At 37.7% G+C, this 576716-nt stretch overlaps 1 long non-coding RNA gene across 2 annotated transcripts; it reads right to left on the bottom strand.

Moving 5' to 3' along the window:
* Positions 1-210460: 210460 nt before the first annotated feature.
* LOC138990222 (uncharacterized) lies at positions 210461-501659 on the bottom strand. 2 transcript variants are annotated; one of them, XR_011466341.1, is made up of 6 exons: positions 501567-501659; positions 378945-379028; positions 261977-262363; positions 259434-259693; positions 235158-235248; positions 210461-211184 (listed from the first exon to the last, which is right to left on the bottom strand). It is a non-coding gene; the product is annotated as an uncharacterized lncRNA (long non-coding RNA). The 2 variants fall into 2 exon arrangements; XR_011466340.1 differs by lacking the exon at positions 261977-262363.
* Between the last annotated feature and the right edge of the window lie 75057 nt (positions 501660-576716).

Below are 576716 nucleotides of genomic sequence, written 5' to 3'. Positions count from 1 at the left end.
GAGATCTTCAGTTTTCCTCTTAAAGCAGTTATCATTTGTTTGTTTTTTTAATGTTATTACTGAGAACATAATGCTTCCAAGTTGACTATCTCTGATTTTTTGTTCTCCTTTTCTATCCTTTTGCCACGTAGCCAAGTATTTATGCTTGTTAGACATACTGTAGCCCTCATGTCCAAAACCTGCCCACTCCAATCCCATACTCAGCCCATTCTATTAGCATCATGTTACCTTGACCAGAAATATTGCATCAGCCTCCTGTCAGCCATTCCTAATATTTCTTCCCTTATATTCCATTCATTGTACACACTGCTACTTGAACACTATTCCTGAAGCTATTTCTGTGCATTTAACTTCCCTGGAAGTTTAAAAGCCTTAGATAGGCAGTGAAGACCCTCTATGCTTTATTCCTCTCTACTTTTCTAATCTAAAATTTTACACAAAGTATTAATTTGCTCATGTCTTCATTCAACAAATACTGAGCAAGTCTTATGCCAGGAACATTTTAAGGCATGGGTGGCTATAGCATTATACACAACAAGTAAAAGCCCCCACCTTCCCAGGCATCTCATTCTGGTGGAGACAGTTGGTACTGTCATGCCTTGTCAAGATGTCCTGGTCATAGGAAACACAATCACCCCAACTTCAGTCACTGAGTTTCTTAGCCCACTGACTTTTCCTATCTGTTCTCCAACTGGTGATTCTGTTCTACTGCATGGATACCTCTTGGATGAGATCCCACATCATTTTAAAAGGTATTTCCAAAAAGCACTTCCTTTCTACATACAGTCTCCATCCCTGTTTCCAGGGAATCTTGTCTAAGATATGAAGTGAGGCAGATGATAACCAAGCAAATATGCATAATGTGGTGGATGATGTTACTAGTTGCCAAATATTCCAATGCCCATCCCTGTGATGCATGAGGTTTATATTTCATTCCTGGATTTAATAACAGGCTCATTTGGATTTCTTGCTTTGAACACTATGAAATGTATATGAAACAGAGATATGTCACTTTGAGGGAAAAGCTTTAAGAGTCAATTTGTGGTTTTCCAATTTTTCTGCCAAAACAACCAGGAGTGTTGCATATATATGGTACTCATTATCCTGAGTCCTAGGGAGAAGATTACATAGAGCTGAACCACAGTGAATCTATATGGACTTGTAAGAGACTGAAGCAAGACTCTGGTTGCCACAGCAGGGTTAGTCTAACATATTTGAAACAGTTGGTGATAGGTGTATTACATCAAGTGAAAAGTAGGAAGAGGAATAAGGGAAAATGGAGCTGGGGTGGGGGCCAGAGCCTCTGAATTAAACAGGGGTGTCAGGGATAGGGACTCCCCAGGTAGTGCTAGTGATAAAGAACCCAGTTGTCAATGCAGGAGACATAAGAGATGCAAGTTCAATCCCTGGATTAGGAAGACCCCCTGGAGGAGGGCGTGGCAACCCATTCCAGTATTCTTGCCTGTAGAATCCCACTGACAGAGGAGCCTGGCAGGCTACAGTGCAGTCCAAAGAGTTGCAAAGAGTCAGACTCAACTGCAATGACTTAGCAGGCACACGTGTCAGGGATGATCTAACCCTGATGAGCAACATAAGATTTGGGCAGAGTCCGAAATTAGGTAAAAGGGCAAGCCATGGAGAAGGCTTGATGAAGAATGTCCTGAACAGGGAGACTGCAGTGTAAAGGTCCAGAGGCCACAGGCCTGGTTGACATGAAGAGTGCTGCATTGCTATAATTCCAAGAAAAGTAGAGATTTGACAGTGATGAGCTGGAGCGAGAACAGACTCAAGATCGCACAGAGACTTATCAGTTATTAAAACGTCTTTAGCATTTTTCTCTGAGAAGGTAAGATGTTGAAGCTGGAAGCCAGTAGAGAGGCTGAGTAATAGTTGATTCTGGGTGTTTTGAAGTTGGAATGGATGTATTTGTTGACAGATTAGCTGTGGGTTATATGAGAAAGGATCATTTGACTCTTTTCTTTTTTTTTTGACCTGAGCAACTAGAAGGAAAGACTGACCATTTCCTGAGAGACCAATACTGTTGAACAGAATGTTACAAGCCCAGTGACCCTGTCACATTTCTTGGCTTGTTTTGCCTTTATTTCTGACGTACTTACTGAACTTCATACTTCTGTATTTTTTCTTACTATTCACCAATATCCATTATGTCTAAATTCTGCCTACTTTTCCAAGTTCAACTCAGATACTGCATATGCCATGAAGTTTACTATGAACATCTTTTTCTATCACCATAACTGAAGTATCTTTAACCATTTTAATAACTACCCCCCTTTTGTTGTTGTTGTTCAGTCACTAAGTTGTGTCCAACTCTTTGCATCCCCATGGACTGCAGCACACCAAGCTCCTCTGTCCAACACCATTTCCCAGAGTTTGATCAAATTCATGTCCATTGAGTCAGTGATGCTGTCTAACCATCTCATCCTCTGTCATACCCTTCTCCTCCTGCCTTCAATTTTTCCCAGCATCAGGCTCTTTTCCAATGAGTCAGCTCTTTGCATCAGGTGGCCAAAGTATTGGAGCTTCAGCTTAAGCAACAAGTCCTTCCATTGAATAATCAGGGTTGATTTCCTTTAGGATTGACTGGTTTGATCTCCTTGCAGTCTGAGGGGCTCTCAAAAGTCTACTCTAGCACCAGAGTTTAAAAGCATCAATTCTTTGGTGCTCAGCCTTCTTTAATGGTCCAACTCTCACATCCATACATGACTATTGGAAAAACCTTAACTTAGACTATAAGGACCTTTGTTTGCAAAGCGTCTCTGCTTTTTAATAATACAATCTCTAGGTTTGTCAGAGCTTTCCTTCCAAGGAGCAAGTGCCTTTTAATTTCAGGGCTGCAGTCACCATGTGCAGTGATTTGGGAGCCCAAGAAAATAAAATCTGTCACTGTTATAACTTTTCCCTCATCTATTTTCCACAAAGTGATGGGACCAGATGCCATGATCTTAGGTTTTGAGTGTTGAGTTTCAAGCCAGCTTCTTCACTCTCCTCTATCACCTTCACCAAGAGAGAGGTCTTTAGTTCCTCTTCACTTTCTGTCATTTTAATGGTGTCATCTACACATCTGAGGTCATTGATATTTCTCCCAGGAATCTTGATTCCAGCCTGTGATTTATCCAGCCTGGCCTTTTAGCACAATTTTGGAGTTTAGTCAGAAAACAGCAAAATTCTGTAATGCAATTATCTTTCAATTAAAAAAATAAATAAAAATTTTAAAAGTAATATATAAAAATAAATAAAAATAAAATTGTCTTCTATATTGGTAATTAAAGCTGATTTTTTTAAGAACTATTCCAGTGAGAATATTATCTCATCCCTGTATTAAATTTACCCTGTCACATTCACAGTGTACCCCCCTGCAACACACACACCTTCTCATAGTAGGTACCTTCCCCTGTGAAATCTCTGAATTTCAAAGTAAATAGACAGTTGGATCCAAGGTATGTTTGTAGCTTCTTTCCAATTTCTAATTCATGGTTTAGATAATAAGCTTTACTCATATAGGGAGGAATCTTAGTCAGTTTAGGTAGTGTAGCAAAAAACATAGACTGGCTAGCTTAAACAATAAACATTTATTTCACACAGTTCTGAAGGCTACAAAGTTCAAGGTCAAGGTGCTAGCAGATTTGATGTCTGATGAAAGTGCATTTCCTGATTCACAGATGGCTATCTTTTCTCTGTGTCCTCATGTGGCAGAAGAGGAAAGGGAGCTCTCTGGGATCTCCTTTTTAAAGGCATTAACCTTGTTTATGAGGGCTCAACTCTCAAAAACCTAGTAACTTCCTAAAGGGCCCACTACCAAATGCCAACATGCTGGGAATTAGGTTTCATTACGTGAATTTTGATGGGACATAAACATTCAGCCTAAGGTAAGAGGAGTAAGTCAAGAAGCCAAATTTTTATTCTATTGAAAGATTAATATCTACCCTCCACACATAAGATACTTGTCCTGTCTGTCTCACTCTAGTCTTAAAGAGAATATGCATATGTTTAAATTGCATGTCTTCATACCTATCAGCATAATACCTTGTGTACATGAGGTTTGAATGTATCTCTTGATACCTTCAAAAATAAATGGAATAAAAGTAATGATAATAAGATCATGAAAGTACTTGAAATCCAAATTTTATAACTTTAAATATAAACATTCTAGCCCCTGTTTTACTATTAGGTGTTTGCATTTTAGTGTGAAATCTTAAATATCAATTGCCTACTTATCATACATATGACTTTGCTAATTATAAATTTCATACTAAACAAAAATCATCATGTATATTTCATTCATTTTTAAAGTTACAAGATATTTATGTAATGTTATTTTAAAATCATTATTGCATTTCCAACCATCTTTATCGGACATGTGCCTTTGAACTGAAGAAATAAATTATGCTTTGACATTTTAGATGTGAATGAAGAGATATTATTGGTCATACATCTTCTATCTCTAGATTAGTCACTACACGATCTTTGTTTTGGATTTTTGTATGGCTCTGTGGTGTTGGAGAAGACTCTTAAGAGTCCCTTGGACTGCAAGGAGATCCAACCAGTCCATTCTGAAGGAGATCAGCCCTCGGATTTCTTTGGAAGGACTGATGCTAAAGCTGAAACTCCAGTACTTTGGCCACCTCATGCCAAGAGTTGACTCATTGGAAAAGACTCTGATGCTGGGAGGGATTGGGGGCAGGAGGAGAAGGGGACAACAGAGGATGAGATGGCTGGATGGCATCACTGACTCAATGGACATGAGTCTGAGTGAACTCCGGGAGTTGTTGATGGACAGGGAGGCCTGGCGTGCTGCGATTCATGGGGTTGCAAAGAGTCAGACACGACTGAGCGACTGATCTGATCTGATTTATAGTTGACATACAGTAAACTGCATATTTTAAGTATATAATTTGATGAGTTTTGATATATGCATTCATTAAACTTCTCAGGTGGTGCAGTGGAAAAGAATCTGCACAGTAGTATCCGGAGACATGTGTTTGATTCCTGGGTCAGGAAGATCCCCTAGAGGAGGAAATGGCAATCTGCTCCAGTACTCTTGCTTGGAAAATCCCATGGACAGAGGATCCTGGCAGGCTACAGTCCATGGGGTCACAAAGAGTCAGACACAACTGAATGACTGAGTACACACGAACATATGCACTCATTAAGCTATCACTACAATAGAGATAATGAATCAATTACTCTAGAATTTTCTTTATGACCCTTTTCAATCCAAACTTCCCTCTCTCACTTCCCATCCCCAAGTAACCAACAATCTGCTATACGTCACTGAAAAATACCTTGCATCTGCTAGAATTTTTTATAAATGGAATTAAATAATTTGCCCTGTCATTGGTATGGTTTAATGATTTCATTCTGTTAATAGTAGTTTGTTCATTTTTATTGCTGTAGGTATTCCTTTATATTAAAGTACTGATATTTGTTTTTTGTTTTTTTCAATTACTTGTTGATGGACATTTGGATTATTTCTAGTTTCTAGCTATTACAAATAAAACTCATATACATTTATACAGAATGAACCATTTTTCAGTTTAGACAATTATTCATGTAGGCTGTAAGTAGAAGAGTAAGCCAAAAGTGCCAGCTCCCCATGGCTCTTGCCCCATACTGCACAAAGAGTGATATGGAGACAAAAGGGGCTAGATGACTGTGATTAAACTATGGAAAACTGCATTGCTCAAAAGCCAATTCTAGACTACAGCTAAGAGCTTTTATAGTCTACGATTCTGTTCTTATGAGGTGGTGCCTCTCAGGGGAGATTGTCTTGAACTTCTCAGAAGCCTCCCATCCTTTCCTATTCTGGGAGGATGCTGTGGCATTATGCCAAGACTCAGATAGGCTGTGGTTCCAGCATTTGCCTGTGGGGTTGCCAGGGTGCTAGGATGAAGCTGTTTCTCTGTTTATTTACCATTCATGTTCTCTTCTTTCATGAAGCATCTGCTAAAATATTTTGCCCACTTTTAAAATTGGGTGGTTTGGCATATTGAGTTATAAAGCCTTTCTATAATCTATATATATATAAATCCTCTCTAGATATTATGTTTTGCAAATAATTTCTCCCAGCCAGTGGTTTATCTTTACATTCTTAATTGTGTCTTTTGTAAAATTAAAGTTTAAAGTTTTGATGAAGTCTAGTTTATCTTTATCAAAATTTTCTTATTGTTAATATTTTTGGTGACAATATACCTAAGAGATCTTTGCCTATTTATGGTCACAAAGATTTTCCCCTCTTTTTTCTTGTAGAATCTAGAAGTTTTATAGTTTTAGGTCATATATAGGTTTATGAAACTTTTTGGATTAGTTGCTATTTTTAACATAAGAATGCAGGTTTTTTTTTTTTTTTTTCCTCCACACATATCCTCCAGTATTCTGGACTGGGGAACTCCAAGGACAGAGGAGCCTGGCAGGCTACAGTTCACGGGGTGGCAAAGAGTGGGACACAACTGAGTGACTTTCACCATCACTTTCACATCCAGCCAGTTATGCCAGCTCTATTAGGTTACCAACCCTTTTGAGTTGGTCCCCAACAAAGTTCCTTCTGCTCAGGGTTGTAAGGAGACCGAATCTGGTTCAGAAGAAAATAAAAGCTTTTTTTTTTTTTTTTTTTTTTGGAATTTATTTTTAATTGTAGGATAACTGCTTTATCATGTTGTGTTGGTTTTTACCTGACAACAATGTGAATCAGCCATAAGTATACATATAACCCCTCCCTTTGAAGCCTCTCTCCCACCATCTTCCCCATCCCACCCCTCTAGGTCAACACAGAGCTCTGGGTTGAGCTCCTTGTGTTATATAGCTGCTTCCCATTAGCTTTATCCTTTAATCAAAGAATGGAGAGACACAAGTTCCTGCTCTAGAGCACAGACTCTCCCTGCCAGGCTCTGGGCAGGGCACCAGGAGGGGAGAGGGTTGGAGTTCTCATGGAACTGGCACAGCTGTGCTGCTCAGGCTCCAGACCGCAGTGCCTGGAGCAGTGTCTCTGCACACAGCCCTTTGCTGCCATTTTGACTTGAATGTTGTGAGCAGCTCCTGCAGAGCTTCCCTGAGCTGAGGTGTTAGTGCAGTCATTTCCTTCCAGGAACTCTGGTCTAAAGTATCGGGTGTGAAGCTTCTGCATGCAGCCTCCTATGAGCAAGTAAAACTAGACTAAGGACAAAAGAAGAGGTGAGACCTTAGTAGATTCCACCTTATACCCCCTTGCCCACCCCCACCCCAGTAGGCTTTGCCAGTAAAGACACCACTTGTTGAAAAGATTCTTCTTTCCTTTTGAATTACCCTGAAAACTTTGTTGAAAATCAATTTTCCATGTATTTGTGGAACTAACTGTGCATTCTATTATATTCCATGGATTTGTATGTTTATCTTTGTGGATATTACACTCTCTCCATCACTGGAGCTTTATGCTAAATCTTGAAATCAGGCAGAATAAGTTTTTCAAGTTTCTTATTCATATAAAAAATTAATTTTGGTCATCCTGGATTCTCTGCTGTTAGTGTTTTGCTGCCTTCAGAAATTTTTTTGATCGATTTCCTTCTTCTTTTAAGTTCTAAAGGTATTAATTTTTCCCTATGGTTTGTGTAGAATTACTCTGTGTAATTATTTTCTCCCAGTGAATTTTCATGGGCTTAAGCAGGTAAAAATATGCCTGCAATGCAGAAGACATGGGTTCGATCCTTGGATCCAGAGGATTCCCTAGAAAAGGAAGTGGCAACCTACTTTTCTGGCCTGAAGAATTCAACAGACAGAGGAGCCTGGCGGACTACAGTCCATGGGGTCACAAGAGTTGGACAGGACTGAGCGACTAAGCAACAAACAACAAGTGCATTTGTAGAGGGTAGCTGTTGCTCCATAATCGCTGCAGATGGTGACTGCGGCCATGAAATTAAAAGATGCTTGCTCCTTGGAAGAAAAGTTATGACCAAACTAGACAGCATATTAAAAAGCAGAGATATTACTTTGACAACAGGTCCATCTAGTCAAAGCTATGGTTTTTCCAGTAGTCATGTAAAGCTATAAAGACTATATAAAGGACTATAAAGAAAGCTGAGTGCCGAAGAATTGATGCTTTTGAACTGTGGTGTTGCAGAAGACTCTTGAGAATCCCTTGGACTACAAGGAGATCCAATCAGTTGATCCTAAAGGAAATCAGTCCTGAATATTCATTGGAAGGACTGATGCTGAAGCTGAAACTCCAGTAGTTCAGCAACCTGATGCAAAGAACTCATTAGAAAAGACCTTGATGCTGGGAAAGATTGAAGTCAGGAGGAGAAGGGGACAACAGATGATGAGATGGTTGGATGGCATCACCAACATAATGGACACAAGTTTGAGTAAACTCTGGGAGTTGGCAATGGACAGGGATACCTGGCGTGCTGCAGTCCATGGGGTCGCAAAGAGTCAGACATGACTGAGCAACTGAACTGAACTGAACTGTTGCTCTCTGTTTCCTGGAAACTTACCTTTTTCACCCACATTTTTTCTCTTTTCCCAAATTTTCCTCCTCTTGTGGGTTTTGCCAGATGCATGCATGTGTGTTAACTTGCTTCAGTCTCTTTGTAACCCTATGGACTGTAGCCTGCCAGGCTCCTCTGTCCATGGGATTCTCCAAGTAAGAATACTGGAGTAGGTTCTCGTGCCCTCCTCATGCCCTCCTCCAGGGGATCTTCTCAACCTAGAGATCGAACCCACATCTCCTGTATTGGCAGGTGGGTTCTTTACCACTAGTGACACCTGGGAAACTCATTGTCCTCGAATAAACAAGAGTTGCATTGAATGATCTACTTAGGTTTCTCAGATATCATAACAATGGTTTCTAAGATATCCTGATTTCATCTTCATGGAGTCTAGTATGTTACATTTTATTGTTGCATGTGTAATGCTTATCAGTGTGTTTATCACTGATACACTTTAGTGAAATGTTTATGAAATTATTTGACATAGGAAAAATATGCCCCCTGCAAATTAGAGATTATGTTTAGTACACATGATACCCAATACTATCGTGCTAAATTTGCATGGTGCCCTAAACAGTTCTATCCCCATGTAAGGACAATACAGACATGACCAGCTGAGGCTGCCTTCCTCTGCCAATTATCTTCTGCTCTTGCATGTGAATTCTCTTATTCTAACTTGCCTGACTTAAGAACAAGCATGATTCTCATTTTTTCTATTCAGCTCTTTCTTTTCTTTTTTTTTTTAATTTTTTTTCCTACTTTTATTTTATTTTTAAACTTTACATAATTGTATTAGTTTTGCCAAATATCAAAATGAATCCGCCACAGGTATACATGTGTTCCCCATCCTGAACCCTCTTTCTTTTCATTTGTACATTTTAGACTGGGAGATTAGAGTCCCTTAGTTTCCTGAGTCTACTTCAAATGTATGCCACTTAAAATGAACTGATGGCCCCTCTGGTATGTGCTTCTACTTATTCCCCTTGTTTCATAGGCAACTATTCCCACAATTAGTCCATGTCCCTATCTTCAAGTGCTATATTCAAAGAGAATTTCCCATTATCTAACTTATTCTAGATTGTTTATTAGAAAAAAATAAAACTTTGTTCTGATAAAACTATTATATGTATTGCATATAGCACAAAACTTTATGCAACTTTTTTCTCTCATAACATAGAATACTTAATAAAGTTGTGAACAAACCATAAGGTTGTGGCTTAAGTTTTAAAGAGAAACAGTTTCTTAAAAAACAGAAATCTATGATTGGTTAGATCAGAAAAAAGTCAACAGATTTATTGGAAAATATCTCTAATCCTAGATTTCAAAATGTAGCCAGATTGGAATCTGAGCATCTTTGGAATCTGCAATGACTCATGCAGGACACATGTGTATGATTCAGTCTTGATGTGGTGCCAAAACAAGTGGTCACATCAATCAAAAAAAAAAAAAGTTGAGCAATTCTCCCATGCCATGTAGACAATGGTCCAGTTGGTTGTATTTTTCAATCTTTTACTAGATACTTTGGCAGCATATTCACATGATGGTAATTTGGCTGTGTTTCTGATGAAATGATGGTGTGTGTGTACGTGATATGTAAGACCTAAGGTGCAATTCTTTGATAAAGACTTACGGCAGAAGCTCTGAGGACTTTCAGGTATTCAAAACTTCGTGCCCCATGGAACTCTAAGGTTTTTGTATATTCCTGTCGAAAGCTATGATTCAACAAATCATGAGATCACACAGCACAGAGAGGCCCTTGAGAAAGACTTTGTTCAGCAGTTGATTGTATATATTTATTTATTTCTTGGAGTCACTTGTGTTTATATCCATATATTTATGTTGGTGTTGTCATCTCATTGTATCAGAAAGTTTTTTAAGGATTTGCCCTGTTTCTTTGTTTTGTTTTTTGAACTCCCCACAGTCCAATAGAGTATTTCTAAAATAGTGTCAGACTACTTAGAGCAGTCTGTGAAAAATTCTACTGTGCCAGGTAACTAGGAAGAATTTACAAGGGTAGCAAAATCCCTGGTCCCCTCCTCTCCAGTAAATATATATTCAAAGTACAGGTCACTTCACAAGCCACTAGACATATTTTTAAATGTCTCAAGATGTTCTCATTTCGCTTTCATACGTTTCACAATTATTATGAGCCAGTTCATCTAGTTACAAAAAATGTGCTTGTTTGAATAGTAATAGAGGCGTGATTGGGAACTCATGGCTTGATTACTTTAGGACAACAATTAAAGCTAAATCTTAAGTGGCAGAAGGGCTGGTACCAAATATTTTGCTGAATACTCTACCATAACACCTGACACATGGGAAGCAGTCAGGTAATATAGATTTAGTAATTATAAAGTGAAAGGGAAAATGAGAGCAATTTACTATTTCTTCCACTAGAATTAATTACTCCTTTTATTAAAATATAGAAATATTGGCCTACTTTAAAAAAATAAAAGCCTTTGATTTTTCACTTTTAGATATGTTTTATAATTGATTTTCAAGGTTTTTTAAAAATTCAGATTGTATTTCAAAAATGATCTTATATAATTATCATTACTCCTAAGAAAAGGTTTTGTTTATTACAGAGTAAGATACTGAATGATTAACTAATCTCCCCCTCACTGAAGCTTGTTTACTTTTCATAAATTAAAAAAAAAATCTATAATAATGGAGCTTCTCTAATTTCATAATGATATGAACAATATTGTATACGCATTTTAAAATATTTTAAGATATTTAGAGTTTGCTAAAATGTCAAAAATCCACCAAAAAAGAAAGAAAATAATGCTAGTCAAAGCTGTTTTAGATGCCAGCCAAATTAAATACTTAATTTAAAACTAACACATTCTCTTTTAATATAGTATGCTCCTTCTCATTAAATCCAAATAACATTCAAATCAGCATGTTAGTAAAAGAAATATGCCTGATAAAGATAAAAAGTACTATATCTCTTAATATTTTCCAGTAGTAGTTTTTTTCTTCTGGTCAATGCATTCTTAAGAAAAATTCTAACTTTAAAAGGATCTTTTATGATTGTCTAGAAATCACCAGCTTGTTGAACTCACCTTTACTGGACAGATGGCAGGTGACAAACTGATGTCAGCCAATATAATCTGTCAAAACAATCTGCTGTGAGCAGGTGTCAGATAATTATCTAAATGAGCAGATATGTAAAGTAATAAACAAGCTAGAAAGAGTGATTGAACAGTGTATTTAACCATCTAAACTTCCAACCTAACCTTAAGTTTTACATATGAAAGAAAAAATAGCTAGTGCTTAGGGGAAAGTATAACTATGGACAACAGTTCATATTTTCTTTACTTTGTAAAAATAAGTTTTAAGATTTCCACTCACATAGAGAATTCAGGATACATCATTGTGATATGTCAATAAAATAATATTTTATTTTGCCAAGTATTTTTAATGCTGTATTGTAAGTCAAATCAACAAAAAGATGTTTGTTATATTCAAAGTTATTATGAAACATAAAACATATGAACATGTAAAACATTAAACACATATAACTATACAACCAAATTAGAGAAGGAAATGGCAACCCACTCCAGTGTTCTTTCCTGGAGAATCCCAGGGACGGGGAGCCTGGTGGGCTGCCATACGGGGTCGCACAGAGTTGGACACGACTGAAGTGACTTAGCAGCATACAACCAAATAATCAAAAATATACAACCAGATACACAAAAATCTTTAATTTCTTAACAAGTGAAGATTTCTACAAATTATGAGTGATATTCACACATTTTGATTGACAGACATATAGCAAATTGAAATTACTTGGTTTACTTTAGTTAAAAGTTAACAACTGTTCAATAGGTATTTGGGAAATTACTATTTGCCTACATAAATAAGACATTAACAGTATTAGTTTTAAGTAAGAATTTTTTTCTGATCTGATCTGTCGTCTTGATTTTGGTTAAGTTTATCTCAATAACTTGTCTTTCCATCAACACATTTGATGAGTAGTAGGGGCAGAGTGAAAAGTTTTCTCTATCTAGGATATATATATATATATAGTCTCTGAAGAAATACTCACTGTGACATCATGCTTGTATGAATACAAAGCACCATTAGACAGCCAATCCAAAGTGGGAAAGATATGTTACAAAAGAGCCTGTTGTTGTTGTTCAGCTGCTCAGTCATGTCTGACTCTTTGCGACTCCATGGACTGCAGCACGCCAGGCTTCTCTGTCCTTCACTATCTCCCGGAGTTTGCTCAAACTCATGTCCATTGAGTCAAAGATGCCATCCAACCATCTCATCCCCTGTTGCTCCCTTTTCCTCCTGCTTTCAATCTTACCCAGCATCAGGGTCTTTTCCAATGAATTGACTCTTCGCATCAGGTGACCAAAGTATTGGCGCATCAGCTTCAGTATCAGTCCTTCCAATGAACATTGTCAGGCTTTATTTCCTTAAAGATTGACTGGTTTGATCTCCTTGCTGCCCAAGGGACTTTCAAGAGCTTGTGAGTGCATCCTCATACCTCTCACAGAGCTGGTCCTTCAGGAGAAGTGGCCACAATTATGTAGAAGCAAAAACCTTGGGAGAAAGTGTTTCATGGAGCTTTGACCCTATCTTCCTGTTTTCAATGACTGAGTTCTGAATGAATACTACCAAGAGGCAGTCGTACTCAAATATTTGGCCTCAGGATCCATTTACAGTCTTAAGATTATCAATGGCACCTAAAGAGCTTTTGATTAGGTGAATGATATCTCTCAACATTTATCATATTCATTATAAAACTGGAGACAGTTTGATCAATTTAAGCTAATATGTTATACTCTTTAGACTAAATTGCATGTTTTATTTAAAACTATATTTTTCAATAAAGTAAATTGAGGTGAGTGGCATCCTTTTATTTTGCAAATATCTTTAATATCTGACAAAAGACAAATTCTCACCTCTGCTTCTGCATTCAGTTTGTTACGATGTGCTATTTCCGTTGAAGTATATGGAGGAAACTAGTTCTTTTAGAAATAGGTAGTTGGATGGAAAACAGGAGTAATTTAAAAGTTTGTAAAGATAATTTTTCATATATTTCAATATACCCAAACTGAAGAAGTGGTACTTTCTTAAAAACAAATTGAAATATCGAATCTAAAACTATATCAATAAATTTATTGTACACTTACATTAATATCAATTGTTCTATCATGCATTTTGAATGAACATTGTTACCTATGATTTTATAACATCCTGCATTGATCATTTATAAAATATTGATTCATTGAGTCATGTAGATCTCCCAAATGTACAGTGGAAAATTCTGCTGTAATTTTGTGAGAGAATGAAAGTTAGAAAGTGAAGTAATGTCTCAGTTATTACAAAAAGTAGTTTTGAATTCACAGACACCCCTGAAAGGATTTCATTTTACCCAGATTTTCCTGACCAGGCTTTTAGAATCACTGCCATGAAGGAAATTACAGTATGACTTAGAGACCCACCCTTTATATTGGAGATCAGATTGGTGACAATCACAAGTACGTGGATAATAACAACCACTAAAGGAGGTGGGTGTGCAAGAACACCAATGAGAAGGTAACTAAGCCTCAGTTGCCCTGTAGGAATGTGGATCATTCAACAAATGTCTGGTCTGTTTTTTAAGTTAAACCAGAGAACTGGAATTTCATAGGAAATACCCCTATCTTTAAACGTCTGCTGTGTGGGTTAACAGCCAATGAACCAAGCAGATCTGTGGATCTGAACCATAAGTTAGTCAGGGACATATAGTGGAGGGCACTGTTTGTGCTCATATGTGGCTGAAGCCAGAAGCCATCTATGGGAGCCATGACTGAGCAGGAGAAGACAGCTAAGGGACATAAACTTTCATAAACTTGGTACCACGAATCTGGGTTTCTTAGAGAATGTTAAGTGTAGGAATCATGAGGTAATAGAATCAACCTCCCTGTGTCTGAAAAACCAGCACTAGACCAATTTTCAAAGATGTGTATTTGGTAGTCAAAATAAGCATAGCAGATGTGGTTCTAAAATCAGTATTATTCTCTCCCTATACTTAAGTGATAAGTCTTCTGGAGGAAACCCCCAACTCTGTAAATTGGTACCCACTACATTCATTGATCTTGATCTTAACTGATCTCTCAGAAATTTCAAGACTCTTTAATTGTTCTTAATCTTGATCAACTTCTGTTTTCCTGAGCACATATTCCAACCTTCCTACCTTTCCTCAGCCCTTAAGTCAAAGTCTTCCCATAATTCTCAGAGTGACACTTTTGATATATTTGAAGCCATCAGATGTGAACTACGTGAAATTTATGCACCCCCATTAATAAACATATTCATATTTCTGCATTGTAGGAGGCCATTCCTGAAATGGACCCTAATAATACCTGACTCATGTTCTTATGATACTCTCTCCCCTAGGGTGTGGGATGAACTTAATGATTTACCTCTAAGGAATAGAATATGGTAACATGGTGAAAGATCACTTCTTAGATTAGAGAAAGCTGAGAATTCTCTCTCTCTTTCTTTATATGGCTTGTTCACTTTGAGATGAAGAAAATTGCTGTGTTGTAACCTGTCCTAAAGAGAGGCCCTTGGGGCAAGGAGTAAAGGGGAACTTCTGGCCAGTCAGCATGAAACTGAAGTCTTCATTTCAAGAGCTCACAAAGAACTAAATTCTGCCTACAGTCATGTGGCTGAGCTTAAAAGCTCCCACTTCTCCAGTGGAGACTTGGTGGGTACAGCCCCAGCCCACATCTTGACTGTAGTCAGGAGGAGGACCTGAAGCAGAGGACCCAGCTGAGGCACACCTGGATTTCAATATATAAAAACTCAGAGATAATGAATATTGTTATTTCAAGGTATTAAGTTTGGGGACAGCTTGTTATGGAGCAAATGATAACTAATTAGGGCTTCCCTGGTGGCTCAGATGATAAAGACTCTGCCTGCAAGGCAGGTGACCTGGGTTTGATCTCTGGGCCAAGAAGATCCCCTGGAGAAGGAAATGACAACCCACTCCATTATTCTTACCTGGGAAATCCTGTGGACAGAGGAGCTTGGCAGGCTATATTCATGGGGTCGCAAAGAGTAAGACACAACTGAGCAACTAACACACAAATCACTTTCTCTAGGCTGAAAGGATCAAGTGCTCAAGGTCAACCATTCTCCCTAATCTCTTGGTCTCATGCCTTCTAGACATTGGTCTATCAGTTTTCTTTTTTTCTGTCTTTACCCCATATTTCTCCATCCTCTCTCTTACTAAAATGAATTGTGCTCTGTTTTTGTGTTCTCACTGACAAATGCCTCACTTTTCTACATTTTCATCTCAGCTAAACTTCATAAAAAATTATTCTACTTTTGCTGGGTCTAGTTTTTCTCTTAAGTATTCCATTAACCATTATAAAGTGACTTCCATTCCCATCTGAATCTACACTGGCAAATCCCATCGCAGACATCCTTATTATCATATGTAATTAATGATTTTCAGTATCCAGATTTTAACTTTTTTCCCTCTAAAACCTATTGAGTGAACAAATATTGTATTTTGAAACTACTGAACCCTTCAGTTTTCATGAAGCATTTAAATACTGGTTCTCTTTCTACTATACTGAAAGTCCTTCCCGAGTCTATTTCACATGTATGTGCATGCTAAGTCACTGCAGTCGTGTCCAACTCTTTGCAACCCTGTGGTCTGTAGCCTGCCAGTCTCCTCTGCCCCTGATGGCTCAGACAGTAAAGAATATTTCACAGTTTTCCTTTTAGTTCAGTGGTTCTAAATTGAAAGGAATTTGTCCTCCAGGAGACATCTGCTAAGGTCTGGAGATATTTTGGTCACAACCAGAGAGACAGGGAATGCTACTAAAGTTAGTGGCAGAGGCCAGGGATACTGCCAAACACTCTGCATTACACAGAATAGCCTTTCACAATAAACACACTATTCAGTGCAAGAGGTCAGTAGTGCTGAGGTTGAGAAGCTCTGCTCTGATGTCTAAAACTCCTTTTTGGTGGCCAGCATTTTCTTTCATCCACTTCTTTTACCTGGGAAATCTCATCTGCTCTTGTGGTTTCAATTACTATTTATATTCTGCAGTTTTTTCAATTTACTGTTCCAATACTGAATTCTGATGTTTTGAACTGTGAACAAGATACGTTTAATTGGATATTACAGAAGTTGAACTAAATTAACATGTCCAAAATGGTGGGGACACTGTCCAAAACTATGCAAGTGCTGCACTCAATATGCCGGCAAATTTGGAAAACTCAGCAGTGGCCACAGGATTGGAAAAAGTCAGTTTTCATTCCAATCCCAAAGAAAGGCAATGCCAAAGAATGCTCAAACTACTGCACAATTGCACTCATCTCACACGCTAGTAAACTAATGCTCAAAATTCTCCAAGCCAGGCTTCAGCAATATGTGAACCATGAACATCCAGATGTTCAAGCTGGTTTTAGAAAAGGCAGAGGAACCAGAGATCAAATTGTCAACATCTAATGGATCATGGAAAAAGCAAGAGAGTTCCAGAAAAATATCTATTTCTGTTTTATTGATTATGTCAAAGCCTTTGACTGTGTCAGACAGTTCAGTTGCTCAGTTGTGTCTGACTCTTTGTGACCCCATGGACTGCAGCACACCAGGCCTCCCTGTCCATCACCAACTCCCAGAGTTTATCCAAACTCACGTCTATTGAGTTGGTGATGCCATCCAACCATCTCATCTTCTGTCGTCCCCTTCTCCTCCTGCCCTCAATCTTTCCCAGCATCAGGGTCTTTTCAAATGAGTCAGATCTTTGCATCAGGTTGCCAAAGTATTGGAGTATAAGCTTCAACATCAGTCGTTCCAATGAATACCCAGAACTGATCTCCTTTAGGATGGACTGGTTGGATTTCTTTGCAGTCCAAGGGACTCTCAAGGGTCTTCTCCAACACCACAGTTCAAAAGCATCAATTTTTCAGTGCTCAGCTTTCTTTACAGTCCAACTCTCACATTCATACATGACAACTCTCATATCCACACATGATTGTGTGGATCACCATAAACTGAAAAATTCTGAAAGAGATGGGAATACCAGACCACCTGACTTGCCTCTTGAGAAATCTGTATGCAGGCCAGGAAGCAACAGTTAGAACTGGACATGGAACAACAGACTGGTTCCAAATAGGAAAAGGAGTACATTAAGGCTGTATATTGTCACCCTGCTTATTTAATTTATATGCAGAGTACATCATGAGAAACACTGGGCTGGAGGAAGCACAAGCTGGAATCAAGATTGCCAGGAGGAATATCAATAACTACAGATACACAGATGACACCACTCTTATGGCAGAAAGTGAAGAACTAAAGGGCCTCTTGATGAAACTGAAAGAGGAGGGTGAAGTGGTTGGCTTAAAGCTCAACATTCAGAAAAATGAGATCATGGATCCAGTCCCATCACTTCATGGAAAATATATGGGGAAACAGTGGAAATAGTGGCTGACTTTATTTTTATGGGCTCCAAAATCACTGCAGATGGTGACTGCAGCCATGAAATTAAAAGACACTTACTCTTTTGAAGGAAAGTTATGACCAACCTGGACAGCATATTAAAAAGCAAAGACATTACTTTGTCAACAAAGGTCCATCTAGTCAAGGCTATGGTTTTTCCAGTGGTCATGTACGGATGTGAGAGTTGGACTATAAAGAAAGCTAAGCACTGAAGAATTGATGCTTTTGAACTGTGGTGTTGGAGAAGACCCTTGAGAGTCCCTTGGACTGCAAGGAAATCCAACCAGTCCATCCTAAAGGAAATCAGTCCTGAATGTTCATCAGAAGTACTGATGCTGAAGCTGAAACTCAACAGTACTTTGGCCACCTGATAAGAAGAACTGAGTCATTGGAAAACACCCTGATGTTGGGAAAGATTGAAGGCGCGAGGAGAATGGGATGACAGAGGATGAGATGGTTGGATGGCATCACCAACTCAATGGACATGAGTTTGGATAAACTCTGGGAGTTGGTGATAGACAGGGAGGCCTGGCGTACTGCATTCCATGGGGTTGCAAAGAGTTGGACATGACTGAGCAACTGTATTGAACTGAAACTGCGTTTTTAAATAAAGTAGAAAAATCTCAAGGTGAAAATATGTACTTAACTGTAGGAGAGAACTTTTATTACCTAAGTGTGTATAGTTTGTCACAGTGATTAAGGTATTCTTACTAAAATGTATTAATAGAGTGCTAGATCTATCACATATGCTTCATAATGGCTTATGACGAACATACATACAGTGGAAGAAGAATCTGATCTCTGCATTTCGCCTTGGAGTCCCTTTTGCATTATTTAGGGGTCAGAAAAGAGGCTACCAGGACACAGGATGCTCTGGGCCTTCTCTGATCTGAGTTTTGTCAGAACTAAAATTGTTGTTGCATGAAAAGCATGTCCTTTCTAGACTCACGGTCCTTTTATTTTTTATAAAAAATTACTATAGTCCTTTTGATGGTTATAAAAATAATGCATTTGTTGCAGAAAATTTGAACATATAGAGCATATGAAGAATAAAATAAACACCTTTAATCCCAACCAACCAGAGAAAAATAACTATTAAAATCTGTCTTTTATAATGTTTTCCCACTTTATTGTGGATCTCTATATATTTGCATCAATATGCTATCTATTATTTTTCTGTCCACACATTTGCATAATTATATTATATTATGTTACATTATAACTACATAATTATATTACAAATTATATGTATGTATATATATATATACATTTAAAATAATTGATAATTTTACACTTAAAAAATAAACCATGAGAATTCCCTATACATGATACTAAATGCATCTTTAACCTATCACTTAATATGTTTATAGCATTTCATAGTCTATTATTTTCTCTCTCATTTCTGATTGTTTAATTTGGCTGTTTTCTACTTTTTAAACTATAATGTATGCTGTGATTAATATCTATATGAAAACTTCTCTATGCATCTCTCTAAAATAGGTATAATTACTGGGTATAATTAAGAGGATACTTTAAGAATCATTTTGTTGCTAGAGATATGACATTTTGCAAATATATCACAGCTTATTATTTACCTTTTAATTAATTTAGTATACACAGCTTTAATATATGCAGCTTTACATGTATGTTGTCAAATATATCCATTTTTCCCTTTAGAGTTCTGTTTCTGTTCTATATTTACAGTAATCCCCCTATTCTGAGTTTATACTTGTTTCATAATTTTATAATTTGACTTGTTTTATAGGATTAAATTTTCCACAAAATTTCTTGATACACCTGGCAATGACTTTGATATTGGTGGGAGACAGTAATGTAAATTTTTTTGCATCAAACACCTAATCAATTTCCCCAACACCAATGTTATATGTGATTCTTCTTTCCTCATTAATTTAAGCATTCACCTTTATTGTTTGCTAAATTCTTATTATATTAGAACCTCTTTCTTCTCATCACATTCTCTTCTATTGATCTATAGGACTACCAAATTATCTTTTCAATTATTCACTTGTACCCACCTTGCTACACAGAGTGATCTGATGATCAGCCCCATCACCATCATGGGCGCTTGTTACAAATACAGATTCACAAACTTTTGTGGATATCTGTGTCAGTCATATGCACATTAGAGTTTGAGGGAAGCTACTGCATGACAGTCACTTTTAGCCATTTAGATTCGTTTTGCTGGCTGAATGAGAGGAAAGAGTGCTGAAGTCAGGAGGATCTGCTTAGCTAAATTGAATCATTAGTTCACTGCAGTTTGAAAAAGGCACTTTAAAAAAATGCCTTTCTCCCTAAGACTGTAGTCCAGGTTCGATGCACAATACTGGATGCTTGGGGCTGGTGCACTGGGACGACCCAGAGGGATGGTACAGGGAGGGAGGAGGGAGGAGGGTTCAGGATGGGGAACATGTGTATACCTGTGGCAGATTCATGTTGATATTTGGCAAAACCAATACAATATTGTAAAGTTAAAAAATAAAAATTAAAAAAAAAATGCCTTGCGCATCCCTGATGTCATGCCAGCAAATTCTCTTGTACTGTAAGATGACTTTTACAATAAAACTTTAACGTCTACAAGGCTTCTGTCCTGTTTTCTTCACTTAACTCAAATAGGAAAGAATAAAAGAAAATAACAATTCAAAAAACCAAAAGTTTTCCAACCCACATACTTAAGTTTATAACATCTCAGCTTTGATAAAATAAAATGGAAATTTCAATCTAGTTTATGAACTCAAACTGGCTTAGGACCCTGCAGAATTTAATAGTTTCTCAGTGAAGCATTTTGTCTGCTACTATTGAAATGTAAGCATTAAAGCAATATAAAACTAACTAAACCTTAACAAAAAAGAAAGGAAGACTCCCTTCTTGTCTTACCAACGCCGCTATTATCACATAGTGTGTTTCACATGATAAGCCATTCATTAAAGCATCGCCTACTGTTTTTTTCCTTCTCAGAACCAGCTAGAACATGATCTGTCTCTGCATGAAGACACTGGACCTCTGACCTTTTCTGTAGCTATTCCAGGCAAGTATAATAAACAGAGTTCACTAGGTTTCTGTAAATCTCTGATTATGTTTACTATGGAATCCAAGTGTTCATCTTAGGCAGAAAAATTATGGTTGATTTTCAAATATTATGTACAAACTCTAGCTACTAAGCATTCCATAATGAGCACTTTGGCAATTTAAAGCAAACTAGGGTTCCCACAGGCAAGGATGATATGCTCTGCAGTCAAAGAAAGATGGTATGTTGTTAAGGGAGAATATTCACCATGAATTTAAGATAAACCCAGAGATCTCTCTTCAATGTAATTTGGGGGAAAAAACTGACTGCACTTCATTACTGAGACTTAATCTGAAACTCTCTTTTTTCTGGTTTTCAAATCGTACCTTATTGAAGAAAGCTAATGCTAATGAATCACAACCAGAGGTGATTGTTTAGGGACATGACTGTTGTGAGAAATAGTTACCTTCCACAGAATCATCACAGACAGAAAACTTCAACATGCCCAACTACTGCCAGAGATTAATGCAAGGTTTGATTAAAATGAGGAATGAACTTTTATTTTCACCCAAGCACAAAATTGAATCAGAATTGCACTGATCATATAAGTCAAAGAAGCAAGATGTTAGTTACCAACTCATGATAAACAAATTATTCACATTATTTGTTTAATTATGAAGCAATATAACTATTATAGAAAAGTTTAGAGATATAGATAAGCATAGGGAAGATATAAAAATCATTATTCCTACCACACAGAGATAAACACGATTAACTCCATCACTTCATTGGAAATAGATGGGGAAACAGTGGAAACAGTGTCAGACTTTATTTTTCTGGGCTCCAAAATCACTGCAGATGGTGACTGCAGCCATGAAATTAAAAGACGCTTACTCCTTGGAAGGAAAGTTATGACCAACCTAGAGAGCATATTCAAAAGCAGAGACATTACTTTGCCAACAAAGGTTTGTCTAGTCAAGGCTGTGGTTTTTCCTGTGGTCATGTATAGATGTGAGAGTTGGACTGTGAAGAAGGCTGAGCGCCGAAGAACTATGAACTGTGGTGTTCGAGAAGACTCTTGAGAGTCCCTTGGACTGCAAGGAGATCCATCCAGTCCATCCTAAAGGAAATCAGTCCTGGGATTTCTTTGGAAGGAATGATGCTAAAGCTGAAACTCCCAATACTTTGGCCACCTCATGCGAAGAGTTGACTCATTGGAAAAGACTCTGATGCTGGGAGGGATTGGGGGCAGGAGGAGAAGGGGACGACAGAGGATGAGATGGCTGGATGGCATCACTGACTCGATGGACATGAGTCTGAGTGAACTCCGGGAGTTGGTGATGGACAGGGAGGCCTGGCGTGCTGCAATTCGTGGGGTCCCAAAGAGTCGGACATGACTGAGCGACTGATCTGATCTGATCTGACACACATATATGCAGATAAATATATGCAACATGAATATATATAAGTAAAAGACTATATACAGTTACAGTGTGTATGTCTATACACTGTATATACATGTATACAGTATGTGTATACATGTGTACATACATGTGTATGTTATCTGTCCATATGAGGTTTAAATATGTCTTATGTGTACATGTATGTTTGTATGTATACAAGTACAGTTATGTGTATGTATGTGTATATATTTTCTGTATTACCATGTATATTTAATTTTTGTAAGTTGTTTTTTAAAGTGATATGCCACAAATACACACACACATTTCCCTGTCAAAAGATCAATCACTCCAAGTGATATCTCATCTGTGAATTTTACTATCATTGGTTTCACTATTGTAGAACAATAGTGAACAAAATTTAGGTTGTTTCTAAATTTTTTATTATCAAAGACAACATTGTAATGAAAATCATTTATATAACTGTCTGATTACTTCCTTAAAAATAATGGAGTTATTGGGTCAATGAATATGTTGTTTTTCGGCCTTATGAAATATATTACTACATTATCCTCCTAAAAGTTTGAATTAATTTACCTTGCTCCTGGCAATGTAATAGAATAAATGTTTTTATCCCAAACCAAAGTAGATGTTATCATTAAAAATTGTTAATTTGATAAACCCAAACCAATATATTCTTAACTAAAAAAGTTGAACTATTTTCATATGCTTACTTCTACTCTTATTATTATATTTATTTTGTCATTACTTTGTTATAAGTCTTCTTTCTACTTTAAAGAAATTACTCAATATACATTACATATGTAATAAATATTTCTTCATTTTGTCATTTGCCTTTCACTTTGTGGTAGAATTTGTGCTTAGTGTTGAGTTTTGCAAGTCTGAAAAAAACTAAATTTTATATGGTCAAAATTTTACATCAGCCTATTAATTTGTACATCCCTTTTTTATTCTGGATCTATTAATAGTTCATCACTTTGATAACTATTATTATACTGTGTTGTTTAGTCACTCGGTCATGTCTGACTCTTGGCAACCGCTTGGATTGTAGCCCATCAGGTTTTTCTGTCCATGGGATTTCCTAGGCAAGAGTACTGGAGTGGGTTCCAACAGTTTGTATAAGATTCCCCCACTTATTTTCTTTCATTTTCAGAGTTTAATAGCTTTTATTACCCAACTATTTTCAAATAATATTTAGAACATTTTCCCAAATGGACACTAAAGTGTTTCTAATTTGAATTGAATCACATAAAATTAGGATGATTGGATAATATGGTCTTCCTATGCCAAACCATAGACCTCTCCTCCATCTATTTAATTTTTAATCTCTTAATTAAAAAAAATACAGTTTTCATAATATGGGGCATGTACCCTTGATTAACATTTAACCCTAGGTATATTATGTACTTATATTACCTAATATTAATTGGTTTCTTTTACTTGATATACAGGTACACTTTTTTGGAAATAAATTTTATAATATGTCAATTATAAAACTCATTTTTAGGTATTATTGTTTCATGATTGATTTACCTAGTTTTCTAGTGGCACTGTAATTTTCAAGAGATTTATAATTACACAAAATTTTTAAGATCCCATGCCACCTGATGAAAAATTATTTGACCTGATTAGTTGCTGGTACATTCAGTCATGTCAGTGCTTTCTCTTCCTCTAGGTTTAAACTCACCCAACTCATGTTTTGCCCCTTCCTTCACTGTAATGTTGAGAGTCCCATGGGGCATCAAGTAGAGGGGCAACCCCTATTCTGAGGTATCTGTTCTCTTATGACACCTTATGAAACACCCATTCCCCATTCACAGGTGCTCTGGTTACTGCTTACATGTCCCCTGTTCCCTTTGTCCTTAATCATATGGTGCATCCTGCCAGTATGTACATATATTCCATCATGATAAATTTGGGATGCCTTTGGGCTCTCTGTATCTCTCTCTTTATCTCTCTTATTCTATCCTGTTCATTCCACTTAACCTCACCCTACCCTACCCTCAATTTCTGTATCTGCACAGGAATGTGGAAAAGGTTGCCCTATTCTCTGTGGTTGTCTATCATCAGACACTTTCATCTCCAGTATCCCACCCTGCCATCACACTGATGCCCTGATAAGTTTGTCTCGTGGGAATAATCTGTAAGGCCAGTGCCATCATGTGCATTTGGCAAGTTTTATTTCATAATCAATGTCTATAAATTTGTGTTTAGAGAGTATTATTTTAATTGCATTAAATGATTTATTATCATGAAAAGGACTATAAAATAGTTATTCAAATACAATGCAATTTAAAGAAAGTTTCTTACTCTGGAGAGCTAGCTTTTAAAGGACTTTGTTCTGAAAGAATGGCAGTAATTTTTTGTTCAAATACTCAACAATGTACTTGCTGGTATTTTATTAAGATTCTGTAACAATAAACATTTATTTTACTTTTGGCAGTAAAAACAAGATCTTCTAGGTAAGAAGGACATTAACATCCATCAACTTTTTTTGCAAAAGTCAGTTATTTTTTCATTTGTAAATCACCATGCGAGGTGCTAATCAATTACTATGGGTATTAATAATCATGAGAATGCTGTGAATAAACCGTAATAGTAAAAATAGCTGACCCCCCCCATTCTTGAGCACTTGAATGGATATACATTGCTGCATGCTTTCTATAGTTAATATTTATCTCAAACCTATGGATTTCCTTGTATTATTGATAGAGAATGAACTCTGACATAGAAAAGTTCAGGAGTTTGCCAAAGGCACACACTTTGAGAGAAACAGAATATGGGTTTATCATCATCATAAGTCATTGTACCTGTCCTGAGATTTTTTTATCTAATTAAGCACAGGCTCTGGAATTGATATGGTTAGGTTCAGATTCAAACTCTGCCACTTCCTAACTGTATGATTTCAAAGTAGTTACTTAACCCCTCTCTGCCTCAGTTTTACCTTCTTTAAAATTCATGTAATAGTTTCAAATACCCAGTTTGATTGAAGATTAAGTTAGTTAATACATATAAAGTACTTACTGGTGTGTAGTTAGCACTCAGCAAATATTAACTATTAGAAATCAAATTATATAACTGAAAGTATAGCAACATAATAATTACACAAATTACTATTATTAGCATATAACTATAGTTATTGACATTGCTGCTAATGCAACAATTTTGTCATTAATTTCAATCACTTTCCCCATACGATGAAATATTTATGAATATATTTTCTTATGATTCATTTTAATCTTTAAAATAGATGTTAATCATGGTATACACAGAAGTCACAACAAGGTCCAGCTGTATGCTAGGATCATGAAGAATTTTTAAATAGTTTTACAGTTTACAATGCACTTCACATCATTGCAGCCGTTTACTGATATATTCCCACAAGAAAATGTTGCAGTAAATGCTTCATGAATGTGTTCATTTAAAGTGAAAACGTGCTTGAGACTTTGGGGCTTGAGAATTGCCTTTTATTTATTGGTCCAATAAAAAATATCATATTATCTACTTCATCTACTTTTTCTGCAAGGTGCAATATTATTATGAATACATTTTGCATGCATTTATGGATTTTTATCTTTATCAAATTCAGCTTAAATACCAATTTAAGCCAAGAAATCTGGTTCAAATGGGGAAAAAATGGCATGTGATCTTTTTATATTTCTAAAAATCTGCTTTATTTTATTTAGAAATGGTATTGTGGCAATTTTGAATCTATGCTACTTCTTTGAGACACTTGTGTCTAGACTTTGATATAGGTACTTTTAAAAATTTATTTTACTAAGATGCTTTCTTTGTTTACATTTCACCATTTCTAATAGCTTCCCATTTCTTGTGTCTAAATGATCCTTTTTCTTACTATAAAGTGCTGATCCAGTTTCAATTTTGTTTTAGTTGATGCAGATAATCTTACATTAAATAATCTGGACTAAACTTCTCATTTCTGCTTAAGGAATAACTCTAAATATGATTAAAATAATAAGTCACTCTTTCAGCAAGGTGCTAATTATAATTGACATATTAAATTTTGTTCTTATCTCTGTAACTTCACTGAGACCTCATAAATGTTAGGAGTTTTAACATAACAACATGAGATTCAGTTTTGTCAAAGGTGGTCAGTCACTTCAGTCAGTTCAGCCACTCAGTCGTGTCCAACTCTTTGTGACCCCATGAATTGCAGCACGCCAGGCCTCCCTGTCCATCACCAACTCCTGGAGTTCACTCAAACTGATCTCCATCAAGTCGGTGATGCCATCCATCCTCTGTCGTCCCCTTCTCCTCCTGCCCCCAATCCCTCCCAGCATCAGGGTCTTTTCCAATGAGTCAACTCTTCGCATGAGGTGGCCAAAGTATTGGAGTTTCAGCTTTAGCATCAGTCCTTCCAATGAACACCCAGGACTGATCTCCTTTAGGATGGACTGGTTGGATCTCCTTGTAGTCCAAGGAACTCTCAAGAGTCTTCTCCAACACCACAGTTCAAAAGCATCAATTCTTTGGCGCTCAGCATTCTTCACAGTCCAATTCTCACATCCATGCATGACCACAAGAAAAACCATAGCCTTGACTAGATGGACCTTTGTTGGCAAAGTAATGTCTCTGCTTTTGAATATGCTATCTAGTTTGGTCATAACTTTCCTTCCAAGGAGTAAGCATCTTTTAATTTCATGGCTGCAGTCACCATCTGCAGTGATTTGGACCTCACTAAGCTTGGAGTTTCAGATTCAGATGCTAACAGTTGCCAGCCAGAAAACTTAAATTTGAATGAAGTCAGTTTATTACAAGACCAACAGAGGGTGAGGAAGATCTCAGGGATCAGGAGAATGAATACTTCATTGAAAAGAAACGGGTGCTGCATGCTTGTTTGTGCCCTACCCTTTGTGACCCCGTGGACCGTAGCCTGCCAGGCTCCTCTGTTCATGGAATTCTTCAGGCAAGAATACTGAAGTGGGTAGCCGTTCCCTTCTCCAGAGGATCTTCCCTACCCAGGGATTGAACCCAGGTAGATTATTTATGGTCTGAGCCACAAGGATACTGGAACTGGTTGCCATTTCCTACTTCAGGGGATTTTTCCAACCTAAGAGATCAAACCTGAGTCTTCTGTGTCTCCTGCATTGGCAGGTGGGTTCTTTATCACTGAGCCACTTGGGAAGTCATTGAAAGGACAGATGCTATGAAACTCATTTACTTGCTACTAGGTAGCAATGTGTGTTTACTGTTATCAGCTCTTTAGATTTTTTTTTCCTAGAAATTTAGATTTTTTTTTAATGTAAAGTCTCTCCATTTTTAAATGTTTGTAGTCCACCTTTTTTTCAGATACTGTAATTAACAAATGTGTCATTGCTGTGCTCATATCTGGCACACAGGCACTTATTTAGTAAGTAAATTTTGAAGGCAATCTCATTTATAGAGTAAAATTGTGCCTTAGTCCCCTTACATCAAATAACAGCAAATTCTCTGAAAATTTCATGCAAGAAAGTAAAAGTATTTTTAAAACTGTATATGTCTATGATTTCAAACTTAAAATATTTTCTTTTATGACTCCCTATAAATACAATTTTTAATGAGAACCAACCCCCTTAAAGATTTTTCTTGCTATGAGTATCTTTCTTATCCATAATAAACATTTTTCTTAGTTCAGAAAATATAGCATCAATCCTTTTTTTTTTTTTTTTTTGCCCGGGCTTTACCTCTTACTATTTCCAAACATATACTCGTATCAAAGACAAAAGACTTTAGGTTGAAAATGAAACACACCAGACACATAATCAAGAACTTCACTCAGATATATGTCAGCTGTAGTGAGAAGTCCTCAAACAACTAGACTACAGATTCAAAACTAGAGTTGGTTACAACTTTTTCAACTAGAACACAAAAGTTTACCTTGCATTACCAAACCTAACATGAGTCTAATGATAAAGTCACAGGGCAGCCTGGGTACCTTTTAGATTACTATAATTTCTTTTAGACCTTACAAGCCTAGAGTACTGAATGAATTTGCTTAGGTAATTTGGTTCATTTGTCTCCCACTCTTTTGCTATCAGTTCTCAAGCTTTTGAAAACATCCTTTTAGCCTCTCTGTACCTCCCCTTCCTGACTTTCTTTCTGTTCTGAGTTTTGCTTAGGTTATTCCATCTCTATGTAGCAATATAATTTCTTTCAAAGCCTAAACTCTCCCTTATTTGAGAAAAGCTTTCAGTATGTTGTTAGCTCACTGTTTTGTATACCATAAAAAAATGACTGATACTGTGGGAACATTCCAATCATGATTGCTGTTACCAGATTTTCCATAGCTATTCAATATCTTAAGCTTGAGTTATTCATTTTCCCTCAGTGTACATTTTTTTTGGACTGAAGTAACAAGATTTTATATAAATATTTACTTTGCTAATTAACTTAGCAATCATCTATAAAGGAAATAAAGTCAGTTCATGCCTAACTTTCCATTTCTCACAATGCAACTAATATTTCACTTTTCTCTCTTATTTTAGACAGCTAATAATGTCTTGTATTTATGACTTTCAAAGATAATCATCTCCATCACCTTATATTCTCCAACTATTGTAAGCAGTACAAGAAATATCACCACCTCACTTCTGAAAGGAAACTGAGGAACTGTACTAGAAGAAAGGGTGAGCGCTGCCAGATGAACAGCCAACGAGCCACGTAAATTCTCATGGCCAAGGTGAGCAACCTGGGAAAATTTACGAATCTCAGTGAATGGGGTAGCAATAGCAACTTTTGATGGTAATAGCTTCAAGGATACTGGGATTGCTTTTTGTTAGTAGACCACAGAGATGACTTCTCAGGTCTGTTTCAATTTCCTTTAGAATCAATTGCTCCCCCTAGTCCATTCTGAAGGAGATCAGCCCTGGGATTTCTTTGGAAGGAATGATGCTAAAGCTGAAACTCCAGTACTTTGGCCACCTCATGTGAAGAGTTGACTCACTGGAAAAGACTCTGATGCTGGGAGGAATTGGGGGCAGGAGGAGAAGGGGACGACAGAGGATGAGATGGCTGGATGGCATCACTGACTCAATGGACGTGAGTCTGGGTGAACTCCGGGAGTTGGTGATGGACAGGGAGGCCTGGCGTGCTGTGATTCATGGGGTTGCAAAGAGTCGGACACGACTGAGTGACTGATCTGATCTGATTCCCTCTTGGTCTACCCTGGTGGCTCTGATGGTAAAGACACTGCCTGCAATGCAGGAGACCTGGGTTTGATCCCTGGGTTGGGAAGATCCCCTAGAGAAGGAAATGGCAGCCCACTCCATTTCTCTTGCCTGTAGAATTCCAGAGACAGAGAGAGGAGCCTGGTGGGCTACAGTCCATGGGTCACAAAGAGTCATACACGATTGAGTGACTAACACTTCCACTTTCGCTGTTCCCCCTTAGATACTATGGCACACTCTTCCCAAAACAGAACTGCCATACCTTGACTTTATATTTCATATTTTCTTTTGGGGATTAATATCTTTATCTGCCATATTAATTTAAAACTCCCCCATTTTCTATTAGATATGTAAAAACATTTGGCACCACCATATGCTCTCATTTCAGTTTGTTTGAATGCTTCTGTACCCATTCATGAAAATTCCTATAGATAATTATAAGCCAGGAAGGAGTTGAGTCACAGGAAGAAAATATGAATAATACCCATTTCATAGCTTTAAAAGTTACCAATTTTATGAATTCAGACATGTCTGTAGTTAATTACAATACAAAGTTAGCCAATAGTTAGTTGCAATACAAAGTCAAGATCCTAAAACATATTAACCAGGTGTAATGGAAATAAAGGAAGTAGAATTATCTGTGCTTTGAAAAAAATGGCAAAATTTTACAAAGCAGTGAATTCCCTTTGGGTTTTCTAAGATGAATAGGGGCTAGAAGCCTGAGAGAAAGACCTATCTAACAAAGAGAATAACATGACAAAAGAATACGTTTGAAAGAACAAACGTACGCCTTACCTGGGAATGATGACAAAGGACCAGGGCCTATGGAAATGCGGTACAAGCTAAGGCTGGAATCTAACGTCATGCTAAGACATTTGTACTTTCTCCTAACGGTGATGGGTAGCACAGAGACATTACATTGCCAACAAAGGTCTGTTTAGTCAAGGCTATGGCTTTTCCAGTGGTCATGTATGGATGTGAGAGTTGGACTGTGAAGAAGGCTTAGCGCCGAAGAATTGATGCTTTTGAACTGTGGTGTTGGAGAAGACTCTTGAGAGTCCCTTGGCATGCAAGGAGATCCAACCAGTCCATTCTGAAGGAGATCAACCCTGGGATTTCTTTGGAAGGAATGATGCTAAAGCTGAAACTGCAGTCCTTTGGCCGCCTCATGTGAAGAATTGACTCATTGGAAAAGACTGTGATGCTGGGAGGGATTGGGGGCAGGAGGAGAAGGGGACAACAGAGGATGAGATGTTTGGATGGCATCACTGACTCGATGGACATGAGTCTGAGTGAACTCCTGGAGTTGGTGATGGACAGGGAGGCCTGGCATGCTGCAATTCATGGGTTCGCAAAGAGTCAGACACGACTGAGTGACTGAACTGAACTGAACTGAAGAAAAAGAGAGGAATGAACAGTTTTGTTCTATGGAGTACAGGTAACTTGTGGCAGCGTAAAGGATAGGAGAAAACATCCAAGGATGCCACTAAGGAAGATGTTTTAAGAGGTCATACCAGTCCTTAAAGCTTGAATTCCAAGTTCAATCAGCATAATAATTTCCTTGCTTATAATCCTAACTTCTCTGTCTGTCTCTCTTGCTGCTTTAATGTATTCTCTGACAAATCACAAAAAGCAGGTCAATACAACTCTCTTCCTGATCTGTTCCTGCCTCTGGCTAGAGGAAAACATGCAACCTGGAAATTGTTCTTGCCTTTAATTATAAACAAGATCCTTAATGTTATCAGACAAACATGCTATGCATTTCTCATCCCACACTCCTAGTTTATTGCATCCTTGCCTCTATCCCATAAGCCAACACTTCTTACAAATCCTATATCCAGTGGATTACCAGAATTCCCACTTCACTGAGAAAGCTGAAGTAATGCGAAGAGAATTTTTGCAAATTCCAAATATTACACCTACTCACCTACCAGCAACTGAAAACATGAACCTCTGCTACTAATAATATATGTATGTGATATACATTCATAGGTAGAAAGACAGAGTAATATGGATGTGGATGGACCTGGAATGTGAAGTCAAGTGGGCCTTAGGAAGCATTACAATGAACAAAGATAGTGGAGATGATAGAATTCCAGTTGAGCTCTTTCAAATCCTGAAAGATAATGCTGTGAAAGTGCTGCACTCAATATGTCAGCAAACTTGGAAAACTCAGCAGTGGCCCCAGTACTGGAAATGGTCAGTTTTCATTACAATCCCAAAGAAAGGCAATGCCAAAGAATACTCAAACTAGTGCACAATTGCGCTTATCTCACATGCTAGTAAAGTAATGCTCAAAATTCTCCAAGCCAGGCTTCAGCAGTACGTGAACCGTGAACTTCCAGATGTTCAAGCTGGTTTTAGAAACGGCAGAGGAACCAGAGATCAAATTGCCAACATCCACTGGATCATCAAAGAAGCAAGAGAGTTCCAGAAAAACATCTATTTCTGCTTTATTGACTATGCCAAAGCCTTTGACTGTGTGGATCACAATAAACTGTGGAAAAGTCTGAAAGAGATGGGACTACCAGACCACCTGATCTGCCTCTTAAGAAACCTGTATGCAGGTCAAGAAGCAACAGTTAGCACTGGACATGGAACAACAGACTGGTTCCAAATAGGAAAAGGAGTATGTCAAGGCTGTATATTGTCACCCTGCTTATTTAACTTATATGCAGAGTACATCATGAGAAACGCTAGGCTGGAGGAAGCACAAACTGGAATCAAGATTGCCGGGAGAAATATTAATAACCTCAGATATGCAGATGACACCATTCTTTTGGCAGAAAGTGAAGAAGAACTAAAGGGCCTCTTGATGAAAGTGAAAGAGGAGAGTGAAAAAATTGACATAAAGCTCAACATTCAGAAAACTGAGATCATGGCACCCAGTCCCATCACCTCATGGCAAATAGATGAGGAAACAGTGGAAACAGTGTCAGACTTTATTTTGGGGGGCTCCAAAATCACTGCAGATGGTGACTGCAGCCATGAAATTAAAAGACGCTTACTGCTTGGAAGGAAAGTTATGACCCACCTGGAAAGCATATTAAAAAGCAGAGACACTACTTTGCCAACAAAGGTCCATCTAGTTAAGGCTATGGTTTTTCCAGTGGTCATGTATGCATGTGAGAGTTGGACTATAAAGAAAGCTGAGCACCGAAGAATTGATGCTTTTGAACTGTGGTGTTGGAGAAGATTCTTGAGAGTCCTTTGGACTGCAAGGAGATCCAACCAGTCCATCCTAAAGGAAATAAGTCCTGAATATTCATTGGAAGGACTGATGCTGAAGTTGAAACTCCAATACTTTGGCCACCTGATGCGAAGAGCTGACTCATTTGAAAAGACCCTGATGCTGGAAAGATTGAAAGCAGGAGGAGAAGGAGATGACAGAGGATGAGGTGGTTGGATGGCATCACCGACTCAATGGACATGGGTTTGGGTGGACTCCGGGAGTTGGTGATAGGGAGGCCTGGTGTGCTGCAATTCATGGGGTTGCAAAGAGTCAGATATTACTGAGCGACTGAACTGAACTGATGTGATGTACATTCTTAGGTAGAAAGACAGAGTAATATGGATGAGGATGGACCTAGACATAGTGTATATTTATAGATATAACTGGTATATGAACTAAAGTAAACTCCACCAACTAGACCCAGTTCTTTCCCACTCCAACATACACTGTCAATTTTCTCCTACCAACATCAGTATTTCCCTCTCCATATACTTCTGTTATCTTGTAAACATGCTGTTATTTTTTCCTTCTTAATCTCTCTAATCTTCTCTTTTCAGTTATGATTTTAGCCTTTGGTCCTTTTTTTATGAAATTTCCTACAAATGTTCGAACTCTCTTACTGATGTCCCTATGCCCATTCTCCTGGAGCCTATTTGAAATGCCCTAAACACTGCTTTGTCAAGGTCATCAGTCATCTCCACATTGCCATGTTCATTGCCTAGTTCTCGGTTTCTAGCATGCTTGATCTGGAAGCATTTCCCCACTTGGCTCCAGACACTCCCTTGGTTTTCCTCCAACTCACTGTTTCCTTCTTCCCAGAGACTCCTACTAGCTTTTATTTCTCTTTTTACCTTCATATCGCTGGGTGCCAAAGGATTTGCTCATAGAATTGATTGTGTTTTGGGCCTCTTCTCCATTGGATACCTCATTCAGGCTCATGGCTTTAAATATCACCTGTAAGTGCCTTCTAAAATATTCCTTCTAAAATTGAGATTCCACATTTCAAAGATTTAATTCTAGTTTTCTGCACCTACAGACATTTATATAAACAAAAGTTGGAAGCAGTTTGACTTGAATATAAACTCAAATGCCTATTAATGATCTAAATATGTACTAAGTAATCCTTATTAAACCAAATGTTCACATCAAAGCTGTTATCCTTATCTTTCTCTCCTCTAGATTCAAGTCAGAGCAAGAGAGGGGTAGGAAAAATAAGGAGTTAAACTTTCATGAACAGAAAACAATTTCTTTCATATGATCCACTCTTTTCTCCCTTCCCAAGACTTCTACAGGAAATGGGGTTAGAGTTCTACAGAAACCAACTTAGAAAAAAAAGAAACATTCTCACAAGATACTCATCCGCTGACAATCTGAAAAAAAAAAAATGACTTAATTAATTGGTTGAGAATCTTTGGTAAAACATTTATAAAGTATGAGAAATTTGCATAGTTGCTATTTAAACAGGGTAGATAATAACACTTTCTAAGAAAATAAATGGGGGAAGAAAAAGCCTTTTTAACCATACTGATGAATATACTTATATAATCTCCAAACTGCAAATCAACTATGAATTACTCATTATTTCAGTATCTATATATTCCAACAGATACTTACTATTGCCAAAATGTCTTTTTCTTCCAGTTCAAGTTCAACTGTATTTGTATTTCATGTGGTTTTGCTGTCCACATTGATACTCATTGAAAAGTGATGACTATTTAGAAATTTTAAAGATTTTTTTCCTAATTTGGCTGACCAAGTTAACAGATGTTTCATAAAAGACTTTTTATATTAATTCTTCCTGATGTTAGCAACATTTCAAGATAAAGATAAAATTACCCCTCTGCCACCTCTCAGTTTGACAGAGTTAATAATAATCACTTTTTATTCAATATCTGCATTAGAGGTTTTTTAGATCTTCACAATCTACTGTGTTTTTTTATTGGGAAATGCCTGATCTGTTGTCAATTTTAAATAACTAACTCATAAATTTTTACTTGATCCACACTTTAATGGAGAAGAGTACAACAGTTTGAAACAAGCTGCTGACCTTGGTATTAAGTGTAATTTCTAATAAATTAAATGTGGGCATGTGTACAAAGAGAGATGGAGGCTTCTCGATGATTTAGGTGTTGTTTTCCCAGTTTGTAGAGAACGAGACCTAATAAGATCTTTTTTGCCTCCCTTTTATTCCCATTTCTTCTCCCCTTTTATTAATTTTACTAATATAACTAATCAAAAATGTAAATAACAAAGGTACCATTTTTTGCAGGGGTATTTACTGACACCAAAGCCTCGCAATAGGAAAGAGGTGAAAATTGTTTGCTGGTGTGAAACATTAGGACTATGAAAGTGAAAGTGTTAGTCGCTCAGTTGTGTCCAACTGTTTGTGACCCCATGGACTGTAGCCCACTAGGCTCCTCTCTCCATGGGATTTCCAGGCAAGAACACTGGCGTGAGTTGTCATTCCCTTCTCCAGGGGATCTTCCCAATCCAGGGATCCCACATTGCAGACAGATTCTTTACCATCTGACCCACAAGGGAAGCCCCCATTAGGGCTAGAAAACATTTTAATTATACACATTTAAGAATTCCTACTCAAAATTATCTGAAGGCTTATGCCTCTCTTGAATCTGCTTTCATAGGATTCGTTCATTCCCTTAAGGTCAAGTTTCAACAATAATAAAGTAAGAGATAAGCCCTTAAATACTTGAGCAATGACGTTTTAATTTGGGCCTGATGCCAATTTATCAATTTCTCACCCTTATCCCCATTTAGGGTTCCCCAGGCAGCGCTTTTGATAAAGAACCAGTCTGCCAATGCAGGAGACATAAGAGACGTGGGTTCGATCCCTGGGTCAGGAAGATCCCCTGGAGAAGGAAATGGCAACCCACTCCAGTATTCTCCAGTGTCTCCAGGACACACCAGTGTTCCTTGGAAAATTCCATGGACAGAGGAGACTGGTGGGCTAAAGTCCATGGGGTCAAAAAGAGTCAGACATGGCTGAAGAAACTGAGCACAAGCATCCCCATTTAATTGACTGACAGAACCTGAACGGACTAGTGAATCCAATCTCAGTTAAACATTATCTGGGATAAGAAAGAAATGCCCATGTTTTCAATATAGCAAGCCATTAATGTAAGAAAGTATTCTGACCTAATCCTGTAGTTTTCTACCATGGAACTCAAAGAGCACCTAGCCTTCTGTACTGAAGAAATAATTAGCTACTTGGAAGGCTGTCTAGGATTTTTTTCAGAAGTTTTGAACAAAAACAAGACAAAGAAAAATACAAACAAACACGAAAGCAGTGTCTGCAGAGTTAGGAAGGAAAGGTACAAACAAATCCAAGAAGAGGTATTCCAGTGGATCTGGCCATGTCAAAGCCCTCTGTTCAGACTTTCTTAGTAGAGGTTCCTATGGAATTCCACACTGACCAGTGTGGGACTTTGGCCAGAATTAAACTTTGACCTTAAACATTTTGACAGAAACTTCTCTGTGTAGGGGGGAATTAAATTTACTAAAACTAGGAAATATAAAGAAGCTGACCTAGAATTAAAAGGAGTGAAGCATGGTTGCCAGCAGAGCCTCTGGGGTTGGACCACTGGGTTAAGACCTGGTTCCTCATTTGCTGGCTGTGTGACCTTGGGCAATTTTCAAATACATAAATTGGGATGATAAGAGTAAAATACATATCCAATTCTTCTGAAGATTAAATGAGGTCTAATCTATAAAGCATATATTGCAGTGCCTGGCATATACAACACCATCGATAAATATTATTATTGAGCCAAGACTAAACAAATATCTGAGCTTTAATTCTATAACAAATCACTTGATCCTTTAATCATGGGTGCATATATGTGTTAGTTGCTCATGAGTCGTGTCTGACTCTTTGCAACTGCATGGACTGTACCCTGCCAGGCTCCTCTGTCCATGGAATTCTCCAGGCAAGAATACTGGAGTGGGTTGCAATTTCCATCTCCATAATCATGGGTATGTTGCTGCTAAGTTGCTTCAGTCATGTCCGACTCTGTGACCCCATAGACGGAAGCCCACGAGGCTCCCCCATCCCTGGGATTCTCCAGGCAAGAACACTGGGGTGGGTTGCCATTTCCTTCTCCAATGCATGAAAGTGAAAAGTGAAAGTGAAGTTGTTCAGTCGTGTCTGACTCTTAGCGACCCCATGGACTGCAGCCTACCAGGCTCCTCCGTCAATGGGATTTTCCAGGCAAGTGTACTGGAGTGGGGTGCCCTTGCCTTCTCCGATCATGGGTATAGAAGTTATTAAGACTCAGTTTTTGATTCTTCCAACCCAAGAACATTATATATCTCTCCATCTGTTTGTGTCATCATTGATTTCTTTCATCAGTGTCTTATAGTTTTCTGCCTAATAGGTCTTTTGTTTCTTTAGGTAGGTTTATTCCTAGGTATTTTATTCTTTTTGTTGCAGTAGTGAATGGGATTGTCTCTTTAATGTCTCTTTCTGGTTTTTCTTTGTCAGTATATAGAAATGCAAGTAATTTTTGTGTATTGTTTTTATATCCTGTGACTTTACTATATTCATCAATTAGCGCTAATAATTTTCTGATAGCATCTTAAAGATTTTCTATGTATAATACCATGTCATCTGCAAATAGAGGGAGTTTGACCTCAAAAGAAAACAAGTAAACACAGTTATTATGCAACAAACTAATCGTTATGCTAGATGTTAGCACAAAATCTTCTGGGAGCAGAAAGGATATAGGGGCATTTTTTCTGGATAAAAGATGAAAATGATGCCCCCAATACAGTATTAGATTCTGTGAAGAGACATCAAAAATATGGCTCTGCCACATGAGGACATAATGGAGTTTAGGTCAATGAAAGTCTCCATTCAGGCTTTGTGGTTTCAAGGTCACTGGTGTTTACATAAAATAGCCTAAATCTAAACCCCATTAGTTCTTCTAATCTCCTTCCAATCATCGATTTCCTTGGTTTTCTCTAAATCCTAAAATCATAAAACAGTGTCCTATGGAGAAAAAAAAAATTTCAAAATCAGAAATTTAAATAAAAGTAGTTATATGAATTCCACATCTCTCCAAAGAATCTCCTTCGTGTATAAATGAATTATGGTTAAAATGTGGCCCCAGTAACATGTGGAAGGAAATTCCAGTGTGGCATATAATTTATTCTGTGGCTCTAAATTATTTTCTCTATATTTCTGATATCATTAATGTATTAACCATAATTAAATTCTTATGATGTGCAGTAGGTAAAACACCTTGGTGCCTCTCAAAACTGCACTTGATGAATAATGTGAAAAATATATCCCCCAACACCTGCTGAGTTCCAACTATAAAATAAAACTGGTAGTAACAATTTTAGATTAGCATTCAACAATTACCTTGCATTTATTAGTTCTTTTAAATGTTTTATTAGAATTGAAACAACCAATATTTGCTCATGTTTCATTAAATCCCATTTTCAATGTTCAGCTCAAACCTAGTGATAAAGGAGAGTCCTTTGAGCATAGTGGTAATATCATCTAAGCCTGAAAATAACAGAAATGACTTCAGAGTCAACATCTCTTTGGTCTAAGGTAACAAGAATACCTGAATAATTGCTCAAAATTATAATAGTAATAAAACTTGAATAAAGAACCACTTACGGTTCATCCGGTATAAATTATTTTAAGCATGTCTAATAAAAGAAAGCTTTAAAAGAGCATTAGCAGAATTTATTTAATTGCAGTGTGTTCAGGGCAGTGTTATATTATGTACCTGTGGCTTTTCAGAATCACACACAGTCTGGTGTTTAATGTGTATAATCAAACAAGAAAATTATAAAACTGGAAACTATTCTTCAATGGTAAATTTTTGTTCACTGAACTGTCAATTGTGGATGGATTCATGATTGATCAGAATAATACACAATGGCACAGTGTAATTCTTTACTGTGATGTTGTAAAATGGAGTATTGCTTCTGTTATTTTATCCAGTTTGCTTTTATATGACAGGGTTTATTGTGCATTATGTTGTAGCTCATTCCTCTGTTCACAATGCCTACTGATGTGTAATTATGACTTGTCTGAACTGTAAGAAGGAGCAGTAAGTGAAAGGAAATCTGCAAGTACACTTGATTTATGAGTCCTGATACTATATTACAGTCCTAATCTGCCTGCTTAACTTAGCTTCAGGCTAACTTACTGTATAACATGCTTATGATTAGCACTGTAGCAAGTTGTGGAAGATTTACTCTGAAGGAGCTACTAGACTTTAAAAAAAAATGATTTAGCCATTATTTCAGTTACAGGTAAGGCAATAAATTATTTCTTTTATAAAGACCTCATGTCAAGGAATGACCATTATGAAGGCATTTTTGTGTGGTAACAAAGAGCAGCGTGGGGAATGTTTTTTCCACGCTAAATATCATAAAGTTATTGGTTATATTTTATGATAAAACCATCCGTATTTCTTTGCTTCTTTATGTGTTCATATACAGTAGCTTTTGCCTGGCACTATCATTATACTATGAGAATATCTACTTTGATCCAGGGTATCTAATTTTTTTTGCAAGAGTTGCCAAAAATAGAAATTACTACGGATGAGCAAATGAAAGCAAACCCATAAAGCAATGACCTCAGTGTCAGCAAGGAAAGATGTAAGCAAATTTGCTTTTTTTAATCACCATTCACAAAGATAGATACAGCTGGAGTTAAGCCTCACAGTACCATTATTGAATCCTAGCATATTCAATTCACTTGCTTTTAGTAAATTAAAGTTATAAATTACCCTTTGTTTCCTCAGATCCAATCTAAGTCACCAATAAGAAAAATACTCTTCCTCCAAAGCTTATTTGTGACCAGGTTTTGTTAAATATCTAGCAGAAAAGAAACAACTTGAAAAATCATCTGTAACTCATACTTGGATATGAAATAAACAGCTTTGATTGTGCATAAGGACAGGCAAGCATCTCTGAGTCATTACAGAAATATCTTTAAACAATATAAATGAGATGGATATTCCAGAAGTTTAAAAAATCTTATCACTTATATCATCTTATTTTTAATTTTCTTTTGTTCAACATAGATTCTATTTCCCTATCTTCTATCCCTCTTGAACATTGCTTCTATAATCAGCAAAAAATGGGTTTTTGGATCTAATGAACTGAAATATAAATTATTAACTGATTAGTTCATGATAAAAAAAATAAGTTCCAAGAGTAGCATTCTATTAAACTCATGGTGAACAACAGAAGGGCTGTGACTGTGAACACAAGTATCCTCAAGCTTAACAACTTTAGAAAAGTTAGTCAGAACAATGATATTTTATAATGAATAATACACCCTATTAAATTGTGGATTTGCAAGAAATGCTTTGCAATACTTTTGGTCATCCCATGCTAAATAATTAGTTCATTTTCTATTTCTTGGCACAAAATGTCAGCCTTATTTTGGACTTCTTGAGGTAAATTCATACTCAGAACCCTTCATTGCCATAATATCTTTTTGTAAATGTGTGACTGATAAGGGGGATTTTTCTCCTTTGGGCATCACTGCAGATAGCATCTGCCAGATTATGCAGATGATATTTAGTGAGCTAAAGGTCTAAGTAGTGGAAGATAGTCCTAAATATGCACTTCCTCTACCAATTATCAAATTAAACTTGATTCTTGGCCATTTGAACAAATTGTAGTAGGAAACCAAAACGGTTTATATGCACTTTGGATTCAAGTCAACTTCTTTCAATTTGGTACCTGTGAATTGTTTCTCTAATGGTTCAACTATCAGTGGAAAAAGATAGATGGAGCCACATACCATTAGAATGAGCCAATAATCCAGTCCAGTGCTGTTCTCGCTATACCAAATATTTCAAGGCTGAAATAGCTCACCCTCAGAACAGACAACAAATCTTTTCTATGCAAGCATTCTATCAGTAAGAACATCACTGTCTTGAATGGTTGGGTCTAAAAGAGTAGTTATAAAGTTTTCTGATGATGAAATAAAAATAACAGTGAAATTGCCTTGGGTAGCAACAAAAATTGCCTTGTAGGTTACCATATTTTCAATGACAGTATCTCCTCTATTACATTCAAGGAAGTTACACACAGACAGTCCCATATCAGTTCAGTTCAGTCGACATTTGTGTTTGACTCTTTACGACCCACTGGAAGAAGCAAGACAGGCTTCCCTGTCCATCACCAACTCCTGGAGTTTGCTCAAACTCATGTCCATTGAGTTGGTGATGCCATCCAACCATCTCATCCTCTGCCATCCCCTTCTCCTCCTGCCTTCAATCTTTCTCAGCATCAGGATCTTTTCAAATTAGTCAGTTCTTTGCAATAGGTAGCCAAAGTACTGGTGTTTCATCTTCAACATCAGTCCTTCCAATGAATATTCAGGACTTATTTCCTTTAGGATTGATTGGTTGGATCTCCTTGCAGTCCAAGGAACTCTTAAGAGTCTTCTCCAACACCACAGTTCAAAAACATCAATTCTTTGGCACTTAGTTTTCTTTACAGTCCAACTCTTACATCCAAACATGACTACTGGAAAAACCACAGCTTAGACTAGATGGATATTTGGCAAAGTAATGTCTCTGCTTTTTAATATGCTGTCTAGATTGATCATAGCTATCCTTCCAAGGAGCAAGTATCTTTTAATTTCATGGCTGCAGTCACCATCTGCAGTGGTTCGGAGCCCAAAAAAGTAAAGTCTGCCAATGTTTCCCCATCTACTTGCCACAAAGTAAGAGGACCAGATGCTATGATCTGAGTTTTCTGAATGTTGAGTTTTAAGCCAACTTTTTCACTCTTCTCATTCACTTTCATCAAGAGGTTCTTTAGTTCTTCTTTGCTTTCTGCCGTAAGTGTGGTATCATCAACATATCTGAAGTTATTGAAATTTCATCCACATATCTGAGGTTATTGATATTATTGATATTGAAACAAGCAGCAATCTTGATTCCAGCTTGTGCTTCATTCAACCCAGCATTTCTCACGATACACTCTGCATGTAAGTTAAATAAGCAGGGTGACAATATACAGCCTTGACCTACTCCATTCCCGACTTGGAACCAGTCTGTTGTTCCATGTCCAGTTCTAACTGTTGCTTCCTGACCTGCATAAGGATTTCTCTGGAGGCAGATCTGGTGGTCTGGTATTCCCATCTCTTGAAAAGTTTTTCAGTTTGTTGTGATCCACACAGTCAATGGCTTTGGCATAGTCAATAAAGCAGAAGTAGATGTTTTTCTGGAATGCTTTTTCCTTTTTGATGATCCAACAGATGTTGACAATTTGATCTCTGGTTCCTCTGCCATTTCTAAATCCAGCTTAAATGTCTGGAAGTTCACAGTTCATGTACGGTTGAAGCCTGCCTTGGAGAATTTTGAGCGCTACTTTGCTAGCATGTGAGATGAGTGCAATTGTGCTGTAGTTTGAACATTCTTTGGCATTGCCTTTCTTTGAGATTGGAATAAAAACTGACCTTTCCAATCCTGTGGCCACTGCTGAGCTTTCCAAATTTGCTGGCATATAGAGGGCAGAACTTTCACAGCAACATCTTTTATGGATTGAAAGTAGCTCAACTGGAATTCCATCAACTCCAATAGCTTTGTTCATAGTGATGCTTCCTAAGGCCCTCTTGACTTCACATTCCAGGATGTCTGGCTCTAGGTGAGTGATCACACCATCGTGATTATCTGGGCCATGAAGATCTTTTTTGTGTAGTTCTTCTGTGTATTCTTGCCACCTCTTCCTAATACCTTCTGCTTCTCTTAGGTCCATACCATATCTGTCCTTTATTGCACAATTGTTTGCATGAAAATTTCCCTTGGTATCTCCAATTTTCTTGAAGAGATCTCTAGTGTTTCCCATTCTATTGTTTTCCTCTGTTTCTTTGCATTGATCACTGAGGAAGGTTTTCTTATCTTTCCTTGTTTTTCTTTGGAACTCTGCATTCAAATAGGTATCTTTCCGTTTCTCCTTTGCCTTTCACTTCTCTCCTTTCATAGCTATTTGTAAGGCCTCCTCAGACATCCATTTTGCCTTTTTCTACTTCTTTGTCTTGGGGATGATCTTGATCACTGCCTCCTGTACAATGTCTCTAACCTCCATCCATAGTTCTTCAGGAACTCTACCTATCAGATCTAATCCCTTGAATCTATTTGTCACTTCCACTGTATAATCCTAAGGGATTTCATTTAGGTCAAATGTGAACAGTCTAGTGGTTTCTCCTGCTTTCTTCAATTTAAGTCTGAATTTGGCAATAAGGAGTTCATGATCTGAACCACAGTCAGCTCCCAGTCTTGTTTTTGCTGACTGTATAGAGCTTCTCCATCTTTGGCTGCAAAGAATATAATCAATCTGATTTGAGTATTGACCATCTGGTGATGTCCATGTGTAGAGTCTTTTGTGTTTTTGGAAGAGGGTGTTTGCTATGGCCAATGCATCTTCTTGGCAAAACTCTGTTAGCCTTTGCCCTGCTTCATTCTGTACTCCAAGGCCAAATTTGCCCAGTACTCCAGGTATTTCTTGACCTCCTACTTTTGCATTCCAGTCCCCTATAATGAAAAGGACAGCTTTTTTGGGTGTTAGTTCTAGAAGGTCTTGTAGGTTTTCATGGAACAATTCGACTTCAGCTTCTTTGGCATTATTGGTTGGGACAGAGACTTTGATTACTCTGTTATTGAACAGTTTGCCTTGGAAACGAACAGAGATTATTCTGTTGTTTTTCACATTGTTTTTGACATACATCCAAGTACTGTATTTCAAACTCTTTTGTTGACTATGATGGCCAGTCCATTCCTTCTAAGGGATTCTTGCCCACTGTAGTAGACACAATGGTCATCTGAGTTAAATTCACCCGTTCCAGTCCATTTTAGTTCAATGATTCTTAAAATTTCACTTGATGAAAGTGAAAGAGGAGCATGAAAACATTGGCTTAAAACTCAGCATTCTGAAAACTAAGATCATGGCATCTGGTCCCATCACTTCATGGCAAATAGATGGGGAAACAATGGAAATAGTGACAGACTTTATTTGGGGGGGGCTCCCAAACCACTACAGATGGTGACTGCAGCCATGAAGTTATACAGGACTGGGAATGCAGACTCTTGGAGGGCACAAACAGAACCTTGTGTGCACCAGGACCCAGGAGAAAGGAGCAGTGACCCCATAAGAGACTGACTCAGACTAGTCCATGAGTGTCCAGGAATCTCTACTAGAGGCATGGGTTGGCAGTGGCCTCCTGCAGGGTCAGGGGCACTGAATGCAGCAGTGAATGCATGGGACCTTTTGCCATTATCTTCATTACCTCCACCGTAGTTTGGACTCATGTCAAACAACAGGGAGGTCATGTCAAACAGCAGATCATGTCAACAACCCACCCATCAATAGAAAATTGGGTAAAGATATATTGAGATGGTCCATCAGAACAAAACTCAATTTCCCCCTCAGTCAGTCTCTCCCATCAGGAAGCTTCTATCAGCCTCTTATCCTTCTCCATCAGAGGGCAGACAGAATGAAAACCACAATCACAGAAAACTATCCAAACTGATCATGTGGACCACAGCCTTGTCTAACTCAATGAAACTATGAGCCATGCCATGTAGGGCCACCCAAGATGGATGGATCATGATGGAGAGTTCTGACAAAACATGGTCCACTAGAGAAGGGAATGGCAAACCACTTCAGTATTCTTGGCCTGAGAACCCCATGAACAGTATGAAAAAGCAAAAAAGATAGGACACTGAAAGATGAACTCTCCAGGTCGGTAGGTGCCCAGTATGCTACTGGAGATCAGTAGAGAAATAACTCCAGAAAGAATGAAGAGATGAAGCCAAAGCAAAAACAGTACCCAGTTCTGGATATGACTGGTGATGGAAGTAAAGCCCCATGCTGTAAAGAGCAATATTACATAGCAATCTGGAATGTTAGGTCCATGAATCAAGGCAAATTGGAAGTGATCAAACAGGAGATGGCAAGACAGTCTTATGTGACTATATATTCAGCTGCTATTCAAGCCATACATTATTAATTAAATTGAAATGGTGATGTATTTATTTAAAACTCTGAAACAATCTAATTTTCCTGCCTTTCATGAGCTAGGGTCTCTTAACCAGTTATAGTCTCTGTATGTAAGAGTTTGACTCAGATTCTCCAGTCTTCACTTAGGCAAACTTTCCATGGCCATCAATGTTTAGTACAATCAAGTCATTGTTACATAGTTTAGGATGTTTTCCTTTGAAAGCATTGTGAAAATTCATACAATGTGCACATTTGTAGTATTCCTTATATTAATAGTCAAAAATAACTTTATAAAGTGAAACATTTGATAATTGATCCCAGTATTTCTTCCAGAGAATAATTAGTATACCCCCAGTACTCTTGCCTGGAAAATCCCATGGACAGAGGAGCCTGGTGGGCTGCAGTCCATGGGGTCGCTAGGAGTCGGACACGACTGAGCGACTTCACTTTCACTTTTCACTTTCACACATTGGAGAAGGAAGTGGCAGCCCACTCCAGTGTTCTTGCCTGGAGAATCCCAGGGATGGGGGAGCCTGGTGGGCTGCCATCTATGGGGTCGCACAGAGTTGGACATGACTGAAGCGACTCAGCAGCAGCAGCAGTTTTCTTCTAGTTAGATTTCTAAATAGACAATTTTGAATTAACAAGAAGATAGCAAGGCATCTTTGTCTGATGATCACATTATAGATTAATAAATGAATTGCCAACCTTAAAAAAGTTATCTTACCCAGCTGCCTTATTAGGGAGCATTGCTATTTTCTCTTCAAAAGAGCCTTGGACCTGATATTAGAAAATCTGGATTCAGTTCCCTTTGCCATAACATATTTCTGAATCTTTAACATGTCATTTCATATTTACTTTTCTTTTAATATACCTTAATAATTGCTTTAAATACAGGGTTTTGTGAAAATTAAAAGCAAAAAATAGGATATTTTATAAACTGAGATCCATATATGTAAATATATATATACTATATATGTATATAAATAGGTTATATATGTGTCTATTATCACTATCATCACCATGATCATCTAATTATCATCTCATTGGACTTTTGTCTCAAATTGTTTCCCTTAAATAATGCTGTGATCACAGCAGCCACTTGGCTTCCCAGACTCTAACTTAATCATATCTGGTCACAGCATGTACTCAGTAATCTTCTTTACTGGCTTCAGGGCCTCCTACTAAACCCCCGAAGTGCAATTCCTCTCCAACACACCTAATTTTCTTTTAACTCCTGTATGAAAACAAGCTATCATATCTAGACGAGTTTCTTCTCCAACATTCTTACTCAACTCCTTTAGAGAGTAATTTAAAATCTATATCCTTTGAGAAATCTTTTGCAATTAATAGAGATTTGCTATGTCATTTGCATCATCCCATGCCACCTAATCAAGTCAAAGCCCTATGTATAAATGACGATAGCAGTGCAGCTTATGAATGTAACATTACTTATGTTCCTTCCTACTCAATTTGTTATTTGATGTGCATCATAGTCATGGCTGCATTTTTGTTAAGTCCCAAATACTAAATAAAGAACTAAGACTAGCCACGCTCAGGGAGCATGTCATGTTACAGTGAAACTGTGCACTTCCCAGTAGATGCTGGCTTTTCTTTTTCTGATAATCATTCAATGGAAAGATACATTTACTAGAAATATTTAAATGATATATATTAACCATTTACTTGGGTTGACTTCTACAAATTAAAAAAATAATAAGTTCTTTACATCAGAAACTGTACTTTAGGCAGTAACTTTTACAGGTGAAGGTCTTTATAAAACTATTTTCAGTAGGCTTTGGGATATTATTTTTGAAAAACAATGGGAAGTAACTTATTACACACTTAAGTTTTAGCAATACAAAGTAAAACTCAGGCTATTTCTAGAAGAAGAATTAAATAAATTTAATCATACAATAGGAGCACTTACTATATATAATAGAATACTTATATTTTTGTTTTATACAGAAGTAAAAGAATCATGGCCCTAAACTCTCCATACAGCATGTACAGTGAAGCATGTGTTTGTCATATGGTCTTTATTAAGGATAGTAACCATTATCATCAGTGTCTATCTGTACCTAACTTAGTGGCTTACAACAAAATCAACATTCATATACCTGTCATTCAGTGGCTATTTCTATGCACCCAACATCTTACCTGTCTCCTAGACTCCCCTTGCTGTCAAAAAATAAAAGGATATGCAATTACAATATGAAAGTGAAAGAAAAAATGCATTTTTTTTAAACTTTTAATTCCCAAATAATCGTGTCTCGATTCTGGTTACCACCTTATGCCCGAACTGGGATAAAAATCTTTGCTAGAGTGTGTGTGTGTGTGTGTGAGATAAAAATTCTTTGTTGATAGGAATTGGATCCTACTCAGTTATAAATCAGCAAGGCCAAACACAAAGGTAGCATACATAGTAGGTGCATACAAGATTTTTATTGAATGAATGAAGTAATTAACTTACATTTTTGTTTCTATTTTATATTTTGCTGACTCTGTTCTATACTAACTGCATGAGAAATCAATGGCTGATAAAACGTTTTATCAGTTCCATACTGATAGTGCTAAATGCTTCATGGTTCCTCTATGTATAGGACATGCTTCAAAGATGAAAATTACAAATGAATGTCAACTGTGTGCCCATTTTTATTTCTTTAAAGAAACATCAGAAATGCTTCAGAAAGGATTTAAAGTAAAATCAAAATCCATGTACTTTTCAAAATAATAGGCCTACCCACTTATATTTATGGATAAAGGGGCGATGGTTTTGTGAAACCCCTAATTTAATTACACATCTTTATCATATGTCTCAGCATTATCTTTAACCAAAAAGGGCATGTTTCTCAATTGCATCTCTTTGGTTGATTGGTTTCAATAAGAAGCATGCTGGAAGAATCTTTATCTGTTATGCCATCCAAAATCTTCCCAAAGTCTCCCTTGATCAAAATATAATGGTGCTTAAATATGTTAGGCAACATGTACTCTACCTATTTGCATTATGTCAAATGAACTGGATCATTCCAATATGGTGTCACATGTGCATGGAAGCCTGTAGCGTTTTATAACAGGTGTTGAGGAAATGTACTTGACAGAGATATTGACAGTAAGGTCATCTGTAAGCATAAACACTGAAAATATCAGGAAAAGTATATAGCCATTAGTGGCACAAGAGGGAAAAAATGTGTTTAGGAGGAATTGGCTATGGTCTCCCCAAAAAATACAACAGTGTACATACGTGCGCGCACACACACACACACGCAAACACACGCAAACATTCTTCTAAAGAACTTTATTTTGTCTCACAATACTCATTCCTCTCTCTCTCTTTTGTTCATTCTCAAATATGGAGAAAATAAGGGAGGTGTGAGACAGACGGAAGTCGTCACATAGCAAAAAAAAAAGCTTACGAAGAATTTATATGAAGCAACACAAAATAATAATTCTCTTAATGTTGCCAGCATGTGTTTACCTCCATCAGAATATTTAAAATGTTCTGATTTGTATTTTGGTTATCAATATGTATGTTCCCCTCACTGGATAATATACTTTATTTTTGAATTCTTTATAACACCTAAAATTATGCTATTAAACATAATATTTGTTCAATAAATGTTTTCCCCCTGAATCTTAAAATGTAATAGTAAATTTAGTCAATCTACTAAGAAAAACTTAACTGCCTAATGATTTATTGATGATTTAGTAAGGAAAATTTCAGAAGAAAGATCTTAAATGTGACATAAGTTTTTTAACAGCCTAGAATATCAATATGACCATTGTATTAATAAAATCTAGTGGAAATAGAAGTAAATAAATTCCAGAATTTATGTCCTAAAACTTTTGTCTGTATATAAAATTTTAAATGTATGCTCATAAAGTGCAAATAAAATATTTAGAATTTTTTAAAAGTATCTCAGATCTATTTAGTGCAAATAAATTTTAAAATGTAGTTATAAATTATAACAACAAAATGTCACAAAATCATGATATCTATGGGATACATAAAAATCTTTTCAGTTGTTCTAAATAAAGTTCAGAATGTTTTCCAATTCTCAGTGAGGCAAGCATTCCAATTTTCTGCAATATTAGCAGGGGTAACTAATGATGCCTAATTTTTGCCTGTAGTATTTCCTTCAATCTGCTTGTGCACTTTCAGTTTCTCTGGCAGCAGCAGCATTTGTAAATTTTCTGGTCACTAAGCACTCAAGTACAATTGTAAGTGATCAGTTTGCAATTGGCCAACAAGGAGAAAGTACAGAAAAAAGAATCCTTGCATATATTTATAAATAAATGTTCATAAAAATCTTCAAAGCTCTTTGTGCACAAAATGTTTTTCTGTCTACTAAATTATTTTATTTAGAAAAGCTAGATGTTTATTGGAGACAATATGTTTTGTTAGAAAAATAAAATCACATATTTTGAAGGAGCTTTATTCTAGGTTTGAGAAACATCTTTGTCTTAATGATTGCCCCATTTCCAATTTACATTTATCTATTTTTGGTAAAAAGTATCATTTAAATTCAAGCAATGCTTTACTTTAAAATATAAAATGATATCTTCTCATTACCTACTTTTCAAGTCAAATATTTTAAATAATATACATCATAGATTAAAATGATCTTTCCCAATCTCATTATTTTTATAATATATTTATAAATATAGCAGAGCTGATATGAAAGTGCTGTTTTAATAAGAATACATCCAACATTTACAGCTTCAAGAAATTAAATGTTTAGGCAGAATATTTAGTAGAAATAAAACTCTGTCATATTTTAAACTCAAAGGAAGCTGATACAGACCCATTTTAAACATCACAGTTGCACCAAATTAAATCATTGCCCAGAACCTCTACAGTACTTTTTGGTTAGGCTCCACCAAGAAAACCATGTCACAGGGCAAATTTAGAGGCACCTTGGAAACAAGTTTCCCAGAGAACAGCTGTCATTCCCTGCACTGCAGACCCAGTGCAGGAAAAAACAAGTAAAACATGCAGACTTGAGAACCTCAAAACAAAGGGTCCCTAAGATAGTCAAAGAGATTGTGCTGTGAATGAATGGGTGAGTGAGTGAGAGAGGTTTTTGGATACTTCACAGATCAGCTTTTATCCAGACTCCCTGACACTTTTCAAAGATGACATTCCATTCCATGACAAGACATTCTAGCTTGTGTGTGTATTTGTCATTTGCATTTAAATTTTGTTTAGCTGATAAATTGTGAGCTGATAAATTCATCTGAGAGGATCTCTAAACACATTGGGCTTTGGTGAAACTGAGGTGTCAAAGTAAATTTAAAAATATCTTACATTATGGCTTAAATTCAAGTTTTCACTGAAGGCCAATTGTGTTGGTAGCCATTCAATAAGCTACAGAAATCTGAAAGATGATGAAAATAGGAATATTACAAATGAAAGAAAACTTGCCAACTAAAGGGAAACACAGTAGTTATCTTTACCTAAACAGAGTACAAATGTCCTTTTTAGCTTTTTTAAAATGTGTACCTAGGCAGACGACAAATGTCCTTTTTAGCTTCCTATTAGGGATAATTTGCAAAGAACTATGTGCCAAGATGTGGTTAGAGTGTAGGGGAACCACAAAGAATAGATACAAGGAAGCTGTGCTAACAGCCTCAGGGGTGATATTCATCCCTGGACCTGAAAGGAAGAGTCCAGAGATCAGGACCTCAGGCTGCTTTAAGACCGGGAGAAACTTCCTTCAATGGATAAGGCTTATTTAGGGTGACCTTACAGGGAGGCAGCAGAAAAGACAAACATAACTTCACTCCTCTCCTGCCCTCTGGTCTCCTGAGATGCCTTCTCATTGGTTCAACCCAACAAAAGCCAGAGAACAAGGGATACACTCCTGTTACCCTTGCAAGCTAAGAGGAAGCTACAGTAGGGCTGGAGAGGACTGACACATTCTATGTGGCTAAAGCTTGTTTGTTTATTTGTTTTTGTAAAAGGGATGAAAGGAAGAGGGAGAATAGGGCACTGCCATCCCATCAGACACTGTGAGAAACTAACGAGAATTTTTAGGATCTATCATTGTCAGATATATGATTCTTCCCTTATTTATCTACTGCTGCCTAACAAATTATCCCAAAATTCAGCAGATTAAAGCAACAGATGTTTTTTCCTGCTTTGCTCTTTTCAAATTGAAGTGTAGTTGCTATAAAACATGTTAACAGGTATACAATATAGTGTTATACAATTTTTAAAAGTTATAGTCCATTTACAAATAATTATAAATACTATATTCCTTGTGTTATACAGTATATCCTTGTAGCTTATTTTATACCTAATAGTTTGTGCCTTTTAATCTCCTACCCTTATACTGCCCATCTCCCTTACCCTTTTCCCATTGGCACCACAAATTTGTTCTCAATATTTGTAAGTCTGCTACCTTTTTGTTATCCAGTAGTTTGTTGTATGTTTTAGAATCCATATATAGGTGATATCATACAGTATTTATCTTTATCTGTCTCTCGCTAACTTATTTCACTCTAGAATATGCCCTCCAAGTCCATGCATGTTGCAAATGGAAAAGTTTCATTCATTTATATGACTGAATAGTACTCCAGTGTGTGTGTGTGTGTGTGTGTCTCACCTATTCTTTATCCATGCATCTGTTGATGGACATTTAGGTTGCTTCCATATCTTGGCTAATGTAAACAATGCAACAGCAGGTGTTTATCATCTCAGAATTTCTATGGTCATGAATCCTGCTTGGCTTATCGGGGTGCCTCTGCTCAGGGTCTCTTGCAAGGCTGCACAGAGGCATAAGCATGTGCTATAGTTACCCCAAGCCTTGATGAGAGTAGGGGACATCTGCTGTCAAGCCACTCGGGTAGCTGTGAGAAGATCTCTAAGATCCATTTCTAAGGGACTCACAACGTTTTGTGAGATTCAGGCTCTTGCTTGCTATTGCCTGGAGACATCAATTTTTGATATATGAGACTCTATAAGGCTACTCACAACACAGAAGCAGCTAGTGTCCCTCAGAGCAAGGGTTAAAAGAGAGAGAGAAGGAGAGAGAGCAAGAAACAGAGAGAGAGAGATCAGGTCTTCTTGTAAGCTCATTTCACAAGTGACATCCCATTAGTCTTTTATGGAATTTGTTCATTGAAATAAGTGTAGAATTTCGTGCAGTTGTTAAGAAATTATACAAAGAGAGTCTATGTGCCCTTTGTCCAGATTCATCCAGTGGTAACATCTTTCAAAACTACAGTAAAATATCACATTCTGGATATTGACATTGACATAATCCATAAATTTTTTCAGATGTGTCCAGTTGCACTTGTACTTTGGTGCATTTGTAGTTGTTGTTGTTCAGTCGCCAAGTCATGTCTGACTCTTCACAACCCCGTGACTGCAGCACTCCAGGCTTCCCAGTCCCTTACCATCTCCCAGAGTTTGTCCATTTCTGTATCTGTTGAATCAGTTATGCTATCCAACCATCTCATCCTCTGCGGCCCTCTTCTCCTCTGCCTTCAATCTTTCCCAGCATCAGGGTCTTTTCCAGTCAGTTAGCTGTTCGCATCAGGTGGCCAAATTAGTGGAGCTTCATCTTGGGCATCTCTTCTTTCCTCAGTTATTTGTGAAGCCTCCTCAGACAACCACTTTGCCTCCTTGCATTTCTTTTTCTTTGGGATAGTTTTATTCACTGCCTCCTGTACAATATTATTGAACTCTCTCCATAGTTCTTCAGGCATTCTGTTTACTAGATCTAATCCTTTGAATCTATTCATCACCTAAACTGTATGTTCATAGGCATTTGATTTAAGTAGTAACTGGATGATATAGTGGTTTCCCCTGCTTTCTTTAGTTTAAGCCTGAAGTTAACTATGAGGAGCTGATGATCTGAGCCACAGTCAGCTCTGGGTCTTGCTTTTGCTGACTATATGCAGCTTTTCCATCTTCAACTACAAAGAATGTAATCAATCTGATTTCAGTATTGACCATTTGGTGATTTCCTTGTGTAAAGTCATCTCTCATGTTGTTTAAAAAGGTATTTGCTGTGACCAGTGCATTCTCTTGGCAGAATTCTGTTAGCCTTTGCCCTGCTTCATTTTGTACTCTAAGGCCAAACTTGCCTGTTACACTAGGTATCTCTTGACTTCCTACTTTTGCATCCCAATCCCCTATGATGAATAAGACATTTTTTTTTGGTGTTAGTTCTAAGAGGTCTTCAGAGAAGGAAATGGCAACCCACTCCAGTACTCTTGCCTGGAAAACCCCATGGACAGAGGAGCCTGGTAGGCTACAGTCCATGGGATCGCTAAGAGTCGGACACGACTGAAGCGATTTAGTAGCAGCAGCAGCTAAGAGGTCTTATAGGTCTTCATAGAATGGATCAACTTCTTTAGCACTAGTGTTTGGGTCATAAACTTAGATTACTGTGATCTTAAATAGTTTGCCTTGGAAACTAATTGAGATTATTCTGTCGATTTTAAGATTGCACCTAAGTATTGCATTTCAGACTCTTTTTTTTTTTTATTATGAGGGCTATTCCATTTCTTTCATGGGATTCTTGCCCACAGTAATAGGTGTAATGGTCATCTGAACTTGATTCACCAATTCCTGTCCATATTAGTTCATTGATTCCTAAGATGTCAATGTTTACTCGTCTTGCCATCTCCTGTTTGACCACAACCAATTTACTTTGATTCATGGACCTAACATTCTAGGTTTCTAGGCAATACTGTTCTTTACAGCATCAGAGTTTATTTTCATCACCAGATACATCCACAGTTTAGTTCAGTTCAGTCTCTTAGTCATTTCCGACTCTGTGACCCCATGAACCACAGCACGCCAGGCCTCCCTGTCCATCACGAACTCACGGAGTCCACCCAAACCCATGACCATCGAGTCAGTGAAGCCATCCAACCAACTCATCCTCTGTTGTCCCCTTCTCCTCCAGCCCTCAATCTTTCCCAGAATCAGGGTCTTTTCAAATGAGTCAGCTCTTAACATCAGGTGGTCAAAGTATTGGAGTTTCAGCTTCAACATCAGTCCTTCCAATGGACACCCAGGACTGATCTCCTTTAGGATGGACTGGTTGCATCTCCTTGCAGTCCAAGCAACTCTCAAGAGTCTTCTCCAACACCACAGTTCAAAAGCATCAATTCTTCAGTGCTCAACTTTCTTTATAGTCCAACTCTCACATCCATACATGACCACTGGAAAAACCATAGCCTTGACTAGACAGACCTTTGTTGACAAAGTAATGTCTCTGCTTTTTAATATGCTGTCTAGGTTGATCATGGAGAAGGCAATGGCAACCCACTCCACTACTCTTGCCTGGAAAATCCCATGAACAGAGAAGCCTGGTAGGCTGCAGTCCATGGGGTCGCTGAGAGTTGGGCACGACTGAGAGACTTCACTTTCACTTTTCACTTTCATGCATTGGAAGGAAATGGCAACCCACTCCAGTGTTCTTGCCTGGATAATTCCAGGGACAGCAGAGCCTGGTGGGCTGCCGTCTATGGGGTCTCACAGAGTCGGACACGAATGAAGCGACTTAGCAGCAGCAGGTTGGTCATAACTTTCCTTCCAAGGAGTAAGCATCTTTTAATTTCATGGCTGCAATCACCATCTGCAGTGATTTTGGAGCCCAGAAAAATAAAGTCAGCCACTATTTCCACTGTTTCCCCATCTATTTGCCATGAAGTGATGGGACCAGATGCCATGATCTTAGTTTTCTGAATGTTGAGCTTTAAGCCAACTTTCTCACTCTCCTCTTTCACTTTCATCAAGAGGCTTTTTAGTTCTTCTTCACTTTCTGCCCTAAGGGTGGTTTCATCTGCATATCTGAGGTTATTGATATTTCTCCCGGCAATCTTGATTCTAGCTTGTGCTTCTTCCAGCCCAGCATTTCTCATAATGTGCTCTGCATATAATTTAAATAAGAAAGGTGACAATATACAGCCTTGACATACTCCTTTCTATTTGGAACCGGTCTGTTGTTCCATGTCCAGTTCTAACTGTTGCTTCCCTACCTACATACAGGTTTCTCAAGAGGCAGGTCAGGTGGTCTAGTATTCCCATCTCTTTCAGAATTTTCCACAATTTATTGTGATCCACACAGTCAAAGGCTTTGGCATAGTCAATAAAGCAGAAATAGATGTTTTTCTGGAACTCTCTTGCTTTTTTGATGATCCAGAAGATGTTGGCAATTTGATCTCTGGTTCCTCTGCCTTTTCTAAAACCAGCTTGAACATCTGAAAGTTCACAGTTCACATATTGCTGAAGCCTGGCTTGGAGAATTTTAAGCATTACTTTACTAGCATGCGAGATGAGTGCAATTGAGCAGTAGTTTGAGCATTCTTTGGCATTGCCTTTCTTTGGGATTGGAATGAAAACTGACCATTTCCAGTCCTGTGGCCACTGCTGAGTTTCCAAATTTGCTGGCATACATCCACAACTGAAGGTCATTTCCGCTTTGGCCCAGCTGCTTTATTCTTTCTAAAGCTATTAGTAGTTTCCTCCACTCATCCCCACCAGCATACTGGACACCTTCCCACCTGAGAAGCTCATATTTTGATGTCATATATTTTTGCCTTTTTATACAGTTGACTGTGTTCTCACAGCTAATATACTGGAGTGGTTTGCCATTCCCTCCTCCAGTGGATCATGTTTTGTCAGAACTCTCCACTATGACTCATCTGTCCTGGGTGGCCCTACATGACAAGGCAGTGATCCATGACAGGGGCATATATAGTTAATTCCACACAATTTTATCATGTTTATGTTTGTGTAACCACCACCATAGCAAGATATTGAACAGTTTAATCTACACAATTATTTCTTATCTTGCTCTTTTCTTCCCATTCTATTCTACCCTTAACCTCTGAAACCCACTATTTTGTTCTCCATTTCTGTAATTGTGTCATTTCAAAATTGTTATATAAATGGAATCATTCAATATGCAGCCTTTTGGGGTTTACTTTTTTCACTCAACAAAATTCTCTGGATATTTGTTAAGTAGTATGTATCAATAGTTTGTTCCTGTTTATTCCTGACTTTTATTCCAGGGTAGGTATGTGACACTGTTTAATCATCAACCTGTTGAAGACATCCAGGCTAATGTCAAGGTTTTTTACTATTATGACTAAAGTTGTTACAAATATCTGTGTACAGATTTTTGCGTGATCATAGTTCTCATTTCACTTGGATAAATGCCTAGTTCTACAACTTCAGGATATTTTCATGTTTAGTCTTATAAGAACATCTCAACATTCTTACAATATTCTTTTTGTTAGAAATGATTTGCTAGGTATAACCATACACACCCACACTTAGAGGGAGTCCATTACTAATAGGACACTGGGATCAGTGGGGGGTGTGGGGAAGCATTTTAGAAGCTGCCTAATACCTATCCTTGATACCCCTTCAAGGTGTTTGAAGTTGTATCTCTGTTTCTCTCAGATATGAAACCTCTTTATAAAAATAGCCTAAGGTGAAACCAAGCAGGCCCAGATCAATTCAGGTTTGTGAAAAAGCTCTGGTGCATTCTCAAATATTCCTAAATTTGATACTTGAGCTCACTCTTCAGTGTTTTGATTAGCAAAAGACTTAAGTTGAGTCTATTCAAATATGGGCTAAATCCGTGCCTCGGTAAAAAGATCACACTATTAAAATGGCTTGAAATCTTCAAGATGAGAGCAGGGCTTTGGGCAGAGACAAACTTAACTCCCCCTCCTTAACCTGACTCCTCTTCCAGTCTACACCAACTCTTTCTGTCCACGTTAACAATTTGAATTACAACATTGCTCTGCAGCTCTTATTTGCATCAGATAGCATTCTCTGTCCCATCCTGAGTCATTATAGAGAAGACTTGAACAGCAATTCCACAATTGTCTCCCACACCAATTTTTCTGATGATATGGCGAACTTAAATGCATAAGCATGGAGTGACAGAATGCACTTGTTTAAGATTGATTCTGAACAAGTGAGTGAAAGTCGCTCAGTCATGTCCAACTCTTTGCAACCCCATGGACTGTAGTCCATGGAATTCTCCAGGCCAGAATACCTTTCCCTTCTCCAGGGGATCTTCCCAACCCAGGGATCCAACCCAGTGTCCTGCATTTCAGGCAGAGTCTTTACCAGCTGAGCCACAAGGGTAGCCCAAGAATACTGGGAGTGGATAGCCTATCCCTTCTCTAGTGGATCCTCCCAACCCAGGAATCGAACCGGGGTGTCAAGACTAATAAAAATTGAGTCAAATTGTTGTCCCCCATAATGTGTATAATATACATATTAGTCTAAATATCACAATAAAAAATGTCCAAACAATATTATGCAATTGAGCCCAACATCTTAATAATATTCTTAACTTTCTAAAAGTGATACATTAAGAATAAATTTAGAAACAAATATTAACCCTAAATGTGAACATTTTATTCCAAATGAAGATATGACTGGAAATAGTTATTTCTGTCACTTTTCCTGTTTGCTTAACATCACTATGGGTAAGTTCTTTTCAACTGCCATCTGTTTATGCTGCTAGGTCTTCATATGCATCTTTTCTTCTGCATATTCTCCTGTTCATGTTCACTTTGCTAATTCTTTTCTGGTCACTGTTCAAACATCCTTTCGTGAGAAGCCATTCCTGGACCATCCAGACCAAATTAGATACCTGGATGCACACCTCCATAGGTTTCTCTCATGGCCCTTTGCAGCATCCATCACCATTCTGAATACTTGTGTAGTGCCAGCTTTTTCACTAGCTTGTAAACCTCAGGGAGATAGATAAAATGTTGTTCTATTTACTGCTGTATCTCTACCTTTAACACAGTTATTAAAATATATTGAGTATTCAATAGATAAACTTTAGGTGGTTAATTGTGTCTGGGTTACTCAGTGATAAACAGTAATGAGTTTCTCATAAAATAGACAAAATTCCAAGCAAGGACCTTGTCAGGATCATTAGAGTCAAGAGTAAGTAGCAGGAATGCAATCACAAGCACCAAGATTCAAAAAGAAGTCTTGAAACACTAAGAAAAATTGAACCAGGGAGAGAAAGATCAGTGACAGAGGGACAATGGCACTGGGTACTCTTTTGAGATGTGTTCCTAAAAAATGGAATGTCAGACGTGGACTTAATTTCAGGAAGTCTTGAGCCTAGCTACAAGGACTGCATGTTTTAAACAAAAATAATATTTATTTAATACTAAGACATCATTGTTTTTTTCTACCCAAGAGCTAGATTTGTTCCACCAAGCCAGTTTTGTGACTGAAGCTGGGAGGTTAGTGAGGCAACACTGGAGATCGAAATGTTGTGTTCAAAGTCATCTAAGCTCACCACAGTCTTTCCTATTAATTAATCATTCTTCATGTCCCTCTTACAGCACAAAGAGATAACTAAGAAATACTCTCATGGAGAATCAAAAACTCACCCTCCCTTAGGATTCAATGTCTACAATTCACTTTTCTCTATATCTCCAAAATTTTTCAGTGATGTGTGCATCATGCATAACCTTTAATGCTTTCTCTTTCATTTGAGACTGTAAATGTTCATCAAAGTCACTTATTTTTACTTTTTAAATTGATTTACTTGTCAATTTCTCAATAGGTGTGTACAACAACTGTTATGTGAGACAGTGGTGCTAGATGAATTGTGCAATAGAGTACAAAGGATTGCTTGCTGGACATGTTAAAGATAATGTGAAACAAATACTGTTTTCCTATCTTGGCCATTCCAACTGGCAGGAAACACCTAAGCACTCCATGGAAGCCTCACTGACACTCCCCAACGAAACTACTTCAGCTTCAAAGCTTTCTTGTTCTTACAATCAACTACATTATCTTGGTAATTTTCATTTCCTTTTCCAAAACATCTTAAGTGAAAAAACCAAAAGGGGAAATGAATTTCTATCTACATGACTAGACCAATAGAGACTAGATAGGAGTTCAATAAAACCATTATAGTTTTTATAATAAGATTAAATCAGCTCTTGATTGAAGAACACAGGCACTTTTTGCCAAATTATATTAGGCCCTTGGCAATTGCCACCATTTTAAAGGAAGGGTTATTATGGAAGGCTATTTTCCCATATTACAAATGCTATACTTGGATGAATCCTAAGTGCTGTAAAATATCTCAGTGGATGTCTTTGAGGATAGTTGGTTATCAATTTTCCTGTAAGTTTCATACTAGGTTGTTGATTTTCAAAACTGCAACACTAATAAACTAAATCTATGCTAGCTCCAATACTTTCCGAAACACCAGGCAGGTCCTTCTCTCTCAGAGTCCTCCATTAGCTGGGTATTACTCCCTTTGTCAAGCATTGTAATTATGTTCTATGGAATCTAGATGTTTCCGCCAAATAAGGGAAAAACTTAATATGTGTTGCTATTTATTAAATAACATAAATCTTCTTATATATGGAGCATATATATTTTATCTACTATTGTCTACTCTTATTTCTACAGATAGAATCAATGTCTTGAAATTGTGAACCATTACATTCAGATTATCTGATACATGATAAATAAAAAATAAATCCAGGCTCACTGAAAAATTCATGTATACCAATAGCATTATGACTTTAATGAGGTGGTATTGTACTTTAAAAAAAACCTCATTTTTATTCCTGGGAAAAATGATAGTAAGTTATTATTTGTATTGAATAATTACTTCACTTTTTAGTAATTGCAATTTGCATATGGAATCAATTTGTCAATGACAAAAATGTCTAATTTTAAAATAAAATACTTTGAAGAATTGGCTATCATGAAAATTTTATCTTTGGTCAAAAAGTATTAGCTCTCTCCATGTACCAATATCTCAAGAAAAAAATAACTGAGCTGAAAACATATGCTGGTATGAATGACTTTTCAAGCAATACTACATTTTTAACGTTTCAGTTATTTTAATTAGCATTCCTTGCTGGAAATTCAGAGCACCAATTTGTGAGGATAATCTCCATTTATGAGAACACTGATCACAGATAATCACGGACCTGAGAATCACTATGATTGTTGTCATACTTGGAGAGCCCAGAGCTTTCTGATGGATACTGCACTGCCCTCTAATCTGGTATTTGTTTCTCTGTGTCAAGAATCTCACCATGGGCTTCTGCAGCTTCATCTTGAAGCAGGCACCAGTGCAACGTTTGGGGATTTTCACACCAACTTTGGTGGAGATAGCAATTACAAATTTCTTGTGCTCAACATCAGTTCAGTTCAGTCGCTCAGTCGTGTCCAGCTTTTTGTGACCCATGGACTGCAGCACGCTGCAGGCCTCCCTGTTCATCACCAACTCCCAGAGTTTACTCAAACTCATGTCCATTGAGTCGGTGATGTCATTCAACCATCTCATCCTCTGTCATCCCCTTCTCCTCCCGTCTTCAATCTTTCCCAGCATCAGGGTCTTTTCTAATGAGTTCTTCACTCATTAGAAAATATTGGCCAAAATATTGGAGTTTCAGTTTCAGCATCAGTCCTTCCAACGAATACTCAGGACTGATTTCCTTTATCATGGACTGGTTGGATCACCTTGCAGTCCAAGGGACTCTCAAGAGTCTTCTCCAACACCACAGTTCAAAAGCATCAATTCTTCAGCGCTCAGCTTTCTTTATAGTCCAACTAGAGAAACTAAATGGAGGACCAGAGATCCAGTTACAAGTAGTAAGTTGCTTCAGGAAAGCCACATCTTTGCCTCTGTGGTGACCAGTAGAGCTGATCTGGAAATAACGCTATCTCTTAAGTTTTCTCTCATGGTGACAAAAGTTTTTTTTTTTTTTTTTTTTTTTTTTAGTGGCTCAGCAGATGTTGAGTCATATCCTCAAGTCAAGTAATAACTAGACATATTGCCAAGTTTGAACAATAGTGTGCCACCATTCTTATTACCACCAACTGGCTTGTGACAGTAGCAAGAACTATCTCCTTTTTCTTTCCAATCCTGGATTTAACTGCTGAACTCTTCTTCTTGCACATGACTTTCTTTGAATGGGGAATATTTGCAGATTCCTCTGTGTAAGTGTTAGTCATTTAGTCGTGTCTGACTCTTTGCGACCCCATGGACTGTAGCGCGCCAGGCTCCTCTGTCCATGGAATTCTCTAACAAGAATACTGGATTGGGTAGCCATTCCCTTCTCCAGGGGATCTTCTCTTCCCAAGGATTGAACCCAGGTCTCCTGCATTGCAGGTAGCTTCTTTACTGTCTGAGCCACCAGGGAAGTCCCTGAGTAAGATAGGATTTCAGCTGTAATGGGTTTCCTTCTCTTAGACATTTCGGTCCTATGTTTATCCTTCTTAACCTTGCCACTGGCATTATCCTTTCTTTGCTTTCCCCTCCTTAGTGTTTGAGTTTTCAGTTTTATTTTACCACTGTCTTTCAAGACAGGAGAGCACAATACAATTTTTTAGAGTCTTTTTCTTCTTATAATTCTAAATAATTAGAATTTTAAATAGTAATATTGATAAAATGGTTTCCTTCAGGTTTTCATTTTCTTAGTACAATGTCAAAAGTATTTCATTAAGTGAAATCTTGACTCTTAGGTCCATTGCTCTATATTATGCTGCTGCTATCCAATCAATCTCACATTTCCCCATATGACTACACCTATCCTTATGACAAAATCCAATGTAAGGAAAGGAAACTGCAAAACCAAAAGGGTGTGGGAGAGTCTAAAAGCTAAAGCCAGAGATGTTTCACCACCTCTGGTTAATGCTAATGTATTCCTTACAAATCAAATCATTAAAATTCTTCACAATGTCTTTGGAACCAACAATTGTGAGCCTACTGTCAGTACTGCAAAGTGAAAGTGAAAGTCGCTCAGTCGTGTCCTACTCTTTGCAACCCCATGGACTATACAGTCCATGGAATTCCCAGGCCAGAATACTGGAGTGGGTAGCCTTTCCCTCTCCAGGGGATCTTCCCAACCCAGGGATTGAACCCAGGTCTCCCGCGTTGCAGGCAGATTCTTTACCAGCTGAGCCACAAGGGAAGCCCAGTATTGCAAGCAAACATTCAATGTGAGTTTCTATTTTAATAGAAATCTTGATATGCTCCTTATCATATACATGCTGCATAAAATAAATGGGCTTTTCTAGGGTTCCTTTTTTCTCTCTATTTATAATAAACATGTCTACCAATGAATAATAGAGTTGAATACACTGCTATTTATTTCACATGGGAGTTTGCAGAAAACATAGAAAGGGCGTCAAAAATAACTAGTGTTTATAGTACTTGGAAAGTTTGTGATGAAATTACAGATTGTAAAATTTGTTAATTGACAAAGTTGTTATAACACTGAGTTTGCATTTTGTACTTTTTAAATACAAACACAAAGATGAAACTACATATATGAGATAGTCATGAAATTGGTATTTGTACTCATTATTTAATATACCTGAGTGTCTTTTTTCCCTACATGTGTCATTTTTAATGTTCTTTACTAGTATACATTCAGAAGGCTTCAGGTACAGAACTATATAATTAGTACTCTAGTGTACTGAGAAATATTACACAAGTACTTTATTAATCATTTTAAGCAAACTAAAGGTAGGACATTTGTCATTCACTATTGTGTGTATACTATCCCTTCACACATGTTTGTAAATAAATAGTTGGTTTTCAAAGAATTGAACTAAATATTAAATATTAATATTAAACTAAATATTAATATTAAACTAAATATTAATATTAAACTAAATATTAAATATTAAACAAAATTCAAAAAGTAAAGGCTGTTATTTATCTTATGATTTAGAAGTTTCTTCTAAATTTCAACTTTAGGCAAGTACATGCGCTCTGAATTGATTCTTTGATATGAGAAAGACATTTCAAAAAATTCTTGTTATCAACTTGTTTATATGATATTTGATTCTTTCTTGAGGATCTAGGACTCAAGAATGATTCCAGTTTAATTTTGTCTAGGAGTCATTGGGGAAAGGACAGTCATTTTTATTTTGGATTCCCAATTCTATAAACTTTGCCTCCAACACAAGCCAAATATATATATTCAAAGATGCTATCTGGTTCACTTATTGATAAAGCTTTTAAGGTACACAAGCCTATAACCCATAGATCCTGAAGAAACACAATGAAAAGAACTGGAGACTATAAGCATAAGTGCAAATCGTTCCTCTGACACTTATACATGTGTTGCTGCTGCTGTTAAGTCGCTTCAGTCATGTCCAACTCTGTGCGACCCCATAGACGGCAGCCCAACAGGCTCCTCCGTCCCTGGGATTCTCCAGACAAGATCACTGGAGTGGGTTGCCATTTCCTTCTCCAATGCATGAAAGTGAAAAGTGAAAGTGAAGTCGCTCAGTCGTGTCCGACTCTGTGCGACCCCATGGACTGCAGCCCACCAGGCTCCTCTGTCCATGGGATTTTCCAGACAAGAGTACTGGAGTGGGGTGCCATTAGTTGCTCATAAAGTTTCAAAGTCAGCCTCATCCAGGGCCCATTTTGTTTGGATGGTTACACAGAATGATAGAATGTGTACAAACATGTCTCCATTTAATGCTAAGCTCATTGCTGTCAAGTCCAAGTCTTATTCATGTTTCCATAGCCATATTACTTACTCAAGGGATGTGTGGTTACTATAGAAAAAATGAAATAGAATTCACCAATTGTAAAAGGAGATCTCTATAGAAAAATGACATGAAGAAAGGCTAGTAGATAATACCTAAACTACTTCATGAAGAGCAAAATCCCAGAAATACAGGCTAGTGGTACTAGTTTTATAGTCTCCCTGGGCCAAGTGAATCACAGCCTCATGAGATAGATTTCTCCTGGGAAAAATTTCTGGTGACACATCATGCTCCATCTTACATTTATTCTGTTAAAAAAAGAAATCCCATATCTAGCATACCTCATTTAAGGTTAAGCTCTGCAGCAAATATTTTAAACAGAAAAAGCCAAAATCCTTCCATAGGTTTCATCATTAAAAAGGAACATCTTCAGGAAAATTATAAAAATTGGAACAGCAAGCAGCTTTATGTGTTTTCTTCCAGGTAAACACCAATAATATTCTAAAAGCAGTCTCCTAATGATAGTTCTAGTCCATACTGACTTACATGGCAAATATTTCTTTGAATGGAATTACAGTTTGGGGAATAGAGGCAGACTAAGAAAACTTCTACTCTGTTATAAAAGTATATAGTCCTGACATCTCAGGAAGAGTGACTGACTGTGGCACAAATTTGACTCAAGAGAATTGCTGCCTGCATTATTTTTTTCCAAAGGCTCCATGTAAGGCAAACAGCTTTCCTCAGTAAAATATAGCCAAGACCAAAAGTTTAAGTTCTTCATTCCATTCGTTGGGAAGTTGAAGGAGTACTCAAATATGGTGACTTATGAAAATATATTCTAGGATTAGTGAAGGCTAATCACAACTAAATTGGCATAGATTTTCTATATCAAAAATAATCTAGCAAGGTGAAAGCAATAAAAATGCATGCTGGGCTTGCAGTTGGATTCTGCCCATGATAGAGTTATGAGACAGAGTTATATATGTAAGCCATTAGCAACATTGAGCTATCGATAAGAAAATCACTTATTGTGTTCAAAATCACAATATTGAACTCAAAGCATTATCATATATATTTGAAAGAAATGCTTTCTTAAATTTTAGGTGCATTATTTTTCAGGTCATTTGGTCCCTTTTAGAAAACTACAATTTATCACTACTGGGTTTAACAATCAAGTGAATTGTCACCCTTCTAAATGATGTACATATTTTAGGCATCGTGCAGTCATTTTGATAAAGTTATTTTACTTGGAAAAGAGTTGCTGTTTTTCATTCATCACAGTTTGCTTCCAAGGGTCATTTCAATTTCTTTTAATTGTACTTAAGTGTTTCTGCCCCTTTCCCCTTGGTGTTTGTTAGTTGCTTTTAATGTGATTTCAGAATTGTAAATGGCTCAGCATATTGGTAAGTGAATTTTTGAGGTTTTGTTTTTTTTTCCCCAGCATCTAGATCAGTGAAGTAAATAGGGTGAAGATGGACTGGCATTTCTTCTAACAAGTTTTCATTAAAGGGGGTACTGAGTTAATGCAAAATTTTCCTGAGAGCACAGTTTTACAGAATATGCATTTCATTGATGCTATTAATTTATTTATGCTTTAATTAATATTTTCTTAAGCTCCATGTAGCTTTATCAGCACGATGCTTTTACTACTATTATTTGAACTATTAGGAGAAGGGAAAGCTAGCCAAAGATTTTCATCGCCATTTTATGGGTGGCAAACTCAAATGTTAACGGGGTTAGCTAGGCAGGTATGTAAGGGGTGACCACACTTCATTGTCAAAGAAAGAGGAATAGTAGGGAGTGAGAGAAGAAGTCTCAACCAATGCTGTCACTCAGTCTTGACCTGTAATAGTCATGCATCAGGTCGACCAGAATTTGGCTCTGGGCCAACTTCAGGATATAGGCTATCAATCTACAACCACTGTTTTAGAGATCAATTTGTTGGCGGTTGATTAAGTAACATAAGCCAAACTAGGCTAGTGTGTGTGGGGAAGTCGAAGCACAGGAAGGTAAACTCTCCCATGGAAGGGCTGGCTTCAAGGATGCACAAACTGTGTCACTGAAAGAAACGCCACATTTAGAAGGGCCCGCACTTGGTTTACGGAGAAAGCAATGGCACCCCACTCCAGTACTCTTGCCTGGAGAATCCCATGGACGGAGGAGCCTGGTTGGCTGCAGTCCACGGGGTCACTAAGACTTGGACATGACTGAGTGACGTCACTTTCACTTTTCACTTTCATGCATTGGAGAAGGAAATGGCAACCCACTCCAGTGTTCTTGCCTGGAGAATCCCAGGGACAGGGGAGCCTGGTGGGCTGCCATCTATGGGGTTGCACAGAGTTGGACACGACTGAAGCGACTTAGCAGCAGCAGCAGCAGCACTTGGTTTAATGGTCTCCCATGCAGTCTTGAAATTCATAACTATTTTTGAACTTGGGTCACCTCAGATTCATTTAATACAGGGTGCAGTCAATTATGTGACTGACCCTATTCAATGTAATATTTAAAGCATTTTTTTTCTCCTGAATTAATTAATATACCCCTCTGCAAACTTCATTAACTACTGGGGAGTGTGAGAAATGGAGAGATTAGTATGTTGGTGTCAATCTGCTCAACTTGTTTCTTTTGTAGATTTGAAGATACCAGTTTCCTTCTGCTCTATTACTCCCTGTATTGCCTACCTGCAAAAAGAAGGCAAGTGATCTGACTATCAAAGAAAGAGACCAAGGTAGAAAATCAGTGGTTCTAGCTTTTAAATTACTTGCTTGATTGGCAAAAAGATTAAAGAACTTCCCAAAGCAACTTTCTTTCTATCTTTGAAGATTAAAAAATAGTTTAACCCCAAATGATATTGCAAACATGGTTCCCCCTTCTTAGTTTTTTCTTATTTGTATGTGGATTGCATCACCACTTAAATTTGTCATTAAAATTGGCCATTGCTAGTGACTTACACCTAATATTTGATTTCAGAGTCAGTCATCCCTCTGAAGGACTTCCCTGTAGCCCAAATGGTAAAGTATTTGCCTGAGATGCAGGAGACCAGGGTTCGATCCCTGGGTTGGGAAGAGAAGTGAATGGCAATCTACTCCAGTATTCTTGCCTGGAGAATTCCATGGACAGAGAAAGCTGGTGGGCTACAGTCCATTGGGTCGCAAAGAGTCAGACACGACTGAGTGACTAACACACACACACACACACACACACATCTCTCTGAAACGGAATCAAGTACAGCACAGACTTCTCTGGTGTTCACTAAAAAGCCATCTAACCTTTTTATAGATCCCTAGATACCTGTAATCCACCAATTTCCAGCTTAGAGAAGAAGAAAAAAAAAAGTATGACCGTTTAACTTTGAATCCTGGGAGAAGAACTCTTAGCTGGATAAATTTATTTTTCTTATCCATCAATGTTTTAGATTTATATCCACTTTCCTGTTCTATTTGATGCCAACATGCATTCCTCTGCTGTGGTGCAGGTATGACTAAGTACTGTCTCGTTCCACTGAATCGAGCGTCATTTGTCTTGAGTTCCACAGGCTGACTGCATACATGACAGCACACAGTGACAGTAATTTGCACTGATCTGCCCCCACTGCTAGTCCTGCTGCTACAAATAGCAATTGATTATTATGCTGTAGTGTTATTGACTGTCACTATGAACACAAGCTTTATTTCATTTTTAAAGTAACATGCTGCAGATTTGTTTAGTATAAAAGCAAAACAGGGAAATATTCATTTCTTAGAATTATTTGCAGTCACAAATGTAACTTTAAATCCTGGTCATGAAACATTTACTTTACTTTAAATCATAGTAAACAAAAACTTTTATTGTGGTATTTATTTTTATGTAATGCAAATAAATAGTTTCCAAAAGCCATAAGAAAATCAGTATAAAACTGAAATGTTCTTCCTATCCCCAGGCTCAGAAGAGATACACATAGAAAATGACTAGATACCTTTTCATCTTTCTTTTCCCCTCTTCTGTCAAAGCTTTCTCTGTTTAAAAAAAAAAAGTTGGAATCCTATTTCATTCACATTTATTTCTTGACCTATTTTGTATTCTGAAGGTCTCAGTTCTTTCAGGATCCTGTAGTGTCTCACCTTTTTACTCTTTTCCTCCACTCACTGACCAGAAAATGTTCTTGTGTTTAGAACTACAATTATACATATGTTTAGAGTCATTATCAATTAAAAGTGCATTGATGAAAGGTAAATCTTAATTTATAAATGTGTGCCTTTGTCTTAATTTATAAATGTGTGCCTTTCTAAACTGCAAATTTAACTCTCTCTTTTCTTTCAAGCACATTATTAGGTAGCAAAACTGACTTCTTTTATTATACTAGCAATCATGAATCTTACATCTTGACTATATCAGCAAGTATAGTCTTTCCGTATGAAACTAAAAATTTGACTTATAGGTAAAACAAAGTTTAGAAAACAAAAATAATATCCAAGGTCCACAAAACCTCAAAGACCTATCTGTCTAATGCCTCAATGCTCCCTGAAGAACAGTCCAGGGCAAGTATAGGTCATGATGGAATGGGCCTGTGAGAATTTCAGCATTCCTGAGTGGAACAACCAAGGGGTGGGTTCTTATAATTTGGGACAATAGAAGAGTTTTAGAGATCCCATCTTGCCATTTACTTTGAATTCCTTTGGTACTTTCTGCAAAAAAAATATTTTATTTATTAAAAAATAGATAGTAATCACATTATCTGATCAGCAGTAACTAGAAAGAAAGAAAGAATTCATTATCTTTATGAAAGACAATCTGTTTCCTGTCTGAACTCTACTGTTACTGGGATGGCTCAGTTATTTGTGGTTAGAAAATGATTTCACCTTCTACTTTGAGATTCCTGATCATCCATAAATCTGCCCAATGCAATTTTAAAAGCATGATTGTGCTAAAATTGCTGTTATCTCTAGATAATTTTTTTCTCTGCACTAACAAAGGAAGAAAAATATGTAGAGTAATTACAGAACAGAAACAGGGCCAGTCAATCCTATACTTTGGTTTAGATTTGGTTTAGATCTTAATATTTGTTCACAGGAAGGAGTACTCTAAACCTGTTTTGAAGTAGGTAGGTGTAAGCCATAAATGAGTAGTACAAATTGTTGTGTATTTTGGGTAAACAAAGGCTGTCAGATATTAGTAAACGAAATTTCCACCAATATTTTAATAGTTAAAACTCATTGGTTGAAAGAAAGTGGATAGGTTTTTCAAGGCAGCCATTGAGACAACAGAAGTCTAGAATAGTTATCTTTCAAAAGTTATATATACATACATAAATATATATATGTGTGTATATATATATATATATAGGTGTGAAAAGCAAATGACAGGTATTATTTGTTTCACGAGCATGACGTAATTCAAATTAATGCTAAACAGCTATGTATTTATCAATTAGCATTATTTTCCCATCTCTCTCTGACTCCCTGTATTGTTGTAATTCCATCAAATAGTCATTTGCTTTTTTATGGTAATAATCCCTTCACATTCCTTCCTTTCATCTATGTTCTTGTGTGCTATTTGTTGTTCTGCTAAATCCCTATTATAGAGGCCTATAGGTTCTAAGAGCTTGATGAATAATTGGAAATGTTTTATCCCTGAGCTTCAAAAAAGTGCTAGAAATAATTATAAGCAAACATCTTCTGTAGTGTCCTGTATCAATCCAACTCCTGCTTTACGCTGTTTGTGCTTGAGATAGAGAAGGAAATAGGGAGATCTTGGTTACCAGCTCTTGCAGCATAAAAGGGACAGATGTTTCGGTTTCTATTGTTTTTTTCTTCTGTCTTCTCTGTTTTTTCTGGCAGCTTGGACTGTTCACTATGATACGTTCCACAATTAGTCAAGCCTGTAATTTCACAAGGTACAGTTAATTATTGATCAATCAAAATGAACTTCATAATCCTTTTGGCAACTTGTGCTGTACTTGAACTTCTCTCATGCCCATAAAATAGCTTAATAGTCTACAGTATAATGAACATGAAGGATATGGACTAATGTTCAAAGAAGCAGGAAAATCCTACCTTTCTAATTCATGCCAATTCAGGATTATTCTTTACAACATACTACATTCTGCTAAGTTTTCTTCAGCAAATCAGCTAAAGATTCAAGCCTTCCCCCTTCCCATCCTGACCCCAGATGGAGAGCTTTTGTATCTTCTCCAAGAATTTGATTCCATTTAAGAAATTTAATATTTGCATGCATATTTTCTATTCTTTAGTTTTTTTTTTTTTTATAAATAAATCACTGGAGTCAGATAATAAGCCATAGAGTTGTACTGTGGTACTGACAATACCACAATGTACTGTTTTCTCTGAATGGGCAATTTACCTACATAAAAATGAGGTACTTCATGTATCAAAGAATAATGACTCCCCTCTTTCTTGTGAAAATACAGACTAAATGACAAACCTAAACAGCATTTTAAATAGCAGAGACATTAATTTGCCAACAAAGGTCCATCTAGTCAAAGCTATGATTTTTCCAGTAGTCATATATGAATGTGAGAGTTGGACCATAAAGAAAGCTGAACACTAAAGAATTCGTGCTTTTGAACTGTGGTGTTGGAGAAGACTCTTAAGAGTCCCTTGGACTGCAAGGCGATCAAACCAATCAATCCTAAAGGAAATCAGTCCTGAATATCCATTGGAAGGATTGATGCTTAAGCTGAAAAGCCAATACTTTGGCCATCTTATGCAAAGAGCTGACTCATTGGAAAAGACCCTGATGCTGGGAAAGACTGAAGGCAGGAGAAGAAGGGGACGACAGAGAACAAGATGGTTGGATGAAATCACTGATTCAATAGAGGTGAGTTTGAGCAAGCTCTGGGAGATGGTGGAGGACAGGAAAGCCTGGTGTGCTGCAATCCATGGGGTCACAAATAGTTGGAGACAACTGAGTGACTGAACAACAGACTAAATGAGAAAAAGTCCCCAACCTGGATAGCTTATATGTGAGGTGTATGCAGAGAGATATTACAGTTGGTTTCTAGACACCTCTTCATTCAGAACTTATTGAGAGCCTACTATGTGCCAAAGGTCTTGCTCTCAGGGACTCACAAAGAGTGAGATAGAGACTGGTATATGAGAGTCTGGGAACCACCCATGGACCTATGAGGGTGCTGCTCCCCTAGAGACCCCCACTGGGACATGGTGGGTGCACAGCATCTCTCCTCACCACAGAACTTAAGTGCAATGCAGTCTCTTCCCTGGATCATTACAGATCAGCAACAGTTAATCTGCCAGTCTTCTCAAATTTTCTCCTGGTTTGAAGATAATGATAGAGAGGAACAGTGGGATGTCACCACTTCCTTTGTGGCTTCTCTCTAACCTGCACTTTAGATCCATCCTTGGGAGGCTTTACATGCTTGGATCCCAGTCTTTCTCAAGGTCACTAAGCAGCCCAGTACCTCAGTCAGGAGAATTCTAGTGTATCTTAACCTTGGCATCATGATCAGATTTAAGAGACCTGAGAGAAGACAAATTGCCTCTCTCAAACAGTCTATGACAAAACCTGTTTGACCTCATCCCAAGATGACGGACAGGCTCCTAGAGATAACCTTTATGTGCTGATAGGGGGCATTTGCTCCCATCAAGAAAATCAGGTTGCAGTTTCAATGTCCAACCTGAAACATTTTTACTATGAGCTAAGGAAACCGAAATTTTAAGGTGTTTTTCAAGACTCCCTACCTGATTGCATGCTTGTGGCTTTGTATATTTGTAAGATCCTCCCCACCCCCACAAATTGTATGTTTCAGGCACCACAAAACCTAGATCTGACTCTCCTTCCAATACTAGAGTTTTAGAGTTTTTCATCTGAAATTATATTACCCATTAAACCACCAGCAGTCCAGTCTACAGCAAGCTCCCAACTCCAGCCCAACTCTTTACCATGTCCCACCTCCATCCTATCAGATCAGTTGCTCTGCTCAGTCATGTCTGACTCTTTGCAACCCCATGAACTGCAGCATGCCGTGTTTTCCTGTCTATCACCAATTCCTGGGGCTTGCTCAAACTCATCCATCAAGTTGGTGATGCCATCCAAACATCTCAACCTCTGTCGTCCCCTTCTCCTCCTGCCTTCAACCTTTGCCAGCACAGGGATGTTGCCAATGAGTCAGTTCTTCTCATCAGGTGGCCAAATATTGCAGCTTCAGTATCAGTCCTTTCAATGAATATTCAGGACTGATTTCGTTTAGGATTGACTGGTTTGATCTCCTTTCAGCCCAAAGGACTCTGAAGAGTTTTCTCCAACACCACGGTTCCAAAGCATCAATTCTTTGGTGTTCAGCCTTCTTTACGGTCCAACTCTCACATCCATACATGACAACATACAAAGCTATGAAAAAACCATAGCTTTGATTACATGGGTTTTGTCAGTAAAGTTAATGTCTCTGCTTTTTAATATGCTGTCTAGGTTTGTCATGGCTTTTCTTCCAAGGAGTAAACGTATTTTAATTTCTTGGCTGCAGTCACCATCTGCAGTGATTTTGGAGCCCAAGAAAATAAAATCTGTCACTGTTTCTACTGTTTCCCCAATATTTGCCATGAAGTGATGGGACGGGATGCCATGAACTTCATTTTTGGAATGTTTAGTTTTAAGCCAGGTTTGTTTTTTTTTTTTTTTTCACCCTCCTCTTTCACTTTCATCAAGAGGCTCTTTAGCTCCTCTTTGCTTTCTGCCATAAGGTTGGTGTCATTTGCATATCTGAGGTTATTGATATTTCGCCCGGCAATTTTGATTACAGCTTGTGTTTCATCCCAGCCTGGCATTTTGCATGATGTACTTTGCATATAAGTTAAATAAGCAGGGTGACAATATACAGCCTTGATGTACTCCTTTCCCAATTTGGAACCAGTCTGTTGTTCCATTTCCAATTCTAACTGTTGCTTCTTGACCTGCATATAGATTTCTCAGGAGGCAGATGAAGTGGTGTGGTATTCCCATCTCTTAAAAATTATCCCATTTGTTGTGATCCACATAATTAAAGACCTTAGTGTAGACAATGAAGCAGAAGTAGATGTTTTTCTGGAATTCTCTTGCTTTTTCTAATATCCAACAGATGTTGGCAATTTGGTCTCTGGTTCCTCTGCCTTTTCAAAATCTAGCTTGAACATCTAGAAATTCTTGGTTCATGTATTGTTGAAGCCTAGCTTGGAGAATTTTGAGCATTACTTTCTTGTGTGAGGGATGGGAGCAATTGTGGGTTAGGTTGAATGTTCTTTGACATTGCTATTCTTTGAGGTTGGAATGAAAACTGACCTTTTCCAGTCCTGTGGCCACTGATGAATTTTTCAAGTTTGCTGGCATATTGAATGCATCACTTTCATAGCATCATCTTTTAGGATTGGAAATAGCTCAACTGGAATTCCATCACCTACACTAGCTTTGTTCATTGTGATGCTTCCTAAGGCCCACTTGACTTCACATTCCAGGATGTCTGGCTCTAGGTGAATGATCGCACCATCTTGGTTATCTGGGTGGTTAGGATCTTTTTTGTATAGTTCTGTGTATTCTTACTTCCTCTTTTTAATACCGTCTGCTTCTGTTAGGTCCATACCATTTCTGTTCTTTTTGTGCCCATCTTTGCATGAAATGTTCCCTTGGGATCCCTAATTTTTTTTTTTTGAAGATATCTCTAGTCTTTCCCATTAGGTTATTTCCTCTATTTATTTGCATTGATCACTTAGAAAGACTTTCTTCTCTCTCCCTGTTGTTCTTCAGAACTCTGCATTCAGATGGATATATCTTTCCTTTTCTCCTTTGCCTTTCACTTCTCTTCTTTTCTCAGCTATTTGTAAGGACTCCTCAGACAACCATTTTGCCTTTTTGCATTTCTTTTTCTTGGGCATAGTCTTGATCCATGCCTCCTGTACAATGTCATGAACCTCCATCCATAGTTCTTCAGGCACTCTATCAGATCTAATACCATGAGTATATTTCTCACTTCCACTGTATAATTGTAAGGGATTTGAATTAGGTCATACCTCAATAGTCTAGTGGTTTTCCCTACTTTCTTCAATTTAAGCCTGAATTCAGCAATAAGAAGTTCATAATCTGAGCCACAGTCAGCTCTTGGTCTTGTTTTTGCTGACTGTATAGAGCTTCTCCATCTTTGGCTGCAAAGAATATAATCAATCTGAATTTGATATTGACCATCTGGTGATATCCATGTGTCTTCTTGTGTTATTGGAAGAGAGTGTTTGCTATGACCAGTGAATTCTCTTAGCAGAACTCTATTAACCTTTGTCCTGCTTCACTCTATACTCCAAGGCCAAATTTGCCTGTTACTCCAGGTATTTCTTGACTTCATACTTTTGCATTCCAGCCCCCTATAATGAAAAGGAAATCTCTTTTGGGGTGTTAGTTCTAGAAGATCTTGTAGGTATTCATAGAACCCTTCACCTTCAGCTTCTTCAGCATTACTGGTTGGGGCATAGACTTGGATTACTGTGATACTGAATGGTTTGCCTTGGAAACAAACAGAGATTATTCTGTCATTTTTGACATTACATCCAAGTACTGCATTTTGGACTCTTTTGTTGACTATGATGTCTGCTCCATTTCTTCTAAGGGATTCTTGCCCACAGTAATGGAAATAATGGTCATCTGAGTTAAATTCACCCATTCCAGTCCATTTTAGTTCACGAATTCCTAAAATGTCGATGTTCACTCTTGCCACCTCCTGTTTGAACCACTTCCAATTTGCCTTGATTCATGGACCTAACATTCCAGGTTCCTATGCAATATTTATCTTTACAGCATTGGACTTTACTGCCATCACCAGTCACATCCACAACTGGGTGTTGTTTTTGCTTTGGCTCCATCTCTTCATTCTTTTTGGAGTTAGTTCTTCACTGATCTCCAGTAGCATATTGAGTACCTACTGACCTGGAGGTTTCATCTTTCAGTGTCCTATCTTTTTGCCTTTTCATACTGCTCATGGGGTTCTCAAGGCAAGAATGCTGAAGTGGTTTGCCATTCCCTTCCCCAGTGGGCCAGGTTTTGTCAGAACTCTCCATCATGACCCGCCTGTCTTGGGTGGCCCTATAATGCATAGCTCCTGAGTTAGACAATGCTGTGGTCCATGTGATCAGATTGGTTAGTTTTCTGTGATTGTGGTTTTCACTCTGTCTGCCCTCTGATGGAGAAGGATAAGAGGCTTATGGAAGTTTCCTGATGGGAGAGACTGACTTAAGGGGAAAAGGGTCTTCTTCTGATGGGCAGGGACATGCTCAGTAAATCTTTAATCCGATTTTCTATTGATGGGTGGGGCTGTGTTCCCTCCCTCTTATTTACCTGCAGCCAAACTAGGGTGGGAAAGGAGAAGTCAAGGCTGTATATTGTCACCCTGTATGTGCAGAGTACATTATGAGAAATGCTGGGCTGGATGAAGCACAATCAGGAATCAAGATTGCTAGAAGAAATATCAATAACTTCAGATATGCAGATGACACCACCCTTATGGCAGAAACTGAAGAACTAAAGAGCCTCTTGATGAAAGTGAAAGAGAGTGAAAAAGTTAGCTTAAAACTCAACATTCAGAAAACTAAGATTATGGCATCTGGTCCCATCACTTCATGGCAAATAGATGGGGAAACAGTGGAAACAGTCACAGACTTTATTTTTGGGGACTCCAAAATCACTGCAGATGGTGACTGCAACCATGAAATTAAAAGACGCTTGCTTCTTGGAAGAAAAATTATGACTAACCTGCTGCTAAGTCACTTCAGTCGTGTCCGACTCTGTGTGACCGTATTGACGGCAGCCCACCAGGCTTCCCCGTCCCTGGGATTCTCCAGGTAAGACCACTGGAGTGGGTTGCCATTTCCTTCTCCAATGCATGAAAGTGAAAAGTGAAAGTGAAGTCGCTCAGTCGTGTCCAACCCTCAGGGACCCCATGGACTGCAGCCTTCCAGGCTCCTCCATCCATGGGATTTTCCAGGCAAGAGTACTGGGTGCCATTGCCTTCTCTGGTGACTAACCTAGACAGCATATTAGAAAGCAGAGACATTACTTTGCCAACAAAGTTCAGTCTAGTCAAGGCTATGGTTTTTCCAATAGTCATGTATGGATGTGAGAGTTGGACTATAAAGAAGGCTGAGCACTGATGAATTGATGCTTTTGAACTGTGGTGTTGGAGAAGACTCTTGAGAGTCCCTTGGACTGCAAGGAGATCCAGCCAGTCCATCCTGGTGGAAATCAGTCCTGAATATTCATTGGAAGGACTGATGTTGAAGCTGAAGCTCCAATATGTTGGTCACCTGATTCGAAGAACTGACTCATTAGAAAAGACCCTGATGCTGGGAAAGACTGAACGTGGGAAGAGAAGGGGATTACAGAGGATCAGATGGTTGGACGGCATCACCGACTCAATGGACATGAGTTTGAATAAACTCCGGAAGTTGGTGATGGATAAGGAGGTTGTCATGCTGCAGTCCATGGGGTCAGAAAGAGTCGGACACAACTGAGGGACTGAACTGAACTTATCTAAACTATGGTGGAGGTAATGAAGATAATAGCGACCTCCTTCAAAAGGTCCCATGCATGTACTGCTACACTCAGTACCTCCAACCCTGCAGCAGGCCACCACCAACCCACAACTCTGCTGGAGACTCCTGGACACTCACAAGCAAGTCTGGGTCAGTCTCTTTTGGGTTCACTGCTCCTTTCTCCTGGGTTCTGATGTGCACAAAGTACTGTTTGTGCCCTCCAAGAATCTGTTTCCCCAGTCCTGTGTAAATTCTGGCAGCTCTATGGTGGGGTTAATGGCAACCTCCTCCAAGAGGGCTTATTCCATACCCAGGTCTGCTGCACTCAGAGCCCCTGCCCCTGCTGCAAGCCACTGCTGATCTGTACCTCTGCACAGACACTGAAACACAGTCCTGGCTCAGTCTCTGTGGGGTCCTGGGTCCTGGTGCTCACAAGGTTTATTTGAGCCCTCTGAGCATCTCTGGTGGGTATGGGATTTGATTCTAAACACAATTTCGCCCCTCCTACCATCTTACTGGGGCTTCTCCTTTGTCCTTGGATGTGGGGTATCTCCTCCCAGCTGTTCCAGCACTGTGCAGCTACCACTCCAGCCCCTACCATCTTGTTGGGCTTCTCTGCCCTTGGACTTGGGATATCTCCTCACAGTTGCTCCAGTGCCATGCAGCCACCACCCCATTAAAATTAACAAAAACAGACAACACAATTTTTATCAAAGAACAGGATGTTATTTTGGGGAAGAATTGCATTTCCCTCCAACTTGTTCCACATAATACTTGTCCTTTCACAATGAAAACTTGTTGCTCTAATGCAGGGGTTTACAGACTTTTTCTGCAAAGGACCAGATACCAAATGTTTTAGACTCTGCTGGCCAGATGGTCTCTGCTGAGACTATTCAACTCTGCCAGTGCAATGGGACAGCAGCCATAGATAAGACTTAAACAAGTGAGTGTGGTTGAGTTTCAATAAAACTTTATTTACACAACAAGCTGCCAAATTTGGCTCAGGATCTTTAGTTTGCCAAGCGCTGCTTGAAAGAAACATATGATAAAAGGAAGAACACAAGACAGGAACCTGCAGGAGGTGATGATAAAGTTACAGACAGAGAGGTATTGTTAAAAAAAAAAAAAGACAGTGGTAGTACAGGAGTTCATCCTCTTTATCCATCTGTCCCTATCACTCTGTGGCAGACAACTTCCATCTCAGGGTATGGTGCTGGGTAAATTGATGCCAGGTAACTCACTTTAGTGGAAATTTACATTTTCATGATAGAATATGTTATTTCCAAGCCACTGGGTTTTGTTACTTAAAATAGTCTGAAATTATTCAGATCACCTCATCTACTCCCAGGAGTCTCAACTCAACACTGACCACGAAGATCACAGGAGCTGACCTCTGGGAAAACTCTATGTTTTAGAGGAGAGATAAATAAGCATTTTATCCTAGCCCCTTTGCCAGTCAGCATTATGACACCACCACAAACTCCATGAACCTAGTATAAAGAGACACATTTGCTGCTTAATGCTGCTTAGTTTGTGTTATTTAAATCTGGAGCCTGAGCTCTGTGAATTCGTGATGGAACAACTTTGGCAAATAGAAAAATAAACTTTGCTTCAGTGGAAGATTAGTCCGGGAGACCCAGTGGACATTTCACAGCAGTAAAATCCATGCAAAATGAATTTGGGCAAGAATAGTCTATCTAAAATATCAATTTGCCCAAATAATATATTTATAGACTATTATTACATCTAGGAAAAAAAAGCACTAGATTGAAACTGTAAAATTTCACTGGTAGAAATGATCCATTCTCAAATGTTAGCCGAGATTAAAAGGGAGAATTTGACACTTTTAAATAAAAAATGATGCGTAAATTACACAAGAAGTCTATGGAGACCCCTTTCAGTTCTTATTTTCTCCTCTATCCTGCTCTAAAACATGCAGTAAACCTTTTTCAATTGGAGAGGGTTTAATCTGTGTTTAAGGATACTTAGAGGCAGTACCGTCTCTTCCTGGAGGCCTATGTACAGGGCTTTTTTTTCAGATATTGATTGTGAAAGTGATATCACACCAGAAGGTACATTGATACCGTGTCAAGTAAAAGAAAATGGCCAAGAATCCTTACAGTCTAATCAAAGCTCTGTTCAAGCCCCACACTCATGAAATCCAATCAATAGAGACGATTAAATGACACGTACAGAGTCACCAATATTAAATACACTCCATTTCCTGTGCAAGAGCTTGATGGCACAAAGTAGATGAGACAAAACTTGACTCTATAGGTTTGTTTACAGGATCTGTGCTATATATAGAGAGAGAGAGTATGAAAGTTTGACTCAGTCACCATTTGCCCCACAAACTAAGGTGCCAACTATAGGCATCTACAAACCATCTTGTGCTGAATCAACTGTGAAAGGGAGCCAGTCAGAGAGTATGATTTGACAACAATCACATGGAGGAGACCAGTATTTATTTTAACATATGGTATTTGGCTTTATGATGGAAGACACACAGGAAAACAAAGAAATAAAAAGAGTAACAATAAAAATAGGTATGATTTATTGAGAGTTTGCTATCTGTCAGCCAATGTGCTAATTGCTTTACAATTATTAGCTCATCTATAAATAACATCTCACTATATTTTCAGGGTTGAAGAAGCTAAGATTAAGATGCATTCAGTGGTACAGAAGTAGGAGAGTTGGAAATTGAACTCAGCATTACCTGACTTCAAAAGGTAAGCTCTCCAACAGTATGATTCAAATCCAATCCTAATTGACTATGATCTTGGAAAGCCTATCTGTCTGTTTCACTGTAGTTTCCTCCTTTACTGTAAAGTGAGAGGCTTGAACTAAATAATCTAAAGTGTCTCTTGTGATCTAAATGTCTAAATGTCTAAGAGTTGGTGGTTGTACCATGTCTGACTGCTAGGCATTTAAAAAGTGTGAATAATATCACCTCATCAAAATTGCTCATTTTTTGCTAAGAAAAAGCATGTTTTCAAGGGTTGGAAATTTTTTCCTCCTTATTTTAATGGGGATGACACACTAAGAAAATAAGCAAAAATACTTGAAGACAAGGCTTAGTTCACTGGATTTGGTAGTGTCTTTGGACTTTCTGCTGGGGGAAACCATTTGTGGCTAGGTGTGGTACAGATCACAGGAGAAGCTAACTAGTTCCAACTACCAACTAGTTCTCCTTAATCAGGCAGTGGTTAAGCACTTCAGCATTTTTTTCTCATCAGATTATCTCACTTTTAAAAAGCACAATCATTATGCTCTCAATTTACACAAATTTTAAAAAGTAAATTAAACATATATACTTTATATTTTACAAAACACAAAAAAGGCTTATCAAGTGCCAGGTACTGTTTGAAATGCTTCTTAAATATTTCATGCTCATTACAACCCTTAGGGAAGGTACTATTGCATTATCCCCATGTTGCAGATGCAGAAACTAAGTCAGGAAGTCAGTAACTCATCTAAAGTCATCTAGCTGAATGTACAGATGGAACCAAGGTTTGAACAGAGGCGTCTTGCTCTACAGAACTTGCCCATAGCTATTAGGCTCAGCTGCCCCTACTGTGCTTGGGAAGAAGTTTTATAAAGAAGGTAGACATTTTTAAAGATGTTTACAAGAAGTAAAATAAAGTCATTTATACTACTGAAAGGGATGGTCGTGAAAGCTGTAAACCTATAGAAAATATTTCCCTTGAGAAAGTCAGTCTAAATTCCTACCTGGAGAAAAAACAGGAGCAGGTATGGACACAAATTCAGTTCACACAAATCCCTAGATGGCTGGCAGTGAATTATGAGTTTTGACTACTTTTACCACTATTGACATTTCAGACATATAAATGTGAATATCAGGAAATATTTCACCAGAATTCAAAGTATCAGGCAAAACTTCTGGACAATGGATTCTTTAAGAAAGATATCCGCTAATTATTCTCAGAGTAATATTTTTATATGTTTTTCTGAAGAAGAATGATAATGAAAAAATATTTACTTGCTTAACTTAGTAACCTGATCCTATCAACAGTTAATTAAAGCCCTTTCCTGCCCTTTGCCTGAGAGGCATCACTGCCTCGAGCCTCACCTATGTCATAGTTACTTTTTTGTCTCCTTTTTTTTTTTTTTGGTCTCTTTTCCTTCTGGTAGGTAATCTCACTGATTTCCTTTGTCTAGGTATGCAAAATAATGAAGATCAGAGCTTGGAAACTGGTAATTTGGCAATTTTAGACAATCGCCTCATAACCACATTTTAGTACACCTTTGAAGCAGGAGAAGTTCAAAGGCTTTGAAAAGACGACTCTTGCTTTGCCTGTTACTATGAGTCATTTGAAGTAATTGGTCTTGTCTGATGGCATGTTTTGAACTGAGGAAGTAGAGCTTTATTACCACAATCAGATACAGGTTTTTAGCCGAGGAAGCGGAGTTTTCCTCGCATATGTAGATGCATGCTTGATAAGGCAGAAAACAGACAGATGTGCCTCTATGCATGAGGAAAGAGGTGTGGAGAAGGAACAAATAAAACAGTTGAGAAAATTCCATGAAGCTATAGTAAAGTGCTTTTGGAAGCTGTCCCAGTTAGGAAATTTCTCACAAGCAAACAACTCATAATTTAGACGCAGACTTTAGACTTTAATTTTGATACCAACCCAAACCTACCTATTATCCTCATCATGTTAAAAGTGGGTCAGTGATTTGCACATAAGTAAACAGGATAAAGGAAAATCATCTTCTTAAAAGAATATTAACTAGTCTTTTTACTTTCCTTTTACAAACAGGGTTCCTAAAATAAATCCAGCTTTGGTTCATTAATTTCTTACAGTAAGGACTGTTGTTTCAGAAGCTATCTCATGAAAAAAAAAAAAAAAGGCAAGAATGTTAAACACCAGAGAATATACTCATATATGTTACTACTTCTTTTGGCACCTTCCTCCAGTAACATTTATTAATGGTTTTCCATGTGTGTATATGTATGTAAGTAAGGAAATAAGACCAAAAATAAAAGCAAAAATATATATATATATATATATATATATATATACACATACACACACACAAACATTTCAAACAAACAGAAAAGTTTAGTTAAATCTTCTAAAATATTTCTCATAAAACATTGTCAACAAATATTTATTGAATGCTTACAATGGGTCAGACACTGGGCCAGAAATTAGAATACACAGATTATCATAATCCCTTTCTCAAGGAGTTTACAGTCTAGCAGGGAAGAGGACAAAATGGTCTTATAATGATAAACAACCATCATCAAAGGGAAGCATGCACAGGAGAGAGCATGTTAAGCCTTCCTATAAAATGTTAGCTAACTATTGGGATCTTCATGAAGTCTGTGCCTAGGTGAAGACTTTTCAGGAAAAGGAAATAGTCTATGCTAAGGTACAGAGAAAGGAAAGAGTATAATCTATTTCCAAAACACCCACACTTAGTGTAGCTGGAGGTTGGAAGAAAATCCATGAGAGTATGAAAAGTAAAAGGAGAACAAAAATTGGTAAGAGAGGAGGGAGACCCAACTGAAATCACAGAGATGACTAAGGGGATACCTTGGGAAAAGTGAGAGACAACAGGACTTGAGCAAGGTGTATAGGAATGGTCACAGAATTGAAGAGACTCACTAGAATGATTTTTCAAATATTCAATGGTAGAATAGAAGGTAAAACATATGGAAGATAAGTGAAAGAGGAAAGAGTCCTAGAAAATGTTCCTTTTCTTCAGAAACATTTGTCATTTTGTTTATCTACATTCATTAAGTACATGTTTGGTTAATAACGGCCCACTTCTTCCAAGATTAAAGGTCTTCAGTTTATCTTCAGGTTCATCAAACTCTGACAATTTGGTATTAGTGGAGCAGCTGATTAAAAATATAGAAGATAATGTTTTAATTTTATTGTCTTGATAGTGAAAATTTTTCAACCTACTTCTTTGATTCTGAATTATAGCATTTTGCTTATTAAAAATAAATATTTGGCAGAAAGTGAACAGTTTAATATAATATTTCTCATTTACACCTTGATAAGAATAAGAGGTATCAGAACAGGTCTTACGACTGAGAAAGAGGAGAATTGAAGAGAGTTATCAAAAAGAACAGAGACTGCCAAGTAAGGAAGGTGGAAACAGAGGAGAGAAGGGTAGAGTTTGTGAAGGGTCAGTTATGGAAGAAAGGACAGTAAGGAACCATTTAAGGGCATAGCATTCTGGAAGTCACAAAGAAGTCAATGCTAATGAAGCAGGTGCCTCCTCTTCCTGCTAATGTTTTTCTTGTTTATTAACCAACTTTGGTAAGACTTGTTTTAACTTTAAGCAAAGTTTATATACCATGAAATGTCCACATGTTAAATGTATAATCCGATGGTTTTTAGCTGATATATACAGTCACGTACCCAAAGCAGAGAACTTTTCTGTCACACCAGAAAGTTCCTTCATGCTGCCCTATGATCATTCTCAAGACTCACAGGCAGCTACTGTTCTGATTTCAGTAAATATAGATTATTTCTTTCTGTATTTGAAATGTTTGTAATTTGTATAATATGGCTTGTACTTTTAGCATCTGGATTCTTTCATTCAACCAGATATTATTTGTTGTTGTTGATTAATCCTTCAGTGTCATCCATCATACAGCATCTTGCATGTGCTATGCTTAGGGGCTCAGTTGTGTAGCTCACCAGGTTCCTCTGTCCATGGGGATTCTCCAGGCAAGAATACTGGAGTGGTTTGCCATGCCCTCCTCCAAGGGATCTTCCCAACCCAGGGATCGAACTCAGGTTTCCTGCATTGCAGGAGGATTCTTTACTGACTGAGCCACCAGGAAAGCCCATATAGTGTTTTATTCTATTATAATGCTGAGTAGGATTCCATCATATGAATATATCAGAGTTTATATTTTTCCTCTTAAGGATATTTGGGGTTTTGTAGTTTGTGGCTACTACAAATAATTTGCTATAAACATTTTGGTACACTGCTTTTTGTGGATATATGCTTCATTTCTCTAATAAATACCTAAGGGTAGAATTTCTGGGCAATGGGTTGATGGAGTGCATTTAACTTTGTAAGAAACAGCCAAATTGTTTTCAAAAGGGGTATGCTGCTTTGTATCCTTACCAGTAACATTAAAGTTCTAGTTCCTCCATATCATCACATTTCATATTATCAGTCTTTAGTTCTTCAAATGAGCATGAAATGGTTTTTATTTAACTCAAGTGGAGAATGTGGACTTTTGGCTTGCCATATCTTTTGATATGTGACTGTTCAATAATCTTGCTTGTTTATATTGGCTAGAGTAATCAAACTTTTTATTGTTTTTGTTCATTGACTAAGTCATGTATGACTCTTTGAAACCCCATGAACTGCAGCATGTAAGGCTTCCCTGTCCTTCATTATCTTTTGGAGTTTGCCTAGATTCATGTCTAGTGAGTCGGTGATGCCATCCAACCACGTCATTCTCTGTCATCCTCTCCTCCTCCTGCCTTCAATCTTTCTCAGCATCAGGGTCTCTTCCAATGAGTCAGTTCTCATCAGGTGGCCAAAGTATTTATTAATGATTTGTAAAATGCATTTTAGTATTCTGGATGTAAATACTCTGTCGGATATATGTGCCATGAGTATTTTCTCTAGCCTGTGACTTGTTTTTTTATTTTCATAATGGTTTATTTTGATGGACACTTTAAAAAACTCATTCATTTTAAATTTTAAAATTCATTTAAAATTTTAATTTTCTGTGTTACTTTTTGTTTCCTTGCCAAGAAATATTCATATAACTCAAGGTCATAAAGATATTCTTAAAAATTTTTTTAAAGATTATTAGATTTTTGCTTTCAGGTCTATGATCCATTTCTTTTTTTAATGATCCATTTCTAATGTTTGTATATATTGTGAAATAGACATTATGTTTAATTTCATTCTAATGTGTTTATGCAGTTATTATTGACCATTTGTTGAAAAAGAAGTTCCTTTATAAAATCAGATTAGTGATTGCTGATGGTAGAGGTATGAGCAAGGATTGACAGCAAACTTTTGGGTATGATAGAAATAGGCTAAAATGATGGCTGTGATGGCTGCCCAATCATTTGCGGGGCGGCGGGGGGTGGGGTGGAGGTGGAGATTTCCTTTCACCATTGAATTGCCTTTGTATCTCTATCTAAAATTAATTGACATTTATCTGTAGATTCATTCTTGGACTCTCCAGTCTGTTCAATTGGTTTGTGAGTCTGTTATGCAAACCCTGACCAACCTTAACTGGGTTGGCTTTAAAACTTTAAAATAATTCTTAAAATTAGATAATATAAAAAAGATTGCTATTATGTTCATTTTCAAGATTGTTTCAACTAATCTAGATACATCATTTGTATCCCCATACAAAATTAGAATCATCATATTAATTTTGATAAAATAGCCTACTATGATTTTAATTTGGATTGCAGTGAATCTACAAATCATTGGAGGAAAAGTGACATCTTAACAGCAATAAGTTTTCCAGACCAGTGGCCCAATATAGCTCTCAGTTTTTTAGATCCTTTTCAAGTAACTCATCTACATTTTGGAGCTTTTGATGTAGAGATTTTATATGCTTTTGGTTAATTTTATTCTAAAGTTTTAAATAATTATTAATACAAATTATATTTTATTTTTCAATTATTTGCTACACTCTTTCAATTATATTTGTTAAAAAATAAAATTTATTTTAGTGAACCTGTATCCTTGCTAAAATCATGTATTATTTTTTAGTAGAATTTCATAGACTCCTTAGGATTTTCTACAACACACACATATAACCTGCAAAGAACACAGTTTTACTCGTCCTTCTAACCATCACCCTTTCTATTATTTTCTTACATTATTACACTTCTTAAGATCTCTGATAAAACACTGACAAAAATAGAGTAAGATTGTTGTCTTTTTCCTAACCTTAGTAGAAAACATTCAATATTTTACCAACAAAAATGATGTTGATTCTTATGTACATACTGTTTATCAGATTGAAGATGTTTCTTTCTATTCCTAGTTTTCTATGTTTTTATTTTTCTTTCATGAATGAATATAGAATTAGATCAAAAGCCTTTCTGCCTCTATTTAGAGGCCATATGTTTTTATGTTTGTTTTTGCTGTTAATATGGTGAAATGATTTGATTGATTTTTGTTTATGAAACCAATCTTGCATTTCTGAGATAGAGTCCACTTGCACTTGGTATTGATAGATATATAGATATAGATCTATAGCAGTATTATTCACAATAACTAAATGGTTGAAACAACATGTATGTTCATGGATAGATATGATATAGGAACAAAATGTTACATACACATAATGGAATACTATTCAGCCTCAAAAAGGAATGAAATCCTGATACATGGTACTACATGGGTGAACCTTGAAAATATTATGCTAAGTTAGATAAGTCAGACACAAAAAGGAAAAAGATTGTATAAGTCCACTTACATGAGGTACCTAGAATAGTCAACAGAGAAGGAAATGGCTCCCCACTCCAGTACTCTTGCCTGGAAAATCCCATGGACGGAGGAGCCTGGTTGGCTGCAGTCCATGGGGTCGCTAAGAATCGGATATGACTGAGTGACTTCACTTTCATTTTTCACTTGCATGCATCGGAGAAGGAAATGGCAACCCACTCCAGTGTTCTTGCCTGGAGAATCTCAGGGACGGGGGAGCCTGATGGGCTGCCGTCTATGGGGTCGCACAGAGTCGGACACGACTGAAGTGACTTAGCAGCAGCAGCAGCAGAATAGTCAAACTGATAAAGATAGAGAACAGAATAGCTATTGCCAGGGACTAGAAGAAGAGGGTAATGAAGAGCTATTATCTAATGGTGCAGAGTTTCACTTTGGATGATAAAACAGTTTCTGGAAATGTGCTGTAGTAATTGTTGCACGACAGTGTAAAAGTACTAAATGTCATTAAGTTGTATACTTGTGTGCATGCATATGTGAGTGCTAAGTTACTTCAGTCATCTTTGATTGTTTGCTACCCTGTGGACTCTACCCTGCCAGTCTCCTCTGTCCATAGAATTCTCCAGGCAAAACTACTGGAGTGGGTTGGCATTTCCTCCCCCAGGGAATCTTCCCAACCTAAGGATAGAATCCAGGTCTCTTAGACCTAGCTGCTTTGGCAAACAGGTTATTTTACCAGTGCCACCTGGGAAGCCCCAAGTTGCACACTTAGAAATGGTTAAATTTTATACTATGTATATTTTTCTATAAGGAAAAAAAGTAAAGAAATACTAAAAATAATAAAATGTTTTAAAATGACACAATAATGAAAGCTTTTAAAAGATATTAGCATTCCTAATGGAATGACTTACTGAATGACTGTGATAGCAGATCCCTTTCTCCATCTCTGCTCACTTCTGACCTGCACAGTCCATGTAGGGTGGTAACTACAGCATCTACCAGCTGGTAAAACCTGCTGGAGAAAATCTCATGTGCAGGCACATTGATTCTTTGACAAGTGTATTTGTATCACCTATGCCCTAAGTCCTTCTTGATCATCTTTTTTATTTCATCTTTCTTTGCCGTTTTCCAGATCCTATGCTCAAATTTTACCACTTTATCTACATTTCAGACCCTGTTCCTAACTTCTTGTCCAAGTTTTCTTTCCAATTATTGAGGAAATAGAGGGTTTCCAGGAGAAGGCAATGGCAACCCACTACAGTACTCTTGCCTGGGAAATCCCATGGACGGAGAAGCCTGGTAGGCTACAGTCCATGGGGTCGCAAAGAGTCAGACACGGCTGACATGACTTAGCAGCAGCAGTAGAGGGTTTCCATTCAGACATTTCTCAAATCCCTTCCCTTATCCTTCACAGTTTAGTTACTCCTTTGCCTGACTTCCTCCTCAATCTCAAAGAAAATGTTCTCTCCCTTCCTTTACGAAAATAGCTATTAATTCTATTGTATAGAATTAATATGCTTGATATATGCTTATATACTTGGTATATGCTTGCTATATGTTTAGTACACATGTGGGCACAATATATTACCATAGCCACCCAAGGTGTGTCCTATTATTATCTCAATTTTACAGATGTGGAAACTGAGGCACAGAGATATTTTTTTAGCAACATGCCCATGGCTCCAGCTAGGAAATGCTAGAGATAAAATTCAGACTCAGTCAGGATGCTCTTAATCATCTCTCTTTTAATGAGTCTATCACATCTTCCTTTAGAAAATTCATTCAACATGTCTTTAATTTCAGATGTATATGTTCTCTTTTCCATTGCATTATATTCCCACATTAAAAACAAGGTTTCATTCTTCCATAATTTTGAGTGTACATACACACATATACTTTTACACCCACAATTCCAGCCTCCTTTCAAAGCTATAATTTCCCCTCTCTTCCTTTTTCCTATTAGAAGAGTTGTTTATAATTCTTCACTTCATATTTAGGTTTTAACCCCTGGCTATAAACCAACTTCCTTTTTCCAAGTCTACCCCATGACCAGTTGAATAAAGATCAAAACTGTCCTAATGGTACAATCAATGGGGATCCGTTTTTCCTCTTCATTCTGCTGATCTCTTTACCACTGTTGGCCTGCTATCACTTGTACTCTAGCCCTCTTTCACCTGTTCTACCTTTTTAGAACATTCTTTTCGAAAGTCTATTTTTTGTGCCCCCTCTTTCTTCTCTTAAAATATTGATGTTCTCAAGTGTCCTGTTTTTTCTTTCTTTTAAGTAGCTCTCCCGATATCTACAACTTCATTACCCATGTTAACTTGCCATTGGCACTTGCATCTACCTCTACAAGGACTAAACCACATGCTACTGCAGCTGCTGAAATGAGGCACCCTGTGCTCTGGGAAAAACTGCCAGAACAGGTCTCTGGATAGTCAAATATTTTCAAGAGTCAATTTTCTGAGCTCAGTTCTTGTATCTTCTCATATCTAGAAAAGCAATAAAAAACCTTCAGAAGGACAACTGCTTCTCTTGGCTAGTAGAAACTTTCCACAAAATTTATGTGCTTGATTACATGTACTCTCCCTTCACCAAAATTGCATATGTACTGACCTTCCTCACTGCCTCTTTGGAACAGTTTTCAGAACTATCTGAAATGCACTCTCCTGAGCTATAGTCCTCACTTGCCCCCAATAAAACTTAACTTCCAACTTCCATACTATGCCATTTTTTTAAGTCAGTACCTACAAACGCTTCATTAATATACACATATTGGAAAAGGAGTGTTTACCTTTTTGCACACTTGCAAAAAAAATGGATGAAACAAATTTTGTTAGACTATCTCTAAGAGCAGATTTAATTCCTGCTCTAATCTGACAGTTTTAGATACACTTAGCCCTTATTAGTTCATTTCTATGTTCCAGGCACTGTTCTGAGTGCTATATAGATTTTAATTCATTTCTTTCTCACAGTAATCACATGAGGTAGACACTGTTATTATCCCCACATGAAGGATGAGAAATCTGAGACAGAGAAGTTAAACAAATTGCCCAAATATTCCCAGATAGTAAGCAGCAAAGTGAAGATTCAAAATAAAAAAGTGTGGTTCCAGAATCATTATCTTACCAAGTAGGGCTCATAATGTTTAAACCAATGTTAAATTTTATCAGCAGGACCATATCACTAAACAACTCCAGGGGCTCTTTCTCGTGGATTCTGCACAGTCCCTGATGAACAGAAAGGTGACCACTCTTGTTTATCCACTCTAACACAGATAAGACAGGGACAATGGCATTCTGAAATAAATCTTATAATCTCAAATGTCACAAACTGTTGTTTATCCACTGTCATTCAGATAAGAGAGAAGCAATGGCATTTTAATTAATTAATGGGTTTGGAATAAGGAAAGACAGTAAAACTCATAATCTGTTGTATCATCTCAGATGTCATAATATGGAGCTATAAAATACATTTTCACTTCCTAGAGTACTAAATGAAAAGATGCATTCAAGAACCAGATAGATTTTGTTTTTGTTGCTGTTCAGTCCTAAGTCATGTCTGACTCTTTGCGACACCATGGGCTGCATCACATCAAGCCTCCCTGTCCTTTACCATCCCCTGGAGTTTGCTCAAACTCATGTCCATTGAGTCAGTGATGCCATCCAACTATCTCATGCTCTGTTGCCCCTTTATCCTCTTGCCCTCAACCTTTCCCAGCATCAGGGTCTTTTCCAATGAGTTGGCTCTTTGCATCTGGTGGCTAAAATATTGGAGCTTCAGCTTTAGCATCAGTCCTTCCAATAAATATTCGGGGTTGATTTCCATTAGGATTGACAGGTTTGATCTCCTTGCCATCCAAGATACTCTCAACAGTCTTCTCCAACACCACAGTTTGAAAGCATCAATTCTCAGCCATCAGTCTTTATTTGTCCAACTCTCACATCTATACATGACTACTATAGCTTTGACTATATGGACCTTTGTTGGCAAGGTGATGTCTCTGCTTTTTAATATGTTGTCTAGGTTTGTCATAGCTTTTCTTCCAAGGAGCAAGGCTCTTTTAATTCCATGCCTGCAGTCACCATCTGCAGTGATTTTGGAGCCCAAGAAAATAAAATCTGTCACATTTCTTCCTCATCTATTTGCCATGGCATCATGAAGGATGCCATGATCTTCTTTTCTGAATGTTGAGTTTTAAGCCAGCTTTTTCAGTCTCCTCTTTCACCCTCATCAAGAGGCTCTTTATTTCCTCTTCACTTTCTGCCATTAGAGCAGTATCATCTGCATAGCTGAGGTTGTTGATATTTCTCCCAGCAATCTTGATTCCAGCTTGTGAGTCATCCAGCCCAGCATTCCACAAGATACACTCTGCTACTGCTAAGTCATTTCAATTGGGTCCGACTCTGTGTGACTCCATAGACAGCAGCCCACCAGGCTCCCCCATCCCTGGGATTCTCCAGGCAAGAACACTGGAGTGGGTTGCCATTTCCTTCTCCAATGCATGAAAGTGAAAAGTGAAAGTGAAGTCGCTCAGTCGTGTCTGACCCTTAGCATGAACTGCAGCCTACCAGTCTCCTCCGTCCATGGGATTTTCCAGGCAAGAGTATTGGAGTGGGGTGCCATCGCCTTCTCCGAGATATACTTTACATAGAAATTAAATAAACAGGGTGATGATATCATTTCACTCCTCTGTCTCTTACCCTTAAATGGCTTTCCACTACACTTTGAATAAATATTAAATGTATTAATATGAATATACATTTCAACATCATCAGATGCCTAGAGATTTCTCCCATCTCTTTGTGTTCACCTCTCTCCCTTGTTTATGATGTTCCTTCCACCCTGGCCTTCTGTTCTCTCTGCCTGGAACACTCAGCTTCCCATTCTAGGCAAAGCCAGCTCCTTTTTATCCTTCAGGTTGTAGCTCAAATGTTACTTCTATGAAGAAGCCTTTCTTGGCCACTATATGTAAGTAAGTTGCCCTCTGCTCCCAATTACTGTCTAGCATCTCACTTTGTTTGATAGAAATAGTTTCATATCTACCTCGGTTACTTACAAACTGCATGATCTTGGGCATCTTTGCAATTTTGAAACTTTTCTCTCACTTGATAAGGAAAAATAAATAATATTTACCTCATGAAGTTGGTGTGATTATTCAGTGTAATAATAAAATGGCTAGCTCTTTTCCTGGCACTTGGCCTACAGGTAATACATGCTTGTCCTCTCTTCATTCTTGCCACCCACACTGACACTCATTTCTAAGCTCATGGATCACCCAAATATATGAGAAAATAAAAGTCAACAAAAGCAATCGTTTCCAAATTTCAAATATCTAAGCCACATTTAGCCATGTCTTTTAAATCCCAGAAAATTTAATGGAAAAAGGGAAGGATTATACAGAGGAAGAAGAGGATAAGCTGGAAGCACAGAAAGAAAAGAAGAAAAATATAAGAAAAAAATTAAAGGACTTCCTCGTAAGAGGCTATTCTAGTCTTGGCCTGGTATCCACTGAAGAAACACACAATACAGAGGCAGCTCAGCAAAGCTTTTCACTGGGCTCTCATTGACTCCTTTGACACAATACCTCCTGCCAGGCCCTTTGTACTTCAACACTTTTTTGGAGAGTTTTTGGCCCATACAGTCATTTCATAGATGCTATGTATTGAAGGAGTATCCAGGCCCTTACCTTTTCTTTTTCCTTTGAGTCGACAGTAATCATGGATTATTAAAGGCAAAACAACCCAACACTTATGACCCATTTTACAACTTGGTTATATTCTAGCGTTTGTCTACTTATTAAAACAATCTATTGGTATTTATTGGGAGGAAGATTTTTCCTATAGACAAAGCCTCTGAGATATTTCTGGAGGTGTATTTCAGAATCTCAAGGAAGACTCAGTAGAAAATAGTTTTTGCTACAATGTTTGACATAAGTCCAGATATGAGCCCTTGAATTCTCTTTTATAGAGACAACATACACAGATGGGGCTTCCCCAGGTGGTGCTGTGGTAAAGAACCTGCCTGCCAAGGAAGAAGACATAAGAGACACGGGTCTCCTATCCTTGGGTCGAGAAGATCCTCTGGATACACAGATGCCTTCAGAGGTTACAAGTAGGTCTGAAATAAATCTTAAATGTTCCCACTTCAAAGGGATAGTGCTTCTAGTCTTAGGTGGGCACATCAGCCATTTTATTTCTCCTCACTGTCCCTACTCTGTCCCCATTGATATGTTTGTAACAGGAGAAGTAGCCTTGTGTGTCCTAAAGGATGAGACCCTTGGGTAATAATTGCCAGGTCATGGGGCAGATCCAGGATCAGTTAAGCTCAGTTCAGTTCAGTCGCTCAGTCATGTCCAACTCTGCGACCCCATGAATCGCATGCCAGGCCTCCCTGTCCATCACCAACTCCCGGAGTTCACACAAACTCATGTCCATCGAGTCAGTGATGCCATCCAGCCATCTCATGCTCTGTCGTCCCCTTCTTCTCCTGCCCCCAATCCCTCCCAGAATCAGAATCTTTTCCAATGAGTCAACTCTTCGCATGAGGTGGCCAAAGTACTGGAGTTTCAGCCTTAGCATCATTCCTTCCAAAGAAATCCCAGGGCTGATCTCCTTCAGAATGGACTGGTTGGATCTCCTTGCAGTCCAAGGGACTCTCAAGAGTCCAGGATAGATGATAGTAAAAATAAGGATTCATGATGCAAATGACATCAATAATATCTTGCTTTTTAATGACTTTTAGCTTGCCTACTTATATAATCATTTGCAAAGTAAGTAAAAATTGTTACCAAGTTGCTTAGCAGTGCTATCTTAAAATATCTCTAAAAGGGATAGTTTTGAACTAAAAGAGTTTTTAACAAGCATCCTATGAGTTCAAGTCAGATTTGGTGAGGAGCATTGCAGAAAAGTCCTGAATCTTCAGAAATGTGCATCTGTTCTTAAGTTTAGGAATCATTGATCTGGAGTACAGCTGAATGGGATAGATTCATCAGCAATTTAAGAGTTTGAGTTTGTCTCTTCAGAGTTTAGTTTCACACATGGGGACTCACCTTATCCAGCAGGCCTTTTAGCACTGGTTCTTCCTGTAGTTCCTCTGACTAGTGGGCACCCTGTATGACATACCAAGACACTCTCCTTTTGTCTGCTTCACTTCATCTCTACCTACCAGGAGCTTTCAAAGCCATCTTGCTTCTCCCCTACCTCACTTTGAATTAAACAAGACTGGCTGTACTGCATTTTCAGAACCGGTCCCAAATTATGGATATATGGGATGTTTTCTTTCTCATCTTATTAAAAAACTTAGACGATCCATCACTTGTTTACTGTGGGAAACTTTGTAACAAAAGTGTCCATGCACTAGAGCTTTAATAGAGAACTCAAAGGATGCCTTTTACTATTGTGTGGGGCCAGAACATTCATAGGTTTATGATAATTCTCTTAACCAAGGGCTTTAGAATCCTGTGATTTGGCTATCATGATGATGAAGAACAAAGAAATCCCTAGTAGGAACACCAGAATCCTCTTTTCATAGGAATTTGGTGAGGAATTCATGGCCTATTTCATTTCTACCCAGCCATGGCGTCATGAATCTTGCTACTGCTGACCAAGACACATCTGTTTATAAGGTCTTCCCTTTTAACTTGAACCCCTACTGATTTTCTTGCTTTATTTATTTCTTTCTTTCTGTGGAGGGGAACCTTATTTTTTTTTTCCTATACATTTAACTGGACTGAAGCTTGAGTCCAAACCAGACTACTCTGAGCAGATTCTACTACTCTGTCCCTCAGCTGGCTGGTCCCATTATGATGGCATTCCCAAAGACCCACTGGCTGGGACAGTGGGTCTAATATTGGGACAGCTGAAAAGAGTTTATTTATTTATTTAATGCATTTCAATCTAATGCTTAAGGAAGGGAGAGATGTTTACTTGTATGAACCTTAGTTTATGGTGGTGGGCTTACATAAGATTCCCAGGCATTCAGAAAGCAAGGGATTTAATGCTCTACATTCTCTGAAGGTAAAACAAAACAAAACAATAGACTTATTTCCCTTTCATATCTTCCCTTCCAGCTACCCCTGACCCTTCACCCTTTGGGAAAACATCACTCTTTCCAAATTGAAGCCTCTCTTCAGAAAAGAAGAAATCAAGTGACTAACATTCTTTCTTTTACAAGAGAAATAAAAATAACCCACAAAGAAAGAACATTAAGTGATTTCCTTTCCAGTGATCTTTGACATGTTTTTATGAACCTACCTCCAGATTTCCCTTCTCCCAAGACACAGCTTCTCACATCAGAGTTGCATTAAGTATAATAAACTTAATTCATTAGTGAATAAAAATGAATCGGAAATTATACATTGTTAGTGAACTGAGTGAAGTCGCTCAGTCATGTCTGACTCTGCGACCCCATGGACTGTAGCCTACTACGTTCCTCTGTCCATGGGATTTTCCAGACAAGAGTACTGGAGTGCGTTGCCATTTCCTTCTCCAGAGGATCTTCCTGACCCAGGGATTGAACCCAGGTCTCCTGCACTGTAGGCAGATGCTTTACCGTCTGAGCCACCAGGGATACAGAACCTTTTACATCCTTCTAAATAAGAATGGCTTTCTGTTTAATCTATCACATATGCTATTACAATAGGACCTAGTGAGATAATACAGATAAAATGGGCCTTAACCAATGGGTGGACCCATTAAGAAGGATATTAATATCATTTGCTAATTATTATTACCAAAAACTGTAACAAGTGACATTTATTGAGCCTCTTCCATATGCCTGATCTCCTATCAAATTCTTTACATGAATAATCTCATTTAATCTTAAAATAACTATTTGATATAATTTAAGGGTTAGAAAAGTTACTTATAAAGGACCAGATAGTGAACATTTTAGGCTTTACAGTCACATAGGGTCACTTCCCAGGTAGCTCTAGTGGTAAAGAATCCATCTACCAATGCAGGTAATCCAAGCAGGAGTCTGGTTTGATCCCTGGGTTGGGAAGATCCCCTGGAAGGGGGCGTGGAGACCCACTCCAGTATTCTTACCCAGAAAATCCCATGGACAGAGAACCCTGTGGGCTACAGTCCATAGGATCACAAAGAGTTGGACATGATTTAAGGCGAATTAGCTGCAGCAGCAGGTCTCTTATAGTCTTCATTGCTTTTGTTGTTGTTTTGTTTTCACAACTCACCACAAATATAAACACTATTTTGGCCTCCTTGTCTGCTCCCAAATAGGCTGCAAATCAGATTTGGCCTGTGGGCTATAGTTTGCTGACCCCTGATTTTATCAAAGTAAAACTTGTATCAGTTCCATTTACAGAGAAGGAAATTGAGACTTGGAGAAATTAAGTAAATCTGCCAAAGTTATATACCAAGTAAGCATAGACTGTAACTAGTTTATACAGTTAACCCTGTAGACCCATGTAAACATGATATAAATACAGAGCATTTCTGATAGACCCTAAATAGTTAACGATAATAGAAATGTCTGTAGTGTTAGCTGGTTTAGGAATATCTTGTGGATAAACCCATAGATATATTCTATTTCTACCTATAATACCAGCATATATAATATAAAATGGAAACTATTTCATGGTCACAAGCTAATAAAAAGTCATTTTCTTTTTAGGACAATATGACATCTTTGAGCCTTACCTAACATAGTTCTGATTTTAATTTTTCTTTTTCCTCACCCTCTCCCTTCCTTACTTTAGAGACAATTGAAATAAATAGATATTCAAAATTTCAAAATATTCAAATTTCCCTTGCTGAAAAGGAAAAAAATGTAGACTTAAGATTATTTATTTATTATATTCCTGAATACAAAACTGAGTGCCAATCATTCTAAATTTTTTTACTTATTATCCAAATTGTGAAAAAAAAAAGAAATATCTAATGAAACTATTAAATTAAAAATTTTAATGAAAAAATTAAAAGTTTGATCTACTAAATATAAGGTTTTTTCAAAGAAAATTTGATAAATCCATTTTCTTATTTGAATATATATAGTCATTTTGAATTAAAGCAATAGAAATCAATGTATTTGTGGTTAAAAGTTACTAATACAGTATATGTATATGTGGTGCTTACTGGCACAAGAGCATCTTTCTCTATCAGGATTAAAATTACATTGACTATTAAAGAATTAACCCCAAGTCTACTGCAACTTTTAAAATAAATACTCATTGTTCATTATCGAGTATTTTATTGCAGATTTTTTTCTAGATAATAATGTGAACTCCAAATAAAATAGCAGTGATCAGCTGAGAAATCAAGGAATTTGTAAATGATAGACATATATAACATTAGATGGAAAATTAGAATATATCCAACAAATAGATATCCTTCTTATCTATATTCTTTTCAATGTGCTTTTAAAGCAGAGTCAATTGACCAGTGAAACTGATGGAGTAACATATTTTGAAAAATTCCCTAAATATATAACTTCCCCACTAGACTGAAATAACTCCTTTTATTCTCTTGAGTGTATAATACATGCTTTCTAAAAACTCCCTGCCTATATGTTTATCTAATATCCAGGGTGATATCAATAAATAATACACATTATTTACGTTAAGTTTTTTCTTTGGAATAAAACTAAGCAAAGGTAACTTACAAGCATGTATATACAAACTGGCTGCAATCAACAAAACACAGGAAACTGGACACACTATAAAAGGAGAAAGAATTTCAGACTCCCATCACAGTTCATTTTTCTTCATGTAACAGTGCAATGTATTGTCAAGCACAGGAGGGCCCCGGGTGCTTAGGAGAACAGATGGCAGCTGGGTTAGGCCAGACAGGAGAGAAAAGAAGGTGTGGCCACCCAGGAAGTGCTGGTGAATTATGAAGCTTGCTCTTCTCGCCTTTAGATAAAAAAAAAAAGTACTGAGAAAGGTTCATGCCAATGGCCAGCACTTCAGACAGTTCCCCCCATGGTATATGATGCAAAATACAGAAAGCCAGGAGCACAGTCAAGGCATATCTCAGGGGACACGAGGAGGTGGTCATGCAGCAGTGCAGCAACCACACTGGGACAAACAGTGTCCTTGAAATCAAAACAAAACCCAGTTAAGTCTGCAGATGCAGTGTTTCCTTCAAGAACCTAGTGCTATTTGAAGGATAGGTGAGATAAAGGACTCTTCAATGGTATGAACAGACATAGCCATGGACAGCAGCTGTTCTTGCTTCTCACTGTGGAGTGATCAAGAAAAAATAAATAGACTTCCAGGAAACAGAGCTGAGACTCATGAAAGCAAGACCTGTGAAACTCTGGGAAATGATTACAAGGGAGATTATGGAATCAACTACAGAACTATTTTTGAAAGCATTCATTTGTTATATTAGCATTATCAAAACCTGGCTATTTCATTCATGGGAAAAAGTGAATGTGAGGAAATGTAAGATCAAGAATAGTAATATTCCAAAAGAATTACCTTCATTCTTTGCCCCAAATAGGAAAATAATTTCTATTTCCTGTACACCTTGTTTGTGTCATTCCTATCTTGTATATGAGCGCACTCTGCTTGTATCAGTTCAAGTTACCTAAGTGTATTGACCAAAAGTTCAAACAGCATTTAAAAAGTACTTTCATAGTGCCTAAGTCAGTGTTCTGCAAACAATAAACAGCATCCACACACAACAATGTGGAGGTCATGAAGTTTGAGTTCATAGGTCCTTCTGTTCACGGATATAGCACCTGTTATATAGCTCTACCGGAGAAGGCAATGGCACCCCACTCCAGTACTCTTGCCTGGGAAATCCCATGGACAGAGGAGCCTGGTAGGCTGCAGACCATGGGGTTGCTAAGAGTCAGACACGACTGAGCGACTTCATTTTCACTTTTCACTTTCATGCATTGGAGAAGGAAATGGCAACCCACTCCAGTGTTCTTGCCTGGAGAATCCCAGGGACAGGGGAGCCTGGTGGGCTGCCGTCTATGGGGTCGCACAGAGTTGGACATGACTGAAGCGACTTAGCAGCAGCAGCGTATAGCTCTACCTATCCATCCCCACTGGATATTAAGCAGTAAAGTAGCATGGAGAGAAAGGATGAAGCAAAAAGTGTTGCAGGAGCAAGAAGTAACATAAGAAGAAACTCAAATGTGGGAGGGAGAGCAAGAGATGACAATGGAAAGAGTTTCAGGAAGTGAAAATAATTTGCCAATGGCTGAAAGCAGGGGAGAAGGGAAGGGGAAGAGGAAGAAGAAAAATATGAGACTTCCTAAGCCTATCCTGGAGGATCCTCTAAATCATGAGAAGAGTTGGGTTCCAGCTTCTCCTGGGGGCAATGCAGAGCATTGAAGTCTAAAAACCTTCTAAAACTAACACCAAAAAAAGATGCCCATTTCATCACAGGGGCCTGGAATACAAAAGAAGGAAGTCAAGAGATACCTGGAGTAACAGGCAAGTTTGGCTTTGGAGTTCAAAATGAAGCAGGGAAAATACTAACACAGTTTTGCCAAGAGAGTGCACTGGTCATAGCAAACACCCTTTTCCAACAAGACAAGAGATGACTCTACACATGGACATCACCAGATGGTCAGTACTGAATTCAGATTGATTTTTATTCTTTGCAACAGAAGATGGAGAAGCTCTATACAATCAGCATAAACAAGATCAGGAGCTGACTGTGACTCAGATCGTGATCTCCTTATTGCAAAATTCAGACTTAAATTGAAGAAAGTAGGGAAAACCACTAGACCATTCAGGTATGACCTAAATCACATCCCTTACAATTACACAGTGGAAGTGACAAATAGGTTCAAGGGATTAGATTTGATAGAGTGCCTGAAGAACTATGGATGGAGGTTCATAACACTGTACAGGAAGTGATTATCAAAACATCCCCAAGAAGAAGAAATGCAAAAAGGCAAAATGGTTGTCTGAGGAGGCCTTACAAATAGTTGAGAAAAGAAGAGAAGCAAAAGGTAAAGGAGAAAAGGAAGACATACCCATCTGAATGCAGAGTTCCAAAGAATAGCAAGGAGAGATAAGAAAGCCTTCCTCAGTGATCAATGCAAAGAAATAGAGGAAAACAACAAATAGGGAAAGATTAGAGACCTCTTCAAGAAAATTAGAGATACCAAGGGAACATTTCATGCAAAGATGGACACAAAAAGTACAGAAACAGTATGGACCTGACAGAAGCAGAAGATATTAAGAAAAAGTGGCAAGAATACCCAGAAGAACTATACAAAAAAGCTCTCAATGACCAGATAATCATAATGATGTGTTCACTTACCTAGAGCCAGACATCTTGGAGTGTGAAGTCAAGTGGGCCTTAGGAAGCATCACCGCAAACAAAGCTAGTGGTGGTGATGGGATTCCAGCTGAGCTATCTCAAATCCTAAAAGATGATGCTGTTAAAGTGCTGTGCTCAGTATGCATACATGAACCAAGAACTCCCAGGTATTTAAGCTGGATTTAGAAAAGACACAGGAACCAGAGATCAACTGCCAATATTTGCTAGATCACAGAAAAAGCCAGTGAATTCCAGAAAAACATCTATTTCTGCTTTATTGACTACATCAAAGCCTTTGACTGTGTGGATCCCAACAAACTGTGGAAAATTCTTAAAGAGATGAGAATACCAGACCATCTTACCTGCCTCCTGCAAAACCTGTATACAGGTCAAGAAGCAACAGTTAGAACCAAACATGGAACAACAAACTCGTTCAAAATTGGGAAAAGAGTATGTCAAGGCTGTATATTGTCACCTTGGTTATTCAACTTATATGCAGAATACATCATGCAAAATGCCAGACTTGATGAATCACAAGCTGGAATCAAGATTGCCAGGAGAAATATCAATAACCTCAGATGTGTAGATGATACCACCCTTATGACAGAAAGCAAAGAGGAACTAAAGAGCCTCTTGATGAAGGTAAAAGAGGAGAATGAAAAAGCTGTCTTAAAACTCAGTAATTCAAAACTGAATATCATGGCATCCAGTCCCATCACTTCATGGCAAATAGATGGGGAAACAATGAAAACAGTGACAGACTTTATTTTCTTGGGCTCCAAAATCACTGCAGATGGTGACTGCAGCCATGAAATTAAAAGATGCTTGCTCCATGGAAGAAAAGCTATGGCAAACCTAGACAAAATATTAAAAATCAGAGACATCACTTTGCTCACAAAGGTCTATATAATCAAAGCTTTGGTTTTTCCAGTAGTCACCCATGGATGTGAGAGTTGGACCATAGAGAAGGCCGAACGCCGGAGGATTGATGCTTTCTAACTGCAGTGTTGGAGAAGACTCTTGAGAGTTCCCTGTACAGCAAGATAAAACCAGTCAATCCTAAAGGAAATCAACCCTGAATATTCATTGGAAGGACTGATGCTTAAGCTAAATCTCCAATACTTTGACCTCCTGATGTGAAGAACTGACTCACCAGAAAAGACCCTGATTCTTAGAAAGACTGAACACAGGAAGAGCAAGGGATGACAAAGGATAAGATGGTTCGATGGCATCACCGAATCAATGGACATGAGTTTGAGCAAGCTCTGGGAGATAGTTAAGAAGAGGCAAGCCTGGCGTGCTCCAGTCCATGGGGTCGCGAAGAGTCAGATGTGACTGAGCAACTAAATGATGACAACAAGCAATTTTTGGGTGAAGTGGAAATAGAGGTTGGAGTGAAGATAATCTTGAGGTCCAGAGGTCAGTTCTGAGGACTTTGTAGAATGTAGTAAAGAAATGATGGTAAATGACAACATCATAGTAGAAGAATGGAGTAAAACGAACTGGGCCTACGACTGGAGTGGATGTAAGGAAAAGAGAGAGAAATACAGAAAGGGCAATGGCTACATGTGGTTTCAGATAAAGACCACAGAATTAGTGTAAGTTTAGGGAAAAGAAAAATTGTGTATCTTCTGAACTGTAGTTTCTGCTTTGCGCCTGTCTGAAGTTATGGCTACCACGATCTTTACCTCCCCTTAACACTTTTGTTAATTTTTAGAGGATTCTGCAAAGAGATTTGTTATTTATACTAAAGTCGAAGTGTGCAAAACACAAAATGCTCTAAATTATCTTAACCAGTAACTGTAATTGGTATCAGTTAAGATCCCAGATTCTTCTTTCCTCAAAATTGATCTTTGTCTTTCAGAAAGTATTTCTGAAGCAGTGCACAAGCCATTGCAATATTATAAGCTTGTAAAATATTGCAGTGTTTATTAAAGCATTTTCTTTTTAAATTATGGCTTTTACTAAGTGATTCCTTTATCTGATGTTTTGTGTTAAATAATATGTACATTCACATGTACAATATGGACATACAGATACAGGTAACATTCATTGCTTTCCAGAATTGCAAATTCAATATATTTGTACCAGTTCCAAACTTTTTATTCACTTTAGAAGACTTCCTGCAAGACACAATATCCATTGTGCATTTTTGTTTTTTAACCAGACTGCAGGAGTGCAAAAGTATACACTGTTTCCTTCAAAAATGGAATCATCATTCACAGATGTAGATGTGTACTTGTTATGCCAAGATGAGACAGATGTGGTTCTATTCACTCAGGGACAGGTGCTACGGAAAAAGAGATAAAACATTTGTAGAAAGTGTAAGCAACTGCATTGCTGTTGCTAAATAAATAAACTCTCTGCCAAAAAACTTTATTTGCTTATTTCTCCTTACTTCTTCTGAATATTTATTTTAAGATCTGGTAGAGCTAAGCTCTATTCAGTTTTATTTTTCTGTATTGGTCTAAAATACACAGCATGTACATATGTGTTTGAATATGTTCTGTAAGAATGAATGGCACAGATAGCCCCACATGTCGATATCTAATGTTAATTCATGTAAAGCAAGTTTACCCCTGACACACAGCTACAATCTGACACACTTAACTTCTGACAAGATCATGTTCATGGTTCTTACATGAGAATCAGGTTAAAATGAGGGCCATGAAAGCACTAGCAGTTTGGGAAGGAAAAACCATCTTCAGATTATTTTTCTGAGCAACATTTTGGTGAGCTGCAGACACAGAATAGTACAGGGAGTAGGAGTCTGCAGCTGCTGGGCTAGGGCAAGGATTTTAAATATTCGTATTAATTCTGACTCCAAAAGAAGATTGGGTGGGAATCAGCAGCTGGGAGAGGAAAAGTGAGTGGAAAAGATGATTTTGATTTTAAATGTATTTAATCATAATGTAAAGTAGAGCACGAAGGAGAGATATGTGCAGCTGGGCCAATGAAGGCGGAGGGCTAAGCTGGAATACTGTTTTCCTTTTAAACATGCAGCTTTGGGTTTACTGGGACCCAGGGGGACCAGGAAACTTGTGAATACACAGAGATTCTACAGCTTCAAGGGGTTGTAAATAGAAAACTCTGCCTGCCCATGTTGACATTTTTTTAAAATGACAATAAGGATAGTTAGTAACTAAGGTTCCTCCCAAGATTGAAAAAGCAGCAGAAAACACAGGAAAGTATTGGCTGGCCATAGGGCGCTCAAAGAAAAACAAACATTCTGACTATCAGATGGTTATCTCATGTATAAAAGATTTGTATTTTCATTCTTTAAGAATTAGGAAACCAAAAATACACTGACCATTGAAATTAAAGTGAATAGAATGCACTTTTTTGGTTAGTGATTTTGAAGGCCATTTAGGTGCTCTCAGAACCTCAGAGAATTATGTCAGGAGTATAGTTAGAGCTTGGTTAATATTTGTGGAATAAAAATAAACATTAATTAATAACCAATCATTTACCCATATTTGAGATGTGGAAGGGCTAAATCAAGCCTGTTGTAATCTCTGAAAGTTATTTTGTTTATTGATTTCATATTTTGTTATTTGTCTTACAAAATATAGTGTCAAGGAAACACAACTAAATTTTTTGTATTCTGAGTAATGTGAATTCAAAGTGTGAATCTTCCTTGGCACGTTGATGATATTTAAGATAGTATTTAAGAAATCCAAAATATATATGTAAGTGTATGGTGATAAATGCCCATAATGGGAGAAAATGTTCAAGAGAATAATCACAGCTAAGGAATCATTTTATTTTGATATGAAAATGTAAGTATAAAATAAATTTCATAATGACAAATTGAGGGAATCTTCATTTTGCTTAGGGCTTTTCACTATTTTGAGATTTTTTTTTTTTAAATAAGAAATTTTATTTCTTAGTCCTACTTCCATAATGATAATCCCCTGGATATAGAACATAGCTTGTCAATAACTGGTCATGTCTTATTTCTTGTCAAATGAAAAATTTAATTCAAGACAATATTTAAAAACTCTTTAGACATTCACAGAATTATCAACGTTTAGAAATAGGTAGTGGCAGTGGTAGTGACAAGGTTGCAGAGCTGGAGGAGCCTTGTACAAGAATCTCTCTTTAATTTTTTTTAAGTCAATGTCACTCATCAGGTACGGGCTTTATCCATGCTGTTCAAAGCTTGACCAATGAATCCAGCTTAATACAAATATTTCCCTTTGTAGGAAGAATAGTCAAAGTCTTAACTGGTTTAAATCCAAGTAAGAGATTTTACTCTGTCTGAATGCCAGAAAGCATACAAAAAACAATTATCAAGGGTCTAAAATTCGTCTTTATATCCATCATGAGGCACTGAGTAGCAATGGGTTCAATGTCATTCTGTATATTCTTAGCAGCTCTCTAATTCTAAATATGCTATTTTATTTTTGACAATTTCTATCAATATAAGCCCTGAAAGTAGGTTGTATGTTTTTTCCCCTTTTAGTCAAGCTGGAAGAAGCAAGTATATAAAAAATACTGTTACTTCCTTACATTTATACTTTGTACAACCCAGCATTGATTTGCTCCTTATTTAAGCAACATTTTCTTGATAAATTAAAAAAGCAGCAATAGCCATTACTGCAGGCTATATACAGCCTCTAATATCACTTAAGCATATTACAGAATATAATATCTGGTACTTAACGACTAACTTGCATATGAAAGCTCACATAATGTCTCATAAAACCCTTAAAATGGCTTCAGTTTAAGAGTCTCTTTAAAAAAAAACACCTTCAGGGAATATTGTAAATGAAGTAGCACTCCAGCCTTGGAAAAAAAATTCACACACTTGCAGAAATTTTTAATATAAATTGAACACATTAAAAATTAATTTTGCATGACCATTTCGCATTGCAGTGCCAATGCATAGTTAAGATAAGGCCTTAACTCTTCTTTGTTTAAAGTAACATGGAAGCTCTTTGCTTTCTCTCTTTGCTTTCATCTGTACATAATTATTATTTTCATTAATCAGAAAATGGACCCCCATTTTCCTATTCTGACAGCCTCAGCTGGAGTTGACAGAAACCCTACCTGAGTCACCAGGGTAACTTAACCATAAGCTTCTAGGAAACTCATTAAATAAAGGTGTGAGCTGACAATTAAACAAGGCAGTTTCCATCATCCTTCCCTTTTTTAAGCAGAGGGGTTTTGGAGAAAAAGCTTACTCATCAGAAAAGTAGTTTTGCCCTGAGAAGTAAACCCGAACCAGCTTTGCCCACCACTCTTCTCTTCCCAAATTCATGATTTGCTTTTTCTCACTTGGTTTCAACTGGATCAGTCGTCTCCTTGAAGATGTGTGTGCTTTTTAGCATTAGCTTTAGAGATGTAATACAATGTACATTTTCTGCAAAGATATTTATTCTCTGATGGAAATAGAAAAGGGTGAAATAACAACCTATTGCCCTTCTTTGTATGTGGAGATTTTTTTTTTTTTAGTCTCATGACCACAATTCTACAACAAAAATATTCCCATGGAGGGCATCAGTTGCAATAAGACAATGAAGAATGTCTTTCTCCACAGAGAGCCAATGTTGTATAAAGCTGACATGCTGTAGTTTTCTGTAGTTCTGACACCAGCGGCAAGTGCGTGATGCCAGTGTGAGCATGTGGGGAGTCATGGAGGTGACTCACAGATTACATCTCAAGTGATCAATTTTAAAAAGGTGGGGATAGAGCTGACCTTAAGAAAGTGCCCTAGACCTTGGGTCAAAGGTGCTATATAAATCTAGTAAACAAACAAAGAAATAAACCCAGAACACATTTTCCTTAAAGACAGCTTGCATCCTATTCTTTCATTGTTTGAATCAGATATTTTACTATGCAAATCTGAAAAGCTGAAAGTAAAATGAGAATCCTCAGGCTTAGTTCAGAATCTATGATTCTGATTGATTTGCTGAGATGGGGATAGAAAGTTTTGGGTCTGGGGACAAGTTTTACCAAGAGTATTTTCTCAGCTTTCTAAGGCTTCCAGAAGACCTCATGAAACACTGCAAAATGTATTTCTTAGTTCTATCTTAATTTTTGCATTGTAACTTACAAAAACGACAACAATAAGAAAGACTCCAAAGCTATTGAGAAGAGATGCATTGCTGACTGCCAAAGAATCCAAAAATAAAAAAATACATTAGTCTGCAGTGGTCTCCTATCTTGAAAAAAAATTATTCAAACTGTAGTGAAGCCAATCTGTGAACAAATTGGAAAGAACTGTCCAACTGCCTGCTGACACACACATGTCTTCTAACATCCTCACCAGCACAGTCATTATGTTACACACCAAGCAGCAGGTACTGTGGATTTGTTTCCTAAAACTTGCAGCCTTATTTTGCATTAAAATGTTTCCAGTTAGATTTCAACCATTGGTTTACAGCAAAGCCAGACACAATCTCCTATACTGTAACTATATTCATGTGAATACAGTATACTTCTTTTATTTATTTATTTTTTTCCTTTTTATGGGAAGGGTATGACCAGGGTAAAGACTGTTTATAGTTCTGGGTAAAAACAGAACAGTGAAGGATCCCCACGTGTAACAAACTTAGATATGTGCAAACACAAGCAAAAGAATCTATAGAGAAACATCCTCTTCTGTGGTTTTAGTAATTCTCAAAAGCAGTCATATGAAATTACTGATTCTCTCATTCTGTTTCTTTATCTCTCACTTTCTGTCTCTCTTTCACATACACACATAGTCAACAGTAATCCATGAAGTCCAAAACAGAAAAGTCATATAAATTTTTTTCTGGAGGATATCTTTTAATAATCTGCAATAGTAAAATTCTCAGCTGCTACTGGAAGCAACAGAGACAAGTGTCTACATGGTTAAAATAAAGGTAAATTTTTATTGAATTATTTTTTATTTTAAGGTATAGAATACAGAAGGAAGTCAATTAAATCAAATATTTAAAGCCTAATTTGATGCCAACATCCAGAATAACCCAGTTTTCACATAAAGTTCAGAAAAACAAAGAGAAATTGTTTAGAATTGTTTTTGATGTCTCACTAAAGTAAGTCCAAATAGCTATGAAGTTAGCAAAGCAGACATGTGATCCTAATTCTCCTCCCCGCTCTGCAGCTTCTAGGATCATGAGAATTAGACAAAAATAATCACATGCTAAGCATGATACATACCTACTGCTACCACATTTTTGGAAGCTTGTATATGTTACCATGGACATATATTTTTATTATGTAAAATATAATAAAAATTATTCAATAGAAATTTTGTGATCAAAACATAATTATAAGATTAACAGTGACACACCCATACAGATGTGACAATATGTCCTAAGTTGTACTCTATACCTTCCTTCCCAATGAAGTGTATTCTTGTGTATCTCCAAAACTGTGAAGAAATTTAGATAAGACACAGTTTGTTATAAAAGATGATTGGGAAGAGGTGCGGAGAAGGCAATAGCAACCCATTCCAGTACTCTTGCCTGGAAAATCTCATAGACAGAGGAGCCTGGTAGGCTGCAGTCCATGAGGTCGCTAAGAGTCAGACACGATTGAGCGACTTCACTTTCACTTTTCACTTTCATGAACTGGAGAAAGAAATGGCAACCCACTCCAGTGTTCTTGCCTGGAGAATCCCAGGGACGGGGGAGCCTGGTGGGCTACCATCTATAGGATTGCACAGAGTCGGACACGAGTGAAACGACTTAGCAGCAGCAGCAGCAGGAAGCGGTGATAAAGAACACACAGAGATCTCTACCTCCACCATTTTTCTGTGATTCAAAATTGATAGAAAGGTGTTTGGGGCTTGGAATGTGACCTGGATTGGAAATAGGATCATTGTAGATGTCTTTACTTATGATTAGGTCATATTGGAGTTGGGTGTGTCCCTAATCCAATATAAAGAATGTCCTTATAAATAGGGAAATTAGGGCACACACATACACACATGTACACACAGAATATCATGTGAACATTAAGGCAGAGATAGGGATGATATGTCTACAAGCCAAGGAATGTCAAAAATTTCTATCAAGCCACCAGAGGAGGGGCATAGAACAGATTCTCCCTCACAGCCCTGAAATGAACCAATCCGGAAACTCCTTGATTTCAGACTTCTAGGGCCCAAGACTGTGATGCAATACATTTCTGATGTTTAAGCCACCCAGTGTGTGGTCCTTTGTCACAGTGGCTGTAGGAAACTAATACAGGAGGTTCCATCATTATGGGTTTCTGGGTCCACTTTCCAAAGACACATAAATATAATAATAGAGCATAATGGCAAACTGGGGCTTCACAAAGGGTCTTCTACCCCATCAGTGTATGAGAGGTGAGTGTCAACAATGTGGTAGACATCCAAAGGAGCAATTAAAGAAAATTAACTTGAGCTAGGGGAAGCCCCCGGAGAAGGCAATGGCACCCCACTCCAGTACTCTTACCTGGAAAATCCCATGGACGGAGGAGTCTGGTTGGCTGCAGTCCATGGGGTTGTTAAGAGTCGGACACGACTGAACGAATTCACTTTCACTTTTCACTTTCATGCATTGGAGAAGGAAATGGCAACCCACTCCAGTGTTCTTGCCTGGAGAATCCCAGGGATGGGGAGCCTGGTGGGCTGCCATCTATGGGGTCGAACAGAGTCGGACACGACTGAAGCGACTTAGCAGCAGTAGCAGCAGGATTTTTAAAATGCATGTGTTCTCTGGAAGGAAGAATATTGATCACACCAGATGAGTAGTAATAACTGATTTTCCTTCCAAGTCTTACATGTCTTTGATTTCTTTATAAGGTAATTTGTTTATATATGATACACTCACATGCACACACATAATTAGTATCCGTCTATATGGACACAGGCAATATGTCTGAATAGTCTGACACTGGCTGAGAATAAAAAGATGTTGTTGAGGACAAATCTAGAGTGTTCTCCTGACCCCAAGCAGCCTTCTAAGGAAGAAGAAAATTGAGTTCTTCCTCTTCTTACTCCACTGCTGCTGCTACTAAGTCACTTCAGTTGTGTCCGACTCTGTGTGACCCCAGAGACGGCAACCCACCAGGATCCCCCGTCCCTGGGATTCTCCAGGCAAGAACACTGGAGTGGGCTGCCATTTCCTTCTCCAATGCATGAAAGTGAAAAGTGAAAGTGAAGTCGTTCAGTCGTATCCGACTCTTAGCGACCCCATGGACTGCAGCCTACCAGGCTCCTCCATCCATGGGCTTTTCCAGGCAAGAGTACAGGAGTGGGGTGCCATTGCCTTCTCCATCTTACCCCACTAAACCATGGTAAAAGACTACATATAGTTATTAACAGGATCAACATTCTGTTTCCCTTCTTGCCTTCCTCCTTTAAGGTCATTATAGATAAAGTAAAGCAAAATAAATCAACCCCTCTCTTTAATTATATAAGGGGATATAAGAAGCTCCTTGAAGAGAAGTATTATAATAAGTGGTTTGAGGTGGGATAGGATTCATGACTTAGATAAATGTTTCCACTCAATTGAGTGTGCTACATTCCATCCTGTACAAGATCATGCAGGAAATTTAATCAAAGAGATAAACCAGGAAGCCGCTATAGTACCTCCATACAACATAAAACATTCATATATTATAAATAAATGATACATGATATAAATATGATTCCTTAGTAACTAATGGCTTACATTCAGACTTAGTCTATGGCCTATGTAAAAGATTTCTGGCATTTAATGCAAAACACACACAAGAGTATTCCCTTGCTTTAAAACTTAAGTGTATGCTCATTAAAGCAGAAACATCAAAATAAAGTTCAGACAAAAGCCAGAAGAATGTCATTCTACCTCAGATTTTACTTGGATTAAAATAATGCAGCTGTACCTATAAAGATAGACACTGGAGTTCTCTAAAACAGAGAAAGGGAGAAGAGAATGCTTGCAAGAATGACAAAAATACCTTGCATAAATACATATATAGTTAATTCATACACCCCCCATACACACACACACATTCAGTGATTCTCTAACTTTGAAGCTCTCTCAGTTAACTCCCAGGATAAACTGGTGGCAAATTTGCTCAATAAAAAAGGAAAAAAAGAATTATACAAATGATAAAAGATTAATGGAATATTGCTTAACTTTAATCTTAAATATATTATTCACTTTGGGAATACTGTCAGCAATATCAATACACCATAAATATTAAAGGTTTGTCATTCTATCATTTAACATCTACTTATGAGTTTATTTTTCCAGCTCTCTAGAATTACAGAAGATAAACCTTTATGAAAACAACTTTTTGCTTTTTTGTTTCATGGTAACATTTGAACCAACTTAATTCAATTGATCTTAACAACCATAAGTAGAATACCTATTTTATTTTCCTTATGCAAACTCTTTACATGTCTCTATGTGCCAAAAAACAGAAATAGGACCATGGACATTCAAACTGAAGGAAAGCATTAGTTCATTCATCCTACATGAGATCAACCCAAAGGAGGACTCATCAAGGACCCACCTCACCTAAAGATCTGTCCTCAATTGTTATTTATACATAATTAAAATAGAAATGTCTTCCATAAGTGAATTAAGAAAACTTCTGAAGTATGTCATCCACTTGAGTTTCAAAACTTGCAATCTGAAAGAATGATGATTAGTTCATTTATCTCTCACCTTGACTTTCTTTAAAAAAAAAAAAATGAATTTGACAAGGTATACTTAAAAAGAAATTCTGAAATTTAAGATATTTTCCCCAAAACATACATTTGACATCAGTGAAAATTAGGATTGTCCACACACTGGACAACTGTCCATACACTGTAATTTGTAGTGTAAAATGTTTGGTAAACTCTACCACTTTTTATCAAAAGGACAGAGACTGTGCTTTATCTTAGACTGGGAGGATATGGAGAATGCATCTTCATTTTTCCTCACTGCAAGCTACAAGCACTCACTGGGGGAAAAAAAAATGTGTTTGGATGGCTTAGTGGAAAATAGCTTCAAACCAAGTATCTGCCTTCATCTCTGTCCTTATGAGATTTGAGATTGGGAGAGGGGTAAAACAGTAGTAGCAAAAGTAGATTCAAAGTACTAATAATTTATAATAAAGCCTCCATAAGAGTATCTTCGGAGAAGGCAATGGCACCCCACTCCAGTACTCTTGCCTGGAAAATCCTATGGATGGAGGAGCCTGGTAGGCTGCAGTCCATGGGATCGCTGAGTCGGACACAACTGAGCGACTTCACTTTTCACTTTCATGCATTGGAGAAGGAAATGGCAGCCCACTCCAGTGTTCTTGCCTGAAGAATCCCAGGGACAGGGGAGCCTGGTGGGCTGCCGTCTATGGGGTCGCACAGAGTCGGACACGACTGAAGCAACTTAGCAGCAGCAGCAGCAGCAAGAGTATCTTATTTCCAACAATTACTTTATTCCCTTTTTTCCCTCCTTTTGCTAAGTGCTGTATACTCAGGCTTCAACTAGTGGCTCTCAACCTTACCTACATATTACAATTACCTTTAGAATTAATAAACTAATGATAAGTAAGGTGGGGCTTAAGTCTGTTAATAGTTGTTGTTGAGTTTCTAAGCCATGTCCAACTCTTTGCAGTCCCATGGACTGCAACATGCCAGGCTTCCCTGTCCATCACCAACTCCCAGAGCTTGCTCAAACTCATGCCCATCGAATCAGTGATGCCATCTACCCATCTCATCCTCTGTCATCCCCTTCTCCACCTGCCTTCAATCTTTCCCAGCATCAGGGACACTTCCAATGAGTAGGCTCTTTGCATTAGGTGGCCAAAGTATTGAGCTTCAGCTTCAGCATCAGTCCTTCTAATGTATATTCAGGACTGATTTCCTTTAGGATTGACTGGTTTCCTTTAGGATTGACTGGTTTGATCTCTTTGCTGTCCAAGGGACTCTCAAGTCTCCTCCAGTACCACAGTTCAAAAGCATTAATTCTTCAGCACTCGGCCTTCTTTATGGTACAACTCTTACATCAGTACATGACTACTGGAAAAACTGTTATCTTTGACTATATGGACTATATAGTCAGCAAAGTGATGTCTCTAATTTTTAATATGCTGTCTAGTTTTGTTATAGCTTTTTTTTTTTTTTCAAGGAACAAGCATCTTTTAATTTCATGGCTGCAGTCACCATCTGCAGTGATTTTAGAGACAAAGAAAATAAAGTATGTCACTGTTTCCATTTTTTCCTCATCTATTTCCCATGAAGTATTAGGACTGGATGCCATGACTACTTTTTGAATGGGTCTTAGGTCTGGGTAGCTTTTAAAGGGTCTCAGCTAATTCCAGTGTTCAGTCAGGGAGGAGAACAGGTATATTAAACCAATGGTTTCTAGACCTTGCTGATAACCAGAAACACCTAAGAACTTTGTAAAATTATGGCTCCTTGTGCTGCTCCATGCTCACCTTTGTTCTTATCTATGAAATTGAATTGGAATTCTCAGAGTATTTTGATTTGTTTTTATTAGCATCTCCTTATTTTTCTGATGAATCACCACCTTTGGAAATCATTAAATAAAAATGATAATTCAACCAAAAAAGTAGTTCTGATCAAATCTATTTATATTGCATCAGAATAACATATCATTTGATCTAAATTTCAAGGTGAAATAATCTATGTTCTTATGCATCCACTTAATATGGAGTTTATACCATGTCCTGAACCTCCATTGGCTTCAGGAGTCCTCTTTTGAGGATCCCTCTGTGGCCTCTCCACACTGAGTTGGTTGGTCTCTTCTCTGTCCCAGTTGGTAGCTGTCTTACAGAACATACCACCATGGATTATTTACGCAACCAATCTGTATAAATTCTTGAAGAGAGGTCCTCTACTTTATGTACAATAGCAGCTTATTATGTCATGGGTCCTAAAATGAGTGCTTTACATGCATTATCTCAATGATTTTTTTTCAGAACCTTAATTTCCTCATACATAAAATGGACAGAGTGATGTCTCTTTTGCCAATATAAGCAAGCAAGATCCACACTGACAGGAGACTTTTCTGCCATCAATAAAGTGTTATCCACAAACTAAGGCCCTAAAACCTCTAAGGTTGGGGGATATGAGAATAAGAAAACAGTGGGATAAATAACTCAAGGCTCTCCTGTCCTCTGTCCCGTTGAGAAAAGTCTAACCACTGCATATCAGACAAGGTGTAAAGGGAGAATTTTATCAACTTAAAACAGAAAGGTGCCCACCTTTTCTCAAACCCAACTCGAATTCATACTACAGTTGCCTGCCTTGGAATTTGGGGCATAAATAGCTCAAGGTAGCCAAGGAGCCAGTTCATTCAAGAGAAAAAGAGAGTTCACTTAGAGAATTTGTTTTCTTCATGGATATATCTAATTTACTTATCATTTTATTATTCATGCACACTAATCATCTTTTCTATAAAATATCCATTTAGAAACATTGCTTTGATCTCAGGCTCACAAGTCACAGAACAATTGCTTTCAGATTCCCTGTGTGATTCTTTTATTGCAGTATCTTCTTTACAACTAGAACCACTTTCAGAAAAACTTAGTTTTCCAAAGCAGCCCATCTCCATGTCCTTCTGAGTTGCTTAAGACACAGCAGTTTTGAATCTGTGTAATGTGGATCACAATAAACTGTGGAAAATTCTGAAAGAGATGGGAATACCAGACCACCTGATCTGCCTCTTGAGAAATTTCTATGCAGGTTAGGAAGCAACAGTTAGAACTGGACACGGAACAACAGACTGGTTCCAAATAGGAAAAGGAGTCCATAAAGGCTGTATATTGTCACCCTGCTTATTTAACTTATATGCAGAGTACATCATGAGAAACACTAGGCTGGAGGAAGCACAAACTGGAATCAAGATTGCTGGGAGAAATATCAATAACCTCAGATATGCAGATGACACCACCCTTATGGCAGAAAGTGAAGAGGAACTCAAAAGCCTCTTGATGAAAGCGAAAGTGGAGAGTGAAAAGTTGGCTTAAAGCTCAACATTCAGAAAACGAAGATCATGGCATCTGGTCCCACCACTTCATGAGAAATAGATGGGGAAACAATGGAAACAGTGTCAGACTTTATTTTTCTGGGCTCCAAAATCACTGCAGATGGTGATTGCAGCCATGAAATTAAAAGATGCTTACTCCTTGGAAGGAAAGTTATGACCGACCTAGAGAGCATATTCAAAAGCAGAGACATTACTTTGCCAACAAAGGTCCATCTAGTCAAGGCTATGGTTTTTCCTGTGGTCATGTATAGATGTGAGAGTTGGACTATGAAGAAGGCTGAGCCCGGAAGAATTGATGCTTTTGAACTGTGGTGTTGGAGAAGACTCTTGAGAGTCCCTTGGACTGCAAGGAGATCCAACCAGTCCATTCTGAAGGAGATCAGCCCTGGGATTTCTTTGGAAGGAATGATGTTAAGGCTGAAACTCCAGTACTTTGGCCACCTCATGCGAAGAGTTGACTCATTGGAAAAGACTCTGATGGTGGGAGGGATTGGGGGCAGGAGAAGGGGCCGACAGAGGATGAGATGGCTGGATGGCATCACTGACTCGATGGAGGTGAGTCTGAGTGAACTTCGGGAGTTGGTGATGGACAGGGAGGCCTGGCATGCTGCAATTCATGGGGTCGCAAAGGGTCGGACACGACTGAGTGACCTGATCTGATCTGATCTGTTCTGTTCTGAATACTGTCGCTGGATGTGTTACACTAACCACAAGGACCCACTGGAAAAACATTCAACCATTTGGGCACTTTACTTTCCAGAGTATGAGGTCAAATAAGAATAAAAGGCAATGGCACCCCACTCCAGTACTCTTGCCTGGAGAATCCCGTGGATGGAGGAGTCTGGTAGGCTGCAGTCCATGGGGTCGCTAAGAGTCGGACACGACTGAGTGACTTCCCTTTCACTTTTCACTTTCATGCATTGGAGAAGGAAATGGCAACCCACTCCAGTGTTCTTGCCTGGAGAACCCCAGGGGCGGGGAAGCCTGGTGGGCTGCCTTCTATGGGATCGCACAGAGTCGGACATGACTGAAGCGACTTAGCAGCAGCAGCAGGCCTTATTCTCTGAAATTCTGATTAAGCCTACTTTTTCAGTTGAAGATGGGATATATGTTGGCTGGAGAAAGGACAGGAGAGTGAAATTTGGTCAATAGGAAAATGATCACTGGGGAAAAGGTCAGAAGCCAGTGTCTCTAAAAGTAAGATTTCCAGTCCCCTAAAACTTTATGAAAAAGTGCAGAAACTTACCTACATGAGACCAGTTTGATCAAAAAATTCTAAGAAAATGCTGCTTATAGATGCTTACAATAATTCCTTAATTATATGAGACTATCTGGGCAGTTGTATTTCTGACTCATCTAATTCTAAAAGAAACTTCAAATGTTTTTTGCCACAATAGGGTAATAATAGGCAAAGTTAGTGACTCTCTTACTGACGCTGCAACTTCCGTGTCACCTGGGAATTTTTCAGAGATGAAAATTACCAAGCCCACTCTAAACCTACTGAATCAGAATTTGTGTGGGTGGGGCCCAGCCACTTGGTTTTTGATGAGATCTCTGGGTGTTTCCCATTCCTGAATTTTGATAAACTCTGGTATAAGTCATTCGGGGCAGATAGCATTTTTCCCAACTTAAAAGAAATGAAGCAGAAGAAAAAGGCATAACTTCCTTCCCATGGTGAATGCATTTTAGCACCCCCAACTCAGGAAGGATCAGAGAGGAGCATGAAGTGAGAAACCACCACTAGTCTATTGCAGGAAGCCCAGCAGGATTCCAGTGCATAACTACCTGAGGGTCTGCTCTCACAGGTGCAATCAATATGCACGGAACCATCAGACTCCTTACACCTAATCTAAATCCTCTTTCGGCAAATTAAGCTTTTCTCTTTGTTTAATTTGCAGTGGAAAAGAACAGCTGGTGGGTAAAATTAGTATGAAATATGTCTATATACTTAAGGTCCATGATTTAAGTCCTTCCTGACTTCTTTCCTCAAAGTAAAAACACTTTCTTCTCTTACTTTGAAACTCTCTCTTGAACTATCATCCTAGTACTTGTTAGGCAAATCTAAATTAATTACTTTTAAACTTCAGATTTTGAAAGAATAAAACCATCTAGTCTTGCTATACTTAAAAACTGCTACATACTCAAGAGATAAGCATAGACAGAATCTCTCCACGGGAACTCAGATGACTTCCAAAACGTGCCTACTTTTCATCAATCCCCACTGTATCATTAACATTACATAAAGATTATAGTTTAATATACTCACCCTTTTATTTTTTTATATATATTTTGCTCATGTTTAGGAAAAAATTTTTAAAATGCACATTCTTGGAATATCCTGCTGACATCCACTTTGTTGGTAAAGCACCCCAATTTTTGTGCTGTTAACATTTCACAGTTCTCCTTGTGCCTTTAATGGGATTGAGTGCAACCCATTCCAGGTGTGGATAGTAATTCAGACTGGCCAATCAGATCACTGCCTCCGCCCATCCATGCCACTTGGATCAGGGGTTACCACTTGACTTACTTCAGATCAAACAGAGACAAGGAGACAGTAAAGTTAGAATCTCAGATTCTTTGCTTAAAACTTTTGAGGAAGGGGTACGTTTTTTCAGGTGCAATTGCTGAGAGGATGGAAGATGAGTCTAGCGCTGTCAGCTGCCTCCTGTCCGCCTAACTGGAGAACCTACCATAAGCAGAAACAACACAGAGAGAAGCAGAGCTAAGAGATGGAAAGACTCCTGAGAAGGCCCCAAAACAGATTTTAAACCACAGAGTGGACATTTTCAGGTAAATGAACCAATGTTTTTTCCCTTTTTATTTTCTTTCTTAAGGAAATTTTTATTGTGTTTTCATTCACTTTAACCTAATATGCAGGACATTGTGGCTAATTGGTTTATGAAAAACAAGGGAGGAGAATCAGCAATGAATCTATAAACGGTTGAAATGGGCAACTGGGTAGATGGTGTTTTTCTCTGAGATTTTGATAAACATGAGAACAGGTTTGATAAATGTTGAATAGAGCTGGATGATATGAGGAAAAGTATGGTTTTGCGTGTTTTTCTTTAGCTGTCTAAGAAACTTTTAAAAGAAAATATCTTGTAGGTCACTGATTATGCAGGTCTATATCTCCTAAAAGTCTAGATGTGGGGATTGGGACTCAGAGATATAGATGGAAGCTGGTGTAAGAAAACACCCAAGAGTGTAAAAGGTTCCCAACATTTATTAAGCCATTTTTATTTTGCATCCATAACATCAAGTGGCTCAGGTTAAAGTAAGATAACGACAGAAAATCTCAACTTGAAAACTGCTGCTGCTGCTAAGTCGCTTCAGTCGTGTCCGACTCTGTGCAACCCCATAGACGGCAGCCCACCAGGCTCCCCCGTCCCTGGGATTCTCCAGGCAAGAACACTGGAGTGGGTTGCCATTTCCTTCTCCAATGCATGAAAGTGAAAAGTGAAAGTGAAGTCACTCAATCATGTCTGAGTCTTCGCGACACCATGGACTGCAGCCCACCAGGCTCAACTTGAAAACTAGGCCTCATCAATGGAATGCAGAGCACTGACAAAGCAAAGCAGCTGTTTGTGGTGAATTGAAACAGATAAAGAAGCAAAGATGAACATAGATTATTCTTTCACGAATCTTGGTTGTAATGGGAAGAATGAGCACGCTTTACCTAAGTGTTTGAATGATGATGAAACAGGATCACTGTTTCATTCCTAACTCTCTGTATAGATTCAAGGGGGCAATTACCATTTTTACTTCCGCTGCTGAAATTGTTGCCATTTTCATTTTACATTACTTATTAGAACATGGGAGTAGTGTCCAAGCAGATGGTTGTCAGTAAACTGATGACTACAGTTATGGATTAGTGTCCAAATACAATTCTCAAAACTTGGTACACTGTGTAGTTTCCTGAATGTGACTGCCAAAATAAATCTGGCCTGCAAAATAATTTTGAGGACTTTCCCCTCTCAAATTTTTTTCAGTATTTTAAGCTAAAGATAGCCTTTAAAAGCTGAGACTTTGCACATATAGACAAACCACTTATCGCGTTTGGGAACTTTCTTGATGAGCTTATTTCGGAGAAAATACTCTAATACAAGGCTCATATAAATCCCATCCATTCCATCCAACATTTTTTTTCTCTTCCAGAAAAAAAAGAATCTGAAACCATTGTGGCTGAATGTACTTGCTCACTGTATCTATGTTGGTAAAGGCCTTAAAATGAATTCTTACTTGTATTAATTTTACTTTATTTGACAATATTTGTACTCAGTAACTAGATTAGGCGCTGTCTGTCCCTTCCCTAATCATAGCTACTCCTTTGGTTCACCTCTTGTCTTAAAAGACAAATGGTCTTTTTTAAGGGGGGGAAAACATCACTGAGTCCTCAGTTCCTACAAAAACCTACCCTTTTCATGTTCCCTGGAAAAACAAGTGGGCTCACAATAAATTGGCTATGCCCTGGGTGTTTTCAAGCAAGTACAATCTCTAATACACTGCTGTCTTAAATCTATCAAAAGCTTGATACTTATGAAGGCTTACCTGAAAGATAAGCAGTCCCTCTAAATCCTCTAAATTTTACTCAAGATTAAGGTAAACCAGCAGAGAGTTATATCCTTAAATAATAGTCCTCCACTCCTGCCTTTACCTGGTGGTGTTTTCCTGGCATGATGTCACTGGACGGTATTTGAGGGGCACTATAGGAAACAGCCTGATGTAGCTGAGGGCTGTGTCGGAGATAAAGGTATCAGTGAGGATGATTTTCATCCTGTTACACAGTGTTCTTTTTATAAGGACTCTAGGGAGAAGAATTTTGTTTTTTTTCTTCTGGCTTCAACTCTAGCAAAAGTCATTCTCCTAAGCATTTGGCTTGTTCTTATCTTTACAGACCGTCCCATTTTGGCTTTAAGCAGAACTAATATGTTGTTTAAGATACCTGGCGGCAAAGAGGTCAGGAGGAGGTCAGGCTGTCTTCTCTGTAGTGAATTAGCGATATTCATTCATTATCTCCCAAGTCCTCATTAAAACAGCTTTAATGTGGTGACCATTTGATGGTACACACACGCTTTAATCTTGTGAATATCAAACCCACCTGGGTTACATTTCCTGTTATGGACAGTTAGCAGAAGCAGGTTAATGCGTTAACTCCTTAATCTGCAGCTTGTGGAGGAACTAGGCTCACTAGTAGCCTGAATTTGAGCTCAAATGGTCGATATAGAGTAGTGCTAATTTATCAGGTTCTGTCTTCAAATCCCAGATTGCTTAAGACAGTTTTAATCATGTTTAATTTCACACCTTATCTTTCTTTGCTCTGATATATTATTTTTCAGGTTATTCTTTGGGCCTGGATATGCCCTATTTTTCTTCCTCATCTGACCTAGATTCAAATTTACACACTGTGAAATAGCTAATAAATTCCCATTAAGGTTCTAAAAGGTGAAGGTTCAATCAGTGTATAAGTCATCAAATTCTCATGTAAAACTGACTGATCCTTCGTATTATAGCTTGGCAAAAGTATGCTACAGATCCTTAGGATTTTTATGAAAAAAATTTCAAGTCAGTTGACTGAGGGAAGCCCACCTATTCTAGAATACTTGAGCATTTCTAAAATTTCCCCATCAGCTAGGGCAATTCTCTCCTCTCCCAACTACTCTGAAAATACAGTCCTTCCCTGGAAGCCTGCACAGCGTTCTCACGTAACCTGTATTCACTGCTCGATGTTTCCTTTGTGTGCCTTTTGTCTTTGAGGTTGGACATTAAAAGGGAAAGTTTCTGTGCGTGTTTGGGCTGGTGGAGCCTTGGGAAAGTGGGACAAGAAGCCCCACTGGGAACTTTTTTCCCCTCTCCACAAGCAACAGAGAGTATTACAATGATTTACAGAGACACGTTGAAAGTAAATTATGTTGTAAACGCCTGTCCCTTGGGCCAGCTAAGAATCACAGGAAAAAAATGCAAAAAGTTTGAAATTCCCAACAGCAAAGGTTGACAGGAAAATATGGTTTTGTTTTTCTATGAGTAAAAGTAACTTTTATGTTGTGTTTTCCCATGAGAAATTATAAACTTTCAAAGGAATTTTAGCCTCTTGCATGCACATATAAGAGCAATTTATCTGGTACTGCCCCAGTGAAAACACTCTTAAGACTTTAAAGCTGTTAGAAGTGGGGCTGAATTTCTTCAAGACCGCTACTTCTTATTTGTCCTTGCTGTCTCCTCTTGTCAAAACATTTACTTATTCTTCGAAGAGTTGCAAGTTGGCAACATGTTAATAATATGAAAATGCATTTGTGCAGCTCATGTGGCTGCAATTTTTGAGTGTATTCATCACTTACTTAATGAATAATGGATCCTTTACAGTAGCAAGGCCACACAGAAGAATATACAACAAATTCAATGAGAACTTGTCAATATAAGATACTGCGAGTGCCTCCCTGTTTTTTGGGTTTTATTTTTTTGCAGTCCTGAGGCTCAGGTAGGATCCCCAGTCAGACCTCTACCCTCTTCTTCCTTCCTTAACTAATAAGCAACAGTTATAGAAATTCTACAGCTAGGTGGCTAGCTTAAATCACTCAGGTCCATTTTGTGGGTATGAACATCTTTTATTACTGAGTGACTTTAAAAGTGGATTTTCATATCATTTTCTTTCTCTGTTTCAACTTAATTGGAAATTATTCAGAATGATTTTTTGTTAGAAACTCCATTTTTTTTAATGACATGATAAGAAAAATAAGTAAAAGATGCCCTCAAACTGCTACTCAGACTTCTCTGCAACTAAAACTCACATCATTAGATTTTTCAGCAGTGTTGTTCAGTATTGGCTTCTTTTCCTCCAGACATTCTTAGTCTGACTTGTCCCTGCCCCCTCTTGTAAGCTCTTCTTTGTCGAAGGTCCAAGTTTTCTCTAGTGTTTATAAACTCTTCCTTGTCAAAATACCAGATAGTCTGTTTCTTCACTGGAAGGGAGATTTATCCAAGGGATATCATTTCAAGGACTATGAGCAGACACAATAACTCCTGTCTCTACCTGTCATTTCAGCATTTGCATCAAAACTTTGAAACTCGGGTGTGCACAAGCAGGATATATTCCAACAGAGCTCTCCAATTTTCAGGGACTTCATTCCCTTTAGACTTCAGAATTGTTCTAAAGTGTCTATAAATGTTGTCACAAAATCTAAGGAAAACTATAAACATTAAGAAGTTCATGTGCATTATACTGACTGAAAGAAATGACAACATCCAATTATTATCTCCACAATATCAGTAATGAATAGAATGAAAACTAAACCAGCATCATCCTCATTTTCTCATGCTCTGCTAGGCACACACAGAAACCCTGCTGCTATGCTTTGTCTCTTTCCCCACCCCTTCATTTTCTCCGCCTGTGATAGACATATCTTTATGGATTAACAAGTACGAAGATCATGTCATTTCCTGACATAAATGATAATATACCTTTGCTCCTAGATATGTTTAGACAAAAAATAAATACCACTCCCTGCCCCCCAACCCCTGAAAAGCCTCAGATTGAGTTGTTGGCTAAACAGAGCTTCTTAATTAAAATATCACAGTGAAATGTTTTCTGGTGATGTGAAAGCTTAAAGGCAGTGCTTCACTTGCAAAAGATGAGGGAAAGAGATTGCAAACCCCTTCCAGCCCTGCAACTTTTTAATAGATTCACTCCAATGTGACCAGTTAGCCTTAATGTAACTGATAGTGAAAACTTGGCCTCTGTGCTCTGGTGTCAAATCCAATCTCATGCCAAGTTGAGTCAGTCATGTCCAGCTCCTTGCGAACCCATGGACTGTGGTCCACCAGGCTCCTTTGTCCATGGGGATTCTCCAGACAGGAACACTAGAGTGGGTTGCTATGCCCTCCTCCAGGGGATCTTCCCCACCCAGGGACTGAATGCACATCTCCTGCAGCTCTTGGACTGCAGACAGATTCTTTACCTCTGAGCCACTGGGGAAGCCAAACTCAGAGACAAAGATTTGGGTGAGGTAGGAAAGAATAACTTCTTTACTTTCCTAGGCAAAAAGGAAAATATCAGGCTCATGCCTCAGAAACTTTGTGTTCCAACTAGGGAGGATTTCAGATCAGATCAGTCGCTCAGTCGTGTCTGACTCTTTGTGACCCCATGAATCGCAGCACACCAGGCATCCCTGCCCATCACCAACTCCCGGAGTTCACTCAGACTCATGTCCATCGAGTCAGTGATGCCATCCAGCCATCTCATCCTCTGTCGTCCCCTTCTCCTCTTGCCCCCAATCCCTCCCAGCACCAGAGTCTTTTCCAATGAGTCAACCCTTCGCATGAGGTGGCCAAAGTACTGGAGTTTCAGCTTTAGCGTCATTCCTTCCAAAGAAATCCCAGGGCTGATCTCCTTCAGAATGGACTCGTTGGATCTCCTTGCAGTCCAAGGGACTCACAAGAGTCTTCTCCAACACCACAGTTCAAAAGCATCAATCCTTTGGTGCTCAGCCTTCTTCACAGTCCAACTCTCACATCCATACATGACCACAGGAAAAACCATAGCCTTGACTAGATGAACCTTTGTTGGCAAAGTAATGTCCCTTCTTTTGAATATGCTCTCTAGGTCGGTCATAACTTTCCTTCCAAGGAGTAAGCGTCTTTTAATTTCATGGCTGCAGTCACCATCTGTAGTGATTTTGGAGCTCAGAAAAATAAAGACTGACACTGTTTCCACTGTTTCCCCATCTATTTCCCATGAAGTGATGGAACCGGATGCCATGATCTTCGTTTTCTGAATGTTGAGCCAACTTTTTCACTCTCCACTTTCACTTTCATCAAGAGGCTTTTGAGTTCCTCTTCACTGTCTGCCATAAGGGTGGTATCATCTGCATATCTGAGGTTATTGATATTTCTCCCAGCAATCTTGATTCCAGCTTGTGTTTCTTCCAGTCCAGCGTTTCTCATGATGTAATCTGCATATAAGTTAAATAAACAGGGTGACAATATATAGCCTTGACGAACTCCTTTTCCTATTTGGAACCAGTCTGTTGTTCCATGTCCAGTTCTAACTGTTGCTTCCTGACCTGCATACAAATTTCTCAAGAGGCAGATCAGGTGGTCTGGTATTCCCATCTCTTTCAGAATTTTCCACAGTTTATTGTGATTTGGTGAGGAGTTTAATAGCAATGGTTCAAGAGTAGGGTTGCTGATAAGGATTAGAGTGTGTTCAGGGCCTGTACTCCTCTAATCTGGTCTCAGGTAGTCTCCTTTTAATAAACTTCTCTGATTCCTTTAATCTGACCTCTGGTGGTCCTCTTTGGAAAGAAGAATGCTAACATCTTCCATTGTTGGGGATTTTGATTCTGCAAAGAACTCGGAGACATTGTTATGTGTATCACTTGAGGCTGAACCAGGACTTCTGCCCCAAGGCTGCACTATTGTTTCCTGGCTGCTCCTCCCCTGTCTCTGCATCCCCTCCCTTCCCTGACTAGCAAATGTTCAAGTCTGCCTTTTCAAACTCAGGAAAGGTCTTGGAGGCTGGAGTCTAGTTCCCACAAATAAGAAAAGGGAAATATGAAAAGACTTCACGCCCAGGAGCCCCACAGTGTCTTGCATGGTTTCATAGCTAATTCTAAGGGGCACAGACATCATGAGTCATCAGAATCATGTGGGCATGCCTAATCAATAAAAGCTCTTAGTTCTCTCATAAATCATCTCCGAAGGAGAAAATAGTTTTATGTTGAATTTTCCTTTATTTAACAATAACTAATCTAAATCTACTAAATATTTTTCTCAAAGTTTGAATGTGACTGTATGAAAAGGATCTGCCTTTTTTATAGTAAACCACAGTAAGCTGCTTAAATTACAGAAAACTGGATGAACAGATTGATGGATAGATAAATAATACCAAATAGAATATATATGTTCTTTGTCCCTAGTTCCTAACACAGATTTAAAAATCCTTGAAATTGCCTGAGTGATAAAACTTTTTGCTGTGCTAAAGTGATGACTCATGGGGGGCCCTTAAGATAGTTTCAGGATGGGAACACAGTACCAAAACAACCAACCTTGGTAATAGAGGGTTAAAATTGAGATAAGCCCAGCTTCCAGATGAAGAGGGAAAGGAAAATGAGTTTTAATCACTTACTGATGATTTAATCAAGCCTAGGTAGTAAAACCCCAATAAAAATTCTGAACCAAGAACTCAGTGCAGCTTCTTGGTTGGTATACACACTGATGGGCTGCGGCAGGGGAGGGGGTGATGTGTCTGGATTCCACAAGGAAAGGACAAAGGAACGCATCAAGAGCTCGTCCACCTAGACTTGCTCTATGTGTTTCTGCATTTAGTTGTTCCTGATCTGTGCCCTTTATAATAAAACTATAGTCATAGGTGTAGTGATTTCAGTGAGTTCTGAGTTACTTTAGCAAAGTATTAAACATTGAGGAGATTGTAGTAACATCACAATTATAGCTGGTGAGTCAGAAGTACAGGTGACCCCAAAAACTTGTAGCTGGCATCTGAACCAAAGGTAGTCTTGTGGAGAACTGTCTTTAACTTGTGGAATCAGACTCAAGTAGTATGAGAACTGAATTAACCTGAATAACACCTCGTTAGTGTCAGAGAATTGGTTTCAGAGCAGCAATAGATGGAGCATTTTCTCTATTATTAGTTTCTTATTTTTATTTACCTAATAGTTCAAGCTTTAAACTTAATCAAATTGGGAGAAAATAGCAAAACAGTAATGGCTAAGAAGGTGTTCAGTTGTTTCAAGTAATAGAAAAAGACACTAAAGTAGCTGAAATAAAGGTTTTTAAAAAATATTGTGATGTATGTAATATGTTTGAGAGCCAATTAAATTTATCTATATTTTAAGTGAAGAGGAGCTAAAAAGCCTGTTGATGAAAGTGAAAGAGGAGAGTGAAAAAGTTGGCTTAACGCTCAACATTCAGAAAACGAAGATCACGGCATCTGGTCCCATCATTTCATGGGAAATAGATGGGGAAACAGTGGAAACAGTGTCAGTCTTTATTTTTCTGGGCTCCAAAATCACTACAGATGGTGACTGCAGCCATGAAATTAAAAGACGCTTACTCCTTGGAAGGAAAGTTATGACCAACCTAGACAGCATATTCAAAAGAAGGGACATTACTTTGCCAACAAAGGTTCGTCTAGTCAAGGCTATGGTTTTTCCTGTGGTCATGTATGGATGTGAGAGTTGGACTGTGAAGAAGGCTGAGCCCCGAAGAATTGATGCTTTTGAACTGTGGTGTTGGAGAAGACTCTTGAGAGTCCCTTGGACTGCAAGGAGATCCAACCAGTCCCTTCTGAAGGAGATCAGCCCTGGGATTTCTTTGGAAGGAACGATGCTAAAGCTGAAACTCCAGTACTTTGGCCACCTCATGTGAAGAGTTGACTCATTGGAAAAGACTCTGGTGCTGGGAGGGATTGGGGGCAGGAGGAGAAGGGGATGACAGAGGATGAGATGGCTGGATGGCATCACTGACTCGATGGACGTGAGTCTGAGTGAACTCCAGAAGTTGGTGATGGACAGGGAGGCCTGGCGTGCTGCGATTCATGGGGTCGCAAAGAGTCGGACACAACTGAGCGACTGATCTGATCTGATACAATGGCAACCCACTCCAGTACTCTTGCCTGGAGAGTCCCAGTCCCATGTATGGAGGAGCCTGGTGGGCTGCAGTCTATGGGGTCACTAGGAGTCGGACATGACTGAACGACTTCACTTTCACTTTTCACTTTCATGCATTGAAGAAGGAAATGGCAACCCACTCCAGTGTTCTTGCCTGGAGAATCCCAGGGAGGAGGGAGCCTGGTGGGGTGCCGTCTTTGGGTCACACAGAGTCGGACACGACTGAAGCGACTTAGCAGCAGCAGCAGCATACTATATACTGGGATTCCTTGGTGACTCAGTGGTAAAGAATTTACCTGCAGTGCAGAAGACACAGTACATGAAGGTTCAGTCCCTGGGTCAGGAAGATCTTCCAGAAAAAGAAATGGCAACCCACTCCAGTATTTTTGCCTGGGAAATTTCATGGACAGAGGAGCCTGGTAGACTGCAGTCCATACCAGTTGCACAGAGTAGAACGTGACTTAGCACTTACACACACACATATTATATACTATATATTGTATGTTTATCTATTATTATTCATATTTACACTAAGGTAAATAAACTTCAATTTCAATTGAATTTTGAGGCCCAAGATGTATAGAGAGTAATAGCATAGAAAACAAATAACTCTACGAACTTAATATGATGTTAGAATTTCTCTAGCATAATTACTTACCTTTACAAGTGCATCCTTTAATTCTTTCAGGGCAAATAAACTGCTTTCTAGCTTATTACTTTGAGCATTGGAGTGACCACTTTTTATTTTCCTCATCTCTGAAATGGGAATAATACTACTTCCTAGTGTTTTAAGGTCATTGTGAGGATAGAAGTACTAGTTTTCAGATGCCTAGAATTCTGATTATGGTGTTGGACCATGCCCTTAGTTGCCTCACCTAGGAGACAGATGTATTTCCCAACTCCAACTCACTACTTTGTCACCTCCTCTGAACTTCTGCTTGCCAGTATCCCTCTTGAATGTCCTACCAATTACTGAGCTCAAGTCTTTATCATCTCTGAATTGGTTAGAACACAAAAGTTGCTGTTCCCATTCCTCAGAGCAATATTTTTCTTAATCCTACCTTGGCTTTCATTAACAGTTTGTGAACAATTCTATTATACTGTTGATACAAGCTTGTAACAAGGAAATTTCCTCAATTCAGGAAAAATGTTTTTAAATATAAATACTGTATTTACTTGTATTGCATTGCATTTCATTTCCTTTTGTTTCTGATTTGAGTTCAACGCTTCTAAGATAGTTCTAAATTTATCAAACTTTTTTTTTTTAGCATTTATTACATATGCATTCAGTAACCATGTGTTATCTCAAAAAAGATGTGGTTAGAAAGAACACTACCTTTGCAGTTAAAAACAAACCAAAAAACAAAGACTTCTGTTTAGATATAGATGTACTACTTATACCACTTCAAGATAGTTTTGTAATTAAAATCTTAGATTGTTTTCATCTATAATATTGAGATTATAACATCCTCCTCACTATAATAGAGTTTCTATAAGTATCAAATCAAATAAGGAAGTCTATTTTAAAATTCTGTATAAACTAATAAACAGTATTCAAATATAATGGGGAACTACTACTAATCAATTTTTTTAATGAACAAATTAGGATGAAAGACAGTTCTTGAGCACCTCACTGGAGACATATCTCCAAGTTCCTTACCCTTTTCTCTTTTCTTTTTTATATACTTTCTTGATTCCACAGAGTAGTACAAGGCTATTGGGTTAATTATGTCTAAGACTCCATTCTGATTTAGCCATAATTTTATTTGACCCACTTCCTGCCAAGTGCCCTTTGCTGAGCTTTCCACCTTCAGCTTTTGAAAATTGAGAGGTGGAATAAGAACTCAACCTGAGAAATCAAATAATCTTGAGTTGGAATCCTCAGTCATCCTCTGGCTGGGTGATTTTAGAAAAGTCACTTTATAGCTTTAAGTCTAGGGTTGATCTGTTAAAATGTTCTTTCCCCATAAGGAAAGTAACTTTCCTTATAAAACTGATGTAAAGTTTGTCGGAGATCCAACCAGTCCATTCTGAAGGAGATCAGCCCTGGGATTTCTTTGGAAGGAATGACGCTAAAGCTGAAACTCCAGGACTTTGGCCATCTCATGCCAAGAGTTGACTCATTGGAAAAGACTCTGATGCTGGGAGGGATTGGGGGCAGGAGGAGAAGGGGATGACAGAGGATGAGATGGCTGGATGGCATGACTGACTCGATGGACGTGAGTCTGAGTGAACTCCGGGAGTTGGTGATGGACAGGGAGGCCTGGCGTGCTGCGGTTCATGGGGTCGCAAAGAGTCGGACACGACTGAGCAACTGAACTGATCTGATCTGATCTGATACATATGTGCATATGTATATGTGTGTGTATTACATTATATATATATATATATATATATATATATATAGAGAAGGAAATGGCAATCCACTTCTGTATTCTTGCTTAGGAATTCCAATGGACAGAGGAGGCTGGTGGGTGCAGTCCATGGGATTGCAAGTGTTGGACATGATTTAGCAACTATACCACTACCACCTATACACACACACACACACACACATTTTCCTTACATATTAAAAAAAAATTAAGGTGAAAGTAGATGAAAGAAGGATAGGAAAATGACTGAAATTTAATTACTACCTTATTTACTCCAAACTTTCTCTACGTAAGGGTTATGTTAATTTCAAATCTGTCAGATAGTGTGCAATGTCAGACTGAAGTCAAGGAAAGATCTGTGTGGCATTTTCGTAACAATATCTCAAATGTAAATTAAGTGAATGGATCATGAAGCTTTGTTAGTGAATTTGCAAGAACAAATCCGTTCTTAGAGACCTAGAGACCTACACCTGAGATGGCAGTCACTAGGCACTAAAGTGCCTAGGAAACATTTCAAGTTTGCGTAAATTCCTACTCAAAAACTGAAATCACATGGTTTGGCAGCTGTGGAATCTTTACTGTTTTAATCTTCAGTTCCTTTGGAAAATCAGCTCAACCTTGTTTACCTTGGTACTGTCAAGGAAATCCCAAACATAGCATCATTTTGTCAGACCTTGGATCTACATGCTCAGGTATGATGGTTAATTTTATGTGTCAACTTGATTGGACAAGAGATGCCTAGATATTGGTTAAATATTCCTGTGTCTCTGAGAGTGTTTCTAGAAAAGATTGGCATTTGAATTGGTGACTGAGTATAACAGATGGCCCTACCCAGTGCAGGTGGGCATCATCCAATTTGTTAAGAGCCTGCGAGAACAAAACAGTGGAGAATGCTTGAATTGCCCCTGTCTGCCTGAGTTGGGACATCAATCTTCTGCTCTTAATGTTCCTGGTCTCAGGTCTTCAGACCTGGAATGGAATCTATACCATTGATTCTCTGGCTTTTAGGCCTTTGAACCATACCACCATACCATCACATTTCCTGGTCACCAGCTTGCGGTTGGCTAACATAATTATGGAACCTGAGCATCCCAATATCTTCCAACATTGTAGAATCTCTTAATATAGATATATAGGATATCTATATCTCTTTTGTTGTTTCTACTTCTCTTAGTTCAGTCCAGTCACTCAGTCATGTCCGACTCTTTGTGACCCCATGAACCACAGCCTGCCAGGCCTCCCTGTCCATCACCAACTCCCGGAGTCCACCCAAACCCATGTCCATTGAGTCAGTGATGCTATCCAACCATCTCATCCTCTGTTGTCCCCTTCTCCTCCTGCCCTCAATCTTTCCCAGCATCAGGGTCTTTTCAAATGAATCAGCTCTTCACATCAGGTGGCCAAAGTATTGGAGTTTCAGCTTCAAAATCAGTCCTACCAATGAACACTCAGGACTGATCTCCTTAGGATGGACTGGTTGGATCTCCTTGCAGTCCAAGGGACTCTCTACTTCTCTGGAGAGCCCTAATATACAATACACTAACACTGACCCTGGGAAATTGCTGTCTATGTGTACCTCTCATTCTCTAGCTGCCTGTTCAGCAAAGAGTAGACAGTTTCATATCAACTGTCACTATTATTTTCCTAATGGCCTATAAACCATATGTTTAATGTCACTGACAGTTGATTTGAAAATTATAATTCTACAGTTTTCAGAATTAGCCCCTTTTCTTCCCCCAACCAGTAAGATATTTTATGTATTCTGTAGTTACATTTTGAATCTATACTTGTTCCCTCAGGAGGAAACTACAATGGACATAAAATTTCAAAATCAAACAACTGGATGTTAGATTTTTCTCCTCACTGGCCCTGAAAATCCCCCTCAACTCTGTGATGTTGACTCTGATCTCCTCTACTGGATTTCTCACTGATCCCCTTGATGTCATTAGAAGGAAGATAAGTTAATAATTATGTGTAATGGTTAATTTTGCGTTAACAAAAGATGCCTAGATAGTAAAATCCCATTCATGGGTGTGTTTGGGTACTTCTGAAAAGATTAGCATTTGATTCAGTAAACTGAGTAAACCAATCTGCCCCGATCCATGTGGGCAGGCATCATCCAGTGTGCTGGGGCTGAAACAAACATGAAGATGAAGAGTAAATTCTGACTTCTTAATCTTTTTCTAACCTTGGACATTAGAACATCCAGCCTTTGGACTTAGAGTGAACTATACCAATAACACTATTCTGTGATTTTTAATTAAACAAATGTGTATCTTCACTGAAGGAATGAGCTATGAATCTTAAAAATGTAAAGACTTTCATTAATAACATTTGAGAGCATTTTGTAATTCACTAACTATATTCACATATATTATGTCTTTAGACATAGAATTTTGAGACTCAGAGTAGTTATTCAAAATCACCAGCTGATTTGTGATAGTTCAGGAGATTTTGATTTTTTCATACTTCCTCAGGTAGAAAATTAGACCAGGATATTATCTTAAAGTTTGTTTCCAAAGACTCCTCGTTTTACAAATGAGACATTAGATACAAGCTAGCAACTATAACAAATTCTGCTTCATTAGCCTTTCCTACCATCTCACTCTGCATTTAGATTTAATGATACAGATTGTAGATATTTTTAACCAATATGAAAATACATGTGCTATACAAAAACCCTATCTCCTAAAAAAGTGGCATTAGACACAAAAATAGAGGTATTTTACTGATGATTATATAATCAACAAGCATGGGCTTTTTTAAATTCCTTGACAAACTTGTAGGCTGATAAATATTTCCACCAAAATTGCAATCACTAACACTTAACCTGATCCAACTCTTCTTCCAGAGCGTAGGTTCTCTGAAACTTTTGTTGAGGTACATAAAAGCAATTGCATTATCAGATTTCCATCTCTATTACAATCTTCAAAGATTCCTTTATGATACAAAAATATTATAAATGGTTCCATGTCACTGTTGTATTTATAACACCTGGATATTGCGATTGCTTCATGAATTGAGAACATTTTCTTCCTTTCACAGTATCACATATTGCCAGAAAGCACTTTTGCTTATTATTATGTTTAAATAATGTATTCTCAGATGTGTGCACTCCATATGATCAGCTCATAACACTATCTAGAACAATCTTTTGGTGCAACTTCATGCCTAGGATGGAATCTAGTCATTGCTCTTACATGGATTTACAATCTGTGCTCTATCAGTTCCACAAAGATAAAACATAAATGCCAAGCCAGAATGACACAAATGGAGAAAAAGCCCATTCCCTGCCTTCAGCATGATTTGTGATATTTACTGACTAACCAAACACTAGCTTGGGATCAGACCCAAATAGCCTTTCAGGACTGGAGTGGTGACAATTGGCAATAGTTAGTATGGTACCAAAGCATGTACAATATTTGCAGTGTCATAGAACAGGGCTGTTTCTAAAGGGGAAAAGCAGCATTACTGCACAAAGGAGACCAGGAGATGATGTGGGCACAAGCCATCCTCTTGGGTATAGGAGGGAACCCAGAAATGTCATAAAATCCCTCTTTGATCTGTTGTCGCTACTGTTGGTTGTATGGGAAATTAACATATTTAATTAACTGTCTGACCAAAGCAGCTGTTACCTTATATAAAACCTTGAACATTGGTGCCTGGCTTATCCCACTAGGTGCTTGAATGTGCCAGTGGCATAAGACTGATGATATTTTTATACTGCATGGCACAGCATGACTCCTCTTGCAATAGGCTCAAGTCAAGATCTTCTTTAAATTCTTCATGGAGAATAATAATGTTCCAGCCCGAATTGCTTAATAACATCCTATGTCAGGCCAGCCAACAGGAAGCTCCATGCACAACAAAACGGACTCTGGCCAACCCAATCATTCCCAACTTCTATAAAGGCCGTTGCTGCATAGGGCCTGGCAAAGCCAGGCATGCATTTTTCCTCTTCGTCATCAGGATGCTATTGTATTCACAATTCGCATCGCTTACTTATGACATTATTTACCTTCTATATTTTTTTTTCAAAAAGAAGTCCTTGCCTGCAGTATTTCCAAATGGAAAGAAATGCCTCTGAGTCAGAAGTTGCGATTATTAGTTTGCTAAGTTGCTGGTCCAAAGCTATTATGGAGATCATGATTGGTTTGAAGGATTTCTGAGAAGAGGGGGTGAGGGGACTGTGGAAGGTGGCTTTTCTGACCATTGAAAAATGTTTCCTTTACTTGGTTTGTTATTCCACCCATTTGTGAGAGAGTAAGAATCAAGCATTTTCTATTTTGGATGGCTTGAGCTGTGAAGTGATGAATTTATCTCTAGTAAAGATGGAGGCCAGGATTTTTCAATACCTTTCGCCGTTATGTAGTAACACTGGTTATCTTGATTGCCTGTGCTGCTCTTTTTCTGAACGAATTTACTCTGCCATTGAATGTGTCCTCCTCATCATACCTTTACTACTGGATACACTTAATATTTCCTTTTGTGCAATTTCTGAAATTCTTGGAAAGTCTTGCAAAGTCTGCAGTTTCGGCCAGTACCATATGTAACTTACAAACAGTTTGCTAGTTCAGCAATTGAAGGGCTCAAATTCCTGATTAGAGAGGCCTTCGTAAGAACTATGGGGGAAAAAGTTAGCCAGCAAGGACTTTGCTTCATTGTTTGCATTATTTTAAACTTTAAATAATGTGTGATAATTAGGCTATATTAACTTGGTATATGCACACTACAAAAAGATCAATAATCTTTCCAAGAATATAGAATTGAAGAAATGTTGAATAAACAAAAGGCTGTACCTCATTCTGAATGAGCATATCCTATACTGCATGTGCATTTGTTCATGCAAAGACACGTTTTTTATTGAATGTATCAGAAGAAAAAAACTCCCAGGGTTTACTAAAAGCAAAATTGTGACTCGTTGGCTTGTTTTACTGACCCTTTATAAGTTAAACATGAAAATAATAAATATGTATTTCAGTTCAGTCGTGTCCAACTCTTTACGACCTCACAGACTGCAGTATGCCACGTTTCCCTGTCCATCGCCCACTCCTGGAGCTTGCTCAAACTCATGTCCATCGAGTCAGTGATCCCATCCACCCATCTCATGTTCTGTTATCCCCCTGTTCTCCTGCCTTCAATCTTTCCCAGCATCAGGGACTTTTCCAATGAGTCAGTTCTTTGCATCAGGTGGTCAAAGTATTAGAGCTTCAGCTTCAGCATCAGTCCTTCCAATGAATATTCAGGACTAATTTCTTTTCAGATTGACTCCTTGTAGTCCAAGGGACTCTCAAGAGTCATCTGCAACACCACAATTCAAAAGCATCAGTTCTTTGGCACTCAGCTTTTTATGGTCCAACTCTCACATCTATACACGACTATTGGAAAACCATAGCTTTGATATCATTGTATGTGTATACAAATATATATACACATACAATGATACACTTCTATCTTGAATGAATATGTTTATAAACATACACATGCAATGATATAATTCTATCTATAATTACAAGGTATAGTAAGAATTATTCTTCAAAAATACATGGGACAACTTCACATTGAAGGCCAGGAAGAACAGCTTTAAGCTTATAGAACTCTACATATTAGAGATTCAAGAGGTCTATCTCTTTGCTAAATTTAATTAGGAATAAGTTGCTCATGTAACTAGGTAATATCTCCCCACTGCCTTAAAAGCTGACTGACTACCTGAATCCTGATTACTGAATTTAGATGGAATTCATTCAAATGATTTTTATTATTCAACAAATATGTGCCTCACACATGGCTTGGGCAATGTGGAGAAAGTGAAGACTAATAAGTGAGGTATTGTGTCCATCTCATGCTTCTTCTAGCATAGATATTTAGTGATGATCATAACTGAAGAGTTTCATTAGTAGAGACTTCATGAATATACTAAAATGTTTCAGTTCAGTCAGTTCAGTTCAGTCCCTCAGTCGTGTCCGACTCTTTGCCACCCCATGAAATCGCAGCACGCCAGGCCTCCCTGTCCATCACCAACTCCCGGAGTTCACTCAGACTCACGTCCATCGAGTCAGTGATGCCATCCAGCCATCTCATCCTCTGTCATCCCCTTCTCCTCCTGCCCCCAATCCCTCCCAGCATCAGAGTCTTTTCCAATGAGTCAACTCTTCACATGAGGTGGCCAAAGTACTGGAGTTTCAAATTCAGCATCATTCCCTCCAAAGAAATCCCAGGGCTGATCTCCTTCAGAATGGACTGGTTGGATCTCCTTGCAGTCCAAGGGACTCTCTCGAGTCTTCTCCAACACCACAGTTCAAAAGCATCAATTCTTCAGCGCTTAGATTTCTTCACAGTCCAACTCTCACATCCATACATGACCACTGGAAAAACCATTACTATATAGCTAATGTAAGTGAGAATTAATAAACTGTAGGTAACAGAGTAAGGTTCCAAGGGACTCTCAATAGTCTTCTCCAACACCACAGTTCAAAAGTAGTATCATTTCTTCAGTGTTCTCAGCCTTCTTTTTGGTCCAACTCTTACATCCATACATGGCTACTGGAAAACCATAGCTTTGACTAGATGGACCTTTGTCATCAAGGTAATGTCTCTGCTTTTTAATATGCTGTTTAGGTTGGTCATAGCTTTTCTTCCAAGGAGTGAGTGTCTTTTAATTTCATGGCTGCAGTCACCATCTGCAGTGATTTTGGAGCTGCAAAAAATAGTGTCTTGCTGTTTCCATTGTTTCCCCATCTATTTGCCATCAAGTGTTGGTACTGGATGCCATTATCTTAGTTTATTGAATGTTGAGCCAGCTTTTTCATACCATTTTTTCACTTTCATCAAGCAGCTCTTTAGTTATTCTTCACTTTCTGCCTTTAGGGTGGTTTCATCTACATATCTGAAGTTGTTGATATTTCTCCCAGCAATCTTGATTCCAGCTTGGGAGTTATCCAGCCCAGTATTTCATATGATGAACTCTGCATATAAGTTAAATAATAGGCAGTGTGACAATATATAGCCTTGATGTACTCCTTTCCCAATTTGAAACCAGTCTGTTGTTCCATATCTGGTTATAACTGTTGCTTCTTGACCTGCATATAGGTTTCTCAGGAGGTAGGTGTGGTGGTGTGGTATTCCTGTTTCTTTAAGAATTTTCCAGTTTGTTGTGATCCACACAGTCAAAGGCTTTAGCATAGTAAATGAAGCAGAAGTAGATATTTTTCTGGAATTCCCTTGCTTTTTCTATGATCCAATGGATGTTGGCAATTTGATCTCTGTTTCCTCTGCCTTTTCTATATCCAGCTTGTAGATCTGAAGTTCTTGGTTCATGTACTGCTAAGGGCATAGCTTGAAGGATTTTGATCATAATCTTGCTAACATGTGAAATGAGTGCAATTTTACAGTAATGTGAACATTCTTTGGCATTGCCCTTCTTTGTATTGGAATGAAAACTGACTTTTTCCAGCCCTTGGCCATTGCTGAGTTTTACAAATTTGCTGGCATAGGGAGTACAGCACTTTAAAAGCATCATTTTTTAGGATTTTAAATGATTCAGCTGGAATTCCATCACCTCCACTAGCTTTGTTTATAGTGATGCTTCCTAACGCCCACTTGACTTCACGTTCCAGGATGTCTGTCTCTATGTGAGTATTCACACCATCATGGTTATATGGATCATTGAGACCTTCTTTGTACAGTTCTTCCTTGTATAATATTAGTAACTACCTCTCAATACACATGTAAGGAAATTACTAATATTATCAACATTGAATAGTTCAAAACATGAAGGGAGAACTTCATTTCTGTCATTCATAAGTGACAGATTTTTCAGCATAGGTTTTCGCACCTATAAGTATTATGCACTGACCTCTTACATAATTCTCCCTGTCTAGTGAACTGTAAGGTCTTCAGAAGTCCATTCTGGTCTGTTTTAGACACTACTTTTCTCCTCCATAAATTCTGATCCTGAATTGACTTTGGCTCATGCTATTCTGCTTTACTTGCAGGAAGGTTTTGTTTTCTTATTTCCAGAAAGTGCTTAAACTTTTGGTTTGCAGCTGAGCACTCTTCAGTGTTTAGCTATATTTAAAGGGGCTTGTTTCGCTCTGACTCCCTTTACTAAATGCCTATTGCCAAGTATTCCAGGTATTTATTACCTATACAATGCTTCCTCTTTTTATTTTTATGGGCCTGCAACTTTCCCTTCACTTCTTGCATCTGTGCTGGCTCAAGCTGTGAGGTATTTTCATGGATTTGGGCAGAACATAAAACTTAGAGGAGAACCCAAATGAGTTTTCAAATTCCCTCTTCATATATCTGTGTGTGTGTGTGTGTGTGTGTGTGTATATCCCCAGGTGGTGCTCTAGTGGTAAAGAATCTGCCTGCCAATGCAAGAGATGCAGGTTCAATCCCTGGGTCAGGAAGATCCCCTGGAGGAGGGATACCCACTCCAGTATACTTGCCTGGAGAATCCCATAGACAGAGGCACCTGGCAGGCTACTGTCCTTGGGGTCTCACACGACTGAACACCACTGAAGTGACTTAGCACTCGCATATATGCGTGCTAAGTATGTGTGTGTATATATACACACACACACATATATACACACTGGAGTGGTTAGCCATGCCCTCCTCCAGGGGATCTTCCCAACCCAGGGATCAAACCCAGGTGTCCCACAATGCATGAGATTCTTTACTGTCTGTGCCACCATAAAAATGATCAATACATTTCCCCCACTGTACCACTTCCCAAGGAGGATGGCTCTCTGTCTTTCATCAGTTTATGCTGCTTTTCATGGATGGAGTGGACAATCAATACAATTTGTTGAATCTTGAGTGAATTGGAATAAATATGCTTACTTAGGTGAAGATGTTAAGTTAGCCATTTGTTCCTCTTTTTCATAATATTCCAGCCTTCTTTTGGGGCTTTCAAATTCTAAAATAGGCATGCAGACTTCAAACCAAAATAATCTGTCTTCTCCTAAGCAAATGGTATATCCGTAACTCAAGTCAGGAAAATGAATGTTTGTCCTTCTGTCTCTGTGTCCATATGTTTCTCTGTGTGTCTCAGGATTTGAGTCTGGAAAAAGAGACAAAGATGGGGTAGGAATGGTTGGAGTTCATTCATTCTAGTGATTTTGGTCTAGAGACCAAGAGAAAGAACCATTCTCTAGTCTAGAGACTTCCAAGTACATCTGCTTCAAATAAGTATTCTGCTTTCTATTATTTCATGGTCCTGATTAGTTATATATTTTTAAACAAATATTGAGATATAATATATAATAAACTGCACATACACCTAAATATGTATACATCCCCATGAAACCATCACTACAGTAAATCACAATATTTTTATTTTAACTCTTCCTAATCCCCTCCTCTTTGGAGAAGGCAATGGCACCCCATTCCAGTATTCTTGCCTGGAAACTCCCATGGATGGAGGAGCCTGGAAGGCTGCAGTCCATGGGGTCGCTGAGGGTCAGACACACCTGAGCGACTTCCCTTTCACTTTTCACTCTCATGCATTGGAGAAGGAGATGGCAACCCACTCCGGTATTCTTACCTGGAGAATCCCAGGGACGGGGGAGCCTGGTGGGCTGCCATCTATGGGGTCACACAGAGTCAGACATGACTGAAGTGACTTAGCAAGCCCTCCCTCTTATCCCTCAATCCTCTCATCCCTCATCAAATCTGATAAAAACTGGTCTACTTCTAGTTAGTATACATAGCAATGCATTTCTTAAACTTTTTAATATGTGGTATCATAAGTTAGGGGCTCTTTTTTATGGTCTGGATTCTTTTACTCCCCAAAATTATTTTGAGATTTATCCATGTTATAGCATATTTCAGCAGTTTACTTTTTTGTTTCTGAATAGTTTTCTATTGCTTATCCACTTACCTGTTGATGGATTTTTGGGTTATTTTCAGGTTTGGGTTATTAGAAGTAAAGCACATATGAACATTCCTATAAAAATTTGTATGTGAACATATGCTTTCTTTCTCTCGGGTAAATACTGGGTGGAATGGCTAGATTATATGGTAGATGTGTGCTTAACTGTTTAAGAAACAGCCAAACTATTTTCCAAAATGGCTGTATAATTTCAATTTTACATTAAGATCTCTGCTTTACTCTGAGTTAATTTTTTACATTCCATGTATGGAAAGATATATATTGAATAGCAATTTCACCATATGAATATGCAACATTTTAGGTACCATTTTTCATAAAATATTTTCTCCACTATGTTACCTTTTTCAAAAATTTTATGTGTGTCTATTTCTGAAGTCTCTATTTTGTTCCATAGATCCACTCTTCTAAGCTATACCAGTACCACAACTCTCTCAGGGAAGTTTTATAATGTCTTGAAATCTGGACTTGAAATCTTAGTCCTCCAAATTTATTCTACCTTTTAAAAGTTATTTTGATTATTTATATAAATTTAGAATCAATTTATCAAGTTTTGTCAACAAAAAAATCCTACATATCCTACCAGATTGTTTTCAACTTCACTAAAGGTGAAAGTGAAAAGTGAAAGTGAAGTCATTCAGTCATGTCCAACTCTTTACGACCCCATGGACTGTAACCTACCAGGCTCCTCCATCCATGGAATTCTCCAGGCAAGAGTACTGGAGTGGGTTGCCATTTCCTTCTCCAGAGGATCTTCCTGACCCAGGGATTGAACTCAGGTTTCCCAAATTGCAGGCAGATGCTTTACCATCTGAGCCAAACTGCACATCAATTTTAAGAGAATTGGCATCTCAATATTGGGACCTTTGCTTATCCATGATGAATCTCTCCTTTTATTAAGCAGTATCTTAGAGAATTATTTGTCTTTCACATTATTTGTCAGATTTATCCCTAAGTATTTTCATATCTCAATGCTACTATACAGGTTTATTTTCCTACTTTCTAGTTGTTCAATACTAGTATATAGAAATATACTTTGTATATTTTGTAAATGTGTTTTGCATACTTGGAAAAAAAATGCAAATTTTGCTGTTGTTGGGTGGAGTTCTCTAAATGGCAATCAGGTCAGGCTGGTTTATACTGTTGCTCAAATCTTCTCTATTCATAAGTCTTCTTCTATTCATAAATCTTCTCATATTCATATGAGTCTTTTTGTCTATATGATCTATTGATTTACTGAGTGAGGGCTATTAAAAAAATCTGACTATAATTACAGATTTATCTACTTATCTGTAGTTTTATCAGTTTTTGCTTCATGTATTTTGAAGTTTTGTTATTAGATGCATAAATGACTCAATTTGTATAATTTTAATGAACTGAACCATTTATTACTAAATGATACATTATCTCAGTTTTAAAATCTACTTTGACATTTAAGAGCTACTCCATCTGTCTTATTACTAATGTTAGCATAACTAATCTTTTATCATTTTACTTTTATCTATTTTTTAAAATATATATATATGTTATGTATAATATATGTTATTAAATATATAGGTTGGTTTTAAAAAAATTGCTTTTTAAAATAGAATATTTTTTATGATTCCATTTTTAACTCCATAGTTGAATTATTAGCTGTAACTGTTTTAATGATTGTTTAGGGTTTATAATATATATCTTCTCAAAGATACCCCTTTTGGTGCTCTTTAATTCTTTTTATAGATTCAGATTTCATCTTGCTATCTGCATTTTCCTTCAAATAAACGTGCTTTAATATTTTTTTAAAGTGTAAGTATGTTGATTTTTTTACTGTCTTAAAATATCTTTATTTGCCTTTGTTTTTATATATGTTATTGCTAGATATAGAATACTAGGTTGACAGTTTTTTTCTTTAAATACTATAAATATGTCACTCCACTGTACTTCCATTTGCCCTGTTTGTGATAAGAAAATTGCTTCCATTAACTTTTTTTCTTGTTGTTTTTTTGTTTTTTTATTTATCAGCATTTCTGTTGTGATGTGCCTCTTACAGTTTTATTTTCTTTCTTACTGTATGTATTTATGTAGGTATCAATTGGTGTCCATTGAGCTTCTTGGTGCTACAGGTTCAGTTCAGTTCAGTTCAGCTGCTCAGTCATGTCCGACTTTTTGCGACCCCATGAATCACAGCACGCCAGGCCTCCCTATCCATCACCATCTCCCGGAGTTCACTCAAACTCACATCCATCGAGTTGGTGATGCCATCCAGCCATCTCATCCTCTGTCATCCCCTTTTCCTCCTGCCCCCAATCCCTCCCAGCATCAGAGTCTTTTCCAGTGAGTCAACTCTTCGCATGAGGTGGCCAAAGTACTGGAGTTTCAGCTTTAGCATCATTCCTTCCAAAGAACACCCAGGGCTGATCTCCTTCAGAATGGACTTGTTGCATCTCCTTGCAGTCCAAGGGACTCTCAAGAGTCTTCTCCAACACCACAGTTCAAAGCATCGATTCTTCGGTGCTCAGCTTCCTTCACAGTCCAACTCTCACATCCATACATGACCACTGGAAAAACCATAGCCTTGACTAGATGAACCTTTGTTTGGCAAAGTAATGTCTCTGCTTTTGAATATGCTATCTAGGTTGGTCATAACTTTCCTTCCAAGGAGTAAGTGTCTTTTAATTTCATGGCTGCAGTCAACATCTGCAGTGATTTCGGAGCCCCCCAAAAATAAAGTCTGCCACTGTTTCCACTGTTTCCCCATCTATTTCCCATGAAGTGATGGGACCAGATGCCATGATCTTCATTACTATCTTATTATATTTGGAAAAATTTGGCCTATTTTTGTTCAAATATGTTTTCATCCAAATCCTCTTTGAAAAACTCTAATATGCATTAGCTATCTTGATAACCACAGATACTTGATAATCTGTGCATGTTAAAAAATTATTCTCTTTGTGATTTATTTTTTATTGTTTCTTTAGTTATATCTCCATGTATACAACTTCTTAATTTAGTTTTGCAATTTCTAACATTGTTAATCCCATCCATTGTATTTTATACCTCACACATTCTACTTTTTCTCTAGAGGCCCAGTTTGGGTCTTCTCTACATTTGTTATTCTCTTATCATTCTTTTAAACATTTGGAATAGTTGTTATAACAACAGTTTAATGTCCCTGTCTGTTAATTTACCATTTGTGTCAGTTTGGGGGCAGTTTCAGCTGATTGGTTTATCATCTTATAAGTTGTTTATTCCTGGTTTTTTTTTTTGCATACCTGGTCATTTTTTATCAGATACTTTACATTGTGAATCTTAATTTCTGAATACTAGATATTTTTTATATTCTCATAAATACTTTCAAGCTATATTCTGAAACAGTCAAATGTTTTAGAGACAATTTTATACTTTTGGTTCTTACTTTGAAGGCTTATTAAGCAGGACCAAAGTAGTGCCCAGTAGAAGACTAATTATTTCCCACGTCTGAGCAAAGATTGTTCTCAGAAATCTATCTACACACTGTGAAACTATAGCCTCTCTGAATAAAATAAAACATTTCATGACTTATTGGTTACAGAGCTGAAAGCAGCCAGTGGAGTCACAGATGACTAAGTTTTCAAGTCTGTCAGAATATAAATATATCAGTGATAAAACAAAAAAGTCACAAATCAGAATCAGGGTAAAGTGTGCAAAAAAAAAAAAAACTAAAGTCTTAAAATGAGTACAATTCTCTATGCATGGCCTTTTGCATCTCACAAATGAAAACTGCAAGTATATGGTGTCTTCATCTGTCAGATTTAGGAGTCATTTTCTTTGCTTTTTTTCTCCTTTTAATCTTAATTTTTTTTTTCAAATATTCATCTAGCACGCATTCTTATTCCAAATACTATTTCCACAGCCATGTTAATGTGTGTATACCCTTTCAATTTTAGTAATTTATGGTTTTAACTATGGCTGAAACAAGAAAGAGGGAACAAGTTTTCCAAAATTCAAAGGCAAATGCTCAGTGTGAGATACATACTGTATCCTGAAACTAATGAAAAAAGACAAGACAGATTTAAAGGAGCATTCTCATTATAACTTGAACATTTAAGAGTGATCTAGAGTAAGAAAGATTTTGAAGAAAAGCATCTAGCAAAATGTTTTTGCATAATTCCCATAAAATAAGGAGCACTGTACATAAAGTTATATTTCTAACAAAGGCCAATAAGGAAAGCATTTTTCTTAATTTGTTTAAGTCCTAGTAATTTAGTGTTAATAGAGCATACTCAAATGGATGGGAAAAGAGCACTGTCGTCATCTACCACTGCTATGTCATAAAATTCTAACATTTCTTAGGAAGAAAAAAAAATACATCATCAAACATAAAAACCTTGGATAAAACTCATAATATGAAAGTTAATGCCTTAATGAAATATTAAAATGGCATCAGGAATTCTGTTCTGGCATTAAAAGTAAACAATAACATATTTTTTCTAGTTATGTTTTATTTCATTCTTTAAAAATTAATTATTACCTCTTTAAATATTTGATTAAATTAGATTTTGATGGGCTATTATTACACACAAGACAAGTTATCATGTGTAAATTCTCACATCTCAATTTCTGATAAACACTGTCATGTTGTTTAATTCTGCAATGGCTTTTTTGTGTGTGTTTTTAGTTCTAGAAAATGGACATAACCAGAGCATTTTCACTTTGAATATAAATATCTTATTAAAAAGATACATAAAGGTGAAAATTGTAACAATAATATTTGGTACTTCTCTATCATATATTGTTTGAATTTCTAACAAAGTTGATTATAATTATATTTATGAATCATATCCTTTAAATTCCATATAACTGTAAGGTAGAAGCCATATAACCCAGCTCTCCACAATATATACAGATTAAGTGCCAAATCAAACATTTCTGGTAACTCTTATCAATAAAATTGAAAAAACAAAACTTCAAGAAAAATATGCATGATTTGTACTATGTGCAAGTGAAAATGTTAGTTGCTCAGTTATGTCCAACTCTTTGCAACTCCATGGACTGTAGCCTGCCAGGCTCCTCTGTCCAGGCAAGAATACTGGAGTGGGCAGCTTCCTCTGAAGGCTTAGAGAGTAAAGAATCTGCCTGCAATGTGGGAAACCTGGGTTTGATTGCCTGGGTCAGGAAGATCCCCTGGAGAAGGAAATGACAACCCACTCCAGTATTCTTGCCTGGAGAATTTCATGGACAGAGGACCTGCCAGGCTAAAGGAAAGGAGTTGGTATAGATTGAAGAATCAAGATATGAAAGCTCTTTTATTCAGACAAATCTTTGTCAGGGTCAGTTTCTCACATATCAAGGGAAAAACTGTTATGATCCAATGATAAATAGCTCAGTTTTCTCCAAACTGAATCCACAGTGTCTCTCTTACAGTTCCATAATCTCCTATTACCAACCTTCCTCTCCAAACTATTTTTTTTTCTTTTAATTGCCTAGTTCTGACATCAGTACTATAATTTTTCTAACTCAACTTAGAAATATTAGATTTGACATCTTACCCCTACTAACTCTATCGTATATGCTATATACAGTGCATTGACAAATATAGTGTAACAGATTCCTAGTGTACAACCCAACTCTATTTTTGAGAATACAGGCAGACTTTCCAGGTGACAAGGTGGTAAATAATCGGCCTACCAATGCAGGAGATGTGGGTGTAGTCCTTGGGTTGGGAAGATCCACTGGAGGAGGAAGTGGCAACCCACTCCAGTATTCTTGCCTGGAAAATTCCATGGACAGAGGAGCTTGGCAAGCTGCATTTCATGGGTTTTCAAAAAGTTCGACATGACTGAGCAACTCACCATGTACACATGCCATAATCTACCTAAAAAGAAGCAAAGATAGGCAGCCATGTTGCAATTTTATCCCTCTGACTATAGCTTATTGGGTCATGTTTTGGCTAATTAAACTGTATAATCCATAATCTCTCCTTGAGAATGTAAAGTAACAGATATAGAAGTTTTCTCAACCACTGTGGTTCATGGAAACAAGATTTTACATTTTTCCAAGTGTTCAATAGGAACTCAAAGTAGAGAAATCCAGCCTTGCTAAAAATGAAAATGGAACAAAAGCATAGATATAAACATGGAGGTCTTCCCTTAAAAATGAGGGTTCCAGCCTTACTTCAGGCACCCATTGGACTTGCACAAGGAAGACAAGCCACCATAATATCTAGTGTTGAAAAACAGCAGGGCTTACATCCAGGAGAGTCAGAGGACTGTAGAAAACCCATAACTCCACACTTAAAGGGCTGATACACAAACTCATTTGCTCTCAGTGCAGAGGCAGCAGTTTATAAAGCACCTGGCACTCTAGCTGGTCTCCCAAGGTCACCCCAGCATGTCCTTGGCTCATGTATAGTCTAGATCCAGAAATCCTGGTGGGGCAACTCCAGTGTGGCCCAGAACATCCTAGGAAAAACCTTAGACCCTCCTGCTCCAGCTCCAGAAGTCCTGCCAAAGTAGCCTTGGCCTTGTGCACACTGGGACATCCCTAGTACATGCCTACTCTAGCCACAGAAAGCCTACTCCACTTAGCACCCACACCAACATAGTGGGTATTCCTAAGAAGGCCAAATCTTCAAGACCAGGAAGGTAACTGTGTACCCTAAGTCATAAAAACAAACAGGAAGTCAAATGAAATGAGACCGAAGAGCAGTTTCAAATATAGGAAGGAGATAAAAATTCCAGGAGGGTGGGGGGCAGTTTTAACCTCTGTTAAGTCTAATGAGCAGAGATAAATAATTTACCGGATAAAGATTCAAAGTAATAATCATACAAATGCTAACCAAACTTGGGGAAAAATGGAGGTACACAGAACTTCAACAAAAGAGTTTAAAAAAATAGCTTATCAAAGATATAGAATATAATAATTCAAATGAAAAATACACTAGAGGGAGAGAAGGTAGATTAGATGATACAAAAGAGTACATAAGTAATCTGGAAGACAGATTAGTGAAAATCACTGAGTCAAAAATATTTTTCTTTGCTAGAAGAAAAAGAAAACACTGCAAATCTGAGGACTTTTTAAGGAACCTTTTGGGTTTCTCTGGTGGCTCAGCTGGTAAGGAATCCACCTGCAATGTGGGAGACCTGGATTCTATCTGCATTCGATCCCTGGGTTGGGAAGCTCCCCTGGAGAAGAGAAAGGCTACCCACTCTAGTATAGAGAATTTCACAGCCTAGAGATTTCATGGACTGTATAGTCCATGGGGTCACAAAGAGTCAGACACGACTGACTTTCACTTAGGATAATTTCAGGGAAACCAACATTTGAACTAAAGGGCTCCTAGAAGGAGAAGAGAGGAAAGGGCAGAAATGTATTCAAGTAAATTGCAAATGATCCCAAAAAGGGGTTACTTTTAAAATTATACATAAAGCACAATAAAAAATTGAATACAAAAATTAGCAACTCTAAAGAGACATTTTTCCACAGTTTATTGTGATACACACAGTCAAAGGCTTTGGCATAGTCAATAAAGCAGAAATAGATGCTTTTCTGGAGCTTTCTTGCTTTTTTGATTATCCAGCGGATGTTGGCAATTTGATCTCTGGTTCCTCTGCCTTGTCCAAAACCAGCTTGAACATCTAGAAGTTCACGGTTCACGTACTGCTGAAGCCTGGCTTGGAGAATTTTGAGCATTACTTTACTAGTGTGCGAGATGAGTGCAATTGTGCAGTAGTTTGAGCATTCTTTGGCATTGCCTTTCTTTGGGATTGGAATGAAAACTGACCTTTTCCAGTCCTGTGGCCACTGCTGAGTTTTCCAAATTTGCTGGCATATTGAGTGCAGCACTTTCACAGCATCATCTTTCAGGATTTGAAGTAGCTCAGCTGGAATTCCATCACCTCCACTAGCTTTGTTCATAGTGATGCTTTCTAAGGCCCACTTGACTTCGCATTCCAGGATATCTGGCTCTAGATGAGTGATCATACCATCATGATTATCTTGGTCATGAAGATCTTTTTTGTACAGTTCTTCTGTGTATTCTTGCCACCTCTTCTTAATATCTTCTGCTTCTGTTAGGTCCATACAATTTCTGTCCTTTATCAAGCCCATCTTTGCATGAAATGTTCCCTTGGTATCTCTAATTTTGTTGAAGAGATCTCTAGTCTTTTCTATTCTTTTATTTTCCTCTATTTCTTTGCATTGATCGCTGAGGAAGGCTTTCTTATCTCTTCTTGTTATTCTTTGGAACTCTGCATTCTGAAAGAGATAGGAATACCAGACCACCTGACCTGCCTCTTGAGAAATCTATATGCAGGTCAGGAAGCAACAGTTAGAACTGGACATGGAACAACAGACTGATTCCAAATAGGAAAAGGAGTACATCAAGGCTGTATATTGTCACCCTGCTTACTTAAATTATATGCAGAGTACATCATGAGAAACGCTGGGCTGGAAGAAACACAAGCTGGAATCAAGATTGCCAGGAGAAATATCAATAACCTCAGATATGCAGATGACACCACCCTTATGGCAGAAAGTGAAGAGGAACTCAAAAGCCTCTTGATGAAAGTGAAAGTGGAGAGTGAAAAAGTTGGCTTAAAGCTCAACATTCAGAAAACGAAGATTATGGCATCTGATCCCGTCACTTCATGGGAAATAGATGGGGTAACAGTGGAAACAGTGTCAGACTTTATTTTTGGGTGCTCCAAAATCACTGCAGATGGTGACTGCAGCCATGAAATTAAAAGACACTTACTCCTTGGAAGGAAAGTTATGACCAACCTAGGTAGCATATTCAAAAGCAGAGACATTACTTTGCTGACAAAGGTCCGTCTAGTCAAGGCTATGGTTTTTCCTGTGCTCATGTATGGATGTGAGAATTAGACTGTAAAGAAAGCTGAGCACCGAAGAATTGATGCTTTGAACTGTGGTGTTGGAGAAGACTCTTGAGAGTCCCTTGGACTGCAAGGAGATGCAACCAGTCCATTCTGAAGGACATCAGCCCTGGGTGTTCTTTGGAAGGAATGATGCTAAAGCTGAAACTCCAGTACTTTGGCCACCTCATACGAAGAAGAGCTGACTCATTGGAAAGGACTCTGATGCTGGGAGGGATTGGAGGCAGGAGGAGAAGGGGACGACAGAGGATGAGATGGTTGGATGGCATCACGGACTCGATGAACATGAGTCTGAGTGAACTCCAGTAGTTGGTGATGGACAGGGAGGCCTGGCATGCTGCGATTCATGGGGTCGCAAAGAGTTGTACATGACTCAGCAACTGAACTGACCTGAAAGAGACATTTCTCTAAAGAAGGCATAAAGATGATCAACAGGCTCATAAAAAGATGCAAATCAGTACTAATTATTAGAGAAATCCAAATCAGAATCACAATAAGGTATTACCTCACATTGATCACAATGCCCATCAAAAAAATCTGCAATCAATAAATAAATGCTGGAGAGGGTGTGGAAGAAGGGAACCCTCCTACATTGTTAGTGGGATTGTAAATAGGTATAGTCACAATGGAGTATACTATGGAGTTTCCTTAAGACATTAAAATTTGTTACCATATGATTTAGCAATCCCACTCCTAGGAATATATCTGGAGAAAGCTATAATTGAAAAGACATTCCTTCTCCAATGTTTATAGCATCACTATTTACAATAGCCAAGACATGGAAACAGCCTAAATGCCCATTGATAAATGAGTGGATAAAGATGTGATATATATATACACACAATGGAACATTATTCAGTCAACCACAAAAAGAATGAAATAACAGCACTTGCAGCAACATGAGGGATCTAAAGATTATCATACTATGTGAAGTAAGTTATATGGAATATAAAAATAAATCATACAAATAAACTTATTTACAAGAGAGAGACAGACTCATAGTCATAGAAAATAAACTTATAGTTACCAAAGGGGAAAGGGAAGGGATAAATTAGGAGTTTGAGATTAAAACATATGTGTTGTTATAGATAAGATACTGTAATAAGCAATGGTGAGAAAGACAAAAAGATTATATATACACATACACCCACACATATAAATATAATCAACTGAATCATTTTGCCATACACCTGAAATTAATATAACATTGTAAATCAACTGTATTTCAATTTTTAAAAAATGGCTGAATATTTTACTAACCTGAGAAGGGAAACAGATATCCAGTCTAGGAAACTCAGAGAATTCCAAACAAGATAAATTCAAAGAGATCAACAGCAAGATATACCATAATTAAAATAACGAAATTTAAAGGCAAAGAGAATTTTAAAGGTTGAAAAAGAAAAACAATTGGTCACATACAAGGGAATCCCCATAATGATATCAGCTGACTTTTTAGCAGAAATCTTACAGACAGAAGGAAGTGGCATTATATGTATATCCAAAGTCTTTAGCCCAAAATTACTGAAACAGTCTCTTTTTTGTTTACTTACCATGATTTTTTGATGTTCATTTTAATCCATAATTAATCAGCAATTCATTTTTGTATGCACAGTGGGCATTTCTCTATGCCAAATGCAGGGTCATTTGCCCCAAAATTTAATGAATCTATCCACTATTTGTAATTTTCATCATTTTCTAAACTCTCACTTATGTAATATCAATTTTATTTCTGTATTCTATTTCAAAATCCTTAGATATCACTAAACTTCAAAAGTTTAATCAGTAATTAAATGCATTTAACCCTAAATCTATATAATTGTATTACTGAGACTTAAATGTAAGTTCAGAGTTCACTCTGTTTCTGCAAAATATTTTCCCTTCTCCCTTTGATTCATTATTATGATTTATTTCTTCTTTGGTTAAATTTAACTCTTAGGCAATTCTTTTCAGAATTCTATATTGGTGTTATACCTTTTGACTTCTTAGGTGGCTAGTAAAGATTTCCTCTAAAATTTTCTACATTGTTCTTCGCTGAATACTACTGCTTAGCGAGATTTTAACATATGTTTCAAAGGGGAATGGAATATTATTGTCAAATAAATTGGGTAGGTGATTTAATTTTTAAAAAAAATTGGTGCTTCGAACCTGGACTGGCGCACTGAGACGACCCAGAGGGATGCTGTGGGGAGGGAGGACGGAGGAGGGTTCAGGATGGGGAACACATGTATGCCTGTGGCGGATTCATTTTGATATTTGGCAAAACTAATACAATTATGTAAAGTTTAAAAATAAAAAAAAATTGGTGCTAACAAATTAATAACTTGCAGGATACAAACTTTATATATAAATCTGTTGCATTTCTATACACTAACAATAAATTGTCAGATATGAAGATTAATAAAAACAGTAACTTTATAATTACATCAACAAGAATAAAATAGGAATAAATTTAGCCAAGGAAGTAAATAACCTGTGCTCTGAAAAACAGACATTAGTGACAGAAATTAGAGATGATATGAATAAATGGAAATATATAGCATATTCACTGATTGAAAGAATATTATGAAAATGTCAACACTACTTAAAGAAATCTGTAGAGTCAGTGCAATCCCTGTCAAAATCCATCTGAAATTTTTCATAGAAATAAAATAATCCTAAAACTTGTGTGGGAACACAAATGATTTTGAACAAGTAAAGAATTTATGAGAAAGAAAACAAATCTGGAGTTATCATGCTCCTGATTTCAAACTATATTATGAAGCTATAATATTTTAAACAATATGGAACTAATATAAGTAGACATATAGAAGAATAGAATAGAAAATCCAGAATTGATGCTTACTTATATGGCCAATTAAACTACAGCAAAGGAGGAAAGGATATAAATGAGAAAAAGAAAAGCTTTTTTCATAAGCAGTGTAAGGAAACCTGGATGGATACATGTAAAAGAATGAAAATGGACCATTTTCTAACACCGTATACAAAAAATAAGCTCAAAATGTATTGAAGACTTAAATGTAAGACTCAAAATCATAAAACTTCCAAAAGAAAACATAGGAAACACACTCTTTGACATTGATCTTGGAAATATTCTTTTGGATCTGTTGCTTTGGGAAAAGATAGCAAAAGCAAAAATAAACAAGATGGCAACCCACTCCAGTTTTCTTGCTGAGAAAATTCCATGGAGAGAGGAGCCTGGCGGCCTACAATCCATGGGGTCAAAAAGAGTCTGATGCAACTGAGCATGCATACATGCCCTATGGAAAAAATTATTGAGGAAATTGTAGCAAAATAGAAATGGAGAAAAGTGTGAAATTATGCAGTCCCAAAAGAATAGAGAATAAATCTTAATTCCTAATTTTACAATCCCTGGTTTCAGTCCTCACTGAAGTCCAGATATGCTTCCTGATTTGGAGTGAAAAGGATGCTGTTGTATCCTTGTGTTAAATTCCCACCAACCTTGGTGACTGAGCAAGTTTGTGAAGGCCTCACAGTGTAAGGCCTTGATTCCCTGCTACAAACAGAAACACTAATCTAAACCTAGGGTAATAATATTGAACAAAAATATAGTTCCTATCTCCTGAATTGGGGATTTAGTGAGGAGAGTACTGTATATTAATTCTATTTAATAATTTTGTAATAATGAATGGAGATAAGGACAACAAAGTAAAATATCATCTTTCTGTGTTTGTACAAAGAAAACTGGTAGTAGCTTAGGATCAAGAAAAGCTTCTGTGGGGAAATAATTCACCTGATATCTGAACAGTAGATCAGATGTAGGCAGAGGGAGAGGAGCTTAGAAAGATTTTAGGAAAAAAGGAAACAAAGCACATATACAACTCCTTAAGTTATAAAGAAACCCCAATGATGCAGGAACTAAGGTCAGACAAATAGGGCTGGAGCAAAATCATAAGCAAGAGATGAGAAAGATGTTGTTAGAAAGATATCCAGGTTTAGATAGCACAGTGAAAGGCACTTAAGAATTTGGATGTATCTAAGAATAATGGAATACAGAAGAAGGAATTATAAGCAATGACTTTGAATCATATAATCACGTTAGCATTTTGAACAGATTATTCTGCCTGCTATTTGAGACAGGATTGGTGTAGAATCAGAATGGTTGTGGTGGACAAATTAGTTGGTAATTGTACTCTCAGTCAAGCAATGGTATTAGTTTTGACTTCGGCCCTGCGTTTTGGTAAAGGAAATGGAGAAATGTTTAGGAGAAAAATGACTTCATGATGATTTGCATATAAAAATACAAGAGAGATTGGGATTGTAGGGGATTCAGAGATTTATAGATGAGCATCTAAATTGAGGGAGGTAACGCTCACTGAGATATTCTGAAGTTTGCCAGCTTTGGAAGAAATGTGTGGTAAAGGAATAGGTAGAGAAATACTCATAAGTTAGCAATTAGATATGTTGAATTTGAAATACTTATACATTTTGAGCCGGCAGCTGATTAGACCTCTCATAGAAGATGTCTGGTGGAGATAGAGACTGAGAAGTATCAGTATATATAGTCATGAGCCCATGGCAGAGATTAAATTTCTAAGGGATAAAATAAAAATGAATGGATAAGAATACCTTGTACTAAAATAGGAATAATTCCTCAATTTCATGCTTAGAGAGGTAAGGAGAGCTGGAAAAACAGCATCCTGAGTGAATCTCTTGGAGAGCAGTTGAATCATGAAGTCAAATTAAGGTGTTCTCAGAAACAGGGTTCTCAAGGAAGAAAGGTACTTAAAATATATGCACTGAATTATATGATATTGACATTGCTGTTTCATGTAATAAAAAGGGCAGAGACTAAGTTGGAAGGGATGACAGAGGCCAAGAGGTGCAAGTAGGAATGGATAAATACTGAGCTTTCTTTCTACTTGTTACGTTTTACTGTACAGTAAAGATGTGTTGTATTGTGACTAGAGGAAAGAGGACCTTTCTCTCCTCCAGGTGAATGTCACTTTGATGTCAACTCTCTAAGTCCTCTGAGTATATGATGTTATAATACAGCCATTTTGATTAAACTTGTTGAAAGTGGCTGTTAGAATGTTTCCAAATGTTTTCTTTGCAAGTAGTGCACCCGGCAGGGAGACTAACCCCATGGCTCCTTTCACCCCATCCTTGAAACTGAGTTATCCCTGGGTCTCACTCCACTTTCAAATCTTCCCCCTCCCTTACTGAGTTCTCAGGGCATTGCTTAAGCCATTTCATTCGTTAGCTCAGGATGGTACTCTGGAAGAAAGTGCCACTATTATTATGAATGCTTAGTGTAATGACTTAAAAAGCACTCAAATTTCATAAATACAGAGGCAAAAAACAAATGTATTGTTAGTTTTTGCACATCACCTGGAAAGTATTCTCAGATATGGGGTGGTATATCTATTAGGAATTAATAACATTGCTGAGGGTCTAGGGCAGTTATCTAAAAATTTCCATTTCCTTTATTTTTGTGTATAAAAGGATACACATTACTGATAATTGATTATAAAGAACAAGGATACATTTAAATTATGTCAAATAATATAATTTAGTCCAAGAATACACATGTATAGGATAGCAGGAGGAGTTAAACATATAAGAAATACGAGTGTGGGTCTGGATTATGAGGCTTTAGCCATTGGAGTTCCTAGATCTTCTCTCTAGGCTCCCAGTTATTCCCAGTTCCTTAGTTACTATTTGTGTGTTTGTGTGTCTGCTGCCCCATTCACTCTTTTTTTTTTTTTAATTTTATTTCTAAACTTTACAATATTGTATTAGTTTTGCCAAATATCAAAATGAATCCGCCACAGGTATACCCGCGTTCCCCATCCTGAACCCTCCTCCCTCTTCCCTCCCCTACCCTCCCTCTGGGTCGTCCCAGTGCACCAGCCCCAAGCATCCAATACCGTGCATCGAACCTGGACTGGCGACTCATTTCATACATGATATTATACATGTTTCAACCTACCCTCTCCCTTTCCCACAGAGTCCATAAGACTGATCTATACATTGGTGTCTCTTTTGCTGTCTCGTACACAGGGTTATTGTTAGCATCTTTCTAAATCCCATATACATGCGTTAGTATACTGTATTGGTGTTTTTCTTTCTGGCTTACTTCACTCTGTATAATAGGCTCCAGTTTCATCCATCTCATTAGAACTTATTTTAGTTATCTTCTTACCCAGTGTTTAGTGTGTGTGTGTGTGTTTCTGTTCTACTTCATGGTTCTTTGAACTTAGCCGTAGTTTCTGCTTTCTCATAAATTCTGACTGCCTGTGACCCAATCAGAGTCCATATCAGTGTTGCTATTATGACACTTTAACTTTTAGTGAAATGGATATCCCCATCCTTCTTTGCACATTTGCTATTCAGATAGCAGTGTGGCCTGGAATCTAATTGGTTGAGTTTATTGAGACAAACCACAATGTAAAATTTCTGCCATTCTATTGTTCAGTTCCCCATGGCTCATATGGAAAAATCGTTTTTCATTAGGGCAGTTGGCTATGGAAACTTCTTGAGAAGACTCTGTGTTCTTGGCAGAGATAATTTAGTTAATATTTACAGGTACAGAAAAACTCTTTGATACATTAGGTGATATAAACCAATGGTGCATACTCACTGGCTATATAACTGATTTACTTGGAAGACATTTTAGGAACACTAATTCTGAAACCACAGTAGACTAAATGTGTTCTAAATTTATTAATAGATTCAATAAATATTTGTTGTTGTTCAGTAGCTCAGTTGTGTCTTACTCTTTGTGACCCCATGGTTTGCAGCATACCAGGTTTCCCTGTCCTTCACTATCTTCCAGGGTTTGCTCAAATTCATATCCATAGATTTGGTGATGCCATCCAACCGTTTCATCCTCTGTCGTCCCCATCTCCTCATGCCCACAGTCTTTCCCAGCATCAAAGTCTTGACCAATGAGTCAACTCTTTGCATCAAGTGGGCAAAGTATTGGAACTTCAGCTTCAACATCAGTCCTTTCAATGAATACTCAAGATTGATTTCCTTTAGGATTGACTGGCTTGATTTCCTTGCTGTCCAAGGGACTCTCATGAGTCTTCTCTAGCACCACAGTCTGCAAGCATCAATTCTTCAGTGCTCAGCCTTCTCTGTGGTCCAACTCTCAACATCCATACATGACTACTGGGAAACGATAGCTTTGATTATAAAGACCCCTGTCAGCAAAGTGATGTTTCCACTTTTTAATACGCTATCTAGGTTTGTCATAGCTTTTCTTCCAAGGAGCAAATATCTTTTATTTCATGGCTTCAGTCACTATCTGCAGTGATTTTGGAGCCCAAGAAATAAAGTCTGTTACTGTTTCCATTTTTTTCCCATCTATTTTCCTTGAAGTGATAGAACCATAGATCAAGATCTTAATTATTTGAATGTTAAGTTTTAAGCCAACTTTTTCACTCTCCTCTTTCATCATCAAGAGGCTCTCTAGTTCCTCTTCACTTTCAGCTATTAGAGTGGTAGCATCTGCATATCTGAGGTTGTTGATATTTCTCCCAGCAATCTTGATTCCAAATTGTGAGTCATCCAGCCCTGCATTTCACATGAGGTATACTCTGCATATAAGTTAAATAAGCAGGGTGACAATACAACCTTGATATACTCCTTTCCCAGTTTTGAATCAATCTATTGTTCCATATCCAGTTCTAACGTTGCTTCTTCCCTGCATACAGGTTTCTCTGGAGGCAGGTAAGGTGGTCTGATATTCCCATCTCTTTAAGAGTTTTCCACAGTTTGTTGTGATCCACATAGTCAAAGGTTTTCACATATTCAATGAAGCAGAAGTATATGTTTTTCTGGAATTCTCTTGCTTTTTCTATGATTCAACGTATGTTTGCAATTTGATGTTTGGTTCCTCTGCCTTTTCTAAATCCAGTTTGTACATTTGAAAGTTCTCAGTTTACTTATTGTTGAAGACTAGCTTGAAGGATTGGGGGCATTACCTTGCTAGCTGGCGAAATGAGCACATTTATATCGTATTTTAAACATTCTTTGTCAGTTTCCTTCTTTGGGATTGGAATGAAAATTGACCTTTTCCAGTCCTGTGGCCATCACTGAGCTTTCCAAATTCACTAGCATATAGAGTGCATCACTTTCACAGCATCATCTTTCAGGATTTAGGTAGCTCAACTGGAATTCCATCACCTCCATTAGCTTTGTTCCTAGTAACACTTCTTAAGGCCCATTTGACTTCACACTCAAGGATGTCTGCCTCTAGGTGAGTGAACACACCAGCATGGTTATCTGGGTCATTAAGACTTTTTTGTACAGTTCTTCTGTGTATTCTTGCCACTTCTTAGTATCTTCTGCTTCTTTTAGGTCCATACCATTTCTGTCCTTTATTGTGGCCATCTTTGCATGAAATGTTCCCTTGGTATCTCTAATTTTCTTGAAGAGATCTCTAATCTTTCTCTATGACTTTCTCATAGTCAATAAGAGTCCAAAATGCAGTACATGCGTGCAGTCTCAAAAATGACAGAATAATCTGTTTTCAGAGATCATTGCAAAAACTAACAATACAGAATGATTCTATTGTTTTCCTCTATTTCTTTGCATTGATCGCTTAAGAAGACTTTATTATGTCTCCTTGTTATTCTTTGGGACCCTGCATTCAGATAGGTGTATCTTTCCTTTTCTTCTTTACCTTTCGCTTCTCTTCTTTTCTCAGCTATTTGTAAGGCCTCCTCAGATAACCATTTTGCCTTGTTTCACTTCTTTCTCTTAGGGCTGCCTTTGGTCACCACCTCCGTTATGAACCTCTGTCCATAATTCTTCAGGCACTCTATCATATCTAATCCCTTAAATATATTTGTCACTTCTATTGTATAAACCTAAGGGATTTTATTTAAGTCATAACTGAATGGACCAGTGTTTTTCCCTACTTTCTTCAATTTAAACCTGAATTTTACAATAAGGACCTCCTTATCTGAGTGACAGTCAGCCCCTGGTCTTGTTTTTGCTGACTGTATAGAGCTTCTCCAGCTTTGATTGCAAATATAATCAATCTGATTTTGGTATTGACCATCTGGTGATGTTCATGTGTAAAGTTGTCTTGTGTTGTTGCAAGAGGGTGTTTGATGTGATTGGTGCATTCTCTTGGCAAACTCTGTTAGCCTTTGCCCTGCTTCATTTTATACTCCAAGGCCAAATGTGCCTGTTACTCAAAGTATCTCTTGACTTCCTATTTTTGCATTCAGTCCCTTATGATGAAAATGACATTTTTTTTTTTTTTTCCTTTCTCGGTTTTAGTTCTAGAAGGTCTTATAGGTCTTCACAGAACTCTTTGACTTCAGCTTCACTGGCATTAGTGGTTGGGCATAGACTTGTATTTCTGTGATATTGAATGGAGTGCCTTAGAAACAAACAGAGATCATTCTGCCATTTTTGAGACTGCACCCATGTACTGCATTTCGGACTCTTATTGACTATGAGGGCTACTTCATTTCTTCTAAGGGATTCTTGCCTACAGTAGTAGATATAATGGTCATCTGCATTAAATTTAAGCATTCCCACCCATTTTAGTTCACTCATTCCTAAAATGTCCGTATTCACTCTTGCCATCTCCTGCTCTCCCCCATGGCCCTTCATCTTGGGTGGCCCTTTATGGTACGGCTCATAGATTCCCTGAGTCATGCCAGGCTGTGATCCATGTGATCATTTTGGTTAGCTTCCTGTAATTGTGGTTTTCATTCTGGAGGCTGTGGGATTATAGTTCTTGCTTCCTGATGGGAAGGACTGGCTGTGGGGAAAATTGGGTCTTGCTCTGGTGGGCAGAGTCATGCTCTTTAAATCTGTAATCCAATTGTCTGCTGATAGGTGGGGCTATGCTGCCTCCCTGTTAATTGACCTGAGGCGACTCAATCCTGAAATCTGCAGGCTCTATAGTAGGGCTACCTGTGACCTCCAAAACATACTTATGCCAGGACGTGCCTTCCAGGACTGCTGCTGCCAGGCCCCCTGTCCCCACAGTAGGCCACTGCTGATTCAAGCCTCCACAGAAGATCCTCAAACTCTCACAGGCAAGTCTGACTCAGATTTCTTGCAGGGTCCCTGCTCTTTTGCTCTGGGTCCTTTTGCACATAAGATTTTGTTTGTGCCTACCAAGAGTCTCTCTTTCCCTCAGTCCTGTGGAAGTTCTGTAATCAAATCCCACTAACATTCAAAGTCAGAATCCCTGAGAATTTCTAGTCTCTTTGCCAGATTGCCAGGTTGGGAAATCTGATGTGGGGCCTAGAACATTTACAACAGAGCAAGAACTTCTTTGGTATTATTGTTCTTCAGTTTGGAATAACTGATATAAACTTTTTCTTTAAGAGAAGTTCCCTGTATTACAATGGGAAAGTGGCAATTCTTAGAGAATGAGTCTTTGAAAATGTGAAAAGCATACCTTCAAACAATTTGTTCTTTGAACCTTGAGGGCTGTTTCAAGATCTGTGTAGCTTATTCACCACTGGGGCAGATTCAAAGGATTCTAAAGGTGTTTGCCAACTTCTACCTACCTGTGAACATCACTCTCAGCCCTGACTAGCAGGGACACACCCTTCAGCTTTCTCCACATGGCTGGATGACATGCTGGGCACCCCAGTTACCTTCAGCTGCCACAGCGTGTTGGTCAAGGTGCCATCCAGGGGCAGGGCAGAGTCCTTGCTGGAGTCACCAGGAAGGAGATCTGGGGAAGGCTGGAGCCAAGGTTGGAGGACACCTAAGAGCATGGACCCTCTGGCTGCCCTGGGGCCAATTTGCCACCCATATGGCTTGCCACCTGGTCAAGCTCTGGCCCCTGCCTTTCCCCACCTCTGGCTCCTTGGTGTTTACTGTCCAGCCCCAACAAGTCTGGTTGCTCAGAGAGGGGCCAGCAGTGCTTTGCAGTCTCCTGCCCCACTGTGCCAGTTACTCGGGACACTGATCACTACCCTGTGACCACCTCCTCCATGATCTCTGTGAATCTGCTTCCTGTGCCACCGCTGCTTCAGGCCACTGAAGCCACGTTATCATGGAAAAGAATAGATACATGTATATGTATAAGTGAATAAGTGAACCACTTTGCTGTACACCTGAAGTTAACACAATATTGTTAATCAACTATACTGCAATATAATAAAAATATGTAAAAAATAAAATCCCTTCAAAAATAAATAACTTGTTAATGAAAATACAATATAAAAAGATGTACAGTTGACCCTTGAACAATATAGGTTTGAACTGTGCAGATTCACTTATACAGACTTTTTTTTTTTTCTCCTACAGTAAATACTACAGTGGGCTTCTCTGATAGCTCAGACAGTAAAGAATCCACCTGCAATGCAGGAGACCTTGGTTTGATCCCTGGGTTGGGAAGATCCCCTGGAGAAGAGTATGGCTACCCACTCCAGTATTCTTTCCTGGAGAATTTCATGGACAGTGTTTGTGTGCTCAGTTGCTGAGTTGTGTCTGACTCTTTGAGACTCTACAGACTGCAGCCCACAAAGCTCCTCTGTCCATAGGCTTTTCCCAGCAAGAATACTGGAGTGAGTTGCCATTTCCTCCTCCAGGGGATCTTCCCCACTCGGACTGAACTTAAATCGCCTCTGTTTCCTGCATTGGCAGGTGGATTTTTTTTACCACTGAAATACTAAATTATTATTATCCAATTTGCAATTGGTTTAGTCCATCAATGCAAAACTATAGACACTGGGGAATCTGAGATACAGAGGAATCCATTAAGGAGGACTGACTAAAAATTATATGCAAATTTTTTTACTTTGAACAGCATTGTAGCCCCTAGCCCCTGCATTGTTCTAGGATCAACTGTAAACTTGGAAAACTGTGACATCAAAAATGTAAACAAGTAGTGGGGGAAGAAAAACCTTTACAGTAAATTGGAAGTCAGAATGGGGAAATGTTTGGAATTTTTCATTACTTAACATAGAGAGTCTGTCTAATTTTTAGAAGTCATTCTAGCTCCATGAGGTACTCTATCAATTTAATTAGATAAAGCTTCTGGAAAAAGAGGTTGAAATTGAGATGCCTGTTGAGGCTCATAGGAGGCAAAAGAATAAAGAAAAGTATTTTGATATTTGAGTTTATTAGGTTGAACCATATGTGATTACTGAGGCAATCATTTTTGTCCTACTAAACTGGCAATTCTATGTGATTTGCGGTGGTTTGTCCTTGAAAAATTCTCTTAATTTACTTTTTTATTCATTGAGAAAAATACTGAGGTAACCTGATATTTCATTAGATATATAACTGAGCTCATCCTGAAACTGCATGAAGAATTTGTATTAGTCATAAGAAATAACTTACAGTTACTTTCATTAATTGGTATAATTTATAAATTTTGAAAGATGTTATCTATTGCCTAGATCTTCAGTTGACATTGTACATGGATTTCATCGTAAGTTTAGCTTAAAGTATAATGTTTGGGAAGTCCAAAGCAAAGGGAGCTGGTTTGTTTGGGAAAATACTTACCAATCACCCTCTGAAATCAATAACAGAAGTGAAAATCCCTTTAAAATATCTCTGAAACCAGGTTTAATTGCTCAGAAAAGTCCATAGTTGAAATTCTTCCTCTGTCTAAACCCAAAACAGTAGGCAACTTAATTTGAAGACATTTTCCACATCAGAGGCAGAGTCCAAATATGTCAGATATGTCAGATTTTGAAGCAGCATACTTATATTCCACTCACACATAAATTTTCAAATAATAATATACCAGAAGCATGTAATGAGTAGTCTAGATTATTCAGATCATTAGCAAGTGGTTGTGCTGTTCTAATGAGAGATTACTAAGGATAGAGATGTAATCTTTGATTCTTTTTGGATATATTATAGAGATTATAGGTTAAGGGGTAAAGTTTCATAGGGGAAAAAAAGAGAAAATTGCTCCACTTCATCATGTAAACACAATAGTGTCAATATGTTCCTATAAAATGAATTATGTAGTGATTTCAAGTATATCATAATAATAGAGTGTATATTAATTGCTGAACTAAAAAAAGGAAGAGTGATAAAGAGATGCATATCTTTGACCTGTATTTTATAAAGGAACAATGCTTAAACTCTAAAGCTAAAAGATAGTATCAGGAGTTGGGGTAATTTCTTTCATGATGAAGCAAGTTGCAACAACATTTCTTTATATTCCTTTTAAGTTAGAGTCATCAAATTGGTCCTTATTTATTCATTCAACTGTTAACTAATAGTTATCAAAATTTAAAGAAATTGTTTCGATCTCTCTTCATAACCATCAAAGAGAATAGGAACAATTACTACCGATTTATAGGGAAGTCTACAAACAAATAATTTCCACCAAGGTGACAAATTGCAAATAGTAAAGTCAAATATTCATGTCCTTGGACTTCAACTCAATTGTGGTGCTTCTTCCTGTCTTTCACATTTCATTTTCTTATTTCAGTAGTTTTTGCTATTTTAAGTGGTTGGACATCCACTTTTTTCTTATTCAATCATCCATTTTTTTTCTGATTCAATCTCTATTAAAAATATTCCATTATAAAGAACAAAATAAAAATTGTTGCATCTTTCTTAATCTGCCACTTCATAGTAGGATCACTATCTCCCATTACTTTTCCCAGAACGTGATTATTAGTTTAAGATTATAGCTTAAAGACCTGGTTTGAGTTGTCACAATAAAAGTCTTCTGTTATACTCTGTCCCCTCTGTTGTTTTTGCTGTTTTAGAACATTTTATGGTAAAGGGATGGCCTTCACCCTTTAAACAATATCCATCAAATTTAATATTGTTCACATTTGGTTCTTGGTAGTGGATTTTAAAGAGAAGAGGATAAGGATAACCATACTGTGTCTGGAATAAGTTTTATAAGCTGTTTAGAGAGGCAAGAACAATGTCATGTGAAATGTATTATTGTAGCCCATAGAACACCTAGGGTGATTTAGCATTGGAGGATGACTTAGCATTGGTGTCTTATGCCAAATTGTGAGGAGTTCAATCTTCCCCAAGTTCTACAAACTCCCAGGGCCTTTGGTTCTCATGATCCCTTTTGGATTGATTCCAGTTGTTGAAACTGTAAACTTTTGTTTCTATGTATGTCAATTCCCATGCTAATTTCTACTCTCTACTAGATGCTGAAATCAAGACATGGACTGCAACTTCTTTTGTTTTATTTCCCTTTGTACAGTTTACAGAGATTATTTGTATGGGGGGTGGGGTGGGAGTAGGGGTCTTTATTAAAGGTTTGGGAAGATGATAGAGAATTAAATGACAAAGAGAGCAAAAAAATAAGATATTCTCAGAAGTCTTTTGATCTCACCCCAACACCAGTGACTATGTCTCTTTATAAGCTATACATAGATTATATTATGTCCATTTTCCTGCTTCCTCCAAATTCCTGCTATCCTCCAAATTCCTCTCTTCTACTGCAAAGTAATAAATATCCATCTTTTTCTTCTCACAAACTATTACTTTCAGGTTATCATCTGTATTAAAAGTACATATTTTCCTTCAAATTGAATTCTCCCTCGAAGAAAAACTATGGTACAATGATGTCTTCTCATATGGTTATAGAGTTTGATCAGCAGTGTGTGTGTGTGTGTGCGCGCACATGTGTGAATTGTTTAATAAGTTGCCAACGTATTAATTATGGAAGTTTATAATAAAATCCCATGGACTGAGGAGCCTGTCAGGCTACAGCCCATAGGATTGCAAAGAGTCGGACACGACTGACTGACTTCACTTTCACAATAAAATTCTGTATTTCAGCTTCTTTTGAAAAGTTGAAGCTCAGGCAACACCAATCCACCGTATTTGCATGAGAACAGTTACATTAAATAACAGACTGCTGCTGACTGGCTTTCTTAGGAGCATGCCTTTTCGGATTTTCTGAAGATCTCACCATTCTCTGTCTTCCAGGAGAACTCTTTCAGTTAAATGGTTAACCTTTATAGGCTTATCAATTTACATGTCTGAGTTTAGAACCATTGCTAAAATGGTTATACCTGTGAAATGTTTGTAACTAGGAAATAAAGAATGGAAATGACTCAATCTCTACAAACATGGTTAAGTCATTGTAAAGAGAATAAACTGGAAAATGAGTGATAATTGATACATCTTTGGGTACTGCTTATATCAAGAATAAATTGACTCTCTAGATGCCTTATGTAGTGTAGTCATAATAACAATATTGACTCTTCCAATCCAAGAACACTGTACATCTTTACATCTGCTTGTGTCATCTTTGATGTCTTTCATCAGCATCTTACATTTTTTAGAATACAGGTCTTTTGTCTCCTTAGATAATTATTTTTTATGTGATGATAAATGAGATTGTTTCTTTCATTTGTCTTTCTGCTCTTTTGTTGTTAGTATATATAAATGAAACAGATTTCTGTGTATTAATTCTGTACCCTGAAACTTCACTGAATTAATTGATGAGCTCTGGTTGTCTTCTGGTAACATCTTTAGGACTTTCTATGTATAGTATTTGGAGAAGGAAATGGCAACCCACTCCAGTATTCTTGCCTGGAAAATCCCATGGATGGAGAGCCTGGTAGACTACAGTACATGGGGTCGCAAAGAGTCGGACATGACTGAGCGACTTCACATGTATAGTATTATGTCATCTGCAGACAGTGACAGTTTTACTTCTTCTATAATTTGAATTCCTTTTATTTCTTTCTCATCACTGATTGCCATGGCTAGGACTTTCAAAACTGTTTTGAATAAAAGTGGCAAGAGTGGACATTCTTGTCCTATTCTTTACCTTCAAAGAAATGCTTTCAGCTTTTCACCATTGAGCATGATGTTAGCTGTAGGTTTGTCATATATGGCCTTTACTATGTTTATTTATGTTCCCTCTATGTCTATTTTCTGGAGTGTTTTTTTTTTTTTTTTTTTTACCATAAATGGATGTTGAATTTGTCTAAAGCTTTTCTTTCATCTATTAAGATGATCATATGGTTTTTATTCTTTAGTTTGTTGATGTGATGTATGATGCTGATTTGCGAATATTGAAAAATCCTTGCTTCCCTGGGGTAAATCCCACTTGATCATGGTGTGAACCTTTTAATGTATTGTTGGATGCAGATTGCTACTATTTTGTTGATGGTTTTGTATCTATGTTCATCAATGATATTGACCTATAATTTTCTGTTTTTATGATGTCTTTGTTTAGTTTTGACATCAGGGTGATGATAGCTTCATAGAATGAATTTGGAGATGTTCCTCCCTCTGCAATTTTTTTGGGAATAGTTTTAGAAGCATGTTATCTCTCTAAATGGGAGAAGGCAATGGCACCCTACTCCAGTACTCTTGCCTGGAAAATCCCATGGACGGAGGAGCCTGGTAGGCTACAGTCCATGAGGTTGCTAAGAGTCGGACACAACTGAGTGACTTCACTTTCACTTTTCACTTTCATGCATTGGAGAAGGAAATGGCAACCCACTCCAGGACTCTTGCCTGGAGAATCCCAGGGACAGGGGAGCCTGGTGGGCTGCTGTCTATGGGATCGCACAAAGTCGGACACGATTGAAGCGACTTAATATGCATGCATGCATGTATCTCTCTAAATACTGCATTTGCCTGTGATGTTATCTGGCCCTGGACATTTATTTGCTGAAAGTTTTAATCATAGTTTCAATTTCAGTACTTGTGATTGTTCTATTCATAGTTTCTATTCCTGCTTCAGTTTTGGGAGATTATACGTAAGAATTTGTCCATTTCTTCTATATCATCCATTTTATTGGCATAGTTGCTTGCAGTATAGTCTCCTGTCAGTCTTTGTACTTTTATGGGGTTCATGGTGACTTCTCCTTTTTCATTTCTACTTTTATTGACTTGGACCCTCTCTCTCTTTTCTTTTCTTATTTTTGGATGAATCTCACTAAAAGTTTATAAATCTTGTTTACCTTTTCAAAGAATCAGCTTTTAGTTTCATGAATCTTTTCTATTTTCTTGGTCTCTATGCCATTTATTTCTGCTCTGATCTTTATGATTTCTTTCCTTCTGCTTTGAGTTTTGTTTGTTCTTTCTCTGGTTACTTTAGGTATAAGGTTATGTTGTTCTGAGATTTTTCTTGTTTCCTAAGGCAAGATTGTGTTGCTGTGAACTTCCCTCTTAGAACTGCTTTTGCTGTGTTCCATAAATTTTGGATCATTAGCTCTATTTTCTTTAGTTACTATGCATTTCTTGATTTCCTCTTTGATTTCTTCAATGATCTGCTGGTTATTTAGTAGTGCATTTGTGTGTTTTACAAGTCTTTTTCTTGTAGTTGATTTCTAATTTCATAGCTTTGTGCTTGGGAAGGATGCTTGGTATGATTTTAATTTTCTTAAATTTACTGAGGCCCACTTTGTGGCTCAACCTGTGTGCACTTGAGAAGAATGTGTATTCTGCTGCTCTTGATTGCTTTTGGAATCCTCCATAAATATCAACTAAGTCAATCTAGGCTAAAGTGTCATTTAGGTCTGTGTTTCCTCTTTGATTTTCTCTCTGGATAATCTATGGATAAACATAGGGTGTTAAAGTCCCCCACTATTATTGTGCTACTGTCTATTTCTCCTTTTATGACTGTCATTAGTATCTGAATTATGTACTGAGGTGCTCCTATGATGGGCACTTACGTATTTGCAACTTATCTTCTTAGATCATTCCCTTGATCAATATGTAATGTCCTTCTTTGTCTCTTGTAACACCTTTGCTTTAAAGTTTACTTTGTCTAATATGTGTATTGCCACTCCAATTTTCTTTTGATTTCCATTTACATGGGATAACTTTTTCCATCCCCTCACTTTCAGTCTGAAGTGAGTCTCTTGTAGATAGCATATATATATGAGTCTTGTTTTTGTATTCATTCATTCAAAGTCTTTTGACTGGAGCAATGAAATTGTTTATGTTTAAGGTAATTATCAATATGTTTGTTCTCACTGCCATTTTCTTAATTGTTTTGGACTTGTTTTTGCAGGTATTTTTTTCTACCCTTCCTCTTTTATTCTCTTCTGTTGTAATTTAATGACTAACTTTAATTGTGTTTGGATTCCTTTTCCTTTTTTGTATGTGTACCTATTGTAGATTTTTGGTTTGTGGTTACCATGAGGTTTTTACATAGCAGTCTATATAAAAACAAGATTGATTTTAAATTGCTGGTCTGTTAAATTCAAATGTATTTCCAATATCTTTCATTTGTACTCTTCTCATTATTTCTGGTTGGATATATTTGTGTGCAGATGATTTTCTACCTGTGCTGTATGCTTGCTTACTGGGGAGCTTTTCCATTCATAATTTTCTTGTTTCTAGGTGTGAACTTCTCATATGTGCCTACTAACCTCACTTTAGCATTTGTTGCAAAGTTGGTCTGGTATTGCTGAATTCTTTAAGCTTTTGCTTGTCTATGAGCTTTTAAGTTCTCTATTGAGTCTGAATAAGAGATTTGCTGGGTAGAGTATTCCTGGTTGTAGTTTCTTCTCTTTTATCACTTTAAAAACATTCTGTCACTCCTTCCTGTCCTGAAGAGTTTGTTGAGAAATCAGCATATAACTTTATGCAAGTTTCCATATATTTTTTTGTTGCTTTCCCTTTGTTGTTTTCAATATGTTTTCTTTGTCTTTAATTTTTGTCAATTTGATTACTATGTGCTTTGACATGATCTTCTTTGAGTTTACCCTGCCTGGGACTCCCTGTGCTTCCTGGACTTGGGTTACTCTTTCTTTTCCCATGTTAGAGAAGTTTTCAGCCATTATTTCTTCAAATATTTTCTCAGGTCCTTTTTCTCTCTCTTCTCCTTCTAGGACACCTATCATAAGAATGCCACTGCATTTAATATTGTCCCGGTGGTCTCTTGACTGAGCATGATTTACTGAGCATGGCCCCACCCATCAGAATAAGACCCAGTATCCCCCTCAATCAGTCTATCCCATCAGGAAGCTTTCATAAGCCTCTTATCCTTCTACATCAGAGGGGAGACAGACTGAAAAACACCATCACAGAAAACTAACCAATCTAGTCACATGTACCACAGCCTTGTCTAACTCAAAGAAACTATGAGCCATGCCATGTAGGGCCACCCAAGATAGATGGGTCATGGTGGAGAGTTCTGACAAAATGTGGTCCACTGGAGAAGGGAATGGCAAACTACTTCAGTATTCCTGCCATGAGAACCCCATGAACAGTATGAAAAGGCAAAAAGATAGGACACTGAAAGATGAAATCCCCAGGTTAGTAGGTACCCAATATGCTACTGGAGATCAGTAGAAAACTAACTCCAAAAAGAATGAAGAGACAGAGCCAAAGCAAAAACAACACCCAGTTGTGGATGTTACTGGTGATAGAAGCAAGGTCTGGTGCTTTAAAGAGCAATATTGCATAGGAACCTGGAATGTTAGGTCCATGAATCAAGGCAAATTGGAACTAATCAAACAGGAGATGGCAAGAGTGAGTGTTGACATTTTAGGAATCAATAAACTAAGATAGACTGGAATGGGTGAATTTAACTCAGATGACCATTATATCTACTATTGTGGGCAAGAATACCTTAGAAAAAATGGAGTAGCCATCATAGTCAACAAAAGAGTCTGAAATGCAGTATTTTGATGCAGTCTCAAAATGACAGAATGATCTCTGTTCGTCTCTAAGGCAAACCATTCAATATCACAGTAATCCAAGTCTATGCCCTGACCAGTAATGCTGAAGAAGCTGAAGTTGAATGGTTCTATGAAGACCTACAAGACCTTCTAGAATTAACACCAAAAAGGATGTCCTTTTTGTGATAGGGGACTGGAATGCAAAAATAAGAAGTCAAGAAACACCTGGAGTAACAGGCAAATTTGGTCTTGGAGTACAGAATGAAGCAAGACAAAGGTTAATAGAGTTCTGCCAAAAGAATGCACTGGTCATAGCAAACACCATCTTCCAACAACACAAGAGAAGACTCTACACGTGTACCTCACCAAATGGTCAACACTGAAATCAGATTGATTATATTTTTGCAGCCAAAGATGGAGAAGCTCTATACAGTCAGCAAAAACAAGGCTGGGAGCTGTCTGTGGCTCAGATCATGAACTCCTTATTGCCAAATTCAGAATTAAATTGAAGAAAGTAAGGAAAACCACTAGACCATTCAGGTATTACCTAAATCAAATCCCTTAGGATTATAGAGTGGAAGTGACAAATAGATTCAAGTGATTATATCTGATAGGCAGAGTTTCTGATGAACTATGGACCAAGGTTCGTGACATTGTGCAAGAGACAGGGATCAAGACCATCCCCAAGAGAAAGAAATGCAAAAAAGCAAAATGGCTGTCTGAGGAGGCCTTAAAAATAGCTGTGAAAAGAGAAGCCAAAAGCAAAGGAGAAAAGGAAAGATATACCGAGAGATATAAGGAGAGATAAGAAAGCCTTCCTCAGTGATCAATGCAAAGAAATAGAGGAAAACAATAGAATGAGAAAGACTAGAGAATTCTTCAAGAAAACTAGAGAGACCAAGGGAACATTTCATGCAAAGATGGGCTCAATAAATGACAGAAATTGTATGGATCTAACAGAAACAGAAGATATTAAGAAGAGGTGGCAAGAATACACAGAAGAACTGAACAGTGCTCTCTTAATCTGTCTTAATTTATTTTTTGGTTTTAATTTTGTTCCATGGCTGTGATTTTTACCGTTCTGACATACAACTCACTTAATCTTTTCTTCTGCCTTGGTTATCTTGCTATTGATTCTTTCCCATGTATTTTTTCATTTCAGTTATTTTATTTTTCATCTCTGTTTATTTGTTATTTACATCTTCTAGGTCTTTGGTAAACATATCTTGTTTCTTCCCATACTGTGCTTTCATTCTTTTACCAGGATCTTGGCCCATCTTTGCTATCATTATGCTGAATTATTTTTGGATATATTACCTATCTCTTCTTCACTTAGTTGTTCTTCTGGGGTTTCTTCTTGTAAAGCTTTGTTTTTTGTTAATAGCACAGATCTTGTAGAATACCTTATACAACATTTGAGAATCAATAAGTTTAATTTTTTGCATTTATATTCTGCTTTTTCAGAAGAGCTCATCTCACAAACATTGTCTTAATGTTCAAAGAGATTAAATATGTATCAGATCAGATCAAATCAGATCAGTCGCTCAGTCGTGTCCGACTCTTTGCAACCCCATGAATCGCAGCACGCCAGGCCTCCTTGTCCATCACCAACTCCTGGAGTTCACTCAGACTCACGTCCATCGAGTCAGTGATGCCATCCAGCCACGTCATCCTCTGTCGTCCCCTTCTCCTCTTGCCCCCAATCCCTCCCAGCATCAGAGTCTTTTCCAATGAGTCAACCCTTCGCATGAGGTGGCCAAAGTACTGGAATTTCAGCCTTAACATCATTCCTTCCAAAGAAATCCCAGGGCTGATCTCCTTCAGAATGGACTGGTTGGATCTCCTTGCAGTCCAAGGGATTTGCAAGAGTGTTCTCCAACACCACAGTTCAAAAGCATCAATTCTTCGGCGCTCAGCCTTCTTCACAGTCCAACTCTCACATCCATACATGACCACAGGAAAAACCATAGCCTTGACTAGACGAAACTTTGTTGGCAAAGTAATGTCTCTGCTTTTGAATATGCTATCTAGGTTGGTCATAACTTTCCTTCCAAGGAGTAAGCATCTTTTAATTTCATGGCTGCAGTCACCATCTGTAGTGATTTTGGAGCCCAGAAAAATAAAGTCTGACACTGTTTCCACTGTTTCCCCATCTATTTCCCATGAAGTGATGGGACCGGATGCCATGATCTTCGTTTTCTGAATGTTGAGCTTTAAGCCAGCTTTTTCACTCTCCACTTTCACTTTCATCAAGAGGCTTTTGAGTTCCTCTTCACTTTCTGCCATAAGGGTGGTGTCATCTGCATATCTGAGGTTATTGATATTTCTCCCAGCAATCTTGATTCCAGCTTGTGTTTCTTCCAGCCCAGCGTTTCTCATGATGTACTCCGCATATAAGTTAAATAAACAAGGTGACAATATACAGCCTTGATGTACTCCTTTTCCTATTTGGAATCAGTCTGTTGTTCCATGTCCAGTTCTAACTGTTGCTTCCTGACATGCATACAAATATGTATAGAGATTATTAAGTTAAACAGTGATAGAACTGCAAAGAGGAAAGTCAGCTATTCAGCTGACTCTGTTTCTCCATTTTATCCTGACTTTAATGACAGTAAAAAGATTCCTGAACTTTAAGCTAGTAGCTTAAATTAAAGCTGATATAATAAAGAGTATAATAGATTTCTTTCCAATGTTAACATAAAATCCATGAGCTATAAGATCCAAGAGTTCAGGATCTTGTTTATGATCCTAGTTTTTAAGATGAGTTCCTCATATACAGGAATGTCAGTATACTAATTTTCATACTTCTGTGACATAAATATTCTCTTGTTGGAGTATTTAACCACTGTCACAGGAAAATAGATGTAACTAAACAGTTGTAGAGAAGTTTTTACTAAACTTAATATTTTTGAAAACATATAAATGATGCTATTATTTAACATGAGTCACTATTTCTTTTTCACAAATGAGGTAAGTCAAGGTTTTGGGGAAATTATTGGGTTAAATTGCCCAAAGCTTCAGATTATAGCACTGGCAGAGACTGATTTCAGTTCTTCATCAGTACAGCTTCTAAATCCTGTTTCTTTTCTCTGTAGTATACTGCATTCCCATTTTATTATTGTGATTTTTTTCCTTCTTTTAGAATATGTTTTAAAATCAAATGTACTTGAGTGAATACATTTTTTTTCATTCAGTTGAATTGCCATAACTTCTGCGCTTACATTACAACTCCTTTTAATAATTGATGGGAACCTGAAAACTTAAAACAGAGAAAGCTCACTGGTCTCATTGGTCAAGACAATTCTCTGGAACTTCGCAGAAATTTGCATAAAGTCCTAAGAAATGGAAAGAGGATGCCTATATATTTCATAATTACAGTCATATTTCAAATCCCATCCAATGCAGAGAATTAACATGACAAAAAAATGGTATGACAGAATGAGACAAGGACTCTGAATAGAAGCAGGTTTGAGACTTTCTCCAGTTGGGTGAAATCATCAGGAAATGACATGGAAAGTAGACGAAGTGCCTCTTTATTCTGCATAACAGTGCTGGAAGGGTACCTAGAATGATGAAAAATATTTCCAGTGGTAATGATGTTTGCAAATCAGTTACAACTTGGAACATTCAGGAAAGTCAAGGATAGGCCTGGAGATTGAAGCAGAGAGCCATGGTTGTGTATACCTCTCACTGACGTAGTTTGGTTAAATTTACAGAGAGAGAAACCTTACAAGGTTCTGCTAGTTTTTTTCACCATGCATTCTCTGATCTATATACAAAATAATAAAGAGTTATAGACAAAGTATATGGATTCAGTCCTGGAGTTCTTGTATTTGAACAGAAATTAGCACTAGAGAGTAGAAGGGATCTACTTAATCAGCAAACAACAAAAGTGAACTAAATGTTTCTTTTTCCTAAATTCTAATACAGCCATACCTTATTTTATTGCACTTTACCCTATTGTGCATCACAGATAATGCATTAAAAAAAAAAACTGAATTTTGTGGCAACACTAAGTTGAGCAAGTAGGTCATCACCAGTTGACCAACAATATTTGTTTATTTTATGTTTCTGTGTCACATTTTAGCAATTCTCATAATATTTAATTTTTTTCATTATTATATTTATTTTGATGATCAGTTGTCGTTGAAGTTACTATTGCAATTGTTTGGGGGCACCATGAGCTGCACGTATATAAGATGGTGAGCTTAATAATATGTGTGTTCTGACTGCTCCACTGATATTGGGTCCCCCAACTATCTCCTCATGCTCAGACCTCCCTGTTCCATGAGACACAGAGATATTGAAATTACACCAGCTAATAACCCTGCAGTGGCTGCCAAATCTTCAATGAAATGATGAGTTGCATATCTCTCACTTTTTTATTTTATAATTTTTTTATTGGAGTACAGTTGCTTTACAATGTTGTATAAATTTCTGCTATATAGCAAAGTGAATCAGCCACATGTACACATATATGCCCTCTTCCTTGGATTTCATTCCCATTTAGGTCATCACAGAGCATTGAGTAGAGTTCCCTGTGCTATGCAGCAGTAGGTTCTCTTTAGTTGTCTATTTTATACATAGTCGGTTTCCTTCATAGCTCAGTTGGTAAAGAATCCACCTGCAATGCAGGAGACCCTGGTTTGATTCCTGGTTTGGGATGATCTGCTGGAGAAGGGATAGGCTACCCACTCCAGTATTCTTGGGCTTCCTTTGTGGCTCAGCTGGTAAAGAATCTGTCTGCAATGTGGAAGACCTGGGTTCGATCCCTGGATTGGGAAGATTCCCTGGAAGGGAAAGGCTAACCCACTCCAATATTCTGGCCTGGAGAACTTCATGGACTGTATAGTTTCTGCTATATGGCAAAATGAATCAGCCACATGTACACATAAATATCCTCTTCCTTGGATTTCCTTCCCATTTAAGTCACCACAGGGCATTCAGTAGAGTTCCCTGTGCTACACAGCAGTAGGTTCTCTTTAGTTGTCTATTTTATACATTGTGTGTGTGTGTGTGTGTGTGTGTGTGTGTGTGTGTGTGTGTGTGTGTGATTACCAGTCTCCCAATCCATCCCAGTCCCTCTCCCCAGCTTGGTATCCATATGTATGTTCTCTACATCTGTGTCTCTATTGCAACTTTGGAAATAAGTTCATTTTTGCTATTTTTCTAGATTCCACATATGTGCATTAATATACAATTTTCATTTTTCTCTTTCTGACTTACTTCACTCTGTATGACAGTCTCTAGGTCCATCCATGTCTCTACAAATGACCGGATTTTGTTACACTTTATGGCTGAGTAATATTCTATTCTATATATGTACCACAATTTCTTTATCCATTCCTCTGTTGTTGGGCATTTAGGTTGCTTCCATGTTCTGCCTATTGTAAGTAGTGTTGCAATGAACATTGGCATGTGTGTATCTTTTTGAATTATGGTTTTCTTCTGGTATGTGCCCAGGGTGGGATTGTTGGGTCAAATGGTAGTTCTGTTTTTAGTTTTTTAAGGAAAATCTCTGTACTGTTCTCCATAGGAGATTTATCAATTTACATTCCCACCAACAGTGTAAGAAGGTTCTCTTTTCTCCACACCCTCTCCAGCATTTATTGTTGTATATTTTTTGATGATGGCTATTCTGAGCGGTGTCAGGTGAAACTTTATTATAGTTTTGGTTTGCATTTCTTTAACAATGATTGATGTTCAGCATCTTTTCATGTGCCTGTGCCTGTATGTCTTCTTTGGAGAAATGTCTGTTTAGGTCTTCTGCTCTGTTTTTGATTGGGTTGTATGTTTTCTGTTATTGAGTTACATGAACTGTTTGTATATATTGGAGATTAATCCTTTGTTAATTGCTTCTTTGAATATATTTTCTCCCAATCTGAGCATTGTCTTTTTGTCTATTTTATGGTTTCCTTTGCTATGCAAAAGCTTTTAAATTTTACTAGGTCCCATTTGCTTGCTTTTGTTTTAATTTTCATTACTCTAGGAGATGGGTCAAAAAAGATCTTGTTCCTACTATCAGAAAATTACTAGAGCTAATCAGTGAATTTAGAAGAAAAGTCATAGGATGCAAAATCAATGCACAGTAATCCCTTGCATTCCTATACACTAACAATGAAAAATCAGAAAAAGAAGTTAAGTAATCAATCCTATTCACCATTTCAACAAAAATAATAAAATACCTGGGAATAAACCTACCTAAGGATACATACAGAAAATTATAAGACACTCATGAAATAAATCAAAGATGACACAAACAGTTGGAAACATATCATGTTCTTGAACTGGTAGAATCATTATTGTGAAAATGAGTATACTACCCAAAGTAATCTACAGATTCAATACAATCCCTATCAAATTGCTGATGACATTTTTCACAGAAATAGAACAAAAAATTTCACAATTTGTATGGAAACACAAAAGATCCCGAATAGCCAAAGCAAGCTTGAGAAAGAAAGATAGAGCTGGAAGAATCAACATTCCTGACTTTAGACTATACTCAAAGCTACAATCACCAAGACACTATTGTGAAGACACAGAAACAGAAATATAGACCAATGAGAAAAGATAGAAAGCCCAGAGATAAACCCATACAATACATACACCTATGGAACCTTATCCTGACAAAGGAGGAAAGAATATACAATGTAGAAAAGACATTCTCTTCAATAAGTTCTGATGGGAAAACTGGATCTATGCATAAGAGAATGAAATTAGAACACTTCCTAACACCATACATAAAAATAAATTCAAAATGGATTAAAGACACAAATGTTAGATCAGAAAGTATAAAACTCTTAGAGGAACCATGCTAAGTCGCTTCAGTTGTGTCTGACTCTGTGCGACCACATAGACAGCAGCCCACCAGGCTCCCCCGTCCCTGGGATTCTCCAGGCAAGAACACTGGAGTGGGTTGCCATCTCCTTCTCCAATGCATGAAAGTTAAAATTCAAAGTGAAGTCACTCAGTCGTGTCTGACTCTTAGCGACCTCATGGACCGCAGCCTACCAGGCTCCTCCGTCCATGGGATTTTCCAGGCAAGAGTACTGGAGTGGGGTGCCATTGCCTTCTCCACAGGTAGAATACTCTAACATAAATCGCAGCAAAATCCTTTATGACCCACCTCCTAGAGTAATGGACAATAAAAACAAAAATAAACAAATGGGACCTAATTAAACTTAAACACTTTTGCACAGTAAAAGCAATCATAAACAAGTTGAAAAGACAACCCTGACAATAGGAGAAAATAATTGCAAAAGAAGCAACTGACAAACGATTGTTGCTGCTGCTGCTAAGTGACTTCAGTCGTGTCTGACTCTATGTGACCCCATAGATGGCAGCCCACCAGGTTCCCCCGTCCCCAGGATTCTCCAGGCAAGAACACTAGAGTGGGTTGCCATTTCCTTCTCCAAGACAAAGGATTAATTTCCAAAGTATATATCAGCTTACACAGCTCAATATCAGAAAAACAAACCACCCTATCAAAACATAAGGGGAAGACCTAAACAGGTATTTATCCAAAGACATACAGATGGCCAATAAAAACATGAAAACATGCTCAACATCACTCATTATTAGAGAAATCAAAATCAAAACTACAATGAGGCATCACCTCAAACCAGTCAGAAAGGCTGTCATCAAAAAATCTACAAATAATGAAGAATGCTGGAGAGTATGTGGAGAAAAGGAAAACCTCTTGCTCTGTTCAGTTAAGTTCAGTTCAGTCGCTCAGTCATGTCCAACTCTTTGCGACCCCATGAATCACAGCACGCCAGGCCTCCCTGTCCATCACCAGCTCACGGAGTTCACTCAAACTCACGTCCATCGAGTCAGTGATGCCATCCAACCATCTCATCCTCTGTCGTCCCCTTCTCCTCCTGCCCCCAATCCCTCCCAGCATCAGAGTCTTTTCCAATGAGTCAACTCTTTGCATGAGGTGGCCAAAGTACTGGAGTTTCAGCTTTAGCATCATTTCTTCCAAAGAACACCCAGGGCTGATTTCCTTTAGAATGGACTGGTTGGATCTCCTTGCAGTCCAAGGGACTCTCAAGAGTCTTCTCCAACACCACAGTTCAAAAGCATCAATTCTTTGGCACTCAGCTTTCTTCAGAGTCCAACTCTTATATCCATACATGACCACAGGAAAAACCATAGCCTTGACTAAACGGACCTTTGTTGGCAAAGTAATTTCTCTGCTTTTGAATATGCTGTCTAGGTTGGTCATAACTTTTCTTCCAAGGAGTAAGCATCTTTTAACTGTTGGTGGGATATAAATTGATACAGGCACTATGGAGAACAGAATAGAGATTTCCTAAAAGACTAGGAATGAAACTGCCATATGACCCAGCAATCCCACTACTGGACATATACCCCGAGAAAACCATAATTCAAAAAGATACATACATCCCAATGATCACTGAAGCACTATTTACAATAGCCAGGACATGGAACCAACCTAGATGTCCATCAACAGATTAATGGATAAAGGAATTGTGATACATATATATAATATAATAGCACTCAACCATAAAAAGGAACTGATGGTGTATGAACCTGTTATATAGAGTGAAGTAAGTCAGGAAGAGAAAAATAAATATCTTATATTAATGCATATGTATATAGAATCTAGAAAAAATGGTACTGATGAACCTATTTACAAGTCAGAAATAGAGATACAGACATAGAAAACTTGTAGACACAGTGGGGGAAGAAGAGGGCAGGATGAATTAAGAGTGTAGCATTGAAATATATACATTAGTCAGTTGAGTCACTGAGTCGTGTCCGACTCTTTACAACCCCATGAATCACAACATGCCAGACCTCCCTGTCTATCACCAACTCCCGGAGTTCACCCAAACTCATGTGCATTGAGTCAGTGATGCCATCCAGCCATCTCATCCTGTCATCCCCTTCTCCTCCTGCCCCCAATCCCTCCCAGCATCAGGGTCTTTTCCAATGAGTCAGTTCTTCACATGAGATGGCCAAAGTATTGAGTTTCAGCCTCAGCATCAGTCCTTCCAATGAACACCCAGGACTGATCTCCTTTCGGATGGACTGGTTGGATCTCCTTGCAGTCCAAGGGATTTGCAAGAGTCTTCTCCAACACCACAGTTCAAAAGCATCAATTCTCCAGTGCTCAGCTTTCTTCACAGTCCAAATCTCACATCCATACATGACTACCGGAAAAACCATAGGCTTGACTAGACGGACCTTTGTTGGCAAAGTAATGTCTCTGCTTTTGAATATGCTATCTAGGTTGGTCATAACTTTCCTTCTAAGGAGTAAGCGTCTATTAATTTCATGGCTGCAATCACCATCTGCAGTGATTTTGGAGCCCAGAAAAATAAAGTCTAACACTGTTTCCACTGTTTCCCCATCTATTTCCCATGAAGTGATGGGACCAGATGCCATGATCTTCGTTTTCTGAATGTTGAGCTTTAAGCCAACTTTTTCACTCTCCACTTTCACTTTCATCAAGAGGCTTTCGAGTTCCTCTTCACTTTCTGCCATAAGGGTGGTGTCATCTGCATGTCTGAGGTCATTAATATTTCTCCCAGCAATCTTGATTCCAGCTTGTGCTTCTTCCAGCCCAACATTTCTCATGTAAGTTAAATAAGCAGGGTGACAATATATAGCCTTGACATACTCCTTTTCCTATTTGGAACCAGTCTGTTGTTTCATGTCCAGTTCTAACTATTGCTTCCTGACCAGCATACAGGTTTCTCAAGAGGCAGGTCAAGATGGTCTGGTATTCCCATCTCTTTCAGAATTTTCCACAGTCTATTGTGATCCACACAGTCAAAGGCTTTGGCATAGTAAACAAAGAAGAAATAGATGTTTTTCTGGAACTCTCTTGCTTTTCCAATGATGTAGCGGATGTTGGCAATTTGATCTCTGGTTCCTCTGCCTTTCCTAAAACCATATGTAAAATAGCTAGTGGGAAATTGCTGTACAATACAGGGAGTTCAACCCTGTGCTCTATGACAACCTGAGGGTGGGATTAGGTGAGGGGTGGGAGGGAGGTTCAAGAGGAAGGGGATATATGTATATGTATGGCTGATTCACACTCTTGTATGGTAGAAACCAACACAATATTGTAAAGCAATTATCCTCCCATTAAAAATAATAATAAAAAAAATCTTGCTTCAATGTATGTCAAAGAATGTTCTGCCTATCTTTCCCCCTCAGAGCTTTGTAATGTCTGGCCCTACAATTATGTGTTCAATCCATTTTGAGTTTATTTTTGTGTATGGTGTTAGAGAGTATTCTAATTTCATTATTTTACATGTAGCTGTCCAGTTTTCAGCCTCTTACTGAAGAGACAGTTTTTTCTCCATTTTATATTTTTGCCTCCTTTACCAAAGATTAGGGGACCATAGGAGATAGTGTTTATCTCTGGGGTTCTATCCTGTTACACCTGTCTATATTTCTGATTTTGTGCCACGACAATAGTGTCTTGATGGCTGTAGCTTTGCATTATAGTCTGAAATCAGAGAGCTTGATTCCTGCAGCTCTCTTTTCCTTTCTCAAGATTGCTTTGATTATTTGGATTGTGTTTGTGTGTGTTTCCATACAAATTGCACAGCTTTTTGTTCTAATTCTGTGAAAAAGGCCATTTGATGGAGATTGTATTGGAAATTTGATGGAGATTGTATTGAATCTATAGATGGCTTTGGGTAGTGTAGCCATTTTCACAACACTGATTTTTTGAATCAAAGAACATGGCATATCTCTCCATCTGTTTGTGTAATCTCTTATTTTTTCATGAATGTGTTTGGTTTCTTTCATTAGTACCATATTGTTTTCTGAGTATAGATATTTTCTCTCTTTAGGTAGCTTTATTCTATTTTATTCTTCTGTTACTGTGGTAAATGGGATTGTTTCCTTAATTTTTGTTTAGGACTTTTTTTGTTAGTGTATAGGAATGTAAGAGATTTTTGAGAATTAATTTTGGATCCTGCAACTTTTACGAATTCATTGATGAGCTTTAATAGTTTTCTGGTGTTATCTTTAGGATTTTTGTATAAGGGCTCCTCTGGTGGCTCTAGTTCTAGTTCATTTGTTCAGTGGTGTTTGACTCTTTGTCACCCCATGGACTGCAACATGCCAGACTTCCCTGTCCATCACCAACACCTGGAGCTTGCTTAAAGTGATGTCCATCGAGTAGGTGGAATCTCATCCTCTGTTGTCCTCTTCTCCTCCTGCCTTCTGTCTTTCCAAAAATCAGGGTCTTCTCTAATGAGTCAGCTCTTTGCATCAGGTGGCCAAAGAATTGGAGCTTCAGCTTAACCATCAGTCCTTCCAATGAGTATTCAGGACTGATTTCCTTAAGAATTGACTGGTTTGATTGCCTTGAAGAGTCTTCTCCAACGCCATAGTTCAAAAGCATCAATTCTTCGGCGCCCAACTTTCTTTATGGTCCACCTCTCACATCCATACATGACTACTGGAAAAAACATAGCTTTGACCTATATGGACCTTTGTCATAGCTTTTCTACCAAGGAGTAAACATCTTTTAATTTCATGGCTGTAGCCACCATCAGCCGGAGAAGGCAATGGCACCCCATTCCAGTATTCTTGCCTGGAAAATCCCTTGGACAGAGGAGCCTAGTAGGCTGCAGTCCATGGGGTCGCGAAAAGTCAGACTCGACTGAGCGACTTCACTTTCACTTTTTACTTTCATGCACTGGAGAAGGAAATGGTAACCCACTCCAGTGTTCTTGCCTGGAGAATCCCAGGGACAAGGGAGCCTGGTGGCCTGCCGTCTATGGGGTCGCACAGAGTTGGACACGACTGAAGCAACTTAGCAGCAACAGTAGCGGTCACCATTGGCAGTGATTTTGGTGCCCAAGAAAACAAAGTCTGTCACTGTTTCCATTGTTTCCCCATCTATTTGCTTGATGGGACCAGATGCCATGATCCAATGCTGTTTTAAACCAGTTTTTTCACTCTCCTTTTTCACCTTCATCAAGAAGCTCTTTGGTTTCTCTTTGCTTTCTGCCAGAAGGGTGGTATCATCTACTTATCTGAGGTTATTGATATTTCTCCCAGCAATCTTGATTCCAGCTTGTGCTTTGTCCAGCCTGGCATTTCACATGATGTACTCTGCATATAAGTTAAATAAGCAGGGTGAGTACAACCTTGACATACTCCTTTCCCAATTTTGAACCATTCTGTTGTTCCATGTCCAGTTCTAATTGTTGCTTCTTGACCTGCATATAGATTTCTCAGGAGGCAGGTAATGTGAACATGAACGTGAAAGTCACTCAGTCACTCTTTGCAACTTCATGGACTATACAGTCCATGGAATTCTCCAGGCCAGAATACCGGAGTGGGTAGCGTTTCCCTTCCCCAGGGGATCTTCCCAACCCAGGGATCGAACCCAGGTCTCCTGCATTGCAAGCAGATTCTTTACCAGCTGAGCCACAAGGGAAGCCCGGAGACAGTTAAGGTGGTCTGATATTCCCATCTCTTGAAAATTTTTCCACAGTTGTGATCCACACAGTCAAAGGCTTTGGTGTAGTCAATAAAGCAGAAGTAGATGTTTTTCTGGAACTCTCTTACCTTTTTGATGATCCAACTGATGTTGGCAATTGGATCTTTCATTCCTCTGCCTTTTCTAAATCCAGCTTGAACATCTGGAATTTCTTGGTTCACATACTGTTGAAGCCTCACTTGGAGAATTTTGAGCATTAATTTCCTAGCATATGAGATGAGTGAAATTGTGTGGTAGTTTGAACATTCTTTGATATTGCCTTTCTTTGGAATTGGAATAAAAACTGACCTTTTCCAGTCCTGTGTCCACTGCTGGGTTTTCCAAATTTGCTGGCATATTGAGTGCAGCACTTTAACAGCATCATCTTTTAGGATTTGAAATAGCTCAGTTAAAATTCCTGACGGCCCAGTGGTAAAGAATTCTCCTGCCAATGAAGGAGATGCAGGTTAGATCCCTGGGTCAGGAAGATCCCCTAGAGAAGGAAATGTCAACCCATGCCACAGGGTTGGAAAATCTTGCCTGGAAAGAAATCTTTTGGAAAAGATTTGCCCTGAAAATCTTGCCTGGAAAAAATCTTTTCTTGCCTGGAAAATCTCATGGACAGAGGCTATGGTCCATGGGGTTGCAAAGATCTGGACACAGCTTAATGGCTGAGTACCAGCATGATATATAGTATCACATCATTTGCAAACAATGACAGTTTTACTTCTTTTAAAATTTGAATTTCTTTCTTTTTTTCTCTGGTTACTGTGGCTAGGATTTTCAAAACTATGCTAAATAATAGTGGTGAGTGGGAACATCCTTGTCTTATTCTTGATTCTAGAGGAAATGCTTTCAGTTTTTCACCATTGAAAATGATGGTTGTTGTGGGTTTATTGTATATGACCGTTATCATGTTGAGGTTTGTTCCCACTGTGCCCACTTTCTGAAGAATTTTTATCATAAATAGTGTTGAATTTTGTCAAAAGTATTTTCTGCATCTATTGAGATGATCATATATAGATACATATGTATAAATTTAGATATAGTTGCTTTACAATGTTATGTTTGTTTCCACTGGGCAATGAAATGAATCAGCTATATGTGTACATGTATTCTCTCTCTCTTGGGCCTTCCTTCCAGGCCCCCACCTCACTTGGCATATACCCTGAGAAAATCATAATTCAAAGAGATCATATGGTTTTAATTTTTCAGTTTGTTAACATGTATTACACTGATTGATTTACATATATTGAAGAGTCCCTGCATCTGTGGGATAAATCCCACTTGATCATGGTATGTGATCCTTTTAATTTGGTGTGGGATTCTGTGTGCTACTATTTTGTTGAGGATTTTTGCATCTTTGTTCATCAGTGATATTGATCTGTAATTTTCTTTTTTGAGTGTGATATCTTTGTTTTTGGTATCAAAGTGATTGTGGCCTTGTAGAATGAGCTTAAGAATTCTTCTCTTGCAACTTTTTGGAAGAGTTTGAGAAGGATAGGAGTTAACTCTTCTATAATTACTTGAAAGAATTCTATTATATCTCTCACTTTAAATCAAAAGCCAGGTATGATTAAGCTTAGTGAGGAAGGCATGTTGAAAGCCAAAGTAGGCTGAAAGCTAGGCCTCTTTACTCCAAAGTTAGCCAAGTTGTGAATGCACAGGAAAAGCTCCTAAAGGAAATCAATAGTGTTACTCCACTGGACATATGAATGACAAAAAAGAAACAGCCTATTTTTTATACAAGAAAAGTTTTAATAATCTGGAACAAAGATCCAACCAGCCACAACATCCCCTTAAGAAAGAGTCTAATCCAGATCAAGATTCTAATTCTTCATTTCTGAGAAGGCCGAAAGAGGTGAGGAAACTGCAGAAATTTGAGGCTTGAAGAGGTTGGTTTATGAAGTTTAAGAAGCTGCCTCCATAACATAAAAGTGCAAGGTGAAGTGACATGTGCTCATGTAGAAGCTTCAGAAAATTATCCAGAAGATCTAGTTACAATAACTAGTGAAGGTGGCCACACTAAATAACAGATTTTCTATGTAGATGAAACAGCCTTATATTGGAAGGAGATGCCATCTAGGACTTTCATAGCTAGAGAGGAGAAGTCAATGTCTGGCTTCGAAGGGGAGGCCGATTTCTTTGTTACAGGCTAATGCATCTGGGAGCTTTAGGTTGAAGCCAATGCTCATTTCCCATTTCAAAAATCCTAGATCACTTAAGAATTATGATGATTCTACTCTGTGCTCTATGAAAGGAACAGAAAAAAAAGGGGGGGGGTGGCGCTAAAAGCACACCTGTTTACAATGTTGCTTACCAAATATTTTTAAGTACACTATTAAGACCTGCTGCTCAGAAAAAAATGATTCCTCTCAAAATATTAATGCTTGTTGACAATGTACCTGGTCATTTAAGAGCTCTGATAAGTATTTTTAATGTGATACATTTTGTAAGGCTACAGCTGTTTTAACTAGCTATTCTTCTGATGGATCTAGGGAAAATAAAAAATAAAAACTCTGGAAAAGACTCACCATGCCAGATCCCTTGAAGAATATTTATGATTAATGGGAGGAGCGAAAAACATCACATTAATAACAAGGGTTTGGAAGAAGTTGATTCCAGTCTTCATGGGTGACTTTGAAGGGTTCAAGACTTCAGTGAAGAAAGTAACTGCAGATGTGCTGGATATAACAAGAGAACTAGAAGTGGAGCCTAAAGATGTAACTGAATTGTAATCTCATGATAAACTTGAATGGATGAAGAGGTGTTTTTTAAGGATAATGAAAGAAATGATTTCTTGAAATGGAATCTACTCCTAGTGATAATTCTGTGAAGATTATTGAAATTATAAGAAGGGAATAAGAATATTACATAAATTTGGTTGATATAGTAGAGGCAAGAATTGAGAGGATTAACTCCAATTTTAAAATATATTTTACTGTGGGTAAAATGCTATCAAATAACATTACATGCTGCAGAGATATCATTTGTAAAAAGAAAAGTCAATCTATGTCACAAACTTCATTGTTGTCTTAAATTGCCATACCAACTTTAGCAAAAACCATCCTAATTAATCAGCAACTGTCAACATTAAGACAAGACCCTCTACCAGCAAAGAAAAAAAAATATGTATATGATTTGCTTCAATATCAGATAATGGTTAGAATTTTTAGCAATAAAGTATTTTTACATAATTTTTTCCAACATAATGTTATTACACACTTAATAGACTACACCATAGTATAAAAATAACTTTTATATTCACTGAGAAATCAAAATTTCCTGTAACTCACTTTACTGAATTATTCACTTTATTGTGGTGGTCTGAAATTGAACTCACAATGTCTTCAAGGTATGCTTGTAAACACAATTTCTGGGCAGAAGTCAAGATACTTTTTCTCCTACAAAATAAGAATTGTTCTGAGTAATTCATTAGTAACCTCCTCTGTAGTTTGAAGAAGAGAGACAGTCACAGGCACAGACTGATGAATCTTAGTAGACACTTTTATTTTATGACTATGTCTAATGTATAACATTAAAAAGTATAGTTCATAGAAAAATTACAAAAGCATATATAAGAATAAAAACTAAACGAGCATAACTAGATTAGAAAATAAAATATGGAGATAAGGGTTTTCAGAGTTAAATCAATGAAAATATTAATAAGTGATTCCCAATACACAATTCAGTCATATTATGGAATTGGCAACCTCTATGTATTGTTATCTCAGGTTCAGTTCAGTTCATTTGCTCAGTCGTGTCTGAATCTTTGCTACCCCATGGACTGCAGCAGGCCAGGCATCCCTATCCATTGCCAACTCCAGGGGTTTACTCAAACTCATGTCCATTGAGTCGGTGATGCCATCCAACCATCTCATTTTCTGTCATCCCCTTCTCCTCCTGCCTTCAATATTTCCCAAGATCAGGGTCTTTTCAAATGAGTCTGTGCTTTGCATCAGGTGGCCAAAGTATTGGAGTTTCAGCTTCAGCATCAGTCCTTCCAATGAATATTCAGGACTGATTTCCTTTCAAATGGACTGGTTGGATCTCCTTGAAGCCCAAGGGACTCTCAAGAGTCTTCTCCAAATCACAGTTCAAAAGTATCAATTCTTCAGTGCTCAGCTTTCTTTATAGTCCAACTCTCACATCCATACATGACTACTGGAAAAACCATAGCTTTAACTAGATGGACCTTTGTTGGCAAAGTAATGTCTCTGCTTTTTAATATACTGTCTAGGTTGGTCAAAACTTCTCTTCCAAGGAGCAAGCATCTTTTAATTTCATGGCTGCATTCAGCATCTGCAGTGATTTGGGACCCCCCCCCCAATAAAGTCTGTCACTGTTTCCACTGTTTCCCCATCTATTTGCCATGAAGTGATGGGACCGGATGCCATGATCTTGGTTTTCTGAATGTTGAGTTTTAACCCAACTTTTTCACTCTCCTCTCATTTTCATCGAGAGGCTCTTTAGTTCTTCACTTTCTGCTGTAAAGATGGTGTCATCTGTGTAGGAAACAGTATTTCTAGGTACCCTCAGTCCTAATAATGTCTGCATTTCTATTACCTACTGTAGTAATGATGCATAAAATGTACCTAGTACATGTTTGAGAGAGCCTGAACAAGTGAATTGCAATGTTTGTAATGATACAGTTGCTGGTTTTGTGAGTTTAGTAGTTTAAAGAAATATACTGGTCACTAGATCTATACATTTGTGATTTTTGTCAGATATAGTCAGTAAATGTTACATAGTAGTAATCTATTATATATATTGAATCATCATGATAATCTAAAAATACCAGTGCCCACCTTCAATATTATGAGATTCTGATTCAGTTGCTCTGAGATGAGACCTAAGCATCAGTACTCTTAAAATCTCTGAAGGTTATGAAACTATGAAATGAAGATTAGGAACCATGGGAGTTTAGACCAGGTAGCCTATGCTACCAACTGAAAGTCCATGATCATTCCCTGTATACAGTAGTCATCATCAAACATCTTTTCCCGGAAATAACCCAAGTATACCAAATATTTTGGTCACACTAATTTTACCACGGTAGCCAAATTAATTGGAATAGACTTAATAAAGATTCACCATCTGAGTTTGCTTATCTATTTAAAAACACATATTGAGTGCCTACTTTGTGTAGGCAGGGTCCTCCCCATGTGAATAAGTTAAAGAGCAAGGTAGACAAAGTCCCTACTGTGATGGAAGAGAAACTATCCTTCTCCATACAGAAATACTCAAGTGTAACTGGCATACACACAAAAATCAGTGTGCAACGGGATATTTAATCTAGATCAGAGATTCAAGACGAGATTCCAGGAGGGAGGGCTTTGCATGAACAGGAGTAGAGAGAGCATTCTAGGAAGAGGGAATATATATGGAAAGGACCAGGAGTGGCAGAGTTTTTGAAGTCAAGGAACTGAAAGAAGATTATTGTGAGTGAAACCTAATTCTTGAAGGGGCAGGCTGATTTTAGCTGAAAACTAGTGAGATAGGTGCATTTGCTCAGATCATGAGAATGGGGATTTACCATACTTAAAAGTTTCACTCTTCTGAACAATGTCAATTTTGTCCAATTTTTCTATTCTTTTCTTTTCGGCTTTCTCTGTATCCTGCCACCAGCCTAGTCAAAGCCACTACATCTTTCTTCTTGTTACTCCTACTTATCCCCTTATTGAAACCAGCATAATCCTTTAAAAGTAAAATTCTGATCATATCATGCTACTACTTAAAATCTTACAATAATTCCTCATCAACCAGGAAGATGTCCCAGTATATGCTCACATACTCCCTTTTGCATGCTCTCTTTCTCTCCTCTGAGATCATGTCATGGCTTATCACTCTCCCACCTTGCTCTAGCCATATTGAATTTATTTTAGTTGTTCCAATTTGCCAGACTCTCTCAAACACGTTTTATCCTTTTCCTGCTTGTCATGTGTGATTTAACCTGGTCATCTGAGAACTCAAATGTATAATTTTTTTTCCCTCAGTTGGACTATAAACCCACAGGTATCCTAAGCTCCTAGCATACAACCTGGTCCATATGTGTTGAATTAACCTATAAGAGAAAGAATAATTGCACTGAGATGCTCTACTCATCTGCCCTACTCATACAAACTAGTTTTTCTTCAAATAATTTCCATTGGAAACCTATCAAATGGTAATTTTTATTCCACATGTGAAAATATTTTTATGAAAAAATAGCCTGTGATATTATTGTGTCTAATAATGAGGGATTTTTATCAGCTTTGGAAGAGACCAGAAACTGATGGGTAATGGGTAGAGCACCCTTAACACAGCCCTGTGAGCACAGAATTAATCATCTACCACTCACAACTCTTACCCACTTCCACAACTCACTCTGACAAATATTACCACAAAACCACATGCTCCTCCAATTGCTTGACAGAAACTCAGCTTGAAAAAGTTTCCTTCAGTGTAGATTTTCATAATGTTTCCAGCTAGTGATAGAAGTAAATGCTGTCATAGTCTGGGTGGGCTTGGCACTCAAAGTCTTTGATGCAAGAAAATGAAGGTGTGATTGGATGGCCATGCCCCAGGTCTCTGGTGAGTGCCTGGGATAGGCCACCAAGTAAGGGTCCATAGTTTTCTGCAGGGAAGAATTCAAGAGTGAGACAGTAAAGTGAAAGCGTTAGTTAGAGAGAGACACACTCCATAGACAGTATGTGGGATATCTCAGAAGACAAGAGGTAGGCCCCAAACATGGGGTGGTTAATTTGGGGGGCTGGGTAATCTCATAGGCTAAGAAGTGGGAGGAATAGTCTAACTATCTTGGAGAAGGGGTGGGGATTTCTAGGAATTGGGACACCACCCACTTTTTGGCCTTTTATGGTTGGCCTTGGAACTCTCATGCCACCATGGGTGTGTTATTTAGTGGAAAGTACAGTACTAGTTGCTCAGTCGTGTCCAATTCTTAGTGACCCACGGGCTGTAGCCCACCCAGCTCCTCTGTCCATAGGGTTCTTCAGGTAAGAATACTGGAGAGGGTTGCCATTTCCTCCTCCAGGGGATCTTCCAGATTCAGGAATTGAACATGAAGGGGTCTCCCGCACTGGAGGCAGATTCTTTACCATCTGGGCCACTAGGGAAACCTGTGTCATTTAGCATGCCAGTATGTGACAGTGAGCATGTAATGAGGCTCAAGGTACACTGGAATTTGAATCTTCTGCCGTCTTGGACCTAGTAGATTTTAATCAATTTTCGTCATATCCTGTTCTTCTTAACACTTGCACCATTCTTTTAAAGGTTGTGACCTACCCCTTTCTTTCCTATCCCAACTGGGGACTCAGATAAAGGAGCATGGGAGGCCTGGAAGATGAGAATAAAAGAGAAAATATCAAGAGTCAGAAAATAGGACAATATATGTCCCCCATGATGCAGATTCAGCTACCCTTGGAGAACCTGGATAATATCCTATATCGTCTCTTTCCCAATGGGACAGAGGTGAGACAAGACAATAATATTTGCTAAGTAGCAGAAATGTTCAAAGCTTTAGGTGTGAGGTAGAGCATGTTTGAGGTGATTAGTTTGGAGGAAGATTGGATTCTTGATAATCACTAAGCTGTTGGAAAACATGAGATAGCAGAGAGAGTCCGTGTGATTCTTTGAAAGACATCTGGACCACTTAAGCAATGAGGTGTTCAAAGCAATGCTTCATTTCCACAGGGATGAAATTGCTGGGATATAGGTTGGAAATGAGGCAAATGAAATAATAAAGAATTGTGATCCTAGAGGAGGAGAGGCATCAAGTGAGGAGCAAGCTCCATTGACTGACAGGTACATAGATTTCCCACAGATACAGCTAATATTCTTAGGGCTGAAAGTTCAACCTACTCAGGCTGGTAACAGAGATGAAGCTGCAATCACACACCATGCTAAATGAGGATTTGTGGTACAGGACCCAAGGAGACCAAAGCCTGTGGCCTGAAAGGATTTTCAATAGTTGTTAAGGACAATCATGGAAGTAAGTATGGGATAGAGAACGTTGCCTTTACCAGTTCTTTTTGTTTGATTTTGGTGCCTTGATGCATCATTTGAGCAGCCTAGTTTGACTTCTCCCAAGTCAGGTCTCAGCTGTGGCATTTCATCCTTCTCATGCATCCTTTTACTGAAATATTAACATTCAACAGATGTCTCTTTGCCATAATTTTAAAGTGATGACACTGAATAATGCAGTCCTCTGGCAAGGAATAGAGAAGTTTGGGGAAAGAGGTAGCATGATGTTAGCATAGCTTCTGGAACAAGACTGCCTGGGTGTGTATCCTTACTAAGGGTATGATCATGTTAACCTCTATGTGGCCTCCACTTCCTTATCTGTAAAATGGAAACAATAACGGCGGTATTTACTGTGTTGGGCCATTGTCAAGATTAAATGAGAAACTATAGGTAACATGCAGGGAAGAGTGCTCAATACAAAATTTTCAAGGAATCTCAGTGATTACTGCTTTTTGGAATTACCTAAATAAATCATTTGGACTGCATGGAGATCCAACCAGTCCATTCTGAAGGAGATCAGCCCTGGGTGTTCTTTGGAAGGAATGCTGCTAAAGCTGAAATTCCAGTACTTTGGCCACCTCATGTGGAGAGTTGACTCATTGGAAAAGATTCTGATGCTGGGAGGGATTGGGGACAGGAGGAAAAGGGGACGACAGAGGATGAGATGGCTGGATGGCATCACCAACTCAATGGACGTGAATTTGAGTGAACTCTGGGAGTTGGTGATGGACAGGGAGGCCTGGCGTGCTGCGATTCATGGGGTTGCAAAGAATCGGACATGACTGAGCTACTGAACTGAAGTGAACTGAAATAAATCACGGCATTATAGTGGCCCTCTACTCATCCAGGTGTTGCTAGTGGTAAAGAACCCACCTGCCAACACAGGAGACATGAGACGTGGATTTGATCCCTGGGTTGGGATCCCCTGGAGGAGGGCATGGTAACCCACTCCAGTGGGTATTTTTGCCTGGGGATTCCCACGGACACAGGAGCCTGGGGTGCTACGGTCCAGGGGGTCACATAGAGTCAGACGCGGCTTAAGTTATTTAGCATGGGCATGTGCTACTCATCAGTAGGGGATGTAAGATTAGGCCTAAAAGATCAAACCTAAAAGATGGAAACACATCTAGAACACCCATATCTGTAAATTTATCTTTAAACTCCACATCATGGGATGAGTAGTTAAAACAATTGATATACTGTAGCTCAACTACCTATAAATATGTCTTAAAGGAAGCACTTTCACTCTTTAGGTAGAGCTAAGCCTCCAGAAATGACCTGAAGACAGCATCATTTATTGCTGAAGCCTAGCTGAATTTAAGAGGAGCCTGGTAGGCTGCAGTCCATGGGGTTGCTAAGAGTCAGACAAGACTGCGCGACTTCGCTTTGACTTTTCACTTTTATGCATTGGAGAAGGAAATGGCAACCCACTCCAGTGTTCTTGCCTAGAGAATCCCAGTGACGGGGGAGCCTGGGGGGCTGCCATCTATGGGGTCGCACAGAGTCGGACATGACTGAAGCGACTTAGCAGCAGCAGCAGCAGCTGAATTTAACTTGTGTCTCATCTTTCCTTTAACTTTATAGTACGTGGGGGAAGAAATTTCATCCATTTAAAAAAATGTTGTATAATTTGCTTTCATTAACTTGGGTAGCATTTTACCCTCTCTTCTTGATACTTTAAATGAGGCTTTTTCTATGTGTGTGGCAAATGCTCATTATATTAGTAAAAGGTAAATTGTTTTCATAATTAGACTTAGATAAAACAGAATAATCAATGAGTGGATGTATAAAAAAATATTAGCTTTTTAGTTGTTTTGTTTGTATAAAGTTGTACACACACACACACACACACAAAGTTGTACACACAGTGAAATCTGAGATCATAATTCTTAAATCATATTTTATACTACCTGCCTTATTTTTGCATTGATAGGCAGAGTATTTTTTCAATTTTTTAAAAAAATTATTTGAAATATAGTTGATTTATTAATAAAAAGGTGTGTTAGTCTCTGGTGTATAACATAGAGATTCTTTTTTAAGATTATGTTTGATATAGGTGATTACATGTTATTGGGTATAATTCCCTGTGCTAGACCATAAATTATTGTTGCTTATCTATTTCAGGTCTAGCAATTTGTATTTGTTAATCTTATAGCCTTCCCTCCCCTTTCACTTTGGGTAATCATAAGTTTGTTTTCCATGTCTGAGAGTCTGTTCCTGTTTTGTGAAATGCAATGAAATGACGTTAGTCACTCAGTCGTGTCCTACTCTTTGCAATCCCATGGACTGTAGCCCGCCAGGCTCCTCTTTCCATGGCATTCTCCATGCAAGAATACTGGAGTGGACAGTCATTCTCTTCTTCAGGGAATCTTCCCAACCCAGAGATCAAACTGAAATCTCCCACATTGCAGGCAGATTCTTTACAGTCTGAGCCACCAGGGAAGCCCATTCCTGTTTTATATATACATTCAATTGTATTACTTTTTAGATTCCACATATGAATTATATCATATAGAATTTGTCTCTATCTTGGCAATATTTCATTCTCTTTTATGGCTAAGTTATATCCCATTTTGTGTGTGTGTGTGGCACATGTTCAAATCACTTCAGTTGTGTCCTGACTTTTTGTGACCCTATGGACTGTACCCTGCCAAGCTGCACCATCCATTGGGTTTTCCTGACAAGAGTACTGGAGTGGGTTGCCATGCCCTCCTCCAGGGGATCTTCCCAACCCAGGACTTAAACCCACATCTCTTGTATTGGCAGGTGGATTCTTTACCACTAGTCATTAGCACCACCTGGGAAACCTATGTGTGTGTGTGTGTGAGAGAGAGAGAGAGAGACCTTAGTCGCTCAGTTGTATTCAACTCTTTGTGACCCTTGCACACAAGGCTCCTCTGTCTGTGGGATTTTTCAGGCAAGAACACTAGAGCAGTGATAGCTTATGGTGAATGGTGTCAAATTCATGGTCTCTGAAGCAGATTTAGCTTCAGGACCAGGGACCAGGCTTGATCCCTCAAGAGTTTTTGCGCAGCAGAGTTTTACAAAAGTGAAAAAGGGACAGAGAAAGCTTCTGACACAGACGTCAGAAAGGGGATGAAGAGTGACCCCCTTGCTTAGCAAGGGAGCTATATACTTTTTTAAGTAGTCATTACAGTAAATCAAAAGATTGTTTCAAGGCTGTAAAGATCTTACTAGATCCACTCCCACAATTTACATTTTAAGATGACAGGATTAGAACAAACAATAGAAAGATCTTATAAGACCCACTCCCATAATATACATTTTAAAATAACAGGATTAGTCAGAAGGTTCTCAAGAAGGAGAGACTGTCCTGAAGCAGAATACTTCCCTGGTGGCTCAGACAGTAAAGCTCTGCCTACAATGCAGGAGACCTGGGTTTAATCACTGGGTGGGTTTAATCACTGGGTCGGGAAGATCCCCTGGAGAAGGAAATGGCACCCCACTCCAGTATTCTTGCCTGGAGAATCCCATGGATGGTCAGACATAACTGAACAACTTCATTTTCACTTATTTAATCATTACTAAGACTAAGGAATGTAGAAAAAAAAAAGTTTGTCCTTTCCTCCTGCTTGAGAATTCCAGACTCCTATCTTCTCCTGGAGAGCCCCAGACCCCTCTCTCCTCCTTGGGACTTATCAGCCTACCTAGGAATTGACTCAGTAGGCTGCTGTTTCCTTCTCTCTGAGATCTTCCCAATCTAGGGATCGAACCCATCTCTCCTGTGTCTCTTATCACCCAAAACTATCACAACACTGTTAATCAGATATACCTCAATACAAAATAAAAATTTTAAAAGAAAAAAGAAAAATGACAATTGTTCAACCTTGATTTAATCATGCACTTTAATGTAATCATTGCCACTTTCCCATCCTATCTTAGAAAGTAACTTCCTCACCAGTTGTAAAGTTCAATTTTAGGGTACTATTCCTTCCAGGGCTCACATGCATCATAGGAATCTCAGCTGTGGGACATGAGGCCAACTTGCCACCTGTTTCTTACATCTGCCAAGGCTTTTCCCACACATCATCCATCTCGAACCACTCAGCTGTTGAGGTCGCTTATGCTAATTAAATGCTAATTTTCTTTTTTTTTTAACCATTTTAAATTAAAGTATAATTAATTTGCAATGTTGTGTTAGCTTCAGGTATATGGCAAGGTTATTCAGTTATATATATATTCTTTTTCAGATTCTTATCCACTATATGTTATTATAAGATATTAGATATATTTCCCTGTGCTATATGGTCAGACTTACTTTTTAATTAATTTTTACTGGAGTATATTTGCTCTGCAGTGTTGTTTCTCTGCAGTGTTGAACAGCAAAATGAATCAGCTATACACACACACACACATATATATATATATTCTATCTCTTTTTTTTTTTTAATTTCCTTCTCACTTAGCACAGAGCATTGAGTAGAGTTCTCTGTGCTACACAGTAGGTTCTCATTACTTATCTACTTTACGCATAGTATCATTAGTGTATATCTATTCATCCCAATCTCACAGTTCATCCAACCCTTGCTTTCCCCCATGGTATCCACTTGTTTGTTCTCTGTATCTATGTCTCTCTTTGTGCTTTGCAAATAAGATCACTGATTCCACATATATGCATTAATATATATTTGTTTTTCTGTTTCTAGCTTATTTCACTCTATATAAGAGTTTCTAAGTCCATCCATGTGTCTACAAATGACTCAACTGTGTTCCTTTTTATGTTGAGTAATATTCCATCATCTATATGTACCACATCTTCTTTATTCATTCCTCTGTTGATGGACATTTATTTTGCTTCCGTGTCTCAGCTATTGTGAATAGTGCTGCTATGAACATAGAGGCTGCATGTATCTTTTTGAATTGTATTTTTGTCAAGGTATATGCCCAGAAGTGGAATTGTTGGATTATATATATGGCAATTCTATTTTTAGTTTTCTGAACCTCCATACTGTTTTCCATAGCGGCTACACAAACTTACATTCCCACCAGTGGTATACAAGGGTTTGCTTTTCTCCACACCCTTGCCAGCATTTGTTGTTTGTATACATTTTAATGATGGCCATTCTGACTGCTGTGAGGTGGTACTTCATTGTAGTTTTGATTTGTGTTTCTCTAACATTAGTGATGTTGAGCATGTTTTCCTGTGCCTCTTGGCCATCTGTTTGTCTATGACTTCTTTGGAGACATGTCTATAGGTCTTCTACCTATTTTTTGATTGGATTGTTTGTATTTGTTTTTGTTGTTGAATTGTATGAGCTCTTTGTACATTTGGGGGGCTTCCCCAGTGTCTCAGTGGTAAAGAATCTGCCTGGACTGCAGGAGAAGAGAGAGACACAGGTTCAGTCCCTGGGTCAGGAAGATCCCCTGGAGAAGGAAATAGCAATCCACTCCAGTATTTTTGCCTGGAAAATCCCATGAACAGAGGAGCCTGGTGGGCTGCAGTCCATAGAGTCACAAAAGAGTTGGGCATGACTTAGTGACTGAGGATGCATGCTATATATAATTTGGAGATTAAGTCATTGTCAGTAACATCAGTTGCAAATGTTCTCTTCCATTCTGTAGGTTGTCTTTGTTTGTTTTATGGTTTCCTTTCTTGTGCAAAAGCTTGTAAGTTTGATTGGGTCACATTTGTTTATTTCTAGTTTTATTTCCATTGCCTTGGGAGATTAAGAAAATATTGAAACAATTTATGTCAGAGAATATTTTGCATATTTTCTCTTCTAGATGTTCCATGGTGTCATGTCTTTAAGCCATTTTGAGTTTACTTTTTTGCATGGTGTGAGGGTGTGTTCTAACATCATTGATTTCCATGCAGTTATCCAACAGTCCCAGTATTACCTGCTGAAGACACTGTCTTATTTCCACTTTATAGTCTTCCCTTCTTTGTGGAAGATTTATTGACTTTAAGTGTGTGGGTTTATTTCTGGGCTCTCCATTCTATTCCATTGAAACATATGGCTGCTTTTGCACCAAGGCCACACTGCTTTTATTACTGAAACTTTGTAGTGTTGTCTGAAGTCTGAAGGACATATGCTTTCTGTTTCCCCCTACCAGAATTGTTTGGGCAATTCTGTGTCTTTTATGGTCCCATATAAATCTTAGGCTTATTTGTTCTATTTCTGTGAAATATGTTGTAGGTAATTTGATAGGCTAAACTGTGATAAACCTATATAGTGTATTAAAAAGCAGAGACATCACTTTACCAACACAGGTCTGTAAAGTGAAAGCTATGGCTTTTCCAGTAGTCATGTACAGATGTGAGAGTTGGACCATAAAGAAGGCTGAGTGCAGAAAAATTGATGGCTTTCAAGCTGTGGTGCTGGAGAAGACTCTTGAGAGTCCCCTGAACAGCAAGGAGATCAAACCAGTCAATCCTAAAGGAAATCAACCCTAAATATTCACTGGAAAGAGTGATGCTGAAGCTGAAGCTCCAATACTTTGGCCACCTGATGTGAAGAACTGACTCATTGGAAAAGACCCTGATGCTGGGAAAGATTGAAGGTGGGAGGAGAAGGGGACAACAGAGGATGAGACAGTTAAATAACATGACTGAATTAATGGACATGAGTTTGAGCAAACTCTGGGAGATAGTGAAGGACAGGGAAGCCTGGTATGCTCTAGTTTATGGGGTTGCAAAGAGTCAGACATGAGTTAGCCACTGGACAACAACATATTTGATAGGGATCACATTAAAACTGTAGACTGCTTTGCATATTTTTGCCATTTTAACAGTGTTAATTCTTCTAATCCAAGAGCATGAGGTATCTTTCTATTTCTTTGAATTCTCTTTAATTTTCTTTGTTAGTATTTTTTATAGGTCTCAGCATACAGATCGTTCACCTCCTTTGTCAGATTTATTTCTAAGTTTTTTTTTTTTTTTTTGGTGTGCTTTGAAAAGCACTGTTTTTCTTTTACATTCCCTTTAGGGTAGGTTATCATTAGTGTAAATAAATTCGATTGATTTCCGAAGACTAATCTTGTGTCCTACTCCTTTGCTGAATTCATTTATTAAATCTATTAGTTTTTCTGTGGGGTCCTTAGTTTTTTCTATATGTAGTATGTCATCTGCATATAGTAACAATTTTACCTCTTCCCTTCCAATTTGTTTACCTTTATTTATTTTTCTTATTGGATTGTTGTGGCTAGGACTTCCAATACTATGTTAAGTAGGAGTTGTGAGAGTAAGGATCCTTGTCTTGTCCCATATTTTAACAGGAAGGCTTTCAGCTATTCACTGTTGAGTATTTTACTGACTGACCTTGTAATAAATGACTTTTACTATATTGATATATGTTCCGTCTATACCCACTTTGGTAAGTTTTTATCATGAGTGGATGTTGAATTTTTTCAAATGCCTTTTCTGCATCTATTGAGATCATCATGTGATTTTTGACTTTTATTTGTTAATGTGGTATATTGCATCGATTTGCATATGTTAAACTATCCTTGTGAACTTGGAATGAATCCCATGTGGTCATGGTGCATGATTTTTTTACGTGTTGTTGAATTCTGTTTGATAATATTTTGTTGAGAGTTTTTACACTTATATTCAAGTAAATTGTCCTGTACTTTTCTTTTTTGGTGGTATCTTTATCTGGTTTTGGTATCAGGGTGATGATAAATTCATATAATGTATTTGGGAGTTTTCTTTCCTTTATGATCTTTTGGAAGGATTAGTAGAAATTATTTTTTTTATATTTGGTAGAATTCACCTGTGAAGCCACCTGGTTCTGGACTTTTATTTCTAGGGAGATTATTATTATTATTAAAGATTCTATTTCACTTCTAGTGATTCATCTTTTCAAATTATCTAGTTCTTGACTAAATTTTTGTGGGCTGTGTGTTTCTAAAAAGTTGTCCATTTCTTCTCAGTTGTCAATTTTTTGGGCTTAATTCTTCATAGTATTCTCATTTTTTGTTTTGTTTTGTTTTTTGTTTTTTTGTATTTCTGTGGTTAGGACCCTCAAGAATCTTCTCCAACACCATGTTGGAATAAATGTAACTTAATCATGATGTGTACTCCTTTTTGTGTATTATTGAGTTCTGTTTACAAATATTTTCTTGATAATTTTTACATCTCTATCAAAGGTAAATAATTTAAAAAAGAAAGTACAACTTTATTTTTTCAATGCCTTTCTCTGATTTTAGTATTTGACCACCTGACCTGCCTCTTGAGAAACCTGTATGCAGGTCAGGAAGCAACAGTTAGAACTGGACATGGAACAACAGACTGGTTCCAAATAGGAAAAGGAGTATGTCAAGGCTATATATTGTCACCCTGCTTATTTAACTTATATGCAGAGTACATCATGAAAAACACTGGGCTGAATGAAGCACAAGTTGGAATCAAGATTGCCAGGAGAAAAATCAATAACCTCAGATATGCAGATGACCCCACCCTAATGGCAGAAAGTGAAGAAGAACTAAAGAGCCTCTTGATGAAAGTGAAAGTGGAGAGTGAAAAAGTTGGCTTAAAGCTCAACATTCAGAAAACGAAGATCATGGCATCCGGTCCCATCACTTCATGGCAATTAGATGGGGAGACAGTGGAAACAGTGGCTGACTTTATTTTCAGGGGCTCCAAAATCAATGCAGATGGTGATTGCAGCCATGAAATTAAAAGACACTTACTCCTTGGGAGGAAGGTTATGACCAACCTAGACAACATATTAAAAAGCAGAGACATTACTTTGTCAACAAAGGTCTGTCTAGTCAAGGCTATGGTTTTTCTAGTGGTCATGTATGGATATGAGAATTGGACTATAAAGAAAGCTGAGCGCTGAAGAATTGATGCTTTTGAACTGTGGTGTTGGAGAAGACTCTTGAGAGTCCCTTGGACTGCAAGGAGATCCAACCAGTCCATCCTGAAGGAGATCAGTCCTGGGTGTTCATTGGAAGGACTGATGTTGAAGCTGAAACTCCAGTACTTTGGCCACCTCATGCGAAGAGCTGACTCATTGGAAAAGACTCTGATGCTGGAAGGATTGAAGGCAGGAGGAGAAGGGGATGACAGAGTATAAGATGGTTGGATGGCATCACCAACTTAAAGGACATGAGTCTCGGTAAACTCCAGGAGATGTTGATAGACAGGGAGGCCTGGCGTGCTGCAGTTCACGGGGCCACAAAGAGTCAGACACAACTAAGCGACTGACCTGAACTGAATTTTGGCCTTGTAGAATTACTATTGAAGTGTTCTCTCCTTGTCATTGCTTTGGAATAGTTTAAGAAAGATAGATGTATGTTCTGATTTATATGTTTGGTAGAATTCACCGGTAAATCTGTCTGGTCCTGGATTTTTGTTTGAATGGATTTTAACTACCAATTAATTTCAACTTTAGTCATCTGTCTGTTCCAACTGTTTTTTTTTTCCCCCACTTATTTTTAATTTTTATTAAAGTCTAGTTTCTTTACAATGATGTGTTGGTTTATTCTGTACAGCAAAGTGAATCAGTTATATGTATACATATATCCCCTCTTTTTTAGATTTCCTTCCCTTTTAGGTCACCACAGATCATTGACTGCAGTTCCCTGTGATATACAACAGGTTCTCATTAGTTATCTATTTTATACATAATACTGTATATATGTCAGTCCCGACAACTTAATTCATTCTTGCCCCTTCTTCACCCCTTGGGATCCTTATGTTTGTTCTCTGCATCTATGTCTCTATTCCTGCTTTACAAATAAGTTCACCTGTACTAGATTTTTCTAGATTCCACATATATGTGATATTATACAATGTTTGTTTTCCTCTTTCTGACTTACTTCACTCTGTACGACAGTCTCTAGGTTTATCTATGTCTCTGAAAATAGCACTATTTCATTCCTTTTTATGAAGGGGTAATATTCCATTATATATGTACCACATTTTATTTATCCATTCCTCTGTTGATGGACATTTAGGTTGCTTCCATGTCCTGGCTATTGTAAATAGTGCTGCAATATATATTGGGGTGCATGTATATTTTGGGGTTATGGTTTTCTTCGGGTATATGCCCAGGCATTGGGATTGCTGGGTCATATGGTAGTTCTATTTTTAGTTTTCTGAGGAACCCTCACACTATTTTCCGCAGTGGCTATATCAATTTACATTCCTACCAACAGTATATGAGCCGTCCCTTTTCTCAACACCCTCTGAAGCATTTATTGTTTGTAGATTTTTTTTTTTTTTATGGCCATTGTCACTGGTGTGAGGTGATATCTCACTGAAGTTTTGATTTGTATTTCTCTTGCTTATTAGAGATGTTTAATATCTTTCTTTTTTTTTTTTTTTTTGGTCCATCTATATATCTTCTTTGGAGACATGTCTATTTAAATCTTTCCCCTAATCTTTGATTAGGTGTTTGATTTTTGGATATTGAGCTACATAAGTTGTTTGCATATTTTGAAGATTAATCCCTTGTTAGTTGCTTCATTTGCAAATATTTTCTCCCAATCTAATGGCTGTTTTTATGTTCTTCTTTCCTGTTCAAAGCTTTTAATTTTCATTAGGTCCCATTTCTTTATTTTTCTTTTTTATTTTTATTACTCTAGGAGGTGGGACAAAAAAATTTTGCTCCGAAATCAGATTGGTTATATTCTTTGCAGCCAAAGATGGAGAGCTCTATACAGTCAGCAAAAACAAGACCAGGAGCTGACTGTGGCTCAGACCATGAACTCCTTATTGCCAAATTCAGGCTTAAATTGAAGAAAGTAGGGAAAACCACTAGGTCATTCAGGTATAACCTAAATCAAATCCCTTATGATTATACAGTGGAAGTAAGAAATAGATTTAAGGGACTAGATCTGATAGATAGAGTGCCTGATGAACTATGGAATGAGGTTCGTGACATTGTACAGGAGACAAGGATCAAATCATCCCCATGGAAAAGAAATGCAAAAAAGCAAAATGGCTGTCTGGGTAGGCCTTATAAATAGCTGTGAAAGGAAGAGAAGTGAAAAGCTAAGGAGAAAAGGAAAGATATAAGCATCTGAATGCAGAGTTCCAAAGAATAGCAAGAAGAGATAAGAAAGCCTTCTTCAGCAATCAATGCAAAGAAATAGAGGAAAACAACAGAATGGGAAAGACTAGGGATCTCTTCAAGAAAATCAGAGATACCAAAGGAACATTTCATGCAAAGATGGGCTCGATAAAGGACGGAATAGGTATGGACCTAATAGAAGCAGAAGATATTAAGAAGAGATGGCAAGAATACACAGAAAAACTGTACAAAAAAGATCTTCATGACCTGGATAATCATGATGGTGTGATCACTGACCTAGAGCCAGACATCCTGGAATGTGAAGTCAAGTGGGCCTTAGAAAGCGTCACCACGAACAAAGCTAGTGGAGGTGATGGATTTCCAGTTGAACTATTTCAAATCCTGAAAGATGATGCTGTGAAAGTGCTGCACTCAATATGCCAGCAAATTTGGAAAACTCAGCAGTGGCCACAGGACTGGAAAAGGTCAGTTTTCATTCCAATCCCAAAGAAAGGCAATGCCAAAGAATGCTCAAACTACCGCACAATTGCACTCATCTTGCACGCTAGTAAAGTAATGCTCAAAATTCTCCAAGCCAGGCTTCAGCAATATGTGAACTGTGAACTTCCTGATGTTCAAGCTGGTTTTAGAAAAGGTAGAGGAACCAGAGATCAAATTGCCAACATCTGCTGGATCATGGAAAAAGCAAGAGAGTTCCAGAAAAACATCTATTTCTGCTTTATTGACTATGCCAAAGCCTTTGACTGTGTGGATCACAATAAACTGTGGACAATTCTGAAAGAGATGGGAATACCAGACCACCTGATCTGCCTCTTGAGAAATTTGTATGCAGGTCAGGAAGCAACAGTTAGAACTGGACATGGAACACCAGACTGGTTCCAAATAGGAAAAGGAGTTCGTCAAGGCTGTATATTGTCACCCGGTTTATTTAACTTATATGCAGAGTACATCATGAGAAACGCTGGACTGGAGGAAGCACAAGCTGGAGTCAAGATTGCCAGGAGAAATATCAATAACCTCAGATATGCAGATGACACCACCCTTATGGCAGAAAGTGAAGAGGAACTCAAAAGCCTCTTGATGAAAGTGAAAGTGGAGAGTGAAAAAGTTGGCTTAAAGCTCAACATTCAGAAAACAAAGATCATGACATCCGGTCCCATCATTTCATGGGGAATAGATGGGGAAACAGGGTCAGACTAATTTTTCTGGGCTCCAAAATCACTGCAGATGGTGACTGCAGCCATGAAATTAAAAGAGGCTTACTCCTTGGAAGGAAAGTTATGACCAACCTAGATAGCATATTCAAAAGCAGAGACATTACTTTGCCAACAAAGGTTCGTCTAGTCAAGGCTATGGTTTTTCCTGTGGTCATGTATAGATGTGAGAGTTGGGCTGTGAAGAAGTCTGAGCGCTGAAGAATTGATGCTTTTGAACTGTGGTGTTGGAGAAGACTCTTGAGAGTCCCTTGGACTGCAAGGAGATCCAACCAGTCCATTCTGAAGGAGATCAGCCCTGGGATTTCTTTGGAAGGAACAATGCTACAGCTGAAACTCCAGTACTTTGGCCACCTCATGCGAAGAGTTGACTCATTGGAAAAGACTCTGATGCTGGAGGGATTGGGGGCAAGAGGAGAAGGGGACGACAGAGGATGAGATGGCTGGATGGCATCACAGACTCAATGGACGTGAGTTTGAGTGAACTCCGGGAGTTGGTGATGGACAGGAGGCCTGGTGTGTTGTGATTCATGGGGTCGCAAAGAGTTGGACACGACTGAGCAACTGATCTGATCTGATCTGATGTCAAAGAATGTTCTGCCTATGTTTTCCTCTCAGAACTTTATAGTGTCTGCCTTTATACACATTTAAGTCTTTGACCCATTGAATTTATTTTTGTTTATGGTGTCAGGGAATGTTCTAATTTCCTTCTTTTACATGGAGTTTTCCCAGTATCTTTTATTGAAGAGGTTGTCTTTTTCCCATTGTATGTTCTTGCATCTTTTTTCAAAGATTTATTAACCATAGAAGCAAAAGTTTATCTCTAGGCTTTCTAACCTTTTCCATTGATGTATATTTCTATATTTTGCACTTTCTGTATATTTTTATATTTCATATGTTGGACCAGTATCACACTGCCTTGTTTCCTGGAGCTTTGTAGCATAGTGTGAAGTCAGGGAATCCAGTTCCTTCATTTCCATTTTTCTTTCTCATGATTGCTTTGATAGTCAGGGTCTTTTGTGTTGCCATACAAATTGTAAAAATTTTTTGTTCCAATTCTGAAAAATGCCACTGGTAATTTCATAGAGATAAAATTAAATCTCTAGGTTGCTTTGGGTAGTAGAGTCATTTTCACAATACTGATTCTTTCAATGCAAAAATATGGTACATCTCTACATCTGTTTGTGCTGCCTTCATCTTCATTAATCAGTATCTTACATTTTTCTGTGAACAGGTCTTTTGCTTCCTTAGGTAGGTTTATTCATAGGTATTTTATTTTATTTATGTGTGATGGTAAATGAGATTGTTTCCTTAATCTCTATGATATTTCACTGTTAGTATATAGAAATGAATGTAATTTCTGTGTATGAATTCTGTATTCTGAACTTCATCAAATTTTTCGAAAAGTTCTAATAGTTTTCTGGTGGCATTTTTAGGATTTTCTATGTATCATTTCATGTCATCTACCAACAATGACAATTTAACATCTTTTATTTTTTTCTTCTCTAATTGCCAGGTCTATGACATGCAATTATGTGGAATAATAGTGGTGAGAATAAGCATCCTGGTCTTGTTTTTTATTTTAGAAGAAATTCTTTCATTTTTCACTATTGAGAATAATTTTTGTAGGTTTGTCATATGTGACCTGTATCACATTGAGGTAGGTTCTCACTATGCCTACTTTCTGGAGATTTTTTGGTTATAAATGGTGTTGAATTTTGTCAAAAGCTTTTTCTGCATCTGTTGAGATGGTCATTTGGTTTTTATTCTTCAATTTGTTAATAGGTGTTTCACGGTAACATTTGCATATATTGCATATATTGCATTATGTAATATGCATATTGCATAAGGGAATCTTATGTCCCTTGCATAAATTCCACTTGATCATTGTGTGTGATCCTTTTTATGTGTTGTTGGATTCTGGTTGCTAGTATTTTGTTGAGGATTTTTATGTCTATGTTCATCGGTGATACTGATCTGTAATTTTCTTTGTCTTGTGCTGTCTTTGGTTTTGGTATCAGGGTGTTGTTGGTCTCTTGCCGTGAGCTTGGGAGTGTTCCATCCTCCGGAATATTGTTGGAAGAGTTTGAGAATGATAGGAGTTATCTTCTCTAAAAGTTTGACAGAATTCACCTGTGAAACCATCTGTTCCTCAACTTTTATTTATTGGTTATCACCACCTACTGACAGCTTTCATATTAGGGAGAGCTAGCCATGTGCTCCTGAGACAGCTGAGTGGGTTCCGGCCCCCACTGGTGGAGTTGCTGGTTGCCGAAGCTATAAGTGTCCTCCCAGGACAGCATGGGCTTCCCTTGTGGCTCAGCTGGTAAAGAATCCGCCTGCAATGGGGGAAACCTGAGTTTGATCCCTGGATTGGGAAGAACCCCCTGGAGAAGGGAAAGGCTACCCACTCCAGTATTCTGGAGTGGAGAATTGCATGGACTGTATAGTCCATGGGATTGCAAAAAGTCAGACAAGACTGAGTGACTTTCACTTTCACTTTCTTTCTTTCAGGACAGCATGAGGCCCACTGTCAGGTCCTGGGGCCCATTGGCAGAATTCCCGGTGGCTTGGTCCATCCATGCCCCTCTGAGTCAGCCGGATGAGTCATGCCCCTCTGTGGCCAGCTGGTGGAATTGCTAGTGGCTGAAACTGTCTATGCCCTGCTGGATGAGTGGGGGTAGGGCTCTCTGACCCACTGGCATAATTTTAGTTTTGGGAGCTATCAACATCCTTTTGGGATAGCATGGGCAGGTCCTTGAGCCCACTGGGAGAATTACCAGTGGTTGGATCCATCCATGCCCCTCTGGGTCATGCAGGGCAGGTCCTGTGAACTGCTTGTGAAATTTCTAGTCTCAGGATATGACCATGCCTTTCCAGATCAATGGGAGCAGTTTCTGGGACCCACTGGTGAAATTGCTGGTGGCTGGATCTGTCCATGCTCTTCCAGGTCATCAGCAGTGGGTTCTCTGACCCGCTGAAGGAATCTCCAGTTTTGGAAGCTGTCCACACCATTTTGTGACAGCATGGGTAGGTCCTGGGCCATTCATGGGAATCCCAGTGCCTGGACTGTCCACTCCCCACCAATTCAGCAGTGACAAGTCTACTAGTAGAATTGCCAGTGGCTAGATCTGTCTAAACCCTTCTGCATCAGTAGGGGTGGGAAGAATTTCTAGTTTTGGGATCTGTCTATGCCCTTCCAGGTCAGTAGGGGTGAGGCCTGGCATCTGCCTGCAGGCCTAGAAGAGGTGGCCAGTGCCCACCTCTGGAGCCCAAGATGGTAGAGGCAATTCACGCCAGTCCCTGTATATACTATAGGCAGAATCCTGTTGCCTAGGAGTTCTCATAAGGAAGGAAACTTGAATGGTGGGCCCAGCCCTTTCCTTGTTCTTCTCCCAGTAATGGTGCCTTGACTCTCTGGTGGGGCACGGCTTCTTCCTAGTACACCCTCAGTTGCCACAGCTTGAACTTTGCAGGCTGTTTCCATACCTAACGTGGTCCTTTCCCTGCAACTGAGCTTTGGAATCTGAGCTTCAGCACCCACCCCTCACCCTGTGTCCAGAGGAGTGTCTCAGGTTGGAGAACACAGGCCAATCCACTGCATAGGTTACTAACTCCATTTTGCCTTCCACAAACAAGTTGCTGCTTTCCCCCTTTTAGGCTCTAAAACTGCCCCCTCCAGTCTAATTTCTCCACTGGTGAGGAGCCTTCTAAGGTGTGGAAACATTTCCTCTTTCACAGTCCCCTCCCCAGACGGGCCCCATCCTGACTCCTTTTTTTTTTTGCTTTCTGTCCTACTCAGTTATGTGGAGGTTTTCTTGTCTTTTCAGAGGTCTGAGGTCTTCTAGAGGCATCCAGTAGCTATTCTGTGTGAATCATTCCACTTGTAGACATATTTTCAATGTTTCTGTGGAGAGAGTTGAACTCTGCTTCTTACTTCATCTCCCTCTGAAACTGTTGTGTTTTTTTTTTGACTCAGTTTTGGCAGGCTCTATGTTTCTAGAAATTTGTCCATTTCGTTTAGGTTGTCTAATTTGTTGGCATATAACTGTTCATAGTATTTTTTTATTTTTTGGTATCACTGTGATAATGATTGTTATTTCTCCTCTTTAATTTCTTATTGTCTTTATTTGAATCATCTCTCTTTTTCTTCTTGATGAGTTTTGCAAAAGACTTGTCAATTTTGTTTTTCATCTTTTCAGCAAACCAGGTATTGATTTCACCTTTTCTGTTGTGCTTTGGTCTCTATTTCCTCTCTGATTTTTATTATTTCCTTCCTTCTGCTCATCTTAGGCTTTGTTTGTTCTTTTTCTGATTATTTAGGTCCTAGTTTAGGTTGCTTATTTGAGATTTTTATAGTTTCTTCAGGAAGGCCTGTATACTTCTCTCAGAATTGCTTTCTCTACATCCCATAGATTTTGTGAATTTAAGTTTTGTCAATATTATTTGTCTCAAAACATTTTCTGATTTCTTTGATTTCATCACTGACCCACTGGTATTTTAGTATCATGTTGTTTAGTCTCCACATTTTTGTTCTTTTCCTATCTTTCTTTCTACAGTTGATCTTTAGTTTTATAATACTATAGTCAGAAAAGATGCTTTGTATAATTTTTCTCTTTATTTTTATTGAAGTATTGTTGATTTAAAATGTGTTAATTATAAGTGTACAGCAAAGTGATTCATATATATATATATACACATACATACAGATGCACATAAATACATTCAGATTATTTTCCATTATAGGTTATTGCGACATATTGAATATAGTTCTCTGTGTGATATAGTACGTCCTCATTGATCATCTATTTTATATATAGTAGTGTGTATCTGTTAATCCAAAACTACTACTTTATTCCTGCCCACCCTTTCCTCCTAAGAAAGCTGCATTTTGCAGATTCTTAGGACTTTTTTAATCCATTCACCCACCGGTCTTTTGATTAAAGAAGTTAGTTTATTAACATTCAAAGTAATTATTGATAGGTCTGCCTTTTTTGTCATTTTATTCTTTGATTTCCATTTGTCTTTGTAATTTTTTTTCTTCTTTTATGGTTTGATTAGTTTCTTTTGATTAAGTAATAGTCTTAAGTTCTTTCCTTTTGGGTTTTTTTGAATCTATTATATGTTTTTGATTATGATTACCATGGGGTTATATATTTTTTCTCATAACTATACCTACTTGCTTTAAACTGATGAGAAGTGAAATTGCTCAGTCATGTGTGACTCTGGGATCCGATGGACTATAGCCTACCAGGCTTCTCCATCCATGGAATTTTCCAGGCAAGAGTACTGGAGTGGGTTGCCATTTCCTTCTCCAGGAGATCTTCCCAAACCCAGGGATTAAACCCAGGTCTCCTGCATTGCAGGCAGATGCTTTACCCTCTGAGCCACTAGGGAAGCCCTTTAAACTAATTTTTAAATTTAAACACTCAAAGCAATCCACAGTTTTTATCTCCCTCAGCCACATTTTGTGATTTTGATGGTTTATTTTACAACATCTGCAAGTTTATCCTTTTACTGTTTAGCTATAATCACTTTTACAATTTTTTTTTTTTTTTTTTTAAATCTATGTACTGGTTTGTTTAAGTGATCCTCAATCCTTACTATATATTTGCCTTTCTTACTGGAATTTTCCCTTTCCTATAGTTCCCTGTTGCTTTCCATTTAGAGAAGACCTTTCAACATTTCTTTTATGATAGGTTTAGTAATGCTTAATTCTTTCTGCTTATCTGAGAAATCCTTTCTCATTCTGTTCTAAATGATGGTCTTGCTAGGTAGATTATCCTTTGCATTCCCACCCTTTCCTTTTAGCCTGTTAAAAACATCACTCCCTTCTGGCCTGCAAAGTTTCTACAAAGAAATCAGTTGATAGCCTTATGGGTATTTCCTTTTAAATGACTCTTTCTCTTGCTGCTTTACAATTCTCTACCTTTAACTTTTGTTTTTTTTTTTTCTTGCATTTTTTTTTTTTTTTTTTTAATTTTATTTTATTTTTAAACTTTACAATATTGTATTAGTTTTGCCAAATATCAAAATGAATCCACCACAGGTATACCTGTGTTCCCCATCCTGAACCCTCCTCCTCCTCCTCCCCCCATACCATCCCTCTGGGTCGTCCCAGTGCACCAGCCCCAAGCATCCAGTATCGTGCATTGGACCTGGACTGGTGACTCGTTTCATACATGATATTACACATGTTTCAATGCCATTCTCCCAAATCTCCCCACCCTCTCCCTCTCCCACAGAGTCCATAAGACTGTTCTATACATCAGTGTCTCTTTTGCTGTCTCTCATACACAGGGTTATTGTTACCATCTTTCTAAATTCCATATATATGCATTAGTATACTGTATTGGTGTTTTTCTTTCTGGCTTACTTCACTCTGTATAATAGGTTCCAGTTTCATCCATCTCATTAGAACTGATTCAAATGTATTCTTTTTAATGGCTGAGTAATACTCCATTGTGTATATGTACCACAGCTTTCTTATCCATTCACCTGCTGATGGGCAGCTAGGTTGCTTCCATGTCCTGGCTATTATAAACAGCGCTGCGATGAACATTGGGGTACACGTGTCTCTTTCCCTTCTGGTTTCCTCAGTGTGTATACCCAGCAGTGGGATTGCTGGATCATAAGGCAGTTCTAGTTCCAGTTTTTTAAGGAATCTCCACACTGTTCTCTATAGTGACTGTACTAGTTTGCATTCCCACCAACAGTATAAGAGAGTTCCCTTTTCTCTACACCCTCTCCAGCATTTATTGCTTATAGACTTTTGGATCGCAGCCATTCTGACTGGCGTGAATGTCTTGGCATGGATCTGTCTGGTTTCATCTTGTTTGGAACTCTCTGACCATCTTGTCCTGGATATATGTTTCCTTCTTTGGTAGGGATATTTTTAGCCATAATTTCTTCAAATACATTTTTGATCACTTTTCCTCTCCTTCTGAAACCCCAATTATGCATAAGTTGACATATTTTATATCATCTAACAGAGCTAATATGTTGCTTTTTTTTTTTTTCATTTTTTGGTGTGCTGTTTTGATTGGGTGATTTATGTTATTCCATCTTCCAGATTATTCATTTATTTTTCTGTGTCATTCATTTGGCTGTTCATTGCTCTACATTGTTGTTTTTTATCTCAGAAATTAAATTATTACTTAAATTATTATTTAATTATAAATTAATTATAAGTTAAATTTTTGATTGGGTCATTTTCATGGTTTCTAGTTCCTTGTTATAATGGTCTGCATTTATAACAATAATCTTTCTTAATTCAGTTAGTATTTTTATTACCTTCTTTTTGAACTTGATGTCTGGTAATCCCTGAAAGACTAAATAACAAAACAGATTATCTTATTCTTAATTGGGAATAGTTCCTCTGCCTTTTCATTTGACTTTCTCTGTCTTTATAAGTTTCTCTTGTCTTTATAAATTTCTCTTTTTAAACAGTTGTCTATTGTGGTCCTGAAGGTGTATTTTTATGTGGGATCATCCCTATGTAGACTGTGTGTCCAGTGTCTGGTGCAAGGGTTGGTTTTGATATGGGTTCTAACCATTTCTTTCCTCAGCATGTACTGGCCACTATCAACTTGACAGAGGGGGAGGCTGTTGTTGGAGGATCTAAAGCCTGCACAGGATGTCAGGTGGGATTTCCTCTCTGCTCTGTGGCTGTCACTACTCTATCAGGGACAGGGTTTCCTTCCCAATTGCTTGAGCAGAAACCCTAAATGTTAGGATTGAGCAAGATCTATTCCCCTTGAGTGCATAGTTTGCCCCAAAAGATGGGAATGCTGAAGTAACATAGACTCAGAGATCATATCTGTTGCCTATATAGGTGTCTGCAGCTCATCTCAGATGCAGTCCAGCCCAAGATTGGGTCTATTCTCCTGTTAATGGTTACCCCAGATGTTTGCAGTGTGAAGTGGGCATGGCAGGAGCATTCCCTAGCCTGGGGGTCATATGTTGTAGCTGAAGGAACTGATGTTTCTGTTCTGCTGTCAGAGGTCTGTGCCAATCATGTTGGCACTGATAGAGCTACCAGCAACATTTTTGCCACTGCCCTGCCTGAACCATGCCCTAGGCCCCCAAGCCTCTTTTGCATCCTTAGATTGTGCCTTCTCCCAAAACCTGTCGGTACCAGATCCAGCGCCAAGCTGTGGCAATGGAGTATGCAGCGCCAGAGCATTTGCTGAGCTGGGAAGTGGGACTTTGACTTGCTGACGTGGTGGTTCCCAAGATGCTGTCTGAGTAAGCACCAATAGTGGTTGTCACTATTCTACACCATGGGCCATCTCTGCATCCCTAGATTGTTTTTCTAGGGCCTGTCTGCCCCCGATCCAGTGCCAAGTTGTGGCATGGAGTGGGTAGGGCCAGAGTATTCACTCAGCTGGGAGCAGAAAACCTTGGTTTGCTGCTCACAGTGGGCCCTGTGATGCCACAGCTGCTCCGTTTGGACCACACCCCAGGCCCCTGAACTGTCTCTGCATAGCTAGGTCAAGTCTTTTTCCAGGTTCCCAGGACCTGGTGGCCCAGATCCCAACCCCACTCAGATTGGGGTGTACCTCAAGGTGGCAGCCAGCCACCAGTAAAGAGTTCTCTACTCCCTGTTAGTTGACAAGCCAGCACTCAGACACTGTTCATGAGTGGAGTCTAAGCCTCTCTAGCCAGGGGAGTTCATCTCCTCTGTGTAGGACCTTAGGATTGGGACACCTACTCTGTGTCCCGACCCACTCAAGGTGAGTGTCTGCCTGAGTGGACTTACTCTTCCTTACAGATGCCTCTCAGGATGCAGGTCTCAACCCTATGCCTTTTTTCCATTCTACCTTGTTTCATGGAAATCTTTTTTGCAGCTTTGGTTTTATGGGTGTTCTTATGCCAGTTTCCAGTTTTCTGTGAAAATTATTCCACATGTAGATGTATTTTTGATGTGTCTATAGGTGATGGTGAGTTCCATGTCTTCCTGCTCCACTATTTTGACCCAGTCTTCTCTCAGACCTTTGAACATGGTTCCTAGAATCAGATTTCACTTACACTCTGTACTATGTGATGTTGGGCAAATCACTTAAGTTCTCTGTGATGGAGTTATACCATGAGTCATATGAAGAAAATAAAATTATTTTCCTTACAGGATTACTTTTAAAAATACTGTGAATTAAGAAAATGCTTAGTGCCTCACATATAGAAAGAGCTATGTAAATGTTTACTATTTTAAAATACAATTGAATACCAAGAGTAAATTCCAATAAGGTATGCTTTATACAGTATAGAAAGACTAACTGATAGAATTATGTGTTTGAGTTCTCATAGACTCAAAAGAGACAGCCAGAAAATGATTGTGTGTGTGTGTGTGTGTGTGTGTGCATGCGCGCTCATGAGTGTATGTTTGTCTATTTGGCTCCTTCTCTAATATAGCAACTCTAGTTCACACTCCATTTAGCTAAATGAAAGATGTTTACACTTCCTTTAAGGCTGTTGCTCTTCCAGTTCCTCTGGCAGCAGATATAAGAGAATAACATCCTGCTTTTGTGGCCAAAGATACCTCGGCTGCAAAAATGTTGTGCTGAATACATTTGAGGAAATAAATGATAGGCTGCTCTCACAAAGGCTGCATAATGTTTGCGAAAAGTTTAGTCTTTAGTTTTCAATTTTCCATGCAGTTAGCTATTATTCTGAAACATTCCTTAACTCCCAAAGTGCAACCAGCAGCTTCAGGAACTGACAACATTTATAAGCTCCAAGTAAGTGGTTTCACTCTGTTGATCCCTACTTACAAAGGATACATGTGGGTTTTGGTCACAACTGGAAATATTTGAATTTGTATTTTAAGTGGAAAGCTCATTGGCCATTTTAATATATTGAAAATTGTAAGAATTTTACTGAAGGAATATCCAAGAAGGTTTTATAAAAGTTAAAGAATCAATAGGTGATTTATTCCAACTTTTTCCTATTCCTGAGTGACTAGCACAAAGGACAGTAAAATTTCTAGTATTTTTATTAGGTTTATGAAAGTAGAACTTCTCTGTCCTGGCTCCAATCATTTTCAAAATGTTTGAGAAAGAGTCAAGGGGAAAGGATAGTTCTCTATCAATTAGTTCTTTTTTTATAACAATTATGTATTAGAAGTCACCAAGTTTTGGGGTAGTTTTAAGTCACAGTCTGCAGGTCGGTAAAGTTGGGCTGATATTGGCTAAGCTCAGTTGGACTTGGCTCCAATATAGGTTGGATTCAGATCTAGTTCACATACCTCTCATCTTCTTTGGACCAGTAGTAATACCTATTTAAGAAATTTTCTCTTCATGCTGAAATACAGAAGTGTAAGAACACAAGTCCAACAGTGTAAGCATATTTCCAGGGTCACACCATACTGCTCTCTAATATCCAATTTAAGTTAAAAAGTAGGAAAGTACATACTGCCCACCACAAAATTAAGTTGAATGAGTATAAGGACAGAGTGAATATTTGCTGAAAAATAATTTTGAACAACTACACAAACAAATCTGGATAACCAATTCAGTTTTCAAAGTAAGAGGTACCAGAATGATTACTTCCAGGGCTTGATACTGGTTCATCTTGTCCTTTAGAACTACAGACATACATACTTTGGGTCCTTTCATGAATTCAGATGGAAAATTAAAATACTATCTCTCTTGAAGGACGTTGGCCCATACCTTCCTTGCCTCACTATAATTACTTGGTACCAGAAAATTCTCCTTGAGTCATGCCTTGGGTCATAAAAACTTAAAGGAGATAGCTTCTACTCTAAAAACTTACCCTTCAATCTTCTGGCTTTTTTCTACTACTCCTCATACCATGATACCATAATTATCAGAAATCTCTAAATTGCCAAATCCAAAGCAATAATGTTATCTTTGAACTCTAGGAAGTTTAATGAGTTCTTAATTTATGAACCTCAGAACTGTAATATATACAGGAGATGCAAAACTGAACAACACTGTTATAAACTCTGCTCTCATGGAAAGTAAATATAGTTGGGAATACAAAAAGATGAAAATAAAGTGAAATGAACATCACTCAGTCATGTCTGACTCTTTGCAATCCCATGACTATTTAGTCCATGGAATTCTCTAGACCAGAATACTGGAGTTGGTAGCCTATCCCTTCTCCAGCAATCTTTCCAATCCAGGGATCGAACCCAGGTCTCCTGCATTGTAGGTGGAGTCTTTACTAGCTGAGCCACAAGGGAAGCACATATAAAATGATAGAGAATACAAAAAGAGTATTTTATAATCAGTTCAGTTCAGTTGCTCACTCATGTCCAACTCTTTGCGACCCCATGGACTGCAGCATGCCAGGCTTTCCTGTTCATCACCAAATCCCAGAGCTTGCTAAAACTCATGTCCATAGAGTCGGTGATGTGACCCAACCATATCATCCTCTGTCATCCCCTTCTCCTCCCGCCTTCAATCTTTCACAGCATCAGGGTCTTTTCAAATGAGTCAGTTCTTCCAATCAGGTGGCCAAAGTATTGGAGTTTCAGCTTCAACATCAGTCCTTCCGATGAACATCCAGGACTGATCTCCTTTAGGATGGACTGGTTGGATCTCCTTGCAGTCCAAGGGATTCTCGAGTCTTCTCCAACACCACAGTTCAAATGCATCAATTCTTTGGCACTCAGCTCTCTTTAAAGTCCAACTCTCACATCCATACATGATTACTGGAAAAACCATAGCTTTGACTAGATGGACCTTTGTCAGGAAAGTAATGTCTCTGCTTTTTAATGTGCTGTCTAGGTTGGTCATAGCTTTTCTTCTAAGGAACAAGTGTATTTTAGTTTCATGGCTGCAGTCACCATCTTCAGGGATTTTGGGTTCCAAAAAAATAGACTGTCACTGTTTCCCCAAATATTTGCCATGAAGTGATGGGACCGGATGCCATGATCTTAGTTTTCTGAGTGTTGAATTTTAACCCAGCTTTTTCACTCTCCATTTTCAATTTCATCAAGAGGCTCCTTAGTTCCTCTTCACTTTCTGCCATAAGGGTGGTGTCATCTGCATATCTGAGGTTATTGATATTTCTCCTGGAAATCTTGATTCCAGCTTGTGCTTCATCCAGCCTGGCATTTTGCATGATGTACTCTGCCATGAGGTTAAATAAGCAGGGTGACAGTATACAGCCTTGACGTACTCCATTCCCAATATGGAAGCAGTCCATGTTCCCTGTCCAGTTCTAATTGTTGCTTCTTGAACTATACACAGATTTCTCAGGAGACAGGTAAGGTGGTCTGGTATTCCTATCTCTTCAAGAATTTTTCACAGTTTGCTGTGATCTACACAGTCAAAGGCTTTGGCATAGTCAATAAAGCAGAATATGTCTTTCTGGAACTCTCTTGCTTTTTCAATGATCCAATGGATGTTGGCAATTTGATCTCTCATTCCTCTGCCTTTTCTCAATCCAGTTTGAACATCTGGAAGTTCTTGGTTCACATACTTTTGAAGCCTTGCTTAAAGAATTTTGAGCATTATTTTTGCTAGCATGTATGATGAGTGCAATTGTGCAGTAGTTTGATCATTGTTTGGCATTGCCTTTCTGTGGGATTGGAATGAAAACTGACCTTTTCCAGTCCTGCAGCCACTGCTGAGTTTTCTAAATTTGCTGGTATATTGAGTACACCACTTTAACAGCATTATTTTTTATGACTTGAAATAGCTCAGCTGGAATTCCATCACCTCCACTAGGTTTTTTCATAGTGATGCTTTTTAAGGCCCACTAGACTTTAGACTCCAGGATGTCTGGCTCTAGGTGACTGACTTTTTAATACCATAGGAAAACTTGTGTGAAAACAGATGAGCAGAGCATAATAGGTAATGGAAGAGAGGCATCAACAGAAAGAAACTGGGGTTCTGGCTTTTGGAAATTATACCTAAATTGATACCTGTACTACAAGTGTGTTTAAAAGATAAGATGTATATATGTGAGTGGGTTAGGGTTATCTAGGCCAGAGAACCTCACATGTTTTGAACTAATATATGTTGAATGCTTGAAAATATAAAAAATGTAATGAGTTAGTTGAACCAATTCATTTTTTTTTTTTAAATTATTTTATTATAAATTTATTTTAATTGGAGGCTAATTACTTTACAATATTGTATTGGTTTTGTATTGGATTGGATTCATCAACATGAATCCGCCATGGGTATACACATGTTCCCCATCCTGAAACCCCCTTCCACCTCTGGGTTCCTGATATGTTCTAGACACATTTATAAGTACTAGGAGTCAAATAGACCCAACAAAGAATTGAGTATGTGGCATAGTAACAATTCCTCTGGAGAAAATTCTAAGAGTAAGGGCAACATAAGATGTCAGAGTGAAAGTCAGATTCCATTTTAAATAAGTAGGTCAAGGAAAATTTCACTAAGAGATTGACTAAAGAGATAAGGGAATAGACATAGAATTATCAGCAGAGCACTCCAGGCATAGGAAAGAGGGAGTAAAAGGCTTTCAATGAAGCAGTGCTTGGTGCATTCCAGGAATAGTTAGGAGGCCTGTGTGACTGCATTAAGTAAGTGAGTAAAAGAGTGATTTCATTTGACCTATGTTTTATTAGGCTCATTCTGACAGCTTTGGTGGAGAATAGGATGTACTATCTAATGTCTAAGATAGTATAACTGCTATAACAAAGAATCCCAAAATCTCAGGGACTTAATAAAATATGCATTGATCATAACAAAACCCAATGTGGATGTTTCTGAATGGGTAGATTTCTTGATCTCTCTCTTCTAATTAGTGACACAGGGATCAGTATTCTTTCCATCTTGTCATCTGGTGGTCTTCTACAAACGTCTTCATGGTTTCTGGAGAAGGAAAAGAGAACATAAAAAAATGAGTTCTGCACAATTAACAACCTTGCATTGTATTGGCTAGAATTATCCACATGACTCCACCTATATGCTATGGACTGGGAAATTTAGACCTTGGTTGGGCATTTACTTTCAAGTAAAACATACACATAAATATAGCCATTTTTACCATAGGAAACAAGCAGAAAGGAAGGAAAAACAATTTGAAGGTTACTGAGATAATATGTGTGAGAACAGATAGGGATGAGACTAGAATCTTAAGAATAGGGGTGACAGTGACCTGGATCTATTTTAAATATAGTGCTAATGAGATATGCTTTCTGATTTAATGTGGACTGAGAAGAAAAGGAGAAATCAAGATCAATTTTAAGATATCTGTCCTAGGCAATGCTGCTAAGTCTGCTAAGTCGCTTCAGTCGTGTCCGACTCTATGCGACCCCATAGACGGCAGCCCACCAGGCTCCCCCGTCCCTGGGATTCTCCAGGCAAGAACACTGGAGTGGGTTGCCATTTCCTTCTCCAATGCATGAAAGTGAAAAGTGAAAGTGAAGTCGCTCAGTCATGTCCGACTCTTAGCGACCCCATGGACTGTAGCCCACCAGGCCCCTCCGTCCATGGGATTTTCTAGGCAAGAGTACTGGAGTGGGTTGCCATTGCCTTCTCCAGTCCTAGGCAATAGGAAGAACTAAATACTTAGAGATTAAAAAAGGTGCAGAACAAGACTTCTGGGAGATGATGAAGAACTGTATTTGGATGTGTTAAAATTGATTTGCTTGTTAGATATTTAAGGACAGTTATCTACTATGCAGTTGGATTTATTGAGTTGTAATACATGGGAAAGGTCTTGGATGGACATAAACATTTGGTGATATATAGCCTATTTATAGTATTAGAGGAGAAGGAAATGGCAACCCACTCCAGTGTTCTTGCCTGGAGAATCCCAGGGACAGCGGAGCCTGGTGGGCTGCCGTCTATGGGGTTGCACAGAGTCAGACATGACTGAAGTGACTTAGCAGCAGCATAGTATTAGAAGCCATAAGTCTTCAGAAAGTCACTGAAGTTTAGATGGAAACAAATAGAGGTTAAAAAAGTCTTGAAGATGAAAAATCAACATAGTAAATAGAAGAAAAGCAACTACTGATTTAGGGGAAAAAAAAAAAAAACAAACTAGTAGATGTGATGCTCTGGAAGTCAAATGAAGAAAGTCTTTCAAGGAAAATATTATGTCTACTGCCAGAGATAGGTTCAATAAAATGGAGTCTAAAAATTAGCTGTCAGATTTAGGTTCGAAGGTCATTGCTGTTCAATTCTGTTAGAAAGGTGGGTGTAAAAGCCTGATTGCTGTGGGTTCAAAGAAAAAGAGAAACAGAAACACTTGAGAAAGTGAATATAGACATCTCTTTGGTGAATTTTGCTGTAAAGGAAAATAGAGAAATGGACTAGTTGTTGGAGGGCAAAATAAAAAGAAGCATTTATTTTTTAGATAAAATGTGGGGCAATTAAATGCATGTTTGTATGTTGTTAGAAATGATCCAGAGTGGAGAAAAAGGTTCATGATTAAAAAGAGGAGAGATGCTGTCAATTTCTTCCTATATATCCATTAGTATTTGTTTTACATATTCAGAGATTTCTATGTTTGGTATGTTATATATATAATAATGTTATAATAATATATAATGTTATATAGTTACATTTACTTTTATATCTTGTTGGATTGATGCCTTGATCATTTTATGGTATCCTTCTTATCTCAGATATACATGTCTCAGATATACAGGGAGAATTTGACAGTATCACAATAATAGTAAGGGACTTTAATACACCAATTACATCAATAAACAAATCATCCAGTCAGAAAAGTCAATGAGGAAACACTGGCCTTAAATGACGCATTAGACCAAATGGAATATATATAACATAATAAGTATATAAAATAGAGAATTTTTGGTGTGAGATCCTTCATTATACAAAAAGGTATGAGATCTATTGGTTTGGCCTTAGCCAAGAGCATAGAAAGAAGAGGAAAGACTGAGTAGGTAATGGGTGAATAAATATGGCAGTGGGAGTCCCAGGAAGTACTTTTCTGATTGCTCAGATTTCACACTAAAATAGGAAAGCAAGGCTGTTATCTGTGTGAGTGATGATGGGGGATGAGTTGTTGGAAATGGAGCAAAGAGGCAAAGGTCATAAATAGTCATTTAGGAACGTGAGAGAATGGAAGTGCTAGAGGAAAGCAGTATGACTGTCTGGCAACATTAAGGGCTCAAACGTTGGCTTAAAACTCAACATTCAGAAAACGAAGATCATGGCATCTGGTCCCATCACTTCATGGGAAATAGATGGGGAAACAATGAAAACAGTGTCAGACTTTATTTTTTGGGGCTCCAAAATCACTGCAGATGGTGACCGCAGCCATGAAATTAAAAGACGCTTACTCCTTGGAAGGAAAGTTATGACCAACCTAGATAGCATATTCAAAAGCAGAGACATTACTTTGTCAACAAAGGTCCGTCTAGTCAAGGCTGTGGTTTTTCCAGTGGTCATGTATGGGTGTGAAAGTTGGACTATAAAGAAAGCTGAGCATGAAGAACTGATGCTTCTGAACTGTGGTGTTGGAGAAGACTCTTGAGAGTCCCTTGGACTGCAAGGAGATCCAACCAGTCCATTCTGAAGGAGATCAGCCCTGGGATTTCTTTGGAAGAAATGATGCTAAAGCTGAAACTCCAGTACTTTGGCCACCTCATGCGAAGAGTTGACTCATTGGAAAAGACTCTGATGCTGGGAGGGATTGGGGGCAGGAGGAGAAGGGGACAACAGAGGATGAGATGTAACTCACTCAGACGTGAGTCTGAGTGAACTCCGGGAGTTGGTGATGGACAGGGAGGCCTGGTGTGCTGAGATTCATGGGGTCGCAAAGAGTCGGACACGACTGAGTGACTGATCTGATCTGATCTGATTAGCTTGTCACTTGATATGTATTATAATATATAAACATATGTTTTAATTACAAGATAGAATAAATGATAAAATAATAGGTTACATAGAACCTTCAGTAGGGGCATGTATAGCAATAGTGAAGTGTAAAAATAGTGATTAAAATTATTGATTTGAATATTATCACAGAAGCATATCTAGCTAAAATCATTTTTATCTAAATTAGAAAAGCTGTAAGTCATTATTTATTACCTGGAGTCCTACCTCACTGAAAAGAAAAAAAAAATTACTCTTGTGAAACTTTCTTTTTGTACTCCCTGTTCCACGTGCCTAAATAACAAATGGCATAATTTAAAACAAATGTTTTAATGGATATAAAAAAAATTACCCTTTATCCAGATTAAATCCTGTGAACTCTGGGATGAACAACTGGTTTCTTCCTTCTGACAGGGAATCATGTCCTAAAAATATCCATCAGTCTGCATTCCCCTCTGTATCTTCCATAATTTTCCCTTTGCTCTGAGCAGTGATTCTGTTATACACTGCTGGAGTGCTTATGACACCAAGAAAACACTTTCTTATTCAGAAGTCGAGTGTTAAGGCTTGGAAGGTTCAAGAGTTCAAGCGAGGTTCCTGGACAGGTATTCGACAGGACCCAGCACTAGTCCCTACTGTGACAGAGCTGCTTAGATTCTATCCTTACTTTTGGACTGAAACTTCACCACTTTAAACAGTTGAGGAAGACTGGAGGCTCTGTGAGTTTTATTCTATGAAATAACAGGAATAATTGTCATGACAAAACATAATGGCTAAAAAACCAACTGGAAGCTATTCTGAAGAAACAATTTTCATCTCTCCATAAAATAATCCTGGAAAGATTAGAGGTGAATTCTTTAAGACCACAGATGTTTCTCACTCTTATTAGCACTTTGTAATTTAACTATCCTGCTTGGAACTACACAAAGATGATTTGCAATATGGATAATGTATATCTTTAGTGTTCAATAATAACATTTATTATCAGTATGCAATGTTATTTGTGCTTTATATTTTAAAGTGGCATAGAAAGTACTGAGTAAACGAATTCATCAGAAGTGTTGACAAGATTTTTAATTCCTTCTGTTTCCTTTGGTATTTTTCTTAAATAGAATATGTAAGCAATGTAACCCATACGTAAAACACTTCTCAGTTTATGTTTATTCTGCTTTTTTATTGCATATTTGAAAATTAATAATTCAATGTTCTAATATTAGCTGTCATCTTAGCTGTTATAAAATTAATAATTCATCAAAAATGATATCAAACAAATGGTTCCTTTTTTGTTCTAGATGAGACAGTCTATTCAGCATTGAGAAACTACAACTGGTAAATTTATTTCCTTTATTTTAGGTCAAATCATACTTAAACATTTAAGCTGTAATTTTAATGTTTTCATTTTAAATATACAAATCGGCATATATCACAAGTGATGGTAAAATAACAACCTTCCTCTTGTTATAGTTGGTTGTTCCTGCCCTTGCTTATTTCTTGGCAGATAAGCATTCTTTAGAAAAAAGCACAATAAGCGTCATGCTTTGGAAAAGTTGAATATAAATTTATTTCTTCTTGGGTTCTGGTTGATGTTGTGCTCTGCATTTTACAGGATAGAAATCACTGTAGTGAGTGATATGTGCAAGTGACAGACTTTGAAAATTTTTTCTGAGAATATATATTTTCTGAGAAAGATATTTTAGTTGAATCTCTTGGAATGTATGTTAAGTTAATGTGATCTTGAAGTATTTTCAGTTAAAAGTTGTGATTTTAAAATACTTGCTTTCAAGATTCTGTTTTTATCCTTATTTTTTAAGGGCAGGAACTTTGTCTCTTTCTATTGTATAGTTACTGTTTTGGGGATCCTAGGGATTGGGAGTGATATTCTTTGTGGGAGAAGGGGCTGTCACCAGGAGGCATTGGTGGTATATAGCAAAAGCATCTAAATTTGTATGAAGGCTAGGCTTCATCTTAGCCTGATTTTATGGACCATAATTATAAAATAGGGGATCTGTAGGTCAATACATGTCCCTATTATAAAATTTTATATCATAAATCTTTCAAATCTTACTGAACCATGAGTCTGACATATTAGGTGGTGTTAGGAGTAAAATTGTCTCTAGCAAGTGTGAACTCAGCATGAAGGGGTAGGTTGTAGAATTTCACCTTTTTAACTAATCATTTCAAGTCCAACTTCCACAACATAAAAATGTACATTTGTACCATCTAGGGTACTTATTAGAAAGTGGAATCCCAGTCCAGATTTAGGGATTCTGTCTTATGCAGTGAGATTAGACTAGAGTTTGAAATTCACATTTTAAAATACCCTAGATAATACCATTACAAGTGGTCTATTCAGGGTGATGATCTACCCCAACTGAACTAGATTCCCCAGCATTCTTCTTAATGCTGTGCTGTGCTTAGTTGTTCAGTCATGTCTGACTTTTTGCTACCCCATGGACTGTAGCCCACCAGGACAGGCTCCTTTGTCCGTGGGGATTCTCCAAGCAAGAATATTGGAGTGGGTTGCCATGCCCTCCTGCAGGAAATCTTGCCAACCTGGGGATGGAACCCAGGTCTCTTGCATTGCAGGCAGATTCTTTACCATCTGAGCCACCAGGGAGGCCCGTTCTTAATGTTAGTGATCAGCATATTAAGAATGCCCCCTTTGACTCTTGAGAGTGTTAGGTTTGGATGATAATATGGTCACCCTACACACAGACCACACTTTGAAAAACACATAATCCTCGCATCTGAGTAAAGCATAGCTCCTAAGTTTCAAAGAAGCATTTTGATGTTGTCAATTAGAACTGTCTGTCAAGTTAACAATGAACTTCTATACCTTGAAATGGTTGTCTTCTTCTTGGTCCCCCCTCTCTACCTGCTAACACTTACCAGTCTTTTCTTTGCTGCATTCTTTAAAAAAAATGTAATTCCTGTTAGTTTATGTTTGGATTATTCACATAAGCATGTACTTCAAAGTTACTAGCATTCACACTAAAATATAAAGTTTTTTTCACTTAGCCTGTAAACCTATGAGAATTTGTTTTCGTACTTGAAAGTAAATCAGCTATGTGCAAAAGACCTGATAAAATCTGCCAAAATTAGAGGACATGTTAAAAACCAAAGAATTTACAGTCTTCTATCTTCCTCCTACTTTTCACAAATTAAGGAGGTGTCTTCACAGCAAAAAGAAGCAGTCCTAAAAGTTTTCCCTCCTCATTTGGTAGAATTTGTTTCATTATAATAACTCATTTATCACAATTTTCTATATTTAAGGATTCTATTTCAACAAAGATTGAGTCACCGATAGAGATCTAACATTTTCTTCCATAGATGCCAAGAAAAGAAGATACAGTCCATTCTCTTCAGAAAAACATAATCTAGTATAGCAAGTAGACAGATAAATATTTCTTTAAACTGTGATGTACGTTATATTCGAGTCATATCCAAAATGCCTTAGGAACACAAAAGAAAGAGTAAAAATAAAACAAGTTTAATTAAGAAATGCAGAAGTATCTTTTTTCATAGACATCTAGGTATGAAACTTTTTAGGGAATACATTAACAACCGATTCTAGTCGAAGACAGTACTGATGTACCACAGAAATGGACATTTTCACTGAAGCTTTATTTGACCAATAGCATTGTTGAAGAAGGACCTACTATGTACAAAGTATTTTCCTTGGCACTGAAGGTGGTATAATGAATACATAAATCATATTCTCTGTTCTCCAAAAGCTGAAAGAAGTATGACTAAAGAGAAGAGCTTAGTCATTAGGATACAGAGTTTGAGACAAGGACAAATTTTCTATTGACTGGGAAAAATGTGACAATCTGTAATAACGAAGGTCATATTCCAGCTTAGAATTTGTATGTAAGATTTTGTAAATTTGTCTGCAAGTATTTTTCTTGATAACTTTCTAAATCAAAATATTCATTTCATAAAATGTTCTGACAAAGATTCATCTCTTCTCTTCTCTGTTCTCTTGGTTTTTCTTTGTTCATTTTATTTAGGACCTCAACAGTCTTCCATGATGTGACCACACTTCATATCTCTGGGCCTCATGCACGTGTTTTGCAATTTAATAATCCCTAATTAACTACACAATGCTTTCTAAATATTTTTCAGTGTCTAGGATGCTCTGCCATTCCATATTTGATGAACAAAAAGTGTGAAGGGCACAGATCATAAGTTCTGTGAATTTTTCGCTTATATTTTCCTACCTATATGTGGCCTTCAATAGACATTGGACTTATTATTATCTGGAACTTACATTAGGGATTGAAAAGACTCAAGAATCTGAAATCAGGAATTATGAGGAAACAATAGATTTGCTAATTAAACAGCAGTGAAGATATTACAAAGCTAGAGGAAAACAGAACAGTCTTTACCATAAATTGTAGCAATATTTTTTGGATCTGTCTCCTAAAGTAAATGAAAAATAAACAAATGGGACCTAATTAAAGTTAAAATTGCAGGTCAATATCATAGGTAAACATAGATGCAAATATCTTCAACAAGATACTAGTAAACCAAATCCAACAATATATTAAAAGGATCATACACCATAATCAAGTGGGATCAACCCCAGGGATGCAAGGATTCTGCAAAAGCCACAAATCAGTGCGATATGCCACATTAACAAAGTGAAGAATAAAAATCATATGATTATCTCAACAGAGGAAGAGATAGCTTTTGGCTAAATTCAACATTCATTTTGATAACAGCTTTCCAAAAAATGAAAATAGAGGAATCATACCTCAACATAATAAAAGCCATATATGACAAACCTACAGCCAACATTATTCTCAATGGCAAAAGCTGAAAGCATTCCCTCAAAGATCAGGAACAAGACAGGGATGTTCATGCTTGCCACTTGTATTCAGCACAGTTTTGGAAATCCTAGCCATGGCAATCAGAAGAGAAAGAAAACCAAATTGGAAAAGAAGTAAAATTGTCAATTTACAGATGACACAATACTATACATAGAAATTTAAAATGATACTGGAACACTACTAGACTTCACCAATGAATTCAGTAAAATTGCACAATACAAAATTAATACACAGAAATTACTTATATACCTATACACCAACAACAAAAGATCATAAAGAGAAAGTAAGGAAATAATCTCATTTGCCTTCACATTAAAAAGCATAAAATAACTAGGAATAAACCTACCTAAGGAGACAAAATACCTGTACTTTGAAAACTATAAGATGTTGATGAAAGAAATCAAAAGATGACACAGATGGAAGGATATGAAAAATCAATGTTGTTAAAATGACTACATTATCCAAAGCAATCTACAGATTCAATGCAGTCTCTAGCAAATTACCAATGGCATTTTCACAGAAGTAGAACAAAACATTTTTTAATTTACATGGAAACACAAAAGACCCCAAAGAGCCAAAACAGTCCTGAGAAAGAAAAACTGAGCAGGAGGAATCAGCCTCTCTGACTTCAGACTACACTTCAAAGCTATGGTAATCATAAAAGTATGGTACTGGCACAAAAAAAGAAATATAGATCAATGGAACAGGACAGAATGCCCCCAAATAAACTCATGTTTCTGGTTATAGTCTACAACAAAAGTTGCAAGAATATATAATGGATAAAAGTATCTTCAGTAAGTAGTGCTGGGAAAACTGAACAGTAACATGTTAAAAAAAAAAAAAAAACATTCTCTAACATTGTACATAAGAATAAACTCAAAAAGGATCAAAGAATTAAATGCAAGCCAGGACACTGTAAGACTCTTAGAGGAAAACACAAGAACACTCGTTAACATAAATTGCAGCAACATCTTTTTAGATCTACCTTCTAGAATAATCAAAATGAAAACAAAATAAACAAACAAACAAAAAACAGATGGGACATAATTAAATTTAAAGCTTCTGTGTAGCAAAGAAAACCACAAACAAAATGAAAAAGAAACCAACAGAATGGGAATAAATATCTGAAAATTAAGGGGCTGAGAAGGGATTAATCTCCAGAATAAACAATTAATGTAACTCAATATCCAAAAATCAAATAACCTAATCACAAAATGGGCAGAATAGTTAAATTGACATTTCTCCATAGAAGAAATCCAGATGGCCAAGAGGCACATGAGATGATGCTCAACATCACTAATTATCAGAAATACAAATCAAAACTACAATGAGGTATCACCTCTCACCAGTTAGAATGGCCTTCACCAAAAGTCTACCAACAATAAATGGCTGGAAGGGGTGTGAAGAAAAGGGAACCCCCCCACCCACACACACACACATTGTTGGGAAGAATGTGAATTGGTACAGCCATTATGGAGAACAGGATGAAGCTTGCTTAAACTAAATTCAGAGCTATTCCTATGATTCAGTAGTCTCACTCTTGGTCATATATCTGGAGAAAACCATAATCTGAAAAGATACACACACCCCGGTGTTTATTGCATCAAAACAGACAAGACATAGACATAACCTAAATATCAACAGAGGAATGGATAAAGAAGATGTGGTATATTAATATTTGTGTGTGTGTGTGAGCGCTCAGTTGCTCAGTCATGTCCAATTCTTTGTGACTCCATGGACTGTAGCCTGCCAGGTTGCTTTGTCCATGGAATTTTCCAGGCAAGAATACTGGAGTAGGTTGCCATTTCCTCCTCCGGAGGATCTTCCTGACCCAAGGATCAAACCCATGTCTCTTGTGTCTCCTGCACTGGCAGATGGATTCTTTAGCACTGCACCACCTGGGAAGCCCGGTGATTTACATTATGTATATACACACACATACAACGGAATATCATTCAGTCATAAAAATGAAATAATCCCATTTGTAGCAATATGGATAGACCAAGATATTACCATACTAACTGAAGTCAGACAGGAAGACAAATATCACTTATACGTGGAATCTAAATTTTAAAAAAAGACACAAATGTACAAAACATAAACAGACTTAGAGATATTGAAAGCAAACTTAAAGTCACCAAATTCCCAGTTAAAGTGGAAATGTGGCAGGGGAGGAATAAATCGGGAGCTTCAGATGAACACACACACATACACACACACTACTATTTGTAAGACAGATAACCAGCAAGGACCTACTGTATAGCACAGGGAACTATATGCTGAGATACCCTATATGAAAAAATTATCTATAAAATATTGACTATATGTACATATATAACTGAATTACTCTGCTGTACACCTGAAGCTAACAACACTGTGAATCAAGTATACTCCAATAAAATTAAAATATTAAAATAATGAAAAACTGTAAAAGCTTTTTATAGAAAAGGAAACCACTGAGAAAATGAAAACTACAACAGAGCAAGTGAGAGAAAATAATTCCAAATGATGCAAATAAGGTATTAATATTCAAAATACATAAACAGCTTATATAACTTTATATCAAAAATAAACAATTCAGTTGAAAATAGAATTGAACAGACATTTTTTTCTAAAGTGGAAATGAAGATAAAAAGATGCTCATGCTTTCAGGGACATGAAAAGATGCTCATCACTAATCATCAGGGAACTGCAAATGAAAACCACAGTAGATATCAACTCGCACCTGTCAGAATGACTATCATAAAAAAGAACACAAATAACAAATGTTGACAATTATTTGGAAAAAAGAGAACCTTTGTACACTGCTGGTAGAAGTGTAAATCAGTGCAGTCACTGTGGAAAAAACAGGATGGGATTTTCTCAAAAAATATAGATAGAACTAAGATGCATGTATGTTCAGTTGCTCAGTCATGTCAGACTCTTTGCAACTCCATGGACTATAGCCTGCCAGGCTCTTCTGTCCGTGGAATTCTCCAGGCAAGAATATGGAGTGGTTTGCCATTGCCTTCTCCAAGGGATCTTTCCATCCCAGAGATCGAAGCTGAGTCTCCTGCATAGGTAGGCAGATTCTTTACCATGTGAGCCACCAGGGCTCTGTGTACCAGAAGACCTAGAAATTCCACTCCTGAGTATATATTTGAAAAAATAATAAACAATATGAATTTGAAAAGACACATGCATTCCAGTGGTCATAGAAGCATTACTTACAATTGCCAAGATGTGAAAACAACCTAAGCATCCATCAACAGATGAACGAATAAAAGTGTGAGATACACACACACACACAGTGGAATACTACTCAGTCATAAAAGAACTGAATATTGCTATTTGTAGCAGCATGGATAGATTTGGATGGAGGGCATTTGGCTAAGTGAAATTTGTTAGAAAAAACTGTATGGTACAAGTCATATGTGGAACCTAAAAAATATAACTACTGGATATAACAAAAAAGCAGATGCACAGATATAAGAACAAACTAGTAGTTACTAGTGGCAGGGTAATATAAGGATGGGAAAGGGGAGATACAAAACTCTTGGGTATAAGGCTCAGTGTATTGTACAACACAGGGAATAGAGCCAGTATTTTGTAATAATTAGCTGGAAAGTAACCTTTAAAGTTGTATAAAAATAAAAAATTAAAATTTTGTGTTACAGTATGCACGTGCTACAGTCTGAATGTTTATTTTTCCCCTAAATTCATATGTTGAAATCCTAATGCCCAATACAATGATATTAGTCATTAAAAAGCTTTGGGGGTGATTAGGTCATGAGATTGATATCTTTATAAAAGAGAAAACAGAGCTCCCTTGCCCACTTCCATCCTGTGAGGACACAATGAAAAGTCTACAACCTAGAAAAGGGCCCTCACTCAACTATACTGGCACCCTGACCTCAGACTTCTAGCCTACAGAACCATGAAAAATAAGTTTCTATTCTTTATGAGCTACCCAGTCTATGATATTTTGTTATAGCAGCCTGAGTGGACTAGGACATATTAGTACCTTGGAGCACACAGGAGCTATAAAGATGAAGATACAAGTAAACAAGAAATTATTGTTCATCTCAGGAACCACATTTCAAATGACGTTGCATCAAAAGTTGAACAAAATTTCTCTTCAGCAAACATTTTCCAATTTTTTTCTTTCTGAGGCAGGTAAATAAGAGGTAAAATGAGGAAAGAACTTGGATAACATATGATTGAAAAAACATGTGTCTCATGGAGACAAAAACATTCTGTATCAATCTATCAGTTCAGTCACTCAGTCGTATCCGACTCTTTGAGACCCCATGGACTGCAGCACGCCAAGCTTCCCTGTCCATCACCAACTCCCAGAGCTTGCTCAAACTCATGTCCTTTGAGTCAGTGATGCCATCCAACCATCTCATCCTCTGCCATCCACTTCTGCTGCCTTCAATCTTTCCCAGCATCAGGGTCTTTTCCAATGAGTCAGTTCTTCACATCAGGTGGCCAAAGTATTGGAGTTTCAGCTTCAGCATCAGTCTTTCCAATGTTCAGGACTGATTTCCTTTAGGGTTGACTGGTTGGATCTCCTTGCAGTCCAAGGGACTCTCAAGAATTTTCTCAAACATCACAGTTCAAAAGCATCAATTCTTCAGTGCTCAGCTTTCTTTATAGTCCAACTCCCACATTCATACATGACTACTGGAAAAAACCATAGCTTTGACTGGATGGACCTTTTTTAGCAAAGTAATGTCTCTGCTTTTTAATATGCTGTCTAGGTTGGTCATAACTTTTCTTCTAAGGAGTAAGTGTCTTTTAATTTCATGGCTGCAATCACCATCTGCAGTGATTTTGGAGCCCCCCCTCCCCAAATAAAGTCTGTCCATTGTTTCCCCATTTATTTGCCATGAAGTGATGGGACCTGATACCATGATGTTAGTTTTCCAAATGTTGGGTTTTAAGCAACCTAATGCAGTACTTGGGTGCAATCTCAAAAATGACAGAATGATCTCTTTTTGTTTCCAAGTCACCGCATTCAATATCACAGTAATACAAGTCTATGCCCCAACCAGTAATACTGAAGAAGCTGAAACTGAGTGGTTCTATGAAGACCTACAAGACCTAGAATTAACACCCAAAAAAGATTTCATTATAGGGGACTGGAATGCAAAAGTAGGAAGTCAAGAGATACCTGGAGTAACAGGCACATTTGGCCTTGGAGTACAAAATGAAGCAGGGAAAAGGCTAACAGAGTTTTGCCAAGAGATCACACTGGTTATAGCAAACACCCTCTTCCAGCAACACAAGAGAAGACTCTACACAGGAACGTTGCCAATGTCTATTATATAGTTTAAGTTCTCAGGACTACTATGCAGAATTACTTTCTTCTGTATACCCTGATGGCATGATAAAATCGCATATTTAAAACTGGCAAGTCAATTTTGCTAAGGAAATTTCAAAACTAAACTTTTTGATAAGTTTTTTCTCTATCAACCTCATACATTTATTGAGCTTCAGTTTTGGTAATATCAGAATCTATTGATTCACAAGATAAATATTGATCTGACCTCACCTTCACCTCAGTTTATATTTACTTCTGAAGTCAATAAATCTAGAAACTGATCTGACAGCAGTCAATATTAGTTTAAAATTCTTAAAATAGCAGCTTTACTGTAAGGTAATAATTCAGCATTTTATAGATTCTGCCTCAAAGAAATAAAAAGGCAATGTAACTTACAAATTTCCTAGATAAAACTATTTCTGTGTCATCTGGTTTCAAATAAGAGGATCTCACTCGTATCAAGAACATCTTTAATATATCTTCTAATCTCTGACCCAAAGTATTTGAAATACCTTATCCTGCTTGTTAGTGGCAATTGAACACCAGTGTCTTGCTTTGCTTCTAATTATAATTAAGCTATGTCATTATTCTCTAAATGACTGATGCTTTCTGTTGGGCCCAGTTCCCTCTGAAATGAATTTAACCTAGAGGTATAATATAGTCAACAGCCATACTGGAGTTTGGAAGTTAAAGGCAATAATATATTTGTAACCTCATTAATCAGTTTGTTTTTATCTTTTCAAAGTCTAGTAGATATAAACCCACAGGTCAAGATTTGCATTACAATTTATTACTTTGTTTAAGGCCACTGCACTCCTCTTTTACTTACACCTTATTCCAGTGCTTTGGGGGATGAATGACATACTCGTATTACAGAATTCCATAATGAAATCACCTAAAAGATATTTTAAAAATTATTTAATTTTCCACCTAAATAACAGATAAGGAAATCTCCTTTTGGATATAACCTATACCCAATTATTTTCTAAAGAAACAAGTTGTGCTATTAAAATATATTTCATCACACAACTATTTAGGAATTGAGTCTATATATCATGGAGAGAGGTGAGGTCAAAACAAAAAACAAGTTATACAGTTTATTTCATAGGTTAAATGCATTCTACTGTAGGATATTTTGAAATGTAACATGGGGTAGAAGTTATTAGTAATCTTTTAAAAGATTAGTTCATTCTTAGTGAATAACTAGTATACAATCTAACTAGTATACAATCATGCCAGTTAGCCAAACCTTGCCTGCCAGTGCAGGAGATGGAAGAGATGTGGGTTTGATCCTTGGTTCAGGAAGATCCCCTGGAGGGAGGAATGGCAAACCACTCTATTATTCTTGCCTGGAGAATCTCATCTGGTGGGCTACAGTCCACAGGGTTGCAAAGAGTCAGACATGACTGAAGTGACTTAGCATACACGTAGGCAGGCAAGGAAGATAACTACTTCAGAAAATACTGCCACCTACTTGAAGTCACATTCGAAAACCTTGTGAGTGCAAAGTTAGTAATCCTTCCAATAAATTAAAGGTTTTAAGGACAACTATGTCCTGTTTATATTCACATCACTACATGTATATGTGTGTAATATGCTTAGCATATATGTTGCTCTCAAATTCGTATGCTTATCATAACAAATTTAGGCAGATTATTTGTATTCTGCCTTAATTAATCTTCCCTGGTGCCTCAGACGGTAAAGCGTCTGCCTACAATGAATGAGATCCAGGTTCATTCTGGGTTAGGAAGATGCCCTGGAGAAGGAAATGGCAACCCATTCCAGTAGTCTTGCCTAGAATATCCCATGGACAGAGGAGCCTGGTAGGCAACAGTCCATGGGATCACAAAGAGTCAGACATGACTGAGGGACTTCAATTTCTTTCTTTCTTTCTTTCTTTAATTAACCATCTTTAGTGTTATTCAAGTGCTAAATCTAGATTAAGAGAAGACTAATTCATACAGTGGCTAACTCTATCATAAAGAAAAGCCCCATTTGTAAATATTAGAATAGTAAAGTTAGTAGTATTCTTTCATTCATTAACTTTTAATCCCACTGTTCTTACAAGCTGCTATTTGTTTTATCCTGAACTATTTCTTATAATCTAATCCAGCTCCATGATTGTGTATTTATACTGAATTCAGCATTACAAGAAATATTTATTATAATACCTAATTGAAAATATCATGTAGATGAGGTATTTTTAAATTTTAAAAATATAACTTGTAATAAGTATGTAACTGCAAAGTTTTGATAGGATAATTTTATACTATTTTATTTACTTTTTATATAACTAACTAATGTCCAAAAGGAAAAACATGTTCAAGGTAAGTACTCCTCTAATTATTCAGTTCTCTGCCTTTTCATATATCTAAGAAAAAAGAAAATGATTAGAAAATGATTAGAGAGAGACAGTTATTTCCAGAGAATTGGCATTTGAAACTCAACAAAATGAATTCTCTTCTTATCTAGAATTCTTTATATTTTTTGTACTTAGTTTTGGTTAACAGAGTGCTGCTTACAGTATCTCTCATTTGTGTAAGTGAAAAATAGCTATGTTTTTATTACTTAAAATATTACAAAAAGGGACAATATGCTAAAAATATGCAGTGAACAAATATCATCTGTACAGACTGGAAGAGAACCTTCATAAATTAACCTTATTAGTGCATTACTGTAAGCGAATGCCAAAAAAGCTCCTAATTTGCATTAAGATAGATTTTTCAGGTTGGCTGCATGATTTAATTAAAGAAAAGATTAAGAATCATTAAACAAGCTGCTCTACCTTGCAATAACAGAATTCATATCTGATTCAGGTTAACGAAAACACAGATGGTGATTCAGTAACTGTTGAGTTGCTGTAACAGAATGAAAATGATCCCATTAGTTCTCTGGAAATGTGAGGGAATTTGGAAATTAGTATGCAGATACATTGTATGGTGCTAGACAGCTTGGTCTGCTCGGATCATCGCTGATTATACTTTGTTTGGGTTGGCAACACTGAACTTAATAAATGAAAAAATGTTCCAGTATACCACAGTTGGAAACTGTTCAAGGTTGAAATAGGTGTGCAGGCTTTCAAAAGGAGAGAGTTAAGTAAACAAATGTCAATCAATTCAGAGCTGGCAATTTTTTTTTCCTTTAAAGAATATGTCTGTTTTTGAGAAGCAAGTGTCATAAAAACGGAAACCCTTTCCTGGCTACATATGTCCATGTGGTATTTATTATTACGAAAGGATTTTAAATGCATACTACCAGTTTGAGGAAGATGTGCAAGCATTTTAATAGCTTTTTTTTTCTGGTAGAAATAGAAGAAATCCGGTCATTATGAGGATTATTATATTTTTCACAAAAATCAATATAATTCTGATGGAAAATGTTATGACAGGATTAAAAAATAAGTGTAAGAATAATGGTTATTGAAAGTTTAAAGGTGTCAGTAAGGACCACAAAGTAATTCTCAAGGAGCCTTCTGGGAAAGAACAACTTAAACAAGTAGCACTGTCCATCATGGCAGCTGACAGAAAAAGCCCTTGCATTCACGATCTCGACTACACATACTGCCTCCATGTTTATCACATGGTCCATGCCATCAGTCTGAGTGTTCAGCATCTGACCCTTGGGAATGAATCTCAGTGACTTAGCACAAGACCCTTCTGGACAGAGGTCTTCAAAGGCAGGAAGCAAATGACCCTGTTCTATTAACATGTTGCAGTAAAGCAGAGCAGCAGCAGTGCTGTTAAAGTTGACTTTGGTCTTACAGTTTCCTAGCAACTAATTTAAAGGCCAGAACATTGTTTGTTACAATGTTTCCAGCTCCTGAACTACATCAAGACTTTATTCGAAATATGCAGAACACCTTAAAAATTTTTTTAAATTAAACCAATAGTCTTGGACAACCCATACTTTCAGTGTGATAATACTAATTTACAAAAAAAAAAAAAAAAAAATAACCTCATTTTTAGTATTAGCACAATAAGGCTTTAAGCGGTTTGACTTTTCTGGCAACTATTCATTTCATTAAACTTTTTGAAAATATTTATGTTCTTTTCCAAAACATCTAAAAATTACAGTCTATAATGTATAACATCAACACCTGGCAACTTGTAGAAGTACATATGTTACTAGTGTCTTAATTACAAATGACACCTCTAATAGTTCCTCTATTACAGGCCCTTTTTATGGCTTTCAAACTAATTTCTAAGGAAATTATAGTATTGAGAAGAAATGCTACAAGGTACTTTTCATGCAGTATATTATACAAACTTATTATAAAATTACAAAGGCCTTGGTACACATACATTCCTTTTAACCACAACTTCATCTATTTTGTCCTCTTAAAAAAAAAAAAATCCATGCCAGTTTCCTCAAAACACTGGACTATCAAGAAAGACACTGGACTTCACTGGGAAATTCTACCAAACATATACAAAATTATACCTAGCCTTCTCAGATTATTCCAAAACTTTGAAGAGGAGGGAATAGTTCCAAGTTCAATCTATGAGCCCAATGTTGTAGCATACAAAATTAAATATACAGAAATATTTCACTTTTTGTGTAAAGAAATACAACATATCAGAGAAAGTAAACACACAATCTCATTTAAAATTTCATCAAAAATTACTTAGAAATAAACTTAACCAAGAAGGTGAAAGACCTATGCACTGAAAACTATAAGACATTGATAAAGGGAATGAGATGAGTCAAAGAAATGAAAAGGTAGCCTGTACACTTGACTAAAAGAATCATTATTATTAAAATGGCTCATACTACCCAAAGCAACCTACAGATTTAATGCAATCCCTATCAAAATATCCAGGATATTTTTTCACAGAACTATAACAAATAAACAAAAAAATTTATATGTAAACACACACAGTGGAGTCTTTGGGGTTTTCTATGTAGAGGATCATGTCATCTGCAAATAGTGAGAGTTTTACTTCTTCTTTTCCAATTTGGATTCCTTTTATTTCTTTTTCTGCTCTGATTGCTGTGGCCAAAACTTCCAAAACTATGTTGAATAGTAATGGTGAAAGTGGGCACCCTTGTCTTGTTCCTGACTTTAGAGGAAATGCTTTCAATTTTTCACCATTGAGGATAATGTTTGCTGTGGGTTTGTCATATATAGCTTTTATTATGTTGAGGTATGTTCCTTCTATTCCTGCTTTCTGGAGAGTTTTTATCATAAACGGGTGTTGAATTTTGTCAAAGGCTATCTCTGCATCTATTGAGATAATATATGGTTTTTTTTTCAATTTGTTAATGTGGTGTATTACATTGATTGATTTGCGGATATTGAAGAATCCTTGCATCCCTGGGATAAAGCCCACTTGGTCATGGTGTATGATCTTTTTAATGTGTTGTTGGATTCTGATTGCTAGAATTTTGTTTAGGATTTTTGCATCTATGTTCATCAGTGATATTGGCCTGTAGTTTTCTTTTTTTGTGGGATCTTTGTCAGGTTTTGGTATTAGGGTGATGGTGGCCTCATAGAATGAGTTTGGAAGTTTACCTTCCTCTGCAATTTTCTGGAAGAGTTTGAGCAGGATAGGTGTTAGCTAATCAATGATTATAGTAAAGTTGCAGGATATAAAATCAACACACAGAAATCCCTTGCATTCCTATACACTAATAATGAGAAAACAGAAAGAGAAATTAAGGAAACAATTCCATTCACCATTGCAACGAAAAGAATAAAATACTTAGGAATATATCTACCTAAAGAAACTAAAGACCTATATATAGTAAAACTATAAAACACTGGTGAAAGAAATCAAAGAGGACACTAATAGATGGAGAAATATACCATGTTCATGGATTGGAAGAATCAATATAGTGAAAATGACTATACTACCCAAAGCAATTTATAGATTCAATGCAATCCCTATCAAGCTACCAACAGTATTCTTCACAGAGCTAGAACAAATAATTTCACAATTTGTATGGAAATACAAAAAACCTCGAATAGCCAAAGCGATCTTGAGAAAGAAAAATGGAACTGGAGGAATCAACCTACCTGACTTCAGGCTCTACTACAAAGCCACAGTCATCAAGACAGTATGGTACTGGCACAAAGACAGAAATATAGATCAATGGAACAAAATAGAAAGCCCAGAGATAAATCCACGCACATATGGACACCTTATCTTTGACAAAGGAGGCAAGAATATACAATGGATTAAAGACAATCTCTTTAACAAGTGGTGCTGGGAAATCTGGTCAACCACTTGTAAAAAGAATGAAACTAGAACACTTTCTAACACCATATACAAAAATAAACTCAAAATGGATTAAAGATCTCAATGTAAGACCAGAAACTATAAAACTCCTAGAGGAGAACACAGGCAAAACACTCTCTGACATACATCACAGCAGGATCCTCTATGACCCACCTCCCAGAATATTGGAAATAAAAGCAAAAATAAACAAATGGGACCTAATTAAACTTAAAAGCTTCTGCACATCAAAGGAAACTATTAGCAAGGTGAAAAGACAGCCTTCAGAATGGGAGAAAATAATAGCAAATGAAGCAACCGACAAACAACTAATCTCAAAAATATACAAGCAACTCCTACAGCTCAAAAAAAAAAAAAAAAAAAAAAACACACACACACATACAAAAACCGTGAATAGACAATCCTGAGGGGAAAAAAAGATTTCAGGCTATACTACAAAGCAATATTAATCAAAACAGCATGGTACAGGCATACATACAGACACACAGATCAAGAGAACAGAAAACAGAGCTCTGAACTAAGCCCACCCATCTGTAGTCAATTAATCTATGACAAAGGAGGCTAGAATATACAATGGAGAAAACAGTCTCTTGAATAATTGGTGCTGGGAAGCTGAACAGCTACATGTAAAGCAATGAAGTTAGAATGTTTCCTCATACCATATGCAGAAATTCAAAAGTTTAAAGACCTAAACGTAAGACATGACACCATAAAACTCCTACAGGAGAATATTGGTGAAATGCTCTTTGATATAAATCATAGCAATATCTTCTTAGATCTTTTCCACAAGGCAAAAGAAATAAAAGAATAAACAAATGGGATCTAATCAAACTTAGAAGTTTATACACAGCAAGGAAGTCATTGGCAAAATAAAAAGATAACCTAAGGGAATGGGAGAAAATATCTGTAAATAATGGGACAAATATTCAAAATTTATAAGTAGCTTATACATCTCAGTATCAAAATAATAATCCAATCAAAATAGGCAGATTTGAATATTTTTCCAAAGATGACATACAGATGGCTAACAGGAATGTGAAAAAATGTTCAACATGGCTAATTAGAAAAATACAAGACAAGATCACAATGAGATTTTTCCTTACACCTGTCTACATGGTGATCATTGAAAAGTCTACAAATTACAAGTGCTGGAGGGGATGTGAAGAAAGGTTAGCACTTTTATACTAATGGTGGGAATGTAAATTGGGGTAAGTACTATGGAAAAAAGTATGAAGTTTTAGTTTTAAAACACTAAAACTAGAATTCACTAGATCCAGTAATTTCAATCCTGGTTATATGTATATATATTAAAAATATATATATATATATATATAATTTCAAAGATACATGCACCCCCTCAATGTTCACAGCAGCACTATTTACAATAACCAAGATATGGAAGCAACCCAAGTAATCATCAACAGATGATTGGCTTAAGAAAGTGTGATATATATGTACAATGGAATGTTACTCAGCCATAAAAGAGAATGAAATATTGCCACCACCCAAAAAAGATGTCCTTTTCATTATAGGAGACTGGAATGCAAAAGTAGGAAGTCAAGAGATACCTTGAGTAACAGGCAAATTCAGTCTTGGAGTACAAAATGAAGCAGAGCAAAGGCTGACAGAGTTAGAATTCCATCACCTCCACTAGTGATGCTTCCTAAGGTTCAGCTGACTTCACATTCCAGGATGTCTGGCTGTAGATGAGTGATCACACCTTCTTGGCTATCTGTGTCATTAAGATCTTTTTTGTACAGTTCTTCTGTGTATTCTTGCCACCTCTTCTTAATATCTTCTGCTTCTGTTAGGTCCATACCATTTCTGTCCTTTATTGTGCCCAACATTGCATGAAGTGTTCCCTTGAACATGAATGTGAAACGTGAACATGAAGTCACTCAGTTGTGTCCAACTCTTTGCGACCCCATGGGCTGTAGCCTACCAGGCTCCTCTGTCCATGGGATTTTCCAGGCAATAGTACTAGAGTGGATTGCCATTTCCTTCTCCAAGGGATCTTCCCAACCCAGGATCGAACCCAGGTCTCCTGCATTGTAGACAGACACTTTACCTTGGTATCTCTAATTTTCTTGAAGAGATCTCTAGTCTTTCCCATTCTATTGTCTTCCTCTATTTCTTTGCATTGATCACTAAGGAAGGCTTTCTTATCTCTCCTTGCTATTTGGAACTCTGCATTCAAATGGGTCTATTCTTCTTTTTCTCCTTTGTCTTTCATGTCTCTTCTTTTCTCAGCTATTTGTATGGGCTCCTCAGACAACCATTTTGCCTTTTTGCATTTTTGGGGGGCCGGTGGGGATGGTCTTGATCACTGCCTACTGTACAATGTCCACGAACCTCCCTCCATAGTTCTTCAGGCACTCTATCAGATCTAATACCTTGAATCTACTTGTCACTTCCACTGTATAATTGTAAGGGATTTGATTTAGGTCATACATCAATTGCCTAGTGGTTTTCCCTACTTTCTTCAATTTAAGTATGAAATTTGAATAAGGACTTCATGATCTGAGCCACAGTCAGCTCCTGGTCTTGATTTTCTTACTGTATAGAGCTTCTCCATCTTTGGCTGCAAAAATATCAATCTGATTTCGGTATTGACCATCTGCTGATGTCCATGCGTTGTGTCTTCTCGTGTGTTGTTGGAAGAGTGTGTTTGCCATGACCAGTGTATTCTCTTGGCTAAACTCTGTTAGCTTTTGCCCTGCTTCATCTTGTACTCCAAGGCCAAATTTGCCTGTTAATCCAGGTATCTCTTAACCTCCTAGTTTTCATTGCAGTCCCCTATCATAAAAAGGACATCTTTTGGGGGTGTTAGTTCTAGAAGGTCTTGTAGGTCTTCATAGAATCATTCAGCTTCAGCTTCTTCAGCATTACTGGTTGGGCAATAGACTTGGATTACTGTGATATTGAATGGTTTGCCTTGGAAATGAACAGAGATCATTCTGTCATTTTTGAGATCGCACCCAAGTACTGCATTTCAGACTCTTATGTTAACTATGAGGGCTACTCCGTTTCTTCTAAGAGATTCTTGCCCACAGTAGTAGATATAATGGTCATCTGAGTTAAATTCGCCCATTCCAGTTAATTTTAGTTCACTGATTCCTAAAACATTGATGTTCATTCTTTCTATCTCCTATTTGACCACTTCTAATTTACCTTGATTCATGGACCTAAATTTCAGGTTGTTATACAATATTGCTCTTTACAGCATCGGACTTTATTTCCGTCCCCAGTCACATCCACAACTGGGCATTGTTTTTGCTGTGGCTCCATCTCTTAATTCTTTTTGGAGTTATTTCTCCATTCTTCTCCAGTAGCATATTGGGTACCTACCAACTTGGGGATTTCATCTTTCGGTGTCCTATTTTTGTCTTTTCATACTGTGCATGGGGTTCTCAAGGCAAGAATACTGAAGTGGTTTCCCATTCCCTTCTCCAGTGGACCATGTTTCATCAGAGCTCTCCACCATGACCCATCTGTCTTGGGTGGCCCTACATGCATGACTCATAGTTTCATTGAGTTAGACAAGGCTATGGTCCATGTGATCAGTTTAATTAGTTTTCTGTGACTGTGGTTTTCAGTCTGTCTGCCCTCTGTTGGATAAGAATAAGAAGCTTATGGAAGCTTCCTGATGGGAGAGACTGACTGGGGGGGAAACTGGGTCTCGTTCTGATGGCCCTGGCCATGCTCAGTAAATCTTTAATCCAATTTTCTGTTGATGGGCAGGGCTCTGTTCCCTCCCTGTTGTTTGACCTGAGGCCAAACTATGGTGGAGGTAATGAAGATAATGGCGACCTCCTTCAAAAGGTCCTGTGCATGCGCTGCCACACTCAGTGCCCCCAACCCTGCAGCAGGCCACTCCCGACACACCCCTCTGCCGCAGACTCTTGGACACTCACAGGCAAGTCTGGGTCAGTCTCTTGTGGGGTCACTGCTCCTTTCTTCTGGATCCTGGTGCACACAAAGTTTTGTTTGTGCCCCAAGAGTCTGTTTCCCCAGTCCTGTGTAAGTTCTGTAACCAAATCCCACTGGCCTCCAAAGTCAAATTCTCTGGGCATTCTCAGTCCCTTTGCCAGATCCTCAGGGTGGTAAATTTGCTCTGGGTCCTAGAACTTTCTTAACAGTGCGAGAATTTCTTTGGCATAATTGTTCTGCAGTTTGTGGGTTGTCTGCTTGGCAGCTTTTTGGTGGGGTTAATGGCGACCTCCTCCAAGAGGGCTTATACCACAGGCGGTGTGACCCAGGTAGCTGCACCCAGTGCCCTGGTCCCTGCCGCAGGCCACTGCTGACCAGTACCTCTACAGGAGGCTCAAACACAGGTCTGGCTACACACAAGGTTTTATTTGAGCCCTCTCAGAGTCTCTGGCAGGTATGGGATTTGATTCTAAATGCAAGTTCGCCCCTCCTACCATCTTGTTGGGGGCTTCTGCTTTGCTCTTGGAGAAGCCTTGCTTGGGCTTCCCTGATAGCTCAGTTGATAAAGAATCTGCCTGCAATGCAGGAAACTCTGGTTCGATTCCCAGGTCAGGAAGATCTGCTGCAGAAGGGATAGGCTACCCGCTCCAGTATTCTTGGCCTTCCCTAGTGGCTCAGCTGGTAAAGAACCTACCTGCAATGTAGAAGACCTGTGTTGGGAAGATCTCCTGGTGAAGGGAAAGGCTACCCACTCCAGTATTCTGGCCAAGAGGATTCCATGGACTCTACAGTCGCAAAGAAAAATCAAACACAGTGATAGCTATAATTTATTTACAAAATAAAGCAAATATTTACCCACATTTTAGATAAACTTCCTTACATGACATCAAGCTGGGTAAATAAATAGTATAAATCAATTTCACAGTGCTATATTATTCTTAAAAGGCCATAAAAATTAAAATACACTTCAAATATATATTAAATATTTGTGAATGAATGAAGGCTTGGCATTACCTTTAGTTTGATCTGCACTTATCATTTCTTAAGTCAATATTTTAAAATTATGTATTGCATTGCACATGATCCCAAGATTTAAATTACTTTATTTTTCAGTAACATCCTGTTTCTAATTTTATTTCATGATTATGAAACTTAAATTTTTAACTTACCAAAATTTTCATAGCTAAACAGGATTGGAACCTGGCATTTCTGATGCCAAATTCAGTTATCTTCCTTTAAATAGATGTTAACTTTAATCAATGAGATCATTGCAACCTTAACTATACTTATTCTAAAAAGCCATTTTGTGGCAAATAATACAGGTAGTGGGCAGTTCTGTTTTCAATTTGTACTGTGCCAAATTGAGTTAGACTTGTTGACACGTTGCTTTGCAAAGTTTTGTGTAACTCGTTTCTCACACGTGGTCTATTTTTGCAGTAATGTAGATTTAAGTACTAATCTCAATTCACAACTGTGTCCAGGATGGGGAATGAATGCCTGTGCCACAGCATTAAAATCCATACAAAAGAGGAATAAAGTCTCCACTGCAGAGCCTTTGTTTCCTTACCCACAACCAATAAATTAAGGAGTTCATTATGTTTAGCATTCACTTATCTGAACAAACTGTTTCCATAGAGTGGTGGGGATGAGTTCCCTACTCCAAATTCCTGGAGGAAAGTCAAGTCTATGTTTAAAGAAAAGGGAGCCCTGAGCAACCACATTAATCTGCCTACCTGCCCTGGAGAAATTTTGTTCCAGTTCTTATCCAGAGCAGAGCCACAGTTCTCAATGCTTTGCTTAAGTCTTGTTAGGAGCATCCCTAGTGACTCAGACAGTGAAGAATCTGCTTGCAAAGCAGGAGACCCAAGTTCAATCCCTAGGATGCAAAGATCCACTGGAGAAGGGAATGGTTACCCACTCCAATATCTGTCCTGGAGAAATTCTGTTCCATTTCTTATCCAGAGCAAAGCCACTATTCTCAATACCTTGCTTAGGGCTTACCTGCTCTTAATGGGAGGGATTCTGTCGACTACAAAGGCAAAGTTTGTGGAGGATGGAGAGATGAACAAATTATAGAGCTAAGAAATTATAGAACAAAGAACAAATTATACTCTCCATATGAGATAAATGGGGACAGGGGAAGGAGCTTAATGGAGAAGAAAGAGGAAGAACAAAGAGGGGATGGGGAGGAGGAGGAAGAAACCAAGATGGAAGGAGGAAGAAATGGGAGGGGGAAAGGGAGTGAGAAGAAAGAAAAGGAAGGGAAAAAGAGAAATCACGATGGCAAAAAAAATTCAAACCAAGGAGTAGAGTAGGGGACAGGTTTTGAGATGATGGGAAAGTGCATGATGATCCAGATACCAAAAATATAAATTGTCATGAATTGAGTTGTCATTTGTTCTTTTACTCCAACTAAGATCCCACCTGCTTTCCCTGTTTTCTCATAGAAACATGTGGACTACACTATGGGTACTCCTTCCCTGACAGAGTTCTCATTTTCTCTTCCAGCCCATAGACCAACCTTGGCAGATAAGACATAAAAGCATGGTCATCGCATCAGTGCCACTGTCCAATAATAACAACAAGGGAAAAGGAAAAAAATGGCAATAATCCCTATAAGCAGACTAGGTTAGAGATATGTCAAGGAGGTGCTGGTAAAAATCAGGAATCATTTCAATTCTCAACAAAGTTAACAAACATCTTGATAATTTGTTACTTAGATCACCTCATCTTTTGTAAGTATAATTCCCTCAAGGTCAAAAAAATACTGTAGACAGAAGGAAGCACTAAGAAATGTGATTTTTTTTCTTTATGCATATATTTTAAGTTCTTCTGTCCTTAACTATATTAAGTTCCCCATATATCCCATGGGACCAACCAAAGCTTCAGCTGTTCTATTCCTTGCTGCCTTTTTCACTGTGTTCACTGGGTACTCAAGGCAAGAATACTGAAGTGGTTTGCGATTCCCTTCTCCGGTGAATCACATTTTGTCAGGCCCTAACTAGCAAGGATATGCCCCCTTCAGCCGCTCCACGTGCCAGACAACATGGCCAGCACCCTGGTTGTCCCCCTGCTGGTCCTTGTTGAGCATGTAAACATTCATCAGCTGCTGGGAGTCAGTCAACATGCTGCCTGGGGGCCAGAGCAAAGGTCCATGAAAAGGCAAAAATATGTGACACTAGAAGATGAGCATCCCAGGGTGGTAGGTGTCCAATAAGCTAATGGGGAGAGATAGCTCCATGAAGAATGAAGTGGCTGGGATAAAGTAGAAACAATTCTCACTTGTGGATGTGTCTGTCTGGTGGTGAAAGTAAAGTCTGATGCTATAAAGAACAATATTGTATAGGAATGTGGAATGCTAAGTCTGTAGATTCAAGTAAATTAGATATGGTCAAGCAGGAGATGGTCAGATAGAATATCAACATCTTTGGAATCAGTGAACTAAAATGGACAGGAATAGGTAAATCTAATTCAGATAAGCATTATATCTACTACTTTGGCAAGAATCCCTTAGAAATAGAGCAGCCCTCATAGTCAACAAAAGAGTCTGAAGTACAGTACTTGGCTGCAATGCCAAAAACAACAGAATGATTTCGGTTCATTTCCTAGGCAAACCATTCAACATCACAGTAATCCAAGTCTATACACCAACCAATAATGCTTAAGAAACTTAAGGTGAATGGTTCTATGAAAATCTAGAAGATCTTCTAGAACTAACACCCAAAAAAGATGTCCTTTTCATCATAGGGGACTAGAATCCAAAAGTAGGCAGACAGGAGATATCTGGAGTAACAGGTAAGTTTCACTTTGCAGTACAAAATGAAGCAGGGTAAAGGCTAACAGTTGTGCCAAGAGAATGCTCTAGTCATAACAAACACCCTCTTCCAACAACACAAGAGATAACACTACACATGGACATCCCCAGGTGGTCAGTACTAAAATCAGATTGATTATATTATTTGAAGCCAAAGATGGAGAGCTCTACACAGACAGCAAAAACAAGACCTGGAGCTGACTATGGCTCAGATCGTGAACTAATTGCAAAATTCACGCTCAAATTAAAGAACACAGGAAAAACTACTAGGCCAGTCAGGTAGGACCTAAATCAAATTCCTTATGATTACACAGTAGAGGTGACAAATAGAGTCAAGGGATTAGATCTGGTAGACAGAGTGCCTGAAGAACTATGGCTGGAGGTTCATAACATTGTATAGGTGGTGGAGACCAAAACATCCCTCAGAAAAAGAAATGCAATAAGGCAAAGTGGTTGTCTGAGGAAGCCCACAAATACCTGAGTAAAGAAGAGAAATGAACGGCAAAGGAGAAAGAAAAAGATATACCCAACCAAATGCAGAGTTCCAGAGACTATCAAGGAGATAAAAGAAAGCCTTCCTTCTTAAGTGAATAATGCAAAGAAATAGATGGAAAAATAGGATGGGAAAGACTAGAGATCTCGTCAAGAAAATTAGAGATACCAAGGGAACATTTCATGCAAAGATGGGCTCAATAAAGGACAGAAATGGTATGGACCTAACAAAAGTAGAAGATACTAAGAAGAGGTGGCAAGAATACACAGAAGAACTGTACAAAAAAGGTCTTAATGACTCAGATAACTATGATGGTGTAGTCACTCACCTAGAGCTAGAAATCCTGCAGTGTGAAGTCAAGTGGGCCTTAGGAAGCATTACCACAAACAAACCTTGTAGAGGTAATGGAATTCCAGCTGAGCTATGTAAAAATCCTAAAAGATGATGCTGTTAAAGTGCTGCACTCGATATGCCAGCAAATTTGGAAAATTCAGCAGTGCCCACAGGACTGGAAAAGGTCAATTTTCATCCCAATCCCAAAGAAAGACAATGCCAAAGAATGTTCAAATTACTATACAATTGCACTCATTTCACATACTAGCAAGATTATGCTCAAAATCCTTCCAGCTAGGATTCAACAGTAAGTAAACCAAGAACATCCAGATATACAAGCTGCATTTAGAGAAGGCAGAGGAACTGGAGATTAAATTGCCAACATGCACTGGATTATAGAAAAGCAAAGGAATTTAAAAAAATAAAAATCAACTTCTGCTTCATTGACTATGCTAAAGCTTTGTGTGGATCACACCAAACTGTAGAAAATTCTTAAAGAGATGGGAATAGCAGACCATTTTACCTGCCTCCTGAGAAACCTGTACGCAGGACAAGAAGCAACGGTTAGAACCTTACATGGAACTACGAACTGGTTCAAAATTGGGAAACGAGTACATGAAGGCTGTATATTGCCACCCTGCTTATTTAACTTATATGAAGAATACATCTGGGCTGGATGTGAAGTGCTGGACTAGATGAAGAACAAGTTGGATTCAAGATTGCTGGGAGAAATATCAACACCCTCAGATACACAGACGATACCTCTTTGATGACAAAGTGAAGAGGAACTAAAGAACCTTTCGTTGAAGGTGAAAGAGGATAGTGAAAAAGCTGGCTTAAAACTCAACATTCAAAAAACTAAGATCATGGCATCCAGTCCCATCACTTCATAGCAAATAGATGGGGAAAAAGTGGAAACAGTGGCTGATTTTATTTTCTTGGGTTCCAAAATCACTCCAGATGGTGACTGCAGTCATGAAATTAAAAGATGCTTGCTCCTTGGAAGGATAGCTATGACAAATGTATTATATTAAAAGACAGAGACATTACTTTGCCAATAAAGGTACCTATAGTCAAAGCTATGATTATTCCAGTAGTCAGGTACCGATGTGAGATGTGGTTCATAAAGGAGGGTGAGCACCAAAGAATTGATGGTTTTGAACCGTGGTCCTGCAGAAGACTCTTGAGAGTTCCTCGGATCGCAAGGAGATCAAATCAGTCAATCCTAAAGGAAATCAACCCCGAATATTCATTGGAATGATTAATGCTGAAGCTCCAATACTTTGGCCACCTGATACAAGGAGCCAACTCATTGGAAAAGACCCTGATGCTGGGAAAGATTGAGGGCAGGAGGAAAAGGGCACGACAGAAGATAAGATGGTTGGATGGCATCATCAACTCAATGGGCATGAGTTTGAGCAAATTCTGGGAGATAATGAAGGACAGGGAAGACTGGTGTGCTGCAGTCCACAGGGTTGCAAAAAGCTGGAAACTACTTAGCAAGTGAACAACCACAACAGTTTTTATTATTTATGAAATATGTAAACAGATACATGATAAAAAGATTTCATGTGGTCCAGCATGTTAAAGTAGAAATTTTAGGCATGAAAAACTTCTCTTCAGTTTCTTTGTCAAAGACAGCTCATCTTTGTCTATAGTCTTTCAAAAGTATATATGAATGGCAAGTCAAGAACTTTCAAATTTCGTAAAATGGGAAAACAGTTATTTAGCTTGCTTTTTCATCTAGAGCAAATAGAGGTAAATTTAATTGTTTTGAAAGCTAAGGTGTCTGAATTAGTCATAATCCTGGGATGGAGCTGGAGATGGAATTCATTTTCAGTGAACACTGAGTACTTTCATTCAAAGGATTACTTTCATTATTTGGTTCTCCATGTATCTTGGCAATACATACTATGGTGCATGAAAATAAAATTGGGGAAATTGGAAAGATAATTACTAGAGGTACTGTTTCCATTGGGGAATAACTGTTATAAGTTCATAGCTAAGTCACTTCAGTCGTGTCCAACTCTGTGCGACCCCATAGACGGCAGCCCACCAGGCTCCCCTATCCCTAGGATTATCCAGGCAAGAACACTAGAGTGGGTTGCCATTTCCTTCTCCAATGCATGAAAGTGAAAAGTGAAAGTGAAGTCGCTCAGTCGTGTCTGACTCTTAGTGACCCCATGGACTGAAGCCTACCAGGCTCCTCCATCCATGGGATTTTCCAGGCAAGAGTACTGGAGTGGGGTGCCATTGCCTTCTCCATAAGTTCATAGAAAGCAGCTATAAATCTAAAACATAAAGAACTAGACACTTCTAGTGATATCTCTAGCTAATACCACTACTCTATGTAGGTCCTGAAGATTTACCAAACCTTTTGGCAAGATGATCACTGTACTTTCATATGAGATGATGTCTCTTACAATCATAAGGTGGTTTAATGGCAGGTTAATTTACCCAAATACCCATGGGAAAATACTAGAGTAGTATTTTAGAGTAGAAATTTATTTTCTTTAAATGGCAAAGTAAATTAAGTTGTATAACAACATTCATATGCTCTAACAGCACAGTTCTTAGTCCATGGTAAGCACTCAATAAATATTTATTAAACTATTTTCCATGATTTAAAATACCTAAATAGTCCTAAATATTAATAAATTATTCTTCTTAATAAAAAAAATAAATGAATAAAAGTTAAGAAATATAGAATCAGTTTTTTTATTCATACAGGCTTGCCCTGAGAATTGTAGTATATGGAGACTCAGAATTTTAAGTATTATATGAACCTGAGTATCATTTGGTGCAATGCAATCATTTTACAGATGATTATATAGAGGTCCAGACACATTTTCTCAGAATTTTGAAAACAATGGGGAATTAGTATATTAGTACACCATTCTTTTGGAGCTAACAATCTATGTTTTAGTTTAAAATTAGTATAACAATAAAATCTTTACTTATATAGACAGAGGATCTAAACAACAGTCTGACATAGATATCTAGATTTACCAATATCAAGCACCAAATTGAAGGAGAGGCAGACCAGTCTAAAAAACACTAAAGTGGCAATCTAGGACCAGGTTACTAGATACTCAGAGACTCACCTCCTATTCGGGATTCAAAACAGAATCAAGAGTTCAAAATTAAGAGATTATTTTATGGTTACTTTTTATTTATTTATTTTTTTTTAATTTTTTATTTTTTAAACTTTACATAATTGTATTAGTTTTGCCAAATATCAAAATATTATGGTTACTTTTTAAAAGAGCTACTGAAATGCTGCTATATTTATTCAGGGATCTTGGTTCGATCAGCTACCCCAGAGCTAATAGGAAATTACTTAAGTAGGGAGCTTACTCTGGAAGACCCAGAACACTGGTGTCTATGTCTGTTTAATAATTAATTACACTCACCTCCAGCAGTAAAGAGGGGTAGGGCTTAGACCTGCATTCCCAAAGTTCCCAATGGCAGAGGATGTGAGTATTCCCATTCACCAGACACAGGCCACGGGGGAAAGAGGGCTCACTCATGGTTTCTTGGGTACCTGCTATAGAAGACTTAGCAGGGCATTAGAGAGTTTGGGAAGAATGAACATTGGAAGGCCAGGAGGTGAGGAGCAGGGGCAATAAGTATAAAGAATGCAACATCTATGACACAAAGTATTGTCAGAGGGACCAATAAAGGGCAGGAAGAACTCATAAGAGTGCCCATGAAGTGAAAGTCAGTATTAAACATCTGCCCACCAGAGGTCTCCATGCCAGGTGACAATGGCACCCTCCACATGGGGTTAGCTATACTTTTTCCCCATGACCTCTCAACCCCCTTAGCCTGATATTTAAGAAGTCAGAAGTAACAAAATGCTGGAGGAGAAGGAGAAATGGATGGCAGGGGAGAACCAAAGAGAAGCCCAGACCATCCTGCCCTCTCCTTTGCCCAAAGCGGACCCTGAGTTGGGGGAGAGAAGATTTAATGCCACATCAAGTGAAAATCAGGATTATTCCAGAAGATGGGTGTTCTAGTTTTTGAATTAAGAAAGGGTTTGTGACTTAAAGTAACCAGAGGAACTTTACTACCAGTAAGTGCCCAGAGGAAAAAATGGACCTGCTACTGTACTTCTCTAGTGACTAGGAAAGGCTTTCTCTAAATAAACTTTAATGGGATAGTGGCAGCCAAAAATAAAATTATATTTTTATTTTGCTTATCTTCCAAAAATCCTACATGAGCTTAAAAAACTGTTCCCTAATGCAAATACAAAGTTATTGATATTATATTTATTGATATTAGAGTATTAACTAGCCATAAAATACTTCCAAATAATTCAATACATTTTGCTAAGAGCCTAGCACCAATTTTCAGGTTTGTCTATCCCTTTAGCAAATAGGGATTTTCTTGGAACAGTCATTATCAATCAGTTTGATTTTCTCCTCAGGGGATATTTGATGACATCTGGTAACATTTTTGGTTCGCACAAGTAGGCATTGCTGCTGGAATCTAATGGGCAGAAACCAGGGATGCTGTTAAACATCCTGCAGTGCACAGGACAGCCCCCACAAAAAAAGAATTATCTGCCCCAAATCTCAATAATTTCATGATTTAAAAGCCTAATTAAGTAACTAGTCAAGTGAAATAGGAAAGCTGAAAAAAGACACCATACAAAGTGTCCCATATTATCACTGGCTCAGTTCAGTTCAGTTGCTCAGTCATGTCTGACTCTTTGCGACCCCATGAACTGCAGGACACCAGGCTTCCCTGTCCATCACCAACTCCCGGAGCTTACTCAAACTCATGTCCATCGAATCAGTGATGCCATCCAACCATCTCATCCTCTGTTATCCCCTTCTCCTTTGCTTTATCTTACCCAGCATCTGGGTCTTTTCTAGTGAGCCAGTTCTTTGCATCAAGTGGCCAAAGTATTGGAGTTTCAGCTTCAGCATCAGTCCTTTCAATGAATATTCAGGACTGATTTCCTTTAGGGTTGGCTGGTTTGATCTCCTTGCAGCCCAAGGGATTCTCAAGTCTTCTCTAACACCACAGTTCAAAAGCACCAATTCTTCGGCACTCAGCCTTCTTTGTAGTCCAACTCTCACATCCATATATAACTACTGGAAAAACCATAGCTTTGACTAGATGGACCTTTGTTGGCAAAGTAATGTCTCTACTTTTTAATATGCTGTTTAGGTTGATCATAGCTTTCCTTCCAAGGAGCAAGTGTCTTAATTTCATGGCTGCAGTCACCATCTGCAGTGATTCTGGAGCCCCCAAAAATAAAGTCTGTCACTGTTTTTATTGTTTCCTCATCTATTTGCCATGAAGTGATGGGACAGGATGCCATGATCTTAGTTTTCTGAATGTTGAGCTTTAAGCCAACTTTTTCATTCTACTCTTTCACTTTCATCAAGAGGCTCTTTAGTTCTTCTTCGCTTTCTGCCATAAGGGTGGTGTCATCTGCATATCTGAGGTTATTGATACTTCTCCCAGCAATCTTGATTCCAGCTTGTGCTTCATCCAGTCCAGCGTTTCTCAGGATATACTCTGCATATAAGTTAAATAAGCAGGGAGACAATATGAAGCTTTGACGTACTCCTTTTCCAATTTGGAACCTGTCTGTTGTTCCATGTCCAGTTCTAACTGTTGCTTCCTGACTTGCATAGATTTCTCAAGAGGCAGGTCAGGTGGTCTGGTATTCTGGAAAGGGATCAGATCTGATAGACAGAGTGCCTGAAGAACTATGGTTGGAGATTCCTGACATTGTACAGGAGGCAGTGATCAAGACCATCCCCAAGAAAAAGAAATGCAAAAAGGCAAAATGGTTGTTTGAGGAGGCCTACAAATAGCTGAGAAGAGAAGCTAAAGGCAAAGGAGAAAAGAAAAGTTATACCCATTTGAATGCAGAGTTCCAAACAATAGCAAGGAAAGATAAGAAAGCCTAATGTCCACTTGGAGAAAGAAATGGCAACCCACTCCAGTACTCTTGCCTAGAGAATCCCACGGACAAAGGAGCCTGGTGGGATACAGTCCATAGGGGCTCAAAGAGTCGGACACGACTGAGCAACTAACACACACACACAGTCTCCACTTATCACTGGCTACTTCTTGTCAGTTCCATGTCCTAGAAATTCCTTCTCTGATGGATCCATTCTTGGAGTGCCTCAGGCAGGGCTCAATGATATCTTTCCTATTTATGTGTCCCTAGTTAGTGTCAACCAATTTGTAAAATAAATAAGCTTGGACAAATAATCATTCAAGTGGCTTCTACCTCTGACATTGAGAGATTCATATATTTATCAATTTTTTTGACAAAAAATTCAAAACAATATGAAAGAAGTAATGAAAGGTAAATAGAAAATAAATATAAATAATGTACATGAATAACTTGATAAACAATTGATAAAAGTTAGTGTGGGACTTTTATCCCAATACATTTTTCAGTTAGATTTAATGATATAGAAGCTATAAGACAGTTCTTTATTTTATTCTATATTCTCATTTAATTATGATGCAAGGAGTGAGCTTATTGGTGCCTGATATGGTACCTAGAAGCCAAAAGGTGTTCAGTAAATGTTTGTAATATGAAAGGATAAAATATTTCCCATTGTTATTAGGGAATCAATTTTTGTGATTCTTTCAAAATGATGCAAGTTGCTTTTGTTTTTTTTTTAATTGGGCAATGTGGGAAGTTCCCTCCCTTCATTTTGGACATATTCCTAAACTAGCAGAATTATTTGCCTAATAAGTTCCACTCTCAAATATTAGTAATAAGGGGACATTTGTCAGTGAAATCAATGGTTATTCTCATTTAATAATCCTGAGGGAAACTATCTGCTTCATAACAGTAGCTTGGTTAAATTAAGTAGATGGTCATAAATAGATAGCTACTCTTCCATTTAGGGAAGAACAGAATTTGGAAGATGAGCAGAGAAGGAAAGTCAAGGTTAATTCTTTTTTTTTTTAAACTAACAATTATATATATATATATATTTTAAACTTTAAAATATTGTATTAGTTTTGCCAAATATCGAAATGGATCTGCCACAGGTATACATGTGTTCCCCATCCTGAACCCTCCTCCCTCCTCCCTCCCCATACCATCCCTCTGGGTGGTCACAGTGTACCAGCCCCAAGCATCCAGTATCGTGCTTGAACCTGGACTGGCGACTCGTTTCATACATGATATTATAATTCTAAACATACTTTCTGATTTTACATAAAATCTACTAAAAACCTCTTCTGCTTACTCCCATGCTTTGCCTGCCATTAGATGCATATGGAAATTTATGATTCTTCTACTAGAAACACACAATTTTATTAGGAAATTTACCCCATAAAAAGAGATTCAAACCATTTAATATGTAAAGAACTATTTAGACAAAACGGAGAAAAACTTTGAATTTGAATTTTCTTGAGAGGGATCAAATAGTACCAACGTCCATTCTAATTATAAAATTAAAACTTTAATGATGAATTATGCTTCATTCAGAGAAGTAACAGGGTAAGAAAAAATTATGATTCCAGGATATGAATTTTGCATAAGTTTGTTTGCACTCTCAAATAGACTATAATCATCTAATCAAATAAGCTTTGAAAATGCAATCTTCTTTATCTCTCCCCTTCCCCTATACTTTCCCCCTTATCTCTTTTACTACCACAACTTCTTTTATATTTTGAAATACACTGCCTTTCTAACCAGTTGACTAACAACATGAACCCATTAGGTACTTGATGTTATCCTGAATTGCTGCAAATCCAACTATGATATATGCTAGATCTATAGCATACAGCCCATGGGTCTTTTTTTTTTTTCTATAAATAACAATAATTTGTTTGTTCTTTCGTGTTCTGTTACTCTGTGTTAGAGATAGAGTAGCACGCTACTGACTGACACCATTCCAGTCAGATCACACATAATACAGCATGATCCAGCAGGAGCGACCATAAAAACAGAATTTTCTCTCACTCTGGGAGGTTGACCTTTCCTGGTAAAAGTTGTAAGAAGTGTATGGATGCTCACACTAATATTGCTCACAGCTTACCAGGCTCTGAATAAAACACAGCTTTAGTAAGGGCAACTTCATGAACATTTTTGAGTAGATTGAAAGGAGTGTAGTGAGGAGATATCAGCAAAAAGTACCTGCCAGCAAAGCCCATAGTGATAGAGTACCATCAACACATAAACCTTAAAAACACCAGCATTATCCAATTGCGAATGCATTGTAAGATAAAACAGATTTAAAATTCAGAATGCATTTTTTGTTGTTGCTTTTATTCCTATGTTCCTTGGGAAGAGGACAAAATATACAAATATATTTGTCTTAATAAGATTGTACTTCTGTAAAAACATCATTAATCCTAAAGTAACTATAGATGGTACCTAAGAGTAAAGGAGGCAGAGTAAAACTAAAACTCAGTATCTCTTTCCCACAATACCTCCTCTCTGCTTCAGGAAAAAAAGGAAAACCCATTATTGCCATGACTGCCTCAAGTGTAATGTAAAAGGGATAAGTTCAATACGACAGCCAAAGAGAGAAAAGGGAAGAGTCTAATGTGGCTTGTATTTTTGCTAGTCTGCTATGCTTTCCCTCTCCGTATCTAAATATAGCACTGGAGGGACAATGTGAAGGAGCAAACTTTAAAGCAAAGTACTCAGTTCATAGAGAAACAGATCAACTACCTGGGATGATAGGGGTCAATTACAAGAAACCTACCGGGGAAGTTCTACCTATCTACAGTGGCAGGATCTCAGGGGACAACTTAGAAAGGACCACTGGGCTTCCCCTATTATTTATACTCTCAGTTTAGGAGAGTGGCCGGAGAGGTAGCTGCCCATTATCAAAATCAAATGAAGCTGACTATCTTAGGCAATAATACAGAACTTAATTAGAAGTGAATACAAAGGAAAAATAAAGATGACAGTATCTTTGGAAACAGAAAAGGTAGGAAGGCACATAAAAAGCCCCAGGTGCCAGGTGACGTCCTCACCTCCACCTGTCAGCACTGGTGCTATGGGCATCCTAATATGTTTCCTAGTCACTGCTGATTTTGACTCAAGAAATCTGGGGCAAGGACTGAGATTCTGCATTTCTAACAGGCTCCCTTGTGATGCTTGTGCTGCTGGTCCAAGAATATTTCAAGCAGCAAGGAATTAGAAGAAATTAACAAGTCAATCGGGCTCCATGATAGAAGAATAGGTCTTAGGTTTAACCAGAAAGGGAAGGCAGGAAGAGGAGAGAGGGAGACGGTGGGGGAGAGGAGGGAAGAGGAGAGAACAGAGAGAAAACTGTTTAATTCCTAGACCACTGCTCAGTTCAGTTCAGTTCAGTCACTCAGTCGTGTCCGACTCTGCTCTCATGCTACTAATTATTAATATGCCAAAATTTTAGAAAAGGGAGCAGAATCTACCTCTAACAAGACAGCATGTACATACTCCAACTGAGCTCTGCCCTCTCCCCCTTGAAAGTGAAAGTGAAGTCCCTCAGTCGTGTCCGACTCTTTGCGACCCCGTGGACTGTAGCCCACCAGGCTCCTCCGCCCATGGGATTCTCCAGGCAAGAATACTGGAGTGGGTTGCCATTTCCTTCTCCAGGGGATCTTCCCGACCTTACTCCTCTACTTAATCTGCTACACACACACACACATTCACACACCTCCTCCCAATATCACAGACTATAGAGAAAGCATGTTGCACTTCTGAAGTGAGAAAAACTTGTTCTTAAGATGAAAAATGATACAGGAGAATTTGTCCCTATTATATTGGGATGGCAAAACATTTGTTTGGGTTTTCCATGGAAAAACTCAGACAGATATTTTGACCAGTTTAATATTAGAGCATAAAAGCTTGACTAAAGACTCCGTTAAGTTAAAATAATTAAAATTAAAAGTACAAAGAAAAGTATGAAAACATATTTTAGAAAAAGAAAACATAAAGGATATAGCACACAAAAAAAAAAAAGAAAAGAAAAAGATAAAGGCCACAATCCAGAAGAACAAACAAAAAGATCAAAATAACATTTCCTGTGACTGATTCACACTATTGAAGACTTAAAACTGGAACAGCATTAGGGCTCAAAGATGAATGATTTAGGAAAAAAGGAGAATTAGCTGAAAATGGATTTGATCTACCTAAGAAAACACCTACCAATAAATGTGAAAAAATAAAAGAATGTGCATGAGAACTATACCACCAACAGTGAGGGAGGTGTCATAAAATTTTTCTGATTGCAGAGAAAGTGATAGAGATTTTTAATAAATAGCAATGTTAGTAACATTGGGGGCATATGGATAATACAAAAGTATTTGATATTACCAAATAAGAGATCTGAACATATGGAAAAGAACCTCCCATTTAACAGATGCAGTTAATGATGTTTAATTATACATATGGATTTACTCAACATTAAAAAGACTAAGATCAAGGTATCAGTCCCATCACTTCATGGCAAACAGAAGGAGAAATTGTGGAAGCAGTGACAAATTTTATCCCTGGGCTCCAAAATCACTGTGGACAATTTCTGCAGCCATGAAATTAAAAGATGGTTGCTCCTTGGAAAGAAAGCTATGACAATATCTAGGTAAAAACCAGAGATATCACTTTGCTGACAAAGGTCTGTATAGTAAAAGCTATGTTTTTTTCCAGTAGTCAGGTACAGATGTGAGATGTGGTTCATAAAGAAGGCTGAATGTCTAAGAATTCATGGTTTTGAACTCGGGTGCTTTTGCATTGTGGTGCTGGAGAAGACATGAGCCCTTTGGACTGCAAGATCACATCAGTCAATCCTAAAGGAAATCAACCCTGAATATTCATTTGAAGGACTGCTGCTGAAGCTCCAATGCATTGGCCACCTGATGCAAAGAACCAACTCCTTGAAAAATAGCCTGATTGTGGGAAAGACTGAAAGCAAAAGGAGAAGAGGGTGACAGAGGATGAGATGGTTGGATGGCATCACTGACTTAATGAGTTTGAGCAAACTCTAGAGATGGTGAAGGATAGAGGAGTCTAGCATGCTGCAGTCCATGGGCTCACAGAGAGTCGGACACGACTTAGTGACTGAACAACAACAATGTGGATTTAAGTTTATCAAGTCAATAAAAAGATAAACTGAGACAAATTAAAAGCATGCAATGACAAGCTAGATTACAGAACAAATGCTATAACCAATAAACAACAGCATGCTATTTAAAAACAAATGTTAAAGGAACACAGCAAAGAAATTCCAGAGCTTTTGTAAATTAAGTATATTACAGCAGAAAATTCAGTAGAATATGAAAATAAATGTGATTTCTCTCCCAACATGTATGCTCTCAAATTATTGAACTACAGTACTAGGAACTAGGAAATTCCTACAAGATGGGCAAACAAAATAGTAATTCAAAAAAGATACAGATACATTATCTAAGAACAGAGGAGGTTGGCAAGGGCAAGACTGGTGTGATAGCTGTAAGGCAGGGGCTAAGCACAAGCCTCTAGTCTATATTAGACCAGGTGAGCAGGCTCAGAGAGAGATATCCTGAGCAACATACAATTGATAGACCATTGATATGTTTAGACACACTAAAATGAAGTTTACTCTAGGTAAGGTTTCTGGGGAGATTTAATGATTAATACAAGGTAAACTAAAGCAAACAAAAAGCAAGGTAATTATTAACTAGGGGAAATCATAAATTGTTCAAGATGAGAAATGTAATCATAGTCTCCTATGTGGATCTTTTGTAATAGAATAATGTTAGGAGGATGTGTCAGATAAAATAAAAATTATGTCCCTGGAACATTTTACTTGTATTAACTCATTTAAATATCCATGGTAGGTACCATTATCATCCCCATTGTTTTTTCAGGGAACAATTTGTCTAAATGTGATAGTTTTCATTAAAAAAGGAGAAATATTTACTTGAAATACAGAAATGTCCATTTTTGTTGCAATAAGAAGCATATAAAGAAAGCCAATGCCAGAATACATCCCAGTTAAGCTATTAAAATATAAAAATTATGGAAGAATTTTTCAGGTACCCAAACAGGAATAAAATCCAGGCTAGTATCAGGATTCTTTACACAATATTCCTTCATTCGTTACATGAATGCTTTGGGAGCATTTCCAATTGGTACAGTGGTTTCAGGCCACAACAAGAGAAAACAGACAAAACTATCTTTCATCATAGAGTTTACCTTCTCTCTAATTCAAAGCTAGAAGACAGGGAAGCAATGGGTAGAAGGTCAGAAAGTATAGAATGCTGAACAAATGCTGTTTAAATACAACATGAGAGAACACATATTCTCAAACATAAAAGTGCTCAGGAAATTCATCACTTGTGAGCTTTGTAGGCTCAAGTCCAACAAGAGTCACCTTCAACTAAAAAAGTACGCAGAAAATAGTCAGGTATCATAACATGACATCAACCCATCTTCTAAACATTTTATCATGTATTTCACAGGTGGCAAGCACAGTCATTCAGCTTGAAATGTACATGAGTGCTTCAGCCAAATTCAGTCCCTCAGCTTTCCCACACTCTTTCAAACCTCCCCTCCCCCACCCCGGTGTAAATTTTGCTCACATCTCGTTTCCTCCTGAAATGTTACTCCTTTTACTTCTGAAATTTCTGATTTCTACTTGCTCTTCACAGCATAGTTTATGTTCCAGATTTTAAAGGATCCTCTGATCACTACAAATCATAGTGATCTCCATTTTACTTTCAAATGTTTTAAAGAACTAATTCCTTAAGAACTAAATTAAAACTCTGTATGTCATGTTCAGTATTTTCAGTTACTTTCAATGTGCTGGGATTCCCCAAACTGAGACTTTGAAAGATGGGGGCATTCTCTTGGTATACTTTACATTTCCTACGCCAGGACACTACTCCTAGTAAATATTTAATAAAGCTCAATGAATATTTCCTCGATTATCATTTGCTCATTCCCTATATTTTCTTTAAGTTATTAGCGGTCCATTCTGTAATGGCAAACGTCTCTGTGACTTCCTAGAATTAAGCATTCTGGTATAGAGAGGCAGAATAAAGCTGACTGTGTGTTCCAGATACACATTTCTGCTTCCCTATAGTGGTGGGTTGAAAAGTACAGGAATCACCAGCATGCATTGGCACATTGCATCAGTGACTGCAGCTCAGGACATGACAGACTAGCAAAACAAGAAAGGGCAACTTGAATGGGACATTTAGACCAGAAAAATGGAGTCCTCGCTCAAGATTTTCTACATTTTGGTTCAGTAGTTCCTAAAAATACATGTCTAGTGCTTCCTGTGTTTCCAAACAGAATACAGCCTCCACTGGACTACATTTCCTAAAGTAGCTTTTTAAAAACATTTAACAGGCATCCATTAGAAATATAAAGATGTATAAAAATGTAAGAGGTCATGCAAAGAGACTGTGAAAGGTAGAACAGAGAACAAGAAGGGGGAGTGCAGATGCCTCAAAGAGCCATGACACAGTCATAGTGTCATAACGTGCGAGAGTCCATTTTCCACTCTTTAGGGGTATTTCGCCATTTCAGAACACCCAAGATCAAATCATGGCTGTCAAAGACCCATGCTGCATCATCACACTGCTGGTGGCCAGGAGCCAGAGCTGTCATCACTTGGTTTTGTGTGGCTTAGAGCAGAAAATCTGATTGTTCAGCAACATGTAATCAGCTTAAAACAAATCTGGAAGATGTTACCCAAAGACAAGATGATATCCAGGCCCTGGAATTTTGTACAAAGAAAATGAAGGATTTGCTTTAAGATAAAAACTGTATCTGTGACAAGAAACTTGAGACATTGGGACAAAATTCAAGTCAATAAGTTTAATAGTAAAGCTTTAAGAAACTGGGATTACATCCCAATCAAGCCAGGCAGGCCTGCAGAACAGTGAGAGAAACCAGAGTTCAATTCCTAGAACCAAAATCTTTTCTGTCTTCATTTCCCAGTGATACACACACAGAAGAGTGTATCACTTATAATACACTCTTCAGGGAAGGCACACTCCCAGGAGAAGCAGAATTACAGTTACCCAACACCAAGATGATAGAAGTCTTAAGAGTTAAACTGAGTCTTGACTTAACTGATTGCCATGTGACCAATAAATTTGAATATGTCATTCTGTCTCTATTAACCTTTTTTTTCCTTTATTTGAAAAAGTAGGGATATTTTTCTGCTAAATACTAGTTCTACTAATATTTTGATACAAATCTTTTTTTTTCTTCCTTCCACCAGCCCCATCCCCCACCCACCCCAATCCACCTGGTGTGCTAATCTAGCAGAGTGGAGTTTATAATATTATGTTGCATTAAGGAAGGAAACAGACTTTTAACATCAAAAGCTGCCATAAATATATTCGCAAGAGGCTCCTCTGCAGAAAATGAAAGACTGTTCTCACCTGAGAAAATGCACCTGTGCCCTTCCCAATCCATGCCTCTGACCCCTTCTTTCTCCACCCTCCAGCACTGAAGTTTGGCCGCTGTATTTAATTGACTACCAGAGGCAGAAGAATGGGGGTACATGGGGTGAGCACAAGGAGCTGTCATATCTCCGAAGACAGATATTGAGTCCAAGTTGAGTTATTCATGAAGGCTATCCAGAAGCAATGGTATTGAGCAAGTCTTGAAAGATAAGCTGAAATAGCCAGTGCCTATTATTCACCAAATACCATTTTAAGTAATTTATATATATTATTTCACTTAATCTCCCTGGAAAACTCTTTAGGATGGCACATTTGTAATTCACATTCTGCAGATGAAGAAACTGGGCAAGAGAAGTTAAGTTAGACCCTTCTGAGTCTAACACCTCCTCACATGGAGTAAGTTGTAAGTGGGTTTGAGGCCTGAACCCAGAGACCACTCTCCCAAGATGATTTACTCTTAAGTGTAGAATTGCCCAGGTAATGCAGATCAATAAGCAACAGTTAGAACCAGACATGGAACAATCAGTTCAGTTCAATTCTGTTGCTCAGTTGTGTCTCTTTGCGAACCCATGGTCTGCAGCATTCCAGGCCTCCTTGTCCATCACCAACTCCCAGAGTTTACTCAAACTCATGTCTAATGAGTAGATGATGCCATCCAACCATCTCATCCTCTGTCTTCCCCTTCTCCTCCCACCTTCAATCTTTCTCAGCATCAGGGTCTTTTCAAATGAGTCAGTTCTTCACATCAGGTGGCCAAAGTATTGGAGTTTCAGCTTCAATATCAATCCTTCCAATGAATACCCAGGACTGATCTCCTTTAGGATGGACTGGGGTTGGATCTCCTTGATGTCCAAGGGATTCTCAAGAGTCTTCTCCAACCCTACAGTTCAAAAGCATCAATTCTTCAGTGCTCAGCCTTCTTTATAGTCCAACTCTCACATCCATACATGACCACTGGAAAAACCAAAGCTTTGACTAGACAGAACTTTGTTAGCAAAGTAATGTCTCTGCTTTTCAATATACTGTCTAGGTTGGTCATAACTTTCCTTCCAAGGAAGAAGCATCTTTTAATTTCATGGCTGCAATCACCATCTGCAGTGGTTTTGGAGCCCCCCAAAAAAGTCTGTCACTGTTTCCATTGTTTCCTCATCTATTTGCCATGAAGTGATGGGACTGGATGCCTGATCTTAGTTTTCTGAGTGTTGAGTTTTAAGCCAACTGTTTCACTCTCCTCTTTCACTTTCATCAAGAGACTTTTTAGTTCTTCTTCACTTTCTGCCATAAGGGTGGTGTCATCTGCATATCTGAGGCTTATTGATATTTCTCCTGGCAACTTTGATTCCAGCTTATGCTTCATCCAGCATTTCTTATGATGTACTCTGCATATAAGTTAAATAAGCATGAAATAATGGACTGGTTCAAAATTGGTAAAGGAGTACATCAAGGTTATACTACCATCTGTTTACTTAATGTCTATGCAGAGTACATCATGTGAAATGCCAGAAGTTTGGATGAAGCACAAGCTGGAATCAAGATTACCAGGAGAAATATCAATAACCTCAGATATGCAGATGACACCACCCTTATGGCAGAAAGTGAAGAGGAACTAAAGAGCCTCCTGATGAAGGTGAAAGAGGAGAGTAAAAAAGCTGGCTTAAAACACATTCAAAAAACTAAGATCATGGCACCTGGTACCATCACTTCACGGCAAATAGATGGGGAAAAAGTAGAAACAGTAACAGACTTTATTCTCTTGGGCTCCAAAATCACTGTGATGGTGACTGCAGCCATGAAATTAAAAGACCACTTGCTCCTTTGAAGAAAAGCTATGACAAACATAGACAACATATTAAAGAGCAAATGATTTGCTGACGAAAGTCCATATGGTCAAAGCTATAGCTTTCCCAGTAGTCATATACAGATGAGAAAGTTGGACCATAAAGAAGCTGATCACTGAAGAATTTTGCTGTTGAACTGTGGTACTGGAAAAGACTTGTGCGAGTCCCTTGGACAGCAAAGAGATCAAAACGTCAATCCTAAAGGAAATCGCCCTGAATATTCATTGGAAGGACTGATGCTGAAGCTGAAACTCCAATACTTTGGCTATCTGACGCAAACAGCCAACTCATTGGAAAAGATCCTGATGCTGGGGAAGGAGGAGAAGAAGATGGCGACCAAGGATGAGATGGCTTGATGGCATCATCAACTCAATGTACAAGAGTTTAAGCATGCTATGGGAGATAGTGAAGGACAGGGAAGCCTGGTGTGCTGCAGCCTATCGGGCTGCAAAGAGTTGGGCATGACTGAGCAACTGAATGACAATGACGGAGAGGTAGTTTGAACCAAAGGAGTCATGTGAGTAAAGGTGTGAAGGCATAAAAGATGATTTGTGTTCAGAGAGCTAAAATTTGGGGGAAGAATACAGGAGAAGCTATTGAAAAGTAACCTAGAGCCAGGTACAGAAATGCTGTGATTTGCTGACTTACAAATAACTGGATAACTTTTCATATTAACTGATTTACTTTCCATGCCCTCTGCCCATCTAATGACTGCTCATCCAGTTATTTCTCCTTATCTGCCAGACCATGAGGCATCAGTCGTCCTGAGAACCTCCGGATTATTGCATTTCTCAACATAGAAATTACTTATGGCATAAGATTCTTACCAGGAAACAAACAAACAAACAAACTTGGACTAATCCTAGTTAAGAAAAGATCTCCTCTGGAAATACAAACTATTCCACAGGTTGAGGAAAGGGACAGGGAGGAAAGTAGGGATGATATAAACTATGGTTGGGGTGGGTGTTTTCTGAGAAATAGGTGAATATGCCTTCAAATCACATCAAGTCTAGAGCACCAGCAAGATCCACAGTTGCCAACTACCCAGCAATGAAAAAGGGCAGTAGCACAGATACAGCTTCACGGAACATCTAGATAGAGCTTGGCTGAGCACATTTCCAGGAATCCCAGAATGGAACCAGGTAAAGGCCATCTATGAGGCCAAGGAGAGCATGATACGCTCTGTGAGAGAGCTGGCCTGGAAAGGTCTTGGGTTTGCAATAAGGAGAAAGCAGCAATAAAATGCATTTATTTTGGAGCAGAGGTTCCATGAGTGACTGAAGTGTCAGTAGATGTCACTGTGAAAAGTGAAAGTGAAGTCGCTCAGTCACGTCTAACTCTTTGGATGGATGCTAGCAACCTGAACCAGACTCCTCTTGCCCCATTCACCTCACACCATACATTCTTAGTACTAGGTACTCCTTTCTCAAGGATTGAGTTTAGGGATGGGGACTATTTGATGTGGATTTAATTTTCAATACAGAGTGAACCGAAGCTTAAATGGAGAAGAATTTCAGTTATAGAAAAATTAAATTCCTTATCACCTTAATTTGTAACTTGGCTCATGCCTACTGCATACCAAAGTTTTATTGTATATATGTACGTGTGTGTATTTATCTGCAATGTATAAGCAAACTGAAAGTGTGCGCTCTGAGTGGAATTAAAAAGGAACAATCAACTAGGGGAGATTAGGAGGAACTAGAAAAGGGAGGAAGCAGTAACACTGGGATGGGGAGAACCAACTTCTAGGTAATAAGCAGATTTTTTTCTCATAAATGAACTATATAATAATTGACTGAACTGAACTGAACTGAATAATTTTACAAACATTTATACACACTTATTTACTCACTTTCCAAACAAAAGTGCTTATTTTTTGTCACAACTTCTGTGAATGATGACTGAAGGGCATTTTCCATTTTCTTTCCATTTGTGGCCTGCTCATTCCACATGTGAATTTGCTACGGACAATGATTCTAGTCCTTTCTTGGACTGGTCCTGAGCACATTGTCCTCAGGGTGGTTTAAATATTCAGATCATCATTGCTCAACAGATTCCAAGCAATTCAGGAGCAGGCATTCTGCTTTTCAATTTCTTCTGAACTCTTTGCACAATTGCCTCACCCAGTAATGTACTCTATTGTGATAATTCAATTTATAACATGCTTCTCTGAAGTTTTCAATTGTGTTTACTTCATTTACGTTTTTCCAAATTTAGGAACATTAAGCAGATACTTTGATTTGGTTCTGAATTGCAAAATCAGTACCATGTTTGCCAACACTGAGGACCTTAAGACTTTTATATTAATCCTCACTTCATTTTACTATATTCATATATTTTTATCAGTATTTGAATAATTATTTTCTATTTCTGTGATGTGTGTTCTAATTGGTACCCTATGATGACATTGCAATGAAGGGTATCCAAGCTATTTATCTTGTCTAGGATCAATTTCCTCATTTCTAAAGTATAAATATTAAGACTAATTATTAACTAATACTAACATGGCACTCTGAACTGTCCCTAGTTTTGTTCCAAGCACTTTGAAAATATTAATTTAGTTCTCGTAACAGCTCAATGAGTAGATACTTCTAGGATCTACACTTTATAAAGAAGCAAAGCAAGGGCACAAACAAAGTAACTTGTTCAAGGCCACACAGCTAGTAAGTCATGAACCAGAGCTGAGCCCATGCTCTTAGCCACTACACAATGCTGCCTGTCCAGTTAAAAATGCTTGGACAGAAAACAACAAAATTCTGTAAAGCAATTATCCTTCAATTAAATAATAAATTTAAATGCTTAGACTTTAAATCCATGCACAAGTTCAACAGACATGATTTCTACTTGCAAGGTGCTGACAATTTAAATCAGTACTTAAAAAACTAACACTTAAAGTTACTGACAATTTAGTATAAATATTATAATCAAATGATCAGTAATATTCACCTGCTTCAACTCACCACTTTTGAAAATTTTTCAAAACACTTACAATACATTTAGCAGAAATTGAGCCTTGTATGTGGGATTATTATAACTATACACTAAAGACACTCTAAAAAGCTTGCTAACCATTTGTTGGTCCACAGAAAACTTATCACTTGTCACATCACCCCATGGGCACACACCAGGTGTCCCAAAAGGGTCTGATAAAACTAAAAGATAATAGTTTTTCTTTGCAAGCTTCCCATCTTTTAATACCACCCCTGGTGGCTCAGACGGTAAAGTGTCTGTCTACAATGCAGGAGACCTGGGTTCAATCCCTGGTTTGGGAATATCCCCTGGAGAAGGAAATGGCAATCCACTCCAGTACTATTGCCTGGAAAATCCCATGGACAGAGGAGCCTGGTAGGCTACAGTCCATGGGATCGCAGTCGGACATAAGTGAGCAACTTCACTCCTAGCAGCAGCTACCCTTTTGGACACCTTCAATAAGCACAAAGAACAGTCTTATGCTCACTGTGCTATGAGTGAAATTTGCCACTTAAATTAAAAATTTGCATTCACACAGCACCTGACTCAGTCTTTCAGACTTCCAAAGTTAAGTATCTCTGAAGAAGGAAATGTAGACGCAGACAATGTGCTAACACACAATCAGCAACCACTTATGGGAAGGCCTTGCAAAAATGACAGAAGCTGGGAAATTCTCCACCTCATACTAAGAGGAAACCTACAATTGTCACATAAAAAAGCAGAAGGTAATAAGCTAGGACTACTTCAAGAAGCTTTGCATCTCGATGTAAAGTGGCTCGGACACACTGGTTTAAGAATTTTGATATTTTCTATTCTTTGTAGAGCTCTAAATTCTAATCGTAAAAACTCACAATTTTTGAGAATTTGTAAGTGTTAGGCTGTGTTCTGACAACATCATATATTTTCTTTCTCAAAAGGGTCCTAACAGGCAGAACCTACCAGTACCCCACTTTTTCCCCAGTGTTCCATTTTTGAGATGTGGCAATAGAGGCTGAGAGAGCAGTTTCCTTAAGTTCCCATATTAGTCACATTCAGTGGCTGAATCTGCATTATTTCCTTAAGCGAGTTCTAGTTATCTATTGCTTCATAACAAACCTCCACAAAACACAGTGCCTTAAAATGACCATTTTGTTTACTCACATGTTGGTGGGTCAGGAGTGTGCAAAGGGCTTGGAGGGTTCCTCTTTGATCCCCAAGGCCTCCTCTGGAGCAGCACAGGACAGAGAAACCCCTTCCTTGGTGATTTCTTCACTCAAACCCGTGGCCTCCATACTTCTTGTCTCTGGCCAACATTGCATCACAGCATCCACAGCATCTCGATACGGTTCAGGTTTCTCACTGGGCTGCAGGCTGAAGAGTCTTATTTCTTAATGGACACTGCCTTTTAAGAGCCAATATTCCTAGAGAGAAGGAGCAAAATCTGGCAATCCCTTTATAAGTAGGTCTACAACTACCTTTTACAAGTAGGTCTGAACACCGCTTCTACCACGTTCTAAAGATCAAAGCCATCCAAAGTCAGAGGAAAGATAGGCCATGCCTGTTGGTTGTAGGAGTGTTGATATTGGCAGCCATATTTAATCAAGTAAGCATTTGCAGGGGGTACTGGGGCTGGGGACGTTTGAAGCCTCCTTTAAGACAGAAAGCGAAGTTGGCTCCCTCATGTGCACGTGAATTGATGTTGAGAATGGGCTGAAAGCTCAGTTGAGTCTTTTGACCTGTGCGACCCTAAGCAGAATCTCACTATGTTAGAGAAAGAATCCTACCAACTCTCATTCTGAGATACAGGGACAGAACTGCACAGCTCTACCTCAATCTATTTGTCAAACTATTCGTTAAGAACAGCTGAGTCATGGGGAAACAAGTCCACCTCTTAATATGAGGTGGAATATTTCCCAATTTCTATCATGGTTGCAAGGTCTACTCATAAAGTGGTTTATTACACTTTGTCTGTGTTTCTTCCTACCAGAGAGCATGGCTTTCATTACTAGCTATGGATTGCATGCAGTGGAAGGTATGGTTGATTGCATTCCAGAATGAGTGATGTCTCCAACTGAGGGATTCTTAGCAGAGATATGTCAGATCACATGAAATGGCTAATTTTCAACCAACTCTGACTACTGAAAACTGCAATTTCATATGATTCAACTTAATATTTTAGGTGTCCTTCCGCATTGAACTGTGTAGTAAAAAAAGAGACTTTATATAAATAACTAGTAGATTTAAAAAGAAAATTGTGCTATCTTAACTTTTAGAGACAGAGGTCATTTAATGCTAGGTCAGGATTGCCAGACCAACATTTTTATCTTCTGGGTACTTATATCCTTTAGTTTAGATTCCTGAAGCCCTTCCTGGCATTGATTCTCTGAGTTTAAGAGGCCAACACTTATATTTGGTGAATACTTGTAAAGGCCTGCTTGCCAACCTTATCCCCAAGGGAGGGAATAAGGTCAATTCCCTGTGTCAATAGCAGTGAAAGTGTTCTCCTTCATACCAAATCTTCTATTTTTCTTTGTGACTTTCCTAGTGTTGCTCCCCACTCGAAGGACCAGTCTTACAATTTACTTCTAACTGAAAAGCTTTTCAATAATAGATTCCCCTGTGAAGCTCCCCACAGCTCTTAAAATGAGGGAAGAGAGCCAAACCTCAAAGCTCGAAGCTGACTACTTGCTGATGTGGTATATTTTGGGAAGGGATTATTATGTGTCAATAACTCTTACACTATGGTTTGTGTGGTATGAAACATTCAACAGATGTAAATTAGCAATAGCAATGTGATAATGACTATAATTCTTTGGCCTTGTATTTCTATTACTTAAATAGCATTAATTGAAGCAAATATGCCTTCTCTCATACCTTAGAAGTGTAAAATATTTAATAACATGTGGTTCAAGACACCACAGTGTCTTTGGTCTCTGGTGTCCAAGAGACCAAGTCTCTAAGAGATAGTCTCGTGCATTGTGGTGAGGTTCTAAATCTTCACATTGGGAGTGTGGGGATTTTACTTGCTATTTGAAATACCATAATCTGACACTAATATTTCTGACTCCAGAAAACCAGGGTAGACAAAACGACGTGGGAATTGGAGTGAAAGAGATTGTCTTTCTCAGTGGTATCCTACAGTGGCTTACAGGAGGGTGTGAACTCGTGATATCTAAGAACAGAGGGCTGCTGACTAACATCAGTTCTGTCTTTAAGGAAGTCTGGGCTCTGCGTGATGTTTGGGCTGAGATACAAAACAATTTCTCTATTTTCCCAAATAGTTCACCCCTCCCTAATTATAGCCCTTAGACAAATGTTTTGTTACCATCAGAAAGCAGGCAAAGCAGGAAGGAAATAATCAGGCATTTTCACTTAGAACATTGAACGTTAATACCATCTTTCCTCTTGCTAACAGACCTTTCAATTTTACTTCTTACATGTTTTAAGTGTGATCAATTTTACCTTTCAAGATATTACTCCTCATCCATAAAATTACACAAAAATTGCCATAAACAAGCTGACTGAAAAGGAACAATCATTGTAAATTAAAAAAAAACAAACCTTCATGTTTATAGAAATAATAAAGCCCATGCAGTATTTCTTTTAAAGATCTTGCTCTAAACAAACTGAATTATTCATGCATAGAATTGTACAGCATTAGAACACCTGTTTTCAATCATGCATAATGTAAAATCACTCATTACCTCACAAGAGCCTCTACATCTCCAGCAATCAAATGGCATTGAAACAGCAAAACAGGTGCCTGGCAGGTGGATCCAAGCAGATGTTTTGGGCTTGCATGCCTTTTCTTGTACAGGTGTGATGATCTTGTTTTCAACTGCATAATTGCCATTTAAATAGGTAATATTTAATTCTTATGTACTTTAATATTTATTTTTGCTTCTTCAATTCCTCTCCCACTTTGCTTCTGCCTGGGCCTGAGGTGGATCTGAAAGCTTTTAGGACCCTGTAAGGTGGAGAGATGCCAGTTGAAGGTGCAATTCTACTGTCCTAGGCTTTTATGATGAAGGGACTGTCCGTGAAAAGTAGCTTCTGGTGAGCTTGTGGAGTTTCAGCAGTGTGCCTAACAACTGAATAGGAAAGAAAAAGTTACTTTCCCTTGTTAGGTATAATCCAAAAGTCATATTTAACCATTTCTTCCGTGCATACCATGAATTTTAAATGAAGTCAATGCAAACTATGAGTGCAAATCAGAAAGAGAACATCTTTTTTCAGCTGCTGATACACAATTTATTGAACTTCTGCAAAAAGAGCTCTGTGTGTATCTTCCTTGTGAGGCATCAAAATGCATTTGCTTAAGCATGTTTTACTAAAACATCTTTAAGTCTCAGCTGGAAATAGGGTTTTCACTTCATACTGGATTTATCCAATACAAATTCATCCAAGCAGAATAAGTAATGCAGCCTTCAACAGGGGTTGTCGCAGGCACCTTATTTCCCTGTCTGTCTGTATCTTTCTCTCTTTCTTTCTTTTTTTAATAATCAACAAATTTAGCATCAGTGGAAGGTGCTATATTGAAAGCTGCAGAGACAGAAAACTTTATTTTTTGAGAACAGGTGCAGCATGAATTTCTATGGTGTCCCATCAATGCTGTCATTCTTTGTAAATCTCTATGCCTGTTTTAGCCATTGGTTTACAGTGAGTTAGGCTAACAGAGTAGAATTACAAGTCCATTCTGCTGACATAGTTGAAGGTTGGGCACCCATATATTTCTCACAAACACACAAAAAAGTATAAATCTTTGACATGTTACACTATATAATCTATTTTGGGGATAACCTAGGCAAAAATGTTCAAATATTTCTATGTAAAGAGAACAATGGTTTCAGTCATCCAAATACTGTGTTAACCCCATTCAAGTATGTAGATATTTCTAAGAATCCAGGTATGTGGAATCATCCATGTGGACCAAATACCCAGAGATCTGGGTCTCTCTCCTTTCTCTCCCCCTTTCCAAGATGTTTGTCTCTGTGCAGATATGGCCATGATATTAGTTACCCATATAGGGCTCTTTCCTGGAGAAGGGAATGACTACCTGTTGCAGTATTCTTGCCTGGAGAATTCCATGGACAGAGGAGCCTGGCAAGCTATCGTCCATGGGGTTGCAAAGGTCAGACATAACTGAGCAACTAACATGAGCAGAGTTCTTTCAAATGAAAATATCCTAAAATGAATGAAGAAATAATCATATTGTAGCTATGTTACTACTTAAAGTGCTGTTCTTGTTTAGTCTCTAAGTTGTGTTTGACTCTGTAGCTCACCAGTATCCTCTGTCCATGGGATTTCCCAGGCAAGAATACTGGAGCAGGTTACCATTTCCTTCTCCAGGGGATCTTCCTGACCCAAGGATGCAACTCACCTCTTCTGCATTGCATGCAGATTCGTTACCGCTGAGCCACCTGGGAAGCCCACTTACGGTGTTAACATATTTAAACTAAGTAATGGATTTTTGAAGCCAGATCACAAAGTTAACTCACAGGTGTTGTCTGTTCACCTAAGCATTACTGAAAACTTACCATATGTATATATGGCACACTGTGCTATACAGTAGGTCCTTACTGGTTATCGATTTGATATATAGTAGTGTGTATATATTAATCCCCAATTCCTAATTTATTTTCCCATCCTCTTCCCCTTTAGTAACCATAACTTTGTTTTCTATGTCTGTGAGTCTATTTGTGTTTTGTAAATAAGTTAATTTGTATCTTTTTTTTTTAGATTCCACATGAGTGATATCGTATGCTATTTGTGTTTCTCTAACTTATTTACCTTAGCAATGATAATCTCTAAGTCCATCCATGTTTCTGCAAATGGCATTATTTCATTCTTTTTTTCTTTTAATGGCTGGATAATATTCCATTACACACACAAACACACACAGACATATCACATGCTCTTTAAGGGATGAAATATTTTAAATTGATAATTACATTGTATTGACTGGAAACATATGAACAAGCAAATAAAACATTTAATGTATTACTAATGAATTGTTTCATTTCTAAAGAAAGTACTGCCCTGGAATCTATTCAAAGATAGTAAGGGTTGTAGTCAGAGTAGCTCCCACAAAATTTCTAGACTTCAAGGATTAGAAAGCAATTTCCATTCTCCACTAATCACTGTTTTCAGCAGAACTTGACAAATTATCTTGTGTAATAACTGCCTGTTTGATAAAATTCCTTTCTTACTGGTCTGCTTTCAGGAGGCTCAGGATACCCTTCCTCCACTGTGGGAGAGGACAGGAGAAAGAAATATTCAAATGTATAGTAAGAAGTTATGGAAAACTGATATAAACCTCACTTGCTTACAAGGCAACCAATGTCCAAGCAAGTCTTAGCTCAGAAAACTAGACAAATTTCTTTTTTCTAGAAACTAATATACATAGAGCATTGAGGAGGATGCAACAAATAGGTGTCGAACTATTTGAAAAAAAAATTTAAATCTCTAGCTTAATTTGACACTCCAAAGCCAAAATATCTCAACATATTATGTAAAAAATAGCATTTCCTGGGATCCAAGCACCAAGAAGTCCAGTCTCAAAGAAGACCTTTGTTAACCCCACAGTCTTAATTTTATTAGAACTCTGCTATCAAGTAAAATATCCTTTAAAATTGACACCTCTGAAGGAGGGCATGGCAACCCACTCCAGTATTCTTGCCTAGAGAATTCCCAAGGACAGAGGATCCTGGCAGGCTATAGTACATGGGGTCGCAAAGAGTCGGACACGACTGAGTGACTAAGCATACACCAAGTAAAATTCCCTTTAAAATTGACAATAAAAGGCCTACAACATTTAAAAGCAAAATTTATTAAATATGGAAGTTGTTTTAAAATAATATTAAAAAGTATTTCATAGTTGAGTACATTTTGGAGGAAGTAAAATTTGATGTTAACCATGAGACTGATGAGATTCCCAGGTGGTGCTAGTGGTAAAGAATCTGCCTGCTAATGCAGGAGACACAAGAAACATAGATACTTGGGTTGGGATGATCCTCTGGAGTAGGAAATAACAACCCACTCCACTATTCTTGCCTGGAAAATTCTATGGACAGGGGATCCTCGTAGTCCATGGGGTTGCCAAGAATTGAACATGACTAAGCATAGCACACATATCACACACACACACATTGGATTCATAATATGTAACCTGGCTACCTTCCTTCAAGCACCAGAAGCCGCAGAGGATCTTCTGTCCTTATTACAACTGCAACACTGGGTTGGTTTCCCACATCTCTCACTTGTAACTCCATGTAGGTTCCATGAGTTTTCCAAAGTTGACACTCCTCTCTCTGTTTAAGGCTCTGAGGATAAATTTCTGCAGGACCTCTAGCTTCATTAATTATTTCACCTCCACATTTTTCACTTCTAACTGTCTTTCCCAGGACTCAACTTTCCCCCAAACAGTGCCAACTTTAGGTGTTTTATCTTTCTTGGCAAACAATGAATATCTACAAACTTGCAGTGCTGGAACTGAGTAATTGTACGTGTACAGTACTACAGTTTTTTAGTATCTGTTACAGGTACATGCTCATGGCCTTTTCTACATCACTCATATAAAAATATCTAGAACCTAACCAAGGTCAATATTTTTCTGCAATTTTAATTTATTTTCATAAGCATTATTTCTCAACATTCATTTTCCTAAAACCTACTTTTAGAATCTTTAAGTCCCAAGAGAGTCATTTCAACTTTTGGGAGAACTTTGTTTTCCTCAAAAAACAAAGCTAGGGGACCTGCAAAACCTTGTCCATAAACTGGAAAAAAACACTCCAGGTCACAGATTTTCAGCATCTTCTAGAAAATTAATGGTCAAGGACAGCATGTCAAGTCAACCGAAATTATAACTAATGTATGAAGTTAAATGCATACTAACTATAGTATTTAGCTACCTAGGCCCATTCCTTCAAGATTATAATTCCTGTACAGTTCATTAAATGGGTCATTGTCTTCCCCATCCCCTATTCCTCTTATCAGTTCAGTTCAGTGGCTCAGTCATGTCTGACTTTTGCAACCCCATGAACCACAGCACTCCAGGCCTCCCTGTCCGTCACCAACTCCCAGAGTTCACCAAAACTCATGTCCATTGAGTTGGTGATGCCATCCAACCATCTCATCCTCTGTCATCCCCTTCTCCTCCTGCCTTCAATCTTTCCCAGCATCAGGGTCTTTTCAAATGAGTCAGCTCTTCGCAACAGGTGGCCAAAGTATTGGAGTGTCAGCTTCAACATCAGTCCTTCCAATGAACACCCAGGACTGATCTCCTTTAGGATGGACTGGTTGGATCTCCTCGTAGTCCAAGGGACTCTCAAGAGTCTTCTCCAACACCACAGTTCAAAAGCATCAATTCTTCGGCGCTCAGCTTTCTTTATAGTCCAACTCTCACATCCATACCTGCTGCTGCTGCTATGTTGCTCGTGTCCAACTCTGTGCGACCCCATAGATGGCAGCCCACCAGGCTCCCCCGTCCCTGAGACTCTCCAGGCAAGAACACTGGAGTGGGTTGCCATTTCCTTCTCCAATGCATGAAAGTGAAAAGTGAAAGTGAAGTCACTCAGTTGTGTCTGACTCTTAGCAACCCCATGGACTGCAGCCTACCAGGCTCCTCCATCCATAGGATTTTCCAGGCAAGAGTAACTGAAGTGGGGTGTCATTGCCTTCTCCACACATCCATACATGACTACTGGAAAAACCACAGCCTTGACTAGATGGACCTTTGTTGGCAAAGTAATGTCTCTGCTTTTTAATATGCTGTCTAGGTTGGTCATAACTTTCCTTCCAAGGAGTAAGCGTCTTTTAATTTCATGGCTGCAATCACCATCTACAGTGATTTTGGAGCCCCCAAAAATAAAGTCTGACACTGTTTCCCTATCTATTTGCCATGAAGTGATGGGACTAGATGCCATGATCTTAGTTTTCTGAATGTTGAGCTTGAAGCCAACTTTTTCACTTGCCTCTTTCACTTTCATCAAGAGGCTTTTAATTCCTCTTCACTTTCTGCCATAAGGGTGGTGTCATCTGCATATCTGAGCTTATTGATATTTCTCCTGGCAATTTTGATTCCAGCTTGTGCTTCCTCCAGCCCAGCATTTGTCATGATGTACTTTGCATATAAGTTAAATAAGCAGGGTGACAATATACAGCCTTGACATACTCCTTTTCCTATTTGGAACTAGTCTGTTGTTCCATGTCCAGTTCTAACTGCTGCTTCTTAACCTGCTTCCTGTCCTTGAGGTTTCTCAAGAGGCAGGTCAGGTGGTCTGGTATTCCCATCTCTTTCAGAATTTTCCACAGTTTATTGTGATCCACACAGTCAAAGGCTTTGGCATAGTCAATAAAGCAAAAGTAGATGTTTTTCTGGAACTCTCATGCTGTTTCCATGATCCAGCAGATGTTGGTAATTTGATCTCTGGTTCCTCTGCCTTTTCTAAAACCACCTTGAACATCTGGAAGTTCATGGTTCACGTATTGCTGAAACCTGGCTTGGAGAATTTTGAGCATTACTTTACTAGTGTGTGAGATGAGTGCAATTGTGTGGTAGTTTGAGCATTCTTTGGCATTACCTTTCTTTGGGATGGGAATGAAAACTGACCTTTTTCAGTCCTGTGGCCACTGCTGAGTTTTCCAAATTTGTTAGCATATTGAGTGCAGCACTTTCACAGCATCATCTTTCAGGATTTGAAATAGCTCCACTGGAATTCCATCACCTCCACTAGCTTTGTTCATAGTGATGCTTCCTAAGGCCCACTTGACTTCACAGTCCAGGATGTCTTGCTCTAGGTGAGTGATCACACCATTGTGATTATCTGGGTCATGAAGATTTTTTTGGTACAGTTCTGTGTATTCTTGCCACCTCTTCTTAATATCTTCCGCTTCTGTTAGGTCCAATTTCTATCCTTTATCGAGCCCATCTTTGCATGAAATATTCTCTTTGTATCTCTAATTTTCTTGAAGAGATCTCTAGTCTTTCCCATTCTCTTGTTTTCCTCTATTTCTTTGCAATGATCACTGAGGAAGGCTTTCTTATCTCTCCTTGCTATTCTTTGGAACTCTGCATTCAGATGCTTATATCTTTCCTTTTCTCCTTTGCTTTTCACTTCTCTTCTTTTCACAGGTATTTGTAAGGCCTCCTCAGACAGACATTTTGCTTTTTTGCATTTCTTTTTCTTGGGGATGGTCTTGATCCTTGTCTCCTGTACAATGTCACAAACCTCCATCCATAGTTCCTCAGGCACTCTATCAGATCTAGTCCCTTAAATCTATTTCTCACTTCCACTGTATAATCGTAAGGGATTTGATTTAGGTCATACCTTAATGGTTTAGTGGTTTTCCCCACTTTCTTCAATTTCTATTATGCCTGGATGGAATTATAGTCATTGACACATTGCTATTACTAATTTGCATTCATTGACTGTTTCATACCATACAAAACATAGTATAAGAGTCACCGACACATAATAATCCCTTCCTAAAATAGTTGCCACTTCAGAAGTAGTCAATTCTGAGCTTTGAAGTGTGCCTCTTCCCTCATTTCAAGAGCCGTGGAGAGCTTCACAGGGGAAGCTGGAAGGAGGATGCCAGTTAATTGTTTGCAGGTAGTGTGGTCATTCACAGTGGACAGTTTGAAGGCCAGTAATAATGGATTTGATTTAGGTCATATCTGAATGGTCTAGTGGTTTTCCCCACTTTCTTCAACTTAAGTCTGAATTTGGCAATAAGGACCTCATGATCTGAGCCACAGTCAGCTCCTGGTCTTGTTTTTGTTGACTGTATAGAGCTTCTCCATCTTTGGCTGCAAGGAATATAATCAATCTGATTTTGGTGTTGATCATCTGGTGATGTCCATGTGTAGAGTCTTCTCTTGTATTGTTGGAAGAAAGTGTTTGTTATGACCAGTGCGTTCTCTTGGAAAAACTCTATTAGCCTTTGCCCTGCTTCATTCTGTACTCCAAGGCTAAATTTGCCTGTTACTCCAGGTATTTCTTGACTTCCTACTTTTGCATTCCAGTCCCCTATAATGAAAAGGACATCTTTTTTGGGTTTTAGTTCTAAGAGGTCTTATAGGCCTTCATAGAACCATTCAACTTCACCTTCTTCAGTGTTACTGGTTGGGGCATAGACTTGGATTACTGTGATATTGAATGGTTTGCCTTGGAAACAAACAGAGATCATTCTGTCATTTTTGACATTGCATCCAAGTACTGCATTTCAGACTCTTTTGTTGACCACGATGGCTACTCCATTTTTTCTAAGGGATTCCTGCCCATAGTAGTAGATATAATGGTCATCCGTGTTAAATTCATCCATTCCAGTCCATTTTAGTTGGCTGATTGCTAGAATGTCGACGTTCACTCTTGCCATCTCCTGTTTGACCACTTCTAATTTGCCTTGATTCATGGACCTAACATTTCTGGTTCCTATGCAATATTGCTCTTTACAGCATCAGACTTTGCTTCTATCACCAGTCACATCCACAACTGAGTATTGTTTTTGCTTTGGCTCCATCCCTTCATTCTTTCTGGAGTTAGTTCTCCACTGATCTCCAGTAACATATTGGGCACCTACCGACCTGGGGAGTTCCCCTGTCAGTATCTTATCATTTTGCCTTTTCATACTGTTCATGGGGTTCTCAAGGCAAGAATACTGAAGTGGTTTGGCATTCCCTTCTCCAGTGGACCACATTCTGTAAGACCTCTCCACCATGACCCTCCCGTCTTGGGTGTCCCCACATGGCATGGCTTTGTTTCACTGAGTTAGACAAGGTTGAACTATGGACAGAGGTTCATGACATTGTACAGGAGACAGGGATCAAGACCATCCCCATGGAAAAGAAATGCAAAAAAGCAAAATGGCTGTCTGAGGAGGCCTTTCAAATACCTGTGAAAAGAAGAGAAGTGAAAAGCAAAGGAGAAAAGGAAAGATATAAGCATCTGAATGCAGAGTTCCAAAGAATAGCAAGGAGAGATAAGAAAGACTTCCTCAGTGATCAATGCAAAGAAAGAGAGGAAAACAACAGAATGGGAAAAACTAAGATCTCTTCAAGAAAATTAGAGATGCCAAGAAAACATTTCATGCAAAGATAGGCTCGATAAAGGACAGAAATGGTATGGACCTAACAGAAGCAGAAGATATTAAGAAGAGGAGGCAAGAATACACAGAAGAACTGTACAAAAAAGAGCTTCATGACCCAGATAATCACAATGGTGTGATCACTCACCTAGAGCAAGACATCCTGGACTGTGAAGTCAAGTGAGCCTTAGAAAGCATCACTATGAACTAAGCTAGTGGAGGTGATGGAATTCCAGTGGAGCTATTTCATATCCTGAAAGATGATGCTGTGAAAGTGCTGCACTCAATATGCCAACAAATTTGGAAAACTCAGCAGTGGCCACAGGACTGAAAAAGGTCAGTTTTCATTCCCATCCCAAAGAAAGGCAATGCCAAAGAATGCTCAAACTACCACATAATTGCACTCATCTCACATGCTAGTAAAGTAATGCTCAAAATTCTCCAAGCCAGGTTTCAGCAATACGTGAACCGTGAACTTCCAGATGTTCAAGCTGGTTTTAGAAAAGGCAGAGGAATGACAGATCAAATTGCCAACAATCGCTGGATCATGGAAAAAGCATGAGAGTTCCAGAAAAACATCTATTTTTGCTTTATTGACTATGCCAAAGCCTTTGACTGTGTGGATCACAATAAACTGTGGAAAATTCTGAGAGAGATGGGAATACCAGACCACCTGACCTGCCTCTTGAGAAATCTCAAGGTCAGGTAGCCAGTCAGGAAGCAACAGTTAGAATTGGACATGGAACAACAGACTGGTTCCAAATAGGAAAAGGAGTATGTCAAGGCTGTATATTGTCACCCTGCTTATTTAACTTATATGCAGAGTACATCATGAGAAACACTGGGCTGGAAGAAGCACAAGTTGGAATCAAGATTGCCAGGAGAAATATCAATAAGCTCAGATATGCAGGTGACACCACCCTTATGGCAGAAAGTGAAGAGGAACTAAAAAGCCTATTGATGAAAGAGGAGAGTGAAAAAGTTGGCTTCAAGCTCAGCATTCAGAAAACTAAGATCATGGCATCTAGTCCCATCACTTCATGGCAACTAGATGGGGAAACAGTGAAAACAGTGTCAGACTTTATTTTGGGGGGCTCCAAAATCACTGCAAATGGTGATTGTAGCCATGAAATTAAAAGACGCTTACTCCTTGGAAGGAAAGTTATGACCAACCTACACAGCATATTAAAAAGCAGAGACATTACTTTGCCAACAAAGGTCCATTTAGTCAAGTTTTTCCAGTGGTCATGTATGTATGTGAGGGTTGGACTGTGAAGAAAGCTGAGCATGAAGAATTGATGCATTTGAACTGTGGTGTTGGAGAAGACTCTTGAGAGTCCCTTGGACTGCAAGGAGTCCACCCTAAAGGAGATCAGTCCTGCATGCTCATTGGAAGGACTGATGCTGAAGCTGAAACTCCAATAGTTTGGCTTCCTCATATGAAGATTGACTCATTGGAAAAGACCCTGATGCTGGTAGGGATTGGGGGCAATAGGAGAAGGGGATGACAAAGGATGAGATGGCTGGATGGCATCACCGACTTGATGGACATGAGTTTGAGTGAACTCCCGGAGTTGGTGATGGAGAGGCCTGGCGTGCTGTGATTCATGGGGTTGCGAAGAGTCACACATGACTGAGCGACTGAAGTGAACTGAATAATGGATTATTATCAGTCCCCAAACAAGTGATGCATGTGTGATAAGATCAGTGTATATCCTCTATTTCACTCACATTAGTGGGGATTCTGTCTAAAACATTTGTATTTATTCTAGAGTAGATGGCTAACTTTGAAATGAAAAGAGTGATATAAAATTTACTAAGATAGTAGAGGATAATGAGATGATCAAATGGGCTTGTAGGATTTAAAAATTTCTTAGAGGTATCATTTTGAATATCAGACCAAATTCTATTATACATGGGTAAACAAGAGGGTGAAGTGATTTTTCATTTTGTAGATGCCGTAGCTATAATTTTCTGCTGATAACATTTTAGCAAGTAATTTAATTAATATATTTTGTATTTCTATCGTCAGACTCTTTGTTGAAATAAATGTTCAAATTCTGCATAAAACATGTTTCTCTATACATTTTCAGTAAGTTTTGCTATAAGTGAATGTGAATTTTCTGCTCATTTGGGACATATGTGGCAACTGTCAATGAAAATTGGTCAAGGGAATTAAATTTACAGGAGAAAGGCTAAGCTTTTCACCTAAAAACTTACTTCATGTTACATTTAATTAATTTTATTGAAATGAATAAGGCCAGCAAACTCCAGGAGATGGCGAAGGACAGGGAAGCCTGGTGTGCTGCAGTCCATGGCATCGCAAAGAGTCGTACATGACTGAACGACAACAGAGGCCAAATTAAATTTTAAATTTTAAGACTTTATATAGGCAATGAAGGAATCATTATTTTGGAACAAAGTATCTTGTAAAGATACTTTTCTTCAAAGTACCTTATAAAACTTCATTTAAAATCAACCATATATTGGAAATTCCCTGGCAGTTCAGTGGTGGTCCAATGGTTAGGACTCTGCATTTTCACTGGCAAAAGCATGGATTCTGTTCCTAGCAGGGAAACTACGCAAGCCACATGGTAAGTCAAAAACATAAAATAAAAAAAAATCATACATTATTTATCATTTAAAAAAATTTTGTTAATATGAGTATCTACAACACTATTCAAAAATATATATGAATAATTTATTCTTAATGTTATTTCTTATAAAGAATTATACTATTTAAATATTCTAGACTTTTCCCTGCATAAAAGACATTAAAATAACTGTATACATAACTCAAGACTGTACAAGCATTAATTATCAGACATTTCAGATATTTAAGAATTAAAAGTTATTCCATTGTTTTTGAAGTAAGGCAGTAGAAGGATGGGCTCCTTTTGGAAAAGTGAGAATAGTATCAAATGCTATTATAATCAAATTAGTTAACTATAGAGTTCAGTATATTTTCCTTTGTGTGTAATGAACCTGAGGGAAAATATTGAATCTAAATAGCAGCTCTAGTGAGGTACCAGAGGTCAAATGTTAAAATCCTTTTCTTAGTAAGAGGCACTATAGCATCACCTGCAACAGTCAACAGATATGCTTACAGAGCGCAACCGTTTTTGCGGCAATATTCTCTTAGGGTATATTAGTGAACAAAACAGACATTTGTCTTCTTGGGGCTTCTAGTCTAGCAAGGAGAGACAGAATAAAAGAATAAAACAATCATAATAAGCAAGCAAATGATATGGCCTGTTATAAAGTGGTAAGTACTATGGCAGAAGAAAAAATGGAGCAAGTTAGGTGAGGGGAGGAGAATTAGACTCTAAAATGTAGGGTATACATTGTGGTGACAAGTCGGATGCTCAGTGCAGGCCACCCCATGCAGCAGGTGACAACTGAAAAAGACAAACTAAATTATCCAAGTAGAGATCTAGGGGATGGGTATTCCAGGAAGAAGAGACAACCTAGTGCAAAGGCCCCAAGGTGGAAACAGGAATGCCAGTGCCACTAAAGTGCAATGAGTAGAGGAGAGTAGTGTGTGAGGTCATGGAAATGACTGGGGCCAGATTTTTTTAGGTCAGCAGACATTTCTTTAAAAAGCCCGATAGTAAAAATTTTGGGCTTTGCAACACATCATCTTTATTGCCAACAACTCATTTCTACCTGCTACTGCTAAGTAACTTCAGTCATGTCTGACTCTGCGACCCCATAGATGGCAGCCCACCAGGCTCCCCCATCCCTGGGATTCTCCAGGCAAGAACACTGGAGCGGGTTGCCATTTCCTTGTCCAGTGCATGAAAGTGGAAAGTGAAAGTGAAGTCGCTCAGTCGTGTCCGACTCAGCGACCCCATGGACTGCAGCCTACCAGGCTCCTCCACCCATGGGATTTTCCAGGCAAGAGTACTGGAGTGGGGTGCCATTGCCTTCTCTGCATTTCTACCTATGTAGTGCCAAAGCAACCATAGACAAGATATAAGTAAATATAACTATGTTCCAATTAATGTTATTTATGGACATTGAAGAGCTTCCCTGATGGCTCAGATGGTAAAAAATTTTGCCTGCAATGCAGGAGACATGGGAGACATGGGTTTGATCCCTGGGTCAGGAATATCCTCTGGAGGAGGGCATGGCAGGCCACTCCAGTATTCTTGCCAGGAAAATCTCATGGACAGAGGAGTCTGGTGGGTTACAGTCCATAGGGTTGCAAAGAGTTGGAGACTGAGCATGTATGCACATTGATATTGAAAGTTAAATTTCATATATTCTACAGTTACAATTTTTTTAACCATTGAAAAATATAATACCATCCCTAGCTCATGGGTTATTAAAATATGTAGTGGGCAGATTTGGTATGCATGTCATAACTGCCAACCCTTTATGTGACATAGTTTGCCACTATAAGGATTTTGGGCTCTTGTGCTCTATTCAGTGGGGTTTCAGTGTGGGGTTTTCAGCAGAACAACAGCAAGATAGGTCTTCTACTTTCTAAAGATCACAGGAATGGCTGTGTTGAGGAGAAAAGATACAGGGCAAGAGTATTAGAATAAGAGAGACCTGTTAAGAGGTCAATAGAGAATTCCAGGCAAAAGATATGGAGGCTGAGACCAAGGAGTTAGTATTGCAGACAGAAGGAAGTGGTCAGATTCCAGAACTCTTTTAAAGGGGGATCCAGTAGTCTTCCTGCTATTTATGTATACAGAGTGTGAAATTACATGAAGGCACACAAGTTGCCTCCAGAACAACTTGCAGAAAAAATAAAGACATTAGAACCAGATTAACCTTAATTCAAACCCCATCTCACCGTCAAAGTGACATTGAACAAACTTCACACTTCCATGCTTAGATTCCCAAGAGTGAAATGGGGATGATGATATTTATCTCACAGAGTAAGGCAACATCGTAGAGCAACTATCAGGTATTCAGTGGTAGCACTGCACTCTATGACATGAACTTCATAACACTCGTCACAATGAATTCGACCACCTAACATGGCAGGTCATGTCATGTCCTCATTGTGGAGAACCTAAGCACACACTCCAGTCCTGCCCAGTATCATGCAGGCTGTTCACTGTAGGGCTGACTTTCACACTCATTCCACCTGACTCCAGAATCCATGCTGTTAATGATTATGCTGCTCTGCCTCCCTGGAAAAGTTATAATTTATTTCTCATAAAACTGGAAACCAACCAACAAATAACTGTCAGAGACTATCTTAAAACCAAATACAACAGATCAGGTGTTAGAAAAAGAAAACAAAAAACAATGAGCACATCCTAATACTGGGGAAAAGATCTAAACAAGGAATAAAATTATTGTAATGAGTGTGCACAGGAAAGAAATTTAGGAAAGGAATATATTAAGGCAAATAGAACTTCATATCACATTGGGTCTTGATTATCCATGGAGACAATTTGTCTTTCATAGGGAAAAAGGAAGACACAAATTCAGTCATTCATTGGATAAATATGTTGGAGTGCCAAGAATCATGCTGAAACTTAAAAGTACAAGTAAAGAAGCTAGATATGGCATCTGTCCTCTTGTAGAAACCATCATTTGTGATTAAAGGGGTCTATTTTTAGTGAGGTTAAGAGACCTTTAATATCCTTGCAAAGGAAAAGAATCAGAATGAGGGAAGCATAATTCAGCCCCTAAAGAGGAGAGCAATTATTGAAGTTGAAATAGGAATTTTGTGTTTTCTAATTGCTTAAAGGGAGAGTTCAGGGGAGTGAAGAAGGGAGCATGAAAATATTAAATTGATTGGATTCTTACTAGTCACTTCTTAACTAAAATTTCCACCTGGATTAGGGTGCTGCTCTCTGCCAGGCTGTCAGAGCCACAAACCAGCAGAGACTGAGGGGGTAAGGAAGCACAGGAGAAAGGAGGCCAACAAACACAGTAATAATAAAGAAAAGATCACCTCAGAAGGCATGTACTGGTCAAGGTAAATGTGGTTAATAATGACAAATATAAATACCAGTATAAGTGAACATATGGCAAAAACTCAAGAATGATGTGAAGTGCGAAGAAATAGACTTGTGATTATTATACATTTCGATTGATTTATAAACAAAATATATGGATCTCTACATGAACACTGATAAAAAAAAAAGAAAAGATTTTAAAGGAGAGAATATCACATCGTCACATCTGAGGCAGTTCTGTTGTAGACACAGTGATAGTTTCAGCTAAGTTCTCTATTTTTTTCCTTAAAATGTCAAGTCCTGAGCTGGGCGGAGCCCCCGTTTTCTGTAGTGCAGTTACCCTGTGCACCTAACATTGCCTGCTGGCTGGTGGCAGCATCTCCTTGATGAGCAGGCCAGGGCCAGTCCCAGGCAGCTCCCCTTTCAGCCTGACAGCTGCATATCCCAGGTGGTCTGACATTTGAGATGGAGGCTGTGGATAAGATTGAAGGTGTTTTAGGGGAGAAGTAGGCTGTGAATAACACCAAGACTTCATCCAGATGGAATCACTCATGAGACAACCTGAGATAGTCTATTACTGCCCATATGTCTTCTAGGTCTCCAAAGGCCAGGCTCCATTGATTTATAAGAAACCTACTATTTATGCTTTTGGCTCATTTCACAACAGACTACAGTAAAGGATTTATCAGAGATGCTGCTGTTTCTGGCAGTTGTTGGGATTTTATAAGTTCTTTAAATAAAACAGTCTCCATAAATATCCTAGTAAACATCAGACAATAAAGTAAATATTTGGGGGTTAGATTCAGTTTATTTCCTCTTAATACACACCATCTTTTTACAGGTTTCCTTCTGAGTACAGCACCATGGCAAAACCTTTTATAGAACATACCTATTTTAGGTAAATAAATAAATATGTGACTCCAAAGAAATAAAAATTACTAGATATAGCTATGCTCACAGTATTGCTTAAACACTTTCTCTCTTGCAGATAAGTCTTGGAAGAATTATTTCATTATTTTTTCCAGCACAATCAGTTATTAGTGTATCTTATTTATAGATGGTTCTTTGAGGAACTATAGTAATATAGCAAAATATCAGTTATTTCATCACACTAGTGAATTTAATGAACCTGAAGGTGTGTGTTATTTTAGCACTTACTGTAGCTCCTGTGAAAACCCAGTGGTGCTAAAATCTGTAAACCTGTCATTGCTTAAGTAATAACCTTGTTAAAAGCATCTTCATTTAACTTACTTTAGCTTCTGCAGGATGTAGGTTTTATTTTATCAGTGCAGAGAGTAGGTGTTTCAAACCCAAACCACTTATTGTAAATATAATTAATTGTAGTTCATTAATTTATTCACAGTGTTATTGCTTTTATTTTCATACTTAGGTTAAATTAAATATTGTCTGGAATCTAGTACCTATTTTCAATTTTTTACAAACTGTTAATTCACATTGAATTTCTGTAGTTACAGGAGTAAATTTTAGTTTGCACCAATGAAAATGTTCATTTTAATTTTTAATACCCCTTTATGTGAGGCACTACAGACTCTTCCCCCTTCCCCTATATACAATGTAGATTTTTTTAAAGTGCACTTTTGTTAATCTACTTGGAATGGATTTGAATTTATTCTTGCCTTTTCAAGATATGAAGAAAATTGGATATTGATGGTAGGTGTTCAGAATTATCAATTGATTTCTACAAGAACACATCTAAATTATTGAAATGCTGGCAGTAAAAATGGGAACTCCCTCCTATTTAGGACTACTCATGAAAAGAGAGGAGGAGAAGGAAGGGAAAGACAGAGCAGAGCAGATGAAAGAGGACAAAACTGTAATTTATATAATTATAGTCTCAAAACAAAAACAAACTTTTGATAATTACTCGGACAAGCCAATAACAAGGTGTACGATAAAAGCTATATGTTATCAATCACTGTGAAATCCTTGACTGATTGCAATAATGCAGGCAGTAAACACTGACACATGTTCTGTTCCATGACCACATTTAGAAGAACAACATCATAAAAGGTGTTGGTGGCAACCACTGTTTCATTGATAAATGACATTAGTTAAAGAGCTACTAGCCTGATAGAGAGATGAAGATTTTTATCAAATTTTCTTTCCCCAAAATGTATCAAGAAAAATGCAGGATAGAAATAGTATAATAGACCCAGTTAGCAATAAATTGAACCTGTCAAGGTGGTTTTGTTTCTGAATCCATTATTTGTAATCAATTTTTTTATAAGGTCATAATTCCTCGTTTGGTTTGTTTATGCCTTTGAAAATTGATGATCAATGATGTTCATCTTTACAAAAAGAAATCTCCAATTTAACTTGTATTTTAGTGCTTTAAAATATATAATAATGATCAATATCAATATTGATATCATCAATATCAATATGATGATACTTTTTAATATTTTTTATTGTTTGTGTGTCAATGTTTGAGTTGAGGTTTACTATGTTAAAATTCTTGTGAACACTTCAAATAAAGTTTTTTTCTTATTAAAAAAATAATAATAAAATAAAATATATAATAATGATCAAATATATTGGTTATTATGATAATCAAGATATCTTTGTAAAATCCCCTAAATTGTAACCCTGATATTGATAATCTTTTTCTTCTCCTCTTATAAATGTTGATTTTAAATTTGGGGATAGAGAGGGTGAGGAGAGGAAACGCATCAAGAACTAAGACAATTTCTTAGGATATTTTCAACATTTAAAATAATTATTATTTTCCATTTTATGATTTGTCTTTTAGATGAAGGTTCTTAGAATCATTAATATTTAGACTGGTTGAAAAGTGGGTCATTCAAATAGAGTATATTTAAACATACAGCTAAAACTGTTTCAAAAGTGCATATATACTTTTGTTATCAGTCTCTTTTTGTAACATAACTGTTACTAAAAACTTTCTTTAGTAATTTAGTCAATGTTTATATGACTTGAATAAATGACATTTTTAATCAGAATATTAATCAACCATGTTAATTTTTGTTTGGTCTGACAGTATAGTTATTAAACAATAGCCAGACTAAAGATTTACACAATTGTATCTTTCAATAAGATACACTTTAAATGTACACTAAAGATAGAAAAAAGTAATGAAATTCACAATTATATCAAGGATTTTTTTAAATTAAATCTATTGGTTGTTGGTATCTGTGAACTCTTAAGAATAAACACCTGCAGTGTTTTATTATGTAAAAAGGTGGTTTAATTGCATCTTATTTATCACAGACAAATCAAGCCCTATTCAGAAGATAATAATGACACAGTAATTGGATCAGTAATTGGTTCAGGATGATTCAATATTGTACTAATAATCATAAATACTGCTGTCTTCTGCTTTGATTCAAGGCTGACATGCTAATATAGATTGGATTTAGAGCAATAAATATTAGTGAACTGGATCTAGTATTATTAATATCTAGATCCTTACTTTGACTATGCCAGCCAGAAACAGGTATAAAACATATGCACTACTTGAGAACATATTTTAAATTACAATATGAATTCATTAGCTTCCCTGATAGCTCAGTGGTGATGAATTCATCAATGTACTTTATTGGCTTTTCTTAACTATTCATCTCTGAAACCAACATCTTCAATGTATGGAGGTGGAAGGGAGTAGACAAGAAGACATTTCCTTATTTTTCTTATAAAAATGATCATTTTGGTGGAGTAATACAGCTTTTACATTTGATTGAGCTAGTTACCATGGAGGATGTGACATGATGACCTGGTGGGCAAAATTATTCACATGCCAGTCATGTAATGATGGATAAGAAAATCATTCCCATTACCACACTGTGTTCAGCAGACACTTGGCGGTTAAACAGGACTATTTCCTAGCCAGTGTGGTGGCAGCCTTTCACTGAGAGCCAAAGGAGAGGGAGGCTCATTATGTAGGAAACAATGATCCTTATTCACTCAACATGGAAACTTGCCTCACAAGAACACATTGGATAGCTCTGGTCTGGAATAAAAATGGCATATCCCCTTTTATCAATGGAACAGAAACCTAGGATCAACATGCCTAGCTTGGAATTCTGCCTACTAGTGATAGAAATGGATATATTCAGGCATTTGTTTATTTATGACCATTTCCATGGATTGGAGGGATTGGAGAGGTGCTTACTGTCTTGCCAGTTGCTTCAGTCATGTCTGACTCTTTGTAACCCCATGGACTGTAGCCTGCCAGGCTCCTCTGTCCATGGGATTCTCCAGGCAAGGAAACTGGAGGGTGTTGCCATTTCCTTTCTACTGCTGCTGAAATAGGTCTCTTTTGTGGGGAAAAGAGAAAGGGGTAGCTCACAGGTGCCAATGAAAAATGTAACTATGCACTTTTAACTCTGAAGTTATAAGACTGCTGGAGACAACTGATTGGGTGTGTAATATTTACCTGGCAATGGGAGGATATTGGGAGAATATTTTTTCTATTGTTTTAGCTAAACAGGATAATGGAAAAATAAGAAAGCCTTCTTAAGTGAACAATGAAATGAAATAGATTAAAAAATAGAATGGAAAAGACTAGAGATCTCTCAAGAAAATTAGAGATCCAAGGGAATATTTCATGCAAAGATAGGCACAATAAAGGAAAGAAATGTCAAGGACCTAACAGAAACAGAAGAGATTAAGAAGAGGTGGCAAGAATACCCAGAAGAACTGTAAAAAAAAGTTGTTAATGAGCTGGATAACCACGATGGTGCGATCACTCACTCAGAGGTAGACAGACATCCTGGAGTGTGAAATCTAGTTACAAACAAAGCTAATGGAGGTGATGGAATTCCAGCTGAGCTATTTCAAATCCTAAAAGATGATGCTATTAAAGTGCTGCACTCAATATGCCAGCAAATTTGAAAAATTCAGCAGTGGCCACAGGAATGGAAAAGGTCAGTTTTCATTGCAAACTTAAAGAAAGACAATTCCAAAGAACATTCAAATTACTATACAATTGCACTCATTTCACATGGTAGCAAGATTATGCTCAAAATCCTTCAAGCTAGGCTTTAGCAGTACATGAATCGAGAACCTCCAGTTGTACAAGCTGGATTTAGAAAAAGAGAAATCAGAGATCAAATTGCCAACATCTGCTGGATTATAGAAAAAGCAGAGGAATCAGAGATCAAATTGCCAACATCTGCTGGATTATAGAAAAAGCAGTATACTTTTGCTTCATTGAATATGCTAAAGCCTTTGACTGTGTGGATCACAACAAAGTATGGAAAATTCTTAAAGAGAGGGGAATAAAAATGACCTTACCTGTCTCCTGGGAAACCTGTATGCAGGACAAGAAGTAACAGTTAGAACTGGACACGGAACAACAGACTAGTTCAAAATTGGAAAAGGAGTATTTCAAGGCTGTATATTGTCAACCTGCTTATTTAACTTACATGCAGAGTACATCATATGAAATCCTGGACTGGATGAATCATAAGCTGGAATCAAGATTGCCAGGAGAAATATCAACAACCTCAGATATGTGGATGATACCACACTAATGGCAGAAAGTGAAGAGGAACTAAAGAGCCTCTTGATGAAAGTGAAAGAGGAGAGTGAAAAAACTGGCTTAAAACTCAACATTCAAAGAACAAAGATCATGGCATCTGGTCCCATCTCTTTGTAGGTAATAAATAGGGAAAAGGTGAAAACAGTAACAGATTTTATTTTCTTGGGCTCCAAAATCACTAAGGACTGCAGCTATGAAATTAAAGACATTTGCTCCTTGGTAGAAAAGCCGTGGACAAACTTAGACAGCATATTAAAAAGTAGAGACATCACTTTACCAACATAAGTCAATATAGTCAAGGCTATGATTTTTCCAGTAGTCACGTATGGATGTAAGAGTTAGACCATTAAGAAGGCTGAGTACCAAGGAATTGATGCTTTCAAACTGTGGTGCTGGAGAAGACACTTGAGAGTCCCTCGGACTGCAAGGAGATTGAGCCAGTCAATCATAAAGGCTAACAACCCTGAATATTCATTGGAAGGACTGATACTGAAGCTCTAATACTGTGTGTTGGAAGAAAAAAAAAATGCCAGAAAATAGCCACCTGATGCGAAGAGCTGATTCACTGGAAAAGACCCTTATGCTGGGAAAGATTGAGGGCAAGAGGAGAAGATAAGATGACAGAGGATAAGATGGTCGGATGACATCACTGACTCAATGGCATGAGTTTGAGCAAACTTTGGGAGACAGTGAATGACAGGGAAGCCTAGTATGCTGCATTTCATGATATTGCAAGGAGTCAGACATGACTTGGTGACTAAACAACAAAAAAAAGGATAATGGAATGCACAAGAGCTATGTATAGGACCAAAAGAATGTCATGGAGTAGAGAACCAAAATGCTTCCTGGTAAAGAACTCAAACATAATAATACATTTCCTAGGAATAATAGAGAGGTCAATGAAATCAATGAATCTAGAGAGGAGTTGGATTATTCTGTTACCTATCTCTTGCTTTTGGCTTTTTGTTATTTACAAATTGGTAATTTGAAATGGAATTTACTCTCCAAAGTTCATTATGAAGAAAATGAATACAAACCTTATCAAATTTATTACTTATACAAATACTCCAGGATGAGATGAGTATTGAGATTTCTTTCATATCATTGATCTCTGTTCTAATTATTTAAAGAACATAGAGTGATGTGGTTAATTTCTTATGACCAAAGTCATGCAGGAAACACAAGTAGACGAACTGTGTGTTGGAAGAAAAAAAAAAAAAAAAGCCAGAACATCCTGTATCAGTGTCCTCAAAGAGACTTTGATTAACCCAACGATTCCATTCAAGAAACAAGCTTCAGCCTGTTCTTGTGTTCTCAGTCCACCCTCTTCATTCAAGGTATGGAAGATGCAATTTTCTAGCATACACCCAGTTGAATCTTTTCTAATGGTATCCATGTTGGCGCTATTTTCTAGGTAGGCATGGAGGGATGTCTTCATCATTCACAGGAGTCTGGGGTTACACCAAAGGCAAAGACAACTCCACAGACAAGGGAAATAGATAATTTCAGTTCCCGAATCAGTTTTGAGTCCACTAACACCTGAGCAGTGAAAATCCTGTGGTGTCTTCATTCAAGAGCCAGGAAATTCCATGTGTTTATGGACTCAAGTTCTCTTCTAAATGGAGGGACTATTTATTGTTTCGTATCCATGAAAGGAAATCTGCAGTCAAACAGCAGACAGACGTCACACATTCCTTGTGCATCTACGCCCCAGTGGCTCCAATGCTGAACCAACTGCTCATGAGTTACAGGATAACTAATTCACTTGGTCCTATTTCTCCCTGAAACTCTACATGGAGTTGTGGTTCACTGGTTTAGTGACGTGAATGAAGGGAATTCACTGCACTTCAAATCTCTCATTACACCTTAATTAGGACCCCAGCTAGAAATATCAATGTTTTAACAACTGTAGCAGACAAGGTTTCTTTTTTTTGCTTTAATCATATATTGTAAAGCAGATTGAAGTACTTTATCAATGTTTTCTTCTTTTGTTTTTTTTTTTTGTCCTATTGAGAATCCACGGCTAAGTGTACTAACATAAAAACTAAGGCTGTGATCTTTCCATTTTAATCTTCAGCTCAGTCAGCAACAGAGTTAACAAATGATAACAGTAATCATAGAAAATACATTGTTAATGAATAACAAATGCATAACTATTAAATTTTTGTTGTGTTGAATTTTGTTTTCTATGTTTGTGGGTGTTATTTTTTAAACAGAAATTTTGTCACTGAGGCAACTTATACTCTTTTTCTGTTTTTAAATTTCCAAGTAATTAGAAATATTTTTAATCATCATTTTGATCTTAGAAATTTGTTTTGGGACCACCAACTACTAGTGTTCCTAACCTGGAGCTCCTGAGTAACTTCCCCTGCAAAGTGCCATTCTGTGGCAGAAAACTTATTTGAATACTTGTAACATCTGAATCATAAATAATAAAAACCTATGTTTTAGGTGTCTGTATAATAACCATCTTTATAGCAAAAGAGGGAAAACATTTTGTTTTACCTAATATTTATTATTTCAAATATTTAACGTCCCCCAAACAAGGTTACAGTAAATTTCCAATTAACAACAAAATAAAATAAATCATAACTTTAAAAATACAACTTTAAATCAAAGAAAGAAGACAAACAATACTAAAATTTAATCTGTCCTTTGGGGCAGGAGACAGCTTACAGGTTCTAGTCAGCCAGCTAAATGACAGTCAGAAAAGATCATGTGACTGGGGTCTAAAAACTAATTAATCTCCATAAAGCTGTAAGTGAGGTAGGTAAGATGACTTGAAATCTGATTACATTATTGCATTTAAGGGGAGAAAATGCTGCATGTATTTTTCATGTTGATTTTAACCACCTGAGCCCTTAATGACGTTTTGTACCTTGGAAGAAAACTCATATTTCATCCATATTTTAGAATGAACTACAAAGATGCCACTGTCATTAGTATATGATTTACGTATTTGCTGTAAATAACATGAAAATGCATCATGTAGGATGCCTTTGTGAAGTTTTCAAAGAATAAGTAATTCTTTGAAAGGTAGATTCACTGTGAAAAGGAAGCTGTAAACTGTAAGATTAAAAGAAATTGACAAAGATATTTAAAGGAAATAATAATTTTACTATCCTCACCCCTACGTCCATAAAAAGCAAATGATGAGATAGTATATTTTGGCTGTTGGACATTTATGTGCTACATTTTTATTAGTTCTAAAGTCCTATACAAAATAATTCTGAAAATTTATTAAAATATGGTATTCTCTACCACTTCCATTATTCCAGGCACAGATAACATATGTAAACACTTTGTTAGAAGAAGTCATTCAGAATCCCATGGAACCTTCCAGTATATTTCACAGCTAATTCTTTTTTTTGTTTTAACATTTAAATAAAAGAGACTTCTAAGCAATGGTCCTTTAAATGTGTTCTCCTTTTATCTGCAGCAGAACAAGGAATATAGAATAATAATTTGGAGCATTATGTCTGGAATGCTGTGAAAACAATCCTTATTAGATTGGAATGAACCCTGAAGAGAGAGAGTGTGTGTCTGTGTGTGCGTGTTCAGTGTGGGGCAGGGGGGTAGCATTATTTGTACATAAGAGAGAATAAGACAGAAATTTGGAGTTTTGTTAATAAGCACCATCAATCATAGATTATGCAAATTATATATCTGCAAAAATTTTATTTAAAAATTGGAAACATTATATTCTGAGTTAAAATACAAGCCAGGGAATTTATTGCTAGCAGGTAATCCATTGTATACTGAACACAGAGAGAAGGTGACAGGCAGAATATATTCTCTAGTTTGTTTTATTAAAATGATAATTGTTTTCCCATAATAATATTAATGAATGCATGAGGAAACTGAATCACAAAAATAGAATGTCTCTCATTGAGAATCTGAAAGCACTTTATAAACAAAGGGCTTTTTTGACTCTATTTTATGTGAACAAAGTTTTTTTTGAGTTAAGGAATATTCACTACTTTGGGGCAAAAGTTGCCATTTTTCATCTTGACAAAAATACTAAATGCTAGTCAAGATTTTCCCAGTGTGCAAACTTTAGAAGCGCCATAAAGGATAGGTGTGGTTTAAGATTCAGAAGACAAGAAATATCTTTTGCTCCTTCATTTTTCTTTTCTCTAATCATATAAGGTGAACATGTATTTATTGTAATACATGGATAGATGTACACCCAAAGACATACTCGTGCACAGGGAGGTGTGCAGGAGGGCATACCTAGAAGGGCTGCTAGAAGATTCTAAAGGTTTCTGCACCAGGCAGAGTGATGGAAAAGCACAGGAAGGAAAGCAAAGCGCCAGGAAGGAGAGCCACTCCATCTATTCTGACCTCTGCCTTCACATCCATCTAATCTCCTCTGTATCCACTTCCTATGATCCACTATCTTTCCACTTTGCCCTTTGGGATACAGAGTGTGGGAAACATTTTCCCCAACCTGAGTAAGTATTTATGAGCTTCTACTTCCTGAGTTCAGTGAATATTTTTAGACTGCAAAAAGCATTGTATGTCCTGTGAATGGTGGTATTAGTTAAAATATTATTACAATTATTTTGGAATAACTTATCACTGCTTAAATATCCCAGGTTTATATTTCCAGCCACTGAATATTTGAAGCCTTGAGAGAATCCTTGCTAATGTATAACTAGTCAGTATCCATGGTTAAAACTTAAAGGAGGTAAAAAGGGAAATTATGACACTATGGAGAATTCTAGAAGTTTGTGTCAAAAATTTCTAAAATGACCTATAGTAAAATAATGTATGAAATTATCCCTTGATATTAAAGAATGCTTAGTGGGAGACAAGGGTAGAGCTGAGGTAAAACACCTTCTGCTGCTGCTGCTGCTAAGTCACTTCAGTCGTGTCTGACTCTGTGCGATCCCATGGACTGCAGCCCACCAGGCTCCCCCATCCCTGGGATTCTCCAGGCAAGAATACTGGAGTGGGTTGCCATTTCCTTCAGTGCATGAAAGTGAAAAGTGAAACTGAAGTCACTCAGTCGTGTCCGACTCTTAACGACCCCATGGACTGCAGCCTACCAGACTCCTCCATCCATGGGATTTTCCAGGCAACAGTACTGGAGTAGGGTGCCATTGCCTTCTCCCAAAACACCCTCTATTGAACTTTAAATTCTAACCAGAATTTTGTCCTATTGTGTAATGATACACCAAGGCCAGACCATTCCCACCAACCGTACTAAAGAAAAATCTTACGGGCCTACACACCATTAATTCACTTTCCCAATATAACTGAATAGACAAAGCTTGCAACTCAAGATCAAGAAACCAGGGATGGAATAGAAAAATTTGAGGTGGGTATTCCTGGTGGCTCAGTGGTAAAGAATTCTGCCAATGTAGGAGATGGGCGTGCAATCTCTGGGTCAGGAAGATCCCCTAGAGAAGGAAATGGCAGCCCACTTGAGTATTTTTGCCTGGGAAATCCCATGGACAGAGGAGCTGGAAGGGCTATAGTTCGTGGGGTCACAAAAGAGTCGGAAATGACTTAATGTCTAAACAACAACAACAATTCAAAGAAAAAGCTGATATATTCTCTATGCTGATATCTTTCTCCCAATTTTTTTTACTTTGATATTATGAAATTCTTCAGCAGTTTAAAAAATTCTGAGATTCAAAACTGTGTCAACATTACAACACTTTGAAATTTTTAGTTGCTTTATGGCAAAACCAATACAATATTGTAAAGTTTAAAAAAAATAAAGTATGCCCTCAAAAGCTTGCTTTTTAGAGCAGTCGCTTGTATAAATGGCATAAATTGCCAACTCTTCTGCAATGGTGAATCAAATTTTATTGAGGTTGTGGAATTAAGTCTCTTCTTTCTTTTCTTTTTTCGCTTCCTTTTCTGACAAGGTATTTGCTAACATATCTGAAATTTGGATTTAATTTGAGATCTACTTTGACAATGAAAGTGAAATTTGCTCAGTCATGTCTGACTCTGCAATCCTATGGACTATAGCCTGCCAGGGTCCTCTGTCCATGGAATTTTCCAGGCAAGAATACTGGAGTAGGTTGCCATTCCCTTCTCCATGGCATCTTCCTGACCCAGGAATCAAACCCAGGTCTCCTGCATTGGAGGCTGAGTCACTAGGGAAGCCCTCTACTTTGACAATGGAGGGACAGATTTATGAAGCATCAAGATTTCTAATTGGTAGTTTGATTTGAGTGTTTGTTTGTGCCTGTGTTTGTTTACATACTTATGTACTATTTCTACATTCATCCATCCACTTCTTTATAGACAGAACATTAGACAAAAATCCACTTTAATGAGAAACATAGGCAAATTCTTGTTTAACATAAAAGCCACTTCAACTATTAATTATGATTAGAGAAAAGCCCTATTGTTACAGATTATCATTTAACTTCCAAAAGCTAGAAGCAGTGACAGCACAAAATTTTACAAAGCTTTATGTAACAAATTTGTGTAAATAAAGATTGTCCAACCTGATCTTTGATGGAACTTAGATTATTAATCAAATATACATAACCCATTTCATTTGTTAAGGTCTTGATTTTCTATATTATTTTGGCTTTGTCCTAACAAATACACTTGGCCATAATGAAAATAAACCTGCTGAAGTCTCTGAGGTCTGAGACAAGCTATAACACATTTCTTCACTGCGGGGTGGGCTCCTGGGATGCCTACTGAGAAAATGCCTGCCCACTGAGCATGCCCAGACTATTAAAATGAATTGACATGTTAATGCTGACAGGAAAAGAGCACAAGAGAGCTTGCTAAATTACTGCTCAGTCAGGCACTAGGAATTCCTGAGTGGCTAACTCCTGAGCAAAACCCACAGCAAGCACAACAACAACAACAAAACTTTATTGTCAAATGCACCAAAACAAACACACACTAACAGGGTTGTCATGTTAGCAATCCACCTGCCCATAAATCATATGGATTTTAATCATACCTGCCACCTTAGCCGCTTATCCCCAGAGAAATTGTTTTCTTTTGCTCCCTCCTTCATTCGCTTTCAATTATCTGGAAGCTGGTTCGCGTGTTTATTTATTTATCTAAAGTTCACATACTGTATGCATGCACAAATTTTCTCCAGGGGTCTGGACCAGGCAGATCATAGGAGGATGCAGTGGAGCATAGCAGCTAACAGCTCAGATGAATGTACTCAGTCTCAAAAACCTGCTTTGGACCATGATGACAAGGAAAGGGGAGGACAGAAAGTAATTAGTATGTGTACAATGATTGATTATGGCTTAATATTCAGACATTTCACCTCCAGACCACTATACTTAGACTTAAAGAATGATGAAACAGGAAGTCCTCATGGTTTTTGATAAGTGAGGAAGAAAAAATTCTGTTTTTCCACATTTAAGTTATTACTTTGACTTCTGTGGGCATGGCATAAAGTTTATTCACTTTAAACATATATGTTTATTCACTGCATCAAGGAATTGTTTAAAATCTCAAACATTAAGATGAGCATAAATAAGTGACTTCTAGCCTTGGGCAGGCAAAGAAGAGATGAAAGGAAGCTACACATTTCAGATGAAATTATCCAGTCTCACCATTGTGTTGTCTCACTCCCATGAACAACTTCAGAAAATAATATCAATTTGGCTACTCAAGGAATAAGTAGTGACCTTTTCTCAGCAAAAGAAGTGAAAGAGGAGCATAGCTGCATTGTAGAGTTCATATCCTTTAGACAGAAAATTCATTTTCATTAGAAAAATTGGTCAAAAAATAGATATGTTAGATATGGCAAATTCAAAAGAAAGAAAACTTTCACTTTATTGTATCTGATTCAAGGGTGCTTGAATCACACACACTGTGCTGTGTGTATGTGTATGTGTAAGTCATGATGGCTTTTTATGCACATTCTGATCTATACTTGCCAAGCTGTGTATTAGCTCCATCTCTAGATAGAATCTGTTTAGAACACCCATAGAAATTAAAAGGATCACATGGAGTTTGACATTTTGCAAAATGAAAGAATAATGGATGTATTATATTGTGTGTTTTTTCCTTTTAATAAAAATGTCTAACTGACCCTTGGGAAGCTTGGCTGGAAGTTTAGAAGTCTGATTCATTTTTCTTCCTCTTTATGCTCAAAAATACGAGAATGTAATTTCTTCAGCTTCATATTTTCTTTGATATTTCAGTAAGTTTGAGATTTCTTTCTTGTTCATAAATCATGAACTAAATAATCGAAGTGTACCCTAAAATACTTTGGTGTCTTTTGACTTTGCATCTTATATTCAAATGCCCAAACAAATCTCCCTGCTCTATTAACTTTTATGTTTGTCTTCTTATAACTGTGGCCAAGGACATGCCACAGAACTTAAGAAGTATTTGACCTTTAACCTCAGATGTGAAATAATAAATAATCCATCTCATATTGGATATAAAATTCTAGTCCCCCAAAGTGCCAGGTTATTTATATATAAATTTACATATTCATATTCACTTAAGTGAATATTTTTGGGTGGAAAATAAACCGTCCAAGTTACATTTCATATTTTGCCATTACACATCTGTACCTTACAGATTGTGACCATAGGTTTATATTTTTTATAATCTCCCCTAAAAATGATATTCATTAATCTATTCATCAATTACTAATTAAGCATCTAACATGTGTCAGGTGCCAGATCACAGTGTCTTAGGTAAAATAGCCCTTAATTGTTACATAGATTTAATTTAGACTGATCAATCTATATGTACTTATCTATTTGTATATCTATTCATCTCATTTCAAAAACATCAATTTTAAATTCCAAAATTAAACTGAACATGCTTTACATGAATTAAAGTAACCAAAATCCATCAATAACTTTTTATGTACCAATTAAAAAAAATGACCAACAAGATTTTGATTAGTCAAGTCTGTAGTGCTCTATCTGTATCACACGGATGAGAAGAAAAGGGAGTCCAGGCAAAAGCAGAGCATCACAGAATTCCAAGAAATTCTCTGAAAGGCTGAGAAGGAAGAGTCAGGGGGATTGAAGGAGCTAGGGAAAATGTGAAATGGGAAGAGAGTATTTCAAGAAAGAGAATCCAATGCTATCAAAATACCAAACAACATAAGGACAGAAAAGGGTTTAGTAAGAAGATGTCATTGTTGATCTTGCAGGGGTGGTGGAATCAAAGTCAGATTATAGTGGCTTTAGAAACAAACAATATCAGGAAGAAACAACTAGTACAGAAGATTATTTTAAAGAGTTTTTAAGTGAGGGAGAGGGCAGAGGGATAAGACCATAGCTAGAGCAGGATGATTTCAGGGACTCCACACTGGAACTATTTGTACATTGTCTGTGTATGGACCCCCTGGAGTTGTGCAGTACACAAACATTGCAGCCTCCACAGTGGCACTGGGGTTATTTATTTGGTCTTCGTTTTTAAAGTGAGAGGGTTGGGGGCCTGCTGAGTTGTTCATGAAAAGTGACTAATAGTAAAGAACAGGTTAGAGACACTAGGGAAAGCGAGGGAGATTCAAAACAAGTGCAATGGGAAACTTCCCCAGTGGTCCAGTGGCTAAGACTCCACTCCTAATTCGGGGAGCCCGGGCTTGATCCCTGGTTGGGGAACTAGAACCTACATGCCGCAACCAAGAGTTCCAACGCCACAACTAAAGATTCCACATGCCTCAACTAAGACCCAGTGCAGACAAAACAAACAAACAAAAACCAAACGCAACGGGGGAATGGGCCACAGTGGTATATGGCTTTTTATTTAGACAAATGTGAATTCAGGTCAGCTTATAGTTATCACTTGGAATTCTGCCGTGGATATACACACTACCAGACTACACAAACCAGCCCTCAAGCACCTGATCAAGGCATCTATAAATGTGATTTTTATAAATTTGATCTTTTTACACCACTAACATGTGACTTTATTCACTTGAATTAGGGGAAAAAAATATATATATATATATGTTTTTTCACTGTAGTAATCATAGCTCCTAGAGTACTGCCTATGGCAGGTATTCGGTTAATACTTATGGATTTTATAGGCATTTTTGTAATATTGGTATTTTTAAATGTATGTTATTTTCTTGAAGAAAATACTATTGTTTGTCTAAAAGATCAACAATTCACCTTTTATCCCAGATTGGCAGATGTCAATTTTGTTTAAATTTGCCAACCAGCTCTTCCCCCGCAATTCAGGAGACTCGTGATGATCTTAACATAGGTTGTGCTTGTCCTATCATTCTGCTTGCCAGGGAGCTCTTGTGTGGTGGGCACGTGACCCTAGACTGGGCATGTGACCCAGGATTGGCCAAGGAGGTATGCAGAGAGATGGTTCTATGGGATTCCAGAAAATGTTTCTTTGTTGAGAAAATAAACTTAGAGAAGAAGTAGTTCCTTATCTTCTGCTTACCTGGAACTAGGGTACCCATCTTATAAGCTTAAAAAAAAAAAAAAAAGTCCCACTTGCTGATCTTGCTAGAGAAGATAGATTCAGGTCACTGAAAAAGTGAATCCTGACTTTTTAAAACCATTCCACTGTGTTCCACTACCACCCCACTAAATGCCAGGGCCCAATAGAAATGGCAGCCATAATCCTTAATTTCAAAATTTTGCAATCTCTTTGTTTTGAAGATACCATGCCCTCACAGGGACCCCTCTGGTGGCTCAGATGGTAAAGCATCTGCCTGCAATGTGGGAGACCCGGGTTTGATCCCTGGGTCAGGAAGATCCCCTGGAGAAGGAAATGGCAACCCACTCCAGTACTCTTGCCTGGAAAATTCCATGGACTGAGGAGCCTGGTAGGCTATAGTCCATGGGGTTGCAAAGAGTCAGACACGACTCAGCCACTTCACTTTCTTTCTTTCGCTTTTGTCCTCATAGGAGTGAGAGGACACAAAAGAGATTAACAACAAGTGTTTCTTATCTGCAAGCTTGCCTGGGGACAGGTTCACTTACAAGATGATTCAGGCTGTTAACAGATTTTTCAGCAACATGATTCTTATATAATGTAATACAGATTTGGGAGGGACACCCCCTCCTCATGTATAGTAGTGCCTGCTGAGTCACTTAGTTGCGTCTGCTCTTTGTGACCCCATGGATCGTACCCCACCAGGTTACTCTGTCCATGGGATTTCCCAGGCAAGAATACTGGAGTGGGTTGCCATTTCCTTCTTCAGGGGATCTTCCTGAATCAGGGATTGAACCCCATCCTCACCTTCTACACACACTACGGTTAGAGGTAAGGTAGACAGAGGTTCCTTCCACAATCTAGAGGAAACCATTATACAGGGGCTTGAAAGTAGGGCTCTTTAGGATCATCTTAGCTTCTGTCTACCAAAAGCCACCATTCAGCCAGCAATGATTCATGTCCTTCCAACATGCAGAATAAAGTCATCCCTCCTAAAGTCCTCAAGAGTCTCATTCCATTATAGCACAAGATCAAAATCTTATCATGTAAACCAGGTCTAGGAAAGTATAAGTATTCCAAGTGGAATTTGCTAAGAACAGCTAACTCTTGAGGCATTCTCTCCACCCGTAACCTTGTAAAACTAAAAATGCAAGTTGTCTGCCTTTAACAAACTCATTATAAAATAGTGAGGCAGACAAAATGACATTTATAGACAGTCAAGTTCAAAAGGGGGAGGGGGGTCAAGATAAAAAGGAGTCACTGTTCAGCCAGGCAAATGTTGGGTTTCTTGATTAGATTTCAAGGACTGAGAATAATTCTTTGTGGCTCTAGGCTCCATCCCCTTGTTGTTGCTTCAGTTTTTTGATCACTCTTCCTCTTTCATGAAAGGTAGCATAGGTTTACAGCTGAGAAACTGTAACAGGACTTCCAACCAGTAGAATCTGGGGGTTTGGACTGTCTCCTTTCATATTATACTCACTGTCCTTTTTAATCCATCTGGTAGTAACTTCCTCATTGAAACCACTAACTCAAGTATTTTCTGGGTCTCCTGTGAGTTTTAATGGGTTCATGTCATAAGACAAAGACCAGGTTCACAGAGCTTTTTGTGATAATCCTTCCCTACCTTGGTGTCCTGCTAAAATGGCTAAAGGACACCACACTTAGTAGAATCTTTATGGTTTGATTGGGAGGATCTGTTAGGCCTATTGTCACTCTCTTGAAAGGCCCTTTTTTGGTGACAGAATACCTTAACCTTTTCATTTTCTGAGGCTTAGCTGAAAAGTTATAGAATCAAATCCTTGACTTTTTCTCCAGAACAAGCTTTCCTAGAAGTAAATCTCTTAATGTTCAATGTTTTTTTAGTAGTTCTTCCTTCAATTTGCTTCTCTCTTCTCACATTTTACTACAATCAGCACCTTCACCACTTGGCTTGGAAATCAGCTATAGGAACAAATTCATCATTTGCAAGTTCTGCTTTCCATGTATCTATATGAGACGATGTTGCTATGCTTTCTCTGACTAAATAACAAGGATCCATCTTCCTCTAACTTTCAATACCATGCCCCCCCTCTTCATCATAAGCTTGCATTGACAGTGTCTTTAATAATGCTGGCCAGACATCTGCCAATTATCTGTTTTAAACTATTGAGGCATTTCCTATCATACTCATCACAATTCCCCTCTAGTGTCCACCCACAGCCTGGTTCCAAAGCCACTCATGAATTTTAGGTGTCAGTTTTCTATTCCATGTAACAAATTACCACAACCTTAGTGGCTTAAAACAACATATATTTACTATCTCACACTTTCTGTGGGACTGGAGTCAGGGCATGTCCTGGATGAGTCTTCAGCAAGGCTGCAGTCAAGGTGTTGGCAAGGCCTGTTATTTTCATTTGAAGGCTTGACTGGGGAAGAATTCAATTCCAAGTTCACTCAGGTTGATAGCAGAATTTTTCTTTTTGGGACTATAAGACCGAGGGAAGTAGCTTTTGCTGGTTATTGGCTGGAGGCCTTTCTCAGCTCTTTGTCATGCAGACCTCCTAACACAGCCATTTACTAGTTCGAAGACAAAGAGAGAAAGTCTCTAAAGCAAGTCTGCTAGCAAAATAAACAGGTTATTATAAAATGCTGTGTAATCATGGGGTGACTCCTATCACCTTTGCCATATTCCACTAGTTGGACTCAAGGAAAAATCCTCACCCACTCTCAAAGGCGGAGATTATATATGACAAAAGTGTAAGCGGAGGAATGTGTTAGAGGCTGAATTGTGATCCCCCAAATTCATTTGTTGAAGTGCGACTCCCAGTACCTCAGAATGTGACAGCATTTAACGATAGGGTTTTTATAGGTGAATGAATAAAGAAGATGTGGTACCTAAATACATGGAATACTGCTGCTGCTGCTGCTGCTAAGTCACTTCAGTCGTGTCCGACTCTGTGCGACCCCATAGACGGCAGCCCACCAGGCTCCTCCGTCCCTGGGATTCTCCAGGCAAGAACACTGGGGTGGGTTGCCATTTCCTCCTCCAATGCATGAAAGTGAAAAATGAAAGTGAAGTCGCTCAGTCGTGTCCGACTCTTAGCGACCCCATGGACTGTGGCCCACCAGGCTCCTCTGTCCATGGGATTTTCCAGGCAAGAGTGCTGGAGTGGGGTGCCATTGCTTTCTCCAAATGGAATACTACTTAACCATAAAAAAGAATGAAATAATGCCATTTGCAGCAATATGCATGCAACTAAAGGTGATCACAGGCTTTCCTAGTGGCTCAAATGATAAAGAACCTGCCTGCAATGCAAGAGACCCAGGTTTGATCCCTGGGTCAGGAAGATCTCCTGGAGAAGGGAATGATGAACCACTCCAGTATTCTTGCCTGGAGAATCCTATGGACATAGGAGCCTGGTGGGCTATAGTCTATACAGTCACACTGAGCGACTGAGCGACTAACACACACACAAAGATGATCATACTAAGTGAAGTAAGTCCAAAAGAGAAAGACAAATACCATATGATATCACTTATATGTAGTATCTAACATATGACACAGATGAACTTCTATGAAACAGAAAAGACTCATAGACATAGAGAAGACATGGTTTCCAAGGGTGAAGTGGCATGGGAGAGGGATGGAGTAGGAATCTGGGGTTAGCAGATACAAACTATTGTATATATAATGGACAAACAACAAAGTCTTACTATATAGCACAGGAAACTATGTTTAATATTCTATGATAAAGCATAATGGAAAATAACATAAAAAAGAATGTGTGTATAACTGAATGACTTTACTATAAAGCACAAATTAACACATTAGAAACAAATATATTTCAATAAAAATAAAAGATTAAAAAAAATTCAGGATAGGGTCTTTAAAGAGGTAATTAAATTAAAATTAGGTTTTAAGGTGGGCTCTAGTCCAACATGACTGGTGTTCTTCTTATCAGAAAAGGTGGGTGGGGGATAGACAAGTACAGAGGAAAGTCCAAGTAAAACACACAAGGAAAAAATGGCCATCTACAAGTAAAGGAGAGTCGTCTCAGAAGAAATCAACCTTGCTGACAACTCCATCTCGGACTTCTAACCCCCAGAAAATAAATTTCTGTTGTTAAGCCACTCACTCTGTAGTATATATTTTTTTAAATTGCAAACTAATGCAGTCAGTATTGGGGGTTACTTTAGGGTTTATTCTATAATTGGAGAAGTTATGGAGTTTTCAAGACATGGTCCTAAGGAAAACCATGATATTCTTCTAAGATGCCTTAGAGTCTTCCCAGGAGATGGGGGTAAGAGAGAGAAAACATATGAGGATCTAGGGCTCCCAATTCCACCTTAGGGAATGAATTCAACCTAAAGCTGTTCTGAATATGAAAATTCTACCTAGTGAGAACTTTTTAAATGACTCCCTGTCATCTTATCTGGTGGGCCCTATCCCAGGAATATATCCTTCCTACAGAAATTATTGATTATTAAAACAGCACTGGACTAGTATTTAAGAAAATGAAACTCTAACGTGCAGCCTAATACAAGCTAGTCGGTGAACTTTGAACAAGTTTCCTAAAGTCTCTACGTTTTCTGTATGTTAACATATAAAATTCAGAGTTTGGACAAAATTATTCCAGATTCCTTTCCATCTCTTAGGAACATAAATTATAGAAGTTTGTATATTTTGTTATTAATCACTTTGTTTCCATTTCTCCAATTATGAGGAGAGACAACAAGATAATTCTATACTGTACAAAGTTTGTTTTGCTTGATCAATAATGACAAAGATTTCTGATAATTAAAAGCAAAATATATATTTGTACTGAGAAAGAAATTGACAACATTTCTTCTGCATTATGTATGGGTTACATTTTTAATATTGACTGTAGTTTTTATTCTCAATTATATGTCTGTGAGAAAGGAAATTAAATTGGATATAATAAGTTGCGTATTTTCATAAATTCTGTCAGTGCAAAAGGAGTCTCTGTAGCCAAATTTAAGAGAAAATATTTTTGCATCTTAAACACAAATAACAATTTTACTTTTGTGTTTTCAGAGATGAATTTATATAGTTGAGATGTCTTTGGTGTCTGTGTAAAGCAAGTAACAAATTAGAAATGAAAATAAATGTCTTTTCTTCAAATGCCAGGGACCTCATCTGTATTTTTGTTCCTTTAAGCTTTTTTGCTCACTGATATGGGAGTCTGAGTCAATAAATAATTCTTTATCCTCACACCTGTAGTCTGAACTTGCTGCCATAGTTAAAAATTTATAATTTTCCTGTATACTGTCAAAACTCAGTCCAGAAACTAAAGACACATTTGCCTTCATTCACCATAGCATTCAAAATATTCATTTCCTTTAGGCAGTATTTCAAAATTTGAGGTCAGCATGAGTGAAACAATTTTTAATGTTCTTTTAATTCTCTGTTGTTACCTATCCTGGTTCTTCTGTCTTCAGGTTTCACAATGAAGGTCCCTGAACAGAACTCTATGAATACTTAAAAGGCCAAGTTTCTAAAGCTACACCAGGCTAGCAAGAGGTGCTACATTCAAATAAGCTCTCTGATATATGGGTGACAGGCAAGAACTAAATTGGCAGTATTTGCTGAATGACCAAAACCCATAGGGGGCAGGGTTCCACCTGGCTGGGCTCTTATATGGGAGTAAACTCAGGGACCAGTCTACATGAAATGAAACGGGCTGTAAGGGAACAGCCAAAGTGACTGCACATTTTGTGTTCAATGACCGTATGGTTTTCATTATCTTGTTCTTGACGAAGAATTCATCCAAAGAACAACCAAATGAAAGCAATGTGTAAACCATGTCAACCCATCCTTGGATGAACGCATCACATTTGCTCTATTATCTACTGGTAAGTGTAAAGGTGGGGAAATTGAAGAGGAAGAAGTAGGAAAAATAAAGCTAGTGGAAAAGAAGGTATGGTAAAGGCAAGAGGAAAGAAATGTATCAGCTATTCAGCTGTCTCATTATGTAGCTTCCCACACTCACCAAAGATGTAATTCATCCTGCAGGTGCAAACATTGTTAGCTTTCTCTTGGACTCTTGACGGATGGACCGGATGTACGTTTCCTTACCCCAGATGCTCTTTAAGAACAACGGCAATGAGATAGAGGATTGTGTGCACCTGAATCAGCACATTCACTGAGTCTTATTTGTCTCCCTTCTTGTTTTAAGAACAAGTAGTGTTGTGCACAGAGCAACAAAAACTAGGCAGAGGATTTTTTCTTTCAATACAGAAAGATGGCCAATCTAAACACCTTTTGGAGTCACTTCTTTATAATTGTTCTGAGATAAATATGAATTACTGCCCTGATTACTCATCACCAAGAGGCACATTAGTGGGTAATTATCAGAACACATGGCAATAGCACATCCAATAATAAAATTCATCCTTATGTTTTCCACAAGATTTTCAAGAATTTGAGATGGGTTTTTCCCCTATAAAGTGAGAAAAAACAGATATATTTAAGTTATTTGAATAAGTAATATATTAGAAATGGGGACATTCATTACAACTGAATCAGTGTCCTCATCCTCTCTCATTAGCTCCCACCAACTTCGAGGATTCCAAAATCCCAAACACAACTGACTCTTTTCGGGCTGAAGTTCCATTGACTCTTGGCAAAAAGCAACTTCCTGGTTCAAAGAAAAAAGGCTTACAAAAAACTCACAAGGCTTCTTAGACATCAAATGGGTCTTACGAAACCACATTTTGATGAGCTAAGTGTAAATGAATCAGAAACACATGGATTAAATTTCCCTTGAAATACACATGGGTTTGAAAATCAAGGAAAAAGTGTTTAGCCAAATGTGTTTTGGGTTTCCTTGAACTGAAAACATTTGAAAAAAGTTGAGGCATTTGCTAAACCCTAATACACTGTTGTGTTTGCTCAAACCTCCTCTAACTCAATTAAATTTCCACGAGGCTTCCTTCATTCCCTTGTGGTTTGCCTTGTCACCTCTGTCTTGACACTTTATAGACCAAACTGAATTCCCATTGAAAAAATAGACTGTTGTTCTAGATCTACTTAAATATGAAGTAGCTATTAAAACACCCAGTGAATCAGAGACATTAAAGGACAGAAAAGCACCCATTAGGTCATGTTCTATCCTGAGGGTTGGGGAACATGCACTCATGGCTCTCTAGTGCTTTATCAAGTGTAGTTTTAAATGTCTCAAGTGACAGGACTTCCACCACCTCCCTTGGGAAAATACTGTGCATTCTAATAGATTTTGCCATTAGGAACTGTGCCTAAGTGTATAACAGAGGCACAGTGGAATGTCTGGTGGGAAAGATGGTCTTATGGATAATTAACTCTTTTGCTACTCAATATCAATCGCCTGCAGCATGTTCAGGACTAAAGAATGCGCTATGATTTGTGTGTACATTACTAGTTTTCATTCAAAAAACAATATTTGGTTAATGGTATAAAATTAGGCATATGATAATAAAATCAAGTTTCACAATTAATAAATCCATCACAATAAAACTAGGGAATGTCATAAATATTTTCTCTTGACTAACAATGTTATTTTAACATTCTTGAAAATGTGTGACTTGAAGACTTAAGACTCTTTTTATTTAAATTGGGAAATGATTTCCAATGCACCAAACAGAACCTAAACACATATAATATCTGTGTATATATTGTATTATGTATAAGATCCCTAAAACTGCCTTCCTTCTGCTAATATCTTTTCTTTAAACCTCTTCACAGAATATTGAACTTATTTTCCATTTCTGCTGCTCCTAAGGAAGGAAATGCATTTGTGAGGAAATATCTATTTGTCTTTCTAGATAAAAAGCACAACCTAGCTTTCAATATAGCTAACATGTTTTCAGAGCTCTTATGGCGAGTTTACATTAATTTGCTCTAGATCTCATTCTACTTACAAATGAGTTATAAGTCACATAATGACTTACATGGCCTGTCATATTGTTACTATGCTGACCTTTTCAAAATTCTGCATTGTGAACAGCTGACAGGCATACCTCTTCCATGCCAGTTACTTCAACCTATAAAACTTAACCAATGAAGTGGCAAGAAGAATCAGGTAAGGGGAATGGGAAACTGCACAATATTCTTGTCTTCTCTTTATAACCTCTCTCAGACATGGGGTGGCTTTTCATGTTTCACACAATCTTTTCTTTTCTTTTTAAAAATGAGCATTTCCTCTCCTTTTTACCTTGTCCCTCATATTATCTTACTCCTTTGCAAGCATTTCTCTGTCAGTCATCTAAAGGGAACCTCTGTTAAGATATGGAGTTGAGACTTTTCTGTCTATGTTGCTTTCTCTCTTTCACTATTTGAGGATCTGGGTGGGAAAGTACAGATTGAGTTGAATAAATATTTTTAAAACTTTATATTCATTTGATTATTATCATACTTTATTACTTTAGACTGCCTTTCTTCTGGATATTTTAAATAATATTTAAAGTTGTGGACTTATTTTTGATTACTGCATTTGGCAGCTAATAACACTCACCATGAGCAAATGAGCTGGATCATTTTCCTCCCTCACACTAAAATGTGAAGAGTCTCCACCCAGATTGTTTATATTACCACTGCAGCTCTGATCATCATGGTCTTTTCCTGCAACAAATCTAGCTTTATTTTTTAATTTTTTTTCTTTAATCTTTCCTTATAAGTCAATCCTGTGGCTCTTTAATAAGTATGTTATTTTTCTCTTCATTTCCCCTAATGTTTTTCCTTTCTCTCTTGCTTAAGGGAATTGTTGTTAATGTTTAACATTTTTTAATTCTGCTTTTAAAAGGGGATATTAGATTTTTTAGTATTTAGGATGATTTAAATTCATAACAAGTTTTTCATGGGAAATATTGAAAAATACATTTATAGTCACCATATGATAGTAACTAGGACCAAAAAGGGAGAGAACTGCTGTTTCCTTTTTTCTTTAAAAAGTATTTGATATTGAAATGATTATACACACAGAGTAAGAACAATATTCTGAGTCATATTATTGAGCTCTGTATTCTAATCTGAATTTAAGTTTGTAAGTTAGGGGTAATTATGTTACTATCTAGAAATCCTTTAAATTATGTCTCATGTTCAAAAAGACTGAGAAATAAAAGGCTCAGTTCTTCAGGTAGAGTTAACATTTTAGACTATAGTAAGGATATGGTGCACGCTGCCATATTATGGCACCTTGTTCTTTTCATTACAGGCAAAAGTAAAACCAGATTCACTAATGCATTCAATGCAATACCTTAGCCTTACACAAGGTAGTTAATCTATCAAAAGGAGCTGATAGTGAGGCTTTGCTCAACTAAATTCAACTACATATATTTGCTTTCTAATTTCAAATCCTGAAAGATGCTGTGAAAATGCTGCACTCAATATGCAAGCAAATTTGGAAAACTCAGCAGTGGCCACAGGACTGGAAAAGGTCAGTTTTCATTCCAATCCCAAAGAAAGGCAATTCCAAAGAATGTTCAAACAACCACACATTGCACTCATCTCACATTCTAGTAAAGTAATGCTTAAAATTCTCCAAGCAAGGCTTCAGCAATATGTGAACCGTGAACTTCCAGTTGTTCAAGCTGGTTTTAGAAAAAGCAGAGGAACCAGAGATCAAATTGCCAACATCCGCTGGATCATCAAAAAAGCAAGAGAATTCCAGAAAAACATCTATTTCTGCTTTATTGACTATGTGACTGTGTGGATCACAATAAACTGTGGGAAATTCTGAAAGAGATGGGAACACCAGACCACCTGACTTGCTTCTTGAGAAATCTGTATGCAGGTCAAGAAGCAACAGTTAGAACTGGACATGAAACAACAGACTGGTTCCAAATAGGAAAAGGAGTAGGTCAAGGCTGTATATTGTCACCCTGCTTATTTAACTTATACGCAGAGTACATCATGAGGAACGCTGGGCTGGAGGAAGCACAAGCTGGAATCAAGGTTGCTGGGAGAAATATCAATAACCTCAGATATGCAGATGACACCACCCTTATGGCAAAAAGTGAAGAAGAGCTAAAGAACCTCTTGATGAAAGTGAAAGAGGAGAGTGAAAAAGTTGGCTTAAAGCTCAACATTCAGAAAACTAAGATCACGGCATCGGGTCCCATCACTTCATGGCAAATAGATAGGGAAACAGCGGAATCAGAGGCTGGCTTTATTTTGGGGGGCTCAAAAATCACTGCAGATGGTGACTGCAGCCATGAAATTAAAAGACATTTCCTCCTTGGAAGGAAAGTTATGACCAACCTAGACAGCATATTGAAAAGCAGAGACATTACTTTGCCAACAAAGGTCCATCTAGTCAAGGCTATGGTTTTTCCAGTGGTCATGTATGGATGTGAGAATTGGACTATAAAGAAAACTGAGCACTGAAGAATTGATGCTTTTGAACTGTGCTGTTGAAGACTCTTGAGAGTCCCTTGGACTGCAAGGAGATCTAAGCAGTCCATCCTAAAGGAGAGGAGTCCTGGGTGTTCACTGGAGGGACTGATGTTGAAGCTGAAACTCCAACACTTTGGCCACCTCATGCGAAGAGCTGACTCATTTTAAAAGACCCTTATGCTGGGAAAGATTGAGGGCAGGAGAAGGGTACGACAGAGGATGAGATGGTTAGATGGCATCACCGACTCAATGGACATGGTTTTGGGTGGACTCTGGGAGTTGGTGATGGACACGGAGGCCTGGCGTGCTGCGGTTCATGGGGTCACAAAGTGTCGGACACGACTGAGTGACTGAACTGAACTGCTACACAATGGCTACCTTTGTATCAAGGCTTTCCAGGTGGCACTAGTGGTAAAGAATCTGCCTGCTAATACAGGATACATAAGAGACAGGGGTTTGGTTCCTCAGTTGGGAAGATCCTCTGGAGCAGGGCATGGCAACCCACTCCAGTAATCTTCCTGGAGAATCCCATGGACAGAGGAGCTTGGTAAGCTACAGTCCATAGGGTTACAAAGAGTCAGACACAACTGAAGCGACTTCATATGCACCTTTAATCAAAGTCACTATGCAGTTCTTAATAAACACATCAAATGAGTCATTATCTGAGAGAGAATTCAAATTCAAGATTTGTTTCTTTAAAAGTGCTTTTACTCTATCTGACAAATGTATGTTATTTCAAAAAGAGATATTAATAAATCTTTGAAAGCCAACATTTTCTATGCTATGATCATTCCATAGACATTGGGAAAGAGAAAATATTTATAAAGCATTTAGTGATGAGTAATTCACAAGGAAATAATTATAAATACAAGTCAAACAAATTGGCAATTGTTTGCATTTCAAATTAGAAATCACATGAAATGAGGCACTGCTCTGTTTTGCTTCATGAGCATTTTAGGGAAAGCTATTCCTACCTACAAATTGTGAGGCTCACATGGAGGTCTAGCTGATAGAACATTAGTTTGGGAGTCTGGATTGCATAAAGTCTCTCCTGGTTCTATCAGACCTCACTGTGTGGCCTGATAGAATTTACTCTTAATTTTCTGTATTTGTTTCCTCATCAGTGCAACTGGGAATAAAAATACTTTTTTAAATTGTTAAAGATATCAGTGATCAAGCATACTAACAATTTATTGGGATCAAATCATGTTTTTACAATAAACATGTTTTCCCTAAAGTAATTGATATTCCTAATAGACTCAGTTCTATCTAGACTTTTTAGACAATCATACACATCTACTTAAGAGATGAGAATATTTATTTGAAGAGATAATAGGACTGACCCAGCAACATATGAGTATCAGAAAAACTTTCTAATACCTTGTTTATAGAAATGGTCAACAAATACTACTTAATATGACCCTCTGATGTTCAAGCAAATCCCAGACTTTCCTTGCTTGCTAATCCCTTCAAGATGCTGTCAGCATATATGCTTGTCCTTATCCTACATGCAATATCAAAAAGCAAATAAAGTAAAGGTATTAAGTCTCCACTCAGTAGGCATGCTTAAAAGTCACAAAAAAGCAGACTTAATTGCATCTTCAGCTAACGGAATGATGAATGATGAGTGAATGGGGAGGGAACTAGGTTAGCATATGCAAAATCATGCCAGCCCTAAATCAATTTGAAATTTGGTGTTTTCACACACATAGGCAATCCAATATCAAAATGTAAATCGTATAAAAATGCATACATGACTAATGGGATTTGTGATTGTGTTTTACTCCATGTGTAGTTCATGTCTGTACTCCATGCACAGACAGTAAGAGTGTTGAATCTTTTGTTGGCGGGGGGGAGGTTGGAATCATATACCTAGTTTGCTCAGAGAGTCTAAACTCACATTTGTTGTCCCTGCTTCCTGTTAGCATTGTCCTAGATTTTAAATTCACAAGCAATGCATTATTACTCATTGTTGCATTCAAATACATCGAGATGGTTTGTTACAACTCTACCTTTCAGTCATTCAGCCACTGGAGAGAGAGAGAGAGATATATATATATAACTTTAATATGTAATAATTACTATATATCATATATGTTTCTTAAATTTCTTTTGGCTTTTTTTGCCTTTTCTATAAATAAAAATTATTTTTAAAAATATTCTTAATGGAAAGCTATTGATTTTTATATGCCAAGAATGAGGATGAAATTTCAACTTGCACAAAATACTTAGTTATTATTCACTATAGGGATTTTAATGAAATCACTGAAAACATGAGAAAATAAGATGTAACTCTTTTGGAAAAGCTTCAGCATGTACTTCAAAAGGTAGTAATGTATAGATAACTTGCCAAAGATGATACTTTAAAAGATGTAATTAAAGAAGGTAGGTTTTTATATCACTCTTAAAAGAACATGTTTCATTTAGATCAAGTAAATATTATTAATTTTGCTCCTGCTTAAGTCCAAAATTTCTAGTGCACATAAAAAAGGTAAAGTGATAGCTGTTTATGTATTAACTCTTTTACCAGAACTTTACAGATGGTAAATTATATTAATTGTATATCCTTGTTATCAGGTGTTTTAAATCATTATGTTAATTCCAATAATGGTTCTATATTTTAATGCTATTTATAAAATCAAAGTAAAGAATAGGGTAGTTTATTTTGCTGAAATGAAACATCTGACATTGTAAATTTAGTTTAAAAAGTTAAAAATAAATAAAAAATTATTTTATTTTGTAAAGATAGCATAAGTATATATATATTGGTGAAAAAAGTTATGTTAAAAATATTCTTGCTAAATTAGGAAGCTTATGGAACAGAAATATACTTGGAGTTAGTTGTGGTGAACAAATATTTTATCCTTTTGTTTCTAAACAAACAGAAAAACTCTAATTAAAATAGAAGTAGGTGTGGTCAAGATTTAGAGTTTTAAAAAAAATCTGTAAAGTAGGATTAGCTGAAATACAGAATTTTTGTGATGAAGTTAATAATGAATAGTTTAAAAAGTAACTTGGTAGTACATGCTTTCTCTTTTTGCTTTCCATCAACAAACAGATTTTAGAAATGGTTTATCCATTGAAGAACTGCTTCATAAGTCAACCTAAGTACTCTAAAAATGGTATTAAAACTCATATTTTTTGTATCACTGTGTTAAAAATAAGAATAGATATAGAAAAAAAGTCTAAAATTTGTATAGAACCACAAAAGATCTCTAATAGCTATAGCAATCTTAAGAAAGCAGAATAAAGGTGAAGGTGTCACAATTCCTGATTTAAAACTATCAAGCTTCAGTCATCAGAGCACTTTGGTATTGGCATAAAAGACATACATATAGATCAATGTAACAGAACAGAGAAACTCAAAATAAACTCACACATATATCGTCAACTAATTTAGGACAAAGGAGCCAAGGATATAAAATACGACGAAAATATACAATGCGGAAAGGATAGTCTCTTCAAAATGATGTTGGGAAAACTGGACAGTCACATGCAAGAATGAAATTGGACCCCATTTTTTTGCCATACACAAAAATCAACTCAAAATGAAAGAACAACTTAAACAAAAGACCTGAAACCATAAAACTACCAGAAGACAATGTCAAGTAAGCTCCTTGACATTGGTCTTGGCTTAATTTTTATAATTGATACCAAAGTAAAGGCGATAAAGGCAAAAACAAACAATTAGGATTACATCAAACTAAATAGCTCTGCACAGCAAAGGTAACCATTAGCAAAATGTAAAGGCTACTTACTTACCCAATGGGATAAAACATCTGCAAATCATATTTATGATAAGAGGTTAATACCCCAAATATATAAAGAACTCATGCACTCAATAGCAATAAAACAAACAAGTCCCTTAAAAATGTGAAGATCTAAATAAATATTTTTCCAAAGAAGACATAAAATGGTCAACAAATGAGAAGGTCATCATCACTAATGACCACAGAAATGCAGAACAAACCTACAGTGAGCTATCAACTCACTCCTGTTAAAAGGGACAGCATCAGAAAGACAAAAGATGAGTATTGGGCATGTGGAGAAAAGAGAACATTGTGCCCTGTTGGTGGAAATGTAAATGGGTGCATCCACCTTTAAAAAAAAATAGGAAGAAAGAAATTAAAATTTATCCTTGTGATAACAATGGGAAAACAGAGAAATTTAAATAGTGAATACCCAAACAGCCTGCACTATTTAATTTTTAAATCCAAAGACTGGGCTGCAAAATAACTTGGGAAAAAAAATATGGAATTCCTTGTTTAAATTGAAATACTGTATATGGTGTATTGAAATGGAAAACGAATTAGAAAGCCGACAGTTTTACAGGGTTTAAATATGGTAAACAGTCACAAATAGCTAATGTGTTTGAAAAGTGTAGTCTTACGAAAAGAGATTTTAGATATTGGTTAAAGATAAGGTGAAAGAAACAAATGGAAGTACCTATAAAAGTAGATAGTACTATGTATATATTTCTATAATAACGAAAATTAGAATCGAATATATTTCCTTTCTAGAATTTACCATGAGCTTATTAAGTACTTGAGTATCTGCTAACACATCGTTTTCTCATTTAAAATTATTATAGTCCATGTATGCATGCTCATTCACTCAGTTGTGTCTGACCCTTTGTGACCCCATGGACCAAAGCCCACCAGGCTCCTCTGTCCATGAAATTTTCCAGGCAAGAATACTGGAGTGGGTTGCCATTTCCTACACCGTTGTTCTTCCCAACACAGGGACCAATCTGTGTCTCCTGTGTCTCTTGTATTGGCAGGCAGATTCTTTACCACTGAGCCATTGTGGTCCACAGAGAAGAGTAAATTAAATGCATTAACAATTTCGAATTGATTAATCAGAAAAAAAGAAACTTGGAAAAATGTTAGAGGTAATTTTATGAAGAACTTAAAAATAGAAAACCTTTGTGATGATATTCACACAACTCTGAAATCTATTTAAAAATACCAAATTATACACTTAAATGAATTTTTACAACATGTAAATTATACCTCAATAAAGCTGTTTAAAACATTTTAAAAAACCACATTAAGAAACAAAACACATTCTAGGAAACAAAACCCGTAACACAATAATGTAAATACACTAACAAAACTGATTGTGTTCATGAAAATGTGACAAAAATATTTTTCTACTTATGTTCCTTCATAATATTCAATAAATAAGTACTTTTGTTTTAATTGGTATAAATCTGTTATTTCATCTTTAAGAAAAAGGCTTATTTTTATAATTATTTTTGAATAAACTACTGGTGTTTATGATGGAACTGTGGTTTTTGACCAATAAACAAACATTTCAAAATAATCTATAAACTTTAATGCTTTTAGCACCCCTTTTAACTCTTAAAGCTGTCATAATTACGGTGATACAGTACATGCTCTGACATGGTTTGCTTGGTGCTCCAATTTTCACAAAGTATAATTCTTTTAACTCTCATCACAACCTTAGGAAGCAAGTTATGATGGGAAAACAGAGCCCTAGAAAAGTGAAGTCACAGTCCCAGGTTGCATAGGTAACAACTGATGACATGCCCAGGAAGTTTGCCTCTGAAGCTGTGACTTACGTTGGTAACCACTGAACAAACATTCTCTTGAGTTCCTTAATCCACAGGCCATGTCTGTGACCTATATTTCTGTACTCAGATCACCAGCTCCTGCCTTTCTCTTCTGGTGGACAGTTTTGCTCTCAGGGATTTGTATTCAAATTATTTCTGCATTGCTGTTTTGGTTTATTGTGCCCCAGAAAGACTCATGGTTACAGTCACATTACTCTTCTGTCCCTGCTCCCTGCTTCCATATAAACATTTGGACAAAGTTAAGCACTAGTGAAATGAAGTAAGTATTTGTAGGAACAGCAACCTGTACTATTTCAGTTGCTACTGAGATCTATGTTCGGACTTAAACATCTCTACTTTAAAATTACATCTCATCATAACTTCATTACTCCACATCTATCTAAATGATGGGTAATGTCATAAAGGTAAGATGATATCTAAACAGGAAGTGCTTTTAAACGTGCATACAGTTCTTCTCAATCAGGAAAATGTTACTTTGCCTTCCTATGCTAAGTAGACAGGAAAATAGAGTAGCGTTATTCCTGTTGGAGAAGGAAATGGAAACCCACTCCAGTACTCTTGACTAGAAAATCCCATGGATGGAGGAGCCTGGTGTCCATGGGGTCACAAAGAGTCGGACACGACTGAGCGACTTCACTTTCACTTTATTCCTGTTAGTCCAGTTCAGTTCAGTCGCTCAGTCGTGTCCAACTCTTTGTGATCCCATGGGCTGCAGCACGCCAGGCCTCCCTGTCCATCACCAATTCCCATGCTTTACTCAGACTCATGTCCATTGAGTGGGTGATGCCATCCAACCATATCATTCTCTATCTTCCCCTTCCCTCCTGCCTTCAACCATTCCCAGCATCAGTGTCTTCAGTTGAATCAGTTCTTTGCAGCAGGTGGCTAAAGTGTTAGAGTTTCAGCTTCAGCATCAGTCCGTCCATTGAATATTCAGGACTGATTTCCTTTAGGATGGACTGGTTGGATCTCCCTGAAGTCCAAGGGACTCTCAAGAGTCTTCTCCAATACCACAGCTCAAAAGCATCAATTCTTTGGTTCAGGCTCAAGGAACAGAGGGGAGGCAGCACTGTGAATTTCAGCATCCATCTTTACCTCTTCTAAGTTCATCAGCATAAATCTCTCCTCCACCATCCTTACCCAACATTGTCCCAAAGGTAATTTCAGCCAGGTATATGTGCCATCCTTTATCAAAAAGACCAAGGATTGTATTTTGTATTATATTTTCTTCTGAGAGGAATGTCTAGTCATCTTCCTGCTATACCTCTTGCTTCTCTTCAAAGATCTGGTTACATGCCTACCTCCTCAGTGGACTTATTTCAATGCATTATAATTTAGTTCTACTAATACTAATAACACTTATTGCCTATGTTATACAATATAGCATTGAATTTACATGTATATACTACATATATATATATGCTGTTTTTAATTCCATATATTTATTCTTTTCTCCCCAGTAAACTGTAAATTTTGTGAAAAGGAATTCTGTTAGATATGTCTGCCTTTCCAACTATGCTTTTTATTTGGTTGATAGACTTATATTCACTAGATTAAAAGGTTTGTTTCTTTTGATTTAAGTCATTCATTTGCTAACAAAAGTGGCTAGTATTATGATATACTTTATCTCCAGCTATTTGCCATATAGAACACAGAATAGGTTCTTCTTACATTCCAAATCACATTATAAGTTCATGAGTCTTAAATTCCACCTGGCCTAACATGTATCTTTATCTCCTGCAATTACACCGGAACTTAGCTGTTAACACTTCTATTCCTTGAAGACGTAGCAGCCATTGTCCAATGCGTTGATTTGATAACGGCAACAACCCAGATTAGATTTCTGCATGGCATGTCAAAGTATCAGACATGTTGCAACCATCTACTCCATACCTAACCTGATTAATTCAGTAATTCAGTGCTTCTTAAATTTCCTTTAAGTTAAGATCACATTTATGGCCATTTGAAGGGTTGAGAGGAAAGCACATGAAACAGCAACAACACATTGACAAGTGCATGAGAAGGGCTAAGAAGCAGAATCATAGTCTTCATCTTCTTTCTCCTCTCATTTCTTTCTTAGAATCAAGTTTAGGAAAAACTCTCATCAATATATAATATCTTCTTTCTTCTGTCTATTGACAAGTGACTTGAAAAAGATGGTAGATAAATTCTGTTCTAAGAGTGAGACTCAGGACATAAGAAGAGTAGCCATGAATTGTATACTGCTTTAAAAGAAATCAGGATAAATCAGGTTAAAATGTCTTAGGAATCATTGCCACTCAGCAGTTCTATTTTATTAAATAATAAAACAGCAACATCTAATACCTGCATAAAACATGCATGGAAAGGGAAATAAAATTCTCGGTTTTTTTCACTTAATACTTAATTCCCACTGGTGTACTTGTATGTTATGAAGATGTAGTCTTTTGGAGGTCTCTATGGACATTTTAAAAAGACATAATTTTTGACATATTAATCAATTTAACATTAAAAAATTCATTTTGATATTTGCAAAACTAATACAATTATATAAAGTTTAAAAATAAAATAAAATTAAAAAAACAACAAACAAACAAAAAATTAGGTTTAAGGACCCTAAGTTTATTACAAATCACAAAGATAAAGTTTTTATCTCACTTTGTTATTTTATTCTAACAATGTTTCAAAATTTCTCTAACTCCTATGGCTTGTTATATAAGTACACATACATATATACCATTTTGAATCATTTATATATATATATATATACACACACACACACATACATATTATGCATATCTTTACCATATTCATTTTATATAAGTGAAAACATGACCTAATAAAATGATACTTTATATTACTTCAGTGAAGCAAATATTTGAATTATCTTGTTTGGATTAAGTTCTGCATTTGGCTTTCACCACCAAGTGTTTTGATTTATGTTACACTCATTGCACCATAGAAATTTCTGTAAGAAATGAAAGATGGAAGAACAGGACAGAGGATCTCCTTCTTGGAATAAGTCTATATAGTGATTCTATTACTGCTGTTTGTAGTATTAAGTCAAACATGACATTTTGAATATTTAAAATGTGATGTAGAGGTTTGGTTCCTTTGAATTTTGCTAATTAGGCATTGTTATGAAGGCAAGTAATAGCTTTATTTGAATCTTCTTCGAAGGAAAATATACATCCATGATGCCTTTATAAATGGCTTTATGATCATCTTTGAAGTGTTTCTTATACCATCATTCTTAGCATTTTATTCCTAATACAAATACCACTCAAGCTCTTTCAGGAACAACTCCTGTGGGATTGAGAATAATGTCACAGCCTTCTCTGGACAGTGTATAGACTCTCCACAAGACATGTAGTTCAATTTGGCCCACTTAAGATGAGCAATGAGCAGCTATATGCGAAGGAGGTAGAAGAGCTTACTTAAATTGCTGTGTGACACAGAAGACTTACATATTTGGGTACTAAGAACTAGTGTTTTCACATTGTGGTGCTGGAGAAGATTCTTGAGAGCCTCCTGGACAGCAAAGAGATCAAACCAGTCAATCCTAAAGGATATCAACTCTGAATATTCATTAGAAGGACTGATGCTAAAGCTGAAACTCAAATACTTTGACCACCTGAAAGGAAAAGCCAACTTACTGGAAAAGACCATGATGCTGGGAAAGACTGAGGGCAGGAGGAGAAGAGGGTGCCAGAGGATGAGATGGTTGGATGGCATCTCTGACTCAATGGACATGAGTTTGGGCAAAGTGAAGGACAGGGAAGCCTGGCATGCTACAATTCATGGGGTCTCAAAGAGTTGGACACAACTTAGAAACTGAACAACATCAACAAGAGCCACGAGTGGAAAGCTATCTTGGGATTGGATTATAGAAGAAATCCATTGGCAAAATGATTAATTAAATTAATCAGCAATTTTTTAGTGGAAAAGTAAAAGTAATAACCATAATGCCAAGCAGATTCATTGCACAAGTATAGAATGGAAATGGAGACCAGAATAAAAGAGGTGTGCACATTTCCATAAAACTATACTCCCAAGGGATCCTCTACTGCCATATCCTGTGGTGTTGGAGAAGACTCTTGAGAGTCCCTTGGACTGCAAGGAGATCCAACCAGTCCATTCTGAAAGAGATCAGCCCTGGGATTTCTTTGGAAGGAATGATGCTAAAGCTGAAACGCCAGTACTTTGGCCACCTCATGTGAAGAGTTGACTCATTGGAAAAGACTCTGACGCTGGGAGGGATTGGGGGTAGGAGGAGAAGGGGATGACAGAGGATGAGATGGCTGGATGGCATCACCGACTCGATGGATGTGAGTTTGAGTGAACTCCAGGAGCTAGTGATGGACAGGGAGGCCTGGCGTGCTGCAATTCATGGGGTCACAAAGAGTCGGACATGACTGAGTGACTGAACAGAACTGAACTGAGGGATTATGTGAGTGACATGTTGATTGGTTTCTATTAGGATAGATCCAGGAACACTTTCATCAGCATAAGGCTTGTCACTAAATTGAAAGTTAGCAAAAGGCGGGCAGAGAACCTGGTGCTTCATAAAGTGAAGGAAAAAAGACAAGAGTCAATATTCATAGTGACAAAAGCACTACAGTGTTCATTCTTCTGGTTTGAATCCTTATGTTTAAAGCTTCTTTCATTGATGCAGCATGAAAGGTGACTGACCAGCTTTGCAGAGGCAAGGTGACTGACCAGCTTTGCAAAGACAAGGTACCTAGCCCACGGGTCCCTCAACACCAGTCTTTGGACTTGTTAGCCTAACTTCAAAATAGTTGTTCTGTGAGGTTGTAGAGGAAAGATTAACTTAAAACCCAGTTTTCTGGTACCTGATCCCATCGATTCTGGCTCTGTAAGTATGTCTGGGATGAGGCATAGGAATCTGCTTTATTTTTGTTGTGTTTGTTTGGTTGTTTTGTTGTTGTCATTCTAAGGTATGCCTTAACTGAGAGATGTTACCAGGTAATGCTTTTCTAAAATTGATAGTTGTTCTTAAACTTTTGAGTGTATTATAATCACCTGTAGTAACTTGGTAACCCATATATTACCTGAGTATTTACATTTTGGCAAGTTCCAAGGTAACTTGGAACAATACCGATGTTTTTGGTCCAGGGATCAAAAAGTGGAAAAACACTTGTGTAGAGTGCTTACATATTCAAATATCTGTAAAGCTCCCCACCACCCCAAAATTGTTTTCATCAATCAGGATAAAACAATCTGCCTGCTAATACAGGAGATGCAGCTTCGATCCCTGGGTCAGGAAGATCCCCCAGCGAAGGAAATGGCAACCCAATCCAGCATTTTTGCCTGGGAAATTCCATGGACAGGGCCTGGTGGGCTACAGTTCACGGATTCACAAAAGAGTCAGATACAACTTAGGGACTAAACAGCAACATCAATAAGAAATGAGGAGTCTGTATGAATTAGAGAGCATATTCAACCTAAATATATGTATAACACAGTTCATTTTAAAATACTTAACTGACCAGTTTGAAAATTCTCTAAAGAAAAATTTTCTCTATGCTCTTATATGTGTGACTTATAGCTCTGTGATTTCAGATTAAGCATGGATTTCTGTGAATCATGGAGATTTTATTCATTCATTTACTCAACAAATACTTATTAACTGCTTTTTGTCAGGTAGTATTTTTGGCAGATGGGATATATCAGTAAACAAAATAGGAAAAAACTCCCCTCATGAACAATTTTGAACAGAACCAATGTGCTTCAATGTATTTAGTTTAAAGCTAAAATACAAATAATCTTGAATTCTGATTTACTTAATAGTTAAAACTTCCAAGAAAGCAATCACTGAATAGCTATCCAAAAATAAACTAAGTCTCATAATTTTTAAACAGATTACTTATATTGTTTAGTTCATTTAACTGCCAGAAAAAAAGAATAGCTTGTCTGAAAATTCTAAGGTATAAATGTTAACACTATGATTTGGGGAATACCAAATCTTAGCACCCTTTATCAAATGTACAGAAAAGTGGTTTATAAGACCTTGAGGGAGATAATAGATGCCAGGAGTACGAACAGGATTATATAACACAGCTATTTTCAATCCTGCATTCAAGTAAGGGTTGACAAGAAGCTTCTGAAAAATACCAAGCCTGGCTACCCTCCACCTCCCAGAGTTGTGTTTTCCTTCATTCTGGATGGGCTCAGGCATCCGTTGTTTCAAAGGCTTCCCAAGTGATTCTAATGTGTAACTGATCGAGAACCACTAATAGAGAGTCATCTGTTCATTTGTTAAGAAATTTCTATTGTAACCTACTATAAGCAAGTGTTAGAATATACACACTCACGAAGGAAACATGTGGAATATATTCTCACAAGTATGTGCATAGTTCTTTAGCATTTTAAGGAACTGTAAAAATGGATAGCCCTTTACTGGGATGGGTCTGAGGTTTTGATGTGCCTCCTGTATGATTTGACTTCCCCACTGTGGAAGGTCATTTGCGGATTCTGGATTTTCTCCCTGAGCAGCTGTGGGTTTTAGTGGATGACTTTGTCTTGAAGTAACATCAGAATTGCAACAAGCTCATTGAGAATTTTAAACACAAGTAGCTTTTGAACATAATTTAAAAGACTATACTTAAACACGGTTTATCTCAGATATGTATCAGGCTCTTCTTAATTATAAAGAAAGGAAGTAAACACCAAAGGGGCAAGTCCTATTACAAGTCCACTGACTTAAGGCTGCATGAAAGAAAATAATGCACACAATGTTAGTAGGATATGAAGAATTCTGTCCTCAGAATATTGAAAAAAGCAGGATGTCAACTGGGTGAGAAGGGTTTATTTTGCTCTATGAAGTAAATTACCTATTCAAAGAACTTAGAAAAAATGTTCTGTATCAGTCACAATAATTTAACCCATCTCATCTCTGCTCCCTACTAAATGATGCTTTTACAATCTTCTAAAGTCCTTTAAGAAGTTCCTGATTTTTAAAGGGAAATATATTCTCAAATATTTATAAAATACCTAAGACCAACAGTTGAAAAGATTTCTTTGATTGACTGATGTTTATTTTAGTTCTGTTTTCAATGTGGTATTTTTCTGTATATATCACTATGTTATGTTTATCATAGCACTCAGGATCCAGTGAAACCCTATACCTCATTTGATTACTCACCTGTCCACTCCCAACACTATATCTTCTGTACATCACTCTCACCACCATTTCTAATGAACATAATTTCATTCATTTCTTGTTTCTTCTGAAGAACAGCATTTCTTCACTGCTGTTTTAGATTCTGAGTACATGTGATGACAAGCGTGGAGTTCTAGGTATTTTGAATGCATTATTTCTAAGCCTTAAATCAAATCTACAAGACAGGTATTATCCTCATATTGTGACTATGAGAAGAGATAAAGAAGACAGGGGAAAAAAAACTTTGTTCAAGCTCATAGAGTAGACCTATAAGCTGGAAGCCTATGTCAGATTTGTGTGAATGCAATGATCATATTATTTTTCTAGATTCTCTCTCCAAGATTTCTACAAGTGGTTCTCTTTCTTCTTAATCATGCGGAATAAGTCTAATCTTTTTTGACAACTCCATTACTCATGGCATCAAATACTTCTGAAGACTTTTCTAAACTTAAGTCTCACTTAGCACAACCGTTCCTCTCAGGTAGTAATTCCCACTACTTTTACTTGCCTTATCACTGGTCCTTGCAAATGGGTCCACAAGGAGCCCACAGGGCCGCCTGCACTCTCCAGGAAATGTGTGTGCAGCTCTACTGGAAGAGAGCTATTTCCCTAATTCTAGCACATTGCGATACTCCTATTAATACAGCCTCCGGGCCCATCAGCTGTTTTGGCAGCCACATTACTGTCGACTCCTACTGAGCTTATTGTCAACTAAATGCCTAAGCCTCTTTCACACATGCTGTTGTTAAGTCATATCTCCTCCAGTCTTACCTTTGTGCATTTTGTTTCTGAATCCCAGAATAGGGCCTTACAACTATTCCTATAAAATTTAATCATATTAGAGTCTGTCCAGAGTTTTAGACTTTTAGCATTTTCCCACATCTTTCAGCATCTGTTGGTAGGGTAGAGTGGGGGAGAGATTGTGGATCTCCCATTTGATATATTCACTTGCCCTCATGACTTAAAACTTTTGTTTCTGGAAAACTAGCTGCATGACTTTTAACATATATAGAATTTACTGGTAAATCTTTTAACTGGGCAAGTCTTCCTGCAGACCACTGGAAACTCCTGTTCAAGATAAAGACACAGGCCCCAAGGCAGATACAGCTTCTAGGCTGTAGCCTGAGCTGTGCCTCTCAATGTCACCTTCAGCCATTCAGTATGTCCTCAACCACTATGTGGACCTTGTTGTGTTCATATATGGCTTTAGAATAGTTGTAGAGAATTAAAGAGTCGATGCTTAGGTGAGCTTAGGTAAGCAAAAAAAAAAAAACAAAAACACACTATAAACAATCAAGCAATCAAGCTGTTGCTAGGTTGTCCACAGAAACTAAATTGTCCACATGCACTAAATCCCAAGGAAAATAAAAAGCTACCAAACCACAAGAGTATAAGAGGGGATTAACATTGTAAAATAATTTTGTCACCAAAAGAATCACTACCTGTTTAAAATTATGTAAACATTATGACTGGATGCACTGCAAAGTTTTATGTGAGGTCAGAGATGAAAAACATATTTGAAGAGAAACAAAACTTTCTGTCTCTCTTTATCCTTTGACCTTATTTTCTCCTATGTCTCTTTTTCTCAACTCTTAGACAAATATTCAGCGACCTAAAAAAAAAAAAAAAGCAAGAATGTTCCATGCCAGATAGTTTTTAATCTTCCTCTAACAGCTTCCAAGAAACTAAAAAGGGAAAAGTGGAAAGAGGAGGAAGATAATCAGGGTTGATTGTGAATCTGGGAAAAGTCTCAACTATGTATTGAGATTCACAAAAAATGAAATCTGAAAGATCACAAGAGAGGAAATGAATAACCATTTTGCCCATCGCCAGTGCTCTGCTCCCTATTCTCCCAGCTGCGGCCGATGCTTCAGCTTCACCCTTCAGATCTGAGTTAGAGGCACATGTGAGCCTCTCAGCTGCTGCACTTTCTGGTACTGTTGTTTCCTTTCTTTAGAATGCCCTAAAGATAGCATTCTCAGTAAACACACTGTCAGGCAGAGGAAATTTCATCAGGGGACTGTAACCATCCTCTCTGATAGGAAAGGCTTTTCCACCTGCAGGGCATAAACTATTGGAAATTTTAAAAGTTTCTGTGGTAGCATCAGCAGCCAAGGGAAAAAAAAAAAAAAAGAGGGCCCGATTCAGCTCTACAAATAATTTTCTCATCTCTGCAGAGGACCTGATGCAATGAACCTACAACCATCATCTTTAAAGTACGTCCTCTGTGCATAGAATAGTGTTTGGCCCATACCAAGTGTTCAATGAGTATTTGTTGACTAGACAGGAAATTTTTTTGGAACCACCTAGGATGAATTGGTTCTTTTGGTCTAAAGAAATGCGAGCAGACATTCAACATGCAAATATTTGTGTCATATTGGGCAGAGGATATTGCCAGGTAAAAAATTTTATCTGCCTTTGCAGTCATTTTGTGGGTGCTACTTCACCATGTTTTCCAGACATTTCCTTGAATTGCTCAGTTATTTCGATCATGATAGAACATTGCATACCTGAGTCTATAGAAGCCCAGCCTCCTGGAACACTGAGAGTTCTCATGCAGTTAATTTGATATGAGACCCAGAAGTTTGCATTTTTAAGTTTCCCAGGTGGTGCTGATACTGTTGGTCTGGATACTTCACTTTGAAAACCATGGCACTAATCCATCCTCTGACTGACAATTTAGAACATGAGAATGAGAGTGTGGATAGAGCAACATATCACTACATTGCTGGAGTGGGACCCATGCCCTCCTCCCCGTGGAGGAGGAATGTTTCTGTTTTCTCCTGCGGCCTCTCCAAGCAAAGGCAGAATACAGAGCAAGGGTTAGGGATACTTAACTGAACTAAAACCAGTACCAGTAAATGAGGATGGACTGTATGGGAGATTTGTGGATTAAATAAAAAGTTCTTACTTGTTTTAAAGTCCTCTGGGGGGAAGACTAAGGTTCTATAATCTCCCTTGCTAACTTCTTCCACATCTAAAAACATTATTCAGAACATTCCTGCTACGAACTTAAGCCCATTTTCCATTGCTAATGAGGCATTCTATATTATACTACTAAGGAGCTGATGTTGGAAAATAAATGTGTCTATGAAGTAACCACATTTAAAAAAAAAATAAAATTGAAATAAAAATAATTAAGTGCAGCCAGCTGCTTTAAGCAACCATTTCATCACATGGTAAGAAAAGTATTCAAAAGCTCTCCAAAATCGGTTCTCCTCTGTTACTCTTGCCTTATTGCCTCACCACAAGGAGCCATATCAGTTATTGAAACCATTGTCTCAGTGCAATTCCTTATTCTGTGGCCAGTCCTGAGCCCTTTCAATTAACTAAACTGTCTTAATTTATTCCTTTGCATTTATCTAACTTTGATCTGTTCATATCAAATTATAAGAAACAAAACTTATACACGGCCACAAAGAATGGTAAGTTCCTCTCTCAGCAGCCTTGTTGAGACTTAAAGGGAATAAGAGAGTCATGTACAGACTCTCCAGATGGAAAGAAGAGTTGTACAATTCCGAAGAATGAAATACATCACTTTTCTCAACCTCCGTATTGATCCAAGCTTCTCGAAAATATATTTGTTATTAAAAAGATATGGTGGTGTACAAAAGAAACATACACATCTTCATGTTTATGAAGACAGAGTTAAGCTGCATTTGTCTGGACAATAAGACAACATCAAATGGCAACCATTAGGAGAGGAACCTTTTAGAGAATTCATAGAATTTTGAATGAGGAAAACCAAACCCAAGAATCATTTTGGTTAATGCTCTAATATTTTGGTCTGTTTTTATTTTAACTTCTCTTTTCTAAGTATTTTGGTATTCTATCAGTATTCTATCAGATGTGGTGGTGGTTTAGTCACTAATTGTGTCAGACTCTTTGCAATCCCATGGATTATAGCCCACCAGGCTCCTCTGTCCATGGGGTTTCCCAGGCAAGAATACTGGAGTGGGTTGCATTTTCTTCTCAGGGATCTTCCCCTCCCAGGGATTGAACCTAGGTCTCCTGCATTCCAGGTGGACTCTTTACCAACCAAGCCACCAGCAAAAACCCTGGTATTCTTTTCTAAGTATTTTGGAAAATGATTTGATCAGGTGTACAACTGTCCTCATACTTGGTAAGTGCACAAACTTGAAATACGAAATAACAAAGAATTGTCTCTTACTTCAAACCACCAGTCTGCTGATATGTATGAGCATAGCCAATTGTACTAAACTGAAGCCCTGCAACTTTCAGTATGTAAGGACAGTTATGCTGAAATAAACAGTAAAAAAAAAGAATTTATTAAATGCATATACACATGTATATAGTTTTGAAAATGACAAAAGCTAATGCTAAATATTTCTGCCTTCAAATTATAGTTTTTAACATATTCTGGCATTTTTCTAGATGTTACTAAACACCTGAACTTTGCTATGTGCCTATTACTATTACGATTCTGCATATATTTGATTATACATGCTACATATATTCTTTTTTGTGTCAGTACTACATATACTCTTAAGACAATGCATTGAAATAGTAAGAATATTGGAAATTCAAACAAATTAAAACATTCTGCCTGAATAGTTTTTCAAACTGTTCTTAAACAGAGGAGAAGTATACATTTTCCAAGCACATACACACAGAGACTCACAAACACACATAGCTAACACAAAATTTCACACACTTGAACTGTGCTATATGAGATACATTCAGACATTTTCTATTCTATTCTGTTTTGTTCTTTAAAAAATTGGTTTAAATCCCACTAAATTAATTTCAGTATTCAGTAGATTTTGCAAAAATCTTCTTTGAAAAACACTGCTGTTTTTAAGAAATTCTATAGTCACAATCAAGTAATCCTTTAGAATGTGGATTAACTACCTTCTGATTTATCTCTGGACCAATTTAAGACTTTGATGTAATGAGAATTTTGATGATATGCTCACTTCTACTTGACTAATGCCTCTCTGAAACTAACTACAAAATACATGTTATACATTTGAGGACAGTATAATATTTGATAATGTTGTCATTAGCCTCCAATTAAAATAAATAAATTTATATTTAAAATAAATAAAATAAAAATGCAATTTTTAATGAATGCTTTGCAGTTATCACAATCTGATGGGCAGAGTGTGTGGCCTCATGTCTCCAGGCCTGGTGCCTGTTATTCAGTTCCCTTGAGTTTATCTATACTTAACTTTGACTTTCTATACATTAGATCATTCCGAGGAGAAGTATAAAAAAGCATCTCCAGTAATCTTTAATTCATATGATTAAAAATTCAAAGGAAGCCCTTGTACCAGTTGTTAAACTATGTTTGTAAGCTGTAATTCAGAGTTCAGACCCCAGCAAATTGAAGGTTAGGTTAACAGGATCATTCAGTGGAACTGCATTAAACCATGGCAACTACAACAGTAGGTGGACTATTTTACACATGCTCATTTGCAGAAGATAAACTAAGGATGTGCAAACGTATCTCACTGGAAATCTTGCTATCTCATTTGATTTTTTTAACTTCTTTTCTGGAGTATGGCTTAAAAGGGAAAGCACATGAAGTTAACTATGGTTTTTGTTTACTGCATACATAGATAAAAAAGAAGAAAATATACATAGATTGTTATACTGAATCTTATTTGAAAATTAACAAGTGAATTTCTCTTCAGATTTTAACTTCCTTAAATGAGTCTGAAGTTTCATGGGCAATTATTTTCATTGTCCCAAACTGAAATATGCTAACATGCTTATTTGGGGAAATCATTTAAGCTCTCTGAGCTTCGCTTGGAGCAAAATGGGCACCATGGCTTCTTCCATGGACAAAACGTCCTTCTTTTACAAGATTCTATGCATCTAAGTTTATGCATAAAGTAACTGTGGGCCTGGATGTCCTTACTTTTGGCTGATGGGAGATTGGAAATGAAGTAAAAAAAAAAAAACACACACACACAAAATATCTTTTTTTCTTAAGTAAATTTGAAAATTTTTCTTCCTCGAGTAGCACTTATTACATTAGAAAGAAAATAAGACATCTCTAGGAGAGCATAAAGGAAATGACACATATGAGTAATCTGAGTTTAGGAGATGGAACGTAAAATCAGTGGAGAGAAATGTACACAGAATGCTTCTGCCTCCTAATCCAGTTGACATATATTGGCTTCCCAGGTAGCTCAGTGGTAGAGATTCCACAGGTTCAATCACTGGGTCAGGAAGATCCCCTGGAGAAGAGAATGGCAACCCGCTCCAGTATTTTTGCTTTGGAAACCCCATGGACCGGGGAGACTGGCAGGCTACAGTCCATGGGGTCACAAAGAGTTGAATGCAACTGAGTGACTGAAAAATAACAATATATAAAGAAAGGCGTGAAAAACGTTTAAAAACATATGTTAGCTTCAACATAATAGGAAAAGTATCAGTAATAAAAGGGAGTGTTTTGCTTAAACACAGGATACAAGAATAAAATCTTCTTGTGAAAACTCAGACCAAAGTTTTGAACAAACTTTAAAAAAGTATCGAAACCAAAAGTAAAATATTTCAAAGACCATTTTCTGACATTAAACACCATGAAGTGCTAATAAAAATAGATTTTTGAAAAATTTAGTATGATTGCATAGTTTATACATCTTTGCAATAATTAGTAAGTATAAGTTACTAATCGGCTTTTTCTATACAGATGCTTAAGTTTCATAAGCCTATTTATCTTTAATGAAGTTATTTTCTACATCTATGGAGCTGTTCTCTGAGGAATGGCCTGAAAGCAAGATAAGTATATGATAAATTCCCTTCATGAAGATAAATGTTTATTTAAAAGAACTTATCTTTTTGCAGTCCATGGGGTCTCAAAGAGTCAGACATGACTGAACGACTGAACTGAACTGATCTTTCCCTTGTTAGGTTCAGGGATATTTATGCATTTTTAATGTTTCTTATATCTACAAAATAGCTATTAGCTTATTAAATCAAGATGGCCAGTCAATAATAAGAGTCATGAAGTCAGAAAAATCTATGTTCCTACTCCAGATAATCCCGATTACTGTGTGAATATTGACAAATTACTTAGCCTCTCTGATCTCCAGTTTTCAAATCATTAAGTAGAGAAAACACCCACTAATAGTGTTATTTTTAAATGAAATAATACATATAATGATTAACATAATGGAGTTACTCAATATGTTATTTATTAATTTTTCCTAATATGGTTCTAACAGTATTATTTTTTCAAGAAAAGAATCTTTCAAAGTAAAAATAATAATTCTTTATTTCATATTTCACTTTCCAATGGAGAAAATGCTTAAAGAGTATAGAAATCATACCCAAGATCCTTTAAATAGTAAGTATCATGCACTTATTTTGCTTGGGAATGTTTGTGTTAATGTACTGATAATACATGTCAGAAGAAAGAGCATTAATTCTCTCATTCTTTCTTTATTGAACATCTACATGTGCTGAACATTTTTTTAGTAAACAGAACACACAATGACAGCTGCCCTCACGAAGCTATATCCTAGTGGAAGTAGTAAGATATTAACATTACCTAAAATTAGTAAATAATATACCAGTTATAAGATAGTAAGGGTAGGGAAAAATAAGTACAGCAGAATCATTTTGAAAAAGAAGTAAGCACTGAAAGAGGAGTGCAAGTTATAGAATTAAATAAAATGGTCAGTATAGATTAACAGAGGAAGATGAATTTTAAGCACAGATTTAAAGAAGGTAAGGATATTATCCAGGAAAAATGTCTAGGGGGTGCTGGCAAATGTAATAGGCAAAACAAAGGCCCAAGTTGGGAAGCTGAAGCCACATCTGTTGAAAAGGAACTCAGTATGACTGGCATGACATAATCAAGAGGGAAATAAATAAAGCAGTGAGATCAAAGGTGATATTAGAGAAGATTTCTAGAACATGTGGGGACTTGGGCTTTTAATATGGATGAAATGGGGCTAGAGGCATGCAGTGCCCTGAAAAGAAGTAATAACTACCTCAAACAAGATTAAATTTGCTACTATTTGGAGAAGAGACATCCAGAGTTCTCAAAAGGAAACAGCCATGTTTAGAGACCATTGCAATAATTTAGGAGGGATATCAACATGATGCTAGTAGAGAAAGTAAAAAGAGGTTGTATGCCGAATATTTTTTCAAAGCTGAGAAAATAGATTTGATGATGAAATATGTGTGTTGTTTGAGAGAGAGAGGAAAATGAAGACACAATGTTTGGGGCCTGAATGGTTAGTAGGATGGAGTTTCCATTTACTGAGTTGGGAAATACTATGGGGAGAATAAATAATTTCTGGAGAAAATATAAAGAATTGAGTTTGTACATGTTACTTGCGGGATACTCATTAGATATCCAAATGAATTTGTGTAAATGTACAATGAAGCTCATGGAAAAGAGCTTATCTGGAAACCTAAATTTAGGATTCTTCAACCCAAAGTTGGAGTTTCTCAGTGGACTGCCAGTGTTAAAGCTATGAAGAATAGATATGATCACCTTAAGGACTATAAGGGAAGTCTTTCTACTTGTCTACCTTCTACTTAAGGTAGACAGGAAGGGACGAGTGAGGTCTGAGGCCTGGGACTCTCCAACGATATGAGAGAGCTCTGTGTCTCAGTTGGAACTTGGAACCCTTAAATGTTCCAGGCATACCTGTGCATTTGGATCTCTATGCTTTGATTTATGTTCAGCCCCTCAATCTGACTCTTCACCTTACCTACAGGAAATTTGGTGTTCTAAGAACCATTTATTTATTCCACCTTCTTGAAAGATATTTCTCTAATTGTGCTCATTCTTTGTGATCATTGAACACTTGTAGTTTGCCCTGCATTACATCTGTCCCCTTTAGCAGATTGTTAGGACTTCGATGGCAGCAATCCTAGCACATCCATCAATACCATTATGAAACTGACATGTAATGAGTGTTTAATATGTGCCAGGTATACCCTTAAACACTTTTCAAGCTCATTAAATCCCTTAACTCCTCTACCTTATTTTACAGATGAAGAAATTCAGACTCAGAGAATGAAGGTAAATTGCTTGGGGTCTTCTAGCCAGAAAGCCACAGAGTTGAATATCAGTATCAAATCTTAACTACTCTGAAAACCTTGACCACTGCCTGGTCCAGTTTAATGTTATTCATTTTTATAATTCCCTGCTACTGCTACTGCTAAGTCACTTCAGTCGTGTCCAACTCTGTGCGATCCCATAGACGGCAGCCCACCAGGCTCCCCCGTCCCTGGGATTCTCCAGGCAAGAACACTGGAGTGGGTTGCCATCTCCTTCTCCAGTGCGGGAAAGCGAAAAGTGAAACTGAAGTCGCTCAGTCGTGTCCGACTCTTAGCGACCCCATGGACTACAGCCTACCAGGCTCCTCCATCCATGGGATTTTCCAGGCAAGAGTACTGGAGTGGGGTGCCATTGCCTTCTCCTGGTACTTGGTAAATATTTTATAAAATGAGTTCTAGAATTAATGACTCTGCTTTCTTTTGGCAGCCATAATCAAAACTTGACTAACAAAAATTAATTTTGTACAACTTTGATTAATTGGGATTTTTAAAAAATTTATAGTCCATTTTTAATAGAATGTAGCAAATCCAACACAATTTAAATTTATAATCAGAATAAAGTGCTGAAATATTTTTTTGAGATTGGTGCAAAATCACCTTTGTTCCTCATATCTTGGACAACTTGAGTGTTACTCTTCCTTGCAAAACTATGATTAAGACCACAGGATCACATGATCTCAAACTTTTAGAGAAAATTATCAATAACACTGTGCACACACAACTATGGAAAACAAGTCAGCACATGAGGACGTTTCCGAATCCAGGTAGGGACAACAGTATGACATTATAAAATATCCAAAGCTATAAAGGTGTAAGTTAATGTCTAATGTACTTTCTAAACTATTACAAAGGTAAAGTAGTTTTATTACAATGTTGACTGACGTATACATACTATTATATGAAATAACAAAAAAAATCTATCTTTCCCAATTTTTAAAAACTTTTTCTTATCATGCATTCTAATTTCTAGACCATCAGGGCTTCTTATATCTATGAAACTACACCAATATTTAATTTACCTCAGAGTGGATCTATAAAAGATTATCATCAACTTTTATTTTCAACTAAATATTTAGCTTTCTTTTAGAAAGTCAATCAGAACTGCCAAGTGACATCTTTAGTGTGAGGTTATATCACTTGCTGGTACTAAACATCTTAAAATAATATTCCTCTTAGGGGTCTTTTCATAAATAACATTAAAAGACAACCTACAATATGGGAAAAAATAGTTTCAAACAATATGACCAATAAGGGATTAATCTTCAGAGTATACAAACAATTCATACAGCTCAATATAAAAAAAAAATGACAAGCCAATCAAAAAATGGGCAGACATTTCTCTAAAGAAGACATACAAGTGGCCAGAAGGCAAATGAAAAGATGTTCAAACATAGCTAATTACTGGAGAAATGCAAAACAAAACTACAGTCAAAACTCACACAGGTGAAATGTCCATCATCAAAAAGTCTACAAATAATAAATGCTGGAGAGGGTGTGGCAAAGTAGGAACCTTCCTACACTGTGGGTGGGAATGTAAATTGGTATAGCCACTGTGGAGAATGGTATGGAGGTTCCTTAAGAAACTAAAAATAGAGCTACCATATGAACCAGAAATCCCACTCTTGTGTATGTTTTCAGAGAAAACCATAATTGAAAAAGATATAGGCACCCCAATATTCATTGCAGCAGTATTTGCAACAGCTGAGACATGGAAGCAACCCAATGTCCACTGACAGATGAATGGATAAAGAAGATGTGGTGCACACACACACAGACAATGGAATATTATCCAACCATTGAAAAAAGAATGAAATAATGCCTTTAGGAGTAATACAGATGGACCTAGAGGTTATCATATTAAGTGAAGTAAACCAGATAAAGACAAATAACATATGATATTGCTTACATGTACAATCTAAATGATACAAATGAACTTATATTAAAAAAAAGAGACCCACAGATTTAGAAACTATTTTTAAAAATTAGATGTATATCAGTATGTGTAACTGAATCACTTTGCTGTATACCTGTAACTAATACAACATTGTAAATCAACTACACTTCATTAAATAGAAATAAATACAAAAATGTCTATTCAACTCCTCTTAAAAATAAATAGATTTAAAATGTGTTTTTTCCCAATAGTTGAGAATGTGTCCTTTACAAATGTGCTAGAAGTATCTTTTGATTTTTAAATAAACTCTCAGTGAAAACTAGTAGCTCTAAAATTTAGCACATTCTGAAAAACTAAATCCATTTTCATATGATGTAATTTAGTTTCCACATTTAGTTTAAGGACTAGAAATTCCCCACTTCTATTTGGTGCATTGGACATAACGTGTTTTTAGAGACAGGGTAAACAATTTACTCGTGTATCAAGGAAACATCAGTTAAGATTTTATTAGAATTCTAAATATGAATAATAAGCCCAGCCCTGTGCTTGTTATAATAGCTAAAATAAACTTGCAGCTCACACTATGGTGATTTAGCTGAGTGCCTCTTTCATTCCATCAACCGGTATGGGGTAGCAGCTGGTCTTTTTTTTTCCCCTGCCTCCTTGCTATGTTTACTGCAGCCATGTAACTGAGTAACTTTGTCTCAGGCCCAGACTGTTGCTAGGGTGTGGACCACACCTTCCTCCTGCTTACCTAAAGCCCATTGGTCATGCTTTTGTAATCAGGCAGTTTCACAGTGTCACCATGGGGGCTTCGGCAAAAATATCCTCTGTTTCTACAGGTGTTACACTTTTTGCTTCCCTAATGACTAGTAATCATTCAATTGGACTAAAATCATATCTTTTAAAAAACAATGTCCTGGCATTGCTGAGAACATGCATATAAGGCCATGAAGGTCTACACAGCAAGATTGCACAATAACCCATTAAAATAAACATTTGCAACCACAGATAGCTGGACTGAAATCCTGCTCTGATACAAATAACATCTGGACAACTTTTGTTTGCATCTTCCAGCCTAAAACACCCTTGAGAAAAAATAGAAGGCAAGCTAAAAGACAAAGGACCACTAAAGGTTTTATTATGCTATGGGTGTGGTGCCATAAATTTGAGGGGGTTTGGGCTAGAGTTGCCAAAGCTGAATTTAAACAGCATGTTGTTTTTAAAAGTTGTAACACTGGTGAGGAACAATTCAGTTTTCTTACATAATTAATCCAGTGTGAAATAGAGTGACTGGAAAACATCCAGTGGTTTAAAAATAACTCAATTATTTATAAGTTTCATAGTGCTATAGGATTCCACACTAAGGAGAAGAAAGTGAAGGCATCTCAGTACCAACCAAGTCATTCTTAATCAGCAAACTCTTTAGGATGTCTGCACAAAAAACCTAACTGTAAAAGTTAGGTGCCGAGGGCCAAGAAAGAGGTTTCTTTGGATTATGTATCAGGTTTAAGGGCAGGAAAAGGTTTCTTTCCCTTACATTTATATATTGATAATTATATATTAGCACATATTGCTAATACTGAAAGACCTAATAATAGGAAGTGGGGTTACACAGGTGCAGAGAGCAGAAGGAAGAGGGAAGAAGGTCCAGAAAAGAAAAAAATAAGCATCTTTCACAAGATCAACAGCAGAGGCTGTGAATCATAAATGACCCTGAATGGACTTTAATTTCTAAGGCTATTCTTTGATGTGAAGAAAAATAATTACAAGCTGAAAGATACTGGCAAGTATTACACTCAATATAAAGATAAATACATTAGCCATAAATAAATCTTTATATAAAAGCTCACACTCAGGGCGGGCTAGCAACCAGCAACCATACATTGTGTCAGCTACAGCCGGCTACTAAACAAAGGGAATGAAAGTTTGCTAGTAATGTTAAAATCTTGTAAAATATTTCATAGTTGTCTCATGCTTTTTTTCCTCTTTACTGTACTTAAAGGGGGCATGTGAGAGGTAGCAATAGTTCCAAAGGTCCAGGCCAGAAGTGAGAAAAATTAAACTCTAAGATCTGTTCTTAAAATATTGGATGTACTTTACTAATTTGATTTACCTTAATTTCATCTTTTACTTATACTAGAGTTCAGAGATATAAAAAAATGAAAGCAGACATTTATTCTTTCAGCCCAACTATAAGCTTTTACCAGCAGTTTCAGACATACTGTATTTATCTATTCTCTTAGCCTAAGAAACAAACAAAATATGAAACATAATTATATCATTTATTTACTGGGCTGAACAAGTACAATTTTTATATAATACCCATGACAAGGAAAGTAGATGCTATTTATTTAAACAAAGCATTAAGAACAGAAGCAATTTTTTAAAAATTCATTTGTCACTTATTTATGGATATTACTTGATAGATAAATATTTCAGTAATTCCACTATAAAGGGGATGTTTCTTGCTTCTTCTGAGTTGTAAGTGGCAGTGGAGATACTGAAGGAAAATACTAAACAGATTACAATTCCAGGTGGCTACAGTTACAGTATCTAACTGTTATTATTTTTACTCATAGTCACTGCACTAATAATTGGGAGATTACTACTAGAACAACTTTACAGTCTTTGAACAAAGGTCAAACCAATAAACAGGCGCATGACTATGCTGTTCCTTATATGAGGTTTCCATTGCTTTGCCACTTTTTACTTTTCTGCTCATTGTATCATTTTGGTGGCTAGCTAAACAACAATCTCAACTTCCATAGCTTTTATTTCACTCTGTCATCCAAGCTGTAAAGACACAAGGACACCAAGGCTTCTTTGCTGGTACTGGCTACCTAATGCAACAAAATCCTTCCCAAATGAACTAGAACAATTTCTACTGATGAAGCCAGTGTGTTGTTCATGCATTTGAAAAGAAAAGTTAAGACTGAACATGGTCAATTCTGAGTGGTGTCTCTATGTGTGAAATAAACAATCATTTATCCATTAATTTAAGTAAACTCGTAAACTCATTCATATGCTCATTTACTTAAGGCCTACTTTGTGCCAATTATGTTAGATAACAAGATGGAGATAGTACATGTTGTTTCTGGAAATGATAGTCGATGGTACATGTTAAACCTTAATATAAAGGTATAGTAAGATGGCCAACACGAAAAGATGTTCAACACCATGAATTATGAAGTAAATGCAAATTAAAACCACAAGGAGGTATTGCCCCATAACTGTCAGAACAGAACGGCTACCATTAAAAAGACAACAGTAAGTGCTGTTGAGGATATGGTGGAAAGGGGACCATGACGTGCTGGTGGGAATGTAAATCAGTATACTATGGAAAATAGTAAATGTAATAGAAAAATGTAAGTCAGACACCATGGAAAATAGTATGGAGGTTCCACAAAAAATTAAAAATATAACTACCATATGATACAGTAATTCCACTCCTGGATATACATCTGAAGAAAATAAAAATACTAATTTGAAAAAATATATGCACCCTAATGTTCATAGCAGCATTATTTACAATAGCCAAGATATAGTAGCAACCCAAAGCATCCATTGTGAATGGATGAAAAAGATATTCATCATGAATGGATAAGGAAGATTAAATATACAATGGAATATTACTCAGCTATAAAAAAGAAATTTTGCCATTTGCAACAACATAGGTAAGCACAGAGTGTATTTTGCCTAGTGAAATAAGTCAGACAGAGACAGACAAATACTATGTGTTTCCCCTTATATGTGGAATCTAAAAGTAAAATGAATAAATATAACCAAAAATAATAATAAATGTATGTGAATAGGTAAAGAGGTGACTCTTCCTAAGATATCTGAGAATGGCTTCAGGAAGAATAAGACATTTGATGTGTTTCTTGAAGGAGGAACAAGAGTACAGTTGGTAAGGAAAAAGAAAAAAATTCTCAGTGGAAAAAAGATCCCAAGAGGAAAGAGACATAAAACTTCTTGATGTTTTGGGGAAATGCTACCATTTGTTGCAACTGAAGAATAAGGAGCAAGGGGTGATGTGACATTAGATGCAAATAGAAAGGCAAGTTGGAACTAGATTGCAAAAGAGATCAGTCTATGCCAAGGTGTTTTTTTTCTCTAGGCAATAGGGAGGAGTGGAAGATTTATATAGAGCATGAAATAATTGACTTTAAATAGGTAAATAAAACTTGCTCATTTGTCTTGAAGAGAACAGCTTGTTTTGAATTTGTAGCAGGATTTGCTAGATTTTATTATAGACCGAGTTATAAGGTCCATCTTGATAGATGAAGAAAAGATAGACGTTCATGGAGGCCATGAATATTTTATCCTATTCATCATTCCTAAACACCTACCCCCACTTTCTCTTGGTCATGATTTACCAATATCGATTTCCTCCTTTGAAAGTAAAAAGAACTTTAATCTCTTTCTCTTTTCACAAACTAAAATTAGAAAAGCCTTGAATTAAGTTAAAGTTTCAAACTATGGAGACAAGTGCCATATCTGCATGAGGTAAGTTAAATGGTGAATTAAGCATTGATCCAGATAATTCAATCTTCCTTTGCCCTCAATTTGCTTACTTTGTTTATCTCTATAGTTTGTACAAAGGAACAATTCTCCATCAGTTCATTTCTTCACTATTCGTATTTTTGTTATATAGCTACAGGTTTAATGAGCCTATATGAACAAACTTCCCAGCACTTTGCAGGAGAATGACTAGTTTTAAAAATGTATTGGAAGGGACAAAGATTATTCCAAGATGAAATGCTAGCATTATGACCCACGCAGACCACCTGGAATTCTTTAAATCATAATACTTAGTAATAATTCTTCTCTGTAATGTAGCTTGTATTTCCTAATTTCTCAGGAGATACTTACTTGGACACTAGCTCTTTGTTTTCAACAGTTTTCCTGCCTTTGCAAATTAATCCCCACCTGTAGTCAAATTCTTCCACTTATGAAATCACAACAGTTGTTTAAATCATTGGATTAAAATAATGGAAACCTTTATGTAATTTTGAAACATGGTAAGAGGAAATGACTATTTTAAGTGAGCAAGATAATTACCTTATTTAGCTATATCTTTAAAGATAAAATAAGAGAAAAATAAGTAGATGTTCCTAGAGATTGGAGAGTAAAGCTATAGCTATGTTTTGCTTTTTAAAGCAAATGGCAAGATAACCAGTACAGATAGACCTTCAGTAGTCTTTATAACCATCTGAATCTTTAATTCATTCTGTACATGATATTGGACAGTGAATTGATGCTTTTGAACTGTGGTGTTGGAGAAGACTCTTGAGAGTCCCTTGGACTCCAAGGAGATCCAACCAGTCCATCTGAAAGGAGATCAGTCCTGGGTGTTCATTGGAGGGACTGATGTTGAAGCTGAAATGCCAATATTTTGGTCACCTGAGGCAAAGAACTGACTTATTTGAAAAGACCCTGTTGCTGGGAAAGATTGAAGGTGGGAGAAGGGGGAGACAGAGGATGAGATGGTTGGATGGCATCACCGACTCGATGGACGTGAGTTTGAGTAAGCTTCCAGTATTGGTGATAGACAGGAAAGCCTGGCGTGCTGCAGTCCATGGGGTCACAAAGAGTTGGACATGACTAGTCTGAACTGAGCTGATAGATGGTATATTGCAGTATCCTCAAAGAGAAGGGTGAAATGATTGAGCTAATTACTGAATTTGCTTCTGCTAAGCTACTATGGGATGACTGGAATCACATCTACTTATACATTGATTTAAAAAAAAAAAAAGAGCATAGTCTTAAGTCATTTCAGTCATGTCTGACTCTTTGAGACCCTGAGGACTATAGCCCGTCAGATTCCTCTGTTCCTGGGATTCTCTAGGCAAGAATGCTGGCATGGGTTGCCATGTCCTTCTCCTGGTGATCTTCCCAAACCAGGGAACGAACCTGCATCTTAGAACTGAACGCAGTGTCTCTTGCATTGGCAGGCAGGTTCTTTGCCTCTAGTATCACGTATGAAGACCCCCAAAAGAGCATAATCGTGTGAAAATTTGTAACTGAATTCAGACTAGAATTACTTTAGCCAAACTAAATTTTTCTGAGCCCTAAATCATTTTTGCTACAAATTATGGATCTTATTTACAGTTAGTCAACCTAATAATTGCCAGTTCTCCCAGCTCTTCATCTTGTGAAAATTCAGATGGATCGTAGTAAAAAAGAACTCTTAACTTATCTTTTGAATGCCCTGTTTGACATGCACCACCAGGGAAGCTCAAGAATACTGGAGTGGGTAGCCTATCCCTTCTCCAGGGGAATCTTCCTGACCCAGGATTTGAATTAGGGTCTCCTGCATTGCAGGCAGATTCTTTACCAGCTGAGCTACCAGGAAGCACAATCAAAAGGCCAAGGCGCAATAAATAATGACTCAGAGATGAACCTGTCTTCCACCTCTGACCGAAGAGAAGTAACAAGAACTGACTTTGACCTTGTAATTGAGGCAAACAAAAAAATCAATAAATATATGAAACAATGATTTTTAAGACACTGAACACCAGATAATTAATGACAGTGATCCTTGGAAGATGAAGAAGAAAATGAGGTGAATATACAATTACCCTGAATGCCAGGCTGCGATGGCACACGAGCGGCTGAGAGGAGCGACCCTTCGTCCAAGGTCAGGGGCGGCAGCCGAGAGGAACAACCCCACCTCCAAGGAGCAGTGGCTGCACAGGCACAGGAGGGCCAAGAGGAGCTACTCCATGTTTAAGATCAGGAGGGGCAGCAGTGAGGAGACACCCCTCATCCAAGGTAAGGAGCAGTGGATGAACTTTGCTGGAGCAGTCATGAAGAGATACCCCACGTGCAAGGTAAGAGAAACCCAAGTAAGACGGTAGGTGTTGTGAGAGGGCATCAGAGGGCAGACACACTGAAACCATAATCACAGAAAACTAGTCAATCTGATCACACAGACCACAGCATTGTCTAACTCAATGAAACTAAGCCATACCATGTGGGGCCACCTAAGACGGCCGGGTCATGGTGGAGAGGTCTGACAGAATGTGGTCCACTGGAGAAGGGAATGGCAAACCACTTCAGTATTCTTGCCTTGAGAACCCCATGAACAGTATGAAAAGGCAAAATGATAGGATACTGAAAGAGGAACTCCCCAGGTCGGTAGGTGCCCAATATGCTACTGGAGATCAGTGGAGAACTAATTCCAGAAAGAATGAAGGGATGGAGCCAAAGCAAAAACAATACCCAGTTATGGATGTGAATGGTGATAGAAGCAAGGTCCGATGCTGTAAAGAGTAATATTGCATAGGAACCTGGAATGTTATATCCATGAATCAAGGCAAATTGGAAGTGGTCAAACAGGAGATGGCAAGAGTGAACATTGACATTCTAGGAATCAGCAAACTAAAATGGACTGGAAAGGGTGAATTTAACTCAGATGACCATTATATCTACTACTGTGGGTGGGAATTCCTTAGAAGAAATGGAGTAGCCATCATGGTCAACAAAAGAGTCCGAAATTCAGTACTTGGATTCAATCTCCAAAACAACAGAATGATCTCTGTTCATTTCCAAGGCAAACCATTCAATATCACAGTAATCCAAGTTTATACCCCAACCAGTAATGCTGAAGAAGTGGAAGTTGAACGGTTCTATGAAGACCTACAAGACCTTTTAGAACTAACACCCAAAAAAAGTCATTTTCATTATAGGGGACTGGAATGCAAAAGTAGGAAGTCAAGAAACACCTGGGGTAACAGGCAAATTTGGCCTTTGAATATGGAATGAAGCAGGGCAAAGGCTAATAGAGTTTTGCAAAGATAACACACTGGTCATAGCAAACACCCTCTTCCAACAACACAAGAGAAGATTCTACACATGGACATCACCAGATGGTCAACACCGAAATCAGATTGAATGTATTGTTTGCAACCAAAGATGGAGAAGCTCTATACACTCAGCAAAAACAAGACCAGGAGCTGACTGTGGCTCAGACCGTGAACTCCTTATTGCCAAATTCAGACTTTAATTGGAGAAAGTAGGGAAAACTACTAGACCATTCGAGCATGACCTAATACAAATCCCTTATGATTATACAGTAGAAGTGAGAAATAGATTTAAAGGACTCGATCTAATAGATAGAGTGCCTGATGAACTATGGACTGAGGTTCATGACATTGTACAGGAGACAGGGAACAAGATCATCCCCATGGAAAAGAAATGCAAAAAAGCAAAGTGGCTGTCTAGAAGGCCTTACAAATAGCTGTGAAAAGAAGAGAAGTGAAAAGCAAAGGAGAAAAGGAAAGATATAAGCATCTGAATGCAGAGTTCCAAAGACTAGCAAGGAGAGATAAGAAAGCCTTCTTCAGCGATCAATGAAAAGAAATAGAGGAAAACAACAGAATGGGAAAGACTAGAGATCTCTTCAAGAAAATGAGAGATACCAAGGGAACATTTCATGCAAAGGTGGGCTTGATAAAGGACAGAAATGGTATGGACCTAACAGAAGCAGAAGATATTAAGAAGAGGTGGCAAGAATACACAGAAGAACTGTACAAAAAGTATCTTCACAACCCAGATAATCACGATGGTGTGATCACTGACCTAGAGCCAGACATCCTGGAATGTGAAGTCAAGTGGGCCTTAGAAAGCATCACTACCAACAAAGCTAGTGGAGGTGATGGAATTCCAGCTGAGCTACTTCAAATCCTGAAAGATGATGCTGTGAAAGTGCTGCACTCAATATGCTAGCAAATTTGGAAAACTCAGCAGTGGCCACAGGACTGGAAAAGGTCAGTTTTCATTACAATCCCAAAGGAAGGCAATGCCAAAGAATGCTCAAACTACTGCACAATTGCACTCATTTCACATGCTAGTAAAGTAGTGCTCAAAATTCTCCAAGCCAAGCTTCAGCAATATGTGAACCGTGAACTTCCAGATGTTCAAGCTGGTTTTAGAAAAGGCAGAGGAACCAGATATTAAATTGCCAACATCCGTGAATCATGGAAAAAGCAAGAGAGTTCCAGAAAAACATCTATTTCTGCTTTATTGACTATGCCAAAGTCTTGACTGTGTGGATCACAAAACACTGTGGAAAATTCTGAAAGAGATCAGAATACCAGACCACCTGACCTGCCTCTTGAGAAACCTGTATGCAGGTCAGGAAGCAACAGTTAGAACTGGACATGGAACAACAGACTGGTTCCAAATAGGAAATGGAGTACGTCAAGGCTGTATATTGTCACCCTGCTCATTTAACTTATATGCAGAGTACATCATGAGAAACGCTGGACAGGAAGAAGCACAAGCTGGAATCAAAACTGCTGGGAGAAATATCAATAACCTCAGATATGCAGATGACACCACCCTTATGGCAGAAAGTGAAGAAGAACTAAAAAGCCTCTTGATGAAAGTGAAAGAGGAGAGTGAAAAAGTTGGCTTCAAGTTCAACATTCAGAAAATGAAGATCATGGCATCTGGTCCCATCACTTCATGGCAAATAGATGAGGAAACAGTGGAAACAGTGACTGACTTTAATTTTGGGGGGCTCCAAAATCACTGTGTATGGTGCTTGCAGCCATGAAATTAAAAGATTCTTGCTTACTCCTTGGAAGGAAAGTTATAACCAACCTAGATAGCATATTAAAAACAGAGACATTACTTTGTCAACAAAGGTCCATCTAGTCCAGGCTATGGTTTTTCCAGTGGTCATGTATGGATGTGAGAGTTGGACTGAAAGAAAGCTGAGTGCCAAAGAATTGATGCTTTTAAACTGTGGTGTTGGAGAAGACTCTTGAGAGTCCCTTGGGATGCAAGGCGATCCAACCAGTCCATTCTAAAGGAGATCAGTCCTGGGTATTCATTGGTAGGACTGATGCTAAAGCTGAAACTCCAGTACTTTGGCCACCTCATTTGAAGAGTTGACTCATTGGAAAAGACTCTGATGCTGGGAGGGATTGGGGGCAGGAGGAGAAGGGGACAACTGAAGATGAGATGGCTGGATGGCATCACTGACTCGATGAACATGAGTTTGAGTGAACTCCGGGAGTTGGTGTTGAACAGGGAGAACTGGCATGCTGCAATTCATGGTGTCACAAAGAGTCAGACATGACTGAGCGACTGAACTGAACTGAACTGAACTGTCTTGAAAGTGTTTCCAGGTATTTTCTAGGAAAGGGGAATCCAGGTCAATCAAGCAAATTATTTAAGTCAAGGGGACCAGGTAGAAGAAAGACCAAGGTATGATACTACAGAACAGAGTATCAGAGATAGAGAGTTACATAGAAAGAACCCCAGATACCCTTATAGAGTTCTCCTCTAGTATTCAGCTGAGTACTCATTATTGAAGAAATTACCTAAGCTTGAGGGGAAAAGAACCAAAAAGGATTAGAAGTAACAGTGTCTAATGATAACACATAGCCTGGAATAGTGCCTATCCCTTCCAGTCAGACTGGAAAACCTCGTAATAAATATGTCACTGAATAGAATATTTAGATGATTCTTGCCTGAAATTAGGCCTAGGCTGAGCTCTGCTTAAGTTCCAAGTGATGAATCTTAAAACAAAAAGGCAAAATAAGCAAAATATTTTCATATAATTTAATTGTATTTCAGAATTAAGCTCTAGAATGTTTATAAGAACACAAAAATATTGAACACTCAATAAGATAAAATTCAGAATGTCTGATATCTAAATCAATTATTTCCAGACATGCAAAGAAGTAGGAAATTATGGCCCATGATTGGGAGAAAAATCAAACTCGTTAACCAAGAACTTCCATAGATATTAGAATTAGCAGATAGATTTTATAACCATATTTAAAAGTTAAGGAAAGAGATAAAACATATATTTTTATATATATATATATATATATATATATATATATGTTTAGTCACTCAGCTGTGTCTGACTCTGTGACCCCATGGACTGCAGCCCGCCAGGCTTCTCTATCCATGGCAGGAATACTGGAGTGGGTTGCTGTGCCCTTCTCCAGGAGATCTTTCCAACCCAGAAATTGAACCAGGATCTCCTGCATTGCAGGCACATTCTTTACCAGCTGAGCTACTAGGGAAGCCCATATACGTCAAAATCAAACATTTAAAGATAAAAAGTACAATGTCAGATATGAAACTAGGCTAGAATGAACTAACAGCAGATAAAACATTGTAGAAAAAAAATAGTGAACTTGAAAACATAGGAATAAAAAAATCAAAAACAAAATATAAAGAAAAATTTGAAAAAAATGAACAAAATATTAGAGAGCTGTGGAAACACTTCAAATATCTTAATATTCGTGTAATTGGAGCTATTGAGAGAGAAGATAAAAAAAAATTTTGGAGAAATAATGACTAAAAATTCTCCAGATTTGATAAAAACTATAAACTATAGATCCAAGAAGCTCAATAAATGCTAAGCACAAAAACCAAAGAAAACACATTAGGTCACATTATAATCACATTACTTAAAATCAGAGATAAAGAGAAAAAAAATTTTTAAATATCCAGGGGAAAAAATGATAAATAACATACAGAGAAATAAAGGCAACAATGTAGTAGATTTCTTAACAAAACCAGTGATATCGGGAAGACAGCAGACTGCCATCCTTAAAGAATCAAATGAATAAATCTGCCAAATTAGAAATCTACATTCAGCAAAAATATCTTTCAAAATCAAAACTAAACAAAACATGTTTGCATGCCTATAAAAACTGAAAGAATTCATTATCACCAGGCCTGTACTATAGGAAATGGTAAAGAAATTCATTCAAGTTAACATTAACAGATGAAAATATAGAAGCACACAAAGAAGTGGAGAGCACTGAGAAAGATAAATATGTGGGTAAACAGTTTTTCTTACTATTAAATTTCTCCAAGATATAATGGACTCTTTACACAAAAAAACAGTAAAAATACATTATGGGGCTTTTTAATTTAAACAATAATAGCTTTTACATATGGAGAAGGTAGTGGCACCCCACTCCAGTACTCTCGCCTGGAAAATCCCATGGAGAGAGCAGCCTGGTAGGCTGCAGTCCATGGGGTCGCTAAGAGTCGGACCGACTGAACGACTTCAGTTTCACTTTTCACTTTTATGCATTGGAGAAGGAAATGGCACCCACTCCAGTGTTCTTGACTGGAGAATCCCAGGGACGGGGGAGCCTGGTGGGCTGCCGTCTATGGGGTCGCACAGAGTCAGACACGAATGAAGCAACTTAGCAGCAGCAGCAGCTTTTACATATGAGAAGAGTGATAGAAGTACAAAATAGTTAGGTTCTTATACAGAAAGGTAGACTGTGATGCTAAAGAAACATGTTCTAAACCACAAGTCAATCATGAAATTAATAGTCACAGTTAGTAAAATAAAATAAGGACATAAAATGACATCATGAAAGCTGCTGCTACTGCTGCTAAGTCACTTCAGTCATGTCCAACTCTGTGTGACCCCACAGACGGCAGCCCACCAGGCTTCCCCGTCCCTGGGATTCTCCAGGCAAGAACACTGGAGTGGGTTGCCATTTCCTTCAATGCATGAAAGTGAAAAGTCAAAGTGAAGTCACTCAGTCATGTCCAACTCTGTGTGACCCCATGGACTGTAGCCTACCAGGCTCCTCTGTCCATGGGATTTTCCAGGCAAGAGTACTGGAGTGGGTTGCCATTGCCTTCTCCATCATGAAAGCTACTCAGTCAAAAAGAAGATAAAAAGAAAAATGGGAACAAATAATATACAGGACCATCAGAAAACAAAATATAATGGATCTGAGCCTAATTATATTAATAATCATGTTAAATAGACATACTCTAAAAATTCCAATTTAAAGCCAGAAATAATAAGATTAAAGAAGATAGTAAGATCTACCTGTAAATGCCTATAAGAAATGAACATTAAATATAAAGATACAAATAGGCCAAAAATAAAAGAATGAAAGATTTACCATACTAACATTAATGAAAGGAAATATGAAGTCACTATATGGGAATTTCAGAGAAAATTGATTTCTGAACAAAGAATATAGCCAAAGAGAATAATTCATAATGATAATCACATCTATTCAATAAGAGGACATGACACTATTAAACTTGGATATACCTAATAACAATACTTGAAAAATCCCCAATAATTTGGCCACCTGATGCAAAGAGCCTGCTCATTGGACGAGATCCTGATGCTGGGAAAGACTGAGGGCAGAAGGAGAAAGGGGCAACAGAGGATGAGATGGTTGGATGACATCATCAACTCAATAGACATGAGTTTGAGCAAACTCTGGGAGATAATGAAGGACAGGGAAGCCTGGCATGCTGCAGTTCATGGAGTCACAAAGAGTCAGACATGACTTAGTAAGTTAACAACAATAAAAATGTTTCAAACTAAGCAAAGCAAAAACTGAAAGAATCACAAGGAAACAATAAATAAATCCATTGTCATAGTCAGAGATTCCAATACTTCTTTTTCAAAAATTGATAGATTAAAATAATTCAGAAAGAATGCAGAGGAACTGATAAATACCACCAACCAAGTTGATGTAATTAGCGTATATAGAACAATCCACCTAACAGTTAAAATATACATTCGTTTCAAATACATGGGAACATTTACTAAGATATCCTAAATTTTGGTCCAGAAAACAAGGCTCAGTATAATTAAAGGTCAAAACAGCCATGTTCTCAGGTGGGCTACAGTCCATAGGGTCATAAAAAGTCAAACACAACTGAAGTGACTGAGAACACAACACTCTCCATAATAAAATTATATTAGAAATCAATTATGTAAAGGTTTCCATAAATACAACAAATAATTTGAAGCTATATAACACACTCCTAAGTAAGTATTTGGCTAAAAAATAAAAAAAAAAGTAGTATGAACTGAATGAGAATAAAAGCACAACATATCAAAATATGTGAGATGCTGCCAAAGAAGTACAATGAAGTATAAGCAGGGAATTTTTATAGCACGAAATGGCCATATTAAAGAATGAAAATGATCTCAAATCAATGGCTTGATGTTTAATCTCAAAGAAAAAAAATTAGTAAGAGAAGAGATTTAACTCAAAGTAATGAGAAAAAGAAAACAGTAAACATCAGAGCAGACACTAATTAAACAAGATTCAGAAAAGCCCAATAGAAAAAATAATAACCCTAATATTTTCCTTTGTGAAAAATCAGTAAAATTGATGAACATTTAACCAGACTTCTCAGATTAAAAGAGAAAGACACTTAATATCAACATCAGAAATGGGAAAAGTAGTTCACTAAAAAGTCTACAAATAAAAGGATAAGATGAGAAACTTTATGCAAAAAATTTCAACAAGTTCGATGAAGGGAGAAATTCTTTGAAAGACAAAGGCCATCAAAACTCACTTAAACTGAAAGAGATTCTATAAACAGTCTTATGTCTTTTAAATAAATTTAATTCAGTTACACATTTTTTTCTATCCAAGATGGCTCCACTATTATATTTTCTCAAACATTTAATGAAAAAAAAGCATCATTTCTACATAAATTTATTTTAAAATTTCAAGAGCGACTGCTTCCCCAAATCATCCTAAATCCAGGATTAATCTGATATCAAAACCACACAAAATAGTTATAGGAAAAGAAATCTACAGATGCATATGCCTTATGGCATGCATGCAAAAATTCTCTCTGAAATATAAGTCAACTACAGCAATATAAAGCATTATAATACTATATTTTAATGAAGTAGAGTTTATCTGAATAATGCTTTGCTTGTTGATTTGACTTTCAAAAATCAATCCATGTAATTCACCATTACATGTTAATAAACTATACAAGGAAAACCATATGATCATCTTAATAGACAAACACACAGAGACAACACTCACAAACACACAAGCATCTGGCAAAATTCAACATTCATTCCTAATGTTTTTTTAAAAAATCAGAAAACTATAAATAGAAGGGAATGCTCAAAGTCTGATAAAGGACATCTAGGGAAAACCTACAGCTAATGTATTAGGGGTGAAAGACTTCTGCTTTTTCCCTTAGATCAGGAACAAGACAAGAATATTTGCTCTCACCATTTCTATTCTACAGATTACTGGAGGTTCTAGATATCACAATAAGCTTTGAAAAAATTAGAACCAAAGAACTAAAACTGTCCTTTTTCTTAGATGACATGATCCACTATACAGAAGATTTTCTATAATCTACAACAAAATTCCAAAAACCTAATAAGTTAGTTGAGCAAGACTGCAGGATACAATTTTAATATTTAAAAATAAAACACTAATCATATATTATTAACAAACAATCTGAAGTTGAAATTTTAAAAATACCACTTACAATAGCATAGAAAATGCTTAAACATAAATCTGAAAAAGGACTCCTAACTCTTGTATACTAGAAACTGTGAAATATCACTGAAATGAATTAAAGAAGACCTAAATAAATATAGAAATATACCATTTCAGCAGTGGCCACAGGTTTGGAAAAGGTCAATTTTCATTCCAATCCCAAAGAAGGGCAATGCTAAAGAATGTTCAAAGAGGCATGCAATTGTGCTCATTTCCATGCTAGCAAGATTATGTTCAAAATATTTCAATCTAGGCTTCAGAAGTGCATGAACCAAGAACTGCCAGATGTACAAATTGGGTTTTGAAAAGGAAGAGGAATCAGAGATCAGATTGTCAACATTCATTGGATCACAGAGAAAGCAAGGAAATTCCAGAAAAACTTCTGCTTCATTGACTACACTAAAGCCTTTGAGTGTGTGGATCACAACAAACTGTGGAAAATTCTTAAAGAAATGGGAGTACCAGACCACCCTACTTGTCTCCTAAGAAACCTGTATGTGGGATAAGGAGCAACAGTTTATAGTTGGATATGAAACAATGGACTAGATCAAAATTGGGAAAGGAGTAGGACAAGGCTGTATGTTGTGACCCTGCTTATTTAACTTCTATTAGTTTCTATGCAAAGTACCTCATGAAAAATGCCAGGCTGGATGAATCACAAGCTGGAATCAAGATTGCTGGGAGAAATATCAACGATCTCAGATATGCAGATGATACCACTCTAATGGCAGAAAGTGAAGAGGAATTTAAAAGCCTCTTGATGAGGGTGAAAGAGGAGAGTGAAAAGCTGGCTTAAAACTCAACATTCAAAAAACTAATGTTATGGCATTCTGGCCCATCACTTCAAGCAAATAGAAGGGGAAAAGGTGAAGCAGTGACAGACTTTATTTTCGTGGGCTCCAAAATCCCTGTGGATGGTGACTGCCATGAAATTAAAAGACTCCTTCAAAGGAAAGATATGACAAACCTAGACAGCATATTAAAAAGCAGAGACACTATTTGCTGACAACATAGTCAAAGCTATGGTTTTTCCAGTAGTTATGTATGGATGTGAGAGTTGGATCATAAAGAAGGCTGATGCTTTTGAATTGTGCTGGAGAAAACTCTTGAGAGTCCCGTGGACAGCAAAGATATCAAACCAGTCAACCCTAAAGGAAATCAACTCTGAATATTCATTAGAAGGACTGATGCTAAAGCTCCAATACTTTGGCTACCTGATGCAAAGAGCCGACTCATTGAAAAAGACCCCAATGCCAGGAAAGATTGAAGGCAAAAGGAAAAGGGGGTGACAGAGGATGAGATGGTTAGATATCATCACTGACTCAACGGACATGGATTTGAGCAAACTCTGGGAGTTAGTGAAGGACAGTGGACGCTGGTGTGCTGCAGTCCATGGGGTCACACAGAGTCGCATGACTTAGCTCCTGAACAACAGCAGCATACCATGTTCATTGACTGGAAGACAATATTGTTAAGATACCAATTCTCCTCAACTTATCTATAGATTTAACACAACCTCAAGCAAAATCCGGGAGTATTTCTGGAGACATTGACAGGTTGATTCCAAAAATCACATGAAAATGTAAAAGATCTAAATAGCCAAAACAACATAGAAAAAACTTGAGGCCAAACACTACCTAATTTCAAAACCACTGTAAAGTGATTGCAACAATCAAGGTAGAATGGTATTGACATAAAGATCAGAAAATTGATCAGTGGAACAGAATAATTAGATCAGAAACTGACCCACAACATGTAGACAATTTATCTTTGACATGAGTGCAAAATTCAGTGGGGAATGGTTAGCTGATTCAAAAAATGATGCTGGGATAATTGAATATTAATATGCACAAAGATTGAACTTTAATCTTTATCTTATAAAGTATATGAAAACTAAATACAAATGGACAATATGCCTAAATGCAAAATATAAATTTATGAACTTGCAGAAGACAATCTTTTTGATGTTTTATTAGGCAAACACTTTTTAGACATCAAACCAATAGTAAGATGCCCAAAGGTCAAAGAAAAAACTGACCAATTGGCTGTTATCAAAAGTAAAAAAAAAAAAAAAATATTCCCTCTGTAATAGTAATGTTAAGATAATAAAAGAACAGACTCAGAGAAAATATGTGCCATGTATATATCTGATAAAGGACTTTTATTCAGAATATGTAAATAACTCTCTGACATCAGCAATAAGAAAATAAGCAATTTTTGAGCAAAAAAAAAACTCAATTAAAAATGGGCAAAATATTTGAGCACTTTACCAAAGAAGATAAGTAGATGGAAAATAGAAAGGAAAAGATGCTCAACATAATTAGTCATTAAGGAAATTCAAAATAAAGGAACAATAGATTTTACTGTACACTTATGCTCAGAAGATAAAGAATCCATTGGGTTGAGACCTGCAGGGTTGGATCCCTGTATTAGGAAAATCCCCTGGAGAAGGGAATGCCTACCCACTCCAGTATTCTTACCTGGAGAATTCCATGGACAGAGGAGTTTTGTGGGTTACAGTCTGATGGGGTTGCAAAGAGCTGGACACAACTGAGCAACACTTTCACACTATGACAATGGTTAAAATTAAAAAGACTGACTATACCAAACATCGCTAAGGATTTAGAGGAATTGGAACTCTGCTACACTACTAGTAGGAATATAAAATGGCACATCGCTTTGGAAAACAATGTAGCAGTTTCTTAAAAAGTTAAACATACATACACAATACTAACTTGCCATTCCACTCCTACTTATTTTCTCAAGGTCAGCGGTCAAGATGTCCCTATAAAGACTGGTACACAAATGTTCATAGTAGCTTTACTTGTAATAGACCAAATGCAAACACTCCAAATGCCTACTAACAGGACTGTGCACACAAATTATATCCATACAGTGGACTACCATTCAGAGATAAACAGAAATGGACTACTGATAGAAACAATAACATGGTTGGATCTCAATATATTTCAGCTGAATAAAAGAAGCCAGACACTAAAGAATATGTATTTTTGATTGTTTAAAACTCTAGAAAACATAAACTAATTTCTAATAACTGAGAACACTTCAGTGGTTGCCTGGACAGTGATGCGGGAGCTGTTTAGAGACATAAGGAAACTTTTGGGGATGATGAATATATTTAGTATATATTAATTGCAATGATGGTTTCACAGGTGTATGCATTTGCCAAAACCTATCAAACTGTGCATTTTTAATATGTGGTTTATTTTTATTGTCAATTACAACTCAATAAATCTGTCATAAAACAAAAATAGTGAACATAATTCTTTTTAGAATACTTAATGAATATTGAAATATGAATTGTCAAATTTCATATACTTCCTTTCTACCAATTTGCTGATAATCACACATATTATGGATACTTATAATGTGTATAAAGTTGTGCAAGAAGTTTAAATTGGCCTACCCAAAGAAATAATACTTAGATAAATTTGGAACTTAGACATCATTACACTTCTTGAGTTTAGTCCTACTTATTCATGCATGAAATGTTTATACTACAATGTTAACATACTGTATTCATTTTGATCTATGTTCCTTGAAGACAGAAGAGATCCTTCTGCTCAGAACAGAGATAGCCCAAATGTGATTGGGAGCCAAGTGGTATTGTGTGACCTAATTAAGTGGTGGGTATTTCATGAGCTTAGTCTCACATCTGGCTGTTATTAGATAGCCCTACTTGGCTACCCCACAAAGCAGCATTTGATCTAAGGGCCAACTCTGCCCCGCAATTTGCTAATGTCTCTCACACTGACTAAATCTCCAGGGAGAGGCCAGGCCCAAGAAACCAGGAAACAAAGTAGGAGATATCTCTGCAGAGGGACTATTTCTATTTCTGTTTGGTTTATAAGTGCATTTTGCCTTGACTAACTTCAAATATTGATTGTTAGAAAGTGGACTGGAAATGAAATGATTGACTGATCACAATGTATTACATACAATGAATTTTGAATACCACAGAACTAATTGAATAAATGAACGGAAATATTAATATTGAATTAATAGGAATGATCAGAGTGAATTAAACACAGCGGGCCAAATTCTGCCCCTGGATATGCACGTACAATTTCCATTGACTTCAATGGGGGTTTTGTTGTGTGTATCCAAGGGCAGAATCCAGCTTAATGAATTTTTTAATTGTTTTTAAATGGTGAATGAATTGGTTAAAGTTCAAAGCACCAGAGATGATTCCGTACATATTGCATATATTTCTGTTTTTTTTTTCCATATGCTTGAAATCTTATATCTATGATTCACCACAAATGTCAAATTTTAAAGTTGGAGAAAAAATATAGGAAATAAAATCATTGCTGTTACATTTTCTTTGTAAAAGGCTAACACTTACACATTGCTGCAGGCTTCTATTTCCGTATATTAAATTATAATACTTTCATGTATTAATAAACCACTGAAAGAAATCTGAAATTTTGGTGATCAGGAATTCATTCATGTCCTGTCAAGTGTCCTTTATCTGAATGCCACAGACCAAGGTGCTTCATCCATCTCACCACTCATCACTTTACTTGAGTCAGAAAATCTTTTGCCTGTGATCATCAATGCCTGTACTTATTATATAATCTTGGGCAATTGTCATATCAGTTTACATTTTAACATTTAGATATGAAATTTTAGTACTAAAACCTTTCTAGATTAAGAATTCATGATAGAATCTAAAATATGTTTGATCCTTTGATAGATTCGGTCATTTAAATAGACCAATTCTCCTTTACATCATCACACCCACTGGGCTGACACAAAGAAAGCCAATGCCTTAGACCTAAAATTAATCACAATCCACTACAAGACATTTGCCTTAATACATTATCTCCCAGGTAATGACAAATAATCTTTGTGGGAGATAAGCAGATAAGTGCTAAACAGGCATAGGAAAAGTGTGTGTGTGTTCATTTGGGGGATAAATGTCAGAAGAATTCACCTGTGTTAGGAAAACAAAACAAAAACCAGAATACTATACATTCCTTGACTGACTATATAAGTTAAATTCATTACATTCTTGTTTTGTTTTTATTTTTAAATTAATACGGTGGAGCCTGATGGGCTGCCGTCTATGGGGTCGCACAGAGTCAGACACGACTGAAGCGACTTAGCAGCAGCAGCAGCTGTCTTAATTTTTAGGGCACTTTTAGGATCACAGCAAAATTTAATGGAAAGTTCAGAGAATTCCTATATACACAAACACCCCAACCATAAACATCCATAATCAATGCGGTACATTTGTTACGATAATTAATCAACACTGATACATCATTATCAACCAAAGTACATAGTTTACATTAGGGTTTATTATTTGTGTTATACATTATATGGATATTGATAAATATATACTGGTATGTGTCCACCATTATAGCATATAGAGAATAGTTATCCTGCCTTAAAAATCTTCTCTGCTTCAGTATTCATCCTCATGCCTTCCGCCCAGTCCCTAACACACACTGGTTGTTTTACTGTCTTCATAATTTTTCCTTTTCTAGAATGTCATACAGTTGGGAATCATACAGCATGTAAGCTCTTCAGATTGATTTATCTCACTTAGCAATATGTAGTTAGGGTTCCTCCATCTCTTTTCTTGGTTTGACAGCTCATTTCTTTTTAGCACTAAATAATATTCCATTGTCTGGATGTACCACAGTTTATCTATTCAACCTACTAAATAACTTCTTGGTTACTTCCAAATTTTGACAATTCTGAATAAAACTGCTATAAAAATCCATATGCAGGTTTTTTGTGGACATAACTTTTCAAATCATTTGGATAAATACCAAAGAGCATAATTGATAGATCATGTGGAAGGAGTATGTTTAGCTCTGTAAGAAATTGCCAAACTGCCTTTCAAAGTGGTTGTACCATTTTGCATTCCCACCAAAAATAAGAGTTCATATTGCTTCACATGCTTACCAGCATTTTGTGTTGTCAGTAGATTAGATTTTAGCCATTTTAATAGATGTGTAGTGGTATCTCATTGCTATGTTAATATGAACGATTTTGAGCATCTTTTCTTATGCATATTTGCTATCTGTTTATCATCATGTGTGAAGTGTCTGTTCAGATCTTTTAATTTTTTGAGTTTTTTAATTTTCTTATTACTGAGTTTTATGAGTGTTTTGTATATTTTGTGTAACAATACATTGTAAGTCTTTTGTAAATATTTTCTTCCAGTCTGTGACTTGTCTTTTTCTCTTGACAGTGTGTTTCTCAAAAGAGAAAATAATTTTTTTAAGTATATTTATTTTTGGCTGTATTGGACCTTCATTCATTCCTATGCACAGGCTTTCTCTAGTTTCAGAGCATGGGCTTCTCATTGTGGTAGCCTCTTTTGCTGTGAAGCATGGGCTTCTCGGGCACACAAGCTTCATGTGGCCCCATAGCATGTGGGATCTTCCCCAACCAGGAATTGAACCTGTGTCCCCTACATTGGTAGGCAGATTCTTAACCACTGGACCACCAGGGAACACCCAATAACACAAATTTTAAATTTCAATGAAGTCCAATCTATCAATCCTTTCTATCATGAACTGTGCCTTTGATATTAATCTAAAATATGAACATGAAAGGCAAGATTTTATCTAGACTTTCCATATCATCTTCTAAGAATATCAGAGTTTTGGATTTTATATTTAGGTGTGTGATCCACTTTGAGTTAATTTTGGTTAAGGATGTAAGGTTGATGTCTAGATGATGATGATATTATTTTTGTATATGGATGTCGAATTGTCCCAGCACTGTTTACTGAAAAGACCTCATTTCTCCACTAAATTGCCCTTGCTCCTTTGTCAAATATCAGTTGACTATCTTTGTATGGGTTTACTTTGGGGATCTCTATCCTGTTCCATTGATCAAATTATCTTTTTTTTTTTTTTGGCTAATATCACACTTTTCTGATTAGTGTAGCCATACAGTAACACTTTATGTCAATAGTATGAGTCTTCCAACTTTATTCTTATCCTTCAATATTGTGTTGGCTATTTTGGGTCTTTTACCTCTCCATATAAACTTTTGAATCACTTTGTCAAGTTACTTTTTTTTTTTAGAGGACTTTTAAAATATTATGTTCTCTTTTTATGTCAGCTAAAAAATAATGTGTACAAGTAAAAGAACTCTCCTTTATAGAAAATAACTGTAAATAAGAACTACTTTGAGAGATAGTATTACTCAAGTTGGGCTTCCCTGGTGGCTCAGACAGTAAAGAATCTGCCTACAATGCATATTGTAAACAGGAGACCCAGGTTCAATCACTGGGTCAAGAAGATCGCCTGGAGAAGGAAACGGCAACCCGTTCTAGTATTCTTACCTGGGAGATCCCATGGAAAGAGGAGCTTTGTGGGCTACAGTCCAGGGGTTGCAAAGAGTCAGACATGACTAAGTGACTAACACACAAACTGATATATTGGCAAGGATAACTTTTATGTTTTTTTCATAATACAATTTAGCTGTTGATTAATAGTAATTGCTTATACTAGTGATTACTGTAATTTGCAAAATTTGAACATTTCAGGAATAAAATGTTTAGAATTTCTTCTATAAGAGGTTATAGTCTAAGGAAGGGATTTTTCAACAAAAATGAAATTATTTAAAATTATTATTATTTTAAATCAACTTCTGAGATAATTTTTTTTAGGTAGTTCGATGAAATATTCCACTTTTCATGGCTTGCTCTCCAGGTACATATTTGATGGTTAAGATCTTCCTTGCCTCCTGAACAAAGGTGTTCTAAACGTCTCAAATGAGAAAAAAAAAAATGTAACTGAAATTACATTAAAAGCTGTGAAATAAATAGAGGAGGGAATTCTTTTAGCATATAGTACCTGTACCATGAAAATAGTCTCATTAAAACTATACTGGTGGGGATTCCCTGGTGGCTCAGTGGTAAAGAAAATGCCTGCCAATGTAAAAGACCCAGATTTAATCCCTGACCCTGGAAGATCCCACATGCCTAGGAGCAAATAAGCCAGTGTGCCATGATTATTAAGCCTGTGCTCTAGAGCCTGGGAGCCACAAGTACTAAAGCTCACATGCCCTAAAGCCTGTGCTCCACAATAAGAGAAACCATAGCAATGAGGACCTGCACACCACGATGAACAGTAGCCCCCACTCACCGCAACTAGAGTAAAAGCCCATGTAACAATGAAGACCTGGAAGAGCCAAAAATAAATAAAGACATAAAAATTATTTTTAAAAACTGTCTTGGTGATAGCTGGCTTAATTATAGCATTTTAATTTTGGGTTGTTTGTTTTGGCTTTACTGCTTTGTATTTATATTGAATTTTAAAATTTGTTTTATAAGAAACATGAAAGAGTTGCACTAAAATTTATATTTAGGCCAGAGATATTTTCAGTGCTACCTTCAGTTCAGTTCAGTTCAGTCGCCCAGTCGTGTCTGACTCTTTGCGACCCCGTGAATCGCAGCACACCAGCCCTCCCTGGCCATCACCAACTCCCGGAGTTCACTCAAACTCATGGCCATTGAGTCGGTGATATCAACCAGCCATCTCATCCTCTGTCATCCCCTTCTCCTCCTGCCCCTAATCCCTCCCAGCATCAGAGTCTTTTCCAATGAGTCAACTCTTTGCATGATGTAGCCAAAGTACTGGAGTTTCAGCTTTAGCATAACTCCTTCCAATGAACACTCAGGACTGATCTCCTTTAGGATGGACTGGTTGGATCTCCTTGCAGTCCAAGGGACTCTCAAGAGTCTTCTCCAACACCACAGTTCAGAAGCATCAGTTCTTCATGCTCAGCTTTCTTTATAGTCCAATTCTCACATCCACACATGACCACTGGAAAAACCATAGCCTTGACTAGATGGACCTTTGTTGGAAAAGTAATATCTGCTTTTTAATATGTTGTCTAGGTTGGTCATAATTTTCCTTCCAAGGAGTAAACATCTTCTAATTTCATGGCTGAAATCACCATCTACAGTGATTTTGGAGCCGAAAAAAACCAAAGTCTCACACTGTTTCCACTGTTTCCCCATCTATTTCCCATGAAGTGATGGGACCAGATGCCACGATCTTAGTTTTCTGAATGTTGAGTTTTAACTTTTTCACTGAGTGCTACCTTACAGCAACTAAAATATTGCTAGTGGGCAATTTGGTAGTAACTCTTGGAAGAAAAGTTATGACCAACCTAGATAGCATATTGAAAAGCAGAGACATTACTTTGCCAACAAGGTCCATCTAGTCAAGGCTATGGTTTTTCCAGTGGTCATGTATGGATGTGAGAGTTGGACTGTGAAGAAAGCTGAGTGCCACAGAATTGATGCTTCTGAACTGTAGTGTTGGAGAAGACTCCTGAGAGTCCCTTGGACTGCAAGGAGATCCAACCAGTCCACCCTAAAGGAGATCAGCCCTGGGATTTCTTGGGAAGGAATGATGCTAAAGCTGAAACTCCAGAACTTTGGCCACCTCATGTGAAGAGTTGACTCATTGGAAAAGACTCTGATGCTGGGAGGGATTGGGGGCAGGAGGAGAAGGGGATGACAGAGGATGAGATGGCTGGATGGCATCACCGACTCGATGGACGTGAGTTTGAGTAAACTCCAGGAGTTGGTGATGGAGAGGGAGGCCTGGCGTGCTGTGATTCATGGGGTCGCAAAGAGTCGGACACATCTGAGCAACTGAACTGAACTTAACTGAAAACAGAGTATTGAGAAATAGTACCTTACACCAACCCTGCATAATGATCCTGTTTAATTTTGAAAATATATCATTAACTCACAAAGGGTTACACCTGCAGTTATTCATTCCAACAAAATATTATGCTTGATTGGAAAATAAAAATGATGGGAGTTGATTTCATAAATGATAGTTTAGAGTTCCTTAAAATATTAAGCAATGAATTTCGAAAGATATTGCTACAAACAAATCTGTAAATAACTTGTAACAAAAAGACACATGAATAATCCTGAAAATTTAACAATACTTTGTGTCTTATCCACTACCCTACAAACCCTTGCTATTCAGAATGTGTGGGGACCTACACACTGGTCATCATTACATCCAAAGCCTGTATCAGACCACCTGCTTCACAGTATAAACAAAAATAAAAACCAGGTGATAGCTGCAAGCATTTAATAAAAAGTCACTGCTCTATGGTCTTAATATACTTAAATTATCTCAAGTTAGAGTAGCTCTGCCATTAACTGTTTGTGTAACCTTGGATAAGTTGTTCAATATGTCTATTCTCAGTCTAATCTCTCATGTGAGTGTAATATCTATTTTGGAAGTTGTTTTGAGGATAGAATATATATCATTTATGAAGCATATTCATTCTTACATTTGTGCAATTGTTCATGAAAGTTGTATATAACAGGGGTCCCTAACCCCTGGGAGCCAAGGTCAGGTAGAAACTGGGCAGCATAGAAGGTGAGAGGTGGACTCAGAATGTTATCTGCCCCTCCCTATTGCTCCCCATCACTTGCATTACTGTGTGCACTCCCAGCCCAACCCCAGTCAGTGGAAAAATTATCTTTCACTAAACCAGTCCCCGGTGCCCAAAAGTTGGGGACCACTGTTATAGGACACTGCTGAATAACATAGTTCTCATTTCCTCTACCTGAAGAAAAAGTGAAAGTGTTAGTCACTGTTTTATGTCTGATTCTTTACGACCCCCATGGACTGTAGCCTGCCAGACCCTTCTGTCCATGGGATTTCCCAGACAAGAATACTGAGTGGGTAGCCATTCCCTTCCCCAGAGGATCATCCTGACCCAGGGATCGAACCCCAGTCTCCTGCATTGCAGGCAGATTCTTTCCACTCTGAACCACCAGGGAACAATAACTTTTGTCACAAAAATTACCGAGAAACAAAACTCATAACATAGAAAATGCACATGAGCATTAAATAAACACACTGTCCTTTTATCCCAGGAATTTCTGGGTGTCCTCAATAGGCAAAATCTTTCTCATCCCCAGCCTCTTTCTGTCTGTTCTCAACGGTACATAAGCGAACCTGGCATACACTTATGGCTAAGTTCAGCCTTTACGTTTCCCGGTACTTAGATTGGTCAGAAATTCTGTCTCAGATGTTTCAGAGACAGTTATCTGACTTCTCTGCCACTGCCAATCCGTTATTGGACCCATCTCCCTTCCCACCTGTTAAGACAGCATGAGCTTTCCACAGCAGCAGTGACTAAGCTCCTCCACTGTATGTGTAGAAAGAGAAATCATCATACCCTGTCACTGCATGTCTTATTTCTCTTCTGCCATGATTCTTCATTTATCCCGAGATCATCTCATTACCCTGACCTTACATGAGGCCCTCTGCCCTGTGTTAACATATCTATATTTACAATCCTCTTGCATAATTATAATGTATATCATGAAAATGGACACATCATTGTCCCTTAATATATGATATTTTCTTTTTTTAATTCAGACTGCTATTGGAGGCATCTCAGAACTTATCATTAAAAATATAACTTAGGTGTTTTTATTATTAGCTGTTTATCACAGTCTTGTTATTTTGACCAATTTGGCATATTTAAACTTATAAATGCTAATTATTAGCACATGATCACTAAAGCTTTTAGACTAAAAAATTTCTATGTACTTGCTGTTCTGGAATCAGAATAGAACACTCTTTACACTACAGTTTGGGTTTTATTCATTTATTCTTATTAGGAGTACAGAGACCTTCATTGCACATAATTTAAAGAGTGTTTCTACCTAAAAAACTGTCCCTGAAGACTCATGAGTTTATTCCCATTCAACTTATTTTAATAAATTAGCTATTGATATAGGAATCAAATAAGGACTTTAAAGAGTACAAGTGGGTACTGGTAATAACATAAACAGAATTGCCTCAGCAAGTCTAGATGTGTGGCCACCTTAGAAAGTGAAAGTGAAGTTGCTCAGTCATGTCCGACTCTTTGCGACCCCATGGGCTGTAGCCTACCAGGCTCCTCTGTCCATGGGATTTTCCAGGAAATAGTCCTGGAGTGGATTGCCATTTCCTTCTCCAGGGGATCTTCCCAACCCAGGGATCGAACCTAGGTCTCCCGCATTGTAGACAGACGCTTTACCGTCTGAGCCACCAGTATCTAAGTGGCCACCTTAGGTACTGGTAATTTCACCACTGGTATACTTATGGGTCAACCTTGCTTCACAGGTGTTTTTAATGATGGAATAGTCCTTTATCCAGGCAAAAGTGTAGTTCAGCACTGGATACAGTCTAAAGAACTCTTAGAACATATACAACTAAAAATCTGAATATGAGACTATGAAGCTGAGAACCCAGTCTAAAGAAAGAACCAGAAAACAATAGAAGAGGATGAAGACCAAGGAGAATTGATAGGAGAGAAACTGACAAGGATCTGTTAGAACAATTGATGAGGGAAAAATTATTGTAGTTCTTATAATGCATTAGTAGCTTTCAGAAGAATCAGAAAGAAAAACTTTAAGAGTGTTCATCCACACAGACAAATGCCATCTTTGTATCAATTCTAAATGTACTTGCCATTTATTTTTGATTAGCAAGAAAAATTGTGTTTTTCTTATAGCTGATTAAAAACTTGTATTATGAATTACAAATAGATTTCTGACATTAAAAAGGTACAATATCAAGGAAAAATTTTAGAATTTGAAGGAATTTGGATATCTATTGAATATGTATAATATTGTATATAATATGTACATATATACTTCCTGAAAATGATGGTTAGGAGTAAACTTTAAATGGATACAACTTGATATTTAATAGTAAAGAGAAATTGAGTCTGGTTGGTAATGTTGAATTCTCTTTTGGAAATAAATACAATGTGTTAAAAAGTAATGACATAAACTACTTTTTAAGTGATGTTACCTATTTTATAGATGCCCCAGTAGGATTCTTCATGTGCCTGTGTTTTAGATTGAACTGGAGATGAGAAGATAGATAAATAAGATGGCTGAGCAGGGAACACCTTTCTTAGCTGCCCTGCAGTTTTTTAAGGCCAGCAGATACCCTAAGGAGTATACTTAAAGTTAGATAAGAAACATTTGTAAGTTTAAAGTTTAGTAAGCAGGAAAGAGAGAATTTTGCCAGTTTAAAAGTGCATATTCTAGCATTTTGGGGGCATCAAGCATGCAAGAAGCAAATGTAATTGTTCTGTGAATTTGGCTCTTGGGTTTTTCATTCAAACCTAAGTATTGCAACCAGATCAGAAATTTCAACAATGTGGCATCTCTGTGACTTTCTCTATGAAATCTAATGCTCTGTCCCGTAGACATAATATAAAACACTCTGTAGGTCTGCATTATGTAACCTCCAACCATATAATTCTATACTTGGCTCAAAATCTGAAATTTTCCCTGGAAAAATATAAAGAAATAATAATAATATTAAATTTGAAGTCACTCACATTAAAATATATGAGAACTTTACCTTTTAAAAGCTGAATATGACTATCTGCTTTAAATAATAACTAATCAGGACCAGCTTAATACAGCTTTTGATAATGTTTCACTTCATATTTAATTTTGGAAGCCTCTTGGTTTGCATATTCTTTGAATTTCATTCTTTTGATATTAAATAAAATTTACAGAAATGAGTTTACCCAACTTAGCAAGGCAAATATTGATTTTGTAATAAAATCGATGCCATTTGTCAGTCTTCCTTACATTAAACATGCTAGAGTACACATGATTTTATTAAGCCACCACTAAATCCATGTGCCATATAATCAAACCCTTTTCTGACTTTCAAATTCTCTCAAGGATTCAGAAAAATGTTTAATATGAATAATTAATAAAAATATCTCTAATTTTGAAATTTAACTTCCTCTTAGAATAATGGTTATGCTGATTATCTGTATGTACACCTATTAGTTCTCTGAGGACAAGGATTTCTTAGGAAACTGTTTACATTTCGATAGGAGAGAAAACAACTCTTTTTGAAAATTCATGAACTCTAAACCTTGGCTCCATTTTGATTTTAAAATAAAATTAAACATGTTATGATACTAATGGGAATTATTTTATTCAAACTGATTATCCCATATGATGTGTACACTCAGTCAGATGTTGTCATTAAAGGCAATTTTGAAGTTATTTTATGAATCAGTAATGTTAATCTCAGTTTAGCAGAAATAACAGATTATACCAGAGGTCTAATGAAATCTTCAGAGTCTCAACTAGCCTAGTCTATCTTCTCTAGTAGGAGGAACACATTTTGGTATGACAACATTAGGTATTTTTAGAGGAATGAAAATCTAAAAGTCTTATATTAGACAAACAGACAAGAATATTAACATCAACAAAATCTACTGTTCCCTTCCTGGTAACTTAATTCATTAAGACCTATCAAAGTGTATCAATGTATCACCCTCATTTTTTTTTCCTCTGTTCTCTACTCACTTTTATAATTCTTATAAAATTTTACAATATGAAGTTAATATATACAGTTACATATACATTTTGAAGTTAATATTTCACCAATAAGAATATTTAATTCTATATTCTTAAAAAAAAAACATTTTGGTAATCAACACTTTAGTCAGGAATTTCTTTAAAGTTTCCAGGAATTAAATGTGCTAATTTAATAATATTTCAAAGGCAAATACACTCAATCATAGGCAGGTTAATACACTAGCTCAACTGATTAAGACAGAGTTGTCTGGATTGAGTTAGAACCCTAGGTTTATCACATAAGATCTCTGAGACCATGACAGAGAGTCCTTAGTTTAAAGGGAGTGAAAGTGAAGTGAAAGTGCAAGTTGCTCAATCGTGTCCCACTCTTTGCGACCCCATGGACCATACAGTCCATGGAATTCTCCAGCCCAGAATACTGCAGTAGGTAACCTTTCCCTAGTTTAAAGGGAGGGTCAGGAACAAATACCAAGAAGTTTAAAACCTAGGGACTTGATAAATGAGAAAGTTCGACAATAATGGTCATAGGTGTTGTTATGAGTGATAGATGAAAGGAAAGTTACTGTATTATTTACAAGTTGTGAATGTAAGTTACCTGTTCTTTCTGAATGTTATTGCCTGAATATGAAATAGGGGCAGAAATACCAAATAGGTAGAGTATATACATAAAACATGTATATACCAAATAGGACAGAGTAATACTTGAAGCTCCGTGCTTAAATAGAGAGCTCCAAAAAAGAAGCTTTCTTTTTCCCTCTCCCCTCCTTTTCCTCCTCCGTCATCATTTTGTGCATATATGTATATATATATATGTGTGTGTATATATATATATATATAACATTTTAGTGTTTTATTTTTAGATACTTAAAATATTATAGAAAACCCCAAAAGTATCATTATGTTGTTCTCAGTTTTGCATATTATCAACAATATAGTGTTTAAATGATCTGCAACATTCTTAAATATTACTACTTTGTCCTGAATCAAACATTTATCTAGGGTCTTCAGATCAATTTTATAGCAACACTTCACAAACACAACCCATGACCATTTTGATTTAGAACTTCATACCAGTGGGGTCAAGATCATGGACAATCCAGTACTAGTGGGATCAAGGTCACGGATTTTCCTGTTGTACTTCATGTGGCAACAACCTTCTCTCAGATGGCACACTTAGCTCTCTGGTAGACACTGTGTGTGTAACTAATCAAGAAAGTATATACAGTTTGTGTACATTCATCATTACTTCTGATACAGAAATTCTGAGGGCTTTCTTAATTAAGAGTGAACAAGAAGCATCCTGTAAGGATCAAAATGGACAATTGGGCCACATAATATGTCCTCTGCTTATCTTGTATTTGTTGTTTTTTTAATATAAAAAATTTTAAGGGAATAGTTTTAGATTTAGCAAAAAATTCCAAAGGTTGTGCAGAGAATTCCCATGTGCCTAATACCCAGTTTCTCGTAGTGTTAATATCTTACATTTCTGCAGTACACTCATCAGAATTAATGAGCCAAAATTGGTACATTACTGTTAACTAAAATCCACACTTTATTTGGATTTTACTAGGTTTTCCATGTCATTCTGTTTCAAGGTCCTACAGAAAATACTACATTACATACAGTCCTCACATCTTCCTAGTCTCCTTTGGTCTGTGAATATCACAAACTTTCCTTATTTTGGATGACCTTGAAAAATCTTGAGGAATACGAATTAGATAATTTGTAGGAAGTCTCTTAATTGTGCTTTTTCCCTAATATTTTTCTCATGGTGAGACTTACAGTTATCAGTTTGGGGGAGGTCTTCTATTTTCTTTTATGTGCTGATTGTATTTTGTCTGGCTGAGAGTTCAAAAAAAGCTTTTCCATGTGAGGCAACATTTGGGCTCATCCTGCTTTATTTAGCTCTCCTTGTTCAGTCTTAGTGATTGAGATGAAAGCTATTCTGATAACAACAGAGGAGATGAGATGATGCTAGCGAATAACCACAAAAAACAGAAGAAATTATTTTAGCCTATTTCTCTGAATATGTAAAATCCCTCCCAAAGTATATTTTCCTGAAATTTCTTTCACACCAGAGACAACCGCTCACCACATATTATTCTTCAATATATTCCTTTCACTTTGTATACAAAAAGGTCAATCTGAAAATATACATCAAACCTGAATGAAAACATCCTCTATTCCTATGCAACATACCAGCGCTTGAAGTTTTCTCTTCCAGCATTATTTGTTTAATAGAAATATTTTCCATACCACCTGGTTCTGGCAGAAAGTCAAAATTTGCATTTATATGAGGTAGTTTATCAAATATAACATACAGAAGTCTGTTAAGTACACATTGCATTTTGTTTGTGAGAAAATCTGTTTGTATTTAATGTAGTTTTTAAATTAACCTTAATGAAAGCTTCTGAAAATTGTTGTTCTAAGCATTTGAAATATGCAACAAGAACGGGTGGAAGACATAAACATGTTTTCCATTATATGTTATCAGATAGCCCAAAATTACTACAAAGAAGAATGTGGGACTATGTTAAATTAGAAAGATAAGCAAGCATTTAGTTAAAAGCAAAGGTCTTTAGAAGAGGAAAGCATCTAACACAGTTAACCCCAAACATCTTACAACAATCTTCAGTCAGAAGTATTTTAACAATTTTCATTTAGAATGCTACCTATTATATACAGGAACTAAGATTATTTGCACCAAAATTTAAGGTTTCATTTCCCCTAACCTAAGTTTTGCCATATACTCAAAGACTCACTCAAGGTTTTCTGAAGTGCTAAAAAAAAAAAAAAAAATGTAATTGGAGGATGAACCTATCTGACTGTGTCTCTTAATTAATAGTTTATTCTCTTCTCATTCTTTTACTTTCTTTTCACTTCTTACAATATTGCCCTTTGTATCTTTTTGAATTTTAAAGTATTTCAGTGATTTCAGATAGAGGGTCCCCAACAGTGAATACAAGATTAATATTTATTTCTAGTAGGCCTTTTTATCAGTTTGTGGAAAACTCAAGTGTCTTTAGTCTTGAGACTCTTTCCTCTCCTACTTTTGCTATGTAAGAGGAAATGCTCAATACTTTCAGGTGGTGATTGTTTTTCAATTAAATCTAGATATCCAGATATTATATTCAATCACACAACTTTTAAATGTTAGAAACTAACTTTAAAATATTTTATATATTATGTAAGCCAAATATATCATTGGTATCAGTTTGCAATCTGTATTATAAAATATAATAAACAATATTAAGGATCTCCTAATTCAAGAAAAAGTTGGAAAAATGACTGTTTCTTTCAGCACATATTATATTCCTTTGTATGGAAAGCCATGGGATATTTAGAAATAAATCAGATGTCATTTAGAGGTTTGCTCTTCAATGCTTACAGCATTTGACAAAGTCTGGGTTATGGTCCTTAATCATAGAATTTGTTACACCTTTGATCACAAATACCTTTGAAGCCATTGAAGTGCGGTTCCGACAGTTTTTTAAAAAATCTTACAACAAAGTTTTTTATGCAACAAATTCCATCTTTGACTAAATGATTCAGCAGTTTCAGTTTCCTAAGCTTTTCACCTCCTAACTTTAAATATACTGATTCATAATTTTTATCAATTGGAAACCTGATGTAAAATATTTAATTTAGCAGCACTGTATCCAGAGGGTTTGATGTTTCTTTTATTTCTCCTCTGATACGCCATTTGTTCATAGTGTATTTTGCTCTTAGCCATGATATGCAACAGTGACCTCTTGGGTTACTGTTAGGTGGCTTTGGTTGGGACAGCAAGACCTATGTGAAGCTATGAATGTCCACGCTATTAATAAGATATGTGGGAGTAAAAAAGTGCACACCTCACTCATTCCTTAATCACAAAGGTGGAAAATCTTCCTAAAATGTTACTTCTCCCTCCATCAGTTCCCTCTAACAAGTTGGAAAGAAACTCATAGACCTAGATATGAGTCATTGACCTTTTCACTCCTCAATCCTACTTTAACATGATCCTACAAGGGATAGGCTTTGAGGTCTTTGTCACACCTGTCATGCCATGCTCAGTCGTGCCTGACTCTCTGCAACCCAGAAGACTGTGGGCCACCAGGCTTCTCCGTCCATGAGATTCTTTAGACGCGAATACTGGAAGAGTTGCCATACACTCCTCTAGAGGGTCTTCCTGACCCAGAGGCCAAACCTGTGTCTCCCGCGTCTCCTGCATTGCGGGCAGATTCTTCACTGTTGAGGCACCATCAAGAAAGCCACGCTTACTCTGTCCTTTGAAAATCCTTTTGTATAACAAAGTCAACATCTTTAGTGTGTGAATGATTTCATACACATTTTTACTTCTAGAATGCCTCTGAAATGTGATATAACCTGTTTGAGGGAGATGTTAAAGGATAATAGAGTTCTTTAGTAGGGTTTTAGGAGTTACATATTTTTAAGTGTAAATAAGTTTTCTTTGTAAGTCTTGCCACCCTAAATTATGTGAAAATTCAATCCCAAAATATAATGTAGAACCACCACAACATCCCAACAGGTCTGCGAGAAATTATACCTTTGTACACATCAAACGTGTGGTTTTGTCTATTAAAATTGTAAGGCACGTGGAACTCATGTTCATGCGATAGTACAGAACTTAAAGTATCACAAAAACTCATAAATATCTTCAGAAACTTTGGCACAGTTTTTAGAATAATCTCAAGGATAGACAATGCCTGTTCTGTGTCTGTAGTTTTGATTTGCTTCAAAAACTAGCAATGTTTAGTAAATAAAATGAATAAACAAACTGGATCATATACTGCATTACAACATAAAAGATGAAAATCCAATTTTTCCATATTACAAACATCCATAATTGCCATTATAACAACATGCAAAGAAAATATTATAAAATGGCAATTATACCCTATAAGGTAGATAGGTTCCCAGTGTTGATGAGTAATAATTATATGCCTATTTTCTAGACAGATTAGTAGCACCTTGGCTAGTAAATAATTTTACAAATTGAAATGTATTTTAAAGTCTGATATAGTTTAAAGTCAGATAAAACAGAGTTACTTATAAATCTTATCAGTGGTTTAAGGTTTGTGGTCTATGAATCATATTTACATGAATCACCTGACATTACTTGTTAAGAACATGAAGTCTTGGGCATCATGATGGAATTTTCATTCTTGCCATCACTAGGTAGTTTTCTTGAACAGAAAGAATTAAGGACTACTGGTTTCCATATCAAGAAATCATTATGATGAGTTCATCCATCTGCAATGGATGTCAGAAATTCTTCACAGCAAGACAGAATTTCACCATTAGCTTGTTTGTTGCATTGAGATGGTTCTCTTTGTTAACCATTATATTAGAGCCACTACATTTTCTCTAAAAAATTACTTGACATATTTCCATTTACAGTGAAGTACCTATTTATATCAGCTAATGAGTTCTGTATTTTTTATGTGTATGTATAATATTACTTTCATACCCCATATCTTTACAAAAAGAATGTCAGGTGGCCTGATATAGTATAAATGATTATAAAACTAAATTATGGCAGTTAATTCCTTCTCTCTGAATGTTTAAGGAAAAAAAAAAATGTGTTCTATTATGCTTTACCTTCTTGTTTTTTTTTAATCCTTTTTTGTATCTAGTTTGACAGGGACTTAAAGAATGTCTCTAACCTGCCCATCACTCTGGTTACAACAAAGGCAAAATCAGTAATTTTCCACTTCAGATATGTTCTTAAAGGGTATTTTATCTTCATACAAAAAAAATATTTTCTAAAATGAAGGCATTAATATTTCTATACTTGACCTTTTCTTGTTACAAAGAGAAAGGCAAATAATTTAATAACATTATTTGCTTATACCCCTTAAGGTTCAAATAACTAGTTATTATATAGGAACAGCTAGGTCTAATCTGCTTCAGAAGAAACATACTCTGTTAGTGTACAATAGCTAATATCAGATCACTAATAGATTTAACCTTGTAAGTTCATAGATATTTAAAAGTGTTATGGTTTGAAGGTCAACTTGTCTGTCTTACTGTAAAAGAAAGGCAAAGGAATGAATAAAAATTAGAAAGAATTAATTCTTCAAAAAGTTTTTACAAATCAAAACCCTGCAGTTTCACACTGAGAACAAAAGAAGCATATTAAATACCAAAGTTTATCAAGACAAATTAGGTCCCAGTTTCAAATTTTCTTTAATCTTTTGCATCTGAACGGTTTTTTTGCCTCATGCTGTTTTCCCTAGTTAAATGTTAAAATGAATTCTAGCCAATACCATTGACTTCCTCCCTTAAAAATATTGAGACACATAATAAAAAATTAATTACTTCCCCTAATTTCCGTGTGATTCTTTAAAAAGATGTAAAATTCATTTAAAGTAAGTGGTAACTTTGTCTTTGAAGATCACAACAATTAACATGGATCAAAGCTTAGGTTCTGTAACGATGATAGCTTATTAGCATAATGAAATTAACTTAGAGACAAGAATCTTTAATAGGTACAACAAAAACGCTTTAATAATACTTGAAGAAAATTATGTATTTGCTAGAAGTACAACAGTTTCAGATTTTCTATCCAATTAATAAGTTGTTAATTAACTCCTTTTCCAAACAATGCACACTTTAAGTTAACATCTGCCCACTGGAATATTCTATCTATTGTGTTTCATTTTTTTTGGAAGGATATTGAAGTTTTGCCAATGGTACTTTGAATTTTTTATTATTAAGAAAATTCAAGTTTACCCTTCCTAACCCTAGATCTAACATTTTCATCACTAAAATAAAAGAAGGCTTAATTTCATACCTTGAGAAGGGAATGAAGATATCAATATTGCATCTTGCAGGAGGTTTACACTTTAGGTCTTCACCATTTCAAGGGCAAAAATTTTATTGGACTCACTTGAGGTACCTATAAAATTTGACTTCTTGTATAAACCCAAGAAAAAAAAATAGAAAATAATATAAATAATTTTTATCTCAGTGTACATGCTTGAAATGACTTGGATTTAAGGATAACTAAAAGAATGCTTTATTTCCAGCTACAAGTCTTAAAACTTATGCTTTATTCAAGGGCTACTAAAATATACTTTGTAATTTATGTTGCATTCATTCATTAAACCAATTTATTGTACATTATTATTTATTGAGTGTGCCAAGCACTATAAGCCTCCCGACATTAAAAAGAAGTGGAGTATGTTGTTATAGGTGGTTTTCCCCTATTGCTCGTGTTACTATAATGATTTTCTCTTTTATGTCACAGCAGAAATGTGGGTATTCTCTCCAGGTCCTTTTCCTCTACTATACATGATTTACCTTTCTGTGAAAAGAAGAGGAGCAAAAAGCAAAGGAAAAAAGGAAAGATATACCCATTTGAATGCAGAGTTCCAAAGAATAGAAAGGAGAAAGAAGAAAGCCTTCCTCAGTGATCAGTGCAAAGAAATAGAAGAAAAGAATAGAATGGGAAAGACTAGAGATCTCTTCAACAAAATTAGAGATACCAAGGGAACATGTCATGCAACTGCTACTGCTGCAAAGTCGCTTCAGTCGTGTCCGACTCTGTGTGACCACATAGATGGCAGCCCACCAGGCTCCCCCGTCCCTGGGATTCTCCAGGCAAGAACACTGGAGTGGGTTGCCATTTCCTTCTCCAATGCATGAAAGTGAAAGGTGAAAGTGAAGTCGCTCAGTCGTGTCTGACTCTTAGCGACCCCATGGACTGCAGCCCACCAGGCTCCTCCATCCATGGGATTTTCCAAGCAAGAGTACTGGAGTGGGGTGCCATTGCCTTCTCCGTGTCATGCAAAGATGGGCACAATAAAGGACAGAAATGATATGGACCTAACAGAAGCAGAAGATATCAAGAAGAGGTAGCAAGAATACACAGAAGAACTGTACAAAAAAGATCTTCAAAATCCAAATAATTAAGATGGTATGATCACTCATCTAGAGCCAGACATCCTGGAATGCGAAGTCAAGTGGGCCTTAGGAAGCACTACGAACAAAGCTAGTGGAGGTGATGGAATTCCGGTTGAGCTATTTCCAATCCTAAAAGATGATGCTGTGAAAGTGCTGCACTCAATATGCCAGCAAATTTGGAAAACTCAGCAGTGGCCACAGGACTGGAAAAAAGGTCAGTTTTCATTCTAAACTCAAAGAAAGCCAATACCAAAGAATGCTCAAACTACCACATAATTGCACTCATTTCACACGCTAGTAAAGTAATGCTCAAAATTCTTCAAGCCAGGCTTCAACAGTACGTGAACCATGAACTTCCAGATGTGCAAGCTGGATTTAGAAAAGGCAGAGGAACCAGAGATCAAATTGCCAACATCCGCTGGATCATTGAAAAAGCAAGAGAGATCCTGAAAAACATTTATTTCTACTTTATTGACTATGCCAAAGCCTTTGACTGTGTGGATCACAACAAACTGTGGAAAATTCTGAAAGAGATGGGAATACCAGGCCACCTGACCTGCCTCTTGAGTAATAAAATAAAATATTCTTAGGGCTCAGGTGAAACTATCAGCTGATCAAAAAAAAAAGGTGGGGTGGGGGGAGGTTCATAGGCTTTGTTTTAATTAGCTCAAACCATGATTCAGTTTATTCTCAGGGCTAGAGTTGAAAACATCTCAAAGTTTTGTCTCCATTGCATCATTGACCATCATAAGATTCCTAGTGTCCTGGTATTTCTCTCTGTATGCCTGTTATGGGCCCTATTTCTATATTTCTTGTATCAGTGTATATCTGATAGGAAAGATGTAGGCATCCAGGAACCTAATAATTAACAAGGGTTCTAGAACTAATGATGTGGACTGGGAGCAGCATAAAAGCTTTGGGATCAGAGCCTAGTCACAAATTTATAGATCCAGAGCAAAAAATACTTAGAAGAGTATTACCAATATATATAAACTGGAAAACACAGAATTCCAATGAGCAAGGGTTTTCTGGAGGTGAGAGTGTGGGGGTTTAATAACAAGAAATGCCTCCTTAAATCTTAATATGAAAAAGTCATCCATATATTGAATATTTGCCTTGGATTACACTCACTTGCATCAGGAAGGTTGAGTTCAGTTCAGTCACTCAGTCGTGTCTGACTCTTTGCGACCTTATGAACTGCAGCATGCCAAGTCTACCTGTCCCTCACCAACTTCCGGACTTTACCCAAACTCATTTCCATTGAGTCAGTGATGCCATCCAACCATCTCATCCTCTGACAACAGAGGCATCACCAACTAAATTCAGAAGGAGATGGGAATACCAGACCACTTGACCTGCCTTTTGATAAACCAATATGCAGGTCAGGAAGCAACAGTTAAAGCTGGAGATGGGACAACAGACTGGTTTCAAATAGGAAAAGGAGTATGTCAAGGCTGTATATTGTTACCCTGCTTATTTAACTTATATGCAGAGTACATCATGAGAAACGCTGAACTGGAGGAAGCACAAGCTGGAATCAAGACTGCCGGGAGAAATATCAACAACCTCAGATACGTAGATGATACCATCCTTATGGCAGAAAGTGAAGAACAATAAAGAGCCTCTTGATGAAAGTGAAAGAGGAGAGTGAAAAAGTTGGGTTAAAGCTCAACATTCAGAAAACTAAGATCATGGCATCCAGTCCCATCACTTCATGGCAAATAGATGGGGAAACAGTGGAAACAGTGGCTGACTTTATTTTGGGGGGCTCCAAAATCACTGCAGATGGTGACTGCAGCCATGAAATTAAAAGACGCTTACTCCTTGGAAGAAAAGTTATGACCAACCTAGATAGCATATTCAAAAGCAGAGACATTACTTTGTCCACAAAGGTCCATCTAGTCAAGGCTATGGTTTTTCCAGTGGTCATGTATGGATGTGAGAGTTGGAGTATAAAGAAAACTGAGCACCGAAGAATTGATGCTTTTGAACTGAGGTGTTGGAAAAGACTCTTGAGAGTCCCTTGGACTGCAAGGAAATCCAACGAGTCCATATTAAAGCAGATCAGTCCTGGGTGTTCATTGGAAGGACTGATGTTGAAGCTGAAACTCCACCTGATGCGAAGACCTGACTCATTTGAAAAGACCCTGATGCTGGGAAAGATTGAAGGCAGGAGGAGAAGGGAATGACAGAGGATGAGATGGTTGGATGGCGTCACCGACTCAATGGACGTGGGTTTGGGTAGACTCCGGCAGTGGTGATGGACAGGGAGGCTGGCGTGCTGCGGTTCATGGCATCTCAAAGAGTCAGACACAACTGAACTGAACTGAACTTGGAGGTATCTTATCATGCTACTGCTGCTGCTAAGTTGCTTCAGTCGTGTCCGACTCTATGCGACCCCATAGACGGCAGCCCACCAGGCTCCTCCATCCCTGGGATTCTTCAGGCAAGAACACTGGAGTGGGTTGCCATTTCCTTCTCCAATGCATGAAAGTGAAAAGTGAAAGTGAAGTCGCTCGGTCGTGTCGGACTCTTAGCGACCCCATGGACTGCAGCCTACCAGGCTCCTCCATCCGTGGGATTTTCCAGGCAAGAGTGCTGGAGTGGGGTGCCATTGCCTTGGGGCATTTTTTAAGACAACAAAAAAGAAAAGTACACTGGGTCCTAAACTATACTAAAATGAAATGTTTGGAGACTGACTTCTCTTTACTTCTTGTCCTCCAGTCTCCCACCAGTAACTTTAATTAGCCAAGCTTCACTGCAAGTCCAGTGGACAGAGGAGGCTGGGAAAGGTAATATTTTGCAGAGATCAGTCACATTTTCATAGAGCAGAAGAGGAGAAAGACACAAAATGGATATGAGAATGACTGGCACAATTTCATAATTAATAATTTCTTATTAACCACAAATATTAGATACAGGAGAACATTACTAAAATAGACTCTTCACTGCCTTTCTTACCAACTCTGTGATATTCTAACACCATTGCCATTCTGCTTGAGAACGGGGATATCTTTCTGAAATGCCCACGAGTTCATATCAGTCCTCTCAATTTTATATCCTTTAATTCATTCTTATGCTTTATAATATAAACCTTTGTTTATATTATATTATAGTATAGTTTATCACACAGACTCTTTGTGCTTTATGCCCATTTCACCTCCAACACCTCCTTCTGGCCACCAAAATATACCCTCTTGCCCAACCTAAATCATTTAAATTTTAGAATGTTTCAAGCTTTTGCAGACAACTATGTCTTATATGGGGCTTCCCTGGTGGACTGGTGGTAAAGAACCCGCCTGCCAAAGCAGGAGACATTTTGGGTTCAATCCCAAGGTTGGGAAGATCCTCTGAGAAGGAAATGGCAATGCATTCGAGTATTCTTCATTGGGAAATCCCAGGGACAGAGGAGCCTGGCAGGCTGTAGTCCATTGGGTGATAAAAGAGTAGGGGCATGACTGAGTGACTGAACAACCACAGATGTTTCATATGGTTTCTTCTGCTTGCAATGCCAGTAACTTCTCACCATCCATCACCACTGTAGCCATCATCATCTTTTTTTCCGCAGTAGATTAACTCTTATAGTCTCAAAAACTTAATTTCCATGTGCATCCTATGACTAGGGGCCTCTTTGTGCTTTGCTTGAGCTTTAGGTATATCTCTCTTGATACATTTCCCTGTGATAATGGTTTATATTTGATATCTAGTATCCCAGGCAGGATTTCAAATACATGAAAATTGAGGATTATACCTCCTTAATTTTGAACTAATGTCTCTCACATAGCAGGGAAACAATACAATGTTGTTGAATTAGTGAATGAATGAATGAGTAATCTCTACTTTGACTACATTAGGTAACAGCATATTCATTTTATACATCCTGTAGTTAAAAGACATGCAAAATAAAGAAAAATTTCATTTTGTCATCTATAATGTCAATGAAAGTTGCTCCTTAAAGATATGTTTAAACAGTAATTAAAATAGCTTGAAATGGACTCCTCTAAATAAAAATATAGTCTTTTTTTCATTGAGCATTCTCTTTTAATGCAATCCTTTCCCTCTTTACCTGAATGTTGCTGCTTTTCACTTTCTAAGGATTTACACAGTTGTGTCCTGGATTTGAATTTCCCTTGATGACCCTGTCATTTTAATATTGCTTTTCTTGTTTGTTTTCAGAATAATTTATGTTTCACACTTAATTTGGATGTTTATTTTTCTAATTTCATGAGATTGAACAAGAATATAGCTTCTTGGTCTCATATGACAAGTCAGCAGGAAAATGTACTATACTTATTGGAGGTTGGAAAACAGTGATTTAAAAAAATATATTTTTTGTTTTTTTGTGCAATTCCCTCTATCCTAAAAATCTTCCTTTCTTTGAAACATATATCCTGGTAAATTGGCATAAGCCTGGTGGATATTCAGTTTGGGTTTATAGAAAATAGTTAATCATACTTTCCCTCATGTTAAACACCTGTGATAAGAACAAATCTCAAATATAAAGGGATTATTAAAAATGAATTTTTAAACTTCTGGATTATATTTTATAAAATATTTAAGAGAAAGTTGAGCTTGTTTCTATACTTTAAACTTTTTGTTGCTGTTTCTGAAGAAAATTATAGATGCACATGGAGTTGTAAGTAATAATACACAGATTCCGTGTTTCCTTTACTCTGTTTTCCCCAGTGGTATCATCTTGCAAAACCATAGTACCATACCACAATCAGGATATTGACAATGATACAGCCAGCACACTTCTGTCACTGCCCAAACAACTCAAGTTTCTCTCTATAGTCTCCGTGCCTCCCTCATTCTTAAACTGAGGCAACCACTAGTCTATTTTCTATTTGTATAATTTTGTCATTTCAAGAAGGTTATGTGTATGAGATCATTCAGTATGTAAGTTCTGGAGATTGTCATTTTTCACTGTGTAACTCTCTGGAGATTCACCCAAGTTGTTCTGTGTGTCAGTGGTTCATTCCTTTGTAATTTCTGAGTAGTATTCCACATACCTAAGACTGTTTAGTCATTCATCCACTGAAGACCATCTTGGTTGTTTCCAGTATTTGGTTATTATGAATAAAAATCCTTTGGATATTTGTATAGAGGTTACTGTGTGAATATGAGCTTTTATTTCTCAGGGATAAATGCTCTGAAGTGCAATTACTGGGTTGTATGGTGTTTGCATGTTTAAATTCCTTATACTGAGAAACTTTTTTATAAAGTGCCTGAACAATTTTTCATTCTTGCCAGCAACATATGAATGATCCAATTTCTCCTCATCTTTATGAGCATTTAGTTTTATGACTATTTTTTAACTTTAATCATTCTGGTAGATATGTGGTGATATCTTACATTTTTAATTTTCATTGCCTTAATGACCAGTTATGTTGAACTTACTGAATGAATTTATTTGCCCCCTATATATCCTCTTCAGTGAAATGTATGCTCAAGCCTTTTGCCTATTTTCTAATTGTATTGTTTGAGATTTTATGGTTAAACTTTCAGAGCTCTTTACATGTTCTAGATAGTATAGTTTGGTAGGATATATGATTTGTAAATATTTTCTCCAAGTCTGTAGCTTGTTTTCTCATTGTCTTAAAAGCATCTTTTGCAGAGCCAAAGGTTTTAATTTTGATGAAACACAATTAATTCAATTTTTCTTCTAAGGATCATGCTGTTAGATCCTAAATATTTTTCACCTATAATTTTTTCAAAAGTTTTATAATTTATGTTTACATTTAAGTCAATAATTCATTTTGAAGTAATTTTTATTTTAGATAATAGGTCTTGGTCAAGGTTATATTTTTGCCAATGATTGCTCAATTGCTCCAGCATATTTTGTTGAAAAGGCTATCCTTCCTCCATTAAATTGCTTTTGTATTTTTTAAAAATTCAGTTAAGCATACTTGTGTGGATCTAATTATGGCTTCCTTATTGTATTCCATTGATCTATGTGTATCATCACCAATGCCACATAGTCTTGAATGCTTTAGCATTCATATTTTATTTTCATATTCATATTATATTTTATATATATTATATTATATATATATATATAATTTAGCTATATATAATTCTTAAAATTGGGTAGACTGATTCCTCCCTTTTCACTCTTTTTATAAAGAATTGTGTTAACTATCCTGACTCCTTTGGCTTTTGTTGCAAATTTCACAATACTCTTCTCTGTATGTACAAAATAATTTGGCATTTTAATAACAATTGCAGTAAACCTACTTATAAATTTGAATATACTTGAAATCTCTACTATGTTGAGTCTTCCAATCCATGAACACAGTTTATCTATTTATTTAGATCTTTGGTTTCTTACAGCAGTATGTTATATTTTTCAGCATAGAAGTCTTCATACCTAAGTATTTCTCTTTTTTTGAACAAGTGTGCCATTATATTTTTACTTTTGGTGTCCAATGTGTTCACTGTCAGCATGTAGAAAGACAATTCCTTTTGGATGCTTATATTGTATCCTGCAAACTTGCTGAACTCTCTTATTTTCTAGGAATTGTTAAGAAGAATCTTAGGAATTTTCTATGTAGACAATCATGTTATCTGCACATAGAGTTTTATTTCTTCCTTTTCAAACTGTGTGCCATTTATTTTATTTCCTTTGCTAACCTTACTGCCCTGGCTAGGACTTCCAGCACTATATTATAAGATAGTGACAGCAGATACGCCTGCTTTGCTCCTGACTGCAGGGGGAAAGCATTCTAATTCTTCATCCTTAATACTGACTGTAAGATTTTTTTAATAGGAGCTCTTTATCAAATTGAAAAAATTTCCTCAATTCCTATTTTTCTTAGAGTTTTTCACGAATGGGTATTGAATTCTGTCAAATGTCTTTTCTGTATCAATGATATAATCATATCCTTTTTCTACTTTGGCCGGTTAATACAGTGGATTATATTCGTAGTTTTTTAATATTGAAGGAATCTCACATCACTGTAATAAACTCCACTTAGTCATGGCATATGATTATTTTTATATATTACCTAATCCTATTTGCTAACATAATATTAAAAATTTTTGTGTCTGGCCCACGAGGGATATCAGACCATAGTTTTCTTTTTCTTTATTGTCTTTATCTAGTCTTGGTATTAATATTAGTGCAATACTAGCTTAATAAAATAAAGAAGCATATATTCCATGTCTTCTCTTTTCTGAAAGAAATTATATATAATTTATATTAATTCTTTTATAAAATTCAATGGAATTCCCCAGTGAAATGATTTAGGCCTGGGAATTTCTCCTTTATGAGTTTTAAAATTATGAGCTCAATTTTCTTAATAGTTGTCAGTTCAGTTCAGTTCAGTTCAGTTGCTTAGTCGTATCCGACTCTTTGGGGCCCCATGAATCACAGCACGCCAGGCCTCCCTGTCCATCACCAACTCCTGGAGTTCACTCAGACTCACGTCCATCGAGTCAGCAATGCCATCCAGATCATCTCATCCTCTGTCGTCCCCTTCTCCTGCCTCCAATCCCTCCCAGCATCAGAGTCTTTTCCAATGAGTCAACTCTTCACATGAGGTGGCCAAAGGACTGGAGTTTCAGCTTTAGCATCATTCCTTCCAAAGAAATCCCAGGGCTGATCTTCAGAATGGACTGGTTGGATCTCCTTGCAGTCCAAGGGACTCTCAAGAGTCTTCTCCAACAACAGTCCAACTCTCACATCCATACACGACCACTGGAAAAACCATAGCCTTGACTAGACGAACCTTTGTTGGCAAAGTGATGTCTCTGCTTTTCAATATGCTATCTAGGTTGGTCATAACTTCTTCCAAGGAGTAAGCGTCTTTTAATTTCATGGCTGCAGTCACCATCTGCAATGATTTTGGAGCCCCCAAAAATAAAGTCTGACACTGTTTCTCCATCTATTTCCCATGAAGTGATGGGACCAGATGCCATGTAGGACTACCCAAATTATCTATTTCACATTTGGTAATTTGTGGTAGTTTGTGCTTTCAAGATATTGGTCTGTTTCATCTAAACTGCCAAATTTATCTGAGTAGGTTCATTATAAACATTGTATTATTTTTTCTTTTGATGTCTGTAGGGTCTGTAGTGAAATCCCTTGTTCATTAAAGATATTGGTAAATTTTGTCTTTTTTCTTTGTCAGTTGGTAAATTTTATTGATCTTTGCAAAAAAAAAGTTTTTACTTCATTGTTTTTCTCCTTTCTGTTTCATTTATTTCTGCTCTTATTTTTATTATTTCCTTCTATCTGGTTGCTATAATTATGTTTGATCTTTTCTTTCTGAATTCTTAAGTAGGAGATGAAATTATTGATTTGAAACTTTGCTTCTTTTCTCATGTAAGTATTTAGTGCTAGAAATTTCCCTCTCATTACTGGTTTAGCTGTGTCACATAAACGCTTGGCATATTATATTTTCATTTTTATTCAGTTTGATATGTTTTTAATTTTGAGGCTTTCTTTTTGACCCATAAATTATTTAAAGGTCTACTGTTTAGTTTCTAGTTATTTGAGAACTTCCTGTTTTTCTTTTTTTTAACTAGAGAAAAATTGCTTTACAATGTTGTACTGATTTCTGCTGTACAACAATGCAAATCAACCATGCTGCTGATGCTGCTGCTGCTGCTACTGCTGCTAAGTCATTTCAGTTGTGTCCGACTCTGTGCGACCCCATAGACGGCAGCCCACCAGGCTCCCCCATCCCTGGGATTCTCCAGGCAAGAACACTGGAGTGGGTTGCCATTTCCTTCTCCAATGCATGAAAGTGAAAAGTCAAAGTGAAGTCACCCAGTCATACCCGACTCTTAGCAACCCCATGGACTGTAGCCTACCAGGCTCCTCTGTCCATGGGATTCTCCAGGCAAGAGTACTGGAGTGGGGTGCCATTGTCTTCTCCAAAATCAGCCATAATTATACATATATCACCTCCCTCTTGAGAATTTCCTGTTATTTTCTGGTTTTGACTTCTAGCTTCATTTCATTTGGTCAGAGAACAAATTTTGTATAATTTCAATTCTTTTAACATTATCAAGATTGTTTTTTAGCCCAGCATACAATTTACTTTTCTGCCCTGCCCTATTCTCCTTATCCTTCTAACACTCCATAAATGACTGTTAGATCTTTAGATATAGTCCTAAAGGGATTAAGTCTCTTTGATTTTTCCTCCCAATCTATTTTCTCTTCATTTTTCAAATTGGGAACATTTTAATGTCTACATTCTTTCTTCTATTCCCTCTTTCCTACTGTTGAACCCTTTCACTGTTTTAATTTTTCAATTCTAAATTTCCATTTGGTTTTTCTTTTGTGTTCTATTTATATGCTGAAATTTTCTTTCTCTTTACTAGGATTTTCAAATTCATTTGATCTGTGTATTATTGGTCAAAGATCAACTGGTCATTTAAGTATTTTATGATGGCTGCTTTAAAATCTTTATCAAATAATTCTAACATCTCTGTCTTCTTGGAACTGGCATTTATTGGTTGTATTTTTTCATTCTAAGATTCACCTGGACCTTGATAGGACTAGGTTTTTATTGAATTTGGATTTTGGGTTATCAAGTTATGAAACTCTGGATATTATTTAAATATTTTATTTCTGACAACTTCCTCTCATACCCACTCCAGCAAGAGAATAAGGGGCACACTGCGTCACTACCAGCTTGAGAAAGTAGTTCCAGTTCCCTGGCTTAGCCTCCATTCACACTCACAGGGTTTTGAAATCACATGGTGTCTAAGTGGTATCAGTAGAAAACCAGAAGGTAGCCAGAACTTCCACCTCTGCCCAGGAATACTAGGGTGCATGTCTAAAACTTTATATCACATCCATACCTAAAATGATATAAGCACATCCCAGCCTTGGACACTTCAATGAATAGCATCTTCAAACCACTAATAGTCATCACTAGTAAAAAAAAAAAATATATATATATATATATATATATATATATATCATTGACAGATGTTACAACTTTAAAATCAACATTTAAAATCATTTAAAAATTAAAACAGTTAAAAAATTAGGATTAGTGAATCTTAAAGATTATTGACATTGGTAACCTTTATTGATAAAGGTTACTCATAAATGGTGAAATTTCTTTTAATAATTTTGAATCCAACAGAATTTTTCCCATCAGTTTATAAACATACATATGATTAGTGCAGCTGTCATACAGCTAGTATGAACAACATGCTAGCCTTTTAGGGCACAATTAGTCCACAATAAGATAGATGAATTCAATACATGTAAAACAACAATGTAATGCCAACCCCTCAACTCTGACTCCAGTTCACTGCCAGTCAACCAGCAGAGTTCCTACTCCAAATGGGGCTACATAGCTTCTTCCTTGGAAACCTGAAATAAATTCCAAAAGGTCTTTATTCAAGATGGACACAGTAAGCTCTGCACCCGGCCCGTGAAGTGATTGTGTCCTACCTTTGCTGCTGAGCCTAGAGAACCACAGCAAAGGAGCAGATCCCAGACCTTACTCTCCTGCTGACCATCTGCAGGCTTTCACTATCAGACCCAGCCTGGCAGGGTGTTTAAGGCCAAGATATACAGCCTACAGGCAAGAGGCCATGATGTCTACCTATTCTGGTCCTGATCAAGTAGGGGCCCACCAGCCTGTGCTTTACTGAACACACAGGGTTCTACCAGATTATGCAACTTCACGGGCCAAAATCTATATACAGTCTGAATACGTGCCACTTTTTCTTCTGACATGAAAAGCACTCATATCATATGACAGAATGCAAGCAAATTATTTACAGCAAAGTAAAGTTTTTAAAGACAAATCTCATTTTCCTACTAATATTATGATAATTCATGGAGCATAAAATTCTCAAAATGTTCATGGTGATAGAATACTTAATAAGCCTTTAAAGATTTGATGAGAAAAGATTGAGCTATTGGCCAGACCCATGCATACTAGTTAGTCAATATTGAGGGAAGTGTTGAGATTTCTAAGAGCCTTAGTCACTAAGCACATCATTTTTTCCCAAGTACCCTAAAATACTGCTGCTTTGGATATAAAATCATCATTTAAGTATGCCTATCACATGACTTCCTCCTCAACTGAGCAGATACTTGACTCTCTCTCTCTAAAACAGGTTAATCTTCCAACAAGCAAGAACTCTGCTAAATGTTATGTGGTAGCCTGTGCAGGAGGGGAGTTTGGGGGAGAATGGATACATGTATATGTATATGTATATGTATATGTATATGTATATGTATATGTATGACTGAGTCCCTTCACCATTTACCTGAAACTATCACAGTATTGTTAACTGGCTATGCTGCTGCTGCTGCTACTAAGTAGCTTCAATCGTGTCCTACTCTGTGCGACCCCATAGACGGCAGCCCACCAGACTCCCCCGTCCCTGGGATTCTCCAGGCAAGAACACTGCAGTGGGTTGCCATTTCCTTCTCCAGTGCATGAAAGTGGAAAGTGAAAGTGAAGTTTTCGGTCATGTCCGACTCTTCGAGACCCCGTGGACTGCAGCCTACCAGGCTCCTCTGTCCATGGGATTTTCCAGGCAAGAGTCCTGGAGTGGGTTGCCATTGCCTTCTCCATAATTGACTATACCTCAATATAAAATAAAAAGATAAAAAAATAAAACAGGGTTCTTGGCATTAATAGGTGCTCAACCAAGTTTTCAGGGGTGCATCTTGAACAAAAAAGAATAAGGACATTATCTTGTATTTTTCATAAAGCTAATTTAAAATGTTTGCCATACTTTTCTACTTATTCTAAAAAATGTTTGTTGATAAATTAGAGAATTATACTAATAAGAGGTGTTATGTTTTCATTGCTCTTTTCATTAAGTAGAAAATTGCCAATTCAATGTAAGTACTTATTTTTATTTAATTTTACTGGTCTATAAAATATAAGTCAGGGAGTCCCATTACAAAATAAGTATTATCATTCCTTTTACCTTGTACACAATTCAGAAATACATTTCAAAATTAATTTTCCAAAATCAAGATTAAAAAGAATGGGCTAAAGGTATAACAACTAAAAGAATGGAAGTCAAATAATATCATTTGTAAATTGTTTTCATATTTAAGAGTAGCAAAGCTGTTGTGTGAAACGTGTCTATAAAAATATGTCTGAAACAAAGAAATAAAACAAAGCCTCATGAAACCCAACCTATTGGATAGCCTAAATTGTCATTATGCACCAAATGTCTGGTGTTTATTAGAGATACACCAGCTGATGTAATCCCTAACACAACATAGCAACTGGAGTTACGTCCTGGCATTCCTTCAGAGGGGTCCCCATTGACACCTATAGAAACAATCAGTTCCCACTTTGTTTTTCATTTTAGTTGTCACTAACAATGCCCCCACCTTGCGGCTTAGCATCTCATTATTAACTTACAAGCATAAAACAAGAACTTAAGGAATGTTTTGGGATTTATTTTCCAGCAGCTGAAATATTAAAGGTGAGGTCAGAGCAAACACTTGTTGGTGTGGGACAGTAATTAAGGTTTAGGCAGAAGGTACAGAACGGCAACCTTAGCTAACACTGTTCGTGTCTGGTGTCTCATCTCAGTTAGTGTCTATATATATACATACATGTATATTATTTATATATGTATATACACACATATACATATCCCACCACATACAAAGCCATAGGAATTGATTTGAGGAGTCTTGTTTAAGAGTGCAGATGGGGGCTCTCTTCTTAGCACTGTTGATACCTTCAAAGATGACAAGTATCTTGTTCCAGAAAATGCTATTATTATTAATTTTGCTTTGCTTTGCTTCTGCTTCCCCTTCTGCTCTTTCTTCTTTTCTTCCTTCTTCTTCAACTATCACCTGTCTCTGCTACAGAACTATGTTCAAGGGTCATGTTGACCCATGCAAAACAGAATCCTCCTTCTAAATACATGAATAATAACAGGCTGTAAGACAATATGGTTCACTTACAAAAAGCTGTGAGGTATAAATGAACAAATATAGGCCTTTAAGTTGTAAGACAAGATTAGTCCTAACTTTCCTGCCATCCAGCTAGATAAATTTAGGCATTCAAAGCTTTTATCACCATTTCTGGACCCCAGTACCAATATTCATCCTGTATTTTCTTACAAGACATTTGTGAGAAATATAGTTTTATTATTAATATAAATTAAAATTTTATTATTATTTTAGCATATGGAACTTATAATCAGATATTGTTTTCCCTTTCAAAAGTAGAAATTGTTGCCTCCTTTAATTTGGGGGTCTATAATCAATAGGCCTAATGAGATCTCTACATTATATAGAAGAGGACAACTGAGGTCTATAACAGTGAATTTTCAAGAGTCAGCACATTAGCTTCACTGGGAATGTGAATACATGCCTCTCACCCACCCTGCCCTCCCACCAGACTGGCTGAGTCAGAATCTCTAAGGTCAGGGTCCACCCAGGAATCTGTATTTCTAACAAGCCTGACCAGTGACTCCCACAATCATTTAAGCTGAGCACTTTTGGTCTAAACTGCCTCCTGGCAGAGGATAGAGTATAGAGTCAAAGGCAGGCTAAATCCCATGGTCCCTGAATTCTAAATCAGACTTCTCTCAACTATGCAAATATAATATTTCTTTTTTCTAAACCTCAAGTTGATCTTTATGTTGGCCCTTTGGTTTTGTATTAATAAAGTGTTTAGGGAGACCATAAAGAAAAAAAAATGTGTGTGCTTTTTACTTAACAGCTTTTACATATGTTATCTGTACTGTTCCTCAGACTAAAGGAACACTTACATTCTCGCAGGTATAACCTTCAACCATAACTTTCTAGATTTAGTGCATTCTTATACAAAGTCAGAGGTCCTAGCTGTTATATTTATATTTGACAAATGATTAAATGAAGGCAAGAAAAGACACATGTTTAAAGCCTTCTATAAACAAGGTTCTAAACCATTGAAGTACATGGTAGCTCTTAAAAGAAAAAGATGCCTATGTGGGATAATTCCATATGAACAAATTATTCTTATCTCAGCAAGCATTTGCAATACTAAAATGACCTTCTCACTCTCTCTTTACTGAAAAGGTTTGAAATGGAATTGAGTAGGAAAATAAATAGGAGTTCTGCTCCTCTTGGAATCATTTGGTCACTAAAAGCAACAAAACTTCAGAGTAATTAATTTTGGTGATTATTTTAAGTTAAAAGTAAACACAAACTGTTGCTTTCTTCTGCCCTAAGACTAGTCAGATAAGACTAGATGAGCTGGAACCTGGGCCAGTCCCCACAGTGACAGCAATCTTGTCTTTTAACTTTAATATTCAGAATAAGTATTATTGTTTTCCATACACGTATTACTATTGAAAAATTAAGCACTGAAATCATAAAAAGGTACTAATTTCCTTTCTTCACTATTTCATAAGAGATGAGTTCCTAGGTTTTTCCTCCCAACAGTCAATAGTGAAAAGTTGTGGTATAACTACTATGGAAAACAGTTTGGAAGTTCCTCAAAAAAAAATAAAAATGGAGTCTCCATATGAACAGCAAATCCACTCCTGGGCATACATCCATAAAAAACTATAAATCAAAAATATACATGCACCCATTATGTTCACAGCAACACTATTTACAATAGACAAGACATGCAAGCAACCTAAATGTCCATGGACAAATGAATAATAACTAAAGATGTGTTATATATACACAGTGGAATACTACTCAGCAATTAAACAAAAGAATGAAATAATGCTATTTGCAGCAAAAAGGATGGACATAGAGATGATCATACTAAGAGAATTCAGAAAGAGAAAGACAAATACCATATGATAACAGTTATGTGCGGAATCTAAATTATGACACAAACAAACTTGCTTATGAAATAGGAATATACTCACAGATATACAGAATAGACTTGTGGTTACCAAGACAGAAGAGGGGGTGAGGGGTGGATGGATTGTGAGTTTGGGATTAACAGATGTAAACTATTATAGACAGAATGGATAAACAACAAGGTCCTACTGTATAGGACAAACCATAATGGAAAAGAATATAAAAAGAATATACATATATATGTATAACTGAATCAATTTGCTATATACGAAACTAACACAATATTATAAATCAACTATGCTTCAGTAAAAAATAAATCTTAAAAAGGTTAGAAATTAAAAAACTCATAGCATTTACCTACCTCATGATCCTGACATCCTAAATTTTCGTTTTCCTACTTCTTGAGCTTCCTCATCATGCTGTCTTCTTCAATGCAAGGCACGGTCTATCAGAAACAAAATAGAAAGAAAATACATCTGCCTAAGGATTCATTATGTATTAGAAATTGTGTCTAATCAGATTGAATTAAATTCCACTGCAAATAAAAACAATATTTACCAGGGGCTTGACCAAAGTATTTTAAGGAGAATTTAAAATTTACAAATATCAAAATACACATAAAGTATTTGTATAAATACTACATCATTGTAAGCATTCATAACAATTCCCTTTTTAGAGTATGCAAATGAAACACAAAGATAATACAAAACTCAATAATAATATAAAATAATAAATAATACAAGAATAAGGAAATGGAGAGGGTGGAATACAGTAAGACAATAACAGGTAAATATTTTCAATCAATTTAATTATCAACTTTTTTCATTGCACCAAATTACATCTGCATATCTGGGCCTATAAAAACGTAAGATGGACTGAAATCTGGAATAAAGAAAATCAGATGTGATTAGTTTGGGAAAACTAAATTATTTAGCAGAGGTTGAGAGAAAAAAATTAAAATTTAATCAATAATGTGAAGAGAGAATCTGGTTAGATCAGTAGTGTATGTTATTCAGCTGCTGCTGCTGCTGCTAACTGGCTTCAGTCATGTCCGACCCTGCGCGACCCATAGATGGCAGCCCACCAGGCTCCCCCGTCCCTGGGATTCTCCAGGCAAGAACACTGGAGTGGGTTGCCATTTCCTTCTCCAATGTATGAAAGTGAAAAGTCAAAGTGAAGTCACTCAGTCGTGTCCAACTCTTAAAGACCCCGTGGACTGCAGCCTACCAGGCTCCTCCGTCCATGGGATTTTCCAGGCAAGAGTACTGGAGTGGGGTGCCATTGCCTTCTCCAATATTATTCAGCACCAGGTGCTAAAGAAACTGTGAGACCAAATTTGTTATTGCTTTTTTCCTGGCCCTTGGTGACTGGTGGCTGTTCAAGGACTTGACACTATGCTTCTCGTTGGACATTGCTGTAGTAATCAAAACACTTTGGTAGCATTCCCTGGTAGCTCAGCTTTTAAAAAAATCCACCTGCAATGTAGGTGACCCCAGTTCAATTCCTGGGTCAGGAAGATCCCCTGGAGAAGGGATAGGCTACCCACCCAGTATTCTTAGGCTTCCCTGGTGGCTCAGATGGTAAAGATTCAACCTGTAATGCACCAGACCTGGGTTCAATCCCTGGGTTGGGAAGGTCCCCTGGAGGAGGGGGTGGCAACCTACTCTAGTATTCTTGCCTGGAGAATCGCCATGGGTAGAGAAGCCTGGTGGACTACAGTCCATGGGGTCACAAATGTCGGACATGACTGAGCAACTAATCACAGCACACACACAACAGAAAACCCACTCACATAACCTTAAGAACAACAGTCATTTGGGGGGAGAAGAATTCAAAGAATAAATGTTCTAGGGGTAGAGTTAGTTTTAACATTGCCATTTTCAAAAGCTTACATGTAATTTAACCCTTTTTTACTTTGCCTCCATATCAGCTGTTTTAGCCTGAGTTGACTTTAATATAGGCTCTTCAGTCATGATACCAAGATGGCTTCCAAAAGTACTAGGCTTTTGCTGTAACCTCTCAACAACTGTAGCATAGAGACTCTTCATTTAACCCTATTGGCCAGGTTATGAATTGCACATTCATTGCTTAACCAATCACTGTGGCCATGAAAGTCATTATTTTAATGAGGAAACCATGTCAAGATTTCTTCTAGAACTGAGGGATGTGAACCTCAATTGAATGATGTAAGAGTAAGAGAGAGACTGGGTTTTTTTTTCCTTCTAAAAACCAGGGTGACTTTTATCCAAGAGAGGGAAAGAATGAGAGGTTTTTTCCTAAAAAAATCAGTCTTCCTTTTGCCCCCAAAAGAGGGGAGGAATGAGTGCTAGATCAAAACAAGTATCCAGTGAAGGCTACATGTCCATGGTCCAACCCTCCTTACCTCCCACTTCCCACTTCTTAATAGAAGAAGAAAGAATATTTATATTTCATTCTTCATGTTGCTCCTAAGTGAATCAGCTTCCTCAAGTATAAATTGTACCATTGTAGATTCATTTTCACATCTAGGAAATTTAGGAATGATGGCAGGAAGTCTTTTGGCTTTCCTTACTACTATCTCTGCTGAAGAACCCCCAGTGATGCTGACCATCATTACTGTTGAGTAGATGTAGTTAAAATGTACTTTCTTAAGTTGGTATCTGTCCCTCTATGTGTTACCCACTGGTTCTAATTTTTCCTTCTAAACCCATCCAGGTTATGTTCATTTTGTGTTGCATATAATAGATCTTCACATGTCTAAAGGCAGGTTTATGCAACTGCTATGTATATAACATTCTTTCTAGAAATTTTACATCCAACTATTTACTTATGTTCATTTTTTCTCCAACTATTTTACCACTGTTTTTCCCTGAACAACATTTTGGTTGAACCTCATATTGGAAATTTTTTTTTTTTTTTTTTTGCTGCTATTTATTTTGTTTACTTTACATAGTCTCTGAAAATCAAGGAAGAACTTGACTTTAAATATGTAGCAACAAATTATTTCCTTACATCACTACTCACACCTAGAGGTTTCCTATAGTAGAAAGAAATAGAAATATACTAATTTCAGCCGTGAAGCAAAAAAAAATCTGTATTCCTGTATATTTTTCTCTCCTGCTTCATCTTCAGGTTGTTTTACTCCAAAATAAATGAACAAGCAATTTGCATTGTATAGAGAATGTATACTGTATAATCTTTGAGTCCACAAAAATGTATTTATTGCAGCAAATGGTTAGATTCCTGTTTGTGTGCCATGGGAACTGAATTTCTGCCCTAATGTTTTGGCACATCCTCAGTATACTTACCTCTGTAGGAGTGGTGTGTATCCACAATTATGTTATTTGTAAAGAATTTTTGTACTGGAAAATCCCATTGAGATGTAGCATCGCATTTCCAAGGGTGTCTTGGGACAAGAAAGAATGGGGCAGTAATATACAACCACTTGGTTACATCACTCATACCAGATAAATTATCATTCAACTGCTGATGGGAACACTCGTACTTCTCTATTATCAAAGATTTTGCAGAACTGCTCAATCCCCTCTATTCATTTCATTCCAGCTGTTCTAACACAAGGGATGAAACAGATTGTTTCATTCTCTAAGTGTATGTTAAAAAGGACAATACTATCATTTGGGGGGCTTTTGAAGGGGGTTTTGCTCAATTTAGACTGTGTGTGGAGCAAGCTCACCGCCTTATAACAAAGACATAAAACTCAGCGGTGACAGGCAAGTCAAAAGCTAAAGAATTCATTAAAAGGACGAAACCTTAAATGATCAGCCATAAACAAGAAGCAGCAGCAGAAAGGAAGTAGGGAAAAGGTAGAGACCGTGAGAAGGAATGTGCACTGTCCCAGAACTGCAGTCTTTTATAATGCTTTGGGAAAATTCACTTGCAGGGCTCCAATGGTTCTTTCCTGAATTTGTCCTACATCAAAGAGTCACAAAGTTGTTCTCATTAGAGCCTGTTTTTAGTATCTTTTAAGGATAGATTTGAGGTTTTTTGATAATAACATAATGAAACTGTTTTAGATCAATTATCTGGTACTTGCTTGCTGTGTGATCTTGAAGCATAAACCTTGTCCTTTCCTTGGGAATTTCCTTTTCTTCATATATTTCTGCCTATTTCACTTTCTGTTTACACTATAAATATCCACTAGCCTTTGTTATTCTTCTTTACTCTTTTCACTTCCTACTCCCATTCTTCTTGAATGTCAAATACATGAATACATCCTTCACATTCCCATTTTCTACTTCATTGGAAGACATTGCAAATTAATTATGGAAATTTTATGGTATAGGAATTATTTTCAACATGTATTCCAAGAAGTCACCACTAAAAAGCGTAATTGAGAAGCAAGATGAAATGGATTTTTGCATCCTTGCTTAGGAATGTGAAAACTTAAGAATCCAGAAGCCTTCCAAAATGCTTCTCTGAATTGTGTGAAGAACATATTTATATACTTGCTCCAATAATGATAGTAAAGCTGATTGTCAAATCAAGATTATTTTAGAAGATGATATTGTATCTTCAGTTTGGTTCATATTTACTCCTCAAATATAGTGATCTAGTATTTGAGCAGAGACATTACTTTGCCAACAAAGGTCTGTCTAGTCAAGACTATGGTTTTTCCAGTGGTCATGTACGGATGTGAGAGTTTGACTATCAAGAAAGCTGAGTGCAGAAGAATTGATGCTTTTGAACTGTGGTGTTGGAGAAGACTCTTGAGAGTTCCTTGGACTGCAAGGAGATCCAACCAGTCCATCCTAAAGCAGATCAGTCTTGGGTGTTCATTGGAAGGACTGTTGAAGCTGAAACTCCAATACTTTGGCCACCTGATGTGAAGAGCTGACTCATTTGAAAAGGCCCTGATGCTGGGAAAGATTGCAGGCAGGAGGAGAAGGGGATGACAGAAGATTAGATGGTTGGATGGCATCACCAACTCAATGCACATGGGTTTGGATGAACTCCGGGAGTTGGTGATGGACAGGGAGGCCTGGTGTGCTGCGGTTCATGGGGTCACAAAGAGTTGAACACGACTGAGAGACTGAACTGAACTGAGTATTTGAGGATTCCCAATGATTTTTGAAAGTGATAATTTTCATACAAACAAAAAAGTAAACTATTGTAAATTGTGAAAAGCAATATAGGCCCTGTCCCCCTTCCCCCTGCTCACATTTCATCCCCAAGACCTATACTAGTGTCTCACAGTGATTTTCACTTGTGAGAGGAGAGAGACAGTGTTAGAAGCTGTTACTTCTATATAGAAAGCTCTCTTTGGGGTAGCTTGTCTACTGGTCCACCTCCCATCTCACTTTTCCCTCTCACAGTACTAGTGGGGTCTGGGGTCTTCTTCCTTCTAATTAATAACAAACCAAAGGAATCCTTGAGGCTCACACATAGTCAAGTTTGGTTCACAACAAATAGACTACATACATCATTGGTTTCCATCTGAAATTACTGCTGCTACTGCTACTGCTAAGTTGCTTCAGTCGTGTCCGACTCTGTGCGACCCCATAGACGGCAGCCCACCAGGCTTCCCCGTCCCTGGGATTCTCCAGGCAAGAACACTGGAGTGGGTTGCCATTTCCTTCTCCAATACGTGAAAGTGAAGTCGCTCAGTCTTGTCCAACTCTTAGCGACCCCATGGACTGCAGCCTACCAGGCTCCTCCATCCATGAGATTTTCCAGGCAAGAGTACTGGAGTGGGGCGCTTTTGCCTTCTCTGTCTGAAATTACTAATAAGCATATATATTTTGAGCATATTCTCTTTTCTACATAAACTTCTACAATTCATGCAGTGGAGATAAATGACTGTGTGCAAGGATTTAGTCATCCTGATCTTGACCACGTAGTCACAGCAAATATGACAATGCTTGCCACATTAAGGTGAGTACTCACAAGGTACATGTTAAAAGACATGGGGAGAAGTATTTGAATGTCTTGATCCTGTCCATAAAGTAAGACAGTATTAGGCAGTTCATTATACAGAGAAGATATTCAGCCCAAAAACAGATACCATGGGAAGCCTCTTGATTTTCTGACTTGGGTTTCATGATTATAAATAATATGGATATTCTCTCTGTGATAGGTTAAATCTCCAGCTTAAAGAACCTCATAGCTCCTTCTGAACTGCCTGGCTCTTATTTCTAAATCAAACTGACTTATTTCTCCTGCTGTTTTCCCTCCAACAAAACCACCTTCTTCATGTGTCTGACCTTGCTGCACATAAATGACACACACACACACACACACACACACACACACTTAACAGAAACAGAAATTATTCCAAAACCTACTCAAGATTTCTTCAAATGATTATGAGTCATATCTGGCTACAATTCCTGGTGTTCCCTGAATTCTTTACTGAACTGCTATTTAAAAATCTACCTTTAAACCTTCCTTGGGTTTCTTCAAGTAACTTAACACCCTCCCACCTTTCCAAAGCACCCACAAACACAGGGCTAATTTTATATCATTTTGTTTTGTCTTGTTTATGGAACTGTGGTTTTATGAGTCATGGGGAAAGGGGTAATGTGTCAGCCAAATATGTTTAAGGCCCTTTAGAGACATTCCTGTCCTCACATGCCATGGTGATCACCCCGCCACTAGACAAGCTGTGCTGGATACTCAAGGAACCTGGTGAGAAAGCACCAGGATGGGGGAAAGTTAATTTTATACTATTAGTGTGTAGAGGACCAAGCATATTCATATACGTATTAACTGCAATCTTTACACATCTATTTGGATCACCACTGCTTGAGAATACAGTGAGCAAACCTATCTTTCCTTTCCCACTGCAAACCCAACTTCTTTGCACTTTAGTCAGAAACAGGAACTTCCACAGTGAAGCGAGTAGGGCAGACCAATGGGCCGTGTAAAGACAATATTAGCCATTTTATTGGCATGCGCTTATCCTTTAAATGCTATTGTCTGTGTCTTCCTGAGTGCATATTTATAAAAGTTACAAAAATAAATACTCAAACAAATATACATTGTGAGAGTGTAACCCCAACTTTTTATGACTTCAAAATAATGGGAAGTCTCTGTTCCTGAACCGCTTTCTGATGACACATACTCAGGGAATGTCCTCCGGGTAGTGGCAGCTTCTCCCCCACTTATTAATCCCCCCACCACAGGATTGCCACTGGGCTTCAGAGGGAGTTTTTCACCTTATCTACGTGGAACCACCACTTCTACATCCTTTTTTGGCCTGTCCCTTTCCTTCACCATCCCTCCTCTAATGTATGTTTGCTCAAGGAGCTAAGCACAAAAGGTATCACCTTCTCTCCTGAGAGACCTCTTTTGACTGAACAAATACTGTGTTCCCTCTCCCTCTCCTGACTGTTCTGAGGTATGTCCCTGATCCATGATGCTAGCAGGGGAGAAACATATCCTGTCAAGGCCCAGTTCTCAGGCACATGGGATAAGTCTCCATTGTTACAAAGCAGGGACATCCTTGGATCCTGAAGTGAATTGCCATTTCTGACTTGGTGGATGATGTGGGCTTTAAACTTACTATTTGTGTACTTGACACAGTCTATTCCCCTCCCCTATTTGTTTCTAGACTAAAAAATCAAAATGAGGAGTCACGAGATCTGCTTTATATTTGAATTCTTTACTTGGGTGCCCAGTACCTTACCTTTAGTAGCCCTTCACTGAATATTTGTGGATTTGGCAGGACTTATTTTTCATTCCAATCCCAAAGAAAGGCAAAGAGAATGCTCAAACTACCACACAATTGCACTCATCTCACACGCTAGTAAAGTAATGCTCAAAATTCTCCAAGCCAGGCTTCAGCAATACGTGAATCATGAACTTCCAGATGTTCAAGCTGGTTTTAGAAAAGGCAGAGGAACCAGAGATCAAATTGCCAACATCCACTGGATCACTGAAAAAGCAAGAAAGTTCCAGAAAAACATCTATTTCTGCTTTATTGACTATGCCAAAGCCTTTGACTGTGTGGATCACAATAAACTGTGGAAAATTCTGAAAGAGATGGGAATACCAGACCACCTGACCTGCCTCTTGAGAAACCTGTATGCAGGTCAGAAAGCAACAGTTAGAACTGGACATGGAAAAACAGACTGGTTCCAAATAGGAAAAGGAGTATGGCAAGGCTGCATATGGTCACCCTGCTTATTTAACTTATAAGCAGAGTACATCATGAGAAACGCTGGGCTGGAAGAAGCACAAGATGGAGTCAAGATTGCCAGGAGAAATATCAATAACCTCAGATATGTAGATGACACCACCCTTATGGCAGAAAGTGAAGAAGAACTAAAGAGCCTCTTGATGAAAGTGAAAGAGGAGAGTGGAAAACGTTGGCTTAAAGCTCAACATTCAGAAAACTAAGATCATGGCATCTGGTCCCATTGTTTCATGGGAAATAGATGGGGAAACAGTGGAACCAATGTCAGACTTTATTTTGGGGGGCTCCAAAATCACTGCAGATGGTGACTGCAGCCATGAAATTAAAAGACTCTTACTCCTTGGAAGGAAAGTTATAACCAACCTAGATAGCATATTCAAAAGCAGAGACATTACTTTGCCAACAAAGGTCCATCTAGTTAAGGCCATGGTTTTTCCAGTGGTCATGTACGGATGTGAGAGTTGGACTGTGAAGAAAGCTGAGCACAGAAGAATTGATGCTTTAGAACTTTGATGTTGGAGAAGACTCTTGAGAGTCCCTTGGACTACAAGGAGATCCAACCAGTCCATCCTAAAGCACATCAGTCCTGGGTTTTCATTGGAAGGACTGATGCTGAGGCTGAAACTCCAGTACTTTGGCCACCTCATGAGAAGAGTTGACTCATTGGAAAAGATTCTGATGCTGGGAGGGATTGGAGGCACGAGAAGAAGGGGATGACAGAGGATAAGATGGCTGGATGGCATCACTGACTCGATGGACATGAGTTTGAGTGAACTCTGGGAGTTGGTGATGGACAGGGAGGCCTTGCGTGCTGCAATTCATGGGGTCACAAAGAGTCGGACATGACTGAGCGACTGAACTGATTTTAAATATTACAGACTTTATTTTCTTGGATTCCAAAATTGCTGCCGATGGTGACTGCAGCCCTGTAATTAAAAGACACTTGCTCCTTGGAAGAAAAGCTGTGAACAACATAGACCACATGTTAAAATGCAGAGACATTACTTTGCTAACAAATGTCTGTCTAGTCAAAGCTATGGTTTTCCCAGTAGTCATGCATGCATGTGAGAGTTGAACCATAAAGCTGAGCAAAGAAGAATTGATGTTTTTGAAAAATTGATGTTGGAGAAGACTCTTGAGAGTCCCTTGGACTGCAAGGAAATCCAAACAGTCAATCCTAAAGTAAATCAGTCCTGAATATTCATTTGAAGGACTGATACTGAAGCTGAAACTCCAATAATTTGGCCATCTGATGCGAAGAACTGACTCACTGGAAAAGACCCTGATGCTGAGAAAGATTGAAGGCAGGAGGAGAAGGGGACAACAGAGGATGAGATGGTTGGATGACATTACCAACTTGATGGACATGAGTTTGAGCAAGCACCAGGAGTTGGTGATGGAAAGTGAAGCCTGGAGTGCCGCAGTCTGTGGGGTTGCCAAGTGTCAGACATGACTGAGTGACTGAACTGAACTTAAATATAGTAGTTACACTAATCAAAAGCATTGGTTCTCCCATCTTAACATGAATCAGAACCACCTGGAAACCTTTTTAAAACACAGATAATTAGACCTCAACCCCAGAATTTCTGATTTAGTAGGTCTGGTAAGAGATCCTAGAAACTTCATCTTTTCTTTCAAGTTCCCAGGTGGTGCTGATTCTGTTGGTTGGGGACCACACTTCAAAAACCACTGATCACAGACTCTAGGTTCATCCACATCACTACAAATGACCCAGTTTCATTCCTTTTTATGGCTGAGTAATATTCCATTGTATATAGATACTATATCTTTCTTATCCATTCATCTGTTGATGAGCATTTAGGTTGCCTGTGTGTCCTATCTATTGTAAATTGTGCTGCAATAAACACTGAGGTACATGTGTCTTTTTGAATGATGATTTTCTCAAGGTATATGCCCAGTAGTGGAATTGTTGGGTCAAATGGTAGTCCTATTTTTAATTTTTTAAGCAACCTCCATACTGTTCTCCATACTGATTGTATCAATTTATATTCCCACCAACCATATAAGAGGGTTCCATTTTCTCCACATTCTCTCCAGCAATTATTGTTTACAGATTTTTAATGAATCTAGAGTATGTCATACAGAGTGAAGTAAGTCAGAAAGAGAAAGACAAATATCATATATTAATGTATATATATGGAATGGGCTTCCCTCGTATCTCAGTTGGTACAGAGTCTGCCTGCAATGCAGGAGACCTGGGTTCGATTCCTGGGTCGGGAAGATCCCCTGGAGCAGGAAATAGCAATCCACTCCAGTATCCTTGCCTGGAGAATCCCATGGACAGAGGAGCCTGGCAGGCTACAGTCTATGAGGTTACAAGAGTCGGGCATGACTGAGTGATGCGCGCACACACACACACACACACACACACACACATGTATGGGATTCAGAAAAATTACTGATGAACCTATTTGCAGGGCAGGGATAGAGATGCAGACATAAGAGAATGGACTTGTGGGCACAGCAGCAGGGGAAGGAGAGGGTGGGACAAATTGAGAGAGCAGCACTGACATTATACACTACAGTGGGTAAAATAGGCAGCTAGTGGGAAGCTGCTGTATAGCACAGGGAGCTCAGCTCCTTGGTGTTCTGTAATGACCTGGAGGAATGAGGTTTGGGAGGGCGACTTTAGAGGCAGGAGATTTATGCATACTCATTGCTGATTCACTTCATTGTACAACTAACACAACGTTGTAAAGCAATTATACTCTAAGTAGAAAAATGAACCATTGATCAAAGAAGTGTGCTATTTTCTGCAGGCACAAGGAGAAGTGAAAGATCTAGGAATAAAAAGACCATATTTATTTTAAAATGTTTGTTTTCCTTCTGATAATATGACCATGTTATACACCTAATTACAAAAAACAAATTATATTAAAACTAAAAGTGAATAAACTTGGAATTACTTAAACTATATATGTTCTATTATATGACAGAAACAAGGATAAGATTTGGCTTTACAGTTACAGTACTATAGGTAATGTATATTAAGTGTAAAATTATTAAATTAGATTCAACATTTTTATTAATAATAAAAGTATTATTAAAATTATATTCAAAGAGATAATCTTTACTTCTTTCTGACAACAGCCTTTCAAGTTATGTGTAATCATTCACATTCTACAAATGAAGAAAAAGTTCAGAGAAGTTGAGTAAGTTTGCCCAAAGCCAAACAGCTCCTAAGTGGTGGTTCACATTGGCACCAGAGCAAGCTGTTTTCATCCTATTTTCTGTCTTCTATTCTATTTCTCCAATGTCTGACGTTTCTGTTTTATGATGTCCCCAAGACTAGAGTGTAAAACAGAGTATTAAGCAGGCCATCATCAAGGGAGTAAAGTGTGAATAGGTATTACAGTACCTGGGTTCTAGACTCATCTTTCCACTAATAAACTGAAGAAACTCAGGCAAGTGTGTTAACCTCTATGTGCTTCAGATTTATCATCTATAACTGAAAATAATAAATCTGCTTTATCCCATTCATAAGACTGTGTGAAAATGAAATTTCATAATGTAGTTATAATTTAATCTATTTATTCATACCACTCTTACACATAAAAGATCTAAAGAGGTCTTGTTATATAGAAAATAGCTTAGAAATGTTTAAATATATTAGAGATTTAAGGTCTGATGATTAGCCAGAGTAAGATTATAACTTGTATTAATTTAGTTTAGTTGTCTCTGAATGGAATAGAAAGATTAATCAATATTTAAGGTGCTTAGAGAAAATTATAAAATAAACAAAGAATACGGGATGACCTAGTGAGGATTATAATCTACTTGCTTAAACTGTTAAGCATAGGGAAAAAATTCTACAAGTGGTTCCATACTCTGAAATAAGTACATGATTCTGGAATGAGGAGAGAACATTGGTGGTGCAGCTGTTTCCCCAAAGGGGGGAAATATTTGAATCAACCTTTCTCCTACCGACTTCCCTTCTTTCTTCCCTTCAAGTGCTTTCCAAAAAGTTTTGAAATATCTGTCTTTTGAATTTCATATTTGTTCAGTATTCTCATGTAATTTATTTTGCATCTACTAACATGCTATTCTAAATGGAATTTAAATTTGAAGTATTTTTTAAATGACCTTAACAACATTGACTTGCTAAGGAGTACCCTAATGTACTATTTTTAGAAGCCCAGCCCTTGTCTAGTTATGTTCACTTCCATTTAACTTAAGTGAACCACAGATTATTGAAACCAGAGCTACCTTAAGACAACACAGAGTTCCTAGCCCCCCATGTCACAGATGAGGAGGAAAGAAACCTAGACAATTGGTTAAAAGGACATGGCTAGTTAGCAACAAAACTTGTACTAGAACCAAGGGACCCATCACTCCCATAACAGCTTTCTCTTCACCATATCATGCTACTCACTCTAGAGTTTCCACCTTTACCTAGGAAGTTAAGGAACAAATTATAGGGCCTCCCTGAGGCAGAAAGTCCAGGGAAAAGTGCACAAATTAAAAAAAAAAAAATTTAGATGTGACTAGACAATATGAATTGGAGTCTTAGAATCTAAGATTTTATTTAGCACTGACATGAATCATGTAACTTTACTTCAATGAGCCCCAACTTATTATTTTATGAATTGAGGACCAAAAGAATCTACATTAGAGGATTAATTGTGTGATAGAACAGGGTCAACTCTGATCAGAATGTATTAGGTAAAAAATAAATATATCTTCTCTCTGTTCCTCATTTTTCACACTGTTTGATCTTTCTGCAGGTAATACTTTCAGGGATCATTACTTCTCTCCCTTGTATCTGTAGGATTAAATTCATCAGTCTTCCCCTCTCCTCTCTGACTGCTCCATTTTCACCTCTTATACTGGTCCCCTTCCGTCCTTACCCTTTCACCGTGAGTGAACTCAAGACACCCTTCCCTTTTCCCCTCTGCATCTTCTTTTACAAACTTCTTTTCAGGGCATCCACAGAGTGGATATAGCTTATAATGAAAAGGTGATACCAGCAGTTTGTACTTCCCCTTGTAGTTTGAGGCCCTTCCCAACAGTGTTCTCAACATTTTTGTAACCATTATTCAGGCATTTGGAAAACTAATAATGGCATATTCCCAACCTGGCTAATAAATGCCTCAATAGTGTAAATATTAAATTTCAAAGTTTTTTTCAACTCTTGCTTCATGCATTATATATTTAGCTTTTACACTTGTTGCCACAGCAACATGTATGACACTTGTCTGAGTTCCACTTTGACCTTTCACCAGTGTTGAAATATTAAGTTTGAAAGAACAAGTAGAAATAAAAGATATTCTTTAAAAAGCCAGAGAATCATTCAATTGAAAATATCTCCATTATTTTGCAACTCTGAGACATCGCCAATATCGTTGCAAGATTTGGCTTGTGTACACCTGGAAAATATGAGGCTTGAATATTTCATGTTGACACTCCAGCCTCACTTCCCTTGGGGTTTGGGGGGGACGCTAAACTACACGTGTTAAACCTCTTGCTAAACTATAATTCAGCTTATGCCACAGGGGCTTCTTGGTGGCCTCTGTCTTTCAATATCCACCCCCAACTTTTTCATCCAATATGAATTTATTAGCCATTCCTATATTGGAACAAAGCACTGTTCAGTGTCAGCATTAGCCCCAGGTAAAGAAGGCAGATATTTATAGGGTATGATTTTTAAAAGTCCAAAAACGTCCTACAAAAATACTTTTTCTAACAGCCTTATTGAAATTCCCATATTAGTCACTTCCTTGGAATGAAGCAGTGAGAAAAAAAAATTTATCTGATAAAATATACAAGCTATCTTAAGTCATGGCACATAAAGCTCCTTTCACTTACTGATCAAACTAGATAATCAGTCACTTAAAAAGACTAAAGGGAGGAAAACTGATAGGAAAGTGGAGGAGAAACAAGGCTTGGAGTGTGTCCAAGCTTGGAAAGGCAGCACGATCTGAACAGATAAAGAAAATGATAGAAAAAAGATATCTTTAGAGACACCCCTCATTCCTTAAAATGATGGCTTAGGACCAACCCCAATGCTAGTTGTCCATATTTCCATCTGTCCATCCATCTGACAGTGTTCAGTGACTTTGCATAGGGCACTGTGTTGCTACACTAAGGACACAACCATGAAAAGAACTCAAGTTTACAAAGGAACAAAGGCATATAAATGAAATTTACAAGTCAGAATCTTAGGTGCCCTAATAGATTTAGGCTTGCGGTGCTAAGAACTGAAATGCATCACCTTCTGACAGACTCAGTTCTATAAATGTATTATTTAATAATTTCAACAATGCTGTAAAATAGATGCTATTATAAAGGCCATTTCACAGATGAGAAAATGGTGATAGACCTTAAGTAACTTGCCCAGAGTCTCACAGATAAAAACAAGATTAGGATTTGAGCCTAGGTTATCTAGCTCCAAAATCCATATTCTTAACACTCTGTTGCATAGCTCTCAAGAGCCTATAGGAGTTAGAGCCAAACTAAAATAAAACCCTGCAGAACTAAATATGAGAAATATTGCACAGATCCTAATGGTTATCGCTATAGGAATTCTCAGCTAGTCACAAAAGAAACATAGGGTTATTATAGCCATCACTTCATTCTCTAGAGCCTTCATATAATCAACACAACTGGCTGCAAGCTTTAACACCAAAGCTATTCATTGATGAACTGTATCCTCAAGGATTAAAAAGGGTTAGTAGGACACCTTTGAATTTATTATAATTTGCCCATTTTCATTGTGAATAGAGGCAAGCTGGGGCATTTCTCAAGCTCATAAAGGAACTAGATGATGAAAAAAAAAAAGTATAGGGAGGCAAGTGAAGATTTGTGAGCAACACAAATTTTCTCAGAGCATAGGGAGGAGACCTAGGAAACTGTAGCATCTAATTTGATACACTTATAAGCCACAAACATGTCTGAATGACCAGGAGCCAGCTACCGCGGCAAAATAACCAAGATAGGTCTGGAGTCAGCAGGGAAGCGCTGGGAAGAAGGCCAGGCCAATAATGAAAGGGGGCATAAAGGTACACATTAAACTCTCCAGAGAGAAAAAAATAAGCAAAATTTCCAAGACATCCCCAACAAAAAGTTGAAGTATTAACACTTCTGCTAAAGTAGCAAAAATGGTAAATTTGCTGGTTTCACTAAAGCACATTATATTGCTTTTTTTTTTTTTTTTTCTTTCTTGACATGGGGATGTGGGAAAGCTTCAGTGAGTAATAGTAAGTGAGGATGTAAGAGACTTTTCCAAAGTGGTACCGTGAACCGATGACTTGGGAGTTTGAATGGAGCCATTTATATTTCTGGCATTGAGAACTCAGCATATTTGGGGCTGGCATCCAATGACTGAGTCCAGTGCGCTGAGAGACTTGGGATTCCAGATGGGAGAGAAGCTGTCTTATTTCAATGAGTAAAGCTGCCATCAGAACCCAGGGAGTTTGATTGAAATTTCAGACATCTGATTTTGTCAGAGTTCGGATCCCTCTCCTTTGAAATGCCCTGCCTTAATAACCACTTTAACCCATTGCCAATCTTTCTGTGAACATGTCTTCCTATGATTGGGAAAATTAATGAACAGGCCCTAGCTAATATAATTAAACCCAAACACTCCTGATTTCAGTATTAAGAAAAAGCCACTGCCCTGATTTTCTCTTGACAACATAAAAGTCTGGCCATCCCCGAACTGTTTAATTATTGAAATGAACTGTAACAGTACACCGGATAGGGCCAGAGGTCGCTGAACAGTGCTGCAAGTCAGAAGGCAGGCAGGGCTGACAGAGGGCCTGCCAGCGCCTTGGGCTGCAGCTCCAGACCCACACAGCTTTTCTCAGGCAGCCAGCTTCTGATAGGTAGCCTGATAGCGGGACTAATTTGCTTCTATTCCAAAGGCCCAACGGTGCTTGCTTGTTTTAACACAAGCCAAAATATGCTCTGGTGACCACCACGACATTGCAATTCCCATGCCCTACCACATTCCTCTTTCAGATCCCAGGCGTTTTTGTTTTGTTTTTTTTTTTTTTGTCTCCCTACGTGCTGTCCAGGATGTAGACAAAATGAATTCCAACTGATCTATCTGGGGGTGGATTATTTTTTAGAAACAAATGGCAAATTAAGAGAGGGAAAAATATCCTGCTCTCACTTTTCTGTTTGGTGGGGGTGTATATGTTTATTTTCTCAGAGAGACTTTCTGGTAGTGACAGCAGAACTCAGTTCTATGAGTTCTGTTCTCCCACCCACCACCTGATTTCAAAATGCTAAATATTAGCCCTCTATTTTGCTTAACTTCTATGCCTCTTACATCTAATAGAACCCATATCTTTCTTTAAACAATAATGTCCAATTTTCTGTGATTTTTAGAATAATTCCATCTTCTGGAAAGGACTTTTTTCTCTACTATGTCTTTAATAATATTTAGGCTATTACCAAAGATGGTAAGGAGAGAAAAGTTGGAAAATGTTACTAGAAATATTAATACTAGATAAATCAGAGTAAAAGTGAGGTTTTAAAATGTTATTATTTAATATTCAGTATTATTAATAATCAAGAAAAGTTAGAAAAATAAGTATATTTAATGGTTTGATAAAAAGAAAATTTCTAAATTTTATGTGAGCCATGTGGCTCAGATGGTAAAGAATCTGCAGTGTGGGAGACACAGTTTTGATCCCTGGGTTGGGAAGATTCCTTGGAGAAGGGAATGGCAACCCACTCCAGTATTGTTGCCTGGAGAATTCCATTTTATGTGCTGTGAATTATGAAGACAACATTTTTAGAAAAAAAAAAATAACTCTCAGAAGTAATGGAGTCTTCAGTAGAATCAGACACTAACTTATGTTCAATCTTCTTCATAACACCAGTATCTTAGATTCTACCCTTCACTCAACATCTATTAAAAATGGACCCATGATTTCTTTTATCTCACTAAAACTTGCTCTGAGGCTATGTAATGCTAAAACCTAAAACTCTAAAGGGATGGTAATCTAATATGAATATATGTCCTCCTTTTGAGACCAGCAAAGGTAATGGGAGGATTAGATATTGCCACACATATATACCATTTTTATGCAAACTGAACACCTTTCAGAGTGAAAATGGAACAACTGATTGAACTGGGACAAGAGGCCTAAGCCAGAACTATTCCAGGTAAAACGAGACACATTATGTATTTATCTAAATGCTTGATAGTAAAGAAATTCATGTTTAGACATATGGCACCCCACTCCAGTACTCTTGCCTGGAAAATCCCATGAATGTAGGAGCCTGGAAGGCTGCAGTCCATGGGGTTGCTGAGGGTCGGACACGACTGAGCGACTTCCCTTTCACTTTTCCCTTTCATGCATTGGAGAAGGAAATGGCAACCCACTCCAGTGTTCTTGCCTGGAGAATCCCAGGGACGGGGGAACCTGGTGGGCTGCCGTCTATGGGGTCGCACAGAGTCGGACACAACTGAAGTGACTTAGCAGCAGCAGCAGCACCCCTTTATATTCCAACACCTCCATTGGATTCCTGAAACCACATGCATGCAGTGCATGCTAAGTCACTTCAGTCAAGTCCAACTCTTTGCAACCCCGTGGACTATAGCTATAGCCCACCAGACTCTTTTCTCCAGGGAATCTTCCAGGCAGGAATACTGGAGTGGGTAGCCATGCCCTTCTCCAGGGAATCTTCCCGACCTAGGGATCAAACCTGTAACTCTTATGTCACGAGTTCACGGATAGCACCAAATCTTATTTATACTATGTTTTTTCCTATATATACATCCTTATGATATAGTTAATTTATGAATTAGACCCAGTAAGAGATTAACCATAACTAATAATAAAACATTTTATTAAAACATACTGTAATAAAAGTTATGTGAGTGTGATGTCTCTCAAAATATATTCTTGTACAAATTTAGTGCCTTTTCCATTTCAACTAAGCAATTAACTCACCGTATGGCCATAGCTCTTTCATTTTGAGGTGCAACAGTAACACTAGTACAAATTTATTTTTCCCTCCTCATAAGTTCATGAATAGAAAATCTGTTCATTCCACAGATCTTAGCAACATCAGCATATCATTCTTTTTCTTTCTTTATTAGGTCAAGAACTTTCACCTTTCACTTCAAGGAAACATTTTAAGGCTTCTCATTGGCATATCCTTGTTGCCAGCACCATGACTTTGCACTCTGAGACCAATATTAAGTAAAATAATGGTAACTTGAACACAGTCCCTGTGATTTCACAGAGGTTGACCTGATAACGGAATGTCTACTAAGTGACTAATGCAGAATATGTTAGAAAAAGGGATGATTCACCTCCTGAGTGGACAGAACAGGAGGGCTAAGGAGTTCATCATGCTACTCAGAAAATCATACAATTTAAAACCTACGAGTGGGTTATTTCTGAAATTTCCCATTTAATATTTTCAAACTGGGTAACTAACATGACAGAAAGCAAAACCTTGCATAAAGGACTATACTGGACATTAGATGACTGGATCTTTTCTTCTCTTGGCTAGGCTACTCCATTTGCCCTTTTCACTTACTGCCCCCCCTTCATTCAAGCTGAACTCCTAGATGAACACTGCTAGCTTCCTAGGTTCTCAACTCAACCTTTGCTATCACCACATATTCTCCAATCTTTCCAGATAGACTAACTGGGACCAGGTGAAATTCTGGTGTCTGCAGGCCAGAGTGAGAACTCTCTACCATCATTCAGTATCCCCTCTGTCCTAGTCTAGTTGCCTGGGAGCCAAGAATCTCCACATTAGGAAACTTCATGGATTATTCTTTGTTCCATGGGTAAAAACAATAAGGACATGTGAAAATGCAGTAAGATTCTATTAGAAGCTGACTTAGTAGAAACAAGAATTTAGTAGCATGGGGAAAAAATGCTATTCTCCACGATATTATAGTGTAAAAACTTGGCACAGCCATGATGAATTTGATTGTAGTTGTCTCCAGATACAACTATGATAGAGAAGGTTAATAGCAGTTCCTTTGTATAAGTTTTATGAAAATGTAAAGAATCACTGGCAGTGAGTGGGTTTCAAACTTTAGTATTTATATTAAGAACTACCTGGGGGCCTTACCTTAAATGGTTCCTAGCTTCCACCTCCTCAGCAGGTTTGATTCAGTTCAGTTCAGTCGCTCAGTCATGTCCGACTCTTTGTGACCCCATGAATTGCAGCACACCAGGCCTCCTTGTCCGTCACCAACTCCTGGAGTTCACTCAAACTCACGTCCATTGATTAGATGCCCCCAAATCAACATACTTAATAAACCTCACAGGAAGTTTGGATATAAATGGTCCCTACAAACAGAAGCACTGGTAAAGGCTTCATCTTTCTCAGTCATTCTCTTACCAATACATAGGAGGCCAAGAGTCTATAGTAGCCTCTTCTGGTTGCCTTGGAGGCCTCCTATATTGGCAGGGATGTGTAGACCTACCTAAGACTGAGAAAGAGACTCCCTCATTCCTATAAAAGTGGCATGGTGTGTGTCCTGAGAAAATAGACCAATTTTGGCATAGGCTTGAAATTAAGAACTAAGCTTAGTCTCCAGAAAAATAATGTTAAGTATAGCCTAAACCCCAATCAAGAAGAAACTGTGATTCCCTTTATGATCTAGCCTTGGCAAAGAAAAGTTTAAATGTGGCTCAGTCACATCAGTGATGTACAGGAATAGACCTCAGGGAATATAAATGGAAATTACTAGGGAAACATCTGAATTTTTCAAGCAAGGTGAGTTTTCCTTCTTGGTTGTCTAATCTAACATTCCAATAGGAGAAGAAATTCAGCGTCTGAAAACTGTACTTAATCCATTCTTTAAATAGCATTACAGCCTTTTTCATTTCTCTCCATGCTGCGTTTTGTTGTTTTTGTCTCGGAGGCTTTAAGGCAGGGCCAGGACTTGCACTGGGAGGCCTGCGGATTACAGGAAATAATGACCTGTATATATTTAGTTGTTCAAAGGAAATTAGAGTAGCCTGATTTTTATTATTCCCCATTGCCCCACGTTCTCTGGTGTAATAACTTGCCCTGTTCTCTAATTTACTTTTACATCATCGGAAATGTATACCATTTAGCCCAGATTCTCCCATGACCAATCAGGACCTGCTGCTAGCTAGGTTAACAAAACCTTCCATGGGAGGGGAAGCCTTCCTAATGCAGGCCAGCCAAAGACACCAAAGAGCTGGTCTTTCTGGAAAGTACATGAATTGGAGAAAGTGATTTACCAACTTCTCCCCTTAGGTAGCCACGGACCACTGTATGTCCCTGCTATTGAGTGTAACAGTTAACATTTTCAGGACTGGTGTCATTTTAGATTAACCTTCTCCTGTAAAAATATGCAGGCAATTGCACTAAATATACTGCCATTTAAATTTTTAATTGTTAGTCCATCAGTGTATTTACAGCAGTACTGTGCCTCTGTCCTGACTTTCCATCTTTCTTTCCCCAACTCTTACCACCAAGTTTGTATATTCTCTTTAAGTTCATCTGCTTTATTTTTAATTTAGAGGAAGAAATATTTCTGGCTTGGGTTTTTTTTTTTTAAGAATTATGTTTAGGTATTTAGATTATGATTTTCTAGCCATGTAGCACATATCATCTGTATTTGCTAGAATGCTGGGTGGAAGGAGGGGCACTGATGGGAAATATTTTCTTATTGGAGATGAATATCACAGTATCTTCAGAACAATTGAACTTAACAGTTTTTCTTTTCATTACAACTCTATTATATATAGAGTTTACAGACACTGTTTACAGACACTTCAAGATGAAAGTAATGTTTGAGAGGTAGGCAGAATTGATTTTTGTAGATTCAGTGTGTTTTTGGGGGGATTAATGAAGTTTTACAGATTCTATCAACTCTGTTACAATAGCTTTAACTTGTGTGCTCTCTAACTGCTAGTATTTGGCAGGGTAAAAATGAAGAGAAATAGTAAGTAGTTTTAATAATCACAACTTCTGAAAATCACTCCAACATGATCATATTTTAAGAGCTCAATAAATTTGGCCTTTATAAACTTTTCTTCATCCCTCCCAAAACATTTCACTTCAGTCTGGGCAGTTGCCTCATTATTAAATGGGGTCTCTATTCCAAAACAAACTCAAGTCACTCGTATTCATTTTACTTTAATTTCCTTCAGTCTCATATATTGTAAGATTAATTATTGGTTTTGTTTTGTCCCCTTACTGCCCCTTCTGAAACAAGAGAAATCTACCTCATTTTCCTACTTTTAATTTCTTAAAAAGAACATTTTTCCTTTATTAATACATTCTCAAAGTTGATACCTTAGAATGTCCCTCACTTCTTTCTAAAATCCTCCCAACTCTCCTAAAATATTAACCTCTGGTTCTGGTTCAAAACACAGTTTTTATAACACTTGCTACTTTATACTAACTTTAATGGAGTTTAGGTAATTTCTCTTACCAAATCAAACTGAAATGCTCTAAATTCTAGTCCTAGATATCATGGTGATTCGCCTGGGTCTGTCTGCAGACTTCAAGGCTGCAGAATTTCTTGTAGGATACTCTGGCTCACTAAACCTCCAAGGACTTGTAAGCTTCAAGCAAATTTGGGATATGAATACTTTATACCTCAGTTCAGTTCAGTCGCTCAGTCATGTCCAACTCTTTGCGACCACATGAATTGCAGCACGCCAGGCCTCCCTGTCCATCACCAACTCCCAGAGTTCACTCAAACTCACGTCCATCGAGTCAGTGATGCCATCCAGCCATCTCATCCTCTGTCGTCCCCTTCTCCTCCCGCCCCCAATCCCTCCCAGGTTCAGTCTTTCCCAATGAGTCAATTCTTCGCATGAGGTGGCCAAAGTACTAGAGTTTCAGCTTTAGCATCATTCCTTCCAAAGAACACCCAGCACTGATCTCCTTTAGAACGGACTGGGTGGATCTCCTTACAGTCCAAGGGACTCTCAAGAGTCTCCTCCAACACCACAGTTCAAAAGCATCAATTCTTCGGCACTCAGCTTTCTTCACAGTCCAACTCTCACATCCATACATGACTATTGGAAAAACCATAGCCTTGACTAGATGGACCTTTGTTGGCAAAGTTTATACCTCAGTGTGTATTTAAATCAGCCAATGCTCATCCTTTCCAGAGAGTTCACCAGGTGACTGACAATGGGGCCAGGGGTGAATGAGGTGGGTAGGGAATAATGTTGTGAAGAATAGAAATACTGATTATTTTCTTTGCAGCAACAAAATTATTCAATTGCCAAATGGAAAATATTTATTCTCATTGATTATACTCATTCCAAATGATTCCATAGAGAATCATGAAAAAAAAATCGTGGCATGATAGACAGATAATGTATAGAATTATTTCTTTCAAGATAGAAATTTAGGTTTTGCTTCGTGTCCCCTACCCCTGCCTTTTCCTGTCAGAATAATATATGGGATTTCAATTCTATTCCATTTATCTATATGTTTGTCCTTATGCCACTACAAACTGTTTAGATTAATGTAGCTTTGTAGTAAGCTTTAAAATAGGATGTGTGGATTTTTCAACTTTGTTCCTCTTTTTCAAGATTGATTTGACTATTCTAGGTCCCTTGAATGAATTTTAGGACGAGTTTGTTAAAAAAAAAAAAACAATTGGGATTTTGATAAAGATTGTATTGAATTTGTAGATCAATTTTGGGAGTATTACCATCTTTACAATATGAAATTTTCTGATCCATGAATGTCAGATGTTTTCCCATTTACATAAACCATTCTTGTGTGTGTGTGCTGTGTGCTTGTCTGACTCTTTGTAACCCCATGGACTGTAGCCTGCCAGGTTCCTCTGTCCATGGCATTCTCCAGGCAAGAATACTGGAGTGGGTTGCCATGCCCTCTTCCAGGGGATCTTCCCAACTAAGGTCTCCCGAATTGCAGGCAGATTCCTTACCATCTGAGCCACCACGGAAGACCAAACCATTCTTAAATTCTTTTAATAAATGTATTCAGTTTTAAGAGTATAAATTTTGTACTGCATTTGCTAACTTTATTTCTAAGTATTTTTCATGGAAGTTTTTTCTTACTTTTGTTTCAGATTTTTTATTAATAGTATATAAAAATACAGTAGAATTTTGTATTTTGATCTTGTACCCTGAACCCTAGTTTGTCTCATTTATTTATGTGTGCATTTTCAGTTGTGTCTGACTTTTTGATCTGAATATTATACTATATTCTTTAGGACTTTCTATATTGAAGATCATTGATTCTGCAAATACAGATAGTTTTATACTTTTTCTTTTCCAATCAGGGTGCATTTATTTTTATTTCTTAATTATCCTTGCTAGAACTTTCAGTAAAAAGCTAAATGTAAGTGGCAAGAGTAACATCTTTGTCTTGTTCTTGATTTTATGCAGAAAGCATTTAGTCTTTCACCATTATATATGGAGATAGTGATGAGTTTTTCATCAATGTCCATTATCAAGTTAGAGAAGATCCTTTATATTCCACTTTATTAAGTGCTTTTATCATGATAAAGTGTTGAATTTTTTGTCAAATGCTTTTTTCTGCATCTGTTGAGATGATCATATATTTTTGCCCTTTGTTCTATTGGCATTGTGTATTCCATTATTGATTTTTAGATATTAAGCCAACTTTGTATTCCTGATATAAATCCCACGTATTCCTGGTATATAATCCTTTTTATATGTTATTGAATATGGCTTGCTAGTATTTTATTGATGAGTTTTTCATCTCTATTAGTCTGTAGTTTACTTGTGATGTCTTTGTCTAGCTTTGGTGTCAGAGTATACAGGCCTCAGAATAAATTGGGAAATCTTCTCTTCTATACTAATTTATTGAAGAGTTCATGAAGATTGATACTACTTCTTATTAAATACTTGTATAATTTATCAGTGAAGCCATCTGGGTTTGGGGTTTTTCTTTGGAGGAAAGCTCTAAATTACTGATTCAATCTCTTTACTTATTATATGTTGCCCCTGTATGACAAAAACTGTATTTTTGCAGATCTAAAGTGGAGGCATTATTGCTTTATTTGTAAAACCCAAATTCATTGAAAAGTTATCTTTTTTTCTTTATGTGGGTATCTTTATGTGGGAAGCTAAGGAGGAGAATTTTTCCAAATGAAGCAGCAAGTAAGGAAGAGAAGATACTTTCCTCAACTAGGGATTAGGAGTATCAGGCACTGTAGCATAGTCCCGTGGAGGAGCAGACACCGGACATGAAGTCTGAACTCCCAGAATCTCTCCAGCTTTCCCCGTCTTTAAGGATCTTGGGAGCTGCAGACACACTAGATTCGAGGGTGCCTATGTAGGCTGGTATACGTGGAACTTCAACAGTATAGGGGCTTCCCTGGCGGCTCAGACAGTAAAGAATCTACCTGCAATGCGACAGGCCTGAGCTGGATCCCTGGGTTGGGAGGATCCCCTGGGGGAGGGCATGGCAACCCCTCCAGTATTCTTGCCTGGAGAATCCCCATGGACAGAGGAGCCTGGGGGGCCACAGTCCATGAGATCACAAAAAGCTGGACACTGCTATGTACAACAGTATACATTGTACATAGACTCAGCAACACATAATATAATGACTTATGGTTGGAGAAGTCCCCACAAATTTTGGTTTTACCTAAAACCCATGGTTGAATAAGGGACTTTGTTGGATTTTAACTGATTTAAATAAAATAAAAATAAGCATCTCAATTTGCTGACTAAAATTTGCATCTGTTTGAACAGGAAGTCATTGGCACACTGTATCTTCATAGTTCTCCACAACAGACCAGCCAGGTCTGACCAGTCCTTCACCAAAGCTGAGTTTTGGTGAAATTATCCTAGGATGTTAATTCCCTTGGGTATAACATAGAGATTATCCTTTGATATAACATAGAGATGCTCCACCTCATGCGAAGAGTTGACTCATTGGAAAAGACTCTGATGCTGAGAGGGATTGGGGGCAGGAGGAGAAGGGGACGACAGAGGATGAGATGGCTGGATGGCACCACTGACTTGATGGACGTGAGTCTGAGTGAACTCCGGGAGTTGGTGATGGACAGGGAGGCCTGGCATGCTGCGATTCATGGGGTGACACGACTGAGCGACTAAACTGAACTGAACTGAGAGATGCTCCCTAATTCTGGAGTCAGAGTGCCTATAATTAATGCTTGGTTCAGATATTTAATAGTTGTAGAACCTCAGACAATTTACTTAGTCTCTCTGTATCTAGGTTTTTTAATTTTTAGAATAGGAAAAATCTATGATATCTAATATAATACCTGCCATGGAGAGTTATGTGACAATTGTTATTTATTCCTTAGCTACTATTACAGTTGATATTATTTCCAAAAATAACTACTGGAGTAACTAAGTTCATTGTCATTTGTGATTCTTACTGGAATTATTAAATACCTTCATTATTCTGACTTCTGACATGGCATCATCCTTGCTGTTACCAGTTGTCAATATATCAGTCATCTTTTATTCTTCTCCACATTCTTAAAAGATCTAGAGATTATTCTTTTATATTATCTCATATTCCTTTCTTTTTATCCATTCCCTCTCCTTTTTCTTATATTTTTCAGTCAAACTGTAGAGAAACCCTCTTCAGTGTCACCTCCTTTTCAGCGAGCACTTACTGGTTGTCTATATTTGTCAAGTTTGGTACTGGTATTTTAAAGCCATTATCTCAAACCCATGTCAGAGCCCCTGCAAGATAACTATTGCTACATACATTTTAGAAATGAGGAAACTGGTGAAGAAAAGCTTGGTGACCTACTCTAGTTCACTCAGCTGTTACATGGCATGTCTCACACATAGCTTTAGTCTTCTTCTGAGTTTTAAGTCCATATTGCCTCTTATCCTTCAAGCTGCTGCCAAAGTAATTTAGCTATAGTGCCGCTTTGATTATAACACTCAACTCAATGGGTCCTTATTGCCCATAAAATAAAGCCTAAACCCTTAGCCTTAAAATTCAAAGCCTACTATAATCTGGCCCAAATCTACATTTCCAGCCTCTCTACTCATTGATCCTTCTCACACCCACTACACTCCAATCAAAACATATAACTTTTCATTTCTAAACATGTCATATACTTCCCTGCAAGGCTGCCTTTGCCCATGCCTGTCCCTTCTGCTAGATCATTCTTCTACCCAGTATCACTTCCACCATAAGTGCTTTCAATCTCAGATAATTGTATAATATCCCCATCTGTACCTCCATAGTAGTTTGGAGATAGCCACCTCATAATTCCCATCATTCTGCTTAAACTGGGGACAATACCTGAGTGTCTGAGTTGGTAAACGCAGAGAGGTGCTGGGAGGCTGGGCACAGCCTTTTGCATTCCCCACAGAGAAGGCAGCCCTGACATGGAGCCAATCAAGTAAGAAGTACCTTGCTACTTTTCTGCACAATTATCTATCATTTCAATTAACCTGAATCACAGTGCCTAGCCTGTAGGTACCATCAGTTCAGTTCTTTGGGGCCCTAGTTCCATCCTGCCCATTTCACAGGTTTACATTAAGATGATGGGAGGCAAGGGCCTTAAATAGATATGGAAACTGCTGTATTAAATATCAATGGAATGGCCAAGTAATTAGAAAAATACTACAGACTTTTTTCAACATTTCAGGAGATTGTACAGCTCATGAATTTATTTTGGACCCCAGACCCTTCAAAAAGTCAGTAGATATTGAGGCTGTAGATGTGGCCAAGAAGTTCCAGGATTATGCTTCTGTAACCTGACAATAGAATGTCTTTCTTCTAACTCAGTCTCCTGGCTAGTGGCTGGGTGATGGACAATTCAGGATAAGACTTCACTTCTCAGATGCACTTTCTGCAGCACTCATTTGACTGCAGCAGCATTTGCAGGAGGGAGAGGAAGGGCTACGAGGGTGGTAGTGATTAATGTTACCACTCAATACTTCCAAGTCATATTTTATCTCTAACCATGACATCATTTTGATGTTTTATAGAGTGATTTCCACACTTGCCCAAAGTTCATAACTGTCTAGATGCCTGACACATAATAGGCACTCAGAACATATGTGTTTAATAAATGAGAAAGTGAATGAATAGCTAGTAAGAAAACAACAAAGCAAATGACAACACAAATTCTGAGTCCTGACCACACCTACTGAGTCAAAATTTTCAAGGGAGGGGAATAGTGATCTGTACATTTAACAAGCACACCCTGGATGAGTGTTATCACACAAGTTTGGGGCATACTACATTCGCAGAGAAGTTTCAAACTTAACTAATTATCATAATTAACCTAGAGAGACTTTAAGACTCATAGATTTCTGGGCCCTATCTTGGGCTTCTTGAATCATGGTCTAAAGACAGGAATCTATGTTTTTAAAACAATTCCTCAGATAGTTCCAGATATGTGAATCACTGTAGCAGATTATGTTGTGCTGAATTTACTCAAACATGGAACTAAGGTCAAACTGAATGAATAATGAGATCAGCTTTGTTGTTTAAAGAAAAAAAAAATGTCTTTCTGGTTTGGGTGACACAGGTGTATGCATTTGTCAAAACTCATCAAATGGTACACTTAAGGTGTGTGCATTTCACTGTATATAAATTTTACCAAAATATGTGTGAAAAGATATACTAGATATAAATTCTAGTAAGGCTATGCAGACTAAAGAGTTTAAAGATAAAGTACACTGATAACTGGAACATTCCTTGAAGTGCATCAAAACTCAAGGAGGATAGATGGATAAATAGTTATGTTATAAAAACAAAGCATTATTATACAGTCTAGGTGGTGATTACACAGCCGTTCACTCTATAGTCCTTTAAACTTATCTTTATGTTAGAAAAATCTTATAGTAAACTGTTGAGGAGACAAAAAATAATAAAGAAAAAGTAGTAAATACCAGGGAGAGGTGAGATTGAAAGGATATCAGGGGAAAAGAATTTGAGGGAAAAGCTGAGATTTGACTCAGATAAGCCTCTCTGGATTCAGCTGAAGTACACAAGTAAAGGAAAAACCAAGGAGGACAATGGTAACAGAGAATAAAAATACATTGCACCAAGATAGGAACCAATCTGATTCATTTTGTCATTCATTAGAACATACGAATTACTAGGCAAGGTAAAGGACATTGACAGATAAGAATTTTGGCAGCATAAGGAGTATGGCTTCCATATGAAAATTACTGGATTGGTGGTATGGTATAAGCACTTTTGGAGGAAGTCACCACTAACCCCACCATAAAGCCACCAGAACTTATGCAGGACTGGGGAAACAGACTCTTGGAGGGCACAAACACAAACTTCTGCGCACCAGGACTCAGGAGAAAGGAGTAGTGACCACACAAGACTGACACAGACTTGCCTGTGAGTGTCCAGAACTCTCTGGCAGAGTCCTGGGCCAGTGGTGGCCTGCTGCAGGGTTGGGGGCACTGAGTATAGCAGTGCTTGCATGGGACCTTTTGAAGGAAGTCTCAGCATTATCTACATTACCTTCACCATAGTTTGGCCTCAGATCAAATAACAGGAAGGGAACACAGCCCCACCCATAAACAGAAAATTGGGTTAAAGATTTACTGAGCATGGCCACGCCCATCAGAACAAGACCCAGTTTCCCCCACAGTCAGTCTCTCCCATCAGAAAGCTTCCATAAGCCTCTTATCCTTTGCCATCAGAGGGAAGACAGCCTGAAAACCATAATCACAGAAAACTAACCAATCTGATCACATGGACCACAGCCTTGTTTAACTCAGTGAAACTGTGAGCCATGCCATGTAGGGCCACCCAAGATGGATGGATCATGGTGGAGAGTTCTGACAAAACGTGGTCCACTGAAAAAGGAAATGGCAAACCACTTCATTATTATTGCCTTGAGAACCCCATGAATAGTATGAAAAGGCAAAAAGATAGGACAAAGAATGATGAACTCCACAAGTTGGTAGATGCCCAGTATTGGTAGATGCTACTGGAGAAGAGTAGAGAAATGACTCCAGAAAGAATTACGAGACGGGGACAAAGCAAAAACAATACCCAGTTGTGGATGTGACTGGTGATGGAAGTAAAGTCCAGTGATGTAAAGAGCAACATTGCATAGGAACCTGGAATGTTAGGTCCATAAATCAAGACAAATTGGAAGTGGTCAAACAGGAGATGGCAAGAATGAATATCAACATTTTAGGAATCAGCAAACTAAAATGCACTGGAATGGGTGAATTTAACTCAGACGATCATTATATCTACTACTGTGGGCAAGAATCCCTTAGAAGAAATAGAGTAGCCATCATAATCAACAAAAGACTCTGAAATGCAGTACTTGGATACAGTCTCAAAAATGACAGAATGATCTGTTTGTTTCCAAGGCAAACCATTCAATATCACAGTAATCCAAGTTTATGCCCTGACCAGTAATACTGAAGAAACTGAAGTTGAATGGTTCAGTGAAGACCTACAAGACCTTCTATAACTAACACTCCCAAAACTCCTTTTCATTATAGGGGACTGGAATGCAAAAGTAGGAAGTCAAGGGATACCTGCAGTAAAAGTCAAATTTGGCCTTGGAGTATGAAATGAAGCAGGACAAAAGCTAATAGAGTTTTGACAAGAAAACACACTGGTCACAGCAAACACCCTCTTCCAACAAGACAAGAGAAGACTCTACACATGGACATCACCAGATGGTCAACACCGAAATCAGATTGATTACATTCTTTGCAGCCAAAGATGGAGAAACTCTATACAGTCAGCAAAAACAAGACTGGGAAGTGACTGTGGGTCAAATCATGAACCCCTTATTGCCAAATTCAGACTTAAATTGAAGAAAGTAGGAAAAACCACTAGACCAATCAAGCTTGACCTAAACCGAATCCCTTACAATTATACAATGGAAGTGGGAAATAGATTCAAGGGATTACATCTGATAGACAGAGTGCCTGAAGAACTATGGATGGAGATTTGTGACATTGTACAGGAGGCAGTGACAAGCCCATTCCCAAGAAAAAGAAATGCAAAAAGGCAAAATGATTTTCTGAGGAGGCCATACAAACAGCTGTGAAAAGAAGAGAAGCAAAAGGCAAAGGAGAAAAGGAAAGATACACCCTTGAATGCAGAGTTCCAAAGAATTGCAAGGACAGATAAGAAAGCCTTCTTCAGTACCAATACAAAAAAATAGAGGAAAAAAATAGAATGGGAAAGACTAGAGATCTCTTCAACAAAATTAGAGATACCAAGGAAACATTTCATGCAAAGATGGGCTCAATAAAGGACAAAAATTGTACAGACCTAACAGAAGGAGAATATATTAAGAAGAGGTAGCAGGCATACTGGAGAAGGCAGTGGCACCCCACTCCAGTACTCCTGCCTGGAAAATCCCATGGATGGAGGAGCCTGGAAGGCTGCAGTCCATGGGGTCCCTGAGGGTCGGACACGACTGAGCGACTTCACTTTCACTTTTCACTTTCATGCACTGGAGAAGGAAATGGTAACTTACTCCAGTGTTCTTGCCTGGAGAATCCCAGGGACAGGGGAGCCTGGTGGGCTGCCGTCTATGGGGTCACACAGAGTCGAACACGACTGAAGTGACTTGGCAGCAGCAGCAGCAGGCATACACAAAAGAACTATACAAAAAAGATCTTCACGACCCAGATAAACACGATGGCATGATCACTCACCTAGAGCCAGACATCCTGGAATGTGAAGTCAAGTGGGCCTTAGGAAGCATCACTACGGACAAAGCTAGTGGAGATGACTGAATTCCAGTTGAGCTATTTCCAATCCTGAAAGATGATGCTGTGAAAGTGCAGCACTCGATATGTCAGCAAATTTGGAAAACTCAGCAGTGGCCACAGGACTGGAAAAGGTCAGTTTTCATTCCAATCCCAAAGAAAGGCAATGCCAAAGAACGCTCAAACTACTGCACAACTGTACGCATCTCACACGCTAGCAAAGTAACACTCAAAATTCTCCAAGCCAGGCTTCAACAGTACATGAACGGTGAACTTCCAGATGTTCAAGCTGGATTAGAAAAGGCAGAGGAACGAGAGATCAAATTGCCAACATCCACTGGATCATTGAAAAAGCAAGAGAGTTTCAGAAAAACATGTATTTCTGCTTTATTGACAATGCTAAAACCTTTGACTGTGTAGATCACAATAAACTGTGGAAAATTCTGAAAGAGATGGGACTACCAGACCACCTGACCTGCCTCCTGAGAAATCTGTATTCAGGTAAGGAAGCAACAGTTAGAACTGGACATGGAAAAGCATACTGGTTCCAAATCAGGAATGGAGTAGGTCAAGGCTGTATATTGTCACCCTACTTATTTAACTTATATGCAGGGTACATTATGAGAAATACTGGGCTGGAGGAAGCACAAGCTGGAATCAAGATTGCTGGGAGAAATATCAATAACCTCAGATATGCAGATGAAACCACCCTTATGGCAGAAAACAAAGAAGAACTAAAGAGCCTCTTGATGAAAGTGAAAGAGGAGGGTGAAAAAGTTGGCTTAAAACTCAACATTCAGAAAACTAAGATCATGGCATCTGGTCCCATCACTTAATAGCAAAGAGATAGGGAAACAATGAAAACAGCGACAGACTTTATTTTGGGGGGCTCCAAAATCACTGCAGATGGCAACTGCAGCCATGAAATTAAAAGACGCTTGCCCCTTGGAAGAAAAGTTATGACCAACCTAGACAGCATATTAAAAAGCAGAGACATTACTTTGCTGACCAAGGCCCATTTAGTTAAAGCTATGGTTTTTTCAGTAGTCATACATGGACGTGAGAATTGGACTACAAAGAAAGCTGACCACTGAAGAATTGATGCTTTTGAACTGTGGTATTGGAGAAGACTCTTGAGAGGCCCTTGGACTGCAAGGTGATCCAACCAGTGCATCCTAAAGGAAATTAGTCCTGAATATTCACTGGAAGGCTTGATACTGAAGCTGAAACTCCCATACTTTGGCCACTTGACTCATTTGAAAAGACCCTGATTTGGGTCAGATTGAAGGTTGGAGGAGAAGGGGACAACAGAGGATGAGATGGTTGGATGGCCTCACCAACTCAATGGACATGTGTTTGAGCAAACTCCAGAAGTTGGTTATGGACAGGGAGGCCTGGCATGCTGCAGTCCATGAGGTCGCCAAGAGTTGGATATGACTGAGCAACTGAACTGAACTGAAGCATTTTTTATACATTATTTTTGGACGTTATTTGAGCTTTATTCAGAATATTTTGTGTCAGAGTGCCTATCTAGAATTGAAGATATTTCTTGGAATCAGAAGGGTAGGAAGAGACTAGCAGTAATCATATTCCATATACTTAATTATTTGGAGAGATGCATATTGGAATATACTGATGTATGTTATGTGGTCATCTGTGGACACATTGTATTTTCCATGTTGGCCTAAAAGTGCTGGAGTATGGAGAGTGTGTCTGATCCACAATACCTAGTTTGGTGCCTTTTCTATACTGGTGCAGACTTCAGAATTCTCTGGCAGTTTATTTTCAACATAGAGAACTTAGAGCCTGGTATAATTTGACCACTACAGTCAAGTTAGGTTGGTGGATGGGTATTGAGTGTCTCTCCAAGATCACAGAGAAAGGAAGGCCCAGCATGCCTTCCACCAGAGTTGGATGTATGTTTGTTAGAATTTATGTGGACAGCCTAAGGTAGGTTTTCTCAAACATGGCACTATTTACATTCTAGGCCAGTTCATTCTTTCTCGTGTGGGCAGTCTTATCCTTCGTAGGATGTTTAACAGCATCCCTGGCCGCTACTCACCACATCCCAGTAGTATTCCTCCCTTAGAACAATCAAAAATATCTCCAGATATTGCTAAATGTCTCCAGTAAGGCAAAATTATCCCCAATCAAGAACTATTGGTTTAAGGCAGTGAGCCAAGACAAGAAACTCAGAAGATTTGCATCCTAAAATTCATGTAAAATCCAGATTAAATGTCACTTTAAAGGAACTTCCCAAAGAAGGAAAATTCATGTATCAAAGAAACTCGTTAGAGGAGAAGTGTTGAAGAGAATAGGAGAAAGAGAAGCCTAGAGCAATTCCTTCCCCCAGCTAGATTTTGGCTATTGAAGACACAGCAAATCTGTTTCTTTTGGACTTAGGAGCTAATGATTATAGAAGGCCTGGCTGAGGTTAACAACTAGGAAAAGGAATTACTCCCATTGAATACAGTCACACATATTTATAATGCATTCTTAGGACAAGCGACCAAGACACAGTGGAACTTGCTGAGAGACAGTCATAATATAGCATCAGGGAAGCAAGGAGGGATGGGATGGGGTCTAAGCTACTGGTACTCAGATGTCAAGGCAAAACAACCCTCTTCTCTAGGTTCTAAAAGGATAGGTGCACAGAAAAGAGATGGAGGGAGGTGTTACATCTGGCAACAGCAAAGCCGGCTTCTCATTACTATATAAAGATAGAAGCCTCAGTGATGACTGAAGAAAAAAACAAGTTCTAGGAACTACGGCACCTCTAGCAGGATTGGACCTAAGATTTCATGAGACTGGAAGTACTTCAGAATTTGAATGGCAAGCTAGATTCTGGCCTCAACTCTGAAGCCCAGAGGTGAGAAGGAGATGCCATGTCATGGGTGAGATAAGCAGTGATGGTGATTCAGAACGGGTGGGCTTAGCCCTACGCAGTCCTGTTAACCCAGCAGAGTGAGTCAGGAGAGGCTAACACTCCCTGTCTGCCCCAAGAATCATGCCTGGGAAGGTTTTGCAATGACCTTAGCTGAAACACTCAAGATATAACATTGCATGGGGGAAAAGGACCCAAAACCTAGGAAACATGTTGGAAGAAAAGAACAGAGATCCTCTAGGATGTGGGATAAGAGGGAGTCATGTCTGATGTTTCTTTCTTTCTTCATAATTTCTATCTTCTATGTTTTAGATAATACAGATGAAATATTTTTACAATCGTTTTAGGTAATCTTAAAAAGTGAACTTCCTGTCTCAAAGCAGGATTGGCTAGGAATCAGAAAAGGCTGGTTTTCTAAGTAGGACAAATATTAAGTCTTGTGAAAAAACCTGGGGAAGACACAACCTGAAGAAAGTGTGGGGAATGAAGGAAATGTGGGTTGCTCAATGGAAATGAACACACTCCTACATAAACTTAACAAAAATGTAGTATGTGTCATCAGAGTACTTTCTTCCTAACAGACAACTACTTTGTAGTTTTGCAATAGGAAGTGATATGTCCTCTTTTCCCTCATCCCACCACCAACAGCTCTCCGGGAAAAATAAATAAATAAATCCTTAACTCTTTGGCCACAAGTAACCGTATATTGGACTATGGAGTACAGGGTTTGTTTGGAATGATGGATGGTTTGACAATATAGCACAATCAGACAAGACCAGCCATCAATCACTTTAAATCAATGATAGACCTTGAGTGTGTTTTGGGCCATTTTCATTCATTCTAGTGCCCAGAGAGTTGCACAGAGAAACCTCATGACCTCACATGAGCAAAGAAAATGGCTTTTAAAGCTGTTTCTAGGGTCTATTCATCACTCATTCCTGGGTAAGATGCCAGGAAATAACTTTCATGGTTGTTTTTTTTTTTTTTTTTTTCCCAACTCGTCTTTCTCACCTCAGAGTTTGGATGAAGGGTACGCACCTAGACAAAAAAGGGGAAGAGAACCCATCTGAGTGTGTTAGACTTTCTGTCATGTGAAAGAAATTTGGTCCTCAACTTTAAAAAGAAATTCTTACTCATCAAACATTCTGCTTGGAATTTCCTCCTGTTTTTCTGGAAGGAAGCTGTGATTTAGTCATCATGTTTTCTGGGATCATTTAGAGCAGAGCATGCTGGTCACCAGTGAATACTGGACATTGCTGTTACATTCATCATAGGAGACCATTAGACGCCTTCTCTGCTGGGCACATGACATGGACATAGTCATTCCTGAATAGCCCCCACCTTTACAAGCCCTAAACCACCTCTTGAGGAATACAGGCATCTCACAGGGCTGGGGGTGTAGATTACCTTAGGGTTGAGGAGATAAGAAGTCTACTTTCCAGCCTTGAGAAGACTTCCAATATCCTGAAAACACCTTTTTTCTCCATGCCTCCTTGTCATACAACCTCATCAGCTCAAAGCATACGCTGAGTTCTGGTGCTCTCATTAATCCTCTCCAATGGTCCTGAAATACAAGTCTTTCACGTCTTCATACTCCCCTTTCCTTATCCCAGTGGTGAATGGGAAAGTAACGGCAACTTAGCCATTAACACAGACATCAACAACACCAAATTAGAGTAAGGCTAGGGAAAGAATAGACAAAGCTAGTTTTTGTCTTAGCCTGCTAACATATTTCCAATACAGAGACTGGATGAAATTAGTGACATTCTTCCCATAACAAATGTATCCACCAAAAGGATTATTTAAATTAAACATCTCACAGGAAAATATTATATCTATGTTGTAATATTGTCTTATGAATACATACTACACTCAAATTTCTAGAATGATGTTGGTATGTGCTATTGAATGATGGAAACAATTCTGCATATTTTTTAGAATGCTAGGGTCCTATTAGTATACACAATACTCAATAAAAAGGGCAGTAGGAGTAAAAAGCTAGGGAAATAAGAAACCAGTAACACTTGGGATCTAAATAGCTCAGGTTACAAGGCAACCTGGAAAAAGAGGAACTCACTGGCCTAAGAATCAAATCTCTGGTTTGACTCCAGATCACTTACTGGATCAGTGACCAAGCCTCTCTTTTGAGCTTTAGATTCCCAGCATCTTGATGGAATGATTTGTGCTTTGGGGACTCTGTCAATTAAAAGCTATTTCTCTTACAACAGTGTCAAATTCCCCTTTCCTCACTTATCTGTGACAAAATCTTGTCTTCAATGACAGTTATAGAATAACACTGTCTTCATTACTTTTGTTGCTGTTGTTATAGTGGCCAAGAAAAATATGAATATTCCCAGTTAAATTATACACATATATGTATGTATTCATATATGTGTATGTGGTGTGCATATATTTATGTGTGTATTTATTATGTATTAGTGGTATTGATAAAACAAGAACTCTCATCAATCTCCATTTTATTGCATTATAGACTGAACTAGGAAGAGTTGTCCTTTCTGTCACTAAACACTCTCACAAGTCAAGGATGTGAGGAACTCTGATTACTTCAATAGTGAGGTAACTGTGTTCCTTGTGTTAAAGTAATTAAACAAAAGGCCATCAAATTGAGGTCTCTAATGCCTTGGAAGCCTATGAAAACAAACTGAAATCTAAGCCAGAGCCAATGAACTCAAATCCACAAAGATGACACTTACAAACAAACAATCACAAACAGCCAAATAAGCTTTCCTAAATAAGGCAACTGCTTAAACTATAGCCAGTCAAATAATTTTCTTCCTTTGCTTTTCTCCTTCTGTATAAAAACCTACCCCTTTGCTCCTATGGGTGGAGTGCTCCTAACCACCTCTGGTTTGGCACTGCCAAATTCAAATCCATATATGCACAAGTAAACTCCTGAAAATTGTAATATATTTCAGTTTAACTTTTATCACTTGCTTAAAGGAAAAACAAAACAAAAAAAGGCCTAAAACAGTTCAACCTTAAAATGCACTTTCTTTCTCCTAAGTGCAGACAGAACCTATCTTGAGGATATCTGGGTTACTTCAGATGAAATTAGTTCATTCTTTTTTAATTAAAAAAAAAAGAAAGACAAAAGCAAGAAGGAAGGAAAGAAAGTGCAATAGAGGAAGACTGTAGATGTAAAAGAGAAACCCAAACTATATACTCTCAATCTCAGTCCTTGAATGGAAGCAAACACTGAACTCCCCATGTGCACAAGCTTCTCTATTTGGAATCTAATGACAGACAAGAACATTGTTCTGGAAATGAGGAAATCAAGGTTTCACTCCTCCAGAGTAGACCAGCCAAGAATACCAAAATGGAGCTGTATTTTTATTTTTCCTGTTACAGCACAGATCAGTTGTTTGGCTACCAAATTACAGGTTGGGTCTGGTTCTCACGTACTTTCTGCTTTTCATGAGCTGAACAGGAAGAGTAATAACAGGCTGTTTCTTTCTCTTGTGGGATTTAGGTATTCTTCATCATAGAATGGGTCATTTTCCTAAGAAAACCTGCCAGTTTAGAGGTTGGAGGTGTATGCCATTCATGTGGGGGTGGAAAAGCCATAAAAATGAGAGGTTTTTGGCTAGAGAGAGTGGATTCTAGTTACTTGTTCCCATGTTTAAATGACATGTTTATGAGTCATACTCTTTTTATCTAATCTTAACAGCATCATCCAAAGATCACTATCATTTAAACAACTACTCCAGAGAAGGGTATCTGGGTAATTTTACCAAGGAGAAAATTAAACACATCCATTCAGCTATGGAGTGCACTCTGCAAACACTTCATTCATTTTTTTTAATGCTCTATTGATAATCTATAAAAGATAATTAAACAAAGTATAACAAATATTGTCCTAATGCATAACAGCTGATATCTTAGACAGGCGACTAGTTAAGTATAATATAAATTATATTGAAGGAAACAACTGCACACAGATATTACCAATTAGTAGTTGGATCAATCAGCATTCATACAAATATTATTTTCTTCATTGTCTAGTTTATGGATCTGTACAGACATAGTGGGAAATGAAAAGTGACTTCTTGGGATAAGATTCTGGAGAAATTCTGGATTCACAGAATCAAGTGACTACTGAGAGGATTATAGGAACAGTTTAGTGAGAGACACTTTATCACTCTGACCTAACTCAAAGCAGTATTAGGGAACTGCATAAGCCAACATGGGAAAGAATCCTGGAATTTTGACTCATCAGAGAATTTCTAAAGAACTCTTTTGGCAGACAGGTTCTATCTTGAAGACATCTGGGTTACTTCAAATGAAATTAGTTCATTCCTTTTTCTTTAATAAGAAAAAAAAAAGGATTAAGGAAAGAAAGAAAAAGCAGGCATTTTCTTGCCCTCAAGTCATATATCTTGTCCAGAGATTTAAAAAATAAAGCAGTATCATTTTATCACCCTTAATATTTGTGGAAGAAGATGTCTTTATTCTATTAAAAGAGGAAATGGAAAAACACAGGGTCCAAGGGATCTCCACTAAGGGGAAGAAGAGAAGTTCAGCATGCTGGGCATTCTTTTCAGGACCCACAGCTATGTCAAAGGAGTGCATAGCACAGAAAAGAACCCTGACTTTCCAAGGGAAGTGAGTAGTCCACAATCCCATTTACAAGTCATCTCTATGAGTATGATTCCTCCATCACCTAAAACTAAGGTCTTTTTTGAGCCTATCACTTCCATTGCCAATATTCTTGGTCTATTGATTAAAAGGAGGGAAGACCAGTTCATCCTGACCAAGAGGAAAAGTAACTCAAATTGCTTGCCTTACTCAACTCAGTTCAGTTCAGTTCAATCGCTCAGTCGTGTCCGACTCTTTGCGACCCCATGAATCGCAGCACGCCAGGCCTCCCTGTCCATTACCAACTCCCAGACTTCACTGAGACTCATGTCCTTCGAGTCAGTGATGCCATCCACCCATCTCATCCTCTGTCGTCCCCTTCTCCTCCTGCCCCCAATCCCTCCCGGCATCAGAGTCTTTTCCAATGAGTCAACTCTTCGCATGAGGTGGCCAAAGTACTGGAGTTTCAGCCTTAGCATCATTCCTTCCAAAGAAATCCCAGGGCTGATCTTTCAGAATGGACTGGTTGGATCTCCTTGCAGTCCAAGGGACTCTCAAGAGTCTTCTCCAACACCACAGTTCAAAAGCATCAATTCTTAGGTGCTCAGCCTTCTTCACAGTCCAACTCTCACATCCATACATGACGACTGGAAAAACCATAGCCTTGACTAGATGTACCTTTGTTGGCAAAGTAATGTCTGCTTTTGAATACGCTATCTAGGTTGGTCATAACTTTCCTTCCGAGGAGTAAGCGTCTTTTAATTTCATGGCCGCAGTCACCATCTGCAGTGATTTCAGAGCCCCAAAAAATAAAGTCTGACACTGTTTCCACTGTTTTCCCATCTATTTTTCATGAAGTGATGGGACCGGATGCCATGATCTTCGTTTTCTGAATGTTGAGCTTTAAGCCAACTTTTTCACTCTCCACTTTCACTTTCATCAAGAGGCTTTTTAGTTCCTCTTCACTTTCTGCCATAAGGGTGGTATCATCTGCATATCTAAGTTTATTGATATTTATCCTGGCAATCTTGATTCCAGCTTGTGTTTCTTCCAGTCCAGCGTTTCTCATGATGTACTCTGCATGTATAAATTACTCCACCTTGGACATTGTATGGTTTATGTAAAATTGGAATTTCTTTATACAGGGGAAAAGCCAATAATAATAAAATATGAGTGATAGGTTAACAAAATATTTATTAATAAAATAACATTAGAAGTAAAGATTTCATATTAATAATTTTGGTGAACATAAATAACATCTGGAAAAAAATCAAAGCTTGAGAGATGGAATTATCACTGATATCCTCAATAAGTATTGGACTTTTAATATTTAAGAAGAATGTTCTAACTATGCATATTTCACCAGTTATAAAGTTCCACTCAGACTTAAACAGGGAAATTTAAAAAACAACATAAACACTTTATCTAAGCTATGTTTATTGCTTTGTTTGGCTATGGTTTTGGATTCTTCTCATAAATAATTTAAATCCCAAGGTTTTCATCCTTTTCTTCTGACAATTTGTTGACTTAATAAAGTCATTTTTCTTCATCTTTCTTTCATACATGATCTAGCTTAAACCAAAAACTCGTATTTCTTGACTTATTGGGAGAACGGAGCAAGGTTACATTTTTACTCATAACCTTTCAAATATTCCCTACCCATTCTTACATTTTTTTCTGAGTCTTTATTTTTACAAATAACAAGAAGTGATTTCTTCAAGCTCACTCTAGAACAGATCGTGTTAAACACGGTGGGGTTAGGGACTTCTTATAGGAAGATGCTATACCCTGATGCTCTGTGCTTTGCAGTGAGGTCATTAGATGACCTTGTTGACCCAGAGTTCCTCTACTTAACCAACAAGAGGGAATTTTGGAAGCTGAGGCTTTCCTTCAGCAGCTGATGTCAAAGCTACAGCAGGAGCAGCAGATGGCAACAAGAGGTGCAGGTGTGCAATCTAAATCAATACGTCCTTCCTTTCCCCAGACAGCCTCCAGAGCAGATTCTGGCTCACGCACATCTGCTTTATATTAATTGGTTGCTGAAAGAACATATGAAGATGTTGCATGTATAAGTACATATTTACCAGAATGTCACAGAGTTTGATGGGAGGCTCTCCTTGTGGCCATTTCTGTGATGGGGAGAATGTGAAGAATGGAGCCATGTGGAGAGCTTCAAGTAACTTCTCAATGCTTGACTACAGTGTTCTCTGTGAGGGTAGGTAGCTAAAGTTCTCAACTGTGATAACTCAAGACAAGTTAAAGGTAACTGATGAGATTCTCTCTTTGTGCCTCAGCCATTGCCGTATACCCTCCTATATGATCCCCGTGCCCCCAGCTCCTTCCTCCTCCATCCATTAACTGCTTAATGGAATGTTCTTAGTGGATCCTAAGTGAGCTTCTGCCATCCTCCTCCTTAGCAGCCCCCCTTCCCATTTTCTTTGGAGTTGAAAGCATGATCTCTCCCTGACTTTACAAGCCCTCTAAGGTCCACCGCACTTTGCATCACTCTCACCTAACTTCCTATGTCCCTTCCTCGGCTCAGTCTTCTTACACTCCAGTGGCCTTGATAGTCCAGGAAGACACCAATAATTGTCTTTATCTGCATGCTTTCCCCAAGCATCCTTAGGGCTCATTTCTTCACTCTCTTCAAGTTTTTGTTAAATATCATCTTTGTAGTCACACCATCTCCTGCCTATCTACTTAAAATTGTGCTTCTTCTACACCTGCCTGCACCCTTACCCTTCCAGTTTCACTTTTTCCTCATAGCACACAACAGCTTTCTAATATTCTACTTAATTTACTTATTTGTCTTAGTTATAATCTATCTTCTCCCACCAGAATCTGCACCCTCTGGGGACAACGCTTTTTAATCTGTTTTGTTCACGGTGGCAAACAGTGCCTGGCACGCAGTAGGTGCGCAGAACACATGCCCCCAGCAAGCAGTCCAGGAGATTTCGATTAAGGCTCTGAGGTACTTAATTTCACTAACTGCTTCCGAGAACAGGAACAGCCTAACTAGCTATTTAGTCTTTGACCCAACTTGCTCTGTAGAAAAAATAATTTCTTTTCTATAGCCAGTGACAACACCATATTGGTATCCCTCCACTAAACACTATATACAGTGTTTACAACAATAAGAAAATGTGGATGACACAGTGCCCACCCTTCATGGTATGATCTGGAAAGGGGAAAATCCTTATAGCATATACCCACCAACAGCAGGTATCAGTAAAAGCATTTAATTGCTAGAGTGCATTTGTCCAGAAAGTTATGATAGTCATAAGAAAAGGAGGTACAAAACATATTTTAAATTGAGAGAACCATGAATATTTGCTTATGTTTCATTAAACACATTAGCAGTGATCCTCTTGCCAGAAACAAGGCATTTTACTTTACTAATATTATTAGTAAACATGTGTTTTTCTGGTTTTAAATATATATATAGTTTATTGTAAAACAAATCAAAAGTAATATAGTTCTGTACAATTAGGTAGGTTTGGGGATTTTTTTTTTTAATGTAACCATAATACTCTTGTCACTGGCAATCAAGTAACCTTGAATTTTTTCAAAAAAGCAATTAGCCTTTAAGAAAAACAAAAGTTAATTAAAAATGACAACTTAGTCATCGAAGAAAACAACAGCTCAGAATCAGTCTGTATTGCCTACTACAAACTGATAATGCACCAAACTATGTTGAAAATGACCTCTTTTCAATTACTTAAAAAAAAAAAAAAATACTCACAGCTGCAGTGAACTCACATACTCTTTCCAGCTATGCTCAGTTGATTTAAAACATTTTATTATCTGAAGTTGGTTAAACTTTTATGTATATAAAGCTACATCCATACAAAACTATGTCTAGAAACTTAATAGTGCTTAAGTTAAGGAATCTTTAGTTACCCATACTTTAAAATCATAAAGATTCCAAAACCTCAAACGTCAAACAAAGGCATTTATAGGGAGAATGGAAGATCAGGCTATCAGCAAGCATTACATCCTATGAAGCATTAATTTAGCAACTAGATGGTTGTAAAATCTATAGTAAACCAGTATAATGGGGAAAAACTGTCATTTAAAACAATCATCCCATTGAGTTTCTTCCTGTAAAACTGAAGAAGTTCTATGAGCCACTCAAGTACTCTCTAGAAGTCAAAGCAGAAAAAGCAGCTAGAAACTGAGCATGTCTTCCTTCCCTCTTTTGACTCATTCTGAGTCCGCTATTTTTCTCTTCCTCATCTTTTCTGTTCTCTGCTCCCATGTATTTTGCAGCTAACTCTACATGTTTATTTTTCTGCTCTGTTGTCAATATTGTTTGTATTCTTCTTTTTTTTTTTTTTCACAAAAAGAAGTTGCAGATGCAGCTGGAGTAGCAGAAACAGGGTACAGTCTCAAAGTCTGCTTGATTTTACTTAGACAAGGCTGCTGAAACCTAGATTCCTCGGGAAAGTAAAGAGCTAGGGCTGAGGCCCAGTGGACCACATTTTGTGTGAGAGCCAAGCCCATGAGCTCTTGTCCCTAGCATGTCTGCATTCAGTGACAATCCTGACTACTGGGGAGTTAAAGCTCTGAACAGGACTACTGATATGTCAGGAAGTTCTGGATGGCTGTATTTTGCTGAATGATGAAGTAGCAACTGCTGGAAATAATAATAGGCCTTAAAATAGCAAAAATTCCTGAATGACTGTATCAGGGAATGACCAATTTCTATCATGTGTTGATGTCAATTGAGAGCATGGATATTCCCTAGAGAAAAAAGAAATGAGATTCCAGACCTGCTTTTGTGTGTGTGTGTGTGTGCAAGAGATTTCAACTACATAAAAACCCTTCCAGGCTCAGCTATAGAGCATACTGGAAATGTCAAGAGGCCACATGACAGGAAATGCATTCTGTATAATCATGCTGCTCTCGTGTTTAATGTGGGAATAGGAAAATCCTCAATAGCACGGCATTCCTGGATGGATTTGAAACCACGAAATGCCACAGCTACAGAGTTAAAAAACTAAAGTCCAAGAGGAAGTTACAGAAATCTTGTGAAAGGAAAAGCACATGCCATGTTATAATCTTAAAGGTAAAATTGAAATGTATTTTATTAGAAATCCAGGATCATGAATTTCTGAACATTGGCCATCAACCACTATCTATCAGTTTCTAACCGGATATTCACACAATATGAAGTCTTGGAGGAGAGATATACATTCAGTGGCTATGGCTAAACAAATAAATGTTCTTTATTCCTCCAATGCAGTAGGAAATTCCCTGAAAACCTAGGCTGGACTAGAACAAAGCTCCTCTTCCCTAAGCTATATACAGACTTAAGTAGCCTCCAGCCTAATTGGAATGCCAGCCCTGTTAACCCATATCCTATAGACCTGAAATTATGAACTCAGTGACTGTGAGTTGGAACAGACTCATGGTTAATATACATTTTGGCCCTCAATGTATTCTTAAAGGGCTTCCCAGGTGGCGCTAGAGGTAAAGAACCTGCCTGCCAAGGCAGGAGACACAAAAGACACAGGTTTGATCCCTGGGTTGGGAAGATCCCCTGGAGGAGGGCATGGAAACTGACTCCAGGATTCTTTCCTGGAGAATTCCATGGACAGAGGATCCTGGCAGGATATATAGTCCATGGGGTCTGAAAGAGTCGGACACGACTGAAGAGACTTAGCATGCCCGTGTTCTTAAATGTGGATTTGTAGACATTTAAAAATCAGAAGACTTTATATTTCAAAACCATACTGTTATTTTTTTCTGGGGAAGAAAGAAAAAGATTTAGACCCCAGGAAATATAGGCAAATCTGCAACATTTTTCCAAAGCTGAAGCTTTGCTGCTCTATGAGGCAAAACTTCCAATCTCTGTCACTCACTGCTCTCATACCCATACCCAAAGATCTTCTTTGCCCATTTTCATCACCTAATTGGCTATAGATTTGATACATTTGACCTAAACTCTCTACGTAAGTCTTGGCCTTCTCTACCTGAAAACATCAATGACAAGGGAGAAGGAGTTCAGAGAAAAAAATACTTCAAGAGACAAGGCGAAAAGTAAGAGTTTCTTACCCAATAAAAACAAAATGATTGCTCCCTATAGACTTTCTCAAGATTTGTCTCAATCTAAGAACACACAAAGAAGAAGCAATAGCAGAGAGTTTCTAGAAAGACTAAAGAAGAGTTTGAGGAGAGAGAGAGAAAGAAAGAGAGAAAATGAGGAATAGAGGGACTCAGACAAAAACAAAAACAGAGAGATTAGCACATTAGCATGTTAATCTCATAAATGTCTGACTGTCAACATTAACCTTTCCTTTTGGGAATCAAGTGCAGAATAGAACAAGATTAGACAGGGGACCGAAATTTCACATACAGGCCCCAATCTATGGCCTATATTAAGTGAAATATTTCTGAAAGGCCAATAAAGCATAAGATTCTGGCATCTCACTAGCAAGAGTGCCTTTCAAGATCCTGAGCCTATTTTTTGTTGTTGTTGTTTTGCATTCTTTTTCTCAAGGAGGAGGTCCCCCTCCCATTGTATATATTTCAGCCTCAAAAACATGCATCTACCTCTGCCCACGTCCCAGACTGTGAATATACTGACCAAATTTATCAAAGAAACAAAATTAAAAATATATGTATTTGATAAGGTAACAAGTTTGTGTGTGTATGTGTGTCTGTGACTAAACCAAGTCGTTCAAGAAAAGGAGATAATCCAATAGTCACTAAAACCAAATTTTATAAAAGGAACGATTTTAGAAATTGCTAATTTTGAAGAACACCTTCTGAGTCATTATACCAGAGAATAAACTACTTTCAAATATTTAAAAATGATTAAATTCCATTAAAATTTGTTTTTATGAATAAAATCAAGATATATATTTAATGTTCTATGTCACCTAGAATTTGAGGGGTGTAATTAATCTGATGGAGAAGGCAACGACACCCCACTCCAGTACTCTTGCTTGGAAAATCCCATGGATGGAGGAGCCTGTTAGGCTGCAGTCCATGGGGTCGCTAAGAGTCAGACACGACTGAGCGACTTCATTTTCACTTTTCACTTTCATGCATTGGAGAAGGAAATGGCAACCCACTCCAGTGTTCTTTCCTGGAGAATCCCAGGGATGGGGGAGCCTGGTGGGCTGCCGTCTATGGGGTCGCACAGAGTCGGACACAACTGAAGTGACTTAGCATAGCATAGCAATTAATCTGATTCACAATTTCCCTGATCTTTAGTATAGGAAAATGTTTAGAATTTTATATTAACTAGCCTTCAGAGGATAGTCCCAAAAATAATTATTAGAGAAGAAACCCTATAACTATCAGCTAAAGTCACTGTTATATTATGCTTAGGGTCTGTTCTTTAACTTCTAATATAATTGTCTGTTCTTTTTATCTTTATAGTATCATCTTACATAAAACTGTAGTCTTGATTTGCATTTCTCTAATAATGAGTGTTATTGAGCATTTTTTCACGTGTTTGTCTTCTTTGGAGAAACGTATGTTTAGGTATCCTGCCCACTTTTTGATTTTGGGTTGTTAGTTTTTCTGGTACTGAGCTGCATGAGCTGCTTGTATATTTTGGAGATCAATTCTTTGTCATATGCTTCATTTGCAATTATTTTCTCCCATTCTGCAAATCAAAACTACAACGAGCTATCACCTCATGCTAGTCAGAATGGCATTCATTTAAAAATCTACAAACAACAAATGCTGGCAAGGATGTGCACTGCTGGTGGGAATGTAATTGATACAACCACTGTGGAGAACAGTATGGGAATTCCTTTAAAAACTAAGAATATGACTACCATAAGATTCAGCAATTCCACTACTAGGCATATACCCTGAGAAAACCATACCTGAAAGAGATGCATGTAGCCCAGTGTTCATTCCAGCACTCTTTTACAATAGCTAGGACATAGACCAACCTAGACAGCATATTAAAAAACAGAGACATTAATTTGCCAACAAAGGTCCATCTAGTCAAAACTATGGTTTTTCTATTAGTTATGTATGGATGTGACAGTTGGACTATAAAGAAAGCTGAGTGCTAAAGAATTGATGCTTTTGAACTGTGGTGTTGGAGAAGACTCTTGAGAGTCCCTTGGACTGCAAGGAGATCAAACCTGTCAGTCCTAAAGGAAATCAACCCTGAATATTAATTGGAAGGAATGATGCTGAAGCTGAAGCTCCAATACTTTGGCCACCTGATGGGAAGAACTATTTTCAGGACAGCAATGGACATGCAGACATAGAGAACAACAGAGAGCAGTTTGTGGACACAGCGTGAGTGGGGAGGGTGGGACGAATTGAGAGAGTAGCATGGAGACATATACATTGGTGGTGGTGGTGGTGGTGGTTTAGTTGCTAAGTTGTGACTCATTTGAAGAGACCCTGAAGCTGGGAACGATTGAAGGCCGGAGGAGAAAGGGACGACAGAGGATGAGATGGTTGAATGGCATCACCAATTCAATTGCCACAAGTTTGAGCAAGCTCAGGGAGTTGGTGATGGACAAGGAAGCCTGGCATGCTGCAGTCCATGGGTCACAAAGAGTCAGACACGACTGAGTGACTGAACTGAACTGAGGACATGGAAGCAACCTAAATGCCCATTGACAGATGAATGGATACAGAAACTGTGGTACATATATACAATGGAATGTTATTCAGCTTTTAAAAAGAATGCATGTCAGTCAGTTCTAATGAGGTGACTAAAACTAGAGCCTATTGTACAGAGTGAAGTTAAGTCAGAGAGAAAGACAGATATTGTATATTAACACACATGTATGAAATCTAGAAAGATGGTACTGGTGAACGTGTTTGCAGGACACAGTGAACAATAGAGAACAGACCATGGACACAGTGTGAGTGGGGAGTGTGGGACGAATTGAGAGAGTAGCACGGAGACATATACATTGGTGGTGGTGGTGGTGGTTTAGTCGCTAAGTAGTGTTTGACTCTTGCAACACCATGAACTGTAGCCTGCCAGGCTCCCTTGTCCATGGGATTCTCCAGGCAAGAATATTGGAGTGGGTTGCCATTTCCTTCTTCAGGGGATGTTCCTGACCCAGGAATCAAACTCAGGTCTCCTGCATTGCAGGCAGATTCTTTACCGACTGAGCTAAGATGGAAGCCCCAACATATACATTATCATATGTAAAATAGATAGCCAGTGGGAATTTGCTGTATGGCGCAGGGAGCTCAACCCAGTGCTCTGTGACAACCTAGAGAGGTGGGATAGGGTGGGAGATGGGAGGGAGATTCAAGAAGGAGGGGACATATGTATATCTGCTGCTGATTGATGTTGATGTATGGCAGAAACCAGCACATATTATAAAGCAAACATCTTGCAATAAAATTTTTTTTACATTGTAGTTGATAAGATATCAAAAGGTTTTTCTTTTCGATAATGTCTAAAAGTATGATCTTTCTACCCATTAAAGTCAGATCTTTAAATCTGACAAAGAACCAATGTGTAACCTAAACCTACACGTGTTCAAATTATATTCAGTTGCACAAGGAGAAGTGCATCCTAGAGTTATCACTACCTCCAGTTTCTCAGAGGCGTCATGCTTTTCATTCAGAAATTGGTTATTCTAGATTAAAATGGAGGAATTTATTTCAACATAGAAATTTAAAATCAGGCATAAAGCAATTTCGCATAAAGGAGATTCCATCTGTCATTAGGAAATTAAAATATAATTAAATAATAATATACTGAAACTTGACAATATGTTTCCTTGCTATGCGTTTGTCAGATGGCTGACATGGATTTAAAGCAAGGATATTCTGAAACTATCAGTAATAAAGAACCTTGATCTAGGTCCAAAAGAAACAATCTTAAATACCCCATCATTGTGGGAAATGTCCTAATAAGATTCTTTTGCAAAATACATTAGTCTTTTATTTTTCTTTTATTCTTTTTTTTTTTTAAGTCATGGTTTTAGCAGGCTTGTCAATAAAGACATTGAGGCCCCATTTATAAAGTGGTGGGTAAAATCATTATGAAACTGTCAGTGTGTGTTTCACTTGAAATAGTTTGACTGTTTCTTGCCAGATCAATCAGATAATATATTTGGAGGAGTAAATTTAGATCTTCTTAGTTAACTTATAATTCTAAGTTTAAAGACCAAAATCTTTAGGTTTATGGCTCTCCACCAAAAACAAAGTTGTATTTTATAAAAGTTAAAACAAAAAATTTAGCACATGAAAAGCAGTTAATTTTATATAGTATCTCTAGTTTTGCTCAGTTTTTGCTTTCATAGACACGCACACACACACCACACCAAGCTCTTCTTGTAACTACTGTCACTGCAAATTTTTAATTAGAAATATAAGGGTAACAAGAAAATGGCAGGAGGCATTAAGATCACAGAAAACTGTTTGTGTGTGGGTGGGTATGTATGTATGTTTTCCTTTCTTCTAATAACATATTTAGACTGATGCTTTGCTGTTATTCTGTTTTGTTTTTGCTTTTGTGGGAAAAAGTTCTTTTTTGATACCAAATGTTTCCTACTTAGAAAACTATGTTTTCAGTTGTCAACATTTGAATTAATTTAGTAGTATAAATACCTCTAGAAATTTTTTAAAAAGTATTTAAAAATTCTAGTGTTGTTCTAAAAAACAATCTTCTGATAAATCAGGAATTTGTCTTTGTCCAATTGTCTTGGGAAGCTAATTTTTTCCATCTTCTTTTTTATTTTGTGAGGTAATGAAATATTTAAATAACTGATACTTGGCAGAAAAACTTATTCCCACAGTATTTCTTGCCAAAGTGAAAGAAGAAAGATCCAAATATCAAACAAGGGATGCTGTATTTGTGAGATTATAAGCCTGATTTTCTACATGACCTCCCCTTTAAAATAAAATAAAACATAAATAAAACAAAATAAAATGATGGGAGAAATGGGAAATCCAGAAGGATCTTTGTGAAATAATATAACTATTCTCAACTGATGACAAAAACTGAAAATAATACAGGATATAGCAAGAAACAATCTTATTCTGACAATAAATGAATGAGATTAACCCAATCATTTTTCCAGTTTTAATATCTGCTCAATTTTTAAAAGGAAGATGAAAGTTAGGACAACATGACCCATAACTTGCTATTATCAAAATAAAATTAAAAGCTTCTAAAAAGTTTTCCACTGGAGGGATTAAAAAAAAAAAAAAAAAAACTAGGTCGGAAATAATGTGTGTTCACTGGGCCTTGTTTTGTGAAAGGAAATGCTCTACCAGGAAAAGAAGTAATTACATTCTATGCAGGTTTAATTTTTGTAAACATCAAATTGGCAAATATACATTTCCTTTCTCCCTTTAGATTTGCCTTACAAAATTGAGGAGGAACTCACTTCAGTAAGGTTCCTCAGTTTAATTATTGCATCCAAAATTTATTAAAGAAAGAAAACAAAAACATTTGTGAGCCGTGGGGACTGGTGGTAACACAGGTACAGGGGAACCAGGAGGATCTGCTGACTCCAGATGGAGTGGATATATTCCCATGGCACCTATTACTTGCCAAATGTTTTGTAAAGCAAACACATGACCTAAAAGATTTTGCAAGTGTGGGGTCTTCAAAAAAAAAAAGAAAAAGAAAAAACTACACGCTTGCAAAAGAAAAAAAAATTTCTGTTCTTATTTAAAAGTCATTTCTTAATTCCTAACCATAAGTTGTTTTTAAAAACACACACACTTTTAATATTTTTCAGCTGTCATGCCCACTTTAGTGAGTCTACATGTGTGGGTACTCCATAAAATCTCAGTGGTGGTGGCAGATGTCCCCTTTGAAATATTTCATCTGCTGCTGGGGGTGAGGGGAGTGCCACTCTGGTGCCATGAACACCATTCTTTCTGAAGACTCTGATTTGGGACAGTCCTCTAGAGCGAACGCAGCACTGCTTGATGTCACTCAAACGGGTGGTATGAAAAGCAGAGAAACATATGACTATGTCAACATGAAGAAAGGAATTTTAAATAATAACATATTTATGAGCTCCTTTACAACAGCCAAAAAATTGCTGTAGAAAACATACTAATAATTACTATAATTAAGGCTGGACTACGGGAGATTACAAATTTATATCTGTTGTTTAAAGTGACCAAATCCTATACCCATGGAAGTGCTACCCACTCCCAAGAAGACACCCCCAATTGTTGAAGCCCCAGATCTCTCTTCCTTCCTTGCATTCCTCTAGCAGCTTCATGCTGTACCACATATTTTCACACTTAATTGCATACTGTCTTCCTCTGTCCTCTAATTATTTAAAGGTTTAGTGGTTTAGGAGTTTTTACTTATTTTGAATTAATGTGTATTCTTCCTCCTTCAAGATAATTACTGTACTGAACAGAAGATACTCAATAAATATTTTATTTATTAATTCATTCAACAAAATGTATTACGCACCTTCTATGGACCATGTACTAAACTGGCATAGCTTCTTGCCCTAGGGAGCATATATATTTTCAGGATAGAATAAACAGTAAGCCAAAAATCACAGAAGCACGAGGAAAATTACAACTGGTGATCAGTGCTGTGGAGGAAGAACAGCAGATATTCTAAGTGAAGAGATCTAATGTTCACAGACTATGGGATGAGGCAAAGTTTTCAGAGGAACTGACACCTTCTTTAAACCTAAAGGGTAATTACAAATTACCAAAAGAAGAGTGAATAAAAATGTTTTGGGGAAAAAAAGAAAGTACAGGCTATGCTGAAGAACTGAAGTAAAACCAGTGTGATAGGAGAGTAATAAAGATGGGGGGATGGAAAAAAATTCTGGAAAGGTTATCAGAGGCTGGATTATGTAGATCTTATGGTCTATGGTGAAGATTTTCATTTTTACTGTGAGGCTATTGAGGATTTTGAGCAGCAAGAGGTATCATAAGATGCACTTTTTCAGAAGATGATTCTGCCTGCACAGTGAATAATGGATTAGAAAGAACAAAGTGTCAAGATAGGGAGACCTAGCAGGAAAATATTTCATTATTCCAGGTGGAAAATGATGCAGTTTCAACTAGCACAAATGATGAGAGTCGACATGGAAATAAGGAGACAAAGTTCAGAGACAAAGGGATCAAAAATAATATGCAGGCAGCCAGCCTGAACAACTAGGCACTATCGACCAAGATGTGAAAATAAAACAGCATGGGAATAGATTGAAGAGTGAGAATCAATAGTTCAGTTCAGTTCAGTTCAGTCCCTCAGTCATGTCCGACTTTGCAACCCCATGAATCGCAGCACACCAGGCCTCCCTGTCCATCACCAATTCCCGGAGTTTACTCAAACTCATGTTCATTGAGTCAGTGATGCCATCCAACCATCTCATCCTCTGATGTCCCCTTCTCCTCCTGCCATCAATCTTTCCCAGCAGCAGGGTCTTTTCCAATGAGTCAACACTTCGCATTAGGTGGCCAAAGTACTGGAGTTTCAGCTTTAACATCAGTCCTTCCAATGAACACCCAGGACTGATCTCCTTTAGGATGGACTGGTTGGATCCCCTTGCAGTCCAAGGGACTCTCAAGAGTCTTCTCCAACACCACAATTCAAAAGCATCAATTCTTTGGCACTCAACTTTCTTTATACTGCAACTCTCACAACCATGCATGACTTTTGGAAAAACCATACCCTTGACTAGACAGATGTTTGTTGTCAAAGTAATGTCTCTGCTTTTTAATATGCTGACTAGGTTGGTCGTAGTTTTCCTTCCAAGGAGGAAGTGTCTTTTAATTTCATGGCTGCAATCACCATCTGCAGGGACTTTGGAGACAAAAAAAAAAAAAGTCAGCCACTGTTTCCACTGTTTCCCCATCTATTTGCCATGAAGTGATGGGACCAGATGCCATGTTTTCTGAATGTTGAGTTTTAAGCCAACTTTTTCACTCTCCTCTTTCACTTTCATCAAGAGGCTCTTTAGTTCTTCGCTTCTGCCATAAGGGTGATGTCATCTGTATATCTGAGGTTATTGATATTTCTCCTGGCATTTCTTGATTCCAGTTTGTGCTTCATCCAGCCCAGCGTTTCTCATGATGTACTCTGATATAAGTTAAATAAGCAGAGTGACAATATACAGCCTTGATGTACTCCTTTGCCTATTTGAAACAAGTCTGTTGTTCCATGTCCAGTTCTAACTGATGTTTCCTGACATGCATACAGATTTCTCAAGAGCCAGGTCAAGTGGTCTGGTAATCCCATCTCTTGAAGAATTTTCTACAGTTTGTTGTGATCCACACAGTCAAAGGCTTTGGCATAGTAAATAAAGCAGAAATAGATGTTTTTCTGGAACTCTCTTGCTTTTTCCATGATCCATTGGATGTTGGCAATTTGATCACTGGTTCCTCTGCCTTTTCTAAAACCAGCTTGAACATCTGGAAGTTCATGGTTCATATATTGTTGAAGCCTGGCTTGGAGAATTTTGAGCATTACTTTACTAGCATGTGAGATGTGTGCAATTGTGCAAGTTTGAGCATTCTTTGGCATTGCCTTTCTTTGGGATTGGAATAAAAACTGACCTTTTCTAGCTCCATGGCCACTGCTGAGTTTTCCAAACTTGCTAGCACATTGAGTGCAGCACTTTCACAGCATCATCTTTAGGATTTGAAATAGCTCAACTGGAATTCCATCATCTCCACTAGCTTTGTTCGTAGTGATGCTTCCGAAGGCCCACCTGACTTCACATTCCAGGATGTCCGGCTCTAGGTGAGTGATCACACCATCGTGATTATCTGGGTCGTGAAGATCTTTTTTGTACAGTTCTTCTGTGTATTCTTGCCAATTCTTCTTAATATCTTCTGCTTCTGTTAGGTCTATACAATTTCTGTCCTTTATCAAGCCCATCTTTGCATGAAATGTTCCCTTGGTATCTCTAAGTTTCTTGAAGAGATCTCTAGTCTTTCCCATTCTATCATTTTCCTCTATTTCTTTGCACTGATCACTGAGGAAGGCTTTCTTATCTCTCCTTATTGTTCTTTGGAACTCTGCATTCAAATGGGTATCTCTTTCCTTTTCTCCTTTGCTTTTGGCTTCTCTTCTTTTCACAGCTATTTGTATGGCCTCCCCAGACAGCCATTTTGCTTTTTTGCATTTCTTTTCCATGGGGGTGGTCTTGATCCCTGTCTCTTGTGCAATGTCACGGACCTCTGTCCATAGTTCATCAGGCACTTTGTCTATTAGATCTAGTCCCTTAAATCTATTTCTCACTTTCACTGAATAATCATAAGGGATTTGATTTAGGTCATACCTGAATGTTCTAGTGGTTTTCCCTACTTTCTTCAATGTAAGTCTGAATTTGGCAATAAGAAGTTCATGATCTGAGCCACAGTCAACTCCCAGTCTTGTTTTTGCTGACTGTATAGAGCTTCTCCATCTTTGGCTGCAAAGAATGTAATCATTCTGATTTTGGTGTTGACCATCTGGTGATGTCCATGTGTAGAGTCTTTACTTGCATTGTTGGAAGAGGGTGTTTGCTATAACCAATGCATTCTCTTGGCAAAACTCTATTAGTTTTTGCCCTGCTTCATTCTGTACTCCAAGGCCAAATTTGCCTGTTACTCCAGGTGTTTCTTGACTTCCTACTTTTGCTTTCCAATCCCCTATAATAAAAAGGACATCTTTTGGGGTGTTAGTTCTAGGAGGTCTTGTAGGTCTTCATAGAACAATTCAGCTCAGCTTCTTCAGCATTACTGGTTGGGGCATAGACTTGGATTACCTTGATACTGAATGATTTTCTTGGAAATGAACAGAGACCATTCTGTCATTTTTGAGATTGCATCCAAATACTGTGTTTCGGACTCTTTTGTGGATTATGATGGCTACTCCATTTCTCCTAAGGGATTATTGCCCACAGTAGTAGATATAATGGTTATCTGAGTTAAATTCACCCATTCCAGTCCATTTTAGTTCACTGATTCCTAAAATGTTGATATTCACTCTTGCCATCTCCTGTTGACCACCCAGTTTTCCTTGATTCCTGGAGCTAACATCCAGGTTGCTATGCACTATTTCTCTTTAGAGCAATGGACTTTATTCCATCACCAGTCATATCCACAATTGAGTGTTGTTTTTGCTTTGGCTTTGTCTCTTCATTCTTTCTGGAGTTATTTCTCCTCTGATCTCCAGTAGCATATTTGGCACCTACCTACCTGGGGAGTTCATCTTTCAGCGTCCTATCTTTTGGCCTTTTCATAATGTTTATGGGGTTCTCAAGGCAAGAATACTGAAGTGGTTTGCCATTCCCTTTTCCAGTGGACCACGTTTTCATAACTCTCCACCATGACCCGTCTATCTTGGGTGCCCCTACATGGCATGGCTCATAGATTCATCGAGTTAGACAAGGCTGTGGTCCATGTTATTAGATCGGTTAGTTTTCTGTGATTGTGGTTTCAGTCTATCTGCCCTCTGATGCCCTCTCTCAGCACCTACCAAATTACTGGGGTTTCTTTGACCTTGGACTTGGGGTATCTCCTCACCGCCACTGCTCCTGACATTCAGATATAAAGTTTCACCTGCCCTGAGGTAAAAAAGTGTGAGTGCTGAATAAGCACACAGATAGAAAATCTGGAGCCCAGAAGAGAGAATTTTGCTGAAAGAATACAGGTTGGGAGTCACCAATCTGCAGAGAACAGTTGGAAAACGAGAATGTTGAGGTCACTTTGGGAGAGTAGGGAGAAGGAAGAGAAGAGACGCCTGGACAGAACCAGGAATAACTTCAAATAAGATAAGAAGGAGACAGAAAAACAGACCACCAAAGAGGAAATAGGAAGAAAGCAGGGTGGGGAATGTGAAGGAGTTCAAGAAGAGTCCAGGTATCCTGGTGTTGCCTGCCCGTCATGAGAAGATGCTCGGTCAATCAAAGTCTTCCATTCAACTGTCTTCTTTGGGTCATTCCAGTTGGAGTCTGTGCTTAAAATACAGGTTGTTTTCTCTGTCACTAATATATGTATTTATATACCATTTTTCTCCCAAAAGGCATTGCATGAGCTACTCTGAAAAATATTTCTATATCTTTGTGAAACTGCATGACTTACAAAAGGAATTCTTGTATTTCAGGTAAACTATATTTTGTTAGGTCAGACTATTGTAAATATAGACTCCAAATTTGGTGAAAGTGTATCTAGCAACTTTCATATGATACTATTAGCAACTAGGTAAAATTTAACTATTCAGTCAATAAATATTCTTTGGAGACAGATGTTAAATTAAAGTACTTTTGGGAAACAGAACAATACCAGTACCACCAAAATACTTTGATGTTATGGTTTTTAAGTTGAATACTCATTAGTTTACTTCAGTTCAGTCCCTTAGTCATGTCCGACTCTTTGAGACCCCATGATTCACAGGATGCCAGGCCTACCTGTCCATCACCAACTCCTGGAGATCACTCAGACTAAGTCAGTCCATCGAGTCAGTGATGCCATCCACCCATCTCATCCTCTGGCGTCCCCTTCTCCTCCTGCCCCCAATCCCTCCCAGCATCAGGGTCTTTTCCAGTGAGTCAATTCTTCACATGAGGTGGCCAAAGTACTAGAGTTTCAGCTTTAGCATCATTCCTTCCAAAGAAATCCCAGGGCTGATCATCTTCAGAATGGACTGGTTGGATCTCCTTGCAGTCCAAGGGACTCTCAAGAGTCTTCTCCAACACCACAACTCAAACGCATCAATTCTTCGGTGCTCAGCTTTCTTCACAGTCCAACTCTCACATCCATTCATGACGACTGGAAAAACCATAGCCTTGACTAGATGAACCTTTGTTGGCAAAGTAATGTCTCTGCTTTTCAATATGCTATCTAGGTTGGTCACAACTTTTCTTCCAAGGAGTAAGCATCTTTTAATTTCATGGCTGCAGTCACCATCTGCAGTGATTTTGGAGCCCAAAAAAATAAAGTCTGACACTGTTTCCCCATCTATTTCCCATGAAGTGATGGGACCAGATGCCATGATCTTCATTTTCTGAATGTTGAGCTTTAAGCCAACTTTTGCACTCTCCTCTTTCACTTTCATCAAGAGGCTTTTTAGTTCTTCTTCACTTTCTGCCATAAGGGTGGTGTCATCTGCATATCTGAGGTTATTGATATTTCTCCTAGCAATCTTGATTCCAGCTTGTGTTTCTTCCAGTCCAGCATTTCTCATGATGTACTCTGCATATAAGTTAAATAAGCAGGGTGACAATATACAGCCTTGATGTACTCCTTTTCCTATTTGGAACCAGTCTGTTGTTCATGTCCAGTTCTAACTGTTGCTTCCTGACCTGCATACAGATTTCTCAAGAGGCAGGTCAGGTGGTCTGATATTCCCATCTCTTTCAGAATTTTCCACTGTTTATTGTGATCCACACAGTCAAAGGCTTTGGCATAGTCAATAAAGCAGAAATAGATGTTTTTCTGGAACTCTCTTGCTTTTTTGATGATCCAGTGGATGTTGGCAATTTGGTCTCTGGTTCCTCTGCCTTTTCTAAAACCACCTTGAACAACTGGAAGTTCACGGTTCACGTATTGCTGAAGCCTGGCTTGGAGAATTTTGAGCATTACTTTACTAGCGTGTGAGATGAGTGCAATTGTGCGGTAGTTTGAGCATTCTTTGGCATTGCCTTTCTTTGGGATTGGAATAAAAACTGACTTTTTCCAGTCCTGTGGCCACTTCTGAGGTTTCCAAATTTGCTGGCATATTGAGTGCAGCACTTTCACAGCATCATCTTTTAGGATTTGAAATAGCTCAACTGGAATTCCATCACCTCCACTAGCTTTGTTCATAGTGATGCTTTCTAAGGCCCACTTAACTTCACATTCCAGGATGTCTGGCTCTAGGTCAGTGATCACGCCATTGTGATTATCTGGGTCGTGAAGATCTTTTTTGTACAGTTCTTCTGTGTATTCTTGCCAATTCTTCTTAATATCTTCTGCTTCTGTTAGGTCTATACAATTTCTGTCCTTTATCGAGCCCATCTTTCCATGAAATGTTCCCTTGGTATCTCTGAGTTTCTTGAAGAGATCTCTAGTCTTTCCCATTCTGTTGTTTTCCTCTATTTCTTTGCATTGATCGCTGAGGAAGGCTTTCTTATCTCTTCTTGCTATTCTTTGGAACTCTGCATTCAGACGCTTATATCTTTCCTTTTCTCCTATGCTTTTCACTTCTCTTCTTTTCACAGCTATTTGTAAGGCCTCCCCAGACAGTCATTTTGCTTTTTTGCATTTCTTTTCCATGGAGATGGTCTTGATCCCTGTCTCTTGAACAATGTCACGAACCTCCATCCATAGTTCATCAGGCACTCTATCTATCAGATCTAGTCCCTTAAATCTATTTCTCACTTCCACTGTATAATCATAAGGGATTTGATTTAGGTCATACCTGAATGGTCTAGTGGTTTTTCCCTACTTTCTTCAATTTAAGTCTGAACTTGGCAATACGGAGTTCATGATCTGAGCCACAGTCAGCTTTTTGTTGACTTGTTTTTGTTGACTGTATAGAACTTCTCCATATTTGGCTGTAAAGAATATAATCAATCTGATTTTGGTGTTGACCATCTGGTGATGTCCATGTGTAGAGTCTTCTCTTGTGTTGTTGGAAGAGGGTGTTTGCTATGACCAGTGCATTTTCTTGGCAAAACTCAATTCGTCTTTGCCCTGCTTCATTCCGTATTCCAAGGCCAAATTTGCCTGTTACTCCAGGTGTTTCTTGACTTCCTACTTTTGCATTCCAGTCCCCTATAATGAAAAGGACATCTTTTTGGGGTGTTAGTTCTAAAAGATCTTGTAGGTCTTCATAGAACCGTTCAACTTCAGCTTCTTCAGCGTTACTGGTTGGGGCATAGACTTGGATTACTGTGATATTAAATGTTTGCCTTGGAAACAAACAGAGATCATTCTGTCGTTTTTGAGATTGCATCCAAGTACTGAATTTTGAATTCTTTTGTTGACCATGATGGCTACTCCATTTCTTCTGAGGGATTCCTGCCCACAGTAGTAGATATAATGGTCATCTGAATTAAATTCACCCATTTTAGTTCACTGATTCCTAGAATGTCAACGTTCACTCTTGCCATCTCCTGTTTGACAACTTCCAATTTGCCTTGATTCATGGACCTGACATTCTAGGTTCCTATTCAATATTGCTCTTTACAGCATCGGACCTTGCTTCTATCACCAGAAAGGTTAATGAATACTCATTAACCCTATTCTATCACTTGAAGGGTTAATGAATACTCATTAACCCTATAGTAATTCTACTTACACACACAAACCCACATATATACAGCAATTCTACTCATATGTGTGTATCATATATATGTATCATATATATGTATACATAATGCAAACTAGAATGTTCAGAACAAAACTGGCTGTTATAGCTTAAACTTGCAAAAAAAAAAACATATAACAATAACCCTGAAATAGTAAGTTATAGCATAATTACACAATGGAATATAATACAGCAGAGAAAATTAACATGAACGAACTACCTCTAAGTACAGTAACATTGATAAACATAATACTGACTGGGAAAAAACAGTTCCAAAAGAGTAGAATTGTATGACATCCTCTTTATAAAGTTTTTAAAAGAACAATATAATATTTAGTCACATATATGACTGAAAAAAAAAACAAGCAAATAAATACCAAACAATAAACACAAAATTAAGGATAGTGTTTTCCTCTGAAATGAGGCAGAGGGATGGGACAGAAAGAAACACAGGGGTGAGTAACCATATAATATATCATCAAGACTAGGACAATTTTGAGAGTGAAGTGGGGGCAGTGTTCATAAATAGGGATGGTTATAGTAAACAGGGACTGCCCCAGGAAAACTGGACATAGAGTCACCCTAGTTATTGATAAGGGTATTAAGCTATTGAGGGCTTACCTCATGGCTCGGTGGTAAAGAATCCATCTGCCAATGCAGGAGATGTGGGTTCGATCCTTAGATCAGAAAAATCCCCTGGAGAAGGAAATGACAACCCATTCCAGTATTCTTGCCTGGGAAATCCCATGGGCAGAGCCTGCCAGTCCATAGGGTGACAAAAGAGTCAGACACAACTTAGCGACTAAACAACAAGTTACTGATAAGAACTGAATCATTTCTTAGATTGGTGTGTTCATAAGTAGAGGTCCATTCATGACCAATGATTTTAATGTGTTATGAACCAAGGATTTATGACTGTTGATTTATGATTTATGACCATCAATTGTTTTGGGGGACCATCTGAGGTCCAAACATAAATAATGTGTTGGTTTTAAATAATTTTATTTTTTAAAATTTTAAATATTGGTTATTTACTAGTGCAGGCCTTAGAATTAATCTTTGAATGTATGGCTGAGAAGGATGAAAAAGAAGTCTTCATTCAGGAAAAGAGATGAAAGGGCAAAGATTTAGCCACTATCCAATCCTGCTCAATCTTCTGCTCTCCCCAGATCCTGAAATCTGAGAGTCAAAGATCACAATGTAACAAATATAATGAATCAAATGATAATTTGATTCTAACCCTGACTCAGGTTGACTTCATTACTTAGGAAAATCAGGAATTGAGCTGGGTTCAAGTTCTACCCATTTATTAAGCCAAAGTAATGGAATCCTGATAAAAGAGTTGGCTTTGCTTTGTAGCTATCCTTCAATAGCTTTGGGAGGTTTGAAGTTCAGCTGGATCTTCAGGTTTGCAAGAGATAATATTCAAAACAGTTAACCAGTGATGCCAGTACAAGAAACAACCAATCTAAACAGATCCTAGCCATGGCCCAAGAGTAGAGTCCTAAACCTTCCTGCTGTACCAGTGCAGCCTTTCAGTTGCCAGCTCATAAATATGAGAGCCGGGTGATTTCCAAGAAGTCACTGAGCTAGAGTGGAGGGATGACCCCTAAGGACTTGGGTTTTGGCTAGTAATTAATCAGTTTTGTGAGTAGGTCAATATTTTAAATACTGATACAACTAGAAGTGGATAAAGAATTTTTTCTGTCTAAAAATTTATATATTTGGAATATATTCAAGAAGGAAGTGAATACAAATTGCCTTTCACAAATTAAAAAAAGAAAAAGAAAATTATCATTACTAAAGTATCTTCTAGGACCTCTGAAACTTAATCATGATTAATTTTATAAAAATCCACCTCTAGCTATGGACACACCGAAGCATACCAGTTGAGTGCTTGCCTTAAGTCCACACTGAATATTCCAGACCCTACAGATTCTTAGACTAAAGCAGACCATGTTAGGACATTGTCACTGTTGATGACAAAGCCAGAGTAGACACAACCAGTACATTCGGCTACTGGTGTTTAGTTTATGTGTGATTCAACTGTAAATTAAAGTTGACTTCCCATATTAGGATTCTAATCTTCAGGAAACACCAAGGAAGTACCTAAATATTTTCAGCAACAGTATAGTAGAATACAAAGCAACTTTGGAATCATTTTCACCACCATAACAACTTCATAATTTCTAACAACTTCAATTACACCAATGCGTAAAACATAATGAGGCACATAATACACACTCATTGTTCAAATAAGCAAAGGTAAACTTGAATTTAAACACTGGATTTACCTTTAGTGCTAAACCTTCTTTTACTTCTCTTTAAAATGGAGAAAATAATATATTAGAAAACTGCTATGAGGGACTAAAGAGCATGATGTCTCCAGCTCATAATGAAAGGATGTGGTGTCTCTGCTAAAATAGTTCTAAGAACTCAACTGGCCAGGGTTTCCAATCATCTAGAATGTTCTAATTAACCAAGTGTCAATGTGTTGACTAAGTCTGAATCACTGTGACTGAAGCCAAACTAAGGGTTATCAAAGAAAGTGAATTCCATATCAATACAGAATTTCACACACAAGGGAGTATGTATCTCTAAATTATGGTTTTAAAGAACAGAAAGAGAGAAATCACAGCATTTAGTCTCAACTAATGGAGCAAAAAATGAAAGACAAGGCTGCTAAGATAATAGGTTATTAATGAATATAATAAAATGTTTGTCACAAATATTTTTTGGAACAAGATAGGTTATATTTAAATGAGGGATTAAGCTAAATTAAGAAAGTCAATAGAAATAGGAGGGAACGAGGCGTGGGGGGGAAACTAACCTGCACTGTGGTTGCTAACTCTATTACTGAGTATTGAGTAATAACAATGATTACTGAATTACAATTAATTTTATCACTGAATTATGTGTAAGTTCTTATACCTTATACGTAGTGAATACAATATTTGTTAAATGTATGCACCTTCTTTCTAGGAAGTAGCTCATGGTGTCAGAAGTTTTGTATTTCATAGTTTCATTCATGGGTATGTAATCTTAAGTACCATCTTAAGTTACACCAGCTCACCCATTTGGTAAAGAAATTCTATATGCAAAAATCAAGGCTTTTCTTTTCAATTATATTTTATTCACATTTTAAACTTTATTTTTTATATCCCCAATTATTAAAAAAAGAGATCATGAGAAGTAAATCCATTTCCACTTCTAGCCACATTTCAAAATATAGAATATTAAGTCTCCATGGAATGCCCAACCTGAGAAAGATTTTCCCGTGGGTCTCTCAGGATAATTTTACAGCAATTTAGGAGAGAAAACGATATTTTTTATGATCCTCAGGAGCTTTGGATGGGCAGAAGACCACCAAGAAGTGGGATAAATTTTCAGTTCTGTGGGTGTTACCAGAAGGGATTTGCTAAACCTACAAATTTCCTCCTCAGGTCACTATTGAGTCAAGGTGACATATATGGAATATCTAAATGTGTCGGTGATGTAATTGCAACAAACTACTTCTGTCAAAATGAATTAAAAATATATTTTTAGTCTAAATATTTCTTAAAAATATGTGAAAATAATATTTTCCTATTTATGAGAGATCACTTTATTACTTTCTATAGAGGCTTTAAGGATTATATGAGATTTAATAAAGAAAAAAATGCTGTTTTATAACTATAATTATTCCACCTTAACAATATCATTTTGAACCTGTATCTCAGTGTTTTCAGAGAGTAAAATTCCTAATGCATACATTTGTGAATATTGAAAGTCCTTAAAAAAACAGAAAATAAAAAGTTGACCATAAATAAGGAAAGTGAGAAAAAACAAATTAATAACAACATAATTATAATAGCTGACTGCTGCAAAGTTTTAGTTTATGCAACATATGTGGTAAGCAACAATTTTATTCTTTATATAATTTAATATTTATCAAAATCTTATTAAAAAAGAGGAAAGTCAGAATTAGATTGCAATCCAGATAAGTTAAATGTTAGAGAATGATAGTGGGAATAAGAGAACAAAGAACATTTTAGACTATTCTATTTTCTATAACAAATCATTTCTCAAAAAATGACCTTGTCTCTGCACTCCATTTCTCAAGATAACTCAGAACTGCAATTTGGCAATATCAGTGAAAAAACTTTAAGCCTGCCAGAACCAGAAATTCAAACTCTATAAATTTTATCCTAAAAAAGTATTCTGAAATGAGTATACAGTACAAAGGCAAGGATGTTCATTGAAACATTAAAGAAGATGATAAAGATTTGGAAACAGCACAAGCAATATGAGATTTGTTAAATAAACTATGATAGACCTATGTGATAATCTATGATAGACCTATGTGATAATCTATTTGCTCTACTGTAATATATATAATAGAAATAAAAAGCTTCCGAGCACAGGAAGAATGTTTAAAATGTATTGTTAACATTAAAAAATACACTGTAGTTTGGATAGAATAAAAAATGTATATGTATATTTGGGAAGAGTCTAAAAAAAAACACACACACCGAAATGGTAGCGTGTGACATGTTCAGCTGTGCCCAGCATCCAGCACCAAGAGTATCAGTGGTGTAGGGGGAATGGCAGCAACTCAGTGTCCTCATGGACAGAACTCTGGTGTGACTGTGGACATTCTAGATGGTGGAGCCTGCTCTCTGGCCGTTATTAAACTCCAAAATATTCTTTAGGCACTCCATTTTCTGCTTGATGTTTCCAGATCTCATTTCTGCGGCTTGGATCAAGGATCCTGACAGATACACGTCCTTCAGCACCTCTACTAAAGTCCTATGGGAGACAAAGTTTCTCTCCATGCTAGACTTCTGGGAGCATATGGGGGAGGAGGTTCAGGTCATCTGTTAAAAATGACCAGAATAAATTATTCTTATGATTTATAGAATTATAAAATACAAATTTTCTGACCCAAGATAAAATTTTGAGCAATGGTAGAGACACTGGAAAATTACTGAGATAAACTGAAACTAAGGAAAAAATAAGGGGACTGCTAGAAGCTAGATTCCCCAGATACCACCTAATGCACACTTAGACTATTTGTACATTATCCACATACACTTTGCCTAATAAATGTAACAATTATTCCTACTGAAAGAGTTCCTCAGTTCAGTTCAGTTCAGTCACTCAGTCGTGTCCGACTCTTTGCGACCCTATGAATTGCAGCACGCCAGGCCTCCCTGTCCATCACCAACTCTCAGAGTTTACCCAAACTCATGTCCATTGATTCGGTGATGCCATCCAACCATCTCATCCTCTGTCATCCACTTCTCCTCCTGCCCTCAATCTTTCCCAGCATCAGGGTCTTTTCAAATTAGTCAGCTCTTTGTATCAGGTAGCCAAAGTATTGGAGTTTCAGCTTCAACATCAGTCCTTCCAATGAATACCCAGGACTGATCTCCTTTAGCATGGACTGGTTGGATCTCCTTGGAGTCCAAGGGACTCTCAAGAGTCTTCTCCAACACTACAGTTCAAAAGCATCAATTCTTTGGCATTCAGCTTACTTTATAGTCTAATTCTCACATCCATACATGACTACTGGAAAAACCATAGCCTTGCCTAGATGGATCTTTGTTGGCAAAGTAATGTCTCTGCTTTTTAATATGCTGTCTAGGTTGGTCATAACTTTTCTTCCAAGGAGTAAGCGTCTTTTAATTTCATGGCTGCAATCACCATCTGCAGTGATTTTGTAGCCCCAAAAATAAAGTCAGCCACTGTTTCCCCATCTATTTGCCATGAAGTGATGGGACCAGATGCCATGGTCTTAGTTTCTGAATGTTGAGCTTAAGCCAACCCTTTCACTCTCCTCTTTGACTTTCATCAAGAGGCTGTTTAGTTCTTCTTCACTTTCTGCCACAGAGTTCCTCAGAGCAATTTAATATCAAGGTCAGGGTCCAGATTCAAGAAATAAGATGCTACAAGGCACAAACCTACACAGACAAAACAACACAGAACCTCTGAGGGTTTCATCAGGGATACTTGACTCAGACAATTCTCAGGCCTTGAAACCAGCACCCATGTGAAGTATAAAGCTATTTCTACACAGGTTTTCCTAATCCTCCAAAGATGTGATGACTGAGAAAAATAGATATTTAAATAACCCCAGAGAACCAGAACAGTGAGAAGGTCATTTTAGAGTCAAATAACATTTAGATTAGGTATGCTACACTATCCCCCCCCTTTTTTTTTTTTCAGTCCACACATGTGACCTATTAGGGAGATCCTATGACTACTGGACTGAGAAAGAAAAGCTCAGACCTCATTACCAAGGTTACCTCATTACCAGGTGGCATGATGTAGTGGAACCAGCCAGCCATGGATTTCTGTCCTGCTACAGCTCTATAGTTGACTTAAAGAATGCGAACCCCCACTCAAAGAACATGATGAAGGAATATCCTCTCTCATGGGCAAAATTTCAGATAATAAATCTGGTTATCTACTTTACCCAGGATAATAAGTGGCCTGAGGGCAAACCTGATTCATTGGCCACCACTAGCTTTCTGGCTAGTTGGCCAGAAATTGGAAGAAGAGCATTAGAAGATTGGTGGACATTTTCTGGGAAAAACTTAGATTAATGTACTAAGAACAGGCACAAAGCATGAAGGTGTTTGCATCCTAAATTAAACGCTCACTGAAAGACATCCACATTTGAGAAAGCTCTCAAATCAGATGGGCAAATAATTTATACAATGGATATCAGGAAGCATCCTTCTCCAGATACTTCAGTACTTATTCAAGGGATCCATGTACAAAGGTACCATCATGCCAGAAATAGAAGTTCACAAGGGTTCAACTTTACCCCCACAGTATTGAGTCCAATGTGTAACCTCAGTGACCAATGCTGTACCCCTCACACTGCAATATTTTCAGAGATCAGTAACTTCCTGATAGCAGGTTGAAGACTGTAACCCTCTATAATTCTAAAGGGGCATCAAGTTCTGACTTAAATATATACCTATCCTATAAATAGATTTGCTTTGATCTGCCACCACTATCATCCATGAATTTATGAAAAAAACCATCATTCATCATAGAATCCTGTAAGACATTGAAGCTTATTTCACAGCAGAAAGTGCAGCTTTCCATCCATGAGATTCACTTGTATTGCAATGTACCCTGTTGCTTAAATGGAACTGACTTAATAGAGTAGTGAGTGCTTACTGATGATTCACTTGTGGAAGACCACATCCTGGTAGTGTTGATTGCTTTGAAAAGTGGACCAGTATAAGCTCAACTTCTCCCATGGGCAATATATAAGCGTTTAGGAACAAAGAAATAGAAATAGGAGTTACTGTTTTCATTATTATACCAAAATATCTATGCTTGAGTCATTTTTGCTTCCTGTCCTTATACCTTTATGTTCTGAAGTTCAGAAGTCTTAGTTCCCAAAAGAGAAATACTTTCATTAATGACACAACAATTGTCCCATTGAATTATAAGTTGAAACCATTATTTGGATTTTTTGGGTTTCTCTTGCCATTGAACCATCAGGCAGAAAAGAAATGTGAATATTGATTCTGCTTAACAACATGGTGGAATCCACTTGGGACCTCCCTCCCTTAATAATTCCAAACCCAGTAGTAAAATCTACAACAATTAACTGATAGAGCTAGAACCATGAAGTATTCAGATCCTTTGAGAAAGAAGGCTTGGATCACCATCAGATATAGAACCCTGATCAAATCAACTGAGGTTCTGGCTGAGGGCAAGAATATAAAAGGGCGAATCAAAGAAGCGCCCTCATGATTAGAGTCAAAAATGAGGGTTATATCAGCTCTGCATATTTTTGTCATTTATATATTAACAAATTATTCATGTTTTATCCTTTCTTCACTCTATATATGAAAACTGTTGGTGATACTTAAATTTACATTTTCATTCTGCCATACATTGAGAAATCACATGTAGATCAATGAAGAAGGTATTACATTACCTAGAGACATCCAACTTTGAGAGTGAATGGTGCATGATGATGAGACTTCATATGCCCTTTTTGTGAGGTTCCAACCAGTCCATTCTGAAGGAGATCAGCCCTGGGATTTCTTTGAAGGGAATGATGCTGAAGCTGAAACTCCAGTACTTTGGCCACCTCATGCAAAGAGCTGACTCATTGGAAAAGACTCTGACGCTGGGAGGGATTGGGGGCAGGAGGAGAAGGGGACGACAGAGGATGAGATGGCTGGATGGCATCACTGACTCAATGGACATGAGTCTGAGTGAACTCCGGGAGTTTGTGATGGACAAGGAGGCCTGGCGTGCTGCGATTCATAGGGTCACAAAGAGTCGGACACGACTGAGCGACTGAACTGAACTGAACTGTGCTGGTTTTAATTTGTGTTTGGTTTGTATTTTCTTACGTGGAAGCATGAAGCTTTTATTACATGAGAATAAATTTTGTATGGTTGGAGAGAATGCATACTACATAGTAAAAGGGGTGGATTGTGACAGTCGCAATTTTATTCACAGATTCTTTCCTTATACTTACTCTGCTGTCCAGGAAATGGCATTTTGCAAACATTTCCAGGCTACTCTTGTCCACCACCCTCTAGCCAGGTAGGGCAAATGGGAAGCTGTGATATGAGTTTCGGGCTAAAAAAAGGGAGAAATCAAGCCCACCATTCCAACCCTCCCACAGCTTCAGCAAAATGTCTGATACCACCTCATCTTCCCATGGTTCTAACTCTAATCAAGAGTATAAACAGACCCTTCCACTGTGATTTCCTTTCCTGCCTGGTGGCCCTGATTCTTTGGTTCTTCATAACTAAGAATGGATGTGCCTTGCTAATATACTTAATACTGCAGTTGAGATACCATTCATATTTGGCTTTTCAGCTTTTCTAATAACTTTGTAATACATTTTATGTCCCTAAAGTTTAGTGACCAGACATTGACTTGACCCTGATCATGAGGCTATTTCAGTAGTTCAGGTGAGAAATGATGGTGGTTTAATTCAGGGTACTAGGGTGCTAGCAGTATTGATCAACAGACTTGGACAGAGTTGAGGACTTATTGATAAATAACTTGTAGATGTTGAGAAAAGGGAGGAATCAAGGAAGATGCTTGCTTTTCTATTTTGGGAAACTGAATCATAATAGTGCCATTTATTGAGATGGGTTCATGGTGAGATCCCTAAAGGACAGCAAAGTGGATTTCTTTAATTGATGGTTAATGGAATCTAGAGATTTGTGGAAAGACCTAGCCTCCTAATCTTTATCCTGAAAAACTCTCTTTTTCACTTATAATTAACTCCTGAGTGGTTAGATCCCAACTCTTTTTGTGGCTTTTATCTCACAGGGGGAGAAATGGAATTTCTAGGAATAATTCCATTTAAACCACTGTGCTCCTATAGAGTAAAATAATTTGACTGACTGCTTCAGCTTACTAAAAAGTATTTTATCTGATTCTGGGATAACAAATATATGCGAAGATCTAAACAGGGAAACCTTGAGGCAATACTCAGGTGCTCGTTTGGATGTTCTGAGAGCAGTGAGAGACCTAATTACTCAATAGACAATTGCATTTAGCAGGCTCTTAAGAAACTGCCCTCAGTCAACACTCTCTTTTAGGACATAACCAATTTTCTGCCTTAGTCTCAGCTAAGTTTCAGATTAAAGACTGGAGGGAAATATGAGGAAAAATAGGAGGTCTGCATGACCTAAGAAAGAGATTCTGGAATCTAAAGTAAAAAATTATAAGGACTTTGGTGCTTGACTGAAGGATAGAAAAGAAGTACTAGTTAAGATTTAACTTGATGAATTTAGTCATACTCTTATGTTTCTATTCCAAATAGTTATAAGTCATTCACATATAAAACATAATCAGAAATCAGGGACTATTAATAAATGAAAATGTGGAACAAAACATAAAACATCATGTATTTCAGAAAAGGAAATTAGAAAATGAAACTGTCCTAAGTTTCATTCATTTATGTGGGCTACTTTGTTTGCCTTCAACATTCATGCAGTTTATATAATCTTTTTGTGACAGTATCTTCCAAAAAGTTTTGTGGTGGGATTAAGGTGGGAATCCAGTCTTACAGCCAAGTTTTTCTTTATAATTATGCAATATACTCGGAATTTCCAGAAAATGTGTTGGGACTGGTGTGAGTGTGTGTGTGTGTGTGTGTTCTGAATGCATTATTCCCACTGATAGCCAGCCAAGTAGGGGGAAACAGTGATGAGAAGTAGAGAGAGGAATGGGGGTGGGGAATTTCCCTTTTTAAGCTGTCTTATGAAATTGAAGATTCCCATGTCTTGAAAGGTCAAAGAAAGAATATAATACACTTAGGAAAAAGAAACAGGCTCATCATTAATCTAGTTATTCTTGGCCCAGTCAGCAGAGGAAACAGAAATGCTGTCATCACTTACATGGGAGATAAGGATAAAAAGTGGGAATGTATTGGTTTACTGCGAAGATCATTCTTTTGGTTTGAGAACATTGCTGGAAATAACCTGAGCTGAGAAAAGCTCCCTATGAGGAATACATGTTATGAGAAACTGTTAAAGGCAAAGTTTGGTCACTGACCTTCTCGATATAGTTTAATCAAGCTGCAAAAGCACCATACCAAGAAAGACAGCTGCTTAAAGAAGGAAGCCTTCAACAAGCCAAGACATTTTACCTTTTCAGTATTACATGAGTCAGGGAGAAGACACGAGTGTGCAATAAATCTCTAGTTCATGGGCTCAGAGGCTGCACTATAATAATGATAGACTATAAATCACACACAAAAATGTTACCTTTATTTTAGGAGAGTCAATAGCTAGAAAAAGTGCTCACCAATAGCACAGATGTCTAGTAGATATAAAAACAAATGCTTGGCAGTTGTTTAAAAATGGGAAATACAAGGATCTGACCTGAAATATATCAGAAAAGAGCAGTTTCATCGTTTTGTCAAGGTTCCAGTTTTACATTTCATTATTTTTCTTAAAAATTCCATGTCTTTTTTTTTTTGTTAAAGGTAGGACTACAACTTTAAAAAGGTGAAAAACTTTTCTGTCACGTGTTTCTCAAAGAAACTCTGTAAATATTTGGAAACTGTATATACATACATGAGCTTTTATGTAAATTTGACGTTCTTTGAACATCCAAGGATAACTGACTGCTGAGAATTGAAGCAAGATGAGGCAAACAAATGGGAGGCTCCTACAAAGGACCCGAGGGGGCTGGAACTAGGATTTCAAAACGCCAACTATTAGCTAATTATGAGGATGACACGGTTCTGGCCAGACTCACAATCCACATCCCAGCGTCCGCCTCAAAAGAGCTGTTTTAAGAAGAGAATGCTCATTTCTTGCAAATGTGACCAAGAGCTCTGAAATCCAGAGATGTGCATTGGAAATGGAGGTCCCTCAAATGACTGTGACAATGTGAAGGGTCAAAGAAGCTTCTGGCACCACTCTTGGAGAGGTAGAGAATGCAGGATTAACAGGCTATAGTTTATTTACATTTTAATTCTTTTTTAATTTAATACAAGTCGGGAGAAACTGGAAGCTTATGGAAACGTGAATTATGCTTTTTAAAAAGTCTTTTTTTTTTTCTTTTTTTTCTTGTACCCCACCTTTTTAGGTCGGGTTGGGAGTGGGGGTTATGGTCAGGAAATTGGGCCAGTTGACATAATTAAACAATTGAAACTCTAGAGAAATCTGAATCTAACTTCCCAGAGGTTGAAAGTAAAGCTCAGTTTCCTGTGATTCTCCATTTCCTGGGTTTAACGGGGACATGGATCCCAAGAATTAAAATACGGTGAGAAAGTCTGTCCTACTAAGATTTTCTCACCCCAGCAGGAAAGTACCATACCAGAAATTTCACAAGAAATCAGCTCTCATGAGACTCACAGCCAGACTTTTAACCATTTTGATAAGTTCAGAAGAGCTTCAATCAAAAAAGCTTTCAAATCCTTGTCCCAAATGACCCCACAGATCCCTTTGAGAGCCACCCAACCCACTTCATAGTTCCCATAAACACTTGGACCTTTCCCTGTGAAAGCTGACAAGTTTTCCCGAAAGTCCTTACATACCACCACGCTCAGCCTCATCTTGCCAAATGTGCTATCTCAGTGGAAACTGCTGGAACTTTCCAGACAGATTTTATTCTAAAGGCAAAAAGTACCTCAGTCACCAATGTACCCACACTGTTTTCTGAGACTGACGATACCTCGCAATTTTGTATGCTAAGTATAAAGTCGCCTACCTTTTTCCTCCCTATATGATCAAGTATTGCTCTCATAATACTTTATGAAAAATGTCTCATAACTGCAGTAATTACTGATGTCAACACCCCTGTTAATATTCTCGAACTGCAAACATTTCACATCAAATCTCCATGTGGAAAAGGGGCTGTTCACCTCTACTTTGTAAATTAGGTATATGATTTATCTGTGGGAAACATTTCAAAAATATAGATTCAGAAAGACATCTACCACATGATGGCTTTTCCATATGGCATCTCATAATTATTTTGCTGTGTGTGAACATGATGAAAACAGTTTCATAATTCTCCAAGGGTCAGAGTAAATTATTTCAATTAGACATATTTCAGAGCAAACATTACCTTAGGGTTTATTAATAATATTACCTGAGAAGGAACAGCTGCCTTTTATGCATAAAAAGCTGTCAGCTTCTTACCACTCCTTACTATAGAAACCCTTGTGTGACTTTAAAAAAAAAAAAAAAAAAAAATGGCAGATTTTCTCATGCTTTACCTAAACACAGAACTTGGCAGCAGAGACCTGGTTGTAATCCTCAGCATGGGAGCTAGTGGGTGGATTTTTTTTCTCTATAAACTCTTGTATAAACCACACCAGTCTCCTGGTATTTATTCTGGGTAATGCTGGAAATTGTACACAGATCCAACAAGCCATGTAAAGGAGTTTTGTAACTTCCTGAAGCCCTTTCATGCAAAAGCTTTACTCTGAATGCAATTGCAGAAAGATGGGACATTACAGCAGCTAAAAAGGAAAGGTTTATTATTCTGCCTCTTCTTCCTTCTCACTGGAGTCTCACAAATATGAAATAGGTCAATTGGGGCAACATAATAACAGCAATTAATAAGATATTAATTGACCTATATTGAAAATTCAATGCTCTTTGAAACGTCTTCAGAGATAAATCACATAGGTATCTATAGTAATATTAATTAAGAATTGGAATTTTTCTCTATAGGTTGGTTGCCACTTTATAAGAGTTAGTTGAAGCTACATATTACTGCAGGACATCAATTAAGTTTAGCTTTATTATAATGATTACTAGTGTCTGAACTTGCATTTTAAAAGATTTCAAGACACAAGACAAGTGTAAAAGAAATTAGAAAATTGTCCCAGTGTCTAAGAACTGTATCACCTTATCACAAATTTTCTTTCCCTCCCACCCCAAAATAATGATGATTATAATAGTGATATAATGATGGAGAGGTTGATATTGGTAAGTGCTCCTCACCAACATATTCTATTTTTGACAAGCCCTTCCCAAGCCAAATGCGTATTTGTCTCAGTAGAACTAACAAAGAATTTATTTTGTAGGCATCTGTTACTGGTTGGGCTTCCCAGGTGGATCATATGGTAAAGAATCTACCCGCAATGCAGGACCTGGGTTCAATTCCTGGATTGGGAAGATTCCCTGAAGAAGGGCATGGCAACCCACTCCAGTATTCTTGCCTGGAGAATTCCATGGACAGAGGAGCCTGGTGGGCTACAGTCCATGGGATTGCAAAGGGTCAGACATGTCTGACTGACTAATACTAGTGTTTTTGGTTGGATGAAAGTTGTATGGTAGCTGGTAGAATTAATCAACAGGTACTCTTTAAAATGTTACTCTCTTGGCACTGCAGCCCCATGTGTCTTAAAATTCTCAAGGGATTCTAGCTGGGACCATAGCTATGACCTTAGAATCTTTTTCTTGAAACAAATTGAATTTAAGCACTGAATGGAATTTAAAAGGAAACCTAAATAAAAATATATCTTTGAATACCTGCAACCTATGTTCCTTTCACAAACATACATGAAGTCACAGTTAAAATGGTTCTCCACCCAAGCCAGCAAGGAAAAGCTGACAGCAAAGAGGATTATTAGAAGATTGACTGTCACTTGTCTATTTTGCAACTAAACACATAGCTGTGGGTGAAGCGCTGTACTTTAATAAAAATGAAAACTGTAATCAGAAAGGTCATCTTTAAAAAAAAACAGGGACATTACAGAATTTTAAAGAGCCCTTGTGTTGTCTTTCATGTTCCTGATAGAAGAACAGAATATATCTTTTGCTTTGTTGTAACCATTCCAAGAAAAAAAAATTGCTCTGCCACTAACATGCTTCTCTTTCTCTGCAATTGTATGCTTTCCAGTTCTCATCTCTCCTCATTTGGCATTCTGGCATGTCACACTCTTATTTTGTACTTATTTTAATCTCAACTAAATGATGAAGGACTAAGAACTAAAAGCTAGCTATAATTGGGTATGATGAGACTAGAAAACTCCATTATGTCATGCATGAGACACTGGCAAGAGGTCAGTGCTACTTATGACACCATTTTATTTCTTGAAATAGTGGCCTCAGTAAATGTTACCATCATCCACATAGTTGCTCCGAACCCGAGAGTCACTGTTGACTACTCTCCTTCTCTCACATCCAATATCCAAATCATTAGCAAATCCAACAACTTTTCATCATCCCGAGGGCTATCACCATAAGCCAAGCCATTATGACCATTTATCTATATTATTGCAATAGTCTCCTCAGTTCAGTTCAGTTCAGTTGCAAAGTTCGGTTCAGTTCAGTTCAGTCGCACAGACGTGTCCAACTCTTTGCGACCCCATGAATAGCAGCACACCAGGCCTCCCTGTCCATCAGCGACTCCCAGAGTTCACTCAGACTCACGTCCACTGAGTCAGTGATGCCATCCAGCCATCTCATCCTCTGTCGTCCCCTTCTCCTCCTTCCCCCAATCCCTCCGAGCATCAGAGTCTTTTCCAATGAGTCAACTCTTTGCATGAGGTGGCCAAAGTACTGGAGTTTCAGCTTTAGCATCATTCCTTCCACAGAAATCCCAGGGCTGATCTCCTTCAGAATGGACTGGTTGGATCTCCTTGTCCAACTCTTTGTGACCCCATGAATTGCAGCACCCCAGGCCTCCCTGTCCATCACCATCTCCTGGAGTCTCCTCACTACTCCTCAAACTATTTGCTTCTACTGTTTCTCCCTACTGTTTTACCTCCAGACAGTAGCCAGTAATCCTTTTAAAAGATAAAGCAGATTATATGATGCCCATACCCTCAATCTTCCAATGCCTTTCTGATATGCCTAGAATAAGGTTTAAAATTACTATTATACCTCCTACATCCACACAAGATCTAGCCTCTGATCAACCTCTCTGACTTAATTTCCTACGTATCTCTCAGCTTATTCACTGCATTCCTACAGCATTTCCTTTGATGATTTTTTTTTACACCCCAAAGCCTTTCCCATCTAAAGTCTACTATACTCTGCTTGGAATACTTGTATCCCAGATACTTGCCTGGCCCACTCTCTCACTTCTTTCACCTGTCTATGAGAAATGAACTTCCCAGAGTACAATATTTACAGTTCTAGAGCAGCCTCTAATGGCATTATCCTCTACTATAACTTAATCTTTATTTTTATAATTTACTTGACATTATAATATAAACTTATAGATTATAGTTATTTATTTACCTAATTACTTTCTTAATTATTGTTATCTCCTCCACCAGAATTCTAAGCTCCCAGTGGTCAGAGACTTTATGTGTTTGCTTATCACTATCATCCCAGCACCTAAAACATTGCCTAGCACATAGCAGATACTAAATACACATTAATGGTCTAAATGAGCATTTTTTTTTTCAATTTGAAGTTTTATAATATATGAAAATAAGAGGTAAGATATGCCATATAGTTTCATTACCCATTTTATATATTAAAATAAGTAAATGTATATTAATAAATGGTTAACAAAACTTGCTAATTAGCATAAAGACAGTTACACCTTGATTGCCACAGCTTTCATGGCTCATATCTACCCTCAATACTACATCTGCATTGACTGTTTCGGCGGTTTTATCTACTTATGGCTCAGTCAGAGCATGTTATCTACTTTTCATGTTTAGCTCCCAAGATCATAGTTTCAGGTTCAACTTATCTACCAATTGAAAGGGTGAACTCCCTAATTTTCAAGTTCCCCTCAAATTACATAATTTTACATTTAAGAGATTTAACCAAAATATTTTAGAAAAAGATAAAAATTTAATGGTAATTCTCAATTATCTAATATCCCATAGGTTTATTTCATTAGCTTCCCTACACATAATTTTAATATACAATTAAAGTCACTTGAGAGCCTAGATATTCCCTTTCCAATGGAGCTACAACTTTCCAGGTTTGGCATTCTTATTGAATGTCCCTGACAACACTTAGAATCAGTTGGGCAACTCACAATGAGAAGAATGAGAGGCCAAACAGAAGATTCTAAAAGTCATAGCACTGATATCTAATATGTAATTCACTGTTCATCCCAAGTAAGTTCTTTTTGTTTGTATTTTCATTTCCTAAACTATAAAATAAGGTGAACGCACAGATCACTTACTAGAAAGCCTCTTAACAAATATGGTCATATTCATAGATTAGATTTTCTGGAAGCAGGCACTGAGAGGGAATTTGCCAAGCAGAATATATTAGAAGAGAAGCAAGGTTGGGCAGGAGAAGCAGCATGGCCATGGAAGTTCAATAATACTTTGGTCACAAGCTCAGGAGAGCTCTGGGGCATATACTTCAGAGTTGGCCTGTCTTGGGAAGCAATGGATGGATGCTAACATCTGCTCAGTCAGTCTTTAGATAGGGATGGAGTTGGGGTGGGGAGGAGGAAGAGCATGTCTTGGAGAAAACCCATAGAAACTTTGGCAAACCATGAAAGAGCTGATAGATGGAGACTGTCAGCTGGCATTTGGGGCAATAAGTCCCTTCTTGTAGAGGGATCTGACACATTTCCATTTTTTCCAGTTATACAACCATCTAGCAAATCCTCTTATACCTTTTACATTAACAGCAAAGATTAAGATCTATCCTACATGGGCACTTTACCAAAGACGATCAACAGGTATAAGTATCAATGTACATTCAAGTTTCAATCTGTAATAGACCAGTGCATTTAGCGCAGGGCTACCCCACATCCAAGGTCAGGGGCAGAAGCCAGGAGGACCCCATGCCCGAGAGGAGGCGGCCAAGAGGAGTTACCCCACCTCCGAGGACAGGGGCAGTGGCCGAGAGTGCCAGGGCAGGAACGGCCGAGAGGAGCTACTCTACGTCCGAGGTTGGGGCAGTGGCCTAGAGGAGCTAGCCACGTCTGAGGCCAAGGGCAGCGGCCAGGAGGAGCAACCCCAGCTCCAAGGAGCAGTGGCTGCGCGGGCACAGGAGGGCCTAGAGGAGCTATTCCACGTTCAACGTCAGAAGGGGCACCAGTGAGGAGATACCCCTCATCCAAGATAAGGACCAACAGCTCCACTTTGCTGGAGCAGCCATGAAGAGATACCCCATGTCCAAGGTAAGAGAAACCCAAGTAAGACGGTAGGTGTTGCAAGAGGGCATCAGAGGGCAGACACACTGAAACCATAATCACAGAAAACTAGTCAATCTAATCACACTAGGACCACAGCCTTGTCTAACTCAATGAAACTAAGCCATGCCTGTGGGGCCACCCAAGATGGGCGGGTCATGGTGGAGAGATCTGACAGAATGTGGTCCACTGGAGAAGGGAATGCCAAACCACTTCAGTATTCTTGCCTTGAGAACCCCATGAACAGTATTAAAAGGCAAAATGATAGGATACTGAGAGAGGAACTCCCCAGGTCAGTAGGTCCCCAATATGCTACTGGAGATCAGTGGAGAAATAACTCCAGAAAGAATGAAGGGATGGAGCCAAAGCAAAAACAATACCCAGTTGTGGATGTGACTAGTGATAGAAGCAAGGTCCAATGCTGTAAAGGGCAATATTGCATAGGAACCTAGAATGTCAAGTCCATGAATCAAGGCAAATTGGAAGTGGTCAAACAAGAGATGGCAAGAGTGAATGTCGACGTTCTAGGAATCAGCGAACTAAAATGGACTGGAATGGGTGAATTTAACTCAGATGACCATTATATCTACTACTGCGGACAGGAATCCCTCAGAGGAAATGGAGTAGCCATCACGGTCAACAAGAGTTCAAAATGCAGTACTTGGATGCAGTCTCAAAAACAACAGAATGATCTCTGTTCATTTCCAAGGCAAACCACTCAATATCACGGTAATCCAAGTCTATGCCCCAACCAGTAACGCTGAAGAAGCTGAACGGTTCTATGAAGACCTACAAGACCTTTTAGAACTAACACCCAAAAAAGATGTCTTTTTCATTATAGGGGACTGAAATGCAAAAGTAGGAAGTCAAGAAACACCTGGAGTAACAGGCAAATTTGGCCTTGGAATACAGAATGAAGCAGGGCAAAGACTAATAGAGTTTTGCCAAGAAAATGCAAACACCCTCTTCCAACAACACAAGAGAAGACTCCACACATGGACATCACCAGATGGTCAACACCGAAATCAGATTGAGTATATTCTTTGCAGCCAAAGATGGAGAAGCTCTATACAGTCAGCAAAAACAAGACCAGGACCTGACTGTGGCTCAGATGAACTCCATATTGCCAAGTTCAGACTGAAATTGAAGAAAGTAGGGAAAACCACTAGACCATTCAGGTATGACCTAAATCAAATCCCTTATGATTATACAGTGGAAGTGAGAAATAGATTTAAGAGGCTAGATCTGATAGATAAAGTGCCTGATGAATTATGGACTGATGTTCATGACATTGTACAGGAGACAGGGATCAAGACCATCCCCATGGAAAAGAAATGCAAAAAAGCAAAATGGCTGTCTGAGGAGGCCTTACAAATAGCTGTGAAACGAAGAGAAGCGAAAAGCAAAGGAGGAAAGGAAAGATATAAGCATCTGAATGCAGAGTTCCAAAGAATAGCAAGAAGAGATAAGAAAGCCTTCCTCAGCGATCAATGCAAAGAAATAGAGGAAAACAACAGAATGGGAAAGACTAGAGATCTCTTCAAGAAAATTAGAGATACCAAGGGAACATTTCATGGAAAGATGGGCTCGATAAAGGACAGAAATGGTATGGACCTAACAGAAGAAGATATTAAGAAGAGATGGCAAGAATACACAGAAGAACTGTACAAAAAAGATCTTCACGACCCAGATAATCACAATGGTGTGATCACTGACCTAGAGCCAGACATCCTGGAATGTGAAGTTAAGTGGGCCTTAGAAAGCATCACTATGAACAAAGCTAGTGGAGGTGATGGAATTCCAGTTGAGCTATTTCAAATCCTAAAAGATGATGCTGTGAAAGTGCTGCATTCAATTTGCCAGCAAATTTGGAAAACTCAGCAGTGGCCACAGGCCTGGAAAAGGTCAGTTTTTATTCCAATCCCAAAGAATGCTCAAACTACCACACAATTGCACTCATATCACATGCTAGTAAATTAATGCTCAAAATTCTCCAAGCCAGGCTTCAGTATTACGTGAACCGTGAACTTTCAGTTGTTCAAGGTGGTTTTAGAAAAGGCAGAGGAACCAGAGACCAAATTGCCAACATCTACTGGATCATCAAAAAAGCAAGAGAGTTCCAGAAAAACATCTATTTCTGCTTTATTGACTATGCCAAAGCCTTTGACTGTGTGGATCACAATCAACTGTGGAAAATTCTGAAAGAGATGGGAATACCAGACCTCTTGACCTGCCTCTTGAGAAATTTGTATGCAGATCAGGAAGCAAAAGTTAGAACTGGACATGGAACAACAGACTGGTTCCAAATAGGAAAAGGAGTACGTCAAGGCTGTATATTGTCACCCTGCTTATTTAACTTATATGCAGAGTACATCATGAGAAATGCTGGGCTAGAAGAAGCATAAGCTGAATCAAGACTGCCGGGAGAAATATCAATAACCTCAGATATGCAGATGACACCACCCTTATGGCAGAAAGTGAAGGGGAACTAAAAAGCCTCTTGATGAAAGTGAAAGACGAGAGTGAAAAAGTTGGCTTAAAACTCAACATTCAGAAAACAAAGATCATGGCATCTGGGTCCCATCACTCCATGGGAAATAGATGGGGAAACAGTGGAAACAGTGTCAGACTTTATTTTGGGGGGCTCCAAAATCACCGCGGATGGTGACTGCAGCCAGGAAATTAAAAGACGCTTATTCCTTGGAAGGAAAGTTATGATCAACCTAGATAGCATATTCAAAAGCAGAGACATTACTTTGCCAACAAAAGTCCATCTAGTCAAGGCTATGGTTTTTCCAGTGGTCATGTATGGATGTGAGAGTTGGACTGTGAAGAAGGCTGAGCGCCGAAGAATTGATGCTTTTGAACTGTGGTGTTGGAGAAGACTCTTGAGAGTCCCTTGGACTGCAAGGAGATCCAACCAGTCCATTCTGAAGGAGATCAACCCTGGGATTTCTTTGGAAGGAATGATGCTAAAGCTGAAACTCCAGTACTTTGGCTACCTCATGCAAAGAGTTGACTCATTGGAAAAGACTCTGATGCTGGGAGGGATTGGGGGCAGGAGGAGAAGGGGACAACAGATGATGAGATGGCTGGATGGCATCACTGACTCAATGGACATGAGTCTGAGTGAACTCCAGGAGTTGATGATGGACAGGGAGGCCTGGCGTGCTGCGATTCATGGGGTCGCAAAGAGGCAGACATGACTGGGTGACTGAACTGAACTGATACCATATCTTGGGCTTCCATGGAGGCTCAGACAGTAAAGAATCTGCCTACAGAGCAGGAGACTGGGGTTCGATCCCTGAGTTGGAAAGATCACCTGGAGAAGGAAATGGCAACCCACTCTAGTATTCTTGCTTGGAGAAATCCATGGACAGAGGAGCCTGGTGGGCTACAGTCCATGGGGTCACAAAGAGATGGACATGACTGATCAACTAAGAATGCACATACACATCTCTCCAAGTGGCCATGGGCTTGAGGGGATAAGAAGGAGAGTTTGAAGTGTGCCAAAGGTTGTCTGTAGGTTAATATCTGTAACAGATAAGAACAGTTATCAATTTTATGAATTATGCTTTGGCTGGACTTCTCCTTCTAGACTTATCAAGAACACTGCATTTACTTATGGACCTATGTCATTGTGTTTGAATTTTACAAATCTTACATCTCACATCATTGAAAAAAGTTCTTCAACACTTTCATAGATGTAACTATTAAAAAGCACAGGTTTAACTGAATATAATTCTTGAATTTTCTAAGTGTTATTTGCTGTAAACATCATTTGTCCTGGGTTAATCATAGAATATACCATGATTTTTTTTCCTCCCTCTCTCCCCTCCCCACTTATTTTAAAATCTTGCTGGCTCTTTTCCCCTTGTTTTTTAAAATACTCAATCAATTGGCTTAGCCTTTTTTTTTTTTCTGCTGTGTCACCTTTTAATACAGGTTTTCATCACCTCTGCAAAAGGGATTTTTTTTCTCCCTAGTGAAAAAGATGTATTGGTAAGAGGTCCCACAGCCTATAAACTGTTTCCTTTTAATTCGGGCCCTAGCCGTTTGGCCTGGCTCACGTTCAGGTAGTATTATAACTTGTCTGAACCCCTTCTAAAGGGCCTCCTGCTTGTGTATTTATGCCTGAGCTCTTGGGTGAGCTTTGAAATAGCTTCTCTAAAGACTGATGGGATCTGTATGTTCACCTCCAGTCCACATTGTAATAAAGTATGCCCCTTGCTTTAAACTCCAGAGGTTCTGACCTCACCAGGTGAGGCTTTCCCTGGAAATGGCCCCCTGAGGCTATTCCCAACTGCACAGTTTATATGTCGGATACCAATAACAGTGTTCTCTCTTAAGGGTTTTTTTTTCCCCCCTTAACATTGTTAGCCACTTTCAAGTTCAACCTTAAAGTTCTGCATAGGAAGTATTAGGAGGAGATTTCTAAAACTACTAATGCTAAATCTGTTAAAGCTTTTTCTTAGCATTCAAAATGGTCAGGGTCTTTGTGCAAACTGCAAATTTTGCAATAGTGTGTTCACTTTAAGTAGGGTGGTATCATATGGGAAAGAACAAAGAAATCTTTTGTCATTAATGTCATCGCCAAGAACAGGAACTGATGTTATTCGAGCTTTGATCTTTGTTTTCTTTCCCTTCCCCCACTGCTTAATTCAATTATGTATCCCTCCTTTACATAATACAAGTACCACTCCTCCTCAGCTCCTCAATTACAAACTATTCAGCAATCCTAGCTGTCCTGAGATTGAGCCAGTGTATTTTGGCATTTTTTTATTCTAACCTCTAACAGGTACTGCATGTTCCAGACAATTTTCTTTTTAAGGCCCCCAAATATGAGGCTACATAGATAATAGCTCATTCAGTAATCAGTAGATTATGAAGTGGTTAAAATGTAGATGAAAATTAATAGATAGTTTGAGACAAGAGGCTACTTAGATTCCTTTGATGAGAAGATGCATCAGCTTACATCTAACCTAACTGTCTGCTACTCCCTTGTACCCAAATAACTAGGCAATTGCAACTTTTGTGAAAACATTTCAAACCATATTTATATTGTATGACTGGTCAATGCAGTTTTTAAATAACTGTGGTCAAGGATTGACAATGTAAAAAGGAAAATTAAAACTTCTTTCATCTTTATACCTCACCTTTTTACTATCACTTGGATTAGCATCAATTACTATGTTCTTTTTTTTGGGAGGGGGCAGGGGGAGAGTAGGGAAAGGTGGAGATTGATAATTGTTTAAAAGAGATAGCTGGCACACCTTGATAGATTTGTAAACATGTATCTGTGCTCAGCGTAGTACAGAGCAAACTAAACTCAAGAAGATTTATGTCCTCTAGAAGCTTATGATCTCTGTATGGAAAAAATAGAACAAATGAAAAAGCATTAAGCAATCATTTCTATAAGTAGTTAGATGTAAAACAAAATGAAACTGATAGTTGTGAAAAAAAGGATTAATGGGAAAGGACACCTGAGGAATTAATTGCAATCTCTCTTTAAGGTTTTGTAGCAAAGGGATTTTAATTGTGATGATAAGGTATGAGTTTATTGAACCAAAGCTGGGAAGGTCTCCCAGACATGAAGTCTTGTCTAAGAAGAAGAGCAGAAGAATGAGCTGCTAGAGAAACTTCTTCCTTTTAACACAGGGAGCCAACTCCATCTTATCACCCCTGATAGTGACATCGGGTTTTTCTTTCTTGGTTCAAAACATTTCCATAAATTGCAATTACTTCCCACAGTGTCGAATACATTTTCCTTGACAAAGGTGATTACTAGGTATTAAAGTCTAATCCCATAAGAAATTTGTGAATTGTTAAGCCTATTTCTTAACTAGTCAAGAGAAAATCCTTCCTTCTCATATGTTTTCATGCTAATGTTGCACGTTATCACCTGCATGTCAGGAGAAATATTTTCAGGCAAAGATGGTCCTTCTTGAAAAGAATAAGGACACTTACTTTGCTCTAAAGAGATCATTATAGACTTTGATCTTTTCAGTTCTCATCAAAGGACTTTTACACAGAAAAGTTGTCCATAAGTTAAATCGCATGGATGAAAATATTAGTGTAAAACCAAAATGTATTTGAAAAAGTAATCAGATTACAAAAGGTCATTTATACAGAAAAAGTGCACTTTACAATAATAATAAAATTGTAAAAATATCACAAATCTTTATATGCTAAATGAATAGCACTAAAGAACACTATATAAAAAATAGAAACATAACCTCTGTGAATAGAAACATAATATTGTTCTCTGTCTTTGATGCCTCCCACAGATCAAGAAAAAAATACAAATCATTTGAAAAAAAGTAATTAATATGATTAAATTAATAATATATTTAAATATAAAATCTACAAAATCTAAAATCTACAAAATCTACAATCATGAAACATGTAGAAAACTGTTATCTATAATTTCACAAATAATTCAAAACATTTTGCAAAGCAGAAATTATGCAGGGCACATTCTCTGACTGCTATAAAAGAAGAAATAATAACAAAACACTAAAGAAACAAAACAAACAAAAATTTTAACTATGAGAAATTTACAATAGTTTTGCTAAATAATTTTGTTTGGGCCAAGAAGAAATAAAAATTAATAGTTAGAAAATACTGAAATTAGTACACTACAGTTTAACGCTTATGAAATGCAGCCAAGGTGATGCTCAGAAACAAAATCACAGCCTTGGAATATTTTTATAATTACATGAGAAAAAAAGATAACCAAGCATTCAATTCAAGAAATTGGTGAAACATTCTTAAGCGAAATAGAAGAAAAATAATAGTAAAGATAAAAGCAGAAGTTATTAAAGAGAAAGATAATAGAAATATTAAATAAATATAAAAATATAAAAAAACAGAAAAACTTTTGCAAATAAAACCAAGAGGGAAATGATCATGATGATAATTATAACAATAAACAGCTATGATATACTGTATGCTTCTCTGTAGCAGATGCTATCCTTAAAGTTTTGTATGTTAATTCAGTTATTCCTTAAAGCAAAATTGAATGTTGTTAAGGTGATCAGATGCAACAGAAAAATGATAACGTTTTTAGCTTCTTGAATATTAGAAATAGTCAATTTATTGGAACAGTGTCCTATTTGCATCTCAGTATGTCTAAGAGCAAAAAAGAATGACTAGATTCCTGGAATTTAAAGCCTTTTCAACATACTGCTATCAATATGAAATTTTGGTAATATTTCTATCATTCATAAGCAAAAGTATTATTGTATTCCAACTAGGCATTAGGGTCTGTCCAGAGCAGAGAAAATAGCACTGGAAAAGACCTACAAGTTTCCATTCTTATAAATTTTATCCTTTATTGGGGTGAGTGGAGCAAGTCTTGATTTTAAAAAAATACACAAGGAAACATCTGAGAGTAAAAAGTGATATGAGGAATAAAACAAACCAATAGGCTACAGACTCATGGGCTAACTTTCCTCAGCAGGTGATATTTAAGTTGAGATTTGAATGATGTAGGCAAGATACATAAAGATCAGATTGAAAAGAACTTCAGAAACAATCTCATATTTTAACTTAAAACTTAATTTAACCTTTACATTGGATTTTATAATATGTGCATGCTTTCTGTTGCTGCTGCTGCTGCTAAGTCGCTTCAGTCGTGTCCGACTCTGTGCGACCCCATACACGGCAGCCCACCAGGCTCCCCCGTCCCTGGGACTCTCCAGGCAAGAACACCGGAGTGGGGTGCCATTTCCTTCTCCAATGCAGGAAAGTGAAAAGTGAAAGTGAAGTCACTCAGTCGTGTCCGACACTTAGCAACCCCACGGACTGCAGTCCACCAGGCTCCTCCGTCCATGGGATTTTCCAGGCAAGAGTACTGGAGTGGGGTGCCATTGCCTTCTCCGACGTGCATGCTTATTTTAATGTAAATGTAATGTGGGATTCTCCCCTCTCCAATATTAATGTCATATTTATTAAAATATCCATTTGAACTTAGCCTTCTGAATTTAGCTGCTTTGACTTCATTTTGACACTTCTTATGAAATATTAAATATTGTCTTCCTCCTTAAACTATCTCCTCATCTTTTTTTTTCCTTCCTCTTATCTCTGGCTCTCACTGCCATCTGAATTCATTCATGAAATGAAGGATGGGGTGAATCATTTGAGATATTACTTGTTAATAAAAATTGTGACATCAGAAATGTCCTCAATCAACCATGTCCACATAAATTAAGGTAAAATCAAATTGATGGTTTCAAAATACTCTATTTTACCCCTTACCAGACTGTCATTCATCTCTAATAGTGACCATTTGAAAAAATATTTAAGACTATAACAAATAATTCAATTCTAATTCTAGTAAAAACATGGCAAAAATTTAGATCCGAGATCCCACCTCTCTTGAAGACTATACTAGAAAGAAAACAACAACTGCAAAATTCATGAATCCCATTCCAGGGAAATTAGAAAATAAGTTTCAGATTGTGTATATGCTAACTAGACAGCTGAGACTGACAAAGCCTTTCAGTTGTCCTTACAGAAAGAGGCAATAGGAGTGATAGTGAAAAATTAAAAACAAGAGTGTGAGAAAGTTAGTGGTGGCAGATCTCAGAAAGTGACAGATAAAAACATCTTCTATATACTGACTATATCTATTGATGATAGTGGCCATGAACACACTGAAGAAGCACAGAAATGACTCCAGAAACATTGAGGGAATGGGTTAGGTTCTGAGAGGGGGAGAAGACATGGACCACAAAAAGCGTACTTATTAAGAAAGCTTTTATCCATAGACAATGATATTTGTAAAACTAGAGGATGTCATCCCTCTACAATCTCACAGGGAGCTTAAGATAAAAAGGGACTAATGTCAAAGAGATTTGTACACTCCATGTGTCTAATGGAGTAGACTATTAATTGATAAATAAGAAATCAAAAAGTTTAATTACATTAAGCTGAATCAAAATGGACAGAAACCGGACAAAATAAAAAGATATTTGAGCTTCAAAACTCAAAATTTCTACAGATATAAAGCATGCTGGGAAAACTATGTAGATTCAAATATTGGCAATTACTAATGGAAAAGGAAAAATGATTCAGAGGGAAAAACCAGGACCTCAGACAGAATAGCCAAGGCTCTCGAAGAATCATTATCAGGGAGTTGAATTAGACCATGAACACTGCTGAATTTCAGAATTTCTGTGAGCCATTGACTTTTACGTGCCTCCTGTTCTTCGTTTTCAGTCAGAGTATCTACTGATTCTATCTTGAGCTGTCAATGTCTGTGGGGGTGTGGGTGAGGGTGGGATTAAAGAACACATAGAACTATTTATTTACTTTAAAAAATTGTTTATCACTTTTTTTTGATTTTTTAAATTATGAAAATATGATAACACATTTACAGGAAACTTGGAAAATACACAACAAAGTTACATATAGTTCCACTATATATGACAATTTTTTTAAGTAGATAAATTAAGATTTTAATTGGAGTTTCAATATCAAACTCTCAAAAATTAATGGAATGAATATACAGAGAAGTAGAAAGACATAGTAGACCTGAAAAGCACCATGAAGCAATTCAACATAATTAAGATTTATACAATTTTCACACAACAGTAGGATACAAATTCTCACATCGTCCTAATTTAGATGATGAAATCCTGGAGTGCACATTGATACAGTAAGAAGGTAAGATTTTTGCAAATCTTGGGAGGAGATTAAAGTCTTTCAGATATGGTAGAAAGAAAATAATTTGTAACCAGAGGATGAATGGTGTAGATTAAAGATAACTACAAATAATCATCTACTTTTCTCATTGAGAGTTTGACTCTAATTCCCTTCCCCTTAAATTAGAGCTGAATCTAGTGACTTGTTTTCTCAATAGAAGACAGTTGAAGAATCATTCAACTACTTCTGAAGTTGACACTAGGTTATAAGAAGCCCTCTAGCTTCTACCCAGGCTTCTTGTAATACTATTTGTGCCATGAGCTACCATATAAGTTTGACTACCATGATAGAGATAACACTCGGAAAGGCCCTACAAGTACGTGGGAAGGGAGAGAGTCCCGAATGAGCCCAGACTTCTGGCTATCTCTTTCAAGTCATCAATGTGTAAGTTACACCATTTTAAAACCTTCAGACCAGCCAAGCTATCAGCTGAACACCAGCAAGTAATTTCACTTGATGAAATATGGAGTAGAAGAATTTCAGCTGAGCCTTGTCTGAATTTTTATCCACAAAATTATAATATACAATAAAATGTTGTTTTATGCTAGGATGGTTTGTTAGGCAACAATAAATAGGAGAACTTTCCTAGTAGAAAAATGTCACACTGTCTGGGAAAATATGGGAATAAGGGTCTTATAATGAGGTCTACTAAAGCTGAAACTCCAGTACTTTGGCCACCTCATGCGAAGAGTTGACTCACTGGAAAAGACTCTGATGCTGGGAGGGATTGGAGGCAGGAGGAAAAGGGGACGACAGAGGATGAGACGGCTGGATGGCATCACTGACTTAATGGACGTGAGTCTGAGTGAACTCCAGGAGTTGGTGATGGACAGGGAAGCCTGGCATGCTGTGATTCATGGGGTCGCAAAGAGTCGGACACAACTGAGCGACTGAACTGAACTGAACTGAATGAGGTCTCATTATAAAACTAGCCACTGGAAAACAAATACAAACCTTATGAAAGATCAAAGCCTCAGTGAGGAAAAAGCAAAGAAAACACAGCATTGTGAAAGACTTAAAATGCACACAGACATACACACTATGGGATTTTGCAAAGGGCGTATGTTTCTAGGAAGCAATTTGTCAATACACATCACAAATCTTAAAATTTACTATATATTTTAAACTGTTTACACAGAAAAAAATAATCTTGCAAAATAAATCATGAGAAATGTTTCTAAAATTATATGTAAAGGTGATTCATTTATAATAGTAGAAATTTGGAGTCATCATTACTACTCCAAGTGGGATATGACTTAATAACTTGTGGTTTAGCATGTAACAAATTAATATGAAATCACTGAAAAGCATGTTCTTACGAATATTTAATAGCATAAAAGCCCCTCTAGATGAAATGCTAAGTGCAAAAGAGCAGAAAACAAAACTGTAGTATATGATGATATTTTATAGGAAAACAAAAAATTTAATATATAGTTTTGTGAAAAATTGAAAGACAAAAACAAATTCCATACTGTTCACCTATGAGGTTGTAGGAAGAACATTTTATTATTATCTTCGGGATACCCTCTTGTATTTCCATTCATTATGTTAAAATTATAAAAAATATTTAAATTATTAAATAATTACATCCTCAAACTAAGGATTTGCCATCTTCCACAGAGGAAGCTGTCTATGCTCTCTTCTAGAGTTATGAGGTGAAGTCTAAGTTATGAGGAGAGGTGATGGTTGAACCAGCACAACTAAAATTTACAATTTATACCTTGTGGAGACATGTTTGGATCAAAATTCTTAAGCATAATTTATTCCCTGGGTTTTCTGGAATATCTATTGTTCCTGAGGTGCCCATGGATCTCTGGTTAAAGGGGGATTTCTCTAGCTACGTAACCAGTCTACATGCATTTTTGTTTTCTCAAAAATAAATGCCAAACCTTGCTTCTAGGGGCCACCATCTAGCCAGTTAACATTTACTGCTAGACACTGAACTTTGAACATATATTACTCAATTATACACAACATGGAAATATCATACCTCTGACAAGCTGTGCAGTGTGTCTATATTTAATTCATGGTCCCTAATAAAACTGGATAGTTTGAATGTACTTACCCGTATCTTAAACATTACAGAAAACAGAGAAAGTTTCCTAAGACACAGCTCTCTCTTGGTTCTCTATTATTGTTGATCTCGGTCTTTGTTGTACATTAGGTAAATTTGAAAGTTGCATTAATTATTAGGTTACTCATCATTTTTTCACTCCATTGTCTCTTGGTATCATGAAAGAGTTAAACCTCCTCCAAAATCACCATCTACGAGCCATGCGCACAGCAGGAGCATCTGCTCATTATTAGATTATGTGACACCAGTCAGGGTAGAACTCCAAGGAGACTAATAGCAGTGGAAGCACAGTTGTGGAGAAGCAACCCACAACTTGAATTGCCAGGACACAAAATTACCCTTCGGTCTTGGCACAGAGATGCCTCAATTTTTTTTTTCTTTTTTCTATGCTGAGCTTTTCACTTCAAACAAAAAACATTCAAACTCATTAATTTATGTTACTTTCAATCAAAGATTTGAAAATATGAAAAGATTAATTTTTAAATGTCTAAATATTCTGTCTTCTGCCTAGTTTTCTCATACCCTATTTTCCCACCCAGAAAGGAAGAAGAAAGTGCCTGGTATTTAACTGGGCCTGAAATCAGAGGAGCTGAGTACCACAAGAAAGGCTGCTCTTTTGATATTTTTGGCAAATGCCAGGGGTGGATGTTCTAGAAATCTGGCCAAATTTTCAACCCAATTTTGCAGACTAACTAACTTGTGAGATTCTAAGCATTTAAAAAGAAACAGATAATCAACTCAGCAACAGATTTTATTATTATAACTAGAAGCTAGACACTAAAGGTCTTTGGGTTCAACAGAGGTGACATTTTTACAACTCACATAGCCCTATTGCCTAACTCCATAGACTAGTCCGAGGAGAACTTGCAGGCGGGGCAGATTCCCCACATTAGGGGACAGACTCACCGCAGAGCCAGAACAGGATTTTCTAGTGGCTTGATGAGTCTAGTAACCGATGCACTGGTCAAAACTAGACGCCACATCGGATGTTTGACAATCCTGCTCTACAACAGCTTTGTTTGTAAATGCAACTGTGAACAGAACTTCTAAATATAACTTTTCTTTTTATTAAAGAAGTATATTCTTGTTGCATACCACTCCAAGAAACAAAGTAAGAGGGAAGTATACAGGAATGTGTAGAGAAATATTTTACAGGACTTTTCTACAGCAGAAACTCACTGATTAAAAATAATCCCTAAATATTTTACAAATTATGAATTTAGCCTGAACTGAGGAAAAAAATAAGGTCATTGTCTCATACATAACAAGTGAACCATCATGTTGGAATGTGAACAGCTGCCCACTTTCAGTTGAGCTGAGGCTTACTTTTCAGTGTATATGTGTTAGTTGCTCAGTTGAGTCCGATTCTTTGCGATCCCATAGACTAGCCTGACAGGCTCCTCTGTCCATGGAATTCTCCAGGCCAGAATACTGGAGTGGGTAGCCATGCCCTTCTCCAGGAAATCTCCCCACCCAGGGAGCCCACATTGCAGGCAGATTCTTTACTATCTGAGCCACTAGGGAAGTACTCAAACCTTCTCCCTATCAACTATGTTGGGCCACGCCTCACTAGAGAAATTATTCAACACTATTTTTTCAACTGGTACCATGCGCTGCTATGAAGATTTCTTTCAAAATGTGACGTTTTGAAAGGGAAGCTATTATGCTATTAATTGTTTAACACATAATTTGGTTTTCAGATTAGTTAGCTGAACACTGAGGGATCACAGATGAGTTTTTAATTAAAGAAAATAAAGACTCAGATGTTTTTCTGACCAAGGTGGATATTAACTATAATAAATGGAGGCACTGCCAAGAAAGTCAAACTTTAGTTTGCCCCTGCATTCATATATTGATTTAAGACTGTAAGTCTTTGTGGTGTGCACAGAAAAAAGAAAATAACAGTAGATCCAAAATGGAGACTCAGATAATGAGTGGCCACAATTGCAGCGGACCTAGAGAGTCCAAGATGAGGTGAAAGTGAAACAGTGAGTGAACTAGGAGCCAGGAATTGTCAAATGTTAGCTCATACTTGTCATCTTGTATTGTCAATTATTTACCAAAGTGCTTCCAACCCAGAAAGATGAAGGTAAAGGAAGAAATATGGAGATACAAACCTCATGTTACATGTCATGTCCCTCAGCCTTTATTGCATTTTGTTCATTAAAATAATAGTTTAAAAGACCTTGGAGTTACTGTTACTATTATTGTTCAAAATATCAGTTATTGTTTAGCATAACTATCTTTCCTCCTTAAAACCATAGTATTTCCTTGCTTTCTTTGACACCACTCTTCCTCAGCTTTCCTTTAACATCTCTCAATACTCCTCAATTGTTTATTTATTACACCTCTACATGTAGTACCCAAGATCCATCTCTCTTCTCTAGGGGACTTCATCTGGTTTCATAACTTTATTTAATACCTTTACGCTAACAACGCACAAACATATCTGCATTTCCAATCTTTCTCTTCAGCTCCAGATGTATAATTGCCTGCAAGCTATCTCCATTTGGAGAACTAAGCCACCAGTACCCTAACTCCTTAAAGAAACCACTCCAGACCATCCTCCAGACTGGTACCCCTATAGCCTTCTCTTCAGCCCATGTCAGCTCCATTCTTTTTTTCTTCTAATTGTTCAGGTCTTAAAACTGGGAGAAAATTCCCAATATCCTTGCCTCTCTCACATATCTCACAACATCTAATATGTCATAAATCCTATGGGTTTAAAATGTCCACTTCTCACTACCCTCATTGCCACTACACTCTCAAAAAAATATAGTCTTTTTTTTTTTAAGTTTTGCAATTGACCCCTAAATGGTTTTCCAGTTTTTACCCTTTCTTTTAGTCCCCATTTGGCAGGCATATATTTTTAAAATTCAATGTAGATCATAGCATTTCCTGACCTAAATTTTCTGGTGATGTCTAATCTCATTTGGAGTAAAAGCCAAAGTTCTTATGATATCCTATAAAACTCGACATTATCTGGCTCAACATCCAACTCTCCAAGTCCATTTCCTTTCAACCTTCAACTTGATTTCTCCCTGCCCATCATCTACACTAGTCTCCCAGGAACATGTGTAACTTGGGGCCTTGCCACTCACATGTTCTACTCTGTCATGGACACTTCTCTAAATATCTGCCTGGTTCACTCTCTTCCTTTAGGTCTCTGCTCTTTTATCATAACATCAGAGGCTTCCTTGACTACTCAATATAAAAATAGAATCACTCTCCTTTTTCTAATTCAAACAGAATTACTAGATTTGCAGTGGAGACTGGGGATGGGTGGCATTCAGCTATATTTTAATCTCAAATGTACAGTAAATAGTTCAATTTTTAGTATATTGACCTAAATATAACAGAGGGCTATATAACAGAGGGATAATATACTTATCCTAAAAATTATTCCCAAATATTGCATAGGACATACTTAGATTAAAAATAATTTGTTGTTTATCTGAAATTCTCTTTTTTACTGTCTTGTATTTTATCTGACTAATCTAAACCCACCTTAATACCCTCTTTCTCCTTCTATTTTAGTTTTCTCCATAGTATATATTGCCATGTGATTTATCACATAAGTTTTGTTTCTTATCTGTCTCCTGAACTAGACTGAGAGGAGGAACTTTGCTTTATTCACTAACCTATCTTAACACCAAGAACAATGCCCAGCATGCAAAGATTTATCAAATTAATGAACAAATGAATGTTGATAGGCTACTGCACAGACCTTGGGGATGTGGTCTACTTTCCCATGGCTTTTCTCCCTTCCCCTCACCATGCCACTACCTTCTCCCTTCTCCTTCCTCTCCCCTTCCCATCCCTGGCTAGAAAAAGGCCAGGATCTGAAGCCCTGATTTGCCAGTTATGGGGATCCAGGAAAATTCTCCTAAGCCTCCTCATTGTGAAGGCTCCTTTGCCAAACCTCAGCCAACCAGTTTCATTTTCTCATGCTTGCCTGGTGTTTTTTACATAGCAACACAGGAGGCGGAGTAGTTTGGGGATTCTTAGTGGGCGATGTTTTCAGAAGGAAAATCCCTGTTGGATAGCGAATGTCATTCTGAATTCTTTAGATGTCAGGGTAGAGCTCACAGAAAGTCACTGTTTATGTCTGAAACAAATCTTTATGATGTGATTGAAAATGCTCTCAGTTACTCTAACTTACTTTTATTAAAAAGTTTAATGTGTTTTTATTTCTTTCAGGCAGTAGATAAAAAGGTGTCACACAAATATTGATTTAAAATCCTAGCAAGTTTGCCCTCTTTTCCAAATCTTTGTGTGTGTGTGTGTGTGCTCTTTGAGAACAAATACACGCTTTCATAGATTTGTGTGTGTGTGTTAGGATTACTTTGTGTCAGGGAATAAATCACTATTTCTTATATTTTTAGGAAAAGATATATTATTTTCTAGTTTTATATCAACAAAGTAAATTCAGCAATGCAATGTATTATCTAATTTATTAAAATTACTGTTATTATTACACATTATATGAAAGTGTGCCTGAACTCAACTATAGCCCCTAAGAAATTATGCCCAGCAGAAATTATAACACAAGATATTTTATAGCTTTAACTTTTAACTAGAAATAAGATTAAAATGATAATATACCTGATTTCACAGACTAAGTCCATTTTATGGGTTAAAAAACCTAAGATTTTGTAGAATAGATAAAAATCTAAAATCAACAAAAATGCTATAATTTTTTAAATTATAAATTCCAAGTTTCTCAAATCCCAAACAATTAGCACTTCAAAGTTAATGATTACAATTTAAAGAGATAACAATAACTTCTATGATAAATAATCTGTCAATGTTAATGTCCTAGATGAAATACTAAAGTAAAACTTCAGTATTTTTTTCATGACTCTATAGTGAGCCATATTATATATGGTTATGTTTTGTCTGAAAATCCTTGTCCTTTATAATATCTTGCTTTCATTCTTCATTGAAAACTATTCCCAAACTCACTGTCTCCTTGAACCCCATAACTAACCTGATCCTCATCCCAATTATGGAACCCTCATTTCAACTTACAGGCAAGAAAGAACCGTCCCTCTATTTTCAGTCTATCATGTATACACTTCCAAAATCTCCAGGCACGCTTCTCACCTTGAACTTATTAGAGCATATTATAATAAAAAAAGAAAAGTGAAAAATTACTATTGTGTGCCAAGGACTTTTCTATGCAATTTACAAATAGTAACTCATTTAATCCTAACACACATTTCTGAGTAGAGCCTTATTTCTATTTCTCAGAAAAGATGACTGAGACCTACAGACAGAGTAACCTAGGATCCAGCCAGAGACTACAGTTTTAGAAACCTGGCTTTCACCCACTAAAGTGCCTTCCCTTGACCTGTATGACTGTATATCCAACACCTGACTGTGAAAGCTTTAAGTTCAGGGGCTCTTTATTAATAAACCTTGTGTCTCCAATGCCAGACATAGCTCCTGAATCATAGTAGAAATTACATGCTTGCTTGCATGCTAAGTCATTTCAGTCGTGTCCGACTCTGTGAGACCCTAAGGACTATAGCCCTCCAGGCTCCTCTGTCCATGGGATCCTCCAGGCAAGAATACTGGAGTGGGTTGCCATGCCCTCCTCCAGGAGAAATTACATAGTTACTGCTAAATTAAATGAAAGAAAGGAAAGAAGGAAGAAAAGAAGAAATGGTATGAGAGAGGAAGGGAAGGCAAATTAGAAATACATCTCTTTTTTTTAAGCAATTCATTTGGCATTTTAATCTGTCAGCATCCTCTGACAGGATGTGACATTTATTTATTCTGCCATTTATTCTACCAAAGACAAAGAAACAAACAAACAGATAACAAAACAAATCTTCACACAACCAAAGCAAACAAAGGGATGAACTAAGTCCTTATTTAAACATAAATTTCTTCCAGGACATCGAACATAAGACATACTAGAGTTTGAAGCACTAGTCATTCAATCAATCATCCACATGTAAATGTTTATTTAATATGTATTGAGTTAGCCAGTTCCCATGGGGCACGTCCTCTTTTCTGTTTTTTTTTTTTCAGGGAAAAATATCATCTCCTAATATACATATTTATTAGTTATATTAATTGTTAATTACTGGTCAAACTCTTCTGGAATGTAAGTTCCACAAGGTGTACCTCTCTGTTTTATTCCCTGATGTATCCTGGGCATCTACAACTGTGCCTGACACAGATTACATAGACAGTAAATATTTCTTTAAACAATGAATCAGTGTGAAAAGGCATAAAAACTGAACAGAGTATGATACACTTAGTAATGGAAAGGAACTGACAGAACTTGGGACCAAAGGGAAATATATTAGTGGAGAAAATGGAGTCAAGAGCCATCAAGAACTGTGAATGAGATTGCCAACAACCAAACAGGGAAGTAGGAAAAGAGAAAGAGGGTTTGGGGGAAAGAGTTGGAGTTAAATTTTGAGTAGGTTTGAGTCACATGTGGAACATCCATGTGAATTCCAGTAGGCTACTGAAAATGACTTCCTACTTAAGAATCCCTAGTATGCAAAAGCATAAGGACCAAAGCCTTCAACACCTAATTATGAAAGTCAACATTGTGATAGAGTTCATAGTTGATTCCTTGCTACTTAACCTTCTATTTTGAAATTATAAATAGGTTGGTATATATTTTGAAACCCAAAATAAATACAACATATTCTTTAGAACTCAGTGTGTCTATATATTAATATGTATGCATCCATTTGACTAGCTAATAGTAAGTTATTTGGAATATAATGTGAAATGCTCCTAATTTTACTGATAGGAAGATTGAAGGGAGTGAGCTAATGGCAATTATTTTGTTTTATAAATTAGGATTATGTTCACTAACTGAGACATGGAAAAGATTGGAGTTACAAGAGAGAAAAGACTGATGAATCAGAAGAGAACTATGGAATTAAGAGTATAAATGAAAATTTAAATTTTAATGAGGAAGAAGGACAATAGAAAGAGATCCAAGGAATAGAAAACATAACTGGAGCACAACTGTATGATGATTGATGTCCTCAGGAAAAAATATAAGGCAAGTATGTCGGTCGTGGTTGACCAGAGAAACAGAAGCAATAGGAACAACACACTCATAGGGTATACATACACACATATAGGTGAAGTTTTATATATATCTTATGTTAAAGGGCTTTATTTTAAGGAATTAGCTCACAGGAGTGTGGAACTGGCAAGTCTGAAATTTAGAGGGCAAACTGGAAGGCTAGAAACTCACACAGGAGCTGCCGCTTCTTAAACTGACTGAATGAGGTCCATTCATATTATCAAGGATTATCTGCTTTACTTGAAGTCAACTGACTGTAGATGTGAACCATAACCTATTAACACTGAGATTTAGGTTCTATTAAGTAACTGGGTATTATAGCCTCACCAAGTAGGAACATAAAATTAACCATCACAGCAAGAATATATACAGCATTCAGACTGAATAATAAGACAAAAGACACAGCTAGTCCAAAGTAACTCCCTGTATGTATCTTACCATTTATTGAGAAAATACAGCAAATGGTAAGAGGAGGTAGAGAAGACTATGGGAGCAGCAGATGGGGAAAGGCACTAGCTGAGAAGACAGTAGTCTAGTGTTAGTGAATGCTGGGCAAAGGCACATGCTGGGATCACTGGACCAGGAGCCAGAAGGCCTGGTTCCCATTTATTAGTCCTTTTAATTTGGTCACGCCCCTGCGTGCTAAGTCACTTCAGTCGTGTCCAACTCTGTGCGACCCTATGGACTGTAGCCTGCCAGGCTCCTCTCTCCATGGGATTCTCCAGGCAAGAACACTGGAGTGGATTGCCATGCCCTCCTTCAGGGGACCTTCCGGACCCAGAGATTGAACCCCTGTCTTTTACGTCTCCTGGATCGGCAGGTGGTTTCTTCACCACTAGCGCTACCTGGGAAGTCCAGTTTGGTCATAAGTAACACCATTTATCTGAGCCTAAGTGGAAATAATTTTACCTGTTCCACTGACATCAAAAAATATTTTTTTCAAGTCAAATGAGATAATGTATGTGAAAGATTTATGTATCCATTTATCACTTCAGTTCAGTTGCTCAGTCATGTCCGACTGTTTGTGACCCCCAAGGATGGCAGCATGCCAGGCTTCCCCATCTATCACCAACTCCTGAACCTTGCTCAAACTCATGTCCATCCCATCGGTGATGCCATCCAACCATCTCATCCTCTGTCGTCCCCTTCTTCTCCTGCCTTCAATCTTTCAAAATACCAGGATTTTCCAGTGAGTCAATACTTCACATCAGGTGGCCAAAGTATGGGAGTTTCAGCTAAAACAACAGTCCTTCCAATGAATATTCAGGACTGATTTCCTTTAGGATTGACTGGTTTGAGCTCCGCGCAGTCCAGGGGACTCTCAAGAATCTTCTCCAACACCACAGTTCAAAAGCATCAATTTTTCAGCACTCAGCTTTCTTTATAGTCCAACTCTCACATCCATATATGACTACTGGAAAAACCATAGCTTTGACTAGATGGACCTTTGTTGGCAAAGTAATGTCTCTACTTTTGAATATGCTGTCTAGGTTTGTCATAGCTTTCCTTCCAGGGAGCAAACATCTTTTAATTTCAAGGCTGCAGTCACCATCTGCAGTGATTTTGGAGCCGAAGAAAATAAAGCCTGTCACTGTTTCCATTGTTTCCCCATCTATTTGCCATTAAGTGATGGGAGCAGATGCCATGATCTTAGTTTTTTGAATGTTGAGCTTTAAGCCAGCCTTTTTACTCTCCTCTTTCACCTTCATCAAGAGGCTCTTTAGTTCTTCTTCACTTTCTGCCATAAGGGTGGTGTCATCTGTATATCTGAAGTTATTGATATTTCTCCCAGCAATCTTGATTCCAGCTTGTGCTTCCTCCAGTTCAGCTTTTCTCATGATGTACTCTGATAAGTTAAATAAGCAGGGTGACACTATACAGCCTTGATGTACTCCTTTCCCAATTTGGAACCAGTCTGTTGTTCCATGTCCAGATCTCACTGTTGTTTCTTGACCTGCATAAGACTTCTCAGGAGGCAAGTAAGGTGGTCTGATATTCCCATCTCTTGAAGAATATTCCACAGTTTGCTGTGATCTACACTACACCATCAAAGGCTTTGGTGTAATCAATAAAGCAGAAGCACATGTTTTTCTGGAATTCTATTGCTTTTTCTATGATCCAGTGAAGGTTGGCAATTTGATCTCTGGTTCCTCTGCCTTTTCTAAATCCAGCTTGAACATCTGGAAGTACACAGTTCATGTACTGTTGAAGCCTCACTTGGAGAATTTTGAGCATTACTTTGCTAGCATGTGAAATGAGTGTGATCGTGCCATAGTTTGAGCATTCTTTGGCATTGTCTTTCTTTGGGATTGGAATGAAAACTGACCTTTTCCAGTCCTGTGGCCACTGCCGAGTTTTCCAAATTTGCTGGCATATTGAGTGCACTTTCACAGCATCATCTTTTAGGATTGGAAACAGCTCAACTGAAATTCCATCACCTCCACTAGCTTTGTTCATAGCAATGCTTCCTAAGGCCCACTTAACTTTGCATTCCAGGATGTCCGACTATAGGTGAATGATCACACCATCATGATTATCTGGGTCATGAAGATCTTTTTGTATAGTTCTTCTCTGTATTCTTACCACCTCTTCTTAATATCGTCTGCTTCAGTTAGGTCCATACCATTTCTGTCCTTTATTGAGCCCATCTTTGCATGAAATGTTCCCTTGGTATCTCTGATTTTCTTGAAGAGATCTCTAGTCTTTCCCATTTTTTGTTTTCCTCTATTTCTTTGCATTGATCACTGAGGAAGGCTTTCTTTTCTCTCGGTGGTATTCTTTGGAATTCTGCATTCAAATGGGTATATCTTTCCATTTCTCCTTTGCCTTTCACTTCTCTTCTTTCCTCAGCTATTTGTAAGGCCTCCTCAGACAACTATTTTGCCTTTTTGCATTTCTTTTTCCTGGGGATGATCTTGATCACTGGCTCATGTACAATGTCATGAACCTCCATCCATAGTTCTTCAGGCACTCTGTCTATCAGATCTAATCCCTTGAATATATTTGCCAATTCCAGTCTATAAGCATAAGGGATTTGTTAGGTCATACCTGAACGTTCTAGTGGTTTTCCCTACCTTCTTCTATTTATATATGTATCTGTTATTGCTATTACCACAATCAAGCCTTTATGAACAGAAGTCTAGGTTATTCCATGGTGTTGAGTGAACAGGTCAACTTAAAAGCATATCAAATTCAACACTGAATGGAGAGTGTCACCAAATACAACTGTCCACTTTATGCTGCCCACTTTGTTCCTTCAGTCTTCTCCATTAGAGTTGCACAATTAGAGGCCACTGTTGTTATAACAAAGTATTAATATCCTGGTTTAAATTCAAACTATGATTCGAGTGAATATGTATTGCCCTCACCAGGTTATGGTGATCAATATGGAATTAAAATCTACAAGTTCAAGTGAGACTTAGAGTTATCTTCTAAGTGAACATTTAGCAACAAAGACTGCTGAGTGTCTAATCAAAAGGTGATTCATAGTTTTAATCCTATGCTATTATTCCTTCTACTCGCTTTAGGAATGTTTTAGTAATCAAAATGTCTACATGGAAGACAAATAATTTGAAAGTCTTGAGTTATTTGAGGTTCACAAATTATATAAGCAAGCTACATTTAAGCATAATTAATAGCATATATTATACTGTGATTAATGGGCTCAGGGAACAGCGGAAGAAAAATATTTTCCTTATTTCCAATAAAAAGAGAAACATCTATGTGTATATACCATTGACTTTAACATATTTGTGGATCAGAGAAAAGCATTATCATTACAATGAAAATGGGAGGAGGGGAATTCCAAGTTCAAGTGAAGGGCACCAGCAATAAGGACTCAAATCTTTGCAAACCTGACATAACAAAATATAGTCCAAGATAAAATTTATGAAAATACACACGTTAGCAAGTAAGTAATTGTGCTTTTACCAGTAAAGCTCTATTTATCCTTAATAGTTTATTAAGTAACTACATTACTAGTATATTTAAATATTTGATTATTTGTTCATTATAAAAGCTGGACGTTATCCTAGTCGAACTACTAAAAGACATACAAGCCCATGCCAATTAAAGTTTCATAACAGAATAGCAATAGAGTGCTTCTAAAATTGAAATGTAAATCAAGAGCAAAATATTGCTTTAGAAAAATTCAAATTATACTAAAAAAATTTCAGACATATCTTGATTGGGTAAAGTGAACTTTGTGTGCCTATATTGATCCAATAGATAAAGTTCCCTTAACTTGGGTTCTTCCTGGAAAACAGCCTTCCAAGAGAATTTTCTTGGGGATGCAGAGAGCAAAACAGGAGAGGAGAAGGAAAAGTGTGGTTGAACTAACTATCATGGTGGGAATTGGGTCTCAGTGTTTTGGGGGACCTGCCAAAACCATATGGAATGCACCCCAGAATTTTCCACCTGAGACAAAAGTGGAGGAAAGTATTTCTTCATGGCTCTCACCCTTCATTGGCCAAAGGTTTCTTGAGGTTGTGAATTCCGTACCCTTCAGATGTACACATGTGCAGCCTTTTACTCAGAGGCTGCAAAGAAAGAAGCCCAGGGCAGAAAGCAAGAGAAACAATGCAGCTGAGACCAGACACCAACAGGCCCCCATGAACTCTGATGGATGCCACAGCGATGGCTCACAGGTGTGCCTCTGCTGCTGCTGCTGCTAAGTCGCTTCAGTCGTGTCTGACTCTGTGCAACCCCATAGACGGCAGCCCACCAGGCTCCCCCATCCCTGGGATTCTCCAGGCAAGGACACTGGAGTGGGTTGCCGTTTCCTTCTCCAATGTATGAAAGCGAAAAGTGAAAGGGAAGTCGCTCAGTCACGTCAGACTCTTCTCGACCCCATGGACTGCAGCCCACCAGGCTCCTCCGTCCATGGGATTCTCCAGGCAAGAGTACTGGAGTGGGGTGCCATTGCCTTCTCTGAGGTGTGCCTCTAGAGAATGTGAAATAGGGCACGGCATCTTTAAGGTGTTTGCCTTCTTCAGATTTCACTGGCGCAGGTGAAACTCAATCTGGATGGCAATAGGTTTTTACAAAAGGCTATTTTTTTCCCCCTCAAGGGAGATCTACTCCAAAATTTTCAATGGAGTTAGGTAAGCAAATTCACTGAACTTTAGATCAGACATTATCTTGGAAGTCTTCCAGTCAAGGCATATGCTTTTCTATACTAAGAAAGAGAGGCACGTAAATGTTTTTACAAAATAGGACCCAGGGTAGCAGGAGACCGAAGTCTTTTCTTTCCTAATTCAGAGCTTTCTGTTCTTTATTGTGTAACTGAAATTCACTCATTTATTCCTCAACAAATACGGAATGCCTTCTGAGTACATGGAGGCACTATGCTAGATGCTGAGGCTCAGTGGTTAGAAACTAGACATGGTCCCCACAATGAAAGTGAAACGTACAGGGAGAGAGAGAGGAGGGCAGGCAAACTTATAATTACAAACCACATTAAGTGCCCTGAAGATAAAACCCTGTGCTGCTAATTTGTGACCCCAAAAAGCCTCACCTGATGCCACACATCGCATTCCTGTTTCTGTTTATCTGTCTCAAATCAAAATGGTGTCATTAGATTTTGTTCTTGTTGTTATTTACACACCTATTAACAGATTCAATAAAGGAATGTTAATTCAGTCATGCCTCAGGATACATAGAGAACAGTTTTGTTTTTATTTTCCTCCATCTTGAATCATTCTCTTTCCTCAGCTTTCATAACATGGGACTCTATTCTTTTCACCCCATCTTCCTTACCATTGGATTGTGGGGTTGTTTTTTTTTTTTTTGATGTTAACTTTTTCTCATAACTTAAACAGTGCAGATTCCTGAGCCTGTTATATCCCTCTTATCTTCTCCCTCTTTCCTCTCCTTAGACAACTTTATTCATAGTGCATAGGTTTATATACCAATTATGGTTGTACACACAAAAGCACATGAAAATTGTACTGTTGTACGATGATCTACACCTTTCCTCTGAGCTTCAGACCTGTAATGCTCTGCCCCTTGGATTTTTTCACTTGGATATTTCAAGGGCAACAGGTCAAAATCAAACATGTGGTTTTCCTTGAATTCTGGCTCTCTTCCTCAGCGCCTCTCCACTGGCCCCATTGAACATGAATGGCACAGCCAGTAACCCAGGGGCACTTTGTAAAATGCCCTCTCTCCAAAGTCTCCATGTCCATTACATAATAAATATATATTGGGTCAGCCAAAAAGTTCATTCAGATTTTTTTTGTAACACCTTACTGCTTTCTACTCTCTTCTTTTCTCCCACTATCATCACAATCCAAGCTCTCATCCGCTCTTTCTGAATTATTGCAGGAACCTCCCATCAAAGATACATATGGTTTTCCATACTACAGCCAGAATATTCCTTTCAAAATGCAAATTCTGATTATATTGTGCCCCTTTCTGCCTTTCCTGAGGAAAATATCAATGGCTTCCCAATACCTTTAGTGTGAAAGCTAAAATATTAATACATACTCTGATCTTGGCCTGCTTTTCTTTTTTTAGGCAATTTTTTTTTTAAGTAGAGTTTATTTACAATGCTGTGCCAACTCTGCTGTACAGCAAAGTGACTCAGTAATACACATGTACACATTTCTTTTTTATACTCTTTTTCCATTATGGTTTATCACAGGATATTGAATATAGCACATCCCACCTTCCTCGTTCCCACACTGGGTCTTTGCTCCCTGGAGGGTTCCTCCACTTTCCTTCCTCTTCTGCTAAAGATTCCCTCATGCAAGAACCCCTACTGTTCTTTTAGATCTCCATTCGGCTTCAGTCTTGACTTCAGACAGGAAGTAGTTCCCGACCTTCCTAAGTAGGCAATACCATCACTGCACCTTTTTCTTCACATTTTCCTAGATATCTTTGCACTACTTTGAAGAATGCTGTACTCTCTGGAATGTAGGCTCTACATGCAGGGCTGTCTCTCACTGTCACACACACACACTCACATACACTCACACCGCTCACAGGCCCTTTTCTTATCTTTAGAGCCTCAGATTCTAGCACAGTGACAGGCTGAGAATAGAGTCTCAAATGAATTAATGAATAGTATCCAGACTGAGTTCAAATGTGAAATTTATATCAGTTTGTTTTCCTGAAGATTATATGAACCTATATGAACTAGATTTTCTTCAAGGTATATATAGATAGTGCATATGACTCCGTCCATGGGATTTTCCAGGCAAGAATACTGGAGTGGGTTGCCACTGCCTTCTCCAAGATGGTGGTATATACATTAAATTCAGCCAAAAAAAATGAATACTTCCTGACATAAATCAAAAACCAATTTTTTCTATTCCAGTCTTAATACTTTATAGTTATATTTTAAAATTTCCATCACAAATGCAGATATTTCCAGTACCACATGTTGAGACTAAGAATATACTTAACTTTATTTAATGAGATTTGGTTATATCCAGCCAAAACAAATGTTTTCTCCTTTCATAGCATAGAAGACATAACACACGCATCTTAGAAATTCATCACAATTATCAATATGAATACCTGAACTTCATATTTTGGGAAAAAGGTCAAATCTCTCTAACAGCTTCTGGCTTCAACTGTCTTCACCCCTTCATAAGAGCAAGAAAGGCAGCCACATGTTTGGAAGGCTTGCTGCTGCTGCTGCTACTGCTGCTAAGTCGCTTCAGTCGTGTCCAACTCTGTGCGACCCCATAGACAGCAGCCCACCAGGCTCCCCCGTCCCTAGGATTCTCCAGGCAAGAACACTGGAGTGTGTTGCCATTTCTTTCTCCAATGCATGAAAGTGAAAAGTGAAAGTGAAGTCGCTCAGTCATGTCCGACCCTCAGCGACCCCATGGACTGCAGCCCACCAGGCTCCTCCATCCATGGGATTTTCCAGGCAAGAGTACTGGAGTGGGGTTAGCGATATTATTTAAATCCCGTTTAAATGCACAGTACAATGGTCCCTATATGCCGGGAGCCATGACTATTGAAGTCTGAAGCTCTGGCTTTTGCACACTTAGAGAACTGGAGGAGTAATTCTTTTCCAAAATTTCAAAGGCAGGACAAATGCCCTTAACAATAGGAAACACTAAGAAAAACTATAATATAAATATGTATTTTGTGGTCTTTGCTAAAACCTGCTTTTGAAGTTATATTTCATGGTGACTGCTTTAGAAATGTCAATACCACAACAAACTCAAACTTTTCATAATTTGATCTATTCCCCAAGACTGATGTAGCATTTATGTAACTGTTTTTATTTCTTTTAATAAACTATTATTGATTGCCTCTACAATTTAAAGAATTCCAAATATGAATGAATATTTAGTACACTTTTCCCTTTTGAGTAATCAGTGCAAAAAGATATGCAGGAATTTAAAACAAATAAATGGCCCCTTCCCAACCCTGAGAAGAAGCCTCTGGAATTATCCTGAACATATAAATATCAACAGAGTTTTGCCAAGAGAACGCACTGGTCATAGCAAACAACCTCTTCCAACAACACAAGAGAAGACTCTACACATGGACATCACCATATGGTCAACACCGAAATCAGATTGATTATATTCCTTGCGGCCAAAGATGGAGAAGCTCTATACAGTCAGCAAAAACAAGACCGGAAGCTGACTAAGGCTCAGATCATGAACTCCTTATTGCCAAATTCAGACTTAAATTGAAGAAAGTGGGGAAAACCACTAGACCATTCAGGTATAATCTAAATCCAATCCCTTATGATTATACAGTGGAAGTGAGAAATAGATTTAAAGGACTAAATCTGATAGACAAGAGTGCCTGATGAACTATGGATGGAGGTTCATGACATTGTACAGGAGGCAGGGATCAAGACCATCCCCAAGAAAAACAAATGCAAAAAAGCAAAATGGCTGTCTGAGGAGGCCTTACAAATAGTGTGAAAAGAAGAGAAGTGAAAAGCAAAGGAGGAAAGGAAAGATATAAGCATCTGAATGCAGAGTTCCAAAGAATAGCAAGGAGAGATAAGAAAGCCTTTCTCAGCAATTAATGAAAAGAAATAGAGGAAAAGAATAGAATAAGAAAGACTACAGATCTCTTCAAGAAAATTAGAGATACCAAGGGAACATTTCATGCAAAGATGGGCTCAATAAAGGACAGTAATGGTATGGACCTAACAGAAGCAGAAGATATTAAGAAGAGGTGGCAAGAATACACAGAAGAACTATACAAAAAGATCTTCATGACCCAGATAATCAGGATGGTGTGATCACTCACCTAGAGCCAGACATCCTGGAATGTGAAGTCAAGTGGGCCTTAGGAAGTATCACTATGAACAAAGCTGGTGGAGGTGATTAGTCAAGGCTATGGTTTTTCCAGTAGTCATGTATGGATGTGAGAGTTGGACTATAAAGAAAGCTGCTACTGCTAAGTCACTTCAGTCATGTCTGACTCTGTGCAACCCCATAGACAGCAGCCCACCAGGCTCCCCCATCCCTGGGATTCTCCAGGCAAGAACACTGGAGTGGGTTAAAGAAAGCTAAGTGCAGAAGAATTGATGCTTTTGAACCGTGGTGTTGGAGAAGACTCTTGAGAGTCCCTTGGACTTCAAGGAGATCCAACCAGTCCATCCTAAAGGAAATCAGTCCTGGGTGTTCATTGGAAGGACTGATGTTGAAGCTGAAACTCCAATATTTTGGTCACCTGATATGAAGAGCTGACTCTTTTGAAAAGACGCTGATGTTGGGAAAGATTGAAGGCAGGAGGAGAAGGGGATGACAGAGGATGAGATGGTTAGATGGCATCACCGACTCAATAGACATGAGTTTGGGTAAACTCTGGGAGTTGGTGATGGACAGGGAGGCCTGGCATGCTGCGATTCATGGGATCGCCAAGAGTCGGACATGACTGAGTGACTGAACTGAACTGAGGAACATCTAGGAAAGGTACTTCTCTTTTTCTACTGAAGCTGAAGTGAAAATATTTGGTATATAATTATTTTAAAAATACCAAATCTTGTTGATTGACTTCCTCTACAAATTCAATTTATTAGCTGATTGCTCCTTTGAACTGGGCTTCCCTGGTGGTTCAGACAGTAAGAATCCACCTGCAATGAAGCAGACCTGGGTTTGATCCCTGGATCTGGAAGATCCCCTGGAGGGGGAAATGACAACCCACTCTAGTATTCTTGCCCAGAGAATTCCATAGACAGAGGAGTCTCGTGGGCTACAGTCCATGGGATCGCAAAGAGTCAGACACAACTGAATGACTTTCACTCCTTTCAAACTATGGTGCTAGACAAGACTCTTGAGAGTTCCTTGTACAGCAAGGAGATCAAACCAGTCCATCCTAAAGGAAATCAACTCTGAATATTCATTGGAAGGACTGATGATGAAGCAGAAGCTCCAATACTTTGGCCATCTGATGCAAAGAGCTAACTCATTTAAAAAGACCCTGACACTGGTAAAGGTTGAGGGCCAGAGGAGTAGAGGATGACAGAGGATGAGATGGTTGGATGGCACCATTGACTCAATGGACATGAGTTTGAGCAAACTCAGGGAGATAGTGAAGGACAGGGAAGCCTGGCGTGCTGCAGTACATGGTGTTGCAAAGAGTTGGACACTAGCAACTGAACAACAATATCCCACCCTATTTTTTCTAGGACATGAGATTTCATGCCTAGAAAATCAAGGAACTATTAAAAAGAAAGGTATAGATACAGCAGTACTTACTGTGGTGACTCAAGGACGAAACAGCAGATAACCAAGGAGGGTCTTGGAATGCAGGAATGGAAAAACCAGACCCTTATCATCCTTCCCTCTCCCATGTTGTAACTATTAATGGAACAGTATAACCTGTCTCCCCTCCTACCCCATAGGGAGGAGGTATTTGCCTTATTCTTTCCCCCACACAGTATATGTGCCTCATCCAATCAGCAAATGACCCACAAGACCCCTATCCCAATCCTTGTACCTTGAGTTTAAAAGTGGACTGCTACTGCTGCTAAGTCACTTCAGTCATGTCCGACTCTGTGCGACCGCACAGACGGCAGCCCACCAGGCTCCCCCCGTCCCTGGGATTCTCTAGGCAAGAATACTGGAGTGGATTGCCATTTCCTTCTCCAATGCTTGAAAGTGAAAAGTCAAAGTGAAGTCGTTCAGTCGTGTCTGACTCTTAGCGACCTCATGGCCTGCAGCCTACCAGGCTCCTCCGTCCATTGGATTTTCCAGGCAAGAGTACTGGAGTGGGGTGCCATTGCCTTCTCCAAAAGTGGGCTAAAGACCCCCATTCAATGTCAGTTCTCCCTTGAGCTGGCCCGTTGTTCTAACAGCATCTCCCACTCTAATAAACTTTATTTCCCTCTCATTCTGTCTCCTGTCTGGAAATTCTTTCCCAACCCATGCCCAGACCATGACACTTAGTAAGTACTTAATACAGATAGACTAGCTGTAGTTTTATTTAATGTGTGTTCAATAAACATTTAACGTTTTTTCAAAGTTGTATTTTACATTATTTAATGAAGCTATACCTGGATGACTAAATTGATATTTACCTTAAGAGGAATGCCCAAATTAGACCCACAGTAAAGGAGAGTAAATAGCATCACTGATGCCATGTGATTTATGGGAAATACAGTTTTCCTCTTTTGATTCTAATTACACACATTTTCCATAAATTAGTAATCACACAGGCACACAATCTTTAGGAAACTTACAGATACCTTAAAGGAAGCAATGACTAGAGTGGAAATATTTTCTTCTGTGAATCTACATGTCCTATATAGTTGGAATTAAACATCTATTCTAGTTTTCATTTCCCAGAATTGAATTATTTTCCTTGCAAGGGTAAAAATTCATGGCTTAGTGGCTTCTGGACGCATACACACCAAACATACACAAGCTTCTGTCACTTACAAGAGAGATACTCTCTGGAGCCTGGAATTCTCCCTCCAGCAACATGCATTTAACCTCCATTTAGGTCAATGAGAACTACAGGCAGGTACAAGGGCCTGGGGAGTAGGAATTTTTAGCAGGTAATTGTTATTGCAACAGAGTTTAGAGAGTACTTCACAGAAGTATCAGAGGTGAATTCACCTTAAATCTTTGCTTTTAGCCAAGAATAACCTAATACCTAAAGCATTGTTTCAAAAAACCTGACTTTATAATACTCAGAACAAAGTAAGTTTCCTTGAGTCCTCTTGTTTCTCATTTCAACCCAGTGAACTTTGTATAGTTACACTCAAAAAAAATTAAAAAGTTAATAAATACTTATGCATGCTCGCAAAGTTGCTTCAGTCATGTTGGACTCTTTGGGACCCCATTGACTGTAGCCCACCAGGATCCTCTGTCCATGGGATTTCCCCAGGCAAGAATACTGGAGTGGGTTGCCATACTCTCCCCTCCAGGGGATCTTCCTAACCCAGGGATTGAACCCACATTTCTTATGTTTCCTACATTGGTAGGCGGGTTCTAGGCCAATCAGTTTGCCAGAAATTCTCCATTAATCTAGAAAACTACTTTCTCTCAATAAATATATTCAAATCACACTCAGATCAAGTGGTTTAAAAAAAAACTGTATATGTCTGGATCTCACATAATTTTGCATGAAAAATGTAGCAATTTTGCAAAAAAGGGAGGAAAGAAAAGTCTTACTAAATGTTGATTGAAGCCAGTGGACACAGGAGTAGGAATCTTATGCAAAGGAATCCAAGAAGAGCTTGGGAAAGAAGGGAAACAGAGAAAGACCTGAATGGGTTCAGCAGGCAGGACTCAAACTGTCTATGTGAACTGGGTGGTGTAGCCCAGGATACCAGATAACTCAGAGGTTCTCCTCCTGGCTGTGACCCTGATCCTCAGGGCCTTTGTCTGAAGCCATGGCTCTCTGTAAGTCCCTTCAGACTTAGAGGCAATCCTGCTAAAAATTATTGTTGCCTCACATAGCCTCCCCCTTGCACCCTTCTCCCATCCACCTAGAGTCAGCTGTTGATACTGGGACATGAGCCCTTTTCTTTTCTTGGGGACCCACCCATTCTAAACTCTCAATATTTATTTCAGAACTTTCTTCATTCCTCTAGCCCAAGAAAGTTTTATCTAACAAGCAAGAAGATATCTTGATTTTTTACTTATTAGGTAGTTTTCCAAATACTTTGCCCATTTCTTGAGTTCTTTGACTTCCTTGAAGAGTGGGCTCTTGAAACTCAAAAGCTAAGACTTTACTCATTTTTACTTTGTATTTTGATGTGTCATCTCTTCCCTGAATTTTCTGGAAAGGACCAAGAGTTTCAAAGAAAAGAGAAAGTATCTGTTAATATTTCAAAACTTTAACTCTCCTCAATTATTTATGCACAGTGTTATAAGCCATGAATAAAATTCTAGAATTAATGGAAAGCATAAAATTGGGTGAAGCAAATTCAGTAAATGAAAGAACTGTAAGGGAAGAAATAGGAAAAGACAAAGAAAATAGAGAAGAGAGTGTGTATTTGTGTTCAAATACGTGTGTTGGTGAGGTTTGCAGGCTTTGGTATGACACTGAGTAAATAGAATTGGAAGTATATACCATGATGTTATCTAAGATAAATCTTAGTGTTTGAAGAAAGACATGAAAAAAATCTTAGGAGTGCTCTGTTGTGACATCAGATTATTAAATAAAACAATTATAATAAGCAAATAAACTTTTAAGCACCAAAATTTTAAGATGCACATCAGTTTTGCACATGACTATAAAAAAACCTATGTTTTAATTGCATTTAGCAAAATTGCTGAATCCCAAAACAGGCACTGTCACTTGTAAGATCGTCTAAAAACTCCCACAGAGAAAAATATCTCCTCTGTCCCAATCCCAACTTTCTCCCACGGACCTCTCTCTAAAGCTCACTTAGTATTTTGGTCACAGGGTACAGATGAAGAGATATAATGAACAGAGCTAACAATGTTTTACTCACTTTCATCTTACCAAGTTCACTAGTTTTTAAGGTAGCAAAAGAAACAGAAGGTCCAACGAGAAAACATGAGAAAGTCCTGCCAACCATCCCTTGATAAACATAACTCACTGAAAATTTTTGTGAATAGATGACATTTTAAAAGGCAAAATCTTCTCTATTCTTAGTTGACAAATTCTTTGGAAGCTTCTTAAAGGAATAAGCTGGCAATGCTCTCACATTTCAACTTTAAAATGAAAGGAATCTCTGAACTTTCCTTCTTTAGCAACAAACTCCCTTAACCCCTTGCCCCACTCCTATAAAGAAAACAAAACAGAATAGGTTATGATCCTTATAGGCTATGATCGTTAGTATACATATCCCCCTTTTTGCCTAGAGCCAGATATAACATGGAATCTGAGTTTATCCTTCATACCTCATTAGTCAAGTTTAGTACTATAATTTTCCCCTTTAGATTGCATTTTCATGATTAAAAATGGATAGCTGTGGCTTGGAAATAGGAAACTGGGCCATCTCTGAACTAGAGCAAAGTTGAAGACAACTCTAAATATTTCAAAATATTTTGAGTAATTCCGTGAGCTTTCCTGACAATTGGTCAGTCTATCCTCACTGAATCCTGTGATATGATATTACATACTCAAAGTCTATGAACAAGGAAATACAACTTCAGGGATAGTAGAAGTGTTTTTTTTTTTTTTTTTTTTTTTTAATTGAATGGTTTATCCAAGCAAGTCTAATTAGTTAATAGTGATATAGCTCTAGAGTGGTGAGTTCATTAAAGATATTCAGAGTACTGGTTCTCCAAAGCTTAACTGCATGTGGCTATTGGATCACATATCTATTTTTCTGCCATGTAAGAAGAAAACATCTCAGAGTATAACTATTAGTTGGCTTTGTGGTGTTGGGTTAGTGTGCCAATCTGAGGTTAGAGCAGAGATGGGATCCCAAGCCCTGGGCTTTGTATTATATAGTATTGTATTTTTGATGTTGTACTTAAGGGTCAATTACTGTTTCCATTATAAACCCTGTTTTTCAAGGGTTTATAGCTCACCAATTTTCATTTTGGTATGCAAGCTGCATGAATACACAGGTTTTAAAAATAGCTTAAATTGGGTAGAGCCATTTTTAGATATAAAGCAGTAAAACACACTTTTCATTGGTTCTAGTTTGTTTTGGAAGTTTCCAATCTAAAAGTTTATTCTATCTTAAAATGCAAAAATGTGTGCTTTTCTTTCCTGCATCTTCATAACAACTTCGATGGTAAAAGGAAGCCAGGGGGGATATTGAATAACACTTCAAGGAGGAAAACCATTTAAAAATCTTTTTTTGGTGTGTGAAGATTTGTGGGTGAATGTCATTCCAGTCAATGTTCTTCAACATCAATAAGCTAATCAATCAAAACTCCCTGAGTACGGGCACTATTTCATGTCCCTGTTGTGATAGGTACTGTAAGAAATGAAAGACCTCCCTGTCCTCAATGTGTTTGAAATTCTAGTTAAAGAGAAATACAAAGACAGCAATATTCAGTATAACAGCAAACATACATGGAAGCATCTAAGTGAAAAATCATATGACCTAGAATTTGAGGTAAAAGCAAAGTCATTTACAGAGTTGTACCACTTACTGGTGCCCTGCAAAAAGAACAAGAAATTCCAATGTATGGTAATTGCCCAGATGTGGAAATTTACCCATCTAGGGTCATGCAGTATTAAGAACTCTTGCCCTGACCATGAGAATTCAAAAATTTCTACCAAAAAGCAAAGTTGTTTTCTCTGCCATTCTGAATGCTTCCAAATCATAAAAGCAAATTTCCTTTTGCATTAATTCAAGTTAAACTTCTTGAAAAGGTCCTCTACACCAGCTATTTTCACTCTGTCACCCAACTCTCGGATCCCAACCTATTCCAGTCTGGTCTCCAGCAGCACTACACAGTTCATACTGCTTTTGCCAAATGACCAATGACCTCCTTGTTGCTGCTGCCAAATAAGAAGACTTGGCTTTTCTCTTTCACTTAAATTTATCTTAATTTAGAAGATAGACACGGTTTTCTAGCTTTTGTCTCATAGTAATCTTTGTCATTTTTTTGTTCTACCCATCTACTCCCCTCACTTTGCTACAGGCACCTCTCTTTCCTCTCAGAGATGCCCCACTGCTGTGAAGTTCTGGTGGGATATTGTGGCTACATTCCATTAAGGAAGCTGAAGGGACAGAACTGTCTCTCTTTTCCCCAGCTCAGGATGTAGTGTTTGTAGGCAGGACTCAGGCAACTGCACACTTTCTCCAGGGACTTTAACACCTGATCAAGTCAGGGTGTAGGAAGGGCTAGACATTATACTCACGTACTGGCAGGGACAGAAGACCCTACAGTTCTTGCTGCATCACACTTGTTATAGTTCATGTGATGCATTTCTCCAGAGCTCATCTGTTTATGCTCACTTTCCAAATCTAGTTCTCCACATTCATTTCTGTTATCTCCAGATATTCTTCAGTAAATTTAAGTTTTGCTTAAAATAAGAGAAAGTGAAACTTTGCTGATGCTGAAGCTCCAATACTTTGGCCACCTCACATCAGGTGGCCATGTGATGTGAGGAGCAGACTCATTGGAAAAGACCCTGATGCTGGGAAAGGTTGAGGGCAGGAGCAGAATGGGGATGACAGAGGACAAGATGGTTGTATGGCATCACCGACTCAATGGACATGAGTTTGAGCGAGCTCTGGGAGATGGTGAAGGACAGGGAAGCCTGGTGAGCTGCAGACCATGGGGCTGCAAAGAGTCAGACATAGAGTGACTGAAAAACAACCTTTGCTGCTTATGAAAAAATGTTAATTGATATAATTTCTAATTCTTCAGCTCTTCTTCTTTAGAGCTTTCATTTTCTACTCTCTATTTCTTATATGTCGCAATTCTTCTGGATACTTTTAAACATCCCTTCTCATTTCACTGTCTATTACCTACATGGGTTATTTTACTTACTCCCTTGACTTCAGCCATCACCTATATACTGCTGCTAAGTCACTTCAGTCATGTCCGACTCTGTGCGACCCCATAGACGGCAGCCCACCAGGCTCCCCCGTCCCTGGGATTCTCCAGGCAAGCACACTGGAGTGGGTTGCCATTTCCTTCTCCAATGCGTGAAAGTGAAGTCACTCAGTTGTGTCCGACTCTTAGCGATCCCATGGACTGCAGCCTACCAGGCTCCTCCATCCATGGGATTTTCCATGCAAGAGTACTGGAGTGGGGTGCCATTGCCTTCTCCGACCTATATACTAATGACTTCTAAATCTAACTAGCCATTCCAAATCTCTCCTCATATTTCTTTAATCACACTATTTGTTTTTTCATTTATTCTACAAATATTTGGTGAATTTCTACTATTAGGTAGCTGTATGATAGGCAATGGAGAAACAAAGCAATGTAGTTGTCCATTTAATGATGGTTAGTCTAGTGGACTCCATGATTTGGTGAAATACATGATTCCATAAACTTTAACCTAATGGATGTCATAGTTTAGTGGATTCCATAGTTGTCATGTAATATTTAACATCTCTACTTGGATATTTCAAAAACAGTGGATTCATCAGCTTTCCCTGACATTTGTATTGAAGTATTTCTCCTATTGGGCTCCTATTTCAATGAAAACATTCAACTGCATATGCCAGGAACCTGAGCACTACACTAACTTTCCCTCTTCACTCCATCTCAACCTCTGCACCATTATTGAATCCAGTCTGTTCAACGTTCTCTGAATCTCTAGAATGTGTCCACTGTCTGCCATCAATTTTGCTGCTGTTTTATGTATATAGGTCTCCATTTCCCCCCCTCCTTTTTTTTTTTTTACATCAACACACCACTAGTCTTGGTTTGGGGTTGCAACCAGAGTAAACTTGACAAAATTCAAGCCTACTTGTGATTATGTTTTGGTTAAAAGCCTTCAAAGACTCCATAATTATCTCAAAATTAAATGTAACCCCTTTTCAAATCTCCTCCTTCTCCCTGTTACATGTCCAACTTCTCACTCACTACTCTACAAACTTCTTTAGAAGTTTGTACTTCTAAGCTACTGAAATTCTCTCACATCAGCAAATGAATTATGCTGTCTCTCAACTCTCTTGCATGGCATATCTTCTCAGTTCCATATGAAATTCCAGCCAGGCCAGTTCCATTCATTGTTTAGGTAACTTATCTTTCCCCCTGAAGGTTTACTCTTCCTACAAGACTCAATTATGTCCCTTTTTTATGAATTCTTAAAACACCTTGCTTTCTTCACATCCTAATATTCATTACTCTGTATCATTAATTTCCATGTTTTATGGGTAAATTTCACTATAATGCAAAGCATTTGAAGGCAGAAATCATACTTTTTTTTACATTGTTTTACCCATAGCACATAGCAGGTGATCCATAATTAGTCAAAACAAATGAATCTTAACATTTGCCTTATCAAAAATTCAATATCAAACCATAAAAATACCTTTGTTTTGTCCAGGCTTTAAATACACTGGATAGATTGATCTGATCATTAACAGAGAGTTTTATCTATCTGAACAGTATGGTACTCTTGTTTATAAGCTGTGCTCCGTTGCATCAGTTATCAGATGACGAAACAGCAACAAGTCCTAGAAGTCCCCTCTAATCATACTTCAGCCATACCACACTACCAACACCCTATTTGCTTTGAAATTAGTAATGTTTCTGAAAATATTTTAGAATCCATTAGGATTGGCTACTTAAGGATTATAGAAATCTAGTGTCCCAAATATGTGATTACGTCCTTCTTAAGGATCCTAAGAACCTACTTTTTTCCATTCCCATTTTCTTATCCTTTTCTTTATTAACTTTCTTCAAAGGTAAAGAAAAGGGGTCCTGAGAAGAGATCTAGGGTAAGAGAATGTTCCCCTTGGTCATTTAGGTCTACATAAGTGATCATTAAGATCTGAAGCTATCTGAGCCCTAAAGCATAAGTTTGAAAGATTTATTTTAAGCTGAAGAATAATAATTAGAAAATAAATAGTATTAAGTACATTGTATGTGCCAGGTGTTACACTGAACTCACACAGGACAGGTAAATAGGCATGTCTTCAACACATTATAGACGAACAGTGTGATACATGAGGGTACCTGAGGGGTCCTGAGACACTTTCAGGGATTCTACAGAATCAAAACTATGGGCAGAATAATATTTTTTGCCTTTTTAACCCTCATTTTCTCATGTGTATACAGTGGAGTTTTCCAATGGCTACATACTATTTGATGTGACAGCAAATGGAATGAATAAGCAGATATGAGAACTCAGACATTGAAGAGATTTGCTAAAACAGTGCCACTCTTTTCAGTAAATACCTTTGTTTTGGAAAATGTTACTTTTCATGAAAAACAGTTTGCTAATGAAGTGAATTTATTGTTGGTTGAACAATAAATACTCTTCTAAAGATCAGCTTTAAATTTATATTAGGGTAAATATTGACAGATATAATATCCTATTACTTAATGTCCTCAATATTTTTTTAGTATAACAGGGTTATTGAGACCAAAAAGTTTAAGAATTGCTGACATAGGCAGTAGAATAAAAGTAAGAAACATCTAGCCATTATTGATTTCCCACACTGAACCTCACTGCAGCTGAAATGAGTCCAAATATGGCTGATGACCTATTTTGATGCAGTGCCCCATCTTGCTATCTCCTAGTCTGTCTTCCAGGGCTGCAGTGCTGGGATAAAGAGAGAATCATAACCAGCACATCCATGTAAATGTAAGCAGTAAGTGGCTGAGGACATTCTTTGTAGAAACTGCTGCTGCTGCTGCTAAGTCACTTTAGTCGTGTCTGACTCTGTGCGACCCCATAGACGGCAGCCCACCAGGCTCCCCCGTCCCTGGGATTCTCCAGGCAAGAACACTGGAGTGGGTTGCCACTTCCTTCTCCAGTGCATGAAAGTGAAAGTGAAGTCGCTCAGTCGTGTCCGACTCTTCACGACCCCATGGGCTGCAGCCCACCAGGCTCCTCCGTCCATGGAGGAGTACTGGAGCGGGGTGTCGTTGCCTTCTCTGTTGTAGAATACTACATTGCTCATTCTCTTATATCAATTCAAAGAATATTGTTACTTAATGCTTATGGAAGTCCATTTTATGGATCATATCTTTACTGGGCATTAAATTTTGATTTACATCTGGGTAAATTGAGGAGAATCTTTTGAGTACTTCTCTTTCTCCTTTGTGCTTATTACGTGCCATGTCTCAGCTAATTCTCAACAGGTATTTGGGTATTAGGACAAGAAGATGTGCCATCGATGTTTGTAAACTAATCAATTGATCAATTCTTGGCTAAAGCCAAAAGCATCATTTCATTCTTGGTGGACTAGCCTATCAACCATGTAGCAAATTACTTCTATCGACAAAAGTATTCAACTATTCTCTTATTCAATGTAACCATCTCATACTCTGAAAGAGTGAATACAAGGTCATTGTAAGTGTCTTCAGTGCCTTGGGAGAGGATTTTAAGGTTTCTCTTTTTAATAGACTTTCCCTGAGAGTAGCAAAGGCACCATAAAAAGAACAGTTAATGAAACTTGCTTTCTTCATTACCAAACTTAATATAAATACTTCAACATGTATGTCCTTATTTTTTGTTTTTTAAATTATTAATGGGGTCTATCTTTACTGGAGTTGGGGGATGGTGATATAAAAGAATAATTATTGCAACAAAAGAGAAGTAACAGAAATTATTGCAACAGAAGAGAACACAATATTTTTCATTGCAACTAATATAAGGAACAATTCATAATCTGTAAAAAAACACAATACAATAAAATTAAGAATGCAGGTTAATCCTTAATTTAACTTACATTAAATAATTATCATGTAGAGGTAAAATCATAGATAATTTCAAGGTATCCAGAAAACTGCAGTTTAAGGAAATGAGGTCTTAGATTTTACACTCTGACATCACCTACTTTTATTTTTCCCTCCAGTACAAACTCGCATCAGGATCCCTTTCCTGCACCATTAGCAAGGTAACTGCCTTACCTAACTGGCATTGTCCCTTTTCATTTTGGGGTACGCAAGTATTTGCCACCTACACTCAGATCGTGGTTTTGTGAGAGGCCACAGAGCAACTTTCTTTAGAGCTATCAAAGCCTTCCTCATTATCCTTTATGGGCTGTGCAGAAAACATCTCAACTATTACACATTTAACTGGAGTGCAGTAGAATGCGTTTGCTGGCCCCCTCCAGTTCCTTGGGTAAAAGCTCTGTTCATAATCAGTTTCTGGTTTTTTAAATGACCCTCAAGAGGTTCCTTCCAGTCCACTTCAGTTCCCTTTTTAGCGTCCCATTGATTTTCCAGACCTTAGGAACGTGTCCTTAACTGCCTGCTTTTCCAATGGCTCTTTCCACTGAATGCTAAAGGGACACTTTGATACTTCAGTCATTGAGAAAGGGATATCTTGAGAACTAACACACCATTTATAACAGTACAGTTTACAATAACATTTCCTGCAGAAAGAAGGTGCCTTTCTCAGAAAGAGAAGGACAATTTCTGCACCCCATTTAGTTTCAAAACTACAAGCAACACCCTTGTTTCTTGTCAATAAAGAGAAAGATAGAGTAGAGTAGCAATCACAATACATAAATGATATTATTTGTCCCCAGAGTGCATACCAAATAGTAACTTGCTCAAAGAGCTTGCATGAATTATGAATGGCAGGAAGACACAGAGAGGAAACTCAGTACAGACCCACCCCACACTGCTGTTACATGGATATTTTAAAGGCAGAGATGCCACATGAACTATGTGATGAGATTGCAAAGGTATATAATTTATGTTTGACTCCCCTCCAGCTCTAAATCTTATTTTAAATAATACAGAGACACTATGAAAGCTGTGCATCTGAAAATAAAGTACTGATTAAATTTTAATATCAAGTAAGCTAATCAATATAATACTCTGAACAATCTCATGGGAATGGTGGAGGCTTCAAAAATATGTCCCCTTGGCCACTAAATAATAACAACAACAACAACAAAGCAAATTAAGAACAACAAAATACCTTAGGCTTACAATATATACAAAAGTGGAAGACAGAAATATAAGGAAACTTGGGCGCTTATGTAGCATTTGGAAACATAATGGTGGGCATGAAAGGACTCCACTTTGACCTGAAAGTCAGGGGCAGAGGCGTTATTATTTCTGTTGCCAAGAAAAAGGGTATTCATATTGTAATTATAACATATTGTTATACTGCCCAGTTCTTTTTTAGACTCTGTAATAAAAAATTATAGTCATTTTTCAAAGAAAATTCATAGAATGATCAGATCACGGCTCTATAAATAAAAATATCCCAGAGACTTTCGGTCTTGTCTCAGAATACAGTATTCATATGTCCTATTTTCTTATTTTTTTCCCTTTACCATTTCCTCTGAGGTTCTTTTGAACTAAATAATCAGGAGAAATTGGGAGGGAAAACAGAGAAAGAAATCCTTTTCTCCTGAAAAAAAAAAATGTATAAAAGAGTTTTTTTTAACATATATTCATACACACACCCTCAAAAAGGCAATAGTTGAGCTGAAACAGAATCATTATCAGAAAGTGTGTCTTAGGAACAAGAAGAAAAAATGTATAGGCAAGGACTCATCTGAATGATCCTAGTTAAGGGCCTTACCAAAGAGATAGCTTAAGTTATCTTTGAAAACTGGAGAGCCTCCCTGCTTGGCTGAGTATGAATTGAATGTTCCCAAAGAAACATTTCACAAATAGGGATACCCTTCCATTTCACACTGCTCCTTCTCGAAATAGCAACACCATTTAGCAATATTTCATATGAAGACAATTACATTGTAGAATTATTGTAGTCTTAGGGCTTCATTAAAATTAAAAAAAAAAGTTAAATCTCTGTTTTGTTGAACACAAGAAATGAATAGTAAATATTGATTTAGAATGAATGCAAACATTTCCCTAGGAGTGGATAATTACTGCCTTTCTATGCAAAACACTTATATTTGAAGAAGCACTTCACTTACTTTGCCATGCGGTATACATTCTTTAGTACATTTTAAATTATACGTTGTCCTGGACAGTGTCTGCTCTATAATTTCTTGTGTCTCTACACCAGAGTCAGTATGTAATTTTAAACTACAAAGTTTCTGCCAACTAGGAGAATAGGTTTAACTCTTTCTCTTTTCTGGATTCACAAATTCTTACATGAAGAGATCTGGAAAGACATAGGACTGATGATCTCAGACCTGGAGCAGTTTGGTCTCTTTTTTAGGCCAACAGAAATGCCACTATTAATGACAACATATTTACAAAGCAGAGACTAAAATGGAACATAGGATTTTTGTATCTAAGCCAATTTACAGCCCATCTAAAAGGTATGAATTAAATAATTATCATTTGAAAATTTTAATGAACTACTACTAGTTTGAATAATTCTTATAGAAGGGTCTGGTTAAATAATGGACTATCATACTTTAGAATATCTCTTGTCAAATTCTTTCATTATTGTTGCTTTATCCCTCTGCCAAGATCTTTACAACAAAGCAGTATTCAAATTACATGAAAGAATACATTTTAACCATTTCAGTATTACCTATGTATACAGTGACTTAATTCAGAAGTTTATGGTAGAATAGTTTTAACTGTACAGAACACACGAACTATGTTTCTATAAAAATATTATTAAATAGTACAGAGTTATAAAACATAATATATATCATGGTATTCATCATTTCTTTACCTGTAAATTTGCTGTTTACTAAAGTAATAAAAATACCTGCAAAATCATCTCATATTAAAAAAATTAAAGTACCCACCATTCTATTCTGTTTCTATGAAATTTGACTTTTTTTTTAAATATGTTAGTGATACTACATAGTATTTGTCTTTCTCTGTCTCGCTTATTTCACTTAGAATAATGCTCTCACAATAGTGGTTACCAGAGGCTGGGGGCAGGGAAAAGGGGGAGATGTATGTAAAGGGCACAAATGTTCAGTTAAAAGAAGTCCTGAGGATCTAATAAACAGCATGGTGACTATAGTTATTAATACAGTATTGTATGCTTAAAAGTTGCTGCAAGTAAATGTAAGCATTCTCATTATACACACAAAAAAATATTACAGCAAGGGGATGGATGTATTCATTATATTCATTTTGGTAATCATTCTACCATGTATATCAAATCATTATTTTATACACTTTTAATATAGATCATTGTATGTGTCAATCAGTCCTCAATACAGTTGGAGAAAATTATAAATAAAATGTTTAAGAGACTAAAGAATGAAGAAATGAAAGCCCACAAAATGATAAATTTGGAGTAAAGTTACTCAGCAAAAACTAAATGAGATGAGACCAAGGGACTGTTTACATGCACAGAATAGCAGTATGTCCTGCTTCCGCACAATCTTCACCATCCCATCATGGGAAATTTAGTCTTATTTGCTCTCTCTGGTTTCAAACTGCACACAGCCTCCTACCTTTTGGATGTATTAAAGTTTGCAATAAAAAGGAAGAAATGAACTCTAAGAGGAACAAAATCATTTCAATGATTATGGCAACTGTGAGTATACTTGAAGATTCATCAGTTTCAACCTTTTGCATGTCATGTAGTGCCTTATGGTGTCCACTGTGCTCTCTTATGTTTGTATCCTCTCCCATTATTGGCTTATTTTAGGCCAATTTGTCTGGACACAGTAACTGCCTGGGGAATTCATTAAACATGATTCTCAAGACCTTATTCCAGAGAGTCTGACCTGATAAGTCTGGAACAGGGCCCAGGAAATTTTTTTTTAATGCTCCAGATAAATTTTTATGATTATGTTTGGCAAATATGGTTCTAGACCTTCATCTAACCCATCCTCCAAGCAGACTTTTATTTTTAGTCAGTGTGGGCAGTATCTTCACTAGCCATATTTGAGAGGCTGCTCAGTGAGAAATATCCTCACTGTTCCTGTTTCAGTGTAAAAGGAAAGCACAGCTAAGACTAACTTTAAGTCATACTAGAGTAAAACTAATTAATACCAGCCCTGTTTCTTGATGGAGGTTTTGAAAGAGGTGTGTTTTAAGGAACAGGAAAGTCTGAGTTACTCAAGTGCAGTTTGAAAAGTAAGTGGGTACAACAAATGGACACAGAACTGAGAGGGCTAGATGGAGACAAAACAGATAAATTATCTATGTCACAAATAAGCTTGACCTCTGTTCCTTGGAAATATACTAAATCTAATAGTTTTCTAAGGATAGACTTAATCTGCAAAAGACTATGAGGATCATAGTGATGTTACTTTTTTTTAATGCAAACGACAACTTAATACCTCACAGAAACTATGGAGACAAAATTCATGAGCACATGGTGAAAATGCCAGATTTGATCACAACCATGTGAGTCAATTCCAACCTCAATTGTGTCTCTGCAAGTGGTATCAAGAGATATTTTGGAAGAGAACGGAGTAGTATTCTAGATGACAGTGCTAAGGTAAACAGCACTGATGAACATCAGAGGTATTTTTAAGAGCGTTGTAAGTGTTAGGTGCTCAGCTGTGTCCAGCTCTTGTGACCCCATGGACTATAGCCCGCCAGGGTCCTCTGTCCATAGACTTTTCCAGGCAAGAATACTGGAGTAGGTTGCCATTTCCTCCTGCAGGGTATCTTCCCAACCCAGGGATCGAACCTGGATCTCCTGCATTGAAGGCAGATTCTTTACCATCTGAGCCACCAGGAAAGCCCATTTATAAGAATAAATAGTCAAATTTTTTAAATCATAAAGATAACAAATGGGCATGGTAATGTGTTTGACTTTGTCCATCATGTCCCTCCATATTCCACCACTCTAACGAGTGAATTGTGTAGAAATTTTTGCATTTTTTAATGTGTTTCTTAGCAGCACAGCAGGACAACCGTGGACAACACACACCAAGACTCTTACTAAAAGAATACATATCCATAACAGGGTCTAGAATCCAGCCTTTGATTACAGGCATTCACTGATTTTAGAAGCTCCTTTATTTTATAAAATCTAAGCTACTACTGATTGCAACACACTTCCTGATTTCTGAATTGTTAAAAGGTGAAAAAATGGGCATCATAGAATCATAATATGTGAAAGTCTTATAGAAAAGAAACTAAAACAACAAATAGACAGCCTTTTGAGTTTGTAAAGTGTGTGCATTTGTCACTCAGTCATATCTGACTCTTTGCAACCCCATGGACTATGGTCTTCCAGGTTCCTCTGTCCATGGAATTTTCCAGACGAGAATACTGGAGCGGGTTGCCATTCCCTTCTCCAGGGGATCTTCCCAACCGGATCAAACCCCTGTCTCTCACACTGCAGGCAGATTCTTTACCATCTGAGCTACCAGGAAGCCTGAGGTTGTAAAGATGTTTACCAAAGAAATTCAAAGTTTAACAAATAATGGTCTAAGGGAACGGTCCATCCCCAAGTCATTCCTCAGGGTGCTGATACCATGTGAGGATGCCATGAGCTGGTTAGAGTCAATGTGTCACAGCAGGAGAACCTTTGCCTTCTCAGATGAAGCTATGATAGACAATGGACAAGAGCCATTGAGAGCAGATGTAAGAGTAGCCGGATTGGTGGAGAGGAATCTGTGTTCCTCACCAGAAGGAAGAGATCCTGCTACTCTAGTCCAACAGAATACAGTATATACCAACAACTCTTGACCACTATAAGTTGTTTCTCCTCCTCTTTTCTATATGTTAGTCTTAATGAATTTATCCCCCTTTTTCTTGTCTGTTGTCTCTGGAAGAGGTAATTAAAATCACCATTTAGCATTCAGTGAGTGAACCATGAAATTATTACTGCTGTATTATACTCAAAGCAAATACACATCCCCTAAAGACTCAGCTTGGACCTGGGATGCAGTAAGAAAGTGAGCCTAGAGTTTATATACCTTTTGGAAGGGGTAAATGTGTATATAATACATAGGAGAGTTGCATTACTTTAGGCAAAGGCATTAAAAAATTGTTCATATATAATGATCTTATGTAGAGAAAAATGGGCCACAAGTTGTAACTTGTGAGTTTATACCTATTATTGATACTTGAGGGAAAACTTAGCTTTCGCTATGGGAACTGTCTCTGTGCTGCATTATTTTGATATATACTCTCCAGGATTGCTAGCTGTAAAATCACCTGTGCTCTTCCATTATATGGAGATAGATCACCTAGAATGAATCCATCGGAGAAGAAAGTAAATCCTGGAGAAGGGTGTGAGAGAGTAAAAAAAAAAAAACTGTGTGTGTGTGTGCACACGCACATGTGCTCATGAGAAGGGAGGGGAGAGGAAAAGGAGAGAAGTGGGAAAAAGGAGATCAGAATCCCTAGAAACATGAGAAATTATGGAAGAAAAAGTTGGTATTACTGTCAATTGAAAGATGCCTCATTAGCACAGAATAAATTGTCTTGTTTCAAATTTCACAATAGCTTTGTAAAGGTGGGGTCAAATAAGAAAACTGTTACTGACTCACTGTCATTAAATCATTGCAAGTGGAGAGAAAGTAGATCTCCTATCTTGCTTTCACAGAGAAGCTGAATCTAAAGTACCACAATACACAACCAGAAAATATCCTGCTAATGAAGTCAAAATCAAACAGCCATTATAGTGAACTCTTGTTGAATTCCTATCATGTGCCAATCATTATGCTATTAATGATATGTTAACTCTTTCCATTCCCTCAATAACCAAAGTAAGTAGTTTTACTCCGTTGTACAGATGAAAAAACTGAGGCTTACAGAAGATAAACAATTTGCCCAGGTCGCACAGCCAGCTTGGATTAGAACCCAGGCTCTTTGCCCTTACTCATCTGTTCCCTTAACCACCACACTCAACTTGGGACAAGTATAGTACTTCCCAAATACCAGTGGAATTCATGTATTTATCTTTATCTCCTGTCCAAGTCTAGAATGAGAGAAAAAGTGTTTTCTCTCTGCCAACAATACCACTAACATTGCTACATTGACATTATTCAGCAAATCGCTTTCACTTAGTAAGCATGGTGAGAACTCCCTGCCTAAACACTATAAACAAGTACAAATCCAGCTAGAAATAGACCAAAAAATTCAAAAGTAGTATAAGAAGTGGAATTTATTATTAATTCCCCTTCAAGATTTATTTTAAGACCCGACTGACTGTATATAAGTGCTGGACACCAGGACAGAATCTAATTAAGCCTGGCCGTTACTCAGTGTCGAGGCTCAGACTTACCCTACTTGAGTCCTTGCGGCGGGACACGATTTCAGAACGCTGAGTGTTCAAAGGAATGTTACTTCTGCAAACAGCATTCTTAATGTCAAAGGATAAAGCATCCCAGTTGTGGGGAACGTTGTTGTACATCTACCAGGAAAATATTCATCAGCTACCCAGTTGGTCATTCCCTTTGCCTTTGGCTATTTGGACAAATTTTAGTATATATTTAAAATACCCACAAGTTCTCCAATCTTAATTATAAAGCTTGAGAAAAAATGTCCAGTGAAATGTCCAGGTATAAAATAAGAACCTCTTTTTAACTCCTTTGCCTCAAGATTTACATAACTGCAAGGGCAAGGAAATCAAATGATAAAATAAAATACCAGATACTACAGATTAGAAATGAAAAGTAAACCAGCCACATGCCAGTTTCTTGCTACAAGTTCCAGTGGATACCAAAATCAATGTGACTGAGGGAAGATGTAGTTTGGAGAGAAAAATCTCCCAGGATAATCAAGGGATATATTTTCAAGTCTATTTTCCCCCACAGAACTGTTTTGTTTTCTCACATCAATGAGCTAGAATAAAATGCGGACCCCATGATCAAGCTGGCAGAAGTCATGCTCCCTACCTGGATGCTCGAAAATTGTAAATCACAACTTTACAAGGATTTAACTTTTCCCTTTCCAAAATAATCAAATGTTGTGGCGAGGGGGCCACTAATCATGACAAAAAATATACTGCAAATTCTTTCTTTTGGTGCCAAGTCCAATAAGTTCTCTGAGTGAAATTAAATGCACGATCGTATTCCAAACCACAGCTTCCCTTGAGGATGTGCAAATCTCAAGTGGGGGCTGAAAGGCCAGTTGTATCAAAGCCCAGGGTTACACCCATTTTTTTCAAGTTTTTTTTTTTTTTTTTCTTTTTTAACTACTGCCTGCAGTGTAAATGGCTCTGGCCCCTCTGCTTTCCAGCCTTCATAGTCAAATCAGCGCTTCATACTTTCCACATTCTGCATCTCAAAAGTGGGCCAGTCCCTGACTTCTCTTAGTTTCTCACAGTTTTTGTTTATTTTAAGAGATTCTCTGCTGAACTCCAGGGAAGGGGGGAAAGAGGAGGGAGAGAGAGGAATCTGCTATGTTGTAAGCAATTACTGGCTCCATCTCTTAGATCTGCAGTATCACAGGAATTAGAGATGGAAAAGACCCATTAGGTCATCCTGTACACCCCGGGCCAGCACAGTGTTATTCCCTACTGTAGATTATCTCTTCTGAGAGTTTTTAATATGTTTCAAGGGAAGCCAATGATAACATGGTTTCACTTTATTTCTTTTGCTGCTTTGTTCTGTCCAGTCTACAACATGCCATTTCTACGGATGGATCTAGGGTGACTTTTCAAAGGACATTTGACTGCCCATAAGAATTACAACATTTGTGCTTTCCAACAGCTATGTTCCATAAGTTCAGCATGAAAGCATTCACAAAAACAAATTCTAAACTGCCAACATTTAGTCCCAGGGATGGAAATATTACATATAAAATAATTTTGCATAGACATATTCCATATAACTAGTACATTATGTCACAATATAGCTGTGTGAGTGTGCATACATGTTCACATAAAGTACATACAAATACTCATCATTACTCCAGAGTGTTTCTGTTTCCTTAAAGTTGTGCCAAATGCTGCATAATTCACGAAAATGTGATCCAAAATATTTAAGGTTATGTTTCTCACAATTTTCTTCTTATCTCTCTTAAGTCACACATTTTAAATGTCAACTCACATAGAGAAATATTTAATTTCAAAAATACTCTTCTACTGGGAAATTCTTAAACTCTTCCCCAAGTAGTTTTTTCTCCTTTGTTCATATCCTAAGATAACGGAATGTTTTGACTTACTTTTTATGTGCCTGTCTAGGTATCCTTAACTTAGACTACCAGTCCCAGTCCTCAGGAAAAGGAATACAATAAGAGGGAAACCTAGCATGAAAAATGAACACATCATGTGTTCTGAAGTGACTATGATCTTAACCTTTGTCCCTGAAGCCTATTTGTAGAAGACCAAATCAATGTTACTATTTGAAAGGATACAATTTTGTGCTAGAATCATAATCAATAGTGATAGCATGTGGTTTTTCTTATATTCTAAGTTTTAGAGTGTTTTCTAGGTATAATGCAGGACATATTTTCATTTGAATCTGTTTAATAAGTTGGCCCATCTTTGATACATGTAGTAGGAAAAAAAAAGATTTTTCACTGTTCTACTAGGAGATGGGATAATGTATTAATCAAGAGTCTGGAGTATGGTCCCTTTACAAGGTTTGTAACCATGGGTGCTAGGGTACTACCAGTTACCTTGTATGTGATCAGTGGCTTATATACTGTTCTTCGAGGAAGAGATCCTAATTTAACCCCCCACCACCAAAATTGTAAATGGTAAAGGGGTTTGATCTACTCTGTGTTGGTTAAAGAGTACAACTGAATTAGAGAATTTTAGAGGAAGAAAGTTTGGGCTCCAAAACCCATCAGGTTCTTCCCCAACCTTGCTGGGGAAGCTTTTGAGCTTGTTCCTCCATTGACAAGGGCTCTTTTCATGACGGTTCCTAGGAATATTCCTTTCCTTCAGAGGTGTCCTCTCTGACCACTCTGGCTAATAGGCATCCCCTGTTAAGCCTCTTACAGAACCGTCTTTATTTAACTCTAACAAGAATCAACTATTGCATTGTTCATTTATGGTTTCACCTGCTCCCTAAAGAGTAGCATGGTGTTAGGGTTAAGAGCATGGGCTCTAAAACCATCACCTCTGGCTTAAATTCCTGCTCTGCCACTTATTAGCTGCTTCTCTTTGGCAAATTACTTGTACTTTCTCCTTTACCTGTTAGTGGGGAAAATAACAGTTTCCACTTCACAGGCTTGTTGCAAGGAGTAAATGAGTAAAAACATGTAAAGCCCATGGTAAGTAACATGCAGTGTTCTCCCAGTAACTATTAGGAGCTATATTTTAGTGTTATTTTCCTTTGTGTTTCAAAGCCTAGCTTAATGCCTGGTACCTGATTGACACTCAATAAATGTGTATTAAAAAATGAAAGAATGAATGTTCTAAAGAATGTTTCTAAAGGGACACTTCCAACAGTGTGAGTTGTCGCTCTTAGAAGTCATATATCCCTGTCAGTAAACAAAATTGCTGAAAGAACTTTTAGAAAGATTTGTTTAGGAAGTCATTAAATAATAGTGTGGGGGATGTAGCTAGTTAATCAGTAAGACTTCTTCCGACTGGAAGATGCTGATATTGATCTAAGGTTACGCTCTTACTACTTCCTCTCTTCTAGTTTTCTCAAAGATAAACGTATTTGACTAGATCATCTCTAGGGTCTGTCCTAGTCTAACATCCTACAATTCTAGATGTGAGTCAGCTGACTCCTCTTACATTTTTTTTTTTTCCTGAAAAAGTTCCCATAGAAGAGTTTTTCATTTGGCAATTGAAGTAACTTGGTTCAAATGGCACCTGGGACAGAGTTATTTTACCCCAGGGTCAGGGGGCCCTAACGACTGGTGACTATGCTGTAGTCACTGCCACTCGGTGACAGGAACATAAACAGTCCACTTCCCATGCCTCCTCCTTCCACTACCATAGTCTCTTTCACTTCCCACTTTCTGCAGCAATACAGCCTCGCCTTGTGCATCTCCAAAGCACAGGAATTCCACCCACGCAGCATTGCAGAAATTAGAGCCAGAAAACCCCTATTAGGTCATGCAAGCTACACCCCTTCTAGAGCAGGAACATCCTCTCCCACTAACAGTTCAGCTCTCCTTTTGGCTCCAAACTGTGGCTGTGCTTTAGTGATTCCTGGATATGGTTTGAATAGCAGTTTATAAGCACTCTGGGATCCTTTGAAAATAAAGGTTCCATATAAAGTTTTATTGCTATTTTGTTTATTATAAAGTGGTTTGTTGTTGTTGTTTCTGTTAATCTTCCTGGGAATAGTCACAAGAAGATTTCTCAAAGAAGAAATTGTACCAGCAAGCCCCTTTGACCTGATTTTTATCAAATCTGATAGCCAGCCACTAAGAACCTAGCTGATTAAAGTCCTGATTGCCCTGTTGCAAATATACAACTGAAAAAAATAGCTTTGAAAACAATTAAAGTATTATTTAAAGTATCACATGTTGATTACTGCTAATATATTTGCTCACATTTTCCTCAAGTTAAAGTATATGTTTATTGTCAATGTAAATTCTGTTTATTTTTAATCATTTAACAATGTTTTATTGCTCTTGGATATGAAGTCTTATAACTGTTAATTTGCTGAACATTCAACCTTTTAAAAATATGTTTGCTTGTTTCATTGCACTGAACATACAAATCCAACTTAGCATTACTCCAGGTGACAAGAAAGCCAACTGATTAACACAAATGTCAAACACCACTGAGGATTCAACCCAAATCCTTGGCCACTCTCCAGTCACCCCTCTGGCTCATAGACAATTTCATTATTTCTCTGTTAGAAAAGGAACATGGAGGTGGGAGACATTCCTAGATGACACAGTACGTAGCACTTCACATGCTCTACTTAAGGCTTTCTTCTCCTGATGAGCTTAAGAAAATTAACCTAGGATAATATTTATGACCACACACAAAATTAGCATTAGTGCACCAATTTTAAGAGATGAAAGCTAGATTGTAGAGAAACAGGGCCACTGGTCACTGTTACCCAAGTTATACTGACAGAATCAGGGAAGCCCCAAAATCTGTCTCCTAAGTTCTAACACATCTTCATTTCCAAACGACTACATTTTCTTAATGAATCACCAGAAAGAGGAAGTACAAAGTACTCCACAAAATGTAAAATGCTATTAAAATGTATAATAGGCGTAATGTTCCGAACTGGGATAGTTTATTCTCTCCATCTGAAATTATATGAAAAAGAAGAATTATTATAAGGAGTGGTGCTAAACTCAATATATTATTAAGAAATTGCTATTATTTAAGATAATAGTTCCATTTTATCAACTTTCATAATTTCCTGATTTCACAAAGGCTGCTATTCCCATTGGAAAACTCTAGATAACTGCTGTGTATCTGACACAGGAATAATAATGCAAAGGAACCCAGTTGGAGGCCGTAGTTGCAATGAACCTCAACTTCCAAAATTTTCAGTGAAACAAAACCCAGAGAAGGATAAAGACAGATACACACCTCTGAGAGATTTCAATGTTAAGTTTTTAGCAAAACTAGAACAAATTCTCAAAATAACAAACAAAAAAGGGCTCCAAAAGATAAACAGCTACTGAAGAGAGCCCTGAGAACACAATTTTTGGATCAGTTTAGGAGGACATAGACTGGGTTTAAACTAACAGAAAGTATCTTAAAGTTGTACTGAATATGAGGTCAAGAGGACGAAAAGAATACAGCAGGTTCAGCAGTTTTAAAACCTTAACAGTAAATGAATGAATCAATGTGCAAGCATGTCAAAATTTCCCTAAAAGTAAGCATTCTGCATAGAAATGCAGTCACTGAAAGCAATATAAAAACACCAGCATTTATGCCATATTCAGCAAGATATCTATTTTTCTGTCTAATACATCTGCCCACTTAAACACAGACACTACCTCATTGTAAAAAAAACATTATTAATCTAGAATTTTTGCATTTTGGGGACTAACAGACACAGCTAACAAGTCTCATTTCAAGTTCACTTTGAGGGATGAAAACCTTAGGAAGGCTGCTAGGATCACTGCTTTTGAGAATTCAGAGGCCTCACCTGGCTGAGCCTACTCCAATGTTCTTGGGCTTCATTTGTGGCTCAGGTAAAGAATCCACCTGCAATGCAGGAGACCGGGGTTCAGTCTCTGGGTTGGAAAGATCCCCTGGAGAAGGGAATGGCCTGAGAATTCCATGGACCATGGGGCAAAGAGTCGGACACGACTGAGCAACTTTCACTTTCACTTTCACCTGGCTCAGCGGGAAGAGTCTGTAATCAATTATTGCTGCCTGTCCTGGCTATGGGAGAGGAACTTCCAAGTCCACTTGCCATTTATTTGATTTGCTGACTCAGGGCAACCCTTTTCACTTACAGCTGAGAAATCTGAGGCATAGAGGGGTTATATTTAGGAATAAAGAGCTGCAGTGATTGCTCTGAGAGTAGGTCAGTATTATTCTTTGCAGAATGCAGGTATCCTGATGTCAAGTTCCCTGCCCTTTCTTTCTGCCATTGCATTCTAAATTCTAATTGTTTGGAACTCAACAAAAATATAACTCACACAGTTATACTTCTATAAGAATATAGTCTTAGTTTGTTCTACCAAAAAAAAAATCATAATGCTTAAATATATTCTTAAATCTTTTTAAGCTCCTAATATCTATTTTTCTGGGAAAAAAATTTTCCTACTAAAACAATTTCTTTTAAAATATTAAATCCAATAAGTGTCCTTTTGTCCTAGGCTTCATTCTTTAGTCTTCTTTCTCTCTGTTTAGAGAGTTTATAAATCTAACCGACTTAATCCCATTCAGTGTGATACTAAAACTAGTAATGAAGTGTAGAGGAACCATTAATATACCAACTTCCTCTAAAATGCACACCAAGGTGCCCTTGAGTAATCTCAAATTACTAGCCATATTCTCTCCAAACTTACAGCAAGCAGTATGGTATATCCATTGGCCCAGCATTTACCTTCTATAACCCAATATAGAATTACTTTTTAGAAATCCAAATGAAATATTTCAGGTAAGCAAATAGTTGTTGCAGTTGTATCCATAAAGTAACTCAGTACTGATAGGTGTTGCTCTTCACTTAAATTTCCCCACATAACTTAGTTTTTTTTCATCTTGTATACAGACATATTTATTTTAAAACTTACTTGAGTGCACTCACAAAGATGAGAGAGCAATGTCTACAAAAGCCTCCTGAAGAGGACACATGCAGATGCCATGAAGATGAGTTGTAACATATGCCTCACGCACACTTGGATTCTTCCACCATATCTTTCAGAACTCTCTGTATTATGTGTGCATTGGAAAGTCAGTGGCAAGTGTCTTATTATGTGAGCCTTCTCCGAAAATCCTTTAATGAAGACAATACTTTTTTAAAAATAGCAAGGGATAGGGTTCATCTCATGGCTTTTACTGCTTGCCTCTCCAGCTGCCCATTGAAGAGAAATTTTGGCTCAGGTTTACCTACAATGGCAGCATGGGCCCATGGGGACCCATGGAAGGTAATGAGGGGCTGCATTAACCAATTTCATTATTTCAGAAGGCCTAAGGGAATGGCAACCCACTCCAGTGTTCTTGCCTGGAGAATCCCAGGGACGGGGGAGCCTGGTGGGCTGCCGTCTATGGGGTCACACAGAGTCGGACATGACTGAAGCGACTTAGCAGCAGCAGCAGCAAGGGAATAACATATGCACCAATAATAAGGCTGCTAAAACTAGAGTGTCAAATTGCTTTGGGGCAAAATCTTATCAATTTCATATGAAAACTCTTATTACTTCATGCTGATCAAAGCCTCTGATTGGCAACCATGTATATGTTTGATTAATAAAGTGTGAAATAAAAACAAATGACTTGTTTTGTTTGGACATTAAATTTTTTCAGAACAGAGTCCCAGATGTAGAAGATATCAAAGAAAACTCATATTTATATGAGTTTATATTAAGGGCTTAATGTCACTCTAGTAACTTTAGTAATGATGGTAATGACAACACAATAGCTAAAACTTACCTGGCATTTCCTAAGTGCCAGGAGTTGTTCTAAGCATTATGCATACATTATTCTATCATCAAAACAACCATAAAAGTTAAGGACAATTATTAGCCCAAAGTAGGAATGGTGGATCAGCGGTAAAGTATCTGCCTGCCAGTGCCAAGATGCAGGTTTGATCCCTTGGTTGTGAAGATCCCCTGGAGAAGGAAATGACAACCCATTCCAGTATTCTTGCCTGAGAAATCCCACGGACAGGAGCGTGACGGGCTACAGTCCATGGGGTCGAAAAGGAGTCAGACACAACAAAGCGACTCAACAACAAAGGGTTATAGGATAAGAAGTGAGAAAAGGGAGACAGAGGACCATCAAATGACACACCCACTGTCACACAGAGAGTAACGACTGGAGCAAAAAGTTGAACCCAGGCAGTCTGGTTTAGAACACATTCTCTTAAGTCCTCCTTTCAGGAAATATTCTGGTTAAGGTCTCAGAGCAAGAGTGGCTTCCTTATCTGTAACATTAGGAATAGTGATAGTAGTTTTTCAAGTTGTTGATAAGATTTAAGAAGTTCATTTTTCTAAGATTCAAAACCCATACTTGGCATAAGATAAGTGCCATTAGGTGTCTGCCAATGTTAACAACAAGACTTTTTAAACTAGAAAGCTTTATTTATCTTCTTGAGCATAAATCAAAATCCTGAGGCTAATCATCTCACCGGTGTTCAATATGCATAACTTTTAAAATGGTGTTGCTATTGTTTAACTACCCGCATGCAAGGAAATTCAAATGGCTGCCTGAAAACAAACCATTAACTCAGTTTACTGATGAGCGCTCAGCCCTACCCTCCCTCTGCAATGAAAAGGGGCTGGGAGGGAATGGATACTTTGTGTCTGAGTAGAGGTTGTAACCAAGAACCTGAGTACTGCCAGGGACCCTTGATGAGATCTTCACTCTTTTCTCCCTCTTCACAAACACTCCTGCAAGCCTGGTAATTTACCACTAAATCCGTGTGCATAGAAACAAACTTTTAAACTATAATATTCACCACATGATATGTACATTCTTTGGACTAGCATATCATTGCATAATATTGTTAAGTTTTAATAAAACTATCCTTTGAAGCTCTGTTGTGGAGGACAGTAATTCCACAGCAGCTTTGAAGTATCCTCCCTTAAATAAAGTCAGAGAAAAAGCCATTGTTTATTTCACCACTATTTAAGAGTTAATGAGAGATTTGCACCTGTACAGCTGTTGCGGACTGAAACTAGCTCATGGAGTGAATGTGTTTTCTGCTTGAGACAGTTGTAAATGCCTTGAGTAAAAACACTGAGGACTGCTAATGGATAGGTTTATTTTAAAGCATGCCATCTGCTATCAATCATAGAGAAGTATAGGAAGCAAGTTTGGCTGGGCTCCCTCCTTGTGAGCCTGATAAAGACAGGGCTCCAGGACTTGGGAACATTGAGTCCTCAAGAGAATAAAACATCAAACCTACTCAGCAGCTCCACTAACAATAATAAAAATGCCTCTGCCTAAAGGTGACATTCTGAATTTACGATTATTTGTGTCTATAAAGTGTATTCTTTGGCTCCTGACTCATTCTGACTGTCTCACTCTGAGAACAATACATTAAGCCTGCCTGGAGTAAATGGAAATCCTATCTTTTTATTAAACCAGCAGCCAGTACCTGAGTCGATCTAATGCCCTGTAGGATCGAGGGAAGATTTTCAGCTCTGTTCCATTCCTTCCTTAAGATTTTTCATGAGAAAATTACAAATGAAATCTATTTTAATTCACTAAAATACATAAATAATGTAGGCAAGTTTATCTTTCCTAGAAGACAAAGTAAAATGCAAGAAAATGAAAGACGGAATTGGAACTAAGCCTCCTATTCTATCATGGGCCCATGACAATGCTGTTGGAAAATTACATATTAGAAATATGTTATGGCAAAATTTAGAATGGTGGCTCAGAACTGTTATGTTCTTTATGCCGTATGGACTAAACATGTTTTCAAGAGGACAAACGTTATTTCCTCGGAAATCTTCCAGCTGTGGAATCATAACCAATATTGCTTTCAAAAATGGATCCCAAAGTATTCCTTGAAAAATGTCAAGCCTGGCTTATTAAAAGTGCTGCCTGCTGAAATCCTCAGTGGATGAAATGAGTTGTGGCATTGGAAACTTCTACAGCTTATAATGTTAGAATCTGCCTCAAATCTGCAGCTTAACTTAATTCTACTGCTAGCCTGGAAAACAGAGTTGTGAGTGTTTAGGGAAAACCCACCTGGCCAGAAAACTCATGAGCCTAATTAAAGTTAATAGAGAAATTAAAAGAGAAAAACATTGGCTCAGTAGTAGTAAGAAGAAACTTATAAGGCAATAGAAATTAAGGGCAGGAACTTATATTTTTGTACTATGCATTTGTTAGAAACACTCCTTCCCAAGAACATGAAAGAGGAATTGATATTATTTGACTTGCTATGTATTATTGGTGATATGTTACAGTCCAATATATTACTTTCATGCTGAAGAAAGTTAATGTTTTAGGTTAAATAGTAGAGATGTGGAAATACTGATTCGGTCAATGGATACACTTGCAGATCTGCTATGCACTTAGCATATACAGTAGGTTCTACAATATTAGAACAATAGTGAATTAATATTAGTACATATACCATCAGTAATAATAGTAAAAATGTTACTAATATGTATAATATTAGTAAAAGGCATTATCCTTTCCCTTCGTGGAAAAAGTGTTTAACACTGTATTGAACTGAATTCTAGAGTAATGTAATAGTGCCAACCTTTTGAGCTAAATTCCTAGAGATAAAAAATGTTTTAAGAGTTAGAAAAAAAGGGAGAAAAGCAAAAACTGCAGTATGCTAAGTCACTTCAGTCGTGTCTGATTCTGTGTGACCCCATAGACGGCAGCCCACCAGGCTCCCCCATCCCTGGGATTCTCCAGGCAAGAACACTGGAGTGGGTTGCAATTTCCTTCTCCAATGCATGAAAGTGAAAAGTGAAAGTGAAGTCGCTCAGTCGTATCCGACCCTCAGGGACCCCATGGACTGCAGCCTTCCAGGCTCCTCCATCCATGGGATTTTCCAGGCAAGAGTACTGAAGTGGGGGTGCCATTGCCTTCTCTGAAAACTGCAGTAGCCATGAAAAACTGGTTAAGAAGCCTTGCATCATAAAAAGAAGAGATAAAATGAATAAAGACAGTCTATGTAAAAGGATATAAAATATACTTGCCTATTGAAATTTCAGTGTCCTTTTCAACACAATATGGGATCTAATGTTGAATTAAGTTACAAAACATACCTGGAACAGAAGGAAGCACTAGCAATGCTTTATTTCTTTGATAGGAGTTAAAAAATCAAATTTCTGTACTGATCAAGCAGGAAATATATTACAATATGAGTGAAACAGACTGGGTTAGAGGTGGAATGCAGCCAGTAAAGGGCACCCTTCCCATAGAAACAGGCAGCCTCTCCCCAGGACAAGCTGACTAGTGCCTTGAGAGGAAGAGAACTCAATCTAAGATCATTCTGTTTATCAAAGGAAGCTGAAAATCTGGCTTTTAATTAATATTTCCCAAAATGTTAAAGAGACTTATAGTCAAACTATACACCTCTCACACTTGGGATAGGTCTACCAATCCTGCTCTGGGGTTTTCAATAGTCCATGTCAAAGAGAAGCCAGAATCTTTCATTCTAAGAATCCTGAAGATAAGACTATTCATGCTTCCAGAAACTCCTACATTACACTTGAATTCCTTCTGTAAGATGGTATTCCCTCTTTCCATGAAGCCAATTCTGAGAACTATTTTAGAAAAGGCCACTCCATTTTGGAAAGTGCTGAAGCTTGGTATGTTTCTTACACAAGATTTCCAATCCCTGACAAATAATTCAATGGTGCATAATGAAAACAGTGCTCTGATGGGGCCTGTGCTTCTACAATTAGACATTAGTGGCCATATCAGGAAGAGAAATACCTGAAGATTGGCACAGTGATTTGTTTCCCCAAAACCTGAATCATTTAATCTTTTTTTTAGAAAGCAGTGGCCTATGAATATGGAAAAAGAATTAAAATCACATTTATGAAGTGAGTTCTAAAACATTTTAATAGTTTCAATAAAAGGATGTCATTAAAATATAGTTAATAAATATTATTCAGAATTCATTAAACATTCTGTACTTAGAAATTATGAATATTGAATTTTAAGTTAACATCATGACAACCATTTTGAATTCAGAAAGTCAAACACTCATGATAGAAGAATCAAGACCATTTGGGAGGCAAATATGCCAACCAAAAATTCACTGACTGAATTTTAAGAAGGTAAGTATTATATGACATTTTCACAGTTAATTTCTGCAACCCAAGAGCTATACACTGGGAAAAGGAAAAGTTTAAACCAAAATAAATCTACTTTTGTGCTTCAGAAAATATTTGATCATACCATTTAAGTTAGGACTTGCATGAATTATTTAAATATTGATGCCAATTCTAACTACATATAATTCTATACTATCAGGTAAATGTTTCTGAAACATGCACTTACTAACTCCATCAATGAGTATTTATTGAATTCTTAGAGGGTTCTGTACCTGGTACGGGAAAAAAATTATATCTTACTCAAAGTTACTGAATTGGAAATCATTAACTTTGGCTTCTTTTCCTCATGTTTTTCATTGGATAGTCTCTAATTCAAAATCACCCATGTTAAAAGTCAAATTACATATATAACAATAGGTTCTAAGACAGAAGGTCTTGCTGAATATCAACATTTATTAGATATCATCAATGAAATGTGCAAGATTGCTGTTAATATCATGACAACCATTTTGAATTCAGAATGTCAAACACTCATGATAGAAGAATCAAGACCATTTGGGAGGCAAATATGCCAACCAAATAATTCTAATGCTACTCAGAATCAGTTACCTACACATAAACAAAGAAAGAACAACATTAACAATAAAATGTCATCTGTTGCATATCAGAAAAAGTTTGGGGCTAGGACTTATTTTGGCTTTATCACAAAGTTAACTCCAATCTTGATAAAAGGAATAAAAAACTCTGATTAAAAACCTCTCTGTACTTATCTTTTCTCCTTGAGAAAGTAGACAGAGGAAGTAGGTGGCCTCTTAGCTCTCTGTCTAGAATTTCTTATCTTTTTTAAACCTATTTCTATTCCGTGGTGATTAGACTTATGAAGCAAAGATGATATTTTCCTAAATGTAGTTTGATATGGATATGTTAATAAGTTGTAATATTTACAGATTGAGAAACAATTTTAATATCTAATAAAATGCTTTTTCTTTCTTCTATCTATATCTACATCTATATCTATCTATCTATGTATCCATTTGACCATTCTATCTAAAATGCCAAGCTACAAAATAAATCACCATTACAATTTGGTGTATTTCCTGCTAGTTGTTTAAGCAATTATAAATACATACTTATATAAAGTTGTCACTGAACTGTATTAATATCTTATTCTTCTTTTAATCTATAGTATGTCAAAATCTTACTTTATATCAGTGGATATTCTTTAAAAACATAACTACAAAATCTGTTAGACAGGCATATTATAGTTGATTAACCTTCCCCAAGTGTTAAACATTAAAATTGTTCTCACCATTTAGCATATAATTCATTGCTAATAAATCTTATTGCATACTTATGAACATTTCTGTGAAATCAATTCCTAAGTATGGATGTGCCATTTTTAAAGCTGCTGACTTGCACTAAAACGCCATCCAGAAAGATTGTGTCAACTCGCTCTTCCACCCAGTGTGGAAGACTCTTTTTGATGAACACGGTGGTGTGTGTTACATCAATATGGTATGTGGCCATAACCATGAGTTTTTTTTTTTTAATAGCTTCATGGAGAGCAACAGGGAAGAAGTGCCACCTCAATCTAATTTTCTTAATTATAGTCTTTGAGTAGTCTTAAAAACTTAAGACTAGGCACTGCGCCTACCTCTTACACACACAACACACACACACACACACACACACACACACACACACGGCTATCATGGCCATACATGTAAGATGAGCCTCTGATGACAGCAAACAGACTCCCACTGACACACACAATCAGGGAAGGGAGGACTTTTTTGAGACCACTTGGTTATAAGCCAGCTGTCAAGAGGCCATGGAATGAGAGTGAGACTTCAGGGGATCCTGTGTGGTTGAGAAAATAGTTTCTAAGATGATAGGAGTGTAAATGGAAGATATCTTTCCCTTTATCTACTAGAGAAGGAAAACTGTTGCCAGGAAATGAAGTGTATTTTCAAAACCCAACAACAACAACTAAAAGAAAAAATTGCTAATTTTGCCAGCTAGCACAAGGAACTCGGCTGCCAGTCAAAAGTCTCTGTGTCCAACTCAGAGCTGGATTCACTTTAACAAAAATTTCCTTCTTCAGCCACCTAAGTGTCTGTTGAATCAGGCAAGAAGCCAAGGTGGGATAGAAACAGTCACTCGCATGAAATGTCCGTTTCCATTTGGATCTCTGTGGCCCTTTCCCATGTCATGGTGAAAAAATGCTTCCTCTGCTTGGATGTTTTCAGGATGCCTTGGTTTGGGGAGGAAGTCAGATTGGCTGTTCAGAAGGCATCTATAGGAGGGGAAGCCACAGCTTCGGACACTCAGAACTAGGCTGTCCATGCCTTAAAAAAAAAAAAAAAACCTCTCTCGCCCACTCCTACCCATGATTTTGATGTTGAAAGAAACCTGTTGTGGTTTAAACGACTCGGTCAGTTCTTCTGGGATTTTCCAAAGTTTCCTATAAAAAGAAATCTGTGGGAAATGAGTGATTGCATAATCACTAACATATGCCAATTTCTCTAAACCTGTTGTCTTTCGGTGTTTTGAAGTGTATTGTCCCAACTACTGAATTGCTATCTTCTAATAGTTTTTAGTCGTGATGCAAGCTGTATAGTCTCCCTCTTTTTTTTAAACATTTGAAGGATACATACTATATAGTCCATGGAAGAATTCCATGGGGTCGCAAAGAGTCAGACATGACTGAGTGACTGTCACTTCACTTCCATACTTTAAAAAAGCAAACACCACAAAAAGTAAGGTTTGGTTGTATATGTAGCAAAATTAACAGGACAGGATGGTGAAGGGTGGGAAAATTAGGCAACTATCCCAGAAAAATGGTGAGTGGAGAGAAAATGTGCTTTCTTCAATTACCTGTGTACCTTAAATAATATTTTTAGCCTGAACTAAAACAATAAATTTCTCTATTTTCTGTATGGGAAGTGTAGACTTGACTGCCAAGTAAAATTATTTGTCTTTTTTAAAAACAGTAGACACAGAACTTATTCATTTTTGATTTAAGAAATTAAAGTGCCTGGGCCTGGGACCAGAAAAACATCTTTAAAACTGAAGAAAACCTGGAGATAGAACCTAAAGGACATCACATTTCTATGTGGGGCAAGAGAAAAAAATAATACTGATGCTATTCAGTTTATGAATATGAGGATGAAGATCACTGATGCCTGGTCTTCACTTTATTAAATGAATTATAGATAATTAAAGGAAAAAAAAAGTCCAAGGCTGCTCCTCCTGGCAGCTGCATAGCAGAGAATCCACAGGTTTATCACTTACTGCTACCAAAGATCTCACAAGACAATGGATGCTAAAAGTGTACCCATTCTTTCTTCAAATTTATCTCACTATTGCTATCCTTTGTGAAAAGTTGAAGAGTCCAGTGAGGTACTGATGGTTGACCAGAGGGACATGCATCAGTACCCTATAAACTAAGACCCTCCCAGAAGGCATTCAGCTAGGGCACCAATGGTTTTCAACGCTGGATTTCCATTAGAATCACCTGGGGAACTGGCCACTCACTCATGCTTCAGGTCAACCCCACACCAAGTAAATCAGACCATGAGCATGAGATCAAGGCATAGGTGCCTTTTTTTTTTTTTTTTTCATTAAGTCCCTGGGTGATTTCAATGTGCAGCCAGGGAAGAGATCCACTTGCATGTTCTTATGGCACCTAGGAATTCTCTGTCTTAAACTTCATTCTACTTGATTGTGGATACATTTTTGAATGTAGGATCTTTATAACTTTTTAAGACTATAAGAAAGTTTATTTTGCTACTGCTATAGTCACAGTACCTAAAATTATACCTGAGTTAAAGTAAGCTCAATGCATATTTATAAATAGTAATAATAATTGAATGAGTGATTAAAAGGCAATTTTTAAGTGAATGATTATTTTATGTGATGAAAACATTATAAGTAGACATTTTTGGCATAGGGCATTATTGGTCAGAGAAAACTTTAAGAAAATGGTGAATCTATGCCAGGGCCTTGATGGCAGAATAAACTGTGACTTGTGGAGAAGACATGCATGAGCAGACATGGAAAAGGCTAGTGCTAAGCATTTTGTGGGATGAAAGAACTAAAATTTCACTTAAAAAATATCTACTACTTCCCTTTATGCTCATGCCAGAATATTTCAATCTATAGAAAAAAATAAAAAACTAAAAAAAAATAAATAAAAAACTACCAAGTTTTAAAGAAATTCTAGAAAATATTGAAAGCTAAATGTACACAAAAAATAATTCACATTCACAAAGAAAAGAAAGGAAAAGCTAGGAGCTAGCAAATATAATATTTCAATAGCTTAATTTCATATTACATGAATGTTTCCAGTTTGGGAGATTAGAGAAAAGCCAAAAATATATTTCTTTATTCCCATCAAAATTTATATGTGATATCTTCATTGATAAGATGGAGATTTTGAATTAAATCATGGAATAGTTAAGGGGAGTTGTATCTTGTTGATGCTTTCATATTTTATCTGTAGGATAATAATTGTGTAGTCAAAATTGAAATAGTTTTTAATGTGTCTTAGTAAAACACAACCAGTTTTTCCTCCAGCTATGGAACTAATCATTTTTCTATGATTGAGCATTATATGAAGTACTTGGCTCATGTTTTCAAAACATATTGTATATCCCCCCAAATCTTTGAATACATGAATTGAGCAGAATGGAGGGAAGAAGAACTTCTTCTTCATAATACCTCTATTATGTACAGAGGCCTCTCTCTATACCTCTCTGAATCCTCCCCATTCTTATTTGTATTATGTAGAATACAATTCAATTAATGTAAGTTGAATTCATCTCTAGTGAAATGCAAACTCTGGGAGATAGTAAAGGATAGGAAAGCCTGGTTTGCTGCAGTCCATGGGTTGCAAAGAGTTGGATATGGCTCAGCAACTGAAGAATATCCTCCTTTATATGCAAACACCATGGACATAGAGAAGTTGCCTCTTTGGTTCCTTCCTCACTGTCTTGAAAAAGGCTTCAATAGACCTCAAGAGAAGCTCAGTGGATATTTATGGAATTAAATAATAAATTAATAAATGATTTCTAATTGTTAGGTAATTACATCCCTCTCTTGTATTCTCACAGAGAAGGCAATGGCAACCCACTCCAGTACTCTTGCATGGAAAATCCCATGGGCGGAGGAGCCTGGTAGGCTTCAATCCATGGGGTCGCTAAGAGTCGGACACGACTGAGTGACTTCACTTTCACTTTTCACTTTCATGCACTGGAGAAGGAAATGGCAACCCACTCCAGTGTTCTTGTCTGGAGAATCCCAGGGACGGGGGAGCCTGCTGGGCTGCCATCTATGTGGTCACACAGAGTCGGACACGACTGAAGCGACGGCAGCAGCATGTATTCTCAGGCTTCCCTTGTGGCTCAGCTGGTAAGAATCTGCCTGCAAAGCAGGAAACCTAGGTTCAATCCCTGGGTTGGGAAGATCCCCTGGAGAATGGAAAGGCTACCCACTCCAGTATTCTGGCCTAGAAAATTCCATGGACTGTATAGTCCTTGGGGTCACAAAGAGTCGGACACAAATGAGTGACTTTCACATGTATTCTTATTTCCTTATCCATGTTATCTTTTTTCAGTTTTTCAGAAAAACTTCATATATTATGTACATCTGGATATTACCTGGACTGCACCTTCGTGGAGATTGTCAAACTCTTCAGAGCTGACTATTCCCTACATATGGTGCTCAGGCCAGACAGGGACATCCTCTCATATGAATTCTGCTGAAATGCCATTTCTCCTCTCCATCTTTACTGGCCCAGCCACCCAAAAGGTGATTGCTCTTGGGTCTTTTCCAGTCCCTTACCTTTTTGATTGCTAACTGCTTAACCTGTTTTTGAGTGGAATTCACACACAGTCAAAACTATTTCTTCTAGGATAGAATAAGGCTGAAAGTAAGGAAATGTATTATATCATTTTCCCTGAGCAGTCAGGCATTTCTTCCTCTTTTTTTCTCTTTTCTCTCTGTTTCATTACCAGATAGAACAGAACTGTCCAATAGAAATTTAAGTCACAAATGCAAACCAGATAAGTTATTTAAATTTCCTATAGTCACATATAAAAATAGAAAAGAAACAGGGAAATTGACTGTGATAGTATATTTTATTTTAATTAACCCAATAGATGCAAACATTATGAGCCCAACATGCAATCGATATGATGATACAAATTCTTGCACAAACCATGCAATGGATGTAACCTGGACATATCATGAAACTTTTAGGGCATTCAACTATAGCAGTGGTCATTCCCACATAGAATGCTAAAAAAACTATGGATGGTTCTCAAGGTGCCAGAGTGGCAGAGGGGAAGAGAATCAGGCAAGGTAGAGGACGCAGGTCAGGCCATCGGTGCACGGTGAGGGAATGAGGGGTGGGAACTGGAATCATAACAAATACATTTTGAAATGTTCATGTAGAGAAAACAAATAAAAAAGCATATATGGTTTGAAAAGATGCCCCAGACAATTTAAAAGTCACCTCATTTCTTCTCCCAACTTGAGACCCAGAGTGGAAAAGAGAATTCTTCCAGAGGGAATGGATAATTAATAGAGATTTCCACTTCCAACACTTGATGATTACATGATATAGAAGCTTGGAATTCTCGTAGCTCTCTCCTAAATCATCCCACATCATGTAACACTCATTTTTCCAAACAGGTGAAAGATTACATCCTTAATGTTCATGTTAGCTAAATACACCCCTTTTGGCCTAATGTGTAAAACACATCTAAATTAATGATCAAGGCTATGAAATTTTATGAATGATCAAACTATGAACCAAATCAAATGTGCTTCTCAAGTAGCACAGTAGTAAAGAATCTGACTGCCAATGCAGAAGATACAAAAGACGAAGGTTCAGTTCCTGGGTTGAGAAGATCCCCTGGAGGAGAAAATGGCAGCCAACTCCAGTATTCTTGCCTGGAGAATTCCATGGACAGAAAAGCCTAGCAGACTCCACAGTCCACGGGGTCACAAAGAGTCAGACACGACTGAGCACACACACATACCTGCACACTGCTGGCTTTTGTCTAGCAGAGGATTTTACACAGGATAACACTTAGTCTTTGCATCCTTTTGACTCAGACTTTTAGTCTCTTTGAGCTAAAAAGGATGAAGTGGCATATTAGAACATAACGTTATTAAGAAATCCAAAATTAGCCATCAGAGTGTAGTCATGCCACTGTGGACAATTCTGACCTCAATTTTCTTTCTCACACCATTTTGTATCCCATGGTAGAGACCATAATGTGTGAGGGAAGTATTTCAGTTAGTTGACCAATGGTCTGTGAATGTATAGATTGGTATCATCTCAGTTTTGCTCTGTGACATCATTGCTCTAAGATTTAACTGGAACAACAGTAAACTAGATATTTCAGAGTTGTTCTGTAAAGGCATTGAAAAATTCTATAAATAAACATTTTTCATAATCCTTTGAAAAAAATAATTTTCAAATCACCCAAAGGCTTTGTTTTTCATTGTCAGATGCTTGCTTTCTCACTTTTAGATGAAAAGCACAATAACAGAGACTCAATGTTCCTGAAAGGTTTTTTTCCCTAAAATGCAAACTCTTGGATTTGAAGATTGAGAGTTTAATGGCACACAACAGTCTGTGTAGCTTTAAATGCCTTAATTATTTCAAATATATATATTTAAAATTCAGACACCTAGTGTTACTTAAACGCACTCAGGTTTTTGTGGCTTAATAATAACATCTGTTTTGGTTTTTCAACCACAAAAGTGAGTTTAATCTGTTCTTCCTTTAGTTGAACTTTTCACATCTGCTTCGGCTTGGTTCCCATAAGCTAAAGACCAGATCTTTTCCGAAAGTAAGACGTCTACCTGTATCACTGATGTTCTAGCTCAAAAGATCTGTTTTGAATACCAGCTGAATATTCCAAAAGAATAACAAAAATAAACTCTTTACCCAGGATGCATTTCTAATACTTTTTGGCTTACATATTATCATGCAGTCATTTTATAAATGAAATACTGGGTGGAAATTTTAACCGAAAACAGTAAACTATCACATCACACATACCCAGGTTGTTCCCCTGCTCCCAACCTTTTAAATGATGAAAAAGGAGTCAATTTTTATTACGTTAGTTATTTGTGAGAAAGTTACACCACGGATGGACAGTGTCTTAAAAACACTGGTTTGTTTTGGACACATACCTAACGCTTATCTGCAGCCCATGGGTCCTGAAAAATAGGCCGGAAAATGTTGCAAGAACAACATTACTTCACAGGTTTTCCACAATTGTTTGCTGCCTCCAGACTTCAGCTGTACTTCTGCCCTGTTTATAACCAATCCTGAGAAAGATACCTAAAGTCAGGGACCCTAAAACTAAATTATTGGAAGTGTCTTTGAAAAAAACAAGAAACTGAGTAGAAAATTTTTTATTCACTTATAAATTTGGTTGAGAAAGTTGTTGAATAAATGAGTTCCTGGGTTAGATATGTGTTAATTGTTTTTCTCAAGTGGAAAGATTAGCTCTCTTTATCAGCATTTACATGAGAGTGAACAAAGCTGAATATTCAGTCTTTATTTGGACAAGATTTAATTGATATCAAGTTAGTCTAATTATTTTATTTTAGAAATTTATTTTGAATATGTAAAATGCAAGTAATTATATATTTTTCCTGACACATGATTATGTAATTATATTTGGTCCTGTTTCCAGGACAGAGTAACACAGAATACTGCAATTAGTAGGTGTTCAACTCATGTTTGGTGAATGAGGCCTAATGAGGCAATATAATGGGGAGAGCCGGGTACAGTACCTTTGTCTATGCAGACAAGATGATTCCGTGATTTGAATAATTTCCCAGTGCCTAACTAATGTAAAATGGGGCTGTCAGTGGAGATGATTCCGCTTAATTCAAAAAAAAAATTTATTGGTTACATGATGCACACTAGTCACTACAATAACCACAATAAGAAAGACTAGGAGGAGTAGGCACTTTACAGGGTTGAAATAAAAGATAAGCCTGCCAATTACTAAAAATGACTTAAGATAAAATTTAAAAGCATTGCTATGCTTGAGCTAGCATTTGAGATAGGCCTTAAAAGAAAAAATAATCAACACTTTGAGAGTTTTGAATAGGATATGGGCAGGAAATGAAAAACAAGAAGGGAAGTGATCTGGTAAGACAGCAAAAGATTTTAGGTCTAGAGAACGGTATTAGGAAAAGTAGGGAATGACAAGCAGTCTAGTTTGTCTGGAGCAGAGGCTTAACAGAGAGGATTAGACAAGGATAAAGAGAGAAAAGTTGCTCGGCGGCATGCTGTGGAACGCTTTAAATGCAATGCCAAGGAACTTGTACATAATTCAGTAGGAAATGACAACCTGGATCTTCAAATCAGGTCTTTTTAATATAGTATTCAAATAATTACTTTCAGTCACTTTGCCAGCATGGGCAGAATCGAAGAATTAACATTCTTTTCTAAACTTGGTCAAATATATTTGGTGTAGTTTCTAAGATTCATTTAAAAAAAAAGAATTCATGAATGAAGGTGGGGACATGGAATGGAAGGATCCTGTCAAGTTTCTTGATCCTTAGATTAGTTACTTGGAGATAAACCAGAGAAGGCTTTTTTAATGTTGATGAAGCAAAACCAAATATTCACTGGCAGAAAAAAGGAACTTCTAAAAAAAAATATGAGTTTTTCTACTCATGCTTGGAACTTCCTGCACCCAGAATCTCAAAATTATGTGCTTATCGTGATCTATTAGACTATTAGTAATTGTAAAAAGTAAGCTCCATATGGAGAAGGCAATGGCACCCCACTCCAGTACTCTTGCCTGGAAAATCCCATGGATGGAGGAGCCTGATAGGCTGTAGTCCATGGGATCGCTAGGAGTCGGACACGACTGAGCAACTCACTTTCACTTTTCACTTTCATGCATTGGAGAAGGAGATGGCAACCCACTCCAGTATTCTTGCCTGGAGAATTCCATGGACAGAGGAGCCTGCAGGCTATAGTTCGTGGGGTCACAAAGAGTCAGACACAACTGAGTATCTGAGCATGCACATACACCATATATGGAGCTTGCTGCTGCTGCTGCTGCTAAGTCGCTTCAGTCGTGTCCGACTCTGTGTGACCCCATAGACGGCAGCCCACCGGGCTCCCCCATCCCTGGGATTCTCCAGGCAAGAACACTGGAGTGGGTTGCCATTTCCTTCTCCGGGGGATCTTCCCAACCCAGGGATAAACACAAGTCTCCTGCATTGGCAGGTGGATTCTTTACCACTGAACCACCAATATCCATATATTTGGACCATTAGTCAAATGACAGTAAACAAACTATTTTTTAAAAGATAAGAAGCAAAGAGAACTTAGTTTCTTCACTTTGTTGAGAGGATCATATACAAATTCTGATTGAGAAAAGCTCCATGATGAAATATCTCTATGAATTTAAATAGGAGTGATGACATGTTGAGAAATACAGAATGTTGCTTTGTTTTTTTCCCCATCATGATGTCATATAAACGTGGGTCATATCCTCACTAATTGACTGATTTATTTATCTTTTACTGATATGGGACTATATGAATGGAATCTTAATATAAATTTTAAAAAACAAGTTTTCTTTAACATGTCCCAAATGCCCCAAGGTAAATTACTATTCTCATTCCCATTTTCTCCCCTGAGCCTGATCCACTTTCAATATTCTTTTCCAACAACTAAGTAATACAAAGCATCATACTCTCTCCTTCTCCCCCATATCCAACTCAACACAATGTCTTACAACTTTATTCATGAAATATTTTACAATTCAAATTCCATCAACAAACTACCACCTTAATCCAAGCTATCATCAAGCCATATGTATGATAGTATGCTAGTATGCTACAATAGCATGCTGAGAGTATGCTAGTATGCTACAATAGTATGCTGTCTGATCCACTTACTCTTCTTAATTTCATTCCCCAGGCAGCTGCTGCTGCTGCTAAGTTGCTTCAGTCGTGTCCGACTCTGTGCGACCCCAGAGATGGCAGCCCACCAGGCTCCCCTGTCCCTGGGATTTTCCAGGCAAGAACACTGGAGTGGGTTGCCATTTCCTTCTCCAATGCATGAAACTGAAAAGTGAAAGTGAAGTCGCTCAGTCATGTCCGACTCCTAGCGACCCCATGGACTGCAGCCCACCAGGCTCCTCCGTCCATGGGATTTTCCAGGCAAGAGTACTGGAGTGGGTGCCATCGCCTTCTCCGCCCCAGGCAGCAGGCAGATGCATATAACGTTGGCACTACCTCCAACCCTAGTCTCTATCTCTTCCCATTACTATTAGGATTTTGCTCTTTGTAGTAGCACTAATATTTAGCTAGGAATGGAATTTAATTCAGTTTAATCAAAGATATGGTTACTATACACAAATGGGAAGAAAAACTGGTAAACAAATATTGGAATACAAAAGGCAACTGGAAACATGGAAAAAATAGTAATTTCACTCTTACTCCCAGAAGTAACTAACTTTCACATGAAAAATAAAACATTCTCTTCCATGAGGCAATATTATCTTTGCTTTTTCATGGGGTTCCGAAGGCTATCATTGGTTTGGTATTTTGGAGTTGGTGGACTTGATTCAGAACATGAGAAACCAAATTCTTGAGAAGTCAAAAGCAAGTCTTAAGAACTTAATTCATAAAAAAAAAAAAAATCCCAAATATTTTTATAGTCTTTCTTAAAAATCTTCCCCATTTCATTGGTCACAGTATTTTCATAAGGACTATGTTATTACCCCAGATTTGGGGTAGTGCTGCGATTAAGGAGGCTACTTGGACTCAGTTCTAAACTTCTTTCAGAATTCCATGCTGTTTTCCCTTCTCATAAAGGATTAAAACCACATCATGATAGAACAATCTGTAAGAATCATAATGCTTTTAACAAGTAAGAAATGGATTAAAAAGCACTTTGTGTCTTGTTAAAGAAATCCCCCATTCCTCAGAAGCACTTTTTAGCATTTTAGAAGTGGCATTTGATCTGACTGACATATTGACCAGTAATTTGAACAGAAGATGGATCATTTCCATTTAGATCACAAAGGGAATATAAATTTGTGACTGTAAATTCAAGAGGGACAACTTCCAAAGAATTTCTGTAGAATAACCCCTTTTACTCTAAAATAGCTTTTAAAGTTGCTTTAGATTCTTCCTTAGACTCTCTAATAAATCAGTGTCCAAAACCATACTGAGTACTTACCTATTGTTTTTATTTGGATTTGCAAATAGACCAAAATAGAATTGATCTTAAAGTGAAAGGTGACTTAAAATACCCACCCTCTACTCCTATCAATAGAAAGCACTATAGTGAAGTGAAGTGAACTCGCTCAGTCGTGTCCGACTCTTTGCGACCCCATGGACACCAGGCTCCTCCGTCCATAGGATTTTCCAGGCAAGAGTACTGGAGCGGGTTACCATTTCCTTCTCCAGGGAATCTTCCCGACCCAGGGATTGAACCCAGGTCTCCCACATTGTAGACAGACGCTTTGCCATCTGAGCCACTAGGGAAGTCCAGAAAGCACTATACCAGTAGCCAAAACATTACTGGGCAGTGTTTTCTTGTAGCTGACTTTGTGTTTTTCCTTTTCCATTTTTTGCTATTTTTCATTGTTCACACAGGAACACTACTTAGTTTTTGGTACCATATTCTCATTGATTAACAACTGCTCAGGTAGGAGATGGAGAGCTATCACATATTTTCCTAAAATTCTTGAGATAAAAAGCCAAATATATCTGATTGTAACAACAGTAAATCTACTACCATTTCACCACTGTGTGAAACAACAGTCAGCCAAGCATCTACAGAACGTATTTAAATTTTTCCTTTTCAACTATATGATTAAAGTCTCCCAGTATCTAGATCACCACCAATATTAATTTCTGACTTATACTATTGGGTTATGTTTTCATTGTTTAAAAAACAAGGAAGGCATTAGCTGCAAGTATATAAAGGAAAATATGCCTGTACACATGAATTTTGAATGTATTTTTTGGTCATCCGTATTCCATCCAAGAAAAGTCACAACTCAGATCATGGATGTAGTGTGAATACTTTGAAGGATCCAACATGATTTTCTGAAAATGTAATGGCACAAAAAGTAACTGCTTTATGACACTTAAGGATTTATCACCTGAACATATAAGTTCATGCATTTCCATTGTATTGATCTTTATTTTGCAAATGTTTCAGCAACATTTACTATCACTGAAGTAGTGGCAACATGTTCTACTTAAGATCAAACAATCTCCCAAAATCTGGCAAGATTTAACAGAAATTTAAAACAATACTTTCCAGGGAAAACGCTAACCATCTGTAACTGTTATTATTAACACTATTCTTTTCTCTTTTTTCTTTCTATATTATTTATACTTCCTGTTGATCTCAAAGCTTTCTGTCTATCATTAGCACATAATTGTAAACAAATGGTTGAAGATGTTTTCATTTATGATTTCTCTATGTCAAACAAATAAAATATCTTGTTTTAGTCATGAATGAATTTCCTGTCCACACACAGGTCTACCTGAGCTCGGCTAAGAAAAATGCATAGCAGAACACGCAAATGATTGCTTTCAGAAAGTTGAGATATCATCTTTAATACTCTTATTATACTTATAATAAGTTGGACAATTATCTTTAAAAAGAAAAAAAGAGTTAAACATATTACAACGGCTACTTTAAATTAGTAGATTAAGTTAGTGTTATTGAAAGTAGGAAACACACATTTAGATACACTTTTGCATAAAGAGAAACTGAAAACGTCAGAACATAACCTGTTGTTTTGTATTATTTTGTACTAAGCACATAACCCCAGCCGCACTGAAGTAAGCTGTCATAAGGCAAATCATGTCCCCATTTCTTAGTCCTTGTCATAGCCATCAGGATACATTGTCCAATGCCACCCACTTGTATCCCTGCCAGAGAGAATATGCAGTTACTTCTTCAATTCTGCAACAGAGTTGCCTCTTTGATGTTGTTCAGCCACCATTTCCTTTCCATTCACTTTTATCTCTGTCCTGGCACTCATTCCTGCAGCATCCTCCTCAACAGATGGTCTCCATCTCCCCTTCAGAAGTGCCCAAAATACTCCAGCTTCCTCCTCTTGATCTTTTCCCACCGACAGCCACGTTATTCCTCAAGATTTTAATACCAACTATCCCCTGCTTTATTCTTTATTCACAGATTAATTTATGGTGAGAAAAGGGCCTCAAGAAAACACCACAAAATCTCAGCATTTATTGCTGCATTATTACTCATACCTCTCTACTATTTGCTGGGAGGTTTATTTGGTGCAGTGTTTAATCCAGTATGTAACTATTATTTTTAATGAAGACTGTTAGGTACAGGGGATTCAGATATACATCAAAAATTGTTAATGAAAGAAGATAAATGAGGCCTGGAGAAGGTGTGGGGAAACAAGCACAGGAAACTCAAGGAGATAACCATCAATTTTGTTCATTGGGTGTATGACAAGAGGGTTCATGTAATTGGGTATTGCAGGATAAACAGGAGTTCACCAAGTTGATCATGGGTAAAGGGCTCTCTGGGGCTTCCCAAATGGCACAATGGTAAAGAATGTGCCTGCCAATGTAAGAGGCGCAGGAGATGTGGGCTTGATTTCTGGATCAGGAAGATTCCCTGGAGGAGGAAATGGCAACCTACTCCATTATTCTTGCTGTGAAATCCCATGGACAGAGGAGCCTGGTGGGCTATAGTCCATGGGGTGGCAAAGAGTCAGACATGACTGAGCACATGTATGTACACACAAAAGGCACTACAGGTAAAAAACAGTGTAAGGATAGATATAAAATAGCATGCCCCTTGTGGAGAACTTTAAGTAGAACCTTTCGTGCAAAGATGGCTCGATAAAGGACAGAAATGGTATGGACCTAACAGAAGCAGAAGATATTAAGAAGAGATGGCAAGAATACACAGAAGAACTGTACAAAAAAGATCTTCACGACCCAGATAATCACGATGGTGTGATCACTCACCTAGAGCCAGACATCCTGGAATGTGAAGTCAAGTGGGCCTTAGGAAGCATCACTACGAACAAAGCTAGTGGAGGTGATGGAATTCCAGTTGAACTATTTCAAATCCTGAAAGATGATGCTGTGAAAGTGCTGCACTCAATATGCCAGCAAATTTGGAAAACTCAGCAGTGGCCACAGGACTGGAAAAGGTCAGTTTTCATTCCAAACCCAAAGAAAGGCAATGCCAAAGAATGCTCAAACTACCACACAATTGCACTCATCTCACACACTAGTAAAGTAATGCTCAAAATTCTCCAAGCCAGGCTTCAGCAATATGTGAACCGTGAACTTCCTGATGTTCAAGCTGGTTTTAGAAAAGGCAGAGGAACCAGAGATCAAATTGCCAACATCTGCTGGATCATGGAAAAAGCAAGAGAGTTCCAGGAAAACATCTATTTCTGCTTTATTGACTATGCCAAAGCCTTTGACTGCGTGGATCACAATCAACTGTGGAAAATTCTGAAAGAGATGGGAATACCAGACCACCTGATCTGCCTCTTGAGAAATTTGTATTCGGGTAGGAAGCAACAGTTAGAACTGGACATGGAACAACAGGCTGGTTCCAAATAGGAAAAGGAGTACGTCAAGGCTGTATATTGTCACCCTGCTTATTTAACTTATATGCAGAGTACATCATGAGAAACGCTGGACTGGAAGAAACACAAGCTGGAATCAAGATTGCCAGGAGAAATATCAATAACCTCAGATATGCAGATGACACCACCCTTATGGCAGAAAGTGAAGAGGAACTCAAAAGCCTCTTGATGAAAGTGAAAGTGGAGAGTGAAAAAGTTGGCTTAAAGCTCAACATTCAGAAAACTAAGATCATGGCATCTGGTCCTATCACTTCATGGGAAATAGATGGGGAAACAGTGGAAACACTGTCAGACTTTATTTTTCTGGGCTCCAAAGTCACTACAGATAGTGACTGCAGCCATGAAATTAAAAGAGGCTTACTCCTTGGAAGGAAAGTTATGACCAACCTAGATAGCATATTCAAAAGCAGAGACATTACTTTGCCAACCAAGGTTCATCTAGTCAAGGCTATGGTTTTTCCTGTGGTCATGTATGGATGTGAGAGTTGGACTGTGAAGAAGGCTGAGCACTGAAGAATTGATGCTTTTGAACTGTGGTTTTGGAGAAGACTCTTGAGAGTCCCTTGGACTGCAAGAAGATCCAACCAGTCCATTCTGAAGGAGATCAGCCTTGGGATTTCTTTGGAAGGAATGATGCTAAAGCTGAAACTCCAGTACTTTGGCCACGTCATGCGAAGAGTTGACTCATTGGAAAAGACTCTGATGCTGGGAGGGACTGGGGGCAGGAGGAGAAGGGGACGCCAGAGGATGAGATGGCTGGATGGCACCTCTGACTCGACGGACGTGAGTCTGGGTGAAATCCGGGAGTTGGTGATGGACAGGGAGGCCTGGCGTGCTGTGATTCATGGGGTCACAAAGAGTCGGACATGACAGAGCGGCTGAACTGAACTGAACTGAAGTAGAATATATATGTATTGGGCAGTGTCTAAGAACTGGTGGGGACTGTCCAACAGATGAATTTGAAAATGTACAGAAAAGAACAGAGACTTTCATGTTCTGATATTTGGACTTGTCTATAAGGCAACAAAAACACTGAAGGCTTTGAAAAAGTAAAATGTGGTAAAATACTTGATAATATCTCTAGTTTTAAATAATTTATATGACTGTACTGTGGGAGCTGAGTGGGAAGGGAAAAAAAATTGAACAGATAAAACTGACAAAACACCAATATACTAGCTCTAGTGTGATGTGATAACTGTCTAAACTAAAGCACTGCCAGTGGGTTTGGCGTCAGGGGTGGGGTAGATTCTGAGATTTAGAATTGATTAGGCCCTGGTGACTAGGCTAGAAGGGTAACATGGGGAAAAGAATCTGGGAAGCCTACAGATATCTGACATGAGATGTTGGGGAATAAAACCCGTTGGTTCTATTCTACCCTGTTGAGACAAGTGACTGTGAGGTATCTGAGTAGAGCTGACTAGAAGGGAGGTAGAGTTTGGGATCAATGACCTTACTATAGAGAATACTCTGGAACATAGAAGTTAACTAATGATTATGGATCTCAAGTATGAATTCGGAGCCTGAAAGAAAATGTTAGAGAAGAGGCCAAGAACTCATTTCCCAGAAAACAACAGTCTCGTGTTCACTGCAAGTTGAGAAGCCTGCAAAGAATATCAAGAATGGCTTGGAACTAAGTTCAACAACAACAAGAAAACTTTAGTTGCTTAGTCATATCCAACTCTTTGAGACCCTCTGTACTGTAGACCCTTTATCCATTGAGTTCTCCAGGCAAGAATGCTGGTGTGAGTTGGCATTTCCTTCTCCAGGGGATCTTCCCAACCCAGGGATTGAACCCAGGTCTCCTGCATTGCAGGAAAATTCTTTACCAACTAGCCACCATGGAAGCCCAAGTTCAACAAGGTAGGGTGTAATTGACAGGGATAATTTCCATTGAGAAAGGTTTTTGGTTGTTGTTATTGTTTTTGAATGATTCAGTTCAGTTCAGTTCAGTTCATTCACTCAGTCGTGTCCAACTCTTTGAATGATTATTGACTGTCAATCAGTAATTAGAAAAATAAGGAAGGTACGTAATGAAACAGTATGAAATGTTACTCTTGGATTTAAAGAGAAAGAATGCTAAATGATAGTTACCATGGGTCAATTGACTTTTAATGTGAGAGTGTTAAAAAAGAGACAATAGGCCCAAAATGGAACCACTTGTGCTAGCCCCTCATCCCAGTGTCAGAATTAATACGTGGCTTAACTGCAATTTCAATCTTCCCTAGGAATGTAATCTTAACCAGTCAGTCTGAAATTTCCTGGTCAGCACTATTAATGTAATCTGCTAGATAGCTCCTTTTCATCCCCAAAGGAAGGGGACCTTGCCTAAAGTAATCCTTTTCCTTATCCCCCTTACTTTTTGCCTTTAAAAACTGTTCTTTCTGTAGCACTTTGCAGCTCTCTTCTGTTTGCTAAAGATGGGAACCTGTTTGATTCACAAATCATTGAATAAAGCTAATTGATCTTTAAATTTACTCAGTTGAATTTTGTTTTTTAGCAGGAGAAATTGTAGCATGTCATGAAAGGAAGGAATCAGCAAAATTTAATGAAGAACAAAGACATATAAAGCAATTACCAAGTAACATGAATGTTACACTAGAAGAAAAAATGACTGTGGGAGCATGGTTAGAACTACATTTATCTACCTTTCCATGAATGCAAAAGTCAATATCATTTTAATTCTAAATGTACTGAATAATAACTTCCAGGTTACAGTTCATTTGCCTATGCACAAGCAAAGACACAAACATGAAGAACAAGATTCTATTGACATATTATTGAAAGACCAACCATGATGTTTGAACTACCTATTTTCTGAAACAATGTGATTCACAAAGTGGTAGAACAGAAAGACATCAGAAATTCTGCTATTAATCCCCTCATTCTGTTCTTATAGATGAAGAATATGAAGCCCAGCCTTTCCTGGAGGCTGAGCAGTAAAGAATCCACCTTCAATGCAAGGGACATCCTGCAACACAGGAGATATAGGTTCAGTCCCTGGGTGGGGAAGATCCCCTGCAGAAGAAAATGGCAACCCACTCCAGTAATTTTGCCTGGGAAATCCCATGGACAAGAGAGACTGGTGGGCTAGAGTCCATGGAGTCATAAGAGTCAGACAGGACTTAGTGACTAAACCACCACCATCCATGAAGCCCAGCACAGGTTCCCTGGCACACCAAATCATAATACCGGGGGTAGAATAAGTGCCAGTTTGTATAACTGTAGGTTTATTATTGGGACTTCCCGAGTGGCTCAGTGGTAAAGAATCTGCCTGCCATGAAGGAGACAGGGGTTCGATCCCTGGATCAGGAGAATCCCCTAGAGAAGGAAATGACAACCTGCTGTAGTATTCTTGTCTGGGAAATCCTACAGAGGAACCTGGTGGGCTACAGCCTATGGAATAGCAAAAGAGTCAAGACAAGATCTTTGTAACTGAACACACACACACACATACACACACAAATTTATTATCATTCCTTGTTGCCTTACCCTCTAAGCTTTAAGTATAAAAGTATATGTGAATAAGAAAATTTTTTGTTATTTGAATTTATCACAATAACTTTTATAACAGACACTGTTTTAAGTGGTAGGTATCACTTTATCCTGTTTCAATAGATACTACACTTTTTAGAATATCATGTTGTAACTCGATTAAGCTATTTTATTTATTGAGTACTAAATATGTATTGCCTGTCATAAGTTATGGCAAAAGAAGTTGTGACAATTTTATTATTTCCCCAAGAAATACAGAAATATGCTTGGAATGACATTCTCTAACTGAAAATATTGCAAGGAAGACACAAGTTTGGTTTTGCTGTGATTCTGTTGTTGCTTTTGCTGTTTGTTTTTCCAGTGGTTGGAGCCAAAGTGTAAAAAAATCTAAAATTTAACTTTCCTTTCTAAATAAGCAAAAACAATGCTTTAGTTTTCAGCCTCAATTCACTTCACATCTTTTACCCTAGTCCCACTGACACTGTCACTTCAAAATCACAGCATAATGCAGTATGCTATTTTCCAATGTCAGTAAAACAAAAGCTTTATTGAATAAGTATGTGTGAAAACGCTGCAAACAAAAACATCTCCACAGGCAGCACCTGATTGGCTCACAGCAATGCTCTCCACTGTCATATCTGAGCTCAGCAAGTAATTCCTAGCATATCAGGTTAATGTTTCTTTCAAAGTTGTTTATCCTTTTTTAAAAGAAGGGATCAAACAAAGACAATTAGGGTAAATACTTTCCTAGTGAAATCTGGGATTAAACTGTTCTTAATTTAAAGATAATAAAACAGACTAAAAATAAATATATTTGCATGATATCTCTCCTTTCATTCTACACAATTCTAAAATAAGTTTTGAAGGTGACTTCTTCCCTTTATAAAATCTGCAGATGCCATTGCTATAGTTTTACTTTTAACTAAAGAAAAAACACAGCTGCATCTGTTTGGCTACATATTTTACGAACACTCAGTCTCTATGTTCAGTTCAGTTCAGTTCAGTCACTCATAGTGTCTGACTCTTTGGGATCCCATGAACCACAGCACGCCAGGCCTCCCTGTCCGTCAACAACTCCCAGAGTCCACCCAAACCCATGTCCATTGAGTCAGTGATGCCATCCAACCATCTCACCCTCTGTCGTCCCCTTCTCCTCCTGCCCACAATCCCTCCCAGCATCAGGGTCTCTTCCAATGAGTCAGCTCTTCACATCAAGTGGTCAAAGTATTGGAGTTTCAGCTTCAACATCAGTCCTTCCAATGAACACCCAGGACTGAACTCCTTTAGGATGGACTGGTTGGATCTGCTTGCATTCCAGGGGACTCTCAAGAGTCTTCTCCAACACCACAGTTCAAAAGCATCAATTCTTCTGTGCTCAGAAAGCTAGTGGAGGTGATGGAATTCCAGTTGAGCTATTTCAAATCCTGAAAGATGATGCTGTGAAAGTGTTGCACTCAATATGCCAGCAAATTTGGAAAACTCAGCAGTGGCCACAGCACTGGAAAAGGTCAGTTTTCATTCCAATCCCAAAGAAAGGCAATGCTAAAGAATGCTCAAACTACTGCACAGTTGCACTCATCTCACACACTAATAAAGTAATGCTTAAAATTCTCCAAGTCTCTATGTAATAGAGAATTATAGGCTTCCTTCCTGTATCTCAGTCCACTTCACCATATTCTGTAGCTAAAAAAAAAATTACTGCAGTAATACAAAACTCAGTATTACTGTGGTAGTCAAGTCAGAGCCAACACAACTGGGCTAAGGTCTCTACAGTTTCCCATTTTTTCTAATTTTTCCTCAGTTCACAGGGTAGTAACCTCTCGTAAATGTTTAGGACACCAACATGCAGAATTTCTTTAATTACAATTAATTTTGTTTTCCTCAACCTTGGTAGCTGTGCCAGCAGTTAAGCCACTGTCATGCATAGAGTTGCCTCTAACTGCCTATATGGTGATGCTGCCAGCAAAACTGTTCACTGAGTTCCACATGAGCCCAGTTTGAATTTCAATCTCTCAGGGATCTGTGTCTTATTACTTTGCTATAACCTAATATTTTAACTTACTTGAAAAATATCTTCAAAAATCACCTGTGATAGAAAAATCTGATATAAATGAATACATTTTTCTCCAGTGAGTTATCTAACAAGAATTCTAAATTGCAAAAGCTAACTTTGTAAAGGCTATGCTAAAAGTGCTTCATGCATGGTTATTTCCATCTCATTAAATGGCTTTAGAAAAAGATACAAATGACTTCAAAGCAATGGCTTAAAAGAATTCAACCAGGCTTTTGAGGTAAGAGCAAAAGAGTAGACTATTTTGAAAAGTGGGAAAGCTAAGTTCTATTATCTGTGATCAGGTGTTTAATTAACATCAAGAGATAACATTTATAAAAATATACTTTGCTACAAATCTTATGTAGAGTTCATGAGATATACACTGATATTTGTTCATTAATTCAGCGAATCAGTTCAGTTCAGTCGCTCAGTCATGTTGCAACCCCATGAACTGCAGCATGCCAGCCTTCCCTGTCCACCACCAACTCCCAGAGCCTACTCAAACTCATGTCCATCAAGTTGTTGATGCCACCCAACCATCTCATCATCTGTCATTCCCTTCTCCTCCTGCTTTCAGTTTTTCTCAGCATCAGGGTCTTTTCCAATGAATCAGTTCTTTGCATCAGGTGGCCAAAGTATTGGAGTTTCACCTTCAGCATCAGTCCTTTCAATGAATATTCAGGACTGATTTCCTTAGGACTGACTGGTTTGATCTCCTGGCAGCCAATCATTTATTCATTAAATAATTACTCATTGTGCATCTACAATGTGCTCGGTATTGAATGTAGACCTGGAAAAATAAGAGACAAGCCCCTGCCTTCCTGGAGTGTAAGGAAGGAAGCCCCTCCTTCCTTGTAGGAGATACAAATAATAAAAATGTATATATAAAGCAAAGAGAGGCAGCATTAAGTGCTATGAACAGAAATAAAGTGAGATCATGGGACTTGAGAGACAGGGGAGGATACTATTTTACATATTTGATCAATCAAGTCCTCTTGGAAGAAGTTATGTTTGAGTAGAAACCTGAATAAAGAAAGTCTGTGTCAAGTAACTCTCAGATTGAGAGCCTTACAGAAAGAAGAATAGAAACACACAACCCCTGAGAGGAAAATGGGCTTGGGATGTTTGTGAAACAGAAAAGATATAGGAGTGGAGGGGAGTGAGGGAAAATAATTTTTGAAGTAAGAGAAATGGTCTTGAAGGCCATAGAAAGAACATTGGATTTTATGCTAACTAGGTTGAAAAGGATTTTATGTTAACTAGTTGAAAACAGTTAGAAATGGACATGCAACAACAGACTGGTTCCAAATAGGAAAAGGAGTACATCAAGGCTGTATATTGTCACCCAGCTTATTTAACTTACATGCAGAGTACATCATGAGAAACGCTGTGCTGGATGAAGCACAAGCTGGAATCAAGATTGCCAGGAGAAATACCAATAACCTCAGATATGCAGGTGACACCACCCTTATGGCAAAAAGTGAAGAACTAGAGAGCCTCTTGATGAAAGTGAAAGAGGAGAGTGAAAAAGTTGGCTTAAAGCTCAACATTCAGAAAACTAAGCTCATGGCATCTGGTCCCATCACTTCATGGGAAATAGATGGGGAAACAATGGAAAAAGTAAGAGACTTTATTTTGGGGGGCTCCAAAATCACTGCAGATGGTGATTGCAGCCATGAAATTAAAAGACGCTTCCTTCTTGGAAGGAAAGTTCTGACCAACCTAGACAGAATATTAAAAAGCAGAGACATCACTTTGCCAAAAAAGGTCCATCTAGTCAAGGCTATGGCTTTTCCAGTAGTCCTGTATGGATGTGAGAGTTGGACTATAAAGAAAGCTGAGCACCAAAGAATTGATGCTTTTGAACTGTGGTTTTGGAGAAGATTCTTGAGAGTCCCTTGGAATGCAAGGAGATCCAACCAGTTCATCCTAAAGGAGATCAGTCCTGGGTGTTCATTGGAAGGACTGACGTTGAAGCCGAAATTCCAATACTTTGGCACCTAATACGAAGAGCTGACTCATTTGAAAAGACCCTGATGCTGGGAAAGATTGAGGGCAGGAGGAGAAGGGGACAGAGGACGAGATGGTTGGATGGCATCACTGACTCAATGGACATGAGTTTGGATATACTCTGAGAATTGGTGTTGGACAGGAAAGCCTGGTATGCTGCAGCTCATGGGGTCACAAAGAGTTGGACATGACTGAGCAACTGAAATGAACTGAACTGAGGTTGAAAAGCCCTTGGAGAATTATGAGCAGAGTAAGATATGATGTAATATCACACACACACACACACACACACACTCTCACTCTCTCTCTCTCTCTCTCTCTCTCTCTCCAAACAGTCCTTTTTCCAATGTATAAAGATTGGTTGGCAATCCATCCTCTCCATGGGATATGATCTTGGGCATTCATTGTGACAATTTCTGTCCCCCAATCTATTAAGTGTCTGTTTCTTACAACAGAGACACCAGAACAAAAAGGAATGGTCAAAGAAAAGACCATTGCAAGAATTCACATTTTATAGTATCTTCTTACACATGTTCTCACTTGGACCCTGTAAAAACTCAGTTAGGTATTTAAGGGAACTGTGATTATCCTTATTTTATAGAAAAGGAAATGGAGAGTCAAATTTTCTTGAACAATGACACATTAATGGATTGTAGTAGAACTTAGATCTTCTTCTGTCAAGTGGAAGGCTCATTTCTACACACAAGGCTAGCTTTCAAAATAAAATTAAGTTTGATTATCTTCCACCTTCTTTCATATTTCACTTGCCAAAAGTTAAAATAAGTTTAAGATAATAGAGTCCCATTTGGAAAAAATAAATGCATTCCCTAATGAAATAAGAACAGCCATAATATATTGTTCTCCTAAGACCAGAATTATAACATTTTTAATATGTCTAATAGCACCTTGTAAAACCCTGTGCAAAAACATCCTGAATACAACTATTTAACTGATTGATTGACGGGTTTGTTAAGAGATAAAATTAAGAGTTAGAAAATTTTATGTCAAATAAAATTAGTATTTATCACCCCCATAATCTCCTTCATACTTCACAGAAATAAAAGTAATATGCATTTTTTCAATGTTTTTTTATGTATTTTAACCTTAAATATTTGTCATATTTTTATGGAAGGGCTGGTTCATGTAACACTATTTGGGAATAAAAACTTTCTTGTAAGAAAGGTATATATTAAAGGCTGGCAATAAGAACCATTTTTAAGACTAGATAATTGTCATTTCTGTTCAACATGTATTGAACATCAATTGAGTGCATGATATACCCTATCTGACACTAGGAATTCAAAGATGAATCAGATTGTCATACAATATTTTTGATAGATCATATTACTTGGAGATATTAAGAATGGGAAGGGGGAATAGAGAATACAACATTATTTTGAACATGCTAATAACTTTTCTCACTGTTCTCCTGTATCTGACCTTCCCAATCCCCATCCCTGAAACTTTCACCTGAAGTCCACTTAGGCCCTTTTCTTTATGTGTTCCTGCAACTCCATCAGCCTCTGAGCAGGAAATGGCTTGCGACTCCCACCTCCAAAAGCAAAATAATGAGAAGAATCCTATGAAATAGGTTTTTATCTCTGCCTTCACAAGGTTCTTCTTTCTTCAGTTGGCATTAAACCTCTTTAAAATACTTTCTGGTCAGAGGAGAACTGCTGCCCAGAGTTAATGGTTCTGAAAGTTTCTTTTAGAGGAATCAAAGACGACAGAACAATATTGAAGCCCCACTGGATGAACTACATCAAATTCCATGCAGAAAATGAGCCGTAGAGGAGAAAACTTGAGTTGTAAGGAAGCAACTACACTAGTAGAGGCCAAATAATGCAGACCAGGGCTATTCCAAATGAAATCTCTATTATATATTTTAAAAATTCTGAAATTGGTGACATCAACAAGATTTTAGGCCAGGATGATTCAGAATATCATTCTCTTGTAGAAACACTAAATAAAAAATTGAATCTAACTAAAATAACTCTGGACTTCCCTGGTGGCTCAGATGGTAAAACATCTGCCTACAGTGTGGGAGACCCAGGTTCCATCCCCGGGTCAGGAAGATTCCCCAGAGAAGGAAATGGCAACCCACTCCAGTACTCTTGCTTGGAAAACCCCATGGACGTAAGATCCTGGTGGGCTACACTCCATGGGGTTGCAAAGAGTCGGAAACAACTGAGCGAATTCACTTTCACTTTCACTTTCAAAATAACTAGAGACACTCTGGAAATTAAAGTTGTACAGCAACCAAGCAAGCATCCAATCAAGAAAAGGTCATATACAAAACGGTAGGAGATTCATGATGTTTTAACTTACCATCGCGCCACTTACTTTGGGGAAAGTAGCCGTCTAGTAAGTCCCTGGTCCTATTCAGTGACCTGGAAAGAACAGGGTGGACCAAACTTGCAACTTCATAACCTGTCTCCAAGAGGCCTAAGGGTCTACGTTTTGCCCGGTTTGAAGCACAGAAGGACAGAAGTGGCACAGATTTAATGCTAGTAAAAGCTGCAGGAAGCAAGAGTTATGTCTTGTGAAAACCATAAGGAGACTCTAGACTCACAGACACTTGAGGACAAGAGATTAAGAGCAAAGGAAACTAAAATTCTGAGTCTGAAAAACATACAAGCATCCCTTGTTTTATTGTGCTCCACAATATTGCACGTAGAAGATATTGCATATTTTTACAGATTGAAGTTTTGTAGCAACCCTATATTAAGCAAGTGTATAAGTGCCGTATTTTTTTCCAGCAGCATTTGTTCACTTTGTGTCTCTGTATCACATATTGATAATTTTCACAGAATTAGAAGTGGAGCCTAAAGAAATGACTGAATTGCTTCAATCTCCTCATAAATCTTGAATGCATGAGGAGGTGTTTCTTATGAATGAATGAAGCTTCTTGAGATAGGGTCTACTTCTCATGAAGATGCTATAAGATTGTTGAAATTACAACAAAAGATTTAGACTATTACTTTAACTTCATAGATAAATCAGAGACAAAATTTGATAATTTTTACTCCAATCTTTAAAGACATTCTGCTATGGGTAAAATGCTATCAAACAGCATTGCATGCTACAGAGAAAACATTTGTAAAAGGAAAAATCAATCTACACTGCAAACTTCATTGTTCTTATTTTAAGAAATTGCTACACCCAAGCCAATCCAACCTTCAGAAACCACTGCCCTGATCAACCAGCAGTCATTAAGGCAAGACCCTACACCAAAAAAATGATTATAACTTACTGAAGGCTCAGACTATGGTTAGTATTTTTAGTAAGGAAGTATTTTCTAATTAAGGTATTGCATTGTTTCTTTTCAACATAATGCTATTGCATACCTAATAGACTATAGTATAGTGTAAATATAAAATTTAAATGCACAGGGAAACCAAAAAAAGTGACATATTTTATTACAATATTTGCTTTATTGCTATAGACTGAAACCAAACCCATATCTTCAAGGTATGCCTGTAATAACTGAATTGAAAGATGCACAAGAGAAGTTCAATATTAAGTTAATCAAGAACAGCAGTGAACATGAAGACAAGTCATTTGAAATGATTGAATCTGAGGAGAAAATAAGAATAAAAATGAACGGAGCCTAAAGGACTTATGGGACCTATCAAACACAGCAATATACACATTATGGGAGTCCTAGAAGGAGAACTGGAGAAGGCAATGACACCCCACTCCAGTACTCTTGCCTGGAAAATCCCATGGACGGAGGAGCCTGGTAGGCTGCAGTCCATAGGGTTGCTAAGAGTCAGGCATGACTGAGTGACTTCACTTTCACTTTTCACTTTCATGCATTGAAGAAAGAAATGGCAACCCACTCCAGTATTCTTGTCTGGAGAATCCTAGGGACAGAGGAGCCTAGTGGGTTGCTGTCTCTGGGGTCGCACAGAGTTGGACACGACTGAAGCGACTTAGCAGCAGCAGTAGCAGCAGAAGGAGAATAGAGAGGAAAACATACAGCAAGTTGATTTAAAGAAATAACCCCACTTTCCCAAATTTGACAAAAGGTACGGATATACAAATATAAAGAGTTTAATAAACTTCAAGTAAAATAAATTCATAAAGACTGTGCACATAAAGACAAATGTTTATGAAAGCAGCAAAGTGACTCATCACATACAAGGGATCTTCAATAAAGTTGTCAGATTTCTCAGGACAAAACCTGTAGGCCAGAGGCTGTGGGATTGCGTATTTAAAATATTGAAAGAAAAAATGTCAACCAAGAGTTCTATATATAGCAAAACATTCCTTCAAAAATGACCAATAAATTTAGACATTGCCAGATAAACAATTGCTGAAACAGTTTGTTACTACCAGAATTTCCCTGCAGGAAATACTGCTGCTGCTGCTGCTAAGTCGCTTCAGTCATGTCCGACTCTGTGCGACCCCATAGACAGCAGCCCACCAGGCGCCCCTGTCCTGGGATTCTCCAGGCAAGAATACTGGAGTGGGTTGCCATTTCCTTCTTCAATGCATGAAAGTGAAAAGTGAAAGCGAAGTTGCTCAGTCATGTCTAGACAGAGTCATTCAGATTGCAGTGAAAGGATGTTAGACGTAATTCAAATCCATTTGAAAACATCAAGTTCTTTGTCAAATGTAAATATGAATAAATATAAGGATCTCGTGAGATCAGCATCAATGAAAACTTATCAATTTAAAATAAAATCACTTGTTGAATGAATAGTCTCTCTACCCAGGAGATACATACAGCATGAAAATCACAAATGCTAAAAAGTAGCTCTCACTTAAAATTATTCTTCTAAAATTTCATTAAGTTCTATAGGACTTAGAAAATGAGAGTTGACAAAGCCAATTTGAGGCTGCAAAAATAATTCTTACTCTAGCACAAAGAATTCCTGAGCAAATGGAACTCAAATATGCCAGTATTGATATTGATAAAGTAATCTTGCATTGAATTTTCCATCTACATGCAATGAAAACAAAGGAAACAAAGATGAACTAGGGGTGCTTTCTTTGAAACAAAAATACATGTGGCTTAGATGTAGGATGAAGGATTAGATGAAGTTTCAGAAAAGTTTACAAAGCTCTGTTTTGTTGTTGTTGTTGTTTGTTTGTTTTGGCTGAGTTACATGATTTCTGGGGTCTTATCTCCCAGATAATGGATTGAACCTGGGCCGTGACAATGAAAGCCTGAGTCCTAACCACTGGACCATCAGGGAATTCCCTCCAATGCTTTTCTAAAATTAACAAACAAAAATGATTTTATTTAAAGATGAAGTAATTAGAGGAATATATTTGGCTTTATATTTATTTCCTTGATATTTCTTCAAGTGGTATAGATTTAGAAATAATTAACCCACTGGAAAAAATTTTTTAAAACCCATTTCCAAATCAAGAATTGACTATAAAACTCCTAGAGGAGAACATAGGCAAAACACTCTCCGACATACATCACAGCAGGATCCTCTATGACCCACCTCCCAGAATATTGGAAATAAAAGCAAAAATAAACAAATGGGACCTAATTAAAATTAAAAGCTTCTGCACAACAAAGGAAACTATAAGCAAGGTGAAAAGTCAGCCTTCAGAATGGGAGAAAATAATAGCAAATGAAGCAACTGACAAACAACTAATCTCAAAAATATACAAGCAACTCCTATAGCTCAATTCCAGAAAAATAAATGACCCAATCAAAAAATGGGCCAAAGAACTAAATAGACATTTCTCCAAAGAAGACGTACAGATGGCTAACAAACACATGAAAAGATGCTCAACATCACTCATTATCAGAGAAATGCAAATCAAAACCACTATGAGGTACCATTTCACGCCAGTCAGAATGGCTGCGATCCAAAAGTCTACAAGCAATAAATGCTGGAGAGGGTGTGGAGAAAAGGGAACCCTCTTACACTGTTGGTGGGAATGCAAACTAGTACAGCCACTATGGAGAACAGTGTGGAGATTCCTAAAAAAAATGGGAATAGAACTGCCTTATGACCCAGCAATCCCACTGCTGGACATACACACTGAGGAAACCAGAATTGAAAGAGACACGTGTACCCCAATGTTCATCACAGCACTGTTTATAATAGCCAGGACATGGAAGCAACCTAGATGTCCATCAGCAGATGAATGGATAAGAAAGCTGTGGAACATATACACAATGGAGTATTATGCAGCCATTAAAAAGAATACATTTGAATCAGTTCTAATGAGGTGGATGAAACTGGAGCCTATTATACAGAGTGAAGTAAGCCAGAAAGAAAACACCAATATAGTACACTAATGCATATATCTGGAATTTAGAAAGATGGTAACAATGACCCTGTATACGAAACAGCAAAAGAGACACTGATGTATAGAACAGTCTTTTGGACTCTGTGGGAGAGGGAGAGTGTGGGATGATTTGGGATAATGGCATTGAAACATGTATAATATCATATATGAAATGAGTTGCCAGTCCAGGTTCGATGCACGATACTGGATGCTTGGGGCTGGTGCACTGGGACGACCCAGAGGGATGGTATGAGGAAGGAGGAGGGACGAGAGTTCAGGATGGGGAACACATGTATACCTGAGGCGGATTCATGTTGATATATGGCAAAACCAATACAATATTGTAAAGTTAAAAAATAAAATTAAAAAAATACTTAAAAAAAGAATTGACATATCCTATATGATTGCTTATTTTTAAAAGATCAAATATTTTTCATAATTTTATATCATACATATGTCTTCTTTCATATGTTTTGTTATTTTTAAATAATCCTTTATCACTTTAATTTACTATATTGAAATACAGATATATGTATAATACTTATAGTTTCATAAACTTGAATTTTACTTAGTGCTTTATAGTATGTTTAAATATGTTTATACTTAACTGACTTGAGATGAATTAAATATTTAATATTACTTTCATATTTAAAACTTTGAGGGACTTCCCTGGTAGTCCAGTAGTTAAACACACTGTACTTCCAATGCAGGGGGCATGGGTTTAATCCCTGGTTTTGGAACTAAGATCCCACATGCTGTACATCACAGCCAAAAATTAAAATTTTGAATGTTCAGCATTTTGTTTAATAAAACGCTAAGGAACAAATTAAATCCTGATATGCAGTCTTTTCACTCTAAAATGATGATTACTATTTTCTGGAAAAAGTAAAGGAGACAGACATTTGAGACTGTTTCAATATAAAGACTTAGTGATCTAACAGAGGTTTGCTCAAACCATATGCTAACACCAAAAAGGAAGGACGTTTTATTATTTCAGTAGTCTTAATGCACTACTAGTTTCCAGGTTCCAGCCCATGTCAACAAACCGATTAAAATGCTGCCCACATCACAAATGAACATAATTTTTATATACTATAAAATATTTAGTAGTAGCAGTTGATTGGTTGATATAATGACATGTTATATTAAATATTTAATTAAACATTTATTCATTTCAATTTTGCAGACTTTTTGTTCTCCCTCTGTTTGCTTACATTTATAATGGGCCTTCAGATCAGATCAGATCAGTCGCTCAGTCGTGTTCAACTCTTTGCGACCCCATGAATTGCAGCATGCCAGGCCTCCCTGTCCATCACCAACTCCCGGAGTTCACTGAGACTCATGTCCATTGAGTCAGTGATGCCATCCAGCCATCTCATCCTCTGTAGTCCCCAATAGGCCCTTTCTCTATGCTTCTAATATCTAGTGGTTAAAATAATCCTGGATAAAATGCTTAGAAATGGATGCGCTTAGGATGAATTTTGAAGAATGAATTTAATGGTGAGTCAAGAAGAATATGAACTTTATTCTAGGTGAAAAGAATAAAATGAGCAAAAGGCACTGAGTGATGTTAAAAGATGTGTATACCTAAAGTACCTGTTATTTCATGTTACTAAGATGGGAAGTCTTCACCAAGGAATGAGAGATTAAGATGGGAAGGCAGCTAGGAAAGAGGGTGTGAAAAGCATTATTCAAGAGGGCTTAGACTTCATCCCAAGAGAGGTTGCCCCTGAACCACTTTCCACAGTGGAGTCACAGGGCCAACTATACACTTCATACGAATCACCATGGTAGCTAAGTGGAGACGAAATTAATGATTAAATTAAAAGGCAAGAATACAAGTTAAAATGTTCCTGCCACATCTGGGAACAAGAGTCTCCAAAAAGAGGTGCATAGAATGAATTTCCCTCAAGGAAAGCATGTCATCTGGAGAGACAAGGGATTGAAATTATATATCTAATTATTTTTATTTTCTCATTCAAAAATGTTCAACTTTTAGCATGCATTTTATAACATACATATTAGTATAACAGTTCATTTTTAAATGAAGAAAACTGGAGACAGAGGCTCAAAAGTGTTTATCAGTAGTGGTACAGGAAAACAGAAGTTTGGAGACCCCATCATTCTGGATAAGAGTCATCAAAGTGTTTTAAGTTGTTGATTTTTCTGATGGAGAAATACAAATAGAATTTTGCAAGTTTAGAAGCTAATATCATCAGGGTTTTAAAGCTGTTTGGACATAATGATATATACATTATCACATATATTCATGTGAACATTCCTGTATGCTAGTCAGAGAGCAAAGCCAGAATTGAATTCAGGGTTACTAGGTGAGGCATAGTAATGCAGCTCCGTCAAAGAGGAAGTAGATCAGTGCAAGGCCGAGGTATTCTAGTAGCAAATTAAAAGCAGATGCCAAAAGACTATGTGAAAATTCTTTCTCCTATAAATCAAAAAGACTTGAAAAAATATGGAAACATGAAAAATATTCCTGAGCTGTAGCACAAAATATCTGGGCTAGCAAACAGAACTTTGTCAATAGTCATTGTTAAAAAAGCTATGTCTGAACACAGAAAGTTTTCACTTCTATTTACTCTGGTTTAAAGATTTTCCCTGTGTCCATGCAGAGAACACAGCAAAACATCTTTTCCTGGTTCAGCATTTTTCTCAGCTGCCAAAAAGTTTACATGGTGGGTTAATACTCCCTAAATCAGAATCTTCCTTACTGTAGCTTATTACTCATGAACACCTTAATTAATTCTTTGATAATTCAGGCTTATATACCATAAATAAAAGATTATAGATACTTAGGAAGAACATATTTTACTACCACAGAATAGAGGACTAGATATTTTGCAGAAATCACACATGTCTTTTGATCCAGTTATCAAAAACTCCAGTTTCTGTAGGAATTAGGATGTGTTTCCAAGCAATAGTAAATGCTCTGATATCATCAGAGGGAAAACCACAGGCTCACCCCAATGTGATTAGTAGATGTGACTGCCTCTGCTATGACTCAGGGCTAACAAAAGTAGTCACACACCCAAAATACATTCTCCAGTGGTTTGCTCTTACACATTCTAAAATTCTCAAGACCTAGTATATTTAGGTTAGAAAAAGAAAACCAAGATCTTCATCTTTTGGAGGTCACCATTAAACTGTACTTTACCCTGAAAGAAAAGAAAGGCCTTGAGGACTGTCCTTTATATCAACATGGTAACTCATTCTGATCAGCCAGTTGTAACCTTGGCAGACATAGAGCCCAGCCTTGAGAAGATAAGATATGGGGAATAGGTAAGCTAAGGAAAATCTCTCTCTCCCATTTCTTAACGTCACCAGAATAGGCCTTGAGCAAATCATTGCCAGCTCTTTGCTTGTGATATTCTAAGCCTACAAAAAATTTAAGACACGCAAGACTATGTGAAGACGCGTGTTTCGTAGGGTAGAAACTTAACTGAGAAATTGGCTTTCTTATATCCTGTTTGTATTTTTAAATAATTCAGGACCACTCTAATTCTATTCAACTATATTATAATTCTTAAATAAAACTATAAATTTTATCATTCTTAATTAACTAAAATTACATTAATATTAATACATAATATTATTTTGTCAAGATAACAAATATTAAGTAAGCACCAAGAGGTGCTACTTGACCAAGAGGTAGAGTCCACTATAAAGGTTAGCTGAATTTTCTTTGAAGTTTTGATCCTTAAAAGTTATGTAAAATTCACTTGTATATGTTAAAATGTATGTTGCTATTAAATATGCTTATGGGGAAACCTGCAGTGTACAATAATATTTACCATTAATTTTCCCTTAAGTTTATTAATTCTTAATACTATATGTAAATGACTGTACCAGAGACTGTATGTTCATTACATTTTCTCATTTCACCCTCACAGAACTCACTCTATAGATTAGAAAACTGAGGATCAAAGAGGGCAAAAGTAACATGACCAAAACTACACAAATGGGAAGAAGTAGAGTTGAGATTTGAAGCTTGGTCAGAATATTCACAGGTTATTCTTGGATCCATTATGGAATTATTCATTTTGTATTTGCATATTTCTTACCATGTATCAAAAGCACTTAATGTCAGATGTGAAAGCACAGATTGATATAAACTGGATACACAACTGCCTTCAAGGAGATTATAGGCTAATTGGAGAGTTAATGTGTATAAACATGTAGTCCCATCAGATAAATAGTAGCAGCAGTGTTAGTCACTCAGTTGTGTCCTACTCTTTGCAACCCCATGGACTGTAGCCTGCCTGGACACAAATTGTAAATCTGAATCCTATGTAAATAAATGTACAGGTTCCTTCATGATAGAGACTACAGGCCATATTATGTTCAGTGCAAGGGCACAGATTGTGAGACTGACACAGAATAGGAAAGCTTCATACTGGGCCAGTATGGCACTCATCCAGAATGGGGCTGTATTTCCAATACGGTAGCATATCACCAACTATGTCACTGTTCCTAGAAAGCTAGGACAGGATGTGACATGCAAAATTTGATGGAGGAGGAGTTAAACTTTTCTTGTGAATAAAAGGGAAGGGAACAGGAGTAGATGGGAAGAGATTTCAGATCACAAGTCTGGTCTAATACCTGTGAAAGAGAGGAAAGGAAGGTTTTAGTAGTAAGGCCCTCAGACCACAGGACAGTTCTGAGGAACTTTCAGCCAAGTCAAAGGAAGATGTCTTGAGTCTTAGGAAATCAGTCAACACTGGCCATACCAGCCTTTGTGGGAGCAGCCAGAGGAGCATGGCCTCAGCGTTCTCATGGAAGGACAGCTAGGACTTCCAGTCAGCTCTGCTCCAGGCAATAGGCTCTTTTGAAGCTCTAAGCTGTGCATCTCCATGGCTGCCACCTCTAAAATCAGCATGCAACAACAGTCTACAGAATGATGTCTTTAGTATCCCAGCATACTCCACAGTTCTTCTTAACAGAGGTGAATCAACTCAGTGCATGACCCTCCCATCCATCTGGGCCTAACCCTTGCAACTTGCTATAATATCCAGCATGTGTTCAAACCATGAAAAGAACCCTGTGTTTGTTTGTCCTTTGGAAAAGAATCAAACTCTTTGCTGGGAATCAAAAGATCTTTAGTGGCAGAGTAGGATGTTATTGGCATATAAAAGGCTGTGAAGAAATAAACAAAGGAAAACAAACTCTATGAGATGCTAGTGCACACTTGCCAAGGGTGTGATTGAGCACTTTACTGGCTGACCCACACCTTAAGGACTCAGTTTGTTCAGCACTAAATGGGGCCTGTATGGTGTCTCATTGACATATTATCATATGCAACAGCAAACCTTTATTGATCACCTACCAACTACACAGGTTTTCCCCTAGACCTGTGAATTTAATGAGGTATTAGAAATAGTCCCCATTCCAGATACTATTAAAAATGACCACCCACACTTGTAAGAAGCTTTGCAGTTTTTAATGCCCATCTGCATTATTTTGAATACATGATACAAGATATGTAGACATGATACTCCTAGGATAGCTAAATTTTGATGAATACTCTATGCTGTAATATGCCCAGGATGTTACAATGAATGTCATATTCAATCAACATAGCAGCCCTAGGAGGTGCCATTGTCCCACCCATTTTGCAGTTGAGGAAACTGACAATCAAATTAAGTGATTCACCCAAACTCATATAACTGGCAAGAGAAATAGGAGTAAACTGAATCGAGGCTGAATAACTACAAGGTGACTGCTGAAAGCAAATCCTTCTCCACATTAGGTGATATCTAACAGTATAGGTTAGTGGATGGCACACATTAAGTGTTTACTTCAAATAATAAAATGCACCAAGAAGTCAAAGAAGCCATAGTACTGAGTCCCTTATTTCTGATGTGGTCCCAATTTTACTTTTTGAATGGATTACTTGTTGAATGGATTGCTACATGAAAGGAAGGCTTAAACGCATACATAGCAATTGTAGACTGTAAAATCATAGATAGGATGAGGGAGATATCCTTAAGTCCACGGGTCAGCTTAAACAAAAAGAAGTAAAGCCACAAACTCTATGATAACGTAAACTGGAAATGAAAGGAATGGTTTGATGTTGTGAACCAGACAGTCTACATTGTCTGGTATCCAGCTACTATTTACTTGATAATTTCTATTTTTCATACAGTGTGATAAATTCTTTAGTTTCTCTCTCTATATATATATACAGTCTCAATTATTTCTCAAAACCCATGGTTTACAGTTTAACGTCCCATCAAACGTGGAACATCAGAGAGACTTAGTAACTTTCCCAGTCAAACAGCAAATAAGTTGTTCAGCCAAACTTCAAACCAGAACTATCTTACTCCAAAACCAACACTGTTTCTACTGTACAGCATACCAAAACTCAAAAGTAATTTGTGAGTTCTCAATTAGTACATAGGGTAGCAAACCAACACCTACAATGAACCACTTAGTAAAGAATACAGAATACCTAAAGAGAAATTGATGCTGTGAAGTTATGCAGGTCATTTTTAAGTCCAAAACATCCTCACAATCCTGATAGTCCAGGAGAAGCTGTAATATAACACAATCTGATTCCTTATATTTCCATCTAGAAAAATATTAATGAAATCTGTAGGAAGCTCATCAAAATCATGTTTTCTAACAATTCAATTCTTAAAATATAATTAAAAATAAAGAATAATGCTAAGTGAAATATTTGGGAAGATGTACCTAAACAAACCACTAGAGTTTAATCCACTAACTCTTGACAAAATTCAAGGGCCGTAAAATCTTTAGACATGAATTGGTCAATTGTTCTTTTCCACTAACCTTAGCACTGAAGTATAACTAAATATATTCACTCAATTCAACTCAACTATACTTATTGAGTGGAGAAGGCAATGGCAACCCACTCCAGTACTCTTGTCTGGAAAATCCCATGGACAATGGAGCCTGATAGGCTGCAGTCCATGGGATCTCAAAGAGTCAGACACGACTGAGTGACTTCCCTTTCACTTTTCACTTTCATGCATTGGGGAAGGAAATGGCAACCCACCCCAGTGTTCTTGCCTGGAGAATCCCAGGGATGACAGAGCCTAGTGGGCTGCCATCTATGGGGTCGCACAGAGTCGGACACGGCTGAAGTGACTTAGCAGCAGCAGCAGCATATTTATTAAGCACTTACTACAGTCGGACACGACTGAAGCAACTTAGCAGCAGCAGCAGCAACATGACGTGTTGCCAAAACCCTGGGCAAAAGGAGTTCAAAGATTAATATGGCATAGGGCTTCCCAGGTGGCTCAGTGGGTAAAAAATCTGCCTGCAATATAAGAGATGCAGAAGACATGGGTTTGATCTCTGGTTTGGGAAGATTCCCTGGAGGAGGGCATGGCAACCCACTCAAATATTCTTGCCCAGAGAATCCCATGGACAGATGAGCCTGGTGGGTTACTGTCCATGGGGTCGCAAAGAGTCAGACACAACTGTGCGACTGAGCACACATGCACACAGCCCCTGACCTCAAGGACCTCTGTAGTTTGATGTAGGAGAAAAGTCATATATATATGAAAACAAAAGAAAGCAGAAGTTGAAAGTTCCCAAAACACCAGCACACACAATGCATTCTAGGAAAGTATGAACGAGAGAGAGTCATTCTTATTGGAAGAACTATAGAAGGTTACAAGAGTTTAAACCCAACTGCTGGTACCAAAACCTATCTATTACTATATAACAAAAAGCCCCTGGATTTCATGGCTTAAACAACCTTCATCATCTCAAAAGTTTCTGCCCCATATCCTGGTGCAGCTTGGCTGGATGTCTCTGCCTCGAGATCTCACATCAGATGGTCATGGAAGTGCCATTTGAGATGCACTTTCTCCTGAAGGCTCTACTGAGGAAAGGTCTGTCACTAAGTCATTTACATGGTGGCTAGCAGGATTCAGTTGCTCTGAGCTGTTGAACTGAGAATCTCAAGTTCTCATTGGCTATTGGCTGAAGGCCTCCCTCAGATCCTTGTCATCTGGGCCTTTCCACTGGATGGCTCCCAAGATGGCAGCTGGCCTCCCTCATAGTAGAGTGCAGAATGATCTAAATCATGATATTTGTGTATTCTAATCCCAGGACTGACATCTCATCCATTAGCTATACTATATTTATCAGAAATGAGTCACTAAGTCCAGTCCACACTCGAGGGGAGGGAATCGCACAGGCATGAATTTTAAAAGACAAGATCACCAGGGCCATCTTGGAGGTTGCATACCAGAGTATGTAGCCTTGAAGGACAGATAGAATTTCAACTGGTAGAAATGCAAAGTCAAGGACTGCAGGTTGCAGGAAGAGAATGAGCATATATGCCAAGATGAGATCACTCCGGGTTTTTGAGAAGAACAGGTAGTTAATCCAGTTTGTGGGAAACTGGATGCATGAGGAATATTAAAAAATAAGTCTTCAAAGTAGATCAAGGTTAACTAATATTATGCTAACAAGTTAGAGCTTTATTATTTTAGATTCTAGGAACTGTTTTGTTTTGTTAACATAACAGTAACAAGATCAGAAGTGCCTCAAGATAATTAACCTGGATGTCTTGTGAAAGACGTACTTGAAGTGTAAGACACTATGTGGAGGCAAAGAGTGCTTAAAAGAAGCTGCTCTAAAAGACAAAGAGCAATCTGAGGACCCAAATTTTTAAAAGCAGCAGTAGGAGGGGAAGTAGGGCTTCTAATAAAATAGCATACCTATGCTTTAATGTGCATTTCCTTATAGTTGAATTTTTTCAACTTCTGATTCTCAAAATATTTAATATTATATGGATTTTCAAAGGTTTTTCAGTTTCTATTATTCTTTCCCCTAACTCTTTCATGCCCTGCTTCAGGGCAACTGTTACCTATTGAATGTCATGCTAGCAAAAACATTTGATCTGAACCTTGCCCATCTGCCCCTGCTGCCTCAAAGAAGGAAACATATGACCTGTCTTTGATCACACTTTTTTTCTAAAATGAAAACATCCTCCAATATGTGATTCTTATAAAAGGTGAGTGTTAAAATTCTAGGATAAACCACATTTAAGCCCAGGGACTCAGTTAAAGTTAATGAAAACATATTGGGATGAGAGAAGCTGTTGCAGAGGTTGGTAGGTATTTAATCCTTTTGCAAACATCAGAAAACCTGTCTAGTCTCAATACAGACAAAAGCTGGAATGAGTACTCAATTAGTAGCAGTTTCTCAGCATTTTGTCCAATTATCTAATAAAGAAAACAAGAACCTCGGTACATAAATTTGCTCCATTATGGAAGCAACCTTCAGTGAGTAAGCCAGTCAGCTTTATTATTCAAATCATCAATGTGATGCTTGTAAAATGAAACAAAGGCAGCTCTTTTATGATAAATATTACAATACAGCTACTTTTCACATATGTCTCCACACACACACACACACATTGTAAACCATTCAGTGAAGTATAAATAAGAGACAACCAAGTGACAATTCAGATACAAGAAAAATAGACAAAGCCCAAAACAGAATGGATTATCCAGTTACCACTCTGACATTATTGCTGCTTTTAGGGAACAGCTGATTCTAGTCATCAGTTTCCATCATCTGTTCTATTTTCTTTTGTAGACTTTTGCAACGGAACTTTTCAAAAAAGATGCTGGGAGAAAATCAGAAATAGATAAAAGTCTAGGAAGCAATTTTTCAAATTAGCTCCCCCTCTCCCTTTAATTTCAAGAAGAGGTGCAGTTCTTAGAAGTGTTCCTTCTTTGACAGATCATTCAGAGGCAGAGACATGGGAATCCTAGGCATCAACAAGGTCACTGCCAAGTTCATTCCAGTCTCCTGGAGTACTACAGGCTGAGAGCAAAAGAATGAAGGCCCAGAAACAGTTTATGAGATAAGCTGCCAGGACTAAAGTCAGGGTCAGGGCTTCTGGAAACTTAAAAGCAGACACATATCACCAGAAGTATCACCATTAGCACAGCTCACTGATGTTCTCATATTGGTCTCCTTATGTCTGGACACATTTTTTTCTCTTGAACACAAGGAACAAGTTGCACATTCCAGCAGCTTCCTGTAGCCAGATTTGCCTGATTTATACAGACACCGTTTACAGAATCCCTGTCACCTTTTCAGTCTCCTGGCTTCTAGCTTTGACACCCATCTTCCCCTGGCTCTCCCTGCTTCACACTCAACAAATCCCTTATATTCCAGACATCACAATAAAAATCATGGACATTATAAATCCATTTTCAGTAACACCTGGTATAAGACCTTCCTTATTGCAAAAAGTGTGCAACTTTCCCCAAGTTCCTTGAAATCTATTGTATACCTGGCCTCAGCTCTCCTTATACCAAGAGTTTTAGATATCCTCCATTTTTTTTTTAACTTAAAAATGCCTCCCTGACCACATTCTAAGTACAATTACTTTAAAGGACTCAATAATACCACAAAAATGACATGGTGAAACTACAATGTCTATTCTGACTCTCACAACTCATCAAGTTGCATAATCCAGCGACAGTGATACAGTCATCCTACTTAAATAATGCTATTTTATTGTCAACTACTCAAAGTATCTGACAACCGAATACTAACATCCACTCACACCAGCTTAATGAACATTGCAACCACTGGGGATGATTTTCGAGATGGACTACATTTTCCCTAGATCTCAGAGTAAATCCACACCCTGGCCAATAGATGCCCATGACTCCCATTTTGAGAAAGACACATGTGATTTAATTTCAGATATTTTCCAGTGAAGGGAAGCACCCAACAGATCCCCTCTTCCTCATCCTAACAGATGTAAAGATTATGCTAGACATCTTATTTTTAAATCTAGTGTATAAATTTGGACATCTTAAGAGAGAATGCAAAGTACAGAGCAAAGAATCAGAATCATGTGGAATGATCCCCATACTTAATTCTCTGACCTGTCATCATGCAGACTTTTCCAGAAAGCACATGTCATACTGTTTGTAAGCCACACTTCTTCACAGATAGCATATGATCCTCCTTCAAAATGTTGTCAAATAATTCTACTTTCTAGCAAAGTAGATGAAAAAATAAAGCTAGTTACTCACACATGAAGGATTTTCCTCAAGGGCAATCATCTTAACAAGAAATTTTTTCTTCAAAATTAGCTAATCTGCAGTTCTATTAAAACAATGTGACTCTAGCCCTGCTCTCCTCACCCCAAAAGAAGGAAAGTAAAGACAGAATCCCATTAGAGAAAATGCTTGAAAGGCTAAAAAATCTAGACAAAATTCTCAAACGTTCCAAACTGATATAAAGGTATTGACCAACACACATTTGGTCCTCACTACATAACAACCTAAGATTGTGATTTAACTAATTATCCTGACATTTCTAATATAGACAGTTATTTCAAAAATGTTTGTAGAGAATAGGAATTTAATGAAGTTTTTTGAAAAGTCCCTCAATTAGAAGAGCACCTGCTAACGACGGATTATTTTTAATCAAATGACAATTGGTGGTTGGGAGCTGAATGTACAGTCAGCATTCAGCTGGTCATGGAGAGATGTCATCTTTTTACAATAAATACTCCATAAGCATTAATGAATCTCAGTTTCATTTTAGTTATAACTTAATGCTTAAGTTAGTTTTGCATGAAATCACATCTAGATTGATGTGCTAACACATATTGTGAACATTATTTGTGAAGGCCAGCATAGAGGACCACTCTTAAGGCTGTATCATATAAAAGTGATCATTTTTAACTTTTTTTCTCTTCTATTGAAATAGTATATTACTTATTTCTAATAACGTTGGATAATGTAAACCGAGAGCCTAGTATGTGCCAGGATCTTTAGATAAACGTTTCTTAGTCTTTATGAGGTGATATTATTGTTCTGAGTTTTAAAGATGAGGAAATTGAGGCTAAGAAGACTAATAGAGTCCACTGTCCATATTCAGTCTCAGCTCTGTCAAGTCTCATCTTGTGCTCCTCCTGCTATTCCCCTCTGCCTATATAAAGAACATTTAAAAAACTCAATAATGGCTTTAGAGAAAGGAAGTAGGATGGTGCCAAAGATTACATTTCCCTATGCTTATCTACAGAGAACTTTAGAGTTAGACATAGTTTTTTTTTTCCCTCTTTTTTGCCAACTTAAGTCCACATGAATTCTTTGTAGCAAACTGGTGAGAACACATTCATATATATAAACATGCACACTCACACACATATCCCTAGAAATAAGTTTTAGAAGCAATAAATAACTGAATAAATAGCTAGTGGTATAGCACTAGCATTAAAAAATGTCATTTTCAAGTATATACGAATTACTTGGTAGTGTGCTAGGTATATTGGCAATTTAAAAGAAACGTAGACATCAGAATGTGAGACTGATAACACTGACATGGACACAAAAATCAAAGGACATGCAGACACATATTAGAACATTGTCTTGAGAAACTATCAATTTTAAAGAAAGTGTAAAATCACAGGACACATGGATTTTGTTGTATTAGTAATGAATGCAATATACATCATGGATGCTGTATATTTAAACTTTGTTGACCAATTAAAAAATACAACACATTCTTTTCAGGCATGTAGGAAAGATCTAAAGGGTGGGTATAATTTTTAAGAGTTCTTTAAATGGTGGGAGAGAGGCACTGTGGAAAATTGGTATGGGAGTCAGGTAGAAAGTGCATTCTGAATAAAGATGCTAGAGTTAGAGTGTGTTGTGAACAGACAAAGTGGGTGGTGAGGAAGTCTGCCTGTTAAGAAGTGGAGGAGGCATTTATTATAAGCAAAGGATATGTCAAAATTACCCTTTTTAAATAGATGAATTAATGTTTAAACCCATAAAGGATCCAATTTACTGAAAATTATTGAGTCCCTTATGGAAAGCCAGTAGTGATTACAACTGAGAGAGCTGTCGTTCTATAGCCTGGTACATATATGCCATATGTGTTTATCTTTCTCACTAGCCTACTTACATGCGATAATACTACAGCAGCTTTCAAGATGAACATTTGACAAGCCAGCTCACCGCCGACTGACACCTCCATTTCAGCTGGCCTGACATATATAAAAAGAAATTGAATGTTTATCCGTGTGCTTTCCGGATTTGACATATGTGCTATATAAGAGTCACAGAAGAAAACTTCAGAAAAGAAATTAAGGAATGTACTTGTCAGTTTATTATTCAAAATTTACCTGCTTCACATTACGCAGAGAAAAATTAAGCTGGCTACTATGGAACTTTGAAAACATCTGCTCACAGAGTCAGAAGTAATGATAAACAAACGAGCTTCCTTTGTGGTTGATTTTCATCCAGCTGCATTTAATTATAATAGTGCTATCAAAGAAAGCTCCCCATTAGCTACTAATTCAGGATGACTTCAGAAGAAACTCCCAGAGCCTCCAGTGATATCTCTCCAACTCCAACAACTTCCTTAATCTCTACCAGTGTTTGTGAGGAGCCATATTAAAGAAGCTTGGTTATCAGTTCGGGTTGTTGCTGACTGCTAAGGTGGTAGGAGATGTGTTTTCTTTTTACCCCCAAGACTACCTGTGTAATAATGTGACCAATTAAACTGTTCAAAAAAATCAAAATTTATGACATCAATATTTTATTCCAATTTTAGAATAAGATAAAAAAAACTACCTCGATAAAGGAAAAATCTCATCTTAATGCACATTTTAAGAAAATGCAACCTCAGTCATTTCATTTATCCACCTACAGTTACTACAGCCAAAAATAAAAGTGACACTGGGTTTTCAAATTCAGATTGAATTCATTTTCTAATGAACAGGTATCTATCCAAGGCCTCTTGGAAGAACACTGCTGCTGCTGCTGCTGCTGCTAAGTCGATTCAGTCGTGTCCGACTCTGTGCGACCCCATACACGGCAGCCCACCAGGCTCCCCCGTCCCTGGGATTCTCCAGGCAAGAATACTGGAGTGGGTTGCAATTTCCTTCTCCAATGCATGAAAGTGAAAGGTGAAAGTGAAGTCGCTCAGTCGTGTCCGACTCTTAGCGACCCCATGGACTGCAGCCCACCAGGCTCCTCCATCCATGGGATTTTCCAGGCAAGAGTACTGGAGTGGGGTGCCATTGCCTTCTCCGTGGAAGAACACTATTTCTATCCAATTCAACGATAATCACCTCCAAGCCTTGCTTATTTATCAACATCTGTTCTTACAAATTCCCAGGTGTGTATTTTCAGTTTGAAAGTTCCTACCTTGAGACAGGAGGGTGGAAATATGAAAGTACTGTCTCTGTTTCTCATCCTTTCTTGAGAACAAGTTTGAGTGATTCCTCACCCAAACCTGGCTTCTGCCTGGACAAGAAGCAAACACAAAAACAAAAGTTGGCATGTGCAAACAACGCACAGATATACGTGTGCCTTTGCCGATCCACCTGAGAGTCTGCCACATCTCATTTATTTGTTGTGGGGCTATCTGGAGAGGTACAAGTTAAAAGTGAAAATATGTAACCTGGGAACTTATCCACATTTGTTTGGTACTAACCTCTTTATCAGAGCAACAAGCCACAAGTAGAGAAGTTTCATGAAGAAAATACTGAATGCTGACTAACCCAGATTGGGAATGGTCAGTATCTTCCAGAACTGGATCTGACCAACCTCCAAGGAACCACACATATTATATTTTCCCAGCATGTGAAAAAACTTATTCAATCATGGAAGGAGCATGACACTGGGAGAGATGGAAGGTAGTTTTTGCCTACTGAAGATATTGATTGGAAGCTTTTGTTTATGTATTTGTCTCTTTGTTTTCAAGGAGGAGCAAAGTATCTCCTAGCTAATTTAACTTCTGAACCTCCTCGGCTATTTCCAGTCCTCAAGAAGCCAGTAATGTGTATGAGAATCATTTGACTTATCAGAAAGGAAAATGGAAGTAAGAGAGGACACAACTGCGTTTAAGTGAACTTGGTGGAAACTTACTTCCAGTAATCCATCGAAGTAAGCATGCGATATTAATTTCACCCTTGGCACAAAGATCAATGATGTTGCCATTGTCGATGTTCTGTTTATAACAATATTTGTGATGACTTAAACACCGCCCTCCTCCAACTGGCTTGAGAACAAGCATTATTCTTCTGTGCATCATTTAACAAAGCTGGGGTATGTCGCATTTCAAAAAGAATGTGCAGGAAGGAGCACAGTTTTTGGTGATAGTCAATCAAAGGTAAAACTTTTCAAATGTTGTTTTAGGGGAAGCACATTAATGCCCATAATCCCTCTTCTACTCTAAAATTCTTCAGGCTGAGAGCCTGAGCAAATGCAGTTCTAAGACCATATTTTCTTTTTTTTTTTAATTTAATTTAATTTTATTTTTAAACTTTACATAATTGTATTAGTTTTGCCAAATATCAAAATGAATCCACCACAGGTATACATGTGTTCCCCATCCTGAACCCTCCTCCTCCTCCCTCCCCATACCATCCCTCTGGGTCGTCCCAGCACACTAGCCCCAAGCATCCAGTATCGTGCATCGAACCTGGACTGGCAACTCGTTTCTTACATGATATTTTACATGTTTCAATGTCATTCTCCCAAATCTTCCCACCTCTCCCTCTCCCACAGAGTCCATAAGACTGTTCTATACATCAGTGTCTCTTTTGCTGTCTCGCACACGGGTTATTGTTACCATCTTTCTAAATTCCATATATATCGTTAGTATACTGTATTTATGTTTTTCCTTCTGGCTTACTTCACTCTGTATAATAGGCTCCAGTTTCATCCACCTCATTAGAACTGATTCAAATGTATTCTTTTTAATGGCTGAGTAATACTCCATTGTGTATATGTACCACAGCTTTCTTATCCATTCATCTGCTGATGGATATCTAGGTTGCTTCCATGTCCTGGCTATTATAAACTAAGACCATATTTTCAAGTGAGACTACTTAACATCTCTCCCTTTCTTTCATACATGTTTTGCACTGGAATAAACATTCACAGGCATGGAAGTTACAGCAGTACAAATTTTATTATCTTTCACTGTCCAGTACCTTCTACTACTACATACTAGTTTTCTGACATACAGAAAGTTAGTCCAGTTCAGTTCAGTCGCTCAGGCATGTCTGACTCTTTGCGACCCCAAGAACTGCAGCATGCCAGGCCTCCCTGTCTATCACCATCTCCCAGAGTTCACCCAAACTCATGTCCATTGAGTTGGTGATGCCATCCAACTATCTCATCCTCTGTCATCCCCTTCTCCTCTTGCCCTCAATCTTTCCCAGCATCAGGGTCTTTACAAATGAGTCAGCTCACCATCTCCCGGAGTTCACCCAAACTCATGTCCATTGAGTTGGTGATGCCATCCAACTATCTCATCCTCTGTCATCCCCTTGTCCTCTTGCCCTCAATCTTTCCCAGCATCAGGGTCTTTACAAATGAGTCAGCTCACCATCTCCCGGAGTTCACCCAAACTCATGTCCATTGAGTTGGTGATGCCATCCAACTATCTCATCCTCTGTCATCCCCTTGTCCTCTTGCCCTCAATCTTTCCCAGCATCAGGGTCTTTTCAAATGAGTCAGCTCTTCGCATCAGGTGGCCAAAGTACTGGAGTTTCAATTTAAACATCAGTCCTTCCAATGAACACTCAGGACTGATCTCCTTTAGGATAGACTGGCTGGATCTCCTTGCAGTCCAAGGGATTATCAAGAGTCTTTCCAACACTACAGTTCAAAAGCATCAATTCTTCTGTGCTCAACTTTCTTTATAGTCCAACTCTCACATCCATACATGACCACTGGAGAAATCATAGCCTTGACTAGACAGACATTTGTTGGCAAAGCAATGTCTCTGCTTTTTAATATGCTGTCTAGGTTGGTCATAAATTTCCTTCCAAGGAGTAAGCATCTTTTAATTTCATGGCTGCAATCACCATCTGCAGTGATTTTGGAGCCCAGAAAAATAAAGTCAGCCACTGTTTCCACTTCTATTTCCCATGAAGTGATGGGACCAGATGCCATGATCTTAGTTTCTGAATGTTGAGCTTTAAGCCAACTTTCTCACTCTCCTCTTTCACTTTCATCAAGAGGCTCTTTAGTTCCTCTTCACTTCCTGCCATAAGGGTGGTGTCATCTGCAAATCTGAGGTTATTGATATTTCTCCCGGCAATCTTGATTCCAGCTTGTGCTTCTTCCAGCCTAGCGTTTCTCATGATGTACTCTGCATATAAGTTAAATAAACAGGGTGACAATATACAATCTTGATCTTGACATACTCCTTTTCCTATTTGGAACCAGTCTGTTGTTCCATGTCCAGTTCTAACTGTTGCTTCCTGACCTGCATACAGATTTCTCAAGAGGCAGGTCAGGTGGTCTGGTATTCCCATCTCTTTCAGAATTTTCCACAGTTTATTGTGATCCACACAGTCAAAGTCAATAAAGTAGAAATAGACGTTTTTATGGAACTCTCTTGCTTTTTTGATGATCCAGCAGATGTTGGCAATTTGATCTCTGATTCCTCTGCCTTTTCTAAATCCAGCTTGAACGTCTGGAAGTTCATGGTTCATGTATTGCTGAGGCCTGACTTCAAGAATTTTGAGCATTACTTTACTAGCGTGTGAGATGAGTGCAATTCTGCAGTAGTTTGAGCATTCTTTGGCATTGCTTTTCTTTGGGATTGGAATGAAAACTGACTTTTTCCAGTCCTGTGGCCACTGCTGAGTTTTCCAAATTTGTTGGCATATTGAGTGCAATACTTTCACAGCATCATCTTTTAGGATTTGAAATAGCTCAACTGGAATTCCATCACCTCCAGTAGCTTTGTTTTTAGTGATGTTTTCTAAGGCCCACTTGACTTCACATTCCAGGATGTCTGGCTCTAGGTGAGTGATCACACCATCGTGATCACACCTTCATTAAAGGTCATGAAGGTCTTTAGTATAGTTCTTATGTGTATTCTTGCCAAGCTAGTATGTCAGTGCAATTTCTCAAGTGTTAAATTCAGCATATTAATAGTAAAGAATATTTGACACAAGAACTCATATTCTCCTCTGCAGTGCAGATCTACAGAGAGTTGTTTGTTGTTGTTCTTGTAGCTTAAATGACCCCTTGAGTATGCAAATGTACTCACATTTCCATTTAGAACATTAATAAAGTCCCAAGATTTCACCCCTATATAAAGTACATAACTAAATGGAAAGAAGAGTTCACAAGATTTTCAGGAAGTTCCAGCAAGCAAAACAAGCCCTAAAGAACAAATGCATTGCAGATCCTGGACAGTGAGTGTGCCAACTTGTGTCCACGACCTTTCTGTGCTTCAGGTTCTATATCTTCAGCTTAGGAATTAAACTTTCCTTAATCTCATTCTTGCTTTTTTAATATTAACTGAGAAAATTGATTGGAAAGTACGTTTTTTACCCCCTGTAGATAAGGAAATATTCGTTGCAAAATATAGACTCTGATGGCAGAAACAAATAGAAGAGGGATTCTGCACCCGAGGTCTCCTACTTGTATTGTGTGAATCTGTAAAGGTCTAGAGTCCATTACAGGTGCCACAGGGAAGCAGAAATTGCGACCCAGTGTTCCCTAGACTCAACACTTCATTTGGTCATAGCAGATTCACTCTTTTATCTACTTTTAACATTGAAATTCTGACCATAAATTTGATTGGGGAAAAAGAAGTTCACTGCTTAAAAATTTTGAACTCATTTAATTTGGTATTCTTATCTTACAGTGAAACAACAACAACAAAAACAAAACCCTCAAAGATGTAAGTGATTTGCCCACGTTCAACACTTACCAGCAAGAACAAATTTAGAACATGAGAAAGATTTGGTACGTCTTCTGCCTGCAATTTCAATGACGCCTGTTTTGTGGTAGTTCAAAGAAAAAAATGATAATTTCTTATTATGTTTAACCCCACAACTAAACTGGATTACTACCTATCATCTTATCTTTCTCTAATTGTTGGATAGTGTCAAATGTTCTTTCTCTGCTTGTAAATTATTTTCTTGACTTCACAGCATTCTGCATGTATTTCTAGTCAATCCATTTCTGGACTCACAAAATTATAAGCTTGCAAGTTGTTGTCAGAGAATTAGTAACAATTTATTTAATGTATTTGGCATGCTGCTTATCACATCAATATGTAAATGTGATTGCTTAATAAATACCACTTATTGATGTTGACTTCATCTGCAACTTCCTTTGCAAGTTAAAAATCAGACTCAAAATTACCCTAACTTGTGAATTTTATTTTCACGATAATATCCATCCAACATATACTTCCTAAATACTTCCTGTGTGTAAATAACTGCTAACCATCAGGACTGTCTATGGAACATGGGAAACATAGGGACACAATTATGTAAGTGCAAATATCAACATGCTATTGAAGTCCAAGGGAAAAGAGATAATTTTCAGCCAGGAAATATGGGAAGAACCAAGCAAGCATATTTGTGGAGGTGGCAGCTTTATAGCTGTCCCAGAGGAATGGGTAGAATTTCAATGTCAGAAGTAGAAAGAGGGTTTTCTAGGTGGTATGCAAGCTGTTTGACCAGGCTTGACAGCTAAGGCTATTAGGCTCAGTGTCAAGAATCCCTACAACAATGTGCCAGTATCTAAAATCTAGATATCTCATCTCCCATCTTCAGATCTGGTGGTTCCCATTTTTCATTCCATTGATCTCTGCTTAAGCTCTGTCTGGCGATCTCCCTTTTAGTTTGACACTTCATCTAGAATCAAGGAAACTAAGATTATGGCACCCAGTCCCATCACTTCATGGCAAATAGAAGGGGAAAAGTGGAAACAATGACAGATTTTAGATTTTTTGGCTCCAAAATCACTATGGACAGTGACCACAGCCATGAAATTAAAAGACACTTGCTCCTTGGAAAGAAAACTATGACAAACCTAGACAGTATATTAAAAAGCAGAGACATCCCTTGCCAACAAAGGTTGCCAACAAAGCTATGGTTTTTTCAGCAATCATGTAAGGGTGTGAGAGTCAGACCATAAAGAAGGCTGAGTGCTGAAGAACTGATGCTTTTCAACTGTGGTACTGAAGAAGACACTTGAGAGTCCCTTAGACATCAAGGAGATCAAACCAGTCAACCCTAAAGGAAATCAACCCTGAATATTCACTGGAAGGACTGATGCTGAAGCTGAAGCTCCAATACTTTGGATACCTGATGCAAAGATCTGACTCATTGGAAAAGACACTGATGCTAGGAAAGATTGAGGGCAGGAGGAGAGTGGGGCAGCAGAGGATGAGATGGTTAGATAACATCACTGACTCCAATGGACATGAGTTTCAGCAAACTCTGGGAAATGGTGAAGGACAGGGAACCTTGGCATGTTGCTGTCAATGGGGTCAAAAACAGGTGGACACAACTTAGCAACTGAACAACAACTGGGCTGCTTGCCAGGCTTTCAATTTTAGTTCCACACATAGACAAGGTCTGTCTGATCACCTTGAGTCTGGATTTCTCTGCCTGTAGACCAGCCAGTACCCATTTATGGCAAGACAAAATCCTTCAGTCCTTCAGCCTAGCACTATGTTCTTCAAATATTGTGGAAGAGAGAATGACATGAGAAATAGATACATATATTCAAGAATGGTCTCAATGAGAACATTTTTTCCCTTGACCACTCCATCTTACCATAGTCTGTAATCTTTCCTTTCTCTATACCTTAGAGACAAATCCCATAAAACTCTGATCCCTTCCAGTATTTAGAATTTAGTCTAGATCAAAATATTAATTTCATATCCAAATTAAAATATCTCTTTCCTCCTATCGGAATCTTAGTTTGTGGCTTGGGTCCTGAAATAGGGAAAGACAGCTAGTTAGCCCTGTTCACTTTTTTGGCACTCTTACTGCCGCCTCTGCCTTTCTCTCTGCTATTTTTCTATTTCTGGGTTTCCCTCGCCTCTCAATGTTGTTGGGCTCTCCAAGGGGACAGGGGTGAGGTGAAAGTGTGAGGGACAGCTGCCCAAATGCTGATCTCTGTACTTTTTGTGCATTCTTCAGAGCCCCATCTCCCAGAGGTTTCCTAAGATAGACAAGCATTCTATGGCTGACATTTTTCTCTCACTTCTCTTGCTCCTGGCTGACTGCCTGACACTGTCTTACGGGTGCAGTTCCCATGACACAGGAGGCCTCTGAGACCTCCACTTGATCCATGGAATATCTGCACGTCCTTGTCATGTAAAACATGGATGGAGCAGGCTGCCTTGCTGCTGCCATCTCTTGCTTGTTGTTATGGATTCTTGGAGTATTTCTCGATCAGATTCTGTGCTTGCATAATGTTAAGCAAATTCCATAATATACATGTGAAGTTCTCTTAAGAATGTTTGTTTGCTCTGAGCATGAGCCTCATGAATTTCTAGGACTCAGCAAGCTTTCATTAGGAGAAAAATGTGAGTCTCCCTTCTTGATAGATACTCGAATGCCTATAAGCAATTTTCTTACAGTCCTTCTCAGTAGCTTTAGAAGGAAAGGGAGAGGAAAAATCAGAACAGTCTCCTTCTATGCCTACAGCTTACCTCTCATTCAATATATTTCAATATCTAGTCATCTGTTTACATGGGCTGGATGAAGATGGAGAGCTGCCTCTGTTTTGTTTTGTTTTGTTTTGTTTTTGGATAATGAGGCAGGCCTCTCGTTGCCACCTATTCCTCTCAGCTTTAGCTCCTTGTGCAAAATTCTAAGCAGGAGACATTCCATTTAACACTGTTTACATGGACGGAGGGGCCTGGTAGGCTGCAGTCCACGAGGTCGCTAAGAGTTGGACACGACTGAGCGACTTCACTTTCATTTTCACTTTCATGCATTGGAGAAGGAAATGGCAACCCACGCCAGTGTTCTTGCCTGGAGAATCCCAGGGACAGAGGAGCCTGGTAGGAGGCCGTCTATGGGGTCGCACAGAGTCGGACACGACTGAAGCGACTTAGCAGCAGCAGCAGCAACAGTAATACTTGTATAAGAGGGTAGTGATAAAAAGTCTGCAGGAAGGTGTCAGTTTCTGCAGAGATGGAATTGTATTTAAGATGATATGGGACAGAAACAAAATTTTCGGATCAAGGTAATGCTAATACTTGTGTTACAAAATTGAGCCTTCCATGCTTTACTAAGAGATACCACACGTCAGAGAAATGTACATTAAAACATCAATAAGATTCAACTACATACCAATTAGAATGGCCTAAATGTAGACTTTGGAGAAGGAAATGGCAACCCACTCCAGTGTTCTTGCCTGGAGAATCCCAGGGACAGGGGAGCCTGGTGGGCTGCCGTCTATGGGGTCACACAGAGTCGGACACGACTGAAGCAACTTAGCATAGCATAGCAAATGTAGAATACTGAGAATATCAAATGCCATCAAAGACAGGGAGTTAGAGGAACTCTCATTCTTTGCTGTTGGGAATGCAAAATTGTGCAGCCACTTTGAAAGACCACTTGGCAGTTTCTTATAAAGCTAAACATTCTCTTAAGGTCCAGCAAGTGCACTCCTTCGTACTTACCCAAAGGAGTTGAAAATTTACGCCCACCAAAAAACATGCACATGGGTGTTTATAGAAGTATTATTCATTACCATCAAAGCTTAGAAGAAACCAAGATGTCCTTCAGTAGTGTGAATTGACTTATAAACTATGGTACATCCAGACAACAGAATATTATGCAGTGCTCATAAAAGAGCTATCAAGCCATGAAAAGACAAGGAGGAAGCTTAAATGCATATGGTTAAGTGACAGAAGCTAGTCTGAAAATGACACATACCATAAGCTTCCAACTGTATATGACATTCTAAAAAAAAAAAAAAAGAGAGAGAGAGAGACAGTAAAAAGAGTAAAAAGACTAGTAGTTGGCAGGAGTTAGAGGAGGAAGGCTAAATAGGTGGAACCCAGAAGATTTTCAGGGAAGTGAAAATATTCTGTGAGATACTATAATGATCCCCTAGAGAAGGAAATGGCAACCCACTCCAGTATTCTTGCCTGGAAAATCCATGGACAGAGGAGCCTGGTAGGCTACAATCCATGGGGTCGCAACAAGTCAGAAACAACTGAGCACTATAATAATGGATACATGTCATTATACATTTGTTCAAATTCCTAGAATATATAACACCAAGGGTGAATTGTAGTGTAAACTATGGACTTTGGGTGATTATGATATACCAGTATAAGTTTATCAATTGCAACATATGTTACACTCTGTTGGAGGATGCTGGCAATGGAGGAGGTTATTCATGTGTAGGGCAGGAACTACCCCTGGTAAAGCTCTGTACCTTCCTGTCAATTTTGCTGGGAACCTAAAACTGCTCTAAAAATAGCCTTAATGAAACAAATAAAGTTAAAAATGTAAATGGAATTGACATGTGGAAGCTTTAAGAACCAGTGCATAATGTATAATATCCTCTCTCTCTGCTACAATACCTGGAGTGTTCCAGAGTGCCTTCTTATCCTAGTGCTGCAGACTGAATGTCTGTATACCTCAAACATTCATATTTTGAAACCTAACCAACAATGTGATATTTGGAGGTGGGTTTCTAGGGTGGTGATGGGGTTATGAAGTTATAGCCCTCATGAATGAGATTAGTTCAGTTCAGTTCAGTCACTCAGTCACGTCCGATTCTTTGCAACTTCGTGAATCGCAGCACGCCAGGCCTCCCTGTCCATCACCAACTTCCAGAGTTTACCCAAACTCATGTCCATTGAGTCGGTGATGCCATCCAGCCATCTTATCCTCTGTCATCCCCTTCTCCTCCTGCCCCCAATCCCTCCCAGCATCAGGGTCTTTTCCAATGAGTCAATTCTTCACATGAGGTGGCCAAAGTACTGGAGTTCCAGCTTCAGCATCAGTCCTTCCAATGAATACACAGGACTGATCTCCTTTAACATGGACTGGTTGGATCTCCTTGCAGTCCAAGGGACTCTCAAGAGTCTTCTCCAACACCACAGTTCAAAAGCATCAATTCTTCAGCGCTCCGCTTTCTCCACAGTCCAACTCGCACATCCATACATGACCACTGGGAAAACCATAGCCTTGACTAAACACACCTTTGTTGGCAAAATAATGTCTCTGCTTTTGAATATGCTATCTAGGTTGGTCATAACTGTCCTTCCAAGGAGTAAGCGTCTTTTAATTTCATGGCTGCAATCACCATCTGCAGTGATTTTGGGGCCCAAAAAAATAAAGTCTGACACTGTTTCCACTGTTTCCCCATCTATTTCCATGAAGTGATGGGACCAGATGCCATGATCTTAGTTTTCTGAATGTTGAGCTTTAAGCCAACTTTTTCACTCTCCTCTTTCAGTTTCATCAAGAGGCTCTTTAGTTCCTGTTCACTTTCTGCTATAAGGGTGGTATCATCTCCATATCTGAGGTTATTTATATTTCTCCCAGCAATCTTGATTCCAGCTTGTGTTTCTTCCAGCCCAGCATTTCTTATGATGTACTCTGCATAAGCAGGGTAACAATATACAGCCTTGATGTATTCCTTTTCCTATTTGGAACCAGTCTGTTGTTCCATGTCCAGTTCTAACTGTTGCTTCCTGACCTGCATACAGATTTCTCAAGAGGCAGGTCAGGTGGTCTGGTAGTCCCATCTCTTGAAGAATTTTCCACAGTGTTTTGTGATCCACACAGTCAAAGGCTTTGACATAGTCAACAAAGCAGAAATAGATGTTTTTCTCGAACTCTCTTGCTTTTTCAATGATGTTGGCAATTTGGTCTCTGGTTCCTCTGCCTTTTCTAAAACCAGCTTGAACATCTGGAAGTTCACGGTTCACATATTGCTGAAGCCTGGCTTGGAGAATTTTGAGCATTACTTTACTAGCGTGTGAGATGAGTGCAATTGTGCGGTAGTTTGAGCATTCTTAGGCATTGCCTTTCTTTGGGTTTGGAATGAAACCTGACCTTTTCCAGTCCTGTGGCCACTGCTGAGTTTTCCAAATTTGCTAGCATATTGAGTGCAACACTTTCACAGCATCATCTTTCAGGACTTGAAATAGCTCAACTGGAATTCTATCATCTCCACTAGCTTTGTTCATAGTGATGCTTTCTAAGGCCCACCTGACTTCACACCCCAGGATGTCTGGCTCTAGGTGAGTGATCACACCATCGTGATTATCTGGATCATGAAGATCTTTTTTGTACAGTTCTTCTGTGTATTCTTGCCACCTCTTCTTAATTTCTTCTGCTTCTGTTAGTTCCATGCCATTTCTGCCTATGAATGATATTAGCAGCCTTATAAAAGAGACCCCAGAGAGCTCCCATGCCATGTTAGGGCACAGCAATAAGACACTGGTCTATAAACTAGAATTCTGGTTCTCACTGGGCATTGAATCTATCAAAATCTTGATCATGGACTTCTCAGTCTCCAGAACTGGGAAAAGCAAATGTTTGTTGTTTAAGCTACCCAGTCTATGGTGTTTTTGTTACAGCAGACCAAACTCATTAAAACCAGAGTGAGGACCACATAAACTAGAGACTCCACCCACCCTATAATTCATCTTCAGCATGATAATAAAACTTGTGTTGTTTTAAGCTACTGAAATTTGGGGTCGATTTGTTATTGGAGTAACATCTACCTCTCCTTACTGATGTAAGGAATACATAAATATTTTATGCTATGGCGCCAAGTAGTATAATGTGGCTAAATCTTCCAAATCTCTTAAACTTCTCCACATTATCTCCAGCCCTACTCAAAGGAAACAGCTTTCCTATTTTATATCCCATCAAATATGATATGATCTTAAATATGATTATGATCTTAATCGTATTTACCATTATGTTTAATATCAATTAAGGCCATATATAAATGTTTGGTTTACCTTAAGAGAGATATCATTAAGAGACTAGTACCCCAATGTTCATCGCAGCACTGTTTATAATAGCCAGGACATGGCAGCAACCTAGATGTCCATCATCAGATGAATGGATAAGAAAGCTGTGGTACATATACACAATGGAGTATTACTCAGCCATTAAAAAGAATGCATTTGAGTCAGTTCTAATGAGGTGGATGAAACTGGAGCCTATTATACAGAGTGAAGTAAGCCAGAAAGAAAAACACCAATACAGTATACTAACACATATATATGAAATTTAGAAAGATGGTAACAATAACCCTGTATGCTGCTGCTGCTGCTAAGTCGCTTCAGTCATGTCCGACTCTGTGCGACCCCATAGATGGCAGCCCACCAGGCTCCCCCGTCCCTGGGATTCTCCAGGCAAGAACACTGGAGTGGGTTGCCATTTCCTTCTCCAATGCATGAAAGTGAAGAGTGAAAGTGAAGTGGCTCAGTCGTGTCCAACTCTTAGCAACCCCATGGACTGCAGCCTACCAGGCTCTTGCGTCCGTGGGATTTTCCAGGCAAGAGTACTGGAGTGGGGTATGAGACAGCAAAAGAGACACTGATGTATAGAACAGTCTTTTGGACTCTGTGGGAGAGGGAGAGGGTGGGATGATTTGGGAGAATGGCATTGAAACATGTATAATATCATATATGAAACGAGTCGCCAGTCCAGGTTCGATGCACGATACTGGATGCTTGGGACTGTGCGCTGGGACGACCCAGAGGGATGGTATGAGGAGGGAGGTGGGAGGAGGGTTCAGGATGGGGAACACATGTATACCTGTGGCAGATTCATTTTGAAAAATGGCAAAACCATTACAATATTGTAAAGTTAAAAAATAAAATTAAATTAAAAAACAAAAAAGAGACTAGTTATGGTAAAGAGGGCAAAAGTTGGAGTGCAAGTTCATAGATATCACACATGATAGGAACAGAGAGCAAGCCTAATAGAAATTAATATTAAAGGGGTAATGTTCACCTTTTTTGAGAAAGGATGAAAAACAACAAATAAAAGGAGTCTGAAAAAAAAGATGCATGTACTGTAGGAAAGTTAGTATTCAGGGAATAACCTAAATTGAATTACAAGTAACTTCATCTCTTAAGAGTCCTAGATGGGGGCAAAGTATAATAAAAGTTATCCTTAATTATTACACCAGGGCCTATTGAATATTAAATCATGTCTAAGTCAGTTCCCCTTTAATAGGTAGGATAATCTTCTAAAAGAGCATATAATAAATATTGCAAAAGAATCGCACTTGCCTCCTAAAATTCTGTTTCACTATGGGAGACAGACAATTTTTCTAAAGTAAAGGCAAGTCTCTATGATTAAAAGATATTTTTATCAAAAGAATGACATGAGAACCAAGATGTCTTAGTAATCCAACCAGGAGTACCTATTTTTAAGTTCAGTGAACTTCAAAGCAACACATATTTCTTGAAAAGCTGCTATGTTTAAATTGTTGTTTCAAAATTTTTGTTATCATATAAATACCATGTATTTCCCCACTCACAGATTTAGAGAAACTTTCTATAGCTAAAAATCTTAAACCTAGCCTTCAATACCCTATAATAAAAGAAGCTTTCATGCCTCTCTCTATTCTGCTATAGTTAATCTATGAACAACATGGTGTTTAGGGCTGCCCAATCCCATGATAGCTTAGAATCCACCCTCAGTAGCCAAGATTCCTCTGTATGCATGACTCTGCATCTCAGATTCCACAAATCACCAATCATATACTACTGTAGCATTACCACTGAAAAGAAAGATGTGCATATAACTGGATCTGTGATGTTGAAGGGTCAACACAATTTCACAATATGCTTTGATACACTGACCAAAACAAATGTAGCCATCCCACGCAAATTATTTAATGGATTCTACCTCTATACCTCATGGAGAAGGAAATGGCTACCCACTGGTGTTCTTCCCTGGGAAATCCTATGGACAGAAAAGTCTAGAGGGTTACAATCCATGGGGTTGCAAGAGTCAGACATGATTTAGCGAATAAACAACCACTACCTCTATACATCAACTGCTGCTGTCCTCCACTGCACCTCACTGGGAAAACCATCTTATTTATTTTTCCTCCACTAATCTTTCTCCCTAATATACTTAAAAGCCATGTTCCAAACATGTGTCTACTGGGATATCTTGCTAAATTAACTCCAAGCCAATTCTAGCCACTGTTTTATTCTAGATTGCATCATTACCTACAAAATAAATCAGTCTCATTGCTACAAGAAAACATGTTATAGGTGAAGAAACTAAAGTCAAGAGATGTGCAGAGGTTTGCCCAAGACCAAAGTTATTTAGGAGAAAGTCAGGGTTAAAAACTAGGCTCCCTGGTTCTCCATTTGTTTCCAAACTACCGATGCTGTAATTTTGTACTCTTGATTGATTGTAGGCTTGGTCTTATTCTTAAGTTTATAAAGTATAGTCTTTCTTCTCACATAGAATGTAGTAATTTTAGATGAATTTTTAAAAATAATACTAAGAAGTATCATTTATTAGGAAGTGTATGTTAACCCATTTGCTCCCAAACTATCCAATGAAATGTGTTATTATAATTATTTTTATTATTTTACATATGAAAATTTTGAGGTAGAGGGTATTACACAGTAGCTAACCTGGGATTCAAGACCAGGTAATCAAGCTCCAAAGCCTATACTTATAACCATACTGCTCTAGAGGGATATTTTGTACCCAAATAAACAAGGCTATCTATCTATCTATCTATCTATGTATCTGTCTGTCTCCAAATTAGGGTAGACTCTTTCAGGGCAGTCAACATGGAATATTACACATTTTTGCCAGTGGTGCTGATACTTTCCCAGAATATTTTCAGACTTGAGCTTCTGGAATTGACATGAGAATATCAGCTATGCTCTTGTGAATACTCTCAACAAGAGCAAACTCTTCCTGCATAGACCATTTCTGTTTGGGAACTAGTCAAAAGTCAGTCACAGTGGGGCTAACAAGTGAGATGGCTAATTAAATTTCATAAATCCTTGCTCAGTAGAAGATGTACTAGGAATATAGGATAATAATACTATTTTTGGAGGAGTGGTTCATATGCTTTCCATACAAAGACAAGAGTTCCAGAAACATCTTGAGTAAAGTTGGCATCCCATAAATGCCTAAACAGACACTACCATAAGCACGTTTTTCTTAGCATTTTCTGCCTCTTCTTCCAGCAACATTCCCTAGTTTCTTTGGAGACATTACACTTTACGTGATCTTAGTGATTCTCTTTGCTGGAATCCAACAATGAGCATTTGACCCAGCATTAAGTGAGGGGAGCACCCATTCAATGGTCATGTATTTGTTTCAGAGGGGAACACATAGATGAAGCTTGGTCTACTCAGAGTCACTCAGTTTCAGTACGCTGGCAACTACTCCGAACCTGGAGTTGTGAGGCAGGAAGATTGTGGCTGGAGAGCCAGCTTGCTCACAAAATGGAATCTGAATACTAAACTAAAACACAGAGAAGTAGGGTCCTTAGTCTAGGCACTTGGTGACCACAGTATCTACATGCACACTATGGATTTAGTGTAAGTCTTTAATAATGGACTTCTGGAAAAGTTTTAGACCAAAGCATTCTGTTTTTATTCAAATGACTGAAAATATCTGACTTGCATAAGTTTAATCTCAGAGCCATGCCCAATTAGCATCATCTTTATTCTAAGAGGGTGAGACTGAAGGGCTGGAAAAAGAGGGGAAAACATCTTATTCATAAACATTTTATAAATTATACACTTAATAAATTAATCTTGTATACAAGGATACAAGACCAATGAATTTTTAAAATTATTTTTAAATTTAAAAGTGAGAGTTATAAGTAAAATATTCAAATATCACTAAATCATTGATTTTGAAGGTCAGTTTATCTGGAGAATCTGACAAAGTTAAACATTTTAATCTGATTTTATGGCTATGATTTGAAAGTCTGTCATGACTAAGGCTGAATCTTTGTATCTTGCAGACAAAATTACATACAACCAGTCATTCTAAAGTGAAACAAATCCAAATCAAATAAGGCAAATAAAATAATATATAATAAGCTAGCATAATAATATTATAGGAACTATAATATATAATGTCAAAATAGCCAATATCTCTTCAATACTAGGTATATCATCCAATTGCTGCCCCCCAAAACACCAAATTTATTTAAATATACTGTTGCTTCTTATTCAAATTTTGTAGATTTCTTCACCACCACTTCTAGTGATGAAAATTGCACTGCCCTGTGATATTTAAGCTTCATTAAATTTACTATTCACATTCTCTTGAGTTACACCAACAGTTTTTTTCTTGAATTTTGTTTCTATTCCTTTAAAACAACTGTGTTCAAGACAGTAGTTTTCAAATAGAAAAAACAATTTGAACAAGGAACAAATTTATTTATTATGAACAACTTCAAATTTTATATATATATATATATACGTCAAGGCATAAATGTATGTGTATATATATGTGTGAAAGTGAAAGTGTTAGTCAGTAGTATTCAACTCTTTGTGACCTCATGGACTATAGCCAGCTCAGGCTCCTCTGTTCAAGGGATTCTCCAGGCAAGAGTACTGGAGTGGGTAACTATTCCCTTCTTTACAGGATCTTCTTCCTCACCCAGGGATCAAACCCAGATCTCCCACATTGCAGGTACATATATATATATATACATGTGTGTGTGTATATGTGTGTGTGTATATATGTGTGTATGATATATATGTGTGTATGATATATGTATATATGTGTATGTGTGTGTATCTGTGTGCAATATATATGTGTGTGTATATATGTGTGTGTGTATATATATGTATGTGTGTATGTATATGTGTGTGTGTATATATATGTATGTGTGTATGTATATGTGTGTGTGTATATATGTATGTGTGTGTATGTATGTGTGTGTGTGTGTGTGTATGTGTGTGGGTGTGTATAGGCTTCCCAGGTGGCACTAGTGGTAAAGAACCCACCTGCTAATGCAGGGGACATAAGAGACACAGATTCAATCTCAGGGTTGGGAAGGTCCCCTGGAGGAGGATATGGCAACCCACTCCAATATGCTTGCCTAGAGAATCTCATGGACAGAGGAGCCTGGCGGGCTACAGTCCATGGGATCGCAGAGTCGGACGTGACTCAAGCGACTGTGTACACGCACACACACACACACAGCAGTGACTAGGGCTCCCAGCAAAAAGAAACAACAGATAAGCTTTTCTCTACAAAATACCATTTTCCCTTCCTTTAGATGTCATATTCTTTTCTAGTTAAAAAACATACCACAAGTATTAAGTGAAATTCCCATATATCATACCAGGGGACAAAGTTTCCAAAGACACTCATTTCTAGGGTTGGCAAAGATAGCAATAAAAATAAAACCATAGAGACAGCTGGTAAATATATATTTTGGTAACAAGAATATTGGAAGGCATACAATTTCAGATATATTGCTTTCAATATCTTAGTTCACCCTCATTTTGTATGAAATACTATATTACTCACAGTAGAGTAATATTTAGATCTCCTCAATTTTCAGTTATTCACCTACCTTTCTTATCACCTCCCCATTTTGCAAAGCACAAAACCTATCAGCTTTTTCCCCAGACCCTTCATTTCTGGATTAATCTGTACTCTTGACAGACACAAACTACTTGGGAGTTTGTGGTAATAGGCACCTGACATCATTTTCATAAGTTTCTTTTTACACTACCTTTTAATTAACAGGATGGAGAATGAATAAGCCTGTCGTATGTTTCAACAAAATAAAAAGGAATATATTATAAGCCCACAAAAGTACATTGATTATGTCTACAAAGATATATAATTAAAAAGTATAAATCAAGGACTGCTATTTTACACTTGATTTCAGTTATTTTGAACACTTAGGGTCTAGAAGCGCTCATTGTTAAGGATATGATTTTATGTGTTTAGAGTAAATCTGCTGTAAGCAATTTTATAGTTTAATGAAAATAATTATAGTTTGAGTAAGTAGTATGAAGTGTATCTGATGCTACTTCCCCAAAATAAGCTGATATAAATTATCATGATTTATTATGGTTATTCTTCTGGCTATGTTTGGAGTGGATTCTAGAAAGCAATGATGATTCTAAAATTGCAACAACAACAAAAAAAAATTTCAGCTATTTTTCCTCGGAACTTATCTTTAATTTCTCTGTAAAACTGAAATAATTTCCACTGTGGTACAGGATGTGCTATTGTGAAGACGGCATTATTGTGCTGTCAGTTTGACAGCTTACTTTCATTTGCACCATTTGGTAAAAGAATATCTTTTAAATCTTTCTGAATATATCATATGCCACTGTTGCTACTTGTTCTTCATTTTTTAACCTATCAATTAGAAGGGCCGTGCTCTAATACAAAGCCATGTATACCCCTATTTAACTCTTTATAGCTGCTCCAACTGCAGTGTCATTTTCAGGTATTTTTTTTAACTTCTTATCAAAAGTCAAAATAATAGATACTTTTCTTTTTGAAATTGAAAGTGTTTTCAGGCCTACTCACAATTTATAGATACCTTAGAGACAGCGATGGCACCCCACTCCAGTACTCTTGCCTGGAAAATCCCATGGACGGAGGAGCCTGGTGGGCTGCAGTCCATGGGGTCGCTAAGAGTCGGGCAATACTGAGCAACTTCACTTTCACTTTTCACTTTCATGCAAGTGTTCTTGCCTGGAGAATCCCAGAGACAGGGCTGCTGTCTATGGGGTCACACAGAGTCGAACACAACTGAAGCGACTTAGCAGCAGCAGCAGTCCAACCAAATGCTCCTTGGAAGGATTAAAAAAATTTGATAGGATTCCCTGAGCTATTAGATGATTGGAAACAAGGCTCAAAGAACTCTACACTGAGTAAAGAATCTGATTAGAAAAGTCATGGCTCATTTCCAAATTCCCAAGCTCTTCACTCCACTAATCCCATCAACTAGTTCTTCCAACAGACATTTACTGAGAGCCAACACTGACCAAAGGCTATATAGTAGATGAACTATTAGGCTGGCAATGATATTAGAACATAAAAAGTGCAACAATCAAGCAATGCTTAAGTTCCTATTGGGGCAAAGGAAAGACATCTGATGCATTATAGGAAGATTAACTTCCAAGTCTGTACCTAAACAGGCTCAAAATGTCCACTATTTACTAGTAAGTAAAAAGATATTTTCAGATAACAAAACTTGCAATATCACTCCTCCTCATTAGCACTTGGAGCATCTTTTGCCCTTTGAATTTCGTTGTTAAAGCAATGTCAGTCTATATTGCCTTAATGTTATGGAAATATTATGGGTCTTTTAGAGAACTTTCTTCTCTTTTTTCCTAAATCTGACTCCAGAGTTTCTCGAAGGTTAAATTGCTGCTCCTCAATAGTTACTTGAAACATTTTATTAAAGAATCAACCTGAATATTCATTGGAAGTACTAATGGTGAAGTTCCAATACTTTGGCCACCTGTTGTGAAAAGAAAAGACCCTGATGCTGGGAAAGATCAAAAGCAAAAGAACAGGGCAGCAGAGGATGAGATGGTTGGATAGCATCACTGACTCATTGGACATGAACTTGAGCAAATTCCAGAAGATAGTGGAGTACAGGGAGGCCTGGCATGCTGTGATTCATATGGTCGAAAAGAGTCGGACATAAGTCAGCAACTGAACAACAACAATTAAAGAAGTCAGTCATTCTTCATCACAGAGGTCTGTCTTGATCAAATGTGATCTCATTCATTGTAAACACATGAAAATTAGGGCCACGAGTAAATAGAGCCTCGTGAACCCAATGGCTTAGAAAAAAATTTCTTTAAACAATCTTTATTTTCTTACTACTTGGATTTCATATATAACAGGAAAATGATT

Source organism: Bos mutus, chromosome 2 (assembly GCF_027580195.1).
Source record: "Bos mutus isolate GX-2022 chromosome 2, NWIPB_WYAK_1.1, whole genome shotgun sequence".
In the NCBI taxonomy this organism is placed as follows: Eukaryota; Metazoa; Chordata; class Mammalia; order Artiodactyla; family Bovidae; genus Bos; species Bos mutus.
Note: the sequence above shows the minus strand (reverse complement) of the source record. Positions and strands in the feature narration are given on the sequence as shown.